A 576,716-nucleotide genomic window follows, 5' to 3' on the forward strand; every position below is an offset into this window, starting at 1 on the left:
TTAATGAGAAACAGAGCCAGGACACTCAGGCACATGGTGCAATCACATAGAAATAGAAAGGTCATCTCACTCTGCCTGTGTGCTCTTTCCACAAGGTCTCCCATCCTCCAAAAGGGCAGTCAAAAGATGGAGAACAACTCATGAATTCGACAACTGTGGAGATTTACAGGTCTGGAACACAAAACAGCAGCTACAGGACAAAAATCATGTGTGATTGGACAAGAAGAAATATCTGGAAGAAGAACTGCAACCGAAACGGCTTTGAAGGGTCTGTCAAAATCGACAGCAAGTTTAAGTCCAAAAAGTCAATAGTGATGGCTACGAGGGATACAAGCTAAACAACTAAAATATCCTTGAAAAGTCCGCTTGGGAGCGCTAGGTAACACGCGCACGCATGCGCACATTGCTGGCAGATTCGGTCCAGCACAGAGCTGGGGGGCGGGGGGTGCTATTAGCACACCGGGTATTCTTCCTCGCTGGCTGTGGCAGGACACTTGATATCTGTCAGGTCTGTTGTTGCTGGTAATGTGGTCTGTGGTACTGTGTCTTCCCACTGGTTCAAAACAGATGGTTTATAATGGCACACTGAGATGGCCACTGCACGCTGTCCGGTATCAAGATGACACAGGGCATAAGCCTGGGGAGCGCACATTGTTGAGCTCCTATTGTTGTGAGTACTTGATGTCTGATAACCACTAGATCACCCATTCCACATAAGAAATCCCTGAGGCAGGAAATAGTCACTGGAGCTCAGAGAAACCGTTTGCACAGGAGGACAGTCCTCACACGTATGTGGCAGAGCAAGGATTTGAACTCAGCCCAAGTTCAGATCTCCAGCTTTTCACATTCCTTCACACGGCCTCCAGGATAGGTTCTGGTCTCCATAGGCATTAGCTATGAGGCCTTAAACAAATCATTTTAGGGCTGGTGGAGTGGCTCAGGTGGTAAGAGCACCTGCCTAGCAAGTGCAAGGCCCTGAGTTCAAACCCCAGAACTACTAAAAAAACACCAAACACATTTTAATCCTACAGTCCTCAGGATCCTGAGGCCTGCCTATCTCATGGGATTATTGTAAAGAGGAAAGCAGATAAGTATCTGGAGTGCTTTGTTATCTGAAAAGACTTATAGAAAGAGATTAATATCAATATTTATTCAACACTTCCTATGTGCTGGGTACTGGGCTTACTGCTTCACAGAGATTGCGTCATTTAATTCCCACAGCAATCTACGAAATGGGAACTATTATTTCTGTTTAATAGATGAAGAACTGAGGTTCAGAGACATGAAATCACTTCCTTGCTCCAAGGGACAATCTCCCAAGTGGCAGGGCTGGCATGGGAACCAGATTTAACTTCCCCAGAACCCTTGCTCTGAACTAGATGCCAACACCTAGTGCTTCCCACTGCCTTCTGGAGTTTTATTGTCTTCCTCTCCTGTGGCCATAGGACATTGGGGTGTGCTTCCCTCGCCTAACAGGAGTTTGAGATTATCCCAGTGGGAAGGCTGGCATTCACTGCAGTTGAATGGACACAGCTTTCCGTTTGTATCTGTGGCTTGCCTTTGTCAGCTGACTAGGAAAATGCCATCAGGAACACTGACAGCTTGCTGGCAATGTGCCACTCCTGAGTTAAGAGACAACATGCCCCTCTCCTCAAGGCTTCCTGTGTAATGGGGGAACAAAATACTTGCAGACATGTAATCACTCAAGTATTTTCTAAGCCCCTTCTCTGGGCGAAGGGACACAAAGACGAGCCAGACACAATACTCTGCGACACATGGAATGGGCACAGGATGAACAGGTGCTTACCAGAAAGGCCCCTGACCCTGGGTGGCTCGGAGGGAGGTGAGGGTCACAGCTTCAACTCACTACCGCCCACACTACTGCAGGGTTCACGTGCTGGGTTGGTCCTATTCAGTACAGCAAGCCCGCCTCATTTGCAGATGTATTACACGCAGTTTTGACCAAATGCAGTCAATAAATAAAATTTCAAAAACGAAAATTTTCAATTCCCACACAGCTTACACAGCTCAGTGGGAGCGGAGAAGCTCTCCATCAGTCCTGAGTTACTGTCAGTTGTGTTTAACTCGTGTGGTCTTGCTTTTTCTTGCCCTTCATTTTATGAGAATCTGCCTTCTGAAAAGCAAATGGTGCCCTCAAACAAGATAAAACTTAATTGAAGTGATAAAGTGAAGACTCAAGATTGGCTGCAAGGCAGCGGCTCTTTATGGGGAAATGGCTCACGCATGCGCAGTGCAGCACTGAGCGCGCATCCTGCGCATGCGCGGTTTTCCTCACTGGCAGATGAGGAAACCATGTACCCTTGGACCCATAGACCGGCAAACACAAGAGTTCCCTGTAGCTATTATTTTATGGATAAGGCATTAGCTTTAGTAAATGGCAGAGGGAGACCCTGATCCCAAGCTCACCCGATTCCGGGCTTTGTGCTCATGCTCATGTGAAGTTGCCTCCAAGCTCACCATGCACCAGCGCTGCTAGAGAGACATCACCATTGCTTGAGTCAGCTTTGACAAAATGCATGAGAAAATAAACTTAAAAGGAGAAAAGGTTTCAGAGGTTCCAGTCCAAGAAGTCCTGTGGCAAAGCAGAGGAGCAAAGTAGCTCAACTCACGGTGGCCAGAAAGCAAGGAGAGAGAAGGGCCAGGGTCCCCATATCCCCTCGAGGACATGCCCCTAGCGATCTACTTCCTCCACTAGACCCCACCTCCTAAAGGTTCCACCACCTCCAAGCAGGACCATCAGTTGGGACCAAGCCTTCAACACATAACTTTTGGGGGCCATTAAAGATACAGACCCTAGCTGGGCACCTGAGCTCATGCCTGTAATCCTAGCTACTTGGGAGGCAGAGATCAGGAGGATTCCGGTTCAAAGCCAGCCTGGGCAAAATAGTTTGTAAGACCCTATATGGAACAAACCCATCACAAAAAGGGCTTGTGGAGTGGCTCAAGGTGTAGGCCCTGAGTTCAAGCCCCAGTATGAAAAAAAAAAAAAAAAAAGATCCAGACCCTAACCACCATGAACAAAGAGCAAGAACAGGAAAGAATAACTGACCTGGAAGGTATCTGGAAGGTGTCATGGAGGAGGCATGACTGACAGACCTAGGCGGGATGATTTGCAGGCCTGGCACAGAATCTTTCATTATTCCAGTTAATCCTCTGGGTTATTCCAAGGGGGAGAATTCCCAGGGGTCAAGGCTATTATCCCAACAGCCCAGAGGATGGGGTAATTTTTTTGGGTGGGAAGCTAAGGTGAAGATGAGGAGTCTTTAGGTTACAAGAAACAGAAACCCAGTCATACAAACTTGAGCAAAAAAAAAAAAAAACCAAAGGCGACAAACCCAAACCAGGGTTCATCTATTTTAAGAATTCAGGCACTTGTGGAATCCAAGAGGCAGAGTGTACTGTGACCCCAAGAGAGATGGTTGGAGACAGGCTAGGACCAGCCACTCTCACCCCTGCTTCTGAGTGTCTTGCAGTAGAAGCAAAGATGCTTCTAAACTCTTCCATGGACCTAACTTCTCTGATCTGTCATTCTAAGTCCCCAGGAAAGGGAATCTTATTTGTGGACCTAACTTCTCTGATCTGTCATTCTAAGTCCCCAGGAAAGGGAATCTTATTTGTATACAGCTATGGGAGGAGGCATGGCTCTTGTCAGAGAATATTTGAGGGGGTAGACCCCCAGAAGTCATGCCAGGTATACTGGAGAGTGTCAGCCTAGGTATCATCAGAACCCAAATTCTAGAGAGAAGGGGCTGGGAGTTTCCCTTTTTACTTGCTCTCTCTGCCTTGTGAGAGCAGAAGTTTAGGAGCAGGTGGAGGAGAGCTTACCAACCTTGGTGGCCAGGGCAACAGAAGGGCAGAGGGGCCAGAGGCTCCAGCTGTGGGCCAGCTGCAAAAATAGGCAGGCTTTTCTGGATAACGCTGCAAAGTCAGTCACAGATAGGCCCTAGAGACCTATCCTGAAGGCTGGGAGAAAAACCAGGACAGTCCCAGCAGCTCTCAAAATGAGCACTGACCTCAGCCAGGTAGAGAAATGGGGAGCAGTGGAAGGGGACACTTCCAGGAGTCTTGGAGAATGGGTTCCTGCACAAGGACAGGAACTGGGAAGGGATCTAATCTGAGCCTAGAGGAAGAAAATGGCTCTGATTCCTCCTTAACCCAGAGCTCCCTCCCAGAGAAGGCAGCAACAGCTGAATCAACATCACTCTTCACATCTCTGACCCCTCCCTCCTCACCATCCGGGGCTCTCACAACACTAGTTCAGGGGCCTTGGCTAAAATGAACAGACAGATGAGCACTATGGTTGGTTTCTCTGGCAGGCAGATGCCAAGACTAGCACCAGGGAGGCAAGGACATTGAGAACAAAGAGGAGAGCATAGAATAGGGGACAGGAAACTTGGGAGTCTAGTGCAGGTTTGAGGGGGCCCTCTCCACTGTCCCTTGTGCTGGAAAAGACTCAGCTAGACAGAAGACCTGGAGGACAGTGTGTCACTGCCACAGTCTCTCCTGCTTCTTGATGCCAGGCCCCCTGCCCATCCCCGGCTGGTGATGTCCTCAGCACAGATTGCAGACAGATGTGGAACTGCTCTGTGGACTTTTAACCCTGCTGTCTACCGGGGTCTTTGCCTTCCACTGTCTTTTGTTCAAACACTCCAGGGGTTGTCACCTGTTTCAGCCAAGTGAAGGGCTGGGGAGGTTGGGAAAGGAGTGTCAGGATGGCTTTTGATAAGATTTAACTATAGAGGCTGTGTTCTTGAGCAGGAGATAATTTAGTTAGTGAATTTGGACAGTTCATTGAATCTGCCCACACAGTTCCACTCACCTTCCAAAACACTTCTAAAATAGCACTAGCCATTGTTCAGGAGCCAAAAAGAAAAGAAAAAGGAAAAAGTAATAAGTGACAAGGCTCCAGAGATTTCTGCCCTTTCAGAAAAAGTCTTTTCCTTAGAAAAGAACTTTTCCAATTTTAAGCTTAAAAACAAAACAGCTGCTTTCTCTTTTTCTCATTGAAGAATCTGGCAAAGAAAGATGCCACAAAGCCAAACACAGGCTTGTGTGAGGCACAAGGGCCAGGTCTTCATGGGATGGATTGGGCAAAGCACTGAAAAGGTGATTCAGATATACTTGTTCCTTACTGTCATTTACATACAGACTCTTGTCAGGGTCATCAAAAAGCCACTGCCTATATCAACAAAACTCCATAGCCAGGGTCCCACCTTCTAGTGGCTTTCCACCAGACATAGCTACATATAATCACCCTGGGAAGGAGAAAAGCACACGTCATGGGCTCACACACAGAGCAGTAATGTACATGTAGTCTCATACACACGTGTGTAAGTACACCACAGCCCCAGAACCTCACCACCTGGACATTGCTCTCTAGGCTTCCCTCCTCCTATACACCCCCTTTCTTGTGCACCCTGTGCTGGAAGGAGCCAGATGTTCCGTGGGCAGCCCCCTCTGTGGGCTGACAGGCGGTGATTACTGTTGCCAGCCACACATTAGGAGAGGATTGAATGGGCTCCCTACAATAGCGTCTTTGTGAGGTGCTGCACTGCCTTTCTTCCCCCTTCCTCACCAGCCTACGTCAGGAGCAGCTCTGCCTGGGGAGAGAAGAAAGGAAGACAAAAGGAGGATCACAGGACCCTGACTGATCCAGCCCATCCTGGGGCGGAAGGAGGGCTGTGCTTTGGAGAGAACACTGTATCCTACCCACACCCCATCAGGGTAAAAACCCAGAGACTCCCAAGCTGCCAGACACAAAGTCCCTCCAGAGCAAGACTTGCCCATCAGCCAGCCTTGCTTCTGTGTGCTGAACCTGGGATGAGGCCAGGGTGGGAGCCTAGGCAGATTCTAGGCAGTGGAGTACAAATTGTGGAGTTCAAACCATGGAGTTTTTTTCCTCTTTGCCTTGCTGCCTTCCCCAAACTGCCTTCTTCAGGCCAGTGACCAAGGCCAGGTTCCCAGGCCACAAAGGGTTAAGTTGCCAGGACTCTAGGGTGGACTTTAGCCTGCATCCAGGACTGGGGTGGGTAGGTGGGAGGATGAGGGTGGAGAGAGGAAAGTTGAGGATATGTTGGGGAACTGGTGAGACCAGCATCTGGGATGGTCACTGCCCCTCCTCCCTGCCCAAACCGCAGACACTGTGGCAGCAGGAAAATCAGAGCGGTTCAGACTAAGGATTGCACAACCCGACCATGGAGAAGAACGGGTGCTGGAGGTGGGAGTGAGGGTTTGGGCTGGGGGTAGAGCCCACTTTGGAGGTGACACAAGTTCCCACTGTGAACATTTGTAGGCTGCACTCCAGTTTCCACACTTGGCTTCAAAGCTTGTAAGACCCATTTTTTGGTTCAGTGTCTGCTGAGAATTGGAATTGGGAGCCCTGTCCCTGGGCCCCAGAGGCTCTGCGCCATTGGTGGTGGCTGCTGTGTTGGACAGGACAGTGGTGGGATTCCGCTGCGCCCCCAGGTGTCTCACAGTGAAAGCTGCAACTAGAGTAGTTCTGGCTCCCTCAGTAGAGCCCAGCTAAATCCCTCCTGTGGCTAAGGGGCAGGATAAAAAAGCAGGGCCACCCCCAAACAAACACAGGAGAGGAGCAGTGGATTTTTCTTTTAATGCAAAACGCTGCCATACAAAATGATGTAGAGAAAGCCCCTTTTTTCAGAGAGTGGAGGGGAGAAGTAGGGAGAGGGCAGTTGTTTCCTGTTCCTCTCTCCTGGAGCATACTGGGGGCAAGAATTCTGTCACCTGTGCTTGGGGTTTGCACCCATTTGAGGGTCAGAGCTCTGGATCTGGGTGTTCTGGGCCTCAAACTTGAGGACGTGAGGCAGGAAAGGAGTGAACACTTAAGGTTTTTACTGTTTTAGCTCTAAAGAGATTACACAAGATCTGAAGATCCATGTGAAACAAAGGGTATGAGAATTTGGTTACCACTGGCTAAAAAAAAAAAAAAATAAGGGATTTGAGCCAACATTTGCCTACATTTGAAGAATGAGGAACAGGAAGTCTAGTAGGGAGATAAATGTATAGGATAAAAGAGAGTCAAAAAAAAAAAAAAAAACAAGGCTAACTTTTCAAACTTCCTCCTCTTTTTTCCTCATCTCCAGCTTATAGACGATCTGGTAGCCGTCATCCCACGCATACAGCTGGCGCTCTCGAGGGTTATAGCGGAGGCTGGCATGGGCACCATATCGGCGGGGAAAATAAGAGAGTGCTGCCTGCTCAGGGGCCAGGGTACCACTGGCATCAAAGGAGCACTGGATGCGGGCACGACTAGCAGGACGGGTGTTATAGACGACATACAGAGTCCCACAGATGACAAAGGCAGCCTCGGCATTCTCTCTGGGACACGGTGTGTCCCACTGCTGCTCTGTGTCCAGTGTCTGTGGATCTAACTTGGCCAGACACAAGTGCCTGTCATCCTCGAGGGTGGCATAGACAGCCCAAAGTCCTTCCTCATCAGCTGCCAGGTCGATGTACGTGTCGGTTGTCAGCCCATAGGGGGGAATCAACCTCTCTGCAGGGAACACTGAGCTGTCCACCACCGTTCGGTTTGCCAGGTGGAATTTGATGAGCTGCAAAGTATTCTCCAACTCACCACCCCCTCCAGGTCCTCCGGGAGGCCTCCGGGCATAATAAAGGAAGCCACCATACACCAACTGTCCTGTGCCCACCCAGGGGAAGGGCACCCGGACTCGGGAAGCTTTCCGGGCAGCCATGGCAAGAGTGAAGTCACGCAGCCTTGGGAAGACAAAGGCTGTGTCATTCTGTGTCCCATCTAACACATAGATCTTCTCTGCTGACCCCAGTGGATCCTTGGTCCATAGACCAGCTGGGCCACCAAATCGCTTCAGGATCTTCATTGATCTCACCTGAGAGATTGTGTAGCCGCAGTCTGGTGGAGCAGGAGAGGAGCAAGGGAAAAGAAAACAGAGGTAAGAGTTAGATGCCAGCAGCAGGAACTCCCCAGAGTGGACTATGGTGACAACTGGTGACAACTGTGGGAATCTGCCCTATGGGTGATGCTTCCACTCTTATGGAAGGTGGAGAGAGAAAAGGCACCAGTGAGGCCTGGTCCCCTAGAAACTCTTTTTTTCTTTCAATACTAGGAATCGAACCCAGGGTCTTCCACATCCAGGAAGCTCTTTACCACTGAGTCACATTTCGAGCCCCAGAACCCCTTCTTAATGGACTTGTCGTTACAGATTTATCGAAAATAGATGCTAAAAGATAGAGCCACCGAGGCCTGTGACATAGAGGAAAAATAAATAAAGGCAGGCTACAGGTCCCAAGAGTATGAGAGGCCTGCTTTGAGGTCACTTACCTGTCACCATATCATACTTCTCATTTCTCCGGCCCTTGCCTTTGGTCCCAGGGCCTCCTGTCACCTTCTCATCAAGCTGTACACAGGATAGAGCTGGGTTCTGGGTCTCCAGATAATCCACCTCTCGCTCAAGACGGTCCACTCTGCCTGAGATGGTGTCAGCCTCAGTTCTGAGCGCCTCCCGCTCCTTCTCTGCCACCTCCAGCAGTGGCAGCATCTTGTTCTTGAAGTCCCGTAGCTCAGCAGCATGGCGACTACTCCAGTCCTGGCACTGGGCCAGCCGTTCCTGAAGGGATGGGGGATCAGGAAGGAGAGCAGGCTGCAGGGTTGCAACTCCCAAGCAGGGAGAGGCCCGGCCAGGGAGTGAGGAATGGGAGCAAACTCTGCTAGGCTTCAACTTCCCTTCCGCTCCCACAGCAAAGAAAATCAGGGTTCAGAGGTGCTAAGTGTGCAAGGAGCCCAGCTCAGATTCACCTAGGCTGGAGTCCTTCAGCCTGTATCGTCTCTGACCTGGATCAATGAGTCAGTCAGTCATCTGGGCCTCCAGGGAGGTCTAAGTGGAGGATGGGAAGGAGATCTCTGCTTCATTATACAATTCTCCCCTTAGGAATTAAGATGCTAAGGACTTCAAAGTGTGAAGAAAAAAAAAATGGGGGTGGGGGGAGGAGGAAGTTGCACATTCCCTGGGAAACTCCAGCTTCCACAGAATAATCAGTTCCTGGGATAGAACCCCACAATCTTGGCCCTTACTTCGACCTTGTCCACTTATTCCACCTAACCCCAGGGCTAACGCGCAAAGATCTATTTGCTTAGGAATTGCTGTACATGGAGAAAGAGGAAGACTTGGAATTTTGAGGATCCTCACTGTTAAAAGGCAGAATTTTCTGTAGGCTCTTACAGCCCCAGAATCCGGATAAACCAGTTGAACCAATAGATGTGGAATCCTCCCAGGCTGGACTAGAAGAGAGAGAAGTCCCTCACCTCCAGGGCAGCTAGTCGGCGTTCCATGTACTCCACAAGGTGGTGCTGCTGTCCTCGAAGGGGTCCGGACCACAACAAAAGGAACAAAAGGAGAGGCGCGCTGGGCCCCATGGCAGCCTGGAAGTGGGGCCAGAGTAGGAGTGTGCACCCGGCCTCTTCCCCTCAGCCTGCGGGAGCCTGGGAGGCGGGGTGGGGGCGGGGCCTTCTCTTTCTGATCTCTGGGTCTCTCTCACTACTCTGGAATGCTTTCACAGTCTCTTTACAACCCCCACCCCTCCTTCCCGCCAGGACTGATCAAACACAGATGGCTGCCCATGCACAGCAGCCAGAAGCCTTAACCACCTCCAGCCTAGGCAGTGGGCTCCTCCGAAGGGGAAAACGATGGTAATCCCCAAGCAATGGCCTACTGGGCAGTCACACAAGAGAAGGGGCAAGCTGCAGAGACAGAGACCACAAAGAAAACTCTACAGTAAACTCCATTCTTGTGTTTCAGGAAAGTTCTCAGTGCTGACTTTGTACACAGATGACATCTTCGTTAATTCTTCCCTTCTCCAGCAAAAGCAGAATGGATTTTCTGCCTTGTTCAGTGATGCTGGAAGCAAGGGAGATGAGTTTTGAGGGGAGGAGGTGGGAAAAAAAAAGCCAAAGGAAAGTTAAACTTCTATAGCTCACTGGTGCCATCTTGTGCTGAGCACTGGGTGCCATCGCTCATGAGTAAACCAAGGCTTAAACTTCACCCCTCTGGAAAATGTCCACAAACAAACCAAGTGGGTTGAATTAATAGGTATATTCTCTTACCAAAACCATGAGTGGTTCAGTGGATCCACGCTAATTTGCATTCATTGATTTAGGGGAGGGGAGAGTCTGAAAAATATGTTGCAGTCTAAAGGAAAATAAATATATCCTGACCCTTCCTATTAGGAGAGAGCACACTACTGAGCATTTCTCTTGGTTAGAGTTCAAAAGGATATTAAGTGTTACTCATTTCTATATCCCAACCAAGGCTATAGGAACCCAAATGAATTGGTCATTGCAAGGTAGGTTTGGCGGGATACAGGCAGTGTCAAAAGAAATCAAGCAAATATAGCATTTATTTAGAAACCTGCAATGGCTGATAGAGACAAATCTCTATTTATTTATCAGGAGAAATTTTACTCACTTTAGAATTAAGAGAAATTGATCGAGGGACTTTTGCTCTAAAAAAGGACCACACTTGTAATAGTGTAGCCACAAAGAAGGGAAAGAGTAACATCTTCCTGTGGTGACTCTCATTTTCCTTCCAACTTCAGATGTTGAGATATGGTAGGAAACAAAGTTTAATCAGCTTATCTCAGAAGCAGCTTACCTACTTCTTTCAAAGGAGCAAAAATGATCTACAGTTAAAGCCTTGGACACCCCATTCATGGGAAGTATTCTCTACCAAACTCTATTCCTATTATGGAGATTTGTATCAGGAATGAAATTATTGGTAATGCTCTACTGATGTCCAAATGCAGTGTCATTTGTTGATCCCTCTGTACCCCTAAGGCAGAAGTAAAAACAGCCACATGAAACAGAAAATTTACCCATTTTATTGATGCATTGCAATTGCTCTACATTTTACCATATTATGTAGAAAATACTGAAAATACAAGCTACTTTGTAAAACCAAAGACAGACATTGAATCCAAAGATAAACTATGTTTTACACAATGGACCCTTTTCCCATAGTTAGTATTAAATTTTTAAATATCTATTTCTTTTGTTAAAATGATTATTTTACATACTCCCTAAGTACATCTGCATTACAAACATAGCTCAGTGATTCTCAGAAACTATCTGTTTCTAGAGGCTTGTTGTAAAGGAAGCACACACCAGAAAAGGGAGAAAGCAAAAGAAATTTAAATCACACACAATAACTAGCATATCAAATACATTTAATAAAGTAGGAATTCCATTGCAATATCAAGGATTCAAAGCAGAAATACTAACATTACATATAATGTACATATAATGTACTGCTACATGGAGTGAGATTATTTTTCAAGCTGAATTGAAACCACACATTATATAAAGTTTAGCAACAAACAACCATGTAGACATGCTGCACCATCCATCAGTTTAAAAAAAAAAAAAAAAAAAAAAGAAGCAAGCCCGGGCCATTCCTGTCACTGAGAAGCAATCTCATTTCCTAGTCTAAAAACAACCATCTCAACTAGTGGACTTCTGCCTGTCGTGGTGAGTGAAGCCCACCCCTGTGCTTGCCTGGCTGAGGGCAGTCAAGCTCAGTCCCTCTAGTGGAAGAAAATGGATGCACACCACAAAGGCAGGCTCAGAACGGCCAGAGTGGTTTGAGATGCAGTTCTTACTCCTGGGGTTCGCATTTCAGCTGGACCCGGATGGTGGTGCCATCTCCTGGGAGCTTTAAAAACCCTGGAGTGCTCAAGTGTCCCAATGAGACTGGATGGTTAGACTTAACTCTTCCTCACTTCTTCTCTCACCTAGACAGGGAGAAGCTGGAAGTGCAAGTTCTCAGAGAGGACGGAAGGCCTTCAGCTAGTCTGAGGTCAGGCCATGCTGACCCAGGCCAGCTGCACACTACATTCACCGGCCTTCCCCACACCATGACAGCCAGCAGCGCTAAGCTCCAGGGATAGAACCAAAGCCACATCAAGCAGATCCACATTCAGCAGACCAGGTGGATTTTCATCCTGATAAATCTGAAATGCCAATGTGCAGACTAAGACTGAAAATCTCTAAAGTTTTGAAGCCACACACAATAGACAAGCTCCTGGGCATTATCTTCCACGTGGACTCCAGACTCCGATCTTAAATGACATCACGAATTGGATGAGGGGATGGGGTGGGGTTGTTTGTTTGTTTGTTTCCCTGCATCTCATTTCTTACAAAAACAACAAAACCTGTCCCTTGTAGAGGAAAGAAAGATAAGGAACAAAAGATGTTTTGTCAGAAACTAGAAACTAGACCTGCATTTAAACAAGACAAACAACGTGCTTAGCAAAAAGGCGACACAAAGCTCACACACTTACAGAAAGCTGTGTAACACCAGCCACACGCTATACAAATTGCTTGGCTGTCCTAACCACAGAGTGCTGAACACATAACTTAATATAATGACAGAAAAGAAACTCCGAAGACACATGTTCCTGGTGGGCCCCGTTCTGGAAGCCCTTACTCCCCGCGCTGAGGAAACTCCAAAAACTTCGACAGCTCCTCGGTGTTCAACCCGGCACAGAGCTTGCTGCCCGGGCTCCATGAAATCTCCCGTCTCCATCCTGCACCTCCTAGACACCATCTCTACACAGAACCGGTCCTAGAATTACCCCTCAAATGCAAGTTTCAATTCGGATGGACCACATCTGTATCTTAGGGTTATCCTTCTTCCCCCAAATCCTTTATAGGCAGGAATGTCCCATTCCTCAGTACCTGCTACTTGACCCAGATCCGTGGAGGAGCTGAGAGTTCTAGGACAATTTCACAGCTTGAAGGGCCCCAAGAATATACAAGTTTTTACAAAGAAACCTCAAAAGCCTCAATGACTCCACAGGCTGTGGTTCCTTCTTAATATTCTTCACTGATTAAGAAACCTTTCTGTGAGTTTCTTGTCACCAGCAGCACTACAAAGCTCCTCCTTATTGTATGGGGACACGGTAAGCAATACAACAGGCTCTTTGGTATAAATTACACATCTGTTACATGTTTTTTATTTCTTTTTTTCAACAAGCAAATATTTTACTAGCAATGTCAACTACCTGCAGGAAGGACTACCACATGGGAAAAGGGAAAAAAAGATCTCTTTCTAGATTGCACATATTTTTTAGAAATGCATATTTAATATTGGCTTGACTCATCTCACCTGCTTCCTGAATTCTCACAGAAGCAAGGTAGCAGTGAGAGAGCCACATGGGGAAAATGCTTCTGTGAGAACTCAGCTGAGAATCCAAAATGGAAAGGGGTAGAAGTGGCGGTAAAGAAGAAAAGCTGCTGTTTTTATTTTCCTATGTCAGCAGGGAAACTGAGAACAATGCACTTACACAACACGGTAACTAATCCTGTTCTGATAAATCCTGGTGACAGCTAGTGTACACCGGGGCTTGCTGGTCCATCCTAAGGCAAGCTCACTGTAAACTCTAGAATTAACCACTACATCATCATATAAGGCACTACAATAAGGGAAGGGAGGAGGAAGGGAAGGAAAGACACACTGAACAATCCTCACCAGACACACCTGTGCAAAACAATTCCAAGGGTCTCCTCTCCTTGCAGGCAATGCCCCTGCTCACTCACCACTATAGTAATATGCTCTAATAGAAATGCAATTAGTTCACACACATCCCAACAAGTATCAGCTCATTTTGGTTTAAATACAATGGAGACATTAATTCCATCTCCGGGGTAACACTGGAGGATCAGATACACACTAAATACACAATTCAAGTGTAATCACTACACATTTGATTACAAATAACATTTTGGGTTAGCAGGAAAAATTGCTTGTTATATTTTCTAATCAATATGTACACATTTAATTATGCAAAATATTAAAACACCACCATTACAAAACTTCTAAAATATTTTTAAATTCAGTAATAAACTTTTAAAATATTCTTTGCAATTCCTACATGCACTTATTATATAAGTCTTAATAAGAGAGCATTCAATTTGCTGCTGGCATACAAAGGAAGCTACTTTAAAGTATAAAAGCTATACACAACAACGTTCTTATCTGATATCAGATTCTTTAGCTTTCTCCCCAAATAAATCACATAAAACAGATGAGGAAGATGAAGAAAATATAGAGATGAGTTATTGAAAATTCATAGCAATCTTTAGGCAGAGCTCATCAGTACCAGTATCCCACAGTAGAAAGAGATTTTGCATATAGAACACCTACAACACAGTCATGACTACCTTAGTGGCTTTTCTAACAATAAAATTTAATTTGGATCAGAGAAAGAAGGTCTTTTTAAAAATAATTTTTAAAAGAATTCATGGTGCTTAATTTAAAAAAGAACACCTGGTGGTTTCTTGGCTAGGCCCAGATTCTCACACACCTTTGAGTTACCAGGAAATGGTGAGCTGCCTTGGTAACACCACTTTGTAATGAACATAGGAGCAAGTGAGAAATATCTCAATACTTAACCAGTTTTGCGAAAAATAAACACAACTGCCCATTAAGTATAATGCAACATGGAAATAAAACAAAAGCACTTTAAGGTGAAATGTCCCATAAACAAAGATAAACATTTGAGGAGAAATGCCTGATAGTAGAATACAGATTTGCATAAGCTGCTTTGAAAATAAAATAGGCAAATAAGTCTGGATTTTTAAGCAAACAAAAATAATGATTTTTCTTCTCTCACTTGTTACCAGATTTCAGATCCTTCTATCGGCATTTTCCCTCTGACCAGCTATCACAACAACACAAAGTTAAATAAAGAGGGGCTTCACTCATTTTTAAAAGCATTTATAGAAACCAAGTCAGAGAGACAAAATATTTTTCAAAGGGTAACTTGAGAATGATCTCTCTTCCTTGATAACTGCAGAAGATGGGCTTCTGAGCTCTTCTGAATACCAAAAATGCTGTCCCAAAAATAAAGAATTAAAAAATCGGGCAGACTTTGGGAGACCACAAGAATGCAGTCAACACTGAGACAGGTTCCCCGTCCCAGAGAAAAGCCCTCTGCTTCAATGGGCCCCTGCAGAACGAGTTGCTGGCTAAGGAGTTCAAGAGAAGGGAAGAGGCACTCGCCATTGCCCACTACTAAGAACTCAGGGCCAGGAGCAGGCTGCCACGAACCCTCCTTCTTCGTGCTCACCAACTACAAATAAGAATACTGGCTGATCTTGGTAGGACTCAGCGGGTATCCAGTGAAAATTGTTGAGCCTCGGGAAGACCCAATATAGGACTGAGTGGCAAACTGGTGTTGGTACTGAGCAGGGGCCACACTGGCAGAAGTGAGAAGGCTAGGCCCAACACTGACAGGGACCTGGTGCACCAGAGTGCTAGGGTGGGTGGTATAGGCTGCAGCATGCCTCGAGGAGCCCTGCGGGGAGAAAAGATGAGCAATGGAGCTGGTGGAGCCCAATGCAGCAGCAGAAGTGGGGGCAGCATATGTATACAGATGAGGCTGGCTTGGCAGGTGAGCAGGGGCTGGGGCCAGGTGTGGGTGCCCTGTCGAGTGCAGTGGGCTGCTGTGCTGGAAGGCGTAGGGGGCTTGGGAGAGAGGGGCCACAAAGGCCTGCTGCCTGCGGGGAGCAGGGTTGTTGCTTCTTTCCTGCGAAGTTGGAGCTGATGATGACTGCTGGTTCTGGAAGGAAGAAGAAGGAAATGAGGAATCTTGAGATCACTCAGTTTAAGGCACCGATGGCCAAGTAAAGAGACAAGGTTCTGACATGTATTGTTTCTGGACTTTCTCAGAACGAGTATCTCCCAGACTGGCAATAAATGCTGTCCGAAGTCAGTCACCCATCTTCTGCCTCTTGGCAGAATAGCGCAGATAGTAGCAGTTTGCTCTTAAGTATGACAGAGGAAGGGGGAGAATCAAGAGTTCATAGGGTTACTTACTTCTGCAAGTTAGTATCTGTTAACTCACCCTATCCTGGAATCAGTGATTATTACTTTTCCATAACCTTTTTTTCCTGCCATTGTTTTCCTTTGCTCTCCTCTAAGTTCTTCATATCCCTCTGGAAATGTGAGCCCAAAACTCATGAGCTAACTCAAACTTACATTTGCACTTGCATGCATCTCTTCTCTCTCTGACACACAGTTACACCCTCATATTGACACTTTCTCACTTCTGATAGACATCCTATAAGCACCAGAGTTTTTGCTGAGAAAAACAGTGAACACAAATGGAATAAAGTGACCCTTGCTACCCTATCAGAGGATCCCATGGCAGGGGCAGGAGGACAAATCTCAGACTCTCAGAGCAGGTTAGGATTAGAACCAGCTCATTTAAGTGGCCAAAAAGCAAGCCCTGTCTCTTGACACAGGTAAACAGTGTGAGGTTCGGGTGATTTAGAGCCTGGAGATAAAGGAAGACAGTCTGGTCTTGAAGCATATGGTGGTACAGAACCAGGCATGACTAAAGCATCCTAGGCTCTTTCTAAATTCCAGACATCTCTATCCAGGCTACACTAGGATGGTCTAGTGGAAAACCTGGAATGTACATCACAAACACTCACAGATCAAATGAAGAGACACAGCACATGCAGACATGATGCAGCATAGAATACCAAATTGTTAGACACAAAAGGTGCTTCATTTGGCTTTATTCATCAGTCCAGCCAGAAGCAGGGTTCTCCAGAGACAACAGGGGAAAACTCAAACAGAAGGCAGCAGACCCTAGCGCTTACCTGGCTAAGGTTGAGTGGCTGTGCTGTGCTGGTTCCCCCGCGCTGAGCTCGGTACCCTGTGGGGGTGATACAGCATCCAGAGGACTGCCCACTCACTGAGGCCACTGGCTTGGTCTTACTGCTTAGCAGACCTGAAAAGGGGTCAGAGCTTAGAATCACTGAGCTAACCTCAGATGGCATCACACTGGTAGGCAGTCTGCAAGCGTTAAGGTTGCAAGTATATCTTACTTCCTTGATTACACTTATTCCAGAAGAACAGAAACTTCAATATCCATTTCTGCTTGCCACAAAGCTCCACAAAGGATCCTCAAATGGTTACTTTGGTAAATAATATCTACACTTCTGTTACATACAAGGAATCACTGGAAATACAAACCCAAGTAAAACATAGTCCCTATCCTCAAGGAGCCTACGGTTTTTGTATGGAGAGGTTAAACAGAAATGACAATGTGGAATCAAGAAGCTGCTGGTAACTCTTAGGATACTTAAATGTCAAAACGGTTTAAAGAAAGGCAAGATACTATCTTGTTTGGTACTTACTATATTTAAATTCTAAGCAGTTATAAGACTGTTGAATACAAAATTTTGCTTTCTTTTGTGTTCCCAGTAGGAAATTAACAACATATATTGAGTGACTTGTGAAATTACCTGTAGCTCTCTGGACCCAAGAGTGGACAGGAGACCTACTAATTATATTCAGAAGGCCAGCATCCTGATGCTCTACCTTGTCTGCAATGGGACAGTTGGCTACTTCTAAGGAGGAAAACCACACTGAGGCTTAACAAATACCCTCAAATTAGAATCCTGTTTATGCCTATGGCAGTAACATCACCCATCTACAACATTACAAGTACAACACAGGCTGCTATACTGACTGACACCAAAAACTCACCAGTCCCTTCCTTGTGTAAAGCCACCATTGGAATGCAGCTGCCTAGATGGGACTACATTTCCTGGAACCCTTTACATCTAGGTGGGACCACGTGAGCTATGCTATTTCCAGGGTAAAGAGGTTAAGAAAGGATGTTTACCTTCCCCCAACTTTCTTTCTTTCTCCTTGACTAGATGCTGAGGATTTCATGGCTCTGGTCCTTAACTCGCTACAGACCTACTAACCAGGAGCACTTGTACTGGGAGGACCTAAGAGTAAAAAGTGAAGTTCTACTATTTTAAGTCAAGGATATTTGGGATTTGTTACTACAACTAGTATTACCCAACAAACAGAATAAATAACCTAATCAGGGAGCCCAAGCCCAGCGTCCAACAGGGCAAGAAGATGGAGGTGATTAGTGATACCAACAAAGGTATCACTGCTACATTAAACGAGAAAAAGAAATTTAAAGGGCATTTTGTTTTCCCCAACACTTCTGTAGTCATTTTAATATTATCAAGTCCTGTCCTCTTCTAGACCGTCAGCTTCAGATCCCCTGTGGTAAAGTTAACTGCTGCTAATTCCTCCTACTGTCCAGCACGACTTGTCCACTTTCTTCCACCAGCAGTGACCATATCTGAGACCCTATGCTGACACCGGATATGATTTTGCTTTTATATTAATCTAAGCGAAATTATCTAAAAAGATAAACTGATGACAAAAAAAAAAAAAACCAAACCTGATTTCACATCACAAGAAACTGACTTCTGAATTTCGTACCCTTATCCATGCTACTGGTCCCAACAACTGGCCTAAGCATAAGACAGCAAAACATGAAGCATGTACAAGTGAAAGGGAAACTCGACTCTGACCGTGAAGACCCCCCTTACCTGAGGCCTGGGTTGCTACAGTGCAGTCACCAAGTTGAGTTTTCAGTGGAGGCACAATGATGGTGCGGGTGCCGGTGCCATCCGCCACTCTGCCCGGCCCCTCCACAAGTGGTCCGCTATTGCCCCGGAGAGCACTCATCGTATCAGTGGAATATGGGCTGCTCAAGGAAGAGTCAGAGTCTGGAGAATCATTGACAGTAACATAACTGATGACATTAGACCTCGGCTTCAGGCCAGAGCTGAGGAGAGAGCACATGAAAATCCAACTGACCTTTTAAGCAGTGTGCTTTATGGTTTCTGATTCATCCTAACAGTGATGGTATGATAATGACAATAATGCTGCTAACAGAAGGAGCAGCGAGTGTGTGTTTATTGTGTCAGGACTATCCTTACACTCTATGCACACATCACCGAATCTGTACAACAGTCCTAGAAAGTAGGTATCATCATCCCTATTTTGCAGATGAGGCATACAGAATAAAGGAACTTAGCCAAGGTCACCCAAAGAATAGATGGTAAACACAGGACTCAGACCTGGGGCAGAATGACTCCAGAGTTCATACCTACTCCATGTTACCTCTTAGCCATTCTCATTCACAGTTACTTCAATATTCTTAGAACAGCATTTTTTTTCCTATTACCTCTCTAGATGATAAATGGCTCCTTTTTTTTGCCTTACGGTACTAGAGTTTGAACTAGGGGCTTTGCACTTGCTAGGCAGGTGCTCTACCGCTTGAGTCATGCCCAGCCCTTTTTTCCTTCAGTAATTTTTCAAATATGGCCTTCTGTTTATACCTAGGCCTACCTGGACCACAATCCTATTTATGCTTCTCACCCAGCTGGGACCAACAAGCCCATACCATCCCAACCAACTATTAGTTAAGAAGCAACCTTACTTTCTTTGTCCAGGCTGGCCTCAAACTGTAATCCTCCTGATCTCTGCCTCCCAAATAGCTAGGACTACTATTTTTAATCAAACTTCTCACCATATGCTTTGGTTTTGAGACAGGGTCTCATTACATAGCATAAGATGGCCTTGAACTTACAAGCCTCCTGTCTCTGCCTCCTGAATGCTGGGATTATAAGTGTGTGCCACCATGCTTGACTTAGCATATATTTTAAAAAGGTTCCTTCACTGACGCCCACCTTATTAATTTCAGCTTTTCCTTATATTTTAATAGAATTGGCTCCAGTAAAAGCAGTCATGCTGGTTATACTTCATACATAATTTCTACCACCACTGTGCCACTTTCCTTTACTAGAAGGCTTACTTTTTTCTTCCAAAATCAATTCAATTCAATGAACACTTTGAAAACTTGGTTTCAAACCTGCCATGTTACAAACAGCCCTTCTGAACTAACAGGCTCTATAAATCCCTTCTAAATTTCCATTTTTAAGTTCATTTAAGTTTACTTATATATGACTCTGCAAAGCCCTCAAATTTACTTTTATGCGTGAATCATACCTTCCGAGGTGAACAGTTGTGTTACTTTATGCCTAACTCTTGTCCAAAAGCCCAATGAAGAATACAACATAGAACACTCAAGTCAACTGACTCTGCTCACACAGAGAGGTGTGTATCAAGGTTCTTAAATTTACCCACTCTTGCTTAGTAAATCTCTTAGTTAAGGACTTGAACTAAGGTGTAAATAAGAGCAAATAATCTGATATTTAAATTCTTCAGCTTTCAGAGTATATAGCAGGGGGAAAAAAGAAAGCAGTCCTACTTAAAGTTCTACCTCTTCTAAGGCAGCCTGTTCAGATTAAGAAATTGTATGAGTTCCAAATAATCCTTTATTTACCTACTCATTCCAATTAACTGCTGTTCATAAATTTTTGTTATGGTATCTTGTTTTCAGATTATAAGCCTCCTTGAAGGCAAGGATCATGTCTGTAGTATAGCATGTTCCAAATCAGAGCAGCCTATCAACTTCATATAATGCTCTCTAATGTATCTACAAGACTAATTCAATCGATGAGTATGTATCACATTACAGAAAACATAATAAGACTCAGTTATGGGAACTTGGTTGTTTTGGCTCCCTTATCCAAGGCCATGCTTCCAAAGTATCTTTTTTGTCCTGTCCTTTTTGTTTCCAGTGTCAAAACTGCACTCTTCTGAAGTCAACAAAGACCAGCAGAACCAGATACCCATTCACCTGTCTTACCTATTGGGCTTGTATTTGTTGTCCTCTTCCTCATCAGTGTCACTTCGAATAGTGATGACACTCACAGGAGGGCTGGGAGTATCTGGAATGATGATTGGCTGATGCTGATCTTGGACAGGGACGAGGGAATTATAAGACGATGTGGCGCGAACAGGACTGCTCCCAACCAAAGAATAGACTTGGGAAGGCAGAACATCCAGAGAGGATCTGTAGGAAAAGGTCATAAGGAAAGACTGTTTAGTCCTTAGCCCCAGAATTGCATAGTTTTTCCCTAGCCTGCTTCCTGGTTTGCTTGTTGATTCCTTTTTACCTAACTATTAAGTTAGCTAACTATAAAAGTTCTAATGAAAAGTAAACTACTATGGCTAGAGTTTCCAGGGACAGAACAGCAAAATATAAAAGAAAGTTTATGTTTGTGTGCCCTTTACATGTAACATTCTGTAAAGTGGACAGGAAAATAAAAACATCAAAGTTCCAAGTGGGAGCAGAGAAAAGGGATGCTCTTAACCAGGACATGCCTGGTGTACAAGCCCAGATGAGAAGAGAAGCTAGCACTTGCTCAATCCAGCAGGTACTTGCTGACTCAAACCAAAAGCATCTATACCAGAACACTCCAAATACTGAGCAACATATCGCTCAAACTGGCACAGTTTTGTTGATTGCTTGTTTTCTTGTGGTGCTAGGGATCAAACTCAGGGCCTTGTACGTGCTAGCAAGTGCTCTACCACTGAGCTACAGCCCCAGCCCTAAAAACTGGCATAGTTTTAACCATCAGCTGTGACAAAGACTTACTTGGAAGAGACTGGAGCTGACTGCTTATTCTTCTTTGAAGGGAGGGAACTGGATTGCTGTTGTCTGACAACATGGGCAACACCAACATTCAGGGGCTGAGCAGTGGCCAAGGTCACATGGTTAGTGAGCAAGGAAGGCTGCTGCATGATCGTACTGTACTGGTTGCCATGAGAGTGGGCGTTCCTGTGCCAACAGAAGAAACAAAGAGTGAATACCAAACCACTGGAAAATCAGGACCAAACAGGTATTAAAAGCAATTAAGACAACTAAATACATCTGTGTTTTGTTTTCAAAGTCAAGCACCTGGATTATAAGGCTTCAGGATCTCACTATATCCTTTCTAGTCACTTCAGACTTTTAAAAAATGATTTCTCACCCTAGAGCCTATTGGTTTTCCTCCATTCAAAGTTTTCCTATAACCTCTTCTCCTAGCCTGATACAAGTTATTTTCTTAAAGGATTTCAAATAGAGATAAATTTTCCTTTATTTTCTTCCTAGTCTTTCCATATTATCAAATGCTGCCACTCTAAAGATCTGCCCTTGTACATTTCCCAGAGAGAATCAGAGGGCACTTGCCTCCAGTCTGCTAGCTGCTGGCCACTCCCCATGGCCTCTGGAATCACTGCTGTGGGCTGGACAGAGTTGTGCAGTGCTACCCCAGGCAACTGTTGCCAAGTGGAAGGCAGGAGAATTTGCTGAGTTCCTCCAGGCCAAGCTTGCTGTAATGAAACACACACAGAAAAGATCCAGACTTGATTCATTCTTGGCTTTTTATTCTGTTTTTCAGATGAAAGAAAAATTCTTATTTTAAAAAAAGTTGCTTGCAGATTGTTAACTTGCAGAGATTAAGAAAGAAAGGTCAGGGGGCTCATGGCTGTAAGTCTTAGCAAAGAAGAAATAGAACAGCTAGCTCAATAACCTGACCACCAGGGAATGAAGAAACAAAGGTCCCTGCAGGTAAGTTTCCCTTATACTGTAGTGAAAAGGAGCCTGAAAGTTCAGAGGTAAACTCTGGGTAGACAGTGGAGTCCCTTTTTTTTTTTTTTTTTTTTTTTGCAAAAACTGTAAAATACTCCCCTAGAAAGAGTTAAAAGGACTCCCTTCCGATTAAAAAATATATAAATTCTAAAATCTGAGTACCAATCAGATAAGACAGCAGATCAACTGAACCCATAAAACATAGGGTGGAACTGCTCCCTTTATTAAAAGGACAGTACTTGGAAAAGGAAGCTAGACCTACATAACCAAAGGCAAAAGAGCTGATGCCACCAAAGGAAAGCCAAGGCCATCATTTGCAGTCATAGAATTGAAAACTAAGGCAGTAAGTAAAGTATTTGAAAAACAGATGCAAAAGGCATCATATTGTTTTTAATAGTTACGTGAAATATATGTTTTATGTATCATTTGTAGAAACATACTTCTATATAAAAACTAATCACTATAAGAAAATACAAGACTTCCAGTTTTTAACAAGCTATGTCACTTTCAATAGACTGAGCAGCAAATAATGCTTTCTGTACTTCTTACAGAAATTCTGGCATTTTCTGAAAAAAAAAATGGGAACAGATTTGGAAGTTTCCTTTTTAAACTTAAATTCAGCAGTACAATTACCTACAATACTTGGGTACATATGGTTCTGTTTCATGAATTTCAAACTGCAGGGCCACCAGCACACTGTTTTTAAAATATTTCTGCAAGTAACAGATCCACTTGTTACAAATACTGGTTCCCAACAAGAAGCCTTCAAAGCAGAGAAACCGCAAACACGTCTGTTACCATACGCAGAATTTAAAACAAAACAAAACAAAACAGAAAATAAGAGAAGTATGTTAAGTCACACCATGCGTCTTTCCATAAGCCAACACCTGCACAAGACAAAGCATGTAGTTTAATAACAAGGCAAGAAATAACATTCCAACGTGAGGCAGAAATCTGGCGTTCCAAGCGACGAACTGTTTTGACAGAAGAAGAACAAAAATATGCAAAGCTTAGCAAGTGGCTAGTGCAAACTTAAGAAAAGCAGCCAGGGATCAGTATCAACTAGCATTTCCAACCTCAGAACCATAGGTGAGCAAGTTAGGATCAGTGGCTTAGATCAACCAAGCGGGAAACACACCTGACTCCCTAGCACTCGGTTTATGTTTAGGGGAAATTAATCTGGAGGTGACAAAAATTCCTAAATTGAAAATCAAACAAGTTCAACCATGTATGCTTCTGAAAGTGTTTTCCACTCACAAATAGAGAAATGACAAAGGAATTTAAACCTACTTTGAAAGATGAAAAATAGCAGAATTTGGTATTATCGATTAGGTTTTCAAATGCTTACCTAATTTTAAATTTCAAATAATGAAATGCTAGATATGCAATAAGCAATTCTAACTCCCCCAAATAAGCTAAAACACATCAAAAAAATCACTCTGAAGCTTACAAATTCTGAAATACACCTGCAAGTCCTATTTGTTTGATTTCCAATCTCTAAATCTGATACTACTATAATCGTGTTATCCTCCATGACTTTTAATCACAAAGATATTTTACAAGTCTACTGTTGGCCATATTCATGTATTAAGACCTATTTATAAAATAATTTCTCTCAAAACCCCTAGAACGGAGTTTACCTTTCATTTTAATTAGCAGTATGATTTGCAAGCACATTCTAAAGGGAACAATTTTCAGTGGCAGACAGAAGCTGCCACTGATCAAGAGTGCCCAAAAGAGCTCTCTGCTTGTGTTCACAGAAGGAAGGTTCATGTCAACAGATAAAGCAATAAATGAGGAGCATCTTAAGCATTTGTACATGCACAAAAGTTTTAGAAGCTTAAAAGCTTAAAACAGGAAAAAAAAAAAAAAGGTGCTAACTTGACAAGAAGTTCAAATTTTGGACTTCCGGGTACCTGTAGCAGAGCCAAGCTATAGGCCATTTCCTTCATTCTCAAGGATTGGAGGGTAGGAGAGGGTAGAAAACAGTGGCAGTGCTGAAGCTCTTCTGAGGCTATATCAAGAGCTTTTACCTCACTAGGCTGGCAAGGAAGAATCAAGGGATAGGGCTCCTCACAGAGCCAAACTGAGAATCAGTACAACAGTGCTTCAGCAAGTGTTGGGAGGAAAACAACGAGACATTAAGATGCAGCAAGAACACAGCCACAAGATGGCACATGCTTCCATGCCCTCTGCAAGACTAAGCTAAAATTTGTTTTTTAAGAAATGAGAAAACCAGAACAGAACGAAAACAAACAGGAAAAATTAAAAAAGAAAGAAACCAAAGAAACTCCGTTAGTAACACAATCAAGTGAGGGAATTACCAGTACAGCAGCTGTCTGTTCAACCAGTGCCGGCCGGCCGGCTGCGCAGCTCAGAGTAAAGGGCACCGCATACTGCGGTGTGATGGTGGCTACTTGAGGGTGGAGAGTTGCTACCATTAGTGGTGTACAGCTTCCCTGAAATGTAGATTAGGAAGGTGAGTGAAACGAGCACTGAACACCGAGGCAGCTTATCTGCATTCAGAAGGGTTCTCATTCCCCCAAGTTATTACTGGTCAATTTCGTATCACCTAAAATCCACAAGCCAGCACAACCTTTCCCCTTCAACACTTCACACCTTTGGCCCACTAGGTCAAATGTCAATGGCCTAAAGCAAAAGACTACAGGAATCTTTCTTGGGCCAGAGTCAGAGGATCAGCTCTGTGAAAAGCATTTATTAAGAATTCTTCCTCCTGCTCAAAAAATAGGGCTTTTGGAGTTCATAAGTTTTTGTGTCATGGGCTACAAATATTTACATAAAGAATTTCAAAAGCAATGTTTGTTACTATATAAATAATTCATGATCTCTATCCTCTTAGCTTCTAAATCAATCATCTGACAAGTACGTTTTATAGCTTTCTACCAGTCAGTTGAACAAAAGGAATAAGGGAGCATTACATTTGAAGAGGCATCTTGATGGTATTAAGCCTCTCAACTGTGAGAAAATTCTAAGAGTAAGTAAAAGAGACACTAGGAGAACAAAGGAAGAACCTTATATTTTAGAATAAAAAGTGTTGCGTGGGTACTGTAGCTTTACAATATCTAGGGTCAGAGGATCCAGTCCACCAAGCCAGAGTAAACTTAGATGGACTGGTTCTCAGTGTCTAGGTATTTATCCTGCAAGTCTAGGGAAGACACTGGAAGATGACAGGGACGAGTACATTGTTCCACTGTAGACGCTTCATTTTAAGACCACTGATACAGGACCAAGAAAGACCTTACAGTCAAAACAAATACAGTTTTCTAGGACAAAATATCTGTTTATCAATAGTGCCTCAGCAATATTGAGCATCCACGTTGTTCTGGCTTTTACCTGCGTGAGAACTCCTGACTGTATCTGCAGTGGCTGAGCCGCTGGAGCCTGGGGTACAATTGGCACAGCATTATCCATCCTCACAGGGAATCCAGAATGCTTGGTTGTTGCTTGTAGCCCAGCTGGTGAAAACAGCATCAAAATTACATTGCTTTGCTGCACCTGTCTGTTTGGGGTTTTGTTGTTGTTTATTTTCAACTTTTTCCACTACTTAGGTTTTAGTTCTAGACACTTAAGACAAAAGCGTTTCATTCATAGAAGTCTCAGGAGTTAAGAAAAGGGAGTCTTGGTTCATGTCAGGTTAGATTAACATGAAGACGTGATACAGGGAAGACTGGTTTGAGGGAATTCTGATTTTTTTAATGCTATAAGATTTAAAACACAATATTCAACCCATCTTCATTAAGAGTACAAGCAAAAAACAAAAAACCTTCACTTAATAAAATTACATTTACCTTTTAATTCACTATGGGGGAGAAGCTTAAGTGCTTTTAAAACTACTTTGTTTTTAAAAAGAAACAAATATAATTATAGCTCTTGGAAAATTAAATAATCTAATTTATAATCTAAGTTACCCTTTGGTTTATAATGTTTTAAAGTACGTTTTTCCTCACTCTTCAATAAATATAACCAAGTTCACAAATTGGTCATTTATTTTAATGTTATAACCAGTAGAAAATGATAAAATTAGGCCCAAGATAAAAATATTTAAATGCAGACATTCTGGCTTATAAAACTTTTATTTATTTTGGAAGTCTGCCCTTGTCATTGGCAGTTTTCTAATGTGCCTCTTTCATGGCTAAAGGACAGAGAGGAAAATAAAGAAATCTTCACTATCTTTAGAACAGTGGCCAGTGTCTTATTTATCTTTTTATTACTGTGCTCTTGGCGTAAATGCTGAGTAAATGCCTCCCATAAATAGGAATAGCTCATTCTGGGGAAAAGGGACTCAGCATAGCTTTTTGTTTTTGTCAAGACTAAGGAAGACAGTCTTCAAAGTCCTCTCCTAATACCCAATCAATCAATCAAAACCTTCAATATGGAGAATTTAAGTTTCTGTTATAATCCATTACTGCCTGCAATTTGGGTAAGTGTGGATACAAACACCTTAATCAGAAGGCGCCATCAATGACATCTACTAAGCTATCACTAACTATTTTTTTCTCTCTCATCCCCTCTCCTTTCTCTTCTTTCTCTTTCTCTGTGTCTCTGTCTCTGTCTCTCTGAGATCAGGTCTTGCTATGCAGCACAGGCTGGCCTTAAACTCAAGATCTTCTTGTCTCAGCCTCCAGAGTGTTAGGATTACAACATGCACCAGCACAACCAGCTTACTTACTTTTTGTTAATATAATGAGCGAGGTATCAAAGGAGCACAACTCATAAACCATAATACTGCTATTTGCAATGATCAGTCTTCCAATTTTTCACTTCAGTAATCTGAGTAATTATACTAACAAATTGTCATTAAGAAAAATACCTTCTAGCCAGGCATCAGTGGCTCAAATCTGTAATCCTAGCTTCTCATGAGGCAGCGATCATGGGGACTGCGGTTCAAAGGCAGCCTGGGCAAATAGTTCACAAGACCCTATCTTGAAAAAAACCTTTCACATAAAAGGACTGATGGAGTGGCTCAAGGTGTAGGCCCTGAGTTCAAGCTCCAGTACCACAAAAAAAAAAAAAAAAGAAAAAGAAAATACATTCTAGAAATGTACAAAGAGAGACTAGTAAAATCAGAATCAAAACATCCTAAGATATCTTATTTAAAAAGTGCTACTTAAATAAAAAATAAACCCAGATTTTAAAGATTTTTTAATGTTGGCAGCCTTAAGCAATAAGAAAGCTAAGCAACACAAAATTCTTGTCTGTAGTCCCAGGACACATGGCTAACTTCAAGATTGTCATTGTAATAGCCTCCTACAATTTGGCAGGAACTGAGGAGACAAAATTTAGGAGGAAAAGTTTGCTACAGAAGCTCATCTCTGATCCCAGGGTGATAAAGAAAAAGGGGACAATATTATAAGAATAGTTACCACTGAGCAAAATGTATGTCTATTTTGGTCAAGAGGAATAGTATGAAAAGTCATTTACAGTTCTGACCTACAAATGTGACTCTACAGTTACTAGGCTAAGCCACAGCAGTAGAGCTGTGTTAAAACTAGCTGCTTCTTTCCAATCAAGCAGAAACACAGAGTAACAAAAGGCAGAACTTTGGGACAGGTCTCCCTACATCCTGACCTGTAAGCACCAGAGTTCTGTTTTCTGCTATTGCTGTTTTTACTGAACATAGTCTTTTAAAACTATAAACAGCCAAGGAAAGACAGAGAGAACAGTTAAGACTGCCTAACTGATGAAGGTCCATCCTCTTTTAGGTACAGGCATCTTGTAAAGAGGACAGCCTGGAATAGACAGCTGGTGGGTAGAAACCAGTGCATGGTGGTGGCTGGCCAGTCAACTGACAGCTCTTTACAGCTATTTGAGTTTAGATACTGAAAAGCAGTATAGAGTAATACTTCAAAATCCATATGTGATGAAACCCACTGCCTGGGTTCAAATCATCATTCTGCATAAAGAGTTGTAATACTTTGGGCACATGAGGGTTCTGCCATTTATGAATTGAGCTGATGATGTCATCTAACCTCCTAGGGTTGGTTGTAAGGATAAATACTAAGGAAAAGCACTTGGAACTCTGCCTGGTGTGTAGTAATGCATATCAGGTATCAGCATCACCACCTTAATTTCAAAATTCCCTTTCATTTGAAAATTTCAAATTTTTCTCTACTATCTAGACTTCCTAGCTAGGTAAAAACCTTTCCAAAGTTTGCACTTACCTATTTATACCACAAGGGGTTATCCCCCTCTTTCCCTCTACCTCTTCAGTTTACATTTTGTTTTATTAAACATACTTGAAAGTTCATCTACTTCATCTAAGTATCACCTGAGAAGAAGCAGAAAACTTCAGGGTCCCCATCTGAAAACTCCAATGAAACTCACTTTGGAAGAGGTGGGGAAAGGGAAGGCTAATTTGCGAAATTTGCTGGAATCATCGTTCAGTATCTGACAACCCAAAGTACAGAATTTACTATTTATTATGAGCATATGTAGAAAGCAATTTGGTAAATTAGGCTAATTTGCTTTTACGGATTTTGAATCTGCTCTTCCACTCTCCCAGGCTTACATCGCTACTGTTCTCCTGTCCTCCTGGTAAACTCTCAGTCTCCCCCAGCCCCTCACTTCCTACTGCTTGCTCCGACTCTGTCATAAACCAAACAAACAAGAGAGTCACAGTCAATAAGTAACTGAAGTACAAAGACAGAATGCTTCTGTGTAAAGTGCTCTGGGCACCCTGAATCCTAGTTTATTCCCACATTGACACTTTTTTCTTTCTCAAGACAGGTCTTGCTATGTAGTCTCAAGATCCTCCTGCCACAGCCTCCAAAGGGCTGAGATTATAGGTGGGAGCCACCATATTTGGCCTGATATTGACTTTTTTTTTTTTTTGAGAAAGTCAAGAGTGTCAGCAGAAAATATCCAAAAACTAACTTAACTTATCTACATGGATTACCAAATCCATCAACACACGTTTCTCACATATGAGGGAAAAAAAGAAACTAAACAGACCAGGATCACAGAACAATAATAAGAAAATAAAGACATATGGGAATGTGAAAACTAAAATTAAAATCTTATTGCAACATATGGAGTCAGCATTATTCTTCTGCTATCTCATTCCTCTGTTGACAGAGTGTACAGGAACTACATGATTCAAAAGCTAGAGCAGATATTCTTAATGCCTTCCCCACTACAGCCCCTCAGCGTACAAAATTTTTCAATTTGATAAATGATCATCTTTACTACTGTACGTTATTTAAGAGAGATTTACATTTTGGGGGGGGCGGGTGAGTCTGGGGTTTGAACTCAGGACTTTGTGCTTGCAAAGCAGGCACTTCACCACTTGAGCCATACCTCCATTCCACTGTGCTCTGGCTATTTAAGAAATGGAGGTCTTGAGAACTATGCCACGGCTGGCCTCGAAATGCAATTCTCCTGATCTCAACCTCCCAAGTAGTTAGGATTACATGTGTGAACCATTGCTGCCCAGCAGTTTCTACATTCATAAAAAAGGTTTTTATATTTTATAATAAACTAACCTTTCATTTGGGACATAATTTTACTTTTAAAATGGAATGAAATAAGAAATTAAATTCAGAGAAGATTCCAAGATGGCGATTAGAAGGAGGAAGCAGAAAGCGTGCTTCCTAAAGTAAACTTTTGGAGAGACGCTGGAGATATACCTGGCAGAAAAAACCACTAAGAAGAGGCAAAACTCTGACACCTCCACACCCCAAGCCTGCACACACAACTACTACTCAGACACCAACACCAGAACTGGATGCTGAAGGACTAACACCAAATCTATTAAGACTGAAACTTTATTGCATTTGAACTTGGGAATTTTTTTTATTTATTTTTAAATTTTTATTTATTTATTTATTTTTTATCCTCTCTCTTTCTAATGCCTGTTTAGCTCACTGTTGATTAGTACACTATCTCTCCCTATTTATTTCTTCGGCTCTGTCTTTTGTTTTGTTTTGTTTTCCCTTTTTCTTTACCTTCTTTGTTTTCCCTCTCCTCTCACCATTCCATTCTAGATATCATCATCATTGTAATTATTATAAACTAGACAAAAATACTGAATTACACACAGCCCAGGCAGAGTAACAGTAGCAAGGGCAATGATGAGAAGATGGAAAAAAGAGGGAAACCAATTATCCCCAACAATAAATTAGTACAGGAACCAGAGGGAAATTAAGAAAATAGATGCCCAGATCCAGACTCCAACAAAACGAAGATAAACTATGCCAAAGAACCCAACGAAGTCCACAAGAACATTCTGAAAGAAGAAATCCTGCAAGTAATCAATGAGAATTTTAGAGATGATACTGGATATGGCCAACCAAAATGTACAGGAGACACTCAAGAAATTCCAAGACAACAAAAATAGAGAATTTGAGAAAGCACAAGAACAAATAAAAGAAACTATACAAGCACTGTACAAATACCAAAGTGAAACAAAGAACATGATAAATAAAGAGATAAATGAACTCAGGACGAAAATAGACAATATTAAAGAGGAAGCAGCAACTCAGGATATGGAAAAACCTCAGAAAAAAGAACGAAACATAAATGCAAAACAAAATGGAAGGCCAATCCAGCAGACTAGAACAAGCAGAAGACAGAATCTCAGAACTCGAAGATGAAATGGTAATTACAGGAAAACCAAAGAACTATTAGTTAAATAACTCAAGACTTGTGAAAAGAAAATGCAAGAAATTACTGACTCCATCAAAAGACCAAACCTGAGAATCATGGGCATTGAAGAAGGAGAAGAGGTGCAAGCAAAGGGAATGCGTAATATATTCAACAAAATAATAACACAAAATTTCCCAAATCTAGAGAAAACTATGCCCATACAGGTACAGAAAGCCTCCAGCACACCAAACAGACCTCACCAAAACAGAACTATCCCACAACATATTATCATAAAAACAACAAGTACAGCAACTAGAGAAAGAATATTGGAGGCTGTAAGAGAGAAAACACAAATAACATACAAAGGTAAACCCATCAAAATCACAGCAGACTTCTCAACAGAAACAACAAAAGCAAGAAGAGCTTCGGGTGAGATCTTCCGGGCACTGAATGAAAATAACTTCAACCTTAGGATACTCTACCCAGCAAAACTATCATTCAAAATAGATGGAGCAATAAATCTTCCATGATTAGCAGAAACTAAAACAATATAAGACCACAAAGCCACCACCGCAAAAGATTCTTCAAGGGATTCTGCACACAGAAAGTGAAACCCAACATAACCATGAAAGGGCAGGCAGCACCAAACTATAGGAAAAGAAAAAGCAAGAAAGTAGAGAGTAACATCTATTTAGGTACACACAATCAAACCCTCAAACAACTAAGACAACTAAATGACAGGAATCACCACATACCTATCAGTACTAACACTTAATGTGAATGGACTTAATTCCCCCATCAAAAGGAACCATTTGATGAACTAGATTAAAAAGGAAGATCCAACAATTTGTTGCTTACAGGAGAACCATCTCACCGACAGAAATGAGCATAGGCTTAGAATGAAAGGCTGAAAGAAGATTTACCAAGCCAATGGTCCCCAAAAACAGGCAGGAGTAGCAACACGTATCTCGGACAAAGTAGACTTCAAACCCACATTGATCAAACGAGATAAAGAAGGACATTCCATACTAATAAAACGGGAAATAGACCAAAAGGAAATAACAATTATCAACCTATATGCACCCAATGTCAACACACCCAATTTCATCAAACATAACCTGAAGGACCTACAAGCTGTGTTATTAACTCCAACACAGTGGTCGTGGGAGACTTTAATGCCCCACTATCGTCAATAGATAGGTCATCCAAACAAAAAATCAATCAAGAAATCCTAGATCTAAAACATAGCATAGATCAAATGGACCTAGCTGATGTCTACAGAACATTTCATCCAACTTCTACACAATATATATTTTTCTCACCAGCCCACGGAACCTTCTCCAAAACAGATCATATCCTAGGGCACAAAGCGAGCCACAACAAATGTAAGAAAATAGAAATTATACTATGCACTCTATCTGATCACAATGCAATAAAACTAGAACTCAATAACAAAAATAAAGACAAAAAACATGCAAACAGATGGAAACTAAACAACTCACTGCTTAATGAACAATGGTTCATTGATGAAATAAAAGAGGAAATTAAAAGGTTCCTGGAAGTCAATGAAAATGAAAACACAACCTCCTGGAACCTATGGGACACAGCAAAGGCAGTCCTGAGAGGAAAGTTTATAGCCATGAGTACATATATTAAAAAGACTGAAAGATCTCAAATCAATGACCTAATGATACATCTCAAACTCCTAGAAAACAGGAACAAGCAAATCCCAAAACAAATAGAAGGAGAGAAATAATAAAAATGAGAGCTGAAATCAATGAAATAGAAACCAAAAAAACCACACAAAGAATTAATAAAACAAAAAGTTGGTTTATTTTGAAAAAATAAACAACATCGATAGACCCCTGGCAAACCTGACTAAAATGAGGAGAGAAAAAACCCAATCAATAAAATCAGGAATGCAAAAGGGGAGATAACAACAACAAACACCATGGAAGTCCAAGAGATCATCAGAGACTACTTTGAGAATCTATATTCAAATAAATTTGAAAATCTTGAAGAAATGGGCAGATTTCTAGATACTAATGATCATCTAAAACTGAACCAAGAGGTCATTAATCACCTGAATAGATCTGTAACACAAAATGAAATTGAAGCAGCAATCAAGAGTCTCCCAAAAAGAAAAGTCCAGGACCTGATGAATTCTCTGCTGAATTCTACCAGACCTTTAAAGAAGAACTAATACCAACCCTCCTTAAACTGTTCCATGAAATAGAAAGGGAAGGAAAACTGCCTAATGCGTTTTATGAAGCCAGTATTACACTTATCCCAAAACCAGGCAAAGACACCTCCAAAAAGGAGAACTATAGGCCAATCTCCTTAATGAACACTGACACAAAAATCCTCCATAAAATAATGGCAAACCGAATTCAACAACACATCAAAAAGATCATTCACCATGACCAAGTAGGCTTCATCCCAGGAATGCAGGGGTGGTTCAACATATGAAAATCAATAAATGTAATAAACCACATTAACAGAAGCAAAGACAAAAACGACTTGATCATCTCAATAGATGCAGAAAAAGCCTTTGATAAGATCCAACACCATTTCATGATAAAAGCTCTAAGAAAACTAGGAATAGAAGGAAAGTACCTCAACATTATAAAAGCTATATATGACAAACCTACAGCCAGCATTATACCTAACGGTGAAAAACTTAAGTAAGTAAACTTAAGTTTACTTAAGGAGTAAACTTAACAAAGGATGTGAGTGACCTCTACAAGGAAAACTATAAACTCCTGAAGAAAGAGATTGAGGAAGACTATAGAAAGTGGAGAGATCTCCAATGCTCATGGATTGGTAGACTCAACATAGTAAAAATGGCTGTACTCCCAAAAGCAATCTACATGTTTAATGCAATTCCCATCAAAATCCCAATGACATTCATCAAAGAGAATGAAAACTCTACCGTTAAATTTATTTGAAAACACAAGAGGCCACGAATAGTCAAGGCAAAAAGAACAATGTTGTAGGTATCACAATACCTGACTTCAAATTATATCACAAAGCAATAACAATAAAAACAGCATGGTACTGGCACAAAAACAGACATGAAGACCAGTGGAACAGAATAGAGGATCCGGATATGAAGCCACACAACTATAAACAACTTATGTTTGACAAAGGCACTAAAAATATACCATGGAGAAAAGACAGCCTCTTCAACAAAAACTGCTGGGAAAACTGGTTAGCAGTCTGCAAAAAACTGAAACTAGATCCATGTTTATCACCCTATGCCAGTATTAACTCAAAATCGATCAAGGACCTTAATATCAGACCCCAAACTCTAAAGTTGGTACAGAAAAGAGGAGGAAACACTTTGGAACTAATAGGTATAGGCAAGGACTTTCTCAACAGAACCCCAGCGGCTCAGCAACTAAGAGATAGCATAGACAAATGGGACTTCATAAAACTAAAAAGCTTCTGCTCAACAAAAGAAATGGTCTCTAAACTGAAGAGAACACCCACAGAGTGGGAGAAAATATTTGCCAGCTACACATCAGACAAGGGACTGATAACCAAAATATATAGGGAACTCAAAAAACTAAACTGTCCCAAAATTAATGAACCAATAAAGAAATGGGCATGTGAACTAAACAGAACTTTCTCAAAAGAAGAAATTCAAATGGCCAGAAAACACAAGAAAAAATGCTCACCATCTCTAGCAATAAAGGAAATGCAAATTAAAACCACGCTAAGATTCCACCTCACCCCTGTTAGAATAGCCATCATCAGCAACACCACCAACAACAGGTGTTGGTGAGGATGAGGGGAAAAAGGAACCCTCTTACACTGTTGGTGGGAATGTAAACTAGTACAACCACTCTGGAAAAAAATTTGGAAGCTTCTTAATCTAAACATAGATCTGCCATATGATCCAGCAATACCACTCTTGGGGATATACCCAAAAGACTGTGACACAGGTTACTCCAGAGGCACCTGCACACCCATGTTTATTGCGGCACTATTCACAATAGCCAAGTTATGGAAACAGCCAAGATGCCCCACCACTGATGAATGAAAATGTGGTATTTATACACAGTGGAATTTTATGCAGCCATGAAGAAGAACGAAATGTTATCATTTGCTGGTAAATGGATGGAATTGGAGAACATCATTCTGAGTGAGGTTAGCCTGGCCCAGAAGAGCAAAAATCGTATGTTCTCCCTCATATGTGGACTTTAGATCAAGGGCAAACACAACAAAGGAATTGGACTTTGATCACATGATGAGGAGAGCACACAAGGGAGGTATGAGGATAGGTAAGACACCCAAAAAAAAAAAACAAAAAAAACACAAGATAGCATTTGATGTCTTCAATGCAAAGGAGAATGTAACACATATGTACAGGAAAGCAATACAAGGAATCTCCCCATATAGCTATCCTTATCTCAACTAGCAAAAACCCTTGTTCCTTCCTATTACTGCTTATACTCTCTCTTCAACAAAATTAGAGATAAGGGCAAAACAGTTTCTCCCTGGTAGCGATGGGGTGGCGGGGAGAGGGAGAGGGCAGAGAAAGGGAGGGGGCGGGGGGGAGGGGGGAGAAATGACCCAAACATTGTATGCACATTTGAATCAAAGAAATAAAAAAGAAAAAACAGAAATTAAATTCAATATATAATAATTTTTATTACAACAAATTTTTAAGATGTACATATTCCGTATATTGATGTATACATGCCTACACAAGATATATGATATTGACATAAGGCCTCAATGAGCAAAAATCTTTTATCAGGCAATTCAGTTAATGGAACATAAGTTAAGCTCCTGTAATGAGTCAGCAGCACCGTAACTAGAGAAATAATCACTACAGAAAGGAAAATTCACTGTGCTATCATCACCCAATTCACTGGAGACATAGTTTAAACGTGTCAAAGGTCAGAACTGAACAAGCAGACCTGCCCAGTAGAGGCAGGTCCAATGTAATGCTGTGCGTGAGGAGTGTCCACTTACTCTGAAAAGCAGGTGGACACACTATAAATGTCTGCTGGAACGGATCTGTCTGCGTGCAGATCTGGGTGGCTCCGGGCTGCAAGGAGACGCCCTGCTGGGTGACTCCAGGCACAGGCGCGGCAGATGATGGGTACAAAGCCGACTGGTAATTCAGCAGCGAGACGTCTGAACTAGCCAGAGAAAGAGTAGCTGCTGCTGCTGTAGAACTGGAAGCTAGGACACTGGCCTAGAACAGAAGGTCATATTGTACATGGGTATAAGGCAGAGATAGACAATATTTTTGTGTATGCAGAATCTACCCAGAAAAACTTAGAACAAAGTTTTCAAATGTAAGGTTGATGGTCTTTCAAATAACTCTCTGCTTAAGAAATTTTCCCAATCTCTGAATTTAAGACATATTATAAAGTCAAATAAGCAAACAAAGAGTAATAAATGGGTTTTTTTTTTTTTTTTGGTCCTGGCCTCAGTGTAGGTATATAATTACTACAAAAAATTACTTCTACACAAAAATTCCTGGGTGGTAGTGCCCATTTAAAAGTAGACCAAGCCAGGCAATGGTGGCTCATGCCTGTAATCCTAGCTATTCAGGAGGATAAAAGTTCAAAGCCAGCCCAGGCAAAGAGTTCATGAAACCATCTGGAAAAACCCTTCACAAAAACAGGGCTGGTGGAGTGGCTCAAGGTGAAGACCCTGAGTTCAAGCCCCAGTACCACAAAAATAAACAAATAAATAAATAGTAGACCAAATTAAGAAATTGAGAAGCTTACAGCTTCAGAAAACAAACTTAACTATAAATACTGCTCCAGAGCAAACAAATGCAAAACTATCCTTAAAGATAATTAAAGTACCTTTTAGTAAAGTATTGAGACAGAATAATCCTTCTCCTAACAGGGAGAAAGAGTCATTTGGCTAAAGTCAGTACAACAGCAGCAGTATATAACTCAGATCCATTTGACTATGCTGAGACTTATGAAGCCATGCAGTAGGCCTCTGTCCCTCATTTTTTTCAGCATATGACCTATTAGGTGTATCAACCTACCCCACCTTCCATCACTTTTGCCAAGTAGAAAATTCTTAAGAAGCAACAAGACCATCGAGACAGACTGGTTGCTTTATGCCACCCTGTCCTCTCAATCATTTCTATTGCACAAAGGCCTGAGCTGTAAAGTCATCCACTGGGTACCTGATTGTGCACGGTGCTGAGCTGGTTGCTGAAGCTCATGGTTAGGTTTGTGCTTGTATTGGGAGCAACATGTGTAGTGAAGGGGCTCTTGATCTGACTCACTGTATCGTACATGTGAGCCCTCCGCTTGCAGATCTCCATGTTCTGGAAACAGGACTTAACACTGAAAAAGATTCAGAGTCACTAAATCAATGCAGGAGTTAAAACAGCAAGTAACTCAAGCTGAACATAAATTAAACTTTCTTTTTTTTGAAGTACTTTCAGTTAAAAAAAAATGAATCAAGAGTTTTTTTGTAATCATGAGAGGAAAATATACATTTAAATTTTCAATCTTATGAGTTTTCAACAGAAAGATAAGCATGAGTAAGCCAGCCACACAGCAGCAAAGTTGCTGCTAACTTGAGAGCTCCATTTGCACGACGGCAACCCCACCAAGAACCACATCACACTACACCATACTCACTGATTGCTATGTGGAAAATCCAGGAGGTGAGTCATCGTCACAAACTGATGGTTAAGGGTTTTCAGAGGAGTAATTCTCTTATCTGCATCAATTGTTAGCATTTTTTTTAACAGATCAATGTATTCTCTTCGGTCCGCCTTCTCTGCCAACATGTCTGTTCCCTCTAAATCTGTAGACATATTCACCTTCCAAGGAAAATTCAGAAATATACTTCTTTACTTAAGTTTAAAAGTAGATTATGGATTTATTGTATCTGCTTTTCTCTCCAAAGGGGAGGGAGAAGATATTTAATGTTAGCATTTGAGCAAAGAGAAACCTGAAGGAACTCATTTTTATTACACTGTAATAATTTTCATGGGAGGAAATTCTTCTTACACTGCCTAAGTGGTAGAATAAAACTGAATAAATTCTTGTCATTAAAAATTTGGAACAAGTTAAACAAAGTAATTTTTACTGCTTAAATATAAAAGTTTCTAGGTAGGCGCTGGTGGCTCATGCCTGTAATCCTATCTACTCAGGGGGCAGGATCGCAGTTTGAAGCCAGCCTTGGCAAATAGTTCTGTGAGATCCTATCTTAAAAAACCCCTCACAAAACTAGAGCTGGTGGAGTGGCTCAAGGTGAAGGCCCTGAGTTCAAGCCCCAATACCACAAAAAAGGGAAAAAAAAAAAATAATATATATATATATGTGTGTGTATTTCTATTGTTTAAAAGATTAAATGACAGAGTCAGTGCAAAGTGTTTAAACAGAATTTGGAACATAATAAGCACTCTCAATAAATGTTAACTTTATGCAATTATTTATTTAGTAGAGAAAATGGAATAAGACACCTTCATAAACAATGTTTTAAAATATTGATATGTAACAAGACCAGTTAAGCAAAAGCAAGAGTGAAATAAATATACACAGGTTGAATATACTTTATTCCAAATGCTTGGGACCAAAAGTGCTTCAGATTTCAGAGGTTTGGGATTTTGGAATATTTGCACAATTACCAGAGGAGCACCCTAACATCAAAATCCACAATGCTCCAAAATCTGAAAATTTTTAAGGATCAAGTCAGCATTCAAAGATTTCTGAGCATTTTGGATTTCAGATATCTGGATTAGGGATATTCAACCTGTAATATTATAAGTATCCATTGTTAGGATTCAGGTGTACCCTCAATACATGGCAGAATATTAATGTGCTTTTTCTGTAAAAAATGAAAGAACTAATAAGGCAAAAAGTTAAATCTGTCTTTAGTATAGCAACAGAAATGTGTCTCTGATTCAAGAACCATATAAATGTCTGACTTTCTAAAACGTGCCATACTTACCTGAGCCATGTCATCTAAACAGTTAAAAATATATTTCCGAGCTTCTTTTGATTTTATTCCAGTCTCCAATTCATGTTCTTCGGGTGTCTATAAAATATGAATTTTAAAACATTCCATCTGTATGTTATTTTCGTATATTATTCTAAATTAGAGCCAGAACAAGTGTTGTCACCTAGCCAACCATTGATGGCGCAGATTACAACCAGAAAATCATCCGGTGGACAGATGAAGCCTTGATTTCAGGCCACCCTTTCAACAGTGATAAGATAAAAACACCCTGAAGAAGGTCAGGTCAACAGGGATGGACCATCGCTCTCTTAAAGCACTTGTAGCTGACCTCTCCATGGTAACTGTTCAAGGGGCTCACAGGCAGATGCTACAGGGACAGTCAAATTCAAGAAATGGGCTCAGAAGTAAAATGCAGACATTTGTTTCAAGAAGATACATTAAGGACTGAACGTGAGCAGTTTAAAAATTTGATCTTCTATCATGTTTACTGAGAAGTCTCTAAAATAGTCATTACTAAATTTCTCTAGTTCGTACCGCTTAATGGTGAACACTACTGTGCACATATTCAACTTCTCGTTCTAAATACATGAAGTAACTTCAGCCTACTGAGCCAGCACTTCATTAGTTTGTTTTAACCAAGAATAAGCTTAATGGGTACAGTGAAGTGATTCTTCATCCTTCTGCAAACACACCTTTCCCCTTCTCCTTCCTCTCCTTCAAGCCAAGAATTTAATAACTAAAGTTCACGTTCAAAGTAGGAGGCAGGGAATAGAGGAGTGAGTAGTACTGGGGAAGACAGACCTTAAGCCTCCACAGTGGGTACCCCAAATTAGGATCTCTGTTGAAAAACCTGGTTGTTTTTGTTCCAGCACTGAGAAGATATTCAGCTGGCAGGCCTTGCGTTTGTGAAATGTAACGAATCTGAAACATCAAAACCATCAAATATCAATGTGGGAGTGAAATTAGAAATTATCAAAGATTTTTACATTAAAATATTAATTCTAGCCAAAAAAGGAAGATACTACAAAGAAATTAACTCTTTGACCAATACAACTGAATTTTGTCTATAAATAATCTGCAAATACATAATACAGACTTGTGCACGGTAACACACAAATACTCATTTAGTGACCACCACATTACCACATCTGATATTTAAAAGGGAAGACAGTTTTTAGGTTTTTTGCTTTTCTGTTTGTTTTTTGGCAATCCAGGGGTTTGAACTTAGGGATCTATACTTGTTAAATAAAGCATTCTACCACTTGGGCCACACCTCCAACCCCAGTTTTGAGATTTTTGAGTGCCATCTTTTCTTTTTGTTAGGCTTTTGTAAAAAGCTCCAAAAATTTTAGATTTCTAGGTTAGACCAGAATAGTTTCCAACAAACTTTTTCATGAGTTACCTTTTTTCCTCCTTTTTTAAAGATACATTACCAAATTCAAAAGATTAGGAAAAAATTCCCTCAAATATCTTTCTTCCTTTCAATTGCCCTACTTTAAATAGCCACAGACTTCTCTCTCACACCGAGATTCGGTACTTAACCTAGCCTTTCTATCCCCATTTTAGTAGGGGGCAGGTATTGTATTTACCTCAGTCAACATTTATTAATCACCTACTGTGAACTAGGCCAGCAGTTCTCAAACTATGATGTGCTAGGATCCCTGGAGGCTCCCACCTTTGCAGGCATCTATGAAGTAAATGTTGTTTCCATGATAACACTAACAAAGCTGTTTGCCTTTTCAATGTCCTCTCACAGACACAGGGACTTTCAAGTGATATGTGATGATACCACTGCTCTGATGGCTATGAAATGTGTTTGCATACTTTTGTTTAAAAAAAATCTGTCTGATTTCTCACAGCTGTTTGCTTCTAAAATTCTCCCCAACCAGAAAAGCAACAGAAGGGGTAATCTGCTTCTCACCCTACCCTTGAGAGCAATACCAAGAAATGACTTTTTTCTTACAAATTCCTGCCATAAATGAATGGCTATAGTTACTATGAAATGAGAAAAAAAAAATTGTAAACAAGAAAAAAAAAACCTTACTTCCTACCTTTCCCCAGCCCCAAAATTCCCAGTTTTAATTTCTAAGACATCAGCTATGTCGAAAGAGCTCCAGAGGATCCTTGATAATTGCTCTGTGTGAGGAGCTGGGGATTGAACTCAGGGCCTCATGCATGCCAGGCAAGCACTCCACCACAGCCACAACCCCAGGCCTCAATAACTTTTTAGTATAAAGCAGGAGTTTGCAAGCTATGGCCCATAGGCCTGGTCTGTCTGCTGCCACAACACAATTTTAGATACAGCAATATTAGTCTCAATCTAGGGAGCTGCCTCACTGGAAACCAAACTATAACATTAGCAAATAGGAAAAGAAAAGTTAAATGTGAATAAGAACATTTTAAATATGAACTTCTTTTTCAAGTAAAAAGGTGAAATATTTTTGAAATCCATGATAAAAATCTGTACAATGAAATCTTATGCAGACATTTTATGTGACAGGATAAAGGGTATTTGTTGACATATAAAAGAAATTCTTAATATAGTAAGTAGAAAAGCAGACTGTAAATTAAATAACTCTCACTTAGTTTTTAAAAAACTACTACACTTTACTGATTCTAAAAGGCACATTTCAAAGCCAGGCATTGTAGTATATGCCTGTAATCCCAGCACGTGGGAGGCAGGACAACCTGGTGTCAGACCAGCAACTAAGACGAAAGCTTCAAATGGGGCGGTCTCCGCGTATCATGGGGAGACAGACGCTACTGCCTTCCACTGCCCTTGGTCCTCACAGCTCCAAAAAGAAACAGGATCTTGATAAGCTCTATGAGCTTAAGTCCAAAGCTCGACAGATTATGAACCAGTTTGGCCCCTCAGCCCTAATCAACCCCTCCAATGTCTCATCCATAAAACCAGAACGAGCTAGCACCCTGTACAAGGCTCCATGGCCAATAGCACTACAGTGGTAAAGATACCCGGCACTCCTGGACAGGGGGTCGTCTTAGCCCTAAAAACAATCAGGTATTGACCAAGAAGAAATTCCAGGACTTAGTAAGAGAAGTGAACCTTAATGAGCAGGTGGATGAAGATGTGGAGGAGATGCTGCTGCAGATGGCTGACAATTTTATTGAGAGGGTAGCAATAGCCGCCTGCCAGCTGTCCAGCTGCACCTAGAGCACCAGTGAACATGTGGATTCCAGGATTTGGCTCTGAAGAAATCTGACCCTACAAAAAAGCTTGCACCACAGAAGCTCATAAACACAGAATGCCACTGATGCGGAAAACAACCAAGAAATAACACGCAGAAAGGGCAGAGAATGGACAACAATGTATTTGGAGATACTTGAGCTGAGACCTCAGCCGTCTCATTCTTGGAATTTTTTTTAAATGCTTTACAGAGAAGCATATTTTTTTTATTAACAATGCAGCAATATCAATAATGACTGAGATGATTTGTCAAAAGAATAAAGCCTCCTACCCTAAAAAAACAAAACTAAACAAAACAAAACAAAAAAAACCAACCTGGGCTCCATAGCAAGATCCTGGCTCAAAAAAATCTAAAAAAATAAAAGGTACTGTTTTCATATTAACATTTTGAAACTGGGAAATACATCACAAGTTATAGTTATTGTGATTTAATTGGCAGCATTTTTTCTTTCTTAAAGGAAAAATGGGGCATCCTTCAACCAGTGGTATCTTCAATCTGATGAAATATGTTTGTTCCTTTATATCCACAACTTTATATGTACAACAAAACTATATGTACTGCACATACACTCATTCTTTCTTTCAATAAGCATTATTGAGACAAGCAGCAGTGACTTACAGAAACAGACTTAGCTCTTACTATTGTAAAGCCTGCAGTCTAATAAGGGACAGACACTGACTGTATAATTCAACCTTAAAAAAAAATAAAAACAAAAAATATGTAATTAAGGAACCTGAGCTAGAATGGGACTGGTGAGGAAAGGCTCCTTAGGGAAATGACCCTTCCACTGATAAATAACTAAGCACTTGCTGAATGAAAGAATGGGCGGTGGTGAAGAGTGCTGGACTGTGGGAACAGAATGTGCAAGGACCTGTGCCGGAAGGAAGGAAACTCTTTTTTTTTTTTTTTTTGTGGCACTGGGGTTAGAACTCAGGACTTCATGCTTGCAAAGCAGGCACCCTACTGCTTGAGTCACACCTCCAGTTCAACATATTCTTAAGCAATGCTGAAATGATGACAATGGGGCTGGAAGGAGAGTAAGGGCAGGGGCAATCCATGCAGGAGCTCTGAGGACATATTTAGGCCTTTTATTCTAAAAGCAATGGAAATCACTGGAGCCTGAGGGCATGGTATGTTCGCCATCTGTGTTTTGAAAATCTCACTCTGAAAAAAAAATTGGACAGATAAGAGAGCAGCAAAAGGGATAAGGTCTAGCAGTGTAGGTAATTAATTGATGAAGACAGCCTGGACTAGTATAGTAACAATGGAAAAACATTAATATCCTCAAGAAGGATTTAAGACATAAATAGGGAATATGTCCATATGCACCACACCCACACACATACTGCAAGCTACATTTCCTTCACAGAATTTACAATTGTATTATCAATTACATGCATGATTTCTTTAATGTCTTTCTCAATCTACAGCCTATGTGAGGGCAAAGACAATGCTTTACTAAGCACTGAATCCCCCATTGCCTATAGTACCCGACACAAAGAAGGCACTCAATAAACAAATAATAGGTAAGAAATAAACACAAAGTATACCAAAACATAACAGGTTGCCTCTGAGTAGTGGAATTTACAGGAAGTTGAAGTCTTTATCTCTTGACTTACTGCCATCTTTTCTAATTTAGCTATATTGATGTACTTCCAGAATTAAAACATTAAAATGTTTAATATTATAAAATGAAAGTTTCACTGTGAAAGTAGAAGGGGAAGCCATCACCCCAATGCTTCCATAAAGCTTAAAACAAAGATGTTTATCAACAAAAAGCCAAAAAATATCACTGTCACTAGTCAAACAAAATGTCCTTCACAAATGTGAAGCAATTAACTAGTATCTAGAGAGGGGATACACAATTGACTTCAAGACTGAAAAATGTGCCGTAAAATCTCAAGCTACAGCATCTACAAAAGATCCATAGCTAATATCATACATTCGGCAAAAAGCTGAATGCAGGATGTCCACTCTAGATATTCGCATTGAGCACTGAAAAAGGAGTTCAATGCGAGGCATTCAGGCAAGGGGAAAAGGTATCTAAGTTAGAAAAGAACGTAGAACTGAATTTGTGCTTAGCAAACATGAAGTCCTGAGTTCAAACTCCAGTACTACCAAAAACAAAAACAACTGAATTTGTAGGTGACATGATCTTGCACACAGAAAATCATAAGAGAGCTGAAGGTATGGCTCAAGTAGTAAAGCACCTGCCTGAGTTTAGCCCCCGTGCTGCAAAACAAAAACAAAAACAAAAACATAAGAACTCACAAAAAAAACTATTAGAACTAGAATTCTATTAGAAAACTACCAAAATCAAGGATTGAGGATGTAGTTCAGTGGTTGAGTGTTTGCCTAGCATGCATAAGGCCCTGAGTTTGATCCCCAGTACCGCAAATTAAAAAAAAAAATCTAAGATCAAAATATGAACTCGATTTCAAAAATCAATTATGTGAATACACTAATAAAGAATTTGAAAATGAAATTTTAAAAATTCCATTAGCTACACCGTCAAAATATACTTAAAGATAAATTGAACATATGTGTTAGACATGTATTCTGAAAATTACAAAGCATTACTAAAGAAAACCTAAATAAATGGAAAGTCATGCCAGGCCTGTGGATCAGAAAAATTAATAGTGTTAAGGTAGCAATAGTTCTCATAGAGATCTTTAGAGTCAATGAAATCCCAATCAAAATTCCAGCTGGCTTTCTGAGGACATTGATGAGTCAATCCTTGCAGTTCACATGGAAATGGAAGGGTCCCAAACAGCCAACACAAGCTTGAAATAGAACTAAGTTGGAGGATTTATACTTCCTGATCGCAAAACTTATTATAAAGCTACAGTAATCAAAACAGCCTGGCCGTTGTATAAGGGTAGATGTAGGGCAGCTAGGTAATATGACAAAGAAAGGACAGTGTTTGAGCAAATGGCACCGGGAGACCTGAATAATCACAGCAAAAGAATTAGGTTAGAACCTTACCTGACACCATGTACAAAATCTGTCTCAGAATCAAAGACCTAAATGCAAGAACTTAAAATTTAAAAACTCATAGGAAAAAACAGAAAGGAAAAGTTACATGATGTAAGATTTTGCAATGATTTCCTGGGTATAATACCAAATGTACAAGCAAAACAAAAGAAAAAGTAAAGCAAATTGGGCTTTGCCAAAGTAAAATACATGTGTGCACCAAGCACCATCAACAGGTGAAAAGGCAACACGTGACACAGAAGAAAGCATTTACACATTGTGTTTGATACCTAGACTATAAAGAACTACAACTCAACAACAGAAAACAACCATATTCAAAAATAGGCAAAAAGCCTAACAGACCTTCCTCCAAAGAAGCTATTCAAATGGTCAGTGAGCACATGAAGACAGACAGATGCTTAAGGTCAGGTGTGACATACTCACACTGGTAAGCCAGCATATAGGGGGAACAGTCTGAGATCAACCCTGGGCAGAAAATACAAGCAAAAAGGCCTGGGGCATGGCTCGAGTGGTAGAGTGGCCATGAGTTCAAACTCTAGTACTATTTAAAAATAAATAAATAAATAAAAAAGCAAGGTGCTCAACATCACTAATTGACAGGAAATACAAATGAAAAATCATAATGAACTACTACTTCACACTCACCAGGATGACTATCTTTAGAAAAACTAAAAGTAATAATAACATTGGCTAAGACATGGAAATACTGAAACCTTTATGTACTGCTGGTAAAATGGTGCAACCTCTGTGGGAAACAGTTTGGGGGCTCTTCAGAAAGTTAACCATGGAATTAATATGACCCAGCAATTCCACTCTAAGCCATGTACCCAAAAGAAGTGAAAACAGGGACTTAGATATCTGTGCACCAATGTTCATAGCAGAATTACTCACAGTAGCCAAGAGGTAGTAACAACCCATGTGCCCATCAGCAGACGAATGGATAAACAAAATGTGGCATATACACAAAATAAAATATTATTCAACCACATAAAGGAATGAAGTTCTGACACAAGCTACAATAGGGAGGAACCTTGAAAACATTACGCTGAGTGAAAGAAGCCAGTCACAGAAGACCTCATGCTATCTGTAAGGAATATGATATGCCAGAATAGGCATTTTCTATATAGAGAACGTACACTGGCAGTTGCCTTGAGGCAGAGGAACGGAGAAGGTTGGGGGGTAGAATGAGAATTAACTGCTAATGGGTACTGGATTTCTTTATGGAGTAATGGAAATATTTTGAAACTGGCTATGGTGATGGTTGCCCAGCCCTGTGAACATACTAAAAACCACTGAACTGTACACTTTAAATGGTTGGATTTCATAGCATGTGAACTCTATCTCTATAAAGTTATTTTTAAAAACCCAGCTGGACCCTGACATATGGATCCTTTTTTATTACCAATGATGTCTCAAGATAAACTGCCCCCAATCTTGGTCCCCACGGCAGCATCTTATTTATTCGGCATGGGAGAAACTATTTCTTCCTATCACCAAAGTTCCCTATCAGCACACCACACAAAAATTCTCACCAGGACCAGATCGTGTCTTTATAAGTAAAGCTCTAGTTGTTATCTCAGCAAATTGTTATACAACTGTATTTGCTTCCACCTCCTAGGAACTTTACAACAGCAATCTGCTACTAAGGCTGAAGTGATGCCTCAATAGTCGGTCTAGCAATAGCACTCTTGGAGGCTATAACCACTCAGAGCAAGCTGTTCTCAGGAGTCCATGAATCTCAGAAAGTTGTGTTCAAACATTGTGTGTATGTTTTCTGAAAAAGTCCACAGCTTTCATCAGTTTTTCAAAAGGGCCTTAGACAGGCAGAGTAAGAACCAAGTCTATGCTTTCCCATCATTTACTCCCCCTATATCTTTTTTTTTTATTTTTTAAATAAGGAAATCAGCTCATTTCTTACAAGGTAAAGGAGCAAAATATTAGAAACTTACAAAGCACAATGCAACCCATTTTTTTTGCAACCCATTTTTTATATTTCACTCAAAAGCATTTCCAAAAAGTCAAACTTTGCTAACTAATATATGCTACAACCACTCAAACAGACTGAGACAAAGTTCTAAAATGAATAAGAAAACACTGTTTTGCCCTTTTCCTCCTTCTAATCATTATAGATAATCGTTTATTTCTCTAAACAAACAAACAAACAACAACAACAAAAAACCTGGTCTATCTGCTAGGTACCAGGCACTGTTGACACCCTGGTGAAATGAAACAGTCTCTATCCTCCAGGAGTTTCCGGTACAGAGGATAGAATCTGGTTTGTTTTTTTTTTCCCCAAAAAGAATAAGAAAAGAGAATTTGCAATTTACTTCCATGGCAAAACTTTTATCTTCAGTGGACCAATTCCTTAGAAAATGTAGTCTGTTTTCTCCTAAACCTCATCTATTGTGACACACAGATCATTTATTATACTACTTTACAATTCAGATGATTCTCTCAGAAATCCTATTTTTGCAGAGACTCAATCTCTACCATAGTATGTGGGATCTAATGTGTTTCAGTCTTAAGACAGTACTTACTTCAGTGTGTGTCCCATATAAAAGGAAAGAACAGCTTGTAAGTGAGTCAAAGTTCACTGTGAAAACTCCAGCTCTCTTGCTGGCAGAGTGGCTCAAGTGGTAGAGTACCTGAGACCTTGAGTTCAAACCCCAGTATCACCATTAAAAAAATTTTAAAAACTCTCCATCCTTACTTTGCTCTTATGTCTTTACTCACAAGACACAGTTAACTAAACTTTAATAAATCACTACAGGTCTTAAGTAATTCTTAAGTAATATAAAATACTTAAGTAACATAAAATATTACTTATACATTACTTATAAGTAATATAAAGTAAAATTCTTTTGTTTCTTTGAGAGTGACAAACACATAGGTTCCATGGTGTGACGGTGAGCACTCTAGCCTCTGAATCTAGAATGGCAAACACAACCTTAGACCAAACAGAACGTAAAGAAAGTTTTATGCTTTTTTTTTAAAAAGTCTCTAGTAATAATTAGACCCTCTTTCCCTAGTGTCTAAATACTTCACTAGCACTTTTCTTCCTTTAGAATCTATTTCACAAGGTTGTGGGTGGGGCTCAAGTAGAGCTCCTGCCTAGCAAGTGCAAGGCATGAGTTCAAACCCCACTACTGCTCCAAAAAAAGAATCTATTTCACTAGTAACTAGTTGAATGACCCTCGAACAACATGAGGGTTAGCGGCACTACCCCTCCCAAAATGGAAAATTCACGTATAACATTTTTGGGGGTACAGGGCAAGTGCTCTGCCCCTCAGCCCCATGTATAACTACTGACTTCCCCTAAACTTAATTACAAATACCCTGCCACTGACCAGAAGCCTTACCAGTAAGTAACATGGCTGAATACTACATATTTTGAACATGTATATTATATACATGAAAAACATGCAAGAATCACGAGAGATCACTTTTTCTTGTGATACGCAGTTTACTAGAGAGACAAGTGCCTGAGTGAAAATGATAAGCATGAGGCAGCATTTTAAGTGAACCCTTGCTACACATGAGCAACAGGAGGCGGCTTTGAAATGACTACAGAAGAACAGTATATGCTGCAGCTAGGATTTCATGCTGAATCCTGATGTGTGTTAACATTTCTCTTGACTGTGGAAGACATCACGGATGGTCAGTGTTTCTTAAGTTTTGATAAATTTTACCTTTCTAGAATAGATTTGTATACATTTTATGGTAGCAAATGTAAAACAGACTACTCTCTGTTATATTTTATGCATTTATGATATACCTAATTTTTCTTAAGTTTTTACTGTATTTCTAGACTATGCGGTTCATCTTTTTTTTTTTTCCAAGTTGCTTTAAACCTCAAAAAAAAACCAAAACCACAAACGTGAAGTCCTGCAATTTAAACTCCTGTTGTTTCATGGCCACTGTACTTGCTTTCTCTGTCTATTCAAAGAAGCACTCTTACCTGATCATATTCTGAAGCACCAGGATAAAGTGGCCATCCCAGAAACAGCTCAGCTATTACACAGCCCAGGGACCACATATCAATAGCTTCACAAAATGGTAATCCAAGAATAATTTCAGGAGCTCTATAAAAATAAAACCATCAGATTAAAAAAAATGGACATTATTTGGGGAAATTAATTAAATGACTAAACCCTGTTGTAGTATCAGCTAAATGTACATTCATGTAATGAAACCGAGAACGATCTTTGGTACCTAATTAGGCATCCAAACCTCTTGGGGCCAGATGTGTTTTGGAACTCAGAACTTACTGAATTACAGAAAGGTAATATAGAATATAAACCACATACTGCATAATCCCAATGGAGCTCAGGGTAGTGCCCCATAATCATACACCTTAGTATTTCCGTAATGAAACCTCGAGCAGGCATTATTAGGTTAGCTAAATAAAGACCTTAAATAGCCTTACAGTGAATTCAAATCAGGACTTGCCAACAAATGAGTTTAAACCTAACTTATGAAAAATCTTTCACTTTTGAGAGCTTTCTGAATATTGGAATCACATATAAAGGAACATAGATTATTTCTTTTTTATTCTTAGCACCTTCTTAATTAACCCAGGGCCTCATGCTTGGCAAGCATTCTAACACCTGAGCTATGCCCCCAGCCCTTTTGTTTTTATCTTGTTTTTGAAACAGGGTCTTCTAACTTTGCCTAGGCTAGCTCTGAACTCACAATCCTCCTGCCTCCTCTGAGCAGTTAGGACTGCAGACGTGTACGACCATACCTGACCATTTTAATTATTAAAATCAATGAAATGGCCTGGTCAGTAAATACCTTTTGTGACAAAAGTGCCTCCTGAAGAGACATGCTTGTTGATAGCAGGCTCTAGAGCCAGCTTGTCAGGATTTGAATGCTAGCTCCATCATTAATAGCTGCAGTCATGTAAACTGGTTTATCTGTGCCTCTGGTTCCTCATTTATAAAAGGAAGACAGCAAGGGCACCTATCACACAGGGTTACTATGAAGTGTAGATAAAGTAATATTTGGATCATTGCCTGGTACATGGTAAACACTATGTAAATGTTAGATATAGTAACTATTATTATTATTATATTATCATTATTTCAAATCTTAGAACTCTGTTTGTGCTTTTAGAAATATTCATTACCATTAATGCTTCAAGTAAGAAACATAACTCTAGGAACCTTAAATCTACAAACTGGTAATGCAAAAACTAAGATACACACACATATATGGACATATTAAAATAAAATTATTGTCCTCATTTATAGATGAGGAAACTGAGGCAAAGAGAGATTAGGTAATTTGCCCAAAATCACATAGTAAGTAATAAGCAAAAATCTGAATCTCTGCAGTCTGGCTCCAGAATTCAGTATATTTTACTATCTTTTAGTAAGTAAAAGTTATGTATGCACTTATCCACATAAATCTAATTGGTATGATGCTATGCATACACAGGCATTTCTCAAACAATGAGTAAAAAAGCTAAGAGAAAAACAGGTTCAAACAGGAATGGTAGGAGTAGCAAATCAACCTTGGTTTGATTTCCAAGCAAGGAATGGTAACAGGCACTAACATCAATAATAACAACAATAATAATAATAATAAATGACTCATAGTGTTCACTATGTGTTATGCATTGTTCCAAATTCTTTATAAATGCTGAGTCAGCTAATCCTTACAATAATCCTAAAGAAAATAGGTATTATTGTATGCCACCAATTATAAGCTGCACATTTTTTCATGTTTTAACATCTCTAAAATTAAGATTCTTTTTTTTTTTTTTTTTGGCAGTACTGGGGTTTGAACTCAGGGCCTCACGTTTGCCAGGCAGGTGGCTCTAACACTTAAGCCACTTCCCCAGTCCTTAAAATTAAGATTCTTGTAAACAACAGTATATCTTAGGTTAATGGCAATGTTTTTATTTTCTTACATGGTATATAAATAATGCTGCATCGTGTAGTCACTGGCATCTTAGATTCTGCGGGATAAAGCGGTATCTCATCTCTCCATTGGACAGATGAGGAACCGGAAAGGTTAAGTAGCTTGTCTGAGGCCACAAGCAACTACACGCTGCCTGCAACCAGGCAGTCTCCATCAAAGGTCTGTACTCTGAAGCACTTTATCACTTTCTCTAAAACTTCCTTTTCCTTCTTACAAGTCACAGAATTTGGATCTGTAAGAACACTCTAGGCCCAAACTTCTCATATTAACAGGAGGAAAACTAGAAAGGCAGATGTGTCTATGAGGAACCATCTAACTGGCCATACACTCACGGAGGGCCTAGGTTTTCCAACCTTCAGTTTCAAGTAATATATACCCATTGTCACCTTGTATGTATGTATATTGGGGATGGGAGTTGTTTGAGCAGGGAGGGTATAAAGTAAAGGTATTTCCCTAAATATCCTCCCAAGTAATTACCTATCAATAGGAAACAGGGTAGACTGGGCTGGAGGCATGGCTCAAGTGGTAGAGTGCCCACTTTACAAGTGTAAGGCCCTGAGTTCAAACCCCAGTATCACAAAAAACAAACAAAAAACCAAAGTAGATTAGGGAACTCCTCAGTCAGCTGTCCTGATCCTTATACTAAAATAGCAGAAGACCTAGGCCTGTTCAGAGTTACTCTACTTGACACTAAGAGTAGAACCACCAATATCACCAGTTTTTATACCTGATATGAACCGTGGCTTTGTTCACCAAAGAAGCATCCCTCAAAAGTGACATTCCTGCTGCAGGTGGCTAGAGTCACAAATGAACTGATGGAATTTCAGACTTCATTAAATTCCAACCATTATGGCATGTTTTTAAAAGTCCACAAGTTTGCTAGGGGCATTAATAAAGCAGAGAGCAAGAGTACTGTGAAGCAATATAAAAGCTTTTCTAAAACTGAAAAGTAACAAAATTTATTCCACTCTCAGTGAGTAGAATCATTAATTTTCAAGTTCATGACAGTGCCAGAAATAGCTCGCAGGGAAAGTGCAAATGGCTTTATGCCAAAGTAAAAACTGGGCTTAGAACATTCCAGAGCATCAACTGAAGAGCAAAAGATTGATTTTTTACCATTCCCACTGTACCGGGGACATTATAAAGTTCAAAAGGTAGGTCACAAGGGAAAGGCCAGGTCATTCAATAACTTACTTCTTTAAAAAGGTAGCAATAATAAACACGTGGTAACTTTTAGTCTCCTGAAATTTAAAAGTTGTAAAGAAACCAGAGAAAACCGATTCAGGCCCAAGCCCCATTTAAAAAAAACAAAAGAAGAAAGAAACAACCAAAGATTGGCTGGAGTCAGTTTTTTTATTGGTTGCAGACTGCTTCTGGAGTGACAAAAGCAGCTGAGGATTTCCAGCAAAAGTTCACTCAAAACAGCAACTCTTCCCTTACAAAAAGCCAAGCCTAGCACAAGAAAATATAAATAAGCCAAGCCTAGCACAAGAAAATATAAAAAAGCAATAAAATGTAAACAAGGCTGCTCCCTGGCCCACTGAGGGCTTCTGGGCTTTTCATCATTACGGCCTAGAAATGTTAGGCTTACCCACCTCTAGGAAGCAGGAAGATGGAGCCTTTTTCTCCTTACTAAACATTAATTAAGACAGCCTTGCAGCAGGTTTACCTCTCTGGACTGAATGTTTTAACTCTAAATTTGGAAATACTTTCGTTGCATCTTTCCCCTTGGCCTCCATTGTTTCTCAGTTCCTCAGTATAAACCCAGGGAGGGTCTGGGAGATAGCTTAATGGGAGAGCACATGCACAGCATGCATGAGGTTCTACTTCATCTGTATAATCCTAAGAAGACCTGCTTTTCCAGGTCCATTTCCAGCTCTAACATTCTAACAGTAGCAGGGCAAGGGCAGTAGGAAAATGGCAATGATTGTGCTTTGAACCTTGTGACTCTCCTCTTTGACGATACACCCCCATCCTTACAGAATACACACTAAACAGGTTCTTATTACTAGAGCCAAGTGGTAGAAATAGCAATTCCTGTATTTTGAATTCCCAACTTTAAACTTTTCCATCTCAAAAAGTTCCTCCAAGGTCACGAAGTTTTCATTCACTAGCACCCAGAACAAGCTAAGGTTAGGATCACTTACCAGCACAAATCATTCTCTCTGGTCATTTTCATGAACATTCTGTTTCTTTCTTCCCATCTCAGAGGCTATCAAAACCTACTTACTTACCAGATTAGAGATGTTACATAAAGCCCAACTTCCTGCATCTGTGCTTAGGTGAAATCATAGTTTCACTCTTAGAGGAAATTAGATTGTTTGTCTAGGATAAGCTTCAGCTCCTTCTCTAGACTTTGTCCTTCCATAAACAAGTGATCTTAGCTTGAAATAAAGGCTGGCTAGTTAGTTCAGAATAGAAAAGCACTGAGTTTTAAAAAATGGCAAGCCTTTGTCCCTAAAACTCAAGCCCAAAAGACAGCAACTTTCCTTGGAGCCAGTCTACATTTACAGTGGGCCAGAGAAATAAAGTATCTTATTTCTATTGGCTGAATCATTTAGCCAAGCCCACAGCCAATGAGACAGTAGTGTGGCAACTTTCTGCCACTGGTAATATTTCGGCATGCTATCAGTAAGGCAAGCAATGTTAAAAAGGACGGTAAGAAGGCTATTGCCGGAGCCAGAATGCTTTCCCAGCCACAAGGATTTCACAGAGGTTTCTGAAAGACAAGAACATGAGGGCTGAAAGGATTACAATATGGCAACAAGGCAACATGAAAGAAGCTTAAGAGCGCCACTGTGGATAAAACCAATGACAGAGAAGGAATATCTGAGCTGCTGTGCCATCTGCCTTAGGCTTATTATCAAGTATTACTGTGAAACAACCCAACACTCATGTGAAATCCCAAACACTGTCAAGCCATGGATGATGAACTCCAGTATACGCCAATTACTCAGTAATACAGTAATGAACTTCTGTTTCTAAGAGGTAAACTTAGTTCCACTTGAAATCATTCTTACAGTCAAACAACTAAAATGCAATGGATTTTTAGGAAGCCCTGTTGAAGAATAATTTTAAAAATCTGAAAGCCTTATTTTCTACTAAAAAAGTATTCAAATGACTGTTTAAATTAAAAGGATAAGGAAAAAGGACAAAGATCAACAACCTAATACTTAAAATTATTCAAGTGAATTACACATTAGAGAATGCCAAACAACCAGAACTCCGTGAGCCTCAGTGAAAGGTCCATCAAAAATTATTTCATACAGGTAAAATACCAAGGCAAAAATTCTACTGAAAAAGAACAGACACCTAAACAATGAAGGACAAGAATGTAAAATAGGTCACACTAAGGGGAGAGTACTCATGGGAGAAGGAGGGTAAATGAAGAAAGTAAAGAAGGTGAATATGGTTTGATACACTTTCTATACAAATATGAATATAGAACATTCAAACCTGTTGAAATCACCATAAGAAAGGGACTAAGGTAGAAAGAAAAATGGAGGGATAAATCAATTTGGTGTATAATACCCCAAATACATATAGAAATATCACAATGAATCTCTCTGTATAGAGCCATCATAAATTAACAAAAATGTCTTTTCTAAAAAATGAAGGACAGTACCAGGTGCTGGTGGCTCACGCCTGTAACCCTAGCTACTCAGGAGGCAGAGATCAGGAGGACTGCAATTCAAAGCCAGACTAGCAAATAGTTCGCAAGACCCTATCTTGAAAAAACCTATCACAGAAAAGGGCTGGAGGAATGGCTCAAGATGCCCTGAGTTCAAACCCCTATACCACAAGGAAAAAAAAAATGAAGGCCAGGAAGGTGAAAAATGAGTCCTGTCTAGAGGTTGTTACTAGTTGGGGGAGGCATACGGAAAGGGTGAAGGAGGGCAAATATGGTAGAAGTGCTACGCATTCATGTATAAAAATGGAGCAATGAAACCTGTTCAAACTGTTCTAAGAAAGTGGGGGGGTAGGGGAATAAAGAAGAAAGATGGAGGGGGTGGAATCTAACTAAGAAGTACGTGCTTTGGTAAATGTCACAATGTATCCCCAGTACAACTACAATATGCTAGTACATTTTTTTAAATTATTAATAAAATAATCTGTTATCTTTTTGTTCTTCCTTTTTTCAATTTTAAAACTACTCTGCTACCTATCTTTGACAGGGCATACAAATAGTTAAAGAACACCTGCAGGACTGAAAGATTCAGATGGGGCTGATAAGCCTTCAGGCTTCAGTTATGACCTGCTCTTACCTCCTCAACACTCAGAAAAGGATGCTCAGCTCAACTCTACAGTGCACCTGGAGAGTGTGTTATCTGTTCGTACTATGTGTGGATGGGATTGGACTGCTCAAAGGAGAGTGTGAAAAGCAAATGTAGTTGGAATCTAAATCTCCCAAGGCATAAATAAATAAATGGAAGTGAAAAAAATCTCAAAATTAGCTCAAGTTGCCTAGTGTAGCATGAAAGCAGAAACCACAGGCCCCCCATTTCTTTACCACACCTCAAGTAAAAAGTATCGGTTTTATAAAAAGATAAAGATGAATGGAGATAGATTAAAAGACTTAAGATCATTACCATATCAACACTGTACTATCCAAAGCAATCTACAAACTCAATGCTATTCCTATCAAAATTCCATGATTTTTGCAAAAAACAGAAAAACCCATCCTAAAATTCATGACTCTCAAAAACCATGACCAGCCAAAACAATCTTGATAAAGAACAAAGTTCTTTCCAAAACTTATGCAAAGCTACAGTAATCAGAACAGCATGATGATGGTGGAAAGACAGACATATAGAGATTAATGGAATAGAACAGAGAGCCCAGAAACAAACCCTTAAATACATGGTCAAAGGATTTTGACAAGGATGCCAATACCACTCAATGGGGAAAGGACAATCTTTTCAGCAAATAGTACTGGAAAAACTGAATAGTCACACCAAAAGAGTTAAGCTGGACCCTTACCTTCAACAATAAGCAAAAATTAACTCAAAATTAAAAAGCTAAATGTAAGAGCTAAAACTATAAAACTCTTAGAAGAAAACAGAAGAAAAGCAACATGACAATAGATTTACCAACAGTGTCTTGTACTGACACCAAAAACATAAGCAACAAAATAGACAAACTGGACTTCATCAGCGTTAAAAGCTCTGGTGCCTCAAACAACACTGTCAACAGGTGAAAAGCGGCCTATGAAAGTGGAGAAAGTATTTGCAAATCATGTATCTATTAAAATCTGGAATATATGAAAAACTCCTACAACTCCACAATAACAAAAACCAATTGGAAAAAACTGAACAAAAGACTTGAACAGTTATCTCTCCAAAGGAGATATTGAGATATTCAACAAGCACCTGATAAAAGGTCAACATCACTAATCATTAGGGAAATGCAAATGAAAACCACAATGAGAAAGCACTTTGCACACATAAAGATGGCAATATTTAAAAACAAATACAGAAAATAACGAGTGTTGGAGAGAATGTGGGGAAATCAGAACTCTCTCATGCACTACCAGTGAGAATGAAAACTGGTACAGCCTCTGTGGAAAACCATTTGGTGGCACTGTTCAACACAGACAGAATTACCGTATGACCCAGTACTCCCACGCCAAGGTATAAACCTAAAATAGGGGCTTAGATACTCATACACCATTGTTCACAGTAACATTATTCACAAGAGCCAAAAGGTGGTAAACAACCCAAGTGTCTATCAATGGATGAAGGGATAAACAAAATGTGATATATAGATACAATGGAGTATTATTCAGCTATAAAAAGGGATGAAGATCTGTTATGTGCTACCTCAAAAACATAAACCAATGGACTGAGGATGAAGCTCAGTGTAGAGTGCTTGCCTAGCACGTACAAGGGGCAGGGTTCTAACTCTAGCACCACAAAACAACAAACATAAACCAGACACAAAAGGACAAATTTTGTATGATTACATTTATATGCAGTATCTAGAATGGCAAATTCATAGAGACAGAAAATCAGTAGGCCCCGGGGAAGGGTGGGGTGAGGTGGTACAAACAATGTATATACATGTAAGTAAATGTAAAAATGATAAAAGGAGGAAAAAAAAAAAAAAGAAAGTCAGACAGAGGTTGCCCAAATAGAAGATGGGAGAAGAAGTCATTGCTTAATGAGTTAGTTTCTATTGGGGGTGATGCAAAAATGTTGGAAACAGTGGTATTGCTCAGATAACACTGTGAATGTTCTTAAGAGAGAGGGGTGGTGATTACACAGCACTGTCGATATACTTAATACCACTAACTGGTAAAAAAGTTAAAATGGCAAACATTACACTGATTTTATCAGTTTTAAAAATTATGTAGAAGGGTTTTTTTCAGAACCTTTGGGTTAAAATACCCTTGAGTTATTTTCATGTATAGCAAAGAATTCTCAGTTCAGAATGTTTATTTCCTCAAAATTTATTATAAGTACTTGACATGTTGAACCTATCTACTTAGAAACCTATTTTGAGGCTATTTTTTGTTAATTTTTTTTTTTCTTGCAGTGCTGTGGATCAAACCTTGGGCCTCAGGCATGCTAGGCAACTGATCTACTACTGAGCTATACTTCCAGTCTGTCTCATTGCTTTTTTTTTGCTTTTTCTTAAGGAGTTGTTTTCATTTTGTTGTTGTTTCATTTCTTGACTGGATGCTTACATGTAGTTTATTCATGGCTATTATACTAAATATCAGATTTTTTTAAATTAAGAACTAGACAAATAAATGAGCCTTGGTTATAGTATAGACATAATTATATATGCTGACATTTAAGTTTTGCACCAGGAACAATTATATATTTAAAAGTTAGCTACTTTAGAAGTATCAATCTTGAAATACAAATCACTAAAGTATAGGGTACTTGAGTCAAGGCTATCCTAGGATAACCAATTAAGTTCAAAACACTGTAGAGAATGTCAAAACAGGAAGAGACAATAGCAATCCAATTCTAACTATTATGAAGGAAAATCTAGAATAAAATGCCGTTAGAGCTAAACTTGGAGATACTCCCAAGCCATTTTACCTGCCAAGATATGAGCTTAAAAAAAAAAAGAAAAAAAAAAAAAGCAGCATATGCCCAAATTCATTACAAATAAGTAAACATCTTTATATATTTAAAGACTCCTTAAAATAGGAAAATTAGCTATAATAGTAGTAAAGAAAGAACCAGATGCTAGCATAATTCACTAGTAACAACCTTCAGAAATCAGACTGACTTAATTTTTCTAGTGCTAAATAAAATTTCAGAAAGAAGATAATGTTCCGCCTTAGGAATGCCACATACACATGTGATGAACTAAAACACATCCTATTTCTATCTTGGAATCTATAAATGAATAAAGTCCCATCTAATATAGTCCTATGTTATATATGTCAAATACAAAGCTAAACATCCAGCCTAATACATGCTTTTCAGTATTTTCCACTTGCCTGTAGTAGCGTGACTGTAGGTAGGTTGAGCACACAGCTTTGGAAACGTGACTAGCAGAACCAAAGTCAATGACCTTCACTCGGTAGGGTTGGCGAACTGGATCAACCAGCATTATGTTTTCAGGCTTAAGATCAGCATGAATCAGACCAAGACTCTTGAGTTTCATCAAGGCTGTGGTCACCTGCTGCAAGATCGGTCTGATGTACTTGAGTGGCAGTGGGCTAAACTTGTTCTGCTTTAGAAAATCATATAAGTTCTGTTCCAACATCTCAAACACAAGGCAGGTGTGATTCTTATGCTGGAAGCATTCATAAGAACGGACAAAATTATACTCATCGGCATTTTCACTGCTTAGGCGGGAAAGGATGCTCACTTCAATCTGGCCTTGTCTGGCATAGGAGGGATGGTTCTTCAAGATTTTAATAGCCACAATTTCCTTGGTGCTCCGCTTCCAACACTTTGCCACCTGTCCAAACGTCCCCCGGCCTAGGAACTCCAAGACTTCATAGCTGTTGGTCATGGAGCAAAGGATCTCATGCTGGACCAGCTGGTAATCACCTTCTCCGCTAGAACTGCTACTCTTTGTGGTCACAGTGGTGGTTGTGGCAGCAGCACCCACCACAGTTCTGTTTTGCAGCATGAGAGGGGGATGTTCTTCTATGATCTGCACACTACCGTTGCTGTCAACTTCTTCACTTTTTCTTTTCAATCCACATTTTTGATATGGCTCAAGCAAAGAAACGTTGCTTCTGTGAGTCAGGGTCTGGCTGCTTTGAAAGGTTGATGTGGCAGCACTGCCTGAACTATCAGCAGCTGTTACAACGATATGCTCCACTGCAGGAGCCGGGAGGAGGAGGCTCTGGTCGTAAGCAGGAATACTGAAATTTGCTACCTGGTGAGAGGAGCTGGCTTGCCCTTGTGTGGCTGGGAGGGTTTTGCTGTGGCTATAATATTTGTCGTTGCTGCTCTGTCCTGAAACATCCCAGCCAGAGGGCTCTATTTTCAGTTTCTTTGCACTGCAGAAGGCACTCGACGACACTGATGGGGGGGAAAACACCTGCAGCTGTGATGCCATACCTGCAGGGCGAGAAAGAAGAATGAGACCACAAGGATAGGAGATGCGAGGCATAGCAACAGCACACATGAAAACGCTTTTAGGTAATCCAAGAAACATGATGTAATAACTCCCCTCCTCTCGAACACTAATTCAGTCTTAACCCAACATTCAAGACATAGTGTCCACAATGTGTAGGGCAAAGTGAAGGCTATCCATTCTGTGCACGTCAAACAAAAAAGTGTTCAGCTATTATACTTGAAAAGGACCACCGACAAACTGGCCAAAAGAAACTAACCAAGCTGATGACAAGGCTAGAGAGCATCTTCTGAAGAACTGAGGAAAGTTATTCTTAGAAAAATATGAGGAGGGGCTGGGTGTGATGGTACACACCTCTCATCCCAACACTTGGGAGGCTGAGCCTGGAGGAGCAAGAGTTTGAGGCTAAACTCATAAAAAAGTACAAGAAAAGGTTGGACACTGGATACCTGCAATCCTAGCTGCTCAGGAAGCAGAGATTAGGAGGATCACAGTTTGAAACCAGCCTGGGCAAACAGTTCAACATACCCTATCTTGAAAATACCCAACACAAGCTGGGCACCAGTGGCTCACACCTGTAATCCTAGCTACTCAGGTGGCAGAGATCAGGAGGATGGCGGTTTAAAGCCAGCCTGGGCAAATAGTTTGCGAGATCCTATCTCTAAAATACCCAGCACAAAAAAACGGGCTGATGGAGTGACTCAAAGTGTAGGTCCTGAGTTCAAACCCCAGCAAAAAAAGAAAATACTCAACACAAAAAAGGACTGGTGGAGTGGCTTAAGTGATAGAGCACCTGCCTAGCAAGTATGAGGCCCTGAGTTCAAACCCTAGTACCACAAAAAAAAAAAAAAAAAAAAAGCTGGGCGCCTATAATCCTAGCTACACAGTAGGCAGAGATGAGGAGGATTACAGTTCGAATCCGGCCTGGGCAAATAGTTCACAAGCTCCTATCTCGAAAAAATCATCACAAAAAAGGGCTGGTGGAGTTGCTCAAGGTGTAGGCCCTGAGTTCAAGTCCCAGTACCACAAAAAAAGGGAAAATATGAAAAGAGGAAGTGAGAACAGTTCAACTGCCCTAAATATCCCAGATACCTCAAACTCAATAAGCCCAAAGACTAAACCCAAATCTATTTTTTCATGATAAAGCCCAAGTATTTGACAAAGAATACACACCATTTCACATTTATCTGCTCTCCCCAACAGTCTGAACTTCACAGGCCTCAGAGCCTCTTCTCTAGCTCCACATTTTCCCTCTTTTCAATAATCACCCTCTCCCTCTCCCCCTTATATTCAAGTGCCTGTATCCAAATGCCCGAATGATACTGCAACCTGGACATCTTACAAACACTTCAAATTCAACATGTCAGACTTATGGCCTCCACTCCACCCCCAGCTGTCTATCTCAATTACATGTTCCATGCCTCAAGCCATTGGTCAGGGAGGTCTTGAGCCTCAGTTTCCTCTTCTATAAAATGGTAACAGCTTTCTCATTGGGCTTTTCTGAGAATTAAACAACTTAAAACAGGTAAAGTGGTATTTCCTGGGACTTTCCTCTCCCTATTCATCTACATCTAATGTATATCTTATCAATTCTATCTCCTAGATAGAACTTTCTCTAGAAGAAAATTTTTCTCTACCCCTAATTGCACCATTCTAATTCAAACTACCAATAGCCCACAAATTATCACACTGGAGATCTCTGCTTTTCAAGAAGGCAAATCAGATAACTGCTATCTCTTCCTAACCACCTCTCCCCACCACCCTTTGCCCCTGGGGATTTTCCATGGCTTTGGGGATAAAGTTTAAAGCCCATGATCTGCCTGAACAAGCGCTCCAAAACCTGCCTGCTGTCTTCCAGCATCTTCCCACTCCAGCCATACTGTCCTGTTCTTCCTAGTTTGAGATGTTTTTTTTTTTTGTTTTAGGGGATTTTTTTGAGACAGGTCTACCTATGTAACCCAGGATGGCCTGGTATGCCTCCGCCTCTTGAGTGCTGGAAGTGCTAGGATTACAGGTGTGTGCCACCTCACCTGACTTGCTTTAGTTCTCTGCAAGGTCACTCCATATTCACTCAACTCCAAGCCTTTTAACGTGGTGAAGACTTTCTGCTGGCAAATGTTCCCTGTTATCAATATCTACACCTCTCTCCCCCCTCTCACCCCCCTTAATCATTCCTCCCACCATGGCTTCTCATGACACACTGTTCTTCCCTTATAACATGAAATTATTTATTTAATGCTATGTCCCCAGCCACAGTTTAAGTTCCATGAGGACAGGTATCATCTGTTTTGTCCTTCACTTGTATCACCTACAGTCTTCCACAGATGCTGTTAATATAATATACACACTCAGTATCTGTTGGATGAAAGACTTGACCCTTGCCTACTGACCTTATTATCCACTACAATTCACTACCACTCATCAACTGAAGTATTTTCAAATGCCTGGTTTGGTTTTTGTTTTAACTATCCTTCTCTTTTTTCCGTGTGGTCCTTAAGATACGAGAGAACTCTCCCCTCCAATCCACACAGTATGATTTCACCAGTCATAAGAAAACAACACTCACAATTAGAAAGGAAGGAAACATGACAGGATGTTACAGAACATCAAAAAGCAATGTGTAAGAGCTGGGGATATAGCTCAGTGGTGGAGTACTTGCCTAGCATGTGCAAGGGCCTAGGTTTACTACCCAGTGCCACACACACAAAAATAATGTATACATTTCTTTATGCCTGCTTACAACTAAAAACCATCTGTGCTGCAGTCAGCTGGGAAGAACATATCCCCAACCTTCAATTTCTAAAATGCAGATTGGATTTACTTTTAGGAAACGTTTCCATAATTTATATGAACCTTGAAGAAGAAAAAACATAAATTAGAATCTTAGGCCAGAGCTGGGGGCTTGGCTCAAAAGGCAGAGCCTACCTAGCAGTGGAAGGCCCAGAGTTCAAACCCAGTACCAATAATAATAATAATAACAACAAGAACACTAAGGCCAATACAAATTAACTTGTTCTACCTACTTCACCAACATGATATCAACTGTAAAAAGAAAAATCTGAAAACAAATAGTTCCTTTACAATTTTTTTGTATTAAAATACATGCAAAATATTTCTTTTCAATCTTAAAATTGAACCAATCTGAACAGGGAAAAGAAATAAATCTTCTAAATTTGTTTTCCATCATATCTGTTGAGCTGCTAATTTTGTTACTCTATCCAAAAACATGAACACAATTTATATGTAGCTAAAAGTATTTCGTGAAAGAATCTGAATGCAAATTTTGCAGTTTGTAGGGAGTCATACAGTAATAATACTGAAAAGAATTCATGAAGTGTAATACCAAATTTTTTAAATCTGTCCATAGCTTGATATTCTTTAAAAATACTGCATTTACCAGAGTAGTGTTATTGCCAATTTAATACCCTATAAGTAAAATAGCAGATACTGATGACTATAAATCTTCACCTTGGATACTGCAAAAAACACAAGTTCTATGACATTTTTCTATACAAATGAATATCACTCTTATTTAGAAAGACAAACTTAATCCGCCCAAAGACAAAAAAACAATCTAGAACTTCACTGCCTTCCCCACAGAAAAGGCATACGACATGAAAGTTGGTACATATTTCACCACCAGGACACTTCAGCGTGGCTGACACTCATCTTGACCTCAGCTAGCACAAGGTGAGAGAAAACAAACTCAAAATGGCCTAGAAAAGTCAACAGGCTCTTATTTATACTCCACTCTGAAATTAAGCTAAAAACAGCAATTTCTAAACACAGGATGAAGGTACTATGTTCTAAAAATTTGCCTTTGCAAATAAGGAGGCAATTTTCTTCCTAAATAAGACCCCTCCCAACTGAAAATATGGAACAGAATTAACATGTATGGAAATTTTACTATGTAAAAGACCCTGTTAAGCAAATTACAAATAATTTCAACTCACAAGAGAAGAGCTTTCAATACATTAATAAAAGTTACTTCTGACTCCCTGAAAATGCTGTACCTCTAGACTCTAGCAACAAACGAAAGTCTGTCATTTCAAACTTCACTTTTCAAGGACTTAACCACCTCAATATAATGATAAACATGCCCCCTGCATTAATCCCAAACTAGAATTGCAAAAGGCTATTGGTACCTGTACTTAATGCTCAAAGGAGAATTGAGACTTGCTAGAATCAAAGGCTTTCAGACAGTTAAGATAACAGCTTCCCCACTCTCCCACAAGGCTGCATCATCAAACCTCACTTACTGGGAGCTCCGACTATAAGTACTACAGGTACACAGATAACCTGACCACAAAGAATTCCAATATTATAACCCCAAATGGAATGGTCACGTGTGACAGCCAAGGTAGTAATTTTTCAATGTTTCCTCCTTAGTCTTCAATAAATTCCATCTTTTCCCCAACATACCTATAATGAACCCTACTTTTGTTCAGCATCAACTCTCTGATACAATTTAGCAACTGATGACCTAAATAACCTAAAATCATTTTTGTGTATTGATTTCTTCCTCTATCACTTGTCCTTGGCTGACATGCACACAGATGTCCCTATGCTCAAGTACACACTGCAATATGTAATCTTACAATAAGAGAGGTAAGAGGATTATGTTGTATAAAAATAAAACAAGTTGGGAAGAAAATTCTTATATCAGAACACCTAAACATCTCTTTGCTCAGTACTCAGTACTGCACAATTCTGGGCTAAACAGCCTAATTGGTCTCCCCAAATTGTACTCTCAAGCCTCCTGTCTAAGCGTCCCTCTCCAACTAATTCTTCACCTTCAACTTAAGTTTCTAAAAAGTGCACATCTGGAGAATAAAAAATGCTTAACTATCTTCCATTTAAAACCTTAGTGATACAAGGAATGGTGACATATGCCTAATAATCCCTGCTGCGCTGGAGGCAGAGGCAGGAAGACTGAGCGTTCAAGGCCAGTCTGGGCAACGCTAGCAAGACCATCTCTCAAAAACAAATTTGTTGAAAAAAGGGGGTTAGGGTGGGGGCATAGCTCAAGTGATACAGTACTTACCTAGCAAGCACAAGAACCTAGGTTCAATCACCAGTAGCACCAGAAAAAAAAGAAAAAAATGCCCTCAGGGGTAAAGTCCAAAGGCTCTCATTTGTATTTCCAGGCTTTGCAAATCTGGTTTGTGATCACTTCTGCAGTCTTATTCCATCCACCCTTTCCCACAGAACCTCTGGTTCCTTCTGTAGTCTTATTCCATCCACCCTTTCCCACAGAACCTCTGGTTCCTAGAGCAGGCCTTGCCTTCTGCTCTAGCTCCTTCACATACAATCTTCCCTTTCTGAACTTCAATTCCCTCCTTAGCCTTTGCTTTTCCTAACATCTACTTATCCTTCTAGGCTCAGCGAGTACATCAGGCTGTTGATTTGCATCAAATCTATCTCCCCTTCACCACAGGCACATGGCTAGACTGTTTACCAGTGGAAAGTGATAGCTGGATGAGCCTTTTGTATTTCCCTATCTACCAGCAGGAGATCCAGCTTTCACCATGAGATAACATCCAAGGAACAGCAGAGCAAAAAAATGGAAAAAACACAGGTCCCAAATAGTCATGTCAACCTGGAACAATCGCTTTGACTGGGAACTCTTACTCCAGACTGTTACATGGAGGAAAAATGATTTTCCTTCAGCTAGATTACGCCTTCTCTGACTTCTTTTCTAAACTCAGAAATGCTTCCCCAAGCCTCATCACATCAGATCTCTGGAAAAGGCTCCCACAGCACTCTCTACCCTTTCTTTATACTTAACCACATTTATACTTACCTGTTTTGTTTATTCCCTTCACAAAATATCAGGACCGACTATTTGTCAGGACTGTTTTAGACACAAGAGATAACAGTGATATTCAAGTAGACAAGATCTCTTATCTCCCAGGGATAGAGAGACACACACAGTTAAGAGTCAGTCTCTTTGTCTCTATCTCTCGTGCACACTTTCTCTCTCCAAGAAATAGCAGCTACTAATGAGCGCTATGAAGAAAACAAAACACAATGTGCCAGAGATGGTGGTCAGGGAAGACTTGTGTGGTGGAGGTGGCATTTAAGCTGAGACCTTTGGGTGAAAAAGAAGATTTAGGGCAAAGGCAGGAACATTCTTGAGTGTGGATGGAATGGAGCAATGAAGAAGGCAGAAGTTAAGACTCAAAGAGGAAGACAGGAACCAGATCACATACTAACTGGTACGCCACTGATTTTATTTTAAGTATCACCATTTATAATTATTTACTTAAAACTTGACTTCTTTTCTAAACTGCAAGTTCTGCACAATCATCAACGGCAGAGTAGTGTAATGTCAAAGTTGGTTTTCCTTTTCTTTCTTTCTATCTTCTTTTCTTTTAGTTTCTTTCTCTTTCTCATCATCAGCTCTATCAAAATGCCAGCATACAGTATATGCCTCATATTTGCTAGAATGGGAAGATCTACTTCTCCACATACGAATGTACAGGGATCTCAAAAGTCAATCTAAGTTAAAGAAATACTTACGTGATGATATGCCCTCGTCTACCAGTGCTGTAAATACAGCACTACAGAAGAAAAAGGTACACTTGAAACCCCAAGGACATCATTTGAATCCAAGTTCCCCACCCTCTTTCCTGTCGCACTTACTTCCTCTCATGGGGAACTGCATGACAGGCCAGTTTCCCAACAGATATTGCAAAACCAGGGTGTGGAAAAGGTGGTGCTGGCTGCTAGTATAGTAACTATAATTCTATGTAAGTTCAGCTGTTTAAAAACTGTCCTGATACTTCAGTAAACTGGCAGGAGGATGCGTTCCTTCTAGGCAGGATATGCTTCCTAAATTTCAATAGCTCTCTGAGATTGATTTGGAATAATGAATCTATAGCAATGGAACAAAAAAAAGTAGGTGCTTTGTGTTAGGAAAAAGGAAATATTTTACTATGTGCCTAAGGGGGGTCTGCAATATTTGTTAAGTTTTAAATAAAGAAAACTGTACCTTGAGGAATTTCCAACAAAAGAACGAGGTCAATATGAGGGCTGGGGACGTGGTTCAAGCGGTAGAGCACCTGTCTTGCGAGTACAAGGCCCCGAGTTCAAATGCCAGTACTCCAAAAGAGAGAGAGAGAGCAGGATGAAACACAAAATAATACTAAGAAAGGGACCAGCTCAGTTACGCCAGCAAAGGCTGAAGGAAAACAGGACTTATGTAAGGTAACAATGGTTTGGCAGATGGGAGTTGGAAGAGACCACTGACTGTTGCCAGTATGCATGGGGATGTGGAAAAATGAATAACTGTGGAGAGTAAGGAGACGTATTTGATCTGAGCAGAAGACACTGGAAAAAAAGTACAGGACTAAAAATGAAAATAAAAAAAAAAGTACAGGGCTTTTATAGCTATTAGGGACCTTCAAAGATTCTAAAAGCCCCTAATTCCAAGCTGAAAAAAGGGACACTCAAAAAATGCCAAACAAGTTTTATACAGAGCTAATGAGTCACAATGCTGGGGAAGAATTCAGGGCTTCCTTTAACCATGCCGGGAAATCACTGTGCCAGGTGCCCTTAATTAATCCAAAAGAGACCAGCTTGGCTCACACCTATAATCCCAACTATTCAGGAGGTGGAGATTGGGAGGATCATGGTTTGAGGCTACCAAGGAGGGGAGAGAGGGAGGCAGTTAGGAGATCCCATCTTAACAAATAAACTGAGCATGGTGGAGTGCGCTTGTGATCCCAGCTATGCTGGAAGGCCATAGGTAAAAGGATGGAGGCCCAGGCAAAAGTGCAAGACTCTTCCTGAAAAACAACCTAAAAGCACAAATAGCTGAAGGCATTGCTCAAATGGCACAAGAGGTCCTGAGTTCAAACTCCAGTACCTCAAAAAAATAAAGCCAGGCATGGTAGCTTGTAATCCTAGCTACTCAGGAGGCAGAGATCAGGGGGATCGAAGTTGAAAGTCAGCCCAAGCAAATAATTCACAAGACCCTACCTCAGAAAAACCCATCACAAAAAAAGAGCTGGTGTAGTGGCTCAAGTTCAAACCCCAGTATAGCAATAAATAAATAAAGGAATCCAAAAGAAATGCAAACAAGTTTCCTTCCCTTCCATGACCTTAGAATGTTGCTGAGGTGCTATGATACCCAAAAACCAGGAAAAATATAAAGGATTAAAATTTTCAAGTAATAAATTATGTGCTAGAGAAATATATTAGGCATCTAGGCTCTGGATTTAAACAACTAAAAGGCTCTCTGTAGCCCCAGGATCCCTTCAGCTCAACAGTTCAAGATCAGCCTGGTCAACATACCAATATCCTATCTCCTTAAAAAAATAAAATAAAATAAATCTGGGTGCAGTGGCTCAAGCCTGTAATCCTAGTTCTTTGGGAGAGGAGATTGGGAGGATTACAGCTCCAGGCCAACCCAAGCAAAAAGTTCCCTTCTCAGCCAGTTGCTGGGTGTGTCTATCCTGAGAGGGGAAGAAAGGGAAGCACAGATAGGAGGCTCATAGTCCAGGCTAGCCTGGGCACGAGCAAGACCCTATCTCAAGAATAACCAATCAAGCTGGATGCCAGATGTTCACGCCTGTTATCCTAGTCACTCAGGAGGCAGAGATCAGGAGGATGGCAGTTCTAAGCTAGCTCAGGCAAATAGTTCACTAGACGCCATCTCGAAAAAAACCCATCACAAAAAAAGGACTGGTAGAGTGGCTTAAGGTGTAGCCCTGAGTTCAAACCTCAGTATTAGAAAAAAAAAAAAAACAGAGAGAGAGAGAATAACCATCAAAAAAAAAAAAAAAAAAGATTAACCAATCAAAAACGGCTGGAGGGGTAGTTCAAGTGGTACAGCACTAGAAAGGGCCTGAGAATTTTAACCGCCCCCTATTCCCCCCACCCACTGCCAAAAAAAAAAAAAAAAAAGGAACTGAAAAGGCAAATCAAGAGGCAGTTTTAGGAAAATGATCTTGATAGCTTGTGTTCAGAATGGCATGAATCATAAGGGAAGAAACGGGAAAAATTAATCACAATAATAAAATAAAAGCCTGACAAAAACATTGTTGTAATATGGTCATGAAAATGAAAATAAAAGGTGTTGGGAGATCATACAGCTCGTGTTTACAAAATTACTTCAAATTACAAAAGCACCAATTACAATATGGAACTAACAAGCCACACAAGTTCCAAGTGTAAGAAGTTCACAAGGCAGGGTCAGCTGGCTGATTTATGCCAACAAACCACCAATAGAGCTGTGCTTAAAAAAACAAAAACGCAGAATGAAAGAATTCTATTTTCCAGCGAGCTGTGAACTTTGACATTGTCTTTTTTTTTTTTTTTAAGGAGGAAGTTCTGTATGGTTTTAAATCTCATTGTCAATCAACTTGCTCTAAAATCTGCAAAACTGAATGTCCCGAGACGGAGAAACTATTCACAAAGATAGCAGCAGTACAAGTCCTCCGTGCCAGCCACAGCCTTCACCATTTTCCTCAGATGTTTTCCTGGCTTGGAAGCCTCCAGTTTCAACCACAAATACTTCACCAAAACATCCTTCAAGCCAAGTACAGTATCTTCAAGTCAATGACCTCCTCCAACATATCAGGATTATAATACAGAACCCAGAGATGATTGTATGCAAAAGATCCCAAATCACCAGGTGAATAACAATGATTAGGTAAAGTGAGTGGGGAGTAGATTTTTCAATGTTTTACAGAAAAGCTTTAAAGACTTCCATATGAAAGAAGCTAGTCCTGGTTTGCTTCCTCTGTAATCTTAACAAGAAAAAAAAAAAGCGTACAGACCAGGAATCAAAAATAGCCCTACACAAACAAGAGCAAAATTGTAGGTTTTACTGAGGGTATCTGCCACTCAACTTAACCCCAATAGGAAGCCACGAAGCTGTTTTCGTGAGTTACTAAGAAACAAGATCAAGGGCAGAAGAGTCTGTAGCAGAAACTAATATTTTGATGTGATTCCTGCGATTTCTCAGTGTCACTAGCAGACCAAGAAGGAAGGGTACAGGAGTACCTTCAAGTGAGTCTACTACCACTGAATCGGTGGAGAAAAGATTTGCAGGAGCTTGGGATATTCCCCCCCTCCCCATCCCCGTCCCCTTCCCAAACAGGAAAGAAAGAGCACACGGCATAAACACAGGTCACCGCTCACTGCTGTCACAACGAACTGGAGGTGAGGCCAGCGCTCCTGGAGACGGAGCTTCAGGTCTCCGTTGCTAGGCACAGAAAGGGACTCTTCCCAGCAGACCTGTGACTAGTGTGAGTTTGGGTTGTTTCCCCTACCTTTGCCTTAAAAAAAAAAAAAAAAAGCTTTGGAAGTGGCGACAGGCAGCCAAAGTTTCCCTCTGAGCCAGACCTCTGGCTGCGCCTTTGCCCAGATGGACATTTAGGTGGCGGGGTCCCACGCAGTCTCCATCATTACCAATTACAAACAGAGCATCCGTTTCCACACCCACCCCGCCACCAGCGTCTCCTCTGGCCACCGCTCCCCCTCCCCTCCGGTCCCCCGGTCCCAAACAGCGCCAAGGAGCCCGGAGCGCAGCGACAACAGGGCTGTGACACGCACACAAGTCACACACCGGGGACCGGGTGCGGAGCTGACCCTGTCATCTGAGGACAACAACACGCCCAAGAAAACAAGCGGCAGGAGGCGGGGGAGCCGCCCCGCAGCGCGCCCCGCTTTCCCGGGACTGGGACCGCGACCCCGTCCCGCGGCCGAGCGCAGGCCGCCCGCCCGCCCGAGCGCCGCCCCGCCGCGAGCCGAGGCCCCCGCGCGCCCGCCCTCCCCGCCGCCCGCGGGACTCACCGCCGGTGTGTCTGGGTCTCAGCCGCGTCTTGGGGCTGCCAGGAGGACGCGGTGGAGGAGACGACGTGCGGGGCCCCGCCGCCGGGTCATCATACCCCCCGCGCGAGCCGGCCCGGGCCCCGGCCCCCGCCCCCCGGAGCCGTCCCCGCGCCCGTCCCGCGGCGGGAGCTCCTCCAGCCTCCCGCCCACCCCGCCGCCCGGCCCCTTCCCGCCGCCGCCGCCGCCGCCTCGGCCCCGCGCGCTCCCGCCTCGGCCTCCCGCTGCCGTCCGGGGCCACAGCCGGGGCCCTCACTCCGCAGCCGCTGTTGTCGCCAGACCCGACGAGCGGAGCCCCGAGCGCCCGCCCCCATCCAGCCGGCCCCGCCTCGCCGGAACCATAATTCGCCCGCCCGGCGCCATGACACCTACTGAGGCGGAAGTGCGGAGACGAGAGCGGGTTTGGGTCGCCGCCTCGCCCGAGGGCCGTAGGGCTGAGCGGGCCTCCGTGGGGAGCCAGCGGGGCCGGCTCCCCACCCCCGTCGCGCGGCAGGCTCCGCGGGGATTTGCGGGCAGCTAGTGGCGGTGGGAGGTCCAGCTGGAAAATGTCATCCAGGCCAGTGTGACGTCACCCCAAGCTAGTGTGACTCCCCCGACCTCACCCCAACCCACACACACACGCCCCGAGATTGGGCGGCGCGCCGGGAGACCGTGCAGACCCGGGAAGCACCCCCGCCCCCACCGTCCTCCCTGTACACTTTCATCTTTGGTTGCCGTGTGAGAGGCATCCGTGTTCTAGCAGTGCGACATCAGTGTGTGAGATCTGGAAGCAGATCTTCTGTATGGACTGAAGGTGCCCTTTGGGGTGCGCTCCTGGTGACACCTCGGGAATCTGGATTTGCATTAGTGGTGGGAGAGGAGAGCTGAGCACTGGACTCAGCCTCTCAAAACAAGCAGTGAGCAATGCCAAGGTGATCATTTTCTTGCCTCTGCCAACAGGGCAGTGAAGCTAGGTGTTCAGGAAACAGAACGGGTTGGGCACCACGGTCTTAGAAATGGACCCTGCGTGAAAACTAGGTTATCCTAACAAGAAAGACAGTTGTCATCTCTCAGCGTCAGAGTCAGTAGGGCTTGAGATATACCTCCTGCTGTGTGAAAGGGTCTCATTCCTAAAGAGGAGAGCATTTTAAGTGAGAATGTACCACCTGTTCATGTGGTCCATCCACAAGTGCTAGAGGCAGCAAGAGTGTGACTGTCCAGCACCGTGGATATTTGCATAGACTGAGAAGGGGAACAGATGTGGCTAAGACAGGATTCTGCTATCCAGTTCTGTTTCTCACATCTCACTCATACATCCCCTTCTCACATAAAAAAAAAATGACAAAATTTTTGTAAAATATGCTACAATACCTTTTAAGGGAAGTCATTTGGGTTTCTCCCTAGCTTAACAACACTGGGAGCAGTTCCATTTTATTGGGAACAGGGAAGTTTATTTCCCTAGAGGATCAGGGTTAGCAAAAGTGTTCAATCCCACAGGGAAGTTTTGTTTGCTTATTTTAACAGAAACTTCCTTCTTACTGTTTAGAGAACATAAAGCCCCCACATTGGGCTGTCCCTGGAAACATCAAGACATGAAGAGTGACTGAGCATGTCTGCTTGGTGAGCCAGGAAAAAGGCAGAAATCTGAGGCCCGGAGTTGAACAGATCCTGCTCAAAAAAGCTAGCTCCAAACCCACTAATTGCTTACCATGCCTTGGTTTAACCCAACTCTATGACATGCTTCTAATCTACTCTGCCAGATTATATCCCTTTCTTCCTCACAAACATATCTCAAAATTTACCTATAGGGTACTTTTCTTGATTCACTTCCACCTTAGTCTAATTCCATAGCATCATCTGGTACTTTCTGATCTGTATGTTATTTGTACTTGTTAGTCTCTATTTTCATTGTTTGTGGGTCAGTTTCCCAATCTGCCTCATTTTTATGGAACTTAAAGTCTAGTATTTTCTCCTTTCTAATGTTATTCATTCATCCAGCAAACTGTGTGTATGCCTGATCTATGCCAGACACTCTTCTAGACAGTTGGTTCCAGTGGAATAGGAATAATGACACAGTCTTTTCCCTCTGGGAACTTATAGTCTAGTGAGAAAAAGTCATACAGACATATGACTTGACTAAGGGAGTCAGAGAAGATCAGCAGAGAAGGTAATATTTGAGCATTGTATGGCCAAAGAAGTTTCCAAGTATAGCACAACTGGAGGTTGTCCATCAACAAATATCTATAGATTATCTTCTGTATGACAGACATTATTTTAGAAATTAAAGATGCAAAGACGAAAAGGCATGGTCCATGCTGTGGAAGAGCTTACAGTTCATCATAGCAGGGGCAGGATATGGAATTAGGTAAATTGAGTCAAATTTTGAAAGTCAGACATGATATGAGAGAACTGGTGACAGTGAGGAGGATGGCTGGATGGCTGGATGGCTGGCATGGAGAGACTGGAGAAAAAGGCAGGTAAATGAACTGTTTCCTCCCAGCCAAGGACAAAGCAGCTGGAGAAGGAGATGTGGCCTATAGCAGTTGGAAGCATTGAAGTCTCATGTAGCCTATGAACTCCGTTTGGGGCCTAGACCTGTGTTGTAGGCAGGAAGTCACTTGCTCACATAAAGCTGCAGCATTTAAGGCCAAATAGGAGAGACGGTTCAGAAGGCCGTGTCTGGGAGAAACTAAGCCAAAAAGTAAGGCTAACTATCCAGACAAGGTGAAGCCAAGGGGCTGGGAAGAAAAGGAATTCAAACAGTACCCAACCTGGAAGAATCCCTTGAACCAACAGGAAGGAAGCTTCAATGACTGTTAAAATCCAGACCCCAAACAGGTTTTATTTGGAAATAATTTCAAACATACAGAGAAGTTACAAGAAGAATATGGAGTCCCTATTTACCCTTACCCTTTACTCAGAGTCACCAATTAACATTTTACCCTTTTTGCTTTATAATTTGTATTCTTAGATTAAATTAAATAGATAGATAAATAGATAGAATAAATAAAGGTATATTACACATTTTTCTGACCATTTGAAAGCAAATTGTGTACTTTTATCTCGATATTGAATATCCTAAGAAGTATGTCTCTTACATAAACATAATATGTATGATTATGAACTCCAGAAAACAACATAGATAGATGATAATACTTTACCATCCATATTCTAATATTTATCAATTGATCCAATAACATCCTTCGTCATATATTTTTTTTTCCTTCTCTTCCAGTATGAGATCTAGTTTAGGATCATATGTTGCACTTAACTGTCATTTCTCTTTAGTCTCTTTTTTTTCTTAAAGTCCCACTATGTTACCCAGGCTGGACTTGAACTCCTAGACCCAAGCAATTCTTCTGTCTCAGCCTCCCCAGTACCTAAGATTACAGACACACCCCACTGGGCCCAGCTCTTTAGTCTACTTTAATCAAGGACAACCTCTTAGCCTTTGTCTTTTATATTTTTGAACAGGCCTTCCCCCAGCACTCAGAATGTTTTAGGATTGTTGTTTATATTTGTCTCATGTTTACGCATGATTAGATTTGGGTTATCCACTGATATCCAAGATTCTAAATAAGTGATATTATGTCCTCAGGCTATCATACTCAAAAGCACACGATGACTTAATATCCCTCACTGGCGATATTAAGTTTGATCACCTGGTCAGTGTGTCTGATTCCCCCACAGTATATATTTACTATTTCCCCCCTGTAATTAATAAACAATCTAGGAGGAGACACCTTAGACCATGCAAATATCCAGCTTGTGATTAAACATGTTCCCCTAGATTTACCATCCACCACCGACTAATTCTCCCTTACTCTTTACTAATCCTCCTTTATCTCTTGGTTGGTTGGTTGTCTTTTTATAATGATATAAACCTATGGATTACTGTTTTCTCAAAGGTTTATATTTCATCTCTCTCAATTATTTCAGCGCTAGAATTTTCCAGAGTTAGTCAGTGGGTGCCCTTTCAAGTTGGCTTTTTAGTGTTTTTTAGCATGTACCCATAATAAGATATTCCAGGTTCGTCTTAGACTTTCTGTCCCAGGTCCAGAGTCAGCCATTTCTCTAAGGAGTCATGGTAGGTTTTGGGGGGGATTATACTAGCAAAGAAGAACTGGGTGCTAGTCCCAGAATGATTTTTTATAGATGTCTGTGGTTGTGGGTAGGAATGCTGACCCCAAATGGACAGTTTCTGTAGTCATCCCTTCCCCCTATTGTTGTAAGACTGAGGTGTCCTCAAGATTTTTCTTTTTAAGCAAGAGCACACAAGGGAGGTATGAGGATAGGTAAGACACCTAAAAAATTAGCTAGCATTTGTTGCCCTCAACGCAGAGAAACTAAAGCAGATACCTTAAAAGCAACTGAGGCCAATAGGAAAAGGGAACCAGGAACTAGAGAAAAGGTGAGATCAAAAAGAATTAACCTAGAAGGTAACACACATGCACAGGAAATTAATGTGTGTCAACTCCCTGTATAGCTATCCTTATCTCAACTTGCAAAAACCCTTGTTCCTTCCTATTATTGCTTATACTCTGTCTTCAACAAAATTAGAGATAAGGGCAAAATAGTTTCTGCCCGGTATTGAGGGGGTGGGGGGGAGAGGGAGGGGGCGGAGTGGGTGGTAAGGGAGGGGGTGGGGGCAGGGGGGAGAAATGACCCAAGCATAGTATGCACATATGAATAATAAAACAATAAAAAAAAGATTTTTCTTTTTAAAGTTTCCTTAGCAGGAAAAGTTTGCATAGGGGAATATGGCAGACATTGTTCTTGCCCCTCCAATGAGTAGTTAGGCTAGTTAACGGTTTAGCAAACAACCCCCATATCTCAGTGGCTTACCACAATTCAGTTGTGTTGTTTACTCACATCACCAGTGCATTGTGGGTAGCTAAGGGCAAGGGGGTGGTCCTGCTTCATTAAATCATTCAGGGATTCAGGTACCTTCTGTTCAGATTCTCTGGCCTCATTTTTCCTCGGAACCTTTGATTTCACCACTGGATCCTTTGTATCTGGCCAGAAAAAAAAAAATTTAACGGAAAATACTTTGATGATTGTGTGGGGAGGTTTTATAGACCAGGCCTGAAGGTAGCAAATACATAAATATTCTGCACACATTCATCGGTGGGAACTTTGATGTCTACCTTTTTTGTTTTTCTTGGCAGTGCTGGGGATCAAACCCAGGGCCTCATCCATGTTAGGCAAGGGCTCTACCACTGAACCACATCCCCAGCCCCCATCAGTGGGAACTTTGGAACATGGATTCTGCTAACTGAAAAGAGAACACCCAAAGATAAATGTAATCTAGCTATATGCCCAGGAGGAAAAGAGATATGCTTGTGTTAAAAAAAAAAAAAAAAGCCAGTCTCTGTCTTCCTTTCCTAAAAGCCATTCCCTATAACACTTCTATCCTATTAATAGAATCCCAGTATCATTCAAGTGGAAGGAAGATTATCTGATTTTAAGGAAGGAAAGTTTTTTTTTCCAACTCGGAGAATAAATCACAATTGTTCTAAACCAGTCCTGGTAATTCTGTTTTTCTTTGTCATTGATGGGTCTAGGGATGGTTGTACAGATCTCAATTCTGACCAGTGAAATATGAAAAGCAAGTCTGCTGGGGGTTTCTGGAGAAATTTCTTTTTGTATAAAAAAGCACTCTGAGCTAGTGGCTCACACCTATAATCCTAGCTACTCAGGAGGCAGAGATCAGAAGGATGGTGGTTCTGGGTAAATAGTTCTCCAGACCCTTTCTTGAAAAACCCATCACAAAAAAGGACTGGTGGAGTGGCTCAAGGTCTAAGCCCTGAGTTCAGACCCCAGTATTGAAGAAGAAGAAGGAAAAAAAAGCACTTTGAGAAAGGAAAAAAAAAAAAGGTCTTTTATTCCTACCTTTGAGTTCTTCCTGAGATTAAGGTATGAACACATGAGACACAGAGCTGCCACAGCCATCTTGTGACCACAAGTGCAACAAGGAAGAGCAGTGATGAACAGTCAGCATGCTGAGAACCACGAGGAGCACAATGGAAAGAGTGGGTCCATGAGCTTCTGAAGGAACCTACAACTGCCCACTTCTGGACTTCCTGTTAAGTAAATAAATGTTATAGTCTGAGTCACTGTTAGATAAGTTTTCTATGATTTGCTGCCAAAATTATCCTGAACTGATAGAACTAGGCAAGGCCTAGGAGAGATTTTTCTAAAAGAAGGAGCTAATTGGTGGTGTCCAAAGATTCTGAAAAGTAAAGGAGGAAACTGACTGAAGTGTCCAGTAGGTCTGACAGTTTAAATGGTCACTGCTAGTCTTGGTGAGAACAGTTTTATTGACATAATAGGAGAAAAGTGATGCGATTCCTACATAAGATTATTCATAGTCTGAGTAATGACTGTCAAACTGGAAAGGATGGCTGGGTGCAATTGGGTAACAGAATTTATTCTGGGCAATACCTTTATTTAGCTCTCAATGTCCAAGAAAGCTCCTTGTGTCTGTGCTTTCCACAATGGCTACATCTGGGAAATCACAAACAGAATCATTTCGACACTTTCTCCATCACTTCTCACAGGAATAAGCAGGGAAAAAAACCTGGCCCTTAATTGGTTTCATGAAGGGCAAATCTAGCATGACACATGGGGTTAGAATAGAACATTTTGGAGACTGGGACCCAAATGAAATGATGGTTTGATGGAATCAGAGTCTGTACGAAGGACATGCCTACAGGATTAAAATGGAAGATTAAAATACGTACAATGAAAAGAAAGGGGAAGTGAAACTAGGGAGAGATGGTGTTTGCACAGCATGGTGAATGCACTAACTACCTCTGAATTGTGCACTTTACAATGGTCAATTGTATGTATATGAGTTTCACCTCAATAAGAAAAGCGAAGAATAGGGAAGTTTTCAGAATTTAGAATGTGCATGAGACTTTATCTCTAATTCTATTTTTGAGACGGTAGTCTACCGGAGGGAAAACGCCTCCCTTTTCTACACATAAACATCTTTCTTTTGCTTTTGTCATACACTAACCATTTATTCAGCAAAAGCAAGAGATAGTGCTTTTTTGGTCCTTTGTTATGGGTCATCATAATTTTTTGTTGTCATGTTATAGCAGCTCCTCTTTTCTTTGACCAATTGTTACACAAATCTTTGGTACCTACATTTCTATGTCTTTCCCTATTATCAATTCCAAGCTACATCCAAAACCAGAATAAATGTTCCAGGAAGGCACACAGAGACCCACAAAGAAGAGGGCAATGTATCAGAACAGGAACTTGAAATTTAGTAATTCAATATTATTTGTGTTATTTTGTGCTTCCTATAGGCTCAGAAATCAAGAAGGCCCTCATGAAACTATCCTGTGCATAGCACCATTTCTGACATGTGGTTGGTACTAATATTTGTTTTGCTGAGTGAATTACTGGGTGCTTATTCACAGTGCCCAAACCATCAAAATTCATTTGGCTAGAGAATACAGTTCAAGAAATGGCAAAATAACAGTCTTCATTGTTGGCTATGAATTTAACTTAATTTTTTTACTGTTACTTTTTGAAATCCACTTTGGAAACAAGTGGTTATCAAGTGGTTCTTTCTACTGGGGTGGGCTGCAGGAAGGTGCTCTATCAAACCCTAGAGGGTAGATTTCTCTGAAGTGGAAGAAACTTTTGCCTGACAAACTTCACTGTTAGAACACTCAGTATAGAATAAAAATATGGGCTGTGGAGCCTGATGTTGGCAAGAGCCCCAACTCTGCTAGTTACTAGGGTGTGAGGATGGGCATGTTACCGAGCCTCACTTTCTTCATCCTTAAAATGGACATAAAAATACCTTTTCCTTACCTCTCTTGTTCATTCCATCCATCAGAAAATCCTTGAATTTAGGAAATGGAGGCAAGAGGACTATGAGTTCAAGGTAAGCTTCTGCTACATAGTGTCTCCAAAGAAAAGAAAATTTCTTCAGTGTTACTTCCAAAATATATTTTGAATTCACCACTATCACTACTCCTCACCTCCACTGATTTCTGATGGAACCAGAAATCTGTGAGAAGTGAAATATAATGTAAATATTTGAAAACTGGTGAGAAAATAGATCTTCAATATCCTCAACACATATACACAAAGATAACTATGTGAGGTAATAGATATGTTAATTAGCTTTACTGTGGTAATGATTTCACACACACACACACACACACACACACACACACATAAAATAATATACACTGAGCCAGGCATGGTATCACGTGCCTGTAATCCCAGAACTTGGGAGGTTGAGGCAGGAGAATAATAAGTTTGAGGCCTGCCAAGGATATATAACAAGGGTCTTAACCCTGTATCCAAAAAAAAAAGAAATCACATCTGTAAATATAAATAATTTTTGTTTGTCAATTATACTTTAACAAGTAAGGATTTTTACTGCTGCTTCTTGGTTTAAATGAAACACAGGTTTTAATTATGCACAGACTAGGAGACTCACAAAGGGAGGAATGCAACCTAAAATTGGATTTTTTCATTTAGGTGCTCTTTTGTACAGATGTAAAATATTACAACTTGGTGAAGTAAACAGACCCATTTCTGACTGAATTTGACTAGGATGTATTCTCTGTTGTATCTTTTTTTAAAGAGGTGGGATTTCCTCATGTGTCCAGGCTGACCTCAAACTCCTGGGCGCAAGCAATCCTCCTACCTCGACCTCCAGAATACCTGAGACTACAGTCGCCACCATGGCATCTGGCCTCCATGTTACCTTATAACTCTCTCTCAGAGAAGCAGATATTTGAAGATCGGGGCTCATGTTATTTCTGTTATTCTCTATAAATATCATAGTTAACGTTTCATAATCATCTGATTTTTAAAATTACATACTCTCTGATAAATGAAATATTTTACTGAAGAATCCTAGTCTTTCAGGAAATGTAACTTTTACCCCCAAGGCTTGTATTGACTCCAAAGTCAATAAAACATGCTTTTTTCTTTTAAAAACAGTTATAAAGCATATCTATAATAGAAAGTAGTGTTAATTTATGAAATATTCCAGTTATTTATAAATTAATTCATTCTGGCTAGCATAATGGGGCATGCCTGCCATCCCAACACTTGGGAAGCTGAGGCAAGGAGGATCATGAGTTCAAGGGCAGCTGGGCTGCATAATGAGACCATGTCTCATAAATAAAATAAATAAACCTACTAATTGTTTTCCTTCATTACCCCCATATATGTGTATTTATAGACTAATTACAGGTATATATACGTACATATTTATTTATTTACATGTATATATCTTCCCTTTGTGAATGCTTTGGTGAAGGAAAAGTTATATCCCTGTAGCTACTTTTATTAGAGGTGACTTTAAAATGTTCATCTCAGACACAATGTCAAGCCCCTTTCTTCCCAAACCCCACTGTAGCTTACCACATTGCTGCAAGAGCTTCCTGACTGGTATCCTGCTTTCATTCTTTCCCCCTTCTCCATCTGTTGCTTTTAAAAATATACATCAGATCATATCACTCCCCATCTTGAAAGCACTCCTATTGATAGCTTCTCATGACACTTAGAATAAAATCCACACTTCTTTCTTTAACCTTGTAAGTCACTTCTGATCCAACTCCTGCCTCCCTCTCTGAGCTCATCTCCTCCTCCTTCCCCCTCTGACACAAAGTCATCTTGATGTTCCTTTGGCAAACAGCTCACTCCTATCCCTTAGTCTTTGTACAATGCCACCTCAGTTCCTTTCTCACCTCACTGTCTCTCAATTGTCAGTTCCACAAGACGCCTTCCTTGACTACCATTTCTAAATCACTCCCACCACGTTCAGCCAGTTGCATTTTCTTCTTAGCCCTTGTAAACAGCCCACCTCTTTCCTTTAGGTAAGTTTCATGTGGACAGGACATGTTCTGTCCTGCTCACTATTTTATATCCCCGATGTCTGGAACAGAACTTGACACATAAATACTCAATAAATATTTGTTGAATGAACAACGAGTGAATGAATTTATGGACATGAGTTTTCTCACAGGATAGTTGCAAGATATAGAGGTGATAATTATAATGTGTCTGCTAAACTTAGCAGCCTGTAGTTGTTAGCATCTTGAGGCCTAAGAACTCTGCTTTCATTTCCTGTTTAAAAAGAGTAGTTGCTGGGTGAGATGGTTCATATCTGTAATCCTAGCAACTCAGGAGGCAGAAATCAAGAGGATCATGATTCTAGGCCAGCTCTGGGCAAACAAAAAGTTCGTGAGACCCCTTTTCAGCCTAAAAACTGGGCATTGTAGTGTGTCCCTATCATCCCAGCTACACAGGAAGCAAATAGGAAGATGATGGTCCAGGTTGGCCCAGACATAAAAGCAAAACCCTATTTAGAAAAATCACTAAATCAAAAAGGACTAGGAGTGTGTCTCAAATGGTAGAGCACCTGCCCAGCAACCACAAGCCCCAGAGTTCAAGTCCCAGTACCATCAAAAATGAAAAAAAAGAAAAAGAAATAGTGTTACTGAGGGAAGACTGCCTAAAAAGGTGTTCAATCATCTATTCATCTAGAGTCATTCATTTATTCATTCGACAAATGTTTAGTAAGAACGTATGTTCAAGACACTAGGAATGCAGCAATGAACAAAACAGACCAAACCAACCAAACAAAAAGTCCTGGAATTTACATTCTAGTAGAATGAGGCACGCAATAAACTGAATGAGCAAGCCAGGCATGGTAGTACATGCCTGTAATCCCAGCACACAGGAAGCTGAGGCAGAAAGATCATGAGTCCAAGGCCATCATGGGCTACATAGTGAGACCCTGTCAACCACTATCCCCCAAACTAAATAAGTGAATGATACAGAGTATCAAAAACTGAGAAGTGTTCTATGGAGGAAAAGAAAGGGAGAGGGAATGGAGTGGCAGGCAGGGTGGTTTCAATTTTAAATAAGGTAACTATTAGCGTTTTGTCACTGGAACAAAATACCTGACATAAGGGCCAGAGGTGTGGCTCAAGCAGTAGAATGCCTGCGTAGTAAGCACAAAGCCTTGAGTTCAAATCCCAGTACCACATAAAGAAAAAAATCCTGATATAAATAACTTAAAATTTCTGGAGGAAAGATTTATTTTGGCTCATAGTTTCAGAGACTTCAGTCCATGGTCACTTGGCTCTATTCATGGTTGAAGCAGAATGTTATGGTGGAGAGGGTGTGACAGCTGCTCACCTCACGGCAGCCAGGAAGCAGAGGAGAGATAGGAAGGGGCCAGGGATAAGATACGCCCTTCAAAGGTGCTCCCAAGTGACCTACTTCCTCCAACTAGCCCCTGCCTCCTAATGGCCCATTCAGTTATGAACTCTTCAATGGATCCACTGGTGAAGTCAGCACCCTCATGATCCAATCACCCTTCAATAGCACCACTTGCTGGGGACCAAGCCTTCAACACATGAGTCTCTGAGGGATATTTTGTATCCAAACTATAACATTCTATCGGTGGCCCCCAAGGACCACAGGTATCTCTGTGCAGCTCGTAATGCAAAGTGCATTTAGTCCATCTCTAAGAGTCTCCAAAGTCTCAACAGCACCAACATCTCCCAAAAGTGTTAAGTCCAGAGCCAGAGGTGGTGGCTCCCCACTGTAATTCCACCTACTTGGGAGGCAGAGATCAGGAGGATTGTAGTTCAAAGCCAGCCCAGGCAAAAAGTTAGCAAGTCCCCATCTTAACAAAAAAGGGCTGTGGTGGTATATGCTTGTCACCCCAGCTACACAGGAGCTGTAAGTCGGAGGATTGTGGTCTAGGCCCACTCAGACAAAAAAATATATAAGAACCTGCCTGAAAAATAAGTAAAAGAAAAAAGGGTCTGGTGACATGGCTTAAGCATGAGGCCCCTGAGTTCAAACCCCAGGACTGCTTAAAAAAAGTCTGTCTAACATCTCCTCTGAGACTCAAGGCAAACACCAAGATGTGACCTCCTATAAAAATCAAGTAACAAGGAGGGCGCCAGTGGTTCACACCTGTAATCCCAGCTACTTGGGACAGTGAGATAAGGAGGATCACAGTTTGAGGCCACCTTGGGTAAACAGTTCAAGAGACCTCATCTCCAAAATACAGAGCAAAATGGACTGGAGGCATAGCTCACATGATAAAGCACCTGTTTGCAAGCATGAAGCCCTGAGTTCAAACCTCAGCCCCACCAAGAAAAAGAATCAAATAACAATTTACGTATTTCCAAAAGACAATGGTGTAGAGTAAACATTTCCATTTCAAAAGGGAGGAACACAAAAATACCAAGGAAGCATTAGACCAAAGCAAGACAGAAAATCAGCAGGGTAATATTAAATCCTGTAGCTCCATGTTCAGCATTCAGGGCACACAATGGTGTGATATGATCTCCAAAGAACTTGGGCAGCCTTGTCAGCTGCAGCCCACACGGTCTCTTTCAGGCTGGCTCTGTTCACTGCCTGTGGCTTTCCTCAGCAGACATTCCACATTACTTCCTGGAGTATGCACTGCAGCTTCAGATTAATTCTCATAGCATCACACATCATCTACCCCCAGGAGCTGCCTACTGGGATTCCAACCCTGCCATACATGGCCTAGCCTGCCAGGTCTTCCTTTGAAATCTGGGTGGAAGCCTTTGGGACCCCGCAACTTTTGTATTCTGCATGACTGCAGTAATGTGAGCTTCATGCACACAACACCAAGGTCTGCTGCCAGTGGTAGCATAGCCCAGTGCCAGGTCCCCTTGCACCAAGACTGCAGCATCCTCCTCTGCGTGCCGAGATAGCCAGACATGGGATACTTCCCTAGGTGCCAGTGCTCTCCTCTCAAAGCAAAATCTTTTAAATGAGTTTACATCTTTTCACCCTTGGGCCTATGATAGGCTCAAGTCTGACCAGTTGCTGAGATGCCCTAATCTTTACCTTGGCCCCCAACCTTAAACATGCTCCTTTTTTTGGCCAAACTGCCAGTTCTTCAAATCCTGCTGCTTTTTCTTTTACTCTCAATTCTCACTGTAAATCTGGCTAAAGGCATCCAGCAATATCCATTCTACGGCCTGAATGCTGGGCTGCCTTGAAATTTCATCTAGCAGAATTATCAGTTTATCATTTTTAAATGGAGCATCACAGAAAGTCTTGGGGCACAGACAAAATGTAGAGAAGTTCTTTGCCAGAATGTAACACAAATGACCTCTAGTCCAATTCCCAACAGAGTCTCCATTTTCATCTGAAAACTCAGGAGTCCAGTCTTTCCTGTCCATGATCCTATTGACATTCAGGTCTTCTGAGTTCCCATCAGAACTTTAAGGTCCATTTACAACATTGTAAGCTACTTGTGGCCTTCTCCTCCAAGCTTTTCCAAGTTCCTCCTGCAAATCAGTTCCAAAGTTCTCTGAACTGCATGGTCAAGAAAAATGACAGCAAGAATTCCACTTCTCTGCACCAGCTTTCTATGTTAGTCACTTACTGTTGCTGTAACAAAATACTTGGAAAAAAAAAAACTTAAGGGAGGAAGGGATTATTTTGGTTTACCATTTCAGAGGGTTCCAGCTGGCACCATTGCTTGTAGGCCATGGTAAGACAAAGCATTGTGGCAGGGAGCTGATAGATGAGCAAAGTTGCTTACTTCATGGAAGACAGAAAGCAAAGACAGAGGAAGGGTCTAGAATCAAGATATACCTACCCTTCAATGACACACCTAGACCTTAACAGTAACCAAGAAAAGCCTTACTAGGCAAAGATTGAAGGAGATAGGGAGCCATGTGGGTATCAGGGTGGAAAACACCATAGGGAGAAAGAAAGAACAAGTGAGGTGAGTGCTTCCCTGGCACACTGAAGTTAAAGCAACTTCATCGTGACTGGAGCAGCAGAAGTGAAGGATGAGGGGCAGGAGCTAGGGACCCAGAGTGGCAATCACACGGGCCGTGCAGAGTACTATAGGAACTTTAGTTTCTACTCTGAGTGAGCTGGAAAAATCACTGGTGGACTTGAGCAGAGAAGATCTGATTTATATCATGCCTGCTGTGGCATCTGGACTGTGGTATTTTTGTTTTGTTTTGTTTTTTTGGGAGTGGAGAGGGGCCAGGTCAGAAGGAGGGAGAACACTTAGGAGGCTATTGTAATAGCTCAGAGAAGAGACAAATGTTGCTTGGACAAAGGTGCTAGAGGCTAAACTGGTGAAAAGTAATAAAATTTGGGATATGTCTCAAGGTAGAGGTGGTAAGATTTGCTGGCAGAGTAATAGTGTGGGTGGAATAGGAAATAAAATCCACTAGAGAAACAAAATAGAACTGATTAGCAGCATATAAGGCCATTTTGATGTATAAGATCATGACTTTAAAAGGAAGTCAAGCTGTGTGTGATGGTACATGCCTATAATCCCATCTCTTAGGAGGCTGAGGCAGGAGGATCACAAGTTCAAAGCCAGCCTGAGCTACATAATGAATTGCAGGGCTACCTGGGCCATATAGTGAGACCCAGTCTCAAAAAAAAAAAAAAAAAAAAACACAAGAGGCCACAAATAGTCAAGGCAATACTCAGTCAAAAGAACAACGCTGGAGGTATTACAATACCTGACTTCAAACTATATTACAAAGCAATAACAAACAAAAAAATTTAAAAAATAAAATCAAGCTGTGTGGGATGGTACATGTCTCCTCTAATACCAGCAATCAGGAGGCTGAAGCAGGAGGAGTGCAAGTTCAAGGCCAGCCTGGGCTACATAGTGAGACCCTGTTTCAAAGCAAAATGCAAATAAAAATATAGCAAAATAAAATAAAATCAGTCAGCCTGGTAGAGTGCTTTCTCTAGCAATATCTAGTGGCTCCAGGCAAAGAACAGACCATGTGATTTATTCAGAATTGGAGTTTTTGAAGGCAGGTCTGTTGAGTGAGTGTGAGCAAGTGAGTGATACTGTATCAACAGGTCGTTGGATACAGTCAATAATTCAAGGTGAGAAGTGAAGCTTGGAGAGGACTTACAAATAGTAAAACATTTGTCATACAGGTACTTGAACAAATAAGCTGGGAAAAGGAGATCTTGAAATTGAAATTTCAGATGTAGTACAATTTCCAGTGGTGAAGTAGAGGGAGAAAATAAGGTCTTTACAGATGAGGAAGTCAAGGAAACTGAGCAGCCAGAGTGTTAAAGTCATCGAGAAAGATGACAGAGTGGTGAAAGAGGAGAAGACTGAGTTTGACTCAAGTCTTGAGAAATGAGGAGAAGAGAAGATAGTATACCCAGATGGCAGGCACTTCAAAGGAGGAGAGATGTTCACAGGCAGGAGTGGGAATAATGCTCAGGAGGCAGTCAGGAGCAGGGACAACCTTGACTTCATCTCCTTACCCTGGCCTCTACTTGAGAGAGCTGAACTGGCCAGAATGCAATGTGCTAAGAGGAGAGAGTCTTCAATTTAGGCAAGGATGGTGAAAAGACTTTCAGAAAAAATATTGAGGACATGAAGAATTTGCTGCTCACAGAGCTGGAGGCCTGTGAAACGAGCAAAACAACTATAGTGAAGGGTGGGGATTAGATTTTCAAGACTCAGACTCCTGAGAATCACTGGGGTTTAAACAGGGCTGCTAGCTATAGAAGGATTCATTCTGCCATGTCTATGATAAGGGTGGGCACCCAGAACTATTCCTGTTCAGGGAGGTTGCCTCAGGATTATCACAGCTTGGTGCCCTTGATGCTGAAAGGTGTCTTCCCAAGGCTCCATACGTTTTTAAGATTTTGAGTCATAAAGACCCGGAATAACCACTGAGGTACCTAGGAGAGGGGGTGGATCAAGAACATAGGGAAATGAGAAGCACCTTTGAAAACACCAGGGGCTGAAATTTGTGGTGTTACCCACTGTGTCTTCTTTTCTCCTGTTGTTCTGCCTTTGTAGGAGTAGATAAGGAGATTTCTAGAACTGATTCAAGGCTAATGGTTTGCATAGGTGGTGTAGCAGAAGAACCTAGAACCAAATCAAGCACAGTACCTGGCCCTTTGCTTATCTATAATGCTCTGAAATGCTCAGCCCAGCCTATGGTGCTCTGTGTAATTCTTTATACGCTCCGTGCCTCTGATCTACTTCTGTTGTATTCTGGCCTTTCCTTAGGCTTTTACAGTTACACCTGCTCAACATAACATTTGAAACCTTTGATTTTACCTGACTCTCCTTTTCCATCTGGACAAGCGCATCTTTGGATGCTTCAGGTAAATGTCCTTTCTACTTGGACTTCACTCCAGGGACTTCCCTATGGTGTCTTCATCAGCCAGTCCTTCTGCAGATTTTTCAGGGCCTGAAAGGTAGGATTGGCCAATAATAGCATTAGGTAAGGCATATACTGAGAATGTCAGCCGCCCACTGCAGCCAGAGTTTGTGGTTTGGCCGGGAGCATAAAGGCAACATTAAAAAAAAAAATGTATAGGATGCTTTTGTAACATGTCCCATGTCACGCTCTTCCAAATCTTATGAGGTAGATGTTACTTCCTACAAATGAAAACATATATGTGCCAATAAGATAAGTGACTTGGGTAATATTATTGGCATGCCTAATAAATCATAGGATCACTATTCTCAACCCAACTTTGTCACTTGAAAATCCGGGGCTGGCAGAGTAGCTCAAGCAGTAAGAGAGCTTGCCTAGCAAGTGTGAGGCCTTGAGTTCAAGCCCCAGTGCTGCCAAAACCAAAACAAAAACCCAAACAAACAAACAAAATTCCTGAACCTGTAACTTGAAAATCCATGCCTTTCCCTCTTGCAGACAGGAGGATCCTGGGAGGCTGGGCAGTGTATCACATGAACTTAAGATGCTTTGCTGAAGTTCGGGTTCTTGAAAGTTTGTGAGTTAAGGAAAATGTCTTCTTACAAAGAGCTAACTTAAGGATTTTTATTCCACTATTGAAAAGGAAAATAAAAAGCAGACTGTATGAACCTGGAAAACTGGTGGAAATTTGAAGAAATTGATCTGATTGAGGTTTTTTTGAGGGGTGGGAGGAGGAGGTGGCCCAAACAATGTATACACCTGTGAGTAAATGTAAAAACAGTAAAATAAAATTAAATTAAAAGGCATGGAAAAAATAAAAAACAGATTTTTTTCCACCATCTGCAGGCAGGTGTTCTTCAAATTTTATACCCCTGACTCCCTAAACACCAGAAGTCTGGGTCCAGACTTTAGGGTGAGTGGACTTAACCCATATTCTTTTCTTTTTCCCCTTGATTTTATTTTTTATTACATTTTTATTAGCTTATATTAGTTGTACAGAGGGGTTTCATTGTGACATTTACGTATGTGCTTATAATATATGTTAATTAGATTCACCCCCTCCATCATTCTCCCTCTTCTCCTCCCTTCTTAAAACAATTCCAACAGATTTTATTGTTCTATTTTTATACACATATACACAGTACATTCATCATATTTGTCCTACTTTGCCCTTTCCATTCACCTTTCCCCTTCCACTGGTAGCCACCCTGGACAAGAGCTGTTTTGCATTCCTGTCTTTCATTTTTTAAAGTGTATATTGACTGCTAAGATGGTATTTCACACATGTATATGTTGTACTCTAGTCAGATCAACCCCCTCTATTATTTAGTCTTTCTCTATCACCCTGCTCCCTTATTATTCAACAGCCTTCAGTGCATTTCATTATACTGTCTTCATAGACAGATGCAATGTATTTCGGTATTAGTCAATACTATTCTCTTTTGACCCATATTCTTAGTTCCTCAAAAGCATATCTTTCAGTGAGCACACTGAGGAGGGGCCTGTATCACTGGAAACAACTTCCATCCTACACTTGCTAAAGTTGTTATAAATTGACATTAATTGATGTGAGGCAGAAGAACTAGTAAGATAGCCATAATACAATTGTTTCAATATGTAAATATGGTAAGGGATAGACTAATCCGAAGCAAGCCAGAAGTTTTGTGTGACTGAAAAAGTGACTCAATAAGCTATCTGTCCAGAAAAAGAAACAATCTAAAGAACTGGGGAGGTTTTTTGTGATCTAGTGGGTCAACAATATGTCCAAAAAAAACCAAAAGTTATCCAGGAATGAGACAGTCACAAAAGCACTGTGGTCAAAGACAAGCTTAACCATGCAGAAGTCCCTAACAGGTAGTATAGACTCAGATGACAAGGGAGAAATATCTCTCAGCGAAGAGAAAGGAAAAGCACTAAGAACCCTAGACAAAAGTATGTGGTGGCATGTTTGGGAAAGATGGAGTGGGAGGCAGGTAGCAGACTGACAGCTACTCATTAGTGGTAACATCAAAAATATGTATATCAACATGGACTCCCCTCCCCACTCCCCCCACCAAGAGTATCTCCTGCTTAAGACCTTCTCCAAGAATGTAGAAAGAACGGTCTCCTCAGGAGTTGACTTGGGAGAACCAGGTCCAAATCCCTTTTCTTGACAAAAAAAAAAATGAAGCACTCATGCATCTCCTATTTCCTACCACAAAGGATATCCTGGGTCATGAATGAGAGATGGTCCCCCAATGTCTGCTAGGCAGATTGTTTTCAGAAAAGGGACATAAGCCACCACCAGTCTATGTGGAAAAGTATAAGTTCTTCCACTGATCATGAGATGAGTAACTAATGGATCTCTAGGGAACTTTCTTTTTTCCAAGCACCTTCAAGTCTAATTGCAAAATCTTCATTCATCTATGGGGTCATCCTTAAGATTCTAAAAATAAACTAAATTGACTAGAGATACATGGACAGAAAATTTTTATATATGAGAGCTTTTAGAAATCAAATAAATAAGGCAATTACCAATCTCTATTAAGTCAGACATTTTTATTTAAGAAGTATGAAATTTTCTCATTATTAAAACACAAAAGTGCCATCACCAACTCAGTTCCTTAAAGTCTTGTTTCTGCTCCTGTCTGATTGACACAGAACCCATTTCAAGGAACATGTATGACACAGCACCTACCAAAAGTGCTAAAAGATAACACCAATATGGGAGCCCTTGTTCTGAGAAACTACCTTATCTCTCCCAGCCATCTGTGGGTCACATAGCCCTGACAGCCAGAGACTCTTAAGAAAAAGACAATAAATATTATTTTATTATTTATTATAAATATGAGTAAATATTGACCTAACATGAGATGACTTTCCATGTGTTAATATGTACCATCCTAGTGATATTTGAACTTATTGAGTCTTCAAGGTATTTTTAATGCTATACTCTTCTGCAGAAATGATGGTAAGGAAACTTTTCTGGAAGGCAATTTGGCACAATTTGCATCAAGAACTGAAAACAGTAATCCTATTTTCAGTAATTTACTTTAAATGAATAAATAAAAATACTAAGACTATGCATAAAGATTTTCATTGTAGAGCTGAGGATGTAGCTCAGTAGATGTTTAAGGCCCTGGGTTTGATTCCTAGCAACACACATACACACACACACACACTCATTTTAACATGTATAATAAAAAAAAATTGTTCACAAAACACTGGATAACATGGGCATGATTTTCCTGATAGGGTATTATACAGCTATTTGAACTTACAATTTTAAATAATTAATAATGCTTAAGGCATTAAGAATGTAAAATGCAGGATTTAAAATTTTATACAGTATTACAATTTTGAAAAAAAATTATATACTTAACACATGTACATAAAGGCTAGGAAAAAGCATATCAACTAATTTACATGAATTAAAATTCATTTTTCTTTATATTTTTATATGATTTCCAGTTTCTTTTTTATATGCAGAATAATTTTTTTTGAAGAACCAGAGGCTAGGCTAAGACAGTCAACTTCCTGTTGTTTTTTGTGGTGTTCAGGATGAAACCCAGGGCCTCCAACATGCTAAACATGCATCGTACCAGTGAGGGCAATACCTCTAGCCACAAGAAGAAACCTTTGAAATATTGTCATGTGGCTGACACTGAGTTAGGAAAATTTTACAAATTATTTAATCTCCATAGCATTGATATCCTGAGAGGTAGATATCTCAGTCCCTATTTTACAGCTGAGTAAATAAGGCTCCACTATTTGAGCGATTTGCGCAGGGTGCCCTGGACTCCAGCCCAGGCCATGCCCAGGTTTCCTGCCACACCACATGCCTTGCCTGCTGCAGCTCCTAGCAGGCCTTTGGGATGTTTACAGGGAAGGCCACTGACAAAACAGAGCTGTGTATAGTTTGCCCAAGAGCAAAGCCTTATTTGCTTTCTAGTCTTCATTTCTTCCTCCCAAAGTAGCAAACACATTTTCCCCCTCAGGTACAAAATAGCCTTCTTCCTTGCTGAGGCTCGAGGTTCCATGCTGAAGCAATTTCAATCCACATGCCCAGCTCCACGTCTGCCCTCTCAGAGCACATTTCCTCATGGCCAAGCTATCAGCTGTCCTGCTTACTGGTTTGGCATTTTGTCAGGTTATAGCAGAAGGACAGGGCAGAACTGCAACCCCCACCTCTTCCAGCCAGCTGGCTCCTTGGTCTCTTCCCTGGATACTAACACAAACAGGCTGTGTGCTCTGGCTCCCTAACTCAAACAAGGGGGTTGGGGTGGGGAGCAAAAACATCCCAACTATGTGAACAATCAGAGGAATATCTGGCAGCACATTTGATCTTTTGTAACTTTATTTCAGACAACTAGTCAGTGCCTCCAGGCAGCCAGGAGCCTTAACGTTCAGTTGGGTTCCAGGTACTACCTTGGTAGAGTGCCCAACCTCCAGCTAGCTCTGTTCCACATGGGTTCCAGTGACAATAACTGCATGAAGGAGGTAAAGGTGGTATTTTTTTCACCAGTGTTTCAAGGCCTCTTCATCATTTCCTGTTCCCTCCCAGAGGCAGAGACGGGAAGTTACTTGGATGGGGTCACAGCAAGTCAGTAACATTCAGGACTGGAAAATGCTGCTTGGAACACCACTTTATCTTCCAGTACCACAGTTTATAATTTAAAAAAACAGACCTAGGGATTTTTATGTGGGAAGAAGGAGACATGGGGAAAGGCACAAGACATACAAAATGAAGGTGGAAATAATTTGGTCCTTTTTGGTTGACTGTACTGTTTCTGCACCACATAAAAGGATTGCACATTCACAAAAGTTGGAGGAAAAACTGGGTTAAACAGATCAGTTGCTATAGGACTTCTAAAAATCTTTCATGTGCTCATGCACACTCTGAAGTAATGAAAAGTGCTTCTTAGACATAATCAGCTATAAAACTAAGGATTTCATGGCCACCAGGACTACAATGAACAAACTTTGGGAAGTACTGTTCCAGGGTGAGCCCATAGGATCCTGTAAAGGTAAGTAAGGCCAAAACCAAACTCAGTCACTATCTTCAAGACTAAAGTGATACCCAGGTACCAGTGGCTCATGCCTGTAATCCTAGATACAGAGATCAGGAGGATCATGGTTCGAAGCCAGCCTGGGCAAAAAGTTCTCAAGACGCTATCTTGAAAAACAACTCAAAAAAGGGCTGGCAGAGTGGCTCACGTGGTAGAGTGCCTGCCTAACAAGCGTGAGGCTGAGTTTAAACCCTAGTACCACAAAAAGAAAAAAAAAAAAACAAACCCAAACAAAAAAAAACCCAACTGCAGTGTTGGCTCGAACAGGGCTATCAGTCTGGATTCTCCTGTCTATACTTCAAGAGTTTATGATATTTTTCCACTTGTTGGTCAAAACTCCTAGAACAGAACTCTGCTTGGAAAAAGTTCACTGGAGTCAGAAGGTATTTTAGTGACAAGCCCCTGGACTCAGTACCTAGAAGAGGGGCAGCCTTGCTGCTGTGAGAAAGGGGAGAACCATGGCCTATCCAGGCACTTTGGTTCCCTGCAGCTGCTGGACCATCACTGTCTTCCCTAGGTATCAAGGGAGATCCTAAGCCAATTTCCTCCCTGGTTTCGGGAGAGAGAAACTCCTCATCTGCAAATTTTAACTGTACTGAAAATCCTAAGGGAGCAGTCAACACAGTTACCATCTTCTGGGACTCACAGGAAGGGACTGCCTCAGCCCATTCTTTGCTGCAGAGGTCTGGGAACAACTGCTTCTTGACCTTCAGAGGATGGGGGGAGGACTTCTCAAGGTTCCCAGCCCGAGGTGAAAGCTTTTCTTTCTTGGTCTTCTTCGAGTCCCTGTCAGCTTGAGATTGACCAGCCTTTACCTCAGGAGATTCAAACATAACACCTTGGACTCTTGGCCTCTTTAGCCTCCTTTCTAAGAGCCAGAGAGTACTTGGTTTCCTAGGGAAGGAGCCCATGTACTGCTGCACAGAGTCTGGAATCATGGGCATGGAGGGCCTGGGGCTCAGGCTATCCTGAAAATAGTCTTCACAGGGCTGTCGACTGACAATGGGCACTACCCGGCAAGGCTTCAGTGCTGCAACAAAGTCACGAAGCTCAGAGAAAGAGGAATGGTCGGAATAAGGAATGATGTGGATGTCAGGGTGTGGTCTACGGATTTTCCGGCTTGTGGGAAGGATAGCAATGGTAGGGTGAGTCTTGTTCCAGTGTAGCATGGCAGAATGGCAGATCTCCACATGGTCCACAGCATGGATGCGGCCGGCGTTTTCCTCCACTGTGAACACATCAGCCAGGCCCAGCAGCCTTACCAACTCCAGGCGCCGAGGACTCAATACCACCCAGGTCTGAAACTCCAGGGCCAGCTGCTCCAGCAATGATTCCTTTCCCAGGCTGTACAGTCCTGAATAGTGTTAAGGTGTTGGGGAAAAAGTAAGTGAAAGAAGAGATTGAAGCTACTGGAGAATCCTCATAACCAGATGTTTAACAAAAATACAATTCATAAGGAAGTCCAGGGTGTACATCAGGAAGGAAGTGGCATTTACACTGAAATATGTGGCAAATGCTGGCAGGGACACCCAGAATCCACTTACTCATGCTGTTCAAATGAAAACACCCACCAAGTGTTAGGCACTGTGAAAAATGACAACAAAAAGGTCTCAGCCCTACCAGAAATGGCATCCACATGCAGCCCCAGACATAGTGTGGTGAAGGTCAACATTTGAGATATGCACGCAGCGTGAGGAGGGGACAGAAAAACAGTAACTACCACTTGATGGAGTTAGGGCAAGTTTCATGAAAATGACAGCTGAGCTACACCCTGGAGGATGGTCAGGTTTAAGGGAAGCCACTTAAAGGAAGGAAGGAACTGGTGAGAAATGACACTAGAAAGATAAGCCAATGTATTTGGGGCCTTACACGTACTGCTAAGAAGCTGGGATTTAATTCTGTGAGTGAAGGGAGCCACTGAACAGTCTGAAGCAAGAAAATGGCTAATTCTAATCAGAGGAATAATGTGACCAAAACATGGCTTTAGAAACAAATACATAGCAGTAATCTGAAAAATTTAACTGTGGTTCAAGGCTAGGCAAAAGTTAGTGAGACCCTATCTCAAAAACAAGCTGGACATGGTTGTGCACACCTTGAATTCCAGATACTTGGGAGGCAAAGATAGGAGGATTGAGTTCCAAGGTGGACCCAGCAAAAATGTAAGCTCCTATCTGAAAAACAAACTAAGAGCCAAAGGACTGGGGTGTGGCTCAAGTGGTAGAGTGCTTGCCGAGCAAGCATGAAGGCCTAAATTCAATCCTCAGTACTTCCCCTCAAAACACACAAAAAAGAACCTGTTAAATTTTTTTAAACTAAAGCTGGTTTTCATGTTTTGTTCATGTTTTGTACCACTGTGGCCATTGTGGAATCACTAGAACAAGCAAACTGTTGTTTTCTCAATGCACCTAATTTAAAGCACAACCCTCACCTAAATTTCTGTTCTGAAAATATCACTCAGTCATACAACAAATACTTACTGAATGCCTCTGTGTCAGGCATTAATGTAAGCATGTGGAATACGCCGTAAGCAAGCAGAGTCCTGTCAAGGTGGAACTGAACATTCTAGCGGGGGAGACAGACCATAAAAACTAAATACAATGAAGATGTAAATTATGGAATAAATATTATGAGTATAGTATTATTCTTTTCTACTTAAAACCTTTCAATGGCCCTTTGTTGGCATTAGGATCGAGTTCTAAATGGTTTACCAGCACTCCAACCCCTCCTGTCTTTCCAGCCTCCTTGCCTATTATACACCTGTCACCCTGGCTGACGCTTCTCTGTTCCACAAACACACAAAGCTTCTTCCCACTTCCCCCATGTTCTCAAGGAGTTTAGTGTGTGTGTGTGTGTGTGTGTGTGTGCTCGCGCACGTGCACGCACCAAGGAAAGTGGAGGATAGACAATAAGCAATACCATATTGAAAATGTGTATATTGGGAGGTGATGAGGACTACAAAAAATAAAAAAGTTGAATTGGTACAGGGAGTTGGCAATATGGAAGTGAGGATAGTTGACAGGTTATGATTTTAAATAAAGTGGTCAGGGGAGGTTTCACAGAGAAGGTGAGAGTTCCACAAAGACTTGAAAGATGTGAGAACCTTCAAAGAACAGGTGAAAGAAAAAGGGAACAACTCACCAATCTTTATGTTATGTTGTGGGTGCTTTCGAATGAGCTGGACAATTTGATGAGCAGCTTCTTGCCGGGAAGGAAGGACCAGGGCTGGGTTGCAATTGGTGTTGTCCAGGTATAAAGTATGGATCTGTTTCCCCAGTGTCAGGGCTGGCTCCTTCAGCATGGATGGTGTGTACCGAAAATCACCTAGGAGGATAATATATGGGGGATGGGCAGAGGGTCAGAAGAAAAAAAAAATAGAAGACAGCCTCCAACAGATGGGTGTTTACTTAGTAGATCTGTGGAAAAAACTATGTGTCTTGGCATTGAACTGTGCAGTATATAGTTCTTTTGTGGAAATGTCTCCATCCTACCTCTATTTTTTTTGCTTTGTTTTGTTTTTTGGCGGCACTGGGGTTTGAACACAGGGCCTCACACTTGTTCAAGGCAACAGGCTTATTCAAGGCAGGCACTCTTAACCACTTGAGCCACACTGCCAGCCCTTTTTTGTGATGGTTCTTTCGAGACAGGGTCTTGTGAAATATTTGTTCAGGGCTGGCTTCAAACCTCAAGCCTCCTGATCTCTGCCTAGGATTACAGGTGAGAGCCGTGGGCAACCAGCTCCCTCTTAATTACATATTTTTCACAAGGTTCAGTGGGAAATCAATTGAAAAGGGGTCACTGTGCCTATATGAAATAAAACTAAAAGGCTTCTGCACTTCTATTATGAGTTAAGGCTGCTCAAAAAAAGCAGTAGGCTGGTGGAGTGGGTCAAGTGGTAAAGTACCTGCCTAGTAAGCATTAGGCCCTGAGTTCAAACACTAGTGCCACCAGAAAAAAAACTTCCTCGGTTCTAAGAAAAGTAGTATGTCAGCTGGGAGGACTCCTTGGGAAGCCCACCTGTGTAGAGAATTGTTCCAAAGTATCCTTCAAAGAAAAACATGACTGAGCCAGGGCAGTGATTGGCATCCATGAGGGTTACGGTCATGGTCTCTCGTCCAATTTCATCAAGAGGTAATACGTGGCTCTCACCAACCTCCAGGGCTCGGATCCACTGCTTAGACACCTGAGGAAATAGTTGGTCATTCCAAGTAACCACAGACTCCTCTCCTGGACCAGGGAGTATTCCTTACATGTATCAAAGAAAGATTACCAAGTCCTGAACCACCCTGCAGTAGTACAAGTTGTAATGGGGATTCCTAAGCAATCTGTACTTCCTATTCTGGTTCCCATCCCATCCTTTGTACAACTTTAAACTCAGAATCTGAAGTCTAGCCTGTGATTTTCAAACTTTCTCCTGATCATAATAATCCCTTGGGGGACAACTGGTAGAAAAAATTCCAGCCAAAATTTTCAGGACCTACATCAATCATGTGTACTGGACCAGATGGGTTAAGTTGAGGCTATAAAATCTGTATATTTACTAGCACAGTAGATGGATTTTTGCAGGGGAAGGAAGGGTATTGTGGATCCAACCCAGTGCCTTGCCCTTGCTATGCAAGGGTTCTGCCACCAAGCCACATCTTCAATCCAGGTGGATTCTTTTTTTTTTTTTTTTTCAGTACTGGGGCTTGAATTCATGGTCTTCACCTTGAGCCACTCCACCAGCACTTACTTTGTGATGGGTTTTTTTGGAGATAGGGTCTCAGGAACTATTTGCCAGGGGCTGGCTTCGAATTGCGATCCTCCTGATCTTTGCTTCCTGAGTAGCTAGATTACAGGTGTGAGCCACCGGCGCCCTGCTCAGATGGATTCTTACGTTTGGGAAACACTGGTCACGTTTTGTAAATAGGAGTAATTCCTTTGGCGAACTAAAAGATGTCTCCAACTTACAGCTGAAGCATCCAGTCGGTCAGTTGGAAGCCTCACTCCTATTCGCGGTTAAAGTGTGTTTCTGGGCTCAAACAACTCCCACTTTGGAAAAACCAGTCCTCCTGGGCCCCCTTTCCGTGACTCCTAGGCTGTGACAGATCGGAAGTCCCCACCCAGGTGCCTGGCCCAGCGCTCAGAGGCCGACTCCAGCCCCCCGCCCCCCATACCTGTAGGTGACGATGCAAGAGGTGGGCAGTGATTGGGGAGCAGTAGAGGGGCCGGGACCAAGTGCTAGACAGGCCCACGGTGTGGTCCGAGTGCAGGTGGGACAGGAAGAAGAGCCGCGCGCCGCCCGCCCGGCGCAGACTCCAGAAGTCCACGGCAATGGGCGTGTGTGGGATCAGGACCCCGTTCATGGTAGCGGGGCTGGAGAGTCACCACGAATGGGGTCTTCACCCGGACAGGGCTCCAGCGTGATGATGCCACCACGGCGCCCCGAGGGAAGACATGCTGGGGCAAAGTCAAGTCTGGAGGCCCTAGGGGAAAACCAACCCAGGAAAGGAATCAATTACTACTAGAGTGGGCAGAAAGAAGGAAGAGGCCAAGCTGGGGAGAGCCGAGGTCCACATCGCGGAAGGGGCCCCTTGGAGCGCCACTCCCCCAGCGCGCGCGCGCGCGGGAGCCGAGGCCGAGCCGGCACTCAAAGCCCGCGCTGCCGGGCGGAGGCAGGCCCAAGTAGTCGATTTCCGATTGCCGGTCGCAGCTCCACCAGAGGGAGCCGCACGGCTGTGCATGGAGGTGAGAGGTTGGGGGAAGGGCGCCCTAAGGTCGGGATCGGGGCTGCGCTCGGCGTTCGTCCGAAGAGTGGCAGCTTCTGAGGGAGGGCGCTCCGCGGGGAGGGGCGGGACTTCCTTAGGGTTGGGCCTATCCATAACGGCAACGGCAGCCAGAACCGGAAAGGGTGGAGTCTGCAGCTTGGCGGCGACAGCGTAGGGAACGCGGCGCGGGGCCTGAAAGTAGTGGGAGGGGTTTGTAGGCGGGGCGAGCAGCAGGCGGTCTGTCGGGCCTAGATATAGGATTTTGCCCGGGAGCCGAGGGTCTTGAGAGGCAAGACGCGATTCGCAGAGGGGGTAGGGTCCGGCCCGCGGAAAGCCGCGGCTGCGACATTTCGCCTTTAGTCTTCATTGATCCACTTCGGCCCACGAGTTGCCTAGGGGTCGGTGGGGGAAGATGCCGTACCTTGGCTCCGAGGACGTGGTGAAGGAGCTGAAGAAGGCGCTGTGTAACCCTCACATTCAGGCTGATAGGCTGCGCTACCGGAATGTCATCCAGCGAGTGATTAGGTATTGCCAGCGTCCCACTCTCCCCGCGCCCTCCCGCCCACCTGGGCTCCCCGCTGCTCCGAAAGAACTTTCGTGCGAGGCAGTGGTATCCTTGCTTTTCCTCCTGCATGTCACGGGCTTTGGCTTGAACAGTTATGGTGCAGTACATTTTTTAGCTCTCAGACCCACATGTCCCACTGCTTGGTTGGCATTTCCACCTGGGTAGCTCATCGAAATATGGCCAGAATAGCACCGGCATTCTCCTCCTCGAACCTGCTCTTCCGCTTCTACTGGTGTTGGTGAATGTTCACCAACTAGCTACTAAGCATGCGAATCAACCTTGATGACAACTGATCATCACAGTCAGATCGTGTGCATAATTGTAAATATATCCATCTTCTTTTTGTTGTTTTGGTTTTAGGCCTTCATTACCAAAGCCAGTTGCAGTGGCTTACTTGAAGATCATTTTGCCTTCCTATTTCAGCTAGAAATTTGCCATTGTTCAAATCTGAACACATAACCCTTCGCCTACCGATGTGATTCACAAATATTAGTAAAAGTCCTTTCCGTTTTCTTTTTTTTAAGATACAGCTCAGCAATTTCAGTATGGTGGGCAGGAACCCAAGAATATGTATTTTTAACGAACATGTTAACTGAATCAAGTATTCTGGTTCCACAGTTTGAGAAACAGTAATGTACAGAATAAAGTCCAAACTTATCATCCAAGGACCAGCCTGCTAATTCCGCTATCTGTAGACTCTCAAAAGAATGCTCCCTTAATCTTCTCAGTGCGTGCCTCATAGCGGGCATTAACAATCATATCTGCCTCCTGAGCTTCCTGATCTTCCAGCTGAAGTGGCTAACATATTACTTCTACAATGGAACATTTTCTGACTTCTCATCAGTGTCAGACCTCTGGGTCCCTCAGTCTGTAGTTTGTATATTACTTCTGTTAAACTATTTATTGTGTTGTAGTTAGTAGTGTTCTTGTCTGGCTCCTTAATTTATCTTGAGTTCACAGATGTCTGAGAGCACGTTTTTAAAGATTATGCCCCCGGAGTATATTCCTGGAATGTAAATGCTGAGTTTCACTGGAATGTACTGGGGATTCAACAGTGTTGAACAACTAGAACAACAGTGCTTAATGCAGGCTCACGTGTGAAGTACTGTGTGACATAATAGACAAGGTATATACAGTTGCATCCTTCTAAGAGTTGGATAAGAGTTGGATAACTAGAACATGGATTAAAAAAATTTGTGGTAGGTTAGGGATTTTGTGTTTTACTTATTCCTGCTACGTGTGTTGGTTTTAGGCACATGACTCAAGGCTTAGACATGTCTGGTGTTTTCATGGAAATGGTGAAGGCCAGTGCCACTGCAGATATTGTTCAGAAGAAGTTGGTTTATCTGTACATGTGCTCATATGCACCCCTGAAGCCAGATCTGGCTCTGCTGGCCATTAACACACTGTGCAAGGACTGCTGGGACCCCAACCCTATGGTGCGTGGGCTGGCACTGAGGAGCATGTGTAGCCTCAGGTGAGCACCCTCTTCCCTGCCTGGTCCTTGGTGCCTGATGAAGTCACAAGGTCAGCAACAGATTTTATTTAACTTTTAATCTTATTTTCTTTTTAAATTTATTGTACAAAATAATAGGTTTCATTATGACATTTTCATACATGTACATAATGTACTTTGATCATATTCTTTCCCCCATCTCCTTCTCCCTCCCACTGGTCTCCTTCCTCTTCATGGGATATATTTTTAATGAAGGCATTTTATTAGCTCTCTTTAATACTAAGAAAAACACTATCGAACCCGAACTCAAATTTTTAGCTATTACTTTGGCTTACTAAACTGTATAATGTGGTTTTATTAAAGGGAGTTTTGTATCCTCACCCTTGGCGAATAGTCCTCAGTTTTGGTAAAAATGTTTATAAACATTTGTGACTATAACATTTTGTGCTATCTGTGCAGCATTATTCCAAATGAAAAGCCATTATGGCTTTTTAAGTTTGGTAGAGGCTTTCTTCAAGTCTTTGTGATCTAATACATGTTCCTTCAGACATGTAAATTACATCTAAACTAAACCCTCTATTAAATGAAGAGGGCCTTAATTATGTCAAAACTAGTATTTCAGGATCTGGCTGACTCTAGGATGTGTTGCTTAGGATGCCTGGTGTGCAGGAATATATCCAACAGCCTATTCTCAATGGTCTGCGGGATAAGGCTTCATATGTCAGGAGGGTAGCAGTACTTGGCTGTGCCAAGATGCATAATCTTCATGGAGACGCTGAAGTGGGTAAGTTGAGTTTCATCTGCCATGATCAGTATTTGTGTTTCCATTACACGTATGACTTTGGAACAAAGTTTGTAGTTTTAGCAGGAAATAATACCACTCTATGTTGCATGTCTCTTTAAGTTGGTATTTTCTGAGGTTAGAGAAATCCTTTCTTTGAGGCCAAAGTGATATCTGTTGTATTAGCTACTTGGACCAGTCTGGAGGGGGAAATTTTTCTGCCTTGCACTTTTTTTTTCTTTCTAACTCCTTTTTTCAGTCTTCTTTTTAAAAATTTAACTTCTTCTTTTTGTCCCTCTCCCCCTTCTTGAAGATAGGATGTCTCATACTTTATCAGTGCCTTTGTTATTTCTGTAGCAGAGAATTTAGCTTTGTCTGCCTGAAGCCATTATTCTGGCTCTGTCACTTTGACTCTGAAGTTTCTCTTTATCTGAGATCTTTTTCTTTTTTATAGATGGTGCCTTGGTAAATGAGTTGTACAGTTTGCTGCGGGACCAGGATCCAATTGTGGTTGTGAACTGCCTGAGGTCTCTAGAGGAAATTCTAAAACAGGAAGGAGGTGTTGTCATTAATAAGCCCATCGCCCACCATCTCTTAAATAGGTTTGGGTGCTTCAGTGCTCTTTTTATTGTGATATCTATCCTGGTGGGATCTGTTATGTACTGATTTAAGGAGATGTCTTGAACAACCTCTTTAGAGTAGGAAAAAGGTTAACTATAACGATTAACTTCCTCACATTTCACCAAGAAGATTTCTTTTATTTGCCTTAGTTTCTTTTGTTGATATACATAGATGACAGAAATGTACTGTGGGGATAGGTTCCTCTCTCTGTACAGTTATTATGTCCCCCAAAGCAAACCATTTGTGTTGTCTTAAAATGTAGAGAATCAGGCTGCGGATATAGCTTAGAGATAAAGTATTTGCCTAGTATGCATGAAGCCCAGGGTTCACCCCAGTACCAGGAAAAACAAAAACCAAAGCCTTTGGATCTGGTATACACTTAGCATGCTTTAGTCTTAGATCAGTATACATTTGTGCTATCATCTCATGTTGAACTTTTTTCTTTTGGCAGAACTGAGGTTTGAACTCAGGGCTTCATGCTTGCTTGGCAGACACTCTTACTGCTTAATCCACTTCACCAGCTCCTGTCTTGAACTTTAAAGCCTATTTTGTGTTCACTTTACATAGTATGTAAACAGAAGGATTTGATTATGGCATGGCCTATCTTAAGAATTCTCCACTTGTTATGAAGAACAGCTGCCTGCTACATGACAGTAGTGTGGAGATGGTCCTGATTTTATTATTAAAATAATGCTTTTGGTTTCTATTTTGGACAGAATGTCAAAACTGGACCAATGGGGTCAGGCTGAAGTTTTGAATTTTCTGCTTCGCTACCAACCCCGCAGTGAAGAGGAACTATTTGACATTCTCAATCTGTTGGACAGCTTTCTCAAGAGCAGCAGCCCAGGCGTGGTGATGGGAGCCACCAAGCTTTTTCTGATCTTGGCAAAAAAGTTTCCCCATGTACAAACTGATGTGCTTGTGCGCGTCAAGGGACCTCTGCTAGCTGCCTGTTCTTCAGAGAGTCGGGAGCTCTGTTTTGCTGCTCTCTGTCATGTGCGCCAAATCTTGCATAGTTTGCCATGTCACTTTAGCAGCCACTACAAAAAGTTTTTTTGCTCCTACTCGGAGCCTCACTATATCAAGCTTCAGAAGGTGGAGGTGCTTTGTGAACTGGTAAACGATGAGAACGTGCAGCAAGTGTTAGAGGAGCTTCGGGGGTACTGCACTGATGTGTCTGCTGACTTTGCACAGGCAGCCATCTTTGCCATAGGTAGGTGTCTGCTGCTTTCCTTTCTTAAGATCCTAGATCAGCCAGCTAAAGAGCTGTAGTCAGAGGAACCATAACGGACAAAAGACTGAATCTTGCTTCAGTGAAAAAGTGCCATGCAGTATAGAATTGGGTCAGTTATTACAAGCAAGATAGGAGATTTTTTTTTTAATCAAGACTGGCATCTCTCTCATGATAGAGAGTATAGATAACTCAAACTACAATTCTTAAAATTTATATTATCTTTTGTTGTCTTTTATCCAAAATATTTTCCTCTATATCATCTTTATCAGTCTTGTGAGGCGGTTATGTAAAGTGGACATTTTAATGATGAAGAAACCCAGGCACAGAAAAGGTTATTAAATTGCCAAAAGGTCATATAGCTCTTGAACTGAGATGGCACTCATTACTCCTGACTGAAAGTCCTGGGTCAATTCACACTGTATATTGAGCTTCTACTGTTGGCTATGTATAGTGCTAAGTATAGACTGACACAAATAATTCCTAACTGTTACAGACTTTTCATACTACTCTGTAATTTGAAAGGCTAGAGAGACTCAGAAAATGAAAGCAGCTGGAGAGCTAAGGTTTAGAGGGCTTCAAGTAGAGCAGGAAGAGGAACCCTTATACTTGGAATAAAGTATGGTTATTAGAGGCAAAGAAGGTACAAAGTGGCAAGTAAAAATCCTTACTGTTGAGACACTGCTATCAAGTATCTCCAGCAGGAATATTCCTGTACAGGTGCATTGCAACATAAAGAGTGCCTCAGCTGGGTATGGTGGTGCATACCTCTAATCCCAGCACTCAGGAAGCTGAGGCAGGAAGATCATGAGTTTGAGGCCAGCCTGGTGTACACAGTGAGACCCTGTCTCAAAAAAAAAAAAAAAGATGCCTCATATTTGGCTCATAAATACCTTATACCTTGTTACTATGGGAAATTCTTTTAACCTTGTTCTATGGAAAATTCTTTTCCTATGAACTTTCAATTTTCTAGCTGTCAGTTGAAAAAGCAGTGGATTCATTTTGACAAAGTTCCCTTTAACTTAGATCCTTCTTTCATCAAATGAAGATTTTTTTCTTTTTAAAGGTATCTTTTTTTTTTTTTTTTTAGAGACAGGGTCTCTCCCTGCAGCTCAAGAGCCTTAGAATTTTCTGTATAACCCAGAGTGGCATCAAACTTGTGAACTTCCTGACTGAACCTCCTGAATGCTGGCATTTACGAGGGTGTGCCACCATGTCTGGCTCATTTTGTGTTTGACTAATGGAAAATGATTTCAGAATAATGTGGTAGTATTTGACTTCACAGTTCTCTCTACCTTTCCTTTCTCTGTAGGTGGCATTGCCAGGACTTACACAGATCAGTGTGTACAGATTCTAACAGAGTTGCTGGGGCTTCGACAAGAGCACATTACCACAGGTAATGGCTACCTTCCTAGGATTTTTTTTTTTTTTTTTTGTAAAGTGCCTGGCTGATAATAGTTGCTCAAAAAATATTTTGGGAGCTAGGCAAATATGGTGCACACATATAATACCATCTACTTGGAGGCAGAAACAGGAGGATTGCTGTTTGAGGCCAGCCCAGGCAAAGTTAGCACAAGACTATCTGAAAAACAAACTAAAAGCAAAAGGACTGGGTCATGACTAAAGTGGTAGAGCACTTGCCTAGCATGTGTGAGGCTCTGAGTTCAAATCCTCAGTACTGCAAAAAAAACTTTTTTGTTGAATCAATAATATATAGATTTAAACTTTTCCTTGTGTCACCATCTGTTGTTACCAGAGAAGCATAGGATCAGGGAAGAGAGTATTTAGGCTGTTATGTGTGGACAAGCCTGTACTGTAGATAGCAAAGGTTCCAGGAAGAGCTCGCCTGTCATCTTTATCCCTCTTTTTGCTTTATGGCAGTGTGCTCTAGGCACTTGCTTCTAAGACTGTGATTAAGGTGAGGCAAGCAAGGTGCCTGGGATGCAAAATTTAGGAAGGCACTCACTCTCAGGGTCATGCAAATGCCAACCCTGTGTGTCTTCGTAAATTTTGGACTGGTAGAGTACCTGCTTTGCAAGTGTGAAACCCTGCGTTCAAGCCCCAGTACCAAAAAAAAAAAAAAAATTGTCACCTTTGCCACCTTGCTTGCTGTCCCACAGTCGCAGCACCACTACCCAACATTTGCATGCAGCATTATATTTTTCAAAGTGCTTTTCCATGTATTAGTTCATTTATCTTTAATCTGTTAAGAATAACATTCATGCAAAAAATAATAGGCCTGAGTTCAAACCCCAGTCCCACCAAAAAAAAAAAGAGAAGTTATTGCCCATTTCATTCATTTCTCAATTAATGACCAGCCCTCTAAAACTTATTTCACATTCAGCCAGAATTTCAGTCTGAATGCATGACTGTCTCTAAGATTTTCTGTGAGGAGGCTCTAATTTTGCACTCTTGTATCTTGGACTGTGTTGTAGTGGTGGTGCAGACTTTCCGAGACCTGGTTTGGTTGTGTCCTCAGTGTACTGAAGCTGTGTGTCAGGCCCTGCCCGGCTGTGAGGAGTACATTCAAGATAGCGAGGTACAATGTAATTCTCCTTTACTTCTAAGCATAGAGGAATGCTTAGGACCCTGCCTTCTGAAATGGAATCTGTTCGTTTTGTTTTGTGGTGGTAGGAATCAAACCCCCAGGGCCTTTTAGATGCTGGGCAGTTGCTCTACCACTGAGCTACACAAATGGAATCTAATTCTTTCTACCCTGAGTTTGAAGTAGAAACTCTTCTGAAGATTGCACTTCAGATTCTCTTTTCGATGTAAATGGCATTTAAATTACAAAAGCAGGGCTTTTCTGTGGTTTTTACTACAAATTCTTTGTTATTATTGTTCTCTTGGACAGTTTTGAGTCAGAAACTTAGACCATGGACTTTTTAGCTGGAATAAGAATCAGGTTTGTAGAATTTTTAAGTTTTGAGTTTTCTCTTAGAATTTTACTTATGTTTATTATACAGAGTATAGTAGGGGTGGGCAAAACAATGCAAGTTGAAATAAATAAAAAAATATATCTTGTCTGTTGGCTCTTGGGCAGAAGCAAAACCAGTGATTCTCTACTATCTCCTGTGATTTGGGTGGCCAAATGTTGAGCATATATTCTTACTTTTACATCCCTAGGGCAAGCAGGCACTTATTTGGTTACTTGGTGTCCATGGGGAAAGAATTCCCAATGCTCCTTATGTGTTAGAGGACTTTGTAGAAAATGTGAAGTCAGAGACATTTCCTGCCGTTAAAATGGAGCTGATCACTGCACTGCTGCGGCTTTTCCTCTCACGCCCTGCTGAGTGCCAAGACATGCTGGGACGTCTGTTATACTACTGCATAGGTAGGTTTTTTCAGAAGGAGATAGTACTTGCTATGACCAATAGGAAAAAAATCTCATAGCTTTCATTGTTTGGTGAGTCATGTCTGGGACCTGAGAAGAAAATGGTTTTTTGTTTTATGCTTCTATTTCTTTCTTTTATTATTAGCATATTATAGTTGTACAGGGGGTACATTGTGACATTTACATAAGTGCATACAATATATCTTAGTTAGATTCAGCCCTTCCATCTTTCTCCTTTATTCTCCCTCCCCTGAAAAGAAAACATTAATGCTTCCTAGGGTTTCTCCCTTCCTTCATTTTTTTTCTCCTGTTATGGTTGTCACAAAGGTAGGAGGACAGTGTGGTTTTTCTTTTGTCATTGTTGATCTATTTATTTATTTATTTTTTAAGTAACTCACTCTATTGTTTTATCTCAGAGGAGGAAAAGGATATGGCTATACGGGACCGAGGACTCTTCTGTTATCGCCTCCTTTTAGCTGGCATTGATGAAGTTAAGCGGGTCCTGTGTAGTCCTAAATCTGACCCTTCTCTTGGACTTTTGGAGGATCAGGCAGAAAAACCAGTGAATAGCTGGGCTTCAGACTTCAATACACTGGTGCCAGTATATGGCAAAGCCCGCTGGGCAACTATTTCTAAATGCCAGAAGGTAGAGCATAGTGCTCCAGAGTTTCCTCCCAGTGCATCCTCTGCCACTTCAGGTAAAAATAAATAGTTCTTACTTACTTTACAGGTTTTTTTTGGTGTAGAGGGGAAGGGAGTACTGGGGCTCGAACTTAGGACTTTGCACTTGTTAGATAACATCTCTTCTATGAGCTTTAGATAACATCTCTTTCTGACTTTTCTAGGGCACCTGATTCCTGAAGAAAACAAGGAGGGAGTACAAGAAATTCCTGATTCTGAAGCTCTCATGCTAGTCCCCAATCGCCAGCTTACTGCTGAATATTTTGAGAAAACTTGGCTTAGCCTTGAAGTTGCTCATCAGCAGGTGTTACCTTGGCAGGGAGAAGTGCCTCCTGACACCCTTCAGATGGCTCTACAAGTAGTGAACATTCAGACCATTGCAATGAGCAGACCTGGTGCTCAGCCATGGAAAGCTTACCTCAGTGCTCAGGATGATACTGGTTGTCTGTTCCTAACAGAACTGCTGTTGGAGCCTAAGAACTCTGAAATGCAGATCTCTATAAAACAAAGTGAGGCAAGAACTGAGACAATGAATAGTTTTATTGCTGTATTAGAAACTGTGATTAGAACAGTTGGAAACATAAAATCATAGCAGATTCTTGCTGCTTGCCCTGAGTGAGATGAATAGCTATGAGAATTACTTAGTTTTTCTCATTAGATATACTTGTAAGTTCAAATGAGACCAGATGCAAAGGAGAATGGAAAATTTAGGAATTTAGAGTCATTTTCTTGCCCAAAGACTACTGACTTACTTCCTTCTTGATTCATAGTGGTGACATTGTAAAGATGGTGTTGGTAAGAAGTTGGGGACAAGGTACAGATAGGATTGGGATTTTTTTCTAATCAATTTGAGATTGAGGTTACTATTTGTGTGTGTAAGAGAGCCTTTGTGTGTGTGTGTGTGTGTGTGTGTTCATGGAAGGCAAATGCTCTACCATTGAGCCACCTCCTCTGCTCCTGTGTTACTTATTAAAGATGAGTACTATCTGTGGAAACTGATGGGGGTCATTATTTCTGAGGGTCACTTTTTCTTCAGTAAACCTACTCTTCTCATTATTCCAATTGTGCTCTTTTAGGTGAGGGCCCACATTGCTTTGTACATCTACCGCCCTTTGGCGTATAGTGCTAAAGTACCTCTTCATGTCCTTTCTCACCAATCCTAAAGCACCCTCTTCTGACAAAAGCATACCACAGCATTTTCCTGAGTGCTTTTTCTCACACTTGTACCTTAACACCTGCTTTTAGTTTTTGCCTAGAACATTTCTTTACCCTCCTATCCTCTTTAATTAACACATAGTGAATCTTTCAGTATTCAGCTGAGTTGTAAGCTCTTTCAGGAAGTTTTTTATGCTCCTCACTGCCTTCATTAGAGATCTTGTTCAAGCTGTCAAAGCTTCCAGTGCATACCTGTAGCAGTACTATGGCAGTTGTTTTCTTGTCACTTGTCATTTTTTATTTTATTCGTACCTAAACACACTTTATTCATTAATCAAGACCACTAATAAGAACAGATATAATAAAATGATGACAAATATCAATAAGACTATATTGTTCAAAAATAAGAAAATGAAAATACCAATTAAGACAAGTTGGGTTGGGGATGGGAAAATACACAAATGTTCAGACCGTAAGGGCCCAGATAATGAGCCGCAGATTTGGCTCAGTAGGTGACTTGGCAGTCTGAGTGAAGGAAAACAGTTATATAATTGTCATCAGAGAGGAAAAAACATTCCAATTTTAATTTGTAAGAGAAATTTACATGTAGTTTCATATAGATGGCACAAAGTGATATATGCAGGATTCTGAAGGTTTCATAAAACTGTTACAGTGTTCTTTAGTGAAAGCAGAGTGCATAACTTAAACATGGAGCTTAATTAAGGCATATCAAAGATGGAAGATAATATTCTTCATTATCTAGCTTAATTCAAGGACTTCTACTGCCTATAGGAGTAAACTGCATGTCCTATCACTTCTCCCAACTAGGCTCTTCATAGGAGTATACAACAGATAATAGTGAATTTTCTAGCAAGAGCCTGGGTTTTATGATTTGTATATTAAAGGGTCTTCCCCTGAATAACTTTCTAAGGACAGCAAATATCTTACTTTCTTCTGTCTCCACAGTACCTGCCATATGCATTAGTAAATACTGAATGAATAGCTATAAGTAATTAGATTCTGATGGCATTCTGAGATTGGTGTTTGCAGTGTTTTATTATCTTGTGTCAACTATAGAAAATACTGGAATTTCATTTATACCAGAATTTCTTAAAAGTGCCAGTATTGACACTTGGGGAAGAATAATTCTTTGTGCACAGTAGGATGATTATTAGCAGCATCACGACCTCTACCTAGTGGATGTCAATATACATCCCAGTTGTGACAACTAAAAATGTCTTCAGGCATTTCCAAAGATCTTTGTAGGGCAACATCGCCCCTATTTAAGAACCACTAATTAGACTACTAGAAAGGGAGAAAACAGAACAGCTTCAGAATTTCTTTTCCTATATTTTTTATTTGTTCAGTGAATCTATGAATGTCTAGTTAGGTACTAAAAGAAATAAAAGTGTAAAAGTGCTGCCTATTTAGGACAAGGGAATAGGATGCAGGTATGGAAAATGAGTAAATAGATTTACTTTTAATAATTACAGACTAGCTGGATTGTCAACCTAAAGAAAATTAGGTATGGCTCACCAATGGAATAAATAATGTTACTAAAGTAATTCCAACTGATGGAGCTTTATAAAGATTAAGTTCTGCTTGGTCACTTTTTAAGTGTGAGAGGCATACATAGTAGAGTATGAAGTTGTTTTTTCTAAACAACTTTTAAAATGTTTTTGTACTTTTAAAATGATCTCAACAAAGAACTGATCTCTCCTGTTTGGCTTTACTAATTTATAAGCAAAATGACAAAAGCTCAAATGTACCATGAAGTTAATTCTTTAATGAACTTGCTAGCTTCCACAGACATGTAGTTTGATGTTACGACATAAATGGATGCCTATCTTTCAAAATCCATGAGGGGAGTTGATACTGTGTTCTTAGAACAATGGACTTGGTTGGCAGGTAAGCAGTATATAATTCACATAATGAGTGCCCTGGAAGACAGTAGTGTTTCAGAATATTGCAGAAGCAATCATTTGTATGGTTACTAATAGTTCTATTGTCATGGACTTGTGACAGTTACATCACTCCACTTCCCCCTCTTTTTTAGTGGAAGTTCTATGACAATTATTCTTTTTCTCAGATATTGGGAATTTGGGGGAGAGGAAACACATGACTTGGGTTTCCATGTTGAGGGGAGGTGCACCCAAGAATTTGTCCACATTCATAGCTGGTGCAGATGATAAGATCCTGGACTTTGAACCAGGATGGTATAATGAGAAAGCCTTTTGAGTGAGTGAGAAAAAGTGTTTATCAGAGGGTAGCAAAAGAACTAAATGACAATGAAAAAATTTTGGCCTCATCATTTTTCAATAATGATCAGGAACACAATATTAGGACTATAAGTGTGAAGGCATGTGCATTAGTGGGGAAGGGATGGTTAGAGAGGGAGCTACATTGAAGGCTCAGAAAGAAAGAAAAGATAAAACTTATTCCACATTGCCTTACAACATTACTTATTACTCAAGATAATGCAAAGAAGTCAAAAATAGATTCTAAAGATGGCATTTAGATACCACATTTTCTTAATCCATTCATCAGTAGTGGGGCATCTTGGCTATTTCCTTGTGGTATCTATACACAATGGGATTTTATGCAGCCATGAAGAAGAACGAAATGTTATCATTCGCTGGTAAATGGATGGAAGTGGAGAACATCATTCTGAGTGAGGTTAGCCTGGCCCAAAAGACCAAAAATCCTATGTTCTCCCTCATATGTGGACATTAGATCAAGGGCAAACACAACAATGGGATTGGACTTTGAGCACATGATAAAAGTGAGAGCACACAAGGGAGAGGTGAGGATAGGTAAGACACCTAAAAAGTTAGCTAGCATTTGTTGCCCTTAACGCAGAGAAACTAAAGCAGATACCTTAAAAGAAACAGAGGCCAATAGGAAAAGGGGACCAGGAACTAGAGAAAAGGGTAGATCAAAAAGAATTAACCTAGAAGGTAACATACGCACAGGAAATTAATGTGAGTCAACTCCCTGTATAGCTATCCTTATCTCAACCAGCAAAAACCCTTGTTCCTTCCTATTATAGCTTATACTCTCTCTTCAACAAAATTAGAAATAAGGGCAAAATAGTTTCTGCTGGGTATTGAGGGGATGAGGGGGAGAGGGAGGGGGCAGAGTGGGTGGTAAGGGAGGGGGTGGGGGCAGGGGGGAGAAATGACCCAAGCCTTGTATGCACATATGAATAATAAAATAAAAAAAAAAGATGGCATTTACTCATAAGCATATCAATTGTGAAATGAGAAAGAATGTTTATTGTGGGAAAAGCTGGAGTTTGAGGTAAGACCTGGTTTTAAATTTCTATTCTGCCACTTCTGATGTGTGAACTTAGGCAAGCTATTTAACATCAAGTTGGATGGTCAGTTACATTTTTTTGTTGATGTATATCATTTGGGGATTATGTCATAAATGTATTTGTCAGAATCCTTAAGTTGTTGATGGCTCGTGTTAGTGTGAAGGGAAGTTGTCTTACAATTTTTTTCAAGGGCTTTTTTTCTTTCAATGAATCAGAACAAAGTTCCTTTATTACAGTAAACTTTGTAATCTTTAAAAAAAACTATAATTAATTTATTAATAAACTTGATATAAGAAAAAATTTCAAACAGATACCAAAAGGTAAAAAACCCCACTTTTCTCAGTTGTAAACACACCAACCCACAAAGTATTTGCAGCTTTCATACCACATCCGTATTCATGTGTCAAAACCAGCTCAAAAGCACAACTCACTGATCCAGATCTTAAAAGCTCTAGGGGCTCTTCTGATGTAGGTCGGAAAACTACTTAGTAATAAGTAAAATTTCAGCCCTTTTGTCTTTAGAGAGGAGTGACAGATGATGACATGAAAATGGCCTTTAAAAGGAACTTAATTTTTGTTCCTAGTCCAAGAGCAATTTATGAGCATTTTTTTAAAATTAAGACTTTTTTAAGACCAATTTTAGGTTCACAGCAAAGTTGAGAGGAATCTGCTCCCATTGTGCACATTATCAACACTCCAGCCAGAGTGGTGCATTTATAACTGATAACTTACCTCATTAGCTTTGTGTGCAAGTCCAGTCATCATCCAGATTCCTCTTTTCATGGCTTGGTACTGCATTTCTTTTTAGAATTGAAGAATATTCCATTGGATGAATCACAATTTATCTACTCCTCTACTGAAGGACATCTTGGTTGCCTCCAAATTTGGGTAATTATGAATAAAGCTTCCATAAATATCTAAGTGCAAGTTTTTGTGTGAACATAAATTTTCATTCCTTTAGGTACGTACCAGGAAGTGCAACTGTTGGATTATATGGTAATGCAGGTATGTTTAGTTTTGTAAGAAATCACCAAAATGTCTTCCAAATGGCTGTAGCATTTTGCATTCCCACCAATAATGAAGGAGAGAGTTCCTCTTGCTCCATATCCTCACCAGCAATTGATGTTGTCCATTCTAATAGATGGGTAGTAGTCATTTGTTCTTTTGTAATGAACAGAAACAATATTGGCTCTATTTTGTAAGATAAAAATGCCATTTTATAAACAAAAAAAATTTCATGCTTGAATCTCTTATTAGTTGGAGTTGTTAATAACTTCGCCATGTCGGACAGGTTTGAGGGTTAGGTTTGCTATAGGTTTGAGTGCTGCTTCTGAGACCCAGCTCCAAAATCCGGGTTTAGCTGTTTTGAGAAGGCTGCTGCTGCAGGTAAGTGTCTAGTCCTGAAATTTTAATGGTGTCTAATCTTTTAGAAAAATCCTTTTGTTAGTGAATCTCTATTCCCTTTTTATCATAGTCATTAAGCCTTGGACTAAATGGAAAATATTTAACAGTTACTGCATGCCACACAATATTAGGTCATTCCATGTAACATCATTTTATTTAATTCTCATAATTTCCCAGATAATACTTTTTATTAACACTATTTTTTTTTTTTTTTTTTTTTGGACACAGGATCTTGCTGTGTAGCCCAGGCTGGCCCTTCAACTTCCCAAGTTCTGGGACAATAGGCAGCAAAACTACACCTGGCTTCTTCCTAGCCTTTGTATGTGTCATCCCTTCCACCTCAAAGTTATCTCAGATGTTACTACTGTAAGGAAGCCTTCCCAGTCCCCTACATTTGTTTCCCGATTACACTGTCAGTGTACTGCATCTCAACAGCACAAAAAATGATGTGATTAGCTATTGTATCTGCTGAATTGAAAGCTGTATAACATAGGAACTGTGCCCATGTCATTTTTCTGTGTTATTTGCCGTACCAAGTATAATTCTGTTAACGGGCTGAGTAGTCTAAGAAGACACTAGTCCAGAATACTTCGAGTCCTGTGTCACCTGAATAGAGAGTTGGACAGAAACACAAACTGCAAAATAGTAGCAAAACTTTATTGGAAGCAAAGAAAAGAAATAATGAGGAAAAAGAAAAGAACTGCTGGAAAAGCAGTGGGCCCCTGCCTGATGGCAAGGAGGCATTGATCAGCAAAACTTTATTGAAAGAAAAGAAAGAAGCACCACAAAGGAAGTGCTGGGCCCTTGGCAGTTGGCACAGAAGCATTGATTTCTTTGTTTAAGTCCAATTCATAAGTTGTAAGGTGGGAAAAACTAGGCAGTCCTTAGGAGGAGGGGCTAGAGTGGCTGCTGGTATATGTAACACAGCCTTACCACATACTGTTGGGGTACTTTAACTTGCAGCCCACCTAGCCTAAAAATCAGCTATAACTGGCATGACCCTTGGGTAACCTCGTGAAGAGGAAGATAGCCTTGAAACGGGGTTGTAAAACATGGTAAACTGTCAATTAAAAGCTGTAACTTCCGGCAGAGCTGTGAGGAATTTCCCATTAGAGCCATGCAAAAGTTTGGACCGAGATGAGAGGCACCATGCAGAGATAAGCACCCATTCCTGCCTTTCTTTGTCTCCACTTGTAAATAAACTTTCCAAAACAGTACTCCCCTGCTGTTCTTATCTAAACCTTAGGTTTCTATTCCACTACTAGCCCCTAATTTATGGGAGAACGCATTCCTTATAACCTGATAAGTAAACCTCTGGTGTTTCCCCAGTTCCCAATAAATAATATTACCCCACCACCAGGATGTGGGCAAGATCAGGAAAATGTGACCCCAGGGGCATGAGGAATTCCTATGTGATGATGATTGATGCTTTCAAGAATATAAGACCTGCTTAAACTTTGCTCTCAGGGTCCTTGTTGAAACCTGCTGCGTCAGGCGGATGCTCAGACCCTAGCTAGCTAGAAAATAAACCTCGTCTTGTGACTTCCTTTGTCTCGAGTGTCCTTTGTCCTCTCAGAAGGTGGCCGGCCTCATACCCTAACAGCACCAAGGGGTATTCTGTGCCTGTGCTTATGCTACTTTTTAGCCTTTAATTGTATGAGATGTGGCCAATATTCATGAGGTCCTAAGTAAGAGGACTTGCCCTGGAGGGTCAAATTGGGAGCAGTCCCCCCCACCTTTTTTTTTTTAACAAGCAAGGAAGACCCAAAGGTCCCTCTTCTGGACACTATCTTGCAATGATAGTTATGACCACGAGAATCTTTACAACTTAAGAGGATTTCTTGCTCTAGAGATTGTTTAGGGCCAAGCTTGGGTGCCTGTTAGCTTCACTTGCTTTTGAGAAGAGAGCCCCTGGTAAGTTCTTTTCCCTGCCTGCTAACCTGCCTCAGTTCCTTGCACACAGGTGCTGAGTAGTCATTGCATGTCATAATCAGAAGTTGAATGCTGGTCTATTACAACTTCAAAACTTTAAGTTACATCCTACACATAGCCCAGTAGGAAGTATTTCTAAATGATGTTACCCAAGGCTCTTCTTCCTTAGCTCTATTTTAGTTCTAGACTGGCTATCTGGCTATAAAAGCTATTCATTAATCTTCTGCACTGGCTAGGGTGTGGTTCTAAGATATGGAACTGAAAGTCTTCAACAAGTGTCCCCAGTTCATGTGGGTAAGCTCTTGAGAGAAGTGATCCCTTTCTGAGCAGCTATTCTTGAAGAAAGCCAGTGGGAAAAATTCCAGGACTACATGTTTAATTAGGAAACACAAGAGGTTTACCAGTGTTTCTAAACTTCCTGCTGAGCTGAAAACTTCTTGCTTTGTGGAAAAGCTAAACTCAGTAGCAGACATCTAAAATGAAGAGCCCCGGAACTTTTGAGGAGCAAACGGAATGCATCATCAACACTCTGCTCACAGACTTCTTGAACCCAGCATTACAGGTTGCTAACCGGGACCTGTGCTGTCTAGATGAACCAGACTCAGGTAGGCTCTAGCCTGAGGTAGTGACTACAGGTCAATAAGAAAATAAGATTATACTTTCTTTATTTCCTCATAAGTTTCAAAAGAAAACTCTACATTTTTAGCAACACCAAAAGAAAAAGAGATTCTCAATGAAGAGAGATTGTCTGACTATTGCTGTTAAGAGAACATTAAAGTTCTTGGGAGAGAACAAGGCCAAAATTGTTTAAAAGACTACAGAGAACTTTTTCCTATTACCCAGATTTCTGAGACTTGCCATCCCTTCAAGCATTGTGACAAATGTGTTTCCTCTGTCTTAGGAGAGGATTGCTCTTTTGACGTGCCTATCATTGTTGGTCGCCTTCGGATGTTGGGTGATAAGTTCAATGGCGAATTGGAAGCTTCTGCCAAAAACGTCATTAAAGAAACCAATCAGGGAAAGGTTAAGTTTTTGCTTCTTGCTATTGTTGCTGCTCTTTTCTATTTCAAACTTCCGTTTTTTGTTTTATAAACCACTCCTATATACTGTGACTAGGAATGTCCTGTGAAAAGTTTAAGAGCTTATATTTGTCCAAGAAATACAGCAGGAAATGCCAATTGTCAATTCTTTAGACGTTAATTAAAACCGAAGTGGTATAAAGCTGAAAACTCTTGGTGAAGATTGATCAATCTTCATCTTGTCTCCACTTCATTTTTGTCAGAGCTGTGCTTAGTGTGTGTAGAGCATATCTATAGCACTTTAGTCTTGCAAAGTATCTTGTTTTTGTTTGTTGTTGCAGTACTGGGGCTTGAACTCAGGGCCTTCACCTTGAGCCACTCCACCAGCCCTTTTTATGATGGGTATTTTCGAGATAGGTCTCATGAACTATTTGCCCGGGGAAGGCTTCAAACCCTGATCCTCCTGACCTCTGCCCCCTGAATAGCTAGGATTACAGGCATGAGCCACCAGTGCCCAGACAAAGTATCTCTTATGCATGTTTTAATACTTGTTTTGTTGGGGGTGGGCATCTCCCCTGCCCCCCCCTCCAATTACTAGGATCCAGCAGCAAAGTGTATGGAGTCTACAATACATCAAGCCTGATGTAATCAGGGATAAGCCCTTATGGAGGCCCACTGACTTCTCATCAGCATACTGATTGCTGGCAGCAGCACTTAGACTCTGTATTAAATACAGAGACCAAAGATGGTGTTTAGGAGATGTTGCTTATTAATATCAACAGTGACAGCTGATATTAACTCATCACTTACCATGTGCTATCATTATCTCAATTTAATCATTATACCCCTGTATGAATTATCATAGAATCAATTATCCCCCCAGCAACCTCTCCCTATCTGCATATAGCACCATACAATCAACCATCTTACCTACTTTGTTTTTTGCTGTATTCATACAAACTTGAATGGTGCCTGATATGCAGTAGGCCCTCAGTATTTCCTGACTTGTACCGTTTAAGCAGATAAGGAAATAGGCATAGGGAAACAAGTAATAAAGTCACTCTGAAGTGTCAAAGCTAAGATTTGAATTCAGACTGATTCCAGAAGCATATTCTTAATCATTGTGTTTGATTTTTCCTACTGAACAGCGTGAGTAGTGTGCCCATTCTACATTCAGGCAGAACTGGATCAGTTACTCTCAATTGCTTGCCCTGAGACTGTCCTAGGTAGTTGATAGCCGGGTCTACATTTTTCTTCCTTACTTAAAAATAAAAAACAAAGCAACAACAAAAAACCCTTTGAAAGAGTCTCAAGTTCATAGGAAAGTTTTAAGTATAGTACAAAGCATTTCTCTAATCAGGATGTGATATTTCATCATCTCTAATACTTTTCTACTTCTTTCAGAAAGGACAATCTCATATAACCACAATCTAACCATCAAAACCAGGAAATTAACATTATTCTCTCATCCTTGGGTACCATTCAAGTTTTACCAGTTGTCTCAAGTATATTATTTATAGCAAAAAGATGTAAGCCAAGGACTGGAGTGTATGGCTTAAGTGGTAGAGTGTTTGCTTGAACTCAGTAGAGGCCCTGAGTTCAAACTACAGTACTGCCAATAAATAAATACTTTAAAAACTTAGGAGAGAATTGCATATTACATTTAGTTATCATGAATTTTTAGTCTCCTTTAGTCTTTTTCTTGATTTTCATGACCTTGACACTTAAATATTATGGGCTATTTTGTTGAATCTCTTGAATAGATCCAGGATAGCACCTTTAGTGGGGAATATCACAGAAGCTTTGCTGTGTTCTTGTATCCTATCAACTGATACTGATTCCATTGTGTCCCTACTGGTATTGATAACTTTAATCACTTTAGATGGTGTCTGTAAGGCTTCTCCACTGTAAGATTACTCTTTTCCCCTTCTAATAAGTGTTTTATAGAGAAATACTTTGATAATATGTAAATATACTGTAACTCATCAAAATTTCAATCTATTTATCTATTGATTAGCATAAACCTATGAATTCCTATTTTATTCAATGAGTTATCATTAGTTACTATCATTATTTATTTAGATGCTCAAATGATCTCGTATTTAGCTTGTGGGAGTCTTTTTTTAAATCAGGACTGTGTCTGTATGATGTGTCTCTGTCATGCTTCAAGGACTTGCTTAATTTTCAACAGAACATCTTATAATTTCCATGCCAAGTCTGGAGTCATCCATTCTCCAGGGAGCTCTGGTTTCTTTTAATGAAGAATGATGATATTTAGAAACCAAGATGTAGGTACCCTCAAATGTGTATTCATTCCCTTCTCAGCTTGTGTGGGCTCTGACACTCTGACTACTGTTGGCTCCCTTACATCCCAAAAGATCTTCCTTGGCCCCACTTAATTGATTTTTTACCAAATTATTTAGGAAGGGAAAGAGGAAAAATGAAGAACCTTCTTTTTTCTTTTCTTACTTTCTTTTTTTTTGTTTTTACTTTCTTTTTTTTTGTTTTTACTTTAGCATTTCCTAGACATTTACTAGTCATGCAAACAATACCTTTATAATTTGACTCACTGTATTATAATATACTTAATATTTTTCTTTCAAATCATTTTGTTTTTCCTTCATTTTGTTCATCCTAAGCAATAAAACCTGAAATCATGGGTTTGGTAAGCTACTTACATGTTTTTCTAATATTCATTTAATAGCAAAATAGTAGCCAGGCATGGTGGCACATGCCTGAAATCCCAGCACTCAGGAGGGAAAGGCAGGAAGATCAAGAGTTCAAGACCAGCCTGGGCTACCTGCTGAGACCTATGTTATATAAAAAAAAAAAAACAAGCAAACAAACCCCCCCAAAAAACCTAAGCATGGCCTGAGGGGCATGACTCAAGTGATAGAGAGCTGCCTAGCAAGCACAAGGTACTGAATTCAAACTCCACTACTGCCCAAAACAAAGTAAATCAAAAAATTGAAATGAGAAAAGTTTATCTGCATCCTGCTACCTCAGGTACCACCCTTTGAAGTTCTTTACTGGATTCTTGTATCTGCAGCTTCTTGCATTTTTGAGTCAACTGATGAAGCCTATCTCTCTTCAGGGAGGGGCTATTCTCCAGGACACAGTGCAGTCTCTCAGCAAGACCTGGTGTGCTCAGGATTCCAGTCTAGCTTATGAGAGAGCCTTTCTGGCAGTGTCAGTGAAACTTCTTGAATATGTGGCCCACAAGGCTCCTGAAATGGCAAGACAGGTGGCTATCCCTATGATAGGTATGATCAACGGGAACAGAGCCATCCGAGAGTTCATCCAAGGCCAGGGAGGATGGGTAAGTATGTTGGGGACCCTGGCTTTGCTGGGCATTTGCACTGTTTTGGTATTAATATATGAGACTCTAATTATGACCCCTTTTGTCAGCTGGAAACCAAGCAGGAACACAGGTCTCCTACTTTGAAAGATTTTTGTTGCCATGGAAAAGGGGGGTAAGACAGAAGCTCAGTCTGTAAGGGTTGAACGCCAGAGTTGTGCATGCTAAATTGTTCACTACTGACTCTAAAACTAATCTCCACTTGCTACACACAAACATCTATAAAGTATATTGGTGGTGGAGTTCTAATCCAGCCTGTTTTCACTCTGCTCCTTGGTAAATTTTTGGGTCTTCTTTCCCTAACTTCTTTAGATATGTGTTGAAGTTCAGAATCATCTTAGTACTATCTAACAAAAACAAAAACAAGAAATAACTTGTTAACTTGTAGGAGGCATTCTAAGCCCATGTTCAGTAAGCAGAACTTCTGCTGTTATGAAGTACTCCTCTCCATTTCCAGGACTGGCAGAAGCCATAGTAAGAGCTGTATTCCCTGGAGGTATCTGTTGCTTATTCCCTGGTTTCTTGGTAAGTTCCCAACGATCATCCCTTTGATTGTAGGATTTTCACTGTTTTTCCTAGGAAAATCTGCAGAGCTGAAGAAGTGGAGTTACTCCCCAGATCAACCATCACTTCCTCTTTGACTGATCAGGAGACTGATTTGTGACAATTAAAACAGACAAATAAATCAAAGCTCAGTTTCTTCATCTGGGCAGAACTGAACTTGGCTGAATAAGTTATTTGCTACTGATGGTAAAGTTGCAAACAGCTTCCAGAATCCTACAGAAATTTTATACTTTCTGTTTTTACATGAGTTTTAATGAAGGTTTGTTGAAGCAATGATCTTTAGACACAAAGTAGTGACTTGTTATTAGCAAAATTGCAGACAACAGGACAGGCCTTTGCTAGAGATATTTTGGAAGAAACAGAACACTGGAAACTAATCCTTTAGATTTATCCCTGTCTTTTGGTAATTATCTTGTCTAATAGTAACTTTGCAGTCTAAAGGATGTTGGCAGGGGGTTTTGAGCTGAAAAATATTATTTTAAGTTAAGGATTTTCTTTCAGATCATCCCTAAATTTCATGCAAATGTATGAATTTATTTCATACATTTTAGAGGTTCAAAGCCAAAAGTAGCAGTTTATTCATCTACCCTTCTAGAAAAGTCAAAGAGAAATGACAGCTATTGCATTTGTATTGCCACAGGACGCAGAAAGTGCTGGTCTACATCTGGGACTGCAGGAACACCCCAGTTTAGATGAAGCAGTTGTATACCAAAGAGCTTTACTCAACATGGTTCACATACCACTTGTGAACCTTATCAAACTGCTAATTCTAGCTGGGCCTGGAGGCCACATCTATATCTCAGCACTTGGGAGACAGAGACAAGAGGATCATGATTTCAAAGCCAGCCCAGACAAAATTAATGAGGCCTTATGTCAAAAACAAAATAGAAACAAGGTTGACTTTAGCTCAGATGGTTTCTTGCTCATGCCAGACTTTCAGCCACCAAAATAAAAACCAAAGTGTTGGGGGGATAGTTTAAGTTGTAGATTGCTAGACCCTGGGTTCAATCTCTATTACTGCAAAAATTTTGATTTCTAGGCCTCAAAATTCTTCAATCTATGTATTTGAACTGGGTAGCAAGTGTGATTTAAATTGAATGATAAATGGCAAAGACCAGCAGCCTCCTCTCCCTCTTTGCTTTGCCCTCTTACCATACCAGCTCCTTGTTTTATCTTACATTGCTCATAAAACATCAGACTGTGAATTTACTTCGTTATACTGCAGTATCTTGAAATTTGAAGATGTGGGGCCCCTTGTTTTTTTTACTCATTTTTTGAGGGGGATGCTGTACTAGAGTTTGAACTCAGGACCTCATGGTTGCTAGGCAGGTGCTCTACCACTTGAGCCACTCCACCAGCCCTGTGGTGTCCCTTGAGATTACACCAGGCAAATGGGTAAAGCAGATCTGGCCCGGGTGTTGTGTGTTGCTAGGCTACCCTGTTTTAGGGAAGTTTAGTGATGGAACTGCAAGAAGACATTGTAGCCCAGAGATTAAGAATACATTCAAATTGCCTAATTTTAACAATTAGTTTCACCATTGGCTAACTATCTGACATTGGGCTAGTGACCTAATCCTTCTGTGCCTTAGTTTCCACATCTATAAAACAGAAATTACTAACCACAGTATTTTTCTAAGGGATAAATAAAACAATATACTTTGTAAAGGATTTGACTCAGTGCCTGGAATATTTTAAGTACTGTGCCATTATCAATTTGAAACTCCTGAAATTTGGAGTTCCTAAGGTTCTAGCTTGATTTTTTTCTCCATTAATTCTACCTCTCACAGATGCAAATCAATCTTATAGTGTTATCTTTTACCTTAATGTGGGTGATTGCTAAATATGACTTATGTCCTTTCTTCCCAAATCTATACTCACAAACTCTAATTGGTATTTCTGTATGTCTTTCATATTCCATATTCTCCCAAATTGCCATCCAGCTAGCTCAGAATCTCAGTCCTTTTTTCTCTCCAGTATGGATCATTCAATTAGTCTTTCTCATTTATTCCTTCCTTATTGTCTTGATTCTTCCTACCAGATTTGATCACCACCTACCTGGGTTACTGGGAAGCCTCCCAGCTAGGCTCTCAGTTGATTGTCCTGTTTCTGCCCCATTCTAGTCTGTCCTATCTACAGCTACCAGATCAACCAAAGCTGTGGTTTCTCTGTCCATTGTTCTGATTTATTTTTACATGTGGTATAATTCTTTTTGTTTTTCCTCTTTGAGACAGGGCCTCACAACGTAGCCCAGGCTGGCCTCAAACTTGTTATGGAGTCCAGGCTGGCCTCAGACTTGCAGTATTCCTGCTTCAGCCTCCCAAGTGCTGAGATTAGAAGTGCGTACCACTCACCCATGTTTATTGCAGCACTATTCACAATAGCCAAGTTATGGAAACAACCAAGATGCCCCACTACTGACGAATGGATCAAGAAAATGTGGTATCTATACACAATGGAATTTTATGCAGCCATGAAGAAGAACAAAATGTTATCATTCGCTGGTAAATGGATGGAAGTGGAGAACATCATTCTGAGTGAGGTTAGCCTGGCCCAAAAGACCAAAAATCCTATGTTCTCCCTCATATGTGGACATTAGATCAAGGGCAAACACAACAATGGGATTGGACTTTGAGCACATGATAAAAGCGAGAGCACACAAGGGAGGTGTGAGGATAGGTAAGACACCTAAAAAATTAGCTAGCATTTGTTGCCCTCAACGCAGAGAAACTAAAGCAGATACCTTAAAAGCAACTGAGGCCAACAGGAAGAGGGGACCAGGAACTAGAGAAAAGTTTAGATCAAGAAGAATTAACCTAGAAGGTAACACACACGCACAGGAAATTAATGTGAGTCAACTCCCTGTATAGCTATCCTTATCTCAACTAGCAAAAACCTTTGTTCCTTCCTATTATTGCTTATACTCTGTCTTCAACAATATTAGAGATAAGGGCAGAATAGTTTCTGCTGGTTATCGAGGGGGTGGGGGAAAGAGGGAGGGGGTGGAGTGGGTGGTAAGGGAGGGGGTGGGGGCGGGGGGAGAAATGACCCAAGCATTGTATGCACATATGAATAATAAAACAATAAAAATTTTTAAAAAAGTGTGTGCCACTATAGCAGTATAATTCATTTTTAAATTTAACATACTACCGAAGAAGATGAGACTTAAAAAAATGATCAGAAGGGGGCATTTACTTTTATAAACAATCAAGAAGCACTTTCAAAAAGCATTGCTTTAATTGCCAAGTCCTTCAGTGGAACTTTGAGGGTGATTGAATGTGTTCATTATCTTGATGGTGGCGATGGTTTCAGGGCTACATATACCAAACTGTATTCTTTGATATGCACAGCTTATTGTATGTCAATACTACGTCAATAAAGTTGTTTTTAGAAAAGAACTTTTCATGGCTTCCTACTCATCATCAAAAAAAAGCCTAATTCTTCAGTCTGGGATTCAGATTCCCCCAGGGTCTAGCTCCAAATGCCCTTTCCAGCCTTATAAATCATAATTTTCCTCTACATACCCCGTGCTCTATTTAAATGGAACCATTAACTGACACTAGCCTTCTTCTGTTTTCTAAATTTCATATTGCTTTCTTTTAGCTCCACCCATAGATGTCTTTAAGACCCAACTGAACCGTCACCTTCCCCATGAAGGCTATCTAAATAGCCCAAATAAAATGTGACCTTTGCCTGCTCAAACTTTTTTTGCATCACTTTTATGGTTCTTATCACAAATAGCTTTAAATTGTAGTTACTTGTGTACTTGCTATCCCTACTAGAAGGAAGGATCCTTGACTGATAGTTTGTTGCATACTTCCATAGCCTCCCTCTGCTCGTTTCTCTTGCATGTATATGGATATTATAAATATTCATTAAATGAATGAATAAGTGGTTCTTTGAAATGAGACTTTAAGTTTGATTATCTTTGAACAAGATGCCAACCTGTTCAAAGAATGCTGACTTTCTCTTTAAAAAAAAAAAAGTTAATTGCTTCAATCACAAGTTATCAGTTGACCTTTGCCTCTTGGTATTCACTGTGTGGTGTGTAGGCAGGAGACGACAGTCTGCAGCAGGTGAACTGAAAAGCTTGGTGAGATTCAAGAGTGCTGTAGAAACAAGCACTCTTAGGGAACTTTTCCTTCTTCAGACAATGTGAAAACATGACAAATCAAACCAGCTTCATTAGAAGTACTTTATAAGCCTCTTCTGCACCCATTTATAAAAGGAGGGACAAGTCTATTTTGGAGGTGAGGAGGTCATAATTTTGTGGCTTTTTTGAGCTGGACTCCTAACCTCAGAGACCACATTCCTTCCACAATGCTTGGACAACCACTTCCCAGCCTCCCTGAGGGCAAGGCCCATCTGCTTCTGACACAATGGAAGTACTTTGCCAGGGACTAGAAGCATGGACTGTGCCAGGCAAGTGACCTGGCATAATTGGTATAGTGAATAATCAAGTCGAGTGGATTTCTCACCAAAGCCTAACCACATAAAATATCACACTTTGTTACAGCAACTTATTTTAGGTATGCTCAAGACTGTGTAAATTAAGCACTGTGGGTTATACAAAAGAAGAAGACAGTTCCATTGCCTTTAACAAACCTAAAACTGCAGGGAACATTTTCCATGTCCTCTTTGGAACGAGCTCTTCTTTTAAGTAAGCTTATGAGGAACAAGGAACATGGAAGAAACTAAGAAAACAGCTGAATGTAAAGATTTATATTGCAGGGATACCGGCTAAGAAAATCATGGTGAGATGGAGTTAGGGGAAACAATTTTGAAGAAAAAGACTGGGTTTTATTTTCATCTTGGTGAAAATTAGGAGTAAAGGTGAGAAATACCAAAAAAAAAAAAAAAATAGTGTTGGTAAAATGAACAAAATCTGTGGGTGATGTGGTTGACTAGGTTGGGGAAGGACAGTTGATAGCAAGGGGTTTAGTGACAAGCTGAAGAATCTGAACCTGTTCCCATAGCCTACCTGTAAATAATTTGATTCTTTAACATTAAAGTGAAGTTTCAAGACTTTTCATTGAACTTTAGTTGCCAAGAAGATACTAGAACGAAAGATAAATAGATAGGAGGATGCTCTAAGAACGTATTTGCTACCGGGTAACACCTGAAAACGGGAATGGTGGGTAGCATGGGAATGGAAAAGACAAACTGAATTTAAATATGTCAAGGAGAAAGGGCCAATGGACCTCAGTGACCGCGAGAGCAAGCTTACAAAGGAATGAGTGGTTCACAGATAACACAAAGCCCATATTAAATCAATGGCCTTGGGATGGAGGGAAAGGCAAAAGTGAAACCAAAGCTAAGATGGGGTAAGTGGGTTCTCCAGGGTAAAACATGCCCCCTCACAGAGAGCAGGATGTGCTGAGAAACTGGAGTGTTTTTCCTATTGACTAGTTTATCTTCCCTTAATCATCGCCCCTGAAACTCTCCTTGAAGTTTTTCGTCATCTACTGCCTAATCTCCATGACACTGATGTTTCCCCTGACACTGGTACCCTCCCCTCTTGGAGCAGGTGACTGTGCCAGCACTCCTCGGTTGTGTTTTTCCTTTTGAACACATGACGCAGCAGTGAGATGTGACTCCTTCTTTACTCCTCCAGGTTCTCCTGTGCAATTCACTTCCTACAGCTCATTCTTGACGGTCTTTTATTGCATGGAATTACTGTGTACACTTATGGTTTATGACAGACTGTTTTAAGTGTTTCATTGTAAATTTTTCTTTTAGATATTTGCCAACCTTTTCTGCATGGCTTATTTTCCCTCCTTAGCTTTTGATCGTCCCACACAATACAAATGAGTCAAACACCTGTCTCCATTGAACAGCATTATGCTGCTACTGTCCTATTGCTGTCCAGAATCTGTAGAAGGAATTATGAAATTTCTATAGTAGTTTAGACTTGTTAAAGATAAAACAGAAAGTTTTTTTGTTTTCTCCTTCAGTTTGTTTTCTGCTCGTTTGAGTGGTCTGCTCAGGAAATGGCCTTGTAGCAAAGTAGGTTTTTGAGGTTTAGTTATTTTGCAATTTTTTTTATACTTTGGATTTTACAGTAGAGTAAACTCTTAAGAATTGCTGCTTGCTTTTAAAAAAAAATTCTCCAATTCTAATAAGACACTACTAACAGTTTTTTAGACCTATGGTGAACAGAGTACGGCAGCATTTAAGAACATTTCTCTTGTATTTACTTAGACCTCTTCCTTTCCTAAGAAGAAGCAAAAAAGTAAGAAATTGCTCTGAAATACAGACTTGAGGAAAATAGGCCCAAGTTTTATTTCATTAGTCACATTTTGCCTATCTAAAGATTTATATGGCAGGGATTCAATGGAGTTAGGGTAAGATGGCATTCATTATTAATAAAATTCTGGTTTTGATGGAAGTGAGGCCATTCTAAGGGGACAGAGAAATTATAAAACCATTTCTCTTATTTTCCCAAACACAGAAAATCACTTTCTAGGATTTTGCTTTACTATTCTGCAAATAAGCAACTTAGTGTGGAATGGTTTATTTTTATAAACATTCAAGTCTATCTCTTCAGTTCTGAGGTGCTTTATTAACTGGGGAAGATTTTTTCCCCACCATATGCTGACTTGCTCAGATGGCATACTGAGCCCTTAACCTATTGCTTTGCATTTAGTGGGTAGTCAAAAAATTTGTTGAAAAAATTAGTGGATTTTAGTGCTTTTCCCAACAAATATTGTTGAAGAATTACGGTTCATTTTAATTTATGTGGACTGGTACTGAAATTTTTTATTTGGAATATTGACTTCAAGTTACCTATCACCAAGATATCTCAATGACCTTTCTTTGGGCTCAAAAAAGAGGATTCAGTCCTTTAGCGTTCAGAATCAGAATCTCCTGAAGGAAGTCTGAATAAAGTTGCAAAATCAGAATGGATTGCTAATATCTTAAATAGAGGAAGCCCAGCATATTGCCCAGTTTTCTTCAGGATTGCTTCAGACTAATTTTATTAACACATTACTTATGGAACTTCTGCCCTCAAAGAAAGATATATTCACTTGGGGGTGTCCTCACTGAATTATATCTTGGGTGGATTTGTACCCATTGAGAATTTATGCAAATTGAAATGCAGAAGCTTTTTCTAGAACAGCCTGCTTGTCACAGCTAAAAGAACACAAACACAGGATGGCTTCCTCAAACAGTATCTTTCCCAAGACATTGGTTGCAGGATAGAAATGTCTTCTACAGAAATAGTTCTTGAAGCTTTCTTTTTCCTTTTTTGAGAGCACATGGAGAGGTCTCACTTTATTTCCAGGCTGCCTTGAATGCCTGGGCTCAAGAGACCCTCTTGCCTCAGCCTCCTGAGTAGCTGGGACTGCAAATGCATGCAACTGTGCCTGGTTCTCTTCAGACTTTCTGACCTAGAATCTATACTGCTGTCAGGAAGGTGGTTGACTTGTTTACTTTTTGTTCCTTCACTGTTTACCAGCAGTACATTCTGGGAACACTGTGCTAACTGCCTTCTTGGGTGCTCTTGATGGGGGGCCATTTGCTCCTGGTCATATATATATATACCAGCATTCTCAGTCTTTATATTCAGGACCCAAGTGAAGCTCAAAGAGCTGTTGTGGGTTTCAAGAGGTGCAGAAATCAATACTTCCCTTAATGGAGGTCAGCACTTCCCCAGCCCTGAGAAAGACACAGACTATAAGCAGCAGCTAACTTCATTTCATTTAAAAGAGAAATTGACTCTATATGGCAAACTTAAGAGTTCTGAATAAAAATGCCTTCTCTGATGAACAGAAGTTTGACATTGATTGCACTGACAAGAAACTTTTGGGATAACAGTCTAGGTAGGAGATGTATAATTCTAAACAGTGTCTGTCTTTTTTGGTGTAGGGTTCATTTGGGACATAAGAAAACAGAAATGTAAGGAAACACATTGTGCACAATGGGGCAGTAAGAGAGGCAGAACTTAATCATTAGACCTGTAGTTCTGCCTTTTCTCTGGGAAGCATACAGAAAGATGAATTTTGCCTAAAGATGATAGAGGGGAACATTTTCAGAGCTCAGCAGACCATGTTATGTTCTGGTTAGCCTCGTGTTTGTTAAAACTTGAATTGTAACCAGGTTCCTTTGTTGAGAAGGAAGGCACTAGGGCCCTGGAGTGAGATGCTGGCTTTGTTGTGTGACCACAGAGGCTGGTTTCGTACTAATTTCCTCTAGGGCTTGTGATGAAGTCAGTAAACCACAGCCTTCAGCATGCTATGCTCAAGCAGCAGCAGAGGCTTCTTCGTGGTGTCTCAGCCATGACACACATTTGACATGCCCTCCCTCAACCCTCTCACAGACTGTTTCTCTTGCACTCCAGAATGGACCAAAGAGAAATTCTGCAGAAGTTCCTGGATGAGGCCCAAAACAAGAAAATTCACAATGAGGAGTTTACCAGTGAATTTCTGGTGAGTCCTGTGTGTGACACTCCTGGAGTAGTTACATACATGATTTAACTGACTACTGTAGTCCTACTCTCTGAGACCAAATCGCTTTTCAGATAGAGAATATCAGATTGGAGGGGAAGAAAGGAAGAAGACAATCTAGAAGTTTGATTTCCCTGGGTGGTTTGTGTGTAATTTAGGTATTGTGTCAAAAATACTATTTTTAACATTTGGTTTGTTGGTTCTTCCTATAGAAAGTGTATTCAACTCCAGATGGATAAATGCTAATATTAGTTGAAAATCTGGAGTTCCCTAGGTATTTGAATTATGATTTATGTTTCAGATTATTAATTTTAATTAAATTTGAGAGGAAAGAGACTAAGATGAACTTTTCATGGAATATTATGATTTTTTATGTATGTGATGGGACTCAGGTTTGAATTCAGGAACATTATGATTTTAGTTTCCCCACTGGATTCCATTTGAAGAACTCCAAAAACTACCCAGTGCCACTTTTTCTCCTTTTTTTTCTTTCTTCTGCAAAAAAGTATTAGAACATGTGTCTTTGTAATAACAGGGTTTCCTTAGGAGAAGAGCTGGACTAGCTAGGGTGGAGAGTAGAGACAAGTGAGGGACACAGAGAGAAACTGAGTGCAAGGTAGTGTCAGGACTGGTGGATTTGGTCACCCAGAGGAATCATGCACTTCCTCTGAGGGAGCTATGGTTGTTGATGCAATGGAAGCTGGGGAGGCCTCATTCACTCTGTAACTGGGCACATCAGTTAACACAGGGTGTCAGATAGTACCTACCATGTGTTTTGGAATGCTTCCAGCTGGTGATTCAGAGTTTTAAACACACTAAGCCTCAATTTTTTAGTGGTAAAGAGCAGGAAAAAAACCAAGAGAACTAATTTTGTCATCAACTAAATTATCTACTATTTGACATGTTCCTTAATCTCTTCCAATCTTTGTTTTCTAACTTATAAAATGGGGATACGAATTTATGTCATACCTATTCTCTCAGGATTGTTGTGATGATTAAACGTCAATAATTAGAACTAAATGGGAGCCAGGTGCAGTGGTGCATGACTGTAGTCCCAGGTACGTGGGAGGTTGAGATAGGAGGATCATGACTTTGAGGCCAGCATAGGCAATTTAGGGAGACTTCATCTCAAAAAAGGTTATTCAGAAATATTTAGTGAACACCTACTAACCTACTTTATACCAAATTTGATTCCTGACACTAAGAGTACAGTAACAGACAGTCATCTTTGCTTTCCAGAGCTAACATTCTGGCACTAAATAGTGGATATGAAAACACTCCATGTAGTCTCCAGGGGTCAGATATTACTATTGACTGATTAGCTATGTGATGGGCTATCATATATCAGCTCCACTTGGATAATATTATGGTCAGTCAGGTAGTCAGAGTGCTCTGGGTAGAATTACCACAGAGGAGGTAAGGAGGAAGTCCTAGCACATGTGTCTGTTTAGATGTGTGCTTGCCTTTGGATTATAATTCCAGAGCCAAATTCACCAGAGGCGAAAAGGGAACGAGAGGCAGTGCCATCCTCTGCTTTATTTTAGTTATTTGTTTTTTTTTTTCATATATTACAGGCTACAACCCTAATATTTTACTCTTTAAGTTCAGGTTCTTATAATCTTCCACCAAATTATTTTTTACTTCCTGTCTGATTTCTCTGCTTCTAGTCTGCCCCACTTTTTTTTGTTTTGGGTGGTACTAGGGTTTGAACTCAAGGCCTCAAACCTCAAGTTTGCTAGACAGGCGCTCTACCAGTTGAACCACTCCTCCAGCCCAGTTTTGAGTTCATTTTTTTTCACTTTGAGATGGGGTCTTGCGAACTATGTGCCCGGGCTGACTTTGAACCATGATCTTCCTGATCTCTGCCTCCCAAGTAGGATTTCAGACATGAGCCACTGGTGCCTGGCTTTTGCCCCACCTTTAACTTTCCATTCAACACCCAAGTGATCTGTTAATAATGCAAATATGGTCTTGTTTTCCATGATAAAGAATTTTAAATAGTTTGTATTTTTTAGTTGTTTACAATTGTGAACTATAATACATAGTTAGAAAAGAGCATAAAATATATAAGTACAAATATAAAGCAACCACTACCAATGCAACCACAACCCAAGGCAAGAAATAGAGCACTATCAGACCCTAAAAGAGCCCTATATGTCCCTTCCCCACCAGGCTTCCATGCTCCACCCACCCCACCCCGCCCAAGGGATAATCATGATCCTGACTTTTTATTAATCACTTCCTTGCTTCTCTAGCTCCTAAATTTAAGAACCTTGTTTTTTGGGTAGTGATTAAGTGGAACCTCACTGTTCACTGACTCATGTCCTCCAGTGGAAAAACAGTCTTGCCCTCAGTGCCACCTAAACATTCAGCTGAGACACCACAGTAGCTTTGGGGAGTGGGGGTTGGGGGTGAATGGAGCCAGATTGCTGGCTTGGACAATGAAAACACTGACAGTAAACTGGAGGGCTTTCCTTCTGCTCATGTCCCGTGTTCCACCTCAAGCCTAGTGTATTCTCCCAGGACTTGATGTTTCCATGGTTTGAGGACTAATTCTGTGACACAAGGCCACTGCCAGACTAGCCTAAATGGTGGTGCGTTCATGAGAATTACAAAAGGCATTGCTACTTTTGGGTAAATGCCCACCCATAGGTTCATGGTTCAAATTTCAGTCCCCACTTCTGCCTTGGCCAGGTCTCTCGTGCAGAACTCAACATTCATCACTGGACGTGGCACCCAATGCCATGCTGCTTAGGTCTTTCCCCATGCAGGGACTAAATGCAATACTCTTTCAGTGGCATGCTGTTCCCCTCCCTCAAACGTTCCTCACATTCCTCTTTACCTGTTTAACAGATAATAATTTTTTAGATTTCAATCGGTGGGTACATCCTCAGAGAATCCACCCTCCCTCCTTCCCGTTCTTCCTCTTCTGGTAGGGCGGCAAGCGTTCTACCAGTGAACTACATTCTTAGCCTGGGGAAACCTTTTGTCACCTCCTTGAATAGATCAAATCTATTATGTTCTTATCAGCACCACCTTGTTGTAGTTCATAGAACTGATCACAATTCCATTTTTACCTCTATTTGTCTATTTGGTTAACGCCTGCTTCCCTATCAGACTGAAGCTTCACAAAGGCAGCATGCATATTTAGTTCTGGTTCATTTGTATCCTCCATGCCTTGTACAATGTTTGGCATGCAGTTGACTGTGAGGCACAGACAGGTAAAGCGATTGACTTAAAGACACACAGCTCATAAGTTGTGGAACTAGGATTTGACATAAAGCTATCTAATTTTTGAGACTGTGCTCTTAGTACTCTCCACCTCTGCTATACTGCCTCCAATTTATCCATTGACCTTAATTTTTTAAACTTTGAAAATTGCAAAATAGAACATGCATTAAAGCACAGGTATACAATTTAACCATTTGTAATAAAGCAGGTCCCCATATAAGCACCATTCAGATCAAGAAATAAAACATCATCCACACCACAGAAATCCCCTGAATGTCCCTCTAAATAACTCCCCACCCTTTACAAGATTAGAAGTAAATATTGTACTGATACATTTTTCTTTGCTTTTCTACATTACTTTAATATCTATCTATCTATCTATCATCTACCTATCTCACTTAGCAATAGACATTGATTTTCATCTGCTTTTGAATTATATGTAAGTAAAATCATGTTAAATGTGTCATGTCATACTGCTTTGTAAAATTCATCAATTTTGTTGCATATAGGTGGGCCTTAGTTTTTTTCTAATCTTTCTTATGAATTCTGCCAAGCCTTAGTCCATGCAATTGCTGTTGTGATCACAGAGAGCGTCAAAGAGGTCAAGTGGTCACTCAGGTTGGCATTGTCCAGTTTGAATCACCACAGTCCAGTTTTTAGCTTTGCTGTTCTCAAATTTCAATTTTATTACTATGCCCACTGTTTATCAGAATCGGGCAACTGGCTTGCAATAACCAAACACACAAGAAATTCACCAGAAAGTCTATCTATCTGTTTTTCAAGGGAGAAAAGTAACTGTCAGAGTTGAGGTTTGCACTTGACTAGCCAGTTTATTGTCTACTTACGAAGGAAAATATGAAAAGCCATCTAGAATCAGACAGTGCTTGATGAGCATGGTGACTTTAGTGGCCTAACTATGATGGTTTGATGTCTCTATCTCCTCATTGGAACCTTCAGGGTGGTGGCAGCACTCTTTTCTGGACAGTAGTAGGGACATAGTGACAAGTGCTTGCTGCCTTAGTTTCCTTCTTCCAAACTTCCATCTACATGTTCTTTATCAGATAGTTTGCAATTTACAAGGACTGCTACCCTCTCTGACCAGTTTCTGCAGCTGATTTTGGTCTTATGACATGTACATTCCAGCCACTGTAGTATATATGGGTTAAGGGTTCGTTGAGTATTATGTGTGGCTCAATTTTGCTGCATGTGTTTATATATAAACAAATATCTGTTTATTGGATATCTATATTTGATCAAAGATTGGTGGGAATACAGAAATATGAATATGGATAGGGCACTTTGATTATAGTATATCTTTTTCCTTAAAAATATTTTGGAGAGAAGTCCAAATAACAAAAATACCACCAATATTACCTTACCTATTAAATGGACCCATATTTAAAACATTATAATTCTAATGTTGGCCAGAATTTAAGCAATCTCATAGATTACTTGTATAACCTTTGTAGGTTATACAAGGCAAAATTTATTGTTTCAGATATATATATTTGGTAATATGTAACACGATCTATTATAATGAGCAAATTCTTTGACATTTCCTAAGAAACTATCTGAAGAAAATAATGAAAGATATTTATAGTTTGGCCACACAGTGTAGTGTTCTCATAATTATGAAATACCAAAAGTAACTTAAATATCCAACAGTATAAAGAAACAAGTTATGTAACTTAGATTGTACTACATTCTACAATGGAATACTCTGCCACCATTAAAAACAATGCAGAAGCCAGGCACCAGTGGCTCTCGCCTGTAATCCTAGTTTTTCAGGAGGCAGAGATCAGGAGGATTGTGGTTTGAAGCCAGCCTGGGCAAATAGTTATGAAACCCTATCTCAAAAAATGCCCAACACAAAACAGGGCTGACAGAGTGGCTCAAGTGGTAAAGCCTAACAAGTGTGAGACCCTGAGTTCAAACCCTAGTATCACCCAAAAACAACAACAAAAAACAATGTAGAAAACACAAGGTGATAAGTGAGAAGGGCAAGTTACAAAACCCTATATACAGCATGATCCCACCTCTATTACAGGTAATATCACAAAATATTAAGAATGGCTTACTCTGCATAGTGGGATTATAGGTAGTTTTTAACATTTTTTCCCCCATGTGGTGCTAGGGATGGAACCCAAGGCCTTGTATATGTTAGGCAAGTGCTTTAACACTGAGCTATATTCCCAGCCTGATCATCTTATTTCTGTTTCTCTGTATATTCCAAATTGTCTTCAGTGAATATGTATTACCTTAAAAAAATCTATATTCAGATTTTCTGTTAGTGATTTTGGATTCTATTTAAACAATAAAAAACAAAAAGAAAAATTAAAGTATATGTTTCCTAAAGATGAGGTGTTTCTGTATAAAAGGTAAATGTTGTATTGATTAAATGACATATTATTGAACAATGAAGGAGTCATTGAGCCCTGATAGAAGATACCTAGTTCTAAAAGCCAGGTCTAAATGTTAATGCTGTTTTAAAATATACTAGAAGTCACACTGGTATTGTAGCAACTTCTGGAGAGTTATTGATCATAGCCAGACGAGGGAAGACCTGGGAACATCTTGGTTCTATACATATTTATAGTACTTATACTAATTGAGCAGATGTGAACATAGAACCTCTTGCATAGCAAGTGCACAAACATCTGTTGATTGAAATGATTCATTGTTAGAGTCAGCGTATCACTTCAACATACTAGCATTTCTTGACTTTTGTGCACATAAAGATGAATTTTTTTTTTGCTGCCACCACCAGAATAAATACATTTACCTTTATAGCTGATTTCTCTCAAGTCTGTTTCCAGCCTCTCACTAGGACCATCTAGTCCCATATTTTCAGTTATTCACAGGAATTTTTTTAACACATTCTTTGTCATTTCCTCACAGTTTATGTATCTAAAGTTGAATTCTTGGTTTATCCCAGTTTGGCTATTAGCTACCCAGCTATCCACTTACCCTATTAGTGCCCTGGAACCCAACCTCCATAAGTTTGCCTATCTGTTAGAGATGGTTGTGGTGTACACTCAGGACCAGTTTGGTCTCATTGTCCATCCTAATGGCAGTACTACTGTTTACTGGATGTAGAGGCCTGAGCTCCCAATTCTGTTCCTTAGCACTCATGCTTTCTCTGACCTTTGGAGATATGGTATAATACTGACCCACATTTGTAAGGCATTGAGGAGCAACCTTAAAGAGCTCTGGAGACAGCCCAATTTTGATTCCCCTCCCCCCTTAGCACAGAAAGGCCAAGTTTATTTTTCCTTCTCCAAAATGAAACTTCTGCTATATTTTCTATTCAATAACAGAACTTCAAGCCAAGTTATTCTGATCTTGTTCTTTCTTCTTCTTTCTTTCTGTTCTCTCTTGGGAATGACCTTCATTCAATTACTAGACTGAGAAAAATATGCAAAATACTCCATCTTAAGAGACTTAAGCCAAGACCCCAGTTCTGTTTTCATTTCTTAAAAGTAAAGGGGTAATACAAGCTTACAGACTAAGTGAATGCACCGTTACCTTATGAAGAACACACAGAATCTAGAGTCTCATGTATTCTGCTCTCTTTCAAGATCCATGGGTGATGCTGACCTCTTCATTTTATTCTCTCAGCAACTCTTCCCAACTTCTCTTGAAGATGCCTTCCTCCAGGGGACTTACTTCCCCTACCTTATAGGTAGTAAAGAAATACTTTCACCCTTTGACCTCCCTTTTCTTCCCAAACCTCAACCCATCCCACATGGGATGGGTTCTTTTCTTTGGCTTCCCACTTTCAGAATTCCCTCATTTCTGGTGCAATTTTTCAGTTCTGCCTTAATTCTGCCTGCTGTGTTCTCTGTTGGAGTATTAGAGCCTGGGTGTCTTGTAGAAAAAAACAGAGGAATTAAAAAGGAGGACTTCACAGTGGTCTGACCTTAGGCAGACATGAGAGGGAACATTTTTAAATCTTTCATCATTTCTAAATTAATAATTCTGTAGACATTTCCTGTGTGATGTTTTGCTGAGTGTCTTTCTTTGTCATACATCCAGAAAGAGGAAAGGAACAGGAAAAGCAAAAGACATTCTGCCCTTATTGAAAGTCACAGTGAAGGCTAGAGAAGTATAGGTTACACACATATATAACCTTTACCTGTCATACTTTGCCAAAATAATTGGCATCTTACCAAAAAGGGTTTTTCTTACAGCATTCTCCTTAGAAAGCAATCTATGAGCAAAGCAAAACAAAACAAAAACAGCATAACAAGGAAAACACATGAGTCAGTTCTGGAGATTTCTAGAAAGAATTGATCTGGGACTCAAGAGCTTTTCAAGTAGGCCTAGGACCAATGGCAATGTAAAAACAGTCATTCTGGAGGTACATATGGCAGAGAGAGTAGAAAAACTGGTGTCACTTCAGCACAATCACCTATAGTTCTATGTGCCTGTGCCATTTTCTTAGTTAAAATCCCAAACTCATCCACTAGTATTTCCATCTTGGTGTACAAGTGTGCTGTGCAGGTACAACTTCAGTATCTTCCCTCCAAATCAGTTGTGAAAATATGTAAGAATAAATCAGGGTACAAAACTAGGATTTAAGAGCTGACTGTGTACCTGATTTTAAATAGGTTGCCTGTGTCTATTAAACTCTAGAAATAGAAAAAAACATAGTTCTTGGAACAATACATGATGTTATTTGTGGTCCCACAAAAAAGCAAGCACTGGCTGGCTGTTTTACTTGGCATCCTTAATTGGATAAAGTTTACATTCCTATACTCTGGGTTGTTATAATAATTTAATGAAATACTTGTTATTACATTTAGAAAATACCAATTTAACTAGATTCTAGATATTTGATAACTGTGTTCTGACTTTTCATCTCACAACATGTTAGGAGCTCAACTTTTCCCTCTCCTTGCAGTTTTGAAAACCTACTGATGAGTTTGGATTTGCTGGATCAAACTTTCATTCTCTACTGCCTCTTTGTCTCTCTTTTCTCACTGTCATCCATTTTTAAAGCCACTTAATCTCCTGAAGTAAACTCCTACAGATAGATGCAAATCATCATTAATCAAGCAAAAATACTATATGAAATGTAAGCAACTAAATAACAGTAATAACAATCCCCATAATTTTTTTCTTGTTCCTAGTCACTTGAGAAAAACCTTATTAGGTCACCTAATAGAAAGCAATCATGACTGAGAAATACAAAAGCAATACCAAAGGACACATAAAATTTATGAGAAGAAAAGGCATGCCCTAGTTTTAAAGAAGTCATGCTACATGTAACTGTCAATGACATCAATTTATACAATCTTGAAAGAAAGCAGAAGTCATCTTTAGAAACTTAATAATTTGAAGACAGTGTGAGAAATGGGAAAGTTAGCTTGGGGTCCATCTGGGGAGAGCCTTAAGTATCTGGCTAAGGAGTTTATATTTTTTCCCAAGTGGTAAAAGGGAACAACCAAAGTTGTTTTGAGCATAGGAAAGATGAGCAAGACATAAATTAAATAATTTGACATAAGTGAGTCCAATGAATTTGAGTGGGGAGAGAAATGTGTGAAAGCAAATTAAGAAGCAACTACGGCAGTTCAAGTTTTAAGGAAAAGAGCCTAAACTAAGATATCTTAGTGGGCATAGAAAGTGTGTCCACCAGTTTTATGTTACTATGACAAAATACTTAGAGGAGGAAAGATTCATTTTGGCTCATGGTTACTTGGCTTCATCACTGTGGACCTATGGCAGAAAGTGTGTAGTGTGGCAGAGCTGCTTACCTCATGGTCCCTGGGAAGCAGAAAGACATAGACAGAAAGGGGCTGAGATAAGGTATATCTTTCCAGAGCCTAACCCTAGTGACCTATTTTTTTCTGACTAGGCTGTATTTCCCAATAATGCCATCATATTATGAATCCATCAAGGGATTAATTCATCGATTATATCAGAGCCCCCAGAGTCTAATCGCTTCCCAAAAACCCATCAGCTGGCACTCAAGCCTTTAATACATGATCCTTTTGGTGGGAACTTCATCTCTAAACCATAATATTCCATCTCTGGCCCCTAAAGGCTCATGGGCATCTTATAATGCAAAATGCATTTAGTTCATCGGTAAGAGTCCCCAAAGTTTCAACAGTTCCAGCATTCTCAAAAGTTTAAGCCCAAAGTTGCCTGTGAAATTCAAGGCAAACTTTTAGCTGTGAGTTTCTGTATAAAAAACAAAACAAGTTATATACTAACAAGATGAAATGGCATGGAATAAACAGTCCCATTCCGAAAAGGAAGAATGAGGGCATAGGAAGGAAGAATGGGACAAAAGCAAGACTGAAACTAAGCAGGGAAAACATTAAATCTTGTAGCTCTGTGTCTAACACCTGGGACACATTTTCACATGATATGAGCTCCAAAGGACTTGGACAGCTCTGCTCCTACAGCTTTGAAACCTGCAGCCAACATTTCTCTTGGACTGGCTCTGTTTGTTACCTTTAGCTCTCCACAGCAGGTATTCCCTGTTCCTGTCATCTCTAACTTCCTGGGGTCTTCATTGCATCTTCAAATTCACCTTTATAGTTTCATGTATCACTCTCAGGGGTGCCTGTAGGGACACCAATCCTATCATACATTGCCTGGCCTCTAAGCTTTCCTTTGAAATCTGGGTCGAAGCCTCCTTGTAACTCTTGAATTCTGCATTGCTACAAAACTAGCATCACTGAATGACAACAAAATCTGCTGCCAGTGGGAGAAGTAGCAGTCCCTCTTGGACTATGGCTACAATGAGCTCTGAGTGCCTGCCTGGTGGCTGAGCATGGTGAAATGAATCCTGGGGAAATAACTTCTTAGGAAACCCTATGCCAGCAGGGTGCTCTAGCAGTGCTGTCTTCTTAAGGAAGATTGGGTGGGGTCTGGCCAATTTCTGAAATGCCCTCAAGGCATCTTTCTTACCATCCTGGCACAAAGTACTAGGTTCTTTTTAATGGTACTAGTCTCTTCAGAAACTGTGCTTTTCTTAATCCCCTTTATGTGGGCTTTTTTCAAATCCTCTCTGCTTTGCTTTTTGCTCTCAATTTTTGCCACAAACCTGTGAAAAGCAGCCAGCCATGCAATGACCTGAATGCCATGCCTTGAAATTTCCACCACCAAATTAATCAGTCCATCGACCTTTAAACTCAGCCTCAGTCTCAGGGCATGGACAAAATACAGGCAAATTCTTTGCCAGCATGTAATACATCTGGCTTCTAGTCCAATTCCCAATAGTGTCCTTGTTCCCATCTGAAACCTTATGAGCACAACCTTTACTGTCCACATTCTTGTTTCTGAGCTCCCACCAGAATTACTGCTAAGTTCTGCTTTTAGCATTTTAGGTCTTCTCTAGCCTGCACCTCCAAACTTTTCCAAAGTCCTCCTGGTTCCAAATGCTTTTTAATCATATGGTTAGAAATAGTTATAGCAAAATTTATTTTGGCTCATGGTTTCAGAGATTTCAGTCCATGGTCACTTGGTCCCATCACTGTGGGCCTGTTGGGAGGCAGACCATCATGGTAGAGAGGGTGTGGTGAGGCAGATGCTCATCTCATGTCCCCCATGAGGCAGAGACACAGAGCCAGGAAGGGGTATGTACCCAGGGGTATGTGACCTTCTTCCTCCACCTCCCATTAATGCCATCAAAAATATTATGAATCCTCAAAGGAGTAATCTGTTGAATAGGATTAGCGCCCTCAGGATTGAATTACTTTCCAAAATCCCATCAGGTGGCAACTAAGCCTTTAACACAAGTCATTTGGGGGCACTTCATATCCAGGAAAGATCTAATGTGAGACACTGTACAGAAAGAATCAATTGAACATGATAACTGAAATTGAGGTGGGAATTGTGGAAAAGGGGGAATCCAAAATGACTCTCAGTTCTAGGGTATGGTGGTTTGGATTAAAGAACATAACCTTGGCATTTACAATGAGGACAGTGATAATTTTAGTTTTAAATGTACTAATTCTGAGTTATAAATGTTCTGATTCCACTGAAGTGGAAATGTGTAAGACGTGGTTGATAATTTGGGCCTGGAATTTAGTAAGAAAATCCCAATATAGAAATTTGAGATTTACCTAATTGGGATTGAAAAATATAATTAAAATTGAATCAGTTAAATAAATTAACAAGCACTTATATGCCGCCTATGTATATGCTATCTCCGAGCAAATGTATATGTAGTGAGAGAAAACCAGAGAGTTGAGGATTTAATGTTACAACTTTGGGTAATTTTCAATTAGAAGACAGAAAAGAACAGAGAACCAAAAAGAAATAGTGGGAAGTGGGAAAGATGAGTCAGAGAAAGAGGAGAACCAAGATAATGCAGACTAATAAGGACCAAGGAAGGAGGAAATTTCAAAACAGAAGTTAAAGAGAAGGAAGACCAAGTAGATGCTGAGGAATCTCACCCATAGGAGGTAATTAATGTGTCTAATGTGACCAATTCTCCATTAAATAGTGGGAAAATAAAGAAAATTTCTTTAGTTTAATTCAGCAAATTTTCCACTGGTTATCATAGATGCTTCTCCACCTCTTCTTTTGCAAATTGACCAGGTCTCACAAAATTCAGACTTTGTAGATATGGTTACTTTGAATGATAAAGGAGATAAAATTTGGGACAAGGTGATTCCTAATAAGCAACCAAAGAGGAATTATCACTTCCTCTGACTTGAAGTTTTGGTCTACAGTGTAGTACTGGAAAATGGGAATAATAATTTTAAGGAATTACTTCACTATCACGAGGACTCATTCAATCACAGTAAGCTAGGCTTTACCATCTCAGATCATATTCTACAAACAGAATATGATGCTATTTGGAGCACTGGTTGGTAGACGTGTACACTTGAAGTTTGAGTCACAAAAAAACTCTTCGGAACTGAAATCTTTGAAATTTTGATAAGAGTTTATTTAGCTTGAGCTTCATTTCCATTTAGAAAAAAAAGTAATCTGAAGACTAATGGAACTTCACTTTTCTGTTGACCATTGCACTAAATAGCAATGGAAAGTACCAGTAAGGAAAGTAAATCAACTTTTAGATCTGCCTGTGGAGTGGGGCATATAGCTAGCTTTTTGCAATATATTTTGTTTCTTAAATATTCATCAGTTTCACAATAAAGTTTTAGCTACCTGTGGCTCAGCTGTAGTAAGTGTGATCTTTTCACTTCTCCAAATGTCACTGAACTTGACTGTTCTTATGCCCTGTCCTGAAAGAAGTCAGCTCCAGAGGATGCTAAATGGTTGACGTAGAATATTTGGAAAGTGAAGAAAGCAAGCTCTCTATAGAGGGTCTCACCTCCTTATTTAATAAAATTAATTTTCCTTGCAATTTTATTACAGAAACTGAAAAGGCAATCCACCAAGTACAAGGCAGACAAAACCTATCCTACAACTGTGGCTGAAAGGCCCAAGAATATCAAGAAAAACAGATATAAGGATATTTTGCCCTGTAAGTTCCATTTCTCCCTATAAACCCATACCTCCTCCAATTTCAATCATTTCTCTTTTTTTACCTGCTTGTTGTTCTTAATCTTGGAACATGGCATTGACAAATTAGATTATATTATTTATGACTGCAAAAGAGCATTCATTCATTCACTCATTCACTCACTCACTCATCAGGCACTTACAGTATCCACTATTGTCAGAATAAGTCCCTGATTTCTAAGCCTTATTGATTTCACTACGTCTTTCTTTTGTGTTATAGATGATCATAGCCGGGTAGAGCTGTCCCTGATAACCTTCGATGAGGATTCCAGCTACATCAATGCCAACTACATTAAGGTACACTGAAAGGAAATAAAAGCATTCCAGATTTCTTTGGGATGTGAAAAGGCGGGATGGGGAGAGGGCTAGATGAGAGGAAGAGGGCATTATCTATAGCTGCCACACGTAATTTCTCTTTCCCGTCAGGGAGTTTATGGACCGAAGGCTTATATTGCCACGCAAGGTCCTCTACCCTCAACTCTTCTGGACTTCTGGAGGATGATTTGGGAATGCAATGTCCTGGTAAGTGCAGAGTTGTTTCTGAAACCTTATTCCCTAGTTCTTAGGGACAAAGAGGGTAAGCTGTCAGGATGTGAATGAGTCTTTCCATCTATTAAAACTACTGCTTTTCTTATTGGTCAATGGAATTTTAGGCATTTTTCATTAAAAATTTCAATGTCATTCTTGTTCAAGGAAATGAAAGTTCACACCTTGACAGGCTCTTTTGGTAACAAGAATTTACTGATTTGAATAGAGAAAAAGGAAGTGGAGACAAAAAGAAGGAAGAGTAAGAGTAACATTTTATGTTACCAGGATTTCTTTTTTGGTTGCAAAGCAAAACAAAACAAACAAAAAAAATGATTATTCCTTTCTGACTCTGGGGTCCCCGGATTAACCATCCTTTCTGACTATAGATATTTACACTGCTTTTATTTCATCCCCTCAGATCGTTGTTATGGCATGTATGGAATTTGAAATGGGAAAGGTGAGTTACTCTCTAGTACTTACTGATAAGGCACCTATTTATAAAGAAGAAAGAGGGAAAAATTGGTAGAACTTTCCTTAAGTGTGCCTAGATAAAGATCATGGCATTTCCCTAGTTTTCAGTTTGGGAATTGCCACATGACTCTTAGGATTTTCACCCTTAGAAGAATCCCTGTTGGACTGGAGGTGTGGCTCAAATGGTAGAGCACTTGTCTAGCAAGCACAAAGGCCTGAGATCAAACCCAAATACCACCAAAAAAATAAAAAGAAAGAAAGAAAAAAGAAAAATCCATAGGCTTGGTTTTTAAAAGTAAAATCAAAGTACAACTTTTAAAGCAGCAATTCACTTTCTCATTTCTATTAATCAGATATCTTCGACTGCCAGAGCTCCAAATCTTGTGTTATCCAAATAACATCCACTAACCACACCTGAAATATGGTTAGTGTGATCAAGGAACTCGATTATTTTTATTTTAATTGATTTAAATTTAAAAACTGATCCTCAGTTCAGTTACTGAAAACTTTATGTTTGGCGGGGGAAGGGGGGATGGCCCAAACAATGCATACACATGTGAATAAATGTAAAAACGATAAAAAAAAATTTATGTTTGGAACAATTTGGTTAACTGAACCTTTTTCAAATGCAAATTTTATTTCATCTAATTGGAAAGAAAACATTTCCAATGAAAATTTAGCACCCTAATTAAAATGAGCTTTAAGTATAAAATACACATGGGGCTAGGCACAGTGACTCGAGCCTGTAATCCTAGCTACTTGTAATCTGACAGATTGCAGTTTGGGGCCATCCTAGGCAAAAAGTTCACAAGACCCATCTCAACCAAAGGCTGGGCATGGTGTTATACCAGATATATAGGGGAATACAAATAGTAGGATCAAAGTCCAGGCCAGCTAGGCATAAAGTGAGACCATATTTCAAAAAATAACCAATATAAAAAAGACTGGCAGACTGGCTTAAATAGTACAGCCTGGAGTTCAAACCCTAGTACTGCAAAAAAAAAAAAAAAGAAAGAAACATAAGACTTTAAAGATTTGGTTTTAAAAAAGTCAGCTATCTGCTAACTATTGTAATGGTTTACACATTGAAATAGACTTTTTTGGTATATTGATAATTAATTTCACCTGTTTTTGTTTTTTTAAGTGGCTATTAGTACATTTTAGATTACACATATGGCTCATGTTACATTTTACTGGGCATCCCTGATGTAATCTACTGTTGCCATTCTGAGTTGGCAATTCTAATCAAAACCAAGGCAATGTGGCATTTCACTTAGCTTGTGCAGCTGTTTTAATAAACAGTTTTTTTTAAAAATCAAAAATAAGTCAAAGATCCCTAGTTTTACTTTTCTGGACTCTAGGAAGTGTATAACTCATATATCCTTTAATGTTTGCTTTCCTATCCTTGGGAGATTCTGAATGATGGTGTAGGGGTTTAAGCCCTAGGAGGTTAGAAGTGCCCAGTCTAAGATGAAGACATAGAGCTGCTTCTGAATGAGAGAGTGGATTTATTTCCCAGAAGAGACTAATATGTAGGGAGGGAAATCACTATATTCTGCTTTGTGCAACAGAAAAAGTGTGAGCGCTACTGGGCTGAGCTGGGAGAGACGCAGCTGGAATTTGGCCCTTTCTTGGTATCCTGTGTAAGTATGATGATGTCTGTTCCCATTAGGGCTGAGCAAAGCCTCCAGGATCGACTTTTTAGAGTAGAGTGCTTGTCTTTGAAATGGCTAATATTTCAATCTTCTTCTTCTTAGGAAGCCGAAAAAAGGAAATCTGATTATATAATCAGGACTCTAAAAGCCAAGTTCAATAGTGTAAGTATAAAACAGGAATGGTAAACTCTAAAGACTATAGAGATTAGGCAGGTAAATATGCACGTGTGTGACCCAGGCTGGGCATAAGACTATGGAGAGTGGTGTAACCTTCAATGTCCTGAACAAGTCTTCATATTCAAAACGATGGTATAATCTGGGCTCTGCAATCTATTCTGCCCAATGGCAAACATAAAAATGATAAATTTTAGGGTGAACAGAGGCTGGAGGGTGAATAGAAACTGGGACCAACTTGTGAGCTCAGGCTGACCTAGGTACTATCTGGCCTCTCTAAAGGCAAAGGTTTGTGACCCATTTGAAACATGCTATTGGGAAAGATTTGGTTTGGACTATTTTCATATCTACTTCCTCTTGTGAATGGGGCACTGAGGATCAGATAACAGCAACTTCACACTACTTTCACAGGTTCTCATAAGGCACCTAGCTTACCTGAGATCTATAGGGAAGAAAACAGAATAAATTGCAAAAAAGATAAAGATGCAATGTCAGACTACTCGCCTCTTATTCTGGCTACTTTTTTTTTTAATAGGAAACTCGAACTATCTACCAGTTTCATTATAAGAACTGGCCCGATCATGATGTGCCTTTATCTATAGACCCTATCCTTGAGCTTATCTGGGATGTGCGTTGTTACCAAGAGGATGACAGTGTTCCCATATGCATTCACTGCAGGTGAGATGCCATGTATGAACCTTCTTCCTAGGACAAACCAAATGTCAGTCCAGCCAGAACTGTAATTCAAAGGGAAAGGTCAACAGCAGAAACAATCTGTAATAAATGTAACTGGAACAGTAAATTCATGTTTGTCTAATAAGTTATACTTCTGAGCAGTAAAACAATGACTCCTGTGAGAAGTTGCCTAAAACTTGTCCTGAGGTTCACTGTTGTGTAACTAACATGTACTGAGAAATGGTAGAATTTGAAAAGTTTCATTGTTCCAGGTTTCTTCCTTAAATCTGCTGGTGAATTTTTCCAGCTACTGTCAATTATCCAGTCTCTACAAGTACACATGCTACTGTCATCTTCCATTTCAGTGCTGGCTGTGGAAGGACTGGTGTCATTTGTGCTATTGATTATACATGGATGTTGCTAAAAGATGGGGTGAGTTTCTCTCTGCAGGCACTTCCTATTTGCTTACTGCATTGCTTTCAGACTTAGAGACAGTTTGGTTTTTCAAAACATCTTCAAAGTTCATCGTGTGTAGAAAATTAACTTCCAGAACCACTCTGTCAGGTGATTTAATTGGTTCTGAAGTTGGTGATTCTTTAAAGTGTGGTCCCAAGGATAGAGGGTGGAGCTCAGTGGTAGAGCACTTGCCTTACTTGTCTGTTAGTCAATGGGAAGTTTAAAATACAAGCTTTATTTAGATTTATCTGCAGACTTCATTTCCTTCATAAACTTCTACTTATCTACTAGCTTTATTTCTCATTATATCTTTAGTTTCAGACATTTGATCACCCCAAGTGAAATAATTCTGAAGAGTTTCTTCAGTCTTTTCTAGGGAAAACATCAGTCTTTAAATCATGGTGCGAGTAATGAAAAACCATGTTGTTTAAAAATACATTTTTTTTCTGATATTATTCTATATTAGGAGAGTAGATATCACAGAAGTACAAGGCCATGAGAAAGTGGCAATGATTTATTAACAAATGGTAAAAAAGAATAAAATATTTTCTCCTTTTATTTGATAGATAGTCCCTGAGAACTTCAGCATTTTTAGTTTGATCCAGGAAATGCGAACACAGAGGCCTTCATTAGTTCAAACTCAGGTATGGACTGTGGTGAACAGATCACAACATATGTCTGAGTCTTGCTCCATTCCTATGTTTAACGGTGAGGCATTCAAAAACAGCTGAGTGCTCGGATGTTACACCAGTTTACTACTAAGTGCTCTAAAGTCCAACCTATTTTCTCTAACTGAATACCCCAATGTTTTTCCTCTGTTCTTTGTCCTGGGTCAAGTTCTTTTCATTCCTATTTTACTGTCTATTTGGAAAATGTTAAGAAATCAATATAATATTTCTTACTTACAAAGGAAGTTGAAAAAACTCAACAAGGTATTTCACTTATTAGAAAGCAATAGCTAATGTTAAAGGTCATGTTAACTTGAAATTTTGTAGTAATAAATCAATTTCTGAAGCATAGAAAATCAGGAATTTGTAATTTCTACCTCAGGAGGTGATAACAATATGGTAAATGTAGTCTACATGGTCATTTTAGGAAGCAATGAAAAATAAAATTAAAATCAACCATAGTCCTCCTTCCTTCCTTCCTTAATCCTTTCTCCCTTGTTCTCTTCCTTCTTCCTTTCCTCCCTCCCTCCCTCCTTCCCTCCCTTCCTCTCTCCCTTCCTCTTTCTTTCTTATGGAACTCAAGGCCTTACCACTTGGGCCACATTCCTCGTTCTTTGCTTTTAGGGTGTTTTTTTCTTTTTCTTTTTTTTTTTCAGATAGAGTCTTGCTGTTAACTTTGCCCTAGCTCCAACTGTGATCCTCCTACCTCCATCTCCCAAGTAGCTGGGATTACATGCGTACAACACTATGTCTGGCTTATTTTTGAGATAGGGTCTCACTAACTTTTCCCCAGGATGGCCTTGAACCTTGATCCTCTTATCTCTGCCTCCTGACCATTTCTCTATAGTTTCTCTTGTCCTTATATGCATACTTTAAAAAGATAGTTACAACTGTGTTATATTATGTAACCCACCCCAGACTTATTCACTCCATTAGGAAGGCTCTTCCCTTTCACCCTTACCCCAAATCTCCTATTGTCTAAAAATAATTTTCACCCATATTTCCACACCAGGAATTTTACCCACATTTCTATGTGGATTCCATTTTTAAGACGGAATTTAGCATTCACTCATTCATTCATCAAATGTTTGTGGATGTTTATTATGTGTAAGGCATTTTTGCAAAATTTGTTAGAACTACTTTTAAATAACAAGACCCTACGGTGTTTTTAGTACTTTTTTTTTCTTTGTACTGTGATGGCAATGGAGCCCACTAGGTCCTTGCACATGTGAGGCAAGTGCTCTACCACTGAGCTACATCTCCTGGCCTCGAGCACTTTTAAATGAACTTGTACCTAGGGTTAGAGATAAAGCAATTAACAGTGGTAGTTTCAATATTTTCATCTAGAAGTTGTAAGTTGAAGGGAAAAATGAAGAGGTATTAATAATATAAAACTGTTTGGCCCACACAGGTTTTCCACTAATAGCGTGTGGAAAAAGATGCTTTTTCATGTGTTGTCTGTAGGTGTTTTCTATATTCAACCCTGAGGGGGAACGTTTATGTGAAATGAAAGCATTAGCTGGTTTAGTGCTGTCAGACTTGAAAGAAGGATGGTCCATGTAAATACATAGAGACTCCAGGAAGTATGTAACTTAGGTATATAAATTGTAATATTTAATTCATAAAATCATAGCCCATTTCAGAAAAATAGGAATTTTCTGAAATTCCATTTCTGGCCTGCTTTTAGGAGCTAGACGACAGCTGAAAAGACCTCATCTCTTGGCATTATCAATGACTAGCTAAACAAATAGCTTAACAGTTTTAACTGCTTTTTCTGACACTAACCACGAAACGGCAGTCTAACCAGATGAGTGCTTCCTGTCTGATTTTTCTCTCCAAAAAGAGGCTGGGGTATGACTCAACTGGTAGAGTGTCTGCCTAGCAAGTGCAAGGCCCTAAGTTCAAACCCCAGTACCACCAAAAAAAAAAAAAAAAAAAGAGTATTAGATGATACATTGTTCTCCTGCTAAAAATACTTTCAGAAAAAGTTGTTCTTCATTTGCATGGGATTGTGTAAAGTAAGAGAGAAAGTGCTTGAGCAGATAGAAAGGCAAAAACGCAGTAGTAAAACCCCGTAAGTCTTGCAGTAGTAGACGTCTCAGTTCTCTGTGTTGAGTCCTTTTATAGCCACAGATTTCCATACCTTATTCAGCAGTTTACTTTTCTTTGGTGTTTTTACTAGGACAAACTTTCGACAACTTGATGTAAGTGCACTAAACAAAGTATACCAAGATTCAGTTTTTAAGCCAAGTCCTGCAAATTGCTTCTGAAGGACCTTGGGAAACTGTAAATAGGTACAATAGCCTGCCTACTTAACTGAACAATTGTGAGGGTTAAGTTAGATAATTTATATTGAAGCTATCTATCCAAATACTAATTATCTTTTTTTTTCCAGAAAAAAAATAAGGTGGCTAAAAAATACATTTAGGATAAAATAAACTTTTAAAAATGCAAACAAAGAAAACAGATGAGGAGGGATTATAGTGGAAGGAAAGACAAGAAAGTGTAGTTAGAACATTCAGGAAATATGCCATAAGATCCTTGTACATTAACTAGAGTTGTATACAATATTAAGCTTTTTTTTTACCGGCCTATACGTACACTGAAAACTGAAATAGTCTACATAAACATAGGACATCAAGTTTAATAACTTTTGTTGATGGTCCTTTCAGGTCTGCTACATTAATATCTGGTGGGTGTTCATATTCCTGAAATCTGGTTCTGTAATTCACCAAGTATTTTGATTTTCTTCATTTTTGTGGTTTGTTATGCTCTTTAGGAACAGTATGAACTGGTCTACAATGCAGTATTAGAATTATTTAAGAGACACATGGATATTATTGGAGATGAACACTCTGGAAGAGAGGTAAAGTTTAACCTGAGTATTATGTCATTTTTTCATGCTTGCTTTTTGTCAAAGGATCTCAGATTAACTGTAGGACTTATCTATTGTCACAACTGAATTAGAGTGTCAGGTGTACACATGGTTGTGCTAAAAATCTCCTGTGGAGAAGGACAAATTAATTTGAGGTATTTTAACTTAGAAAATTAATCTCTTGGTTAGCTTATTATGTGTAATTTTCAGCTAAATTTAGAAACAATTTATGTAGGGCAAGAGTATGTTCTGATCCCATGTTTTAGACAGCTGTTGGCAAGTTAGAAATAAGAGTAACAAACATAAAGTCAGAGTCGAACGATTTTTCAGGTTATACTAGCTTTATTGTGACTGTGAATGTCTCATCAAGAATTTAAATTTATAATAATAATGGGACTTGCTGCAAAAGGGACACTATAGGGAGTTGGTCCAGAGAGGGGGAAATGGAAAGGGGAGGGTGTGTGTGTGTGAAAAGGATCATGGTATGTTATTTATATACATATGGAGATAGCACGAAGAAACTCACCAAATACCGCTTTTAAAAGGGTGGGAGGAGAAGGGAGCAAAAGAATATAATGGAGGGAGTGAAATACATTGTCTATTATATGGAATTTTCACATAAAACCCTCTTGTACTATACAATAATAATAATAATAGTAATAAAGTTTATAAAAAAATCATACAGAAAAATTGTATATATTTATGGTGTACAATATGATGTTTTTGATTTATGTATATTTTGTGGAATGGCTAAATCAAGCTAATTAACATATATATTGCCTCACATAAAAATTAAAAACCTACTGTCTTAGCAACTTTCAAGTATACAATTCATTATTGTTAACTTTTGTCACCATATTGTACAATAGGTCTCTTAAATTTATTCCTCTTGTCTAACTGAAACTTTGTATCCTTTGACCAACATCCCCTCTAAACCTCCTTCTCCCAGTCCCAGGTAAACACTATTCTACAATCTGCTTCTATTGATTTTAGATTTTTTTATTTTTTACATATGAGATTATGCAGTACTTGTCTTTCTGTATTTGACTTATTTAACATGTCTTTCAGGTTCATCCATGTTGTCATAAATGACAGAACTTCCTTCTTTTAAAGGCTGAATAGTATTTCATTATGTATGTATACATTTTCTCTATTCAGCCATGGATGGACACTTAGATTAACTCCATATCTTGGCTATTTCAAATAATACTGCCACAAACACAAGAGTACATATATCTCTTCAAAACAATGACTTCATTTCCTCTACATATACATCCAGAAGTTGAATTGGTTGATAATATGGTAGTTCTCTTTTTAATTTTTGAGGGCTGTCTACATTATTTTTCATAATACCTGTACTAATTCACATTCCCACCAACAGTATGTAAGTGTTCCCTTTCTTCTTGCCAACACTACTCTTGTTTTGTTTGTTTGTTTTTGGAAGTACTGGGGTTTGAACTCAGGGCCTTGCCCTTACTAGGCAGGTGCTGTATTGCTCAAGGCATACCTCCAGTCCCCAATACTTATCTCTTGCCTTGGGTGCTAAGGATTGAACCCAGAGCCTTGACCATGGTTAGTGCACACTCTGTCATTGAGCTATACCCCCAGCACTTGTTTTTTTGATACTAGTGTCCTAATGAGTATGAGATGATAGCTCATTGTGGTTTTTAATTTGTATTTCCTTGATTAATGATTTTGAACACTTTTTATAAGCCTTTTGGACATTTTTATGTCTTCTTTTGAGAAATGTCTTTTCAGGTCCTTTGTCACTTTTAAAATTGGGTTATTCTGTTTTTTTAAGGCAGGGTCTTGCTATGGAGTCCAGGCTGGCCTTAAACTTGCTATGTAGTGTAGACTGGCCTAGAACTGGTGATCCTCCTACTTCAGCCTCTCAAGTGGTGGTGCCAGCCCTCTATTTTCTTACTAATGAGTTGTATGAATATTCAGGTATTTCCCCTTTATGGTTTTCAAATATTTTCTTCTGTTCCATAGGCTGTCTCTTCACTTTGTTGACTGATTCCTTGCATCATTGAATTTTGAGAACATTTTAGAATAGCCAAAGGATTTTTTAGCTGAAGATCTAAGATATAAAAGCTAATATGATTTGACCAAATGCCAATTGACAATTGAAGCAAAAATATAATACTGATGCAGTTCTAATTTATTAGAGGAAATATTTAAGATTATTAATTATATTATAACAAGAAGAGGAGAAAGGGGGTAAGATTTCTACACTCAAACTGGCAAAATGAAATATCACTAGATTGTGAATTATATACATAATATTATATATTACATGTAATAACAATATATGAAGCACCTAGAGTCACCACTAAAAAGGCTATACAAAGAGATACACTCAAAACACACAGGAAAGAGAAAAAGTCAAGAAAAATGAGAAAGAGGACAAAAAGAAAACCAAAACTAAAATAGCAGAATTAAACCCTAACATATCAATACTTTTGTTTTTTCATTATTTCTTATTCAATATTACATTAAATATAAATAACCTAACTACACCAATTTATGTTAGTGACAGAGTAAAGAAAACACAATTTGACTACATGCTGTCTATGAGAAACTCACTTCAGATATATATATATTGGCTGGAAGAAAAGTATTGGAAAAAAGATGTATCATATAATCATAAACAAGGAAAAGCAGAAGTGACTGTATTAATATCTGACAAAGTAGATCAAGTCAAGAAAATTAAGAGAAAGACAAAGGCATTATGTAACAGTAAAAAGGTCAATTCACCAATAAAGCATGGTATTCCTGGGCCAGGCACGGTGGCTCACACCTGTAATCATAGCTACTTGGGAGATGGAGACAGCAGGATTGCAGTTCAAGGTCAACCTGGGCCAAAAGTTAGCAAGAATTTATCTGAAAAACACCAACCTGGGTTAGCCAGGTTCCAGTGGTTCAGGCCTGTGATCAATCTAGCTGCTTGGAAGCTGAGATCAAGAGGATCGAGGTTCCAGGACAGCTCAGGCAAAAAAAAATTTGTGAGATCCCATTTCAATGGAAAAAAACTGGGTATGGTGGCATGTGCTTGTCATCCCAATGATGGCAGGTTGTGTAAAATAGTAGGTTTGTGGTCCAGACTGGCCTGGGCAAAAAACTGAGACACTATCTTCCAAATAAATAGAGCAAAAAGGGCTGGAGACAGGCTTAAGTAGTGCAAAGCTCTGAATTCAAATCTCAGTACAAAAAAAATCAAGCTGGGTGTGGTTCATGCTTATAATCCCAGCTATTCAGGAGGCAGAGGATTGCAGTCCAAGGTCAGGCTGCATAAAAGCAAAAAACTCTACCTGAGAAGCAAACTAAAACAAAAAAGGGCTTGGGAACATGGCTCAAGTGGTAAAGCACCTGCCTAGTAAGCACAAATCTGAGTTCAAGTCTCAGGACCACCAAAAAAGAAATGACACAGCAGTCCTAACTGTGTATGGATCAAACAACAGAGCTGCAAAATATGTGAAGAAAAACCAATAGAAAAAGGAGGAATAGACAATCCACAGTGATAACTGGAGCCATCAATACCCCCTTCATCAATTGATGAGAAAATCAGCAAGAATATACAATTTACCAACACCCTCAACTGGAAGGATTAAATTGATAATTATAGAACACTCCCATCCAACAACATAAAAATACACGTTTTTTTAAAGTTCCCATGGAACAAACACTTAAAATAAATTATATCCTGCTTGGTAAAACAAATCTCAAAAACTGAAGAGAAGTGAAATCAGATACAATATATTCTCTGGCCACAAGGGGATCAAATTAGAATTCAGTAACTAGAAGATAACATGAAAATGTCCAAACGCTTGGTAACAAAACCACACTCTTTTAAATAATCCTTTGGGTCAGAGGAAGTAAGTCTTAAGGAAATAAAAACACATTGAATTGAATAAAATTGAAAGTACAGCATATCAAAATTTATGGGACCTACAACTGTATTAAGGGAAATTGTAGCACTAACTACGTAAATTAGAAAACAGTAAAAGTCTCATCAATAAACTAAGTTTCTACTTTAAGAATATAGAAAAGAAGACAGGTGCCCATGGCTCAAGCCTGTAATCCTAGAGGATTTATGGTTGAGGCCAGCCTGGTCAAAAAGTTTGTGAAACCCCCATCTCAACCAATAGCTAGGTACAGTCGTGCATGCCTATTATCCTAGCTCCTAGTAGGAGGATGAGATCTGGAGGATCAAGGTTCCCAGCCACTCCAAGCAAAAAAGTTCTCAAGAATCCATCTTAGCAGAAAAAAGCTGAGTGTGAAGGCACATGCTTACCATCCCAGCTAAGGTGGGAAGCCTAAAATAGGAGGATCATGATCCAGGGAGGCCTGGGCAAAAAGAGAGACTCTTATCTCCAAAATAATCAGAGCAAAAAGGGCTGGAGGCATGGCTCATGTGGTAGAGCACCCGCCTAGCAAGTGCAAAGCCCTGAGTTCAAACCCCACTATCTCCACAAAAAAAAAAAAGAATGTATAAGTGAATAGAAAACAATGAAAGCAGAAAATTAGTGAACCAGCTGAATTTGTTAAAAGATTAATAAACATGACAAACCTCTAAAGAGACCAACAAAGATAAAAAGGGAGAAGATAAAAATTAACAATGTCAGGAATGAAACAGGAGCTATCACTACAGCTCCTACAGATATCTAAAGGTAACAAAGGAACGCATGAACATTTCTACACACATACCAAAAGTGGAATTGCTGGAGGATATGACAGTTCTATGTTTAGATTTTTGAGGAACCACCACATTGTTTTTCATAGTAGTCATGACATTTTTATATTCTCATCAGTAGTACACAAGGGTCTCAATTTCTCTACATCCTTGCTAACTCTTTGTTATTTTCTGTTTTGTTTTGTTTTTGATGGTAGCCTTCCTAATAGGTATATATCTCATTGTGGTTTTGATTTGTACTTTCCTAATAATTAGTGATGTTAAGCATCTTTTTTTATATGCATATTGGGCATTTGTATATCTTCTTTGGGAACTATTTCCTGAAGTCCTTCATCCATTTTTTAATTGGTTTATTTTTTTGTTATTGACTTTTAGTATAGTTTATGTATTTTGGTTATGAATTTTTAATCAGATATTTGATTTGAATATATTGTTTCCTATTCTGTGAGTTGCCTTTTACTTTATTGTGTCCTATGAAAAATTTAAATTTTGATGAAATCCAATTTGTTTACTTGTTGTTTTTGTGCCTTTGGTGTCATTTCCAAGAAATAATTACTAAATCTGATACAATGAAGATTTCTCCCTATGTTTTCTTTTGAGTTTTATAGGTTTAGCTCTTAAATTTAGGTCTTTGAACCATTTTGAGTGAATTTTTATATATTTTGAAGGCAAGAATCCATTCATTCTTTTGATTTGGAGATCCAGTTGTCTTAGCACAATTTGTTGAAAAGACTATCTTTCCTTCATTGACTGATGTTGATACCCTTGTTGAAAATCAATTGCACACATATGTAGGATTTATTTCTAGGCTCTCTATTCTATCCCATTGGCTTGTAGTCTATCTTATGCCAATATCATATCTTATGCCAGTATCACACTTTTTTTTTTAAGAGATGGGGTCTTGCTATTTTGCCCATGCTGGCCAGCCATCCTCCTCAGTCCCCTGACTACAGACAGACACCACCACACTTGGTCCTACATTGTTTTAATCACTGTAACTTTGTAGTAAATTTCAAAACCAGAAAGTGTGAGCCCTCCAACTTTGCTCTTCTTTTTCAAGATTGTTTTGGATATTTGGTATTTCTTGAGATTTCACATGAATTTTAGGATGGTTTCTCTATTTCTATAAAAATGCCATTAGGGTTTTCTTTTCCTTTAAGACAAGGTCTCACTGTATAGCCCAGGCTGGCCTCAAACTCACAATTCTCCAGCCTCAACCTCCTGAGTGCTGGAATTACAGGCTACAGGTATGTGCCACCACACCCAGCTGCTACTGGGCTTTTGATAGGATTGCATTGAATCTGTAGATCCTTTTGGATAGTATTGCTAGCTTGTCTCCAACTCCATAAACACAGAATATCTATTTATGTCTTGGATGATTTCTTTCATCAATGCACTGCACAAGTCTACTGCTTGTTTGGTTAAATTTATTCCTAAATACTTTTTTCATGCCATTATAAATAAAATTGTTTTCTTAATTTTCTTTTTCAGATTGTTCACTATTACTAGTTTATAGAAATAAAACTGGGTTTTGCATATTGATTTTTGTATCCTGACAACTTTACTTATTAGCTATAGCAAGTTTTTTTGTGGAATCTTTCTTTATATAAGATTGTAACATCTGAAAGAAAAGAATTTTTACTTCTTTTCCAATTTGCATGTCTTTTCTAATTGCTTGGGTTAGAACTTTAGAACTATAGAACTTTAGTTAGCATCCTTGTTTTGCCCCTGATCTTAGGGGAAAAACTTTCAACCTTTCACCACTGAGTATGAAATTAGCTGTGGGTTTTCTTATGTGGCCTTTATCAGGTTGAGAACGTTTCTTTATATTCCCAGTTTGTTAAGAATTTTAATCATGAATTTTGCCAAATGTGTTTTCTGCCTCATTTGAGATGACCATGTGGGTGTTTTTCCCTTAATGTGGCAAATTGAGTTGCTTTTGTATTAAATTATTCTTGCATTCTGGGAATAAATCCCACTTTATCATGGTGTACAGTTCTGGTAATATGCAGATGAATTTGGTTTGTTAGTGTTTTGTTCAGAACTTTTACATCAATATTCATAATGAATTATTAGTCTGTAGTGTCTATTTCTTGTGGTGTCTTTGGCTTTGGTAACAGGGTAATGCTAGCTTCATGAGTGAGTTAGAAAATGTTCCCCTCATTCAACATTATTTGAAAGTTTGTGGAGGATTAGGTTCAATTTTTAAATGTTTGGTGAATTCAATGGGGAGCCTTTTGATCCTGAACTTTTCTTTGTTGGGAAATTTTTTATTACTGATTTAATTTCCTTACTAGTTGTAAGTCTATTCTGATTTTCTATTTCTTCCTTATTAGTTTTGGTATTATTGTATTATTATTACTATTATTGTATTATTATTATTTGGTATTATTATGATTAGTTTTGGTATTATTGGCTATCTCTAGGAATTTGTCCATTTCATCTACATTATGAAATTTGTTGGCATACAATTGTTCATAGTATTCTAATTCTTCTGTTCATAGCAATTCTAATTTCTGTAATATTGGTAGTAATGGCCACATTTTCATCTTGGACTTTAATAATTTGGGTGTTTTTCTTAGTCAATCTAGCTAAAGGTTTATCTATTTTTTCAAAGAACAAACTTTTAGATCTGTTGAGTTTCTCCATCCTTTCCTAGCTCCATTTCATTTATCACCATTTATTTCCTTCTTTCTGCTAGGTTTGCACTTGTTTTTGTGGGACTAGGGTTTGAATTCAGGGCTTCACATTTGCAAAATAGGTGCTCTACAACTTGCTCTAGTTGTTTTGGAGATGAGGTCTTGTGAACTCTTTGCTCAGGCTGGCTTGAACCATGATCCTCCCCATCCCAGCCTCCCAAGCAGTTAAGATTACAGTGTGAAACACCAGTATCTAGCATAGGTTTGCTTTTGATTTGGTCTTCTTTTTCTAGTTCCTTAAAGTGTAAAGTTAGGCTGGCCATTTGGGATCTTTATTTTTTAATATATGGATTTATAGATATAAAATTTCCCCTTAACATTGCCTCTACTTTTCCCATAAGTTTTGTTTTGTTGTGTTTTTTTTTAAATTTGTCTTAGGTATTTTCTATTTTTCTTGTACTTTTTTTTTTTGATCTGTTGGTTGTTTAAAAGTGTGTTATTTAATTTCCATATCTTTGTGAATTTTCAAGTTTTCTTATATTATTTTTATTTCATTCCATTGTGATCAGGAAAGGTACTTTGTATGAGTTTGATCTTTTTAAATGTATTAAGACTTGTTTTGTGGCATAATATATGCTTTGTCCGGAGCATGTTCCATATGTACTTGAGAAGAATGTGTATTTTGCTGTTGTGGGGTGGAATAATCTACATATGTCTACTAGGTCTGTTTGGTTTAGAGTATATTTCAAGTCTGCTGTTTCCTTATTGATCTTCAGTTTCATTTTTCTATCTATTAGTAAAAGTGGGTAAGGACTTTTGCCTTTTGCAATATTTCTGAGGCTATTTTTGTAGAATATCTCTCTTACAATATCTCTCTTTATATTGGCTGGTTATATGTTACAAAAATATCCTTTATGTATGTATGGATGTATTGAATTTATGAACTAATTGTAAGGAGAGTTGGCAGATGCACAGTAGTTTACTTATCCATGACTGGATATATTTTCCATATCACCCTTTATTAATATAATATATATCTGTATATTATGTATACATATGTAATATACAACATATGTCATCATATTTATAAAAAAGTGGGTATAAAAATCTCTGTATTAGTTTGCTAAGATTGTTAAAATAAGTACTATACACCGAGGGCACTTAAAACAACAAAAATTTATTTTCTCACACTTTGGAGGCTAGAAGTCTGAAGTCTAGGTGTTGGCAGAGCCATGCTCTCTTTAGTAGCTCTAGAAGAAAAATCTTTCTTGTCTCTTCCTTGTTTCCATGTTTACTGGCACTCTTTGGCATTCATTGGCATCACTCTAATTTCTCCTCCATCATTACATGATGGTCTGTGTGTCTTTATTTTCTTTTCTCATATGGATGCAAGTCATTGTATTAGGGCCACTCTAATCCAGTATGACCTCATTTTAACTTACTATACCTGAAAAGAACCTATTTCCAAATAAGATCATATTCATAAATATCAGTGATGGAGCTCAACATTTGTGTTTGTGTTTTGGGGTATCTTAAAATTATGATTTTTCTTTTACATTTTAACATCTCTGAAATTAGGATATGTTTTATAATCAATGGTATCATAAGTTTCCATGAACCACAGTAACACATTTCATAACATGATAATTACTATAAAAAAAAAGCAAAGACTGAGGATGGCTGGATAGGTGTGGGAGTACAGTTTTAGGGTATGTGTTCAGAGAGGGTGTTTAACTAGAGATCAAATTACAAAGAGCTGGCTATGCAAAATCTGGAGCAAGAATATATCAATCAGGGTGAATAGTACATGGAAAAGCACTGACTTGGAAACAAGTTTAGTATGCTAAAAGAATGGCAAGAAAGCCAGTATACCTGGAGCAACTGAAGAGGAAGAAATAGAACAAGATGATATAGGCACGGGTCCTAATAAGCCCTTATTAATTTTAAGAGCTGAGAGGATGAAATTTCTGAAAGCAGAATGTTCTTAAGACAGAAGTCAGCCCCAAAGAACATCTTAAAACTCCCACATTTGAAAAGATGATGTTCGAGCTGGGCACTGGGGCATATGTCTATAAATCCTAGGTACTCAGGAAGTAGGAATCGAGAGGATTGCTGTTCCAAGCCACCCAGGTGAAAAGTTAGTGAGATCCCATCCAAAACAACACTCTGGGTATGGTGGTTTAACTCTGTAGAATTCCAGCTACGTAGGTAGGAGGATCATAGTCTGAGTCTGGCCCCAGACAAAAATGTGAGACCTAACCTGAACAATAACTAAAGCAGAAAAGGCCCGGGGGTGTGGCTCAAGTGGTAGAGTGCTTGTCGAACAAACACAAGGCCCTGAGTTCAAATCCAAACCATCAAAAACAAACAAACCATGGTGGTATAAGCAAATTCATTTCACTTTCTATAACACTTTAATCTTTTATCCTGATCCTTTCTCAATATATGAACAAGTTCTTGCTGGTTCAGTATTTCAAAAGCTCAAAAGCTCATCTAAATCTTTCATTAATTATTTTAAATTTTTATATTTCCTGAAAAATTACTTTTTGGTCTTCATTTTAGTAAATGAATGTTAAAATATTTCACTGACATTGCTTCACTAAAAAACAATCTCTGGCTTATTTCTCCTGAAGACTCAAGCAAAGTATTCAAATCCTGAGCAAAATTCCACTCTACAATTTGATTCTTATTCTCCTAATTCACCAAAAAGGTGAGTCCAATTTCACATATCTCACTGCTGGCTATTTGGAGGTGAAACTCATGCTGGTTCTTCACTGTGATGCTGGGAAGAGGCCTCTTTGAGGTCGGAGTCATCATTACTCTTTCTTTTTTGTTTCAGCACTATAAAAGAAGCAAAAACAATGAACCAACAGAGCAAACAAAGGGTAAAGCTGGAAAATGCAGACGCTTCTTCCTTTGGCAATGTTAGAACTTCTGAAATAAATGCAAAGGCAGAGTTAGTTTTGTGTGCTGCTCAATCAAGCCCTTCATTTGACTTTTTGGAGCTAAATTACGGTTGCAAGAAAAATGCTGACACAACCTTGAAATGGCAGGCAATAGCATTCCCAATGGTTGGGGAGCCTCTTCAGAAGCATAAAAGTTTGGACTTCAGCTCCATTTCTTATGAGGCATGTCACAATTTTGAGCCTGCAAATGCAACAGGAAAATATTTTAACTCAAAGGGGCCAGTAATGCGGACCAAATCAACCCCCTTTGAACTGCTACAGCAGGAAAAAACAAGGGAGTTAAACAGCAAGGACAGTTTTTCATATTTGGAATCTCAACCACATGACTCTCCTCTTGTGGAGTTACAGGCTCAAAAAGTGATGCATGTTTCTTCGGAAGAACTGAATTATTCACTGCCATGTGACTCTAAGCACCAAAGGTGTAATGCTTCTTGTGTGAAGCAGCACGACCCTAGTGCTTTTACTGTGCATTCTTGCATGTCTTTAGTAGAAGATCCTTATTTTTCATCATCGCCTCCAAGTAGTGCTGATTCTAAGATGTCTCTTGATTTCCCTGAGAGGCAAGATGGAACTGTTTTCCCTGGTTCTTTGTTGCCAGCGTCCTCCACCACCCTCTTTTCTTACTGCAATTCACATGATTCTTTAACACTGAATCCTTTGACCAGTGTTTCCCTGCCACTGAACCAAGAGACAGACATAGTAGGTAAGTTGTTTTTTAGTTTGTATGGCATTTTAGATTTCACTTTGTTTCTATAGAATATTTGGTTTCTTTTTACTTTACCCCTCCTCCTTCTTTGCTTTCCTCTCTTTTTCTTCTCTTCCTCAAAGAAATAAATTTCAGGGTGTTTTAATGTGTGGTGAGTTGAAAATAGCAACACTAAACATGTAACATTCCATGAAACAGGTAGCAGTGGAGGCAGTCAGATGTGGTACAGAATCTGTGTTAACAGGAAGGATTCTAAAGAGGCCAATCCTCTTCCAAAAAATGTTTATCAAAGGCCCACAATTTACCCTCAAAATACAGAAGCAGCTTCCAGAGAAGAGCAGAAAAGAAAAATCTGAACAGTGCTGTATGGTCACCTAAAATTTTTGTTGCTCAATCATGTGGTTATAATGAGTTGAACATATGCTAAATTCTCTTCCAGCAGGAATTCTCTTGAATTCACTGAATTCTCTTCCAGCAGGAGTTGGAAGGGTAGGACCTGACTTCCTGCCTTCTTGTAGTAACTTACTAGATGAGAATTTCTGTTCGGTATTTTGTGTGGACTTTTTACCTCTTCTAATTCTGGAATATTGCATATTGTGCATATATTATTGCCTACTGAGTAGTCTAAAAAGTATAAGTGAATATATATACATACACATAAGTATATGTATATATATATTTGTCATTTTGAACCCAGCACCTCATACATTCTACCTTGACCTATACCCCCCCAGCCCAGATGGAAGAAAATGAGGGAAAGAGCAAGTTTTTCTTAGGCATATAATCAGATAATTTATACAGAGCATTTTACTTAGACAGGAAGTAGAGAAAAGTTTTGCTGTATAACATTGGTTATTATAGTTTCTTTTAAGCCCTTTTTTGTGGTGCTGGGGATGGAACCCAGGGCCTTGCACATGCTAGGCAAGTGTTCTACCACTGACTTATATCCTCAACCCATGTCAGAGTTTCCTAATAGATGTGTAGATCATTTGTAGCTTTGTTGCAAAAATAATTTATTGGGATCTCTTAAGTTTCTTCTTTGATTACAATATTTTATAAACTTTGATCTTAATTTACAACTTAAAGGTATTTTCTTTTTCTAGTCAACCGTAATACCTTAGACTTCTTACTTAGAGCATCAACATCACTTTTTAAAACCCTTACTTTCATGGATTGTAACAATATTGACATGTGTGCCATCTGGTGGCAGTTTCTTGCAATAGCATTTGCATTTTTATACAAATTCTGTTTTTATTGAAAGATAGAATACCATGTTATTCTACTGTTTTGTAAAAAAGGAAAAAATTCTATTACTGGATTCTGTGTGGAATGAAGAAAAACCCATATTATTGGATTCTGTCTGTAATGAAGAATGGAGAGTAGGGGCTGGAGGTGTGGCTCAAGTGGTAGAGTGCCTGCTTTGCAAGTATAAAGTCCTGAGTTCAAACCCCAGTCCCACCACAAAGAAAAAAAAAAGGGGGGGAAAATAAAACCTTTGATTTTTACCTACTGTGTAACTGTAGGTCAAAGTGCCTTATATATATTCTATGTAAAACAAAAGGAAAGAGTTATGTAGAAAATAATCCAAAGCAAAAAATAGTAAGTCAATTGAAATGCTTTCGGGCATTTAAAATAAATGATACATTTTGAAGATTAAATAAAAACCTGCTAGGTTTGTATGTACAGTCAAATTTTGTTCTTTTTTCCTGAGTAAACAAGTTCCAGGCACACTATTGTTAATGGTGCTTAAATGGAATTTAAGTATATGTTATTTAAATTTATATTTAGGATTAGATTAGAATATAGGAATCTCCATTGGATTGTTCTAACTAAAAATTGTATTTCTGACACTGTGCTAGCAACTTCTCCAAGGATAGATGATGAAATCCCCCCTCCACTTCCTGAACGGACTCCTGAGTCTTTTATTGTGGTTGAGGAAGCTGGTGAGTATAGTTCAGTAAGTATAAAGTGTGTGTGTTACTCTTCAACGTTCTGTGTCTTATTAATGACCAACATATTTATTAACTTCACTCCTATGAATTGGGTCATATCACTTTCTTCCAGGAGAATTCCCACCAAATATTCCCAAATCCTTACCTTCAGCTGTGAAGGCAAAAATTGGAACATCACTGGAATGGAATGGAATATCTGAATCAACGAAATTTGATGACTCTGTGACACTTAGGCCAAGCAAGGTCAGTAACTTTTTTCTGACTCTACTCATTTGAATTCAACAGACTATAGTTTTATTCAGTGCGCTTAGATACCCTTCAATTCAATAACTATTAAATAAGTACTAAATATAAAACAACATGATAGAGGATGCAGGGGATAATAAAGGTGAATAAGATACAATTCTTGCCCTGAAGAAACTTACAGTTGAGGGCTGGGACATAGCTCAGTGTAGTGCTTGCCTAGCATTTATGTGGCCCTAGATTCTATCCCCAGCATCAAAAAAGAAAAACCATTAACAACAAAACAAAGAAAACAAAACAAAACAAAAACCCTAATAGTTAAGACGTAGGATATATATACAAATCTTTATTTTATTTGTATTTATTGAAACAAGGCAAATGTGATCCATGTTATATAGATTCAAAGTGTGGGAGATCCCTTCAGGTTGGAAGTGATCAAGGAGATTTAGTGATTTAGATTTAGTGATTTAGTTTCTTGAAGGATAGTTAAGGCACAAATAAATGTTTCATAGGGCTAGTGGTGTGATTTAAGTGGTAGACTGTCTGCCTAGCAAGCAGGTCCTGAGTTCAAACCCAAAATAAATAAGTAGGTAGTTTGTTCGCTGCAGTCATTTCATAGGCTATATCATGTTAGTTGTGATTAAGTATTGGAGAGAGCAATTTTTAATGACACGTGCATATCATTTAAGATAAATCTTTTGGAATACTATTTCCTGATTCTGGAAGAAAAATTACATTATTAAAATCAGTTTTGCGTTTCTACATATTCTTTGAACCAATAATTTTTAAATTTCAGAGATCAGAAAAGTAATTAACTAAACAAACATTTAAAAGTTCCTATACACAAAAGACCATGATACAAGAATGAATACAGAATTTTTAACCTGTTGAAATCACCATAAGAAGGGGACTAAGGCAGAAAAGAGAAAGATAAAGGGCATGAACCAATTCAAGTTATAATACATATATACATGGAACTGTCATAAGGAAAATCCCTGTAGAGATATCTTAAACAAACAAAGATGCCTTTTTTCACAATGGAGAACAGGAAGGCAAAACAGGTCCTGTCTGGGGGTTGGCACCAGTGGGAGGGGGAGGATGTAAGGAAAGGGTGTGGGAAGTGAATGTGGTGGAAATATTGTGTACTCATGTATGAAAATGGAAAAATGAGACCTGTTGAAACTGTTCCAGGAATGGGAAGGGGGATAAAAGAGGATGATGGAGGGGTAAATTCAACTATGATGTATTGTAAGAACTTGTATAAATGTCACAATATACTCCTGGTTCACCAATAATATAATAAAAATGCAAAACAAAACATTTCCTACAATTTAAATACCCATAGGAAATATTCTCCATCTTTTAAATTATAACTTTAATGTACTAGTAATTGTTATTATTATTGTTAATAATATGCACACTTGTAAGTCTTCATCCTAACTCTCAAAGTAAAGAACAATGACCCCTTTTCTAATGTCATGAAGTGATTACAACTTCTTTTTCTTTGTTTTTTTATATTTTTGGTGGTACTGATGTTTGAACTCAGGGCCTTGGGCTTGTTGGTCAGGCACTCTACCACCACCACTCGAGCCATGTCCCCAGACCTAAGTAACTACAACTTCAATAACTTACCGCCAAGTAAATTTTCAGGGAAATGTTCTAATTGGGAAAGTCAGAAGAAGATCAATTTAGGACTGACTGCATGTGATATTAAAATCTATCAAAATCACTGTAAGAATTAAGGATGCCTTTTCATAATTCGGCATAATTATTAAGAAATAACTATAGTGATATGAAATATTTTTTTAAATGCTATTTGTTGCTTTGAGTTTGTATAACGTATATGCACATACTTTCATTTTTTCTTTCTTTTTATCTTTTAGAGTGTAAAACTCCGGACTACCAAATCAGGTAAAAATTTCTCTTGGCTTTAAGTATTTTTTTTTTTTTTAACTTCTTGAGCCACTCCAAGCAGTAAGAGCTCTTTTAGCTTTAGATAAATGACATTTAGCTCTAAGAATCTGTACTGTTAAGAACAGTTTATTAAGTTTAGAGTATTTCACCTCAAAAGGTCTCACGGTTCTCATAATAGTTCTGCTATGTATTGATTTATTTATGGTTTTCCCAGATTACGAATTTTGTTTTGTTATGAGCAAAGTAAAGGCAGGATTTTAGAATTCTGTTCCTTGGAATACAGTCCTTTAAAAGTTATTTCAGACAGGATCTTTTAATATTGAATAGTCAAAGCAATCTCTCTTTTTTTTTTCCTGGCTGGACTGGAGTTTGAACTCAAGGCTTCATACTTGCAGTCACTCTGCCACTTGACCTATACCTCCAGTCCACTTTGCTGTGTTATTTTGGAGCTGGGAGTTTCATGAACTATTTGCCTAGGCTAGTCTCAAACTTGATCCTCCTGGTGTCAGTCTCCCAAGGCATGAGCTACTGGTGCCTGGCATGAGTCAAAACAATCTTGAGTAAAAAGAACAAAGCAGAAGGTATCATACTGCCTGACTTCAAAATATACCACAAAGCTGTAGTAATCAAAATGGCATGGTATTGGCATAAAGACAAGACATGTAGATGAAAGGAACAGAACAGAGATCTGAGAAGTAAACCCATGCATCCACAGCCAACTAATTTTCATCAAAAGTGCTATACATGCATGGGGAAAAGGATGGTATTTCTAATAAATTGTGCTAGGAAAACTGGGTATCCATATGCAATTGTAAAAATCAATTCAAAATGAATTAAAGGCTTTAATGTAAGACTAGAAACTATGAAACTACTAGCAGAAACATAGGGGAAATGCCACAGGTCACAGGAACAGGCAATGATTTTTCCAACAAGACTCTAAAAACACAGGGAAATAGATAAATGGGATTCCATCAAATGAAACAGTCCTGACCAGCAGAGGAAACAATCACCAGAGTGAAGAGGCAACCTATAGAATTGGGAGGAAATATTCAAATTGTACATCTGACAAAGCTACTCAATTTTAAAAGATCCTTTCTGAACAGGATATTGTAGATATTAACCAGAACTCAAAAAATTCAATTGCAAAAACCAATAACCTGGTTTTAAAATGGCAACAGACCTTAATATACATTTCTCAGGAGAAAGAAGACTATATATGGTAGAAATGAGCATGATGTGGGCAGAGAAATCGTGAGTAGGGTATTTATTTTGCAGTGCTGGGGATGGAACCCAGGGCTTTCATGCTAGTCAAGTGTTCTACCCATGAGTATGTTATTTTTTATTACAGTAGAGATTCTGGTTTGTGAAATACAGAGAGTAAATTTGAGTGGATGATGTGGCAAGATTCTGAAACAACTTAAAGCTAGTCAGATGAAATATCCAGAATATACAAATCCCTAATGACAGAAAGCAGTGGTTTCCAGGAGCTGGGAGAAAGAGCAAATAGGGAAGAATTACTTAAGGGGTGCAGAGTTTCCTTTCAGGGTGATGAAAAATGTTCCAGAATTAGTGACAATATTGTTGCACAATGCTGTGAAACAACTGTCACCAATGGTGAATCTTACATGTATTTTACCATAAACAAAAAGCTAGTCAGAGGAATTTAGATTTAATACAGCGAATAATAGACATCGTAGATTCATCAGGGGAGTATTAAGATGATACAGTGTTTTAGGAAAATATCTGCTGGGATATTGTTAATTGTCAGCTTTGCTTTTCAAAATACTTTGCTAACAGCAAATTGGAAGATGATAAACTACTTCAAAGGATTTATCAAATATTTGCTAAATACTTGTTATGTGCCAATTAGTATATTAGGCATTGAAAATAAGCATTGTACTTCTATATGTTACCCAGCATTTAAGAAGTAAACAAGAAAACCTGCTTCATAGACAAATTCTAAGACCTACAATAACCCAGTGACCTGTAACAGGTGAAACTTAACTGCATTTTTATTTTCAAAAGGTGTTAATATATAATTCTGATGTTTTTAGAACACCATTTCTTTAGGGGTTCACACCATAGGAACCCCTATTTTATTTAAAATTCTTTCTTTCTTTTTTTTTGGTGGTGCCAGGGTTTGAACTCAGAGCCTGACACTTGTGAGGCAAGTACTCTACCACTTGAGCCATGGCCCCAGGCCTAAAAATCTTTATTATAGAAAATTTCAAACACATATTTCAAACCTACCATAATAGTACTAAACCTTAATATTATCTACTATCTGGACTGTGTTAAAATTTCTCCAGTTGTCTCAAAAATATCTTTTTATAGTTGGTTTGAATTTGGATTCAAACAAAATCTATACTTTGTATTTGGTTTATAAGTTTCCTCAGTCTTTTTAAAATCTGTAACAGTTCTTCCTTTTTATATTTCCTCATGCTATATATTTATTGAAGAGAGTCCATCATTTGTCCTGAAGACTGCTTAACATTCTAGATTTGATCAATTATATTCTCATGGTTTTATTTAATGTTCCTCTATCCCCAAGATTTTTTTGTCAAATAGTATGGCTGATAAGATTCTGTTCCAATTTCTGGCAAATAACATGTATTTTTGTACGTGATCTGTAAGTTTTCATGAATCATAGGCTCACTGACTAAAAAGGCAGAAGTTCAAAGTTCTTGTCATTGTTCAGATAATTTTTTACTTGTGGTTGCAGGTTAAGATGGACTAACTGTAAAAATTATACAAATCCAAAACATGTCTTGACTTTTATTTGATGGATTTCTTTGGTTTCTTTTCTTATTACAGATCTACATCAAGATTGTTCTTGCCCCCCACCTCCACTCCCAGAGAGAACTCCAGAGTCCTTCCTTCTTGCTGATGAAGAGTGTAAGTGACAATACTTTCTCTCCAAAAGAGTTATAAAAATAAGAATGTTAAAAGATCAACAATAATATAAGACCTACATGGGAAAGGTACAATGAATGATAAAAAAAGTACATTTTGAAAGCACACAATATGTAATAAAAACATGGCCTAACAAATCCAGGCTAAGAGTTACTGAATATATAATGTATATTTAATTCTAAGGTTTAAAAAATTATGCAACAAAACACTTTTTTTCTAGACATACAGGCACAATCTACAGGAACTTATTCTACTAGCTGTCCTGAAAACGTGGAAAACTCAACATCTCCAAAACAAACATTGAAGACTCCTGGAAAAAGTTTCACAAGGAGTAAGGTAAAAAAGATCAGAGACTTAGAAAGCATGTCAGTTTTTCTTGCTGAGGGTTTTCCCTCCACAACAAGGAATTTTCAAGCTTGAAAATTAGATTAAATATCTTCACTAAAACAATAATCAAAATTATTAAAAAGAACCAAAAAGAAGAAAGACTACTACATTAAGAATTAATTAATTTCCCCTCAAGGCTGATTTATAAATTTAAAAAGATGCCCAATAAAACTACCAACTTATTTACTCCTAGAACTAGATGAATTTATTCTAAAGTTTATATGGGGGAGTGGGGAGTAGCCCAAAGACTGCAAATCAACAATCAGAGAAATAAGTAAATAAATAAATGCAATGAATAAGGGTAGCCTTAACAGGTATTAAAACATTGTAAAGACTCAATAATTCAAATGGTATAGTATTTGTATATGAAAAGAAATACATACCAACAGAGCAGAAGGGAAAGTCCAGAAATAGGTCCAAATGTATATAGAAATTTAGTATATGATGAAGGTATGCCTCAAATCACAGGATAAAGATGGGTGGTTTAGTAATTGTTGGAGTAAATAGAGAACTATTCACCTAGGAAAAAGAGCAGGATCTATAACTCACATCTACACTAGGATTAATTCAAGATGGCTAAAAGTTTTAAATGTTAAAACCCCTAAGAACCTGAACTTAGAAATACAACCCCCCCCAAAAAAACACCTTAGATTCCTTTATATCCCTGGAGTATGAATGACCCTTATAACTATGAAAACAGTCCAGGAACTGTAAGAAAAAAAAAGATATATGCATTCAACTAAATAAAATAGAAAATTTCTGCATGGTAAAAAAAAAATAATGCCTTAGAAAATGAAAGACAAAGGACAAATTGGAGAAAAAAAATACCTGCAACTGGTATCATAGTCATAAGGATATTGCCTAACATGTAAAGAGCTGCTAGAAATTTATAGAAAGTAAACCCAATATAAAAATGGGCAAAATACATGACCAGACAGTACAAAGAAGATGAGCATTGTCCATCCTTTAAACATTTGATACAAGCTGGGTGCTGGTGGCTCATGCCTATAATCCTAGCTACTTGGGAGGCTGAGATAGGGAGGATCACAGTTTAAGTCCAGCCTGGGTAAATAGTTCTTGACATCCCTATCTCCAAAACAGCCAGAGCAAAATGGACTGGAGGTGTGTCTCAAGTGGTAGAGCACCAGCTTTGCAAATGCAAAGCCCTGAGTTCAAACCCCAGTCCCACACTCAAAAAAATTTTTTTATATGCTCAAACCCATTCATAATAAGAGAAACACAAAACCACAGTGACATTATTTTTCATCTGTCAGAATGAGAATTTCCAAAAGTTTTATTCCACTCTCTGTTAGGGATGTTACTGGGAAATGAGCATAAGCAGGTTTTGTAGGTGGTACAACTTCTGTGGAGGGCAATTTAGCAATATTGAAATTACAAATGCATATATAAAGGATATATTCTTTGTCCTAACAATTTCACTTCTAGGAATTTATTCTACACATATGCTGGCACAAACATAAAGTTAGAATTATACCAGGTACTCATTACAACATTGCTTATAAGAGCAGATAACTGGAAACAACAGGAATGTTAATCATTAATGGAGCTGACTTAAATAAATCGTAAATTATAGTATATCCATATAGAATTCTATGCAAACTCTAAAAAAGAATGAAGACTCTCTCAATGTATTTATATATAACTTATTAACTTTTGCTTAAAAGAGAAAATGTGATCCTATATGTGTATTTACTTATATATTCTTAAGTAACTCTGAAGGATACATAAGAAATTCACAGTGGTTATCTACAGAGGAGGGTTAGAAACAGGGAAGGTGGAGAACAAGGACGGGAACATTTTTACTAGGATTGTTTGTAAATAAATTTTCTAAAAATCTAAACATTTTACAAAAAAGAATTTCATAAATATCTATTATATGAAAGATTTTATTTGTTAGGTGTTAGGAAAATAAATAGGACATAAAAGACATCTATTTGCTTTTGAAACAAGAGAATGGTTAATCTTTTGGAGCAGAACACCTCTATGACATATATTTGAAAATTATTAAAAATAATAAAATAACACTGGAGCAGATTAAAAACATGCTGAGGAAATGTGGAGGAAAGAAGAAATCTGGGTAGGTTCCTGCCTGGAAGAGATAAGGTAGAGATGCCACCATAAAGGAGGCCCAGGACATGGGCTTGTTGAAAGGCAGGAGAAGGAAGTGGCATGGCTAATATGGAAATGGGTCTTGGTATAAGTACAGAATATGATTGGCAAATTCATAGCTAGAATGGGAATGGCTGTGTATCACAGTCATATGCAGAAGCCAACGTGGTTCTGGAGTGGCTTTAGTAAAGGAGAGAAGTGGGAATTTCATTTTTGTGCCTGACATTCTGATAGTTCTGATTATTTCTAAGTATGTACTATGATACTTATATTGGCGTAAAAATAGTAAGAGAGAATCATGTGGAGATTTTGCACTGAATTAAAAATGGCAAGATAGAAAAAGAACTGCATTTCCATGGCTGATTTTAAGGAAACTAATCCTCTTAAAGTTTATATTGCTAATAGGATAAAGCATTTTTAATTTTACAGGATATATCCTAACTTTTTCCCCTTCTGCACTTTCATAGAGTTTGAAAATCTTGCGAAACATGAAAAAGAGTAAGTTTCTTTGTACTTATTAAGATTATACATATATCACTTTTACAGTTATGTTATTTTTCTTTATATAGCCACCCCATGAAAAAATTAACAATATCATTCCCAACAAAGTGTCCATTAGGTCCTATGGATCAGTACAATCACCCCTAGCCCTTGTACTTTACTGGGCTTCACAATGCTAACACTGGGCAGGGAGTAGGGTATGGAAAGTTTTGTTTATAGACAGAATAATAATTCGTATAATGTTTGGTACTTTCTACCCATACAAGGGTGCCATCATACAAGTATATTTTTTAAAATTCCCAGCAATCTAACCTTATGGATTTCCTTTGAAAATGATCACAACAATGCAAATTATAAAACAAATGTGTTGATTTAATGAAATAAGTGAAACATTGACAAATTTCCATTTTTTCCAAGCATTATTAGCAGAAGTCTGTTGCTATTTTGTTATATTGTAATGAAAATAAAAACCCAAACTGTTTTTTTTCTAAAACCCACAGACCCTTGAAACTTTTGGAAATTATTTTAGACATCCTTATTTACAAATACAAAGTGTATAAAACAAGGTGATAGGGCTTTTATAAATTTGATCTATTTGGTTAATCATGAAGGACTAAGCAGTTGTTATTATACTGGCTCTATAGGGAGGGACTAAAGAGCACTGATAAAACTTTAAAGTATAGTTTAAGCATGGATTATAGTAGAGTATTACTTTATTCTTCTGTATTTGCCCATCAATAAACTCCAGATTCTTGATAGTTTGCTATCATTACCATTATACCTGACTGCTGAAATGAACTGATTTCTTACCCATGATGGCTAAAGTATGGTTGGAAAATATACCTTTTTCCTTAAAGTTATTCAAAAGAGAATTTAAATATTTCAAAAGAGAACTGTGGTAGGAAATAGGTAATATTACATAGACAAACCCAAAGAAATGAATGACTTGAATGAAATATAGTCAACCAAAAATTGATTTGATCAGTTTGGTTTATGAAATGCCCAATTTTCTTTCTCTTGATCCAATGATGTCTGAGGATATCAAAGAAAGAAATGTATACTTCAGGTAGATTAATATTGACACAGCTTTGTGATATGGAGGGACTCTCAGAGACTGAGTCTTATTTCTTAGAAAGACCTCCAAGGTCATTCTCTGGATCTAGGCTAGGTTGTATTTCCATTTTCAGCTATTTTGATCCTATGATCTTTTGCCCTTAAGTGAAGAACACTATCTAGCCTTCCAAACTGATTCTCAAACTTTCAACTTATCCATCTATATTTGTATGTATCCTCTGTCCCTTCTAGATGGCTCATGACTTCCAAATTCCATATGCTTTCTCTCCATCTGATCTCTTACTGACTGTAGTTAAACTTTTAATGAAGTTAGCATTTTTATGTAATTTTAAACTAGTATCTTGTTGAGATGGATACTGTGTGCCAGACACTATACAAGGCACTTGGTATATCATGGTAAACAGAACAGATATCAGCTCTTAGGCTTTTGTGGAACTTAAAGTCTAGTGAGGGACTATGGAACTTAACGAGGGATTAAAGAAGTAAATCCATAAATACAAAACATAATAAAACATTACAATGAATGCTATTAAGGAAAACAAAAGAGTAATTACAAGGGAGAGCAAAAGGGGATCCAATTTCAGATAGGTAGTCCAGGAAAGTCCTTTCTAAGGAAGTGATCTCTGAGCCTAAGACATGAAAGAGCAGCCAGCCATCCAGGCAAAAAATGGGGAGATGACACAAGATAGAAGGGGCAACATATAAAAAATCTCGTAAGGTGTGAGTTTTGTTTGTTGTAGGAACTCAAAGAAAGAAATCATTACTGCAGAATAGTAAGTAAAAAGAAGAGAGAAGTAAAGTTAGGCTGGAATGAGGGAAAGATAGGGGAGGAGTAGCTACATTCTTATGGATCATATTAAGTAGAGTTTATTCTAAGTGCAATGAGAAGTCATAAAAGGGTTTTAGGCAGAGAGGTTACACTAGCTGCAGTATGGACACTGAATTATGGGTGACAAGGGTAGAAACTGTCAACCATGATGCCTGATGCCAACTTTTGATGGGAAATTCTAATTGCTCAGAAATACTTCAGTTGCTGGTTGGGTGCAGTGACTCATGTTTGTAATCCTAGTTATCCAGGAGGTGGAGACTGGGAGGATCATGGTTCCAGGACAGCCCAGGCAAAATGTTTACAAGACTCCATCTCAACCAATGGCACAAACTTGTCATCCAGCTATGCAGGGAAGCACAAATAGCCTTCAGGCTGGCATGGGCATAAAGTGAGACTCTTTCTCAAAAATAACCAATGCAAAAAGTGGCAAGAGTGGCTCAAGTAGTACAGTGCCTGCCTGGCAAGCATGAAGCCCCGAGTTCAATACCCCAGTACTGCCAAAAAATAAATAAATAAAATAAAAAGGGACTTCAGCTGCAAGTGACAGAAAACCCAACATAGGCTAATTTAAGCTCAACAGAAGAGGAATTTATTGGCTTATAATCAGGGGTTTGAATTACATAATCAGGATATATTAATTCCCTATCTTTCAGCTTTGTTTCATTGCATTAGCTTACTGATAGGCAAATTTTTTTTTACCATGTGGTTTCAAGCTTATGATGAAAAAAAATAGCTCTTTCTTAGTTGCTTAAGCACTAGTCTGATGACTAGTGCTAATTGGGTCTGATTGTGTTAGTTTGGTTCATTTGCCCATCCCTGAGCCAATTCCTAATAGTATATTCAATGTTCTGATTAGGTAGGATAGTGTCATGGCTAATATTTAACTAGTTACATGTGGACATTGAGTAATCAGGAATGAGGTCAGACCTACACATCTGGTATGACCATGCCAATGTACCATGAATAAATGATGAAAATCAGCCTCAGTTATTGGTCATTTCATTGCTAATGGTAGAATCGGTTCCACTAGAAGTGTGGAGAATGAAAATTGTGAAAGGAAAATTCAAGTTCATTATCAGGAGAAGAGGGAATCCACATTGGGCAGGCAGCCTAAAAACAGCTAAGACCAGCCAATATGCAAAATAGCAGTTCCCACTAATGTACATGTGCAGAATCTTTGCCTCCTTTGTAAAAAAAAAAATAGAATATGCTCCTTTGGGACAACTATTTTCTTTCTGAGGAATGTATACAACTCTCAACTTACATGTAGTATAGAGATAATTGATATCTCCTGAACTTCTTCATCTTCATCTATGTTGTATTCATGTCTATCCTCAGTGCCTAGCTTAGAACACAGTAGGTATTCAATAAATATGTTTAGTTGCATATGATTGGAATCTACTATGTATTCTAATGACTCATACTCAAGTACTTCCCAGAAGGAAAAGATGTTTCTAGAATCCTAATATTAGGTGTGAATGTACAAACACACACAAACACTGTATTCTTAGACTGTGTACAAAAAAAAGAGAATATTTAATTATTGTTCCTCACTTATATGCTGTTTGTCAGAAAGTTTATACAAACGTACCTTTTTTTTTCATTGCACAACAGTACACATGCAAAATGTGGACCAAGTTTCATTGATTCTTTTCAAAACTGGGCAGAAGCTGATACATGCATATATTAAGGGTGTGGAAGGCAAATATATTTTAAAGACAACATGCAAATAAGTAAACTAGCAAATGAATAAGCATAACAATACTTTGGGGAGACTATGGACCTAAATTAGAATAATCTATAATGGGGAAAAAAGTGGCTGGAAAGTGAAGTGAAGGAGATTCCAGGAGTAGAGGATAATGTAAGAAAAATCAGATTTGCCATAGATGAGTTAATGTGGAGATTTAGAAGTGTATTAAGACTGGCCAGAACAAAAGTAAGATGAAGTGCAAAGCCAAAATGTGAATCCAGCCAAAGTTGATTCATGACATAGCATTTATTCCTTTGGCAATTTTCTTTAGTGTTGGATTTTACCATGTAATCTGTTTACAAGTAAATGGACTAGAGGTGTGGCTCAAGTGGTAAAGTGCCTGCTTTGCAAGTGCGAAGCCCTAAATTCAGACCCCAGGCCCACCAAACAAAAAGTTTGTGAAGAAGCCATTGAATAAACACACATACACATGAATTCAGTGTCAACCTGTTTGCAAACACTTATATTTTAACATTTGATACTGATGTATTTACTTGGGAGTACCAATTACTCTGGAGGAAATGTTTAATCTCAATAATTATGCAATTTGATAAACAGTAATCCGATTCTGTATTCATTCTTTCCCTTTCATCTTTTTTTTTTTTTTTTGATTATAGGTATCTGTAATTCTTCACCACCAAACAAACCTGAAGAATCTGTTCAGTCAAAAAACTCTAGCTCCTTTCTGAATTTTGGTATGTGATTTACTTTACAGCAGAGTTAAAAAATTATGCAAATTATTCACATATAGTGTAAGAAATATAACTTTAAGTATGATTTAAGGTTTCATATATAGGTTATTATTTTTATATTTTTTCCATGCAAGTTATCTTTTTTAATCTCAGCTACCTCTTAGCATCTCAAATAGGACTGAATTATCTGAAAGATGTGGAAAATATAGCTAGGAAACCACAATATTATGCTGGAATGTAGTTAATGAATATGACTAGCCAAATGAAGAAATTGAGATGCTGTGATATTTCTGTTCATATCTAAAGCAAATATATAAAAATATAAAAGTGTGATAAAAACAACAGTTACTGCTGTTTAATCTTAATCTTATATAACTCATACAACAGTAGATGAAGCAGTTTTTTTTTGGTAGGACTGGGGTTTGAACTCAGAGGTGTCATGCTTGCAAAGTAGGTGCTCTATACCACTTGAGCCATGCCTCTAGTCTGAAGCAGTTATTTACAGTTTAAAGGAACTGCTTATCCAAGTATAACCTATAAACTTAAAATAACTTCATGTTACTTTAAGCACTGTATTATTCCATATGACATATTTATGATAGACTTAAAGTAATGTCATGTATAATTTTTATAAGAGGTATAGCAATTCAAATGTAGGATATTATTACTACAAATTTGCTATTACCAAAAAGTAGACACCTGAAAGGATATGGGAGACCCCAGGAATTCCGGGACCACATTTTGAGGTATTGTCCTTATCTGTATGGTCAAAATTAGGTTGCTCCAACATCCAGAAAAGGGAAGATAGGGAGGAGGTGTGGCTTCCTTTTCCCGTCTTCTGGCTTTAAGGCATTTGGCTGGATGTGGCAATATCATCAGCTCACATTCCCTGGAAGAAAACTTAGATATAACTAAATTGTAATATTGCTGGGCAGACATATGCAGTTGCTCAAATATAATTTTATTTCTGAGGAAGAAGCAAAGATGCTGCAAGAGGCAGCAATTTCTGCCATACCTATGTTACACTCCTTATCTCCCTTTGGAAAAATGTGTAACCAGAATCTCTGGGTCTGTTTCTTTAGCCATGAAACTTTGTTTGGATTTCATCAACACTAAAGTTTTATGCATTATAATTAAAAAATTAGGGTTTACATGGAATTATTTAGTTAAAAACACTCATATAGAATATTGAACAAACTATGAAAAAAGCTCCAAAGTTTGCTGGGGACACATGTTTCCTGTGTTCTTCATTTCTCTAAACTGATACCACTTGAATAACTCATGGTCCACGTAATTACAACAGCCTGTGGCCTGAGGATAAAATATTAGAGGCTGCCTCTATGTTGCTACTTCTCAAATATTCCTAGATTTGAGCAGTTTACCTACTTGAAAATATTTTTTCACTGTTCCCTTTTATAAGGGAATATATATTGTAAGGATGCTACTCAAAACACTTAAATTTGAAAGACAAAAATCGTGATTCAGATTTATTTTCTCTGAGTTGACTCATAAAAAAAAAAAAAAGTAGTTCTCTACTATTCTAAACTACCGACAACTGACCAGTGAAAGAGACAGAATGTATTCCTCAAATTTTAGATACTTCACGTAGTCATGTAACATGTTCTTACTTCTGTGCCCAGTTCACATGGATTGCAATCAAGATATCTGTACTGATGAGATGATTTGACTGTGGTGGGCAACTACCTAACTCAAAATGTTTTTCTTTCCAACTTCTTTATTATTGCTCAGAGGAATAAAATGTACATGAACTAGCCTTAGGTAACACTTGAGTAGGTTAAGATAATAAAACTAAAATTTTAGGAATATCACTGAGATTTCCACACTCTGTTCTCCCTCTGTATTTCAAACCTTTTGTTTCTCAATTTAAGGTCCTGAAGTGTAAGATCCCTGAAAATATACCCCAATCAAAGGAAAGCATATATTGTTGAAGTGATAAAAGAATTAATGTCATCAATCTGCAAATCTTTTGAAAGCATCCAGAAATAGCTTGCATTATTTGTGAAAAATTTTCTCATCCTCTCCTTTATGAGAGATGGGGAAGTAGAGTTTGAGGAAGGATAAAAATGGTTATTAAACTATTTAAATTTTTAAGAATTGGTTAAAAAATTTTTTTACTAACATAATCTCTTAGTAACTCCAAGGTATAGATAGATTTAATACAATAATACTAAAGCAATAATACTTAGTTTGTGAAATTAAAATGTGTCAGTTTTGTAAAGAGTGAATGAAGGTAGATAAGTGATATTCTGTACTGAGTTATCAAAGGCTATTATATCTAGGGGTTTTCATCCAATTATTGTCATTATTAAATCTATAAATTCTCTACAAATCTAAAATACTATTACGTGGTTTGGGGGTGTGGCTCAGTGGTAGAGCACTTGCCTAGCGTGCAGGAGGCCTTGGGTTCAATCCTCAGCATTGCAAAAAAAAAAAAAGTATTGTATTGTTTTCATTTAAGTTTTAATTACTATAATGCCTTTTTATCTTATTACTAAACTGATTAAAGATGCTGCCTAACCTTTTAAAAATAATCCATGTATTTGCATATATTATACTCTAAAAGCCAAGAATCCATTTCTATATTAAGAAATCTCTCTTTTCATTTTTGTTCCCAGGTTTTGGAAATCGTTTTTCAAAACCAAAAGGACCAAGGAACCCACCACCAACTTGGAATATTTAATACAACTCTGGATTTAACAAGAATATAGACTGCAAGTGCATTTGTAAATAAAAGTGTCAGAATGTTGCTAGTTAAAATAAGTGCTTTATACTCATAATACCAGTAATGAAGATATGCTGATGTGTTAATATCTTTTAGAAGAAAAGCAAAAGGTGAAAAAAGTGCCAGTAATTTTGTATTTTCATATTATTTGCATTGGGTTAGAAATTGTCAATAAAAACTTGTCTCTTGAGTTTATATAAATAATGCTACAAAGAAAACACTTTTATTTTTGAAAGTTATTTTACTTTACTTTCTACTTTTTAAATTTATTTTTGAGATGGGGCCTTGCTTTGTTGCCCAGACTGGTCTCAAACCCCTGGGCTCAAGTGCTCCTTTTGCCTCACCTCCAGAGGGCTGAGATTACAGGTATATACCATCATGCCAAGCATAATTGTAAATTTTAAAATGTTTGTACGAATTGGACCTCAATTAAATTTCTACATTGCTATAATAAGAGTATAAAACTTAAAAAAAATCTTACTTTGTGGCTGCTGTACAAAATTACTGCTTGTGACAATAACTATTCTCTGGGAGTTATTTTTTCCTGAATGAAGTACAACTCACAGATCTTCCTGAATGTTGCAGGAAACCGGGGCAATGAGAAAGTAAGTGATAGTTAAGAAAATAAAATGTGCAAATAATGATAGCAATCATTTTCTAAGTAGGTACCTCAACTAATAAGATGTTCTACTACATTTCAGATAGTCTTAACCAATTACCAATTCCAGGAAAAATAATGAAATAGCTATAAGGTAATATTTTATTATTTATTTAAAAGGTCCCACATAAACATGTGCAATTTCTATCCAAATAATCAGAGGACTGCTAGTTTAAAATAAATTTCTGCATGAATACGGATATGCCTTAAGGAAATCTGATATTTCAAACCTAATTTTATGTAGAAAATAAGTTAGTGGACTAGTATTTTTTTTTTTTTTTTTTGGCAGGACTGGGGTTTGAACTCAGGGCCTCGAGCACTCCAGGCTTGAGACACGCCCCCTGCCATGTGGATCACTTATTATTATGAAGCATTCATTTTACTTTTCCTAAGGATTTAAATACCTTTTTATTTACAAATTGCTGACTTAGAAACAGTATTAACATCTTTGATGTTTACTCTTCCATTAGGACGCCTGATGCTAGGGTAAACTGAAGGATACATTGTCCCCCATCTATTGTAGTACAATGTGTAACCAACAGGCGTACAGCAAACTTTTCTTTCCAAACTAACTTCACTACAGTAGAGTTCATTTAGCCGAAGTAGTTCTCCAGGAACTCGTGGTATCAAGCCACAGCCAACTCATGCTAAGTACATCACTGTAACCAGTTATTTCCAAAAATCTTTACCAAGGACCAAGCGCAGGAAAAGAATCCTCGTTAAAAGACAAAGTGACCAAATTCTAAATGAGTTTCTGTGCAGCTACGGTCAATGGTAACGATTTGGGGACCCTTTTCTGGTAGAGACAGGCTTTTCAAATTTATGCCTTGTATTTATAATTTGAAAAAAAACATTAAAATTTTTACGCATGGTTTTCTAGCTAGGACTTTTTAACCGTTGGATATGTTCTAATTAAATGCCGGACTCTACCTTTCCCGGCAAGAGCGGGGATGCGGCTCGAGGGCGAGCCCGCTCCCAGGCGGTTCCTGCACCTGCCTTGGGGGTGACTGTAACCATAGTAACGCCCCGGAAAACGCTGCCAAAAAAAAAAAAAAAACTACTACTCATTTGCACCTCCCTTATATTGTGCAGCAAAACCGCCGTCGCTTTCCATATTACTAATTTCTCTTTTTCCCCAGCGTTTGTCAAGGCTGGAGATTCTTTTACCTCACAAATGTTTATGCGAGAAATAGGAAATTTCAAAGTCACTATGGAGACCACCTACTCCGCCTCGAATGACGAGGGGGCACAGGAAGCGGATAACGTAAACGCGCCGCCAGGCTCGGAAAGCCATTAACATTGTTCGGGCCGTTAAGGCGGTTGGCGGCAACTCGTCGACTGGCGGCGGTTGCGTCGCGGCCCGAAGCGTGACTCGACGCACGCTCCCTCTAGGCTCCTCCACTCACAGAGTCGCAGTCGCGGCGGGGGCGGGGCGGAACTACCGCTCCCACAAGGCTTTGCGCGGCCAAGACGCTTTACAATAGAAGCTCGGTTGGAGAGGCCTGCGGAGAGGCGCCGGAACTGCCGCTTCCGGCATGTTCAGCTCAGCGCGGCGAGCGGCGGACAAATGGAGGACGGGAGAGAGACTCCAATGCCCAGCGGGCCGTGCGCGGTCGGCGCTTGCGCCATGCGCGGACGGGGGGGCGGTCGGGCCATTTAAATGTGTGTTTGTGGGTGAAATGGCTGCGCAGGTCGGAGCGGTGCGCGTAGTACGGGCGGTGGCGGCGCAGGAGGAGCCGGACAAAGAGGGGAAAGAGAAACCCCATGTTGGGGTCTCGCCGCGGGGAGTGAAGCGGCAGCGCCGAGCAAGCAGTGGGGGGTCTCAGGAGAAGCGGGGGCGGCCGAGCCAGGACCCCCCTCTTGCTCCCCCTCACCGGCGGCGTCGCAGCCGCCAACATCCCGGGCCGCTGCCGCCAACGAATGCTGCCCCTTCGGTCCCGGGCGCTGTTGAGCCCTTGCTCCTGCCGCCTCCGCCGCCACCGTCGCTGGCACCCGCGGGGCCCGCTGTCGCCGCCCCGCTGCCGGCCCCAGGCACCTCGGCCCTCTTCACCTTCTCGCCCCTGACGGTGAGCGCGTCCGGGCCCAAGCATAAGGGCCACAAGGAGCGACACAAGCACCACCACCACCGCGGCTCGGATGCTGACCCCAGCGCCTGCGTTGCGGGCGATCTGAAGCACAAGGACAAGCAGGAAAACGGCGAGAGGACTGGAGGAGTGCCTCTGATCAAGGCCCCCAAGAGAGGTGAGAGCAAGGCGAACTGGTCAGGCTCGGGCTCCAGGGCGGACTCGGTCCCATGTCCCACCCCTTTAGGACTTGAACGATACCAAGCCCCTGCTAATCTTCCTGCTGCCCTGCTCCCCCCTGCGCCCACTGGGCTGGACTCTAGATTTCACACCGGTGACACAGTGTGACCTACTTGAGGCTTCTCTCTCCGAGGCCCGAGCTGTCAGTTACCAGCCAGCCCCTCGCCAGTTCCCCCCCCCACCCCCGGAGCCTCGCAACGTTTGTTTTCAAATTCCGCAGGGCTTCCGCGCCGCGCGGTCCTTGGCGTTGGGTTTAGGAGGTGGGGTACCGAAGCCTGCGCTGGTGAAGAAAAGGCTGGGCACGAAAATCCCTTCTCCCTTTTAGTACTTTTTCCTACCTCCCTGCTCCAAAATATCCTTGGGGCTGGAGAGTTTGAATTCTTGCACACCTAACTGGTCGCCTTAGCTTATGCAAGCTAAAAAAAAAAAAATCCAACACAGTTTTTCTTTTTTATCTAGAGCAAAAAAATCGCTTTAAAGTTTTTATATTGGCCCTTTTGATCCTCAGACTAGGAATTAGGAAGGTTTTCTCTCTTTTTGGATCCTAGGCCACAGTGCCTCTGAAAAGAGCGAAGTGTGCAGTAGGTAGCAGGGAGGCACTGGTACCAGTTGCATTTTATTCTGCCAGCACAGTTTGAGGGGCTATGTAATTCCAGTAACCCTCAAGAGATATTTAATCCAGAAAATGTAGGACCATCTAATTAATTGTGGGTTCTAGAGAAATTAGGTTGGCCGAAATGGATGCTTTCCTATTGGCAAATACCTGTAACATTTATTTATATTCTTTGTGGAAGAAATGAGGGGATACTTTTGACTATATCGTTGGCTTGTACTTTGTATATGATTTTATGTAATTTGTTTTGTCTTCTCAGGAAGAGTTCAGGATACTTCTATGTATCTTACTACTGAGTCAGCTTGGTTATTCGTGTTAATGAACCAGTCTTTCAATCTAAAGTTTGGAGAGTTTTGCACTCTCCACATATTTGGTCTTAAGGCCAACCTGTGTGTGTGTGTGTGTGTGTGTTTGAGGTACAGATAGGAATTACATCTTTCTTTGGTGGTATCCAGATCTCATCCCAGGAATAGAACTTGTGGCAAGCTGACAGGACTGCCGTTTTCCACCACCAATATGATGATTATATTGCTCTCTCTTATTTTCACTCTTATTCCCCCACCCTCTTATCTATGTGTGTGTGTATCTCCAAAAGAACTAAAGGAAATCTTAGCAGTCATTTATTTTAAATTTATGTTGTAGAGGAGGAAATCAAGGCCCCAAATAGTGAAGAGATACAACTAAATCAACTCACAGTACCATTTTTTTTTGTTTTTTAGTGAATCATCAGCATAATTCGAAGTACAATGCAGACTTCTGAATCCCAGCTCAGGCTCTATCTCCAAGCTGCATGAGTTTGCTGTCTTGTTACTCATTCTCCCGCTTCGTCACTTACCTTTCTCCTGTGCTTGACTTTAGAGTGGTAGCAGTTGACTAAAAATCAAGGCTCTCTGACTTCCCTCCTTCAATGGGGCATAGTGGCAGTGACATGTACTTTTCTGAAGGTAATATAGGCCCTATGCTCTTTAAAAACAATCAAAAAAAAAATGAACAAAAGCAAGATTTTAATCCAGTCTGATGGATAGATTTCCTGATAATGGAAATGTTCTATATCTATGCTGTCCAATATGGTAGCCATATGTAGCTGTTGAACAGACTTGAAATGTGGCTAGTATGTCTGAGAACTTGATTTTTAAAATTTTATTCTCATTTATAATTGGCCACATATGGCAAGTGGCTACTGCATTAGACAGCACAGCTCTAAACATTTGAAGTTTGCCAATATGTGAAGAGAGAAATGGGTTAAGATCAGGCCCATTTTAACTTTTGGCTGAGGGATTATTTATTGGATGATATTTTCTGGGGGGGGGGGGGCTGGGCAGACTCCCTGGTTAGAAACATTTGGGAAAAATGGTATACTGTAGTATTCCAGATATCTGACATGCACTGGCATTGATGATCTGAAACCCATACAAAAAACATACTGGTTTAACATTGTTTAGTCCAAGCTTCTGCACAGTTTAATACACACCTCCCCCCCCCCAGTATATTTACTTTTGTTACCCTCCTGTGCAGGAGGCATGGCTCTAGAGAGTTCATTTGAATTTAAATTGTGGCTCTACCACTATTGTGTGACCATGAGCAAATTACTTTAACCTCTCTTCAATTTCAGTTTCCTGTCTGAAAAATGGGGTGGTAATATTTCATTTATATTGTGGTTATATGGATTGAATGAGGCAATGTATGGAAACCTTTTAAAATAGTGTGTGACTCATGTAGGCATTTACTTAAAACTAAGATTAATAAGGATAGTGGGTCGATTCTTGTTATTTACAGAGCATTGTCCTCCCTGTGTGCCTGTCCTCAGATTTTTAGAAACTTTTAACTTTTTGTTTGAGATAATTATAGATTCATAGAAAATTGCAAAACTAGTAGCTAGGCCCTTACCTTTCACCAGCTTTCTCCAGTGGCTACATCTTATGTGATATATAATACTAACATCTGGAAATTGACATTGGTACAGTATGTATGTGTAGTTCTGTGTCATTTTACCACATGTGTATTAGTGCAGCTACCACTGCAATCAAGGCACAGAACTATTGCACCTCTATAGAGATCTGTCTTAGGTTATCCCTGTATAGCTGTAGACATGCCCTCTGTCTCTCCACCCTTCCTACCATCCCTTCCCCCATGCAGCCACTAATCTCTTCTCCATCTCTATCATTTTGTCACTTTGAGAATATTGTATAATGGAATCATGCAGTATGTATTCTTTTGAGCTTGGCTTCTCTCACTCACCATGATGTCTGAGATCTGTCCACGTTGTATATATTCATTAGCTTTCTCCTTTTCATTGCTGAATAGAATTTCATAGTATGGATGAAATGGTTCCCTTATTGAACTAGCCACCTACTGAAAGACATTTTGATTAGCTCTTAGTTTTTGGTAGTACGACTAAAATTTCTCTGAACATTCCTGTTCAGGTTTTTGTTTAGCATAAAGTTTTCATTTCTTTGGGGAATGTGATTGAGGTCATATCATAAGTATATGTTTAAAGTTTATTTTTACCATGTTGCCATACTGTTTTCTAGAGTGTACCATTTTAAATTCCCAGCAGCAATGTATGAAAAATGAAGTCCCTCCACATTCTTGACACTGTCTGTTGTTGCTGTTTTTATTTTAGCTGTTTCAGTACATGTACAGTAATACCACATCATGGTCTCATGGCTAATGACATTAACCTATGCTTCATGTCACAATTTGCCATTTATATATCCTTGCCAGTAAAATGTCTCAATGTCTTTTGCCCATTTTTTAATTAAAGGTTTTTCTTTTTATTGATGTGGGGTTTTGAACTCAAGGCCTTGCACTTACTGAGCAGGTGCTCTACCACTTGAGCCATGCCCTCATCTGCTTTTGCTTTAGTTAGTTCTTGAATAGGGAAATAACTAATTTATGCCTGGACTGCTGTGTACACTTCTCAGGTAGCTGGAATGAAAGGTGCAAGCTGCTCTGAGCCTTTTTTTTTTAAATTGGTTGAGATGTGGTTTTGTGAACTTTTTGCCTAGGCCGACCTCAAACTGTGATCCTCTTGATCTCTGCCTCCTGAGTAGCTAGCATTACATGTGTGAGTCACTGGGTCTGGCCAAATTGCTTATTTTTTTATTGTGTTTTGAGAATTTTTCATTGAGAATTCTTTATATATTGCAAATATTTTCACCGTGTATTCCTTGTTTTTTCATCATCTCAGTGTGATTTTTCACACAGCATAAACAAAGGAAAAGCTTTAAATTTTGCTGAAGTTTAATTTATTGACTTTTTTCTTTAATTAATCATTCTTTTGGTGCTATTTTATTTTCCTAAAAGGTTTATCATTTTATATTTACTTTTAGATCTAATCCACTTGAGCCAGTTTTACAGGTGTGTGGCTCAGGTTTACAGTTCTTTTTTTTTTTTGGTCTGTGGATATTTAATTCATGTAGCACCTTATTTTTCTTCCATTGAATTGCTTTTGCATCTTTATCAAAAATCAGTTACACTGATGGGCATCATGAAACACATGTGTAATCCCAGCACATTGGAAACAGGAAGATTGCATGTTCAAGGCCAGCCTGTGTGACATAGTGAGTTCCAGGCTAGCCTTGGCTACGTAGTAAGAGCCTGTCTCAACAGCAGAAACCCAAACAACAACAATAGTGAGTTTACTACCTGTTTTTGTACAACTGGTAATATTTTTTTTACATTTTAAAGTTGGGAAAAAACCTCACAACACATGAAAATCATATGATACCGAATTCAATGTCTACAAATAAAGCTTTATTGGAACACAGCTCTATTTATTCATACATATTGCCTTCGGTACTTTTGGCAACATAGTACAGAGTAGGAGTAGTTAGACAGAGACCACGTGGCCTGCAAAGCCTGCTCTCTGGTTCTTTGCAGAGAGAGTTTGGCAACCTGAGTTCAGTTAGGAAGCGTGTTCTTGCACCTCAGCCCAGTAGTACTCAATCCAAATTTATGTGTGTACTAATCACAAACTACTACCAACGCACACATTTGGAGTTGCTCATAAATAGTTGAGACAAAAATTGAATTTGTAAATGCTAGGGTTAATTTGCTTCATCTGTAAAATAGGAAGTAAAGCAGTTTTCAAAGAGGTTGAAATAACATGCTTTACATTTTCTAGTTCATGGTAGAACTGAGTATTGAACTCAGTTTTTTTTGTTTTTGACTCATTGCGTAGTTGGCTTTTCTCTTTCTGTTGTGCATATTGGGATTTAGGTTAATAAAGAGATATTAAAGGTTTGGTGTGGTGGTGCACTCCTGTGATCCCAGCACTTGGGAGGCTGAGGCAGGAGTATTGTGAGTTTGAGGCTGGCTTGGGCAAAAGGCCCTGTCTCAAAAAAAAAAAACAAAAAAACAAGAATGATCTGGAAACACTTGATTGTTTTTGGTGATAAAAATGGAGAATTATTGGGATTATAATGATGAGACTTGAAAGAGGCAGATGATGTTATTTATCAGAACAATAACTTCAGTACTGATTTTTTTCCCCTAGTCCCGCAAAAAGAGGCAAAGATACCTTTAAGTAAGGCACAAAAACTTTTCTGTAGTGTACGTGAATGCCTTTGTGAGTGTGCAGAACTATGCAGTGAACGTTAAGCAAAATATTTTTGAGTAAAGAAATACTCCCTTTATTGGAGATTCTTTCAGACCTCAAGTGCATTAATTGTAACTGAATAATCTTAGTTGATTAGTTGATTATGATAACACTTAGTTGATTAGTGTCACAGGTAGGGCGACAGAGGAAGCAGAAAGGGAGTGGAGCAGAATGAGGTGAGCTTTGGAGTAGCCGGTGAGCGTTTGACTCTTGCCTGTCACGTGACTTGCTTGTGGCCAGGATAAGTTCCGTGTTCGTCAGGAAGCTTCCCTTCTCCATTTCCCGGCTTGCTGGGGGTTCAAATGAGGGTTCCTAGCAGGCGTTTGGTGCATAATAGTTGCTCCCTTGTTTCAGAGCTGTCCCCTCTTTTTACGTGTTTACCTAGTTCTAATGAGATATTCCAGAATTACTGTATTTCAAGCATTGTTACAAATACTTTCATTGTGATTAAGATAATCAAGATGATAACTTGTATGTCAGTATGTGATGAGGGCCTCATACTCATTGTCTCATTTAATTCTCATAACAACTTCATGAGATAGACACTAGTGTTATTCATATTTTAAGATGAGATAATTGAGGTTTAAGGAAATTTTGAGCTTTCCCAGAAACCTTAATAAGCAGTAGAGCTGAGACGTTAATCTCAGCATAGCTGTAAAACACCTGCTTGTATCTTTAAAAGCACACTCATAGTAGTTAACATTTATCGAGTATTTGTTATGTTCCAGGACTATGCCAAGTACTCAATGTGCATTTTTCATATACTCTACATACTGATCTCATGAGAAGTACGTACTGTTTCCCCCCATTTTACCAATGAGAAATAATGAGGCATAAAGATAATACCATGCAGACTGGAGGCGTGGCTCAAGCCACAGAGCACCTGCTTTGCAAAGCTTGAAGCCCTGAGTTCAAACTCCAATCCCACCAAAAAAAAACAACAAAAAACAAGCAAAAAACTTATTTTATATTAAATTGGAAAAGATATGCTGTCTTGTTCGTTGTTGGTAGGAATGAAAAATGTTACAGATATTTTGGGAGACAGTTTGGCAGTATCTTATAAAACTAAACATACTCGTAGTACATGATCCAGCAGTCACACTCCTTGGTTTTACCCAAAGGAATTTAAAACTTATGTCTATACAGAAACCTGAAAGGGGGGTGGGTGGGAGGTGACTGGTGGATGGTTCAAGTGGTAGAGTGCTTGCCAAGCAAGTTTGAGGCCCTAAGTTCAAACCCCAGTACCACCCAAAAACAAACAAAAAACCTTGGATGTGAAAATGTATAACTTTATTCATAATTTCCAAAACTTGGAAGCAACTAAGATGTTTTTTAGTAATTGAATGGATAAATAAACATCCAGTCAATGGAACATTATTCAGCTCTAAAAACAAATGAGCTATCAAATCATGAAAAATCAGCAAGTAACAATAAGTATATATTATTACTAAGTAAAAGAAAGCCAGTCTGAAAAGACTACATATTGTGCAGTTCCAATTATATGACACCTTGGAAAAAGCGAAACTATGAAAGAAAAGATGAGCGATTGCTAGTGATGGTGGCAGAGGGAGTTATGAGTAGGCAGATGACTGAGGATTTTTAGGGCAGTGAAACTACTCTATGTGATAATAAAATAGTGAGTTCATGTATAGAATACAGCACCAAGTGAATCCTAATGTGACAGTGAACCCTAGTTGACAAGGTCTGTCAGTATATGTTCATCAGTTGTAACAAGTATTCAACCCTGGTGGGCATGTTGATAATACAGGAACTGCTCATGTATAGGAATGGGGATGTATGGGAAATCTTTATAATTTCCTCTCAGTTTTGCTGTAAACCTAAAACTGCTCTCAAAAAAAAAAAAAAAAAAAAAAAAAGTCTTAACTGGTGTGTTGCATGCCTGGAATCCCAGGAGACTAGGGCAGGAGGATCACAAGTCTGAGGTTGGTTTGGGGTTGCATAGCAAGACATTGTCTCAAAACCCTTTTTATTTCCAGAAATAATTTCAGTCCTTTATTATAGTTAATAAGATGCAAACAATTATAATTGTTTTGCTTTTGCTTATCCACCATGATATTTAGGAATTGAAGGTAGAATTCCAAGTACAAGAATGGTATTACAAATTTAAGTTTTGTAATATGGGATGCTAATTTTCTTTTTGCTTAATGAAAAACTTAGAGTAGTATGATATGAAATAAATTATGGTATTTAACATTAGCAAATGTGAGAATTTGATAGTGTCATGTATTAATGTAGGTATAGTTTAATGACCTAAAGACAGCCAACAAGTAGTTTTTCAAATCAATGTTTGTATTTTCCTTTACATTAAATCTCACAGTTTGATATGTGAATGCTTCCTTAATACAGAGTAGTATAACTTGGCTTCTTTTCCGTAAAGAACTGACGTCAGGGCTCTGATATAGCTCAGTAGTAAAGTATTTGCCTAGGATGTGCAAAACCCTGGGTTCAGCACCTGGTATTGCAAAAATAAAACCAGAAAACAAACAAAACAAAAAACCCCCAGCAAAACTGATGTAAATAAATTGTCCCTTTTGCATTGTGGGAAAATACTCAAAATGTGACTTCCCAAATTCCTTATTGAAAAAGTAAAACACTCTACTACAGAAATGGAAAGATTGTGAAGCCTTTAGACATTAGCTTTTAAATAATGTTTTAAAACTCAAGGCAAGGCAATTGGTATTTTTCTAATAAGGCAGTAATGGGGAACTTTCTGCAATAACCTTCAGTAACCTGTGGGTACTTATGCCATTCTCAATTAGTTGCTACCATAGTGATTTAAGAATAAATTTTGTTTATTCATGGAAGTTCATTAGCAGGTATTAGATGAGTGGTCTCAAATTTTTCCTTAAGGCAAGTTTTCTGTATTTCTGCCTTAGAAAAGAGTCAACTTTAAAAAGAATCAGTGTTAGTGAGGAGATAGATTAAAATTTATTTCATATTATCTTGTTGGTATAAGAGATTTCAGTCAATCCCCCCGTACCCTGTGCTACTGGGGTTTGAACTCAGGGTTTTGAGCCACTCCACCAGCTCTATTTTTTGTGATGGGTTTTTTCCAAGATGGGGGCTTGCACCTGTTTGCCTGGGCTGGCTTTGAATGGTGATCTTCCTGATCTCTGCCTTCTGAGTAGCTAGTATTACAGGAGTGAGCCATTGATACCCAGCAGGTTGCAATCAATTATGGCTCTTTCATTTCACTGTACAGTCTTTTTTTTCTGAGATGGGCTATGTTGTACTAATTGAATGATTTTCATGTAAATGAGTTTGGGAACAAAACACACAGAAACTTGGCTATGTTAGAAATACCACTGGTAAGCTGATAGTAATATAAAAAAAAGTGTGGGACAGTTGAGGTACTTTCTTCTTTGTGTTAATTTCAGTGGCAGACCCAGGTCACAGTTCCATCATCTGCATATCAAATATCTCCACTAAAGCTTAAAACAAGATCTATTTAGGGATATTTTTTCTTTTTCTCTGTGAAACTGCTAAAAGATTTAGTAGAGAGTAATTAGATGACTTTTAAAATTGTTCTAACCTTTATTTTATTTAATGACATTTAGTTGTTTGAAAGAATTGCCTCAATTACTGACTTGATATTGTGGAAAGCATTTAGATTAATTTTATTTGGTATAAAATGTAAATGACTTACTATTGTAGCCAAATCTCAACGATTTACTTGTATATCGAATAAAATATTGACTGCATTTGTTTCTTACCAGTTTAAGCAATCTGGCTACATATTTTGATGTCTAATCTCAGTGTAATTACAAAAATGTTTGTAAATGAAGAGTTTTCTTTTTGTTTAAATTTGGAATGCTTCACAAAGTCATGTGTCAGCTTGTGTGGGGGCATGCTAATACTCTGTCATGTCAATTTTAGTATATGTGCTGCCTAAACAAGCACTTTTTATTGTTCTTAAGAGCAAGTTTTAAACACAGTAAAAGTTATTTGGTATCTATCCTTTAAAGTCTTTGACTTGAATTGTAAAATATTTTCTTCAGAAGGTTTTTATAACTGCTGTAAAGTTTGGTGATCTGGAGTGATTTTATATAGAGCACTGAAACTATCATATTTATTTACATGTTATACTAAGTAAATTCTTTCCTATAAAATTTATTGAACTTGTTCTTCCCAGAGCTAATAATAGGATCAACTGGAGTATCTGTATTAACTCTGAATTACTTGAATTACATCAGAAATACTGTTGTTTGATGGATAAATTCTGTACAGTAAATGCTAGACTATGCTTGAAGATTGGTTAGGACTATACTTGCCATTTAATCCTGAAGATTTCTTGCTAGATATATTTTCCAACTAGTAGTAGGTGAGAGATGCCATTCTATCTTGGGCTTGTCAATCCATGATAATTGTTTAAAAATTAAAAATTAGTTTTTAAATTATAAAAGTAATATGTTTATTATAGAAAATGAGAAAGCACAGGTAAGCAAAAAGAAGCTAGACACTTATAATCCTATCACCCATAGATAACTACCACTAATGCCTTGGTGTATAGTTCCAGAAAATTTTGTGTGTTCTTCTCTCTTTAGGTCTTTGCTTTTCTCTGGAATATTTTCCCCTAGGCCTTCCTATGCCTGTCACTTACTATTTAGGACTCATTCTAAATGTCACCTCTCAAAAAAGAGCTTCCCCAACATCTAGAGCAGCCTACTTAGCACTTATCACCTGGTAGTCAGCACCATATCCCTAGTGTCCAGAAGTGCACTTGGCACATGGTGGGTACTTAAATGAATGAACGTTTAATATAAAAATGGAATGAGAATATATATCTGTTAAGTGCTCTGGAAAAAAAGGTAAGATATACACTCCTGACCTTAGATTGCTTACTTTCTAGGGCAGATAAAAAATTAAATATGAAATAGCGTGGAGTGGGACAAGTACTGTTACAGGAGGAGTACATGCTACATGCTTACTTAGATGTGGAAATTGTTATAGTAAGCTTCCTAAAAGAGTGACAGTGTAAAAATTTTGTAAGTTTGTAATTTGTGTGTTGGTTCTTTTCATCTATAATTTATAATTCATAAGAGTTGGGTAATGGAATATATAACTATCAGAATTTAGTCAGTTCCCTACTAGACATTTAGAGGATTCTGTTTTTGTTGTTTTAAATAATACTGTCACTGTATATCTTTGTAGATCCTCAGTTATTTTCTTAGGTAACTGACTTGGAAGTGGAATTTCTGGGTCTGAAGATTTATATATACTTTTCAGGGCTTTTGCTCCATATCACCAGATTGTCTGCCACAAATGTTCTATCAGTTAATACATCCAGCAACAATATCTGAGAATGAGCCCTCCAACTGCTCCTTCCCCATGATTCACTCCCCTACCCCCCAAAGCATGCCAAGTTGTTAGGTAAAAATGGTGTCTTAATTTAATGGCTTCATCTACCTTTGATTCACCTATGTGTACTATACTGACAGCAAATTATGAGATATGACAAGCTTCAATTTAGATGATTTTGTTAGGGTTACTGAACAAATATACAGTAATGATACATATGAAATTATTTGGTATTTCTTTTAGTTTTGACAGTTATATTATTGGCTTTTTTTTTCTTTTGTGGTGCTTGAGGATTGAGCCCAGGGCCTTGCATATGCTAAATAAGTGGTCTCTACCACTGAATTATATCCCCAAGCCCCTCATTATCTAGCTTTTAACATAATTTTCACCCCAGAATGTTATTGTAATTTAAGATCTTTTGTCTCATTTATTTCTAAAGATGTTTGTTGTAGTGGCAGATTCTTAGAAATTGAGAAGAGGCTATTTAATTTGAGATCAAGTACCTTAAGAAGCTTGTATGTTGACACCAGTCCTAGCAACTAACTTCTTTTTAATTATTGTGGCCAGAAACACCAGATGAAAATGGTAAAACCCAGAGAGCTGATGATTTTGTCTTGAAGAAAATAAAGAAGAAAAAGAAAAAGAAACACCGAGAAGATGTGCGAGGAAGACGTCTTAAAATGTACAATAAGGAAGTACAAACCGTCTGTGCTGGCCTGACCCGCATCAGTAAAGAAATTCTCACCCAAGGACAAATAAATAGCACTTCAGGAGTTAATAAAGAGTCCTTCAGGTATCTGAAAGATGAACAGCTGTGCCGGTTAAACTTGGGCATGCAAGAATATCGGGTACCCCAGGGAGTACAAACACCTTTTACAACTCACCAGGAACATTCTATCCGTAGGAATTTCTTAAAAACAGGTACTAAATTTAGCAACTTTATTCATGAGGAACACCAGTCCAATGGTGGTGCTCTTGTCCTTCATGCTTACATGGATGAACTCTCATTTTTGTCTCCAATGGAGATGGAGAGATTTTCCGAGGAGTTTCTTGCTTTGACATTCAGTGAAAATGAGAAAAATGCCGCTTACTATGCTTTAGCAATAGTGCATGGAGCGGCCGCGTATCTCCCAGACTTCTTGGATTACTTTGCTTTTAATTTTCCCAACACTCCGGTAAAAATGGAAATTTTGGGCAAGAAAGATATTGAAACAACAACCATTTCAAATTTTCACACTCAGGTAAGGTAAAATTATTGTTAACTTGTTTAGAAAATATAGTGTCTCACCAGTGTTTAACCTCAATCTATTGCAAAGCACACGCCTACACTCTGATAAAAATTCGTGGTGATAAAGGTACTTCACATTGTCTATTCCTGCAATTGTAAATCTTAATTGCTGAGATTTTTGGAGTGGGGCTTGATGAAGTATTTTATACATGTTATGCATCATTGCAAGTCCTTCTGGAAAACCAATCTGAAAACTAATGCAGTCTTTCACAGATCAGGTAATGGTGTGGAGGACATGATTTAGATCTGGTAGCCTTGAGGTAACTTAATAGTTAAGACATACTTTTATGTCATAATAACAAATGAGAGTGTTGGCCTGTTTATTTGCCAGGTTTTTGCTGGTTTTGTTTCTCCTCTTTCAGTAACTTGTTGGCAGTCTATCCCAGAATTATAGCCCATTCATTTATGTGACTTGGGAGTGTCACTAGGGAGACCGCCATAGCCTCTGCTCCTTTTTCGTATGCACCGTTGTAGGTGAAGACATTTTCTGAAGCCTTGCTTGGGCAGCTAGGCTTAAGTCAGCAGGGAAACCTTGCCTTCCCAACCAGTTTTTAACCAAACATTTTTTTTCCAGTGAAGTTATTTTAGGGTATTAAAAAGAAGTTAATAATGTGTCCTAGTTTTTTCTTGCTTGCTTTTCTCATAAGGATTGTGGAGATTATGGTCAGCTGCAAGTTTTCACTATATATATATTACAAATTCAAGTTTAGTGGGGACTTTCACTTTGTAGAGATTTGTGGTTATATACCCTGTTTTTTCAGGTCATCTGAATAATTTGCTGCCATTATTTTTCCCTTAAGATTTTTTTTTTAGGTACATGAACAGTTACATGATAAGACTCTCAGCTGCTTACATTATAGTGGTTTCAAGCCACTTAGATTTATCTGAACCCTCCTTTAACGTGAATCTTTTTATTGAGTCTTACCATCCATGCCTCCAGTGAGGGGAGTATCCAGTTTAGATTTATGAACTTCAGAATTTCTCTAATTGAAGTTCTCTCTGCAGTAGAGAGAGCAGGAGCAGCCAATGTGGAGAGGTCGCAAGATGGGGCTGCCCACGATGTTGGAACACGATGTGCAATAAAGGGCTTCGCCTTGGATTTTGGCCTTGTTACCACCATCAGGTACCGAAGTGCTGACTTTTGTAGTAGGTTTTCTTTTTCTTTTCTTTTTTTTTTAAAAGCAGTTTTGCCCTTTGAAGGTTAAGGGATCCTATTTTTATAAATATTGCAGAAGAGACTAAAAACAGTTCTGACCTAGTCCTTGGTCCCCGTAAGTCCCTAGTTAATAAGGAAAGATGTTGCTGAGAGCAGAGTTAACATGTCTACCACTTTTTTAGCGTAGAGAAATGCAGCAATTTTTCTCTTATCATTGATAGATCAGCAAGCAAGTCTGGGAAAAGTAAGCCAGAAGTTTGGGGAAGAAACATCCTGATTTTGTAAAGGTGACTTTTTAACTTTCGTATTGGTCTACAGTGGATCAAGTTTGTATTTTAACTGACAAGTTCCCAGACTAATTAGTCAATAAAAGAAGACATCTTGAAATATTATTCCCTGCTGATTTTTGTCCTCCAATTAATTTTTTTAAATGGAGCTGAAATTTAAATGACTGTACCAACAACTTACCTTGAGACTTACTCTGAGACTCACCTTGAGACTTACTTTGAGCTTTAGAAAATAATTACTTTTAAAGGAAATATCACATTATTGTTAGATATTAATTAGCCACATAAGAATTTTGAGGACTGTTGAATGGGTCTTGTGCTCTGGTGGTCCTGGAACTTAAATTTATTTATGAATTTTCAGCCATTGGAAGGAAATATTGGGTAGTTGAATTAGCTTATGACACCTTTAAATTTGCACCTGTAAAATCCTTGGTGGATGCTGGGATGGAAGCTCCTAGGGTAGTTCAGATTTGTTTGGTACTTCATTGTAGAAATGCCTTCACATTTGTATGAGTCTTTGAAACAACCAGGGCATGGGTAAGCACTTTTATCTGTTATCCGCTGAAGAAACTGAATCTTACGTTCATTGTTATATAGCTAGTAAGTAAAGAGTCTAGATGGAGATTGTGGTTGTCTGAACAATTTTCATACCATTTTACCATATTTCCTTCTTACCTTGGCTGTTGGAGAAGAGATTAGTGTTTTTATTTGTCTAACATTGTGGTGTTGGTAAAATTGAAGTATCTTGTTTAAAACAAAATATGAAAAGCTTTGTTATTAATATTTTTAACAAATAATTTTAGATGTTGGGAATTAAGTGAATGCCTAGTATATTTTGGAGTTTTATGTTTTATAAATCCTTATGAAATTCTGTTAACCTATAAAGTCAAGGCCTGGGTGTGGTGGCATATGCCTGAAATCCCAGCTACTTAGGAGGCAGAAGTAGGAGGATTAAATCTGAACCTTCCGCACCCCCCCCAACTGCCCTGGGCAAAAGTGCTTGAGACCCTGTCTGAAAAAAAAAAATTAAAGCAAAAAGGGATGGGGGTGTGACTCAAGTGGTAGAGCACTTATCTAGTGAGCATGAGGTCCTGAGTTCAATTCCCAATTCTGTTTCTACCCAAATAATAAATGCATTTTTTTTCTTTTTTTTTTTGTGGTGCTGAGGATCAAACTCAGGGCCTCAAGTAAGCTAGGCAAGCACTTTACCACTGAGCTATATCCCCCAGCTCATTTTTTTTTTAACCTTAGAGACAGTTAATACAAGTTACTGTTTTAAATATATGGTCATACTAATTATCTGTGACTGTATTTCAAGATAATTTATTCAGCATCTTAATTGAGAATCTAACATGTCCTGGGTACTCAGTTCCTAGAAGGACTAATTGATGAGTTCAGCCCACTGAGAGAGATGATTAAACCAGCAATTATAAGACAGTTTAAGTAACAAAGGTGTGCATAGGAAAAGCCTATTATGGAGGGAGCACAGTTTGTGGTCTTACTAACTCAGACTTGTGATTAGAAAAGGTATTTTAAGGCATGTGATACTTGAGTAGAATCACGAAAGCAGATTAATGCTTAGCTTGGTGAGAGCATTTTTAATCAAAGGGAATTAGTCTATGCAAATGTACAGAGACATTTGAGAATGTGCCATTTTCAGGGAACTGCAAATAGCTTGACAGGGCAAGAAGACATCATGTCTGTAAAAGGGACAGCTGGGGTTGAGATTGGAGGGAAGGAAGGAGGGGTTGGGGGGAGAGAGACAATATATGACCATGAGAATCAGGAGTAAGAGGGATAATCAAGAGTGTGAAGAGCTTTATATGATATGGTACACTTCTTCTTAAAGGTAACGGGGAGGAGCTATTGGTAAATTTTAGAAGGGGAGTGCTGTCAACTTATGTTTGCAAAGATCACACAGTAATGTAGAGGATGAGATTGAGTGGGAAAATGCATTTGTAAGCAAGAAAACTAGTTAGGTTACTATAGTGACCACATAGAAACAGTCCATGTCCAAAGGTATTTTCTAAGGTATTGACCCTTAGAAAAAAAAAAGAGATTTGAGAAAAGTGACAAGATAGAGATTAACTGGACTTGGTGTTGAAAAAGCTGATGTTTGTGGGGAGCAGTAGTTTGAGTTCAGTTTGAGGTATTTTGATCCTTTTTTTTGGTGGTACTGGGGTTTGAATTCAGGGCCTCAAGCTTGGTAGGCAAGTGCTTTTAGGAGATACTTTGATTCGTGTGTGTGTGTGTGTGTGTGTTGCTGGGAATCAAACCAGGGCCTTGAGTGTGCTCAAGCCCTCTACTACTAAGCTCTCTCCTAGCTATTTGAATGTGAGTTGAAGATACTCATTTAGGCTTATATTTAGAAATGTCTTAGGTTGTTGAATATATGGATCTCAGATTGCTGGAGATAATAGATGTAGGCAGTCCAGGGATAACAGTAGAATGGGAAAGAGATGAAGCGAAGGGTGGAATTTTGTGATGTACCTGCAATGTAAGTATGAGGAGCATGGGAGAGACCAATCAAAGTACAGGTAGAAGGAACATAGAATAAAAGTTTCTTAGATTTTAAGAATAATGGAGCAATAAAAATATTGCTTACCATCTGAGGGATCAAATAAGATAGGGATGGAATAGTGTTAGGTCAATCAGTTAGGAATTTTAATTGTAAAAGTTAAGACCAGGGCTACTTGCAAATCATAGGGACTTTAAATTGTGCCTTTTCTTTGGGACCTTTCTACTCAAAGTGTGCTTGAGGTATGATTTTGGCACTGCCAGGATGCTTGCTAGAAATACACTCTTTTATCAGGTCTTCTGAATTAGAATCTGCATTTTAAAAGATCGTTAAGCTTCAAGAAGCACCACTTTAGAATTGTATTCTCTACCAGAAGGAAATAGACTGTAGGTTTGTTTTGTGCAAGAAAAATGATAGCTGCTGTTGCATTTATAAATTACTGTAAACTGGGATCCATGTATAGGTGTTTTTTTCCTTTTAACATTTCATAATACTCACCCAAGGAAATAAGCTCATGATATCTATTAAAAACACCAAGCTGATCCTTATTTTATAGTTAAATTAAGTTTAACTACTGTTTAATTACTTAGCAGTTGATATAGGCTAACTTTGTGAATTTGAATTTCTAATCTAGAAGAAGATGTGTTCACAACATAATTCTGTAAGATTATCTAGGTCTAAGTTTTTAATAGTTAATGGTTAAAAACCATTTTTGAACAAAAAGTTTTAAGTGTTTGTGGAATCTGTAAGTTAATGGAGAAAAATTGGTGCTCACGTGGAAATCTGTTTTTTCCTCAGAAATAAATCTCTCTCTGAGTTCAATTACATTAGGCTTATGTTGCAGTTATAGTATTGGCTACTTTTCTAGTGGTTTTTAAAGTTTTAATTGTTACAAACTGGCAATAAGTATGCATTCCTTGGCTCCCTCTACCTTATAAAAATCCTGTGGCTAGAGGCTTGGCTCAGGTGGTAGGGTACCTGTCTAGGAAGAGCAAAGCCCTGAGTACAAACCCTAATACAGCCAAAAAAATCCTGTGACGGTAGATAAACTTACTAAAAATTACAATCTTTTACTTATCTTAAGGACTTAGAGGGTTTTAGAAAAAGGATGTGGGTATTTTCAAGTCCTTATTGTATAGATTTTGGTTGTGACTTTCCCCAAGGTAAATAATGGTAAATTTTAAAGAGGATTTTTTTTCCCCCCTCTGTCTCTCTGAATAGTATAAAATTCTATAGGTTAGGACTTAGCGAATTATAATGTGCATATAATTCAACTGAGAATCTTATTAAAATGCAGATTTTAACTTTGGAGTTCCAGGAAGGGGATTTACAGCCTGCTTTTCTAAAATGGTCTCAGTAACCAGCAAGGCCATGGGTCTGAAAAAATCTATGCATGTAAACAACTCCAAACACTAACAGTATAGAGAGGTTAAAGGGAATTGTTTCAAATGTCACTGAGACTCTTCTCGTAGTACTAATTGGAGCATGGGGGTATGTGGATGTGTGCTGGGGAAGATGGACTGGCAAAAGTGCATATTTTAAGTTGTTTTTAAAAATATTTTCTGCCAGGCTGTAGTGGCTCACTCCTGTAATCCTGGCTACTCAGGAGGCAGAGATCAGGAGGATCGTGGTTTGAAGCCAGCCTGGGCAAATAGTTTGTGAGATCCTATCTTGAAAAAACCCTTCACAAAAATAGGGCTGGTGGAGTGGCTTATGGTGGAGGCCCTGAGTTCAAGCCCCAGTACCACGAGAAAAAAAAATTCTGTGTATTTCTGATACTGAAGTTTCAATGAGGAGCATAGCCTTTTAACTTTAGGTAATAATACTTATAAGTATTATTTTTATTACTCTATAAAATGATAATGTTCTGTAGGATTGGAGTATTCAACTTTAATGTCTGTTTCAGAGAAAACAAAATATGTTATTTCCCCATTGTGTATTGAGGCAGGGCTTTGAATGGAGCTAATTTTAAGCTGTCTGATGTCTGATTGATATAATTGATTTTTTTTTTTCTACCTCGTAAGTTTCTTTTCTTTTTTGGCGGTACTGGAGCTTGAACTCAGGGCCTACACCTTGAGCCACTCCACTAGTCCTTTTTTGTAATATGTTTTTTCAAGATAGGGTCTCTCAAACTATTTGCCCAGGCTGGCTTCGAACCATGATCCGTCTGATCTCTGCTTCCTGAGTAGCTAGGATTATGTACCTGAGCCACCAGTGCCCCACTTACAATTGATATTATGTAGTGAATTGATAGTGCTAATAAATAGTGTGACTAGTAGAATGATACATAGTTTAGAGGATAACTGAATCCTTAAGGAACTCTGCACATAAATCAGTGCATTGTATAAAAAAGCAAAATAAATATTTGAAGTATAGCTGGCTTCATAAAATAAAACAGCATAAGTAAAAGTGGTAGGTTTGATTCTTTTTTTCTCTTGTTCTAAGTTCAGCTTATAATAAACTCACTTTAACCCACTCAAACTACTTTTTCACTGTGTGTTTTAAAGTGAGAATGTGTTTTCACTCACAGGTCACAAGGTTAAGAAAGTTGCTGGCTAGCTTTTTCCTTTCTGTTTTTTAAATAGTCAGCTTAAGTGGGGTTCTTCTCAAAATGTGAATTATTCAGAATAATCCACCCACCCACCCCAAACACAGGGTTTTCTTTTTTCTTTTTTTGGTGGTACTAGGGTTTAAACTTAGGGGGCTCTGTGCTTGCTAGTCAGGCACGCTACCACTTCAGCCACTTCCCCCAGCCCTTTTTGCTTTAGTTATTTTTTGGGTAGCCCACACAAGCCTCAGATCAGGATTCTCCTACCTACTGCCTCCCTTGCTGCTGGGATGAAAAGCATAGCATGTCACCACACCTAGCTATTGGTTTATGAGGAGTCCGGCTAATTTTTTTGCCTGGGTTGGCCTAGAAACTTGATCCCCTCAATTTCTACCTCCTGAGAAGCTGAAATTGCAGGTATGAGTCACCAGTGCCCTGAAACCTAGTACTTTCCATATAGTGCATTTCTAACTTGATGTTCTTATGACTGTAAAAGGTGTCTATGTTGAGGGCACGGTGGAGCTTATTTAACTCTTAAGTGTTACTGGGTAACTTTTTAAAGTTGTTTCTAATCTAAAGGACTGTGTTGACATAGAGCAATGTATATATTTAAAGGTAATTATTTACTATCTTGTAGCTGTTATATTAAATATTTTGAATGCATGCAAAGCCCAGTAGGGTTTTCGGGTAGGCGTTTTGCCTTTGGTTCTGCATTACTCAGGCTGAGTTTTCTGCAATGGTGGTGTATGTCTCCTGCTTTCACAGCAGCTTTACCGTTTTCTGTTCTTCAGTTTACTCCCTCCCTCCATGCCCTAATCCCTACACCTTGGAAAGTGCTAGGACTTGACTTGCTTTTCACTTTTAGGTGCTATTTCCAGGCCACAGTATCTCAAACTTGCCAGATTCAAAGCATAACCTGGGGTTGCTAGTTGAAAATGCATATCACAATCTCAGATTCTTCTGGAAATTCTCATTCATTAGATGTATAACAAGGTGTGAGATAAGGACCCCACGTGATTTGATTCCTATGACGTGGAAAGTTTAAGGAGTATTGCTTTGCGCCATATGCCATCTACCATTACTCTTAATTTCTTTCATTTAATTTCTAGGCACCATCTTAGAATTTCATTGTATCATAAAACTGAGATAATCTTGTCTAACCCACTACATGGATTGGTATTCATTGGGAACTTGTCTCTTAAGTTTTATAAGGTTTTCAATATTGCTTAGGAAGCATGGGCTTTTTTTTTTTTTTGACAGTACAGGAGTTTAAACTCAACTTTGTCCTTGATAGGCAAGTACTTTACCATTTGAAGCCATATCTCCCCTTTTGTTCTTGTTATTTTGGAGATAGGGTCTTGCTTTTTGTGATCTCTGTTTTCACTTCCTCCAATAGCTGGGATGACAGGCAAGTGTCTCACACTCAGCTTTTTTCTCTTGAGATGGGGTCTTAGAAACTTTTTGCCTGTGGTAGTCCTCCCAGTCTCAGCTTCCTGAGTACCTTGGGATAACAGTCATAGGCCACTGCCAGACCTCAGCTATTGGTTGAGTTGAACTCTCTCAGACTTTTTGCCATGGCCTTGAACAGTGATCCTCATGATCCCAGCCACCCAGGTTGCTAAGATAACAGGCATGAACCACTTGTTCTCCATAACACTCATTAAAACTTCATCTATAAATTTTTCCCTCATTCTCTCTTATAATACAGAAGATAGCGTAACTCCTTAAAGGTTAATCTGTCTATGTGTTTAAGATACCCTCCCTCAGCCTGCTTTGGGTTTTTAAAAAAATTGTTATTAAAATATATGCAACAAAAAACTTACCATTTTAACCATTTAAATTCAATTCAGAGTGCTGTGTAACTGTCATCACTGTCTATTTCCAGAATTTTCTCAGAATTTCCCCCAAAATTCCCAAAAGAAACTATTCATTTGCTTAGGCTGTGGTGTTTTTTGGTTTCTTTTGGTGGTAGTGGGCTTTGAATACAGGGCCTTAATAGGTGCTCTGCTACTTGAAGCATATCCCCATCTGTTTTTGCTGTAGTTAATTTTTGAATAGGATCTCCCATTTTTGCCTGGACTGGTCTGAGTATCCTCCTACCTATGACCTCCTGTGTAGCTGGGATTATGGGCTCTTGCTACCATGCCTGGCTTGTTTATTGAAATGGGATCTTACTAACATTTCTCGGCTGAGCTGGAAACTCCATCCTCCTCCTCATCTCCACCTTCTGAGTAGCTGGGATTACAGGTGTGAATCACAACACTCAACCCTTGCTTATGATCTTTAGTGGCAGTTGCACATCGCTACCTCTTAAACCTTTCCCTCTATTTCACACAAAGAAAGGTATAAATTATATTAAATGAATTGTTGGTTTCTATGTGCCTTTCATTTTTTAAAAAAGAGTAAATCTTCCTTTTTCCCCAGAAGTAAATCTTTATCCTGAATTTGTAGTTTATAATTTTCATGAATTTTTAAGTATTTTGCTATCCTGTATGTGTTTTGAGAGTCTCCAGGTAAATTGGGGTTATAGTAAGAGTAGCTAGCAACCCTGCCCCCATGGGAAATGAAGGGGCGCTGGATATGAGTGTTTACAGTGTGCCTGTTAAGGGATATTTCTATCTGGTAGATGGTCTCACTTGTCCAGTCTGTTGCCCCAGGAGACTTGTTTATCCTGGTGAACACCTATGTGGTTCTTGAGTGACCTGTGTCTAGTTTATGTCTGCCTGACCACTCCGGTACTGGGAGCCTGATCTTATATCTCTCCCCAGGGAAAATCACCCTGTGGTAGTCCCTATTTTTTTTCCCCCCTACGGTACTGGGGCTTGAACTCAGGGCCTACATCTTGAGCCACTCTACCAGTTCTTTTTTTTGTGATGGGTGTTTTCAAGATAGGGTCTCTCGAACTATTTGCCCAGTTCAAACTGTGATCCTCCTGATCTCTGCTTCCTGAGTAGTTAGGATTACAGGTGTGAGCCACTGGCGCCTGACAGTCCCTGGTTATTTTAGATGGATGGTCCAAATTCAATATAACATCCTTAATAGGAAATGCAGTAGACCCTAAATATCAGCAAGTCTCTGGTTCCAAGGAGATGCCATTGAGGAGAACCTGCACAAGTGCAGGATGCGTAGAATTCAGTGCTTGAATCATTTTTGCATAACACTGGCCACCTTCCACTAAACACATGCCATCCTTCAACACATCTAAAACTCTCACTTTATCACTTAAATTAAGTACATTGTCTTTTACCTTGCTTTTAGGCATCATTTGCTTTGTGGGAGGTAGATTTCCCCAAAATTAAGGGCAAGGAAACACTCAGCAGATCACACAAGAATTTAAACATGGGACTGACTGAGAGCTTCTCCATATCAGCTGAGCTCCTAAGGCATGTGTGGGGTTTTAACATTTTTGTGTTTGAGATTTCTTTAGATTATTTATTCGTTTAGTTTTGATGGTGCATAGTCAAAGCCATGTGTAATAAAGCCAGGAGTAAGGCAGTTTTACTGTAAAGTCAAAGATTTATTACTTACAGATCCTGGGCAGGGAGGGCATAATGAATTGGGAGATCTTCAGAGACAGCAATAAGGAGTCAGGTGTGGGGTGGAATGGGGGGAGAATGAACTCACTACAGTATGAACATAAAAAGAACATATATAACTTTTTTTTTTGTTTGTACTGGGGTTCTGAACTCAGGGCTTTGGGCTTGCTAGCTAGGCATTCTACCACTTGAGCCACACCTCTAGCCCCAACATATATAACTTTTTAAAACTTTATAAATGGATCCAGGCATGGCAGTGTACATTTGTAACTCTAGCTACTCGAGGCAGAGTTAGTGAGGCCCCATCCCAAAAACAAAAGGAAAAGGTCTGGATGTGTGGCTCAAGTGGTAGAGCTCTTGCCTAGCAAATGGGAGGACTTGAGTTGAATCTCAGTACCATCCCCCCAAAAAACCCTACTTCGTAAATAGTATATTGCATATATCATTCTGCAGATTGTTTTGGTTCAACTTTGCAACATTGTTTTCTGAGAAATACGTTGATACATTCAACGTAGGTCATTGATTTTAACTACTGTATTTAGTGTATTATATTAATCACTATTATGTTTTGGACAAGGTTGTTTACAGTTTTGGTTTTTTTTCCCCAGTAGTGGCAATTGAACTCAGGGCCTCACACTTGCTAGGCAGTTGATCTATTACTTGAGCCACACTCCCAGCCCTTTTTGTTTTAGTTGTTTTTTTTTTTTTCAGATGAGGTCTCAGGCTGACTTTTGCCTAGGAGGACCCCCGAGTATTTGGGATTACAGGCATGGACCACCATGCCAGGCTTGTTTATAGTTTTGCAGTATGATGTTACAATAAGCATTTATATAAATGTCTGTTTATCCACATGTATATCCTGGAATTTCTATTTGCTTTCAGGATTCCATAACTATTGCTTGGATTCAATGACTCAGAAAGACCTCACATGCAGCCTTTGTTTTGTTACAACATTTGGTTAGTAGTTTAGATAGGTATGGAATTCTAGGTTGGAGGTCATTTTCTTCAGATTTACAAAGACATTGCTCTAATGTCTTTAAACTTCTAGTGTTTCTGTTAAGAAATCTAGTGTTATGATTCCTGATTGGGTATCATTTTTTTTTTCAACTTCTCTGGAAGCTTTCAGAATTTCAGAATATCAAGGATAATGTGCCTTGATATAGGTCTTTTTCATTTTATAATCTTATGAAATGGTTCAGAAATACAAAGAAATATAAATAATGATAAACAGCTGGATTCCTATCATCTAGCCCAAGAAATAAAACATTGCCAATGCATTCGAAGCCTCCACCTTTTCAATATGAAAGTATACATCCTTCCATTTGGGTACATTTTTCTACAGTATGAACATTAAAACTATAACTTTTAAAACGTTGCAGTATATTGCATATATCATTTTTTTTCTCTTCCTCCATCCCTCTCTCCCTCCCTCCCTTATTTCTGTTCTTTTCCGTTCTTTATTTTGGTGGGGATTGAATCCAGAGCCTCTCAAAGCTGGCTAGGCAAGCGCTTCACTATTGAGGTATGTCCCCCAGCCCTTCTTAATGTTATTTCTTTGTTAATTTCCTTCCTTGGGCTTTTACATTACTCTCTTTTTTTTTTTTGTGGGACTGGGATTTGAACACAGGGCTTCATATTTGCAAAGTAGGTACTCTATCACTTGAGTCACACTTTCAGCCCTCATTGCCTCTTTTTTCCTGAAATTTTTATTAGTTGTACCTTAGGCCTCCTGAGTGATGTGTAACTTACTTTGGTCTGACTGTCTGTCTGTCTGTCTGTCTCTCTCTCTTAGACTAGCCCAGGCTCGTCTCAACTCCTGTTGATGAATTCCAGTTATGTTTTGAATTTGAGAAGTTCTTTTTTCATAACTTCCTGTTATTATTTCATGGATGCAATATCCTCTTTTATGTCTCTGATGATATTAATTGTACTGGTTTTGAAATTTTCTTTGATGTTTAAGTTGTGTTCTTTTCACATTCTCTTTGTTTTAGTTCTCTGTTTATGTTGGATGTTTATTCAAAAATGATCTGGTGATTTGTTCATTATCAGTTGATGACTCAGTAGGGAATCAAACTGTATTGTTGTGAGAAAAGCTCCAAGTATCAGTATTTACAGTTCTTTATCTTTTAATTTGTACAGCTAAGAACCATCACATTTTTGCCAGGGAGTTAGAATAGGTTATATCACGTCTGCTAGAATTCTTGGAGCTGAGTTAAGGAAGGAGGTAAGTGATTAAGGGAATTTTACTTAGTCCCCTACTTTCAGTTTAGCAGCTTGCTTTCTCTTGTGCTTATACCTGATATTCTTGTGTCTGTAGTCAAAATGACTTACTTTTTCCACAAATTGATAGGGTAAGGAAAGAAATAGTGGGTAAGGAGGTAGAAGATAAATGGAGGGATCTAACTGACCATTACAGGTTTTAAACCATCTCCTGTTTTTAGTTCCCCGTTTTGTACCATACCTTTGATGATACTTAGCTTTTCCATGGGTCAGTGGTGTGGACTGGCTTTTTAAATGTCCTCTATACAAGTACCCAAAGTTCAAGTGTTCAAAGTTCACAGTCTGCTAATTCCTCTATATACCTTGCAGTTTTCAAGAATTTTTGATAGCCTGTATCTGTAGTTTTTACTTCTGTTCTCTTTGACATTCTGGGATTTGTAGCCTTTCTGTTTTACTTTCACTTGAGTGGGATTTTGATAAGGAATGGAAATAAATCATGCTTAGTCAATCATGTTTAAATAGCAGTCCTTTTTACCTTTTCTGGATTCTTCCTGTTGCTAGTAAACATAATCATATAAAAATCTTAAAGGAAAAATACTGTTCTTGGATAAGAAAAACCAGTATCACAATCATAGTTTCCTGAAGTTGTAAATTGAGCACAATCCCAATAAAGTATAAATATACTTTTCTGGGACAACCAAGTTGATTTTGAAATTTATATGAAAAAATAAATAGGCAAGGATAGCCAGAAAAGCAAAGCAAAGCTGGAGGAGTACCCTACCAGATATCTTACATTCTGATGACTGAAGTTTGTGTATACTAGTTTATGAACATACTCAGTGAGACAGAAATCTAAGTCAGATTCCAATATAGGTATTTGATATGTATTTCTCTCTCTCTCTCTCTCTCTCTCTCTCTCTCTCAGTTTTCTTCCCCTTTCAGGTTTTCAAAGTGAAACTTTCCAAGACCCACTCTCTTTGAACTCTATGTATTTTCTCTAGTCAGTTCGTTACTTCCAATGACTAGGATTTATAGCCTCACTCTAGATTCTTCCAGTTCTAGACCCAGCTACTTTTTTGATCTATCTATTTATGTGGTCTTTGAAAGGTACTTAGAGAATTCCTAGTTCTTATTGCTGTTGTAGCAAATTACCAAAAGCATCCTGGTTTAAAGCAACACAAATTGAGCTCTGAGAGAGAATCCCTTCTTCTGGCTCTTCAATCTTTGCTTTCTTCTCCTTTCTAGTAAAATCTTCTACTTTTTTTTTTTTTTGTCTGTATGTGATATTAGGATTTGAACTCATGGCCTCATGTTTGCTGGGCAGGCACACTACCCATTGAGCCACTCTGCCAGCCCTACCTCACTCATATGACACAAGTGATTACCTTTAGGGCCTACCTGGAAAGTGCAGGAAAATCTCCTGATCTCAAGATCCTTATTTAGTCACATTTATGAAGTTGCTTTTTGCCATAAGGTAATGTTCACATCTTTCAGGGATTAGAACCTAGATATCTTTGGGAGCCAGTTCCACCCTATTCTGTGCTTTGAAATCCTAGTGTCCAAAATAGAAGATACCATCTCCCTACCCAAACCCAGTCCTCTTCCCAAAGAGAGCAGTTTCTGTATCTGGTTGCAAAGGGCACAACCTGGTAATTGATACTCTTTTCTCTTTTCTGTCATGTCTTGTCTTTCTTTAAGTCCTGATAATTTATCTCCTGGATACTTCCTAAATGTCTCCTTTCCCTCTCCCTTTTTTAAAATCAGCCCACTGACATTAGATTAGCTTGTTACTTCTTATTTGGAATATTATAGAACCCTCCTAACTGGTCTCTTTTCTTTCCCCTCAAGTAAAAGCCAAAATAATGGCTCAGCATCGTGGTGTGTGCCTATAGCCCAGCTACTTGGGAGGCTGAGGGAGGAACATCACTTGGGCCCTGGATGGGCTACCCTGGGCAACATAGTAAGACTGTTATCTCTAAAACACAAACAACTTTTCTTATCCTCCTTCAGACCTTTTAGTGTCTTTCTAGAGGTGTTTTTATTTGTTTGGGCCTATGCTACCACTTGAATCATACCCTCAGCCCTTTTTACTTCAGTTTTTTTTTTTTTGTGGTGATACTGGGGTTTGAATTCAGGGCTTTGTGTTTGCTAGGAAGCTGCTCTACCACTTGAGCCATACGTTGAGCCCTTTTTACTTTTTGCCCAAGCTGGCCTGGAAATGATCTTCCTATTTTAGTCTTCCTGACTTTGCTGGGGTAACAGGCATGTGCTACCATGCCCAGCTTTTTTTCGGTTGAGATGGAATCTGGCAAACTTTATTGCCCAGACTGATCTTGAACCACCATCTTCCCAGTCTTAGCCTCCTAAGCAGCATGATTACAGATGTGAGTCACTGTCCCACCTGAAGGTCTGGTGTTTTTGCCCAGGTTAAGCCTCTTCTTATCTCTCCTGAGTAGCTGGGATGGCAGGTGCATGCCACCATGCCTAGCTTGGTTGTTGAGATGGGGTCACACCAACTTCTTACAATCGAATGGCGATCTTCCCCATAGGATTATAGGTATGAGCTATGGTGTGCAGTTAGAATTCTTAATGTAGTCTTCAAGGCTCTTCATAATCCATCCACAGCTCATTCTCAGTGACTTTTTCTGTTTTGTTTTCTTTGTTTACTACCATCACTTCCTTTAGACATTGGAAAGAGCCATGCTTAATAAATTTCATTTCTCTCTACACTCGTTCTTCAGAGTTTAGCTTAATGTTACTTTGAGGAGGATTTTATACCTTGGATCAGATTATTTTAGTGTCATATGCCATCCATTCTGAAGACATCACAGTTTATGATTAAATTTAGATTAGTGTCTGCCTATCCTAACTAGACTGTGAGCTTCAAAGGGCCAGGAACAAGTCTGGTTTGCTGTTCTCTGTGTTGAGGACAGCCCCTGCTATAGAATGTATAGTAAATTTGTATCAAGTAAATGATTCTAGTTTTTCTGTAACTCTTGTTCATTGCTTAATTTTATGTACATCTGTTCTTCTTTGGTAAGACTCATAGTCTGTTTTCTGTTGTTGTGACAAAATAGCTGAAACTAGGTACTTTATAAGGAAAACAGGAGGCACTTGCTTAGTGCGTGCCAGGCTCTGGATTAGATCCCCAGCACTGGGGTGGGGTGGGGTGGGAGTGAGGTCAGGTTTATTTAGCTCACGGTTGTGGAGGTTCAAGAGCATGACATTGGTGTCTGTGCAAATCCAGTGCAGGCTCCGTGGCAGATGGTATCACAATGGTGGAAGTGGCAAGTGACCCTGCAGAAGAGGGATTCAGAGGAGGTGCCAGGTTTCCTTGTAACACCCGTCCTTTCAGGAACTTTCCCAGTCCTGTGAGAACTGTGGTGATCTCTTCTGACCTAATTACCTTCCACTGGACTCCACCATGTCTCAGTATCATACTAGGACCAGGCTTTCATTGAACACAGGAACCTTTAGGGTTAGCTCATGCAGGTTTCAAGTGTTTGAAGACTGTTGTGTCTCCCATCTCCCTTTAATCTTTTTCAAGTCAAATATCTTTGTAATACTTTTCTTGCACTCTTCCTCTGGTTTGTATGGTTTGCAAATTCCTTATCACCTCATTTATTCTCTTTTGGGTGTACTGATAGATTCTTTTTAGCCCAGATCAGTAGATTAATAGTCCTCTGTCACCTGTGCAATTCAGAGGGTTTTCTCCCTTGGAACAAAGTATGTAAGATGTAGTCAACACTGTCATAACAAAGATACCCTAATGGGCTGGCGGCATATGGGAAGCTCTGAGTTCAAACACCAGTACCTACCAAAAATCCCCCAAACAATACAAAAATCAAAGAGACCACATATACAGTGGCTAGGGGGAAAAAAGGGAAGTTTCTTTCTTGTGTAACAGCCCAGAGTTAAGCAGCTATGTTCCATGATGTCATCCAGGATCCTAGTTTCCTTCTGTATTTAAGTTTGGCCATTCCTTCTGATGTTGTGTATATGGTTGAGCCTCTCATTCTCCATCACTCTGAATTCCTCCAGCAAGAGAAAGAGGAGGTGGAAGATAACCATGTCCTTGTAAAGGCATGTTCTGGAAATTCCATATTTAACTTAGGGTACCATCCTGTTGGTCAGAACTTAGTCACAGGCTGCTTAGCTGACAGGGAGCCTAGCACATTGGCCATATGCCCAGGAAGTTCTGCCGCTAAAATGAGGAAGGATAGGCTACTGAGGAATAATTAGTAGTTTTCTTGTTTGGCATCAGATTCACACAGTTAGTACATGTTGAGTTTATGGTCACAATGCTATTCATAGTCTAACTTGTTAATTATTTAAATGCACCACAAACATTTGCATTTAAAATGTTTAATGTAAGTAACAGACTCTCTTGATCATTAGCTCTTCTTTTTTGTTGCTAGAGTTTAATAGTTGCTTTCTTTATTTCTAGCCTCAGTATATATAAATTCAATAAATATTTCAGTAAATATTCATAGAGAGGCGCTTTGTATTATGGATATACTGTAGTGAATAATACAGATTATTCTCTCACAAAGTTACATTTAAACATACTGCTTGATTTCTTTTATGAGTGGTTTACGTTTGGCTGACAAACTTTATACAAAGGACCACTTAGTAAGTATTTTAGGCTTGGAGGACTATACGGCCTCTATCACAGATATTTAATACTTAGTTCCGCCATTGTAGCATGATGAATGGGCATGACTGTGTTCCAGGAAAACGTTGGCAGTCCTGGTTTTGGTTTGTGGGTTGTAGTTTGCCAATCCCTGGTTTCAACAGTCTATGTTTCCTTACATTCATTTGTTAACTTCTTTAACATAGTTCTTTTGTGAAAATAAGTTCTGGGTTAATTAGTGCCTTCCTACTCAGGTTTTTTTTTTCCTTTTAGTCATTTTTTTGCTATGCTGCCCAGACCTTAAGTGTTCCTCTCTCCTAGCTGGGGTGACAGGTACACCCTAATGTGTCCAGCTCTTTCATTTTCTTTACCTAAGTCATCTTGTCTCAAATTTCCATTTTCCATTCTGTACAGTTCTTGGTGCTTTGTTTCTCTTATATTTCCAGCTTATTCACTGTAAAAATTATACATTGTAGATAATCCCAGTGTCTATGTCTCTATCTCTAATCCTTACTTTTTTTTTTTTTGGTGGTACTGGGAATCTAATCCAGGGCCTTATGTATGCTATGACTCAGCAGTCTACCAGTGAGCTCCATTCCCTGTCTCTTCCTTTTTTTGATCTAGTGATAACTCCAAATTCAACTTGTCTATAAACATAAATTTTATGGACTTGATATGTTTGTATTTGAAACTGTGTTTTTGTTTCTTTTCTTTTGGTTTTTTTTTATCACCGTCAAGTACTGATAGAAGTTGTAATGGTAGACGGTAGCATATGAAAATTGAAGGCAGCACAGATTATTTAGAACATGTATTTAGAATATGACAAATGTGGTATTCCTTTGGAATAATAGATCAGAAGAGACTGTGTCAGTCATAAACAGAATTTTGAGCTTAATGGTAAAGGTAATATGGAGCTATTTAAAAGAATTTAGAATAGGAAGGCTAAATGGTAAATGTCTTTCTCTAAAGAGACAGTTTCTAGGCAGTATGTAGGATAGCTCTTGGGTGTTGGATTCCTGAAGCAAGGCTGTACTGGTTGTGGGGTTTTTGCAGTTAGGCGAGAAATGATTATTTCCTGATTAAGGCAGTAGTTTTGCAGGTTTAGAAGGATAGATTTTGTTATTTAAGGAATGAGAAAAAAGGGCTCATAAATTCCTGACTTGGGAACTGAGAAAATGATTATCATTTCCTAGTAAAGTAAATGCAGAAGGGGAAAAACAGGTTGGGAGTAGAAGGAAACCTTGTAGGAAAATGAGCTCAGTTTTGTAGGTATTGCATGTAAGGGTGTCTGTGCTGTCGAGGAGGCAGTAGTTGCATGAAAAGGTCTGACTCTGAGGAACAGTTTTAATTTAGAGAAATAGCTACAGAATGTAGCAGGGCACAAGTGGTAGTTAAATCCGTATTATAATTGAAACCACCCACAGATAATATGTTGAATAAGAAATAGACCAGCTCTGTAACAACTACATTTTGGAGAGTAGGAAGCCTAGAAGGGAGGCTGAAAAATCCAATGACAGAAAAACATTTCTCGAATATGGCTTTGAGGAGGTCAATAGTGATTTGTTTCAGGGGACTGGTGATGGTAGAAGCTTGACTGCAATGACATATATGTGAATAAAAGGTGAGAAGTGAGCAGGTAAAGACAGGAAATAGAGACAGTTATTACAGAACTAGAATTCTGGTGTGGAAAATGTGTGTCAGAGTACTTTTGATGGCAAGTCTCGGGATATTCAATTTAAAATTAAGCTTAAATGATAAAGGGAAGTTTATTGGCTTATTAAGTGGAAGAGTCCAGAGGTAGTGCTGGTGGTTAGAAGGTTTTTGGCTTGGGGTTTGCAGGCAGGGGTGGTGCAAGGACTAGGGCAGAATATAAGAGTGGGGTAGACCTTTCTAACTAGGCTAAATTAGCTATAGCTTTCCGAATAGGCCTTATATATTATAGCTCTCAAAATCTAGTCCTGGTGTTTCATGGCACATTTATTTGGTTGATGGCTGTTCTACTACAAAATACGAATTTAGCATTATTAATTCTTTGTTATTCACATGAATACAGCATTGGCACAAAGGTGTGAACCTGAAGATCCTTACAAGATGAGAAGCTTTTGTGTGCAGGTGAAAATGAACTTAGTCTTGACAAAATTATGAGGTCATAAAAGTGACCTGTTGTGATCATGCTTACCTGCCTCTATTTCTTCTATTGTTCCATCCCTCTTCCTTTTAGGTTACTTTCTCTTTTCAAATAAGAAAAGATGTATTTGTATAATATATTAATTATTCTAGGTGTCTGCATTTTAACGTTGTCTTCAAGTTGGGGACTGTTAGATTTAGTGGAGTTTGAATTAGGTAAACTTAGAGAAATGTGATGTCACAATCTTAATTCTGTCCTACTTTGCATATAAAACATAAAGTAATTTGAATTCCTTCACATTAATAATGCATTAAGAGTTGCATAATTTAAAAGCTTAGAGAGCCAAGTAAGTTGAAAACTGTGACATTGCAGTGTACTTTAGGATTGGTCTTGAATTTCAGAGCTTTAAAGTACTGTAGGTCTTTAGAGCATTCTCCCTATAAAATGCCACTAACCTGCACGGATTGAAAATCTTTTATGGTAAAAAAATATATATAAATGATCTCTTATAATTGGGAACAGTTGGGAGACTATTAGGGAAGACCTATGTTTATTAATACCCTTGAAAGCAGGGTGCTTGCTTTAGGAAGGTTAGAATAATGATTAGAAAGGGGTTTTTCCTTCCCCTTCCTTATCCTTGTGCCTGGTGATGATTCCCTTTTCCATACTGCGTCCTCTGGCTTTTTGTAGCATGGTGAGCATGCTGACCTACTGAAGGTAGTACATACAGATACGTGCGATGTAGCTCAGTGTAGAATGCTTGCCTAGCATATGTGAGGCCCTGGGTTTGACACCCAGCCCTCTGTGTGCGCGTGTTTGTGTGTGTGTGAGAGAGAGAGAGAGAGAGAGAGAGAGAGAAGACATTCCAATGAGAGAGAGAGAGAGAGAAAGAGAGAGAGAGAGAGAGAGAGAGAGAGAGAGAGAGAGAGAGAGAAGACATTCCAGTCAGTGGATACAAATAAACTTGGTGTAAACTGAATGAAGAAAAAACCAGCTTGCCTGAAGTGAAGGGTCTTCTGTGGAAGTAATAGGAGCTTGAATTTGATAATAGTCAGCCTTGTGTATGGTCTGAGGTGAAGACTTTGAAGTTACAGAATGCACAAGGAATATGGAAAATTAATCTGGCTGCAGCCTTTTTTTTTTTTCCTTTTCCCCTGCCTTGCCAATTTCACTGTTTATTTATTCTGTCCCTCCCCACCCCCCCAAAAATAAAGATCATTCTATATAGTGTTTTTCAAAGTTCAACATTGGTCATTCTTAAGAGAAATTTATCTTAATGTCGTCAGTGTTTCTTTGAGAGTTGGAACTGTTGACTAACTTACACACTGAAATCTCTCTTTGTGCCTCATATCACACAGCTATATTTGTCAGTGTGCTTGGGTGACTCCTTGTAACTATTCACTTTGTCCAAGGTACTGACCTCTGAGTTCTTAGTGTGTAGAAGAAGTAGCACTGTTGGAAACAATGCCTATTCTCACTCTTTGATTATAGTCCAGTTCAGTCCTTTTTCCCTCCCTCTTTCATTTTATCTCAGGTCAACAGGACGTACTGCTGTGGCACCTACCGAGCAGGTCCTATGCGGCAGATAAGTCTTGTTGGAGCAGTAGATGAAGAGGTTGGTGATTATTTCCCAGAGTTCCTCGATATGTTAGAAGAATCACCATTTCTGAAAGTGAGTTAATTCAGATTATTTAAGTTCTGATCGTTATTTAAGTGGATACTTGATATTAAAGAGTATTAAGCTAACCTTGCCTATTAAAACTTAATTTTATACAATGTTTTGATTAGAAATGTTCAGAAAAGTATTGGAACAAAGTACTTTATTCTTTAACAGAAATTACTGTGATTATAGCATTTCTTTATATCTTCTTGCAAAAAAAGCTTTTTAGAACTTTTATTCAGATAGGGAAAATTAATCTGTAGATAGCCTAAAATTATTTTAATGTGACTCATTTGTTTGATTTCTAGATGACTTTGCCCTGGGGTACACTTTCCAGCCTCCGACTACAGTGTAGGTCCCAGAGTGATGATGGGCCTATAATGTGGGTAAGGCCAGGAGAACAGATGATCCCTACAGCAGATATGCCAAAGTCACCCTTCAAAAGACGACGGTAAACATTTATTTTTCCCAGATAAGCAAAATCGTTCTTGTATTAGTTGGTTGCTGATAAAAATAGTTGAGACCTGAGTATAGTTTGAAAACCATTTGTCTAGATTATTTGAAGAGCTTCCTGGAGTAAATGTTCTGGTTGTCAGTTCCTTAGTCCTAATAAATACATTTAATTTTTACTTGTTTTTCTGAAAATCTGGGTCCTAACTGCCTGCAGGATAAAAGATCAAGCTCCTTAATATGGTCTATAAGAGTCTTTCATAATCTAGCCCCAACGGTACTTTTCTACTATCTGTTTCTGGTCTCATCCTACTGTAGTAAATTCTGTTTCCAAACCATCATTTTTCATTACTCTTTGCTTTTGCATTGTTCTTTTTTTTCCCCCCCTTGATGGTACTGGGGTTTGAACTCAGCTCGCTAGGTAGGTGCTGTACCACTTGGGCCACTCTGCCAGCCAGTTCATTGTTCTTTTTACTTTAACTTGTACCCCTCCCTCACCTTCCTCTCTGCCTAGCAAACTCTTTAATAAATTTTCAAGATTTACCTTGGATGTCACCTCTTTTGTGAAGCTTTCCATTAGATAATACAGTGGTCTCTTCTCTGTGCTCCTATAACATTCTGTTCATTAATGATCTCTTTGCATATTTTTGTTTCTTACTGTATTTTGAGTCCCTTGAAGATAAGAACTGTTTATTCATCCTTGTCCTCATGACACATAGTAGGTATTCAGTATTTCCTGAATGAAATATGTAGTACAGAGCTGTACTACATAACTGTTGGAACTAATCAAGAGTTAGCATGGTACTAACATTTTTTTGTCTTTCATAATCATAAATATCAATTGCTTACTTTGATACTTTGACAGATCTCATTTAATGAGACTGAAAATGATTTCTATCTGCTTAGTTTGTGGAAGTAGCAGCTCTTAAGTGCTCAAAAGTGAGTTTTAAAGGACTAGTCTAAACATTTAACCTAAACCTTATAGGAGAGTGATACTTGAGCTAAGCATAGAATAAACCTTAGTTCTTAAAACGATATATGAAAACACTTTGTAACAGGTGGTAGTGTGGTAAAACATAACAATCAATGGAACTTTTTGCAGATGGCTAGAACACAGCAGTTTTTGTTATATGTATGATGGATCTAGAAATTCTACCAATTCTTGAGTACTATATGTATTTCTTGTTCTGTATTTCCAAAAAAAAAAAAAAATCATTGTTTGTTTCTGATTATTATAAATGTTACAAGAAAATAGAAAAGAGTAAAAAGAAAGCAAAAATTTCCAGCCATGATCCCACCCAGTTAGGTATATTAACTGTTCAATTTTTAGTCTGTATATACTAACTATAAATTTTCTTTATACAAAAAATGGACTTATGGGCTGGAGGCATGGCCATAAATAGGCATCTGCCTCCTACGTATGAAGCCCTGAGTTCAAATCCCAGTACTGCAAAAAAAAAAAAAGACACATTCTTTACATGATGTGCACCCTAAAACTTGGGTGTTCTTTTACATAGGTTTATGAAGATTATTTCTAAATGACTGTGCAATTGCACTGTTTGGTTGTATCCAAATGTATTTAATTGTTTTTAGTGTAATATAAACAGTATTTTGACAAACATGACAGTGGTGTGCTGGAGCCAATTTGAACCTGCTCATGAGGGCCATAATTGGCACTATCTTCCAATTGAATGATGTCACATTATTCTTAAGAGTATTTACCACAGAAATCAGCAAATTCGGTGCAAATCAGCCACCTTTGTCTCCCCACAGCCAGGTGTAAACATGTATAACATTCCACTGATTGTAGATGGGTGAGAGAATGGATGATGGTTGGTAAATATATATCTTTGTGCATATGTATGCTTGTTTTCTTAGTAGAAATTCCTAAAGGCTCAAAGTAAACACATTTCTAATGGATCTCCAGAAATACACCAATTTATATTCCCACTCATATACTAAAACATCTTCTACTAACATTCTTTTTACCTTTATTGATCTGATTGGACAAAAATGTATCATTTTAATTTGCTTTTCTTTGTTATTTCTTTTTTGGTGATTCCCTTTTAATTTCCTTAAGCTACGTTTCTATCGGGTGTTTTTTTTTTTTTTTTAAAATTCTATGCATATCATGGCTATTTAGCCTTTGCTTTTTATACTGTAAGTTTTTCTTTTAGCGTTAGTTTTTATTGTAGTCAGAAGTTTTGGTTTGCATATGTTACCTAGGTATATTTCCCTCTGAGACTGCTCCCTTAGTAACAGACTTAGAAAGGCCTTCTTACAGTATTAAAAAATACTTCCATTTTCTCTTATTAATCCTTTGATTGCAAGTAGTCACATATTTGATGTACCTGGGACTGGTTTCTATATAGAGGAAGAGATTTAACATTTTTTACAAGTAGTTAGGCAGCTGGACCAACATCATTTAATGATTTATTTTTTCTCCAGTTATCTGAGATGCCATTAACTTTTACTTCTCTTGGGAGTAAGTATTCTTCGGTGTGGTATTACAAAGCACTTTTGAGTCAGAGTGAGTGAATCTTCTGTTAATGTACCAATTTATACTAAAAACACATTAGGTACTGAAGATACTGAAACTGGCAGACTCAGTGTGAGTCTGCTGATGAAGATAATCTGTGGATTCAAGAATACTGGAGTTAAAGGAACACATGCAGCAGTATCTTTTTAAAACTTAAATCGTACATAGGGCTTAGAATGAAAAATCCTAAGATCACTGATAATCTTTTTTTTCTTTTTTGGCAGTACTGGGGCTTGAATTCAGGGTCTTGGGCTTGCTAGGCAGGTGCTCTACCACTTAAGCCATATCCCCAGTTGTTTTGCTTTAGTTATCTTTCATATAAGGCTCAAATTTTTGTCAGGGATCAGCCTTGGATCACAGTTCTTCTATTATGATTACCAGTGTAGCTGGGATTATAGTCTTGCACCACCACTGTTGGCTTGTTTGTTGAGATGGGGGGGCTCACTTTTTGCTTTGAGTGACTCATCACTGCAGTCCTGCCAGTCTGCTTCCTGAGTAGTTGGGATTATAGACAGGAGCCATTGCATCTGGCCTTTTAAAAATTTGTTTTTGATTTGTTTGTTTTTGGCGGGACTGGGGTTTGAAGTCAGTGCTTGCTAGGCAGGTGCTCTACCACTTAAGCCACTCCTCCAGCCTTGTTTTTTATTTTTTATTGACACATGATAATTACATTTATGGGGTACAGTGTGATTATTTGATATGTGAATACAATATGTAATGATCAAGTCAGAGTAATTAGCCATTTCCATTTCCTCAAACATGTCTTATTTCTTTGTGTTGAAAACCTTTGAACTCTTCTAGTTATTTTGAAATGTATGATAAAATTTTATAAACTATAGTCCCACCCTCCTGTGCTATAGAACACTGGAACTTATTCAGATCTTACTCTTCTTATCTAACTGTTATCCCCTTTCCCTCTTAATCTTCCTAGCCTCTCTCTTAGTGACCCTATTCTACTCTCTACTGTACGGTAAACTTTTTTGACTTTGACATAAATACCTCAGTTTTTTATATGAAAATTGTTTGGAGCTCTATGTCCCTCTGCTTCAGGCTCATTTCACAGTTATTAATCTAGGATTTCCCAGTTAATGCTTCATTGCTTTAGCTGTGGTTACTGTCTCCCTAGGTTTACTTTCTTTTCTTGCTTGAGGATATTCTCAAGTAGTAAGAAAAGAAAGACATTCTGAGTTAGTATATGTTTGAAAACTTCTTTTTCAGTCATTGCATGTGATTCACAGGTTAGCTTGAGTCCAGAGGATGTGTTTTCTTTTAGGATTTTTAGCACTGATGTGCTGTCTTCTAACGTCGAATATTATTTATGAGAAGTTGAAATGCCAGGGTAATTTTTGTTTTTTTGTAGTTTTACTCTCTGATAGCTTATAGCATCTTCTAGCACTGATAATCTGAAGTTTCATAGTATGTCTTGGTTTGGGTTTTCCATTCTTATTTTTAAACCTTTTTTTGTTGTTTGGTAGGCCCTCTAAATTGAAAGAGTAACACCTCTTTTCTGGGATTTGTGTGTGTGTGGGGGGGCGGGTACTGGGGCTCTGCACTTGCAAAGCCAGTGCTTTACTGATTGAGCCATACTTCTAGTCCATTTTGCTTTGGTTATTTTGGAGATGGGCTAGCCTAGAACTATGAGTCTCCTGATGTCCGCCTCCTAAATAGCTAGGATTATAGGTATGAGCCACTGGTGCACAGTTCTGGGATTTTTTTTTTTTTTTATGCTTAATTGCTTTGATAATTCTCTGTTTTCACTGTTTTTTTGAAACTACTATTTGTTGAATATAGCTGTCCTGATTTAATGTTTTTTCTGTTACTGATCTTTGTGGCTTTTGATGTGGGAACATTTATTTGACTTTTGTCTTCCAACTTTTTTTTTTTTTTTTTTCAAGGGGGGCTTATTTATTTTGACTGCACTACGGTTTGAACTCAGGGCTTCCCGCTTGCTAGGCAGGCACGCTACCACTTGAGCCACACCTCCAGTCCTTACCTTCGCTTTTGAACTTTTAAAAATTTCAACATTTTCATTTTGGCTTTTGTCATCTGGTAATTCTTGGGTGACCCCCCATTATATTTTGGGTTAAAGCGCTGCACTTATTGGGAGTTCTGTGTATACTTCACTGAGACTTGTTAACAGCTGGTGACAAGCATGGAGCAGGCAAGGGAGCAGATATGGCAGTGGACAGTAAATGGCACATCTACATGTCAGAGGGTTATGTTAATTATAATCATATGGCAAATTGAATGTGTTTAGAGTAGAACAGTCAGGGTATTTGACTGAAATCTTATGAGGATGGTTTGAACTATAAACAAAAAAATGTTGACTCATTGTGGTTAATTAGTAAAATAAAGTGCTACCCTGTGTGTCAAGAAGTCTGGAGAGCTAGGTGCCAGTGGCTCACACCTGTAATCCTAGCTACTTGGAATGAAAAGATCAGGAAGATCTTTGAAGCCAGCCCCAGGCAAATAGTTCGTGAAACCCTATCTCGGGGAAAAAAAACCCAACACAAAATAGGGCTGGTGGAGTGGCTCCTGTGATATAGTGTCTGCCTAGCAATCATGAGGCCCTGAGTTCAAACCCCAATGCTGCCAAAAAAAAAAAAAAAAGGGTCTGGAGAGATTGGCTGTAGGCATCATATGTTCAGCTTGATAAAGATCCAGGCTATTTCTGTTTCTTAGTCTCTTTGTCTTGGCTTCTACTCACACTGGCTCTGGCTCCCTTTTTGTTTGCTGGATGGTTATTGCAGTTTAGGCATCACATCTGTATCTGGTGTTAAACTTCTTTCTTATGGAGCTAGGAAGATTCCCAGAAAATCCTCAGCAGCCCCCTTCCTTTCAGAGTATCAGATAGAATCAGAATCAACTCATATCTCTTCCTAAAATAGCCGCCGGCAAGGGACATGCACTCAGCATGATTTCACAGGACTCCTCCAAAGGTACTTGTGGAGCTTGTGAGTGAGCTCTCACAGAGGGTGGGGTCGAATGTCTAATGAAAGTCAGGGACAGTGAGGAAGAATGAGTGCTGGGACATACTGCTTTCTGACTGTCTTCATTTCAACTGCAAAGGGTGGTGAGAGATTGCTTTACTTGCAGGATTTCATTGTAATTCCCCTTTTCTCAGCCTTACTTCATTTCTGTCTCTTAACATTATTGTGTCTTTTTTTTTTTTTTGGTCTGTTGGGCGGGTCTGCTGGCTTTTTGGCTGCTAGTTCCTTGTTGTATATTCTAGACCTGTGGCATTTTCTACTCAGTTTCATTACTCTAGATAAATCGTTCTTACCATGCAAAACTTTGTTGATAATGCTCATTTACTAATTCATTTGCTTTGTTGCTTCTTCATACCTTTACTATTCAAAATAGACTGTTACATTAAGAAGTATTTGAGCACATAGAAAATCAGACTATAATGTAATAAACTTTCATGTCCTGAATCAACATTTATTAGCTCTTGCCCAGTTCTATTCATTTGTTTCCCATCCATCCCCCATCTGCTCTGTTCTTCTCCCAGTATTTCATTTGAACATGGAAGGGAAGCACACGATACTCAGTTTGCCACCTTGAATCCAAAGACTGTAGACTATTTTGAGAGATGAGTGAATGAAATGAGGTTGATTGAAGTGAGGGTAGAGAAGAAGAGGACAGCTTAAACTCTGAATTATGTGTTCTGTTACTGGACAACCAAACACTACATTTGATCCTAATCAAAGATTTAGCTTATACTTTATTATGGGCTACATAATAATTACTACATAATAATTAGAACATAATAAGTATTACAATATAGAGTGCTAAAATGCTAATGGTCAAAATCATTGTACCCTCGACACCTTCTTCATACTTTAAATCTGATATTACAGCAGACTTTTCCACTTTATTTTCCTTTTTTTTTTTTGTCTCTGTTCTTTTGTTTTACAACAACATCAACTCTAGATCAATGAATGAAATTAAAAATCTCCAGTACCTACCTCGGACCAGTGAACCCCGTGAAGTCCTCTTTGAAGACAGGACCAGAGCTCATGCAGATCATGTAGGACAGGGGTTTGACTGGCAGAGCACGGCCGCTGTTGGGGTTTTGAAAGCTGTGCAGTTTGGTGAATGGTGAGTTAATGGAATTCAAATGCAAGGTTGGCTAATGTTGTCTGAGAAAATTAGACTCTTGTTTAAAAGGTGAGGGGCCAATTTTTAAATTGTAAAATACACATCACACAGTTTACCATCTAAACACTTAAAAATGCGTATTCATTAGTGTTAAGTATAATCACATTGTTGTGAAAAACATCCCCAGAACTTTTTTTATTTTGTAAAACTGAAACTTTGTCTGAAAACTCCCTTACTCCCTCTTTTCTCCCCAAACCCTTGGCTCTGATGCCCATCGTTCTCCTTTCTGTTCTGTGAACTTAACTACTTTAGATATCTCGTATATGAGTTTTGTCTTTTTGTGACTGGCTTGCTTCTCTAGTAATGACCTTGACGTTCATCCATGATTGTAATAAGTGTCCTAATTTCATTCATTTTTAAGGCTGAATATAATCCGTTTTACACAGTTTATTGTGTTGGGTATACCATTTTATATTCAGTTGGAAACTAATTTTAACAAAGCTCAGGACATAGAGATGCATGCTGATTCAAGAACTGCAGCTGCATCTTGTTGAGAATAAAACTTTTTTTTTTTTAAGGCAGGATCTCATTACGTAATCCAGGCTGGCCTTGAACTCTCCTGCCTCTGCACAAGTATGTGCCACATGCCCAACTTAGAATAAAACTATCCTCTTTTTATGCCCTGTTGTTTTAATTTGCAACAACTATGTTGATTTTAATTTTTTTTTAAATTTACTGGTTTGCATTTTTTTTTTTTTTAAATTGTAAAGAAGCAAGTGCATATTTAGTTCTTTGACGATACGGTTCTATTTTTTTGCTAGCAGCAACATTTCTAGGAACTAGAAAACTGAAAGTTGTCATTATCTTTCATTGTGGATACCTGTCCCTAAAACTTATTTGTTAACATTAGGAGTGATCAGCCTCGCATAACCAAAGATGTGATTTGTTTTCATGCTGAGGATTTTGCCGACGTTGTACAGAGACTTCAGTTAGACCTTCACGAACCTCCAGTTTCTCAGGTAATAATCGCTTTTAATACTCTTTGAGTGAAATATTAGAGAAAAATTCAATACCCATTTCATTTTGCATTTTGTCTTATACTTGGATTACCAGGATAGTGGATTTAATGTGATTTTTATTAACTTTTGTGTGCATGGTAGAGGGAGGTGCCAGGAATGATTTAAATTAAGAGCTTCCCAAGAAGAATGCTTGAGATCCTTGTAGCCTTTGGGATGGCAGGTAGGCCAGGGATGGTCAGAGGGTCCAGGCTGCTCACTTCTGGCAAGGAGCAGTCTCATTTGTTTAAACTCATTGTACTGCGGGACCTCAGTTGAAAAGGTTGGAAGACCTGAAATGTTTTCCTCCCTGTGACAAAGAACATTGATACTTAGCTGCACTTTCAGGTGCTTTTACTAGGTGATTCCATAGGCCATCTGATCTGCCCTTTTGTCACTGGAGAGATGGTAAAATATGAGGAAAAATGGGTCCAAATAGGACATTCTAGAAAGTTTGTGTATGAAAATATCATAGCAAAACCCCTTTGTACAATTACTACATGCTAATAAAAATTTGAAAAGTGTTTTACCTGATTTAGTGTTATTCTAACACATTTTATCCCTACTGTTTTCCTGTGCTAATTATTTTGACTAAATTATTACCTAATTAAAAGTCTTACATACCTTTTTGCCTTTGTAGTGTGTGCAGTGGGTGGATGAAGCTAAACTAAACCAAATGAGGCGGGAAGGCATTCGATATGCTAGAATTCAGCTATGTGACAATGACATCTACTTCATCCCTAGAAATGTTATTCATCAGTTCAAAACAGTGTCAGCAGTGTGCAGCTTAGCCTGGCACATAAGGCTTAAACAGTACCACCCTGTGGTGGAAGCCACCCAAAACACAGAAAGCAATTCCAACCTGGACTGTGGCTTCACTGGAAAGAGAGAATTAGAAGTTGACTCACAGTGTGTAAGGATAAAAACGGAGCCTGAGGACAAGCGCCCAGAGGTGCAGCTTTTGACGGCTGCTTCGGCATCCTTCCCACCTTCATCAGAACTCCATCCGCAGCAAGATCAGAAGGCTCAGCCTGTTCCAGTGTTCAAGGTGGAAAGCAGACTGGACTCTGACCAGCAACACACCCTCCAGGAACATGCAAGCACTCCTGTGTGACATGTACATATTCAAACACATTTTTTAACTTTTTTAAATTTTGATGTGAAGTTATAGTTTTATAACTGGCTTATGTTAAGTTTTATTGGAGAAATCTTGCCTATAATTCTATAAAGAGAAATGACATTCCACAAATGTCAAGCATATCTTTTTTACACAGATTATGCAAAGTTAAGAGTTGTATCTTATCCCGTTAGTACAGTATGTAATAGTGGGTCTGCTGCTACGTTCTGTTTTAAGGTGTGAGGTAACAATTCAATCTCTTCTTCAAATCAAAACAAGAATTCTCTCAAATAACAGATTCTTATGTGGTAAATTATTCACTTCCCTTAATTTTATCTTGCCTTGTCTTTTGCTATATTTTCTGTTTTTGTGATAGACAGATTTTTGGTTTTGTACTTGTGTCTTTATGGCACACAGTCAATTTCCACAGTAAAAATGGCATGGATTGCAGGAAAGAGATCCTGCACACAGGCAAGTAAGTTATTTAGTTCCAACCACAAAGAACAAGTAGCTTCTAAGGAAAATTCAGTGGCTCTCTGGTTTCTTAACAAAACACAAAGCACAGCACTTTCTGATCCAGACTGTCTTTTTTGTATCTGTTATTTAAAGCCCAGTGGATATTTCAATTAAAAAATGTAAAGATGAATAGTCCTTGGTCATTCATTATCCATGGTTCAATAATTTTTTTCTAAGTATATGGTAACTGTGGAAGACACTTTGGGCAAAGGAAATAATGTTGATATGACACTCTTGTTCTGCCTCCTAGCATCCTCACCTTTCATATGGAGACTTTTGCTTCTTAAACTGATCTCAAGGCCCAAATTTAGAGAATAACATCAGGTTTCTGATGAGGCTGATCAAACTTTGAGCATCAAACTTAGGAGAAACTACTCTTGTGGCTTGACATCAACTTCTTCATGATCTGGTTTTGAGGTATCTGGTTTTGGGACACTTCACAGTTCTATCTGGTAAATAACTGGGTTCATTTACTGTTCCTCTGGTTTGCTCTTTTCCAATGAAGAATAGGGCACTAGACTTTAACCTAGAGTTTCTGGTAGCCTAAAATTTAGTACCTGGCTATTTCATTTCTTTTTTTTAACCCTCTCTTCTTTTTTCAAATAGGCACAGTCATACAGCTATAGTGTGGTCTTAACTTTCTATTATTTTAGAATGTTAATGTGATACATAATACATTTTCCCTTAGTTAATAATATAGTAGGCCTTTTAAAAATTATTATTAAAGGAAGAGTACTTTCCACACCTAAGACCAGATTCTTGTATCTACCTGGTTACAGTGCAATTTGATTTTTTTTTTTCTGGTTGGTAAGATTTGAAATATTTGCATTAGCATAAGCAAAAAAAAAAAAAAGATGCTGCTTTATTATGTCTATCACCATGAAAAGTTAGCTGCATCTTTTAAAATATCAAATACGACTTTTCTCTAAAATATTCTGAAATAGGTTAAATCTTATATAAATATTACTTTGTGCAATATTGTTGTGTAGTTAAATGCATATTAGCAAAGTATAGAGGTCACTGTGTAACCGATAGAAAAGTAACCATCAGCAAATACTACAGTGATTAGGTAGAATCTGTATTATTCCTTATATATATGTATATGTATGTATTCTCTGTTACAAAGGACGAAGACAAATAGGGAAACATTTCAGTGTAAATCATTTATGAATTGGAAGTGATGTTGGTTTTAGTTATCTTTGTAAATAAGGTAATTAGAATGGTATGAAAGGTAATGTGATTATTACAGGAGTGTTTTTAAATCCTGTGTATAAATTCTAGGGTCAATTCTAGCTTATCAAGACTAGTTTTTAAAGGAACTCTGAGGGTATATTTTGTTGTTATTTTGTGGGGAAAGGGGTTTATCACAAGTGTATGGGTTTGGGTTATTTCTTATTTTTACTTTTCTGTCCAGAAGAATTTCATAGAGCTTTACCAGGCTGTGCAAAGTAAAATTCTTCTCAGGCAACATTTGCTTTTAAAAATAATCATGAAGAGTAAGGTGGTTAAAGCAGAAAGGTTTTATTTTTGTTTTTCTTGTCTTCCAAGAACTGATTTCCCCATCTCCTACTTGCCATCCAGCAGATGCCATCTGTCATCTAAGCTGGCATTATTAATAAACAAGGAGACTGTCTCCTCACAGCCAGCACTGTGTATAATCACTCAGGAACCAGCGGATCTGCAAAGACCTACAATCAAAAAAAGCAAATCCCCATTTTCCTTTTATAAGACATTCTACCCTCACCTCCAATGGAAACACATTAAAAGAGTATAAAAGTGCTTAAAATCATGGACTAATAAATTTATTATATGTTAGAATTGCAATAGAATGAAGAGAAACATTTAGCTAGTAATGTATCTGAAAACTCTGAATGTCCTATGTGAGTATTAGATTTTGATAGCATGCTTTAAAGACTGATGAGTATAGAAGCAGAAGTTGTGAGATTCTTGCTGCTTTCAAAACTGTATCCTAGTTTAGAGATACAAATGATGGCAACTTTCTAAATCATTAAATTACTTGGTTTGGTGGAATGAGGCAGCCATCTGGTGTTTTCTGATTTGTAACGTGGTGATGGCAGTGAAGTTGTAACTGAAATTTAAGCTGATCTTCCTTTCTGGTGTATTATCCATTGTGCCAACTTTTGAGATTACTTGCAGAATGTGGCTGTAAGTTTTAGTACTTTGTGGAGCAGAGGGATAATTTTAAAATGTGCTTATGGAAAGGACATAATAAATATTCCTAAAATTAAATAGAATGATTTTATGGTAGCCATTAAAAAGGATAAGTCTTCCCCTATCCCAGAAGTCATTCTATAATTACCAAGATATGCTAGGAGAAGGGTTATGATTCTAAGAGGTATCCCAAATTCATAAAGCAATAACAATAAAAACCTACATATTGGCTCCCTCCTCCAAAGTTTTAACTCTTTAAAAATGAATTCTTAGGCTTAACTGTACTTTAAATTTGCTTATTCAGTTCTTAAAATTTGCTTAACTGGTACATTATTTTTAGTTAAAGACTTACAAAGTGCCCTGTCTCCTCAGAGACAGTGCACTGTCAGTTGACTAATATTATAAGCTCTTCTATGGGGAAAAGGAGCTTACTAAATTCTTTACTAAACCTTAGAAAAAGATGTATCATCAGTTTTAATAGGCATAAAGATCACACTTAATGACTGAAGAAACTTTCTTTTTGCCTTCCCCCTATATAAATATTATTGTCTAGAAGGAAAACTTAATATAGGAACAAGATTCCAAAATCCATGAAAAATATATTCTTAGTGAATATATTTTTGATCATTAATACTAGTCCATTATATTTTCATCTGTATTTGCCATTAAAATTTTATTTTCATTTAAACCTTTAGGATAATGTGAGTTTATGTATTTCTGATAAATCTGTTTCATCACCACTATAGGTTTTTTAAAAAGAACCTTTCAGTAGCACATGCCAGAGTTTCACACATCTGTGCTAAGTTTCATGTTTTTAATACAGGTTGTAGCTGTATTTATTGGTTATGCAAGTAGAGGAAATGCACAATACAATTTTTTTTCCCTTAAGTGCATACAGGATTTCTCATCTTGAAAGTTTGTTGCTTTAAAAGTGAGTATCTCTCCATAAATATTATGGCCTTCCATTTTCTTCATAAATGTTTTAGGATCCACTTGTGCATGTAGTTGAGACCACATGTCTCTTAAAATAGCACTTTTCAATTCTCTCTAAAGAAATACTATGTACTACTTCTATCACATGTTGTAAATTTTTCATGTAATGGTGTTTTTTGTGACTAAACTTCATTTTGATTGGCAGCTAAGACTTCCCCCCCCCCTGTGGCTTTAATTTATCTAAGAGATCTTTGCATATAGATGAAATGTATAATTTGCCTGGCGGACTATTTGCGTTGTGTGGCCTTAGTTTGTTTATTGACATTAACAAGTGTTTTAAAAAGGTTTTTAATGAATAGTTTAAATCTAAATTTGTGTGAATAATAATCCTTTTAACACAGTGCTTTTTTGTAGCTGTCTTAAGTGTGTTAAATTGTTAAGCTATTTCTTTGTAAAATAGGACAATGGAATGCATAGAGGTTTTTTTTCCCCTGTAAAGTATTTTTTTAATAAACAAAGTCTGATTTGTCCTTTACTGATGGTTTCATCACAAAATGAGTAGCACATGTGAATTCTAGCTATACCTGGAACTTGTTTTTAGAGTACCAATCTTCCTCCCTGCCTTCTCTGTGCACTATTTAAGTATTCTTAAGGAAATCTTGGACTTTTCTTTAAGTCATGAATGTGTGGGAAATATCCCACCTGGATTGAGATGAAGTTACTTTGTAGAGAAGAAAAATTACACCTGCGTTTGTGGCGGTTACTTCTCTTGCACTTAAATTGGTTTATGGTAAGAGAATCAAATTTGTATCCTGGTGAGGTCTGTGTTCTTGAAAATGCATGGAGTAATGAGATGGTATGCAGACTTCTAACATGTCTAGGTACTGTGTGACACAGCAAAATAGACTTTTGGGTTGGTTGGTGTGTGTATATGTTGTGTACTTTTTAATTGAGGTCCTTGTCCTAAGCACAGGTGGCTTTTAGTTCTGACTAGGAATGGGAAAGGGACATTTGTTGAGTAACTGCCATGGGTAGCCTTAAGTGATGAGGGTATCTCATATCCCTCACAGTCTGTAGTGAGAAGGTAATTAGTTCCACAATACAGGTGAGAAAACAGGCTTGTTATACTGAATAAATCTACACTCACTGCTCATTACTGGGAACCAGGGTTTGAATGCAGGCAGTTCTGGGTTCAGAGCTCATGCTGCATACATGTTTCTAATAGGGCTCCAGAAACATCAGACTCAGTGTCTCCTCTCACTTTCCAAAACACCTCGTGTGTGCTAAACAGTGAAGTAAAATGCTCTTGCTATTAGTGTAGTTTAGGTCTTAAATATCTTGAAACATTTTGACATTTATCTTTTTTAGATTGGCTATTTGCCTTGAAATCCAACAGAAATTTTAATGCTCAGCTCTAAGGAAGGGAAAAGCTGCTAAGGGGTAGAAGCAGTAGGAAACCACTGCCAATGTGTGGGTGAAGCAATTTTTAGATGTCAATTCTGTGGGAGTTCCTCGTAGTCGATTTTCCTCATCAGTGAAATAGGAATGGCTGCCATTTGACACCGTGTTAATGGATTATAAAAATATCTATAAAAGGTTTTGTGCTAGGCCTCTTAGGCGGTCTGAAGTGGTAGCTATTATCCGTTACTAGCCTTGCTTGACCTAAATGCTACAAGGTAAGCAAGAACACAGCTTCAGATAAGGTGCGAATGGCTCTTAGGGACAAACCCTTAGCCGCAGGTGTGAAAAACAAGAGGAGGAAAGGGGGGAGCCCGGTTTGAGATACCCTAAATTCTCAAGAGTGCAACTGCCTAGAACAGTTTCTGCAGTCACCTTCCGTTACACTGCCCGGGAACAGTCTCCAGTGACTGCTCCAGGCCTTGTGCACCCTTCACTGGTCACCAGAGGCTTTAGTCCCAGAGCTGCTGAGGGACAGGGTGTATGTGTGTCACCAAGCCTGCCGGGCCCTGCGTCCCAAATACTGAGACCCTGTGTGCGGGGCTCATGCCCGACCCTGGCGGGAAACCTAGATAAACTACAGAAACGCAAAGACGATCGACTGCTACAAAGACTCGGGCTGGGGCGGCGGGGCACTAGACAGAAGCCAGCGCCGACCTTCGAGGGGGACGCCCGGGAAGCCGTCCAGCCAGGGCCGGGGCGGAGGGTGCAGGGGGCCCCGGCGGCGGCTGCGCGGAAAGGTGCGGGCGAAGGGCGGAGCCTCGGCGGCGGCCCGGGCGGAAAGCGGAAGCCGCGGCAAGGCGACGCGCTCCGCCAGCTGAGCTCGCCCGCCGCGGCCGGGCCGTGCTGGGTCGCGCTGCCCTCCACTTCGGGCCGAGGCCTAGCACAGGCCCCCTTCCCTCCGACCCCCGCCGTCCGCAGCTCACCGTCCGTCTGTCTTATGGCCCGCGCAGTGACTCGTAGGTCCGACTAGGGACGGCGGCGCGGTGCGCAGCGCGGCCTCCGAGGCTGGCGGCCGCCGCGGTCTCCATGGTAACGGCGCGGCCGGCGTCTCGGCCTCCGGGGGAAGATGCGGCCTGCGGGGCCCGCCGCCTGGCCCCCGGCCTCCCGGCGCGGCCCGGGTCACTGAGGAGGCCGGTCCTGCCGGGCAGCGGGCAGCGGGTGAGCGAGCGCGGGGCGCGGGCGGCTGTCCCCGGGCCACCGTCGCGGGGCCTCCCTCTGGGGTCGCCCCCTGTGGGTTTTGCTGGGCGAACAGCGGGGGTGGGGGAGAGGGATGGGGGGACAGAGGCGACAGGTCACCGAGAAGCCCAGGAAAGCGGGGTTTGAGGTCGACCCCCCCCTTGAGCAACCGGCTTCGCCGACTGCTTTCCTTCCTTTGCAGTGAATTCCCACTCTGGCTGGAGACCCAGATGGCCTCAAATGAGAGAGATGCTATATCGTGGTATCAAAAGAAGGTAATGGCCGTTTTTTATTTGCAAATAGACTTCGTGCAGAAAAGCTCCACTATAGAACAGGTGACTTTTTCTGAGTTTGGTAATGCCAGGTATTGTTACATGTCATCTCAACATAAATAGAAAAATCGATGTACAAGGTCATTGTAAACCCAGGTCCAAGTCCCAGGGTGAGATTTCCAAGTCACCTCCCTTCTGCAGGCTGCATACACAAGCCACTGACTGACAGGCTTTAGAAATTGGCTTCTGATCATTGTGCGTGTGCGTGTTTTAAAGACATAACGGAAACCCTTATCTGCTTAGTCAGATTGGTATACTGCATCTTACCGTGCCTTGTCACTTACTCTTCTCCAGTATTTCTGTTCATGTTTTCCTGAAGGAGTGGAAATGTCTTTTAAGGTGATACTTTGAAATAGTTTGCGTGTTGCCTTTTGACTTTTTAAGGTTCAGCTAGTTGAGATTTTTGAAGGAAACAGTCCTTGGAAGTATTAGTTTTTTCTAGTGCGGGAAGCACGAACATTTCATATATCCTATTGAGGCCTGATTTAAATACAAGAATAACCTTTGCCTTACTTAAATAGCCTTCTTCTTATTTCAGATTGGAGCATATGATCAACAGATATGGGAAAAGTCAATCGAACAGACTCAGATTAAGGTAAATTGATTTCTTTGATTCTAGCTTTGTTTTACTGCATTAATGTGAAAAGTAGAATGTACTTTTTTAAAAATCTGCACTTACCCACCTAGTATGTTATTCCTTATTATCTGAAGTTTGTAAAATAACAGTGCCTGCATAACAATAAGTGACAGTTGGCCCCAGTAGCAGATGTCCCATGTAAATGGAGCTGTGGTTACATAGTGCTGGTCAGTTTTTGCCATATGGCACTTGAAGTCCAGTATTGCCAGAGATTGAGACTATTCGGAAAAATCTGGAAATATGCATTTTATGAGAAACATTCATATTTGAAGAGGGTGATTGTTCTCTCCCTTCTGTTCCTCTTTTTCTTCTCCATCTTCCTGCTGCTCCTCCTCATTATCATCACTGTGCAAGCCAAATAAAATTCACTTTTGGCCAGGGTCTAGCCTGGGAGCCCCCATTTTTTCAATCAAGTATTTAACCTTTTGTGTACACTGCTTTTAGAACTGAGCAGATCCTTAGGTTCTATCAACCAAGCACTGATGTATAATTCAGAATGCCAGTTTATTAATTTATAATAGGAGAGGGAAGAGTTCAATTATCTTCTCATATTTGAAAGTCAGGCTTGTGGGGTCAAGAAATGCTAGCGCAGATTTAATGATTGCTCAGTAATCAAACACGATTGGATAGTCTTTGAGAGAGGTGGAGAAGCCTCAAGAACTAATTGTGGACCTCAAAACAATGTCTCCATCTATTGACTTTATAACAAATTCTGTAGATTCAGGGTCTCACTTTCTTGGGGAGTGCTCATAATTGTCAGCAGATTCTTGGTTCTGTACCATCTTTTAAAAAGATTTGTTGCAGATCCTGTATTAATACTTTAAAAAATATTGATGATTACAACTTAGTAGTGTTCTACTTATCACACTGGTTATGCTGAACACTTAAATCTCTTTTGGTGAGGTCCATTTAACCAACATTTGGGATGCATTCCTTTATATGTCAGCCAACCTAAAGGCAGTTTGAGTTGCATGGTTCCTGATGAATGAGTCCCAAAGTTTTATTATATAATTCTCTAATTCTTGTCCTGTTATTCTTCTGTGAGCTTCTGGCAAGAGCTTAGAACTGGGATTTCTGTCTTGTTTTGTGATGTCTGGCCTTGTGATCTTAAACAAGTTACCGTAGTTGGTGTGGGTTTTCGTTCCCTTATCCTTAAAAGGATTTTACTTTCTCCTATGGAGTAGGAATTTCCTTTTTGGAGGAAGGAATCTCTTTCCTTGAGCCAGTTTAGATTTTCTCAACTCTTATTTCCATGCCATTTAAAACATGCCTTGTGTTCAGTGTACCTTGTCAAAAGTATTTGTTGATCTGTGTGTGTTCCCAGGCCTCCAAAGGCAGGAATTGTGTTTGTGTCTTGCTCTAAGAATGAACACAGCCATTTCGTGTTTCATACTGGCAATTGGTCTTTTGTATTTAATTGACCTCCATCCACTATATATAATTTTTACCCATTATCTTGTATAGCAGCCTACCTAACAGCTCCTTAATGTACATTTTTTAATGTAGCAGCAGCGGAAAGAATGAAATTAAAGACTGATAAACTTGTACTGAGTGAATGTGCCACACTTGTATCAAGGTGCTAAAAATACAATGAGAAAGATAGACATGGTTCTTGCTTTCATGGGTGTCACAGTCTTATTGTGCTGTGAGAAAAGCCAAGAGATCTTTAAATATGTTTAGTGAGGACTTAGCCAGATAAAAAATAGACAACAAATAAAAAATGAGGAAATAAAAATCGAAAAGAGAAAGAAAATATTTAAAACAAAATTAAAAATATTAACATCACTTCATAGAATTATTATGTAATTTTAAAATACATTTATAAAAGCATGATTTAAAATTTAAGAAGACACAAATTTTAAAAATCTTTACATGGATCAAGAAAAGTGATGTGAACTCTTCCACAAACACTTATTGAGCTTCTGTGTTTAAGGCATTTTGGTAGGTGCTGAGCACAAGAGGAAAATATTAACAAACAGAAGTATAAGACTTATTTAAGGAAGAAGCCAGCAGCCCAATGTGATTGGAGCATAAGGTATGTAGATGGAGTGGTAGCCCATAAATTAGTTTGAAGAATACTTGACAGCTTTACCAGAACTTTACTTAGATACTCTTCTGTAGAAAATGGAAAGATTTTGATTTTTTTAAAGTGCAGATATATACCATATCTGTTTTGAAGTATAGAAATAAAAATGTAGATATTGTAACACAATCTATAGAATGTTTCTAGAATGATACTGATGAAATTATATCACTTTAGATGTCTATGTTAACCAATATAGACTAGATGAACAAATATTTATAGTCTTTGTATAGTCTAGATTAATAAATACAGTTTAGATTAATAAATATAGTCTAGATTGGCTAGAAAGAGTTATAATGAATTAAATTAATATTGAAGAATATAGAGAAATAAAATAGGAATAAGCCAAAGTAAAGTAGGAAAAGAATTATCAAAAATAAAATGAGCACAGCCATTTCGTTTTCTTCATTTAACAAGTATTTGTTGAATATCTACCTGCCACATGTCAGGCAGTAACTGTGTCTACCTAATGGTGAGCAGAAACACTCAACATTTTTCATTTCATGGTGTTTGTGGTAAAGTGGGAGAGAAACTGTAAAATTAATCCTACTAATGAACAAAAATTACTTTGTGATAAGTGCGAAGGAGTATTATTTATGCTTTATAATAACAAAATGGGCCTAGTCAAGGAGGTCAAATAAGCTCCCCCTAGGAATTGGTGTTTAACATGAGATCAGAAGAAAGAGAAGAAGCTAATTAGGTCAAGAATGAATACACTAATCCTATGCAGACTCCTTCAGAAAATGGAGGAGGAAATACACTCTCCATCTAATTCTATGGGACCCATATTATCTTGATACCAAAGCTGGGCAAAGACCTCGTTAGAAAATTAATTGAGAACACAGGTATGAAGATCTTAAAAAAATATTAGCGAACCAAATTTGGCAGCATACAAAATAGATTACCTGTTGTGATCGATTGGGATTTATCTCAAGAATGCAACATTGGCTTAATATTTGAAAATAAATTAATGTGATATACCGTATTAATAGGATAAAGAACAAAATCACATGATTTTGTTCATGTAGATATAGGAAAAGTAGATATAGGAAAAGCACTTGACAAAATTCAGTGCTCATTAATGACAAAGTAGGATAGAAAAGTTCCTGACCTTGTTCAAGACTGAGAAAAACGTGCCCCAAGCATCCTACTTAATGGTTAAGGAATGAATGCTCTCCCCGCTAAAATCAGGAGTAAAGAAAGGGTAACTCTCACCACTTTTATTTAACTTTGTACTGTATCCTAGCCAGTGCCGGAGGCAAGTAAAAAACAGAAAAAGCATCAAGATGGGAAAGAAATGAACTAATCCTATATTTAGAAAGTTTGAAGGAACTACAAAAAATTTCCAACAGATGAGTTTGGCAAAGTCTCTAGATACAAGATCAGTATACAAAAATGAGTTCTATTTGTATATACTAGCTATGAGTAGTAATTCACAAATGAAATTAAGAAAGAAATTCCATTCACAATAGCATCAAAGAGAATAAAAACACTTAAGTATAAGCTTGACGTAGAAAGTATAAGATATATATACTAAAAACTGTGAAACATTGCTCAGAGAAATTAAAGATATAAATAAAACATGATCTAGAAAATTCAATATTGAGATGTGCGTATAATAAGATCTGTCTAGACTGACTAGTTCATGTGATTATACATTGCAGCTAAGCAATGTAACTGTACCATATAATCTCTTCAAAATTCCAGCCAGCTTTTCTGTTTTGGGTAGAAATCAATAAGTTAATTCTGAAATTTACATGGAACGTAAAGGATGTAGAATATTGAAAACAAATTTAAAAAGTAGAGTTGGAAGACTTCATTAGCAGATCTCAAAATTTGTTATAAAGCTACAGTAGTCAATATAGAAGATGCTGGCATGAGTAATAGATTCATGGAACAGAACAGGAAATCTAGAAATAAATTCTTACTTTTTGCTAAGTTGACTTTTTACAAAGATGCCAAGAAATTTAATGAATGATGGTCTTTTGAATAAATGGTGCTGGAATAGTTGGATAGCTTCGTGTGTGAAAATGAACTTCAGTGTTTACACCATAAACACAAAAGTCACTCAAAATGATGATTTAAGTGTAAAAACAAAAACTATGGATTTTCTAGAAAAAAATATAGGAGATCTTGGTCACCTTGGGATAGGCAGAGATTTCTTAGATGTGTATCTATGTAAAAAATTATGGTGGTGCATACCCTGGAGGAGGAGACATTTGTTTGAGGTCAGCCTAGGCTACGCAGTAAGACCCGACTCAAAAAGGAGTGGGGATGTATTTCAGTGGTAGAATGCTTGCCTAGCATGCACAAAGGCATGGGTTCAATCCACAGTAGTGCAAGAAAAAATTAATTGGACTTAATCAAAATTAAAGGTAATTAAAAAAAAATCTGTCATTAAAAATATAAAAGACCAGCTGGATACAATGGCACATACCTGTAGTCCCAGCTACTCAGGAGGCTGAGATAAGAACATTGCTTGAACCCAGGAGTTTGAGGCAAGCCTGGAAAGGAAGAAGGGAAGGAGGGAAAGAAGAAAAGGAAGGGTACATGCTGGGAGAAAATATTTTAAAATCATATATATAATGGAGTTTTTTTTTTTTTTTTTGGCAGCACTGAGTTTGAACACAGGGCCTCACACTTGCTAGTTAGGCGCTCTATCACTTGAGCTACTCCACCAGCACTACATTATATTATAAACATATATATATACGTATACACATATACATATACATGTGTATATATATATGTATATACGTATCTATATGTATATATGTATATATATATGATGGAATAAAGTCATTACAGAAGTACAATTTAAAACCATGATGAGGAGCTGGAGATGTGACTCAGTTGGTAGAGCATGAGCCTGTGAGTTCAAACCCCAGTACTGCTAAAAAGTAAAGTCATGATGAGCTATCACTATTCTCCTAGTAGAATGGCTACAATAAAAAAGACTTACCATACCAAGTATATGGAGAAACTAGAACTTCCACATTACTGCTGGTTGACATGGAAAGTGGAAAATAGTGTGATGTTTTCTTAAAGAGTTGAATATAGCTGGGTGTGATGGCACACACCTATAGTCCCAGCTACTCCCCAGGCAGGAGACCCTGTCTTAAAAAGAAAAAACATTCCCCCCTCCACCAAAAAAAAAAAAAAGGGCTGGGATGTAGCTCAAGTGATAGAGTGCTTACCTAGCATACACAAAACCCTTCATTCAGTCCCCAGCACTGAGGGGGGAAAAAAGGTTAAGAATATCCTTCTCATTCAACCCAGATTTCCATTCCTACCCAAGAGAAGTAAAATGCAAACATCAATCAGCTGGACAATGCATAAATAAATGTGTTATAGTCATACAATGGAATATGTTTCAGCAATAAAAACTGTTAGTACATGTTGCTAGAGTATGAGTGAACCTCAAAAATATTATGCCTAGTGAAAGGACCTGGATACACAAGATGGCATATGGTGTGATTCTGTTCACATGGATCTTACAGCTGTATAAAGACAGAAAACAGATCAGCAGTTGCCTGCCGGTGACAAATGGCAACATTTACTGTAAACAGGCTGCATGGTCTGAGTACCCCCCAGGTGGCAGGTGTTGAAACTTAACTCCCTTTGTAAGGTATTTAGAGAGTAGAAATGGAACCTAACTGTGATGTTCAGAGGTCAGGCCTTCGGGAGGTGATTAGGACTAGATTGAGTGCTGTAAGGGTGCAACTGCTACAGTTGAATCCCGGTGACTTTATAAGAATGGGGAGAGACCATGGGGTACATGTCTCTTTCTGTGTCATGCCCTATGCTGCCTTGAGACTGCTATCAAGCAGGCCATCCCACCTTTGGAATTGTGGGCCAAAATAAACATGTTTTCTTTATAAAGACTTGGGCATTTAACTATACTGAGGAAAAAATGGACTAATAGGCACAAAGGAACATTTTGGAGGTGCTCAGCTGCATTTATGATGCTTTATTTCATAAGCTGGGTGGTGTACATAGCAGATGAGCCTCATTAAAGGTGACCGTGTGAGTATGGGCATGAGTGGGCTGGCTGTGGTGGCATGTGACAGTAATCTTAGCTACTTGAGAGATGGAGATTGGGAGGATTTCAGTTTGAGGCCAGCCCAGGCACAAAGTTAGTGAGACCCTGTGATAACCAACAAGCCAGGCATGGTGGCACATGCCTGCCATTCCAGCTACATGAGAGGTGCATTAGGAGAATCACAATCTGAGACTAGCTCCAGGAAAGAAAATGGGATACCCTATCTGAAAAATAACTAAAGCAACAACAAAAATCAGAACAAAAGACACTACCAACAACATATGCCTAGCACCATGCCCTGCTTGTTCTTTGAGATAGGGTCTCACTAACTTTGTCCCAGCTGGTTTTGAACCACATTTCCCCTATTCCCATTTTTTTCTCCTCCCAAGAAGCTGGGATTTCAGGTGTGATGCAAATTCTCATATATCATTCAGGTCTCAGATGCAGTATTTTTCTTTGGAAATCTTTCTTTCTCATCTAAAGTACGAGTTGGATTCCCTTTACACATGTTCTCACAGGACTGTACTTGTCTTGTAACCATTCATCAGATGCCCTGTGCTATTTACTTTTATCATCACTGTGACAAAATGCCTGAGAAAACAACTTAAAAAGGAATGGTTTATTCCTTTTTTCAGTCCAAGGTCACCTGGCTCTGTGTTTCTGGGCTACAGTGAGGCAGAGTGTCATGGCAGCAGGCTTATGTAGAGGAAGAGGTTGTTGGCTTCACAGAGAGACGAGGAAGGGACTGGGGACCAGGTATATCCTTCTCAGGCCCCCATGGCCTACTTCCTGCAGCTAGGCCCCACCTCCTAAGCTTTCCAGAGCCTCCTAAAACGGCACCACCAGCTGAGGAACAAGTGTTCAACACATGAGCCCACGGAGGACATTTGATACTCAAATAGTAGTGTGCCCTAAGTTGGAGGTGACTTTCTTTTGTGCCAAATTCTGTAGAAGTTCAGTTCTTTTAGTAGCAATGAAATGAAAAATTCAGTATTGTAGGAAATAGGTGTTACAGGGTTTCAGTTGTTTTGTTCATTCCCTGTTAAATTCAAGTCCAGCGGTACCGTGTCGATGTCTGCAGTGGTTTTGTCCCTCCTGTAAGAGGTCAGAACTTCGTTTGGTGCTCCTGATGGTATGGCGGTTATGGAGTGATAGGTGGTGGGCAGGCTGAGACAGCACACATCTTGCCTCTGCAGAGGCTGCTGGGCAGCCAGTGCGGCAGCTAATGAAGACTGGCCTGCTTCCTGCAGCCTTTGCCTGCTAGGGTTTAGTCCCTCTAAACCTTTCAAGCAGTGTCAAACAAAACCTCTTCTGCACTGGTGAGGACGCAGTTGTTTCCATGTATTGAGAGGCAGGTAGTGCGGTGGTGAGGAGCATATGCTTTGGGGTGGGAGTGACTGGGTTGGAATCTCTTAGGTATGAATCTTGGGACACTGTGAGCACTGAAGGGGTCAAACAAGTTAATGCAAGTGCTTGAATAGTGCCCCCGTCAGTGCCTGTCATCTAATGTCTGCTGCACAACGTGTAGGATGTGACAGAAAGGTGCAAACAAAAAGATGGCATGTGTTTCTTCTTTCCCCTCAGTGCAGCATCTATAAATGTGTCTGGTAACCTTTCTTGTCTCCATTAGAGCAGTGCTCATGCATTTATTAATGACTTCTGTCCTTTCAGCAAAGAACAGTGACAGGGGAGGACCAAGGGACCTTTTTCCGAGAAACCCTTGTGCATTTGGCTTTATTGTTTGTCTTCCCTTCAATATGGTACATTCTTTGAGAGAGCTATATTTTGACTTCTGTATTACTTCACCTGTAGCTCCAGTAGAGTATCTGGCACATGGAAGATGCATGTTGGGTATTGTTGACTGAGTGAACAAATTAACACATCTCTGGTAGTGAAGGAGGTTTGCATAATTAATTCTTGCTAAGGCTAATCCTAATTTTGTAGCATAGGTGAGAAACATAGAAAGCAAGGAAAATAGAAAAGTCATTTTGATTCTAAAGCAAAGGCACTTCAGGCTCCTTGAGTGGGATCATGCTAAAGCAAATGTCTGCAAAGCCTAGCCTGTGTCTGTCCAAACACACAGAGTAACATTCTTACTCTTTACTATTTAAAACCTTTTATCAGCATGAGTTAGAGGGGTCACTGTGACAGTTTACATAAAGCATATTGGTGTAGCTTATCACATTTGCCCTGTCTCTTATCCCTACTTCTTCCCCCTCTTTTTAATAGTTTATAGTGAATATCATTATGCTATTTTCATAAACATATAATGTGCTTACTTTTTAAACTTTAGTTTCTTATTTTAAATGTAGTATAATTGTTATTTTCATGAAAAGTATGCATATATCAAAAATTAGTGTACATTTCTTCAAAGTGTCATTTTTTTTCCTTAAACTACCTTATTTTTAAAATTTGACTTGTTAAGACTTAATTTTTATTGTAATGGTTATAATTTATCATTTAGTGTCTTAGGGTATTGTAAAATCTGCAGCTTATAGTTGAGTTGACTAGAAACATAGGAATCACTTGAAATTGTTTGACTATATCTATTTAAATAGAGCTAAAGATCAACATATTTCCTCAGTGTTTTACTATTATTAATAAATTAAACATTTAAAGATGAATCTTAATTTCACATTCAACCAGTACTTGTACGTGGTAATTTTTAATCAAGTTTCTAAAATTAGAAATTTAACCATCAAAATTAATATAAAAACTAAAGGTTACAGTAAGTTACTACTCTAGACATTGAGGAAATATGTTGATCAGTATCTTCATTCCTGAGGGAAAATGATTTACAACCGAGATTTCTACACCTACTGTTAACTCCCAGTCAGGTATGAGGGTAAAACTCAATTCGGACATGCCAGGACTCAAAAACTTACCTTCTGTGACTTCTCTGCAAGCCGCTTAAGGGTGTGCTCCAAGAGGACACGGGGTGGACAGGAGAAAGGGCTTCACCCCAGAGAGGGGTGGGTAGAGAGAAGACCAGGAGTGCACCCTGCAGCTGCCACAGAGCCACCAGCCCACAGCCTCCAGGGAGACAGGGCGCTCCCAGATGGACTCCAGGAGTTTGGGAAAGGAGATTCTAGTACTTATTCAAATTTGGGTAATTTTCTAGCAATTTTTCAAATTTGGGAAAATGGTATTTTGACTGATTTCTGAGTAAATGGAAGAATTTAAAATACAGCTCTTAAGACATACTACAGTGATCATAGCTTACTTAACGATTGCTGATTCGCCAAAATTTGTATTTTGGCAGTTTGGGGGGTTTGAACTCAGGGCCTCATGCTTGCTAGGCAGGTGCTCTACCACTTGAGTCACTCTTCCAACCCTTTTGTGTTGGGTGTTTTGGAGATAGAGTCTTGTGAACTATTTGCCCTGGGCTGGTTTCAGGGCTGCCTTCAAACTGTACTTCTGATCTCTGCCTCCTGAGTACCTTGAATTACAGACATGAGCCACTGGCACCTGACTGATCTACCAAAAATTTTTCAGACTTTCTTTTGGCATTCCTGGGGTTTGAACTCAGGGCTTTGCGCTTGATTTACCAAAATTTTTTTATATTTTGAGGATTAATGGTGGAAGAACTATATTCTCAGATACTATAGGAGTCAGTAGATAATTTCTAAAATCAGTAAAGTAGCAAATTTTTAGAAGTATGGAAGAAAAAAAGAAAATAGTTAAAAAGAGGAAAGTTATTTACTTCTGAGGAGTGAAATTGGGAGGAGGAGGTCACTCATGGGGCTGTTTCACTTACTGTTTTGGCTTTGAGTTATTTCAAAAGTGATAAAGTGTTTGTATTTACTGGGAAGACTAAAATCAAACAAAGCAAAATAATGACAAGTTCTTTTAAGGAGTATTAGCATAAAAATGCCCCTAGTAAAAGGGAGTCACATACTGAGAAAAGAACATAAATTTAGGCCAGGTGTGGTGGTACATACCTATAATCCCAGCACTTGGGAGGCTAAAGCAGGAGGATATTGAGTTTCAGGCTAGCTTGGGCTACATTATGGGATCCTGTCTCAAAGGGGAAAAAAAAAATACAAGTTTATGTTTTGTATTTAAAAGAACTTCTTTTTCTTTGTTTCTGTTCTTGTTTTGTTTTATTCTAGGGCTTCAAAAACAAACCAAAAAAGATGGGTCACATAAAGCCAGATTTGATTGATGTTGACTTAATCAGAGGTGAGTGTTAAAATCAGTTTGTTTCTTAGGCACACAGTGATTTCGCAGTAGTGCTATAGTAGATTATTTTTAGGTCTTTCCCCAGGTGCAGGTGTACTTTAATTTCCAAATGTGACATCCTCCTCTCATCATTCAGACTTCAGTATATTTCCCCTTGGCCTTAGTGCTGTGTGCTTGTACTGCTTACATGATACAGTGTAGAACTTGGAAACTTTTTGTTGTGTCACTAAGAAAAACGTATTGTTGAGCGTACAGAGGGGCCTGGCCCGCCCTATGACTGAGGCCAGGCCAGCTAAGCGGCCCTGCCGAGTAAGGTCTTGCTGATTATTGTTCCCTGCCTGTTTTCCACGCAGTGCTACACTGCCTGTCAGTATAACGTGAGTAAGTGCTTCTTGTTTTGCTTTGTTGGTGCTGAAAGGCTCAACGTTCGCCAAAGCCAAGCCTGAGATTCCATGGACGTCTCTGACCCGGAAGGGGCTTGTTCGAGTTGTCTTCTTTCCACTGTTCAGTAATTGGTGGATCCAGGTTACCTCTCTACGAATCTTTGTTTGGCTGCTACTGCTTTACCTCATGCAAGGTAATTGGAAGTTGGAATAAACTGTGATGTTTCTTTTTGCTTTTAAATAATGAAGACTTACTATTCTTATCTTTACTTTTTCAATTAGTGGCTTAAAGTACAAAGAAATGAAGGGACATGTACCATTTGGGGATGATCTTAAAATTACTTACTCTGAGAGCTTGTTTGGAGGTTCTAGCAGGGGAGCGAAGCTATTCGTATACCCTTGACCAAAGAAGGGTCCTCCTCTATTGGGAATGGTCGTCCTCTTCAACCGAGCACGCAGCTTTGGGAGGGACGCACATGGAGCACAGTGAGGGAAGAAGGGGACACCCACCTAGCCAGCCAGATCAGCTGAATCAACACTGGTGATCAATGGGGTGACAGATGTCTCAGCCAGATCTCCCTTACATCCAAAATTACTTATTCTGAGAGAGCAAATGTGACCATCCATCTTGCTCCTCTCTGGATTTCTGTCCATCTGTCTCACTGGCCAGGTTCTCAGTCTTTCCTTCTGCCTGACCTTTGGGTAGTGGATTCCTTGCTCAAGAATGGATTCTATGTTCTCTTCTGTTCTCTAGGTACTTTTAGCAAGTGCCAATCCTTTAAGTATGATTGATGTGCTGCTAGCTTCTGTATTTGTGTCTTCAGGCCAGGTTCCTCTGCTGAACTTCAGGCTTGTAAATCTGCCTGCTTGACATTTCCATTGGGAGATTAATAGGTATCTTGATCTTAATTATATCAAAAATTATATCTTGATGTTTTTGGGTGCACACTTGTTCCTCGTTAAGTCTCCTCCATTTCATTAAATTATACCATCCACTTCCCTATTTTCAGGCAAAAAATGATGTGTTCCTACTCTGTGCTGCATCTGCTCTCACATCCACTCTGCCCCCAAGCCTGGAAGCTCTGCCTCCACAGCCTGCCTCGACTGCTGAGCTTGGTCTCTGCCACCTTTACCACAGTCCACAGCACTGGCCTCTCTGCCATGGCCGCTGCAGTAACATCTGCTCTGAGCCTTGTCTCTACCCCCATTCTTCTGATAGCAATTAGAGAAATCTTTTAAAGTGGGAACCCTAACATTTCCTTCTTGAAACCCTGTACTGACTTCCTATTGGCCTTAGAATAAAAGTACTGAGTTCTTACCATGGCCCTGGATGTTCACATGCTTTGTTCCTCTCCCCTGCCAGCCGTCATTCTTTAGCCTCTTCCTCCACCTCCCACTTGCTCATCTAGGGCAACGCTTGCTTTCTGTTCCTCACACAGAACTTTTGTTTCCGTTTGAATCATTTTAAGGCTTTCCGGGTAGCTGGCCTTTTTCTTTTTTTTTTTTTTTAATCATCTTTAGATCCCAGCTCAAATGTAACTTTCATAGAGAGGCCATCCCTGTCTGTGCATTCCTGCCACTCTCCAGTCACTGTCACATGAGTAGGTCTTTATTTTGGCATCCATTGGTGTTTTTCTCTTCTCACCGCATGTGGGAACCCAGCATTTTCTCTTTCCTGTCACCTGCCAGGGAAACTTGTAGAAAGTGGGTTGTATACACTGTGGTTACCCCTGCTCAAAGTCATGAGCTAGAACAAAGAGAAGGCTGGGTTAAAGTGAAGGAATTATGGGAAATTTTGTTTTTTATTTGTCAGTTAAAATTTTTTTAAGTTATTGAATAAAAAATAAATGCTTGAGTTGCAAATCTATAGGTTTAATTTTTTAAAAGATGTGAGACCTTGCAGTAGGATTTCTATGATGATGGGAGTGACCCTGCTGCTCAAAACAGCAGCTGCCTAGCCACAGGTATACTTACAGTAGTGTTGGTAAGGAACTGGATTTATTGCATTTGGTTTTAATTGTCTTCATAGCTGTCATTTTAATGACTATGTAGTAATCTATCAAATGAATATACCCTCATTTACTGCCACGTGGATTTACCACAAACACCTTTTTGTAGCTGCTTAATATTTTATTATACAAGAATACCATGATTTACATAATTGTCCCAGTAACAAAATACCACAGACTGGGAAGCTTATAAACCACATAGGTTTATTGCTGATTATGTTGAAGGTGGGAAGCCCAAGGACAAAGCACTGGGAAATTCTGCCTTCCACAAAATACTAGAGAGAGCATGATTACAGCTGAATAAAGTTACTACTCCAGTGAGGGCCACCTTCCCCCAATTTCCAATAGCATGTTATTTCTCATTTCAGTCTGAGCCCTCACCAGGGTGACTTTGACCTGTGTTTCTACCAACATTCCTGGTTACTCAGGAATTCTTCCAGAAGATCGAGGCTTTCCCTACAGCGCTCTCTCTTCCCTCTGACCCTACCACAGCTCCTTTACAAATCTGCCTGTGAAATCCAGGCTTTATAGCTTGCTCCTCAAATCTCTTCCAGCCCCTACCCATTCATTACCAGTTCTAAGACTACTTACACATTTTTAGGTGTTTGTTACAGCACCCTCATCTTTAGTACCCTCTTTCTTACTCCATTAACAAAAGTGCCATGGACTGCGAGACTTAGAAATAACAGAAATTTATTCCTCGCAATTCTGGGGACTGGGGGGTTCAAGGTAATGCACCAGACCTGCATTTAAAGATGGCAGCCTTCTTGACACGTCTTCCTGCGGCCAAAGAGGCAAGGGAGACCTCCGCAGTCTCTTCTCTAAGGGTTCTAGCCTCACTCAGAAGGGCAGAGCCTAATCACCTGCTGTGGTTTGGGTAGATTTCCTGCTCGTAAACTATCCTTGCATTTCTACTATAAGCTTTCATAGTGTTGGTGAATTCTTTTGCATATTGTCTAGTTCACTTTGATAATACTGTGCTCCAGTCATTCATCAAGCACTGTGTGCCTCCCATGTGCCAGAAACTGATCTGGGTGCATCAGTGAACAAAATAGACAAACTTCCTGTCTCCATGCTTGCTTTTCAGTGGTGAATTTATGTGTATGTACATGTCAGCAAGGTCTGCAGCTCAAGTGATATTGTCATTGTTACATCATGGTGTCCATTTTCCATGGAATTCAGCCTTGAGCAAAAGTTGCTGAAAATTCACTATCAAGGAGGATCTTGATATGTTGAGTTAACACTAGCTCTTTTTCTCTCCCCACACGGAAACAGTTTATATAGAACAAGAATTATCATTACCTTAAAGTCTGAAAGAACTCATCTTTAAATTGTAAAGTGGAAAGTTTTAGAGATGATTTTTCATAGTTTTGGAGATGATTTTTCATATTATGCTGTCTGTTTTCATCATTTATTTCTTTGGACATTTCACACACGTATGCAAAAAGACAGTCTGACATGGTACTTAAGAGGGGGGGACTCTGGAGGCTGAATGTCTGTGTTCAGATTCCAGAGTTGCTGCTAGATGCTTTCTGTGTAACCTTGGGCCTTGGAAATTGCTCTTCCTTTAGCAGAACAATACTTCCAAAATGCAGATCTAGTTACTTTGTGGGGAAGCCTTCTTGGAATACTTAAATTATTACACTACCAGAAAGGTAAGTACTTTTAATCTGCTAGTTCTTATTTACTTGGCAATCTGTGGCTTCAGTTTTCACTCAGTTAGTGTGCAAGTGGATGCTATTCTAGGAAATTACTTTGATTTTAGAGCTTATACAAACTATTCATGTAGTGACTAGAATGAATTTTAAAGGAGAACTGCAATGCTTTACATCTTAAATCGTTTTCTTCGCAGTCATAGCACTTGTGTTGTATCTTATGATGCCCATTGTGAACATAAGTGAAGTTCTTGGACCCTTGTGCCTTATGCTACTCATGGGAACTGTCCACTGTCAGATCGTGTCCACTCAGATAACAAGGCCATTGGGAAACAACGGGAACCGGAGGAGAAGGTAGGAGAAGTTTGACTAAGTGTGGGTTTTCTCGGAGATGTAGTAGAGAGATTTATAAAATCTTTGATGAAAGTGTTTAAAAATATTCCTCTTTTATGTATATTTTACTTGAATTAAAAGTAAATACTTTTTACTTTTCTCTTAATGCTAAGGAACCTGATTAACTTGCAGTCTTGGGTGGTATTTGTCATTCAGTGCAGTTATTTAAATGGTAAATTTTTGTACTATATTTTTGTTAAAATTTATTTTAAATAATGGTTTTGAAAAAGCATTCTCAGCCTGGGGGTATAGGTCAGTGGTAGAGTGTTTGCCTCGCATGCATGAAGCCCTAGGTTCAGTGTATGTATGTATATGTGTGTGTGTGTGTGTATATATATATATATATATATTTGTGATTTGAACTCGGCCTCATGCTTGCCAGGCAGGTACTCTACCACTTGAGACACTCTGCCAGCACATTTTTGTGATTTTTTTTTTTTTTTTGAGATGGGGTCTTCAGAACTATTTACCTGAAATTGGCTTTGAACCCCCATCCTCCTGATCTTTGCCTCCTGAGTACCTAGGATTACAGGTGTGAGCTACCCGCGCCTGGTCTCAACATTCTTATTTTTGAATGTTATTTTCAGAACTTATGTTTTTCAGGAAGAATATGCCTTGTAAATTCAGTTAAATTGTTTTGATATTTTCTAAGGAAATCAAGTAGTGCTGTGTGTCTTTGGGATTCATAGGCTGTATCATTGGCAGATACAGAATACAATAAGAACGAGCAGGTATAATTACTCTGAGTTGCCGAGGAGTAGATGTCTAATGTCCATATTCAAAGAAATGTAGCTCTTCCTGCTAGTGGTGTTGAGTGTGCCTGAAAAGACTCATGGTCATAGAAGTGAAGCTCTTTTTCCAGTACTGTTTCTGGGTAACAGTGCTATTCCTTTGTTCTTGACTGAACAAAATGATAGTATAGCAGTTTGCTGTACTTGTGTTGTCTTAAATCAGCTGTGCTCATATATAATTTATCCTCAGTATATGAAGTTAGCCACTCTTGATTTCAGGGAATAATCTGTTAGTATAATTTCCTATAGGGATATTACAGGCAGATATAGAAAAGGTCTTGAATAATCTGAAATTATTGATTTATTTTATTTTTTTTTTGGTAGAAAATTACGAAAAACTGTGAATGGTGATGGGAGCCGAGAAAATGGAAATAATTCCTCTGATAAAGTCAGAGGAGTAGAAACTTTGGAACCTGCCCCCAATATTGGTAGTTTTTGGGGCACTCTCTTTGGCAACAGGTGGGTGTCTTACATTGGAACTTTACTTGGTGGTGTATTCGCATTAGTGTTCACAAGGTGTATAATATAATCAGGCCCTAGGAGTAAGTCGCTGAAGCATGTTATCATTACTCTGTTGTTTTTAAGGGTTCTGGAAGGATGTGCTTACTCAAAATGCTATCTCTGCTGTGTTTCACATTACACAGAAGCCCAGTCATCTACCATGAAGGTTCATTCTGTGTGATTTTAATGGTTTTTGCACCATAAGAGTACAAAAGCATAAATACCCCGAAAGGATATTTTCAGCTGTATCAGCCAACATTTGAGAGAAAGAATTTTTAAAAGATCACAGGTGTATTCTGGTGGGAAAGCTGGTGCCTTTTTAGAAACGGGTGTGACACAGAGCCTGGTGTTGATGGGCTGGAGGACAGAAAGGCACATGGATCATGACAGTAACAGTCAAAGGATTCAAAGGAGTGGTTACTTTCCCCATGTTAATGATGGTGACTTAAAAATAAAGTTCTTTTGCAGTTACTTTTTCAGAGATGGAGTGTGTTCACACACTGCTTTAAAGATGTATTTATCCTCCTTATTTGGAGTGTTAGAGCTTTGAGTCAGGGCTGTGCTGGCACCTGCATCCTTGTTCTCTAGTCAGAGGGAGAGTAGCAGATACCGTACAGCCACAGCAAAGCAGAAGTATTATTGATGGTTGTGAGCTGACATGTGGCTTAGCACATGACTCCCTCCCACATGGCTCAGCAGGAGAGTGAGTGATCTCTCTGGGGTCCATAGTCAGCAGGAACTGTGAAGCAAGGGTAGTATTTATGAAGAGGGACAGAGGAGAGGCAGGTATTCTGTAAAGTGGCACTGTGATAGAGAGGACACTGAACTGACTTCTTTGTAAAACTAAAATATCCATGCCTCTCAATTAATTGACAGGAATAGATTCATATTCTTGAGTTTCTGAGTAAATAGTCTGTCCTAGACTCTCAGCAAACTAGAGGCTTGGAAAATAGAATTTCTGAATTTCCAGCATAATGTATCGTACTCCTCAGCAAAAAGTGATCTCATGGAAGATGTTACTCTGAGAAAAGTAGTTAGTAAACTTTTTTTCCCTTTTTTAAAAATAGGATTAAAAAGGTAAAGTTAGTGTCTAACAAAGGGACTGAAACTGACAAGGACACCAATAGTCTCCATCCGATTATTAAGAAGAGACAAGGTCGGCCAGAGGTCAGGATGTGCCAAACAAGAGAGAAAGCAAAAGTTTCGGATGGAGAAAAGTGCCACAGGGTAAGATTCAGATGGTCTAATAATCTTTTTTTTTTTTTTTTTTAACAAAATCTTTTTTTTTGTTGTTGCCTGTAAAATTTTCCTATTCTTAGACTCTGCTAGAGATACAAAATAGATAGTAAATCATGGGTCATGGAGAAGAAAATATCACAAGGAGCCTGGGACCTATTTTTACATTTCTAGGACAAGAACGTACATTAATTTTGCTACTGAACCAGCCCTCACAGTGGGTGATAGATTGAATGAGCTGATTGCTGCAAGGGGCACTGTCGTATTCCAGAGAGCCAGTGATCATATGGAAGGCTGGGGAAATTATTTTCTAGGTTTAATTGGAGGTGATCTGCGCTGTGTCTAAAACTAACCATATATTTTTTGCTTATAGTCTTGAAATGTTTTCTTATTTGTTAGACTGTGACATTTAGTCTAATATTTATTGAGTCACTACTATGGTAATGTTCTGTGTACTTCACTTCTACAAATTTACTTCCTTGTTCTCAACAATCCTATGAGACAGGTGATTTTAGTATCATTTGCTTTCAGATAAGGAAACTGAGTCCCAGAGGGATTTAGTAACTTGTCCAAGTTGCATAGCTAGCAAGTAGAACTGTGATCAGGCCTAGAGTTTGAGTTGAGCCTGTGTTTTAACTATGGCTTAAACTGTGTCATCACTTAGGTTTGTATTTTTCTTAATTTTGAAATCTTTCTTCATATCGAGATCAAGTAATATGTAGATTTGTTCAGTTTTGGTTGGGTCATTTTTTTTGCTTCGTAGTTTTCATGACTGCTTTTACCTGTGTGACTAACTTACTTGCGTGCTTTGGGCTGACCCCTTGGGATGGCATTGCTGGTCTTACAGGAGCCATACAGACGGTCGGGTAATGGGGTTTCCGATGATCTCTCCAGTGAGGAGGATGGTGAAGCTCGGACACAGATGATACTGTTACGTAGGAGTGTGGAAGGGGCTTCAAGTGACAATGGTTGTGAAGTTAAGAATAGAAAATCTATTCTTTCAAGGCACCTAAACTCTCAGGTAACTTTTATTTTAGCCTTTAAAAATACAGGAGTTAATTCCTAAACTAAGGAATAGTAACAAGGTAGTTACCATATTTTCTTGTTATTTGTTGATTTGATTTTTGGCAGGTAAAGAAACCTGCTACGCGGTGGTCTCATATAGTACGGGATTCAGATAGTCTGGCTGAATCAGAATTTGAATCTGCAGCCTTCAGCCAGGTAAAGCATTCTTTTGTGAGACCATTGTTCCATGTGTATTCTTGAGTACTTTACGCATTCCTTTTTTCTTGGTTGCCCTAAGGTAGTGTGTGTATTTGCCTACCTTTCCTTTCTATTTATTTATCTAGCAGCTTTTAGATGACTACTCACCCCACTAAAAAGAGAATGAACTCTTTTTCATTCGAAAGTGTCATAGATGACGTTTACAAAGAGGTTAGTCAATCCCTAAATGTAGGTTACTTAATACTCACTTGGAAACAGAGTTTTATCATAAGTGGGGTTGGCACTGCTGAAGAGACTTCTGAGGAGGGATCTCTGAAAGACAGGAGCAGTAGAAACTCCCATTGTGAGTTTCTATATATATATGCCAAATATGGGCATATATGACTGTGCCCATTCAGAGGCGAGCCAGCGGATGGGGTGCGACTTGTGTTTTGTTCCATTGATAAGGCAGTTGGGGTCGTGGAGAAGCTTTGATCCTTAGGTTTGTACTGCAGCCACACTGCCCTGACTGTGCTCTTCCGTCCCTGGTTATTCTATAGCATAATGGGCCTGGTCCTGGACACAAGCAGCTCTCCAGTCAAGCTCCCAGCATGGAGAGGAGAGGACACTCCAGGTGTCCAATGCTGGGCAGGTCCTCTATGTGAACTTCTAGGAGTCACTCCCATCCCAGACACCTGAGCTGAACAATCCCATGACTTGGGAATGACTTCTTAGAGAGAGTGCTTTTAAAGTCCTGCTTGCTAGCGGCGTCAGGGTTTAACATTTGAATATTGAAATGTGTTATTATTTGAAGTCTTGAGAACAAATGAGAACATAATGATCAATGTATAAAAGCTGACTAGCCTGGCCATCAATAACTTGTTTCAATTTTATTTCACATAAAGCTGTTTTTAGAGATATGAAAAAAATGTATGTATTTTTTCCTGTAAAGGGTTCTAGATCTGGTGTGAGTGGTGGCTCTCGAAGCCTTAACTTGTCAAGAAGAGATTCAGAAAGCACCCGCCATGACTCCGAGACAGAGGATATGTTATGGGATGACTTGCTACATGGCCCCGAGTGCCGGTCATCTGTCACCAGTGATAGTGAGGGGGCCCATGTGAATACCGTTCACTCAGGGACCAAACGCGATCCCAAAGAAGATGTTTTTCAGCAGGTGTGTAAAAGTGATGATCATAATAGCTGATACTGATGTTTGCCATGTGTCAGGTACTGTCACTTCTCATTTAACTTCCAGTGATGTTAGCCAACATGTATTGTTGTCCTCAATTTGGAGATGAAGAAATTGAGCACAGCTTGTAATTGATGATGGGATGAGAACTTAAAGAGAATAGTCTAGAGCTGCCTTGACCTAAATTTTTCTTCCTAATACTTTTTCTCATTATTTTCCTTAGAGTGATCTTTAATGTTCATTTTATATGAGCGGGGTTCTTTGGTAGATCTGCCTTATATTTTCATAAGCATAAAATGCCATTGCTTGCTCCTCTAATGCATTAGTCAAGTGATATTGTTAGTTTCATGTTTCAGTATCATAACCAGATAGCCTAGAATTGGAGATTCCTTAGGAGGTATTTTAACCTTTTAACCAATGTATGCATTCATTCTACATTTGTAGATTTTTTTTTTTTAACCATCTGTCATGTGGTAAAAGTAGTTCCTACTTGCTAGGAGTATTGTGAACTAGCTGTTGAAATAATACAAAGTGTTGACACAGTACCTGGCAAGAGTAAGCACCCAGTAATTGTTAACGCTGCTATTAGTGGCTCATCAGTCAGTCAGTGAGCTTCTACTTAACATGTCTGGAGCTGGAAGACAGTGGTGTCCTGAGACGGCTTGTGCCACTGCTGGATGGACTGACCATTTAGGAAAGGGTTCTCATATCAATGGTTCCAGGCTGGGGATGTGACTCAGTGGCAGAGCGCTTACCTAATGTGAGCAAGGCCTGGATTCAATCCTTACCAGTACAATAAAAAAGAACCTAATGTTAGCCTTTTGGATGATAGGTTTTTATTCTTTAGCCTAAATAGTTCCATATTGCTTTATAAATAGTAGTGGGTAATGGACATATATTTAATTATTGAATTTTCTTGATTCTGAGATATCATTGATTTAGGTTACACATATTCATGAAAATAAAAAAAAGTCACTTCATGACAGGTGCCTATGGCTCATGCCAGTAATCCTAGCTACTCAGAAGGCAGATACTAGGAGGATTGCAGTTAAAGGCCAGCCCCAGTAAATAGTTTGTGAGACCCTATCTCGAAAAAAAACCCTCACAAAAAAGGGCTGGTGGAGTGGCTCAGGTGGTGGACTACCTGCCTAGCAAGGGTGTAAGGCTCTGAGCTCAAACCCCAGTGTGTACACACACACACACACACACACACACACACACACAATCACTTCATTAAATATACAAAAAATAAAAAAACTAGCGAGAAACAATATACATTTTCTTATTAAAGTTTTGTGCCACTTTCTCCAATTTTGCTATCAAAGTTTATCTTGGGTAGTTGTACATAGCGACATGATACGCTGACTTCCTTGGCACTTCCGGATTTACAGTGTAGTTTTAAGGCACATCTAAAGTAGTTGTGCAAGGTAAACTGATCATGTCAAATGGACTCATTATCTCCAACCCCTGTCTCAGCCTGTTTCTCTTGTGATTCTCCATGTTTCTGGGTGCCATCACTCATCACCCAAAGCAGAAATCTTAGAGTCATTCTTGCCCCCACTGTTTCCACTCTTCATATCTGAGTATCTGCATCTGTGTCTTCACTGTCCACTCGCTCGGTGCACACCTTCATCATCTCTCATCACTGTCATCTGGTTCATTATAGCTGCTGCCCCCCTTTCATTTTCCTCACATAGCCACAGTGACACTTCTAAAATTCAAATCTGACAATACCACTTTCCTTAAAACCCTTTTCTCTTCCTTCTAGGTTATTTGTTCTGTTCCTTTACTTGTTGTAACAATTTCACCTCTGACCATTCCCCCCCTGCTTTTTACATGGGGTGCTTTAGCCCGCCTCTTTCTGTTGTGATGTGTATTGGCCCCCTGTGTCTGCTGGGGAAGAACCTTTTCTCTAATCCCCATGCTTTGGCTCACTCCTTTTTGGTTTTCATGCGGGTCTTGGCTGGAATAATACTCTTCCTTTGGGAAACCTTTCCCTTGCAAAGCAGTCTTTCCTTGCCATGCTGTCTAGTAACTTTATTTAATTCTACTCCTTCAGAAGTCTGTAAGCTCCGTCATAGCAAGGAAACATGTACTTTGCTTTTTGACAAAAGGGTCTGACTGTCTAGATCAGGCTGGCCTTGAAATCATGATCCTCCTGCCTCAGCCTCCTGAATGCTGACATTACAGGCGTGCTCCACCACACCTGGCAAACATCCATCTTGTTCTCCGTTGTCCCACAGTGCATGTTACACAGTAGGTACTTAGCACGTATTTGTTGGATGAGATGATCAGTGAATAAAATGGACAGATGTCCCCCGTGAGCATTCTGCTGAGCACTGGGTATGCCCTTTTTAAAAACTGACACTAATGATTAAGCTGCAGAAGTGGCTGAGGGTGTGGCTCAAGTGGTAGAACACTTTCTTAGCAAGCTTGAGACCCTGGGTTCAATCCCCAGTACCACACACACCAAAAAACCCTCCCAAAGGACTATATAATTAAATGTTAATTTCAGTCTGATACAGACTGAAAGGGTTTTTAATTTCAGAGAAAGACAAAATACTGAGACTCATGGCTTTTACGAGAACCGTGATGCTGAAATGGAACCTGGAGAATGAGAAATTCTCTGGCAGAGGAGGATGTGGGCTGTTTGCATTGTGACAGTCATCTTGTGCTCTTGAACCCCTGTGATCTTCTGTGCCTTGGTTGGGTCAGGGAGGACCTAACTGCTCAGCTGTTTGTAGGGTCCATGAGGCCTTCAGCACCTCTCCCGCTTTACCTCTGCCACTCGTGTGTAGCGTCCTGGCCCTCGAGATGCCTTCTTGCTTAGCGCCCTGCGGTTCACTGCACTCAGCTGCACTGCCGAGGGGAGGGCGTCCTTGGAGGCCATGCAGTCCCGCCTCCTCTCTCCAGATGGTTCTTTTAGAAAGAAAAGAACCAGAATTCAGCATCGAGGCAGTGGATGCTACAGTGATTGTGAGGCTGAACACTGGGGGATGCAGTCTGGGAGCTTGACAAAGGGAAAGAAAAAGCTATGGAGGAAAGGAGGAATGGGTGGAAACAGGTTTAAATTTCTCTTCCCAGAACCATTTATTCTGGCTTCAGAACTCAAGTCCGGCCTCTGACCGAGTAAGTGCAATCATCTGGGAAGGAAATGAGTGCAAAAAGATGGACATGTCTGTGCTGGAGATCAGTGGTGTCATCATGAGCAGGGTAAGAGGGATAAGTCCCAGACTTTTCAGAGATCAGAATCTGCTTCGTAAGAATCTGCCTAGTGATTAGAGCAACATGGCTCTGCTTTTAAAATACAAATGCAGATTTTAAACTTTGTACTCAGACTTCACTTGGTAGTATTTTTTAAAAAATTGTTATATATGGTCTCTGTTAGCACCATCAGTCGGTCAGTATGTGCTACAGATATTCCTCTTCTCATTGAGGGCAATTCATGGTTAAGTCTTGAGTCTGGGTACATCCCCTCCCGCCCTTTGGTGCTGAAATAAAGGCCTCTGGCATGCTTAGCCTCAACCCCAGTCCAGATTTGTATATCATTTATTTGTACTTCCTTTAAAATGTGATTCTCGGTAGTATGATAGATTCTTTTTGTCACTCACTTCACTGTGCAGTACTGATGGAGACTCTGCGTCACTTCCCAGGTTAATGCCTGTCAGCAGGGAGTGGGTTACCAGATGCTCGGCAATGCCGTCACCGTCGGCTTAGCGCTTTTCCCTTTCCTGTATCGACTCTTCCGTGAGAAGACCCTTGACCAACTGAAGTCCATTTCAGCCGAGGAGATCCTGACTCTCTTTTGTGGGGCACCGCCTGTTACACCTGTTATTATTTTGTCTATAATTAACTTTTTTGAAAGATTGTGTCTTACATGGATGTTTTTTTTCATGATGTGTGTGGCAGAGAGAACATATAAACAGGTATGTGGACAAATAAGCAAACTTTCTTACCTTTGTTTTTGCATATTATATTCCATCGAGTTGTTTATGTTCTCTTGATTTTGGTACTTGTGGGTTAGTGTTTGTGTTATTGACTATTTACAAATTACATGTTATAATCCGCAGACTGAGTGGCTCAGCTGGCAGTGCGGCATTTGCACCTCAGTGCACATGTAGATTCCCAAAGCAGTACTTCTTGTGGTCATACAAGTACTAAATTTGTTGAAATTTGATGAGTTATGGATTGAGGACTTAATGTAGTGATGGTATGCACAAGAAATGTGATTGTAAATACAAATACAGTTTGGGCTGGGCACCGTGGCTCATACTTGTAATCCTAGCTATCTGGGAGGCAGAGATCAGGAGGGTCACAGTTGGAGGGCAGCCCAAGAAAAAGTTCATGAGTTCATGGCTGGGTGTTGTGCCATACACCTGTCATCCCAGCTATGGAGGAAGTGTAAATAGGAGGACTAAGGTCCAGGCTGGCTCAAGCTTAAAAAAAGCGAGACCCTATTCAAAAAATACCTGAAGCAGAAAGGGCTTGGGGTGTGGCTCAAGTGGTAGAGTACCTGCGTGGCAAGCACAAGGTCCTGAGTTCAAACCTCAGTACTGCTAAAAAAAAAGAAATACAATTTGGGAATAAGCCAAAATCTTGTACAAGTATTGGAGTTGTTCAGGGTTCACAAAAAGTTTCCAAAGAATATTCCTTGCAAATGTCAAAAATATACTGTGTTTTGGAGAAGTACATTATTGTATAGCGTGCCCTGGAAGCAGCGGGGTAACGAGTTACTGAGGAGGGCTTCACTGCCTGTTCTTAGTGATCACTGGCAACAATTCATTCTTTTTTATTTTTTAAACACTTTATATATTCTGGGAATATTGTTGACAATTATATAAATATACACCCAAAGACATGTATGAACATTTTGTTTTGTGATTTTTTTTTTTAACCTCCTTTAGAGATTTTTATTTGCAAAACTCTTCAGCCATATTACTTCTGCCAGGAAAGCTAGGAAATATGAAATACCTCATTTCAGACTTAAAAAGGTGGAGAACATTAAAATATGGCTGTCACTGCGTTCCTATCTGAAGGTGAGTTTTATTTGGTTAACAGCAGGAACTGTGCAAGAATCTGCACTTGCCTGCCTTGCAAGCAAGAGGCCTTGAGTTCAAACCCCAGTACCACTGTAAAAACCCCAGACAAACAAACTCAAGACCATACAGAGAGCAGTCCACTGACGTCTGGGCAGCTGTTACTTAGCGGCCAGCTGTTGGGCAGGTTGTATCAGTGGCCGACAGATTTGCTGGACATCAAGGTAGATGTGATCTATCCATAGAGCGGGTAGGGGTAAGTAAATAAAGGCTTAGAAAGGGAAAAGAAAATTAAAATTTCCTGGGGCAGAGTGATAAATTAAATATTGCATCTCTCTCTCTGACTTCGGGAAATATCCTTGCTGGAAATATCAGTCACACTCTTAATTTTGAGAGACACAGATTTCAGTGCTTCAAGTGGATGATACCCCAAATAAGTTAAAATCGTATGTTGGAAACTTCTTGTAAACATTTATTTTCACATGAATGTAATAAAATTCTGCATGTTACTGATGCTGTTGCTGCCTCTGACAGTAATCTAAAACATTAATGTATGTCTCCCGCCACAGAGACGAGGTCCGCAGCGTTCAGTTGATGTGGTTGTATCTTCAGTCTTCTTATTGACGCTTTCGATTGCTTTCATCTGTTGTGCCCAGGTAAAAGCTTCGTATCTGTTTTAATGAAAAGCAGAAATGCCATTATAGGGTTCACTTTCCATTTTAGATCAGGTCACTGTACGTTGAAGTATATAAGAAATGTGTCTGTATTTCTTTTGAATACTTGTTAGTTTTTCTAACATTTTGAAATGGAAATAGAGGTAATTTTGAAGTTAAAATTCTTAAGATCTTTCTAATTTAATTTTAGTTGGTAATTTTTAACTGAAAATAAAGCTATCATACTCTGATAGTTGAGAACAGTGATTTTCTAACTACATTATCCCTTCTACATTTATTATAATGTAAGGTAGGCCTTTGTCATTCCTTTTGTTCATTTTTATTACTCTGTGACATGATGTATTATTTTATCTATTGGGTTATAATCTGTTACTATATGTGTTTTGATGTGTAAATTGTCCCATATTTGGCCAGTGGAGTCCGTTGAAGGCCCTTGCTGTGTCCTTTGGCAGGTGCTTTTGTTGTCTTTTTAAGCACTTTTTTTCTTTCTGCATTACAGGAAGTTACAGGCTTCCTTTGTACTTTTCCTTCAGTGAGTTTTAACTTAATTCTCTTGTGGTCAAGAGAACATACGACTGTTTTCTGTACTTTGAAATAGGTGGAAACTTCTTTTATAATCCAGCATATGTTTAGTTTTATTACGCCTTCCACCAGTACTTTGGAAGGAATTTGAGTTCTGTCATTGTTGAGAGCAATGTTCTATATATTAAAAAAAAAAAACCCAGGTTTTTCAGTTGCATTGATCAAGCTGTCTTATTCATTCTTTGGTTTGCTTTTTGCGTTTGGTAGAAGTATGTTTATGTCAACAATGATTATGGATTCGTCTTTTATTTCTGTCAATTCGCTTTATGTATTTTTTTAAAATTCCTTGTTTTGTGACAGGGTCTTGTCCAGACTAGTCTTGAATGTGTAATCCTCCTGCCTGTGCTTCCTGAGGGCTGGGATTGCAGATTTCAGGTGTGCGCCACCATGCCTGCCTTGCTTTATTTGTTTTGAGGCTGCTTATCTGGGTACATTCAGACTAAGGATTGTTATTGGTCTCTTGGTGGATGGCCTTTTATATCCTTTATAGTTCTTTTTCCCTAAGTCCAGTATCCAGTTCAGAATCAGATTGCATTTGGATATTATGTTTTGTTAGTGTCTTTTAATCTGGAAAAGTGTTAGGCTTTTTCTTTTTTCTTTTGTGACCTTATAAAATGTGTCTATTTCTAATGCTTCTGCATGTTTTGATATTAGTTTAACTGCATTATCTGTCTTTAGAGTATTTTTGCATTTGTATCTTTGTTTGCATAGGTAGGTTTGTCTCTTACAGTCAGAATGTTCTGTTTGGTTATTATCTTTTAATCCAGTGCTACAGTCTTAAGTGTTTTGGTCTGGCTCATTTAAACTTAACATAATTACTACAGCTACAAACATTATTTGCTTTGTTTGGTCTACCTGTTGATTTTCCCTGTTCTCTCTTCTTGTCATGTTTTTATTAATAAATACTGTAATTCTTTCCATTGACCTCTACATTCTTTTACTATTGCGTTAGTAGTAACCTCAGAGGTTAATTTATTAAGGTGTAATAAAATGATTGATAAGTATAGCCTAACCAGATGATTAATTTACAGTTTTCTTGATAATGCTAGGATCTTAGAACACTTTCTCTCATTTACTCTTTCATTTTCTGTTATTTTTATCCATTATGTAAATTATATATATATATATTTAAAATCTAAAAGATGTGATTGTTTTATATAGTCAACTATTCTTTTCTATTTGTCCCTATATATTTATCCTGTCCATTGCTTTTCATTATTTCATTTCTGTTTCTCTGGATTATTTTCCTCCTCTCTGGATAACTTCTTTAGTATTTATTTTAGTGCCAATCTGCTGGTGATGAATTCTCTTTAGGATTCTGTTGTATTTTGATTTCCATATTTTGTGTTGAGAAGTCAGTTGTTAGTCTTATTGTTGGTCTTTTAAAAATAACCTTTTTTCATCCATGTTTTGATGAATTTCATTGTGGCATTTTTGTAAATGTATATAATGTACTTTTGATCATCCTTCACACCGCCCTACCTCCCAGTGTCTGGTTTTTCTTAAGATTCTCTTTGGTTTTATTGCAGCTTGGCCATGATTTTGCATATTTGGTATCTGTTACGCAACAAATTGTATCAGTTCTCTGAACAGTTACACCTTTCTTCCTCCTAGTTAGAGCTAATTGACAGCAGTGAACCTGATCCAGACTGAGATAATTGTTCACTGTTTTGGAAATTAGAGCTAAGAACCTGAGATGTCAGTGATGGATTTGGGAGAAGAAAGGTCAGGAGAGGGTCAGGGGGCCAGAGGGTGCTGTGACAAGCCCAACCTGACTTAAGCCAAAGTTAAAGTGGAAGCAGGAAATAGGAGTCTTGTAAGGCAGTGGAATTGTTCAAGAGGAATGGAGCTGGGAGAGAGATGTGAGGCAGCTGCATGGTGGCTGCCCTCCTGCTTCTCAGAAGGCCTGAACTTGGTTTCTGTGAGAGTTCTCTCTATGTTTTTCAGTGAATTACCTTGCTTGAGTAAATCTCTTTACTCTTAAGTCAAATTTTAAAAGCAACAAAAACTTTTCTCAGAAAACTTGACATGTAGTGGGCACTCAATGAATGATAGCTGCTCCTGCTGTTATTACTTGGATCCTATCATGGACTAAAGAACCGATCTCAAGCTTTTCTGGTTATAGCAGGGGTGGGCTGCATTACTTTACGAGCTCATTGGACACCATGCACAGTTAATGCTTTAAACACCGCTCATCATACACTGGAGAGTGGACAGTGGTGATGCAGGTGGCTGGGAATGCAGTTTTCCTGTTACATATTACATCGTGTCTGTTACTTCTAGACCTTTGCTTCTAGGACATTTAGATACATAAGGGCTAATAAATAGATACGCTTTAGGAGCATTAAAACTCTTCTGCTTTGAGTATTAAAACATGAGATTCTTGAAAATGTTTTAAAATCGTTGAAGTAATTATATGATTTTAAGACATTAAAATCTGAATTTTTCTTGGGTCCTTTGATAGGTTCTACAAGGACATAAAACTTTCTTGAATGATGCGTACAACTGGGAGTTTTTGATCTGGGAGACAGCTTTGCTACTTTTCTTACTGCGCCTGGCCTCCCTGGGGTCTGAGACCAATAAGAAATACAGCAATGTTTCAATCTTACTTACAGAACAGGTATTGATGGGTCTGTCAGTGGTTAGAGGTGGTAATATTTATGCTAAGGATTCAGAGTTCAGTCACTATCTAGCTGTCACTTTCTAGGTATGTGACTTCACATGTCACTTTGCTGCTCTGTATTTGCTTACTCCTTAGAAAGTGGGTATAACATCTTCCTCACCTGCTCCAGAATTATAAGAATTAAGATCTAATGAATGGAAAATACTTTGTATACTGAAGGGTATTTTTATTGTATTAATTGTGGCTGAGTGTTCAAGCCTGTAATCCTAGCTACTTGAGAGGTGGAGATTGGGAGGATATCAGTTCCAGGCCAGCCCAGGCATAAAGTGAGACCCTCCCCTCCCACCCAGTCTCAACCAATGGCTGGGCTTGGTGGTATGCACTGTCATCCTTAGCCATGTGGGGAAGAAGAAATAGGAGGATTGTGGTTCAGGCCAGCCTGGGTGCAAAGTCAAACCTTATCTCAAAAAAATAAGTATAGGCAAAGACTTCCTTAATAGAACTCCAGCAGCCCAGCAACTAAGAGAAAGGATGACTACATGGGACTTCATAAAATTAAAAAGCTTCTGCACAACAAAAGAAATGGTCTGTAAGTGGGAGAAAATATTTGCCAGCTACACATCAGACAAAGGACTGATAACCAGAATATACAGGGAACTTAAAAAACTAAACTCTCCCAAAATCAATGAACCAATAAAGAAATGGGCAAGTGAACTAAACAGAGCTTTCTCAAAAGAAGAAATTCAAATGGCCAAAAAACACATGAAAAAAATGCTCACCATCTCTAGCAATAAAGGAAATGCAAATTAAAACCACACTAAGATTCCACCTCACCCCTGTTAGAATAGCCATCATCAGCAACACCACCAACAACAGGTGTTGGCGAGGATGCGGGGAAAAAGGAACCCTCTTACGCTGTTGGTGGGAATGTAAACTAGTACAACCACTCTGGAAAAAAATTTGGAGGCTACTTAAAAAGCTAGACATTGATCTACCATTTGATCCAGCAATACCACTCTTGGGGATATACCCAAAAGACTGTGACACAGGTTACTCCAGAGGCACCTGCACACCCATGTTTATTGCGGCACTATTCACAATAGCCAAGTTACGGAAACAGCCAAGATGCCCCACCACTGACGAATGGATCAAGAAAATGTGGTATTTATACACGATGGAATTTTATGCAACCATGAAGAAGAATGAAATGTTATCATTCGCTGGTAAATGGATGGAACTGGAGAACATCATTCTGAGTGAGGTCAGCCAGGCTCAGAAGACCAAAAATCATATGTTCTCCCTCATATGCGGACTTTAGATCTAGGGCAAATGCAGCAATGTGGTTGGACTTGGATCACAAGACAAGGGGAAAGCACATACGGGAGATGCAGGAATAGGTAGAAAATCCAAAACATGAAAGCGTTTGATGTCCCCACTCCAGAGGAACTAATACAGAAACCTTAAAACAACAGAGGTTATTATGATCAGGGTATCGGGAACCAATGTAAAGATCAGTTAGAGTTGAATCAACATGGGTCGTAACACATGGGTACATGAAAGCAATAGTAGGAATTTCTCTGTATAGCTACTCTTAACTAGCAAAAATGCTTTGTCTTCCTTATTACGCGTATGTCTTTTCTTCAACAAAATTAGTGATAAGGGCAGAATGGGACCTGCCTGGAGCTGAGTGGGGGGGAACTGTGTGGGGGGCAGGGTAGAGAAATTACCCACACAATGTATGCACATGTAAATAAATGAGCAACAACAAAAAAATAACCACTGCAAAAGGGCTGGTGGAGTGGCTCAAGTGGTAGAGTGCCTGCTATCAACCACAGACCCTGAGTTCAACCCCCAGTACCACAAAAAAGGGCAGGGGAAGTTTCACTGTGCTGTTTCCATACATGCATATGTGTTTTGATCAAATTCACTCCCTCTGTTGCTAAATGATTTCTTTTTTAATTTTGATTTTTTTGAAGGGGCAGGAGATTGAACTCAGGACCTCATGCTTGGCTAGGCAGGCACTCTACCACTTGAGCTACTCTGCTAGCCCTTTTTTTTTGTTGGTTATTTTTGAGATAGGGTCTCACTTTATACCCAGGTTGGCCTGGAGTGAAGTCTTCCAATTTGTGCTTCCCGGCGTAGTTGTGATGACAGGCATGTGCCACTTTGTCCAGCCATTGGATGAGATGGGGTCTCTTGAATTTTTTTTTTTCAGTGGGCCGAGCCTGGGGCTGGCCTTGAACCTGATCTCAGTAGAATTGAAGGCTTGAGCTACTACGCTCAGCCTATTTTTCTTTCTCTCGTTCTTTTCTTTTTTTGTCCATGGAATCATAATGGAGAATTCACCCTGTGAGGTGGAAAGGAATTAGTAAATTAAAAGCAACTATTTTCTTAACTTTCCACAAATCTTAACAGGGATGCTAGATTTTTTGGGGAATTTACATGGCGATCATGTTATATTGCATTATTGAAATTTTAAATTGTTGTGATATTTAAATTGCTTCATCATTTTCATTGTGTTTTTCTTTGCCATAGGGAGACTGATTAGGGATCTGGCTAGGTTATATTGCATATATTCTAGCTGCTAGAAATTCAAAATTGAAAACATGACCCTCAAAATCTGCCAGATTTTATGTAGTATGTGTTTGTACATACATGTATATTTATATATGCATACATGTTTTTTGTACCTTAATCTCTATTCTTTCCCTTAGATTAATTTGTATCTTAAGATGGAAAAAAAGCCAAATAAGAAAGAACAGCTCACTCTAGTAAACAATGTATTAAAGCTGTCCACCAAGTTGTTAAAAGTAAGTAATATCTTATGATACATTTTTACTGTAGTTCAAAATAAGTCATCTTCTCTGAGAAAATACCAAGATAGATGATTCCTTAGCCAGGCAGGAAGCCCCAGAGAAGGCCCTGGAGCCCAGGCTTCAGGGGTCAGGGCACTGGTCAGCTGGAACCAAGGGCTCAGAGCTCCTGGAGGCAAGGCTGAGGACAGTGTGGCTCCATCTCTTAGTTGGGCCGCCTGGTCAAAAGCAGGAGGAGCATGTTCCTGGAGGAGATCTGCCTCCTCTCCCTGCCTATCAACAAATCAGAGATCATTGGCTTCTCCCTGGTGACATCCCTTAAGACAAGATTTTGCCCACATAAAAGCAGAATTGGCTGGCCAGCAGATGAGGTTTGCTGCCATCAGGTACTTTAGCCATGTTGGTCTGAGCGTTACTGTTCCAGGGAAGTAGCCAACACCACCGAGGGGCTGCCAACATGGTTAAGCTAACTGTCACCCCATGTGGCGTGGCCGCTGGAGGAACAGATAGGCCTCATGCTGTCTGCAAGGTGGCTATTGGTATCTTCATCCCTGCTCTGTGCCACTAGCTTGGTCCAGGAAGCTGCTCCAGGGCTGGTGTTGACAGCTATACCCTGGCTGTGGACTGGACTGCTTCTCTTTGCAGCTTCACCAAGGCCACCTGTGATGCTGTCTCTCAGACTACAGTTATCCTACCCTGACTTCTGGAAAGAGATATGGTCAGCTCCCAGAAATTCACTGACCAAAGCCAGAAGACCCACCCATCTCTGTGCAAAGAGTCTGCACTACAGTTGTTAGTACCACATCGTACTTTTATATAAAAAAGATAAGGTGAAATAAGCTTGCTTCTCATTAATTAAATCAATGTTTTACTTTTTAGAAAAGCCCTTCCTAACAGGTAAGTACCAGGCTATGCAGATCCAAAATACCAACCCAGTGGTTTTGGGTTAATAACTATGTAAGAAAAACACGAGCAGTCTTACTACAGTTCTGATGATTGCTGACACCTGTCACATTTTTGAGATTACTTTTGAAAAAATTATAAATAACATACTGCTTCAACTTATCTTAAAAAGCTTAGGCCATGGAAAAGTAGGTATATACCTTACAGATTTTTTCAAGGTAGCTCTTGAGTATTAAGCAGTCATTCTCCCCCGAGACTTAAAAAGCAGCGTGAAGTACTGATAGCTACTGGAAAAGCACACGTCTCATCTCAGTTCTTTGTGTTTTTGTAGGAGCTGGACACACCGTTCAGACTCTATGGACTGACAATGAATCCCTTAATCTACAATATCACAAGAGTAGTTATCCTTTCTGCTGTCTCAGGAGTTATAAGTGATCTTCTAGGATTTAATATAAGAGTAAGTATGAGTGACTACCACTCCATACTATCGTGTGTTAAAAATCATTGTGTATAATAATCTGTGTTCTTTGTACTGTGTGTAGCATGGAAATAACTTGAGGTAAAGAAATAGACATTTTGCTTGGTGGGCCACAGGCTTCTCAGTTTAGCTCTCCTCATTTTACACATGTAAACTTGAACTCTTGAATGAACAAAAAGTGAAGTTTAAATTTCATGTCAGTTTAATAGCGTGGACTGGGTAAAGGTCTTACTCTGATCTTGGGAAGTATTCAGAGGTAGAGTGAGAATCAATAATACATGAACTGCACTGTATCATTTTTGATGTTTTTTTCTGTGATCGACGGTTGTGATTACCAGAGGTGATGTATTTTCCTCTTAGGTAAAGGGTTCTTGGTTCTTAGTCATGTGAGTGTACCTCTAAATCCTGTTTGTCTTAGGACTAACTTTTCTTGGTGCTTTTTTTTTTTCCTTAGCTGTGGAAAATTAAGTCATAAGCTAAGTCATGTGCCTGGATTCTCCCCTGGCCGGCATCAGTATTCACCCGCTAAGGAAAGAGATGACTGCAGAACCCAGGGGACCCCAGCTCGTTCCTGTGCACAGGTGCTCTCCGCCCTGCCAAACCTAGCGAAGGGTTTTCTCAGAGGAGCAAGTCCTTTCTTACCTGGGTGTGCATGCTAAAAACCTGTACTTTCATGGTTTTCAAACAGTATGAACAGTCAGCAGACTAAAGACTGTGTGCGTTACAGTAACACAAGTGCGGTGTTTTAAGTTAGGAAATTTCTTCTGGGCACTTCTGTGACAGTTACATTTACTGGAATAATCTCTAGGGTAACTGGAAGATGCCCGAAGCATGAAGCAAATATCTTTTATTGGAAAAATGCACACTTAGTACTTTTCTATTATAGTCTATGGAATTGGAGGTTTCTCTATCAAAGAGGGACCAGCCTATTTTAGGTTGAATCCAAATAAAAGAACTTTACTGGAGATTTGTTTCTAAGCTTTTTTTTGTGGTTAAAGAAAAAAACCTTTTCAGGCGTGAATTTCCATTCAGTTGTGGAGAAATTTTTAATTAGCTTATGATTTTGAGTTAATCCTAATAGTTATAATTGCTGGTGAGTTATGCATACAGTATGCCAAGTAATTCAGCATAAGAAACTTCAGTATATGTCACTCATCCTCGTCTACCATGTAGCCCACCATACAGCGCGAAGAGTTTATTCATTGTGTAGTTTCATGTATCTAACTCTCTGTAGTTTCAGGTTCTCAGTGTCTGAAATTGGCCAAGCCATGCCTTTGATGTAGGTTTTTTTATCATTCCCTGTTACACATGTGCACATACGTATGTTAAAACTACAGAATTGTTGTTCATTATGCTACCTGCTTTGAAGAATCTCTTGAGGCAGATTGAAAATCTGAACATTTTTAATGTGAAGATTTTGTGGAACTTGGTTATTATGTATGAAATGTGCTCATTTAAGATCACTATGCTTAATATTTAAAAATCATTCCTGCCAGACATAAACTTCTCATGAGTTCAGGGACCGAGGTCAGATCCTTTTGGGTTTGAATTCTTGGCATTCCTACTTAGCTTGAGAACCTGGGACAAGTTCACCTCTTTCCATCTCAATTTCCTCCCCTGGTAAATAGGGACAGTGACTATGTAATAGGGTTGTTAGTGTTAAGTGAGAGTGTCCTGTGAGGTACGGAGCACAGACTGAGCTTCTGTTTTAGATGTGGCTGTTCTCTCCCCCACACCCAATCTACTCTCCTCAAAAAGGTGATGTCTTTTCTGATAAGTCCCATCATGTAGAATCCATGAATGGTTTCCTCTCTTTTTGAAGATAAATCCAAATTATTTTAGTGGACAATGTAGGCCTGCTCTATTGAGAAATACTTTGAATCTTTATTACATGTAAAAGATACTTTTGCTGGGTATAAATATTCTGTTTAAAAATAGAGTTGCTCCACTGCATTGTTTCTGACCAGAAGTCTGCTTCATTTTCATTTTTATCTTTGTTCTTCTGTATCTGATATATTTTTTTTCCTCCTAAACTTTGGATGCTCTTAAGATTTTATCTTTCCCATTGAATTTGTGCAATTTAATTATATATTGGTATAGTTTTCTTTTTTGTGCTTGGGTTTCTTGGACCTACTGAATCTATGGCTTATAGTTTTCATATCATTTTTATACCATCTTGTATTTTCACATGACTTAATTGGAAAAATTTTGGCATTTCTTAAAATGATTTTTCTATACCCCCCTCCTTCTGGGACTCAGGTTTATGTATACATGAGGCTGCTTGCAGCTGCCCCTCAGCTCATGTTTTTCCAATCTTTTTCATTTGTATGGCTTCTTTTGCCCCACCTGCAAGTTCTCTAACCCATTCTTCTGCACTAATTTGGTAATCTCATCCCATTGTTTGTTTTTGTCTCACTATGTAGCCCAAGTGGGCCTCAAACTCTTTTATCCTCCTGCCTCAGCCTCCTGAGTGATGGGATTAAGGTAAATACCACCATGCCTCACTCTATCTAAAATAATTTTTTAATCTGTGAAAGCTGGATTTGGTCTTTTAAAAATTTATCTTCCACATCTCTCCTTAACACACTTAATTTTTGTCTACCTTTTTTCATGTAACCTATTTATAATCAAAATATAAACAAGGATATTAAAACAGCTTTCTGGGTCATTTTGGGATTTGTTTTTATTGAGTGAGTTTTCATTTGGGGTCATGTTTCCTTTTTTTACATTCTCAGTAATTTGTTATTGGCTGAGAACTTTACATGGTTGGTTAGTGGGTTTTGAGTGTATGGATGCATTCTTTTTGTAATCTTTTAAATGTTGAGCTTTAGTTTGGAATAGAGTTCCTTAGAATGTTTGATTATTTCAAAGCTTGCTTTTAAACTTGGTAGGTGAGCCAGAGGAGTTTGTTTTTGGGTTATTTTTCTTTCTTTCTTTTTTTCTGTGGCTCCGTAAGACTGGGCTACCTGCTTGCTAGACAAGTGTTCTACCACTTGAGCCATGCTCCTAGCCGTCGGGTTACTTTTCTCTGCTGAGCAGCACCTGTGTGCTGTGTGTGATCTTCTGGTCATTACTAAGGTTTCTACTTTGGGAACATGAGCCATTCCCAGACCTTGTGAACTTCAGCAGTTTTTCTACCTGCTGCTTTGTGGTGGCTCTTTGCCTGTTCTGGGGTGCTTGCTCATTTGCTCTGTGCAGCTGCAGACTCTGTGGTACTCTTTCCTGAAAACCTGAGCCAGCTTCACTGGCTCAGCTGCCTTCTCAACTTGGCAAGACTAGTTGGTTGGGTTCTCAGTTTCGACTCTGCAGTCTAGAAGCTGCCAGTGGGCAGTTATGGGGCTCAACTTATTTAATTCCATTATCCTGTGATGCCTTTGTTCAGAACCAAACATCCAGTTCCCATTCTTAGCTTTGTTAAATTGGGTGAGCAAATGTTTTCCCAGACCACCCAGTTGCTGAAACCAAAGGCTCTGTATCCAGTCCACCACCAAGTCCGTCAGCTCCACATTCTCATTGCTCCAGGTAAAGCTGGCTTCTTTTGCCTGGGCTGTGACGCTCCCTTGTCAGTTTTCTTTGCTGCCGATGACAGCCAGTTCTCCAGAGCCATGTGAATGGGCTGAAAATTTGGAAAGGACACTTCCATTGTCCTAGATGTCCAGGGCCGCCTCCTTCCTTTGTGGCTACTTCAGCTTCTGGCTTTACCTCCCACCTCCATTCCTCTCCTTCGCCGTGTCCGCCCATCACATGAAGCTTTTGTGTGTGTGTTGGAAACGTTTATTTCTTTATTATAATTTTTTATGAGGAGATATTCGTCATACAGGGGGAGGATTCATAGTGACAATTCTGATTAGGCTTACACTGTACATTGGTTACGTCGCCCCCACTGTCTCTCCCCACCCTCACACACAGCTCTCAGAGCAGTTCTGTGCAAGCTGCCTTCTTCTGCCTGGAATACATTTCCTTAACTTCACCCCAGTCTGGCTGCTGCTTCCCTCAGCTCTCAGCAACTTCTCTGATGAACCTAGTTATTCATCAGTTTTATCCTGTCAGTTTCTTCTTCAAATTTTTTACCTACTTGTGTGCTTCCTTCCCACAAGAATGTAAAAGGACTGTTGTTCTTCCCTGGGCTCAGGATGGTCAGCACCAAAGCAGATGCTCAGTAAACAGACATAGCAGAAGAATCATGAACAGACCTCATGCCCAGTACCATCCACGCAATTTTTTTCTGTAAGGACAGAAGAGTTGTTATTTCCTGGTTCATCTTCCCTCAGTAGTTCATGTACCCCATACAATAAATCCTTAGTAACTCAAGCTTTTGTTTGACTCCCCAAAAAGGGATGATTTTGGTAATATTTACATTATTCAGAAATTAAGTGAAGGGTGAAATTGCTCTGGAGAGGTGATCTACAAACCTAAGTACGTAAGATTACGGCCGCGTGTACTGTAGCCACTTTGAAAAGTTGGATAGCCAAATCCTAGCCTAACTGGAGTATGGTTTTCTTGACTTTCAGAGGCAGAAAAATTCTAAATACCAGGATGTCTCACAAAGTGTAAGTTTGTGGATTTTTGTTTTTACTTCTGGTTCATTGTATGTAAGAGTTAAGTGGACCTATATGCTGTAAAAATAGCCTTATTTCCAGTGAATAGAATTCATTGTTGAAAACTTCTAGATGTTAGGTCTACATGCTCACAATGGGCCAGGTAGGTTTCACTTCCAAATACAGTAATATAGGAAGTAAGTTCACGGGTTGGGGGTGCATCTCAGTGGGAGAGCACTTGCATGATATGCATGCGAGGCTCTGTGTTCAATTCTGGCACTGCCAAAAAAAGGTAAATTCATTAAACTTTATCTAATTTATACCTGTACTGACAGTCGAGTAATTTGAAGTAATCTTTTGCTTCTTGCAGTTACTGATGTCCATGTTGAGTGATGAAACTTGAGTGTCACAAATGTGCATTAATTCTGTGCCTTTCCTGCAGAATATCCTGAGCCAGTAAGCTGTGTGAAGGTATTGCCCAAGTTAACAAATGATTGTCCTTTACTGAGGATGACTGAGCCTGTTTGTGAATTTGCTAACTGTCTGTTTAATGCAAATATTATAAAATAGACAAGTGGCCACAGGATTCTTTGTCAAAATAGAATTTAAGGCTAATTCAAAGCATTTGGCTGTTTCATAATTTATTGTCTAAGTGAAAAAGATTCAGGTTTTTCTACTTGATACCTTTTTTTTTTTTTTTTTTAAAGTTTTTCCTTTTGTGTGTGTTGCTGGGGTTTGAAATCGGCCTCACACTTGCAAGATAGGCACTGTACCACTTGAGCCATTCTGGCAGCCCTGAATACAATTCTTTACAAGCTTTCAGATTTCCTTCTTATGTTTAATGCTATTTGCATAACAACATTGAAGACACACCTGAGTTACTGGGCATCTTTTACTCTGCTAATTAATGATTATAGACGTGATGTAATAATTGTGGCATACATTAAACAACTCATCATTTTGCTGATAAAATCCTAGTAGGAACAGAAAAGAACTCCCCAAATAAACATGCATTTTACTGCTTAAAAAGCACTTTAGGCATTGGAGCATGCCTTGATGCAAAAAAATTATTCTCATGTCACATTTTGAAACTTTATACAAAGGTTCCTTAGTTCTAGGAGCACAAGATGGGCTAGGCTCCAACTTAAACACATCCTCCTGGAAGTCACTGGGTAGACTGTTAGATAATCTAATGTGAATACTTAGCTTTCTTAAAACTCAGCTCTTTACGAATAATGGACATATTAAACATAGAATTCCATTTGTCCAGGTGTTCAAAAAAGCATTTGGCTTTTTATTTCAATATGTGAATATCTTGGTTATTTCCTTTGTTAAATAGCAGGATATGCTTGTATAAAAATAAAAAAGTAAATGCTTTTCTGAGTCCAAGACTGTGAGCTAGGAACTAACCCTGTTCAGAGTTGCTTGGTCAGCAAAGATGATGGGACCGTGGTAGAAGAGCTCCATAGAAGTGCTGCAACCATCTTGTCTCCCAGTGAAATCATGTCAGACAGTATGTCTACAACAAAAGTATTTTGCTGCCACTCCACAGCCTCGGCCTGGAAACAAGAGGGCTGGGTTTGTTTTTTGTTTGTTTTTTTTTTGGTGTGAGTTCATGTAATAGTAGGTAGGAATTTTTGTCCTCCAGAGTAGATTGTAGGCATTGCTCATACTGAGAGTTAAATGAACCTGTCTAAACACTTCATTCTAAAGCAAATTTAAAAGTAAATAAAACATTTAATAATAATAGGAACTGCCAGTCTGAAGAAATAAAGAGTTTTATGACCTGGACTTCCACTCTAGATCCATACAAATGCTAGTAACCAAAGTCCAGGAAGACAGTTTTCTTGCCCTCACAGTGTAAGAAAGGTATTTTTAGTAGCAAGTTATTAATGCAAAACTATTTACAATGAAAGGTGAAAAGTAGGTATAATGTTATTTAATTCAAATTCCACATATGGATGAAAGTTTCACTGTACAGGTAAGGTCATGTTACAAGAATCTTTCTGATTGTAGGGTTATGTGGAGACACAAAAATCTATCCAAGGACTCAGGTCATGATGGGAACTAGCTCCACAAACAGAAAGCAACATTAAACAAAGCAGAGTCAAAGAAATACAGGCCAGGAACTGTTTTTGTTTTTTTTTAATATCTATATAAAAAATAACGAGCGATTTACAGATCTCTCTAATCAGAACCTCAAGTGTATATATAAAGGTACTGTACATATATAAACATTTACAACCAGCACATCCATATCGTGCTCAGCATTCCAAGGCCACACTGCTAAGTCAGTATAGAATCGGTACAGTGACAGGTTATTTAGAAAGGAAGAGCCACATGAGACTAACATATGACATCCAAGTTATGTCACAGTTAACAATTAAAATAGGATTTGCATCACTAATTGTGGACTATTGGGAAAAGAAATCATTTCTGTGACACTAAGTTCTCAGTATTTTCTCAAGCCTCCTAATTTTGCTTTACTCAACGCAGTTATGGTAGGTGGATAGATACAGCTCTGGAGGAGAGGGGATCTCAAAAGCCTCACTCTGGGAAGCACGTGGCATCTACAGAGCTGACACAGTTGTTACATAGGCAGACTCGCAGAGGGAAGGAGCTGGATGTGTGTTTCACAGGATGAACCAAGGGTAACAGACCAAGTGTGTTCGAATGCTCCATGATTGAGAGTTTCATTCTGAGAATGGGCCGTATTTATAGATGCTACTGAATGCTGCTGGAGTCTGAAAACCTGCATCTTCTTTGAGGTTAAAAACTACCTCCAACTTCCAGCAAACATTTTAGACTCTTAGAAAAGGACTCTGAAAAGTTGTGTAAGCTTAGCAGATATTTGGTCTCCCTTTGTTTTTAAATAAGAAAGTTGATGTAGCTAAAAGTTAAAGCTAAGATCCAGCATGTATAGTCTGCCTACTTTGTCCTGCCTCATGGGCAGACCCGACACGGGTTCTGCTTCTGAACATCTGTGGTTGTCCACATCTGCCAGATGTGAGGAGCGGGAGCCTGAGCCTGGCATGGAGCTGGGAGACTGTTGTCATGATTATGTCCCTCACACTATCTGGATAATAATCTAACTCTTGGAATATGTATTGAAGACTAATGACTTTAGTAGCAGATACAAGTAAAATATCCAGAAATAGTAGTTATTCTTCAAAAAGCAATAAGCAGTACTTCTGCATGCTTCCTGGTGGCCTTGATGAGAAAGGGAAACCTGAGAAGTTCTACACGTCAGGTTGGGTAACACAGCAGGAGGTGAACTTTATTACTTAGAGTATTTTCTTATTTTGAACATTCAGTTGGAAGGAATATCTTCAATAGTTATTGAAACACCTATTCAGCCAAATTAAAAAAAGCCTTAAGAAAGCATCAACATATGCAGTTTTTTGCTTTAAAGTGGTGACGTTCTGGAGTTTTCCACTAGGTACCATCAGTGGTGTTAGAAGAGGCAACCGCTGTCTCTAGTGAGGAGCTAAAGATCACTCCTGCAGGACTCAGATGCTGCTCTTTGTAAACATGCAACATGCTATCTAGAACATCAGCTTCCAAGCTAATCCTGACTTTATCCCCGTGGAAAGACCTGAATGAGCAGGGTGAAACACACGAGACAGTAGATGACTCGGCACACAACAAAGTGAGTTGTGACATGTCATATTTGGATGTTCATGGAGACAAGTCAGCTGGGCAGCCTGAGCAGGGCATGTCAGATGGCGCACGGATGTAGCTCCTTTCTGAGGTGAGGGAGGGCGGCCAGGGACAGCGGCTCTGAGCAGTCCTACAGGCCTTAGGCCCTTGTGCAGTGTAGGTAACTTGGTGCTCAAATTAAAATGTACTAGGTGTTCCAGAATTTCTGAAAAAAAGACATTTTATTTTGAAAATGCTGCTTTTAGTAAGAAAAGAATGCAACTTGTTTTTCTTTGTTTTATACTAAAGGTCACAGCTGTTTCTCAGCCATGCCAGTAGTGCCTGGGACTTTATTTGCACTCGGCACCTTCCAGGGCCCTGGAGTTATTGTTTTCTTAACTGGAGGGCTACTTTCAGGTTTGAGCTCCTTCCCTTTGTGATCCTCTGTTTTATTTGAGGCCATCCTCTCTTCAGGTTCCTGCCTCAGCTTCTTTTCTGTCAGCTGGCCATTTTCTTCTGTTTTATCTTTACTAGAACTTGTTTCTCTGCTGTTTGTCTTCTTTCCCTTTTCACTTTCAGATATTGCCCTACTAGCAATGCTGGTGGTCTTTTTGGGTGGAAGAGACTTTTCTTCCATCTTCTTGCTCTTTTTCTCTGGAGACCTTGTTTTGTTTTTTCCCAGCTGACTCTGCTTCAGATCTTTCCTGATGGCACCGGGTTTTTCTTTCCCATCTGAGAGCTCTTCAGCATTGTCGCTGGTGCAGCCTGTTGCCCTTCGACTCTCACCCTCAAAGAATCTGGCTTCAGCACTGGACGGGTCTTTGCCTCCTTCAATTTTTTGCTGTTTCTTTGGACTAGAAGACCGACCTCTGCTTTTTCTGCAGTGATCTTGTCCGGAACTTGCCCTGGTGTTAATCTGACTTTTATTCCCCCCTTTCCTTGGGCTGAGTGATCGATCTCTGGGTCTTCCCTTGGGGTCATCTTTTAGAGGACTGGGCATCTTTTCCAAATGTTCTTCTGAATATCGGTTAGCTGACTTTTTGGGACTAGCAGATCTATCTCTTCGTGAGACACCATTTTCTTCTTTCAGTAGATTTCTCTTGTCACTGTGCCCAGGGCCACTGGGTGGACCCTTCTTGTTCACATTTTTCTGGAGAAGAGACTGATTTTCATTTAAAGTGCTTTTCCTTTGAGGTACAGGGTCCTTTAGGTCCACTCTCTCACATGGCTGAGCTCTCACTGGAGCTTCTTCAGTCATTGGCCCACAAGAGTCCTCAAACGCAGAAGCAGAATGTGAAGGTGGGGGGTATGGCGGCTGTTCATCATAAATCACACTGGAAGATGGGGGGTTACTAGTGTCCCAGTTACCTGGAAAGCGAGTCAAGTGGGATGTCATTACATCTTAGCACTATAGGGCCGCACATATCAAGTTTTGAATATTGACAGCCAACTGAGATGGACTGACTGCTTATATAGCCCAGGGACAAGTGCGTTACCCACTTTACATATGCTTATGTATCTCTCTGTGAAGGCAGATGGGTACAGACATCTGCTCACACATGAAGGGTAGATTGTTTACATACATAACACTTCATTTTCCCAATTATGTATAATTAGTGAGATAATACATGATCTGTAGATTATTTGTAAAGCCAAATCAGAGAAATTGGACCAAACTCACTGGTCCAAGAAGCTTATTAATTAAGATGTTAATAACTTAAAGATATGCCAGAATCACTAGTAAGAGATCAAATGAGGTTTAAGGGCATTTGTAAATAATTTTCTTGCATTAAGCTACCAAATTTAACGTCAAAAGGAGACTGAAAAGTGCAGAAGATAGGAACAGATGTATTTAATAGCATCATATTTAATTAAAAAGAAAACAAAAGAAGGAAGTGATTTATAAGACATGCAAATTTACCAAGTCTTTTTAAGGAAAGACCAAGAAAAGCCCTGAAAGCCTTAATGTTGCTCAGGTTTCACGTAGGAGCACAGACCGGAAGGAGCCAAACCTAAAGAAGGAAGAGAAAAAGCCTAGGACTATGTGAAAAAAAATCAGCTCAGTTAGCAAAGATGTCACTGGGAATGGATGGTTTACAAGCAGACGGTGGAAGACAACAGAGAATCAAGGTTGGAAGGGGGCTGTAGGAGGATGTCTACATTCATCCTATGAAAGCTTTGACGGGCCACGGGGACAAGCTCTATGTGGGATGGCACTGCCTTGGCTTCTGTCATCATGCACTCAAACAATAATTAGTTCAAAAACAAATCAAGGAAGTTTAAGATTAGTACAGGAGTACAGACACGGTCTCAGGCCCAACTCTGTGTCTCCAGGTAGGGCTAGGGCAATTTGTTTTTGACAAGTGACCAGAATTAGTTCTTATGGTGTTTACTCATTATTAGACAAACATATCTTGCTTTAAGGAAATAAATAACCTCTGTTGGAAATGTGTAATTAGTCAAGGAAAGGAGAAAATGAAGATGTTTATCATGACATTAAAATGTCTGCCTCTAATGTCCTTGTCTCTGACAGGCACATTTCTCAACAGATCACCATACGCTTCCAGATGAAATAAATTTAAAACAGATTTTACCCCAGCTAATGCCCTGCCTGAAGTCACTTGTTCTGTAATGCTCTGCTTTTGATGGTTGTGTTCACCTCTGAATTAGCAGTGAATATCTGCCCCCTCCAGACAGACACCTCTGCTCCCCTCCCTAACACATCAGTGTTTTAGCTATTTCACTTACCGTGGTCAGGTATCAAGCCAGTTCCTGGTCTCAAAAGAAGAAGAACTTTATTTCCGCCGGCCTGAATGAGCTCAATAGCGCGAGTGTGTGTGATGCCTTGGGTAGGTTCCCCATTGATTTCAACGATTTGGTCACCAACCTAGATGGGAACATTCAGATTCACATGAAAGCACACATCCTCCTTCAGTTCTGCCCTTCATCCTTGCTTAGTGACACACTTTCATTTGTAAAATGTTTCACCTGTGTACAGTGCTTCATGTGGTAATGTGTGGACAGAGGGCAGCAATAGGAAGAGACAATGCCTGGTTTTATTTACTCTATGAAAGTTTATATGGGAAAGTTTTAGATAGCTAACAGCCAGTATCTGGGCATCAAGAATCAAATTTCTAAGTTTTCCATAGCATGCAGAAGGCCCTTCGTTTGATCCTCAAGCACCTCAGAAAAGAAAAAAATTCTAAGTTTTCTACAAAGTGTTAAAGCAGTATAGAAGAGGTGAAGTTTCTGTAGCAATCCAGATTTATACCATATCTGAATGACTTGAGTTGGATCTTGACTTAACGTCCTAAAGCCTGGACAGGTGGCTTCTCATCCCAGAAGACTTTCCTGCAAGAGCTGCCTGTCCTCATGCCTTCACTGTCCTCCACATATACGAGGCCTTAGCCAAATGGTGTATTTAGAGATCAAAATTAAAGAAATGAAGCTTGGAGAATAGATAATTGAACAGTTATTTAACGTATTTAAAACCAGTTACTGGAGAGGGTGAAGGAGTGTGAGTATGGTCAAAGTATTTTAAACACATACAGGAAAATAGTAGAGTGAAATCTGCTAACATTATTTAAAAAGGGGTAGGGAGGAAAAGAAAGTAATAGAGAGGTGAATTTGGTCACAGCACATGCATGTAGTAGAAATAGCACAATGAAATCCTTTTGTACAATTTATGTATCTATCTAAAAATTGTAAAAAAACAATTATTGGCTTATACTTAATGATTTTAATGTAAAATCATCTCACTGGGAAAAAATAGAACGAAGTCTAAGAATAAGAGGACTGTCATTGCTATTTATTAGAAATGTCTAAAAGAGAAAAGGAAAGTAAGGAAAAGTCAAGTCTGATTTTTGTGAATGACTGGATTTGAGAATGTGGTAAATTTAACATTTATTTCAAGGTGACATGTCACTGAAGGACATTGGCTTCCAAGAAGAACTAAACAATGGGAAGTTACTGCAATTCCAAGAAGCAAATCTTCCAAATATTTATAATGTTACAATCCAGAAGTGACCTAACAGAGGGACTCAGTGGTTTTTGGCAAAGGCCAGTGCGACACCTCTACCTATAGGAGAGGTCTCACTGGTTAATGAGGAGACTAGTATCTATCTCCCGAGTTTGTTGGGGATTCCATGCGATAAAACACGACTGCACACCACCCACAGATAATGCTATTTTTCAAGTTATACCCCATTGCATACAAAACCTTTCAAATAAATCATGAAAGGGAAGACTTTCCTGTTGCATATTTGTGAAAATTTTAAAAAGAGATGCCTCACTCTTGAAGGAACAGAGCTAGTGGGTGCTGGAAACAAGACCAATGGGTTTAACACCACTATGGTTTCAATGCCCTCCCCTGCCCCTGAATTTCAGGTATTAGAAACTTACTTTTCAAAGTCATGTGGTTTTTTTTTTTTTTTTTTTTTTTGTGGCACTGCGCTTTACCTACCATTTGAGTCACCCTCTAGCCCTTTTGCTTTAGCTGTTTTCCAGATAGGTTCTTGCATTGCCCTTGCCTGGAGCTGGTCTTAGGCTGCAGCCACCTACATGTGGCCTCACAAGTAGCTGGGATCAACCCGTGTGCTGCCACACCCAGCTTATTAAGATGGGGAGTCACTCAATAACTGTTTATATTGGCTGTCCTAAACTGCAGTCCTCCCAGGGTGATTGGGTTATTGAGGGAGTGGCTTTGTTATAAAAGTGAACTCTTCCTGGCCTGAGCGCTGCCTCAGGACTCAGCAGAGACCCCCACTGCCGACCAGCAAGAAGGCCCTCACCAGATACATCCCCTCAACTTTGGACTTCCTAGCCTCCAAACATTAAGAAATAAATTTCCCAGTCCAACTGAAGGTGTGGTTCAGAGGTAGAGCACCTGCCTAGCAAGTGGGAGATCCTGAGTTCAACTCAATAAATAAACAAGTATCCCTGTCTGAATTATTTAGTTATGGTAACAGGGAACAGACTAAAACTGGTATATAAAATGAAAAGAACAAAAAACAACCACAGACAATAAAGATGATAACAGAAAAGAATAAGTAAAGATAACACCACCCTTTCTATCCCCTCAGTATATATAAGTGAAACCAAAGCCAAAATCTAGATTTCCCTTGACAAGTGTGGAACAACCATCTTCATAAGGAAGTGAAGATGATAAATTAGCAGATCTAGAATCCTGCTGATAATTAAAGAAATGAAAATCAGGGGACAGGGCATGGTGGCTTTCACCTGTAATCCTAGCTACATGGGAGGTAAAGGTAGGAGGATCACAGTCCAAGCTGGCTGGGCAAAAACCGTGAGACCCTACTGAATAAAAGCAGAAAGGGCGGGGCTGCCTCAGGTGGTAGAGCGCCCGCCTAGCAAGCACAGGCTCTGAATTTAAATCCCAGTGATGCAAAAAAAAAAAAAAAGCAAAAGCTAGTGTTTGAAGCATGCTTTGGGTGTATCTGTGAAACACTGAGGTAGAGCTCATTTTAATCACATTCCTTGTCTTTACAAACCTGTACATTTAAAAATTTTAGTACAAGAAATAAAATGCAAATAAAACGTGTAATTGAACAGACTTGCCACCAGGTGTCATTTTTGTTTAACTTTAGAACCAAATTGGGGTAAGGGGAGAGGACTGCTTTAAGATACATGGCAGACAGGCCCTCAGGGTTTTACATGGGGTTCTGTATGGAGCTACACAAAACTGAAGATACAAAAGCTACCTCTGAGAAGGAAGTGCCAACATTCTGCTGAAATCTTGTTACTTACACCTGTTGTTATCCCAGCTCTTTGGGAGGCTGAGATAGAAAGATGGCACAGCTCAGCTGGAGGCCAGCCTGGCCAATGTATCAAGAGCTTATCCCAAAATAAAAAACAAGAAGTAGGAAGAAAGGATAGAGAAAAGGAATATTCCTTAAAAAAAAAAAGTCACTATCTTTTTAGGCAGTCTTATAGGTTTAAAAACATCCACTAAATATATATTACAATTATAACATCTCTAACACACGGCCTGCATTGTTTTACAACCTGTTAAGAAACTACATGCCTCTCAGTGAAAGCAAATCCCAGGGACACAAGCCTGGTCTGATAGGCCATGTGACCTTAGCAGAGACATGGCCTCCCCGGGCCTCAATTTTAATCTGTAGATGGGCATAGCCTCCTTCCCCACAGACACAGACACTTGGGCAATGCAATGAAAATACATGTTGCCTGGAAGGCAGCAGACTCTCAGTATGTTCTAGATCTGATCCAATTCTCAACACATCTCTAAATCTTAGGCGCATTCCCTTCACTGAGCCCTTCGCCAGCCTTGTGGACCAGCTTATGGCTCAACCTAAGGATCCCTCCTGACAAGTTCACATTTTCTTGTTTCCTCAGTTTTACGAGTACACAGCTGCTACTTACTTCATACAGCCCTAGTCCTGTCTGCTTGGTAATAAGTGCTGGAAACTAACATATTTAAAAAAATTCCCTCAGTATCTTGCATAATTCTACCCATTTTACTCCTGACAAGCATCTGTGGAGCACACACTGAATAGTAAGGCTGTCTGCTGAGACACTGGAATAATAGGCACAGGACACAAAGTTCAGCAGCCATCTGTGAGAAAGTACAGTGGAGAGGGCGTTGGAGAAGGCAGTAGGGACCTCCTGGGGACCAGCGCTCTTCCCATGTGTGCAGTGAGCGTTACCTGCAGAGCTTTCATTGTCCTCACCAGGTCAGGACTGATAGGTTAGCAGTCAGAAAACTGAAAGCTCATAGATGTGCTTCCAATCCAGAGCAGACCTGGGCCCAACCGTTAACAGCCTATTACTTTTTGTTCTCAAGTAGTTTGTTTTTGAAATAAAAGGTGATTTAGTCACAGGATTGTAGAGTTTCTGCTGATCTGTAGAGAATGACATGTTTTAGAACCAGACATCATCTGCTTTAAGGCCTGTTTACCTTTTATTTGTATGGTGAAATTAGTGGATCTGAGGGTTATATTTGGAACCACTGTTTAAAAATTACTTATATCTGAATTTCTCATTTAATTGAATTTTTGTGACACTATATACAATGGGAGATTAAAAGAAAAACAGATCTAAAGTGCCCTGGTAGGGTGGGGGCAAACAGGAGCAAGTGCCATCCTCCACACATTAGTCAGAGAGGCTGCTGCAGGCTGCACAAGCTTCAGGATGGTGGAATGGGGGTTCACTCTGTCCTTTCTGACTTCTGAACCCACATTCTCTGCAATGTAGTGAACTGTGTGAGGAAGAGAACTGAGACCAGATCGGCGGCTCTTGGCTTGCTGCTCCAATGGCATCTGGCCATCAGTCCTGCTCCCGGTCACAAATGCTCTGGCCCTGGTCCTGGGCTCTGCACGCTCCCGCTTCGTGTTTTCATGAAGTTTTCTGGCTCGCTAAATACAGGCCTTCGTTCTGCCCCTGCCTGCTGCCCTCTAAATCTACATGAGAGACCTCATCTTCCACAAGAGCTTCACTCATCACCTCTGTCTTGGTTGTGTCACTGCTAGGTCTGCCAAACACTGCAAACACTGACACCTGCTTAGCGGTTCCTGCACCTCAACAAGTCCAAAACTCATCGTACCACCTGTCTGCCGCAATCCTCCCGCCTCGGCCTCCCTGTGGCTCTCCCTAGTAAGGCAAGGCAGGGTCCAAACCACCCTCTGCTCCTCCTTCCCCTTCAGCTGTCCCCACTGAGCAAACACCAGTCATCTATGTTGGTCCTTCACTGACTGGTGATCTCATCCACAGCTCTCATCTTCCATCCAAAGGGCTCACTCAGGTCATGCTGCCACCACTGTCACCACAGGCGTGCACACTAGCCTCTTGAACCCCTTCCACTGCTCCTAGTGCTGCTCTGAAGGAATCTCTAGTGACATCCATTGCTAGCACCTCCATGCTGGGGCCACCCTCCTTTCATGTTGTCATTTCCTTCTCCTTCCCAGACACTTTCTAAGTAAACTCTAGGCAAACTTGGCCACATGAAGGGCCCATACTTGCCCCACTGCTCATTTCTGCAGCCTGAGTTCTTTCTCTGCTCAGTCTCTATGGAAATCCTACTCAGCTTCCAATGTCACCCATTTTGTGACATCTTTTCTGATCACCTTTCTGGACATGTGCACCTAGCTTATCGTTTGAGGAAGGGTGGTATCTTATTTGTGCTGGGTTGCCTCTTTCCCCAACTCAGAGCACCCGGTATAAAGCCTGGTCAGTGTGAACGCTCAAACCTGTTTATAACATGAGTGATGGCGGTGAAGCAGTGATGTGGAAATGACAGAACTGGGATCTCCAAGAAGCTTCTTCTAATCTTTAGGAGACCCAACATTCATTTGCCTTCCTACTTGGTTTATTTACTTAAAAGTCTGAGTAAAAGAAAAGAAAGAAGTTCCATTTCCCTGATATCTCCTGGTGGTAGAGGGAGGAAATCTGAAGTGCTCCCGGGTCGTGAGGGGAAGGTGATCTAGAACTTAATAGTCTTTAGTGCATAACTTGCCTGATCACCAATGAGTCAGCTATTTTATAGATATTGAGGGTGGCAGTTGGCTTCTGTACAAGAACCACTTTAACATTCAGACAAGGAGGAAAATGCAGCTCTACAAGCAGTTTAGACTGAGGTATGGCTCTGCTGTTTCAGAGATGACAGATATGATGGAATGTCACTGATGTGAGCTCTAGTCCCTCCAACGACAAATTCTGGGCAAGTCAGGATTTTCCACCTCCATAACCTCTGTAGGCATATATGGCAGGAAAAAACCCCCCTGGGCTTAGAGTTTCTTGAAAGAAATTGAAGATTCTGTTTTATTCTGACTTTCTCAAGACTTTTAATAAGATAGAAGTATATTTGATTAATCCATTTGCCCTAAAAGCTGACTATACAAGTAAAAAATGAGTTTTCTTACATGCAAAGTCAAGAAGGTCAAAGCAGCTTAACTGTGCTGTGGTGGTACTGCAACTGAAGAGAACCAGAAAACCACAGCAACAGGCTTGTGGCCTTTAGGCTTTAGTGACAGAAAATCCTGCTTCTAGATTCAAGAGGCTTCTGCATCCCCTTTAAATCAATTAGGTTTAGAAGTTTCCAGTCTAGAGCCAGAAGCAAAGGCTGCAGACAGAGGCCAACTCACATGAATTCTGCCGTCTTTGATGGCAGGGCCGTCCTCAGCAAGACGAAGGATGAACAGCCCCATGTTGTACTCCTTGCCCCCTCGGAGGCTGAACCCAAAGCCCCGGGGGCCTCTCTCCAGCTCTACTGGGTAACAGCCGAGGCTCTGGAGAGAAAGAAGTATAAGAATCAAGTTCCTGTGCACTGCTTTATTTATGTCTTGAAGAAAGACTGCCTTTACAGCTGGGAGAAATGGTTTACACTCTGATATGCATCGCCACATCATCAAGAAGGAAGGCACGTTGTGGGTGGAGCACTACTTAATTTTATAAGCACAGCCTAAATTCATCTGGAGACTGTATGTCTTCTCTTCTAGTTGGTTAATGTGCAAGAGAACAATCAGAGAAGAGAATTTAGAAAGTGCTTCCTTTGAGTAGACTTACTAATTTTCCTGAAAAACAAGCAAGCAAACAAAAGATCTACCATAGCTATGATACTATGTACTTCTGGGTATTTAATCTCTCCCATTACAAGGTAAACTTATCTTTAATTCTTTTTATCTTCTTATGGAGGCTAACAAAATGCCAGGTCTACAGAGTTATTAATTTTGGAAGCAAATTTATGTAAACATTTGCAACAAAAATTCACCAATGTTAGTGGTAGAGCATCTGTGTGGAGGCTTACCTGACTGTGCCGACCACCCACCACGGAAATCACCGCGGTGTCAGGCTGCGCCAGGTGCTTGTGGTCGGACCAGGAATGTCTGTAAGAAGTGGGGATGTCTTTTCCAGTTTCACTTTCTAGGCCAATTCTGTAAGAGACAAATCAAGTTGCTCCATGAACTGAGCAAATGAAAAATAGTCTGAAAGAAGAAGCAAATTCGTTTCTTTTCTCTTAAGGCTGACCCTTGCCATTCTCCTGCTGACAAACTGCTATAAACACAGACTGCCCCTAGAACTCGTGACCTGCCAGGAAGAATCTGGTCACTACCTCTAGCACAGCAAATGTCTGTCGACATTTTCAGTAAACCCCTCCCCTCGCAGCCCAATGCCTTTTGTGATACTGGGGGTTGACCTCATAACCTTGTGAACCATGCCACCAGTCCTCTCTCAGTCTCCCTTAGGGAAAACTGCACTCAGATACAAGACCAGAGGGCAAATGAGCTGACCTCAGCACAGTGAGAAATGATTCTTCTGCAGCCCCACAGGCTGGAAGATGTGCAGTTTCTGGAAATCTAGTTTTTGTTTTATAACTAATATTTTCAATGAAAGAGGAAAGCATGGGCTGGCAGAGTGACTCAAGTGGCAGGGCGCCTGCCTAGCAAGTATGAGGCCCTGAGTATCAAACCCCAGTATTGCCAATCCCTACCCACACTAGGAGGACCCAGAGCAGCTGAGCCAGGTGCTATGGTCACTTAGCTCCAACCTCGCTTGTCAGGTGCCACTGGGTGGTTAGCTGTGCCTGGGATGGAGAAAGTCCTCGGCAGGGAGGGCCCAGGGCAGGACTAGGAGGGTGGAAAGTTTGAGTTCTCATTCTGACTTCCACACAACTGTATGGAAGGGCTGGAGACTACAGAGAGATGAGGAGAGAAGGAAAGCAGAACAGCCCACCTGTCCCCAGGGATGTGGTTGGCCTGTGACTGTCCCATGGGTCTGTGCTGCAGTGCTGGGCTTTGCCTGGCTGAGTTTGTTCCTGATGGCGGACCATGCTGCTCTGTTCAAATGAGAAAAAAAGAGATAATAATTTGAACATACAGGGGGAGACTGCGAGGATCTGTAAGGATCTGTGGCAAACGCTCACTGCCCTGCCAGCTGTCTGGAACTGGTATATTAGCATCTTTACCCCGGCTTTTGAGTACTTTTATGTTTCAAGAAAGCAGGAGTCACATTCTTACTTCCCCACTTTAACTCTGTTTTGGTGAAAATCAGAAAAACACATATTCAAACATAGTTATCCTGAAAACAGAGCCCCTAGCACCATCTTGCATCTGCTTGATGGGTTTGCAGAACCTGCATCTTAGTGGTGAGCTCTGAATGATGGTGACAGTGTCAGGAGCGCTGAGGTCAGCCTGCACCGTCCCCCAGTCCAGTCTTCAACCTGCATTCCAATGCAGCAGCACTTATTTTGTCTGACACTAGTGCCAGGGTCAAAGGTTATGACACCATCCTCGGTGCTGGAAAATGGCTCCAAAATTCTTCTGCTTCTCTGTTCTAAGAGTGACATAGGTGCCAAAGAAGCACCCACATGCACATCTTTCCAACAGCTCTGGAGCCCTGCTGCCCCTCGAAGGCGGACTGTAGAGCCAAGCACAGTGACTGTTGCATCCAGGGCACAGCAGTCAGGGGAGACAGCAGTCAAAAGAGATTCTTATGGCTGTCAGACTTTTTGGAAGTCTGAGCCTCGCCCCAGGCCTTTTTGCTGTAGTTATTTTTCAGATAAGGTTTTACAGTTTTGCTCAGGATGGCCTTGGAATGTGATCCTCCTACCTATGCCCCCCAGTGTGGCTGATCACAGGTGCGCACTGCCATGCCTAGCTTATTTGTTGAGATGGGGCCTCATTAACTTTTTGCCCAGATTGGCCTCAAACCACAATCCTCCCAATCTTTACCTTTCAACAGACTCATATTTTTAAAGTTGAAAGTTTCGAACATTTTACTCTACCCAAATACCAAAGCATTAGATATTTAAAATATCAAAAACTGGGAGCACAGCATAGTAAGACCATCCACTCTGGAGCGAGATGGACAGGGGTTAAGCCTGACCTCACCCTTCACTAGCTGTGTGTTCTTGAGCAAGGTGGTTACATTCTCTGGGCTTTTACTTATCCTCCCAGTAAGCATGGGATTCTAATCACCTCACACAGTGAGTCTGTGAACGTGCATGCTTGGCCCACTGCCTGGCAGCATTCTCTGTACGTGGGTCTCTCAGAACCATCAACATGACTGCTGTCATTGTCACCATCACCATCACATTACCATCCTAGTGATGAATCATCTGGGCCACATTGTCTTCAAGTATGTATCTGGAAACATTCGCCTTACTTTGCAAAAAATGTTCCGTGCGAGGCCATGTTAGGTCAGAACATACGGGAACTGGAGCGTGAACTGAGTGGTGGAATATGGCGGGCTACAGAAGCTCTGTGCTGCAGACAGAGATGCCTGTGAGGAAGTGATTCCCACCGAGGAGGCCGAACATCAGCTTCACATTGCTGTCCCGTGGTGAGGAGTAAGGTGTTTCTCTTCAAAGTTTGGTAGGATTAGAAACATAGCAAACAGTGTGTTTCTTTTTGTTCAAGAATTTCTTGCACCTAGAAGCTAAAGAATGTTCTAAAACACAGGCGAGAGGTGGAAAGTGGCGGGAGGCCTGAGAGATGTGAATGGACCCCATGGGGCTCGGAGGATTGCTAACACTGGCTGCTGGGCTCGGCCAGCATAGAGTTCAATGCTGCGCACCCCATCTGCAGGTGCAGGACCAGCTCTCGGAGCAGGACGTAGCTGGAGGCTGGGGTTTCCTTCTCAAGGTCAAGTATTCCAGGAAGGCAGGGTGGATACAGCGGGCTACCAACCTTTTTGGGGTGGTATGGGAACATGTTGCACGTTGCCGTGCTAAGTGCTCCTGCTTAGCCTCAGGTGCTGCCAGCTGGCCTCCCACACACAGTTTGAACTTCACTGTGCTTCCAGAACTCCAGTTCTAACACAGACTGCTTCAAAGCCGATGGTAACATTTTGGTGTGCATACCGTACTATCAAAATTTGTCACCTGGGCACTCATGCTTTCCCACTTCACCTCCTGTTCAAAATGTCACTTCCTTCGTGAGCTCGAGCACATGTGACCACAATGTACTCATGCTTTGCCCACACTGCCGAGGACTACATGAACACCCGCTAGACCGTGACCCACCTGATCACAGGAGTCCTGCCTCTTATCTCTACACTTCTGTACCCACCTGAAGTTCCCACCAGTCCTCCGCCTTTGTTTGCTAGGGATGTCAATTTCCAGTTCCTATCTCTAAAGGAGAACCATTCAAGTGCCACAATCTTGTCTTGCCATTTTAAGTTCATGGCTGCTACTGCGGGTGGGGCCAGCTAATGGGGAGATGACATCAATCCACAAGATGACTGGGAGGTACCTGTGCCTTTGCCTGAGTCCAACACAGACAGTCCTGGGGCTTGCCTAGCATGGCGAGAGGAATGGGTGAGTAATATCAGAGCAGGACAGTGTAAGTGAGGGGGTCATTTTCAAGCTTTCTTCTGCCTTCCCTTAAGGATGACATAATTTCTTCCAGGCAAAATGTACAGTTACACTTGGTGCTCACTTCTTAGGTTACACTCTTTGTGTTGTCCTCATCCAGGTTAAATAAAACATTCCATCATTGATCTTTGTTGCATTTTTAAACCTTCAATCTAGACGATGTGGCTTCTCCAATTTTTTTTTCCGTGTTAAAAGCCATTCTACTTCTTGAAATTAAACATTTATCCCATGATGTCAAATAGGCCCATGTTCTCTATGAATTTTACTTGGAAGTTCTCCAAATAGCAAGGCAATGGCTTAAGTATAATTTCTCCCTCAAGAAGTATGAGACTTTGCTGGAGTTTCTGCGTGAAGTACCTAGGAGAAAGTAGATTAGCTGCAGCCAGACTACAGCAACGAGTATCATACAGATTGAGGACCCTCGTTACGAAGAGTAAATAAGAACCCTGTAAGAGAATGTTCTAAAACTGTAAAACTCTAAGTCATAAAAGATGATCTTAAAAGAGACCCCATGCTCCTAGATGGAATGACTTACTATTTAAAGATATTAAGGAGGAATTCCAAGATGGTGGCTAGAGGTAGGAAGCAGAAAGCGAGCCTCCTATAGTGAAATCTTGGAGAGACGCTGGAGACACACATTGCAGGCATAATCACGGAGAAAAGGCATAACTTTGACCTCTCCACACCTCCGGCCGGTGCAGAGAATCTGCACTTCACGTTAAACGGAGAACCGAGGAGGCCCCCGGGGCCGCCAGTGGCCGGCGCCCATACGGCTTGGGAAGACGCGGACCAGGTGAGCTTCGCGGTACCGCGGTTCCCCCACAGACAAGCCTGGGCCAGAGCAGCATAGCCCCCTGGACAGACTGACCTCCACCCGGGAAAAAAAGAGAAACTGAGTAATAAGCAATAAGAACAGTTAAGACACGCTGGAAAGAGGGTGGGGCGCCCTGAGCGCTGAAGATTGGGGGAAGGGAATCCTTCCCGGGACTGTAAATAAACGAGCCAGGCGGCCGGAGAGGCTCTGGAGGGAGCGGGGCGCGCCCAGCAACCAGGAGCGGGGAAGCTTGTGAGAGGAGGGAGGAAAACTCCACAGGAGAGGAGGGAAGACCCACTTCCCACGTGAACTGTAAATAAACACGCAGGCCTGACAACGCGGGGCAGTGTCACCTTTCCCAGTGCTTGGAAAGGGGAAAGCTGTAGCAGAGGCTCCCGCACAGGAGAACTCTGAGCAAACAAAGCCTGTGGGACCAGGTGAGTGCTAGCTCACCCCAGAGATCTGCACAAATAACGCCGTCAGCTACAGGCTGAGAGCAGCAGGCAGGCAAGCCACAATTGCAGATACCACTCTCAGAACTGCCTCCAGACGCTTTTTTTTCTTTTTCTCCCTACCTTTGATGAGAGAACAACCGAATTACACCTGCAAGCCGAAAAACTTACTGAAACTGTATTGCATTTGAACTGGGGACACTTGGTGGGGCTTTTTTTTTTTTTTTTTCTTTCTTCTGTGTGTATGTGAGTGTAGTTTTGTTCTACTTTATGCATCCCCTTTGATGAGACAACTACAGAACATCTGAGGCACCAACTCCAGGACTGGAGATTGAGACGGACATCCAAATTATTAAGACTGAAACTGCATTGCATATAAACTTGGAAGTTTTTGGGTTTTTTTTTTTTTTTTAATTTTCTATTTTCCATTTTATTTTAATTCATTTTTATATATAGATATTACTTTCATTTACTTATTATTTATTTTTTTATCTTTGATTTTCAATCCTCTCTCTGTCTCTCTAATGTCTGTTCAGCTTACTGTCGATTAGTACACTAACACTCCCTGTTTATACCTTTGAAACTCTCTTGTCTGATACCTTGTTCTGCTTTCTCCCTCTTGTCTGTGTATTTGTTTTCCCCTTTTCTTTAACTTCTTGCTTTCCATCTCAGCTCACTCTTCCATTCAAAATATTACCATTGTTATTATTACAACTTAGAAAATACTTAATTACACACAGTACAGGGACAGTAACAACACCAAGGACAATGACGGGAAGACAGAAAAAACAGGGAAACCAGTTTCCCCACAGCAAAAAATTAGTACAGGAACCAGAGGGGAATGAAGAGAACAGAAACTCAGATCCAGACTCCAACAAAATGAAGATAAACTATGCCAAAGGACCCAATGAAGCCCACAAGAATAATTTAAAAGAAGACATACTACAAGTACCCAATGAGAATTTTATAGAGATGATACTGGATAGGGTCAACCAAAATGTACAGGAGACACTCAAGAAATTCCAAGACAATAAAAATACAGAATTTGAAAAAGCAAAAGAAGAAATAAAGGAAACCATAGAAACACTGTATAAACACCAAAGTGAAAGAGAGAACACAATGAATAAATGGATAAATGAACTCAGGACGAAAATAGACAACAATAAAGAAGAAAACTGCCAGGATATGGAAAACCTCAGAAAAAAGAACGAAACAGAACTGCAAAACAAAATGGAAGGCCAATCCAGCAGAATAGAACAAACAGAAGACAGAATCTCAGAACTTGAAGATGAAATGGTAATTAAAGGAAAAACCGAAGAACTATTAATTAAACAACTCAAGACCTGTGAAAAGAAAATGCAAGAACTCACCGACTCCATCAAAAGACCAAACTTGAGAATCATGGGCATCGAAGAAGGAGAGGAGGTGCAAGCGAAGGGAATGCGTAATATATTCAACAAAATAATAACGGAAAATTTCCCAAATCTAGAGAAAGATATTACCATACAAATGCAAGAGGCCTCCAGGACACCAAACAGACCAGATCAAAATAGAACTACTCCATGACATATCATCATTAAAACAACAAGTTCAGAAACTAAGGAAAGAATATTGAAGGCTGTAAGAGAGAAAAAACAAGTAACATACAAAGGTAAACCCATCAAAATCACAGCAGACTTCTCAACAGAAACATTAAAAGCAAGAAGAGCGTGGGGTGAGATCTTCCGGGCACTGAATGAAAATAACTTCAACCCTAGGATACTCTACCCAGCAAAGCTATCATCAAAATAGATGGAGCAATAAAAGTCTTCCATGATAAGCAAAAACTAAAACAATATGTGACCACAAAGCCACCATTACAAAAGATTCTGCAAGGGATCCTGCACACAGAAAGTGACACCCAACTTAACCATGAAAAGGCAGGCAGCACCAAACCACAGGATAAGAAAAAGCAAGACAGTAGAGAGTAACATCAAGTTAGGTACACACAATCAAACCTTCAAACAACTAAGACAACTAAATGGCAGGAATCACCACATACCTATCAGTACTAACGCTTAGTGTTAATGGACTTAATTCACCCATCAAAAGACACCGTTTGACAAAATGGATTAAAAAAGAAGATCCAACAATTTGTTGCTTACAGGAGACTCATCTCACCGACAGAAATAAGCATATGCTTAGGATGAAAGGCTGGAAGAAGATTTACCAAGCCAGTGGCCCCCGAAAACAAGCAGGAGTAGCAATACTTATCTCTGACAAAGTAGACTTCAAACCTACATTGATCAAATGAGATAAAGAAGGACATTCCATACTAATAAAAGGGGAAATAAACCAAAAGGAAATAATAATCATCAATCTGTACGCACCCAATGTCAACGCACCCAATTTCATCAAACATACCCTGAAAGACCTAAAAGCATATATAAATGCCAACACAGTGGTTATGGGAGACTTTAACACCCCATTATCATCAATAGATAGGTCATCCAAACAAAAACTCAATAAAGAAATCCAAGATCTAAAATATGCAATAGATCAAGTGGACCTAGTAGATGTCTACAGAACATTTCATCCAACCTCTACACAATATACATTCTTCTCAGCAGCCCATGGAACCTTCTCCAAAATAGATCATATCCTAGGGCACAAAGCAAGCCTCAGCAAATATAAGAAAATAGAAATAATACCGTGCATACTATCTGACCACAATGCAGTAAAAGTAGAACTCAACAACAAAAGTAAAGACAAAAAACATGCAAACAGCTGGAAACTAAATAACTCATTACTTAATGAAGAGTGGATCATCGATGCAATAAAAGAGGAAATTAAAAAGTTCCTGGAAGTCAATGAAAATGAAAACACAACCTACCGGAACCTGTGGGACACAGCTAAGGCAGTCTTGAGAGGAAAGTTTATAGCCATGAGTGCATATATTAAAAAGATTGAAAGATCCCAAATCAATGACCTAATGATACATCTCAAACTCCTAGAAAAACAAGAACAAGCAAATCCCAAAACAAATAGAAGGAGAGAAATAATAAAAATAAGAGCTGAAATCAACGAAATAGAAACCCAAAAAACCATACAAAGAATTAATGAAACAAAAAGTTGGTTCTTTGAAAAAATAAACAAGATCGATAGACCCCTGGCAAACCTGACTAAAATGAGGAGAGGAAAAAACCCAAATTAGTAGAATTAGGAATGCAAAAGGGGAGATAACAACAAACACCATGGAAGTCCAGGAAATCATCAGAGACTACTTTGAGAACTTATATTCAAATAAATTTGAAAATCTTAAAGAAATGGACAGATTTCTAGATACATATGATCATCCAAAACTGAACCAAGAGGAAATTAACCACCTGAATAGACCTATAACACAAAATGAAATTGAAGCAGCAATCAAGAGTCTCCCCAAAAAGAAAAGTCCAGGACCTGATGGATTCTCTGCTGAATTCTATCAGACCTTTAAAGAAGAACTGATACCAACCCTCCTTAAACTGTTCCACGAAATAGAAAGGGAAGGAAAACTGCCAAACACATTTTATGAAGCCAGTATTACACTTATCCCAAAACCAGGCTAAGACACCTCCAAAAAGGAGAACTATAGGCCAATCTCCTTAATGAACATTGATGCAAAAATCCTCAACAAAATAATGGCAAACCGAATTCAGCAACACATCAAAAAGATTATTCACCACGACCAAGTAGGCTTCATCCCAGGGATGCAGGGGTGGTTCAACATACAAAAATCAATAAACGTAATAAACCACATTAACAGAAGCAAAGACAAAAACCACATGATCATCTCAATAGATGCAGAAAAAGCCTTTGATAAGATCCAACATCATTTCATGATAAAAGCTCTAAGAAAACTAGGAATAGAAGGAAAGTTCCTCAACATTATAAAAGCTATATATGACAAACCTACAGCCAGCATTATACTTAACAGAGAAAAATTAAAACCATTCCCTCTAAAATCAGGAGCCAGACAAGGATGCCCACTATCTCCACTCCTATTCAACATAGTACTGGAATTCCTAGCCAGAGCAATTAGGCAAGAAGAAGGAATAAAAGGAATACAAATAGGTAAAGAAACTATCAAAATATCCCTATTTGCAGACGACATGATCCTATACCTTAAAGACCCAAAAAACTCTACTCAGAAGCTTCTAGACATCATCAATAGCTATAGCAAGGTAGCAGGATATAAAATCAACATAGAAAAATCACTAGCATTTCTATACACTAACAATGAGCAAATGGAAAAAGAATGTATGAAAACAATTCCATTTACAATAGCCTCAAACAAAATCAAATACCTAGGTGTAAACCTAACAAAAGATGTGAAAGACCTCTACAAGGAAAACTATACACTTCTGAAGAAAGAGATTGAGGAAGACTATAGAAAGTGGAGAAATCTCCCATGCTCATGGATTGGTAGAATCAACATAGTAAAAATGTCTATACTCCCCAAAGTAATCTACATGTTTAATGCAATTCCTATCAAAATTCCAATGACATTCATTAAAGAGATTGAAAAATCTACTATGAAATTTATATGGAAACACAAGAGGCCACGAATAGCCAAGGCAATACTCAGTCAAAAGAACAATGCAGGAGGTATCACAATACCTGACTTCAAACTATATTACAAAGCAATAACAATAAAAACAGCATGGTACTGGCACAAAAACAGACATGAAGACCAGTGGAACAGAATAGAGGATCCAGATATGAAGCCACACAACTATAACCAACTTGTCTTTGACAAAGGAGCTAAAAATATACGATGGAGAAATAGCAGCCTCTTCAACAAAAACTGCTGGGAAAACTGGTTAGCAGTCTGCAAAAAACTGAAACTAGATCCATGTATATCACCCTATACCAAGATTAACTCAAAATGGATCAAGGATCTTAATATCAGACCCCAAACTCTTAAGTTGATACAAGAAAGAGTAGGAAATACTCTGGAGTTAGTAGGTATAGGTAAGAACTTTCTCAATGAAACCCCAGCAGCACAGCAACTAAGAGATAGCATAGATAAATGGGACTTCATAAAACTAAAAAGCTTCTGCTCATCAAAAGAAATGGTCTCTAAACTGAAGAGAACACCCACAGAGTGGGAGAAAATATTTGCCAACTATACATCAGACAAAGGACTGATAACCAGAACATACAGGGAACTTAAAAAACTAAATTCTCCCAAAACTAATGAACCAATAAAGAAATGGGCACGTGAACTAAACAGAACTTTCTCAAAAGAAGAAATTCAAATGGCCAGAAAACACATGAAAAAATGCTCACCATCTCTAGCAATAAAGGAAATGCAAATTAAAACCACGCTAAGATTCCACCTCACCCCTGTTAGAATAGCCATCATCAGCAACACCACCACCAACAGGTGTTGGCGAGGATGCGGGGAAAAAGGAACCCTCTTACACTGTTGGTGGGAATGTAGACTAGTACAACCACTCTGGAAAAAAATTTGGAGGCTACTTAAAAAGCTGGACATCGATCTACCATTTGATCCGGCAATACCACTCTTGGGGATATACCCAAAAGACTGTTACTCCAGAGGCACCTGCACACCCATGTTTATTGCGGCACTATTCACAATAGCCAAGTTATGGAAACAGCCAAGATGCCCCAGCACTGACGAATGGATTAAGAAAATGTGGTATCTATACACAATGGAATTTTATGCAGCCATGAAGAAGAACGAAATGTTATCATTTGCTGGTAAATGGATGGAATTGGAGAACATCATTCTGAGTGAGGTTAGCCTGGCCCAAAAGACCAAAAATCGTATGTTCTCCCTCCTATGTGGACATTAGATCAAGGGCAAACACAACAAGGGGATTGGACTATGAGCACATGATAAAAGCGAGAGCACACAAGGGAGGGGTGAGGATAGGTAAGACACCTAAAAACTAGCTAGCATTTGTTGCCCTTAACGCAGAGAAACTAAAGCAGATACCTTAAAGCAACTGAGGCCAATAGGAAAAGGGGAACAGGTACTAGAGAAAAGGTTAGATCAAAAAGAATTAACCTAGAAGGTAACACCCACGCACAGGAAATCAATGCGAGTCAATGCCCTGTATAGCTATCCTTATCTCAACCAGCAAAACCCCTTGTTCCTTCCTAGTATTGCTTTTACTCTCTCTACAACAAAATTAGAGATAAGGGCAAAATAGTTTCTGCTGGGTATTGAGGGGGGGAGCGGGAGGGGGTGGAGTGGGTGGTAAGGGAGGGGGTGGGGGCAGGGGGGAGAAATGAACCAAGCCTTGTATGCACATATGAATAATAAAAGAAAAATGAAAAAAAATAAAGATATTAATTATATCAAAGTTAATATATGTATATTTTTCAATATATCCCAATAAAATTGGATTCTTTGGAGAAGCTTAAAAATAAGCTCTAAAGTTTTACACAGGCAAGTTCTGTGAATGTCTAGTTGATTTGGGGAAAGGGATGAGAGAGAAAGTAAGACAGCAAGAAAGAGAGATATTTATTTCAACAGACAGATATCTTAGGATACACAGCAAATTTATGGCTAAGTATATACATACACACATGCATCATTAGCCCAAGAACAAATAAACCAATACATCAGAAGAGAGGGCATGGAGACTTGTGCTTACAGCCCAGGACACCAGGACACAAGACAGGTAGCACCACAAGCCAACAGGGAGAAACAGCACCAGTAGCTAGTGTGTGTGAACTGGTTCATGACAGGGATAAAAATAGAACCGAAATCCCTCCTGAAACTCTCCACAAAGGCAGGCTCCAGATGAACTGAAGACCTCATGCAATATTTACACATCTAGTAGAAGACTGCAGAAGACATAATCTCTGTGACATGGAATGGAAGGATATTTATTTTCATTCATTCATTCATTTGAGATCGAACCCAGGGCCTCATGCATGCTAAGCAAGTGCTCTACCACTTGAGTTATGCTTTTTCTTTTTAGTTTGTTTTTGAGACAGGGTGGCTGCTACCTTTATCCTGGCTGGCCTTGAGCTTGCAATCCTCTTGCCTCTGCCTCCCATGTAGCTGGGACTACAGGCATTCATCACCATTAGCAGCTAGGATGACTTATTTTAAAACCTTGAAAGAAAGCTGGATGTGGTGGTGTATCCCTATAATCCCAGCAGTTGGGATTACTGAGGCAGGAGGATCAGGAATTTGAGGCCAGCCTGGACTACACAGTGAGACCCTGTCATAAAACAAAACAAACTGTAAAGTAAAAAATTTGACTAACTTGATTACATCTAAACTAAAAATTTCAGTATAATAAGGGTAACAAAGTCAAAGCTAACATAAATGACAAAAGATATTGGCACTTTCTCAAATAAAACTGAATGCTATATAATTCACAAGGAACCCCTGAATGTAAGTAAGAAAATGATGGAAATCCCAAAAGAAAAATGAGTAAAAGATATGAATAGGCAATTCACAAGAAAAAAAAAATCCTAAACACATGGAGATGTTCAAATTTATGGGCAATATAAATGCAAATTAAGTAACACTGAGGATCTCCCTCCCGTTAGTATTGTTACTATTTGCAGCAGTGGGAAATGAACCTTGTGCTGGCTAGAACCTTGTGCTTGGTGCTTTTTACATACCATGCTTCAGACCAGCAAATTCAAAGCTGCAGTGGCAAGTGTGGCTGGGATGTAAAGGCACTTGCTGGTAGATGTAGTATGGGTACGGTGATATAGAGAACAATCTGATGTGCAGAGCAAATGAAGCAAGAGAGCACCTGTACCTGCTGAACCAGCAATTCCACTCCCAGAAACCCTCACGCTGCTTCTCAGGGAGCACGCAGAACTGTTCATGACCCGTGGAGATGGGAGCAATGCAGCTCTCTGGGGAAATGGTAGGGTAACATGTGGCAAACATTGTGGGAAACCAGCAGTTGACAGTGATCAGCTGTGTCCCCCAGCCACTGGATCAATCTTAAAATACATGATGCTATGAGAACAAAGCCCAAATCATCAAAGAGGAGAGTAATGAACTGGACTTTATAGACGTTAAAATTTGTGCATCAATGACAGTAACAAGATCCTGAAAAGACAGCTGCAGGCTGAAATAAAAAGATCTTGCATTCAGAATGTATAAAGAAGTACTGTAATTCAACAATGAAAAAGGTAACTAACTGAGCTCTAACTGGGCAAAGGATGCGAGACACACTTCTGTGAGGAAGATACACAAATGGACGACAAGCACATGAAAAGCTTAATGTCATTAGTCATCAGGGCATGTGATCGAAGCACAGTGAGACACCACTTCACACCCACCAGAATGGCTAGAGAAAATGAGCCCTCAGCAGAAATGTGTTGGAAGGCGTGTGGAGAAACAGGAAGCCTCACACTGCTGACGAGGAAATAAAATGGTATATGCTGCACAAAAAGAGTTCAGCCCATCCTCAAAAAACTAAACCTAACTATACTACAAAGCCCTGTCATGCCACCTCTAGGTACACATCCCAGAAAAATGAAATCACACATTTGCATAAAGGCCTGTACAGCAATGATCCACAGTGATCAAAACAGCAGCAGTATTCATAACGATTGAAAAGGAGAAACAACCTGAATGTTTATCAAATGACTTCTAATCAATACAGTGGAGTATGACTCATTAGTACACACCAATAAAAGCTACAATGAGCTAAACCTTGAAAATGTTCTGCTAAGAGAAGGAAGCCAGACACAAAGGGCAGCCACAGTGTGACTACCATACAAAATGCTCAGCAAACACACAGACACAAAAAGTGCAGCGGGCCAGCGTGGGGCTAGAGGGAAGTGGGAAGTGACTTCTGGCAAGTCTGGGGCTGTGTGTGAAAACATATGAGGTTAGCGATGATATCTCCACAGCTTTGGGATATACAAAAAGCCACTGAATTGTACATGTTACAATATTGAGTTTTATTGTATAGGAACTTACCTTAATTAAAAAACAAAAAGGAAGACTTGACAACTAAATGCCATGAGAAATTCTGAAGTGGACCCTGGACAAGTCAAATGGCATTTACACAGCAACATCAACAACCCGATGACGACACGTGGTTTGGAGGGAAAAACCTGTTTTATATAACTCACACACGCCAGCACGCGCTGAAAGTGTATTTGAAAAGACACAAGTGACAATGGGGCACCTGAGGCATGCTAGAGCAGCTGCCAGTGGGAGATGCACGAGGAGAATATGGAGATGAGTGGAAAGGAGCAAAATGACGTCCACACTGTCAGAGGCATCCCGTGTGAGTCCTTGGTAGTCCCTGCTGACTTAGACTCACGCTTAAAAATAAAATGAACAAGACTTGACAGTGTGAAGAGGAGCTGTGGGCAGTGCAGGGGGAAGGCGGGCCGAGCCCTGACTCCAGCTTAGTTTTATGGCGATGTGGTGCTGGCCTTGCCACTTCCTTGACAAAGTAGACCCAGCTATTCAAGAGCACTCAGCAAAGTGAGGAGGAGGTCAAGATGGCACCTTTGGCCTATGCATAGTGACTGGCTCCTGTGAACCAGGGCTTGGAGTAGGAGCAGAGAGCTAAGGGTGAGACTCCTAAAGACTGCTTTCCAGAGCAAATTTCATCCAACTGTCGGCAGGCGATACGTTTTATACTGACTTCAATGAGCAGCCTGGAAGACTTACAAACTCCAGGAATGAGGTTTTTAGGGACTTTCTGTTTTCCTCTGAGAAAAGCATGGGATCTGGAATGTTTCCACGCCTTCATAAAGGCCTAGAGTATAATACGATAGTGTGCAATCACTGAAATGTGATTTTTGCATATCAAATGTGATTGCATTTTAAGAGGCTAGGCTTGGTGGGCAAGGCCTGTACTCCCAGTCAAGGGCATGAGGCAAGGAGGATCATGAGGTCATTCCAGGCAAAGTTAGAATGTCTCAAAAAAGAAGAGAAAATACAAACAGAAAGGCTGGAGGTGTGGCTCAAGGGACAGAGTGCTTACCTAGCATGCACAAGCCCCTGAGTTAAAAAGAAGAAAGACGCTGTGCTTCTATAAATGAAAGGAGTTTCCTCCCCCTTCTATTTCTCCTGAACAGTGACTGGTATCATACAGAAATACCGAGTGTCTGTTTAGAAGTATTCATGCCAGAATGTCAAAGGTAGTTTTTACTCTAAGAAAAATGAGAAATTCTGAAGAACCTCTCAGAAAAAAAACACTATCAACAATCAATGGTAATTTTGAAAAAAAAATATACTAAGAGAACTATTTTTTCTCCTATTAAACTAACCTATCCCATGCTACTCAAAGTGTGGCTCATGGGACAGTCAGCAATAAGACATGTAAGGACACTGAGAGAAAACAATCAGAAAATCTCAGGTTCGCACCTGCAATCCCAGCTACTTGGAAGGCAGAGACTGGAAGGATCATGGTTTGAGGCTAGCCTGGGCAAAACGTTTGTGAGACCCCTTCTCAGCCAAGAAGCCAAGCATGGTGGTACTTGCTTGTGATCTCAGCCATATGGGAGGCATCACCATCTGAGGCCAGCCTGAGATCCTACTTAAAAATATCTAAAGCAAAAAAAGGCTTGGGATGTGGCTTAAGTGGTAGAATACCTGCCTAGGAAGCATGAAGTCCTGAGTTCAAACCCCAGTACCATGAAAGATCTTTTCCATTCACAAAGTTTTACTAAGGCTGGGCATGGTAGTGCATGCCTGTAATCCCAGTTATACAGGAGGTGGAGATTGGGAGAATCAGGGTTCAAAGCCAGCCCAGGCAAAAAATTAGCAAGAACCCATTTCAACAAACAAGCTGGGCATGGTGATGCATGCCTGCTGCCTCAGCTATGTGGGAGACACAAGTAGGAGGGCCACAGCCCAAGCTTGGCCCTGGGTAAAAAGCACAAAATCTTATCTGAAAATAACTAAACAAGCTAAAAAAAGGGTTGGGGTCACGGTTCAAGTGGTGGAGCACATGCCTAAGAAGAGTAAGAACTGAGTTCAAATCCCAGTACCACTCCCAAAAAGTTTTACTGAGCACTTGCCATGTACCTAATATTTAAGACCATGAGATTTAGCAGTGGACACAAATACACCATACTTTGTCAACCTCATGACCTTCCACCTCAGTGGGAGCGACGGGCAATCCACATCAATCATGGCAGCAACAGCGCTGCGAAGGGAAGTAAAGCAGGGCAGGCGGCAGAGCAGCATAAGGCAGGCAAGAAAGAGCCTGGCCAGCCGCTACTGCTGGGGAAGCGCAGCAGAAAAAGCGCAGGTTCTGGCCCGAGCTCAGTGGTGGAGTGCATGCCTGGTGTGCCTGAGGCCCAGGCTTTGACCTCAGCAAAACCACGGAACACAGGTTGGAGTCAGACTGCCTAATGCAAGGGCTGGCTCTGCTACTCACACTGTCTGTGTGCACACTGTGCTGCACACTGTCCTCCCTATCAGAACGGAACATAACAACGCTACCTAGTGTTACTGCATCAACCGAGCTCATACATGTAAACAAGTGACAACAGTGCCTGTCACATCGCCAGGGCTTACTACACACTATCATTTCCGTATGCGGTGACTTAAGCAGAGACCTGAATGAGTGAGTGAGTCACACGAGCAACATGATGCTAACCATCATTAGCTCAGTAGACATTTTCCCCTTTAATCCTTGCAGGGATCCTGAAATAGACATTGTTAATCCTGCTCAACAGATAAAATGAAGGATTAGAAACGTTAAAGAGCTTGTTTAAGGCCACAACTAGCGAGTGTCAGTGAGCTCTGTCAAGTCTTCTTCCTCTTTTGGGCTTATGTTGGCTGTTTCAGGTGATGACAGAGGGCTTAGAACTAAAACCTCCCAACTTTCGCTTTGTTCATTCAGTTACACATTTTTTTCATTTATTTATTTACTCATCCCTTCATCCAAAAAATATTTCCTGTGTACTTGCTAAGTATAATAGTAACTGGTAATACTTTCTTTGTCTTCAAAGAGCAGAGCGTAAGAGTAGGGAGATGGCGATCTATAAGACTATGTCCCATGACCGCAGGGGCAGGAGGTGGGAAGGGGAGGAAGCCCATGTGCATGAGGGCCTGTGAGACCCAGCTAGCTGAGAGAGGGCTTGGCTGGAACAAAATCCTAAAACCTGCTCTGTGCAGAGTGGGAAGCACGGGAATATGAATGGAGGAGGATTTGAGAAGAAAGAATCAGCAGTCTAGGAAGAGGGTGAGAACAGAATGGAGAAGGGGAAGAGTTTGGGGCAGGGATGTCCCAGCAGTTTAGGGTCTGACCTAGAACTAGAAAGAGCACCAGGCATAGCCAAGTGAACTCAGGCACATGCAGAAACATCCAGTATGTTATATTGAACAGAACAAAGATTTAAATAATACCTAATATATATATAAAAGCATGAGAGTATAGGAGGAGCATAAAAGAAAGGTAAAATGAAGAAATACAAGCTGGCAGTGGTCCTGGCACTCCTTAAAAAGCTGAAGTAGGAGGATCACTGGAGCCCAAGAGTTCAAGACTAGCCTCAGTGACATAGTGACTGGAGGGTTGCAAGGGAAATATGGCAGATGAATAAACATTTCTGTATGAGGAATTTTTACATGAAAGATGGACTCTTCATAACTCTGTTTTTGTCTTCTCCTCATTAGTTTTGCCAAGTGAGGAAAAATGAGATGAGCATTGCATAGTGGTTACCTGGTAATTCATAAACACAGAGCATGGACTGGTTCAAAACAGCTCTAATTAGGAATTCTTAATGACTGAAAGGCAATTTTAAAGCAAGGCAAGGTTCTTCCAGGGCCACTGGTGTATGTTTCATGTCCTATTTAAGAACTGTTCTTCCAAGTCACCCAGCCCCTGTTCAGCTGCCCAGAACAAAGCTCTGGAGCAAAGAAGGGGACCAAACAAGCCCTGGGCCTGACATATAAGGCTGAGATCCACAGAGCCCTCCTGTGACCCATGTAAAGGGTCTTCATCACGCAGAGCAAGAAACACATTAACAAAAGATCTGAACAGTATTACCAATCTTTTACTTCTAGGTGTTGCTTCTCCAGCACATAAATAAATGGCCACCACTCACTGGCTAGATTATTTTTCTTGAGCTGCTGACAGCCTTATAATAAACTGTCTTTTAAGTTCATTAAATGGAACAGACAAAAAATGAGACTGTAGGGCACAAAAATGGTGCTATCACAGCAGCAATTCTGACCAAGCTGCAGCTTCGGTGTCTCTCAGAGCAGCCTGGGGAAGGCAGGGGTTCAGCTTCTTTACCTTCTTCAGCGACGACTGTCAGTGTGACGGTGACCCCGGCATCTTTGATCAGCTGAACAATGCTGTCATGGCTCAGTTCAACAATGGACTGCCCATTCACTGCAGAGATGTGATCTCCGACTTTCAGCTTTCCACAGCGGTCAGCTGGACTTCCTTCTATGACACGGCCAATTTTATGAGGAATAACTATGAGAAAAAAACCCAAGTTTTTCAATTAAGATATCTGAGTGTGCTAGGAATTATCATTATCTTTATTATTTAAAAGTTCAACATAATAACACCAAGGAATACTCCCTAAAGTCTAGCAAAAAGGGATCATACATCACCCCCTATTCAGTGCAGCTATTTCCACATAGCCTCCCACGCTGGTCACAGCATGGACAGAAATCTCACTGCTATTTCCCACTTACCAGAAACTGTGTTCCTATCTCTTTTTGAAGTCTATGACTTAACTGATCTAAAAAATTTACAAGGACAGTGATCTATTCTGCCCAAAACAAGGAGTCCAATGGCATCAAACAGACCAGAGGTGAAGGTGGAAGTGAGGAAAGGGACCAGGAATTCCACTCAGGAAAGCTAGGAACTGTGGCCAGGTGTGTACATCTACAAAGACATGCAAGAGTGAGAATTCAAAACAGGCTGAAACAGGGAGGGTCAGAACTCCCAAAGGCCTCAGAGAAAGTGGAAGGGGACTAGACAACAGAAACCTTTCCCTCAGTAGATGACAGGGAGACTCTAGAGACTCCATGTGGCACTGGGGCTTGAGGGCTCCCCAGAGAGCACCCCAGGTGCCACACTGTATCCTGGCAGTCCTATGACTGCTTGGCAGTGCCATAGGTGTTCAGCCACTCCCAGAAAAGGTCTTTCATTTTTCTTTAGCACCAGAAAGAGAACCACCACCATAGGGGCCTTGTCAAAGCCTTCTTCCTCCCACTTCCTGCCCAGGACTTCACCAACCCTGGCCAGGCTCCCTACTCTCCTCCCATTCCCCACACTGCTTTTGGGAGATTGTCATCAGGCTTAACTGGTAGCTCTGGCCTTGGCTGCTCCCACAGACACCTCAAGCCACTGTCTTTTCCAATTTTTGTATCATCATCCTAATTTTCCTAGTTAAAAGCTGCTGAGGTCATAGACACTGATAACATCTCACAGATCTGACATTTTATTTATAGTTGGCCATTATGGCTCTATCAAGTTGTTAGCTATGTTAGAAACTGATACAAGACTCTCTCTGGCTCTATTGAAAGGGAACTTACTCCTCAAAGCAACCTTTTAAATGAATGCAGTTCAAAGTCAAGCTTAGGACTCAGTAATTACTGGTCAGACATCCATCCATCCAGGTATAATGAAATGACTGCCCATTAAAATGAACCAGACTTAGTCTATACAAAGATGAGTTTCTTTTAATTGTACCTTTAGATCTTTCTTGATTTCAAAGCTGAGTGGATTTAGAACATTAAATATTTAATTTTAAGACTATTTGCTTCCTGGGTAAAATTCTCTGAATACACAAAGCTGAGTTGAACACATCTGCAGACTCCAAACATCTCTTCTATGTCTGTAGGTCATAATACCTGAGGCTTCCTAAACTACCCAGTGAGACACTGTGCTGTCATCACAGCTTAAAATGGGCCCTTAGATGTTCAGGAAATCTTGTCAAAGTGTCTCCCACTGTGCGATACAAAGGGGGAATTTGTATTGGGAAACAAATGTTCTTTCTACGTTCTCTGAGAGTTTCCTAGTTTGGGTCAGTAGATTTGCCAGGCACTTGGCTCTTGATGACCACTGATTGATATGAATAGGGGTAATTAAAATTTTTAGCACTGTGAATTATGCTTAATTTCCTTAGTAAGACATTCCTTACTAGTACTTCTGAATCTGTGTTGGAGTATGTTTGGGACATTTTAAGAGCCTTTATTTGCACTGGAAAATTTATTCTTGGTCATGATTTATGTCCCTACAGATAGTACCTTGGCTCTTCTAGGTTAGACAGTGGGAGATTTTACCCTAAAACAGAGGAAATCCATGTTGGAAGCAAGGGCCTCTCAGCTCTGAATGTTCTCAAGCACTGATAAGTTCATTTTCCTTGCAAATCAAGTAATTAGAAACATGTCCATGCAGTATGCCACACCCTGGGTCAGACCTTGTGAGGCGGTTCACAAGTAGCAGAATAGGTAGCACATGAGAACACATATGGTGAATCACACGGTGGCCCTGTGGTGACCTTCTTAATCAATACCTTAGTTATTCTCCTTAGCGTTCATTCTAGATCCCCTGAGAAGAACACCATTCAGCTCCTTGGCACACTGACAGGGGTCTGTTCAGACTTGGGAAAACATCAAAGAGAATGAACTGCTGAAGTCCAAGTGGTCCATTTTCTTACCATGTGGGCCATGTGGCAAAGGGAACTGGCACACTGTGGCATACAACTTCCTAAAGGGTTAGTTGTCTGGGTGAGGGAAGATGTCGGAGTAAGATTGTTACTATCTTGGCATTTAAAGCAGTGCCACCAAACAGCTGGAATGCACCATCAGACCAGCAGAAAGGTCACTTCTGCACATTCTCTGAGTGCACTGGGGCGTTTTTCAAGGTGTTCCCTGAGCATACACAGAGCCCTGCCTCATTTCTATTCCTATGCACAGGCCATGAGCATCTGCCATAACCATCTTATCCATCTGCATTCGTCACTGGCCTCAATCTGTCTCACAGATGCTAAGATCACCTTATTGCTCTTAAACATTTCTTTCCAGGAAAAAAAAAGGACAGTAACTGGGAATGTCCCCTTCCCAAAAAATCCTTTGCAATCAGAACTGAACAGCATATGATAAGAGTAGCACTAAATGCTGTGAAGAACCGGCAAAGTGAAGATGAGTCGTATCCTTTCCATCTGAAACAAGGGCCTTAGCTCTGTGCTCATTCTGCACTGAGTTGCACTGGGAGGACGCTGACCTGGACCCCTAATCTTGGATTGCCCATGGTGGGGAATCTCACAACAGCAAAACTGATATCAGAGATGGACTGGAGCTCTGAGATACATGTCATCAGAAAACACACTTACTTACAAGAAAAAGTAGTATAATTTAGTAGGGTTCTGAGACCTGGTCCATATGGGAGGATCTGTGTGACACACAGCTCATCTACCTTTCGGCCTGTGCTAACCCCTTCTAAACCACACCTCTTGGTTCAGAGCCTGCAGGAACTGCTCAGCCTCTGTGAGTAGAGGCTCTTCACCCATGCTCACTCCAGGACTCTTCTCCCATCTGTATGAGACAATGGTATTCTAAGAGGAAAGCTTGAGTGAGGCTGAGAATTTGTGAGACTATTAACTAGCAGTTCAGGGAAATTACCAATTTTGGTTTTGCACTATGACAGAGAACCTCAAGTGCTTTGTATAAAATTTACCAACAACCTGAGCCTAATTTACTATTCAGGCTGATAATTAATCATTTCCTGTCATATGTTAGCCATTGCCTCAATTTTTGCCTGTTAATGAGGCTTTCTTTCCATCCTTATTACTAAGTATTGATAATTTTTTTAAAGTTTCATTTAAAAAGAAGGTCACCAGGTATTAGTTTCACCTGTAGTCCCAGCTACTGGGGAAGCAGAGGCAGGAGGCTTGCTTAAGCTCACAAATTCAGGGCTGGCCCGAGCAACATGGTGAGGTGCTATCTCAGAAAAACAAAACAAAACAAACAGGTCCAGAGCCCATGACAATTTCCTAAATAACAATGGTGACAAATGGTTCCAACAGCTACAAAAAGCAGTGGCAGCTGCAGTGTGCTGAAGGTCCAGGCTTTGGCTCCCAGGCATTATATTATATCCCGTAATCCTCACATTCAATGGCACCAGGGGGGCTATCACCTCCTCTCTTTACAGAAGAAATGCCAGTTCTTGCAAGGGAAGGGCCTCACCCAACATTAGTCAGTCTGCTACTCAGGACACATGCAGGGATTGAATCCAAGTTTGTCAGCTACAAAACCCAATACTTAATACACTATCTTATTGAGAGGCAAGTGGCAATCTACATGCACAAAACCACCAGAAAAGTAAAAAAGTCACTAAATGAATATAAAATATTTTAGCAATATGAAAATATGTTGTTACTGAGTTCCTCTATATTGTTTAGTTTGATGGTTAAACACTAGTCTCCCCCTATTTTCTGCAGTACTAGACAAGGAATACCTTCAATGTAAGAAGTGGCTATCCTGTTTACAGAGTAAAAGTCTTTCACTACTTTTGTTAATCTGACTGCCTGGGATTATTGTATGGTATTAGGGTGAGAATGTGATTATCATAAATGGTTATTTGTTTTTGAAAATACTGATTTTTAATGATACAACATGAAAACCACCCAAAAGCTGCTTTCATTTTTTCTGACACAGGCCACATAATCATCCTCACAGCATCAGTGACAGTTTCACTTCCAACTGTTACCATAGCAACTGCTTTTGGAAAATGGAAACTAGTATCAGTGAGCAGTGACCTGATAGTATAGCAATAACTCATCCATGTCACAGAATCTTCTTCCTTAACACACTTGTCTTAATTTTAGCAAGATTTTTGCAAATTGATTTGGCTTACAACACTTTCCTGAAGGTGTTTTCTTTTTCCACTGAGGTTTTAATGGCCATCTAGTCTGAAAAGGTCTTGCTACCCAAGATATAATCAGATCCACTGGCTAAGGCAAGAGCATATTTTTATGTGATCATAGATCTTTATCATTTAACTTAGAAAAATAAAGTTATCAGAAAAACAAAATACATAAGTATCAACATGATTGTTAATCTTTTATCAATTAGCTTTTGCCATTATATTTAATGATTATTTATTAGAAACATCAAGACATTTAATTTGCTGAATCATAATAGCCCTGCACTTACTAAATGTGCTTCCTCCTTTGCATATATGATGCATACGCATGCACACATACACATTCATCCTTCTTAGACGCAAATATTCTGATAAAATTGGTTAAGGATATTTCATTTTCAAAGCTTCTAACAAAATTTTTACTTTTCAATGAAACATATATGAAAGGTAGGAATGTCTCTTACCATTCAACAAAGGGACTTTATAGTTGGGAATATAGCAATTATTAAATAACATAAATAAACTAAGACATATTTGGGTCATGATTTTTCTATTAATCTGTTTTTCTTCTCAATAGCTTTAGTATTTAGTTCATTTTCTAACGTTAGTGATTTCTTTGACTTTAAAAAAAATCTATGTCCCAAAATTTTGAAAACATTTTAAAAATTCAATTTATCTAAATCATGAAGTCAGGTCCCTATAAACCACCTCAAACTGAACTACTGAGACTTATTTGTGGAGCCTGAAATGATGGATAAACCCGAAGTCTGAAGGTTTGGTTTAGGTTACCTAACTTTGAAAATAAGGCAGATATTCACTGTTCTTAAAGAGGTTAGTCTGTACAACAACTGATATGCGGTCCTAACAAGTAGTGTAAGGTCTGAGGGACCTCAGAGAGGTGGCAGGTGCAGAGCCTCACCTCCTGGAGGTGGCTTGCTCTTTGAGGTGAGGATGACAAAGCCAAAGCCTTCATTTTCTTTTCGCTGCAAGACAACATCGTAGGCCTCGTGGGGAGCAGACCTGGCTGGGACCTCAGCTCGGTTTAGGCGGGGGGACCCATTCTGTGTTGACAAGAAGGCTGGAGAGCTGTCGTCCTCAGGTTGCTTCTCTGTAATAAACACAACCAGTGTTCATATTTCTGGAAAACCATGATTTTTACTAAATAATGTTTTTGTGCTAAGCCTCTCAAAGAAAATTAAGTTCCTGGGCATGCCTCAAGTGGTAGAGAATCTGCCTAGTAAGTATGAAGCCCTGAGTTCAAATCCAAGTAGAGCCAAAAAAAAGAAAAAGGAAATTTAGTTCTTAATAATGTAAAGAATACAAAAGCAGTCCCCGCCATGTGAGCTTTGCATATAAGACAAGTGCAGATGTAGACAGCAGTGATCCATTTGACTTCCAAAATACTCAAAAGTATACAACTGGAAAACTACATATTACCTAACGTTAGCTCACTTTGAAGACAGTTCCTCAAAGCTTTTGTGAGATTCGACAGTACAAACATTCTTCTAGAAATTGCTCAGTTGTGGCAAGGTTTACCACCTGGACCAGTAACTTTAACAAAAGCATTTAATAAGGAATGATACAATAAACTTCCTTTTGAAATGAACTGTAAGCATAACTTAGTGCAGTGACTGAGGCTCACTGATACTTGGAGGTGAAAGCTCCTGAGCGTTGTCTATTCTAAGTGTTTGCTACCTGCATGGGATTTGTCTTATCTGATGTGCTCTGCCATTGCACTTTCCTGAGGGATAAGACCAGATGAGCTGATCACCAGGAGTTCTTGGCCTTTCTCTCTCCCTTGCCAGGGTACAGAACACACAGACTCTGCTGGGCAGAGGTAAGGTCACAGGAATCGCTGGCAAATGGGCAGAAAGGTACACCTTGTTTTGCTACTTAAGAATGACACCAGAATTTGAAATGATATGAATGAACTAATTGATTTTCTTTAAAAAGGCTTGTTTTGTGTGATAATTTGATCACATATCATGGAAGACACATTATATGGTCGCTTTTAGCTCAACATTTACATGGTTTTAAGAATGTTTTACAGACTCAATAAAACAACACCAATATATACCATTATTAAAAAATAAAGGTTTGTTTTGCATAATGCATGGTTAGAATGAATTAGCTAAATGACCAAAAATACAAAACTGCTATGAAACATCTTTATGATGTTTTTAATTGACTGCAGTTATATACTGACTCCAGCACAAACAAAGTGAGGGACATCACATTAAAATCCACACCCATCTCTAAAGGTCTGGCATTTACTAGGAAGGACAGGACTTTACTTTGCACACTATGGTGTAAGCCTGTAATCCCAGAACTTGGGAGGCTGAGGCAGAAGAATTGTGAGTTCCAGGCCAGCCTGGGCTACAAAGCAAGACCCTGTCTCAAACACCAACCAGCCAACTCAACAAACAAACAAACAAAAGAGTGATGTCAAGGGTCTGGGGGTCTAGTTTAGAGACATGTGCTTAGCACATGTAAGGTCCTGGATTCAATCCTTAGCACCAAATAATAATAAAAACCAGACATTTTTTAAAGAAGAAAGAGTGATGTCAATATTCACCAAGGGTAGGTATAGGTGCCAGGGTTACAGAGCAGCTAGGTAAACAGATAAAAATCCAAGCCCTTATGAAATTTACCTTCTTGTACTATAGAAAATTCATTTTAAAATGGCAAGAATTCAGTATAAAAATCTTAGTTAATGTTCACAAAGGTATTCATAAGAAAACTGGAAGAGCTGTTCATATCCTAGTGTCATGGCTTAATCCCAGGTGCTGCTATAAAACTCTAAATTTTAATCCTGGCCTACTGCTTGCCAGTTCTATCTCTGAACCTTTCTGTAAGTCCCTGCAGAAGCAGAGCATGACAATTATTTACATGACAGTGTGGTGAGGACCAAATAAAATAAGTCAGGCATCTGAGACACAGCAAGCACTCAATAAATGTTAAATTGTATCATACTGAAACTTATCAAGCAGAAACATTTCACTCACTTTCCTTGAATGTTTGAGATTTCATCACAATCCAAAGACTTTTGATATTCAGCTAGTGGGGCATCTTGGTATGACTACAATAAATGTTTTTGAAAAACAGGAATTTAAACTGACACTCCCATTTGTAATTCTATGTTGGTAAAAATTACCAATATGTTAATTACTATAATCTTAATGTAGAAGCTCAAAACTTCCTTGACAGTATTATTTCTAGATTTTGTTTGTTTGTTTGTTTGTTTGGTGATACTGGGACTTGAACTTGCTAGGAAAGTTACTCTACCACTTGCACCACATCTCTGGCCCTTCTGGATCCTTTTGACTTTACATGGTCTTCTATAATGGGATCTGATAATAAAAAATAGATTATCTCATGCACTTTTTCTTTTTTTTAAGACAGGGTCTCATTATGTTCCAGACCAGGCAGGTCTGGAACTCACCATCCTCCTGCCTCAGTCTCGAGTGCTGGGATGACAGGCAAGTACCACCATACCTGGCTCCTACACTACTGAACCCACTAAAGGATCCTGCCAAACCACACAGGAAGTAGACTCTACTTTTTTTTTTTTTTTTAACTTTTCAGAGCAGGAAGAGGCCATACCTCCACAGAAGATCTTTCTCCTGACTGTTAGTAACACGTGGCCATTTCGAGCAGCAGTGGTCATTAGGTCCAAGACTTGCTTGTGCGATTTCCCTTTAACAGGAATTCCATCAATGCACATGAGTTCATCAGCAGCACGGAGCCGACCATCTTTCTCAGCTGCTCCCAGGGGGATAATGGCCCCAATATATATCTGGTAAGACAGCAAAGTGCAGGTTGGTCTGTACAGTCCACTAAGATCAGCTGAAGAGTTAAGAACTTCCTGAATCAACACTGTGTAAACCAACAGATTTCTGCAGTTCATCTGTGAAAAGCCACTTTTCAGAAAGGTAGTATTTTAGAAAGTGCCCATTCTCCAAAATGATACCTCAAATAGCCATACTGGATTATGTAATCCTTTTAGATCCTTGGGGTTGAAAACAAAGAAGAAAATATAAAGTTTAATAACTTCAAAGCACTACTATAGACTCCCTTACTACAGTGTAACAAAACAAACTCAGAAAATGCAATTCTGCAGAGGGGTTACTAAAAGTAAAACAAAGTCTGCTCAATGCCATCAGGAGAGTTTGCCTATACAACGGTCACAGCAATTGGTACCATTCTTATGATTCTCCCATGACATGTGGCTCATGGTACAAATTTAGTATGTGTAACTGAGGAGCAGTACTTGTTCCTAAACCTCAAAGGGAATAGGGTAGCCTGAAGTTCACTGCAGCACTAGAACAGACGTTCTCCATTCTGCTCACCAGCAGTTAGAATTCTGTTAAGTAGGCCATCCTAAGTGTTGAGGCTAGTTGCAGAGCTACTAAACCCTGACATTTAAGAGAAGACAAAGAAGGTCGTGTCCAAGTTGTTTAAGATAAATTCTTTAAAGGTCTAAGTGAATACACTATGAATATCAACAAAATAGGAAGCAAAAAAATTACATAAACCATCAAAAACAAAGTATCTTCTATTGGCCCTATATAGAACAATGTGTCTTGAACTATGATAGCTGTAATTGTAACCAATATGACTGATTAGAACACATTTATACATTAAATCAAATATTCTATTCAGAAGTAGAAAAAAGCCTATCACTTTTAAAAATTACTATTCACCTAACTTCTAAGCACAATTTGTCTTTTTTCATATTATTCAAAAGAAAATATAAATATATTCTTACATTCTACAGAGCACATTACTTCTTTGTCATTCAAAACTAAGGGCAAGGGCTGAGCCTGGGTGGTGCATTCTGTGGTCAAAGCTACTTAGGAGGCTGAGATAGGAGGATCGTGGTTCAAGGCCAGTCCTAGCACAAGTTAGTGCAAGTCCCTATCTGAAAAACAAAACTAAAAGCAAAAGGACTGGAGGCATGGCTCAAGTGGTAGAGGGGGAGGAAACTCTAAGATGGTGACTAGAGGGAGGAAGCAGAAAGCGTGCTTCCTAAAGTAAAATCTTGGAGAGACGCTGGAGATACACCTTACAGGAAAAACCAATGAGAAGAGGCAAAACTTTGATTCCTCCACACCCCCAGCCCACGCATAGCATCCCCACTCCACATTAAACAGAGAAACCAGGAGGGCTCCCGCGCTGCCAGACGCCAGCTCCTAGACCACTTGGGAAGATGCAGACCACCAGGTGAGCTAAGCGGCATGCGGTACTCCCACAGACAACCCTGGGCCAGATCAGCATAGCCCCCTAGACAGACCGAGCCTGACTCAGGGAAAAAGAAGAAAAAAAAACTGAATAATAAGCAACAACAACAAAAACAGACACGTAGCGAAGAAGGTAGGGCACCCTGAGCGCCAAAGTGGGGAAGGGGCAATCCCCCACAGAACTGTAAAAAAACAAGCTGGCCGGAGAAGGCAGGAGCGGTAGCACACGTCCAGCAACCAGGAGCGGGAAAGCCTGTAAAAGTGGCAGTGGTAGGAAAACTCCACGGGAGAAGGGGGAAGGGCCACTTCCCACGTGAACACGCTGGCTGGAGAATTTGGGTGTAGCGCCACCTCCCCCAGTGTGCTTGGAAAGGGGAAAGCTTGTAGCAGCGGCTTGCGCACAGGAGAACTCTAAGTAAACACAGTCTGAGGGGCCAGGTGAGTGTTAAGCTCACTCCTTAGATCTGCATAAATAAAGCCTCCAGCAACAGCAGGCTGACAGCAGTGGGCAGGTGAGCCGCAGCCTCAGATAGACATTCACAAACCTGTCTCCAGACTCTTTTTTTCTCTCTTCCTTTGATGAGACAACAACCGAACTACACCTGCATGCTGAAATACTTACTGAAACTGTATTGCATTTGAACTTGGGACACTTTGTGGTGTTTTGGTTTTTTTAGTTTCTTTTTTTTGTTTTTTTTCCCCTTTGATGAGACAACAGAACTACTTCTGAGACACCATCTCCAGGATTAGAGGCTGAGGGACGAACACCAAAATTATTAAGACTGAAACTTTACTGCATTTGAACTTGGAGATTTTTTTTTTCAAACCTCTCTTTGTCTCTCTAATGCCTGTTTAGCTTACTGTTGATTAGTACACTATCTCTCCCTGTTTATATCTTTGAAACTTCTCTGTTTTTTTTTTACTTGTTTGTTTTTTCCTTTTTTCTTTACCTTCTTTGCTTTCCCTCTCCTCTCACCCCTCCATTCTAAATATTACCATTGTTATTATTACAAGCTAGAAAATACTTAATTGCACACAGTACAGGGACAATAACAACACCAAGGGTAATGACGGGAAGACAGAAAAAAAAGGGAAAACAGTTTCCCCACAGCAAAAAATTAGTACAGGAACCAGAGGGAAATGAAGAAAACAGATACTCAGATCCAGACTCCAACAAAATGAAGATAAACTATGCCAAAGAACCCAATGAAGCCCACAAGAATAATCTAAAAGAAGAAATCCTACAGGTAATCAATGAGAAATTTATAGAGATGATATTGGATATGGTCAACCAAAATGTACAGGAGACACTCAAGAAATTCCAAGACAACAAAGATAGAGAATTTGAGAAAGCACAATAAGAAATAAAAGAAACCATAGAAGCACTGTATAAACACCAAAGTGAAACAAAGAACACGATTAATAAAGAGATAAATGAACTCAGGATGAAAATAGACAACATTAAAGAGGAAGGGACTCAGGATATGAAAAACCTCAGAAAAAAGAACAAAACAGAATTGCAAAACAAAATGGAAGGCCAATCCAGCAGAAGAAAACAAACAGAAGACAGAATCTCTGAACTTGAAGATGTAATTAATGTTAAACAACTCAAGACTTGTGAAAAGAAAATGCAAGAACTCACTGACTCCATCAAAAGACCAAACCTGAGAATTATGGATATTGAAGAAGGAGAAGAGGTGCAAGCAAAGGGAATGCATAATATATTCAACAAAATAATAACAGAAAATTTCCCAAATCTAGAGAAACCTATTCCCATACAGATGCAAGAGGCCACCAGAACACCAACAGACCAGACAAAAATAGAACTACCCTATGGCATATTATCATTAAAACAACAAGTACAGAGACCTGAGAAAGAATATTGCAGGCTGTAAGAGAGAAAAAACAAGTAACATACAAAGGTAAACCCATCAAAATCACAGCAGACTTCTCAACAGAAACATCAAAAGCAAGAAGAGCTTGGGGTGAGATCTTCCGGAGACTGAATGAAAATAACTTCAACCCTAGGATACTCTACCCAGCAAAATTATCATTCAAAATAGATGGAGCAATAAAAGTCTTCCATGATTAGCAGAAACTAAAACAGTATGTGACCACAAAGCCACCACTACAAAAGATTCTTCAAGGAATTATGCACACAGAAAGTGAAACCCAACATAACCATGAAAGGGCAGGCAGCACCAAACTATAGGAAAAGAAAAACCAAGAAACTAGAGAGTAACCTCAAATTAGGTACACACAATCAAACCTTCAAACAACTAAGACAACTAAATGACAGGAAACACCACATACCTATCAGCACTAACACTTAATGTTAATGGACTTAATTTCCCCATCAAAATGCACCGTTTGATGAACTGGATTGAAAAGGAAGATCCAACAATTTGTTGCTTACAGGAGACCCATCTCACTGACAGATATAAGCATACGCTTACGATGAAAGGCTAGAAGAAGATTTACCAAGCCAATGGCCCCCGAAAACAGGCAGGAGTAGCAATACTTATCTCTGACAAAGTAGATTTCAAACCTACATTGATCAAATGAGATAAAGAAGGACATTCCATACTAATAAAAGGGGAAATAGACCAAAAGGAAATAATTATCAACCTATATGCACCCAATGTCATCAAACATACCCTGAAAGACCTAAAAGCATATATTAACTCCAACACAGTGGTCGTGGGAGACTTTAACACTCCATTATCATCAATAGATAGATCATCCTATCTATTGATATCCTATTTCAATAAAGAAATCCTAGATCTAAAATATACCATAGATCAAATGGACCTAGTTGATGTCTACAGAACATTTCATCCAACTTCTACACAATAGACATTCTTCTCAGCAGCCCAAGGAACCTTCTCCAAAATAGATCATATCCTAGGGCACAAAGCAAGCCTCAGCAAATATAAGAAAACAGAAATTATACCATGCATTCTATCTGATCACAATGCAATAAAACTAGAACTCAAAAACAAAAATAAAGACAAAAAACATGCAAACAGCTGGAAACTCATTGCTTAATGAACAATGGGTCATTGATGAAATAAAAGAGGAAATTAAAAAGTTCCTGGAAGTCAATGAAAATGAAAACACAACCTACCGGAACCTATGGGACACAGCAAAGGCAGTCCTGAGAGGAAAGTTTATAGCCATGAGTGCATATATTAAAAAGATTGAAAGATCCCAAATCAATGACCTAATGATAACCTCAAACTCCAAAAACACAAGAACAAGCAAATCCCAAAACAAATAGAAGGAGAGAAATAATAAAAATAAGAGCTGAAATCAATGAAATAGAAACCAAAAAAACCATACAAAGAATTAATGAAACAAAAAGTTGGTTCTTTGAAAAAATAAACAAGATCGACAGACCCCTAGCAAACCTAACTAAAATGAGGAGAGAAAAAACCCAAATTAGTAGAATCAGGAATGCAAAAGGGGAGATAACAATAAACACCATGGAAGTCCAGGAAATCATCAGAGACTTCTTTGAGAATCTATATTCAAATAAATTAGAAAATCTTAAAGAAATGGACAGATTTCTATATACATATGATCATTCAACTGAACCAAGAGGATATTAATCACCTGAATAGATCTATAACACAAAATGAAATTGAAGCAGCAATCAAGAGTCTCCCCAAAAAGAAAAGTCCAAGACCTGATTGATTCTCTGCTGAAATCTATCAGACCTTAAAAGAAAAACTGATACCAATCCTCCTTAAACTGTTCCATGAAATTGAAAGGGAAGGAAAACTGCCAAACACATTTTATGAAGCCAGTATTACACTTATCCCAAAACCAGGCTAAGACACCTCCAAAAAGGAGAACTATAGGCCAATCTCCTTCATGAACATTGATGCAAAAATCCTCAATAAAATAGTGGCAAACCGAATTCAACAACACATCAAAAAGATCATTCACCACGACCAAGTAGGCTTCATCCCAGGAATGCAGGGGTGGTTCAATATATGAAAATCAATAAATATAATAAACCACATTAACAGAAGCAAAGACAAAAACCACTTGATCATCTCAATACATGCAGAACAAGCCTTTGGTAAGATCCAACACCATTTCATGATAAAAGCTCTAAGAAAACTAGGAACAGAAGGAAAGTACTTCAACATTATAAAAGCTATATATGACAAACCTACAGCCAGCATTATACTTAATGGAGAAAAACTGAAACCATTCCCTCTAAAATCAGGAACTAGAAAAGGATGCCCACTATCTCCACTTCTATTCAACATAGTACTGGAATTCCTAGCCAGAGCAATTAGGCAAGAAGAAGGAATAAAAGGAATACAAATAGGTAAAGAAACTGTCAAAATATCCCTATTTGCAGACGATATGATCCTATACCTTAAAGACCCAAAAAAACTCTACTCAAAAGCTCCTAGACACCATCAATAGCTATAGCAACGTAGCAGGATATAAACTATATGTAAGAATCATGCATAAACAAAATCCTAGAGTTATATTTACAAATATAACCCTTTTGCCTTCTGGATAGAAATATTATTTTATATGCCTTTAGCTTTATAGGTAACAGGTAAAACAGGAAATGCCAACCCCTTCAGATGACCAGGTGAAAAGTTACACAGAGGCTCACGTCAGCTGTTTGTGGAGTGTTCAGGAGAGTGATTATGGTAAGAAGACACTAGATTCTTAGAGTGGGAAGATGTCTTGGAATCTATTTAACAAAGACAAGGTAGATGAAAAGTCAAAATAAACTTGTTTTCCAGTGCTGGGTTGAAACCCAGGGCTTTGTGCATGCTAGTCCTACCATCGAGCTCCAGCTCCAAGTAAGCTTAATCCATTTACACAGAAAAGTAAATAAATTAATCAGTGTCCAATTTACAGCTGACATTCAGCTTTTACTAAGGTTTTTAGCTTAAACTACACCCTATTTACTAGGGACTATGATACGCATAGAAATGCAGCTCTTCCTCATATTAAGAAAACTGTTAAGATGGTTGGGGTGTGGCTCAAGTAGTAAAGCACCTGCCTAGCAAATGCAAGTCCCTGAGTTCAATCCCCAGTACTCTAAAAAAAAAAAGCAAGATTAAACTGTTAGAGAAAAGCCAAACTTAAGAAGAAAAAGAAAAGAAACAAAAAGTGCCATATTCAACTAATTCACCACTCAGAATTTTCCAGGAACAGACACATTCCATGGTATTTACACTTACAGATTGGTCAGGTCCATCTCCTCCCAGCACCCTGAAGCCAAACCCTGACTCTTGTTTCCGAAGAAAAACATCCAAATCTTTGGTGTTTGGTGCTAAGGAAAATCAGAAAATGTAAAGTAAATACTTTTAATCTATTTTAAAAGGATTACAACAAAGCAAACTTAAGTATTTAGTAGGAGAGCAACTGAATATCAAAACTTTTTGATGCAGGAAATTTTACATAAGAATATATACACACCTGAGAAAATTCAGTATAAATCCATGTTTTGAGTGTGAAACAAAACTGTAACAAGACTGATTAGGAATACTTACCCAGCTTCCATTCTCAGTGTTACACTGTCACTATCTTTTGACACTGTCCAATTTTACAGTGGTACATTCAGAATTATCCAATTTGAGTTTGATATCTGATCTTAGATATAATCTAAGTTAACATTTGATCAAGGTATTTTAAATTCCAGGAGAAGAGAGCCCATAAAATGCCTTATTTCTACATGAACTCCTTGCTTAGCATTTTTTACAAAAGGGTAGTATACACATATATTTTGGTAGTGGTATTGGGGTTTGAACTCAGGGCCTGTGTGTACCAGGTGGTGCTCTACCACTTCAGCCACTCTGCCAGCCAGCTCACACTTCTTATTGACCCCATTTTCCAAGTGGGAAAATGAAGGGCCCTGAGTCACACAGTGAGTGGCAGAGCTGAGGTGCAAACCCAGGTTCTTACCCTACATCACCCTGTCCCCGAGGGCAGGCACATTCATCAGAATATTAAGTCAGTAAAGACCATGTAGTGAGAGATCTGTTTCTGGGAAAATATCAGCATTGTTCCTAAGTAAGAAGCGCTTACTAGATAGAGAAAAGAGGAAAACTGTTTGGAAAGGATACAAGTAGGGTAAAGTCCTTATGCTCTTCTTCAGAAGCCATCTCTTGATAAACACTTCTATTAGAGTCACAGTACCTTAGCACTGGAGTCCAGCTCAGCGGGAATGTGTGCTTAGCGTGCACATGGCCCTGGGTTCAATCCCCAGCAAGGGAAAACAAAACAAAACAAAACACTGAACTTCAGAAATTAGAGGGGTCATGAGTGAAACTCACTCATTTTCTGGGTGAAGCCTAACAGCTTGTGAGGATATTAAGAATGTTATGGAGGCAAGAATGGGAAGTCTGAGGAAAGGGTTTCCACATAGTTATGCTAATTTAAATTACTGCTTTGCTACTCCTGGTCTTCTTTCTAAATATGTCCTAAAGAGTTCAAGATAAAGACTTGCAATTATCAGCATGAAGTCAGTTACACATAATATTTCTACTTGTATATCTTTTTACAACACAAATATAAATCCATTTTGTTTGAGACAGGGTATGTGTGTACAGATGTATTTTTTTCTTTTTTTCTTTTTTGAGTGGTTACTGGCGTTTAAAACTCGGGGCACTGCACTTGCTAGACAAGTACTCTTACCACCTAAGCCACACACCTAGCCCCTTTTGCTTTAGTTTTCATATAGGGTCTTGCATTTTTTGCTGGCGCCAGCCTCTGAAAACAATGCCTCCCATGTAGTTGGGATTATAGATGTATACCACCATGACCAGAGCTTGTTTTTGAGATAGGGTCTCATTAACTTTTTTGCCCAATCTGGCCTCGAATTATAATTCTCTTATCTCTGTCTCCCAAGTAGCTGAGATTACAAACAAAATTTAAAAAATTAAACCTACCGATTTTTAATTCAATTTATTTATTTTTTGGTGGTAAAGGGGTTTGAACTCAGGGCTTTGCTCTTGTGAAGGAGGCGTTCTACTGCTTGAGCCATACCTCCAGTCCAAAAGTTAAACCTATTTAAATCTGCAAGTTTACTTTGGAAAAAAATTGTCATTAGTAAGTAAATTCATATAAAAATAAATTTATGGCTTTGTGCTTTTCCCTTCTCAGCTGGACTCCTCAAAGAGGTCAACTCTTTAGTTTCATCTTTTTTTTTTTTTTTTTTTAGCAGAGGTTGGAAAGATTTTATTTGTAGAGAATTTAGTTGGAGAAAAGAGAAGAGAAAGTTTTAGTTTCATCTTTAATTGCATATCCCTCTCAACCATATTCCATATTCCTGCCACAAAATCTTCCTAAAACACAAACCTAACAATAGTTTCTCTACAGTTAAAACCATTTTGTGGAGACAGGATCTCACTATGTAACCAGGATGGCCTGAACTCACGCTCCTCCTTCCTCTGCCAGGTGGTAGAACTACAGGTGTGCACCACCATGCCTGGCTCTCTATCTTTCATATGACCAACTCCAGCTTCCTCAGAAGGGGATATCGGCCCTCTGCAATCTGCTCCTGCTTCCCTCTTTGTTGTCCCTTGCCAATCACACCCAGCCACACTGAGCTAACTGTAGAACCAAGGCTATGGAAGGCCAATGTGAAAATGCTCTTCCTTCTCTTTCCCTTCATCCTCCTCATGAATTCCTCCCTATCCCTGAAGATGTGGCTTACGCTTGCTTCCCATGTGGCACTCTGCCTCACTCTTCCTACTGCTCACATTGATAAAATGGATACTTCCTACTCTGGGTCCCGATTTATCTAATTCACTCTTCCATCTTCACCTGGTAGGCTCTGTGTCCTTATCTGTACACATATTGATTACACATTTGTCTTTTTCATTTAGATTTAATATTATTTATGACTAACAGGGATGGTGTAACCTATTTATTTCAGTATTCTCATAAAAAAATGTGACATCTGGTAGAGAGCTGCCACTTAATACTCAGTTATGAAAAAATGAGTGAACACTGATGTCACATGGAAGATACTCAGAGTCACATCAAAATGGTAATGAAGGAATAACTTCTCAATATGCTTTTGAAGATGTGAAGGCTCCAGTTTAAAAAGAAATTCATTTCATTACATGCTGTCCTGCAATACTGCCCAACTACTTACGTTTATCTTCATATAAAGTCTTAGACTTCATATAGACCTCGGAGGGATCCAATTTTGGGGATCCTGACCTGATGATGCTGGGTGGAAAAGGCATAGGCTGGGGAATGGGCTCATTAATGGCCTCCAGACTTCCAGAACTTTCCTTTTTATCTGTTTTCTGAAATAGAAAAGGACCTTATTGAGTATTTTGAAAAACAAGATAGTTGATTACTTCATAAAATTGTCATGTGAACTGGGTACACAAACTGAGGACAGCAGGGTGGCAGGGTCAAAGCCATAGCCAACTGGGAGTCATACATATGGGAATTCACTTTCATGGCAATGTATATCTGGTTTATAATGATGTCAACTGAAGGGCCTTCGTTAGTTTTATGTTAACGTAATCTTGTCCTTTCTTCCACCACCAAAACACAAGCTGACTTTGAGATGAAGATAAATAGGAATGTGACACAAGGCACTTCTATGTAAAGCAAGAGGGACTACGCTGTTTCAGGTCTGACAGTCTATCACTTTGATACATGTCAACTTAGCTCAGAAGGCCACAATTGCTTTAGAAGGTTTTACTTAGTTCTGGATGTAAGCAGGTCATCTAAATGTGGGTGTTTACGGTCCCCATGGAATAAAGCACAGCTGCCATGTCTTCTCTTTGGGCATTGGCAAGCATATGAATGGTTTAGCATCTGCCTTAACGGTTAGCTACGTCCTACCTTGCTCCTCAGAATCAGAATCATATTGTGGGTTCCTCAAGGTGCCCACATTTTACTAGGATTATTGGTGGTTTGGGCCTCTGGTGGGCCTTCAGTAGCCAGAAGTAGCTGGAGAGCACAGCCTTCACCCAAGGCTTTCTGCTGCTCCCTGGCATGCCAGATCCACGCCTGGGCAGCACTGCCTCTGGACTTCTCCCAGCCATCACCACCATGGAGCTGTTCTCTTAGAGGAATGCAGAGTCTCTCTCAGTGTGTGGGGAAAGAGCAGTTGAGGACCACTGTGATACTCACTGTTTTGGCAGTTTTAGTTGGTGAAGGAGGACCTTAAAAAAAATGAGCCAAATTTTAAAAACAGAGGAAGCATTCCTGGATCATAAATACTGACACAAGTTTTAGTAGACTAGCACACTCTGATGTGCTAGGCCTTATACATGCATTATCTCACTCCATTTTTATTACAAGCCTTATGTCATAAATGTTATTATCATTTAATAGACAAAATAAACCAAGATTCTTTCCTACATCATAGGACCGATGCGTGGTGAGGCAGGAAACCGATATTGACCGGTCTGACATCAAACCCTGGTCTTTGTTATATCTGTTGAAGCCCTGGAAAACTCCCCAGAACTTACAAGATTTTTACCTAATTTTGAGCATATTTTACCATTTCATCCAAAGAAACCAAAATGGTTCAAAGAAATGAATAAGGAAAAACACATTAATGAAGTTAAAGTGTTCATTTGCCTGAAAAATGAAAATTAAAATCTAGAGTGTTAAAAGAAGAGTGAAAAGCTAAATTCCATTCACTAAGGGCTGGCAGAGTGGCTCAAGTGGTGGAGCACCTGTCTAGCAAGTGTAAATAAGGCCCTGAGTTCAAATCCCAGTACCTCCAAAAATAAACAAACAAACAAATAAATAAATAATTCCATTCTTTAAAATACTAGCTATTCATAAGTTTGGATTTGTGAAAGCCTATTAAAATGCAATTGTGTGGTTAGTCCTTGGAATAGGATTTATAATGTCTGGGAGCAGCTCATATCAACTGATGACCTTGAAAAAGAAAATTTTCATTTCTCTCACACAAGCATTGTGAGGTTTAATTAACATTTACAGGCAGATTGTGGTGCTATTATGACTGCCTCTGTGGGACAGGTTAACACACCATCCATGGTTTTACTTCCACACAGGTGCTGGCTCTTTCTTGAGACTTCTAGTGCATTACAGAGGTGCACAGAAAGGACCATTGGTTGAAAGTTAACTTCTACTACTGTCATCAAGAGAGAAATGAAGAGGATATATTTCATGTGAAGTAGCACAACATAATACTGTGACTTTCTAATAATTAAAGCCATAAATCAGATTTTAAGAAGAGTACAGTAAGAAAGAAATCCATAATAGACCCAAAAGAAACCACTAATAACTAAAACACTGCTGAAAAAGACACTGCTACGGAAACAAGCAGCCAGAACCGTAAGGAAAACATGCACTAATCACCAGTGAAATATGCTGGGGAAAGGACTGTGCCCTAGGAGGACAGTAATTAATGATACCAATGCTGAGTAAGCATTTGCTCACCTCTTAAGACCAGCAAGGGCACGTCTGCACCCACAGGGAACTGCTTTAACACTTCCACCACTTGGAGATGTGTTAAGTTCTGCACATTCTGATGATAAATTTCCTTGATTACATCCCCTTTCTGAAGGCCTTGACACCACTGGCTATCCAATATCATTTTCACCTTCTGTCCAGTAGGGCTGTCAGCAATCGCAAACCCAAAGCCTTTGGGGCCTTTAATCAAAGGGATGGTCACTAGTTCAGGCTGGGAGCCACCTGATGATGCCAGGGATGCTCTCTGCTCACTGGGATCTGACAGGCCATTGAGACGATCGTTGGTCAACATGGGACCCAACTTTCCAATCTGATCCTGAGCCACTGCTCCTGGCTTCAACTCCTGAGTACTCATGCAAGTCTCTCCCTTTGTTAATGACTGTCCATTGATGACAGGTGTAGCAGCAATGATGTCCACAACAGGATCTTCACTGTCATCAGGAAGTGGGTAACCACGGCACAACGTGAGGTTTACATACTGACTGACAGGTACCAGCTGAAACATGTGGACCACATCTGCATGGGTGTGACCAAGGACACAGCTGCCATTGATGTCCACAATAACATCACCTGATAAGATATAATCATGGCAAAACATTAAAACCACAAAACAAGTTCATTTTTTTGTTGGGGGGGAAATGCAAAAATAACTTAGATTAACTACTAATTTGAATTCTGGAAATCTACTATTCATGAACTGCCAAAAAGAAATTTCCAACATAGATGTTCTCTTCTTAACCACTTCTTTCTAAAAAGAATATATATAAATGTGTAAAATCTCGACTATCTTGGCAGCAAAAAGTTTTGACCTCAAGTTCCAGTAAATCATTAAAAAAAAAAAACCTGCAAATTTTATTGCCATTGTTTGTATCTGTGAGTCATTCCTGGGTGGCCAAAACTCAGCAGTGTGGCAGGAATTCAGTACACAAAAGAGAAGAGCCAACTCCACCTGCTACTTGTACATGCAGGTGGTCCTTAAATTCCACATAGTTCTTGGCTGTAAGAAGCAACTGATTACAAACTGTATTTAAAAATCCACCTTGGTGGAAAAAACGTAGAGCTGAAGGTTAGAACGATATTAACTTACAAATGTATTTTCTTTTAGCATCCTTTTGTAGGGATTTTGAATTTATTGTAAATCTGGTTTTAAAAAGTGAAAGCAACAACAAAAAATTGAAGCAATGGCTATATTACTTAAGATACTGAAAAGTGAGCTAAATTAATTCTTATAAAATTTGGTTTTGCTTTCTTGATTTTGCAATATTATGACCACTTTGGCTGCAGAATGATTACCATGGAAACTCATCAGTTGGGTATACTCTATTAAAGTTTATACTCTATTGTCATCCATTTGCTTTTATTTAATGTGATTATTTAGAAGATTATTGACAAATAAAGGTGATTTGATTTGTTCTGAATGCATGCAGGCTTCAAAAAATTAACATTAATGGTGTTAAAAATTTAGTTTATAGAAATCTGTTTCATAATCTAAGAAGACACAGAAATTGGACTAATTAAAATGAAGTTTTGACTTTTTTCCCTGGTGAAACTTCCAGAATTTTCATGGAAGTATTTTACTGCTATGCAAATTAGATGACAGTTTTAGGAAAATCTGAAACTATACTGTGAACTCCTGACAGCATATGCATAAGATCTATGTGTTGTGTGTCATGGACAAAATGTTGAAAGTTTTAAAACTGAAGACTAAAAAGAAAAACCCTTACTATTTACTGTTTGTTAATTTTATAAAGTAATAGAGTTTAAAAATATAATTTTCCTCATACTGTAAATGTAGCTTTTGATTATCTTAAGGTTTTTTTTAAAGTTTCTATCACCCCATTGGAAAGCTATATGACAGATCCCATAACCTAAATGAATACCCTAAATGACTTTTTGTCATCAAAAAGTGCTATGACAATTGAACTAACCAAATGTGAGTCCATATAACATGGTATGTGAACTAACAGAGGAAAAGTCTAGCAAACAGTGCAGGAAGCAACCTCAGAGGGTTACTAAATTCCTTCTGGAAAAAGTGCTTAACCTCCCTGGTACTCCAAGAAACTCAGTCACAAACACAGTCAGCCATATTAAAATACCCAATTATACCAAAGAAAGGCTTTGGGGAAACTATGTAAAAGACAACTTCAGTTTTACAGTTCTATAAAAACAATAATGTTTGTGTCTATAATTCTTAACATAGGACTTCAATTTTACTAATAACCAGTAAGACTAGAGAAGTAAAAAAAAAAAAAAAAACTTTGAAAAAAAAAATCTGGGGATACAATAATTTGTTTGATACCATGCTGAAAATTACAATAGACTATTTTTCAAAAAAAATTTTAAGGAAATGTTAGGGGTATCCAAGAGTACCCTACATAATCAAATGATAGCAAATGGTCTTCTGATATGGTAAATAAAGCTTTAGCTTTGTATAGACAAAGGATTATCTAAAGATTATCCAAAGTATTCAAAAAAGTTAATAAATTTACTATGTTTACCCTAATTGTTTCTACTTATTTATAAAAACGGCCCTCCCTCAAGCTAGCATGCATTTAATTTTGAGGTTAAACTATTTTAATACAGGAATCTCCCGCTTCTGTTACATAATTCATTCTCTCCCTTTCTTTATATATAAAAAAATCTCTCAACCATAATTTTGTGACAGTATTCGTGCTCCTCCAGGAATTCAGAAAATCTTGTTACCTGGTGCAATTTTCCCATCCTGGGCCGCGGGTCCGTCTTTCAGCACATTCTTCACCTGCAGGAATTCATCGGGCCGATCTCCACCGATGATGGTAAAACCGAATCCCATTGTGCTTTTCTTCAGTGATGATCGAACAAGGACACCTTTCAGTTGGGATGGGTCCCGAGTAAAGTGTGATTTTTCCACATCTGGGCCAAAATGAGAAGTGGATTGAGAACAAAATAATTACAATGAATACAGCCTTCAAAACCAATCTTTAAGATAGTCTGTACAACTTAAGGACAAGAAAATACAAAGGGAAGAAAATCAAAGAGAATCTGATTTGCAGAGCAGTTAGAACTGAAGCTCATAAACTAAGTCATAGGGAAAAACTTAGCTAATGAATCACTACTTTTTTTTTTTTTTGGCGGTACTGGAGGTTGAATTCAGCATCTTGCACTTGGTAGGCAAATGGCTCTACTAACTTAAGTCATGCCTCTAATCCTTTTTGCTTTTAAGTTATTTTTCAGACAGGGTCTAGTGCTTTTTGCCTGGGGCTGACCCCTGACTATGATCTGCCTACCTATGGTCTCCTTCATAGCTGGGATTACAGACTTGTACCATCACTTCCAACTTGTTCCTTGAGATGGGGTCTCACTAGCTTTTTGCCTGGGGTAGCCTGGAATTGCAATCCTCTCAAGTAGGTGGGAATATAGGGGTGGGCCACCATACCTAGCCAAAGAATTATTTCTCTTTAATAGGTTTCTTTCATGTCATGTGAAAGCACCTGCATTTTCTCCTCCTCATTGCCTTGTCTGTACTTACTTTCTCTCTCACCTCACACTTCATTATAGTAGCCCCAGCTCTATTTAGTTTTGCTTTTGGATGTTTCAGTTACCTGAAGTCCAAAAGTAGTAAATGGAAAATTCCTGAAATAATTCGTAATTTCTTAATTGTGCACTGTTCTGTTGTGTGATGAAATCTTGTGCCATCTGCTCCATTCCCCGTGGGACGTGAATCATTCTCTTGTCCAGCATATCTACACTGTATATACTAACCCGCTTGTTAGTCACTTAGCTGCTGTCAGTTATCAGACTGACTCTCATTCTACCATGATGCTTGCATTCAAGAAGACTAACTTCATTTAATAAAAGCCCCAAAGCACAGGTAGTGATGCTAGTGACTTGGATATGCTAAAGAGAAGCCATAAAGAGCTTCTGTTAAGTGAAAGGTGGAAGTTGATTAAAGGTACACAGAAACACAGCATAGATAAGGCTTGGTACTATTCTTGATTTCAGGCATCTACTGGGGGTCCTGGAACATGTCCCAAGCAAATGAAGGTGACTATTGTGCAACTCCATTAATAACCATGATGGGTATCACTTATTGATCCAATACCACTACAAGCACTTTATATGCATTAATTTACATACCTTTAACCATCTCAAGAGGAAGGTACCTATTATTATTCCTTTTTTGTTTTTTTGGTGAGGAATCAGAGGCACCAAGATTTTAGGGATGTTACTGAGGATACATAGATGAGATTCAAAAGCTGTTGCACATTTAACTACTCTTCTAGAATAGTGCTTCTTACTGCATACTGCAATGATTACTTTCTCTACTGGACTGTGAACTCTTGAAAGTAAGAGCTGTCTTAATCATTTTTGAAGATCCAGTGACTAGCAAAGCACTGGGAATATAGAAAGTGCTCTGTGGCTCTAATGGTAGAACACCTGCCTAGCAAGCTCAAGGCCCCACGTTCAAACCCTAGTACCACACACCCATACCTACACCCCCACCCACAAGTTAAACTCAAAATGTTTGGCAAACTATTTACAAGAATGGGGGGTCTATGGTCTTAAAGAATAGCTCTATGAAAAAACTACTTTTCTCAAGGGCCACAAAAGTTAGGTGTCTATTGGATTCTACAATACGACCTCACACACACAGACCTCTGGCTGCTAATGACAGCAGGGAGAAGGGAAGGAAATAGGGAGTGATGAGTATAGTAAAAGACTTCCCTAGCCAGCCTTTTCAAACAACATCTGACCAGACTCATCGAAACTCATGTATTTTGAAAATGTTCCCTAGGTGATTCTGATATTACTAACACCTACAATTTTACATGACAGTCAAAGGTGTAGAAAAATAACTTGGCATGGAGAATCCTGAATGGTTACAGACATTAGACTCAAGCAGTAACCCAGGAATAGCTCATAATGAACTAAAGATCTAATAGTGGGCCTGGCCTTACACATGAGAAAATAGCCCAGTGTTCAAAATGAAACCTCAAACTCACACAATTTCATACTTTTTACATAATCATGAGGAAAATCTCAGTATCCTCACAATATCCAGATGTCTTATTAAGATTATTCATACCTTTACAGTGGCAAAAGTCAGACATTCTCTGTTGAATTTCAAGGCCCCAGCAATAAAAAGTTCACTTTTATTAACTCAGCATATAAATTTCACAGGTTATTCTTAGAAGAAAAGTTCAATCAAAAACAGTTCTACCTGGTTTTGAAGACCCAATTTCAGCCTGTCCTAACTGCTTTTTCCTTTTGGCTTCCTCCACTGGATTTTCAAACTGGGTTTTCTGGTTAAGATGGCTGTAAAATACAAAGAAATGTGACTTTCAGGTTTAGATGAAAAGGTTCCGTATTAAGTAAGTAGACTACCATACACTCCATCACCACAGGCTAAGGGTCACATGTATCTTTAGGGCACAGAACACAGAAGAGCTGACAGAGATCATGGCAGGACCACAGAAGACACCTAGAAGTCAAAGCTGCTGATGCTTATGAGAATACAAATGCACCAACAGATGACAACAACTATCAACCTGCTAGTAGAATCCTTCTTACTTCATACTCTCAGGGTGCTGGTAACTAACTGATCAGTTAAGTTTTTTTTAAAGGCAATTAATACTAGAAGTGTTTTAATTCAAGTTTCTCTAAAATGAAGCAAGCTATGAGGATACTTTGGAAGAAATCTGAGTATGGAATTCTTTCACAATATGACTACAGCATGTTACTTTTTGACTGACTTGCCCAGGCCAATCAGTAGTAACTAAGAAAATGACTTTTAAAAGTCACATTGTATTATAAAACAACGCTTTCACACCTTAACTTCTTCATAATTATATAATAATTAAACTAGTCAAATAAGCACAACATAAGTTTAACTGGCATTTGTGACTGGAAACACTCATGACTGGACTTGGAGCACTTCGAACTCTGAGGAAAAGAAGAAACGTGAGGTGGGGAGCAGGGACAGATGATTACCAGTGTAGTGGACACTACAGGTGACAGTATGTTTTACACAGGGAATGCAGACTAAGATTCTAACAAGTTGGTCAAGTGATAGCTGGTTAAGAACACAACTTCTGTAAAACAAAAAGATGATTAAAACCATGGCTAGGTCTAATGCAGAAGCCACAGGAATCTTATTCTAGCACTTTCATAGAGCAAAGATACTTTAGCCAAATGATATGTTTTCTAGTAAGATTCATTAAAGTGGACTGTCACAAGAGGTGACAGTAGTGAACCAACAATTAAACTTCAACTCAAGCAAATTTCAGGATAGGAGTGCCCTTGGATTGAATATTACAAAATCTACATATAAATAGTCATACAAATCCCATATTTACTTTGTCACTTGTGAACATTAATGGTGATGGTGGGGGGAGGGCAGTGGGGACTAAAACAAACAACCCTTACAGTAAGGAATGCTAGCTCTCTCTGTCATTTTAGCACCTAGTGCTCATTAACTCCAGGACAAATATGCTACTCTGCTTCAGAACTCTAAATATGGTAAGTTCCACTTGACATTCTTTGGGTTCTGATTTCATGAACACTCAGGGATGCTTCTGCCTCATACTACAGGAGTGCCTTCTCCATGGAGTTAACTGTTGAAATCACTGTGAAAATGAAAATCTTAGGCACCACTTAAAAAAAATTAGGTATAGATACCGTACACATTCTTAAGAAAAAGAAAACTAAAAATTAACATTAAGAAAAGAAATAAACCTGTTTAGAAAGAACGTTGGTTCCTTTTACATCATCAGCTAGAATGACTCACTTTGCCACACAGGCATTAGAACATAAAAAGTAGTCATTTGTATTTATATCCTTCTGAATGTGTGAGAGAGGAGTGAAAGCGCACAGAAGAATAATGCTCTTTCTGAAAATTCTTTGACAAAAAAGTAAGATGGAGTGAAGGGAGTGACTGCATCTGTGACCTCAGACTATCTGATTAAAATGTCACTCCCCAAAATCAAACAAAACAAAAAAGTGAAGATACTCTTCTGGCCATTTAGTTACTTACATACACATATTATCAGAACAGCCACGAGGTGAGAAAGTATCTCCATAAGTGAGGAGAATATTGCAATTGTCAAAAAAATTAAACCAGGGAAACAAATAAGCATAATTAAACATCTACTATATAATTAGGAATATCATCTGCATGACAATTTTGTGTCTAACACCTAGCTTTAAAAATTCATCTCAACAAATTCATGAAGAATTTGAGATATGAAACCAGATGTAAGTTTTGACTGTCACCTAAGTGTAGCAAGACCTTTAATGTACTACAATCAAGACAACATGTCTAAACATGTATGTATTTTTAGAGAAAAACCTGCCATTCAATTTTGGAACAATTTTTTTTTCAAAAATAGATAATCTGTTTTGGAAGCTTCATCCTCTAAAATAAATATTCAAAAGAAGAACTGCTGTGCAGTTGGTGTTACTACTACACTGGTCCTGCCAAAAGCAATCCATGGGCCATCTGGTCTGACAATGGGAGAGGACAGCGTTGAGAGCAGCATTCAAGCAGCAGCTTTTAACCCCATCTGCAGGATTCCTGCAGATTTCTACTGGGCGGGGAGACTCAAAGCCCAGCTAATCCGGGAATCAAGCCACACTCAGGACTCAGCCGACTCCATACTAATGTGCATCTTGAGTACAGTCTGTTCTTTCTTAATCTAATAAATTATCCTCCTGTAAACGAGCTTGTTCTGGGAACAATCATACAAAATCATGGCGCTGCCACCACTGGTGCTGCTAATTCAGGCTGTTTCATGCACCTCCATGACAACTCAGAGCAAGTCACTTCAGGATTTGCCCTGACATTGCTTCAATATCATATCCTTGCTCAATGGAAAGCAGATCATTGAGCTCAAGAATTCATAACAGGCAAATGACTTTCACCTCTTGACCATGTATTCAAATTCACTTGCAATGGGTGATAATGAGAATCATTATCTCAGAAATGGTTGGCAGCCTCAATGGCAAATAATAGTTGATTGAAACTGAATTTAAATAGGCTGAAGTACAAGGGGAGGGAAAAATTCCACAAAACCTTGCCAGTTGGCCTCCAAATACTCTTTTGACTTAGAAAACTGTTGTTTCTTCCCTTATTTTAACTAAATCTGCCTTAGGAAAAAAATGACAAGAGTGCTGTACACTTTTCACATTACATTTCATCAGAATCAGCAACATATTAAATATCACAGTGGAAATAAATTAGCACAACCTTTCAAGGGAAGCAAAACATTGAAATTGGGAAGTTGTATACCTAAGGGTCAATCTAATTGACTTGTTTCCATTGGATACATGGTTGATTTTAAGATACCCAAAAAACTACATAGCATTTGTTGCCCTCAATGCAGAGAAATTAAGCAGATACTTTAAATCGACAGAGGTCAATAGGAGAAGCATACCAGGAACTAGAGAAAAGGTTAGTTCGAGAAGAATTAACTTAGAAGGTAACGCACATGCACAGGAAAGCAATGCAAGTCAACTCCCTGTATAGCTATCCTTATCTCAACTAGCAAAACCCTTGTTCTTTCCTATTATTGCTTATACTCTCTCTACAACAAAATTAGAGATAAGGGCAACATAGTTTCTGCCTGGTAGCGAGGCGGGTAGGAGGGGAGAGGGAAAAGGTGGAAGGGAGGGGCCGGGGGGAGGGGGGAGAAATGACCCAAACATTGTATGCACATATGAATAAAAGAAAAAAAAAAGAAGTCATTCCAAGTATCTGCAACTCAGTAACAATCTACCAATTAAAGACCACAAGAGGAGCCAGAGACTCTTACTTTAGGGATAATTACCAGGAAATGGCATGGGCTTATGCCAACAAGTATTGAAAAAATAACAAGCAATCATAAACAAGTATTGAAAAATTAATAAGCAATCATAACACTAAAGATTCTTGTGCTTGCTATTTTTCCAGGTAATAACATCTTGCTTTCCCTATGGAGGCAATGGGTTCAGACTGAACCTCCAGGAAATCAGTAACGTTTCAGATATAATTATTTGTCTGGTAGGAGACACCTGAGGTCACAATCCTATCTGAAGCATCTGGAAAGAAGGAGTTCCATAACAGTGACTGTAATGGTGTAGCAATTAGAGAAAGAAAACTCAGATGTTAATAGTGGTCTTATTTCTCTGGCTAGCAGCAGGTGTTTGGTGCTCTTCTCTGTCATGTATTTATATTTAAATGTAACTATAACAGCTGCATGGAAGCAACATGCACCCCCAAAAGAATCCTAAATTTTCTTTGACTAGCTCCTTAAAAGAGCATATACCTTTAATCACATAATTTGAAACCTTGGATAGTTATGCATAAGGCCCTTGAATTACTACAGAAGCATAGCTGGTGGTGTCGGAAGCAACCTTAAATTCATTTACTCAGTGACCTCATTTCACAGTGCGTCATCTCCTAAAAGTTGTTCTCTTATCATTAGTCTTCCACACAACTTCTCTTTCTTACTCCCCTTTCTTTCTTCCCTTTTCTTTTCCCTCTTTCATCGTATTCTTCTTTCTCTTTTTTTTAATGAGACAGGGTTTTGTTATGTTACCCAGGTCTTAGACTTCTGGACTCAAGACTATAGGCGTGTACTACCACACTATGCTTGAACTCTATTTAGAAATTCAATGCCAGTTTCTAGGAAGCTCAGAGTCAGTGCAGGTAAGTGCCCTAGTGGAAAAACTAGGGGTCACAGAAGCTGGATCACAGAAGCACACACGGCCACACTGCCATTTGTAAAGCTGTTGGCTAAAAAGGAAAACATTTGGGAGATTATTAACTGAGGAAGCAAACTTACTCAACATAGTATGTCCCATACTGAGGGTCTTCTATTTTCTCCCAGCCATAAGGAAGCTCTGTAAATAAAGAAAATTAAATGAAGTGCCAGATTCAAAACCGACAGAAAGGAGTTCACCAGTGAGCAAACAATCTGGGTATTTTGTGTACTAATACTTGGGAATCAGATAGCTGAGGGCTCACTTTCAAAGACAAATACAGTTTAAGTAGGAGTGTAGCTTCCTTCCTTTGCCAGGGTGTAGCTCAGCAGGTGATCGGAATCCTGGAACAAAAGCTCGTATTAAACTAAAACATGTTTATATGAATCACAATATGCAAAACACACTAATTATTATTTTAAAAACACTATATAATATTTCTTTTATTGAAGAGGTTTGATAAAGTTGACATGATACACACTTACATAAGAAGCAGCTTCCTGTTAAATTTTCACTATTACATACAATCATTTCTGTTCTTACACTTCTGGAAGGAAAGCAAGCCACTTCAAGAGGGCAATCTGGGTCTGTTCAAAACCTCACAAAGTACCTGTTCGCCCTTGCATGAACTTGAGTTGAGTGCCTCAAAGAACACTGATTTAATTACCAGGATACCTTGTGTAACCTGTAACAAACATCTCACATAGCATTATTATGCACTGTTTAGTCTAAGTAGTTGACTAATAAAATATAATGAGAAAAACTGAAGGGAGTTGAATTTCTGACAGTTATAAAAAATTCTGGCCTTTCCAACATAAACTGACTCTATCAAGAAACAATCTTTTCCCTCCCACCTTGCATTCCTTGAAAGTTAAGGTTTCAGAAAAACCAAATTAATAGTCAGACATGGGTCAAACTGGGAGGAATGTTTCCAGCAGGTGGTTGTAGTGCTATCTGTTATATATGAGTTGAACAAGAAGGAATTTACAAAAAAACCCACGGTTGTGCACTGTAATGCTTTACACTTTTATTTTCAATTCTTTTAGAATGTTTCTGCTACACACATGAATGAAATATGCCAGGTAACACACAGGCTTAGAATATATGAAAAGTTATTAATTCTATATCATTGAGCATCAGTTATGACATGCCAACTTTACAAACAAAAATTTTACTATAATGAAATTGACAAGCTATATACAATCTGTTTTGCTAAAATACAAATGATTATTTTGTATTCAGAATGAAATGAAAGAAAAGAACAGATGTTTAACCTGTTGAAATTATTCCAGGAATGATAAGAGGAGAGATAAAGAGATAAAGAACGACAGAGGGGGTGAAATCAGCTATGATATAGTGTAGGAACTTTTGTAAACATCACAGTATATCCCAGTACAAAAACAATTTTGAAAAGGCCAAAAAAAAAAAAAAACCAGAACAGATGACTAGCATCTTGAAAAACTGTGAGTTATCCATATTCCTTTCTTCCAGCACATATTTTTTTTTTTTTTACATAAACTGGATGGTGGTTTAAAGATTTGGTGATTTTTTTGTTGTTGCTGTGGTGGTAGTTTTTCTTTGAAGGGGATGGTTGAAATGTTTGAAATGGAAAAGACAAGACTAGAGGAAGTATTCAAATAATTGAAGTATGTGAACATGGAAGAAAAATTAAGAAGTACTGAGATACATTTGGGTTAACTGATCCTCTGAAGCTCTGAAGTAAATGGTCATTAATTAAAAAGGTGTAATATTTTATGACCAACTAACTATTACATAGATAAGGACGGTTTTTGGATTACATCTATAAAAATGCACAGTAACAATATTATCAAAGCATTATCATTATCGATCTTCCATAAAAGAGATTTTTTCTTTACTAGAAATTATTTTTGAACTAGCATGGGAACTGAATGGTGCTGAGGAAGGATGAGTACAGTTGAATTTATCTTTGTCTTTAATGAAAGCTGGAAAAGTGAGGGACTCTAGAGACAGCTGAAACAGTCCACTGAATATTTGAAAAATTGCAGCATTCACTAAAAAAGATGCATTAATAGTTAATAAGAATAAAAAGATCAACATGAATATGTTTCAGCATTAACTTGGAAGGTGATCTAGTGCTTTAGTTAGCACTTACAGCAATTAGCAACTAACACATTAAGTATATCCTTTCTTTAGGAGAGCAAACAAATTTATCTTCAGAGTCACTTTTAGCAATCTTAAATCTTACCATTGGTATCATCAGAAGTTTTTTTGCATGGTAGATTAATACAGAGAAAGAGGTGGTTTATTATTTGCCCTTTTAAAATGAAGGTAATAAAGGAAAGACTAAAATACCTAGCAATTTTTTATACTATCTATTCATCCATTCATTTCCTTCCTTTTTCCTTTTTCCTCTTCTTTCCTTCATTGGCTTCCTTTTCTCTCCTTCCTTATACAGAAATAAAATTAGGAATATAACACAGTTCTTGACCTCAAGGCGTTTATGGTCTATACAAGAAGACAGAAGAGATAAATGGCAAGGTGAAGGTAAAGAAGCTTTAGAGGGAGTAAGGAGGAATGGCACCAACATCTAGTAAGGGCAACTGTCAGGAAAGACTTCAAAAGATGGTGATGTCTGAAGGATCCTAAAGGACATTGGTATTAGCGTGACTGAGGTCATTCCAGAGAGAGCAAAAGGCACTGAGGTGTTAAGAATGCCCAGCAATTTCAGTAATTACAAATAATTTGCTAGACTACAGTGCAAATTGTATGCAAAGAGAGATGAGTCTTATATAGGCAAGCACCAAAATCTCAAATAATCCTAGAGTGCCATGTTAAGGAATATGATCATTTGATCCTTATTTTAATGATGATGGAACTAAGCAGGACTGTGACATTATAAAATTTATATTTGAAAAAGACTATGGGCAACAGTAATAAAGGAAAAAACAGAATAAGTAGAGTGAGAATAAAAGCAAATAAAAACATTAATAGACTAGATGGAAATTAGAAATTATGAAGGCTAGAACTAAGAAAGTGGTAGTGGGAATGGTGAAAGGAATGGACAGCAGAAATAAAAGTAAAAGGACTTAAGGATGACTGTGGGGACTGAGTAAGGAAAGGGGATTGACTGGGGAGAAGACCAAGATGATCCTAGGTTTCTAGCTCTTCTAATCATAAAAATGATCCATTATCAAATATCTATCAAAATGTGAAAATGGCTATGGGACTTGAAAATATGAATTGATTAGGACTTAGAGGAATTTAAGAGACAGAGGAGACACAGAAAGTGGCTAGTGCCAATGGGCACTCAAGAAATGGCAGGTATTTTTAAAGCTAGAGTTGGTAGAACTTGGTAGTTTAACTGCCACAAAAAGGAGATGGTAAGGAGGAAGCTGAGGATGGTAATTAGTTTCGAGTCCAGCAACTGGAAGGAGTCCATTTGTTGATGGCAGAAGGGAAAGGTGCTCCATCTGCAAGTTCCTAGGATATCTTAGTAGAGATATCTAACAAGCTCATGGCAACAAGAGAAATACAGGAAGATAAAGATTTGGGAGACATTGTGGCTAAAGCCCTTGGCAGTGGAGGAGATTACCTGCATTGTGAATAGAGCAAGAAGAAGAGCAGATAAGAAAGTAAGAATAGTCAGGAGAAGTTGTCTAAGACAGACATGATCAACACTAACAAATGCTCTGTAATAAACCTAGTGGGAAGGGCTACAAAGGTTAGACTATCTGATCATTGTAACTTTAAAAGCAGCTTCACTGAAAAGGTAGGGAACAAAACTCAGAATGCTGCAGTCACTGAAGAGTAAAAGAACAGGTAGTGTCTTTATTACCAGAGAAGACTTTTTAAAAACTTGGTGTGGAAGGCTGGAAGAATGGCTCAAGTGGTAAGAGTGTCTGATTAGCAAGTGTGAGGCCCTTAGTTGGAGCTCCAGTGCTGCAAAACAAAAACAAAAACAAACAAACAAAAAAAACCCCAAAACACTTGATTGTGGAAAAAGTTAGTGTAAGAACTATAGGGAAACTTAACTTAACGGTAAGAGAAATGTACTTGTTCATTTTTGAGAGACAAAAGACCTACTCGAATATCTTTTCCTGTGTCAGGAGCAGAAGCATTCCCCCTAAAAGTTGTTTCAAAAGGCAAAATTATTTTTGGCACATCAAGCAGCTGGCTGGTTCTAATGCCCATGAATTTATCCCTTTTCTTTTCTCTTCCCAAAATAGGATTTTTCTTATTTAAATGTATGAATTACAATTGTTACCTTAAACTGGAGCTCAATTCAGTTGGTAATTTTCATTTATCAATTTCTAAGCTCCAAAATGAATTCAACATTCAATACGATTATAAGCTGCCTTTAGTAAAAATGTAATCTTTCTTTCATAAGAGAGAAGGGGTGGGTTGAGAGTAGAATGGATTCTTGATGCTGTATTTTTACAATAACTACTTAAACCAAAACACTAATTATTTTGTTTGAATGGAAAATAAATATGTACATCAATTAAATCATCAAATATGGTGTAAAGACACGGCTGGGCTCTGAATGTCAGAAGACAGGGAAGGAAAGGGCAAGTTTTAGAAACTTGTAAGGGCTTCCTAGAAGATCTTAAATGCTCAGGAAGCCAACAATATTTTAGAACTCCAACATTAAAATTATTATTATTATCTTTTTTCAGCATCCTCTCTATGCAAAGCCCTACGGTGAGTATCAAGGGGAGTCAAACACTGTCTATCCTAAAAGTAGTCTATTGTGGATTATTTTTTTCCTGTCAAGGGAGACAAAGTGCACAGAGAAAGTGGTAAAGTCTGGCTAAGCATGAAACAGAGAGGCTCATGGTTCCAGTTGTGGGCCTCCCATCAGATGAAGTACAGGTAATGTTAGAAGGTATACCCAGTGGGGATGGGAAAGCAGTCTTTATATTAAAGGAGTTTGAATATTCCTAAAATACTGAATGTAATTTTTCTTGTCCTACCTTAAGAAAAATGTAAGAGAACCATATCATGCATTGTCCACTTTTGAGGTTACAAGGGGACACTATTACTAATTATGCTGGGACAAAAGGAATAAACTGGGTTAGTCCTGGGCCAACCAAGACATCTGGTCCCTTTAAATGTAAAGAGCACTAGGGAACTTGCTCATCCTAATTCCTCAAACTCCATAGAGGAGAAATACTGGGAGAAACACTTCTAGTCTCTCTGTGACTCCTCACTTTCTTTCCAAAGGCAAAAAAAAAAGTGCCTTATCTGGTAGTGAAGCTTAGCTCATATTTTTTCAATAACAAAGACAAAGAAAAATCCAAGTGTGTGGTTAGTAGAAGAATGGAGAAGAAGATATAAAAGAAAAAGCATTGATTGAGAGAGGACAGGTGGACAGACAGCTCTGTGAAAAAGCACATACAGCTCCATGGTGGAGCACTTGTTTAGCATGGGTGAGGCCTTGGGTTTGATCCCCAGTACCATAAAACAAAAGCAAAGCGTAAGTTGTAATATCTCAGTTTATCTTTATTGCAAAACTCTTTGTTTTTCAATATGTTAGAAATTTTTTACAATATATTGGCCAAAATAGGAAAGGAAAACCCAACAGGGCTTGAGAACTATATAGGGAACAGAGCAAGAAGAGAGGAAGAAGCAAACATGCTTACAAGAATTTGGGCCCAGTTATTAGGATGCTATCTACAGCAGAAAGAGGGCCAAAGGTGGTGTCAGGAGAAAGATGTCAAATTTAGTTTTAAATATGTCTATTTGAAGTATAACAAGACAATAAAAAACAAAGGCTCAAAAGCCATAGGAAATATAGAGGTATAATTCAGAACTTAGGACAACACTAGAGATTTTGATAAGTGGGCCAGCCTCAGCCAATTGGTGAGTTAAAGCTCTGAGAATAAATATCTTCTACAAAAGAAATCAGGAAAAGGCAGAGAATTGAACTGAAATAATTAGGGAGCAGAAAAAGGAATGGAGAGCAGCAGAACACCTATGTCCCACAAGACTAACACCAGATGCACAATCTAGAAGTCAAACTTCATAGTACTGCATATTCTAGTTTGCCTTAATAGCTGAATTTCCTGTCAGAAGGAACTTGCTCTTAAAAAAGCCCTATAGACAAAAGAGGCAGGGCACAAACAATAATGTTAAAATAGTTTCTTGAGGCATATTTACATAGAATAAAATGTACAGCTCTTAAGTGCTCTTCCAATGATGAAGAATCAGCTTAACTGCTTGCTCAATTATATAAAATGGGTTCTGACAATTGCATTGCCTGTGTAACTGCCACCACAAACAAGAGGTAGGAAATATCCGTCATTCCAGAGAACTATTTCAATTCACCCCTCTTGCCTTCTGTCCTCTTATTTTCTGAATAAGAAAACCCTGAATCTCGGGTTTGACTAATGTTTAAGTGAGTTGTTATTCTTTGGTATCTGGGATTCTTGCCTGTTCCTGAGCATCATCCACGGTTCTTTGTTTTTACTGAGCAGCAGTATTCCACTGCACACACTGTTTACCCATTCTCTTGTGGATGAATACTTGGCATGTTCCAGGTTTGAGCTGTTAAGACTAAGGTGGCCACAATCATTCTTTCCTTATAAAGTGTTTTGGGGATATATGTTTTCATTTCTCTTGAGACAGTACCTCAGAAGAAACTGCCAAAGGCCTCTAAAATGTTCACATAAGTTTACACCCTCCCAACAATAAAGCTCTAGTTGCCATAAAATAGCACCCCCTTTGGTACTGCCAGTGCATTTGACTTCAGTCCTCTCAGGGGGTGTGGAGGGCATCTCACTGCAGTGACGATGAATGATAAATAAGCACCTTTTCATGTTTTTATTGACTATTCTTTTATCTTCTTTTGTGATGTACCCAAGTCCTTTGTTTTTGTTAGTGCTAGTGCTGGAACCAGGGCCTCCATAACCTAGGCGAGCATTCTACCACTGAGCTATACTGCTAGTTGTTTAAAAACAACTTTTTTTTTCTTTTCATTTTTCTTTTATTATTCATATGTGCATACAAGGCTTGGTTCATTTCTCCCCCCTGCCCCCACCCCCTCCCTTACCACCCACTCCACCCCCTCCCGCTCCCCCCCCTCAATACCCAGCAGAAACTATTTTGCCCTTATCTCTAATTTTGTTGTAGAGAGAGTATAAGCAATAATAGGAAGGAACAAGGGGTTTTGCTGGTTGAGATAAGGATAGCTATACAGGGCATTGACTCACATTGATTTCCTGTGCGTGGGTGTTACCTTCTAGGTTAATTCTTTTTGATCTAACCTTTTCTCTAGTTCCTGGTCCCCTTTTCCTATTGGCCTCAGTTGCTTTAAGGTATCTGCTTTAGTTTCTCTGCATTAAGGGCAACAAATGCTAGCTAGTTTTTTAAAAACAACTTTATTGACTGAAAGTTTACAGATTATAAAATCCATCTGCGATAGTATACAATTCAATGATTTTTAATAATTTATTGTGTTTGCAATCATCACCATAATCCAGCTTTGGAATATTATTATCTCATACTATTTACAGTTAACTTCCATTCCCATCGTCAGCCCTAGGTAAACACTAACCTGTTTTCTGCTTCCACAGATTTGTCTGTTCTTCGTATTTCATATAAATGGAGTCATACAAGCTGGTCTTTTGTGTCTAGCTACTTTCACTTGGTATAACGTACTTGAGATTCACATATAGCATTCAGTCATTTTTATTGCTGAGTAATAGTTCTTTGTAGAGTCACATCACATTTATCTATTCAGTAGCTACTTCGAGGGTATTATGAATAGTGCTGCTATGAATATCTGTATACAAGTCTTCATGTGGATGTATGTTTCCATTTCTTTTGGGTAGATCCCCAGGGACTTAGTAGATTATGTGATAAATTTGTATTAACTTTTTAAGAAACTGCCAAAATGAGCCAGGTACAGTGGCCCACACCTGTGATCTAGCATTCAGGAGGCAGATGGGAGGATTGTGAATTTAAGACCAGTCTGGGCTATGTAGAGAGTTCAAGGGCAGCTTGAGCTATACAGTGAGACCCTGTCTCAAAAACTAAGTGCAGTCAGGCACCTGTAATCCTAGCTACTTGAAAGGTGGAGATTGGGAGGATCATGGTTCCAGGCTAACTCTGGCAAAAAGTTTGTAGCATACGATCTCAATCAATGGCTGGGCACAGTGATACACGCCTGTCGCTCCAGCTATGTGGGAAAGCATAGACAGGAATATCATGGTATAGGTTGGCCTGGGCATAAGGAGGACACCCTATCACAAAAATAACCAGTATATTAAAAAAAAGTGTTGGGGGCATGGCTCAAATGATAGTACACTTCCCTGGCAAGTGTAAAGCTTTGAGTTCAATCCCTGGTACAGCCAAAGTGGGGGAGAAAAAGGGCTGGGGAAGTAGCTCAGAAGGAGAGTGCTTGCCTAGCCTGGGTAAGGTGCTGGGTTCAATCCCCAGCACCACAAACAGACAACTGAAGTCTTACCAAACTGTATTCCAAAGCAGTTGCACCATTTTGTATTCTGGGAAGCAATGTGTGAGGATTTCTGTTCCCTCCATCCTCATCAGTATTAGTTACCATCTGTTTTAAATTGTGCCCATTCTAGTGGCTGTAAAGTGGCATTTCAGGGTTTTAATTTGTAAGTTGCCCTACTACTGATTTTGCGTATCTTTTCATATGTTATTGGCCATTTGTATATTTTCTTTCATAAAGCGTCTATATAAATATTTGGCCCAGTTTTAATTTGGTTGTTTGTCTTTTTGTTGAGTTGTAAAACAGTTCTTTATAGATTCTGAACTATTTCCTTTGTTAGAGATACACTGCAAAATCTGTGACTTGGTCTATTCATTTCAATGGTGTCTTTTGATGAACATAAATTTAAATTTTTTATGAAGTACAAAATATGAATTTTTTTCTTCTATGATTCATACTTTTTGTATCTGTATAAGAAACTTTTACCAATCCCAAAGTCACGAAGACACTCTCCTGGGTTTTCTTCTAAAAGTTTTATTGTATCATAAAACTTGAACTAGTTTTTATGCTTAGGCTTTAATCCATCTGAAATTAACTTTTGTATATGGTTAATTTTCCACATACAAAAGAAAAAAGTACTGGGGAGCTTGTGCATGCTAGGTAAGCTTTATACCACTGAGCTAGGCCTCCAGCCCTCCCCCAATCCCTGACCAGGTTTATTTTTCCATCTGAGTATCAACTTGTTCCAGCACCATTTGTTAAAGACACTTTCCTTTCCTTACTCAATTGATTTGGCATGTTGGTTGTAAATCAAGTTGACCAGATATGTGTGCATCTATCTCTGAACTTTCTATTCTGTTACAATGATCATTTGGCTGTCTTTATACCAGTACCACACCATCTTGATTTCTGAAGCTTTATAACAAGTCTTCAAAATCCTATCTTCCAAATTTGTCTTTTTTTTTTAATGTTGTCTGGCTAACTACAGCATTTGTATCTCTAGATATTTATTTTAGAATAAGCTTGTTAATAAGCTCATTAATTTCTTGATTGTACTGAATCTAGATACCAATTTACAGAGAATGGATAAATCATATCTTTATAGCATACATTGTGACAATCAATCCATGTACATAGTACATTTCATCAATTATTTTAGGTTGCCATTAATTTCTTTCAATGATGTTTTGTAGTTTTCAGTGTTGAGGACTTGCATCTTTCAATAGATTTATTCCAAGGAGTCTAATTTTTTAACATCATTATAAACAGAATTTTAAACAATTCCATTTTTTATTCCTAGAAAAACTTAATATTATAACCACCCTGAACAAAATATACAAAATATGTGGAAATTCTTTTTAACTGTACCTTATTTTCAAGACTAGGACACAGCAAATAATTTTGGATAGGATAAATTCTGTATTTATTTACAAACTATACTATTATATAAAACCTACAATGTTCTAGACAGATAAACACTATAATAATGCTCAAAGTAAAAGTTGTGCATGTGGAGTACACTACTGACTTTCATTGAGTTTCTATTGGTGCTCTAACTTTAGTCAAGGAATAGCCATATATACACATACATATTCACATACTGGCATATCTATCCTAATACATACCAAATTAAATATATTTTTGAAGACTCGACAGACATGACAGAGCCACCTTCTGGTCGGGAATGTACCTAATTTATTCAGTATCTATTTAGAATTTTAAAAGTTTGTCTTTTTTTTTTTTTTTTTGTGATACTAGGGTTTCAACTCAGAGCTTTGTGCTTACTAGGCAGGTGCTCTACCACTTGAGCTATGCTTCTAGCCCTAAAAGTTTGTCTTTAGGACATATGTTTAAAAATGGGAAGTTTATTTTTATTAAGTTTCTTAAAGAAAAAGAATTGTAATCCTCATAGAGGAGATAAATAAAATTTCTTGAAGTTATCTGTAATGACATAATTACCACAGTCAGCTGATTAGATCTCCATCTACCACTTCTGTGCTATGCACATGATGACTTATTTAGGGTTTTGGAAAACTCATTATTTAAGCAAGAAGAGCAAGAGAGGATTAAGAGAATACCACGGTATAAGAGGTTTCTGAATATCTACCTCCATCTTCACAGTCTTCAGGAGCTTTGGCTTTCTTACAGAGCCGAGGATCCAGCCAGGTAGTTGTTTTGGTATTATGGCTGTAGAATAAAGCCCTCAATTAGAAACAGAACAGAAAGAGGGATAAAAGTATTTCAAAAGCAAAAATTAAAAGTGACTTAAAAAGTATATGATGTTGGAGCATTTATTTCCCACAGGCTCCATTTGTATGCCTTAAATTCAACAATTCCATTATTCTCAGTCTATTACTTTAAAACTGCCATAAAGGAAAGGTAATGCTAGAGGCACAAATTTGAGAACGAAGACTTTAAAGGCAGGATCAAATGACAAGTGTGGAATAACTTATTTTAGCAGTCAAAAATGTTTCGAAGGGTGGGCACATGGCCACACACTGCACATTATCTAGCTAGCAAAGCCACACTGCTGCCTAAGTTCTTTCCTCCTTCCCTTCCAAAAAATACTCTATTTCTTGAGATCTATGATATGTATGTACTGTACTGGGGCTGAGAACACAGAGACAAATGATCAGACAGAGCTCCTGTCTTTCCAGGGATTCTTTAAGATAAAATAAAAACAAAAGTTGTAAGTGACTGTTTCGGCAACATGCAAGTAAAACCTATGGGCATGATTAAATTCCGTTCTACAAAACTATGTTTTCATCAGCATGGAACACATGGGAAAAAAAAGGTAGAATAGTAAGCTTCTGCCACTGCCCTTTGTATGAAGCAGGCCAACTGCTTTCAGAGAGCAGGGTGTTTCATTTCATTATAGGCCGCAATGAGTCAGCTTCAGGGCAGGTCACCATGCTGTGTGAAATGAGTCTATCACAGTTCAAACTAGACAGACAATGCTAGTTTAAGTCTCTGAAATACAAGGATATTATCGAAGAAAAAAGTTACAGAAGAAAATATATTGGAAGGCAGCAAAATGTAAATTAAGGTTATTATTGAAGTACGATGAGAAAAACAATTAATGTGAACAAGTTATCTTTCCTAGATATCTTTAACATGACATAAACTCACACGGGAGAGACCCTGTCCAATCTTAGGAAATAAAAGCCAATGGCTTCAGCGAATAAATCATCTTCCATACTTTCTCTACTCCCTGAGTGACTTACAGAGCTAGGCAGCCATTGCTAGTAGGATACCAGTTAGCAGACCGTGGTGGAAACACTTTTTACTGCAGGCTGTAAAGTGCGCAATCTATATAGGAAAAATCGAATGCTTCTACAACAAAGTCTATGCTATCCATTCTCTCCCAGAAGATAAACCAGTTAAATCAGTTTTAGCAAAATGAAAGCAATCAGAACTCAAGGATGCCTTGGGGAACACAGACCATCAGAAAAAACAAAACAATAACAAAAAACCCCATGGAAGTATCTTGCTAAACCAAACTCAAAAATTTTATTGGTAAATTAGCAGGCATAGGCAATCTGCTAGGATTTTACCCACTATTAGCCAAGGTAAAGGAATGCCCATTGGGGCTATTTTGAAAATGTAATGACTAAAGATTATTGACTTACATTAATATTCTTTTCTTATAGTTACATATTTTAACAGCAGCAACGAACACCTGTTAGTGAATTAGCATAGCAAACAAAAAAGCTTTATCTAGCAGTAATATTCAACTGCATTTTAGATGTTAACACACCTTGCCCAAGATATGGTTTGCAAAAATTTTCTCCTACTCTGTAGGTTGCCTTTTCACACTGTTGATGACTTCCTTTGCTGTGCAGAAGTTTTTAAGTTTCATGTGGTTTCATTTGTCTATTTTTGCTTTTGTAGCCTGTGCTTTTAGTGTCATATCCAGATGTCCTTGCTAAATTCAGTGTCATGAAAGCCTTTCCCATATGTTTTCTTCTAGGAGTTTTATGTTTCAAGTCTTATGTCTTTAATACATCTAAATAATTAATTTATCTATAAAGACATTTCTTTTATAAACTGCCCTCGTAATTTACTAACTTATCTGTGTATGTGCAGGGTGAAGTATTATCAGAGTTAATGTTTCATAATCTGTTGTTTAAAGATATGTAAGCCACTTCAAGTGACTATGTATTTTACTTCAGGGTTTAGTTCTAATTTATCTCTAAATTATACTTGAAAATCCTTCAAGTTGTTCATAGAGAAGAGCGTACCTGGTTGTGTTGTTTTGTGTAATTCTGGTCATTAATGCTCATGTAAGTATACACATGAGAATATACTGTATATAGTAAAAAGAGTACCATGTATTCAAAATTGATATCTTTTAAATACTAGAATCCTAGTTGGTATAGCTAGATATTCAATCTATGGGAAGGACGTGAACTGTGACCATTTGAGGAAACAGATTCAAATCCCCCACCCTTAATTAACTTCTGAGCATATGTCCTTTGAGTTTAATGCCCAGCCCTCAACATTTTTACTGCTACTTGTTATATTCTATATTTTCACTACATCAATATGTACCTCTGAACAAACTGCTTTAAAGATGAGAATTACAGCTGTATGAAAATATAAAAATTCTTAATAATGAAACTTTGAACAAATTATTTGCATATTATTATTCTCTGGTACAAAAATATTCAATTTCAGGTTAATGTAATCATGTGGTATTCAGTGTCTCTGGGAATATTTTATTTGTGGTGTTTTTCCATAAAAATAGTTTATTTTTTATGTCTTCTGTTGTACCAATTACGCAGAGGATCAGTGATATTTTCTTTCCGTGTTATTTAACTATATTGTTGGAATACATCAAACCCAAACTTGGACTAAAAATACTTAGCTCAGATAATAATATGCACCTCCCCCATGATAATTCTTGAAATGCTCATTAAGCTGGACAATCTACCTAAAAGTTGAAAAATTTTAAAAAAGCATTTATTCCTTTCATTTTTTGACATGATGAATCTATTTTAAATCTTCTTGCTTTATAAAACTAGAGTCCAAATATACTATTCCTTTATCCAAGTCACATAAAAATGAAATGCCATTCAGAGAAAGAATCAGATTAAGAGTCAACTGTTCTTTATGAAAAGTATTTTTAAAGAAAGAAAAAGAAATGAAGGTCTTGTGAAATAGGCACACATCCAGAATGAGGTTAAAACTGTTTGAGGCAATCCCACACTGACGTGCCCGTCAGAGGGATGCGGATGTCTGCTTACTCAATGAAATAGATCATTCCTGTGTCAGTGTAGGCCATTTCCCAGTTCTTTGGCAGTGGCTCCAGATTCTCGTCTCTCATCATGTAATTTCTGAAGTCCATGGAGCTACTTGTTTGGTTGTAACTTGGAACCGTCTTCATCCAGTCAGACGACTCAGAATGCCTCTCTCTGTTTTCTGCCATTGTTCAAAACAGAATAGCATGAAGACCAGGTAAAGGTGTGCTTGCATTTAAACAATGCCTTCATCTCTAACAAAAGGCCAAATGCACATGTATGCATATAATCTCTACTTTCAGTATGCATATAATGCATACTGAAAATGTACTTGTAATTCTGTCTACATTCTTCTATTAATTTTGAAATAAAATGTAAACATCATCAATGCTTTTCATTTTCTGTTTGCTATTAATCCTGTGCAGCACCTCTGATGCCAGTGTGGAAGCAGCAAACAGCACGACTGGAACCTTTCAGTACCAATCCTATGCACAGAGGCACAGCAGCCCTCATACAGTCCTTGCATGTCAGACTCTATTCTATCTTAAGTGCTTAACATATATTAACTCATAATCCTCACAGCAACCCTACTATTACCGTCCTCCTTTTACAGATTGAGAAAACTAAGCCACAGAGAGGTTAAGTTAACTTAGTCAAGGTTACATAGCCATTCAATAGTAAAGCCAGGATAAAACCTAAGTGGTCCATGCTCTTCACTGCTAGACTAAGCTGCTTCATACACTTGTAATACAGGCCTTTAGATAATATTTATTTAAAAAATAAATATACTCAGTAGACTTCCTATTGTTAAACATAATTCTCTGGTAATATTAAAATCTTTTCAGAGTCCCAAAATCTGTAATTTAGACAATCCTCCCATAGTAAAATTTGGTTACTCTCTAGGGAGCCCACAGTTCATGCACTTAAACTTGTTTCTAGAATTTAAAAGATGATACATAACATCAATGTCACAACTTCAGGCCATACCTCTGAATGAGTGTTTAAGAAAAGGCCTTTGAAATCATCAGCTATCATTCCCTACAGTACTTCGACTCCAACCATCTTTTATTCAACCCAGTCACACAATTCACTCATCTTCCTACTCACTGTCTTTCACTGTTCTTCAACCTTTACCCATGTCTCCATGTCCCTCTTGCCCAATTTAAATTCCATGATCAACCACTATAATCACTTACTGTAAATACTCCTGATACCTATGTCCCTAACTAACATCATCAGAGTTGCTACTCCATGGTCTCTAGGCCAACACAGAGCTGACCACAGGCAAAGCCAACTAACTCACTCTAAATTCAAGATCTCCAACCTCAGTGGGCATTTAATGATACACGACAATCACAGCACACTTTAGTCCATTCACTCTGATACTCCTCTGTAACTATCTCATACCTTCCTTTTCCTTAAATCATCTACAGTAGTCCCCCTTCTCCATGGAACCATCTTCTAAGACCCCTCCCCCCCCACACCCCATGGATGTCTGAAAGCATGGATAGTACTGAACCCTACATACACAGTTCTGTTTTTTCCTATAGATACATACCTATGATAAGTTTAATTTATAAACTAGGCACAGTGAGAGATTAACAGCAAAAACTAAAATATATTCTGTAACAGAAGTTCCACAGATGTTGTCTCTCCCTTGCTGTCTCAAAATATCTTAGCACACAGTTATATTTTCACAATTGGCTGGGGGTAACTAAAACCATAGAAAGTGACACTGCAGATAAGGGAGGACTATTCACTTCGTTCCCCTTATCCTTAATCTGTGCTGACCTCATTTCCCATTTCAGTGAGAATACAGAAGCAAGCAGAAGAGAACTTCCACAACCCCCCACCTTCCCATCTACACAGCAATTGGGCCCATTTACTCCACCACTCCCTGTAAACGCTGAAGAATGTCTGACCTCCAATTATAATTAATACCCCATCTTGCCTACAGCAGTTCTCCTATTCTTCCTGTACCACCTATGTATGAGATCATATCCATCCACATAAAAACATGGCATTTCTCCATTCTTTAAAAAGAAAATAAACAGTTCTCTGGCAACCGTTCCATTTTTCTCCTCTATACACCAAACCACTTTGTGACTGCTACCTCTACTTCTACTCCTCCATTTCTCTCTGGATCTCACCTATTTAGGCTTTTGAACTTCTATTAGTAAAACTGCTCTCACCAAAGTCATCAATAATTTCCATATTGCTAAATTCAATGATCCATTCTCAGTTCACATTTTTTTTTCTTGGTGATACTAGGGATTGAAATCAGGACTTGGTGCTTGGTAGGCAAAGTGATCTACCACTTGAGCCACACCCCAGCTTTTTTGCTTTAGTTATTTAGATAGGGTCTTGTGCTTTTGTCTAGGACTGGCCTGGAGCTTAGATCCTCCTACCTCTGCCTCCTGAGTACCTGGTATCACAGCTGTGTACCACCATGCCTGATTTGTTTTTTTTGAGACAGGGTTGTACTAACTTTTTTCGCCTAGGCTAGCCTTAAGCCATGATTCTCCTATCTCCACCTCCCAAGGAGCTGGGATTACAGTTATGAACCACATGCCTGGTCCTTTCTTACTTGAACTATCAGTAGTGACTCACATGGTAGGTTATTTCCTTCCTTTTACACTCAATAACTTCCTGCCGATACCTCTTGTTCATGCCTATGTCCTCCTACTGCCTGTTGCATGTTACTCTTCTTCTCAAAGTGCTATCATGGTGCCTCATCTCAAAATAAAAATCAAAATACTTATAAGGACCTGCAAGCTCCTAGCTAATATACATTCTGTCCCTCCCCATCACTGTCTGACTGATCTCATTGGCTACTACTGTATCCTATTGGCTTCCGTCCCAACCACACCGGTTTCTTTGTTGCTGTCTGAACATTCCAGGCATTCTCCCATTTCAGGGCATTGGTACTTACAGGACCCTCTGTTGGGAATACTCTTCTCCATACATGCTGAGCTTACTCATTTGTTTCAAGTCACTCTATCTAAAATTACACACTTTGATCATCTCTACTTCTTAACTACCTCCTCCTCTGCTTCATTTTTCTCTTTACACCATCACTCTACATATGTTATTCACTTCCATTGGCTCGTTATGACTCCAGTCAGAAGGTGAAGTCCATAAGGACAGGGGCTTTGTCTGTTTTGTTCACTGCTTTATTCCAGCATTTAGAATAAATGGCTAGCACTTAGTAGCCTAGCAGATGAATGAAATACATGGTTTATTTTCTATGCAGAAGAAAAACCAGAACTTAGAAGGCATCCAATGCAGAAATCAATCTGGAAGGGAGCTATAGTCTTGGGAAATAAGTACACTGGCTGAAAGCAACAGCAGCTATATGATCAGTAATGCCTTTCTCAATACAGTTCCAAGTGATCAAGTAAAGGGCTTTGCCTAACAGCCAATGACTTGGGAAGATGTTTATATTATAAATCCTCTTGGAAAAAAATTAGTATTACTGCATAGCATATGTCATTCTATGTCAGTAGTCTTTTGGGTTAATTCTTCAGCAAGATATAAAATAATATACATATTGATATATACAAATAAGTCACTACCTACCCTCTCCCTACTTTCTCTCCCCAACAATTTTCTGATTTTTCAAGGCAGGATTTTACTCCCTAAAAGCAACACATAAGCACTTTCCCCCCAATTTTAAATAAGTTAATTATAATCAGTATTTAATCAGAAAAGATGAAGTATCTTTAGTTAGGCATTTTGTTACTATTTTATTTAAATATAAATATTTTCTCTTATAAAGGAATAGAAAGCCAAATATAAGTATCCTATGGTGTCTGTACACAAGAGGTAGTATATAAGCTAGGCATGGAGGAACACACATGCAATTTCAGCACTTGAGAGGCTGAGGCAGGAAGATCATAAGTTGGAGGCCAGCTTGGGCTACATAGTGAGATTCTGTTTTGAAAAAAACCAAAATCAAACAAACAACAACAAAAAAGTAGTATATAAACTGCCTCCCACACTGTTGAATATGTTCCTTTTAAATGTTAATATCATAGAACATGATACATTTGCTTAGCAACTGGCTTACATGACGAGCATAAACTATGGAGGTAACAGACAGGTTTACCTCTAAGGCAAAACAGCAATCACTGACTGGCTCTGCATTGGGAAGTGAACAAAAAACATTTTCTATGAATAATAAAAGAAAAATGAAAAAAAAACAGAAACAAAAAAAACCAAAAAACATTTTCTTTCCCCTCAAATCAAGAACCTAGAAATTCCCACATTGGAACAGATTAAGGTCTTTAATCTTGTGATCAGCATTTTATAATATAATGGATTTAATTTTGTGGGATAGTAAAGCTGACATCAATATTAAAAGACTCCATGGTATGATGATTTCCCTTAATAACCTCTAAAGAATTAGATATAAATTTACCTAAACCTTTTAAAATACACTTTCAGTCTTTATGCCCAAATACATTCAGTAATTTGTTTAATATTAAACACATATGTGGCATAACTCTGAAGTAAGTTAGAGTAATAAAACAGAACTCATAATCTGAAGGGGAAATAATCAATCTATTAAAACAAGAAATAAAATATACATAGGAAATTTTAATAACCAACGAAGTAATCATTTGGGAAAATGATATGGCGATGTGCTGCCAATTTGGGGCCAGAATCAGTATTTTTTTATTTTATGTACTATGTAGCAGGCACTGTTTTAGGTGCAAGGGAAACAATAATGAACAAACCAATCAAAAATTCCAGTCCTATGAAGTTTACATACTAGTGTTTCAAATGGAATTATTACAATAAACAGCCCTGGAAAAAGCTTGGCTGTGAGTCTATGGTTTCCTGGTTACACTGTCGGTTCCAAGGGTAAGAGTCTCCTAGGCAATCACTAAATCACACAGGGAAACTTAAGGAGAACATTCTTCACCCCTGACTCTCTGTTGGCTTTGCATTTAATGAAAAAATATGAGAGTCAAACAAGACAAAAAAACACGTGAGTCATATTTGGAAGCTTTCTTTGAGTAGATCCAGAATTTAAGTGAAAAATATTGCTAACAAACTACATAATTTTTAGTGGCATATTTCCAAACTCTATGTACTTTGGGCTGAAGACTATATTATACAACATATTTTGCTTTTTTCCTATAAGTAGGACTTAGGCCAATAAGATTTCCATATCCCAGCATCAGAGATGAATCTCAAATATTTTAGGCAACAGGATAATGGCACATTATTCTATTTTATTACTGGCAGTTTTCTTATTGATTTATTGAAATTTGGACAACTCACTTTAGCTTACAAGAGTTGATCTACAGAAATATACATTAAAAAAAAAAACAAAACAAAAACCTTCAGTCCTATCACTTGCTCTCCATATGAAAATTTTTACAATTCCTGAGTCAATATGTTACATTAAAGTCAATCTAGAGAATCAGAAGTTGTTTATTTGTTTACAAACCTGCATTCCCACTGCCATTAACAGCTTCCTTGTCCTCATCTTCTTCTTCTTCAGGAAGAGAGCTGTCCATTCTTTCCATCTTGCTAACAGATGTAGTTCGTTTTCTTTGGGATTCTGTGTCAAACTCATTATCAAAGAGGACCTGATCAACAGGATCTGGCTGGAAAGGGCTGGGTTCTGCTGGAGGCTTAGGAGTTCCATAGAAGTTTCCTAAAATAGACAGGTAACAGCAGCTGAAAGCACTAATAGTTTTTTTTTTTTATTACTCATATGTGCATACAATGTTTGAGTCATTTCTCCCCCCTTCCCCTTGCTCCCTCCCTTACCGCCCCCCTTGCCCCCTCTCTTACCTCCCCAACCCCTCGCTACCAGGCAGCAACTATTTTGCCCTTATCTCTAATTTTGTTGAAGAGAGAGTATAAGCAGTAATAGGAAGGACCAAGGGTTTTTGCTAGTTGAGATAAGGATAGCTATACAAGGGAGTTGACTCGTATTGCTCTCCTGTACATGTGAAAGTACTAATGTTGTAATGAATCAGAATAGTAGGGTCTAGTGTGCATCTCTGTTCCGTTTCTGACACTGAAGTTTTTGAACATCTACCATTGAGCAAAAGAAGACCAAGCCACACTCTGGAAGAGGAGGTGGAAGAAACAGAAAAAACTAATTTCTCTTATATTTTATCAGATACTTCCTAACCATTTAATACTATTGTACTAAGACCAGGAAGTCGATTATATATATATAGATTATTCTGATAGGGCTTGCTTTATATGGATTCTGAATTAGGGTCTAATTTTTAAATTAAAAGTCTCAATGCTCTCATGCAAGACTAATTTAAATAAAAGGTAGAAGTAAACTGAATCATATAATTTTGTTCTAATGTACATAATGAACTATTTTGGTAAAGCAAGGAAGTATGTGGGCAAAGGATAAAGCTAAGAATTAACTAGTTTATATACAAGTGTAAGCTGTTTATATAATTTTAAAAAGTTTCTCTGTGTATTCTAATTATATTAGTCTATCTGACAACATATTGAGCCAATAGAAACATTATTAGCCTAATTCAATACTGGCTTACTCTCAAAAAAGCAACACTTAAATGTTCTCTTGAGGATCAGCAGTACAAATAAATGTTCCCGAACAGAATGAAAACAACTGAGTATCTTCTCAATTTGTCATGTAGTCCTGATTAGGCATTCCACAGGTCTACATGAACAGTTTGCTGTTCCTGCTAGTTTTGACCTTTTATCAATCATTATGGTGATGTTATAGAAAGATAAATATAGTTAGGAACTAAAATACTCATGATCTTTTTTCTGTTGCTGCTTGTAAAAAAAAAATCACACCTTCTATTCAAATTCTTTGGCTACAAAGGAGGCAATTTAAGATGCTCATTCACATAAAGGAAATTAAGGAGGTAGGTGGATTTTTTTCTTGATAGAATAAAATCATAGGCTGGTTCCTGTAACACTGAGACAAATCTAGAAATTACATGGTTTACCTTAAAACAGTCATGTTGGTGGAGAAAGCATTAAGATGAATTCTTTGGAAGGTGTGATGGAGTGATGACTATTAAATTAGAATATTATTAAAACAGTCAAGAGAAAACAAAGAAATCAAACTAAAAGGCTTTCAACTATGTCCTGTTTCTCCCCTCAATGACTTCCTTACTTCCTAATCCATGGCTAAAATAGGTTACTCAGGGCACACAGATGGATGCAAGGATTTGTATCAAAACAGACTAGACTACTGGCAAATGTTCTGGCCTGTAAGTAAAGGAAAGACACAAGGGAAAGCCAGTTCACAGCTCACAAAGGGCACAGAAATGATCTAAGTGGGTATTTGGATAGGGAATCTAACGTTCTATGATCTCGTCTTTTCCTGTACTCGGCCCAGTAATCACACTATCAAAGAGTCTGATGTACCATGATGGTTTAGTCTACTTTTTCTAAGAATGGTAGTAATATTACTAGAAACACATTTTACTGTGAATTCTTAGTAATTACTATTTAACTCTCAGAGATTTAACTGAAAGTTAGAAAAATGAAGGATATTGTATCTGCTATCCATGGTCACTAAAAGATTTGAGGTCTTCATAACACATTTTGGCTTTCTCCTTATTCAAAAAAAAAAGATAATTATGGGCTTAGATTAAAAAAGAAAATACACTTGCCTACATTGGAGGCCTGGGTTTAATCCCAGCACTGGGGAAAAAAAAAGCTAGCATTGTTTATAAATTAAATTTCGTCTTTTTTCTTGAATTATTGGTAAATATCTAAATTGCAGATATTTAGAGTAAGGAACTCTCTTTGTTCCTTATGTAGTAAGGAACAAATTTCTAAGATTTGTGAACCCTGATTATAATTATTATCAAAAAATGTTTTAATAATTTTAGAGCTATTTTGGAGATTTTCTCTTCTACAGGTCTTTTCATTTGTAAGTAAAACTATCACCATTCACTATTTCAAACATATGTAAAATTACAGATAATACTATCAGAATCATATTAAAGTATCTATTTTACTTATGTACGTTTGCTTATATGAGCACATATATATTCACTTATTTACACACACATCCTTCACATATTAACTATTGCGAGATTTCCTAGGAATCTTTAAGGGCACACGTATATGGTCACACATACAACTAAAGCCCCAATTTCCTGTCCCATCCTTCCCACTTCCTTCCTGAGCAGCCCTCACATTGGTGTGTGTGTGATTCTCCCAAATACTGCATATCTCTAGGACATGGGTATTTGCACTCATAACATGCAATACTATTATTTTTACTGTTTTTAAAAAAGCTTCACAGTGTTTCATGTTCTATTTTTTTTCACAAATAGTATACTTCTGCAACAGTCTTTTATACAACTATACTTCTAAAAGGTATTCATATTGATACATATTTCATTCATTGTCAGTGGTGGGGATATAACTCATGACTTTGCACATGCTAGTGGCAAGGGCTCTGCCACTGAGCTACATCCCCAGCCTTTGGTTTTTGAGGTAGGCTCTTACTATGTAGCTCAAGCTTGCCTTGAACTTGATATGTAGCCTCACACTCATGATCCTTCTGCTCCCACCTTCAGAATGCCAGGATTATAGGCATGACCCACCATGCCTGGCTCATTAACAGCGCACTTTTATGAACAAAAATTAAGATGTGTTTTATTCATTTCCCTACTAAAGAAGAATTGTTTCCATTCTTTCACTGTCTCAGACAGTGCTCTAGTGGGCATTCTGGTGCCTATTTACATATGCACATGGGCAATGATTTCTCTAGAGTAGACATCTACATAAGGACTTCAAGGTCAGAGTTATATACATCACTAAATTTACTAGCTATTGCCAAGGTACTCTCCAAAGAGGTTGTGACATTTTATACTTTTGCCAGCAATGTACAGATTTCATGTCTTGCAATTACCAGACTTCAAAATTTTTGCCAATCTGATGAGTGTGGAATGAGTATAACTGTTGTTTTATATTGCATTTCCTTTGAACTAAACACACAGTAGCATATATATGTTACTTTGTCATATACCAAGTTCTTGTGCTTCATGGGGGAAAATGTGGGAGAGTATCTTTGTGATTTAAGGGCAGAATACTTTCTAAACAAAACTTTCAAAACACAAATCATAAGGAAAACAGTGCTAGAACAGATAGAAAATTAAAGATTTCTGTCTAATGAAGAAATACATGGTAAGGTTAATAGGTAACAGAAGGGAAAAATATCTATGCCCAGTAAAAGATTAATATCTAAGTATGTAAGGGAACTACTTAGGCTAGAAAGTGACTGGAATTCTACTTTTAAAAAAAAAGGGCAAAGCAAATGGATGCACAACTTGCAGAAATTCCAAGAAGAAGCTCAAATTCTCAGACTATCAGAAAAAATAAAACTAAAATGAGAGACCACTTTCATAACCTTTAGGTTGGCAAAATGATGAACTTGAATAATGCCAAGTATTGAGAATGTGGAACCATTACTACAACTGCAACAGGAACCCTCTTGCACTGGCTGGGGGGATCGGGGATAGGAAAGCGATCCAATGACTTCATCTGACTGAGCATATATACCCTCTATTCAAGTCAACAGTCCTACTCTTGAGTATATATTCCACAGTTACTCTCACACTTCTGTAAGAAGACACAAGCATGAGTGTTCAATGCAGCTTCCTATGTGGTAATGATAAGACTATCAATAGGAGAAGGGTTAAGGAAAATGCAACAGATTCAAACTATAGATACTATGCAGAAACTAAGTGCATAGATTATATATAAATACAGTATAGTAACATGGAGGAATCTGACAAACATTGAATAAATGAAAAAAAACTGAATGAGACAGAGAACACAGTTCAGATGTAAATAACAAATATACACACAAGACACGATACACATTTTGTGAAGGCACATAAAACAAACCATACATATTAAATGCATCAGAATGGCTAACTATAACAGGGAAGCTATTTGCACAGAAGTAAAAACAAGTAAGGAGCTGTCCATTCCTCTGGGAAGTCTTCACTGCTCATCTTATCTAAAAAAGATATTCCTATCCTTTTCCTTAAATTCCTTATCTTGTTCTGTCCTAACATCTCAATTTATTCTTATTTTGTTTTTTTACTGCCTTTTCCACTAAGATCTAGGATTCATTAAGGCAGTAGCACCTCACTCTTGTTCATCACAGAATCCCTAGATCCTCTTACAGTGCTTGACATATATGGGTACTAACAAAGGTTGCTGAATGAATGAAACAGGATCAAATAAATGAATGAGTGAGTCATGGAAGCTAAGCCTAGAAAGAGTAGTTAGGTCAAATTTAGCAGGCAAAAGGAAATGACTAGAGTTCTGACTAGGAGAGGGATGGATCAGAGGTGTGCTTGAGGAAGATGAGCATGGTAGCAAAGGGCAGGTGGATTAGACAGAGGTAAGAAACTGAGCAAAAGGGATCAACTGCAATAGTCCAGACATGAACTTATCCAGTAGGCCTACAATGAGGTAGTAAAAGAGAAAGGAAGGGCATTGTGAAGACTGCTACAAAGGAAGAAATGACTAGATGTGGTACTGACTGAAGTGAAATGCAAGAAAAAGGAGGAAGTAAATGATGATTGCACTGTTTGGAGCATGTTGGTGCTGCTGAGAGAAATTGTGAAGAATGTGGATATGCTGAGCTCAAGGTTAGATACTTATTGAACACTGTCTGTACGAACTAAAGGTAACACCAGGTAAGAAAGATAGGATCCCTGCTATCACAGCGTTTATAAAACAGGCAATTGTAACAGTATGGTAAAGCAAGGATGGAGAAGTATAGGGCACCATGGGAATCGAGGAACTTGCTAGGAAAAAGCATGTTGGATAAGAAAAAAATAGATGTCTAACATGGAATCATCTCAAAATTGAAACTGACCTCAAATCTCTTCTTTCTTTTGTTGTATGTGCCTCCCCCACCTATATTTTCTTTCTTCCAAGTTAAAGTTCATGTAGGTTTTTTAATGTGAACAGATTTTGGATTCTCAACACAAACATGAAGCCATCAACAAATATTTGCTGAGTTCAGATGATGAATGTGAATTTCTGTGAAAAATGTAGACTACCCAGTTTGGCTGACTTAGTATATTGTTCACAATTAAAGTTTTAATATGGTGGAATGGGATTGGTTATTGTTCAATCCCATTTTCATTAATAAATTACAAATCTCCTAATCCAAAAAAAATTTTTCCAAAAAACTTTTTAAAAATGGTATTTGATCAAATTCCTTCTGAAAGAATTCCAGTCATTTGGGTAGCTTCCTGGGTGCTGTTAATATTTGGGGACATACCATCATACGTTCCACTTTCTAATAATGCTCCACTCTCTTCCAGTGCTTTGAACTGCTCAACAGAAATGAAATTATAGTCCACCCCTGGAACTTCCCCATCCCTGGGGGCCCTTGTAGTGCCTAAAGAAAAAAAGAAAAAAGGAAAAAATATGTAGGTTGTAAAGTGCTTTTTAAATTACAAAATATTCAGAGTAATAGAAAATTCATTTTATGCAGAACACATGGGAGACACAGCCTATTGAATATATGCATGGTACCTGCTAGAATGAGAATTGGAATATTTTAGGCAACTTAATATTATTCAGTGAAAGTAGCACAATAAATGTAGAATGAGTAAATATATTTCAATACAATAGTCATAAAATTTAAAACTATAAAAACCCTAAGATAATTTTAGTTCCCCAAAGGCTTAATTTCCCAATACATAACAGTTCATTCTTTTTAAACCTCATTTCTTAACAGCAAAAACTAATAACAGACTTCATTTCCTCCCTCTAACCTTAAGGTATACTGACAAATAAAAATTGTATGTGGTAACAATGTGGTGTTCTGATGTATGTACACACTGTGAAAGACAGACTTCATTTTTAAGTAGCTAATGTGTACATTTTTCTTCCCTTACAACAATATAAGCCACATTCTGCTTACTAGAGTCATGAAAGAGAAACATTTTATAAGTTCTTTTAATGAATTTTATTTTAAAATTTGGACAAATATTGATTATGAAGTTATTTTAGACTAACGAATAAAATTAAGAAAGGTGTTCAAATATTGCTTCTTAGTCATTTTCTTAAGTAATTTCTAAAAACTAAGCATTAAGCAAACTATTATAAAACTGGCTATAGAAACAGGTAACTAAATTACTATACAACTGGGCTGGTGGAGTGGCTCAAGTGGTAGAGCACCTGCCTAGCAAGTTCAAGCCTCACTACCACAAAAAACTACATAATAAAGAATTCATGAAAGAGTAAACTCTTTCTTTTAGAAAGAGTACAAATTCAGGTTACAGCAACATTGCTGTATTTTACTGAATTTTACTAAATAAGACTCAGTTACTTCTATGAACTGATATTTGAAATGTCATTTCAAATACTACATGATACAAAAAAAAAAAGATCCAGGTTTTAGCTGGGAAAAGATACATAGAAGTCCTGTGCAAGGAGGCCTTAACAAACCTGTCCTCCAACTGGGTCCTAACCTGAGACTCAGTCATCTTAGTGCTTCCATCTGCTCGCATCTACTCACCAAAGCCACTGATTCACCTCCTAAATACCTGAGACACCTCTCTTAATTCCCACAGTCACCTAATTCACATAATCTATGTCTTGTACTGTTGGACACCTCCCCCATACAAGTCAACCTTTTCCTTTCCCTGCCCAAACTTTCCCCCCACCAAACTGCAGTCAGTGACTTTTCTAAAACAATAATCTGAGCAAAAAAAAAAAAACCCAACAAAACCCCTCTGTAAAACTACTCAATGGCTTCCCATGATCCTTGGCACAAAATTCAGACTCTATAACAAGACATTGCTATTGGGCCCTTTGCAATCTGGCTCCTGACTACCTACAGCTTCTTTCTTGCCTCACCCTTTCACATTCCAGGATTCTACCATAACAGATTTTCTCCCCAGTTCTTTAATGTTCCTTGCACTCACTTATCTCCAATAAGTGAGTCTTTTGTCCTTTCCCCAGAGGACTTTATATTCCCCTTCCCACTCTTAGCTCTGGCTCCTACTTGTCTTTCAGGTCTCGGCTTAGAAATTTGCTTTAGAGAATCTTCCCTGACTCACATCTAGGGTGATGATGTGCAGAAACCATATCTATCTGATTCTGCCCCAAAGGCTTGGCATGATGCAAGGATCTTAATGAGTACTCAATACTTAACTGTCAAATTAAGTGAAAATTCAAGTAAATGTATTAGCACAGTGTCTAGTGTTATGCTATTATTATTATAAATTAATTCATGGGAAACTCATAATTGTTCTACTTTTTATATTCTGTAGTGTATGAAAAAATCCACATAGATAATGTAATACATTTATGATGATGATCTGAGAAAATAATGGTTAGGCCAACATTCTATGCGAAAACTATATTGAATTTATTCCTTCCCTTTTAACCTAAATTGTTCTAAAATTAATCATTTCTTTATCTCTTTTGTATGACAGAGAATTAAAAAACTGGAAATATAGCTTCCTTTTTTAGCATAATGCATTCTTTCATTTTAAAATTTTTGTGTTTCTCATATGTTAAACAAACTATATTTTTAGGTTTCTTAAACCAATAGCTTTTGCCTTCATATTAAATAAAAATTAACTTTAGGAAGCAAATGGTTAAAATTATTTATAATTATCTGAGGGAAAAAACATACCTACAATATTTTAGACCTCATCCCATTAAAGAGATGAGGCCTTTAAATCTAAACTGGATTTATGATTCATTTTAATTTAATGGAGAACATGATGTTGTACAAGTTTAGGAATCTCTATTTCCATCTTCACCCTCCTGGAATGTTCCCACTGTCATGCATGGAAGTTCGGGTTAGACTACTGCAGCCACATGAGCGTCCCAGCTGAGCCCAGCCAACATATGGAGTCATGAGAAATAAGCACCAAACTCTAAGGTGGTCTACTATACAGCAAAGGTTAATTGAGATATTATTCAAATAAACTCCACTGTAAGTGTAATGACTATGTAAAACCCAATTTCAGGGCAAGCCACATAATGGATAATACTATAACAAGAGCACTGACCTAAGGGGCAGGAGAACCTCTGTTTTGGTCTTGGATTATTATTAATGGTACAATTTGGAGCAAGCACTTAACCTCTCTGGGATTCATTCCCTTTTGCAAAGTGGTTTTGAGCAAGATGGTATTCGCGATTCCTTCCATTAGTAGATATGCTGTTAAGTGTGATTCCAATATATAAATTTCCAAGACTTCGTCAGTAACTTTAGTGTTAATTCTCTTACAAAGTATTATAAATTTTCATTTCCTCCATATAAACTGTACATATAAAAGTTCTCTTGCTTTCCCTACACTATTGCCTCAGAATTCCAGAAAACTTATCTTTACATTTTCCTGATACTCCATATATTTTATGTAAAGCTTTCTACACACCCTTCATCACTTACACTACATTTCTCCTTTTCACACAAAATTCCTACAAAGAGTTCTATTCACTTACAGTCTCTACTTCTCTCATTCTCTCTTGAACACATTCCAATCAGATCTTTGCCCTGACTGTTCACTAAGATAATTTGCCATGTTTACTAGTAGTTTCCACTTACCTTAACTCAACGGTCAGGTCCCATCTTAGTCATCATACTACCTTGTCCTAAGATCACATGATATAACTAACCATTCTCCCTTTGCCTGTTTTGTAAATTCATGTGAATGGCATTATATGATACCCATTCTCTTCTGTCCACAAAGGACACTTGTTATCGGGTTTTAAAGCTTTGGCCAAAATGTTGATTGTGTAAAGGCACCTCACTGTGTATGTAATGTGCAATTGCCTTAGGAGATTAAACATTGTTTTTCATGTATTTACTGGTTGCTATGGCTTGAATATGGTTTATCCCCATCTCAACTCATGTTTAGGCTTGGTCCCCAATTTAATGATGTTGAGAGGTAGTGGGGTGTTCTGAGATGTTGGGACCTTTAAGATTTAGTAATTATGTCATACGGCTCTCATGAAGTATTAATGTGGTTCCTGCAAGAGTGGTTAGTTGTCATGTCTTATATTGATGGATTCCTATAAGTTGAACCATCTTTACAATGGAGATGTAAATCCCACCTGGTCATAATATATGATTCTTTTAACTGAATTAGGTTTGCTAGTGTTTTAAGATTTCTGGGTCAATATTTATAATGGATATTGATCTATAGTTTTCTTGTCTTTGTTTGAGTTTGGTGTCAGGGTAGAAAGCTGGAATGAGTGTGGGAGTGACCCCTCTCTTTCATTCTCTGAAAGAATTTGAAAAAGATTGGTATTAATGAGTGCTAAACATTAGACAGAATTTTCCAGGGAAGCCATGTGGTCCTGGGCTTCTCTTTGTTGGAAGGCTTTTGACTACTGCTTCAATCTCCTCAGTAGTAACAATCTGTTCAGATTTTTTTCATGATTCAGTCATGGTAGGTTTACTTTTCTAGGAATTTTATTTTTTCTAGGTCATCTAATTTGCTAGTATATAATTATTTACAGTATTGCCATAATTCTTATTCCTGTGATGTAAGTTGTAATGGCTCTTCTTTCACTTCAAATTTTAGATATTTGAGTTTTCTTAGTCTAGATAAAGGTCTGCCAACTTTATTGGTCTTTTCAAAAACCACCTATTGGTTTTGCTGATTCTCATATTGTTTATCTATTTTTCCATTTAATTTATTTCTGTTGTAGTCTTTTATTATTTCCTTCCTTCTACTGACTTTGGGTTTAGCTTATTCCTTTTCTGATACTTTGAGGTATAGGTTTAGATCATGGATTTGAGATTTTTCTTCTTTTTTAATGTACATGTTTTCTGCTATAACTTCCCTCTTCATCTTGCTTTCACTGCACTCCATGTCTTATATGTTGTATCTTCATTTTTATGTCTGTAGATATGTTCTAAATTCCCTGTGATTTCTCTTCTGACCTACTGATTGCTTCAAGGTATATAATTTAATTTCCATACAATAGAAAAATTTTCCTGCTTTCTTTCTGTTATTAATTTTAGTTTCATTTCATTATCATCAGAAAAGATACCTTTTATAATTTAAATCGTAAATTTGTTAAGATTTCTTTTGTGGCCTAACACATGGTCTCTTGTAGAGAATGTTCCATGTATGTTTGGTAAGAACGTACACTCTGCTTTTGTTGGTAGAATGTTCTGTAGATGTCAGTTTGGTCCATTTGGTCTATGTGTTACTCAAGTCCTCTCTTTTCTCACAGATTTTTTTGTCTTGTTCTATTTAATTTCCTTTTATTGCTGAGTAATATCCCATTGTATGGGTATTCGAATGTTTGATTATCTATTCACCACTGAATGTCCATTATAAGTAAAGCTGCTACAAACTTACAATTCTTTGGTAGCCATATATTTAAATTTATGTTGGGTTAATACATAGGCATGGAATTGATGGGCCATATGGTATATTAGTTCCTTTTGTGTTGCTGTGACAGAAACAATCTCAAGAGAGAAGGGTTTATTTTGGCTCACAGTTTCAGATATTTCAGACCACAATTATTTGGCCCTATGTGCTTGGGCATAACATCATGGTGGCAGGAGCATGGGACAGAGAAATTTCTTCATGGTAGATAGGAAGCAGAAGGAAGGGCAAGAGATTCCTGGGGAAATTTACCTTTTCTAAATCCTTTTAAAAAATCAGCTATTGGGAAAAATGAGAAAAAAAAATCACAATTTTCCTGTGAGAATTAAATCTTAATTTGACATAAAGACATTACTGGTTTAAAAGAATCAACAGATATCAACTGGAAACAAAAGCAGGCAATGCTGGAAAAGTAGACTCAACTGTTAAGGCTGACATTTCCAGGAACTAAGACAGAAGCTTGTGGGGGAGCAGTAGTCACAATATACTCAGTCAGTCTTGCTAGCAGCTGTTCATCTAAGTGTGTGTGCATGGCCCTATCTGCTAACAATGGGTCTTTCTTACAAAAACAACATCAAGAAGATTATGTGCATATTATACTTTATGTAAGTCCTATGAGTTGTGTTTTAAGAAATAACAAGTTTTGGAGGCTAAGTAAGTCCTTAAATTGGCAGTTTCAATACATGGCTGTGTAAGACATTAACTTTGCTGGAAGATTAGATATTATCTGAACAGTATCCAATAATATTCTCTGGCATCTTCCATCTGCTACAAGCTTCAGTGCTTTGTAAATGCTATAGAAGAAATACAAAGAGAAGAAATAAATGTTATGGAACATTCTAACAATGAAATCAGAAACTTATCTAAAATTTGAAGTAGTACAGATTTTAAGGCAAAACCAAAATGAGAAGAAGCAGGCAAAAAATGTTTTCATCATTATGAAAACAAGGTAATATGAAACAACCTATATGCTCAAGTCCAATGCAAAGATGCTTTTGAAGACACTTGAACAACTTAATGAATATCAGTACAAAATCAAAGACATTTTTCTATGTCTGGAATATTTGTCACCAAAGCTCAAAGACCAGCAGATAATTGATGCTTTGTGTGCTTTAAAATTTCATCTTAAGAGTAAAAAATTCAAATACTAGATAGTTATGTCATTATCTTTCAAATTTTTTAATGATTTTTGTGCTAATTTTCTTTTAAGACTTTGTGCTACAAAATGTGTGTATTAGGCAGAGATAATTTTGGAGACTATTAAGATCTTATTAGTTCATACTAATCATAACAGATCATGTCTCTTGGGACCACTATCAGTACCAATTCTGTGTCAGTCAGGATCCAGACAAGACAAAAAAATCATGTGGTAATTTGAACAGGGGAGGTTTAATTTGAAGTATTAACTATTTACCAAAAATTAAGTGAGATTAAAAGAGAATCCTAAAAGTGAGAATAAAAGACAGCCCTAGAAAACACCATTGTAGAGCTACAAGAAAAGTTACAACTTGGGAGGGAAGGTACCTCTCAAAGTCTGGATTTCAGACCTCAGTGAAGAGGGTGTGAAAACCACCACCTACTGAACGAGGAAGAATCTTGCTGGGTTGCCTGGAGACAGTGCTGGTTTAGTCAATGGGTCAAGGCTGATAAGCAGGGTACCTAACTGCCTGGGGTACTGATGGTAGGCAGGGTACTAAGCTGTCTGTGGTGATGGTGCTGAGTAAGGGAGTATTTCTCAAACTTAATGGAAAACCATCTGGAACACTGGCTGGACTTGCTAGAAACTCACTGGAACACTGCTTGCAGGTAATGCTGTTGAAATCTGGGGAGGCAGCTGGGCCAACAGAATCCATCAGGAAACTGCTAGGAATCAGCAGGTGCACTGGCAGAACACAGGAAGCCATCTATGGGGTGCAGCTGAACTCACAGCTGAGAAGTCTTGTACCTTCCCACTAGGAAGCTGACTGCTAAGGGACTACTGAAACTTGTTCCTTGCAAGGAAGGAGCAAAAAGAAAAAGTCTGCAACCAGGAAAAGCAGCCTCTTCTTTCTCCAATATCCTTTCTGCTCCCTCTACTGACAAAGCTTAACACAGCGCCAGGGGGCAGAAGAACACTGTTCAGCATCACAAAGCAGGCAAAAAAGAAAAAAAATGGAGCCAAGAGGCAATGAGTAACAAACAACAGAACAGTTTTTTGAGAGATTCTATCAAGAATAGGAGTTGAATTTTGTTGTATTAACTTTTGCATATATTAAGATCATGGCTTTTCTTTTCTGTCTGTAACAGCATTAATTTTCAAATGATATACCAACCTTGCATTCCTGACACAAATTCCATTTGGTCATAATGGATTGATTATCCTTTTATATACTGCTATATGTTGATTTGCCAAAATATTGTTTAGCATTTTTTGAGTCTGTGTTCATGAGAATTTTTGGTCTAGTGCTACTTTCTTTTATATCCAGCAAGTTTTGGTAGTACTCTAGAAATCCCCCTAAATTTCTGATACAGTGTTTGATATGTTTTGATATGCTGCTATGTGTGATATTTTCTAATTTCTCTAGTGATTTATTTTTTGATACATGAGTTATTTAGAAGTGTGCTATTTAGTTTTCAAATATTTGGAGACTTCCCAGGTATTGCCCTGTTAATGCTTTTGTAATTTAATTCTATTCTAGTCAGACAACATATTTTACATGATGTCAATATTCTTACATTTACTGAACCTTCTTTTATGGTTTTGGAACACTGTATTTGAAAATGCTCCATGTGCACTAGACAGGAATGTGTAGTCTGTTGTGGTTGGGTGGCAGGTTCTAATCAACAGCAGCTAGATCCTGCTGGCTGAAAGTACTGCTGATGTTTTCTATTTATCTACTGATTTTTTGTTTAATTTTAAGTTAATTACTAAAAGGGAATATTGAAAAACTGAACTATGATTACAAAGTTTTTTTCTTTCTGTTCTATTGCATTGCTATCACTTTCCTCCTACTTGAGGAATTTCCTTTAATGCTTCTTACAGTAATAATTCTACTGTTGAACAATTTCCCCATCCTTCCTTTGTCTGAAAAAAGACTTTCTCTTTCCTTGTTGAAGGACATTCTGTTTTATATAGAAATCCAGGTTGGCACTTCTTTTTCTTTTAGCATGTTAAGGATATCATTTAATGGACGCTGGCTTGCACTATTTCAGTTGACAAGTCTCCAATAATCACTTGTTCCCTTGTCATGTAATGTATCTTTTCTGTGTGCCATTCATGTTCTCTTGATCACTGGCTTTCAGCAAGTAGATTGTGATGTGCCTTGGTGTAATTTTATTTATGTTTCTTCTGCTTGGGGTCTGCTGAGCTTCTTAGATTTGGAAGGTGACAGTTTCAATGAAGTTTAGAAAAACTTCAGATACTATCTTCAAGTATTTTTTCTGCTTCCCGCACTTCTGCTTGATACTGTGCCATAACTCAATATGAACCAAGCATAGTTCTGTTCTGTTGAAATTTCAATGTCTGAAAACAGATGCTACTTACAGCTTTCCAATTTCTAGTTGTTTATTACGAGGTAACAGAGTCTCTCTCTCTCTCTCTCTCTCTGTACACACACACACACACACACACACACACACACACACGTATATTTGGTTGCTTCACAGCAACCAAGTAGCTTTTGGACCTCCTCCCTCTCTGTGCTTCAGTCTGATTAGTTTATATTGCCATGCGTTCACATTCACTGATCTTTTCTTCTAAAGTGTCTAATCTACTTTTAAATCTATCCACTGAATTTTTTATGTCTCATTTAGTTCTTCGTATTTCCTTCTTTGTGTTCATACTGTGCTTTAAATCCTGGAGCATATTTCTAATAGCTCTAAAATTCCTCGGATGGTAATGCCACATCATGTGTCATTTCCATTTATTTTTTTCTGTCAGCTGTTCTTTTGCTTGAAAAGTCACATGAACCACATTTTCTTACTTTTTTGCACACCTAGTAATTTTTATTAGATGCTGGACATTGTGGATATTGCTGCTTGGTGTCTATTTTACTGTCTTCTTTTAAAGAGCAATCTCTCTCTCTCTCTCTCTCACACACACATACACACACACACACACACACACACACACACACGGCAGCAGTCAGGTCTCATGCACATCCACTTGATCATTTTGGGGTTTGTTCACTAAGCTTTGTTGAAGTGGACCTAGAAGAGCTCAATCTATGGCTATTTTAGTCCCACTTGTAAGGTGGGATCCTTATGGAGTCTCCCCGTTCTGGCAGGTTAGAAGTTAAATGTCTCCTGGCCCCATGTAAACACTAGGAATTGTTGACCTTATAGCACCCACAGAGTTCTCTGTCTGGCCTTGTGTAGCCTGGTCCTACACGTTCTCAGCTTACTGTCTGCAATGGACCCAAAAGGGCACCCTTACAAATTGCTTGAGTTTTTTTCTTCAGAGCTGTCCTCTCCCTGACACTGTCCTACAAATTCCAGACACTTCAGATTTCTTAAATCCAGATTTCTGTCATCACAAGTCAAGGTCTGCTGTACTCTCCCTGGGCTTTCCCTCCCTGAGCTAAATAGAGAATGCCTTCAGCATAAAGATGAGGAAAACACAGGACTCCTTCCTGTGTAGTCTCCTTTCCTCTTAACCTCAGGAACCATAGTCCTGTTCTATCTATAGTCCAATGTCTGAAACAGTAAAAGGATCTGCTTCTCTCTCTTTTTCTCTCTCTCTCATTGCTCAAATTATCTCAGATTTTGGTCAGTAAACTCCCCTTCTAGGCTTCTGTGTAATTCTGATGAGTCTGTATAGTTTTTTAATCAATTATGTTCCTTCTGGTACAATTAGATATTCTAAGCCATTTATACTTTCCTTGTCCTGGGATCATAGCTTTCTCCAAGTAGAATTGGAATCTTTTAGCAAAGAATGATATTTAGAGAGCAGATGTGACCATTCAGTGTGCTAACTGCTACTGATGTATCATTGCTTTTAGGTTCAGAGAGGGCTTTGGGACACTTCAATTTGTGAGTAAGCTAAAAGGTCCTTCCCATTAAGGCCTGAAAGGGCTGCAGCTACTTGGACCCTATGAACAAAATTATGTAAATCTTAACTTCTTTTTAGGATCAAACATCACACCAAGAAAAAAGTGCAAAACTGGGACAATGAAGGAAATCAACAAGATTCCAAATGAAGCAGCAGAGGGCAGTAAAGAAGATGGCACATCTTTTTATTACCTTGTTTCAACAAGGACAGAGGACCTCTATAGCTGTGAAACTGAAAAATGCCATTCTGAGATACTCCATGCAGCCCAAACACCAAGCTTCTTAAAAGGGAATGGAAATCAGATTGCTATTAGGCATTTTAAGAGCAATGCTTTAAGCCAGAAAACAATTAGGTAACTGACTAATAAACTTAAGATCGTCAAGGAAAGAAAAAGAGCCCCAAACATATCTATTCAAATAAGCATCAAAGTAGAAAGGCTACAAACTGCTAAGATGATCCTGTGAACTTTTCTTGGGAAATCTAGTGGACAACAAGCTTTAGACAACCATAATTGTTGAAGAAACAACATAAGGATTAGTGCTGAAATAAAATGTGTGTTTATTCACAGAATAATAAGTAAATGATGATTATGAAAGGCAAGTACAGGAATGTCATGGCTATCTTCCTTATAAATTTCATATAATGCAACTAGAAAAAATCAAAATAATGAGGCTAGAGGCATGACTCAAGCAGTAAAGTGACTTCCTGGCCAGCATGGAGTCCTGAGTTCAAATCTCAGTACTGCCAAAAAAAGAATGAAAAAAATATGTGCAAAATAGACTAAGCTTTCTGATTACCTTGTCAGATGATGGAAGAGAGGGCAGAAGAAAGAAGAAATGACTAGGCAATTTATTATAACTTACAGTAAGGGACAAAAACAAAATAAAGGAGAGAGGAAGAACAAAGAGTATATATTAAATAAAAGTGAAAAGCTAACCATTAGGATAAAGAAAAGAGAGAGGTCAAATAAGATAGCCTATATAGCAATAATAGGCTTATTATATAAGAGAATTATATATGGTTAAAAAGTAAAATAAGATAGAAGTGAGGCTAAAGGTAGTGAATACATCGGTGAATATAAAGAAAGTTTCACATAGTCCAGAACAATTTGTGCATCAGAGAGATTCAGAAACTTCAAGAATAAAAGAGACTGACCAAGATACAACAGGTAAACACAAATTTAAAAAGAAGGCAGAATGGGTAATTCTGAAATCTGACAAGGTAGATTTATGGAAGGAAATTATAGATAAGGAGTCATTTTAAAACAAAAAATATTTATGTCATGCAAAGAAGTCTGAACTGGATCAAGTGGAAGTCTTTGAAGGATAAACTCAAAGGAACAAAAATCAGAAATGCACCTTATTGAATTGAGTTTTGAAAAGATGGGCTAGACTGAGGTGATATGAGAGGCAGGATATCCAGTTAGAATGGGGAAGAGGACAAGTACTACTCGAGTGTCTACTCTGGGTGAAGTGATTTACATACATGTTGTCACTGTAATTTTAATAACAACTCTGTGAGGTGAGTCTTATTATTCTCATTTTAAACCTCATTTTGAGGTTGAGGAACATTAAATAACTTATACATATGAGGCAACTAGTAAGATGCTAGAGTCTAGTTTGAACTCAGTTTTACCTAAGTCCTTGCCACTATGTAATGCTGTTTGTCACTGGAAGAAAAGGAAGAAGGAAAGAAAGAAGGGAGGGAGGGAAAAAGAGGACAAAAAAGAAAAAAGAAAAACAGCCTAAAGAAGAAAGGGTAAGGGTCTACGGATGTACACAGGGACTGGTATTTTAAAAACAGTTTAGAAGACCTTTGTAATAGACTGGACATTGTATAAAATTAAACAACAAGGAAAAGAAATCAAGGATTCCAGAACCATTATGAAGGCTAGTACCCTCAAGGTGTTCTAACTCTATTGAGAAGGAAAACAGAATGCCCTTACATACCTTCTATTGTTTAACATTTTTTATTCTTCCCCACATCTGCACTAACCAAAGCCAAAACTTAAGCACATGGGATTTCTTGTTGTGTTTGAAAAAAAAAATGCCAGCACAATAATAATCAGATCCTCTGAAAAATATTAACAGCAATAGCTAGATGAAAATTCAAAATAAATTACCACAAAGAAGGTAATGTGTGCTTCTTCCTTTTGATCCTTTTTCCCCCATTAGGGAAGAGGTAGATTTTAAAGTTAGTAATGATCTAATAAAATACTTATCCTCAGTGTACAGGGTACTGAGAGCTAAAAAGTCTGCTGAATAGACTTTGGAAATAAAATTTAGGAATAAAAGTTAACAGGTAAATATGGTTTTTTCACTTTTTAAAATAGGCATATATTAAACTATACATAGTGAGGATTTCATCATGACATTTCCACACAGTAAATATGAATTTTTAAATTCTAGTCATCACTTTGTTAAAAGTTACAATATAGAATCTTCTTATTTTTCTACTTTTAAAAGTCAAACCCCTGAAATCCTCTGAAAATTTTCTTTCCCAAATTTTGTTTCATGTTTTCCCAAACTTACACTTCACAATTTCCTGAGATACTCTATTGAATTACTGCCAGATGTTTGATTGGTTAAGTGAGGGTATTTCTCCCTCATTTCTCTTCCCCCATCACATACTCACATGGAATGGTTCTCAAGTAGAGATTATCTCTGATCACTTGCTGCAGTTTATGGTCAACTGATCCTTTCTGAAACTGAAGACTCAGGTAATGCCGCAAATCTTTATTAATGACTTTGCCTACAAAAAAAAAAAACAGGAAAGAAAATATATGGTTGTTAGATGTTCACTTAAATGGAGACGCTAGTAACTGAATACCTTTAAAACATGTAACTATAAATAGGAAAGGGAAATCAGTATGTTAATAACAAGAAAACAGCAAATTATTAAAGGTACTGTAATTAAAATATACATGTACAATATAATGTTAATATAATTTTACATGGTAGTAGGTATAGGTCAGAGACTGTGACAGATATCTACGGCAATTTCACTTAGTCTTATGGCTTTAAATACCCTATCTACATAAGGAAAGCTTCCAAATTCATATCATGCCTCCATCCCTAACCTATCTCCACTAAGCTCCAAACTCATCAAACTCATCCATATACATTGCGATATATTTCAAATAAGCACCTCAAATTTCAGATAGTCCAATCTGAACTCTTCTTACTCCAACACTTTCCCTCAGTTTTTTCTGTCTTAGAAAATAGCAGCATCATCAATAGGTAAAACAATTTCCACATCTAGAAGTCATTCTTGATTTCTCCTTTTCACTCCTATCCCCTAGATCCAATGCACTAGCAACTTTTAGCTGTACCTCAAAACACATTCCACTGCTCTTTCTATCAATACCATCCTCATCGAAGCCACCATCATTTCTCATCTGAAATTCTAATAACAGTCTTCTGAAGAGTATCTTTGCATCCATCTTTGGCCCCTTCCTGTCCCCCTCCTCTCCTTCACAATAACCAGAGTGAGATTTAAAACATAGATCAGCTCAGTATTGCTCTGTTTAGGCTTTCCCACCCTCATGACTTTTCGATGCACTTGGAATAAGATTCAAACTCCCATTCAGGACATAGAAGACCCCACATGTGGTGGCAATCTCTAGCACTAACTCGTTCACTCATCCCCTCTCGAACTAAAGCCGCACTCACAGTGGCCATCCTCTTATTCTTTGAAAAGGCCAAAATTGGTTCCTAGCTCAGGGCCTTCTGCCTGTCCCTAAATTGAACAGTTCACAAAGGTTTCCATTATTTATAGGAAAAATGAGAAATAGAAGAAAGTTAAACAGAATTCCAAAAATCTCTTACCAGTGATTTTGTGGTAAGGAATGAATTTAAAGTGAAAATCAAACCAATCCAAACACTGTTCATTAGACAGGACTTCAGATAATTAGAAAAGATAATGCTAAGACAGAATGGCTATCTATTGAGTAACAAATGACTAGATGATTAAAAAGTATACTATGTTTTATTTGGAACAACATATGTATAAACAAGCTTAGATAAACTAAAAGATTACTATAATAGATCAGCTCATTCTTTAAACTATTATTACATAATAGTATATTTCTAATGCTCTCTTTGTTTTTTCTACCATGTATGAATAAACATAGCCTTTGTGGAAGGGTGTTAATATAAACATAAAATCAGTGTTTGTAAAGTTCAGAGATAACATTCTAACCCTAAACAAATAAACTCAACCAAAACAACTCCATCTTTCACCTTGCCAGATACTGAGGAGGACAGAGCCTTTGGGTTGAAGGAAATAAACCTGACAGATAGTTATAGGAATAAACACAGAACAATTCCTATTCCCAGAGGTTGCTTCTGTCAGGCTTTTAGGGGTCCCTTTAGCCCAAGACTAATTCAGACAGAATCTTATTATTCCATTCTTTATTTACATTATAGTACTTGTTCACTGACTGATAGGTAGAAGAAAAATTTAATTAATTAATCAATACTATATATTCTCGTTGCTTATTGAACAAAAATCTACCCAATGAGCTCATTAAATACTTTAAAAACTTGTTTATTGGTATCTCAAATGCACTGAGAAAGATTTGGTGGATTGCTGTTTAGTGCTTAAAAGTGTTTGTGGTATTTGGGGACCGAGAATGTATCCCTGCTTTTTTGCAATTTAAACAGTAACACAAGTAGATGTGGCAGTACATGCCGATGACCCCAGCTATGTAGGAGGCTGCAGATGCAGGAGGATCGCGGTTACAGGCCAGCCAGGCAAAAAACATGAGACCATATCTGAGAAGTAACTACATCAAAAACAAAAACCAAAAAAAAAAAAAAGGGGGGGAGGCCGTAGGGGTGTGATTCAAGTTGTAGAGCACCTGCCTAGCAAACTCAAGGCCCTGAGTTTAAATCTCAGTACTGCCAATAAATAAATAAACAAACAAATAAATAACATAGGTTCCAATATCCACAATTTAGCTATCTAATATATTTTCAGGAAAGGATTTAATTTGGATAAGAATAATACCTGCCTAACTAAAGAATACAATCTGAATCAACCATTCTCTAGCTCATTATTTCATTTATGAAAAAAAATTTAAAGCTGTAAGATATGGCATAACTCACAGATACCTATAAATTGCTAAAAATCCAGATTGGATTTTAATTAATAAAAATCAGTCATTACCTTAGATACAATTAAAAGATAAAACCACAATAAAATCCTAAATAACAAATTCTATAACATAATTGCTCTCTTAAGGAGAAATGGAGTTAAAATAACCTAATTCTTGCTTTAAGGGCCTATGAGATCTTAAGGCCAAAGTAGAACAGCTAAATTTTAAAGAATAAAGCCTACAATTATCAAGGCTAGAACTGTACTCTGTTTTTACCCTCAACTTCTACTGGGATTCTGGATGTGACACTGAGATGACCACTGCAAAGAAATGGGACATTTTTAAAAAATATGGTATTTTATTTAAAATGTGCTGGAGGTTTAGCTCAGCGAAAGAACTCTTGTCTGACATGAACACGTGGCCCTGAGTCTAACGCTCAGCACCACAGGATAAAAAACAAAATCTGGGCTGACTTTTCTTTTTTGCAATACTGGGGTTTGAACTACAGACTTCGAGCTTACAAGGCACGTACTCTACCACTTGAGCCACTCCACTAGCCCTTTTTGCTCTGGATACTCTGGAGATAGGGTCTCCCCTTTTACCCAGGCCAGCCTGAACCACGATCCTCCTATTTTAAGCTTCCCACCATCACTGGGATAATAGGCATCCAGCTCCTTACCACCCCACCACCCATTAAGATGAGCCAGACACTAGTGGCTCGTGCCTGTAATCCTAGCTACTCAGGAAGCAGAGATCAGGAGGATCACGGTTTGAAGCCAGCCTAGGCAAAATAGTTCATGAGACCCTATTTCGCAAAAAACCATCACAAAAAAGGGCTGGTGCAGTGGCTCAACATGTAGGCCCTGAGTTGAAACCCAATACTAAAAAAAAAAAAAAATTAGGGTCTCGTGAACCTTTTTGCAGGCCTGGAACCATGATCTCAACTTCCCAAGTAGCTAGGATTACGGGCATGAGCCACCCGCACCTCACTTGTGCTGACATTCTTTAAGATTAACAACTACTTATAAAACACATTGGGACTGGACGCATGGTTCAAGTAGTAGAGGGCTTGCTTTGCAAGCATGAAGCTCTGAGTTCAAATCTCAGACTCCTCAAAAATAGTAATAATAATAATAATAAATGTTGATTATAGCAGTCATTGTACATTTCTAAGGAGACAGAATATTATGGTTTGTGCTTTCATAGACTTTCAAGAAATCTACTTTCTAAAAAGTACAAATATTCAGAATAGGGAGCTGACTGGGATTATCAGAAGGTCAAGGGGAACATTACCACAAAAAGACACTGCTAAACACAGCTGTTTATCAAAAGCCCGCCTTTGTTTAGGGTCAGCTCACACAAACTTGACATTTCACCAGTATGGGATTTATGTAGCTGTTATTTTAAATGAGAAAAGGGATTCTTCCTAGTGTTACCATTCTTACCTAGTCAGCCTTTGCTTGAAGTGTTAAGGTTATTCTTTGATGTCTATTCTTTCTAGTCTTTAACTTGATTTGTAAGTCAAGATGATTTATGAAACTTAAAAATAGATCTACATAGCTGGCAAATACAGGTTGGCTGGGAAAATGATGGTAACTGAAATCTCAATCAGATAAATAAATCCAGGTACTCAAGTTTCAACAAACAAACCCTCAGTTAAAAGAACTCACAACTACAAATCTGCATATGTGCAAATTAATATTCACCACCAGTTCTCTAAGGAATCAGTTTATGGAACAGCTGGGTATTATTTGGATAAACCCTGTGGCATGGGGCAAGGGCGTGGCCACACAAACAGCTGTAAATCAATCTACCATATGTCATCATCTTTTTACAAGGACAGCAAAGACACTTTGTCAGCCACTTGCTTAGGTCAAGACGCAGCATGTCTTTACTATTCTCCACTCCAGTAGCAATTATAAAACTGAAAAAAGGAAAAAATGAGGTCAGTTTAGCAAGTCTTGTTCTTAAAAATTCACATTGATTCATCCTGATGATTCCAAGTCTCTTCTACAAACTTAGATTAAAAATAAAATCTCAAATTTTGCCATAGTTTAGTTTATGTTGGGGAATTCCAATCTACTCCATTTTGGAAACTGGGACATTTGTCTTGAGATCTTCCGCCTCCTGGTACTTCTCACATTCTCCATGATGTTGTAAAAAATATTGATGATAACTTGAGATCCTGTCTGAGCCCCTTTAGCTTCTGGGGAGGCAATTCAACGTTTGAGAACTTAAATCTTTTAAAGTAAATGATATTCCTATCATCTTCTCATTCTTTTTTTTTTTTTTTTTGGTTTAGTTTCTCTTGTTTTGTTTTTCAAAGTTTTTTTTGTTGTTGTTTGTTTGTTTTGGTGGCACTGGGTTTGACCTCAGGGCCATTCACTTGCTAGGCAGAAGCTGTACCACTTGAGCCACACTCTCAGCCCTTTTTCAGATAGGGTCTTGTGTTTTTGGCTTGAGTGGACCTCAGATCAAAGATCCTCTTAATCTATGCCTCCCTCATAACTGGAATTACTGGAGTATGCCACCATGCCTGGCATGGGGTCTTGCTAAGTTTTGCCTTGTCTGGCCTCAAACCATGATCCTTCCAATCTCTGCTGGGATTATAGGCACATACCACCATGCTCAGCCTTTGTATTTAAGACAGTGTTTCCCGATGAAGCCCAGACTGACCTGGAACTCACGATCCTCCTGTTTTGGTCTCCCAAGTGCTGGGATAATAGGTGTATACCTCACATCCAGCTATCCTATTTCTGATTATTTATTTTACCTTACACTGTTGGAAAAATAATTTAAGGAGGCAACATAAGAATGGAATAAGTCTAATTTCTACCTATAAACAGCTAGCATTAAGAATATTTTCTTCAGAGGTTGGGGATTTAGCTCAGTGGTAGAGCATTTGCCTAGCAGGCTTGAGGCCCTGGGTTTAGTCCACAACACCACTCCCTCCCTCCACATAAAAAAAATCAAAAAAAAATATCCACTTCTTTATACAATGAGTCTACATTTTCCTTTTTAAAAAGAAAACAAAAACAAACCAGGTCTAGCTGGGAACCAGTGGCTCATGCTTATAATCCTAGCTAATCAGGAGGCAGAGATCAGGAAGACTGAGGTTTGAAACCAGCTGGGACAAATAGTTTGTGAGACCCTATCTCAAAAAAACCCTTCCCAAAAAGGGCAGGTGGAGTCGCTCAAGGTGTAGACCCTAAGTTCAAACCCTAGTACTGCAAAAAAGAGAAAAAGGGTCTTACTATGTAGCCTATGCTGGTCTGGAACTCACGATCCTTCTGCCTCAGTATCCTGAGTGTTAAGATTACAGACAGCACCACCACACCCTGCCCACGTGTTTGTTTCTTAAAGTCTTCTTAGCACTATGTGATGATTATTCATACCATACATCCATCAATCACATCACACAAATCCTTTAAGAAACCTGCACAGCTCCAGCATTCCGTACATCCCTAACAATTTCCTCACGTCATTTTTCATTTAGAAATCTCTAGGCTGGGGACCACATGTGTAGATGCTATATACTTATAAAACCCTGTTTTATAAGTATATAGCAAAGACAAAGGAGGGGCATAATCAGGACCTGGTTCTTTTTTCTACCATGATGTCCAAACAATAACTTGGTGGCCTCCTCCAATAAGTGATGTCACTAACTAGTGGTTTCCCAAGACTAGACTTGGAATAGCTGTGTATCTTATTGCTTCCTCTACGTCATCAACTCTGTCTGTAGTCAGCAAGGCAAGGCTCCATGAATGTGATGAGAGACACAGAAGCCCAGTGCCAGACTGGCTCCTTGGCTCAAGGAGGGGTCCCTAAAGCAAACTGTAGTTTACCAGTTTGTCACTCCATGACACCTAGTGACACATATGCTGAAGAAATGCTTGTCTTAAACACACAGAAAGAATATCCTAAAGACTGTGATTGCCATACTGACCAGGTTTTTAACTGAATTCATCTGTTCTGCTGTAGTCCTCAAAGACACAGAAATCCTTTCTCAGGAGCATCATTAGAAATAATGTTTCCATATCTAACCATGGGCTCAAATGCTCATGATATATTTAAAATGAAAATAAGGTTACACAATAGAATATTCAGTGTGAACTCAGACTTAAAACACATGCGAAGACACACAAATACAAAAAACTTCAGGGGCATATATAAAACAAACTCATACTTCAACATTTAACAATACTGAAAGTATTATTACAAGGCATAATTTTTAAAAACCTTTTCTTTAAAACTCTTTTTCTTCACAGTTTTTGTATTTTCAAAAGTGAAGATGCATAATTAGAAAAAACTTTTGCAAAATAGAAAACATCTTTTTAAAAACTGTGCCCTTCAAATGTCCTTAGCAGAAAGGAAGCCTAATGTAGAAGACATTATCATAAAATTTGCAAATATTTTATATGAAGCTAGAGACTATTTGTATAGGTTTTCTTATGGTCATTTGGCTTCGAAATAAAGTATTATTTTCACCAGGTCTTGGTTAAACTGAAATTAGATTTCCTTTAACCCAAACTTCAGGCAATGGATGATTTTAGTTCTATAGAACTAAAATGTGCATTTGAAAAATAAAATGAAAATCATTATTTTATACAAGGCACAACAAAATCATCACAAATTTCTCTTTAAAAAGTCATGCATCAGGAAAACCAAAGCACAATGGAATCTTCCTGGCAGAACAGAGTAGACAAAATAAGGAATAAAGAACTGAAGTCAGATCCTTTTCTCATCTAAACTTCCATGGGATTATGTAGGTATAATACTTTAAAACAAACAAACAAACAAACAGTATTTTAAAAGTGCTACCCTAAGGCTATTTACAACTTTTGCTTTGTGACACCCACAAATCAGGTGTAATCAGGAACTAGTAACAAACCTGTCATAATGCCAGATAACCAGTGCCTGGCTGGCACACCAATAACTGAGTCAGAGCATTAATGCTTCATCCTTTTGACAGGAGGGTACAAAGCCATCTATTGTGTCCTGTCATTTTCCCTGAAAACAGAATAACCAGGTTTGGTAGTCTTTACAAATCAAAGTTATATGCTGTAACAGAATGTCTGAGACTTGAGGTAGAAGATCTGTTGCTGATAGTTCATTACATTAGATAAGGAGGTAGCTGAAAGGGATACAGATGTATTTGATTAGAGGTCTTACCCCAAAAAGATGCCCATTACAGAAGTAATACTATATTTTAAGAGGCTTCCTTACATAAACAATCTTAATCTCTGGGTTCCAGCAGAAGGCTGATATAATTAACCACTATTATTGGGACAACTTTTTTCCTCTGGTAGCTTTTTAAAGTAGGAATTTATGCTAATCCTTAGAAATTTTCTGAAGTAGATGGTAAAAGGTTGTAAAAATTATCTTACACATCAAAAGTAATCTGACTCCAGGGAGAATCAACACTCATTTGACAAATGAAATAATTTAAGTATTTCTCATTTTCATTTCTAATTGCTATGTTTAATCAACACTTTTTAAATTTATGCTTATGAAATATGGTTACATAAAATACCACCCCAACAACTGGAAGAGAATCTTCTAGGCAACATGACAATAAAAGCCACTTTGACACAGAACAAAATGAAGGAAAAAAATAAAAATGGAAGGGAAAAAGTTAATCTTTGCCCACCCAAACATCAACTCCAAAAGATAAAAAACAATTGAGACCACATTGAGAGAATGGCAGAGGTGACAGACAACCCTCTAGTCCACAGCGCAGCACACTTTGCAGAGTGTGAGTGGGAAACATGCAGAAGGCCCCATGGACATCACAACTGGTACAGGTTGTAGGAGGACAGGCAGGACTGAAGGAGGAATGCATTGACTGAGTAGTGGTATTCTTCTCCTGCCCAAGGCTTGTAACTGAAGTGTGATGTCAGTAGGCAAAGTTACTTAACAGCTGCAGATCAGAGTACCAGAGTGGAACAGTACACAGTGCTCTACAAATTAAGAGGTATATGAGCTGCTACAAGGTGACTTGTTCATTTACCAGCAGCTCACACTGAAACAAATGAAACTACCCCTACCCCCATTCCGTCTCTCCTAAGAGGAGACAGAAAAATGCAGAGAGAAACGAACCTCCCATCTTAAAATGTAGCTGCCCTTGGATATAGTTCCCTTTACCTCCTCAGACATCTGAACAATTAAGTGGAAATTATATGCCATCTGCATGGGCTAATGGTAAGAGCTAAGCAGGATTGAGATAATGAAAAAGGTCATCAAAAAAGCACTGATGGGCTCTAAGCAAAGTAGTAGTGAGATTAGACCCACATGCTCAGAAGGTAACTTGGTGTAGAAAAAGTACAGGGAGGGGCCAAGAACAGACATGGGGCAGGTGGGTGGCAATGTCCAGGTGACAGATGATTCAGATTCACCATGGTGGTAGAGGAAAGAGATGGACTTTCCACTCATTATACATACCCATATATGTGGAGGACTTTTCAATACCAGGAACTATCCTTAGAAGAGGAAGCCATTTTATATTTATTTGAACCTTACTAAGTCTCAGATTATAGAATGATTTACAAATTATTTCAAAAAAAACCCCACAAAGTATTATCTAGCATAGACATGATAGCCTGTGCCCACAATTGTTTGAACAGATATCTGACACAGTTGGTAAGAGGGATAGTGGGGAAGAAACAAAGTGAGAAGATTTAGTCATTATTCCTTGTGGTATTACTTCAAATTGACTGTGTTTGATGTCACTGTCCAGCAACCTTTCAATGATTAAACAGTGATTAAGTCCATGACTAGGTTATGGGATAATGAATACATGCCAATAGAAAAACTGGGGTAAAAATTCCACCCTAATTATACTTGTAGCTTGGACAGCATTAAACACAGATTTGTTTTTTTAAATGACAATACCTCAAACACTCAGGCTGGAAAGAGCAGGAAGTGATCTGGAAACTATTAGATGACTCACTACACTGTGGACAAAGCACCGAAGTATGTGGACAGTTTGAACACAATTTTTTCAGGAAATACTGGAAAAAGAGGGGTTTCTAAATTATTTTAAACACATATATAATGAAATTAAGTATCAGATACAGAAATTTAATATCTTTAAACATTTAGATTTACACTTCTAGTCAAAAGAACATTTTTAAAAAAACATGTCTTTTAGAAATTGTGATATGGCTTAAGAATAAGGTCTCTTTGTAGTTGGATAAAAATGGTATTATAAATAGAATCCACAAGCTTTGGTGATAAATTTGACAGGAAGATTTGGGGAAAGAGGTTGAAAAAAAATACTCCAGGTTTCTAACTTCAGTAACTATGGAAAATTTAAGTTTCACCAAAAGAAAAGAATCAGAATGGAGATGGAAGAAGCTTGGAAAGCGACTCGGGAAATCAGGTTATAGTTTGGGGCAGGTTATCTTGAGACGTTAGTGAGACAAATACTACAGGAAAATACATATCAAATAAAATATTGGATGTAAGTATGGGGATTCAGAGAAGAGATTTGAAATTAGAATTGTAAATTGCGAAGACATTGAAGAATTTTTATTCATCTTCACAATTTCCTACAGAGTTGTTTTTTTTTAAGTATGCCATTTTTTAGGAATCAATAAAACTGCCCCCTCCCCACAAACACACTTTTCCTTAAGTGTTTAAGAATCAGGATGCAGTATAGTCATAGAGAGAAACGAGAGGAAGACCACTTTGGCTGAATACAGCTAGCTTTCCAATTTCAGGCCTGTTTAATTGTTAAAGTCAGCACTGTTCCAGACTTGAGGCCAATTAGGCTAAAGAAGTCAGGCCTGGTGGATGTAAGTCTGTAATTTGATTACTGAAATGAGTAGTGACCAGGCCTTTAACAGGTCACTTATAGAAATGGTGAAACCAGGACAGGGGATTAAGAACTGTTGGAGATAAAGTCAGTGGTGGTCTATTTTCAAGGCAGAACAGTTAACTCTGAAAGAAAAAATTATTGATAATTTGCTTATATAGCTGCTTGGGGACAGATGTAACAAAGGTCATGCATGTGGAAAGTCACAAAGTGTTGAGGAGGGGCTGTGATAAACTGTGGAAATGGGTAAAAACTATGTACATGTCAGAAAGCACTATCACAGGGAGGCCTTTCCACTACAGAGAGACAAAGGGAGGTGGAGACATAACCACTTCTAAAATTTGACCAATCCCAAGAGAAGCATATTTTAAAATAACCCAGTAGGAAATTTAGGCAATGAATGGGAAAGAATGTACATCCCATAATACAGAGCCAATGAGGAACTGCGGGAGAGACTTGCACACTAGAGAATATAATGCTTGTTGTAAGCACTTTGGTTATGCCTGGCTCACCAGACACCTGATCTTGCAAGACCAGCATTAAAGTCTGGCTTTTGCTATACTTTATGTGTCTCTGAGTCCATTCTTTGCGTTTGGACAGGTGAGCATATCTCTCACAGAACTATGTAGCAACTTAGGGTAAGTTTCTGTAAGGCCACCTCTTGAGGATTAGAAAACCATGTATAAGAAAACACGGACAGAAGAAAAAACAACAGCCTGACTCTAATAAAAATACTTCCTTTAAAAAAAAGAAAAAAGAAGAATGATAATATGACAGAGGTCAGTCTCTCCCATAAAGTAAATAAAGCCAAAAGGACATGAGGGTAATAAAGCAAAATACCAGGCAGTATCACTGGGGATATTAAGTCATAAAGTAGTCCCTGCCCTTGGTGTCACAGTACCTGCCCCTGTTACAGTATCACAGACAAGCATGTGCAAATAACTACAAAATCTAGTTAAACAGCAATGTACAAGGTCTAAGAAGAATGTACCCAAAGGAAATTGTGTCTGGTAGGGGAAGGCAGTCTGGGGTGTGGATGGGGGGGATTAGAGAGGAAGCACCATGAGCAGAGGGAATAGCTGGGTGGCATGGGTAAAACAGCAGAGTGGCAAGGGTTTATAAAACTATAGTGACAGGCAGGAAGCTTAGATCACAGAAAGCTTTACTCATGATCTTAAAGGATTAGAATATCACTCCCTAGTGAAGTCACTAAAATTTTAGCAAGGGAATAATACATGGTCAGACCTGCATTTTTAAGATGGATCATTCTGGCACCAATGTGGAACTACGAAGACAAGAAGAACAGGGAAGGGCACTATGACCAGCATGGGATAAATTCAGTCACAACCCAATTAATACTGGCAATAGAAGCAGTATTAGAAGAATCAACACAGCAGAAAATTGGGTTGGTAAAACAGGAAGCAAACTCAAGAAACACACTGAATGTGAGAAATTAAGCAAGATCTGAAGTCAATAAATGCTTGCAGATTTGCAAGGAAATGCTGTGATCCAATCTTGAAATTATAGGTGTCTCTGAGAAAGAGAATGAACACTTTGTTAATAAACAAGTATACAGTTGGAGAAAACTGAAAAATTAAAAAGAAATGCAATTGGAAATTGAAGGTTTCACCTAGTCCAAAGAAAAGAAAACCAACAACATCTGCATCACAGACCCAAATTTAAATTCCTGAGTTTAAATAATTCCTTAGTGTGGGGAAGAGGGGAAGAGAATGGGGGGAAGAGAATGGGGGTGGTGGGTAGAATCCCTGAGCTTCTCTCCAAAAAAAGAACAGATACTGTTTTAACAGTCAAAATCAAGAGTGATTGAGATCACAGCATTATTGTTCAAAACATAATGTGATCTCTTTATTCCATCTGCTTGGCAACAAAAAGTCTCTTAGTTGTCTTGATGGTTGTGGTGGCTGTAGATGGATGGATGGGTGGAGAAATGGATGGATTTCATCTATCTTTTCTTCAAAGTACAAGGAAAGTAGTAATCCAAAGTTCTCTGACTGAAGTCAAAATTAAAACTTATGACTTGGAATTGCTGTACACAAAATACTATGTTATATTGCTGCTACTACAATGGAAAATAAATGGAAAAGAAGAGACACAGGTAACAAGCAAAAGACACAGTGGCAGGCACAGTCCACATACTACTTTATTTTCCATGGTAGGAGGTCAAACACTACTGCCTCATAGACAGACATAAATTGACCATGATTAGATTGGGAAAAGTCTATTCTATGTTCAAGTAAAGACAACCATCAACTTTTCTTTCTAGCTCCTCAAAACCATACATGCTATGACTGAATTACCTGTGACTGACATTAGGAAGCACATTTACAATTCACACCGTTGAGCTGGGTATTTCTAAACTCTCCAATAAATACAGATGGTCCCCAATTTACAATGGTTAACTTAGAATTTTTTGACTTTTCAATGATGGGAAAGTGAACTATCCATTGAGTTTTTTATCTTTTCCCAGGCTAGTGATATGTAGTCTGATACTTGTGATGCTGGACAGGAGCAGTGTGCTAGAGCTCCTGGACAGCAGCGTGATCACAGGGCAAACTACTGACCCTCTGCAGTCCACTGTACTGCTAAGTTATGATGATGTTCAGGAGGTTGAGTACACTAGAGGCATTATCCAATAATTGTATTTCCAACTTACAATGGGTTTATGTAAGTCAAGAAGCATCTGTAATGACTCATTTGTGCCTTATTATCAGTAAACATGAGCTATTACATTTTAAATTCAAAATTCAAACCAACTCTACTTTTGCTGCTCTTGAAAAATATTATAGTATTTAAAAGACAGAGTAGTAGCCAAAAGCCACTTTTGAAGAGAAAATTATTTTTAGTGATCAGGGTTTTTAAAGAGGCAGATGTAGGCCATTCATGGGGCTTGTGCCTGCAATCCCAACTACTCAGGATGGGGGAGATTGGGAAGATCCTGCTTTGAGGCCAGCCCAGGCAAAAAAGTTAGCAAGACCCCATCTCATCATGGTAACATGTGCCTGCCATCCTGGCTAAACTGGAAGGATTGTGGTCCAGGCAAACCTGGACATAAAGAGAGGCCCCCAAAACAGCCAGAGCAAAAACAGGGCTGGGGGTGTGACTCAAGTGATATAGCTCCTGCCTAGCAAGCTCCAGGTCCTGAGTTCAAACCTTACTACAGTTATTAAAAAAAAGAAAGAAAGAAAAAAGCCAGATGTGATGATTTTAGAAGAGACGAAAAATAGCAAAGAAATATTTTTATTAACATGACTGATTTGTCTTTAAATTTGTCTTAAATGTTATTACTACATTTATAATTAAGGGAAAAAAACAGAAAAGGCCCAAATACAAACACGAAGGTATACTTTGTTTATAACTCTAAAGACAAAAATATATATTAACATATAAATTGAAAGAGAATTTGCAGGCATGAAAATGAAGTTTAATGTTCAATTTTGTTTCTGGGAAGCTATTTATGTACAATATAAAAATTTAATAAGTAACTGTGACACAAAAGATTCATAGCTGATTTATAAAAACGAAATATACCATTTTTCTTACCAAAGTATGAATAACTTTTAAGCAGTAAGGCTACATTTATGTGATACTATTTTAACTAAGTTATGCAGTCAACTCAGTGATGAAATGAATTTAACTGATTTTATTGGTTAAATTGCTCATTTCTAATTGTTTGGGTCATAATTACAAATCTGTCCTTGTATGACGGCATATTATAAAACTTAAACAGATCATTGCAGATGTTTCCTTTTACTCTATAGTGGTTTTTTTTTAATTAAGAAGAGTATTATCTTTGAAGAGACTTTTTGAGAAATTCCAATGCATAAAAATGGATAGGACGGCAAAGTCCAACTTGAAAAGCTCTGCTTTGTCAGTCATGGGTTTACCATGCTACACTCCTGAGGATGTCTCTGTCCCTCAGTCCAGCTGTAACAGGCATATGCCACCTTAAAGGGGAGAATCTATTTCTCTTAATACCATGCTGCATGTTAAGGCTTTGCAGACTCATGGTCAAGTTAGTCAAAAATGGTGCTCTGCTCTTTTTTCCCTCAGCAATACAACCTCTATTCAAATTTAAAACACTTCCTTTATGAATTGTGTGTGTGGGGGGGGAAGTCATAAGAAAAAAAATGGCAAAACAAATGATTAGGCAGTTTACAGAGAAAGAAATATAACGACCTTTGGATTTATAAAAAGGTATTATTCACCTTAACTTACAAGATAAATGCTAATCAAAATGATACTGAGATGCTACTTCTCGCCCATCGCACTAGGGAAACATTCAACAACACTCTGTTCATGTGATTTAGGGAGAAACAGGCTTTTTTACTATTATCATTTTCCTTTAGACAGGGTTTCAGCTATATAGTTCAGGCTGGCCTCAAACTTGCGGTCATTCTGCCTCAGCTTTCAAGTGCTGGAATTACAGGCACGCATCACCATCCTAAATGAAACAGGCATTTTTATACATTGCTGGTGGGTACTGTGGCATACCAAGGGTGGAGTGGCAGAAGCAGACCACCCCACATGCCCACAATACAGGATGCTTTGTCTACAGAGAACTTGTCCACAGAGAAGTTGGCCTATTTTTATCATCATAAAAATAAACCATGTTTTATCATCATAATTATAAATCATGTTTGTGATGAAGTATGCCCTGAAAAAAGTCTTTTGTTAAAAATAATAATAATAAATTTAAAAATTTTTTAAACTTAAAAATAGGCCTTTTAGGAACACTACTAAATTGCAAAGAGTGGCCCAGAGCAGACAGAATGGTGTGAATGACCCTGACTTGGAGGTGATTCACCAGTTCTGAGCTGTCCATTTGGTACTAACTGTAGACTGACTGGAAAACAGGAGGGTCTTGAATGATATTTTTAAAAAATAGTAACACTCATCCACTCCACAGGATTTTAAGTTTTTCCTGTCAAGTCTCTGTTTTTTCCTTTCTTCCTCACTAATTAAGATACAAGTCTCAGTCTTCCATAAAGCCGTTTCCCAGTGAATTATGTGGAATTTACTTTTTTTTGGAAGTGCTGGGGTTTAAATTCAGGGCTTTGTGCTTGATAAGCATCACTCTACCATTGAGCCATGTTTGTAGCCTTGGCCAGCCTGGACCATGATCCTACTACTTAAGCTCCCTGCATAGCTAGAATGACAGGCATGCACCACCATGCCCAGCTTATTGGTTGAAATTGTGTCTCACTAACTTTTTGCCCAGGCTGGCCTTGAACCACTATTCTGATCTTCACCTCTGGAGTAGGTGGGATTACAGGTGTGCTACTGTGCCAAACTCTGTTGAATTCACTTTTAGAGAGTATTACAAAGACAGACACACTCTCCTCCCTGCTCTGCACTAATTACATAAATCTTTTATGATCTGCAATGCACATAACACATGAGTTTGATGATAACTACTAAAATTAAAGATCAGAGACAATTCTCTCCTGTGGCACCTTATATAATACAATAAACAACTGAATCCTTAAAAGAAAAGCCTTTAAGTCTAAATAATCTAAATAATTGTTGCAGTGATGGCAGAGCTTTAATATCATGTGTGTAGGCTTGATATTAGCATATTTTTATTAAACACTGAATTATATAAGGAACTTAATTTGGAGAACTCCCAGTTTGCCTTCTGACACACATGGACTTAGTAAAGCACTCAATTCAGAAGTTAATTTTATAATGTTTTGAAATCATTCAAGCTCCCTTTAATCACACCTTACATCTTTACCCCTTTAATACCACAAATGATGACAATTAAACAATAGATTCCAAATAAACAATAATGTTTGTGTGCTATTTCTCTTTTCTAAGTTATCTTTCTTTTTTTCCTGGTAGGAAGTCACAGATGAATTTTCATCTGCAGAGAGCCAGAATCAGGCTTCAACAATGAACAGTAAAACAAAAAACTTTAAAACTGTAATTTAAAGAACAGTGCGTGGAAACAGTGGGGAAGGTCATTAATGACACAACAGTAAAATGTAAGGAAACAGACATTTACATAGAAAAGGGAATAAAAATTTAAAAGAATGCTCAGAGAGACAACAAAACATGCTGCTCTTACATTATTGGAAGAAACTGAGAGGGCAATGTCTACCTGAGTGCTTAGTTACAGACTCTGGGGCCAAAGAGCATCTGCGTTCACTATCAGTCAGTCATTTTCTGAATCTTGCAGAAAAAGAAAACCTTAAGTTTTTTCTTTTTAAAACTATAATAAAAATTTAGATTTAATTTTCTGGAGTAGATATTTCAGTAAATATTTTCTGCAATGTGACATTTACTTCATTTTTTCACTTTATTTTTATCAGCATGATTATATACTCAACATTCAATAAAAGAAACTATTTAATGTTTATATTCTATTTATAGCCATTATTAAATTTCATTTCATTTCATAATTATTATTGAAAATAATTTTGTCATCTAGAAGAGGAACATAGTAAACAAACTGCTGCAGTCATCAAATATACATGGTATGTTCTGAAGTGCAAAATGATACAACTAGTATAGAAGACAAAGTAAGGACAGTTATAAGTAGTGTTAGTAATTAAATGTTTGCATCTGCCCCCTCCTGCCCCAAATTCAGATGCTGAAATCTAATTACCAGTGTAACAGTATTAGGAGGTGGGGCCTTTGGGAGGTGCCTTTGTCCTCAGGAATGGGATTAGTACCCTTATAAGAAACCCATTTTCTGTGGTGTGCAGACACAGCAAAAAGATGGCATCAATAAACAAGGAAGTGGCCCTCACCAGGCACCAAGGCTGCCTGGACTTCTTAGCTCCTAGAAATGTGAGAGATAAAAGTCACTTGATCCACCTCATCTATGGTATTTCTGTTACAGCATTCCTAATGACTTAAGAAAGTTGTAAGACAACACACAGAAACACTAGGAGTTTTAACCAAAATTAATAAAAATGATTACCCTATGGTGAAAGAAGTGAAGTAGGAGGTAGATACAGAAAAGGGAAAGGGAAGGGGAGGAGGGGGAGTATAGAGGGGGAGGGGAGGAGAGATGAGAAGGGAGGGGAGGGGAAGGAAAGGGAGAGAAGGGGAGGGAGGGAGGAAGGGAGGGAGGAAGGAAGGGAGGAAGGAAAGCGGGAGGGAAGAAGGGGGAAGAGAGGAAGGAAGGAAGGAAAGAGGGAGGAAGGAAGGAAAGAAAATTTGAGAAAACTGGGGAAATTTGAATATGGACTGGATAGATGACAATAAGTTGAAAATATATAGAAGAAATACAATTTTGTAACTAATCTTAGCAATATGTACTTAAATAGGATGCATTATGTACAAAAAGATCTAAGAACCTATTCTATATTCTCTGCTATTTTGCCTATTAGAAATCAATTTCGTATCTTTTTCTTTCCTCACTCAGAAGCAAAATGGGGAAGCAGCCAGTAACATCTTACCTATGTTAGCAAAGTGACTTTCTATAGATTTGGGTTTTCTCAACAGGCAAAGAAGCCCACACTAATGTAAATGAAGTTGTACTGAATGCTTTACGTCTTCTAAACTCTCTACTTGGCACCACCTTTTATACTCTGGCCTTTTATTTCATTTTTTTTATTGATATGCATTAATTGCTCATATTTATGGGGTTCAATGTGATTGATATGTGAATACACTATATAATAATCAAATCAGGACAATTAGCACATTCTTCACCCTAAACATTTATCACTTCTCTGAGCACATTCAAAATCTTCTCTTCTTGTTATTTTGAAATATACAATGGATTATTGTTATGTCACCTACTGTGCAAAAAAACATCAACACTATCCCCTATCTAACTGTAACACTGTACCAACCAGCCCCTGGAAACCATGGCTCACTCTCAACTTCTATGAGACCAACTTTTTTAGATCTTATGTGTTTGTCTTCCTGTTTACCTGAGCATTTGGCCTACATAATACATGTTAAAGATAACAGAGGTTTCATACTCTTTGCTCTCTACTGATCATGCTCTTCATTTGCGTGATCTTAGCTACCTCCACAACTTCCTTAATTACCACTTATATTCTAGTGATTCCCCCAATAATATGCCCAGCTCTTTCTCCCTACTTCCAAACTCTTCGGCTCACTGAATGTTTACACCAAATGTGAATTCATTGTACCTCTGTCCTCCCCACAAAAAGTTCACCAAATTTGCTTCAGCTGCTAAACTACAAGTCTGAGTCAGTATGGATACCCTCTCCCCCTCGCTGGCATATTAAATTAATAATAGTAATAACAGAAAAATTACAACAGTAATTGTTATAGTAACTAATGCCTACACTGTACTTACAGAGAACGTGGCACTGTTCTAAGCTCTGTTCATATACCACTCACCTAATCCTCATCATAATCCTATGAGGTAAGTATTGTTTCTCTTCTTTTCCAGGTGAGGAGAATGAGGCATAGAAAGTGTGTCAGGCAGCTTTCCGTCCAGTAACAAATACTTGAGATAATTAACTTAGACAGGGTTTGTTCTGGCTCAGTTTGAAAAGCCCTCAGGCCATGTTCAGGTCCCAGGGCTTTGGTCTTGTGGCAGCACATCATGATGGATGCATGTGGTAGAGTAACTTCGTTACTGGCAAGTGAAAGAGAGGAAGAGATCCAGGGTCCTGCAATCTTCTTTGAGGAGACTCCCTCCCTCCCCTCTGCCAGTGACCTGAAGACCTCTCATTAGACCTAACCTCTCTCTTTCTTTTTTCTTTCTTTTTTTTGGAAAGGATGTTCCTATGCAGCCCAGGCCACCTGAAACTTGGCTCATCCTGCCACCAACTCCAAAGTGTAGAATTACAGGTAAGCGCCACCGTAACCAGGGGCCTCACCTCTTAAGGTTCCATCACCTCTTAATCATCCAAGCAGAAGCAAAGTCACTGGGGGAACACCTGCGCCTTTGGTGGAACATTCCAGATCCAAACTATGGCAGAGAGGTTTAGTAATTTGCCACAATTTACAAAGCTATTAAGCGTCAGAGTAAGGACTTGGATTCAGGTGTTGGCATTCTAGAATCTATTTTCTTCATCTAACATATTACTCTCCCCCCACCCCTGAAATGGGATCTTACTATGTTGCCCAGGCTGGCCTTGAATTCCTGGGCTCAATAGGCCCTCTTGCCTCAGTTTCCCAAGAAGTTGGGACAACAGGCATGCTCCATTGTGTTTGACTTAACTAATAGATTAAACATCTTTCTCAATCACCAAATACTGTTGATATTCTCTTGTAAATATTTCCCAAGCTCATATGGTTCTCCTCTTTTCAACAATCACTACCCCAATACACATCATTACCCTTTTACCGAATTAAGCCACGAGCTTCCTAACTGGAGTCTCTGCCACCAGCCTTACTCTCTAATGTAGTCAGGGTGATTTTCCCAAAGTACAAATCTGACTATACTACACCTCTGTTTTTGTACATATCTCCAATGGCTTCCAGATGAATTTAGAACAAATTCAAATCTCTTAATGTGCTTTCTAGGGCTCCAGCTTTCCTCTTCAACCTCATCTCAAGCCTGTACTATCCCCACTCTATACTCCACACCCACTAGGATTCTCGCATTCTTCACGGCAGCTTCTCTCTGGTTCCCAGGGCTTTGAATGTGATGCTTCTTTCCTCTGGAACACTGTTCCCCCCACCCCTGGTCTGGTGGTCTCATACACTGTTCACATCCACATTCCTATGTGTACATGGATCTTATTTCTTTGAAGAAGCTTCCCTGATGGCCCAGTTTTAAGTTATCTGCCCCTATGCTTGCTCCCCTAGAACCCCATAATCTCCTTATCACATCTACCCATATGCCTTATCACACCGTCATACACCTGCCTCATTACTTGTCTGTCTTAGTCCCTGGACTGCAAATGTCAGGAGAATAGGAATAACTTATCAGGCACTCAATAAATACTGAATCACTAATAAAATGCAACAGAAAAACTTAAGGCCTTTGTCAAATAAAACCTTTTCGTTCTAATCATATTTTCTTCTTTATAAACCTAATCTTATCTTGGGGAATATTCTGCTTAAAACATTTATTTTTAATTATTTTCTACATCACCCAAATTATCTCCATTATTCATTTATCTTCTCAAAAGTTTGAATTGTAATAGTTAAATGGAAACTATAGAGGGAATACAGTTTAACAAAGTCTGCTACCTTTTAATCTCTACATGTAGCTTTTAAAAGAACATTTTACAAAGCAATTGCCCTAACTGCTTCAAAAATGTCCATGTCATGAAAAGACCAGAAAAAAAGAAAAGAAGGAAAGTAGGAGAAGGAAAAAGAAAGGGCAGGAAGACTAGTTTAAATTAACAGACTGAAGAGTCAGGACAACTAAAGTAAAGTGATTCAGCAATGAATCCTAGATTTTTAAATAGAGAGAGAAAGAAAACTCTAAAGGACATTTTTGGAGCAAGTGAGAACATCTGAACCTAGCCTGTACAATAAGTACTTCTATTGTCTCATTCTGACATTTCTTAAGTATGAAAATGACATTGTGGTTATGTAATAAAAGGTCTTATTCTCAGGCGATATATGCTCAAGTATCACAATGTATATAGTTTACTTTCAAGTAGTTTAACTTAAAATACACACACGCACACAAGAGATAAAGGAAATTTTCCGTAAGTTAAAAATTAATCTAAGCTAAAACAGTGTGGATAATTCATTTGCCACTTTTTAAAAACTATTTAAAAGGGGGAAGAGACTTTTAAAGTCAAACGTATAACATATTCCCAACGATAGCTAACATTGAGTGGTTACTGCTTTCTGGACACTGTTCCAAGATATTCATGTACATTAACAAATCCTTATTCCTGACAAGACCCCTATGAGGTAAGTATGATTATTATTATTTGTGAGTAGCAGAGGCATTGAAAGTTTACCTAATTTACCCAAGGTCACACAGCTAGCTGTATAACTGAGGTGAATAAGTAAAGCCTCTAAAAAGACAAGAATTATGGAACAAGCCCAGAGGATTCACATGTGGCAATGAAGGAACTGGAATTAAGGAAAAGAGAGTAGGGATAGTCCCAGCACACAGCCCATGACCTATGGCTCTACTATGAAGCCATGGACAAGATGGAAGAATTTGGGATCAGGATGGAGAGAGACTGGAACAAACCACCATCTCAGCACACCAGAGAACAGAAGACAAATTCTAAGCTTAGTAAGTTTAGTCACAGTAAAAAAGAGAAATAAAGACATAGGAGGTGAAACTGATTAATAACTAGTAATTTCAGGGACAGAAGTGGAAATAAAAAGGTTGTTCCAAGGCTGAGACAGGAAACAATAATAAGTGATTTCTTTTCATATTAAATTTTATATAAAATTCAAAATACGATTACTACTAAAACTAGGCATTCAGACTAGTACCAAAAGCAAAGGTCTTTTTGTTTGGTTCTTTGAAGACAAGATTTCACCCATGTAGCCCAGGCTGGCCTTGAACAGTGCTGGGATTGCTGGTGTGCACCACCACAACCAGAGGCAAAGTTTTTCTAAAGCCAATTACTAATAATTTCTGGTGGTTGTAAGTAAAGACAGCATAGATAGGTTCCCACACAGCATTCATCACACGTTAGAACAACATAATTAGGTATACCTTCTCTTTCTCTAGCAGAGAAACACAAAATCTCAGGAAAACAGGACACTGTTTAAAGCCCTAAGATTACAAAGTCATGTTCAAAGAATGTACATAGATGCACAAACAGTAGAATAAGGAAATATATTTTAAAACTTCTGGTGAAATATAATTTGATAAACAAAATGTTTCCTATATTAATTTATAAGCACTTACTTACATTTCTATAACCTTTGCTAGAATATGAGCTTCTTCACAGCAGGAACCATGCCTTGTTCATTTCCATCCCCTTAATATCTAAAACAAATACAGACACTCACGGACACTCATACGCCTGCTGAACTTATACATGTATACGGAACTTTCATGTGAAGAATGGAGGAAAATGAATGTAAATATGCACATTTATATTTTGCAGCATGTACTTTTTTATTTCTATTAAAAATTCTATCAGTTCCCAAAGTTAATGTGTCAATAGTGCTTATTGATACTTCTTTTATATCAGTCATCATAAAATAGGCATGACTTTTATTACCATCTTCTAAAGGTATGGTAATTACGATAGACAGACTTTACCCATAAGCATTCGAGTTGTACTGCCCAGGCACAGAAAAGAGTTAACACAGCAGCCCTATAGCTACTATCCTTGGAAAAGCAAGGTTGGCTGCTAGCTAGCCTCTGGGAACTTGGATTTCAGGGGCATATTTGCTAGTCCCTGCAAAGAATGTCTCACTTTGCAAACCATGTGGCTTGCTATCCCTCTGGGAATGTGTGGAGTCCTGGTACATGCTAGGTTCAGGACACCTCCGTGACCAGCCCCATACACAGCCTGGTCACTGAGTCTCTAATTAGCTTCACTGGTATACATTTCTCATGTGTGACCACAATTCCATGCTGGTGAAGCCCATGGGAAGTGTGAGCCTGGTGTCCCAGACTTTGTGCCATGCTCCTTTTCCTTCGCTATAATAAATCAGAGCTATGAGTGAGACTATCTACTAAGTGCTGGGAGCAAACCCCAAATCACGACACCTGGATCTTAGAGATCTCTGAAGCAGCATACTATGTCAGACAATGGTCCCATTATTCTAGGATAATGAAAATTACCAAAACTTTAACATAAAATTATCACAAATTTTCCATAAAAAGTTATACCAAACAGAAATTTAAATAGGAGTCATTAAGATTTTGACTTTGGACTATATTTTGCAATAATTACTTTCTTTCCAATGGTTAATGTAGACTTCCCTCCTGGGAAAAGGAAGTAAAAAGATAATTAATTATGAGAAATTCAGTAATACCTTACAGTATAATCTAGGTCTCAGCCTCAAAATTAATGGAATTATTCTTATGAAATCTCATTTACATACATACACACACACACACACACACACACACACACACACAGACATGTTCATATAAACTCCAGCAGAAACAACTATAGAACAGGTTTCTGCAGCTCAAAGATTACATTTTAAAATCCAAAATTCCTGAGGCTTTTGTTTCTGCTTACACAGACAGGATTAGGATGATGTCAGAAAGCACCAGAGCCTGTTTCCCACCCCACCCCCTCAGAAAATGATGTGGCGCTCACATTCATGGGTGAAACAACTGTTATTCATTCCTCTGAAGCCATAAAACTTGCAGACAAATTATATCCAAAAATTGTTTAGCTGCTTCTTGCATTACATATTTCTGTTTATAAATAAGCATGATAAGAACTCTCATTCATTGTTTTATAATAAGTGTGTTTTGCACAAAATATTAAATAACATTCTAAGTAAATATAATCACTTTTTAAATTAAGCTGGTTAGAGTTAAGAGCTCTTTAGACAAAACACAATACCTATTTTATCTGTCTCAGGAAAATGTATTTGACCTAGCAGGCTTCACAGCAATTTTGCTTTGGAACAAATCAGGAGCCCAGGAAGAACAGATGCCTTTGCTGAACTTTTCATCACAGTATGAATGGAGACAGGTATTAAGTGGAAATGGAGGCAGGAGATCTGTTTTCCTTACTATGGTTGAAATAATTCTCTCTAATCAAACTGCCATGTTTAGGATTTAAATAATAATGCTTTTATTATATTATATGTGGACATATAAGCAAAAACACAGTAAAGTTTCTTTCTGATATAATTTTTACTCTCTACCTTTTCAACTACTGAACTGGAATTAGGTATGAGGCCATCACAATATGCAAAAGAAAGCCACTGTTTACATAAATTAAAAAATCTGGAAACTACTACTGAATTTGTAAAGCATATTCTAAAAAATATCAGAACAAAGGAAACCAGTCTAGTTGAACTCAGTGAATAAAAACTGTAGCCATAAATCTGAAATTTCATTTAGTCACTTATTCAGTCAACATGAATGAATCATAGCTGAGACACAAAGATACGGCCTTTGCACTCTAGGTGCTCACAGTAGAGCCTCAGGCAAGACAGGTCAACAATATAAGTGACATGTTTTTTGTATTATTACAGAAGCTAGTCAGATAAATTCAGGGACACAGGGGAGGATACGGTCAATTTTAGAGTTAGTGACAGTAGGAAAACTTCCCCTGCAGGCAATGAGGAACGGTTAAAGGGTTAAGAGAAAAGGCATTAGGATGGGATTTCTGGTTTAGATCCATCACTGGCAGCCAAATGGAAGATACACTGGGAGGAAGATGGGTAAAATAATCAATCTTTATGATGGAGAGACTCTAGGATGACTCCCACATATTTAGCTAGGAGGAACAAGACAGAGATTGTTCAGATTTTGCAAGTGAGTTATTTAACACTTACTGAATTTGACATGCTATGGGTCACACAAGCATAAATGTCTACTCTGTTACCAGACGTGTATGTAAGCCTCATGCTAAGATCATCCTAAAGATTTTGAATTGGTAGCGTCAACCTTGAGATGGTAAGAGAAGCTACAGGCATGTATGAGGTAATTCAAGACAGCTACCAGAATGAGAAGAAAAGCAAAAGTATACAATTCTAAAGGACATCAAAATTTTCAGGAAGAAAGGAAGAGAAACTGGAACAGGTAAGCAAATATTTACTTTGAACCTGTTAGGTGTCTTAGGCATTTCCACTAATGTTATTTCTTCACTAGGGACATACTTGGCAGACCCAAAAATGAAATATACTTTTTTTTCCTCTACAGTATTATTTATTTATTTATTTATTTATTTTTCTTAAGTAACATCTACAGTATTATTTATAACTGTAAGTCTCCCAATTGGAGGTAATTTTGCTCAACAGGAAACATTTGGCAATGTTTGGAAGCTTTTTAAAATTATTTTAGAACAATTTTAGGTTTATAGGAAAATTGCAAAGATAGCATAGAGAATTTTCACATACCACACCAATTCCCCCTATTATTATCACACTAAATTACAATGGTGCATTTGTCACAATTAATGAAGCAATAGTAGCATACCATTATTAAATAAATTCCATATTTTACTCAGACAACCTAAGTTTCTACCTAAAGTGCCTTTTATTTGTTCCAGAATCCTATTTAGGATATGACATTACATTTAGCTGTCATGTCTTCTTAAGCTTCTTAGACTTAGGTTTTTAGACAATTTCTTAGGCCTTTGTTTTTTGATGACCTTGAAAATTTGGAGGAGTAGTAATGAGGTACTCTGTAGAATGCTCCCCAATCAGGATTTATCTGATGCTTTTCTCACGAGACTGGGGTTATGTGCTTTGGAGAGGAAGCACATCACTTCATATGATGTCATCACTTCGTATGATGGACATATACTGTCAGTATGATTCATCACTGTTGAGGTTAACATGCATCACCTGGGTGTGGCAGCATCTGTCAGATTTATCCACTGGAAAGTTACTCCCCATACACTGTACTCTGCAGAAGGAAGTCACCACAGGCAGTTCATACTTAAGCAGTGGAGTGTTACGCTCCATACCTTGGCAACATATAGCTACATAAATTATTTGGAATTCTTCTATACAGAAGATTTGTCTATTTCATTCTCATTTATATGATCACTTGCTACATTGGTGCGAATGCATGGATATTCACTTTAAACTTGGGTTATAATCCAATACTAAAATTGTTCTAGTGTTGGCCACTGGGAACTCTGCAGTTAGCTTCTGTGTCCCTTTGGCACACTCCTATATATAATTATGGGATTTTTTTTTTTTGGTCTGTCTTTATTTGAGGACTTCCTTACTTTCTGGCATTACAAAATACTACAGGCTAATTCTGCAGTTTTTTATCTAGTCCTAGAATCTGCCATTTCTCTAAGGAGCCCTGATTCCTTTTGTTGGTGAACAGTATTAGAAACCAAGATCTAAATGCAAGGTGTGCCCATTGCCAGTAGGGTGACTTCTACACCCTGTCATCTGACAGAGTAAGGAGATAATGTGTTTGTATTAATGTGTATATACACATATTGATAAATATGTATAGGTGTAACCATCTGTGTCTACATTAAGATAAACATCAGTTCACACTGATGTTAAAGACAATTGTCACAACTACAGTGTGTTACAGGCACCTAGTGGGTATAGCCAGGGATGCTGCTAAACAGGCCAGTCCTACACAAGAAATAATTATCCAATCCAAAATGTCGAGTGCCTAGGTTGAAAATCTCTTATCTGTAGTAAGGCAACTTCACAGTCCATACACATCCACCTCTGAGGAACGATTTATATAATCAGTGCCACGTAGATATAACTTTAACCTTAAATAATTCCCTCACTCAACAACTAAGTTTGTTTTTGTGGTAATGGCTAAGAGTACAGGCTTTGAAATCAGGAAAAAAACAGATTTTGAGACCTGTCTCTGTCACTTATTTACCAGCTAAGTGGGCTTGAGCAATTTACTTATCTGTCTGTATTTACATTCTTCTCCTATAAATGAAGTTAATATCTATTTTATTTGGCTTTCTAATTAAATTAGACAGTTGTGTAGAAGATTGGCACACTGACGGTTAACATTTGTATTGTTGGAATATCAGATCATGTTTAGAGGCCATATGAAAGACAAGTTAAAGGAAGTTATAATGGGACTTTTGGGGTTGGGAATCAGTGGGAGACAGAGGGTAAAAAGACAGGATGAAGTGGGGTCGGTGTTGAGTGTGATCCAAGTACTCTATATGCATGTGTGAAAATAGAATAAAACCTGTTAAAAACTGTTTTTAAAAAGGGGAGGAGAGAAAGAGTAACAGAGGAGGTTGATTTAATCAAAGTACATTATATACATATATGGAAGTATCCCAGTGAAGCCCCTTTGTATCATTAATAGACACTAATTAAAAGGAATATAAAATCTTCCATAGAACATAAAAAAAGTTAAGTTGTAAGATTTAACTAGTTTTTAATGTCATGAAGTTCTTGACTAATTTTAGACAAATAATTGAGAAGAGAGAGTACAAACTTCCTAGTCCTCATTCTCTTCAATCAAAACCCTACATCAAGCCATGCTACTAACCACTATTTATAGGCCAGATTTTAATACAACACATGTCAAATCACAAAAACTGAACAGTCTCAAACATTACTCCTACAGTTAAATAACACAAATATCACAAGGTGACAAACACTGATGGCCTTTGGGACTTTGTTGCGGGGGTGGGGGGGTTTGGGGAGTGTTGAGTTTTTGCTATTTTTACTCAAAAAAAAAAAAAAAAAACAACTTTCTCTTTCCCAGACCTTCATTTTGCTGCTGTGAGGGTCAACAGAGGGGAAACTTTTATTGAGAAGCCAAAATTAACATCTATTCAAAAAGCTATATGGAATCCACATCAGATTTACCTATAAAGCCGCACCATATATGCTTAACAGTATCAGGTATGGGTTGACAATTAGGGCACTGCCTCAGAGATCCTAGATGTCAGAAATTATTAAAGTATGAAAATTACTCTTGCTCATTCTTCAGATTTTACATTTCAGTATTATTCTCTGCCCTCTTTCATATCCTGGAGGTATGTTCTATGTTTGGAATTTGGATTTGTAGTTAAAGTCCAACAGTATACATGCTTTGCACTATTGTTAAGCAGACACTGAAGAGAAGATCAGGCTTTACAAATCTTAGACATCATGTTCCAAAGCATACTTTATTTCTCTTCCTTACAAATGCAACAAACTACTTTCTGAGGCAAAAGAATGAAAAGCACACCAACAGCTGTGGGCTTTGCAGAGTAGTCCTCCCCCTAATTTTCAAATAGAATATTCCAAAACCCTGGGCTCTCAAGAGCTGGCTGCAGTGGAGAGTTAATCATGCTCTCTTCAAGGTCTGCAATTTACAATTAAAGCAAAATAAAGAGAGGGCCCAACTGCTGTTGAAAAGCCTTTTAGTTAGCTTTGAGAACACAAGATTAATATGCCCAGACATCAGACATCAACAAAGTATGATTTGATTTCTAAAATCAAACACTACGCATATAGGAAAAGGGTTATCTTCATAATAACTCCCTTATCCCACAAATATATATGCATCATTTTCACCCATTCTGTCTTGCCCGAAGAATAATTATTTGATTTGTTTAAATACAGGATTAGGGGGCACTTAAATGTTTCCAAATTAAAGTTGCCCAATTTTTCCCCTTAAAAGAACTAAATGACTTCCACATTTAATGAAAAAACTACAGAAGACTAAATGGGAAACTTCTCTTGTTTTAAGAAAAATGTATCACCCACATAAATCAAGGCCAGGAGATCAGCAACTTTTAAGCCAAGAAGGCCAGCTTCTCACACACTTATTTGGGGGAAGGGAAGGATAAAGAAGATAATAATTACAGTGATGTTATCATAACTTTAAAAGTTGCCCTTTCCCCAGGCACCTTGACTTCTCTAGAGCATCTGTAACTGATTAATTCTAGTTAATGTGTAAGAAAGTAGTTTATACTTCACTATATCCTGCTGCTATCTCAGCTCCAATTTGCTGCTCCTCTGAGAACAATGCTCTGAAATGTGACTTTTTCCTCAATTAATTCAAATTCCATTGAGTCAAAACCATTTACATTATTATCCAATATCAGCTTCGGTTAATTAAGTATCCTTTCTTAAAAACCTAATTTTATAAAACTACTATCTAGCCACTTATATCTGGACCCGATAAGAAGTCTTCCAGATTACGTGATCTCATCTTTTAACTGTACAAAGAAACTGAGGAACACATGAAAGACCTGTCTAAAGTTGCCTAGAAAGTTCACATATTACTTTGGTGGGTGTGCTGGGGGTTGAACCCAGGGCTTTGCATGTGCTAACTAAGCTATACTCTCAACCTACATAACCCTTTTATAACATTATTTTTACTTCATCTCTTGTTAATACCTAATATAACCATAAATACTAATTCCTAGTTTATACCCTAAATAAAATTTATGGAGAAAAACAGTAACAAAACAAACAAAACCACCCTAACATGACATAAGACATGAGAACATTCCTATAATGTAGCAAAAACTAGGCAGATGGTCAGTGGGAAGGGAGGACCACAGTTGCTACTAAAATAACCTAAGCTCTCAGCCATCCATTCATTCAAACACATACTGAGGGCCCAGTCTGTGCAGGCATCAGATAGGTGTTAGACACAAATAGTCCTCATGTCATGGAAAAATGTAAAAACCCACCTTCAGAGCTCAACAACATATGCCCTTCAGGCTGCATGCGGTGGTGCGGCTTCATTTTTTCTTCAGTGCTATTTATTACATTCAATTTGATTTGATTTTACCTAACTGAAGGTGTTTTGGTCTTTGGGGTGGGGTGTTAGTAGAAACATCTGCCCACGTGAATGCAATTATTCACTGCAGTGATACATCAAATGTTCATGCTGTGATAGGCAAATTTTTATGCAGATAGAATAGAAAAATTTAATCAACCTGTAATTACCTTATGAAGGCAGAGAAGACATCTGCCAATTCATGTATCAAAATCTTCTATCACCTAGAGACATAAAAATGAAAAAGTATACACCTATGACATTTGCATAGCTTATACTGGAATTCAGTTACACTTATGTTGAAATTTGAGACTAATGTCTGTACTTTGTCACAGAGCAAAAGAGGGAAACAACAAACCAGGTACTATAAGGTAAAAGCTGTTATTTTTTATTTGCTTTAAACATGGACACACTCAATCCAACTGCTTCAAATGACAAGCTTCAAACTAAGCCACAGTTATTACTCTGAAATGACCACTATTTTCTATTCAAGCAGAAACAAAACATACAAATTATTCAGACAAGCACAAATTTAGACATACTTTCAATTCAAAAATAACTACCTGGCTACAGTGTGGAAGAGAGTATGGCTAGACTTTAGGGAGAAATCTCAAATGAAAGTTTACTTTCAGACATGTGAAATTAGAAGTCACTAGTAGAAGGGACAGATTCAAGAATACTGAAGGATCAAAACAGCATTTGGTGATTTAAATAATGTGCACCACATTACACAAGTCTACTTGGCATGTCATGAGAGTAGACAGTTATCATCCCAAAAGTAAAAGAAAATAAATTAGCTCTTCCTAGGATTAAATTTATTTTGCATACATCTCTTAGAAAGTAACTGTTCTTAGGTATAATAGAAGGTAATATACAAGTAAGAGAGGCACCTTATTAAATACTTATAAATTGTGTTATATAAGTCACACAATACTAACAGTTTACAAGAGATTATAGATGTTTGATTTTTTTAAAAAAATTGCATTTTTTTTGAATGAGAAAAAATAGAGATCACACCTCTGATAAGCAATGATACAGAAAACACTATGCAGATAACCTTTAAGAATTAATTTTATGGTGGCACAATCTTTCTCATGCCACAGAAATAGTGTGTATATAATAATGCAATTTATATGAAAAGGTAATTGAATAGTGTTCATTAGTGATGGCAAGTTTATACTTCATCTTAATTCCAGCCAAGAGAATTTATAAGAAGGTATAAATAACTATTGGGTCACTCATTTTAGGATTAAAAGTGAATATTTAAAATTTTTTTAAATGCATACATGATTTTGTTGTTGTTTTGAGCTAGGAAAAAATTTCTAGATCTCACAATGGTAATTTGAGAATAAAAAAAACCCTTATGTCAAATAGTTTTAGTAAATATACAAACAATATAACAGCAAATTCCTCACAGAGACTCTCTTGCTTAATGTTAGGGTTGCCTAAGTGAATTGTTTCTAAATAATACCATCATTTTCTCACTTTGTGTAATTTCTTCCCACTCATTTCAGGAGGAAAAAAATCAAGAAAAATATTTTCTCCATATAATTTAGGCATAATTGTTTTCCCCTTTTGAAATAGCAATGACAACATCCAACGAAGGATCCTGAAGGCTTTTTTAAAAACATCAATCATTTTCTCAGCCGGCAGGAACCACGTAGGATAAGCATGGATCAACAGAGCTTGGATATTTCCTTTGTTCTGGCTTCGTTCTTCCACTGGAGGATGTCTTCTGCATACAGCAAAATGTGTGATGAATCCATTTAAAGGAAGTGATGAAGGGAGGGGAGAGTACATCAGCACTCAAACCTCTCCCATTTTTGAAATGGTTCTTCAGCCAATTCAAGCTTGGCTGACTAGGAACTGTGATAACTTCCCTAAGCAAGTTTGGTTAAACAAGGGGAGTGTGATAGCTTCAAAGTACTCACCACTTCCAGGGATCTTTGAGCCTGTGAGGGAAACATGGAAAAACCAGCTAGGCCTGCACAACAACATGAACTACAGCCCCTTGGCCAGAGGAAGAAAGACTATGATAGGGAAATTTGAAAAGAAAGAAATGCCCGTAAGATTTCTTTCAATTATTCCACAGCATCTATCAGGAAGTCTTTATCTCCTTGACAAAAATGTTACAGTGTACACTGACCCTATTTATATACTGTGGTTTTTTGGTTTTTTTTCAAATTTGCACTTTTTCGTTAAAGTATAGAATTGTTTGGAAATTTAAATTCTAATTAACTTTGGAGATTGACAAATTATAGCTGCTAATTTGTTCTTTTCAACCTCCTAGTACCTTCCTTTTGGTAATGGAGTCTGCCTCCATAGCAATTAAAAGGAAAACTTGATGTAGGCTTGGCCAGTTATAATAGCTCATTTTGAGCAGTAAAGATTGGTCCGAGGTGTAGGCACATAACCCAAGACCAGAGTTCTTCAATAAAACTGCCATATGAACACTGGGAGATAGAACCTGTCTTTCCACTGTGGTGACTTCCCTGGGTCAGTTAGTAGTCATAACTTCCTGTCTTATTCGGTAAACCTGTATAGGAGATATTGAGATTTATTATAAAATAAGGTGTTACGAAGAGAAATCAGGCTCTCCATTCAGTCACTTACTATACAACTCTGCAAGTCAAGCACTGTGCTCAGCACTGGGGACAGAAAGACAAACACCACAGCTGCTACTAGACAAAGGAAGAGGATAATAATAAGGGGGTGGGGGATTGATAAGGATTCCTTGACTCAGCATCCCAAGTTACCTACAAGTCACAGGATATTGAAATACATGACGAAAAGCATTTCCAGGGTTTCACCAAAAAAATTAAAATAAAAAAAATAATAAATAAAAGCTGGGCACTGGTGGCTCACACCTGTAATCCTAGCTACTCAGAAGGCAGAAATCAGGAGGATGTTCGAAGCCAGCCCAGCCAAACAGTTCACAAGACCCTATCTCAAAATACCCATCACAAAAGAAAAGAGCTGGTGGAGTGGCTCAAGGTATAGGCCCTAAGTTCAAAACCTAGTACCAAGAAAGGGAAAGGGAAAGGGAAATGGAAGAAAGAAATTCACAAGGTGGAAATTTACCATAGATTTTTTTAGTAAAGCAGGGAGAAATAAGGAGAAGGAAGCAACATATACACACGCGCAGGAGGTGGAAGTGAGAGACTCAAACTGGTATTTCTTGTCCCAGGTATATTTGTATCTTCTGTGCTAGGGATTCCAGCTTGAACCCATACCTAGACAGCATAACTTGTCACCTAGCAACTCATCATCATTCTGCTAAATTCTCAAACATGGAGACAATGATTTTAAGGTGGGCCTATTATTACTCAAAAGATAAAGACAAGGTGCTTAGTTAGCATGGACCTGTTATCACCTATAACTACAGACAGTGGGTATAACATTTAGGGCATTCCTTTCTGGTCCAAGAATCAGTTCACCAGACATACCTTCTATTCTCAGATCTCCTTATTAAGTCAAGGAGATTGCAACTTATTTAACCTCTAAAAGAAGGGAGGGTGATGAAAGGAATGCTTACTGCTCTTAGCAGTTTTCCAGCTTTACATCCTGGTTGTCTTAATTTCTTAAATTTGGCTTTGTAAAATATGTATTTTATATATATATATATAATTTCTAATTTCTCTGTCACATTATAGTCCTATTTATCCTGCCTCACAGTGACCACATTTTGCCAACATAAATCAAGACATTGTTCAAAACTTCTTGAGTCACTTCTAAATATAAGACATCTTTTGACAGAGACTATTTAGAGTCAAAAATTTAATTTTCAAGTGTTTTGGGTGGTCTGAGGACAAAAAGCAACAGGACAATCAAAGTTGGAAGTAGAATAGAAAAAGGCCAAATGTACAAGTGTCATAATTATTTTATTCCCTCAAATCTTCCATTTGCGGTTTTTCAACCTAATGCAAAGGACGTGAATAAAAAAGAAATAAGAAAAAGAATGTTATTCCCTCATAAGCTTGTAAGAGGATACCATAAGACACAGCATTCCATTCTGTGGCAAAGGCTTAGGTGCTTAGTTTTTCTGGTGTCACATAAAGTCGTATTGCTAGCAGTTTCCTCACATGTAAAATAGGAATAATAACAGTAGCTACCTAATAGTATTGTTTGAGAATGCAAGGGTTTCATGTATTAAAACACTCAAGCCAGCAACTTACAAATGGAAAACAATAAATGGTTTGTTATTGTAACTCTCACTATCATTCCAATAGAATAGCACTAAGGGCCAAAGCAATTCTGAGAGAAAATGCAAAGCTGAACACTGGCGTAAGCAACACCTTTAGATTTTATTCCGCTTGTGATGGGAAGCTATTGAGGGATTCTGAATTCTGGAAGGTTTCGAGCATTAGAAACTGAACTAATTTGGATTTAGGAAAGTTCATTCTGGTTTCTGTGTGGAAAATTGACTTTACGGGACAAGGAGAAGCAACAAAGACTATTACCCTAGTGTAGACAAGAGATGATGGTAGTTCTGTTAGCCAGTTTCCAATCGAGTCACTTTACAGGCCTAACAAGATCCTTGAAGATGGGGCCCTACCCACCGTTTCAAACTCAACTACTAATTCATACTCCCCTTCTCACTCCTTATGCTTTAGTCATGATGATATTCTTCCAGTTTCTAAAATAAGGAAGTCGCTTCTCCCAGATATACAGTTGAGTTGATTTTCCATTTCTTTCAGTCTTAAGTCAAATTCCCCTCCTATAAGGAAAATTGTTCCTGACAACCCTTTCTAAAACAGTCACATCTTTTTCCTTCCCTTTCCCTGTCCCTTTTTTATCATCTTAAAATGCTTTCTTTTCCTTATAGCATCTACATGATCTGACATGCTATTAAATATATTTTTATTACAACAGGGACCTTGTATGTCGTACTTATCATTGTGAGGCCAATAATAATACCTCCTACAAAGAGAGGTGACCAATAAAAATTTGTTGAATAAATAAAAGCCCTTACATGCACCAATTAATGTTTTTAACAGAGCTGGCTAAAGCAAAAAATATAAAAACCTACTGCTAAGCTCTTGTTGACCAAGGTGAGTAGAAATTTGATATGTGGCAAAAATACAGAAAATGCTGAAGGGTTACCCGTTTTTTGTTGGCACATTGTATTACCTCTATAGTTGACTCTGTCTTCAGTCTTGATTTCCTTCTCACATCTAATTGCCTGGTACTCCACCTTTCTCCTTCTTATTCCAGTTGCATTATCATCATCCCCAAAAACATGTTATCTACCTACTATGCATAATTCTATGTCATTACATGATACTAATATCCTATGAACATACAAATATGCAGGGACACATAGTCAAACTTAAATCTAATAGGACATTTGATCATTGTTCTATAAAAGAACAGGATACACTGAAACACAGTTCTGCACTTTTTTCCTTATTATTTTTTCAACAATAGCTCTCAGAAAGTTCCTCTAAATTAGCTCATAGTGTTCTTTTTTGTGTCAACATGATAATCTATGCTGTGATAGCCTATAATTTATTTACCCACTCTACTATAAATAGGCACTATTTAGCTTGTAATTTTTGATATTAAATGCATTGCTGAAATAAATATCCTTGTACATACCAGTTCTTTTCTTTCTTAGATACAGAATCCCTAAAGACTCCCCAGGGTATAGAGTAAATATATTTTCAATTCTAATACTTATTGCAAGACTGTCTTCCAAACCAGGCAATAACAACTCATATTTGCATCAGCAATGGATTCAAATAACTTCCCCCAAATAACAGTTGTTTTTGATAACTTTAATGTTTGTCAATCTTATGGATGTAAAGTAAGAGTTTGATGTTGATTTTCAATGCCCTAACTGCTAATAAGTCTGAGTATCTTTTGAAAAATTATTAACACCTGAACCTACTCTTTTGAAACTGCCTATTCATATACTTTGATTATTTTCTTATTGAGTTGCCTTCTTATCAAATTGTAAGAGCTGTTTGCATATTATAGAACGAACCCTTTTCCTGGCATCTCTGTCACAAATATCTTATTTTTCAAATTTGTTGTGAACTTTTAATTTTGTTTTTACAATATAAGTTTTAACTTTTATACAGGCAAAATTCTTTTTTTTCCTTTTTATCCTTGTTCAGCTTCCAGATTTATTGTTTAACTAAGATTCCCTACAGAGTATTTTTAATATCAAAGTTTCTTCCTTTAAAAATAAAGGAAGAAATAAAAATCTGGGAAATCCTTTTTAAACTGCATTTTGTTAAGCATCTCCCTCCTTTTTAAACATCTGGTTCTTTTTATTCTCTCATTTTTGACTCTATACACTGCAAAATCTTGACATTCTAATTATTAAAGTAAACAGACTTTTCATAGAAATATGAAAATAAACAAAATACTATATGTCATCCATTACAGGGACACTGGTCTTCAATATCACTATCAAATAATAACCTAACCTGCACTTACTCATTGACAGTGATGAGATACTTACTACCTCTCCAGACCTCACCATTTCATTTTCAGTCACATTTTTCACATTCCTGTTTCCTAGTTGAAATAATCAAATTAAGCAAATATATAAGACTGGAAATTAGATTTAATAATAACTTGAGTGTGACACGCTTAGTACCTTAAGATTGTTCATTTCCTTCTTCCCTTACCTCTAGTGAATATTGATGGTACCAGAGATACAAAGGTAAGGAAAACATAACTTTTGACTTCAATGTCATAGAAAAATAGCATTTATATAATGTATGTGCACACACATGAATATATAACATAATAGATGTAAAGAGAAAATTACTGTATGGATAAAATGCTACTCCAAATCTAGTTTAAAGAATTCTAGTTTATATATTAGGTAATAATTGGAATAATTTTCAAATTATCTAAGTTAATGAACCTGAAGATTGAAAAAGACACAGTATTGAGAAAATTAAAATTTAGCACTTTTTTTTGAATCTGCTTCAACCAATTAAGCTCTAGTTAAATTGTTTTATTTAGATAATATAATATTCAGGCCAGACAATATAACGCATTTTACAAGAGATTTAAGAAGCCCTAATCAATAGATCATGTATCTTGAAGGATAATGTGGCCTAGATAAAAATTACTTTTAAAAAATGTGCCCAGCCAACAAATTTACTTGTTTATTAAGGATTGGATTTTCTTTGGTAATTAATGCTATCCCCAAACCAAGCAATAATTTGGAAAACCATAAATGCAAATATTTAAACATGTTGATAATTTAACCACTTGAAAACTGGCTCAATGTGAGGAGGGAAACCAGATTTAAAAATTCACAGTAAAAATGCAAGCATGATTACACTGAGAAATTTTTAGATCAATTAGCAGATAAATAAAGGGCTACAAAAATAAGAAAAGAATTAATTAGCAGTGTTATTTCATCAGAACACAGGTTTGCTCCGTTGCTGACATTTTAAAGACTTTGCAGATCCTTTCTTGGGTTTGGAGAACAATTTGCTCACTGGTTTACTCAGTGCTGACAGTCACATTTAACAAACGTGTAGGGAACTTTACAGACTGTGTGCTATCGTAAGCCTCTATCAATCTATCTATCACATGGCTTACTTAATTCCTAATGCAAACCCCAAAATGCAACCAACAAGATGTAGGATAATTCTATTTATATTGATCAAAACCTTACCCTTGGCAAAGACAAACTGCAGCAAATTTTGAGTACTTACCAATTACAGTATAACATTTACCTAAAAATGTTTATTATTTTTCAATATTGAAGTTGAAATATTTGGAAATCATAAAAAGTATTAACAAGAAGCCAAAAAGAAGCAAATTAAACCTGGCAGAGTGGTTCAAGTGGTAGAGAACCTGACTAGCAATCTCAAAGCCCTGAGTTCAAACCCCAGTACTGCCAAAAAAATAAACAACAAACTGCCAAGAAACAAATTAAAGCACAATTCCTTTAGCAGACTATTAAGCTAAAAGGTAAACAAAAAGTTCCCCAAAAGATGCCAATCACTAAAAGCTTCAAAATCATCAGTCATGTTTATCTGCCAGGTTAAAGAAAATCTAGGAACTGCTATGTACGGCATAGCCGACTGCCAAAGACAAAAACCTCTGAGAAGCACAGCAGGCCTAATGTTGTCAGTTGTTTTGCTTTATGAAGTCATATAATAAAGCTTCATTTTAATATAATAGTTAGCTGAGCTCTCTGTGCTTCTATGATATTTTTCATAATGCTTTGTCAGAGTTTGCTAATAAATATTTATACTTCTTTTTCTATTTTATTACTCTACTTATAAGTCTATTTATTAGTCTGTAAATGCCTTTATATCCCTGATAACAAACACAAACTTTGGGGATAAATGCATTATTCAGTTTATTTGGTAATGATGTTGTATAAACAAAATGATCTTAATCGGATTTGGTTCCTTCTATGTATAACTTATCTTCATAGACTTAATGAAGTTTGACTATGCATTATAAACTGACATTAAAAGTGACGGTACAGGCTGGGCATGGTGGCTCAAGCCTGTAATCCTAGCTACTCTGGTTGGCAGAGATTGGGAGGATCACTGTTTGAGGCTGGGGGTAGGGGAGAGTTCACAAGACTCCAGTTCAACCAATGGCTGTGGTGGTGCCTGCCTGTCATCCCCTGCTACTTAGGGAAGCACAAATAGAAGGATCATGGTCCAGGTTGGCCGGGGCATAAAACGACACTCTATCCCAAAAATAATACACAAAAAAAAGCTAGAGGTGTGGATCAAGTAGTAGAATACCTGCCTTGCAAGTGCAAAGCCCTGAGCTCAAACCCCAATGACACCAAAAAAAAAAAAAGTAATAAATACATTAAAAAAAGGTACAGCATCTTTAAAAAAGTAAAAACACTATATTCTCTGAAAATCTACAAAGTAAATATCTTCTTGAATTCTATAAAGCATATGGGCTTATCTATTAAGTGTTACATGTACATGAGAGTCTGACATGTGAGTTTCTTAAAAATTTAGATCTTCTATGGTTTTCTTAGTTCATGTATTTTCTACTGTTTCTCATCACTTAGCCGTTACAACTGTCTCCAGTTGTTTCACATCTCTTAAAGGAAATGCAGACAATGTAGCTGAAGAGGTACTTTACAACAATTAATCCCTATGAAAACTTTGGAAAATTAGAGTAATAACAAAACACTGTGATGATTCTTTCCAAGGTAAATGTTTGTTTTGTTTTTCTTTAAATGCATGGTCCTTTTATGAGGATATGTTTAAGCTAGCATAGCAGATCTGAAATGGGTGACTTTTAAAAATAACCAAAACAAGTAAATAAACAAAATCTAGCCAGCTTAAACCATTATCAACAAAACTCATTTATTTGACTCTCATTAAGAATGAATAAAATGCAGAAAGCATCTGGGTACAAGAAAAAAAAAAAAAAGAATGGATGACTAGGGGGAGCTGGTGGAGTGGCCTGCCGAGCAAGCATTGAAGCCCTGAGTTCAAACCCCAGTGCTACCCAAAAAAGAGTATGACTAAGTAATCAAAATTAAAGGGAAAAGGCTCCTAACTAAAATAGAGTTATTGGGGGACATGTTAACTGAGAAGCCAGTTATCAATTTATAAAATATGAATAGTACTTATAAAACCTCTTTGAAACAATCTATAATTGGAAAATGATTCCAGTACTAGTTACATATTTTAAAGAAAAACATACTTGGACACATCATTTAACATGTAGGGACTATTACTAATTCAGAGATTATGATTTTTAATAATCATTTTCACCTCAATGAAATGATCAAACTTAATAACACCAATAATAAAGCTAGCTCATTTGACAATATCCTGATGTATTCTTGCCAAAAATATTTAATCCAAATCTAATCATGAGGAAACAATTAAATGAGTCCAAATTGAGGAACATTTGCAGAACAACTGGGTACCCAAAAATAACAATGGTAGCATGGAAGACTCTCTTAGCCTCCAAATAAAAAAAAAGGAAACTATTCTAATTTAAAGGAGACCAAAATGACACGCCAACTAAACATAAGGGGGATCCTTGATCATGAGTAGATAAGCTATAAATGATTTTATCAAGATAGGTGGGAAAAGTTAAATGAGGAGTCTTTATTGCATAAAATGTTATGTCTATATTAATTTATTAGAGTGATAATTATGCTAATTTAATGTAAGTCCTTGTTTGATCCCCAGCACCACAGAAGCAAAACAGTTATAGAAATAAAATCAACATTCAAAAATCAGTTGTGTTTTTGTTTTCTAAGAATGGACTATCTGAAAAAGAAATGAAGAAAGTAATACTACTTACATGGAACTTATTAAATAATAATACCTAAGAATAAAATTAATAAAGGACAGAAAAGATCAGTACACTGAAAACTGGAACACACTAATGAAAGAAACTGAAAATTGAACAAATACATAAATAGATATCCCATGTTCATGGATTAAAGAATTCATATCATTAAAATGTCAGTGCCACCCAAAGCAATTTACAGACTTAAAGTGATTCCTATAAAAATTCCAATGATATTTTTCACAGAAATAGAAAATACAATCCAGGCAGGCAGAGTGGTGCATGTCTATAATCCCAGCACTTAGGGGGCTGAGGCAGGAGAACTGCAAGTTCATGATCAGCCTGGGCTACATAACAAGACCCTTTCTCAGAAAAAGGTGTGAGGGAAGACTGGAGCTATAGCTCAGTAGTACATTGCTTATCTAGGATGCATAGAGCTCGGGGTTTGATACCCAGAATCACCAAAAAAAGAAAAGAGGAAGTAAAAGGAAAAAAATCCATATGGAACCACAAAAACAAAACAAAATAAAATAAAAAACCCTTAACAGCCACAGAAATCCTTAGCAAGAACAATACAGGCAGCATCACTACTTGACTTCAAAACATACTATAAATATACAGGAATCAAAATGGTTTGGGACTGGCATAAAAACAGATGCATAGACCAATAAAACAGAACAGAGCGCCTAGAAATCAATTCTAACATTTCTAGTCATTTGATTTTTCACAAAGAGGCCAACATACACAATGAGAAAAGGATAGTCTCTTCATTAAATTGTGTTAAGCTGGATATACCCACATAGAAGGATGAATTCAGACCCTTACCTCACACCATATGTGCAAATCAATTCAAACAGATTAATGTTGCAAGACTACTAAAAGAAAACATATGGAAACACATTCATCTAGGCAATGGTTTTTGGATATGATCTGCAAAGCACAGGGGGAAAATATACAAATGAGATTGCACTGAAACAAACATACAAAACTAATAGGTAATAGAATCTTATTCAGCCTTAAAACACAGGGAATTCCTGTCATTGGCAACAACATGGATGAACCTAATAACCTGTTTTACTATCTGTGTATAATGTGAAGTGATTACCACCATCAAGCTAATTAGCATATCCATCACCTTGCTTTATCTTCTGTGGCTGGCTTATTTCACAAGCACAGAACATTCCATATACTTTACATATGTATAATTTTCATTTGTCAATTATAACTCAACAAAGGAGGAAACGAAAAGTTACACCATACAACAGAAAGTGGGCCATTCTGTGTGCAAGAGTCAGAAAGAGAGACATGGAAAAGCTGATGAGAGGAATATAAATTCATTCATAAAAGCAATCTTTTCTACTTCCTTATCATCTCCCAGGTCTCTGAAAAGAATGGAATACCTCAGGGCACAGTCTTTGAACCTATCTACTCTCCCTGATTTAAACCATTGTTTTAAATACCACCTATACACTGAGGGCTGTGGAACTAAATGCTAAGCCATAAACTCATGGTTCATATATACAACTGCCTACATTCCACATCTTCACTGGGATATAGACAGGTACCTTAAATTTAGAAGACATTCCTGATCATCCCACTCGAAACTATTCAACTTTCTGGTCTCTGTTAGCAACTTATTCCAGGCTGCTTGGACCCCAAATCTTGATCTATTCTAGTTAATCTAATTAATCTCTCAAGCACGCATAAAAGAAATAATGTGGTCTTTGGGAATCTAATCCCACTCTGCTACTTTCCTTGTGGATAGCCTAATTTGAGAGTCTCATTTCTGTGTCTCAGACATGAGAACTGAGTAAGAGAAAATGGATAAAGCTCTTAGCACAACGTCTAACATACAACAGGTGCTGAATAAATAGGAATTATTCACATGGTAGAGATGGAGTGGTCCAGTAATCATTCTTCTTTCTTTTAAAAATGTAACACCTTCACTCTGGGACTCACTTGCAGACTGGTAACCTCTAGGTCACATACTTTTGAAAAAGCTGCTTAATTCCACTTATTTTTTTTTCCCCTTTTCTCACAAACTAGAACGTGAATGTGGTCTGGTGGCGGTAATTTAGGTTCATCTCTACGGACAAGATTCACTCCACACAGGATGATAAAGCAACAAGAAGTAACAAGGCAGAAGGAACAAGGTCTCTGGATGGCAGTACAGAATAGAGCTGCCCAATGTCCAGAACTGCCTGCCAGTTCAGACTTATGCAAGCAAAAGAAAAAAACCTGCTTTCTGCATGCAAAATGCTAATGCCTGCAAGTTAGCTCACTTCCTACCATCTGAATCTTTTGATGGCACCTTTTTCAAGCTAAACTTTCCTGAATGCCCTTACAAATGTATGAATTCTCAGAAGGTATGTCACTACTGAAAAGAATCATGTGAATAGAAAAAAAATTAATAAACTCTGCATATATGGGAATTTGTGTCAGCATGTTAAAGATGAAAAAGAATGTATTTCCCTTGGATATTGTACACCAGTGCTTCATGACTATTCATTTGATAAGATTTATTCTGAATAATAATATTCTAGATTTACAATTAGAGTAAAATTTTCCATGGGAAATATTAATAGAAAGCTGAGGGGAAATAAACTTATATTCTTGCCTTTTTGCTTCATCCCCAGAAGGAAAGTATTTTAAGTCTGTTCCAGAGCAGAAATCTCCTGTATTAACACATGAGGGAAGCTTGGCTCCTCATACCACTGTATAAGCAATCATTTAATTTTTCCAGAAGTCAAATGATAATCTCCACTTGTACCCTACCAGTGGCAATCTTTTTTGAAAGCTGTGAAAAATGATTAAACATACAAGTTTATATGAATAGACAAAAATGAAGAATTTGATTGCTTACCACTAATAAATCTTACATTAAAATTAGACTTTAAGTCTTAAATGAACTTTCTTCATTCCAGGAAAGCAAAGGAAACATCCTCGGCCCCCAAGTCCAGTGCTGCCCAGGGTTCTTTCACACAAGTCCTTCCATAACTTGAGGGCAATTAAATAACTTAAGTTAAAATTAAATGCTTTACATCTCCCTAGCATACTCGTGACCTGAATTCAAAGTACAGTTCCACCACTTAGTATTTCTGTTTCTTGGCCAAGTTACTTAATCTCTCCTTCAGCTTCTTGTAAATGGGGATTATTAAAAGAATTTGGCTTACAGATGCTTTTATGAGGACTTAATGATTCAGCTATTAATAAAATTTGGCTCAGAAAAAGTGTTACTACCATTATCTTCTTAGGTCTCTCTTCCTCTTCATGTGGATATGTTTATGAATATACCAATCAGATATGAAAACATACTATGAAACCTGAGGTCTTGCAAAATCACCTGCTTTAATTTAATATAAACTTCAATTCTTCAAAAGGCTTGTGGTTATAATTTCTGGACTACTTATTTCATAAATTCAACAAGTGCTCATTAAGTACCTATTATATTTAAGACACAATAATTGGATTTAAAGCAAAAGATAAGGTCTTCACCCAAAAGAAACTCCAAGTCACAGCATCACTGTCCTATAGAAATAGGGGGCTACATATGCGAGTCATATGAATACTTTTAAACCTCCTAGTACCTACATTTTTTAAAAAAGTAAAATAATACAGGTAAAATTATTTTTAATAATATATTCTATTTAACCAAATATATTCTGACTGTATCATGATAGTAATATTTTAAAATATACAATGTTTTCTTTTGGGGGATAGTATATCTTCAAAATGCATGTTCTTCACACTTGCACACATCTCAATGCAGATGCTAAGTTTTCATTGGAAACACTGTGATCTTTACCAATTCTTTACCAACTGGCACACTACCAAAGTTATGAGCTTGCTGCCCAGCAAAGTAGCTTCTAGTCACATGTGGCTTAATTGATGTCATCACAGCTCCATTACTCAGTTGTCGTAGTCACATGTGAAGGTGCTCTGTAGCCACTGTAAGTCTAAGGAGAAGAAAATTGTTTAACAATGACATTGAGGAGGAGATTTTTTAGCCGAAGTAGAAATGATAAACAGCAATCTGCCAGACCAACAGGCTGGGAGATAGTGGCTATGGGAAAAAGGAACAAAGCCATGACAAAAGGTCTAGGAGTTTCAGAGCGTAGTAAGAAAACTATGAGTAATTCAGGATTGCTGAAGACATGGAATGGGCCAAAACCCAGGCAGAGACTAAATTCTGAACTGTGTTAGAGCCCATGATGCAACACTGCTAGAGAGTCACTAAAGAAGAAGCCTTGTCTCACTAAACTTGTGGCAAAACTTAAGGAAGGACAAAGTCAGCGTTGACAGAGGAGAAAGGAGAGAATCAAAGAAGCTATATGTTCAGTTAAAGAGGCTAAATGTTAAAATACAAAATTTAGGAGCATAAACATGTAAAATAATATCAACTCAAATAAGCTTAACTGACCGTTTTACCATCATCAACACTCAAGACCTTGTATTTTCACTAATTTTGAGATATTGCTTTTTTGGAGAGTTCTAAAAACTACATTCGGACATTCATCTGAGGGATTTTTGACAATTATACTAAATTTCTGCATCCAATGATCTCATTTCACTAGAAACCAACCATGACAATTTCAAGAGCCAAAAGACATCTGTGTTGTTTAACTGCCACTGAGTTCCAGGAATAGTACTTAGAACTGTTCTAGAAAGTCTTATTATCTAAGCAGGCTTACACGATTGAGTTATCACATATAACACAGAAGGATTAAGAGTTTAACACAGAATAAGCAAGCCAAAAAATAAAGATGAAAAGTTGTAAAGAAGACATTTTGATTCCCTTGAATCATAAAATAATGAGGCAGACACAACTATACATCCCAAACAATGAAATTTTTTCAAAAAAACATTCTAAACGTACAGTAATAAATAGGAAAACGTGGAGAAGTAATCAGTCAACCTCACTAGATATAACTTTTACACTCTCTACAGAAGAACAATATTTTTTTAAGGAAGCAGAGAAAAGTACTGAAGATCATGTTTCAAGTACAAGTTCTCACTATTCTAAGTTAGACCTTTTAATAAATTTTTGGTAAATCAGTTTCTACAGTAAAGATTTTCAAGACTTTCCTCCATTTTAATTATTTGTTACTCAGAATTTATAAAATATCTTTCAGAACCTTTGTTTTTTATAATTCTAAGCAACATTCATATAAGAAAATAATATGCTAGATTCTAATTTTAGACTATTCTAAATTAAGTGTTATTTTGATTCATCTTATTTAGATAGAAATTTTGACAGTTCAATGAGCCCCAAAAGATAAGGAAATGTACCTAGCAAGTACATTTCACTTAAAGACTACTGGGATTTACTTAACAAAGATTTCAATTTTTCCCTACTGATTTTCATCATAAAATCATACAGATAGGCCAGTACTCACTGTTTCATGTTTCCGACAGGCAAAGGGCAAATAAAAACACTAACAGGATTTTTTTAACACCAAAAAAGAGTGGGCAAAAAAGGGATTCAGCAAAGGCTACTCCTTTACACCCTAGAGAGTATTAATACGAGGGTATTACAATAGAACCGTACTGTGTTAAAGCGCCAATATCTCATGTCCCCAATTCCAGGTTCTCCAAATTCTTTCAGTCTCCTAAAGTGGATTAAAAGAAACTCCTAGGGTGAGGATAGGTAAGACAACTAAAAAACTAGCTAGCATTTGTTGCCCTTAAAGCATAGAAACTAAAGCAGATACCTTAAAAGCAACTGAGGCCAATAGGAAAAGGGGAACAGGTACTAGAGAAAAGGTTAGATCAAAAAGAATTAACCTAGACGGTAACACCCACGCACAGGAAATCAATGTGAGTCAATGCCCTGTATAGCTATCCTTATCTCAACCAGCAAAATCCCTTGTTCCTTCCTATTATTGCTTATACTCTCTCTACAACAAAATTAGAGATAAGGGCAAAATAGTTTCTGCTGGGTATTGGGGGGGGGAGTGGTAAGGGAGGGGGTGGGGGCAGGGGGGAGAAATGACCCAAGCCTTGTATGCACATATGAATAAAAAAAAAAAACTGAAAGACAAACAGCGAACTATAATCAAACAGACAGGGGTGGGGGTGGGGGCGGAATACTGAACTTGCACAGGAGAAAGGGGCGGGGCAAGGAGCTAAACTCAGTAACTCCTACCTATCAACTACAATTTCTTTACTCCTTTTTCACATCAAAATTTCATGGAAAAGGTACCTCTACTGCTTATCTCTACTTCCTCATTTCAACCAATATAAACAAGCTTTTGGCCTCAGGCACATCAATAAAAGGTTGTCAAAGATCCTTATATTAAAAAAAAAAAAAAAAAACAAAAAACGGCAATGGTCAAACTTCCCTGACCTCACTTCTTTAGACAAAAAAATTATCTCCCAGCATCTTTGACCCAGTTGAGTTCTTCTAGTGAATTACAGGTTCCTACCCCACTGGTTACACAGTGTCTTTTTTCATATACCTCATGTCTAAAGCCCAGTGTGCCACAGAGCTTTATTCACAGTCCTCTTCTCTTTTCAGTTTACACTCTCTTCCCAGGTGATCCCATCTAGACTAGAGGCTTTAAATACCATGTGTGCTAGAGTCTTTCAGACTATGATCTAAGCTCCAGGCTCCTACAGACAACCACTTCCATCTTTACTAGGAGAGCCAACAAACATTTCAAATTTAACCCCTCTAGTACCATCTGGGTCCAATATTTCATTCTTAAATTTCGTTTCTGAGCAGTCCTATTTGAAAGGAATATCTTATGATTTTACTCCTTCTTAGAGGTCTTCAAAAGAGCAAAGGGAAATTTTACTTCTTTTCTAAAACAGAAATACTCATTTTATCTTAGAATAAAAGTACCATGTGAGTCTACTGGACTCTTTTTATTAATCTAAGCTATAGTATGGGGCCTCAGTGATCTTATTTTTCCTATATCTGAACATCATGTCATCCTGACATTATTTCATCACTATTTATCAATTATTCCCAGCCATACTTTTATAAAATCTTAAATAATAAGAGAACGGAAGAATAAAATCACTCAAAAGGATGCTGTACTGCTAAGCCATCCTTCAGTTTTGTATTGAATTACCCAAGCCTTGCCTCATCTTTTAAAAAGAAGTCTGAAGGAAACTAAAACAGATACCTTAAAAGCAACTGAGGCCAATAGAAGAAGGGGACCAGGAACTGGAGAAAAAGTTAGATCAAGAAGCATTAACCTAGAAGGTAACACACATGGGAAATCAATGTGAGTCAACTCCCTGTATAGCTATCCTTGTCTCAACTAGCAAAAACCCTTGGTCCTTCCTATTATTGCTTATACTCTCTCTTCAACAAAATTAGAGATAAGGGCAAAATAGTTTCTGCTGCGTATCGAGGGGGTGGGGGGGAGATGGAGGGGACAGGGTGGGTGGTAAGGGAGGGGGTGAGGGGAGGGGGGAGAAATGACCCAAACATTGTATGCACATATGAATAAAAAAAATAAATAAAATTGCAAAAAAAAGAAGTCTGAAGATAATCATCCCTGAATTTTTTGAGTTTCAGTGAACACAGTTGAGAAAATATTTCATTTTCCACCCATAAAGGCAAAGAGAAGAAAGCTGACAAGAGATGATGAATCTAAAAAAGCAGGAGCAGTAAAATCTCAGATTACCCATTTTTATTTGATGACATCTTACATGAATTTTCTCAAACTTAAGAAGCAATGAATGTTATATAGATATACACATATATATAAAGACTAAAATATATAGTATTCAATCAATTAGTCAATCAATAAGAAATTTTACCAGGCAATATGTTATGAGACCCTGGGCCCTCCCATTTAGCTAAAAGAATATGTGGTAGTATTCTTTCATCTTTTTATGATGTCTGTTCAGCAAAATTCACTTGATAAAGCTCATAGGTAGATTCAGATTGTTATATAAAAGGGAACAGATGATTTTGAAAAGTTCATTGGCTTGATCATTCAAATTGAAGTTTAAAAAACCCCAATAAATAAAAATGTTTTTTAAACTGGTCATCCTTTCTTCAACAAAATCATTAGTATTAAAAAATACTGGCTTTTGGCCGGGCATGGTAGACACTTGTAATCCTAGCACTCAGGAAGCCACGGTAGGAAGATTAGGAGTTCAAGGCCAGCCTGGGCTACAAAGCAGGATCCTACCTCAAACAAAGAAACAAACAGTAATGCCTTTTAATGATGAAAATACAAGAGCCAGAAGTAATGATAAGTGAGAGCCTATTTGAGACAGGTTTTAATTCTGGCAATCAGTATTTCCCCAATGCATATGTTCCAGGTTTGTGGATGGCAGTTAACAGGCAGTGAATTATAGTCAATGAACTTTCTCTTACTTTTAAATATGTACTTGCCTTAAAAACCAGGAAAATACAGAATTAAAAGTTGGGTTTGCTACTTAAATTATTAAAATTTCTAATATAGATTTTTTTTTATTATTCGCATGTACTTAGTTCTATAAATTATTTGTAAAATAATTTAAAAATAAAAATGCAAAGTAAAAGTGGTACAGTGGATTCAGATGGGAAATGATGCTATTTTGCTTGGTGTAGTGAAGGTTAATCTAGCCAAAACAAAGAGAGTGTTCTCAAGTCATGCCTGCACCTCCAACCTCAAGACTTTCCCACTTCAGCAACCACTATGTACTTCATTACAGACCAAATGATGATTCATCCTTGACTCTTCAATACCACTCCAATCTATCAGTCAAGTTTGCGGACTTTACCACCTAAATATACCCCGAGTCTCTTCTACCACCACCTGGACTCAAGCCACTACCACAAGCAACAGGGTCCTACCTGGTCTTTCTACTTCCATTTTTGCCTTCTTCTTGTCTGTCTTTTGAAAAGCAATCAAACAAACAAAAACTGTCCGAAGGTTTTCCATCACACATTTTTTTAATGTTTTTGGTTTTAGGTTTTTTTTTTGAGACAAAGTCTCATTATGTAGTCCAGGCTGGTCCAGCCTTGAGACACTCCTGTCTCAGCCTCCTGAGTGCTGGGATTAGAGGCACGCACCACCACACCTGGCTCCACCACATATGTGAAACCCCAAACTCCTTCCTACAGCCCACAAGTTTCTCAGGCACCTGACCCTTGCTGCTTTCTGAGGTTACCATTTATCACTCTCTTCCTTGTTCCTATTTCTTAAGTTACACTTACCTCCTTTCTGTCCTTAAACATAACAAGCTCACTGCCACCTTGTAGTTCCTTCTGCTGGGAATGCTCTAAGAGCAGGTCCTCTTATGACTGCCTTCTCTCCTCATCCCTCAGAACTCAATGCAAACATCACCTACTCAGTGACTGCTTTTCTGACTCAAGCTAAACAGCTCTTGCCATACTCTGTCCACTGGTAATCAACCTATTTGACCTTCTCCATGTTCACCTTACTGATAATTAAAATATTTTATTTATGTATGGTTTGGTACCTTTTTGCTCCCTCTGTAATGTAATCTTCTTAAGCATAGAAATATTCCTACCACTGAGAACAAGACTAGCCATTAATTAAGTACTCAACAAATATTGGACAAAAATACTCAACAAATATGGACAAAAGGGAATCCATAAAATGACTACACATTCCTCATTGAGGACAAGATGACAAGTACTGGGTAACACATGGCCTTCACTCCCACACTTAAGTTGATAATCCTAACTGAATAAGGAAGACAATCAATTATTACCTCAGATTCAAATATCATTATCAGTATGCTTAATCTGTAAGAATCAAATGGGAAACTGAAGGAGTACTTTAAAAGAGAGAGAGGAGAGGGGAGGGAAGGAGGAAGGGAGAAGGGAGGGAGGGAGGAAGGGAGAGAAGGAGGGAGAAGGGAGGGAAAGAAGAAGGGAAAGAGGGAGGAAGAAGGAAAGAAAGGAGGGAGAGAGGGAGAAGAGAGGGAAGGAGGAAGGGAAAGAGGGAGAAGGGAGGGAAGGAGGAAGGGAGAGAGAGAGAGAGAGAAGGGAGGGGGAGAGAGAAAATATATCTTTTCCTCCCTCCAAGTTCCTTTCCCAAAAGAAAAGCCTATTTACAAATACCAAGCAAATGAAAAGCTGTGAAATTTTGATCTCTTTCAACATTCATATTGATTTAATTCCACTGAGAAAAAGAATATGGCTCAGGACAAGGTAGAGGGCTGATCAGGCTCTTTCTCTTCCCCTGATCCATGACTGCACACCACCCAACCAACTTTGCAAACCCAACCAATACATGCAAGGGAGCTTGGAAAGCCTTAGGATGAATTTACTTAACAAAATCTGTGCTTCCACAAAAAACAACCTATGGTTGTGCTCTACAGGTTGTGAATGAGTTACTGACATTATTGTTTTTAAACAATTATCTAGGTATTCTATCTAAACAATACTGTTGTACTAAAAATATCTAAGATATTTCTTCTTTTGAATCCTTGATAGAAAACCAAAATAAAACAATAATCCTATGAGGCATATATAATGACCCCAGCATTACATGCTTTCCAAAATTAGTGAAACAACTGACAGAAGGATAAGCATATGGAACTAGTTACACCCTTAAAAACACGAACAGGTGAAGCTTAATAACATCTCAAGTCCAACAACCAATTCTACCTTGAAACTTAAAACCATAAGGACTCCATTTTAGAAGATGAAAGTATACTTTTTCCTCCTCACTTTTTAGTAATAACACCCTTTAGTAAGACAGAACATAAAGGTTTTCTATGAGAGCTGTCATCTGCATCACTAAAGTCATTAAAAGTGTTTAAATTCATCTATATGTGGAATAGAGACGTTGCTAACCACAAAATGTATATCACATTTACTTTCTTCTGACTTACATTTATAATTTGAAACCCATTTCTGTGGCAGAGCCTCCATCGAATTCCTTCACTAGTGGACAAAAGAAGTGTGTCCACATTCCCCTCTGGTTACATCCTGGCCATTCTTAAGTCATTTGAAACTGACTTTATTTATTTTTCCCCTTCCCAACCCAGCTGCTGGGATAAACTCTGTTTCCCTAACTGATACTACCCTTTTCCTAGTGTTAACGTCTTCCTTGCCAAACTAGGTTCCAGAGCTATAGGAATTTTTAAAAAGGAATAATGACAAGCAAACAATGGTACCAACCTCTCCATTTAAGAGAGAAACAAAAGGAAAGTTTCTCGGCATCTCAAAATCACAAAGGATTCATGTTACAGGGTGCCTCAGACTTTAGAACAAAAAAATCATTCTGTCCAGCTACCTAATTTTACAACATAAAGTGCTGCATAACAAATTAATTCCCCATTTCTATAAATTCTTTAAAATTCTGTATTTTAAACTTAGAGCATCCATTGAACAATACAAAAAATAGCAATTTTACAAATAACTAGTTTCAAAAGTTTACCCTTCCTATTCAGTAAGTTTGATTTTGAGCTTGATTTGCACACAGTACAAGTTAAAGCATTTCACTCATTCTGCAAATACATGTTGAACATCCACTGTGTACCAGACACAATGAAAAGACTTGGGATGGGAGTAAGTACAAAATGCCCTGCCATCACTGAGTTTATACACTAGAGAGAGAGAAAAGAACAGCAAACAAAAGAAATAAGCGACAAGCCATGTTAGCTGGGGGTAAGTGCTATGGGAATGGGTAGGAAAGGGAGAGGTGGAGTATGGGGGGGTCTGCAGTGATATTCAAAAGTGGAGTCAAAGAAGGTAGTATGCAAATAGAGATGAAGGAGGTCATGGAATAAGCCTTGAGGATATATGCAGGGAAAATATTACAGGGAAGGCAACAGCAAGGTCAAAGTCCCTGAAGTAGGGGTCTACCTGGCGTGTTCAAGGAAAGGCAAGGAAGGTAATACACTTGTAGTGCATGAGGTGGAGAGCAGCAGAAAATGAGGTCAGAGGAGCTACTTGTGAGCCAGATCTTGTAAGGACCATAGGCCCATAGTCCCCTGCAAGAATTGCTAAACAGTTTTCGAAGGCAACTGTGACATTTTTACACACATCCATCTGCAATGTTTGAGGCTTCTGCACTCTTGTTAACATGTGGTATTATCATGCTTTTAAACTTTACACATTCCCAAAAGTGTGTTTTTATGTTATTTGCCTGATTTGTTATTTGTGTACCTTTTGTTTTATGAAGTTAATTGCTTGATTTTTAAGTTTAATCTGTTATTAGTCACAACTTTGTTGCTTTACAAAACATGGTATTTGGTATCCCCCTACCACCCCCAGTGCTAGGATCACAGGGGTGTACCACCACCCCTGGCTCTTTGTCTTAGTTTTGTTTTGTTTTTTTCTTTGTCTTAGTTTTCATCATACATTTACTCTTCTAAATGAATGGAAATCTGGTCAAATTTCAAAAGAAATAATTTTTGGTATTTTGGCACAGTGAATCTGTAATACAACTTAGAAAGCATTTGCATTTTTATTCTTTCATCTCATTCAGGATCATGGTATGACTTGTCATTTAAATTCTCTTTTATACCTTTTTATAGAATTGTATAATTGTTTTCATTTACTTACCATATTTTTTTCATTATGGTGTTTCCTGATGCTATCACAAATAGAGCATTTTTCATTATATTTGCTAATTTGTTACACTATAGAAAAATCACCAAGTTTATCTTTTATCCAACCTCTTTCATATTAGTTCCTATTCTTACTAATTTTAATATTTGTTTCATTTTGTCTTTGGTTTCTAGAGACAACCGTTCTGCTTACAAATAATGGGAACTATTATCTCCTTTCTTCCAAAAGTTCTGCTTCTAATTTCTGTTATGTTTTATTGCATTATCCAGAACTTGACAATAAGTGGTAACTAATGGTGGTCTGTTATTGAGCTTCGTTTTATTCTGTTTTCACAGAAATTTTCTTACTGTTCACCAAATAACATGATATTGACTACTGGCTTGACTAGAGTAGTCTTCAAGAATTAAGGAAGAATGACTATTAAGTTTTTATCAGCCTTTTCTGACATAGGTTAAGATGACTATGATTTTGCCTCTTTCACCTAATATCTACCCAAATTGTTTCATTCACGGGATAAATTCTATTTGATTATGGCATATTATTTTTTAATATCCTGTTGAATGTCACTTGCTAAAATTTTATAGTGGTTTTTTCCATTTGTATTCAAGACTGAACTGGGTCTATAATAGTTGCCTTCTCATGCTTTGTCATCAAGATTGGGGAAAAATGGACTTTCCATATTTATGTAACTTTCCATCCTTATATAAATAAGTATGTTATAAAACAGTTTAACTCAGAAAATTACTTTCCAAAATGCTTGGAATTTTGTTCCATAAAACCATTTTTTTTTCTTTTTGAGGAACAAGTTTGTAATTCTCATAATTAAAAAAGAAATGGAAAAAGTTATTTGACGATAGAGATATTTAATCATTAAGCAAGGATTTATTGAAACCTATGTCCTAGGCACCAGAATTCCAAGGGGGAACAAAGAACTACCCTCAGAGAGTACTGTCCAGTCAGGGAGAAAGAGACATAAATAACCAGAAATAATTATTAATGGTGTCAGAAGAAAAAGCAAAAGGAGCTATAAGAGCACGTGGCACAGAGCCCAAACCTAGGTCAGTTTCCCCATGGTCAAGAAATCTGAGTTGACATTTAAGGATAAATATAAATTAACTACTTAAAAACAAGGATACAACATAAAACAGATAGGATATGCAAGGGTTCTGGTGTAAAATAGCAGGGAATTTAGCATGTGGGCGGGGCTAATTGGAAAGAACCCAAAGCCCTGTGCAGGAAGAGGTCAGATTGCAGGATTTAAAGGCAAGGCCAAAGCTTGCATCTTCATCTTAACAATGATGGGAAGTTATTTAAGGGACTTTCAAAGCAGAGTGGCAAAATCAGATTGTTCTACTTTTATAGTGATTTTCACATGTGCTAAGAAATTTTATATTTTATCAAAATTTCTAAATATATTGTTATAACACTTTGTATAGCAGTCTCTTTGTAGAACAATAAAGTGTTCCTATTCAGTTTTTAAACCATTTCCCCCTTTTTCTTCTCAGTTAGATTGCTACAAGTTCCTATTTTGTTTGGATTTTTAATAAAGTCCTTTCTCATGCCTAACCCACTGCATTTCTGTTCTAACTTATCCATTTTTGTCATTTTAGTAATTTTCTTTCTTTGACTTAGTTTTATTTCCACCTCGACCCAGTATTTATCTTTTTATGATTAAGAGGTAGAGCCCAGAACTATGACAATGACTCTGGACCACACATTACTTTTTCACATCTGCCATCCCTAGTTCTCCCACTTCTTGTTTATTTTTCCACATACTTTCTGGCAGTGCAACCTTAGATCCATCTTTCAGGGCAGGTTTCAACATCAGCCTCACTATTCTCCTTTTTCAAGGTGGATAAGGATAGTGATGGCTATCATTTATTGGGTACGTACTATGTAACAGGCATTGCTGTAAGAACTTTGCATGACTTTACTTAATTCTCATAGAAATTTTGTACACATAATGAAGTAACTGAGACAAGAGAAGTTAGGTAACTTGCCTAAAGTCACACAGCTACTAAGTGAAATTTAAAAAATATATGGGCTGGACAAACTTGTTAGTCTGATTCCAGAGCTTACACTATGTGGCCCTTTGGGGAACTGAGTGAGGCTAAAGACTAGGCTGAGCTATCCCAACAAGAAAGAAGACCCTGAAACCTAATTTAAAACAAAGCATTTATCTTTAAAGTTCTGTTATTAATTTACAATTCTATATAGATTTCATCTGGATAAATGGTTTCCATACTTTCTGTTCTTACTTGTTCACTGACATACTGCTATCCTAACAAAAGATCAGTTTTGGTAATTCTTCTAGAGATATTTGAAAATAATGTAGTACATACTCTGTTTTTAGAGTACAACAGTTAATATAGAAAATAAGTCAACAGCCTGTCTTTGTGATGCAATATGTTACTACTTGGCTGCTGACGGAAAGGCCAGTGGTTGGAGAACAAGTCAACATTATTTTGTATGCACCATTTCAACTCTTACGTACTTTGAGTGCCAATATTTCCCACAAGGGAGACAATCAGTGGAGTGCATAATGGTTAAGTGCACAACTCTAAAATCAGACCTCCTGTTGCTCTCCTCTTATAGGGATGTATGTATTTAACTTCTTACCAACTGGCCCCACCAAATACTGTTGTTAAAGGTTATAAGCATAAAGGCCTATCATAGCTAATTGTCCCTAAAGAAGAAGACAGGCCATCAGCTAAATCAAACAGCAGAAACTCCCCAAATGGGCTCAATCTCCACTGTATTTATGGGCTACATTTCCTTTCAAACACATGGTAGCCTACAACAATGCTCAAGTTGAATAGACTACTCCTTTGGCAATATGGTTCACATTCTATTTTTCCAAGTTAAAATAAAAACTTGTGTTCTTTCTCATCACTTTTATGCCAGTTTGCTTACATAATTTAGCATTTAATTAAATACTGTGAAATGTGAATGCAAATGTAAATGTGAAAACTGAGATCGATGTTTTCAGAAAACTGAAAACTTTGGAAAGGTAAATGCCTAAAAATTGGAAAATAAAACTGTAAAAAAAAATCTAAAACTCAGGTAGGATTCCATGCTCAGTTTGCTTTGCAAATGTTGAAATCCTTTAGGGAAAATGGAATTGGGAACAGGAAATTAGCATTTGAGGTTGTTTATTCATAAAAGATGATAGCAATCTGCAATCAATATATATGACTTAAATTTAAAAAAAATTAAATGTTTATAGGATATATATATCAATTTTTGTAATTCTCTATCTTACCTACCATTTTCAATTGATCAGTAAATTGTTGGCTCTCTTCATATCTTATAGGTGTAAGAGAGCACTTGGTGGTGCTCACCTAGATGGGCTGGGCTGTTTTCCCGCAAACACCTATAATTTATACTTAGACATGCGTATATGTCCTGCTTTCCTCATTTCTCCCTTATCCTATTTAAACCTTACTTTTCCAACTATGTCACTTTGCTGAATAGGCAGATGACCTGAGAAGTTATTTTATCCTCCCAAATTAACAGAGAAAAAATACATAAAACACCTACTATGTCTGTATCTCCTCTTTTCTCACTAGAATATATTTAAAGCAGTTGGTACTGAGAGACTGTCCTGAACCACAAAAGGCATTTTGTGATATGCTCTTAAAAATTAAGGGAGGAGGGAGTAAAAAAAAAAAGAACACCTTAAACATTCCCTAATTGTATATGACAAGAAGTCAAGTAATGAAAAACATTAAAATTTCAGGGAATAATGAGGTTTCTGGGTGTGTGTATGTGTGTGTGTGTGTGTGTGTGTGTGTGTGTATGGAGAAGTCGATTTAACAGAATTAACACATCCACACTTGGCTAAGTCTAATGTCCTAATGGAACAGTTATGGGAAGATCTTATAGAGAAGTCATCAATCTTCAGAACAGATTTCAGATTAAAAATTTGCAAAGAGACAGTTATTTGTCTTAAAGCTCCAAGAAATGAATTAATGTCAAAAGACTTTATTATACTTAATTCCCAAATAGAACACCCTATGGATATATACCTTGATTTCCTAAAAATGACACCAGGTCTCCAAGATAGGAACACCATCCTTAGTGCTAACTCTGCTCCATTCTCCTTCCTGTCTTTTTCATCCATCTCTTCCAGGAAGGGGAAGAAGAGAGAAGTAAGCAAGATCCTTTCTGTGCAGGAAAAAAGAAGAGGAATCAACATTTTACACTTCAACTGCTCAGGAAGGAAAGACACTATGATCTCTCTCTTCAATAAGCAGAGACTATCCTTCTATAAAGCAAAAAGTGGTCATATCAGTATGTCTGATATGGAATACTTCAGAAATCCTACTGAGAGCAAGGGACATGACCATGAGGAAATATTTATTATCTGTTCATTCTTATTTGCCTAACAACTTGGGGATTGCCAATGGAAGGCAGGTGAGCAAAGAGAACAAACTAATGTGTACAGACACCTGCCATGGCAATTAATACTGGTTTGATTTCAACTATATGCTTACTTTGTTTTTTTTTTAAGTACAAAAATAGAGAAAAATGTTGGACAATAAAAACCACCCATAATCCCCCACATTGAAGAGGAAACTATTAGTGGCTGGGACCATTTTCTTCTCTTCATGTATACATCTATTTCTAAGAGGAATATTCTTGCCTGGCCACACTGCCATTTCCACCTCCTTCCCTGATGTCTGTTTCTTCATGAGGAACAAAATCCTCAAGAGCAACATTGTTGCATCAGTGATCCTCATTATGACATTTTTTCAGGAGTACTCAATATCTAAAAGCTGAGTCTTATGGAGCACATGTGATAAAGATGATATAATTGCATATAACAAATTTTAAAATGTATAATACAGCATATAATTTTAATCTAAAGACAATAGATGTTTGACTATTTCCAGAAAAACATAAACTACTAGATTAAATGAGGGAATTCACAACTCATGCATTATCTGCTGTTCTACCATGATCATTCTCATTACCAATCAGGACCTTCTCATTCATTTTCTTGTTCTAGACACCAATGTCACCACTAATTCTTTAGCATCCAATATATCATGTTACTACTACTTGACATTCAAGGTGTTCTTTTTCGTTTGAGCAACTAATGCAATGTTTTTAATGCATTTAGCCCATCATATTTTAAATAGGAAATCTGGGTTACCTATATGAAGAAACATCACTATTATTCTGACCAGTTATGTATGTCACAGAACCAAAAAGCCTTGATGTCAGAACAGCTTCCCTACTAACAGACAAGGAGAGAGCATACACGTATTGCCATGCACAGATTACTTATCAATTAAAACAACCTTTCCTACCCAAAATCTCAACGAACACCTGATGACCTTCTCTTAGAGGCTCACAACACTGTGACATTAATGTCAAAGGAGAAAAGTAGATGGAGAACTCCCAGTTACTTCAACTCCCAAACAGCAACTTGAGTAAAGAAAGAATCTTTACTAGAGTAATCCTATTACACTATTCAAAATGGAAGGCTTATGCAAAACTAAAACTTACTCTAATATACATCCTCAGGAAATATTTGAGAAAATTAAGTCAGATTAGTTGTATGAGCTCACGTAGACAATCATCAAAAAAACAGGAATGACTTCCAGCCTAGAGAAGCATTCACAAAACTCTATAGCCTTCTCCATGTACTACTGAATTATAAGAATCTTCTTGGCTCTAGGCACAATCGAAGGAAATGATTAAAAGTATTACTTGCCTCTTCTTTACAAGTATCCGTCTACTTACAATACAGTGACTTACCAAAATTAGAACAAAACATAATCCTATTATAGCTTTAGTTTTATTTTTAGTTTCTTAAATTTGCACTATTCATTTGAGTGATCATACTAAAATGCAACAAATGCACATTTTTAAAAGACTTAGAATGCTATTTAAATTATGCTTCTAATCCTATTAGAGTCAATCTTAAAATACTGACTACAGAATTATTTTAAGATCAACATGAACAATGACAGCAAAGGCAATGTTCTGTGAGCTATGTCTAAAATACATGAAAACAGTATTTCTCCAGTTAACTTAAGCAACGAGTAGCAGAAACATGTATGAAACATTTACAGGTGTCTTTTTTTTGGTTTTGGCAGTACTTGGGGATCGAACTAAGGATCTCATGCTTGCTAGGCAGGTGTTCAACCACTCCTTGAACCACTCTGCCAGCCCTACATGTGTAATTTTTTTTAAAGAACTAAATAATATCTGGAGCTAGTGTAAGTAATAGTAGGTTTCAATTATTTAATAATAGTTACAGAAGAAAAATTAAACTTTACTTTTTTATAAACTGGAAAATAATTATCTTTGTTTAACTTAATATTAAGTTACAAAGAAACCCACTTATTGAGAGACCACTTCTCACTCACTTAAATGGCTTCAATAAGCCATTTAAGCCATTTAGTGAGGATACAAAGAAATCCGGATCCCCTCATCTTCCCTAGTGGGAAGGTAAGATTTTGAAGCCACGTAGGAAAATAGCCTGGAAATTCCTCAAATGGTTAAATATAGAGTTACCATATTACTCAGCGCCCAAGAGAACTAAAAACATGCTCACACAATGAATCCCCCTGTATAACTGAAGTAAACTAATAAAAATGCTCACTTAAAGGTGTATCTGAATGTTCACAGCAGCACTGTACATACATTACAGCCAAAAAGTGGAAACAATCCAAATGTGCATCCATTGAAGAATGAATACAATGTGGCATATCCATACTAATGAATATCACTCTGCCATAAAAAACGAGTGAAACAGTGACACACACAATAACATGGATGAACCTTGGAAACAATATACTAAATGAAAGACAACAATCACAAATGGCTCCTTCATTAGTCCATTTTTCATTGCTCATGTCTGAGCCTGGGTAATTTATAAAGAAAAGAGGTTTATTAAGTTCTGGTTTTGGAAGATGATATCCAAATGGCATGGTGCTGGCTCTGGTGAGGACTCCCTTAGCTGCATCGGATGGCAGGTAGCTTTATGGCAGGATACATACAAAAGGGAACGATCACATGTAGAAATAGGAAACCAGAAAGCAACTCAGGGGTCAGGCTCTGTCCTTTTAATAATTTGGGGTCTCACTAGAACAACTTCAATTCCTTCCAATAGCAGTGACCCCAATGACCTAACTAGCTCTTACTAGGCTCCACCTCTTAAAGTTCCCAGTACCTTTCAACATCACCACATTGGGAACCAAATTTCCAACACATGAACCTTTGTGGGACACATTCAAACCATACCCGAGCTGTACCAGTCACACTTATATATATAAAATTCCATTTGTACTAACTGAGGCATATCCACAGAGGCAAAAAGTACATTAGTGGCTGCCAGCATTGAACAGAGAGGAGGAGAGGAAGTGACTGCTGATCAGCATGACTTTCTCTTGGGGGTGATAAAATGGTTCTGGGATTACATACTCGCTGTAGTTTGGATCTTGAATGGCCCCAAAAGTTCCATATATTGGAGGCGTAGGCCCCAGCCCATGATGCTATCGGGCAGTGGTTGGGCCTTTAGGAGGTAAGTTCTAGTGGGATATCCTTAGGTCACTGGGACATGCCCTGGAAGGGGACTGTGAGGTCCTGGTCTCTCTTGCTTTCTCTTTTGCTCCTCAGCCATGTGGTAAGTGGATCTGCTTGACCATGAACTCCCCACCATGATGCACTGCCTTGCCAGAGGCCCTAAAGCAAAGAAGCCAACCAGCCACGCACTGAAACCTCTAAAACCGTGAGCCAAAATAACCCTTTTCTCTTTATAAATGGTTCTCAGGTGTTTATTATAGTAACAAAAAACTGATGAACACAATTTTAAGTGCTTCAAGTTTCTTTGTTGTGACATGTTTAATCAGCATACAGTTTCCCATCCAAGTCTTTGTAAATGTCCAGTCCAGTAGTGCTGAGCACACTCATGCTGCTGTGTGGTCTCCAGCACCTCTATCTACAGAGCACTGGAAATACCAAGTGACATGCTTTACCCGCTGAACCCTAGCTCCTGTTCTCTCCTCCCCGGCCTCTGTCTCTCTGTATTTTCTACCCTAAAGCACCTCATCTAAGTGGGATTATACAGATTTTGCTTTTTTTCTGGCCGACTTATTCACTTACAAAAACGACTTCAAGGTTCAGTCATGTTAGAACACACATCAGGAATTGAATTATCACTGATATAGCAAACCTCTTATGAGTATATTATATCCTTCTCAGTGTCTTGGAAACTTTTTTGATTTAAAGGCTCTTCTGTCTGATATTAGCATCACACCCTTGCTGTCTTTTGGTTCCTATCTCCATGGGATATATTCTTTCATCCTTTCACTATGGACCTATTTGTGTCTTTGGGTCTACAGGAGTCTCTTGTAGAAAGAACAAGGTTGGATCATGGTTCTTTTTTAATCCATTCTGACAGTCTCCCTTTTGACTGCAGAGTTTAGACACTTATATTCACAATAAATAGTGATAAGAAGTAAATGACTTCTGTCATCTCACTATTCGTAAGAAAAGCTTTATAGCTTTTCTGTACCTCATTTTATCATTACCATGTTTTGTGTTTAGTTGGGTTTTTTGTAGTAAAATATTTAAATTCCTTTCTTCTCTTTTTTAGGGGCAGGAGCAGTACTGAGGTTTAAGCTCAGGTCTTGAACACTCTACCACTTGACATACCTCCAGCCTCCCCTTTTTCAGATAGGGTCTCACTTTTTGCTCAATGCTAGCCTCAGGACCAGAGTCCTCCTATCTACATTTCCCATACAGCTGGGATTACAGTTGCACACCACCACACCCAGCTTATTGATTGAGATGGAGATCTTGATAACTTTTTGCCTGGACTTGTCTGGAACCACAGTCCTCCCAATCTTCCTTCCCAAGTAGCTGGGATCACAGATGTGAGCCACTATGCCCAGTTTCTTACTTCCTTTTATGTATATTCTTCAGCTGTTTTCTTTTGGTTACCATGGGGATTACATCTGACACACTAAAGTAAAAATATTAACTTCATTCAGTAACATACAAAAACTCTGCTCCCTTAACAGTTCCATCCCAGCCCCTTTCAGTGGTTGATGTCACAAAATTAATTTTTATATACTATGAGCCCCAAAACATAAACTAGTATTTTTAATTATGTAGAGAAAATGTGAAATTATAAATGAAGTCAAAGTGACAATAACACTAGCTTTTAGACTAATAATTGTTCTTAATGTGTTAGACTCTTAAATCATGCAGAAAATAAAAAATAGAGTTACAAACTGTTGTTACTGTACCAGCTTTTCTAAGGGTCCATGTATCTACCTCTGAGCTCTTCATTCTGCAGATGGCTGTGAGTTACTACCCAGGGTTCTTTCCTTTCACCCTGCAGGACTCCTCAGAGTACTACTTACAGGGCAGGTCTAGTCTAGTGGAAATGAATTCCCACTCTCTGTTCATCTGAGAACATCTTAATTTCTTTACTTTGGAAGGACAGTTCTGTTGGGAATAGGATTCTCCACTCACAGGTTGTTTTTTCCTTAGTATTTTGAATATGTCGGCCTACAACCTTGTAATGAGATCTGCTGATAGCAGGACTGATCATCCCTTGAATGCAACAAGTTGCTTCTCTCTTGCTGCTTTCAAGACTTTCAAAGTCTGTGTGTTGGTTTGAGACTCTGTAAACTCTTTCAGTATAGAAGCTAACTTTTTTTTATTCCACACCATATTGTGGACATGGTAATTTCTCAGTGAAAAGTTGCTGACTTAATCAGATAGACCTAGGCAGGTGGCAAGTTCTTGAATTAGCAATTTTGTATGCTTTCCTGATATTAAAATGAATATTTTGTGCTGCAGTAATAAAATTATCTGAAAATGTTAATAATTCACACTACTTTAACAAAGTAATAATTCATATAACCATCTAGTTCTATTAATTTGAATTAAGAAGATTTTAAGATATTGCATGCAATTGTAATGCAGGAGGAGTAGAGATTAGCTAACTACTTTTGCCTGAGGCCTATAGACAAAGTCTATAAGGCTGAAGAATGATAAATATTACAACAGGATTTGTAACAGTAAATCAACTAAGAATAACTCTAATGATGTTAGTTGTCAAAGGCCTTAAATATCATGTTACAGGATTGGGACTGAAGAAATTAACAACCTTCTAAGAAACAGAGTTGACAGCCCACCTATTATATCATGCTTTTTTCTTCTCTCTCTGCTTTCTGCTCATGAGATGTGAATGGTGTGCTCCATCACACATTCTCACTATGATATGTTGCCCTCACCACAGCCCAAAGCAATCGAGCCACCCAATCTTGGACAGAAACCTCCTGCACTATGAGCCAAACTAAACCTTTTTCTATTTGTAAGTTAATTACCTCAGGTATTTCATTATAGTAATGGAATGCTGACCAATACATACCCCATCCTTAAAATAAAGGCAAATTTGGACCGGAGGTGTGGCTCAAGCAGTAGGGCTCCTGCTTTGCAAGCACGAAGCCCTGAGTTCAAACCCCAGTCACACACACACACACACACACACACACACACACAAAGGCAAATTTGAAATTGCTGGGATAAAAATCAAAAGGCATTAATACAAAGTCCTGCCTCTACTGACAAAGACTATGACATAAGGTTCAATAATATTCTAGTGAAAACAGTACAATAAAGGATTCCAACAAATTTTATGTCATGCATGTGGAGTCATAGCACGACTTCCACATGTTATGACTGCCTCTTCAATGATTGGTTATATGACAAATTTTAAACATGGAAATTTTTAATAATTTTTAAATTATGTTTTTTAATCAAGTAAATATATTTCCTGAAATATTTTCTTATAAAAACTCAATTAATATTTGCTTTCATCATTTTGAAAACAAATGTAGTTATATAACTATTATAAGAAGCCCCCTCTCTATGAGCTCCTGTGAGACCCTAGTTCACAAAGACATTGTATGAATTAGCAGACTATCCAGAAGGCTCCATAGTAATTCTGCAAATGCCAATAATGACTCCCACCTTGTTTCTCGCTGTTTCCTTTTTCTTTTTATAATTCACTCCTTCCTGTCCACCTCTTACCTAAGCTGCATAAGGTGTTGCCAGATTGGTGTTTAACCAAAACAAAGCTTTCTCCCAGTCCTCAACCAGGCTAGCACTACTAAATCCTGTGTATAAAATATCTTCAACTCTAATCAGAAGCAAAGCTATATAGGCAAAACCAAAACCAGCAATAAGCCAAAAGTTTTGTAGATACCATAACCAGAAAAATAACATAAATTATATGGAATGCTGAGGCCCTCAAAATCCTAGATTTTAAGTTAAATATAAACAAATTTAAATACTCTAAGGAAAGAGTCTCTTTCCTGATCCACAGTATCTTCACAGAAGTTGTTGAGTCAACATAACAATATTTTCATTTTGTTGCAGATTAATAACAAAGGACTAATGACTACCAAAGCCTATTATGTTTTGTAGCCTAATTTAATCATAATTATAAATTTATAAATACTTAATTATAGTTTTCATTTTCAGACAAATTATATTGGCCCTGATTTCTGCAAAGCATTGAGGTGTTTCATTAGATCTCTACGAAAATTCCATGTTGTACTCTGCAACATTTCTAAATAACTGAAGAAGAACATTGTTGAACCAAAGAAACCAATTACAAAGAGCTAATGTAGCATATAGAAACAATCTGCGGGTTTAATCTTTTTTGTTTTTGGTCATACAAGGGAAAGTAGAATGGAAGCTCATTTTAAGTACTAAAAAGTGAGACTGGAGGTGTGGCTCAAGTGGGCACCTGCTTTTTGAGCATGAAACCCTGAGTTCAAATCCCGGTCTCACCAGAAAAAAAAAAAAAAAAAAGAAAGAAAGATTTATTTAGGGCTGATGGAGTGGCTGAAGTGTTAGCTCAAACCCCAGTACTGCCAAAAAAACAAAAAAGTTACAAGTACTGAAAAGTGAAATTTTAGTCTACATAGACCACACCTAAAGGCTTCACCACATATTCAAAGACGGGAGACTTTTAAGAAAGCCCTGCTCCTTCTGAGAGAAGACCATGAAAATAAAGGTGGGGGTGGGGGTGGGTGTTAATGCTTTGTAGTTAAATGGTCATTCATCTAAATCTGGCAAAAGAGTCACTTCAATAGAAATTTTCAAATAATAGATTTGACTTGAAAGAATTCAAAGGCTTAAGCAAACCAAAGACAAAAAATCTATTTTATGTAACACAAAAATGCTAATATAAAATTTTTAAAGTTTATATTATACCAAGTGGAATTTATTTTACTGAAATAATATTCTTCATGAAATCAAAGTGCCAAGACTATGTTTAGTGCTAATATTTGAGAATGAACACTATGATGGGTTAACTAATCTCTTTTTTTGAAGTGACCTTGGTTTGACTTACCACAATAAAATCAACTTTTCAGTTACACAGATGGTAGACTAGACATTGCCAATGTTTTAGGCTTAGAAAACACTTGTAATTTTTTAAAATTTCCCCATGCCATGTTTATTGCTTTACATATGTCTCTGACTGCCAAAAAATTGTTAACTAATCGGCATGAGATTCATTTTGTTAGTACACAGCTGGGTACTTCAGTCACACAACATCTGCTTCTCGACATATCTTCTGCCTTGGTCTAGCTCAGAACAACTTCTAAAAGTTGTCATGGTAAAGTATATATTCTTCCTTTCAGTATTTGGAAGCCGAACTTGATATTCATCACCATGTTTATTATTACTCTATAAATTATAAGTGGCTTCTGAATGACTAAAAACCACCCCACTAATCCAGGGATCTGGATAACATCAGTTTGTACAGCAGGTTAGTTAAGCCAAAGAATAACATTCACTAAGAGTCATGCAATAATCAGATATTATTCTCTACATATATCTTTCAGCCATCTGAATAAAGACATAATGGGAAAATAACTGAATCTTCAAAATGTTAATGTTAAAAAAAAAAAAAAAAGCATGGAGTACCCACAGAAAAGAACATGGTTCCTTCTGCATCCAAGATTCAGAGTGTTAGGTGTTCATAACTTTTTATTATAGGACTGATAAGTCAGACAATGAATTACCTATATCCTGGCTTCTCCTGCTTTTTCCCTTTACATGAGTTTGGGTTAGTCCAGGATCCTAGCAAATAGAGGTGAAACCCAAACAGAGGTCATTCATCTCACAATGTATTCTATTCAAATGCTTATTTTCAAATTGGCTGGAAGTCATAAAGTAAGAGTAGTTAGATTTCAAGCCAGTTCTCAAAGCTAAAATGTAATTAAACTCGTCTAGTTGATAATAATAACAACAGCTCAAACATTTTTTATGCCACTATTTCGATGACAAAATTCATTCCTGTATCCAAATAAGATTTCCTCCCCATCCCACCTCCGTGTACTGGGTTAGACCCAGGACCTCACCAATGGTAGGCAAGCCCTCTGTCACTCCGCCAGCCCCAAATAAACATTTGAGTAACAAATCCTCCTAATTATTAGCAAAGGAGCAAGAGCCCCTTTTCTGTCCAGTCAATCAAAAATCGACAGTGTGGGAAGGCAGAAGGCAGCCTAGTTTACTATGGAAGATTCTGGGTGGTAGGAGGCAGAATTACAGAAGATCCTATTGTTTTTATTGAGTCTGATAGAGATAGCAGGGAAGTCCCAAACAATGGAATAAAGGCAGTTGGTGCTGAATCTGTAGATCTTTAAAAAACAAAACAAAAAAACAAAGGCAGCAGTCAACAAACTATCAGAGGGATTCCACCAGTGATGAGGTTTTGCTACTGACTGGTAGTGGTTTCTGTCTACCTGTTTTCTGTTGTTTGGTGGGAGAAGGGAGGGCAGTCAGAAGTAATTTTTTTAAGCCCGCTTAAGCCAATGAGATAGAAAATGCCTAAAAAGTCAATTTTGAAGAATGTAAGCACCTAAACATTATCTAAGAACACAGTTGATCTGCTCTTAGCTTTCACTTGAAACAGACTGAAGTAACACATGATACCTGCTTAACCACTTCCAATTATGAGAACATGAGCACACTGTGTGGCATGGCACCACCATCACCACTACCCCACTGTGGAAAACACCTGTACCTTTACATGAGGAAGCAGTGTGCTCTTGCATAGGAGAACGATTGCCGGTCTAATCTCAGCCTCCCTGGTCTCTACTTTCTCAGTCTTTCACAAAAGCTTGGATAATCGGGAGACTGGTAAGGAAAGCAGTGAAGCCATTTATAGTCACATGGGTAACCAATTCAGCAGTGACACATGAGGGGGATGTCTCAAAAAGAATTTTCTCTTTTTAATGAAAGATAAAGGCATAGCCCGATGTCATTCCTTACTTCACACTTTCTCCAGATCTGGACTTGGCACCTGTAACTTCATAGATATCTTAATGACTATGAGAAAAGAAACCTAAGTCACTAAAGACCACCTCCAAACTTTCTATTTAAGGAAGCCAGAAGATCTTATTTTGCTTAAGCTACTGTTAGCCAATTATTCTGTTGCTTGTAGCTATGTGTGTTCTCACCTGATACAACTCCAGCTATGGAGCATGTGTTATGTGCCCAGTACTGCACAAAACCCTCCACATACATCATTTCATTCAATTCTCATAGCAATTCTCTGAAGTAATGATATCAACCACATTTTTTAAAGGGAAAACAGGGAATCTGCAAGCGCCTTTGGAATTACGGCTGGGGTGGGTATCTGAGATAATCTGCTGGGAATCTCTTGGGTTGACAGCTCTTGGATCCCCGTTTTGAACAGTGGCAGTGTCCTGGATTACTTTTCAGAAAGAAGTAATCCTTTTAGTGACAGGACATGTAATAATGAAGTGGTCAAAATGCAGAGGCTAACATGAGAACACCTGAATCAGATGGCTAGAGTTAAATATAGCTTACATGCTCAAGAGCCCATTTTTTTCATTATTCAAAAGCAACGGTGGCAGTCCCCTGCTCGAGTTACCCCACTAGCTGATTACTACTACATCATTGCTGGAGTGATCTATTAGGCACCACACTTGGGATCAGTTTATAAACTCCAGCATGCTTACTGCAGTCATGGCATTCAGTCAGCGTTTGATGAAGCTATTTCATGCTGTTCATATCATGCTTCCAAAGGGTACTGGTGGCCCTTCAAAGATCATGAAGAGCAAGATGAAGTCAAACTGAAACGCAAAAGGAAAGAACCTCTGAACGGGCATGAAACAGCTGCCACCTGCCTACTTTTCAGAGATATGATGTGGATGCTTTACTTGTAGGCCTTCAACAAAAATTTCCAGTCAAATTTGTACGGCAAAAGTCTGGAGAAAAGCCTTTATCAGTGGAGAAGACAAAGAGAGAGACAGAACCTACACCAGAAACTATAAAACCCAAGGAGAAGAGACCACGAATATTCAACAGTAAGCACTAAAGACGTTCCTGAAAAACAGATGAGACTTCAGTGAGTACTGGAAAACAGAGAAGCTTGCAAGATTCCTCATCAGTTATTACACCTCAGTACTCTGATAGGCTCCTGAATTTTAAAATACTTTTGTCACAACCCTCTTATTTGCATTGTATGGAATGCACTTGTTCTTTAAGAAAGGGTGTTATCCCCCTCGTGCTTTCTGAATCTTTGTGTGTGTGTGTTACTAGGGATTAAACACAGGGCCCTGTGCATGTTAGGCAAGTGCTCTACCACTTGAGATGTGTCCCCAGACTCCCACTGTATTTTCTGTGTGAATATTTCATATGTATCTTTTGTAACCTTTCCTCTGCCAGACTTGAGCAAACCCCCTAGTCACATGTGTACCACTGCATATCTTCAAATGCAATATAAAGATATTTGTATATATTGCTTTAAAAAGGGGGCAAACGGATTTATTAAGATATTTGACAATTGTTAGTTAAGAGGAAAACTAGAATTTAACCCCACATCTGTATGATGTCTGAGTACCTATTCTTTACTTTACATTATATTATATCTCATCATCAATTAATACATTTGTATAGTTAAGGAAGAAGTGTGGTAAAAATGACATAACCAGAGACTGGAGTCCAAATGGCCTAGGTTCAAGTCCCAGCTTTAGCACTTAATAACAGAGAATTACTTAGCTTTGATTTCTTGACTATGAGATAATAGTATGTAATAATATATAATAGCATATGTTTTCTGAAAAATTATTGGGGCAATTTAACATATTCGATTCTGTCTAAAACAACTAAGCACATTCCATGGCACCTGAAAGGCACTTAAACTTCAGTTTCCTTTCCCTTTTCCATTCTAACATTTGAGTGTTCTGTCCAAACTAGAGAGAGATGAAAGGTTCTATGTGCATTCTCACAGAGCTCATAGTCAAGTGAGGTGACAAACAGCCCAGTGTAGTTATCCTAGAGGTATCCACAGAATGCTACCGGAGCACAGAAAATAAGGAGGTGTAATGAATGACCCCAGGAAATGACCTCTGAATAGGTATGAAACAGCTGCCACCTAATGGGGGGACTTGTGGGGGGCAGAACACCACTCCAAATAGAGGGAATGGTAAGTACAAAGGCACAGAGCAAGGTGAAAACAGGATAAGTACAGTTGCAGGTAACACTGGGGTGTAACAAGAGAAGGGGCTGGAGATTTAGACAAGGAAGAGCTTATAAATCCTTCTTAAAAAAAAAAGAATGATTGCCAGTAAGGGGTGAAGGGTACATGGAAAAGAATTATAAATAGTCAATAGTATAAACAGAAGAAATGAGACAAGTCTCTTAGCTTCTGCACTATACCTATGGGGCCGTAACACACAGGTAGGGAAAAGACTAATTCTATATGCTTATGGCTTGAAAGAGTAACTAAATGCATAGTGTAAAATTTTAATGTATGGTTCAATACATACAAAGAGAGTTAGGGAAATATTTCTGCCAGTTGCAGTTTAATAAGTGAAGGAAAAATCAGTAAGTAATCCTTATTTATGTTCTACTTTCCTTCCCCTTCTATTATCTAGAAGGAAAAAGATCAAAATCTACAAATTAATCACAAGCTAATGAAAAAGGCGAGAAATAAAAACAAGAAGGGAAGCAAGGGTCTAGAAAAATCTAGATATTTAATTAGTTATGAATGACTGAAGCAGTAATCAGTTTAAAAGGTAGCATACACTTGCTCTAATTCTAACTTTATTTTTATTAAGTATTAATAGATAATGTGTCCATTCCACACCTGTTTTGAGAGGAGGAAAAGACTGCAAAGGAATATTAAGTTTTAAACAATACTAATATTAAGTAATAGTATGTAAAAAGTAGACTAAGCATGGGAATAGAGACAGAAATAAAGGGTAAGTCTTTTCTAAGCTGTTACTTTTCATTATTTCATTTTAATGCAGCCTTAAAATACATGGTATAATATTGATTTTATCCTTATATGACATGTTCTTTATCAATGTCATGTTCAAAGAGCACTATGGCTATGCCTCTTGGAATGTTTTAGAGAAAAAAAGAGGACCCGTGGACTCTTCTTCACATATATAATAGATATAGACACATAAACATACACTGGGAATGGAGAATGAATAAAACATGGAATCTAATTTGTCTAGTCCAAATAAATAAACAGCAATACACAATCATTGTCTTTCCAAGGGATAGTTTTGAGTCTAGGAACTCCTGCAGTGTAAAATGGAAATGGACCTTTTAAATGACTTTCTTTAGACTGTTTTTTAAATGATACTGAAAAATCAGAATTTTAAGAATGACTTCAATGCAACATAAGTTGTGCAGCTACAATTCCATTTCCCAAAGTGCTGCAACAATATGAAAAATATTTGTTTATTAAAGTAAAGAAACAACAAATGAGGAAAAAAGTAACATTTAGCACCCACCATTAACTATTAACATTACCCAACTTCATGGTTAAATAATGACCTTTTCATTTTAAGTAAATAAAAAATTAACCCCCCCCAAATGGTCTAGTTTTTTTTTTTGATCTGCAGATCAATTTATTAGTCACTTAGGCTTGTACCTAAGTAAGCTGCTTCATCATTTTTATAAACCAACAGACCACTAGAGGTATCTCCTATTTTTACCTCACTGATGTTTTTATAACTTAATTTGGTCCTCTCCACATAAAAAATATAATATAGAAGACAATTATATGATTTCACTCATATTTCATTTATATAACAAACTGGAACTGTAAAGAGGTTAATGAGAGAATGATTGTTATTCAGCCTTTTCTGTTATCACACTATAACTTTCCTAAAGCTGAAATCAAAATTTGTGTTATTCTATAAGAAATCTAACAATTATCCATCACTTTGAACTATGTAGATATTATTAAATAGCTCATCTGACATAATTTTCATAAGATGGGCATTATGTTGGCACGTACATATTTTTCAATAGTCATTATTCCCAAGTATCTAATTCAATCCTTACAAACTCACAGCAATGAATATAAGACTCTTAAAGATTCAGAGTAAAAATCTTTCATTTATGAAACATCTACTCATACTTTCAATCCAAAATATCAGAACATGCCTTGTAGGATTGCCAAGTGGGATGTTGGGTGCAGTTGTTCTTTGCCCTCCATTTTTCCACTTGACAAATGTTTATACTCTAGCCTTCTGAGTTTTTCAAATCTTAAATAGAGTAAGTATGAAAAATAAAAGCATTCCTACACACATCAACTATGTTCAATTTCTCTCTGTAATCCCAGGACCTTTTACATATAGTAAACAACACAGTAAGCTCTTAAAAATATTTGTTAAATGAATGGCTGAAACAAGAACGAATGAATAAGTAAATAAACGATGTACCTATCTAATAATAAGTTAAGAAGACTCATGCTACTAATTCTTTAAAGGTAATAAGTCACTTCTCTCCATTGCTCTCCGCTTCATTTCTGTAAGCACCAACTTATAAGATTCATAAGCGTATTTTTGAAAAGCTTCAAGTAGGTTAGCATTTGCGAAATAGATACTCTCAAATCTACACATTAATATTTTTAAGAGTAAAATGGAGAGGGAAGAGACAAAGCACGTATTATTGTTTTCATAATGAAAATAGTTATTATAGTTATTATGCTGAGGGTCAAGAATTAATTTAGCCATTAAAAAGTCAGTCAAGAATAATCATCTTGGGTGAAATTCAATGGAACAAAGAGCCAAATGGGCTGTTCCTGTAAGCAAATGCTTATTAAGTGCTCACTATGTATTTGGCATTATACTAAAAACTAAAATTTAATTTCCCTTGAGGAAAAAGAATTTAGAACTTCAACTCAGAATTCTATAATACTTAAGACTTTCTGTCCTTGGAGGCAGAGTACCAAGGGGAAAGAGAAACAATCAAGAAAAGTGTGTGTCCATGAAAAAATGCCCACCATCTCTAGCAATAAAGGAAATGCAAATTAAAACCACGCTAAGATTCCACCTCACCCCTGTTAGAATAGCCATCATCAGCAACATCACCAACAACAGGTGTTGGCGAGGATGTGGGGAAAAAGGAACCCTCTTACACTGTTGGTGGGAATGTAGACTAGTACAACCACTCTGGAAAAAGTTTGGAGGCTACTTAAAAAGCTAAACATTGATCTACCATTTGATCCAGCAATACCACTCTTGGGGATATACCCAAAAGACTGTGACACAGGTTACTCCAGAGGCACCTGCACACCCATGTTTATTGCAGCACTATTCACAATAGCCAAGTTATGGAAACAGCCAAGATGCCCCACTACTGACGAATGGATTAAGAAAATGTGGTATCTATACACAATGGAATTTTATGTAGCCACGAAGAAGAACAAAATGTTATCATTCGCTGGTAAATGGATGGAATTGGAGAACATCATTCTGAGTGAGGTTAGCCTGGCCCAAAAGACCAAAAATCGTATGTTCTCCCTCATATGTGGACATTAGCTCAAGGGCAAACACAACAAGGGGATTGGACTTTGATCACATGATAAAAGCGAGAGCACACAAGGGAGATATGAGGATAGGTAAGACACCTAAAAAAATAGATAGCATTTGTTGCCCTCGATGCAGAGAAATTAAAGCAGATACTTTAAAGCAACTGAGGCCAACAGGAGAAGGGGACCAGGAACTAGAGAAAAGGTTAGATCAAGAAGAATTAACCTAGAAGGTAACACACATGCACAGGAATCAATGCGAGTCAACTCCCTGTATAGCTATCCTTATCTCAACTAGCAAAAACCTTGCTCCTTCCTATTACTGCTTATACTCTCTGTTCAACAATATTAGAGATAAGGGCAAAATAGTTTCTGCCGGGTATCGAGGGGGTGGGGGGAGAGGGAGGGGCTGGGGGGGTAATGGAGGGGGTGGGGGCAGGGGGAAGAAATGACCCAAACATTGTATGCACATATGAATTTAAAAAAAAAGTGTGAACTACTACGCAGATGGTATGTGGACTTCATCATAGACTTAGGATGCTTAGTTTATAAAACACATATACTGCATAACGAAGATGCAACTATAAAAATCCAAAGTGATGCAATAAAGATAAAAATTTTGCAAGAATAGAACATAAAAAGACTCATGGATAAAAAGTACTTTGGGGCCAAAATGAATAAAAAATCCTAATATACTAATCTTGCCAAAAAGAAGTAGTAAAAATATTGTTTATGTGCTTCTATGAGTGCAAAAACCTTCCTTGTCTGTTTTGTTTACTTCTAGCACTCATCATAGAGCCTGACACATAACAGGCATACAATAAATGTTTGTTGAATAAAACAGATAAGTAAGACACTGATCCTTGTCTTCAACACCAAAGAGCAAAGGACACAGAGGAGACTATCAGGAAATGCCTCTACGAGGTGAGGCGAGACTTCAAGGGGAGGAGACTTAACCATGCAAATGAGGAGAAAATTCCAAGTGTTTAGTACTTATAAAACAGGACAAAGTACAGGGAAGTGAGGATTAGAGGAATACCCAGCAATAAAACATGAGGGTTTACTGCTGTCACCAGAATGTACACTGTATAATGGCAGATATTTTTTGTCTGTTTTTCACAGCAGACTGCAAAAATGACCACAGCTTACCTGCCTCATATCCGCATCTCTTCAAATGTGATTTTGCCAATCCTCCCACTAAAATATGGTGCCCATTCAATCCATTGAATTTTAGTTGGCCTGTGACTTATTTTTGCCAGTAGAATGCAGCAGCAGCAGCAATGCTGTGCCAGCTCCAAGTCTAAGCCTCAATGGTCTTGCATTCCTCTGTCTCCTAACTCTGCTGCTGCCATGTAAAAAGCCCATGCTTGGCTACTAGATGAGAGACACACAGCCCAGCCAATTCCCACTGCCTCAGACAAGTGGTCAACAAACTTCTGTAAGGGCTAGAAAGCAAAAAGTCCAACTTCTGATATATAATGTTTTTTTTTTCTTTTGGTGATATTAGGGTTAGAACTCAGGTCTTCATACTTGCTAAGCCAGCAAGCTACCTCCTGAGTCACACCTGCAGCCTTTGATGTATGATTTTTGTTACAGATTCTTTTTTAGTTTTTAATTATAGCTCTTCAAAATGTAAGTAACATTCATAAAGCAATGAGCACAGACTGCTGGGCCTGCCCTAGGAGATGGCCAACCAATCCCTAGAAGCAAACTATTACTGGCCACAAATGCATAAGTGAGCCCAGCCAAGACCAATATGAACCAATACAAATTGTCAACCTACTGAATCTTTTTTGTCACTATATTTTAGGGTGATGAATTAATCACCAAAACCTTATTGATACAACATTACTGATCAGCATTTACTGATACATTACTCTATCTTTAGCGCTTAGAACAGCACCTGTCACTTGGAAGGCACTCACTAAATGTTGAATAAAATAATGAATAGGAGGAATAACAAGAGCCAGAAGATGACATTTTATGCGGGGGTTTGCAAGCTCAAAGTTTCCACGGGAATCAGACAAGTAAATTAAGTGAAGTAGTCAGTGTAGAGAATAGATTAGGAACTAGTAAAAGGGAATCCACACCAGGAAGCCAGAACACACCTGGGAAACCACTGACACCCTCAGCAAGGACAGCCACAGTGGGAGCATGAACAGAAAACAACAACGAAGTCAAAGTTATCTAAGGCAGAATGAAACGAGTTTAGGCAGAGATTATGAGATCAATAAAAATTCAGGAACAAAGTATATGTTGTGTCAAATGATGTACTTTAGATTCAAAGAAATACTCCTTTCAAAAGAGAATGATAGAGTGTCAACAATATCAAAGTGCATTACATCTGTGCAGGTAGAGGATATAAGGATAGGTATTGAAAACTGTTGAATAGTAGGGTGGGGGGGAGGTAAGGGAGAGCAATGGAAAGGGTTGAACTGACCAAAGTAAAGTATACTCACAGAGGGAATACATCAAGAAACTCCTTTGAACATCAACTTTGTAATTAATAACAAAAGACAGGACTATAAAATAGATACAGTGTGGGGGAAGGTACTTGTGTTGGGGGGAGATGAACGGAGGAGATGAAGGAGAGAGAATATGGTTGATGGGCTCATATACTTATATGAAATAGAACAAAGAAGCTACTTAGGATTGCTTTAAGTGGCGTAGGGAGGGGGTCAAGGAGGAGAGATGGGGGCAATCTAATCAATGTACATGTAAACCTATTTGGAATTGTCACAATGAATCCCCCACTCCATACAAATATATCCTAATTTAAAAAAAAAAAAGAAATACTCCTTGTAATAAATAGGGCTAGAGCAGTTTTATATCCACACAAAAGGACAATTTGGATCCCTACCCCACACCACACACAAAAATTAACTCAAAATGGACTACACACCTAAAAGTAAAAACTAAATCATAAAATACTTAGAAAAAATAGAAGAGTATATTTCTGTGATCTTGAGTTAGGCAATGATTTCTCAGCTCCAATGACCTCAAAAGCACAAGATTAAAGAAAAAACTAATATACTAAAATAAGCCAAAATTTGAATTTTTTATGCTTCAAGACACCCTTTAAGAAAGTTAAAAAAAAGCAGACCAGGCAAATCCACAGATAGAGAGCAGGTGAATGGTTGTTCCAGGATGAAGGAAGTGAGGAGGAAAGGGACTGCTTATGGGTATGAATGTTCCTAACATCATTGCTCATAATAGGCAAAAACTGGAAAACATCCCTAATGCCCACCAACTGCTGAATGGATTAGAAAAATGTAATATATCCGTACAACGGAAATAATATTTAGTGACAAAAAGGAACAAAGTACTTACACATGCCACGGCACATATCAAAATAATATGCTCAGTGAAGAAGCCAGATGGAATATGTATTATATGATTCCATTTGTGTGAAATACTCAAAGAAGGAAACCATAGAGACAAAACTAGATTAGTGGTTACCTAAGACTAGGGGTGATAATGGGGAATGACTGTAAATGGTATGAGGTTTCTTTTCAGGATGATGGAAATACTACAAATTAGATTGTGGTCATGATTGTACACTAAATACACTAACATTCATTGAATTTTATACTGTAATTCACTAAAATTCATTGAATTGTACAATTCACTACAATTCATTGAATTGTACAATTAAAATGAGTAAAGTTAATGTTATATAAATCATACCTCAATAAAGCTGTTGAAGAAAAAAGAATCAGCAGGATTAGATAAATTAACCATGGAGAAAAAAATAAGTGGGAAAATTCAAGAAAACACCTAGATTTTGGGCTTAAACATCCAGGTTACCCTTTACTAAAAGGGCAAAAGTCTAACGAAAAAATAGGTCTGGTTGTGTGGGGGTGAATAATGAACTTTGGGGCATACTAAACATTGCATATTAATACAAGAGCATCCAGCTAAAGATGTCCAAAAAGAGTATGAAAAACAGATTCAAGATCCATTCATTCAACAAATATGTACTGACTGACTTCATTGTATCTGGAACCATATTTGGAAATATGGCTATAAAGACCTACTGTTTGCTTTGACTTCATATTCAGTAAGGATAAAAACCTAATAGGAGAAGACTTCTTGGATGAGTATACATTATGCAATTGAGAATGTACAGGTAATAGTCTAGCCACTAGTGCAAATGAATTCAAGATGGATGACAGTGTAAAAAGAAGAAAGATGGTCAAGACTGTGATAGACTTATATGACTACACAGAGAAAGTGGAAGCAAGAGGAACTATAGCTGGAAAAGAAGAAAGTTCAAGAAAGAGGAAGAGGCAACAATAGGATAAAGTATCAGCAAGATGAAGAAGGGGAAAATGCACTGAGTGGGTTTGACTTAGCACTTCATTAATTCAACAACTATTTTTTGAGCATATGCCAGGTATCTTGGTTTTTATTCTGAGTGAAATGCTGGAGTCACTGCAAAGCTCTGAAGAGAAGAATGACAGGATTTAATCTAATATTTTAAAAGGGTCACTCAGGGTGCTATTATGAACAGATTAAGGTCACACAGGCAAAACCTGGGAGCCTAGTTAGGAGGCTCCTATAGTAAACTAATCAGGACATGCTGGTGCCTCTATAGCAGTGAAGAGAGGTCAGGTACTAAGTCAGTTGTAAAGGAAGAGCTAACGGGACTTCCTGATGGACTGCACGTGAGCCTTGAGATAAGTAAGTAAATCAGGGAGGACTGTGAAGCTGTGGCCTGGACAATAAGAACTGCAATCAACTAAAATGAGAACAGCTTCCAACAAGAACATGTGGGAAGGCAGAGAGCAGAAGTTCCTTTATGAACAACATATTAAGGTTGAGATGTCTATTGGAAATCTGAGTGAAGATGGCTAGTGATCATCTGCGTAGACTAGTGTGGCATTCAGGAGAGAGAAGTATGGACCTTAAGTGGCTGGGGAGAGAAAGACCAGAAAAGCAGAGTGAACAGGAGCAGAAAGTATTAAGGAAGGAAACCACGATAGTGCTATCTCTAAAACTAAGAGAAGACATGATCAAAAATGAAAGAGTGCTCAACCAGGGTTATTCTGTCCCCTCTCAATGCCTGGAGACAGTTTTGATCATCACAACTACAGGGAGATAGGGTGTGCTACAAGCACAAATTACTACAAGACACCTGCAGGAGAATGCTAAACCTTACTGGGGGTGAGCTGCACTACCTCTCCTGCCCCTCCTTAGGCAGGGACCAAAGGCAAGAGAGGGAAAGTATGCCAGAGGTATTGAAGAGAAGCCCCTCCCTCCTCCAGTGGCCCTCCAGCACCCTCTACTGACAAAATTCAACACTCTGCCAGCAGGCAAAGGGAGAATGCTTCATGTCACAGCTCCAGCATCAAGCCAACACAATGAGGAATGGGTTTAGAGCTGAGAGACAATAAACTGTTAACTGACACATACTCCCATTCTTATTTCTCCAAGGAATTGAAAGTGGTCACAACTTTCAAAAAATCATGCCCAGGAGAACTACAGACAGAACAAGAAGATATATAGTTACTGAAATTGGACTACCTGGGGGAGAGTAATGGAGGGGACAACTTCACTATGGTATACTGTAAGAACTTCTGTAAATGTCACAATGTACCCCCAGCACAACAATAATAAAGAATGGACTATAAACTTTGACTCAACCTCTAGTGATAAATCTAAATAATTATATTACTTGCATGTGTGGGAGGGTATAATAATAAGTTAAAGCTTTTCAAGTGAGACTTATTTTAAATCACATACACAAAGGTAAAATAATGATGGTAAGGCCGAGGGTAGTAGTTCATATCTGTAAACCCAGAGACTTGGGCGGGGTGTAGATTTGGAGGATGGCGGTTTGAGGTCAACCCCAGGCAAAAAGTTAGTGAGACCCCCATCTCAACCAATGAGCCAGGCATGGTGGTTCATTCCTGTCATTCCAGCTCTACGGGAGGCATAGGTAAGACGATTGTGGTTCTAGGCTAGCCAGGGCAAAAATACAAGCCACTGTCTAAAAAATAATTCAAGCAAAATAGGGCTGGGGAAGTAGCTCAAGTGGTAGAGTACCTGTCTAGCAAATGCAAGGCCCTGAGTTCAAACTCCAATACTGTGAAAATAATATTATTAATAGCAAAAACTACAAGTATTAATTTGCAGTTTATTATCATCTACACGTTTACATTTTCCAAATTTTCTTACATAAGTATGTTTTATTTTTTAAATTAGGAATATTTAAATTTTTTGAAATCTGGTCATTAAATATCAATGCATGAGATTACACTGTACAGCCTCTTATATAACAGGATTCTGAATTCCTTTCAAACAGTATTCATTAGAAGGAAATCATTTCTGCAAAGTAAATCCTGAAGTTTTAGGTTATTTCATAATAGCTGTGGATTTAGAGAGAATAAACCAAATGTTAATCCTTTCAAATGTCATGAAATGCACTAGAAAATTCATAGCATTCTATGTAATGACTCAGGATACAGCTCTAAATGAAGGTAAACAAATTTTTTAAAAATCTCCTAGAAAGAAAAGATCAGCCCAGAGCAGCTGATGATCATAGTTGTTTCCCTGGTCCAATTTATAGACCCAGGAGTACCTGGAGATAGAAACACGTCACTTTCTCAAAAGTTCCCTATAGTGCCCACTGGTCAGCTCTAGGACCTACCTCCTACAGGCTATTACTACAAGCAGTGCTTATCTTCATTTAAAAAATCATAAAATGTACCATTTTGGCCACTAGGACCAGAAGAATTTTAAGAGTCTAACAATATCAATTATGGAAGAGCATGTGAAACAGAAAACTCATTTTACTGATATGGTGAGAAATCTTTGTATCATGGTTACAATCCTGTCTTGTATTACAAAATATCTTTCCCAACTTCCGACTTGCCTTTTTTGAATGATGTGTCCTGTTAAAACAAAGTTCTTAATTTAATTCCTAAGTTGTTAGTTCAATTTATTGATTTTTCCCCTTATAATAAATAGAAAGTTCTTCTCAATATATATATATATATATATATATAAACACTACAATGACAGATTTGTCAATTTTTTTCTTGTAGTTTAGTCAGTTTTCCTTACAGTTTAAATTATTAGGTTCATACAAACTTAGAATTATCATAGCTTCTTAGTGAAATCAGTATTTTCTCATTAACTACCACACCTCTCAGAAGCTATTATTCTGCCATAAACTATTTGATCTGATCTGTGTAGTCCTGTCACTATGTAGAAGCATTTTGATTAGTATTTGCTTACTCTTTCCATTGTTTATTTTGTACATTTTTCTGTTCCCATCCTTTAGGTATTCTAAGATTTTGTTTGCCTTTTCTTTTTTGTTTTAATTCTTTTTTTTTATTGTTGTGCTGGAGATACATTGTGGCATTTACAAAGGTTCTTACAATATATCAAATATATCATAGTTGAATTCACCCCCTCCACCATTCTCCTTTATCCTTCCCTCCCCCCATTCTGTAATAGTTTAACAGGTCTCATTTTTCCGTTACATATATGTGTACACAGCATTTGCACTACATTCGCCCTCCTCCACCCTTTCCCCACCTCCTCCCCCACCGCTGGTACCAATCACCCTCCCAGGACAGGACCTGTTCTGCCCTCCTATTCTCCCATTTTATAAAAGAAAAAAAAAATGACATTTTTATTTATTTAAGGTAGCTATGTTTGCCTTTTCATTCAACGTGTATCTTTTCACTTAGGAACAGAGTCTGTTAATATTTATCATGATTACTGGTATTTGTGTCTACCATTTTATCTGGTGCTCCTTTCCTGCAGTTTCTTTTTTGTTGTTGTTACATTGACTTGTTTTTCTTCTCATTTCATATTTTCCTCTCCTCATTTAGAAAGTTTCCGTTATTTTCATTCTTTTAAGGTTAAGCTTTAATTTTTAACATTCATATTCACTAAGTCCTATTTTTGGGCTTCTTCTCAAACAATACCAAGGCCCGAAGTGGTTTTAAATCTAGTTATCTCCCTCACGTGTTCACTGAAGGGCAGTATTCAGTATTTCAGCACCACCCTGATACTGGTTTTTGTAAAACTCCACAAATTAGACATTGTCTTTGTTTTTACTTCCATGCTTCACCATTTCATTTATCAGTAACCATTTCATTTATTTATCAGTAACCTTCCCTGCAAGATCAGAAGAAAATCCTTAACAGTTATTTGGAGGGAGGGGGGTCTCACGATGGAAGTATCCTGACTTGCCGTCATGTTCTAGAGACTGCTTCACTAGAGACACAGTTCCAAGTTAGCCATTATTTTTCCTTACCATCTTGTTATTCCACTGTCCTCAGGTTTCTGTTTTAAGATCTGCCCTTTGACACTGCTGGGCTGCATTTCACTGCAGTAAGTTCATGTGCCTGGGAGTAGGTTTCTTTGCATTTGAGGATTCCAAAATATGAAGATTCCAATCTTTGTAACAGAAATCTTCCAGCCACTAATCCGTTCAAATATCATCTCCTCTGCTTTCTCCTGCATCACCTTCTGAAATGTATCCCTGGCATCTTTTATCCTTTTTATCACAATTTCCAAGCCTCTGCCTCTGTGCTGTCTGTGAAACAGCTTCAAATTCACATCCAGTAAGTTTTCTTCTCTGCTGCATTTAATCTGCTATTTGACATTGCTGTTGATTTTTAAAATCTGTTTTTCACTCTTCTTTCTACAACTCCAAAGTCATGTGGTCAATTTGATAGTCAGTTGCTGCTCACTTGAGTCTCACTTCTCCTTTACCCATTAAGCACTGCTGAGACGCCTGTCTCATAATTTGCGCGCACATTAATAGGCGAGGTCTCGGGCCTGCTGTCTGGTATGCAGTTCCTATAGACCCTCACCCTGGCTTTGTCATGCAGTGGTTTCCGTCTGTGTTGGCCTATTTTCCTGGCAGCTGGGGTGAAGGTGTTTTTCTCCAGGTAGAGTCTGGGTTGGGTTCTGCCAGGTCCCTGGAGAATTAACAACCCAGATTCACATTAAAATACAATTCTTGCCTTAGGCTTTTTCAGATTGTGCAAACGCTGTTAATTTAAACCCCAAATATACACCAGTAGACCCAAAGTCTCAGTTTTTTTCTCTTTTAACCTCTACTTAGAGCCAAAGCCAGAAACAAAGTTTTCTTTGCCTACTTCTAAAGGGCAAGTGCTTTTTTTCCCTTTCACACTTGCTCAGCCTTTCCCTAAAATGGTCTGCAATCTGGCTCCCCAACCTTAGAACCTGAAGAAACTCGGATCTTGATGTGCTTGAGTTCCAGGTAACCTAGGTCTATATGTGGCCAGGGTATTTAGTGGTTTCAAAACCATTTCTTTCACTGGCCTTATACTCATTCATTTATTTGAAATGACTTTTTGTTCTCATGCTTTCTTAAAAATCAAACATGTTTTGAATATTTTATAATTGAAAGATTCAGTCAGACATATTGTAAGAAAACAAATGCAATGAATGTTTTCTTGATTTATCAACTTAATACCATGAGCCATGCCAAGTTTTTAGATATTTTCTAGCTCAAAGGAATCACTATAGAAGTTCCTTTAGGATACTCTATTCCAATAGGAAAATTCCTTTTGAACAAAAATGTAGTAAGTCAGTTCACATGGATGGTGATGAAATCAAAGACACTTAAACGTAAAATGTTTGTATTAGAACAATTAGCCAGATAACTGGTCTAGTGTGGACACAATTTGGGAACTATTTAAAAAACATGAGATGATTTGCTTTAATAGTGTTCTATTTAAATCAGGGCAATTTGCTTTTGTGTCATATATCATGCACCATGAGTTAAACCAAATTACACAGCAGTACTATTGTAATTATGTCTCTAAACACCTCTTTCTTATTCTAAAGAAATGTCACAAAGCAAAAATGCCACCTGTTACATCATATGATATTGCACAGTCATTTCTACCAACAGGTCTCAGGTTATAGTAAAGAAGGCCTTGCTTGTAAATTGCAAGATACAATAGCTAATCAAGAGTTCTGCTAAGTATTATGCCTCCATTTATTGACTCAAATATTCGAGTAACTACCATGTGCAGGCCCTTTGCTAAGTGCGAAAAACGTTATACGGAAATATGTAATTTCCAAAACCAGAAGATACTCTACCTGCTTCTCTGGTCCCAATACCTTCTTAGGCTACATTCTCTGAGAAGTAGAAAATATACTTACTTTTTTTTTCTTACTACCATTTTTAAAGTCCTGTCCTGTGGCTTGAATAATTTATATTCAGAATAATCTGGGAAAGTCTATGCCATTTTATATTATTTCTTATAATTCTATACAGATACAAACAAATGAAACACAAGAAGGGTGAGGTTGGTGTTTTAGAACCAGTTGTTTAACTATAAGCCAACTAGCTAGCCAACATCCACAGCTCAGCATCTCTTTGTTCTCCTTGTTGTCAAACATGTAGCTAACATGTAGTAAACTGTGAGGAAAAAATGGTAGTGGACTTTGGCAAGGTGATCCTAAAATTTACATGAAAACTTAAAGGATTAGTAATAGCTAAAGCAATAGCCAAAAATAAAGTTGAAGAATTTAAGCTACTAGAAATATCAAGATTTGCTGTAAAGCTACAGTAGTTAAGGAAGTATGCTACTAAGGTAAGAATAATAAAACAAAATGAGATCGAAGAGAGCTTCATAGTCCAATATGGCAGCCAGCAGACACATGTGACTGTGAGCATCTGAAATGAGGCTAGTGCAATTTAGGAACTTAATTTCTAAATTTTAAATTTTTACTTAATTTAAGTTCAAGAATTGACCACTGATTTAGTTACTGGAAAACTTTTAACTATGGTTTGAACTAACTTAAGTATGTGAATCTACTTTTACAACTGAATCTTTTCAAATCTAAATACGGGTCAAGAATTGAGATGTGCTGCAAATGTATATTCCTGATACTAAGGACAAAGTACTACAAGGCCGGGTGCCAGTTACTCATGCCTATAATTCTAGCGACTCAAGAGGCAGAGATCAGGAGGATTGTAGTTTGAAGCCAGCCCGGGCAAACAGTTCATGAGACTCTATCTCGAAAAAACCCATCACAAAAAAAGGACTGGTAGAGTGGCTCAAGGTGTAGACCCTGAGTTCAAGCCGCAGTACTGCAAAAAAAAAAAAAAAAAAAAAAAAACAGATATAGTACTACAAAGAAAAAAAAGAAGGTAAACTGTCTCATTAATAAGTTTATATTGCAGCATTTGGGAAGCTCAGGTGGGAGGATCCCAAGTTCTAGGCCAGCCTGGGCTACATAGTAAGACTGCATCAAAATTTTTTTTTATATGTGTTAGGTGAACTGAAATGTATTATTAAAATAAACTTCATCAATTTCTTTTTAATTTTTTAAGTATGCCTATTAGAAAATTTAAAGGTACACATATGGCTCACATTATATTTCTATTGGACTGTCCTGGTATAGTGAGTCCAGAAAGAGTCCCACACATATTACCTGATGTATAAGAAAGGTGATACTGCAAGTATAATGGGGAAAGGATGGTCTTTGTCTTTTCAATAAATTTAACTGAGTAACCAGATTGGTTTCTCCATTTTTCCTTTCCTGGTGCAGCTATAAACCCTAGAAATAATGCAAAAGACCCCGAAAGAGAACTCTGAAAGGTGGTAAGATGACAGCAGACTGGTTTGAGATCCCAAAACTGTAGGAACAACCCAGTGCAGGGCAGTCTTATGGGTCAGAAGGGCTCATTAATCCCTGGACTGAACAGGAATTCCTCTAACAACAGCAGGTGAATGGGACACCAAAGGCAAGGGGGTATAATTGAGGACTCTACTAAGAAGCAGCCAGGGGAAGCAAACTCCTTCTCTCAAAGATCTAAGATTCCCCTGCCCCACAGAGGGACATGGGGGAATGGAAGAGGGCAGGGTAGCACCAGCAATATGGATGCTGCACAAGTGTCCAACCTGGAAAGAATCTTTGGCCCCTAAGGCCTGAAACTGTCCTCTTTCACTCAGACACGAGGTTGTTCTAACATAATAATTAACTTAAGCGTAAATGCTCTAAATACACCAATCAAAAGATAGACTGGAAGTTTCATATAAAAAACATGACCCAACCATACACTGTCTATAAGAAATTGGTATAAATTCAACATTAAGTAGTCTGAAAATAAAAAGATGAAAAGTTATACTATGCAAATGTTTAGTGACTGTATCAATATCTGATAAGGTAGACTTCAGAGCAAAGAAAATTATAAAAGACAAAAAAAAATTACATAATAATAAAATGATCAATTACTAGGAAAATATACTGCTCTTAAACATAAATGTATCAAATAACAGAATCTCAAAATGCATGAAGCAAAACCTAACAGACTTGAAAGGAGAAATAGACAAGTCTACAATTATAGTTGGGGACTTCAACATCTTCTCAGTAACTGACAGAGCTGTTAGAGAGAAAATCAGCAAATATACAGTATTTGAACAACAAAATTAATAAACAGATCTAATTGACATAAATGGAACACTCCATTCAAAAACAGTGGAACAGGCCCTTTTTTTAAGCACCAAGGGGAAATTTGTATTCCTGATGGGCAATACAAACTTTAACAAATGCTTAAAACCTGAAACAATATAGTGTGATCTTTGACCATAATAGACTCAAACTAGATATCAATAACAGAAAAACAATAGGTAATCTCTAAATGTATGAAAATTAAGCAACATACCCATAAATAGTCCATGTATCAAAGACAAAGTCTCAGAGGAACTTTTAAAAATACATAGAACTGAATAAAAATAAAAAAACAGTATATCAAAATATATGTCATGCAGCTAAAGCAGAGATGACAGAAAATTTTACATTACTAAATATTTATAGAAGAAATCTCAAAGCAATAACCTAAGGTATTACATCAAGAAACTAGAAAGTGGGCTGGAGATGTAGCTCAGTGGTAAAGCTCTTGACAAGTATATGCAAGGGCCTGGGTTCAATCCCCAGTACTGGGAGGGAGGGAGGAGAAAGAAAAAGAAAAGTAACCAGAAAAATAAGAGCAAAATAAGCAAAAGGAAAGAAATAAAGAGCAAAATTAATGCCATTGAAAATAAAAAACCAATAGAGAAAAATCATTTTTGAAAAAAATTTAATATTCATGAACCTCTATTTAGGAAAACTGACAAAAATTAAAATGGAGAAGACACAAACCATCAGTATCAGGAGTGAAATAAGAAATATCATTACTACTTCAGATCCTGCAGCCACTAAAAAGGTGAAAATAATTGTGAACCTTATAGTCATAAGTTCAGTAATTTAGAAGAAATGGACAATTTCTCAGAAAACACTCAGCCAAAACAAAACAGATAATCTGAATAGTCCTGTAAACATTAAAAAAACTGAATTTGTAATTTAGCAATTGTGAAAAAAGAAACCTCTAGGCCTACATGGTTTCACTGGAGAACTTTACCACGTATCTAAAGAAAAATTAACACCAATAATATACAATCCATTAATATCTTCTAGGAAACAGAAGAGAGAGAACGTTTCCTGAGGCCAACACTGCCTTTTCATTGATGTTCAAATTAAAACCTGTACGTGAATGTTCATACAAGCTTTATTCATAATAGCCAAAAACTGCAGTCACTCCACATGTCTCTCTACAGAAGAATGGCTAAACAAAAATACTACTTCTCAATGAAAAGAATAACTGATACATGCAACAACCTGGATGAATCCTAAAAAAAGAGAGCCAATTCCAAAAGATTATACATTATACATTGCATAATTCCATTTATATAACATTTTGAAATGACAAAATTATAGAAACAGAAAACAGATCAGCAGTTGCTGGTGACAAGAAGAATGAGAGATGGAAAGAGGTTGTGTGGCTCTAAAACAACAGCAGGACGAATTTTTTTGGTGATGGAACTGTTTTGTATCTCGTCTATGGTGGTAGAAACAAACCTACACAAATGACAAAATTGAAGAGAACTAAATACACACACACACACACACACATGCAAATGAGTACAAGAAAAACTGGGAACACTGGATAAGACTGCTGGATTGTATCAAGGTCACTATCCTGTAACACTGTAGTATGGTTTTACAAAATGTTACCATTGGTGAAAATCACGAAAAAATGTACATGGGATCTCTATTACTTCTTCTGTCTACATAAGAATTTACAGTTATCTCAGTAAAAACTTCAATTAAACAAATAAACAAAAAAATAATTGCTATCCGTGCTGACTCCCTTACAAACAGGACAAACAGCAAGAGAGCAAAGAAAGACTGGAGCTGGGCACGATTTATCCACAGTCTTGGTCAGTTCGCGGTAATGGTAGGAGGGAAAATTCCAGAACCAATGTGAATTCTAAGGAAGCAGTCAGTCCAGCATTCAGTTACCAAATCATTTATCAATCAGTAAGAAAGTCAACTGCAAACACATAGTTATTTTTTTTTAAGCTAAGGAAGTTATACACATTTCAGTAAAAAGAGACCAAGACAAAAGTAGAGCAGAAACACACCTCAAATACAGAATTAGAGGGCCATAAGTCCCTAAAAACCTGGTTTAGCATGCAGATGCTGCCCACTTCTGAGACTCTTCTTCTAAAGGAGAAGGCTCTGTGAGGTCTACCTAACTACAATAATGATTTATGGCACCCATCTTTCAATAGTCAAATAGATCCCTGTCTATATTAAGATTGCTTATTTCCTGTAGACTGTAGATAAAACAAAGAGCCAACTATATTAAAAATTATATATTAAGAGTAAGGCCCAAGTGCCTGCTACAAACTTGACACATAATACTTACTAAAGATAAGAGGGAAGTAACAATTCATGAATGAAATAATAAAAATTGACACAGTCTCAGCATATAAAAAGACACATTCACAAAAAATTCTGCAGGCAGCTTGATAGGGTTCTTAAAACCCATGAAGCCCAGATTTCATGAAAACTTGTTTTAGATTCTTCATTTTGAGGAGCCCTACTCTAGCGAATTAGGGGGTGAAGCAGAGGGTTAGATAAAATAACTTCCCAATGCCCTTTCCACTGCTGTTACTTAATGATTTACAGCTGGTCAGAGTGATGGACCTACCTCTTTTCACTGTCAAACATAAAGGTATAGCTTTGTTTTGTTTTTGTTTGTTTTGTTTTGTCTTTTGAGACAAGGTCTCACTATGTAGACCAGGTTGGCCTCAAACTCATAATCTTCCTGCCTCTGTCTCCCAAGTGCTGGGATTACACATACACACCACCACACCCAGCCCCAGTGGTATAGAATTTTTAACCTGAACATCTGGTATACATAACAGGACCGGTAAGCATATGTACCACTTGGCAATGCTTTGAAATATAAGGAGGAAGCTAGAGAAACCAGGGAAGTTTTTTGTATATCATTAGTAAAGTTATACATAAGTAAAAAACATGAGGCTAACAATAGCCACCATGCTGTACTATGCCAGACTGGCCAGGAAGAATGCTCAGTATAGCTCAGTTTCAGCAAAAATACATCTCAAAGCAAATACAGTCAGCTCTCTCAAAAAGTTTTCATCTAGAGAATCACTAAAAAGCCATGGAAGAAACAAACCTGTTACATCATACGTTATGAAATGTCTAAAACGAACAGAAACTTTTTTGGGATTCCCCATACCGTCTCCATGGACTACCAGCAGCTGCTACTCCCGTGCACAGACCTTTGGCTTGGATTTCCTGAGATGCAGTAATCCTTTTGTAGCATTACCTGAAAGGGAACTATTAAGAACTACATTTCCCAATTGAAACCACTGAAATTGGCTGAAGTTGGATCCTTACAAATGAAACCATAAAATATTCAACATTGACTAATCAATACTACATTCCTTACCTACACAGTTTTTACAACAGCCTACTGAGTTTCAAAAAAATTTCCTATCTGGAAAACTGCAGCATTAAATTTTAAAACACCTTTCCATCTAACTTTTTAGGGACGCTATCCATTCTATTAAGAAAGGGGGAGAAAGTCTGAATTTTTTTCTATGAATGAAAGAATTTGAGTCATTAACAACACACTAAATTCAGCCTCTCCGCACTGAGGAGGCAGAGGCAGGAGGATCATGAGTTTGAGGCCAACCTAGTCTACATAGTGATACCATGTCTCCAAAAAACAAAACAGTGAAAACAGATCTAACCCACAAGAACTTCACCAAGCAGAAGTCAGTCACATCTTAGCAATAAGTTCCTAAATATCCAGCTTTTGTCTGGTTCTCTCTCTTAACTAAGCTTGTTGCAGAAGACAATAAAATGACAGGGCCACTAACTGAGTCAAAGTTGAATTCCTTAAGGCAGGGGGTACAGTTTCATCTCAACAGCAATGGGCTGTGTATAGAGTCACTGTCTCAGGATTGGCAAGGGTCTAAGGCTCAGCTAGGCCCAGCCAAAGCTTCGATGCCACTTACAATTCCAGTAAGCGGTCTTGCCTCCTCTCTTCAACACTGCCAGTGTCTGGGACATGCTCCTGCTGAGACTGCCCACTCCGTCCTCACAGCTCTGACTGTTCAAAGTTCTCTCTTAAAGTGAGTACAAATCTGTTTCTCTGTAATTTCCACCCACTGGTTCTAATTCTATCCCTTGGGACCACACAGAAAAAGTGTAATCCTTTTTCCATCTTCCATACGTCGCCCTTCCTTCAAATATTTGAAGACAGTTATCAAGTCTCTCGTGATTATCGTGGCAGGTTGAAAAAACAGCCCCCAAAGAAGCCCTTGCCGTAATCTGCAGAACCTGTGAGAATTGTATCTCATGCAGCAAAAGGGACTCTGCAGGTGTGATTAAATTAAGGATGCTAAGGTGGGGAGATTACCCCATAAGGGGGAGGTAGGAAGGTCAGAGAGAAGGAGATGTGACAACAGAAGCAGAGGCTGGTATGGCTGCTTTAACTTGGAGGAAAGACCATGAGCTGAGGGATGCAGGTGGTCCTGGAAGCTTAAAAAAGCAAGAAAATTAATTCTTCCCTAGAGCTCCAGAAGGAATGTAGCCCTGCATACCCACTTAGACTTCTTACCGCCAGAACTGTAAGATAACAAATCTGATCTTTTATGTCTTCAGATTTGTGGTAAGTTGTCACAGTAGCAATAGGAAACTAACATAACAGTTCTCTTTCCAAAATAAAAGAGTTCTTCAACCACTGTCAATGAGTTTCAAGACTTGCTCTTTGGGTATCTCCAATCTTTCTTTTGTCTAAAACCTGGTGCTTTTTCCCTTTCTCCTAGGACTGCACCCCCATGTCCAAATTAATTTCTTAGACTTTCTCTCCAGCAATAACATGAAAAGCCCTGTCCATTTGGTCCACTTGCACTTATGGAGCACATTCCCAGAGTAGCTGCTCAATAAATGAAGATTAAGTTGCAATGAAACATTGTTCCAAACGATGAATAGTTCTAATTTGCTAAAAGATGCAAAGGCCTGATCCATCCACTACTCCAAGCTAGGAAATAATATTATAATTTAGCCTTTTGGGTACTCAAGTTCCTCCCATCTATAAAGATTTAAGAAAAGAGAATGGAGATTATATAAATGACTTCTCAATTGAGACTTGCAATCATGCGGCTCTCTGAATAATAAAACTGCTGTGGAAATTGAAGACCAAAGTTACCTACATTACGTATAGGACTGAAGCTTCCTAAACTCTATATTTACTTTGAAATATCATGTGAATTGTAGAATTTATTACAAAAATCAATTAAACAAAGTACAGCATTAAATAAGCCAAATGTTTTCACAAAATAATTCAATGGTTATATAATAGCTTTATCCGCCAACATGAGTTTCTCCCAGCAAAATAAAGATGCAGTAAAAAAAAGTTTGCCAAAAACACAACAAGGGGATTGGACTATGAGCACATGATAAAAGCGAGAGCACACAAGGAAAGGGTAAGGATAGGTAAGACACCTAAAAAACTAGCTAGCATTTGTTGCCCTTAACGCAGAGAAACTAAAGCAGATACCTTAAAGCAACTGAGGCCAATAGGAAAAGGGGAACAGGTACTAGAGAAAAGGTTAGATCAAAAAGAATTAACCTAGAAGGTAACACCCACGCACAGGAAATCAATGTGAGTCAATGCCCCGTATAGCTATCCTTATCTCAACCAGCAAAAACCCTTGTTCCTTCCTATTATTGCTTATACTCTCTCTACAACAAAATTAGAAATAAGGGCAAAATAGTTTCTGCTGGGTATTGGGGGGGGAGGGAGGGGGCGGAGTGGGTGGTAAGGGAGGGGGTGGGGGCAGGGGGGAGAAATGAACCAAGCCTTGTATGCACATATGAATAATAAAAGAAAAATGAAAAAAAAAATTTGCCAAATGCACTGTAATATACATTGTTTCTGTGGTGTAATTCATAGTAAAATCTTGAAAGCTTTTCTTTAAGATTAAGAAAAACTAATTCCATCATGGATGCTGAAGGTCAGTGCACTCACTGGTCATTATACTTCAGAATTTTATTGACTAGCATGGTTCACTATAATAGTCCTTCATTAACCTTCTTTGCATAAATGCAAGCAGATCTCTTCATATTCTGATCAAGTAGAGGCCCACTGAGGATCACAGAGCACAAGCGCTACATTGAGACAGGAGGCAATGCAAGTGTGTATGGAAAATGATCCCCAACCTTAACTGCTTTAAAGCTCACAGAAGAGAGGTCATATGTATAAATAAGAGGAAAAGATGAGTAATATACAAGGCAATATAGCACGTGAACAGCAAAGGTAGTTAAGCCTCCTAAACAAGGTCAAAAGAGAGAGTGCGCCAAGTAGTATTCTCAAAGAGGATGAAGGTGGAACTTGACTTAGGTAAGACATAGAAAGAAATGAAAAACAGTGCCAGGTGGGGTGGGGTACGTCTGTAATCCCAGCACTCAGGAAGCTGAAGCAGGAGGATCTCAAGTTCTCAGCCAGACTGGGCTAAGAACCTGTCTCAAAAAAAAAAGGAAAACAAAACCAGACCAAATTAGCAAAATAGCACAAGTTAAAGCAGGCAAGCAAAAGGCACATTCAAAGAAAAGCAGCCAAATCAGACATTGAGGAGAATTTTAAGTATCAAAGTAAAAAAAAAAAAATAAGAGGAAAAGTGGGTTGAGGGAACAAGTTACAGAGCCTAACACACCATCTATCACAGTACATTACATGGATCAGACACCCAAGTTTTGAAAATAGAGTCTAAAAGCCTTGAATGATAGACAAATAAGTCTACCTCTTCAGTAATAAGCAGCAGGGAACCACAGAACTTTCTGGAAAAGAGAACAACTCATGTTAAGACTGAATTGGCAGCATTATAGAAGTGGGAAGGGAAAAACAAAAAATTGAGAGGAATTTAGGTCTGAGTGGAAAAAGCCAACAAAGTCGTGGACAGGAAATAGAAGTGAGCATTGATGGACTGGGACATAAAATGTGTGACAAAGAACGAACTTGCAAAACTTGGTAAATGGTTTTTCTTACTTCAGGTAGTAGAATTAATGAGCCTGGTATTATCCTGGAGTATTTGAGACTGATGACAAGGAAAACATTCAGAAAATACTTAAGGACACAGTAAGCCAGTCACTGAGTTGGATGGTATGGATACAATACTGATCAGACAATGAACAACCTCAGTGAGGCTCCAGATGAAAGGGCACAGGCACTACTCTCAGTCACAGGAGTATGAAAAATGGCATGAATGGGGAAAGTAAACTACAGGCGAAGAGTACATAGCAACTCTGATTATGAAAAGAAACTGACTTTGAGAAGGAAATCAAATGAAGATGGGCTGGGGAGCAGGAAATAGAAAAGTAGAAGCAAACACATACATAAAGTTCTTTTCTTAAATTACTCAGTTAAATACAAGGGACTCAAACGTAACTATCAGAAATCAATAAATGTGATCCCCAATTTAAGACTTGGCTGTACTCTAAGATTCTACTTTGAGTAATAATTTGATTATTTGAAACTGAAAAAAACATTTGATGAAATACACTGCAAGGCGAAATTGCATTCTTGAAACTTTACCCATCTATAAAAAAGGCACCAGGGCACTTTATGGGTGATGGAAATGGTCTGTTCCCATTGTAAGAGTAATTACATGGTTCTGCACACTCACCAAAACCAATAGAGGTGTACAGCTAAAATGGGTGGATTTTACTGTATGTAATCACACGTCAAAAAAATCTGACATTTAGGAAGAAAGGTCGCTATGACTTACTAATTGCCAAATTCAAAAGCAATTAGTCAAAAATGACTCAATAGTTCATGTTATATTAAAAACAAATTATATGGCAATTCCACATTTATTATCCATTTATAACCGCTCCCCCAGAAACTATACTTTCTTAATAAGTATGTAGTTTTATGATTTTTATTTGAATGGAACTCTAAGTATTTCACCCTGAATTCAAGAAATGAGTCTCAATGCTGAGGCTCAGTATCTTAACCTAAAGTCCAAATTCATAGCCTATCATTGTTTAACTGAATCAGCGCATTTAAAATCTAAGTCATTTGTCTTCTTACACAAGCTGTCCTTCAGAACCTCTCTTCTTCTGTCATCACCTGTATGTCAAGATTTGTTAGCTCTGATTGCTGCTACTTCTACCTCTTCCTCCCCACAGGCACCTGTTCACCTATCCTGGGAAATCTCACTCTTCCCTTAAAGGTTTCCATGCTAATCTCCGCCACTCTCATCTGTCCTACACATCAGTGTCAGACCAATCATGTCTTTGTTTAGTCATTAAGCTATACCCCTGCTCAAAAACATTTGCCTATTCTCACTAGCTTTAGGATAAAATGCAAATGTCTATGACTAGCTTTCAAATTCTTCATACTCAGGCCTAATACCTGTATATACATAACCTTATCTAGCTAACTGAAATGAACTGACTTTAAAACTAAAAAAGCAGAAGATACTGGGAGAGAGGGTAAGGATATAACAGGTCAAAAGTTTTAAAACTTAAAAAGAAGGCCAAGGCCTATTCTGGAGTAAGGAATGGACCGATTTCACTGGTATATGGGGTGCTAACTGGAGGTAAGGCAGGAAGAATAGGCTAGGTCCACACGTGTAAGACTTACATGATAAGCTGAGGATTTTAGAGGGCAACAGGAGAAATCATCAGGATTTCTTAATCAGAGATTACATGATTACAAAGTGATGCTCAGGGAGAATAACTCAGGGCCTGGATGGAGTACAGGATGTGGTGGTGCAAGGGCCAAACAGAAGAGAAAGTCAAGTAATCTAGGCACAAAGAGATAGTCAGGAAACAAGGGGAAACTATTGATCCTCAGCTACTGATGATGTATGCCAGCCTCCCCAAACAACCCATCAGACAGTGGTAGGTATCCCACCCAGTGTGGGTACTTAGGGGGTAGAATAAGAGATGGTTATGAAATTCACCCACAAATTTCTGTTAATGATATTCAACCTGGAGAACATGGCATGGATAATTCAAAAATGTTCACAATACTTTTAAATCTTAATGAACATTTGTCAGAAAGACTGAATTACACTTGCTTACTTTGGTTATTAGCATTAATTATGTTACTAAAAAGACTACTGGCAAAACATTCAGAACTATACTAAAAACACTGCAGGCAGCTGGGGATGTAGCTCAGTAACAGAGCTTGCCTAGCATGCACTGGGTTCCATTTCCACAATGCCAAAAAAAAAAAGGTACAAGGAAGAGGATCTTAGATTAGACATTGCTCTGTTTTCTAAAAATGCAAAGATTTTGATTCTCAGTATTTGGTTTAGTACTATACAAATATTGTGTAAATTTTAGTAATAAATTACCAAATTACATGTAACAATTGAAATTAGATTGGAATTAGTGTTAGAAGTATGAAGGAAACACTAAGGTCTTAATTATAGCCTCTAGCAGTGACTTTCATGTAAGCATCATCTATTTCAATCTGCTTTTAGTAGCTTGGGTTGAAATGAATCAGTTCATACCACTGTATGAATTACTTCCCATACCTGATGGGACACCTACCACCGTCTAATGAGTTATTCTGGAAGGCTGAGAATGAATAGCTTCCCCTTTTTTCCTATCACTTCCTGATTGATTATTTACAATGGTTGGTCTTCCTTTGCCTCACCATTTAAATGGTAAATACAGCTATTTTTTTACACAGTAGTGAATAAAATAAATTCAACATTCCTTAAAAATCAATTTTTGCTCAAGACTGAAAGAGGAAATCAATTCCTTTCAAAGAGGTGAGCTTTGTTTAATTTCTGACAAAATTCATCATTCATTTAGTTCAGCAGAGTTCCAGGAATCAGGGTGACTTAAAATGTATCACTGCACTAGCTTGATGGTTGAAACGGATTATCTGGGAAGTAACTGGTAGCAGTAATTCCCAATATACCAGATACCTATGAAAACCTGCTGCTATTAGTCTTCTGACAAACGACTTAATAGAGATGCCTAGTTATACTAGCAGAATAGAGAAAAGATATGACTTTAAAACAGTAATTTAAAAATAAGGCATTTTTTAGATACTGATGTGGAGGATTATGTAAGCACCAATTTAAAAACCTAATGCTTTCCATTACATTAAAGTCTGTATGGCCAAATAGCTCAGCTTGAAGTCTTTTTTGAGGGGAGGGAGGCAGCACTGGGGATTGATCTCAGGACCTCCTGCTTGCTAGGCAGGTGCTCTACCATCTGAGCCATGCCTCCAGCCCAGTAGCTCAGCTTTAATATTGAAATACCATCACTTAACAAAAAGATTAAGTTGCTGAGAATAAGTAATATATCAGTGTTTTCCATTTATCAAGTTGGTACTTTTAAATACTTTGTTAATTTACTGGTAGTTTACCCCAGGTTTGGTATTTGGTTTTGGTTTACTTACTGACTCAAAGGCTGATTCAACTTTTTGAATGGAAATACCAGCAGTTCCAATTGGATAGCCAAGGTCATTTCTGCTTTTACACCAGGCCCATCTGGCTGTCTACAGGATGGCAAAAACTGGAAGGTGATGAGTTAAGTTCCAGACATCCAAATTGGAGATATTTACACTCAGAATAAAAGGACCTTATCCTAAGTCGATCAAAGCAGTTAGTCACAGCAAAATATTTTAGGGGTAGAAGACAAAGTGCAGTCAATCACCAGTAGGTGCTAGGCATCCTCACTGAGCCATTTAACCACTTAGACTGGGCTAAAACCTGATATATCATGAACGTTTATCAACATGACAATTTTTGCTATGAGGTGATGGCTGGCATTTTCCAGTACAGCTAGCAATTTTGCAGTAATCCAAAATAATGGATGGATTTTGGAACTAAAAGAGGAAAGAATCTCTTTTTGGCTAAAAGATCTAATTATTATCTATAAAAGAAAATAAAGCCCCAAAGATCCTGAGGTAATATAAAATGGTGAAAGTGTATGGGTTGCATAGTCAAAAAGATACAATAGGATCTCCCAAAAAGTTCATGTTTTTGACCATGTGTTCACATGTCTAGGAATGTCATAGACAAAATAATTTAAAACAGTAAAATAAAAAGGAAAGTAATTATTATGATTGCTTCTCAATAGTAAACAATTAGTATTCATTTCTGTCCTGATTTCTTATACTTTATGGAATACTGAAATACAGAGTTTGAAAGGGCAGGGATTTAAACTTAGGATCTATAACCAAAACCCAGACTCTAGGTATCCTTATAATATGAGAAGTTTTCCAAAACTCTCAAAAGAATTGTTACTCAGAAAAAATGAAGCTTAGATCTCACTCCTAACAAAGAATCTCAAAATATAGGACACTCAATTTATTTTGAACAACAAAACACAATACTGTTACAAAAAGAATCTGGTAAGACAAAAGCAAGTTAGAGATGAAGAAAGGTTAACACACCCCCCCTCTCCAAACAAGAAAGAGGAACTGCCTGAGGAATCGTGGTGATAGAAGAGGGACCAGGAACCAATGACTTTCCTTGCTTTTTTCCAGAATAAGTTTATACCAGGCAGCATAAACTTAATGGTAGAATCTGAACAAAAAGTCCTATCACATCACTCAAGATTCTGGTATTTTGGGTCATACAGGAGGTTAAGAGGAAAATGTCCTAAAGACATTTAACAGTGGTAATTCCTCACATAAGTTTAGGTACAGATTAGGTTAATCAGATAACTCTCCTGACACCTACCTATTATATAATGGGAAAAGGCCAAGTAATAAGGAATGCCAGTCAGGAAGAAGGTGTGAGCCTAAACAGCCAGGAGACAGAGGACAGAGAAAAATAGTACCAAGAAGTATATATGAGGATGGGATAAAATGAAAAAATCAAAAACAAAAACTGAGAGGCACCAAATGTTAATTTTACTTTACAATATCAAATGTTAATTTCATTTTACAATATCATGAAGTCTAACCCTAAGCCCTACCTCTCTCTAGTGCCAGTGATATTGTAGCTTAAGTCTTATCCCAGGTATCCTATCCCAGGTATCCTACTTAATTCTGACCAAACTAGCCAGCTTCCTAGAATTAAGGAAAGGAATGGAAAAAATTTCCAGGACTATTTCACAGTGGGAAATCAGAGAAGTCAAAAAATTCACGTGACAATTTCAGGCTTTATAAAACTACCTACATATTCAATTTCCAGAAAACTTTGTAAGAATGTCACATCTCCCTTACTAGACTTTGTTTCCAAATACTAATTTAAAAAAAAAAAGTACAAGTAATTTTGTTTTAATCCATCTCAGTAAAGTCATTTGTATTTGTGTTATGTTTCTAAAAACATGTTTTAAAAAGTCAACTCCTAGTTCAAACATATATCCCAAATAAATTCAAATGGACATCTATTTTATAGTCTCCTCCCCCTCTAATTTGTACTAAGAAGGAACTAAATCCAATCATTTTTCTTTTCCCCATCAAATTTGGGAGGATCATCTGAAAACAAAAGAAAGAAAAAGAAAGGAAAGAAACCCAAAAAACAGATCCCCCTGCCCCAATATTTTTCGTTCACATATATTCCTCTTGAGCCTTCCTTCCAACCAAGATTTTTCTCTTCAGTCAAAGGCATGGAATTGCCTTCCAGTATAGACAGTACTTATTGATATAATGTGAAAAGTTTTATTTGGGATTGATAATAAGCCAATTTTAATCATCACAGCCTTCTACATAATTAATAATGTTTAATGGCCATGTATAGAACTACTTAAGTATCCTGGGGTTGTAAACTGTTTATAGAAATAAAAATTTTAATAGGTTAATCTCAGAAAAAGCTCTGAAGAAAGTAAATTTAGGACTGGATTTTGAAAATGTCAAACAAAATATTGGCTATAACAAAGTGATATGGTGAATGCTTCTAATGAGAAGTGCAACAGCTGATCTGGTGGTATCAAATGTTAGGGACTAAGCACAGCAAGGCAAAAGCACTATTGGATTCACTTCCTTAAAATCCAAATTCTCAGAAGGTAATACAAATGTTTTCCCAGAAAGCATAAAATAATATCAACAAAGACAATTAGTTTGATTTTTAAAGACAAACATGTCTCATTTTTGAACCAACTGTAATCAGCATTAACTTCCAGGCTTGATACTGACAACTGATAACCTAGATAGTTAATTCTATCAGAGAGAAAGAAAAAAAAAGCATGTTTTCACTCCTTAGAAAATAAGGTGCTCACACAACACAAATGAAAAATCTGTTTGCCCTTCATACTACTGGATTGACTGAATTCTGCAGCCTATGTTATATGTGTATGATTTTACCGCCAAGGCTGGAGTTTTGCCTAGATTAAATAAGCTTTTCTGCCTTTTTGAACTTCAGTTTTTATTACATTTTTAAACAAACATATGGCAAAAGATGATGAGAATTTTTTAAAAATTGGAACAGAAGTTGAAAGCTGAATTCCTTGAAAATATGGAACTTAAACAATTCCCTTTATTATCTATCTCTGAGCTTACCTGAGGCTTAGTGCATAGTAGGCATACAAGGAACATTTGCAACTCAACTCCAAAGGCCTTGCCAAGGGGATTAGTACTTGGAAGAATCCCAAGCTACTTTTCTGAACCAAATAACTGAAATGTTCTCAACTCTACAACATTGTAAAGTACTTTCCAGCAAGTTCTAAGTGTTGATGCTAACTTTGTAATCCAATCATATACAACATGAGTATTACATCTTTTGCCTTTTTGTCTTTGAAATTTGGATCCATGAGATTTTAGTCATAACAAAAAAAAAAAAAAGCAGGACCAGATATTTGAACAGTGCTGCTCCTAACTTTTACTGTCTGGCTCATACTTGATGGCAAGCATTTGATGAATTAGGGCTTGTATTTCCAGGGCTTAGCACAACCCTCACATACAGTAATATGGTAAAAATGGGAGACTGACATAAAATGAAACTATTTCTTACAGTTTTTTATAAGGTTCTACATGAGGAATTTTTAATATTTTCAGTGGAGAAAATATTTAGGTGAATAAAGATTTATTCATTTTATTTTTTTTCTATGAAAAGGCATTTTTTATTATTTTACTATATAACATATTAGTAAATACACCAGACCACATTTTCTCAATGCCAAATGTGGCACAGGATTATATTTCTCTTTGATCCTCCAGAGACCTCAGTGTCATCTGTCTTTTGGAGGGTTCAGTTTCTTACGACGTCTGTGATACTGTCCACGAGGATACCAGCAATGCTTAGTGGTAAAGAACATTTTGCTAAGTTGTTCTATTATGGGTCCTTGTTCAAGGTGTTCACCTGTTTCTTCTAATTTGGTTTTCAGCACTTGATCATGTGTTTCTTTATTATTATGCACAGGACCTGGTCGAGGGGTAGGTTTTGTGTGTTCATATGGGATGTCCACAGAAGGGTGATAGCATACTATTGTCCTGCCATCAGATGTCAAAGCCAGCTCTACTTTGCAATTATAGTCATCTGGAAGAGAAGAATACATAGACTTATGACAAATGCAAGATAAAGCTCCGTTTTGGTATGGAAAGAAATGCTTCAAGATAGTTCTCTTTGATATCACCCATTTTACTGCTGCTGCCATGTTGTATCAAGATGCTTTATTAGGTGGAATGAAAAAGATATTGTGAAGAGAAACTGCCTTTAAAATCTGCTTCTAAGCACACTGATTTTCATACCGCGAGCCCGCCATCTTACCCCAATCCCCATTTTATTTTTTTAAAAAGCAGTTGATAGCAAAATGTGTTTCCAAAATTTACTTTTATTTTTAATTTTACGTTAAATATAATCAAATTAGAGTTCTATACTAGTGATAACCTGCATGCTTTCCCAGGTAACTACTGGCTCATGATCTTGAGCAGTTTTCTCCAAGCCTTAGTTTTTTCATCCGTAAAATGAGAAAAAACAAAACAAAAAAAAGGCACTTAAAAGCTTTCCATGGGAAAATGTATTGACAACTGCAATTTATTCTGTGATGCATAAAAGACTAATGGATGAGTAGAGGACTGTATTAAGCAAGTAAAGTAAAAAGCTATAAAAATAATCTTTAGTGAATGTACCTCCACCATCACAAAAAATAAAAATCTGCTCACTCTACCTGGCCTCCAGTCTCTCCTACTCCCAGAAAGGTACCACCACCCACCCAGTTGTTCAAAGCAAAAATCTACACATTATCCTCAAGTCCTCTCCTTCCTTTCCTACAACAATCAGCGAGGCCTGTCAGCTCCTCTTGCAAAACTTAATTTCAAATCTAGCAATCACTTTATTTCACTGCTACTATTCTCACTAGTAATGTCAGCCATCATTAATTTTCACCTGATCTAAAAGGTCTCCCTTCTTCCATTCTTGCTCCACTTCCAAATCACAATAACTTTTTGAAACGTGTACCAATTATTCTCCAACTTTACACTTTTAGGGACATTAAGAGTAAATAAAATCAGGAAGTAGGTGAGGCTCAATGGTAGAGTGCTTGCTTAACATGTGTAGAGGCCCTGAGTTGGATCCCCAGCACTACAAAAAAAAAAACTACTTACTGTGGTTCACAGACACCTACCGATCCCTGCCTACTGGTTCCATCTCTTCCAGACATTTACCTCCTTATTACCAGCTGTCAGTCACACTGCTGGTTCTGCTCGTATAACATACTAGGTTCTGAAACTGAGACTTTTCTGTTTTACAATCCCCTCTGCCTGGCAAAGATCACAAGGCAGACTCCTTTCTTCTAGTTATCCAATTCACAGTTTACTTGTCCCCTTCCTCGTGGGGGGGGGGGGGCGGGAAGCCCTCCCTGACTGTTCAATTTAAACAATTTAAACATGGTAAGTGCTAATGAAACTCACACACAGTAACATTTTAACAATGGGTTCATGTGCCACAATGAGGCACTTTTTCACTTTCACTTAGAAATTATCCTCAGAGGTTATCTATTGGTTTTTCAAAGGTCCCCTTCCAATCATCCAATCACCACTTTTTTTTATTTTTTTGAGACAGAGTCTTACATAGCCCAGGGTGACCTTGAACAGATCCTGCAACCTCAGCCTCCTGAATGCTGGGATTACATATGTATACCACCAAGCCCCACACTCTGAAAAAGAGGGATTTGATTTAATAAATACAGTCTTGTTTGAACCTCTATAACAAGGATACCAAATAAAAAAGACCAGGCTTCTGAAATATTCCTAAATCCAGAAATAAATAAAAATATATATGCACATGCTGTGGGAGGTAAAGACCTCCAGGACAAATATACAGGAAAGAGAACACCACTCTAGATTTACACCATAGGCCAGAGATTGACAGTCCACAAGGGAGAAGCTAAGGAACACTGTGATTGGTTGGCAAAAATCAATACCAAGTCAGGTTTTTTTCTGTGGAAAGCAGAGAAGCGTGGGAGAAACAATCAGAGTAAAGAGAAAACAAAACCCGAGAGATGAGCAGAGAGAGTGAGAGAGCAGCTGATCACAGGCTACAGACAGGTTCAGGCTGTGAGCTCCAGACACAGACAGTCAGATCTACAGTCTACACCTCAGGAGTTCCCACAGTTGAAGAGATGTATCCCCACACACTCTGACACTCTTCTAGCCTTTGAGGCTTATGGCATCTGCACAATAAAAAGCTGCTCTGTACAAGCAGCTACAATCATCTATGTGATACTTATGGATGAAAATAACAAAGAATAAAAATATATATTTATAAGAGGCTTCTCCTAGAGACTTCTATGCTACTCTAGCTTAAAATGTGTTTGGACTACATACTCAGAAACTACAAAGTCCTCCCCCAGGAGTCTCATGAACAGGATCACACTTCTTCCTCACGCTGTAGCTCCATCACCTACATCCCTATCCCACAAAATGTGAACCCAAACATACTCCCTCTTCTTCATGAGAGGAAGGCACAAAAGCATAGACAAATCAACTAAAGAAAGTTGCAGAACGTTCTATTAAAATTGGTAACAGAAAGCCACAATTTTGTGTAATTCTAAAAACAGAATAAAATAGGGCTGAATCTCTTGGAAATTAGAACTGTAGGATGACTGTGAATGATTCTGAATTTTGGGAAAGAGTCAGTGGCGCGTCCTCTCCAATGCTCTGCTATTAATACTGCTGGACTCTACACCAGGCATCAGCTTTTTCTGCTTACATGTCACCTCTTCTGTAATTTTAGTTTGCACACAGTCTTTCTACCTGACTCTCCCTCCCTACCCCCACAATCAGTGGTGCGTTTGGTGAAAGCTAATGGCTGCCAGAGCCACCTGTGCCAAGAGTGAAACCAGCAGGAAGGGAAGTATAGCTATACCATCATATAGTCTTTCTACTACAGAAGTAACAGACCCAAAGACAGGCAAGAGCACACACAGTATGATGCATAAGATGCAGTAAAGTAATGAAAAAACAAATTTCAGTATTTGTTACCTTTGGTTTTATCTCATTATAATTGTATACAACCTAATTCTTAATACTTGTTTCACAACTGACTTCTAAGATTCCTAATTTTTTTTTTCAAAAAAAGAAAAACCTGGCTGAGAATGTAGCTCAGTGTTAGAACACATGCTTAGCACATAAGAGGTCCTAGGTTCAATTCCCAGCACCACAAGAAAAAAAATAAAAGAAAAACCACTTAATCAGTTCAGTTTTGTCCAGAATAGCTGATCTATTGCGTTGGGAGTTTACTTACTATTACTATTATATTAATATGATTGCAAATCATAACTGTATATATTTATGGGGTACAATGGGTTTTATTGGTAGTATCAGGGTTTGAACTTAGGACCTCCTGCTTGCTGGGTAAGAACTACCACTTGAGTCACACCCCCAGTCATTTTGCTTTTAGGTTGTTCTTTAAATAGGGTCTCTAGCTTTCGCCCCAGATGGCCTTGGCTTGGGCTATAATCCTACCTCTGCTTCCCACGTAGCTGGGATTACAGATGTGTACTACCAGGCCATTTGTTTTTTTGAGGTAGGGTCTCACATGTTTGTTGGGCTGACATAGAACTTTGATCTTCCCATCTCCACTTCAGTGATAATGTGATGTTTTGATATATGTAAAAAATGTGGAATGATTAAATCAATTTCATTAACATATCATTACCTTGCTTTCCTATCATTTTTATGGGGAGACATTTGAAATTTATCCTGTTATTTTGACCCAGCTATGCAATAGATGTCAAAATCTGTTCCCCTGGTCTTTCTGAAACTTTGTACCCTTTGATCAATTCCTGAACAATGAAAATGTATGGAATGTATAGTCAACACCCATGCATCACTGTAAAACTTCTCAGCTCAAGCTCCTACTCCAATTGGAAAATCCTTCTTTTCTATCTTAATTCAGACCTCCCCACCCCCCCAAAGAATCCTATGGTCCATACTCATCCTTTTAAGACACAGGAAATCCCAGGTGGCTGAGCAGCCTGTAAACTGCTTCCTTTGGCCGGGGTGGCCCTGCCAGCCCCAGATGCCTGTGGTTTGCAGGGTAGGTTGGGATCAAATGATATAAAACATAGATGGCTTGGCAGCAGATATGGTAGGTAGGTCAAATACAAGCTGACCTAGTACAAAGGTCACTGTAGATGTTAAAAATCCACTGCCCCCATCATTGTTACAACTGCAGGCCATTTCAAAGAGGAAAGCTCCTAGCAGAAGTGACAAGACGTTGTTAAAAAAGGGTGAAGCTGTGACAACAAAATTATGTATAAGACGAGTGTGTGGGGAAGGGTCAGCTGGCACTCAGCAAACACCTCCTTACGGGATGCCTTCCTGAGAAGCACAAGTTAGAAAACTAAAAGCTGTCTTTCAGACTCCTTCATGGTAGTAGCCTGGTGCAAATTCAATTCCACTATTATGATGCTGGACACAAGACAAGGAAGACAGACATGAAGCAGAGTTCACCAGCTCATGGCTTTTAGCTGTTTTCAGCTTGTAAACAAGGTCATGGACATGTCAGCGTCTACTCTTCCAGCTCTGAACTAAGACAAAAAGGAGAGAATTTCCAATTAGGGGTAGAAGCCTCAGCTGAGAGGCTCTGCAATAATGAACTGGAGTTTACTACACCCTTTTGCAAGAACAATTACTAAATTTTTAGGAATTTTTGAGTCAGTTGTCAAACACAGCCATTATTAACAATTAAATTGTATAAAATTATAATTAAATAAATTATGCTAAAGACAAAGGTCACCAATACCCAAAATTAATCATGTCCTAATTATTTTACAGACTGGCAGATGTAGCAGGGGCCAGATTCAGCATCTAGAGTCTAGTCGCTAGTTCACAGGCATCAAGGAAAAGTGTCACAGCACTGGCCAGACAGTGTATACTGTCAAGATGGCAACAGCAGCAGCCATGTGGTCCTCTTGATCACAGTCACGTGGTATATTCTTGCCACCATTTCACAGACAACCACAAATTGCCACTTTCCTGACTGGTTGAAGTAGTGGCTCCCATGATGGGTTGTTCCAAGGTTCCTGGAAGTCATTCTTAGACGCTCAACCTAGACCTGAGCAATCTACCTTTTCAAAGATTCCCAGCACGACTAATTCCCTCTTCATATCCCATTCTGTTTCCCGCCCTGAATGCAGACGGATACTGCAAAGGGCCACTTGGCTGATGATGGTGGGAATCTTCACTCATGTCTTCGCTCATGTCTTTCACATACCGAGAGCCAAGCATATCCCCAGCATTCCTTTAGTCTGACCAAATGAGTACATTCTTCACAGAACTATCACCTGAACCCTCCCCCCTTCAGCTTTGTCTCACATAGGGAAGGACTGTGACCATGGCTGTGGCCAGCTCTCCATGAGCTGAAACATCTGCCTGCCCTGCACCCAGCAGGAGCACAGCCCCACCTTTTAGTTATGTCAATCCCCATTAGAGCCAAGCAACCTTAAGGACCCTGAGCCAAAAGCGCCCCTAACGGTTCACCTGCCACCTTCCCCCATTGCATCCTCCAGTCAGGGGCAAAAAAAAAGTGCAGCAACTCTAACTAAGGCTTGAAGCATCACATGCTCTGAAAGGGGCAAAAACAGCATCAGAAGACTACCCACAGCAAAGCAGAAACTGTTCAGAGGCTTTTACTGAAGAATCTCTTGGATAGGAAAAATAGTTGTCAAAGCACAACAGCTAACAAAAACAAACCTTTAAATATTCAACTGTCAGACCAGCTAGAGATTCCATGACTGCTTAAGCCTCAGCCATAAGTTACAGCATTATGTAAAGCTAAAAAAGCTGTGAAAATCTGTCGCATAGAATGATTAAGATTCTTTTGTATGTTCCAACTTCTGGATTACCACTGCTTCTCACCACACTGATGCACGCTGATGGTCTAACATTAGACTTAATTCTAAAAGAACGCAGATTTTATAAAGAGGGGTTTTTCCCCACCAATTTCATCAATTCTTATGCCACACACCAAAACAATGAAAAGAACCAGGTGATCTGGGTTCTAGTCCATGGCTCCCAGGTTCAGACTATGACTTCTGCCATCAAGCCACGTATCTTTATCTGCAGACTTTGTGTATTGATTGGATTGCTACGGTTCCTTCTAGTTGAGTGACTGACTTTAAGCACAAATACAAAACCTAACAGCACAAACACTTAAAGAATGAGAGGTAGCGACATTCTACAACCTGCTTTGAACTTGAAAGGATCCATCTTGGTGGATAGTACTTGAAGCCTGTAGAAGAGAGGTCTGCTTGAATACAATGGGTTATTCTTCTACCCTTCTTGGCTAAATTTTATTTTAGCAAAATATATTTTGAAAAGAGTCTGCATGCTTATAAAAAAAAAAAACAAACTAAACACCAATTTCAAAACATCTTCATTCTTACATTCACCAGAGCATTTTCTAGGCTACCTAGCTCAGGATAAGTGTACTAACACACACTTTCCTGGTAAGTGAATTACCCAGCAAGAGGACAAGAAAGCTGAGGACAAGGTATTATTTCCAGTATCAAGTACACAATCTTCCAAAAAAAAAATTAATTCCCAAAAGTAGCCAGGCTCTTACATATAAATGCTGAAATGATTCTCTTACAAATGTAGCAACAATTAAGACTAACTTTGCATTTGATTAATAATTTCTGTGAATAACTAACTGCTTTATCATCCAGTTAGCTGAACAGATTAAACTGCACCACCACAAACTTTGTTTAGAAACAGATCCAAACAATGAAGCTTTTATTTTAAGTAGTTGCCCAATGTTTTTCTGCATTAACACCCACTCAAACAATTCAGAATTGTAGGGTTTTTCCTTTTACTAGAGAAAGGAAGACAGATTTTTTCAGACATAATGAACTAATATATTATCCAAAAAGTGAAAAAGGCTGAATGTTGTGTGAACTCTTATGTGTTCCTCTCTCTAAATCTCAGTTTCCCCATTTGTAAAGGGAGATAACAATAGCTGGCTAATTTCTTTACAAGAAGTTATAAATAATCCTTATAAATCAAATGAGATGATGTACTCTTAATACATTGACATGTGGTTGTTATTCAGTAAAGGACAGCGAGTGTATCATGACAAGTACCCAAGTCAGAATATTCCTATTAGAGCAAGGTGGTCTGAAGTTGGGGTTGTAACCAAAGTGAGGTTGAAAGTGTCATTTCCCCCATTTCCTTACATTGTAAGCTAGCTCTAGTTAGCAATTCAACTCTATTCAAAGGAATTTAAAATTTTCATTAGCAGGTATATTCCATACTAAGTGTGAATACTGAAATTAGTGGATAGAATCCTTAGCTAAAATTATTAGCTAAAATCCTTAGCTAATATTTTGACAAAGTGTTCTGCCAAAGCTACTGAGATGGGTTAAGATACAGTGCTGTGAGCAGAGGTAAGGAAGACTGTATTATTTTAAAAGATTTCATAGCTTAATTAATCAATACATAGAATTAATCTTAGAGAACTCTAGTCCTTACTGCTTGTAGTAGAAGCAGTAATTTTCCAAATATGATCACTGGTTTTTTGAGAGAGGGTCTCACTGTATTGCCCAGACTGGCATGGTACTATGTAGTCCAGGCTAGTCTCAAACTCTGGGTCCTCCTGACTCAGCCTTCCAACTGCTAGGATTACAGGTATGAACCACCATATCCGGCTCTCTGCTATGATCTTATTAGGAAATCACAGCCAATTCCACAGATGCTCATTTTTATGTACAATAATCTTGTAAGTGTATTTGCCAATAACCTATGAGCATTTAATAGCCACTAAAGATCCAACTACTAGATGATACTGGGAAAAACTACTGTACATGTTACATATAAAATAAAGGTAGATATTAAAGTTATTATTTTTAGCCAGGCATACTGGCACATGTCTGTAATCCCAGCTCACAGGAGAATGAGACAAGGGGCTCACAAGTTCCAAACCAACCTGGGCTACATAAGGAAACCCTGTCTCAAAAAACTAAAAAATAATAAATAAAATAAAATAATTACATTTATGCTAACAAAGCTGCATACACTGGTATAGTAATTAGAATATAAATACAGTGTGAAATGTTATTCAGAACACTTACCTCTCTCTCAAACTCTCCCCTCTTCTCAGGGTACATCTGCTTCCCCAGTGGAGGCAGGAATAAAATTTAACAAGGGGAGTCAGGTTTTATCCTATACTGTCTGCCAAGTAATTTTTTTGGTGATTAAAGAGGCACCACATATACCCCACTTAAGTAGGATTTCAAAGTTGGAAGCCAGCAAGGTGGCTCCTTTGTGTAAAACTTCTATGAGACTGCAGTTAAAATGTATTATTGGGGTGCCGTTAGGTATAATACAGTAAAGGATGCTGCCTCAATTTATGTTTTAAAGGACCACTGCTTTAAAAGCAGAACACCTTGGGAAGCAAATAGCTTAGAGTTTCGTTTTTGAAATGGTTTACTATTAAGCTTAAAAACTTCATTATTTAACTAAACCAATAATCATTTTCTTACTACTGAAGTAATTAAGTGATTCTCCAAAGTATTTTACTGACCCAAGAACAAGCAGCACTGACTTACAGAATCTCAACTGATGTTTTTTTAAAAAAAGAAAGAAAAATTATAAACAGTGCTTTTATATTGTACATATCAAGGTGTCAACATCTTAATTTCTTTTTTTCGGGGGGGCACTTGAACTCAGGGCCTCATGTTTGCTTAGCAGGCACTCTACCATTGAGCCACTCCACCAGCCCTCAATTTTTAAACATATAAATTTGGATATACAAAAAACATTGCTCCAATTTTGTCTACAACCTGTATCTGTCTTTTTAACGATAGTTTTATAACTACGTACTGTGGCCTCAAAGTAGGAGAGGTCATTTCCTATACAGTCGCCTTAGCATCCCATCCTTTGCGGCGCTGCCTCTTCCTGATCTCCTAGAGATCTGCTTTAGTCATTAATCACACCATGCTATCTATTCTAGCTTGTTGCAGGAATGGAGATGGCACCCGAGCCAGGCCAATATGGTACCCAGTGCCCCTCCCCACAGTAATTGAGGTGGACATGGGGCCTATCAAAGTTCCTGCATGAGATTTCTTACTGGACAACAGGAAAAAAAGATAAGAAACTTTGAGAACCTCCTAAAATCTGAGAGTTCAGAGCTACCTCTGCTATACTGAGAGTCTAGCTGAGAAAGAAACCAACTTAGAAGGCAAGAGAGCCAGCCACAGCCCTGATGAACTCACTGGCGAGCATGAGCTTAGCTGTTACTGATCTCTGCCCAGATTTTCATGGGTGCAAGTCAATAAATTGCTCATTGGCCTGAATTAACCTCAGGAAAGTTTGTCTTGCTACAAAATTTTCACAATTGGCATGTAAGTTAGGATTTTTTCAACTTTCCTGCTGAGACCTAAACTATATATCACAAGATACCAGTTGTAAACTACATAACTATATCCAAAGAGTAATCTCTCTCTAGGACTCCACTTCTAAAAGTTATTTTATTGAAAGAAAATATATAGCCAATTTAAACTAAAATCTATTTAGGTTCAAAAAATAAAGTATGTCCTCATACTTTTCCTCCCTCCCTTGTCTGGTATTTTCATCTCATAAAACTACTTCTGTTAAATGTCATTGTGTATAATAATTCCCAATCAGAACAACTATGAGATACAGTGTAGCCCTTTGCATACTTTCCTGAAGCAATAAAATAATTGTGTTTAAAATTCTCTGCAAAAAATACATAGCAATAGTGATAGCAAAACCAGAAAATTTTAAGTACATCAATTACTATTCATAGCGCACATTCAAGACAACCAGAAGGGTGACTAACTAGAACAGATTCTGACAATTGACTAATTGAAAGCAAAATTTCTTCCCAATTTCCTTCCATTCCATAATATTAAAAACAAACAAACAAACTGAAACTCCAAACAAATTATGGCAGGAAAGTTTAACCATTTATATTTCACTTAACAGTATCTCTAGTATGTTAATAAAGTACCTAACAATCTAGAGCACAGACTTTCCTTTCTGAGGTATTCCGATGTGTCAGAAGTCAAGTTATGGTCCTCAAAATGTAGCCCATGCTCTCCTGGCCACGGAACAGCTGGAATGGTGGAGGGGCTTATTCCTTGGAACCACTATGATGTAGCTACTGGCTGTAACAGAATAAAATTGCTGGGGTGAAAGGGAAATAGAGATATACCGATGCCACCCTTGTCACTGGAAGCCAGTCAGTCAGTTGTGACGTGGCCAATGTTAAGATGGAAATATGTTTTCAGTTCCCTTTTCAGTATGTTAGCAAACTGCATTTCTCCATAAAATTGGCTAAACTTCCAAAACAATCAAAATAAGTGTATGAACCATAAAGAATAGTACTAATGATAATATTCCAGCTATCTTATAGATTAAATAAAAATACTCATACTACTACACTATGAGTTGAATGAGGCTAACAGCAGAAATAACATTAAGCATTTTACCAGCATTATTACTAGGAGAAAACATATTTCATGTACAAATTTTTAAAAAATTATAGGAGACAATTCATAATAGAACTACCTACACATTTAAATAACTAATATGATTTCCCTCTACTTTCCAATTATTTGATAATGTGGACTTTGTGCTTCTGTACAAAATGAAAGGATTTTTTTATACACACACATAGAAACTATTAAGATAGAACACCCTGTAGACCTTATGGTATTGAACATTCTTATCCTGGGTTTTTCTCTTCAGCTTCTTATCTACCTACTGAAAAGATCCCAGTTCTACTCAACCAACACCTGTCCACCTTTCAAAGCCAGTAGGGGTTCAAAATTCCTCAATTCCCTCAGCAACCAATCAAGTCAGAAAATAAGACAGGAAGCAAGGACCCTACCAGGAAATAAGAAAGAATGAGACCTTTCCTTACCTCATGTATACATTTAACTTCCACAAATTCTCTGTTCACAATCACATTAGGCTAATTTCTTAGAATTAAAAGATAAATGGTTTTGGTAAACAGTATCTCTTTAATTACTTCATCTTGTGTGATTCCAATATGGGTGACACGGACTCATCCTAAAAATGGTACAATTCAAAAGACTGTGACACAGGTTACTCCAGAGGCACCTGCACACCCATGTTTATTGCAGCACTATTTACAATAGCCAAGTTATGGAAACAGCCAAGATGCCCCATTTCTGATGAATGGATCAAGAAAATGTGGTATCTATATACAACGGAATTTTATGCAGCCATGAAGAACGAAATGTTATCATTCGCTGGTAAATGGATGGAATTGGAGAACATCATTCTGAGTGAGGTTAGCCTGGCCCAAAATACCAAAAATCATATGTTCTCCCTCATATGCGCACATTAGATCAAGGGTAAACACAACAAGGGGATTGGACTTTGAGCACAAGATTAAAGCAAGAGCACACAAGGGAGATATGAGGATAGGTAAGACACCTAAAAAAATAGATAGCATTTGTTGCCCTCAACGCAGAGAAACTAAAGCAGATACCTTAAAAAGCAACTGAGGCCAATAGAAGAAGGGGACCAGGAACCAGAGAAAAGGTTAGATCCAGAAGAATTAACCTAGAAGGTAACACGCATGTGCAGGAAATTAAGGTGAGTCAACTCCCTGTATAGCTATCCTTATCTCAACTAGCAAAAACCCTTGTTCCCTCCTATTATTGCTTATACTCTCTCTTCAACAAAATTAGAGATAAGGGCAAAATAATTTCTGCCCGGTATTGAGGGGGTAGGGGGAAGAGGGAGGGGGCGGAGTGGGTGGTAAGGGAGGGGGTGGTGGGAGGGTGGAGAAATGACCCAAGCATTGTATGCACATATGTATAAAAAAATGTACAATCCAGTGTTTTGTGGGCAACCAAAGGGTTTTCTAAAAAATAATGTTTATATTTGACTTCCCTCTTTTGTAATGACTAAGGAACCAAAATTCTTGCTAAGATATAATTCCACAACCATTTTTCTTTCTTTCCTCCCTTCCTTCCCCTTCCCTTCCTCCTTTTTCTCCCTCTTTCTCTTCCTAAATTGGTCCTCACATCTCAGCCTCATGCACTACCACATCCACCTCACAGCCACCTTTTTGAACATCATGCTACACAGTCAATTACTTAGGCCACTTTTCATTAGAATTCATATTAAAACTTATCTAAAGAGAGGTAAATACTGGGAGAAAAGTGGAAAAAGGTAAAGTCCTTCTTCCTACTAGCATTCTTAAGTCATTAAGTTCCCACTAAGGTGTGAACTTGTAGAAGTCAGCCGATTTCAGACTACTTGGACCTGGCCAGTGCTAACTTAGCACTGGCCTGCTGTGGGGATACCACTCACTAAGTGTGCTCTGAGGGAGTGACATGTGCCCATAGGACATTGCCTCCTCAGAAGTAAAATAAGCACTTTTTCTTGGAAAAAAAATCTGAGTAATGTTCTTTGAGGACCAGGAGCACAGTGAGTGGATTTGCCTCTTTTCCCCCACAAAGTAGCCTCCAAGCTACTGAAAATCTTACCGTCCTGGGCAAGTTTCAAATTTCAGCACTCATTCTCAGTACCAAAATGTAGAATTTCAAGAGACTGATTTCTCAAAATTTCAGTACAGTCAAAAATAAAGGTAACAGTTCTGGTCTTCTATACCAAAACTTTTATCCTTTGTTAAATCACAAAAGACTAAAAACTGACTCTGAAATTGGCAGTTTGAAATTGGTAGGGAATATTAAAGTGGTGTGAAAGTGAAATTCGCCTGTAACATACTCCCGAAATACTGAGTGCCCATGAAACTCAAAAAGGTCTTGGGAGTTACAAAAGAAAGATTCATTATTCACCTAAAAAAGGCCAGGCACTGATTTCATAAGTCAGCTGCTTAAGTAAAGTTAAAGGATTTGTTTTACCATCAATTTACATAAATTACAGACCAGATTTTTAAGAGTCACTGGAATCCATCTCTCCTAACAAGAGGTTTTATAAAGTATACCCCAGGACTTCAGAAGAAAAATAATATATATTCAACAGAAGCATGGTATTATGTTCCAGGAAAATCAGCTTTAGCAATAAACTGAATAAAATAAAAAATGATCTGAAAATTGAAAAGGCCAAATGTTAAGCGGTTTGGTTTGGTTTGGTTTTTTGTTTTTGATACTACCAAGACCTCAAGATCTTTAAAGAATTCTTAAAATACCTCAACCTAGGAAAGTAAAATTTACAGACTAAATGACACAAAATCTAAGGGTGAAGGGAAGATCAATAAAGCAGCCAAAATGACATACTAGAAAAATTAACAAAATTAAATGTATCTGAGATGTTTGGATATTACAATCCTACAAAATGATGGCTAGAAAAAGACTAGAAGTTCAAAGATGTTATGATGTAGTAAGAGACATTAAGTGGAAACCAACCAGTTCTGCTGTCATTGTATAAGCCTATCACTTATATGAACTGAAGGTGTCAATGAATAGTACCCTGAACCCGAACCACTAAGTTATTAAGACTTTAGAACAAAACCAACTTTCCTGCTACCAAAATTTGGAAAAGCAGGAAAGTTCCCATGTAAGGCTTATCAAAATTTAATGCTATTTTCCCTAACCAAGGGGCTGTCTTATCCAACCTCTAGATTGTACTGCTTAAAAGAAGGCATCCAGTAATTTCTGGTATTGCAAATCCAGGAATTAGCTAGCAAATAGGTCTCATTTCTCTTACTCTTCTCTTCTTCAGATATTACAATCACCTAAACAAAACCCACTGAAGCCCTAAATTACCAACTAAACCAAAAAAAGAACAAACCCTCAACAGTAGAAACATAGTATTTTCATTATTTGCATATCATAAACATTCCTTAATTAAAAGCCCCCAGTAATGTTTTTTCACCAAAGGAGAATATATTTCTAGGAATTAGTTCATTTGAACAAAATTCCCCAAGACACTGGATGTCCCAGAGTCAGTGGTGAACACTTTTACCTGTACCTGTACCTAACATTATACAAGCTCTGTTTCGAATTAGTTGTTATTTAAACAAACTGTACCATGGTTTCCTATGATTTTCACCCCTAGATGATGTGAACATAATAAGGCAGTAGGCAATAATTTCCTGTACTTAGACTATAACAATACTTAATCTTCAACTTGAATAAAATTCACATAATTTACAATTGCTGAAATATGTTTAAAGGTGTATTAAGAAGGAAATTTTTATATACTCTAAAATTCTACATAAACTGGGGAATTTTAGAACAAAATTAGCTATTTGTCTCATTAACCAAAATAGGAGGTGCTTAAGAATATTACGCTGAAGTAAAATCAAAAAACTCATGCTGGCGACTTCGCCAGAGGCAAAGTCCAGCTTCCTTTACCACTGGGAAATACCAAGTTCAAACTCAAGAGAGCAGTTGCTGCCTTTGCAAGAAAAAAAAAAAAAAAAAAAAAGCATAAGACCACAATTAAGAAACAGGTGACGAGTTGGGCCAAGCCATAGGTAGAACTTAAAGATTATTCTAGAAGCAGGAAAAGTACTTACTGCTAAATAATAGGCTAATGTAAACCAATAAAAATTTCCCTGATTCTCTTGAGGAAAAGCCTCAAGTAGGAACGAAAGTTCAAAGTGCTATTTCAATTATCCATTAAAGATTATAACAAAAGAAAGAAAAATCGATAAAATTCTAAATCAAAGCTAAAAACAGTCATTTCCAGAAAGACCCTTCACTAAGTTATGAGGCTGATGGTACTGGACTCACTGGGCCCTCTTAGCATCCACGGATGCTCAGACAGAGCTAGAAGAAGCCATGCAATGGCAGCAGCCAGCTCCTAAGCCCAGTTCATCCTTCTTCCAGGGACAGTGTCAGAAGACAACATGAGATCACTCCCCATTAATACTACATCTTATAGAAATGGTGACATTTCATTCTTATACTGGGCTACTTTCTAAATAACATGCTCTGAATACGGTTTAACAACGAGTGTCTAGTCAAGACAAGAGGCAGTGAGTTAAGTATACTTTATAATACCTTTTTAAATTGAAAAATCCATCTCACAAAGTTTAGATAAAAAGAAAAAATGGGCATGGCAAGTTTCTTTCTAAATCTCTTTACTCTGTATTGTCATCCTTTTCTAAATCAATCACAAGAGTACAGAATCTTTGTCTCCTCTGGAGATAATATTATGCTGTTTTTAATCAAACCCGAAGTTCTGCAAATAACATCTTCAAGTTCTTAATTTCTAATATTTAAAGCCTTGTGTTTAACCTGCAAAAATTTTGCTATTTTAGTACAAATGCTGCTTTTAAGCAGAGCTATTTAAGAAAGTCATTTTAATATAATACCTAACATGAGAGATTAAAAATGGGTAAATTACAACTTGCTTAGAACCAAGAGACACAATTTAATCTATTAGAAATTATGACTGCAGAGTTCATCTTTAAAAAAAAAGTGATTGGCAAAACCATGAGACCCTATCTAAAAATAACTACAAACAAAACAGGTTTGGGGGCTCAAGGGGTAGAGTGCTTGCCTAGTAGGCAGGAAGCCCTGAATTCAAACCCCAGTCCTGCCAAAAACAGTAAGTGTTCAGAACTGTTATCTATGATTACAAAATGTATTTCAGCCTTTAATATGCATTATCCCCTTTATTTTGGCTATACATTTAAAGTAGCACGGTTTCTCTGGTTGGCAAGAAGGCACAATTTTGTTAGTATAAAAAGTGAGTTACAGTCTCAGCCACAGGATGCTTATTCAACATAGTCAATACTACTGCATATACTCTAAACCATGAAGTATTTAAATTTGATGCAAACACTGAAAAAGAAAGGTATGACTTGTAAACCAGACTAATACTAACTAAGGAGCCATCTCTCTGGTCTTCTAAAAGAATCACAACAATTTGGAATACACCAGCTTCCTCATCAATCCATCAACTTTACGAGTTTTTTGTTTTTTGATATCCATGCCCCAACTTTTCAAAACAAAACACAGAGCAAGGATGCAGATGTTCTCATTATTCCCAGACTAGTGGGATCTGGACTAATGGCACCTGACTCCAAATGCTGTCCATGTCCTATTTTGCATATTACAGACAGTAACTGTATTAGCTGGATTGCAGCCTCCCAAAGTCTTTCCTCTACCCCTTCACATATGGCTTTAAAAGTCAGTTAAGAAAGAATCTTACAATTTTCAAAACTATATAGAAAAAGCTGTTTAAAGTCTGCCAAAGTTCTGAAAATTAACGATATAAAAGAAACCTCACATAAACCCATAAACTTAAAAGGAATATGACAGAATGGACTATCTGAAGAAAACCTTAATTTAAGACTGTAGGACTTGGTGAGTGTGTGCTACAAACTCACAACACAGATTCGTGTGTATATTGCATCAATTCACCAATTCTAATTACGCTCAAGGATAGTAAAGAAATATATCCAAAGTAAGCTGCTGAGAAAGAAAAAAAATGCGAGGGATAGAGCATGTTGAGTTTTTCTCCAGGATCTTCTAGCATTTGGCGATGAAGAGACAGACCGGATACAGCCCAGGTCACAATTATCCCATTATATTCTGATGCACCGTATGTTCAGTAGAGCACATTCAGCGGAAACAATCTGATTTCTAATAACGCTGTAATCATAATTCTCGCGCCTACCAACAGCTCAGAAGTCAGAACCGCATTTTACCAGTGCTGAAACGACCAACAATGTTCTCACAAATTCGTAAGACACTACACACTCCCCCATCACACTGTACGCAACGTGATCAATGCTATGAAACTGGCAAATGTGCCATAAACGTAACGTGCTTTGCAGCAGATTTTACTAGCACGAAAGACACCGAGGCGACAACAGGGGCTCTTCTGACCCAACACTTGGACCAAATTCTGTCAAATCGGAAGCTTTCCCAAAGCAATCACTCGGCTAGGAACCTGTGTCTTCCTGCAAAACCCGACTCCATTCAGCAGCTCCCTGGCATTATCACACACACCGCGGCCACAGATCGTCATCGGTACCGAGACACCTGAACCACCTGGCCGGACAGAGTTCAGCTGTCAGCCCCGAAACGTAGACGTCTGCAGCCCTGGAGCGGCTAAGCCCTCCCAAGTGCGCTAGGTGGTAACCTTGGCACCAAGTGGCTCCATAGTAAAGACCCTTCCCCTGTCACAAGATGCACAAGACCGTTCCAAAGCAAACACTACAATCCTAAAACATCTTCTTCCACAAAGCAGAGCAGGAGAGGGAAGGTGTCTCCAGAAACTCCCGTCTACGGTGGGGGACCCAGCTAGCTACAAATTTAGGCAACCCAGCTTCTGGCCCCAATTCGAGGATAGCCTGGCAAAGCAGCTCAGTGTTCCCATCGGCAAAATGGGAAAGCACCAGCGCCACCCCTCCCTGTGGCCGGGAGTCAGGCACACCCTAAAGGTCCGATTACCCGGCACAGACAAGCAAACAAACGGCAGGGACGTGTCGCCAATCCAGGACGCCCACCCCGCGAGACAGACAGACAAATAGGCAGGCAGGGCCGCGTACCTGGCTTCACGGTCTTGAGACGGATGGGCTCGCGGAAGTGGCGGATGACAGCTAGGGTGTCCCGGTTGGTAAGCCCGCTGACAGGCGTCCCGTTCACCTCCAGCAGCACGTCCCCGGGGCTGGGCGCCTTGCCCGAGACGACGCAGCAGGTGCCCCCGCCGCCGCCAGCCGGCTCCTCGCGGAGCCGCCCCAGGTAAGGGAACTCGCCACGCTCCGCGCCGCCCCGGATCTCGGCGCCCAAGTCGCCCGGGGGCCCGGCCCAGGACACCGCGCACTCCTGCACCTTGCTGAGCCAGTGCTTCTTCTTCTTCAGCGTCTTCGACATCCCGACCCCCGCTGCACCATGGGGGAGACCCCGCGCGGGCGGCCGGGGCGCCGCTCCCGGCCCCGCTCACTCAGCCTGGGGGGGGTAGAGGGACCCCGGCGGCCCTCGCCGAGCTCGGCCAGGGGGGCCTCGCCGCTCCGGCCCCCCGACCACAGCCCGCTCGGGGCCCGAGCCCCGAGACGCCCCCTCGGACGCCTCTCCCGGCCGCGCTCTCCCCGGGGCCGGCTGGGCTCCGCGAGGGCCACCGCGGGCGGGGCTGAAGAAAGGAACCGGGAATTGTCCCCGAGCGGGCGGTTCCAGCAGGGGCTTCGGGCGGGGTCACTGCCGACGGCTGGTCCCCCACCCCGGGCTCGGCGCCCGAGCGGCGGGAAAGGCTGAGGAAAGGGGGGCGGGGAGCTGAAGGGAGGGAAGAGCCGGAACGGGAAAAATCCGTCGGGGGCGCGCAGTAGCGCGCGTAGACCGGTCGCCGGATCGATCGTGGCCGCTGCGGAGCTGGAGCGCCGAGACCAACGCCTGCCGGAGCTGCCAGGAAACTGCCGCTTTCAAACCCGCCGCAACCTCCTCCTCCCTCTTCCCTTCTCCCCCTCCCCCTCGCCCATCCCTCATCCCGAGCCCCGCCCCCTCCCGCCGCGCGGCGCCCGGCGCGCTGCCGTCACCGACCGGGCACTTGGGAGCGAGCCCAGCACTCGACACTCGCGCCGGGGATTGGTTTGCGGCGGGCGGGGGGCGGATCCTCGGCGAGAATGCTGACCGATGATTGGTTAGTGGGAGTGGAGGAGGCGGGCGCTAGAATGACTGAAGTTTAGACAGGGTGGAAAAGAAGTTTGGAGAGTGAGGGAGGGCGAAGGGGAGGGCCGGGCAGGGGAGCGGACTGGACTGCAGGTCGCCGGCCCTGAGAGGCCCTCCGCCCTGCCGCTGGAGCCAGGGAAACTCGCTCACGCAGAAACAGAGAGCGAGAGAGAGAGAGAGAGAGAAAGAAAGAGACCCAAGTCCTCCAGCTGGGGGCGTGGCTACGAGAGGGGGCGGAGCCTCAGAGCTGAGCTGGGTGTGCTTACACTGACCACTACGGGCCGCGTCCCCAGCGGCCTGTTACAGCCCATCGCTTCCATGGAGTCAGTGTTTTTTCTTCATTCATTCCTTCAGCAAAGACTCCTTCATATAACTGCTATGTAACCTCGGGCAAGTTACACACCCTTTCTCGACCACGCATCCTCAGCTGAAAAAGAATCTTAAACCTAGCTGTGCAACCTGTTGTGAGACGTGCATAAGATACATATGAAATGCTTCTTAACATTTAGTAGCTGATGATCACAATTTTGTGTCAGGTGCAACTTTTGCTAGCTACTGGGGTCCAAGGATAAAGACAACGGAGGCCTTGCTCTGGACGTCGCAGCTTAGTGGGACAGACTGACAGGAAGCAGATGGGGGTGGAAGATGGATTAGGAACTAGCCTGCGAGCCAGCAGTCCTTAGCTGGAGTTCTGACATTCTGTTTACTTGTCAAATGCTTGCTTCGGGTTTTCTAGTCTATAAAGGAGGTGAAGGAAGACCTCCACCTAGAGACCTAGATCCCTAATTTTTTCAGAAAACCTCCTTGAGCTTTCTCTCCTCTCTAGCTTTACTTGCACTCTGCCCTGTGGACTGCCCTTCATCTCTTGTAAAAATCCTACCCATCTTCATCCCATGCCATCTCTTCCAGGTAGCCTTCTGGGATTTCTTGCTTTCAGGTGGCAAGTGTTTTCTCTGAGCTACGGATCCCTTGTTTTAGTCTTGTAACCTGACACTCCTGTTGTCCTTTGGCTCCCTTTTATGGCAGCTGAAAGCCCTTATCTAGACTATGAATAACTCCACGAAATCTCACCAGACTTCAACAGCAACAGTGATTTCGTTCACACCTTAGTATCCTCAAAGTCTTGGTGGGACACACGGCACTTAACATAGATGTGGACAGGGCGTGGGAAAGCACAAGATGTCTGGGATTACAGGTTCCCTGTCTGTAGAAGCTGGGGAAGAAACAGCAAAACTCAAGCACAGACAGGCTGCCTGAGATTTAGATCTTTTAGATTTTTCTTTTTTTTTGGCAGTACTGGGGTTTGAACTCAGGACCTCACGCTTGCTAGGCAGACACTTGAGTACTTGAGCCACCCCACCAGTCTTTGTTCTTTTTCAGATAGGGTCTCATGCTGTTTGCCCAGGCTGGTCTCCAAGCACGGTCCTCCTACCTCCACCCTTTGCATAGCTGGGATTACAGGAGTGCTCCAACATGCCTGGCTTGAGTTTGAGTCTTGCTAACTTTTTGCCCAAACTGGCCTCAAACCCATAACCTCCTATCTCTACCTCCCAAATTGCTGGAATTATAGGCATGAGTCACTGTGCCCACCCAGGATTTGTATTTTACCTCCTTCCTCCATTCTGCTGATGCTCCCAATGGCCAGATCCGACACAAAGCCAGAGGGCCAGGGAAACTTCTGTTGCCCTCTGGATTAGTCAGTCTCCTGGAGAAGAGGAAACCATGCATCTAGAAGGAGGAAATGTTTAGCACAGACATCCTGTGTATTGCACAGATTTCTACCTATGCTAATAAATTCCTGGATGACATCTTGATAATTTTCCAATTATCTGTTTTTCCTGAAACTCCAAAAACATCCTCCTCTGCCCAGACTATATCTGTTAGGATGTCCTTGGCCATAAGGAATAAAATATCTGACAAACAGTAGCTTAAAGCACAGTCATTCATTATATCTGTAACATAAAGTTCAAGTTTAGGTTGTTTCAGGATCAGCCCAGTAGCATAATCACGTTATCAAAGACCCAAGCTCTTTTTCTGTTTGATCTCTGCCCTCATATGCATACTGACTTTTGTCTCCAAGTTTGTCACCTCTTAATTATAATTTGGCTGCCACAGCTCCAGACATCACATCTTCAGAGGCTGAAGCAGGAAGGGAGGGTAAGGAAATGCAGCCCCATTTTTATGATGGAGAAAGATCCGTCCTAGACTGCTTCTCATAAAATGTCCCATATTGGCTAGAAAAATGGTCACATATCCACTTCAGACCAGTCACTGACAAAGGAAGTAGGATTGCCACAGTTCATTAAATTGATCACAAAAAAAAACAGAGGTTCTGTGTGAGAGGAGAAAGGTAGAGTCGTTATGAAGCACCCTACAGCATCTGCGACCTGATGACCACAAGCTGATTATCGGGTAGTAAGTAAATGCAGTGATTAGGAGTTTGAGCTTTGTGTCAGACTGCACATCGAAGCTTTTCTACTTACCAGCACTGTGATCTTCTGCAAGCTATTTAGCCTCCCCTAACCTCAACATCCTCATCCACAAAATGGGCACAACACAGTGCTTAGCTGAGTTGCTGTGAGAACTAGGAAGCTGTTTGAGTTGAACCCTACAGAACAGACACTCAACAAATTGTTACTTTAGTTTAAGCTAAATCTTAATACTCAAGACAAGGTTAAACAAATTGCTAATGACCTTTTGAATTTGTAAATATTAAATTCACCCATTTCAGTGAGCTCAGGTTCAGGTTTTTAGTATTCTAGGAATAATCTGCCCACCCCAGTGAGTTACTTCTGTATCTAAAGGGGTCACATTATAAACTTTGTCTCTGAGTGGCATCTAATTAATCCAATTATATTCATATTCATCACTGTTTCCCAAACTTCATGGTTGGATTATAGTTGTGATTTTCTTCAGGGAATATTAGTGAGTCAAACAGCATGAAATCCAGCTTAACAAAAAATAATGAAACCATTGAATTTGATGATCTCTGTAGTTCACTTGGGCTAACTCTAGTTTACAGAGATAGAGATATGTTTCAGTATGAAGGTCACAGGTCCCAGGATGGCTGCAGTGGCTCCAAGCATCACATCCTCACACAATAATGACTCAAGACTGAATGTAGGGAAGAAGATGCTTCATTTCCTCATCTCCTTTTTGTTGGTCAAGGAAGACTTACCTAAAGGTTCCAAGCCGTTGCCCGGATATCTTTTACTATACCAATTTTCACCAAGGGTAATGAAATACCATGATTGTGTATCTATCTTCTTCACCTCTGGTCCTTAGAGAGGCCCCAATTCTCATAAACCACACAGGTGCATAATAGCTGAACAAACTGGGGTCTCTTAGTATATATAAGGAGAGATTAGCATTTGAGTAAGCAATCCATGGTGTCTAAAAGAAGCAAGCCACATCAATTGGCTTTTTTTTTTTTAACCAAGTGAAAGCTTTGTTTTATTTCATGATATTGTGCTGAGTGTTACTAGTGAGAATTAAATAAACCACCCCTTTTAATTGAAAAACTTCAGAATAACAGGGCATGGTAGTTACACACCTGTAATCTCAGCACTTGGGGGGCTGAGGCAGAAGGATGGAGAGTTTGAGGCCAGTTGAGGTCATACAGACAGACTCTGTCTCAAAAAAAGGAAGGGAGGGAAGGACAGAGGGAGAGAGGGAAAGAGAGACAGAGGAAGGAAGGAAAGAAAGAAGGAAGGAAGAAAGGAAAGAAGTAAACTTCAAAACAGAAACCATAAATTTTCAATTTCTTTTGCTGTGACCCATAGTTTATTACTCTTTTGTCCAAGCAAATCCCCGGTGCTTCCTATACAGTGCTGCAATCCACAGTCCTGTGACTCGTGTCCAAGCTGGATGTGGCTCTGTGCCAGAGCAGGACAAGTGTAGGGGAAATGTTAGGTCTCACCTATACTTCTGTTCCCACTCGTTTTTTTTTTCATGAAAATCAACTCTGTAGTAACAGTAAATCAAACTCTTGGTGGTTAGATGAAATCGTTCTCAAGCACTGAATGGGAGAGGCAGACCAGCACAAAATATGTGAAAATGTAGCCTGGCTTTCTCCCACAGATTGTTACCATAAAATCCTTTTGAATTGTTAAAATTCCAACGTACAAAAGCTTTGCAACCTTAGAAAATGTTCACATTTACCTGTATTATAGAAGTGACATATGTAAACTTCACCAGCCTAACCGAATTCAGCATGAATGTTTTATTGTGTCTTTTCATTTTATTAGTGTTTTATTTGCATAGGCCTATGAGCTAATTTGTATGGTAATGCTAAAATATGTTCAATGACAAAAAAGCAATAATATAGAACTTTTAGTTCAGTTAAACTAATTTATTTTCTAAAATCCATATCACTATGTTTTATGCATAAATATGTATTTTTTGCCCATAGGAACATTCACCTGCAAATGACCAAATCTCAACTTGTCAGATCTGACCCTAAGACTGTCAGAATCAAATTAAAGTAGGGGACACCAAGCTGGGGTCTGCTGCAGAATTGTTTGCTTGTTTGGCATGAGGAGAAAACCCATGCCCATATCTAGTGTCAATAGAGATCTGTGTTGTGAGGGTTGAGGAGGAGAAACTGTCTGAATTGCAGTTGGTTTTTCCTTCAGTATCTTCCGAGAAACCTAGAATAGAAGCCCATTGAGAGATGACGGTGGCTTGGACCAGAGTAGAAAAGATGGAGATGAAAAATGTATTGAACGCACTGTGGAAATCAGAAATTGTAGCTTTAATTCCCAACACTGATCACAGTTAAAGAAATATAAGTACAATTGCATTTAACAAGAAGCTTTGTGGAAATATAATTGCTTCCTTGAAAGATCTCTTCCCAGGAAGATAAGGAGGGGGAGAAAATAAAAAGTGAGAGAATGTTCTTAAGTAAGTTTAAATTTATACAAGTTCTTTCCTTTATTACATTTAGTGAGGACAGCTTCCAAAGATATAAGGTTAATTTTAAGGGTTTTTGCTTACTTTCTTAACAAAGTAACATACTCCAAGCATATAATGAGCTTAGAGTTTGGGAAACATTTATTTTTCTTTTACTTGACAAAATACGTTGCTGTAAGTAGAATATTGCTTCTTAAATTATAAGAGAACTCATGAGCTTGTGTTGAAAGAACTGTACCACGACACAAGATCTTTTAGGGTCTTTGATTAATTAGAATAGACTGAAAGCAATGGCAATGCAAAGTACAGCATTTCCTTCCATAGAAGGAAAGTTCTCACTGACTCTGAGGCTTAGGTGAAGGGTTTCCAAAGGCACTCTCCCAAATCCCACAGTAAAATTCATTGGAAATACAACACACGAGCTTAAAACAAACACCTTTTGCAAAAACTTCCTCATACTTACAAAGATATCAAAGTAAAGTTTGTATTTGCCTGCATTCAAAAGTGAAGAGTGTCCAAAAGGAAACATACCCATGGCAACAGATGCATGAAAACATTCATCATCACTAATAACCAGGAAAATGCTAATTAAAACCATAACGAGCTAGCACCTCACACCTGTCAAAATGACTAGTGTCAAAAAGATGAAGGATATTAAGTGTTGGCAAGGTTGTGGAGAAGGGGGACACTTATACACTGTTGGTGGGGATGTAAATTAGTACGGCAATTGTGGAAGGCAATAGGGAGGTTCCTCAAGAAACTAAAAATAGAACTACCTTATTATCCAACAGTCCTATTATTGGATAGATACCCAAAGCATGTGAAACTGGTGTGTCAGAGACATCTGCACTCCCGTGTTTATTGGCGAACTATTCCCAGGAGCTAGAATATGGAATTAACTCAAGTATCTATCAATGAATCCGATGGACAAAGGAAATGTGGTTCATATACACAATGGAAAGCTATTCAGCTTAAAAAGAGTGAAATCCTGTCAATTGTGACAGAGGAAGGAAAAAGCAACTCAAACCTTGACCTTGAACTTTCAGCTTCCAAAACTATAAGCTGCCCAGTCTGTGATATTTTGTTGTAGTAGCTTAAGACACAAGTAGTTGTGTGGCAGCAAGGCAGGGAGGGGGAAGAGAGATTAATAACAGCTACAGTGAAACAAAGAAAAACTGGACTTAGGGAATGTTACCTGGACACCAGAGAAGTGTCACCTCACCCCAGAGGTGAAAACAGCCAATGAAATAACATGTAATTATGTGTGGGACAAGCTATATCTGCCCCACCCCCATTTCTGTAACCTGTTCTAAATGGTATGTAAGGAAAGCCCCCTTTGTTCTCGGGGCTCTGCCTTTGGACACGAGTCTGCTGTATTGCTGCTGGCTTGCTTAATAAACTTGCTTCCCGAAAGCCCTGTCAGTCTCTGTCTGAGCCCTCCTGCAACAGGTGGAGTGAACCTTTGGAAAGTAAGAACATGTCTCCTTACCTCACACTGCATTGCAAACCCATTTCAGAGTAAAAGCCATTGTTCCTACAATAACCCATTCTTACCCCCCCCACCATCGCCCACCTACTACCTCTGACCTCATTTCTTTTTTTATCTCCTTCACCCTTCCACTTTTTGTGTGTGTGTGTGATACTGGGGAGTCAAATTGTTTTATAATATTATAAGGAGAAAATCTTTCAGATTAAGACACAAAATAATCTTAAAACATTATTAAATTTGACTACAAAAATACTTTAAATATATACATGAGTAAACAATTACATAAAGTTTAAAAATAAATGATAATCTTGGAACAAATATTTGTTGACAAAGGCAAATTTCCTTCTTATACAATACCTCTTAAAAGTCAATAAATAAGCAAAACTAAATAAAATAATCCAGTGGAAAGACAAGCTAAGTGAGATTTTTAAAAAAATACATTGATTTTAAACATATAAAAACATTGAAACTACAATAACAGATTGGCAAGGATCAAAAAATTGATAATATATTGCTGATACAATATATAAATTAGTATACTTCTTTGATAGGTAATATATTAGGGATCAGAATTTTTTTTTTTGGCACTAATGGGGCTCAAACTTAGGGCCTTGTGCTTGCTAGACACATGCTCTACTGCTTGAGCCACACCTTCGTCCCCTAGCCACCAAAATTTTTAAATTTTCAATGCAGTTCCACTACTAGGAATTTTCAAGGGCTTCTCTACTGGCATTTGCACTGTAGCGTTGTCTGTAGTAGGAAATGTCCAGAACAGAGGCTGGTTAAATGAATTATGCCATATGCATTCATAGACTTGTACAGCATGAGGCAAAGCTAATATGCTCATATGGAAAGATGGCTCAGATAAATTTTAAAGATACAGAACTCTTTACTAGTATTTGGAGTAAACATGCAAGACTGTGGATGTGCACATACACAGGAGTCAGCCTCAGGAGGACATACAGGACTGATTAATGGCTGTGGTTGTCGCTGGCAGTGTGACCAGAAAACTGGAAGGGGGAAATGCTTTTCACAGAATGCCTTTGCACTGTGAATTGTTACTATGTTTACAAAGTACATGTAATCCATGCAAATAAAAACAACACATTCAAAATAGAGGAGGAAGCAGAATGAAAGGGAGGAAGAAGAGGTGGTAGAGGAGAGAGAAATAATCAAGACCTCCGCTTCTGTGTGTGCCTCATATTACGAAGCCCAAGGTCACCCGCGCAGTCTGCTGAATAAATAAAAACTCCAAATCTATCCTAGAAATCCTGCATCTCACCGAAGTACCAGTTCAATATTTCCAACTCAGATTTACCTTTAAAATCAGAGTACTTAGGCTGACAGAGTAGCTCAGGTAGTAGAGTGCCAGCCTAGCAAGCCTGAGGCCCTGAATTCAAACCCCAGTATCACCAAAAGAGGGAAGGAGAGAGAGAGAGAGAGAGAGAAACTCTACTAAAAAGGAAGGAATCAGACTATTTGGCACTTGGCACATGGTTGCTCAGACTGGGGAGTTTTCTGGATCGTGGAAGTACTCTGCACTGGTAGAGAATTAAAATGTCCTTAATGCTTAGAAGAAATGCTTAGAGGAATGTGTGTCCACTTTGAAGTGAAGAAACTATCACACTGAAGCAACACGCCATGTTTAAATTACCTGTAAAAAGATTGTCTAGCAGAAATATCATCACTGTGGGCTTTTGGAGAGATTGGGGTTCAGTGAATTTCTACATGTAGAGTGGTTTGCAGAGGGGGTTCCAGTCGAGGTTTATCTCCATCCAGGGAGGTAATCTGTACCAAAAGGAAGCTGTTTTAAAGTGAATCCACACAAAATTTTATGGGCACAGGCAGTGAGACTTGGGAATTTACTAGGAATTCAGTTTTGAAGGCATTAGTATCCAATTGGCTCATTTTTTAAAGATTTGGTAAAAATACATACCAAAGGATAATACCCATCTATTGTAAGATTCTTTCCCATTGTAAAAACATCTAATTAGCAAAATAATTAACATATAGAATTGCTGAAGTTTGGAAAAAAAAACAATGGAGTTACACTTTTTATAACCAAAATTACAACCTTTCATACTTGCAGAAACAGCACGCGGTGAGTATGCAGCTCAGCTTATTCAGGGACTGAAACTCCCAGTCTGCAAGAGTGTGATGGCCAAAACTTTGGGGGCTCTCTGGCTCCCAGAACAGAGCTGAACAAGAAGCCTATGGATTACTGCTTCTGCTTCTAACACAGCAAAAACAAACACAGCACCTGTGACCTGGAAGGCGATTCTCTCACCATTTTCTTTCTTCCTCCCCTCTGTCCTCCCCCCTGCCCTTCCCCCAAGTGCTGGAGTTTCCAAATTCATCCCTTACAGGCAGAAATGCATTCTCTTAATTTCTTTTTACTGACCTTGGCAAAATGCTTATGTAATAGCTTGGCCTTTTCACAAAAATTAGGCTGTGTGCTGGGACAAGTTGGTAGTTGCATCAAGAATTCTAAAATTTGAAATCCCCAAATATATTATTTTAAAGATCTTGGTTATCCATTCAGATTATAAATAATGACTTTTTTTTTTTTTTTTTTTACAGAAACCAATTTGAATTGAATCTTAGAATATCCAGTGTGGCTGGAGTAGAGGGGTCCATGGGGACAGAAAGTAGCAGAAAGAATTAGGAAAAGAATGTTGGGAGGAGCCCCGACTTTATTTGGAAATTATGGAAAATGCAAGTGGATTACAGAACAGTGTAACAATATAACCAAAGTGGTACTTCTATACCATGAAAAACAAAAGAAATTGAAAAAGAAATTTTTCCTAATTTGTGTGTAGTAGAGAATGTCAGGAAGACATTCTAAGTTGTTAATGGTAGTTTAGTAATTATCTCTGAATGACAGAATTATCAGTGCTTTGAACTTACCTACTATTGTCTCATTTTATTAAAAAAAATCTATGGATTTGTGTTGCTTTGCATTAAAGATAGCCTAAATTATATAAATGTGTTTCTATTGTAATGAACAGTTAAACAAATACAAGAGAAAATAGTAAAATGAACCCCACTTGCCTGTCACTGGGATTAAACAATTATCAAGATTTTGCCATATTTTCTTCATCTTTCCCTCTTTTTTTTCCTTTCTTGCTTTCCATTTCATCACCAATGTCTTGCCCTTGGTCTCTGCATCCTTCTGACCTGACTTAATTCATCCTTGATGTTTTCCCTGCTCTTCAGCACAGCAAGATGTACCCGACTTTTAATTTCCTGCTACAGGCCTGGAATCAGCCTATCCTGCAAGGTGCTCTGTTTCCTTTCAGTGTGTTGAAAATTTTTTTAAGGCACAAAACTGTAAACTAACAGCAATTTTATACGGAGGTGATCCATGGACAATTATGGATGTTACCATCCTGACAGATGTAGAAAAACAACAAAAATAGCATCAAATAAATAAGACTAGATTTGTCAGCATAGAAATTTGCCTCTGTAGGTAATCCTCCTGAATTGCTTTCTTCCATCTAGGAAATGTTCATCCTCTTTGGGATCTTTTAAATGAAGTTTTCATGTCAACTCTTACTGTATAGAATTTGTCATCTTTCATACTAGCAGCCTCATTTCACTTTCATTAACCTTAACAAAATGTTACGTGACATCCTGCACCTTCTTCTCAACTTTAGCCTCAACAGGTAAAGTAATATTGCTACATTCCACACTGTTAGAATAAAGATTTGGTGTAGGGAACAGTGGCTTACACCTGTAATCCTAACTTCTCAGGAGGTGGAGATAGGGAAAATCACAGTTCGAGGCCAGCCAGCAACCTGTCATCCTAGCTACAAAGGAAGTATAAATAGGATTGTGCTCCAGGTCTCAAAAATAACTAAAGCAAAGAGGCTGGGGGTGTTGCTCACAAGGTAGGATGCCTGCCTAGCAAGTGCAAAGCCCTCAGTTCAAACCCCAGTACTGCCAAAAAATGAATAAGGATTTGATCAATGATGTTTAGCTTTTTTCTCCTCATCATAGGTGCAGGGTAGAAAGGTCCATCAGTCACAGCCATTTTCAATGACAGTGATCATCAGTGTGTAGAGGAGGGAGGAACCCTCTAGGATTTGAATCAGCGGGGAGGGAGGGTTGGGGCAAGAAAGGGTGGTCCTTTCATTTGAGAAACATGGGTTTAGGGGGCTTGAAGTAAAGAATTAGAGGCACAGTATATTATGGAATGAATGTGTGACCCCTTTCCCAAATTCATATGCTGCAATTTAATGATATTTGGAAGTGGTGCCTTTGGGAGGTAATTAGTGCATAAGGGTGGAACCCTCATGAATAGGATTTGTGCCCTTATAAAGGAAATCCTCAAGAGCTTTCTCACTTTCCCCCATGTGAGGACACAGCAGGTGCATACCAGGAAAAGTGCCACATCAAGAACAGGACCCTGTTGGAATCCTGATCTTGAACTTCTAATCTCCAGGACTGGGAGAGATAAATGCCTATTGTTTAAGCCACACTGTTTATTGTCTTTTGTTATAGCAGCTGAAGTTGACTAAGACAAAGTGCAAATACGTCTGCTTAAGTAATAACAATAACATAAGGTGTGAGGAGTGTTTACCTTGGGCTGCTCTTACTCCTGACAAAAATCTTACCAAACAAACCCTGATTACCTTCATTTTTATAGGTAAAATGAATAAATAAGGAGCCCAAGACCACTCATCTATGACATGAGAAGCCCTCAAACTCACTTAGGTTTTGTTTCTCCCTAAACAAATGGAAAAAACTCAAAACTTAAATCTGAAAACCATAGCTGGAAAGAAATCACTCTGTTTAAGAACTATCAGAGCCTTTCATTTTAAAAAGCAAGAACTCAAAGTGCCCACTGTCATCATTATGCTGACTATCTCAATAATAGCACGCTCAGTTGACAGTTATATAGTGATTACTTGAGAAAGAATGAAAGCACTCCTTATTGTTTACAGAGATGCTTTCTCATAGTAGTATGTAAGCCCCATGTGAGCAGGGATGTCATCATCTTTCTGTCCTAATCTTTCCTGGCAAGAAGGAGGTCAATAAGCAGCATATTAAATAAATGATATTTGTATGAATTAAAGTTGATAAAAACTCTGGATCTTTAAAAAGTCATACTGTGTCACATACACTCATTCACACACGTATATGTTGGCTAAATAAAGACATACTTTGAAAATGAAAGGGGCTACTTAGTACTAATTGTTGCTAGGCCAATAGATCCTTGTATTTGAGCAGTTTTGCTTCAAGAACCACCAGCCTTTAGCCAAAACAACTGAGTCCCAGGGAAAGGCAATTTACAAAAATGTCACTTGGCCATATTTTAGAAAAATAAATGCTATATTGAAGTATAAACTTGTAGACTTGCAGTTCCTTCCCTTTTACCTATTTTTATGATCCCTTAGTGAAAACTTTTCCCACTCTTTCAAGTTCTTTAAGCTTTTTCTGTTCTAAATAACATCTCTGTAGCTGTCTGCCTAAATATTTAGTCTTTGTTCTTAGTTGACATTTTAAAGTAAACCATAAATACTAAGCAATATTTTCATAGTCAAACTTTAAGAGCACTTTTACATATAATTCCAAAATTTAAGGCTTTCTAAATTTTTGGATCATCTACCTATTTTAGGAATGGCAAAGCTTTATAGGCAAGCTAGAGAAATATTTATTGTTTCCAATTAAAAAAAAAGTGCTTAGTCTTTGAACAACCTTTGTCTCCATGACCAAAAGATCAGTATTTATAATATCTGTGAACTCTTTATTTGTACCTTAGCATTTGAGGAATAGTAGTGGTGGTTAAAAAAAAAATCTGAGTGTTTACATCCTTATAAATGATTTAGCTTTCCTGTTTTGTCAACTCAGCCTTTTATGTCTCCTGTGAGCCAGAGCAAGGATACAATCCCACTCACAATGTTGTTTGCAAACATAAAAGGAAATGACTGTGTGTGGCTCAGATACCACTTACGTTCCATTGTAGACCAGAAAGCAGGGAACACAAGCGTAGTAGTTATAGATTTAAATGGTTTGCCTGTTGTTTCATAAAACACTTGTTTCATTTACTTCTCCAAGTCTGTGCAATTCAGCTCAGCTACTGTGAAGCAGAAAATATTATCAATTAGAGGCGCAGTATGTTGGTCCTGAATCACAGGCTTCGGTACCCTGGTGTGTTATGGTACCCAAAACTCTATCCTGCTCCCCGCCCCAGCACACACATCACAGCAGGACAGGATGTGCTCAGCAGCTAGATGTGTACTGAAAATTAATAGACAAACTAAAAAGGCAAAAGGTTAAGAAACAAGTTTCTTCTAGGTAAGAATCTAGAAAAGCATCATAAGGCCCTAAGGTCAAACTCAATGGATCTGAAATTGAACTTATTTTCTCCTTTCTCTCTCTCTCCCATCCAATTCCAACTTCTTGGTCAAAGGTATGATCAGCAAACATTAGAAACTGAAGTCATTTTAACCCCAGTCCACAGCAGTCAGTCTGCAAGTGCTGTAGGTGATTTTTGCGTGGAAGGATTTTTTTGTTTGATGTTAGTTTCTATGTTCACTGCCTCATGCTGGTCCAACCTTCACTATACTTCTTTGCATGATGGTCTACTTTCAATCCTTCCTACATTCTTTTTGAGTGACAAATTAATCTTTTCACAGCACCACTTTCATTTTCTTCTCCAGGGAGGCTCAGCAGCTACATTGACTTGAAGGCCCACCATAATCTGAGTCCTTTCCATCCTCCTCAGTTTTATCCCACTGGTTCTGAATATTTATTTCTGATTTTGTCAAGGCCTTCTCTAGACAAGCCCATGAACTATAAACCCTTGTAGCTTTTCTTTGGCTAGCTTACCTGGCTTGGCCCCTTTTCTCCTTCTGTCCATTAAAATTCGACAAGTTCAAGCCCTAACTCTAACCCTTGCTTTTCCTGAATTACAGAGATCCTCTATAATTTGTGGGTTCAGCATCTGCAGATTCAACCAACCCAGATCAAAAATAGTCATCCTCCTGGGAATGGTGACACACACCTCTAATCCCAGCATTTGGGAGGAGGAGGCTGGACAATTGCAAGCTCAATACCAGCCTGGGCTGTCTTGAAAAGAAATTTTTTTTAAATATAATAAATTGCCTCTGTACTGAACATGTACAGACATTTTTCTTGTCATTATTTCCAAAGCAACACGGATAACAACTATTTAAATAGCATTTATATTGTATTGATATTATAAGTAATCTAGAGATTAAAGTATACAGGGGCTATATGCAAATACTATGACATTCTATACAAGGGACTTGAACATCAGTACCAATCCCCCAAGGATACTGAGGAATGACTGCCTATTGAATGGCCAACATTTGATACCTTTATACACTAAGGAAATCACTGTACAATCACTATGAGTGGCTTAGTCAACTTTGAACAGAGAAGGCAGAGGGTCATAATGATTGAGTGTGGGCTGTCACATCTCTTTTAAGAATGAGATGGTGGGCTACTTAACCCCTTCAAGCCTCAGTTTATTCATCTGTAAAATGGGGGTAGTATAGCACCTACTTCATGGAGGTTTCAAGAGATGGAGGCAACCAACATGAAGTGCTTAACACTGTGCCTGATAAGGCAAGTGCCCAATAAATGTTGTTATAAGACACTGGCTGAATCCAGTCTCCCATACCCTACCTTCAGGTGTTCACAGTCCAGCGGGAAAGATTCAATGCATGTGTGCGTGCACGCACATGCAGGGCAAGGGAAATGGAGTTGAGACTCACACTGAAGGATAGTGGCACCACTGACCAAGGTAACTAAGGTTGCCAAAGGAAAGACGTGGTTGGGTTTAGCAGTGTTGCGGTTGAGGTATCTGCAGGATATTGGTGAAGCCCTCTGTGTCATACATACTTGGTTTACCCTGCAGATCTGTTTTCCAGCCTTCTCCACCCTGCCCTGGCTCCAGGGGTGCTGACCTGAAGGACTCCATCCATAGCCTTCCCTGCCCTCTGGCTTCTGTTTGAGTTTGTTCAATGTGGAGCCCAGTAGGAGATAAGCAGAAGGTGGAAGTGAGGTCCAGGGATTTATTCATCTGGTCTCTTGCCAATGAGGCCACCTCAGGCTGCCTGCATACCCTGATAGAAGACCACGGTTCTCCCAAGGCAACCTACACTCTCCACGACCCTGTACCTTAGGTTCTGGCAAGCTCTCCCTCTCCCCATACCTTGGATTTGGGGTTTGTGAAAGTTTGGCTCCCACTTGCCCTTCTGGTTGTTCATCACCAAATCCTTGTAAGTCATCTCTTTATAAATACACCCTTGAATGATCCCAATTTGACTATGCCATCTGTTTCCTGCTAAGACCATGACTGACACACTATGACATCAGGATTTCAGGTCTAGAATTTGCAAAAAAAATAAAATAAAATTAGGATTGGGAATACAGATTAGAGAAATCAGTTTAAGCAAAGGGAGTGAATGAGGTTGCTGACAGAGAGGGAGGAGCGAGGAAGACACATGAGAGGCAGACCCTTGGGGGACTTCCATCCACTTTCATGCGAGAAAGAACACACAGCGTAAGATGAAAGGAATAATAACTCTTTGCCTATGAGCCAGATGTTCCTAACAACTTCCTTTCAGAAAGATCTAGAAATGTAATAATCTTATTGACAGGGCAGTCAGTTAAAAATATCGTCACAACTTGGTTTGAAAATGGGTTCTGAGTTCATTTAAATTACTTGTGTAGGAATTTCACCTATTAATATATTTTTTTTTGCAATGCTGGGGATTGAACTCAGGACCTCACATATGCTAGGCAAGTACAACACTGATCTGCATTAAAGATTTCATTTTTAATAGACAATACATTCACATGATTCAAGAATCAAAAACTAAAACTGAAAAGGTACACACTGATGGTCTCTTTCCCATCTCTGTCCCATTCGCCTTGTGTCTTGTCCTCAGCTTTCTATGGTACCAATTTTAATCATTTTATAGTTGCTTATATATTGTTCCCGTGTTTCTTTATATAAACCCAAGCTAATATAACTGTATATTCCTACTTTACCTTTTTCTTACACAACAGATATTATGCTAGATGTAGACAGCTTGATGTTTTTCCACCTAGTGGCGAATCCTAGGGAGCCTTCCATCTTCCTATGAAAGCTTTCTGTGTTGTTCCTAACTGCATAGAATTCCACAATGGAGGTGGATCTATTTACCCACTTGGTAGAGAGGCTTTGCCTACCAACCACAGGTTCTTACCCACAGCTCTGATGCCTCCTCCTGACCCTGAACATATCAATCTCCCATTACCACCTGTGTCTCTTTAGGGCTTTCTCTTTCACGAAACAAACATGGAGGGCTTCTTAAGAAATGTCCTACTTTCCATTACCAAATATAAAAACCCACCTGCATCAACCCCTGCCCTCTTCTTCCCTCAGGTTACAGTCAGGTAACTTTGCACCTCCTGCTCAATGCCCATCAGTTCATCTCTGGTTGGAGTTCTATCTCCTTTTCATCTGCTCAGGACCTGATTCAACCATGACCCTGGTTTCTCTCCTATATACTAGCCATTCTTTCCTAGGACAGGATTACATAAAAGTACAACCACCTCTCCTGGCTTTTTTCTCTGTCTGGTACTCCCCCAGACTCCCCTCCTCTTACTCAGAGACAGACTTCTTGGGAGAGGTTCCCACAGTCAAAGATTTGATTTTCCTGCTTGTTCCTCACTCCCAGTCCATTTCAGTCCAATTTCATCCCTATTGCAATAAGCTGCCAGTGACCATCAGGTCACTCACCTTCATTTCACCTGAAATGAAGTATACATTTCAGCCTGAGTTTCAGTTCCACGCAACATGTGACACTTCAACTCTCTCCACATTAGAAATAGTCTCTTTGATGACTCTACAGTCTTCTGGACTTCCTCTTACATCTCTGACTACTTCTTCAGACAGTGGAAATGATTCTTAGCCCATAGTGAGATGTTTAAAAAATAAAACCAGAACCAGGGTTGAGTTGAGTGAAGCCACTATTTCTTGTAGGTGGTGCAAAAAATCTCAGTAAACAAAATAATTAATCTTTAATGCAATATTTTAAAAAATCCAACTGATACAAACATTTTGAACAAAATATCAAAAATTTAAATGAAAAACAATGTGGTGCTGATTCAAATTGGAACCTAAGGCAAAAACAGAAAAAGCATGCCTTTGTCTCTATGTGTTGATGCAAGTTTTAATGGTTAATTTGTTTCCTGAACGTTATTTAATTGGAAAACTGTTGAAAATGGAAACATAGGTGCATTGGCATATTAAGTTTAAATATGTCTTATTTATACTAGAAAGAAATTTATTATGATTTTACTTTGTTAACTAAAAATTATTTGGATCATCACTTGGTCAAGAGAAATTTAAAGCAAGGCAATTCTGTTATCTCAACTGAATATGAGATAATCCAAGTAGATTTGAAAATGTTATTGATGAGTATAATTCTGTAAAGCCAGAGCACATTCTTTTTGCTTCAGACACCAATAAGGCACATTGTGGAACTGTTAAGAACACTCTATATTATTCTCTTTTTAAAAACCAAAGTTGATGTTTTGCTACTGTCCCATCAGCCTAGTAAGAAATGTATCTGTTACTTTTGGGTGTCCCATCTAGAGCTGGGCCAAGATCTAGAGGTCATACGTATTGGTAGGATATTGGGAGAGGCCTCTGAACCTTGGCCATGGATCTCCCTTATTTCCAGAACATGCTCATAGGTCTGCTCTCAGCCTTTGGGCCCAGAGGTTCTGCTGTGTCCAGTGCCTCTGAAAAGTCCTGGGTGCTAAGGCTGGGAGCTTGAGCTATGTGTGTGGATGGGTGGGTAGGGGTGTCTCTCCATTGACTGCAGAGTTTCTCTTTGTCTTCCGGACATTTACCCAAGCTGCAAAACTCTTAACTTCAGAGTCCTTTTATGTTAGACCCTGCTAAGATCCCTGAAGCTGGGAATAATAAAAACAGGCTACCAGCTTAAAATAAGAGAAAAAACAAAAATTGATATTTCCACAGACTGTCCAACTACATCAGTCTCTTTTTCTGCCCTCTGGCCATCCAGTGTAGGGGCTCCCCTAGACCTCACTCAGTATTCTCTCCAGGCAATCTCATTGCTTCCCTGTGTGTAGTTGACACTCACAAGCCTGTGGCCTCCCTGATTTGTTTCTCTGGCCCGGGACCCTGCATTGCACCTTATCTGTTCAACCATTTGAAACTCCCATTTGGACCATTCTTAATATGCCCAGTGCCCTGCTCCATGAGGACAGGGACTTCATGTCCCCAAGGCCTCACCCGGGACCTGTGGTATCATAGACAAGTATTTTTGGAAAAATTAATAAAAACATCACATGTATTTCTTTAAGAGTTAAGTCTTCTGAAGTTTAGAAGTATATTTGTGAAGGTTTTTTCTTTCAATAATGTTTATTAAGAATTAGTGTTCTAGTACCAAACCACAGGAGAAGAAAAGGCAAGAAATTAGAGAATAACATTGATTTAGCTGCACACAATCAAACCCTTAAACAACAAATGACAGGAATCACCACATACCTATCAATACTAACACTGAATGTTGACAGACTTAACTCCCCCATCAAAAGACACCATTTGGCAAACTGGATTAAAAAGGAAGATCCATCAATCTTTTGCCTACAGGAGACTCACCTCATCAATAGAAACAAGCACTGGCTGAGGGTGAAAGGCTGGAAGAAGATTTATCAAGCCAGTGGCCCCTGAAAACAGGCAGGGGTAGCAATACTTATCTCGGACAAAATAGACTTCAAACTTACATTAATCAAATGAGATAAAGAAGGACACTCCATACTAATAAAAGGGGAAATACACCAAAAGGAAATAACAATTATCAACCTATATGCACCCAACGTCAATGTACCCAATTTCATCAAATATACTCTGAAGGACCTAAAAACATATATAGACTCCAACACAGTGGTAGTGGGAGACTTTAATATACACCTATGACCAATAGATTGGTCATCCAAACAAAAAATCAATAAAGAAATGCCAGAACTAAATCACACCATAGATCACATAGACCTAGCTGACATCCACAAAATATTTCATCCAACTTCTGCACAATATACATTCTTCTCAGCAGCTCATGGAACATTCTCCAAAATTGACTATATCTTAGGGCACAAAGCAAGCCTCAGCAAATATAAGAAATAGAAATGATACCATGCATTCTATCTAATCACAATGCATTAAAACTAGAAATCAACAACAAAAACAATAGTAAAAAGCATGCAAACAATTGGAAACTGAACAACACATTGCTCAATCATCAGTGGGTCATTGATGAAATAAAAGAGGAAATGAAAAGTTTCCTGGAAGTTAATGAAAATGAAAACACAACCTACCAGAACCTATGGGACACAGCAAAGGCAGTCCTAAGAGGAAAGTTTATAGCCATGAGCGCATATATTAAAAGACCAGAAAGATCTCAAGTCAATGACCTAATGCTACATCTCAAACTCCTAGAAAAACAAGAACAAGCAAATCCCCAAACAACCAGAATGAGAGAAATAATAAAAATAAGGGCTGAAATCAATGAACTAGAAACAAACAAACAAACAAAAATACAAAGAATCAATGAAACAAAAAGCTGATTCTTTGAAAAAATAAATAAGATTGACAGACCCCTGGCAAACCTGACTAAAATGAGGAGAGAAAAAACCCAAATCAGTAAAATCAGAAATGCAAAAGGGGAGATTACAACAAACACCACAGAAATCCAGGACATCATCAGAGACTACTTTGAGAACCTATATGCTAATAAATTTGAAAATCTTGAAGAAATGGACAGATTTCTAGATACTTATGACCATCCAAAACTGAAACAAGAGGATATTAATCACCTAAATAGATCTATAACACAAAATGAAATTGAAGCAGCAATTAAGAGTCTCCCAAAAAAGAAAAGTCCAGGAACTGATGGATTCTCTGCTGAATTCTGTCAGACATTTAAAGAAGAACTGATACCAACTCTCCTTAAACTGTTCCACAAAATAGAAAGGGAAGGAACACTGCCTAACTCATTTTATGAAGCCAGTATTATACTTATTCCAAAACCAGACAAAGACACCTCCAAAAAGGAGAACTATAGGCCAATTTCCTTAATGAATATCAATGCAAAAATCCTCAATAAAATAATGGCAAACCGAATTCAACAACACATCAGAAAGGTCATCTACCATGACCAAGTCGTCTTCATCCCAGGGATGCAAGGGTGGTACAACATACACAAATCTATAAATGTAATACAGCACATCAATAGAAGCAAAGACAAAAACAACTTAATCATCTCAACAGATGCAGGAAAAGCCTTCGACAAGATCCAACACCACTTCATGATAAAAGCCCTAAGAAAACTAGGAATAGAAGGAATGTACCTCAAAATTGTAAAGGCTATAAATGACAAACCTACAGCCAGCATTATACTTAATGGTGAAAAACTGAAACCATTTCCCCTAAAATCAGGAACAAGACAAGGATGCCCACTATCTCCACTCCTATTCAACATAGTACTGGAATTCCTAGCCAGAGCAATTAGGCAAGAAGAAGAAATAAAAGGAATATGAATAGGTAAAGAAACTGTCAAAATATCCCTATTTGCAGATGATATGATCCTATACCTTAAAGACCCAAAAAAACTCTACCCAAAAACTCCTAGACACCATAAACAGCTATAGCAAGGTAGCAGGATACAAAATCAACTTACAAAAACCATTAGCTTTTCTATACACCAACAATGAACAAACTGAGAAGGAATATATGGAAACAATTCCATTTACAATAGCCTCAAAAAAAATCAAATACCTAGGTGTAAACCTAACAAAGGATGTGAATGACCTCTACAGGGAGAACTACAAACCCCTGAAGAAAGAGATTGAGGAAGACTACAGAAGATGGAAAGATCTCCCATGCTCATGGATTGGTAGAATCAACATAGTAAAAATGTCTATACTACTGAAAGCAATCTACATGTTTAATGCAATTCCCATTAAAATCCCAATGACTTTCATCACAGAGATTGAAAAATCTACCCTAAAATCCATTTGGAAACACAAGAGAACACGAATAGCCAAGGCAATACTCAGCAAAAAGAGCAATGCTGTCAGTATCACAATACCCGACTTCAAACTATATTACAAAGCAATAAAACAGCATGGTACTGGCAGAAAAACAGACATGAAGACCAGTGGGACAGAATAGAGGACCCGGATATGAATCCACACAACTATACTCACCTTATTTTTGACAAAGTTGCCAAAAATATACTATGGAGAAAAGACAGCCTCTTCAACAAATGTTGCTGGGAAAAGTGGTTATCTGTCTGCAAGAAACTAAAACTAGATCCATGTTTATCACCCTGTACTAGTATCAACTCAAAATGGATCAAAGACCTTAATATCAGACCCAAAACTCTGAAGTTAGTACAGGAAGGAGCAGGAAACTCTCTGGAAGTAATAGGTATAGGCAAGGACTTCCTCAGTAGAACCCCAGCAGCCCAGCAACTAAGAGAAAGAATGGACAAATGGGACAAATTAAAAAGCTTCTGCTCAACAAAAGAAATGGTCTCTAAACTGAAGAGACCACCCACAGAGTGGGAGAAAATATTTGCCAGCTATACATCTGACAAAGGACTGATAACCAGAATATATAGGGAAATTAAGAAACTAAACTCTCCCCAAATCAATGAACCAATAAAGAAATGGGCAAGTGAACTAAACAGAACTTTTTCAAAAGAAGAAATTCAAATGGCCAAAAAACCCATGAAAAAATGCTCACCATCTCTAGCAATAAAGGAAATGCAAATCAAAACCACACTAAGATTCCACCTCACCCCTGTTAGAATAGCCATCATCAAAAACACCACCACCAACAGGTGTTGGCGAGGATGTGAGGAAAAAGGAACCCAGGTCCACTGCTGGTGGGATGCAAGCTGGTGCAACCACTTTGGAAAAAAAAAATTGGAGGCTTCTTAAAAATCTAAACATAGATCTGCCATATGATCCAGCAATCCCACTCCTAGGGATATATCCAAAGGAATGTGACTCAGGTTACTCCAGAGGCACCTGCACACCCACGTATATTGCAGCACTATTCACAATAGTCAAATTATGGAAACAACCAAGATGCCCCACTACTGACGAATGGATTAAGAAAATGTGGCATTTATACACAATGGAATTTTACTCAGCCATGAAGAAAAATGAAATCTTATCATTTGCAGGTAAATGGATGGAACTGGAGAACATCATTCTGAGCGAGGTTAGCCAGGCTCAGAAGACCAAAAATTGTATGTTCTCCCTCATATGTGGACTTTAGATCTAGGGCAAATACAGCAATGTTGTTGGCCTTGGGTCACATGACAAGGGGAGAATATATACAGGAGCTATGGGGATAGGTAGAAAACCCAAAACATGAAAGCGTTTGATGTCCCCACTCCAGAGGAACTAATACAGAAACCTTAAAGTGACAGCGGTCACCATGAGAAGGGGATCAGGAACCAGGGTAAAGATCAGTTAGAGATGAATCAGCTTGGGTTGTAACACATTTGTACATGGAAGCAATGCGAGGAATCTCTCTGTATAGCTATCCTTATCTCAACTAGCAAAAACGCTTTGTCTTTTTTTATTATGCTTATGTCTTCTCTACAACAAAATTAGAGGTAAGGGCCTGGAAGCAAGGAGGGTGGAGGGAAGAGGGTGGGGTAGGGACAGAGGAGGAGAAATGACCCAATGTATGCACATGTGAATAAATGAATAAAAAAAAGAATTAGTGTTCTAGGCATTTTTTTTCATTTTTCTTTTATTATTCATATGTGCATACAAGGCTTGGTTCATTTCTCCCCCCCTGCCCCCACCCCCTCCCTTACCACCCACTCCACCCCCTCCCTCTCCCCGCCCAATACCCAGCAGAAACTATTTTGCCCTTATTTCTAATTTTGTTGTAGAGAGAGTATAAGCAATAATAGGAAGGAACAAGGGTTTTTGCTGGTTGAGATAAGGATAGCTATACAGGGAGTTGACTCACATTGATTTCCTGCGCGTGGGTGTTACCTTCTAGGTTAATTCTTTTTGATCTAACCTTTTCTCTAGTTCCTGGTCCCCTTCTCCTATTGGCCTCAGTTGCTTTAAGGTATCTGCTTTAGTTTCTCTGCGTTAAGGGCAACAAATGCTAGCTAGTTTTTTAGGTGTCTTACCTATCCTCACCCCTCCCTTGTGTGCTCTCGCTTTTATCATGTGCTCATAGTCCAATCCCCTTGTTGTGTTTGCCCTTGATCTAATGTCCACATATGAGGGAGAACATACGATTTTTGGTCTTTTGAGCCAGGCTAACCTCACTCAGAATGATGTTCTCCAATTCCATGCATTTACCAGCGAATGATAACATTTCGTTCTTCTTCATGGCTGCATAAAATTCCATTGTGTATAGATACCACATTTTCTTAATCCATTCGTCAGTGGTGGGGCATCTTGGCTGTTTCCATAACTTAGCTATTGTGAATAGTGCCGCAATAAACATGGATGTGCAGGTGCCTCTGGAGTAACAGTCTTTTGGGTATATCCCCAAGAGTGGTATTGCTGGATCAAATGGTAGATCGATGTCCAGCTTTTTAAGTAGTGTAGGCATTTTTAAAGTGTTTTAAAGTTAATCCTCACTGGAGTCTAGCAAGTAAATATTATTATACCCATTTTAAAGATGCCAAAACTGAGGCACAGAGAAGTCAAGTAATTCAAGTGCTCAGGGTTCCAGGTAATAAGATGAGAAAGGAGGAGGACCCTAATTTAAAGACTTACACTGGACCCTATATTTATTTGGCAGAAACTTATTGTGCAAAGTGCCAAGCATTGTGACAGGAGTGGACCAGGACATCTTCTAAAGAGAAAATCAGAAGAAAGAAGGTCAATGTCTGTCAAAGAGGAACAGACACAATGCCGAGTACATCTCCCATCTTACTGAATCTTCTGGGATGGCATTATGAAATGGCTAGGTGTTATTTTATAGATGAGGAAGCTGAGGCTGAGAGTTGATGTAGTGGTTGAACATCACATGGGCTGTCTAAGGCGCGGCTGGAACTGAAACCCAGGTCAACAAGACTCCGGGTTCTTTGTGCCCTCTGTGCAAAGATGCCTTCAGGGCATACCGAGACTGCTTCCTTCCATCACGAACTGATCAGTGGGTCTATCAAGTGGCTTAGTGTACACAAGAATCGCCTGGGAAGTTTGTTAAATTCCCAGAGATTCTTGGGTTTTGTGTGGGGTAGGCCAGGCTTGCTTGCGTGCCTGCCTTCCTTCCTTCCTTCCGTGTCACTGGGATTGAATTTAGAACCTCTAACTTGCTAGGCAGGTGCTCTACCACTTGGGCCACACTCCCATCCCTTTTGTTTTTATCTTTTTGTTCAGATAGGGTCTAACTAATTTTGCCCAGATTGGCCTCAAATGTGGATCCTCTTATCTCTGCCTCTGAGTAGCTGGGATTATTGGACCCCTGTGGGTAGGGCCTTTAACCAGTGATTTTAAACAAGCCTCCCCACCCCAGATGGTTCTCCTAGTTCCAGTGGCCCCAAAACTTCAGCACTGTCAGCACCACCTGCAGGGGTTGAACACCCACAGTGTTCTAGGAGCACGTGTGGCCGTGCCCCTAGAGTTTCTGATTCAGAAGATTTGGACTGTTAGAATTCTCATTTCTAACAAATTCTTGAGTGACTCATGGACAGCCTTTGAGATCCCCTGACTGTCCTAGGACAAGTCAAGGCTCTGAGAATGAAGGATTAATTTTCCTTCATTCCACCACTTTTGAAGCCATTTTCAAAATATACCTGCCTCCATTCTCTCTCTCCATCTCTACCTCTTTGATAATTGTGGGACAATGGCAAAGTTGGGAACCTGGAGAGCACCATCCTGGAAGGAAAGCCCTCAGCAGTTTGACAGAGTCTCCCACTCAAGATGGCACAATGATGGTGCAGAGTTCCAGAACGCTGCAAGGCTGTGCGTAGACCTGGTCTTAGACATGGAAGAGTGAAAACAGTGACTCAAGAGTTTCCTTTTTTTTTAATGATTCAACTCAGGGAAATTCATTTCTGTCACAAATTTATATATTAATGAGCAAATATATAATACATCTTAGAGTATATATATCCCTTCGTGCAAGTATTTATGAATGTATTTAATAAAATATAATTTGTGTTTAAAGTGATTTAGCTTTGGGAACCTTGGAAGATGAAGTGTCAGACATATCCAATTTAATATTTTATTTTACTTTTTTTTTTTTTCTGGTGGCACTAAGGTTTGAACTCAGGGCCTCACCCTTGCTAGGCAGGCACTCTATCACTTGAGCCACTCTGCCAGCCCTGGGAGGGTGTTTTCAATGGAAATAAAAAATAGGACTTACAAATTTTAAATTTATTCTATTCCTCTGGGAGAGACATTTTGTCTTAAGTTCCCTAATGCTGGCCGAGATGCAGAAAGATGAAAGTGTGTGTGTGTGTGTGTGCGCGTATGTCTGTCTGTCTTGTTTGATGTCGCGTGGCCCAAACTCCGTTAAGTGTCCAAAGTAAGCAAACAGCCAAAAGGATGAAGATTCCGTGATTCGGGGCTTATTCACTTGATGAATTTTTGTGATATCTTAGGTAATCTTTTCAGCATTTGTGATCTATGAAGATATTTTCCATAGAGGCATTTGGCAAATGAGTTTTTGACGAAATGTACTTCCAGACTTTGGTATCTTCAGAAATAATTCAGTCCTTTCAGATTTTTAAATTAAATAAAGGATTTATGTTTCTTATAGGCATCCATGAGGAAAGCTATCAACTTTTCATCCTGACAAACTATGAACACAGATCAATGACTCCACAGTGCTTCCTCTCTGGCCCCCCCAGTCCCTCATTCAAGCCATGGACTCATACTATTCTTAAGCTGTACAGGAGTGCTGTAATGGGCAGACATCTGGTCTACCTTTCTAATTCTTGTGGATGCTGTTTTGACTGAAAATCAACCCAGTATCATTTATTTCCTCTCTCTCTTTGTATTCCTTTCAGCTTAAATACAAATAAACAACTCTTCTTTCCTACAGCTATCCACAGGAAGTGAGTATTTTTAAATTACCAAATCAAATGTCTTGGTGGGTAGGGAATTATGTTTTTGCAGACTCCTCATGATTCAGGCTTCTGAGAATGCCAACACGCTCCACAATTTTTTTTTTTTTCCTCTATGGAAGTAGCTCCAACTTCAGGCAAATTTGTGCTCTGTAGCAGAGAGCTCCCCTACCAAACACAAGGCTTTCTAACATGGACTTAATTCCCCCATCAAAAGGCACCGTTTGACGAAATGGATAAAAAAGGAAGATCCAACAATTTGTTGCTTATAGGAGACCCATCTCACTGACAGAAATAAGCATAGGCTTAGTGTGAAAGGCTGGAAGAAGATTTACCAAGACAATGGCCCCCGAAAACAGGCAAGAGTAGCAATACTTATCTCTGACAAAGTAGACTTCAAACCTACATTGATCAAACGAGATAAAGAAGGACATTCCATACTAATAGTCTATATATGTTTTTAGGTCCTTCAGAGTATATTTGATGAAATTGGTTGCGTTGACGTTGGGTGCATATAGGTTGATAACTGTTGTTTCCTTTTGGTGTATTTCCCAATATATTCCCAATATATTTCCCATATATTAACTCCAACACAGTGGTCGTGGGAGACTTTAACACCCCATTATCATCAATAGATAGGTCATCCAAACAAGGCTTTCTAACTTGACTGCCTTTCATGTAGGGAAAGTGGCCAGGGGACACTGGTGCCAACCACATGAGTTCTACATGAGTTGCTTTCTGGTTCTCACAGTTACTAATTGTGTGACTTTGTGTAGCTTAGCCAACTTCTTTGTCTCATCTGTCACATGGATTCTCACAGCACTTACACCAAATGTTATTCTGAGGTTCACATGTAAAAGACACTTAGAACAACACCTTAAACATAATAAATGCTCAATAAGTATTAGCTGCAGTTGTGTTATTGTAATTACTGAAAAGTTCAACATAATGTTAGCAGGAATTTGAGAAGAAATTTGCTTCTAAAGGAATAAGCATTAGCAATGGTTTGGTTGCAGAAAATTTCATTAATATTTATTTAAGGGAAAAACAGAATAGCTATTAGTTTACCTGATTCCAAATTAAAATAAGAAGGTTCCTTTCTATAGAAAGCTACTCTTTATTGCTAAGAAATATTACAAATGTTATAAAATGTGTAGGGAACACAATACTGCTTGAAAATATCCCTCTAAAAAAACCAAAACCTAGATTTTAGTTATAAAGAGAAGCCATTACACATTTGCTGACAGGGAAGCACAATTATATAATCAAGCATAATGAGTGCATATTCATTTATTTATACTGCAACTTATTCCAGAAAGAAATAGAGGCTGCTATAATGAGTGACTCACAGGGAAACATAAAGAAGCCCTAACGTAATAGGCTAGCTCTCAATGCCTATAAAATACATAATAAAAACCGATGCAAAGAAAGATAAGTAAGAGTAGAATGTGCTCCTTCTACATTTTTACTACTGGAACATTACCTTTCTTGAAATATCAATGTTTTATTTGAGTCTTTCTTATTCCCTATACCCCATATTCAATCCGTAATTGTGATTTACTGATTCCAGCTTTGAAGTATTTCTTGGATCCAAATCTTTTCTTTTTCTACTGCCAATACTCCAGTTCATATCACTTCTTCAATATTAATGATTTTCTATTTCCTCCTCATCTCTCCTCTTTCCATCCTCTTCCCTTCTCATCAAAACTATTATCCATTCAATATAGGGCTAATGAATTAATTTTTCTAAAGTACATATCTGGACTTGTCATTTGCATGCTGAAAAAGAAACCTTTTATGGTTCCTTATTGCTTTCATTTTATTTTATTTTACCTTTTTTTTGGTACTAGGGATTGAACTCAGGGCTTCTAGCTCGATATGCAAGTGCTCTACCACTCGAGCCATGCCCCCAGACCCTTTGCTTTTAGCTTGTTTTATGTCTTGTGTTTTGCCTGGCCAGTCTCAGACCATGATCCTCCTACCTCTACCTCCTGAGTAGCTGGCATTAAAAACATGAATTACCATTCCCAGTCCTATTGTACATATTTTATATCATTGTTTTATATCTTATAATAAATTTTGTATTCATTTGCGCTTCTTTATTAGAAAATTCCCGGCACTGTTTCTCCACAGCACCTAGCATATTATTGTAAGGTATCAATGAATGTTGAAAAAACCAGAAATCAGTACATAAAACCTTAGAAGAACATAATATTAGATTGGTGTACATTTATAACTACATAACTATGTCTTTATAATGAATAATTTGATCAGAACAAAGAGAGATACAAATTACCAAAGTAGAAAATGTAACTAATTCAAGACCTTAATTATAGATCTTCAAGACAGTCACACTATTCTTTTAAACTGAGAAGAACATATTTTCATCTTGTCACTTACTATATAAGTTGTGACAATTAAAATATAGTCAAAGGTTAAGGAAAGCTAGTAGAATAAGGAAAAAAAAACAGTAACTGAAAATAACATTTAAAAAGGTACCATGACAGTAGAGGCTCTAATGGAAATGATAAACTAGAATGCCCTTGTGTGTAAAGTAGTAAGGCAGTGAGTATTTCAGGTGTAAGGTAGTAGGTTGGATGCCTTTGAGGGAATTTATAAACCCATGGCCACTGAAAGAGAGTAATTCATTCTTCAGACAACAGTATTCTTGGTAATGTACGTTTAAATGTTGTATGACCCCTGAGTACAATTATATGAAGATGAATTTTTAGCTTGTATATGATTTGCATTGCAACATGTTGGGTCTCAAAAGAAAATTTATTCAGAGATTTTATTAGATGTTACAAAGAGTTTGGAAAATAAGCAACCATCTCAGTAATAACTCAGTAGGTAAAAACAACCATCTTATTATCTTTCAGCCTATGATGGTAATACTCACAGGTTCTTCTAGGGATTGCAATTGTTGCTGTATAAATCTCCAAAACACTTCTCTTCATGGTATTCTTAAAGTGTATTGAATTGAATTTGAATGAAAGATGGAATCTTAATTATACATTCAAATTTCTGCATATGAGGTATTTTAAAGGCAAGCTACACTTTGAGTGTGGGTTACATTTAATGATGTGCTTCCAAAGAATAGAGTATGGAAAGGCAAAAATAGTAACTGTACGGGGAAGAAACATGGCACATGCCACCTTAGCCAAGTGACAAAGGTTAACGTCACCAGTCACGGTGGTGCTCATCACATGCCCTTTGGTATATAGGGAAAAGGACATTTCACCTCGAAAAACCCACAATCCCAGTCTAAGCATGAGAAAAACATCAGACAAACCCAAACTGAGGGACATTGCAAAATACATGGTCACTAATCCTCAGAACCATCAATGTCATGAAACAAGGAAAGACTGAGCATTAGTCACAACCAGAGTCGTCACAAGGAGATGTGATGACTACTTGCAGTGTAGTAGCTTAGACTGGGTCCTGAGTCAGAAAGAGGACAGGGAGAAACCAGTGAAAATCAAATAACGTCTAGAGTTCAGTTCATAGCAATGTGCCGACATTGGTTTATGAACTATGGTAAGGTGAGATGTTAATGGGTAATGAGGTGAGGGTAGGAGAACACTGTGTTGTATGCTTGCAACTTTTCTATTAATCTAAAGTTATTACAAAGGTGTATTTCTCTTGGCAGTGCTGGGGGTTTGAACTCAGGGTCTCGCACTTGCTAAACAAGCACTCTACCACTTGAATCATGGCCCCCAACCTTTTTTTTTTTTTGCTCTAGTTTATTTTTCAGATAGATCTCATACATTTGCCTGGTCTGGCTTCAGACTGCCCTCAGACTCCCAAATAGTTGGGATTATAGGCATGTACCACCTCACCCAGCTCAAAAATGTACTTTAAAAAATAGCTGATTTTTCTGCCTCTGACACAGAACAGACACGTATGCACTGCATACCATTATCATCTAAAGCTATTATCATCCTAGTAGCACTTGGTTGACAGCATCATTGAGTGAAATGGACAAGAAAATGTATAGGAGAAAGCAATTTAAGAAAAGAACACAGGAAAGCTTAAATAAAATACAAAAGCTTTGAAGGCAATGTATAATATTAAATTTTTTGAAATATATTTTACTTTCTAAGGACAACCACAAAAGAGCCAAAGTAATAAAAATTCACTTGCACTGTATTGTGATTCCATTAGAATCCAAATAATCTCTGTGTTATACTTTTCTCAGGAAGGGCTCTGTCCTTCTGCTATTGCAGCATGGAGTTCTAAGCTGCTATTACCCTCTGGGGAGATCTATGTTTTGTTGGATTGTGTGTAATGAGGTTGCAACCTATATGCACCCTCCAAGAGAGTATCTGAGCATTCCAAGTTCTTAAAAAAATAATAAAGTAGAATTTGGTTGCCGATGCCTTTTAAATGTGAACAAAGGGAGATACCATTTTAAAACTGATATACCATAATCCCAAACTAAAGACAAGTGGACCATACTGTGACATTCCTCACACCCTACTTTTGTTCTTTTGGTGGTCGATTTTCCCTGATGAATATTCTTGATGACCACACCTAGCTGTTCTTAAATATTCACAGTAGTTTAATTTTATTACTGGCTTTCATAAAATCACTAAAATTTCTTCTTGATTCATCTTAATAATACTATAAGCAATTTTGGCTCATTATCGCCAGCTTAATCACTACCCTTAATATATTTTAATCTTTGTCATATTTTTGCAAACACTGATGGTATCAGTTTACTTGTTTGCTCCTTTGAAAGGGAAAATTTTAAATTTTAAAAATGACTGCATTTTCTGCAGATGCATCAAGGTGAATACCTTTGCATCAAATCTATTATTGAAGAATCCATTCATCACTGAGCTGGGAAGATTATAGGTATCTCCTATAATCTGGAAACTCTTTTCTGGTAGTGCTTGCTATTAGCTGAAATACTCCGTATCAAACCATTGTTTCCTGTACATTCCAGAAACAAATGTTATATGATTTCTGGTATAAAGGTAGGATGAGGGAGCAAAGTCTTCCTTTGGGATAGGAAGGGCAGTGTCAGTGAGAAAGAAGAACAACAGTAGGATTTGCAGAACCTGAGTCCAGAAATTGAATTGCAGAAAGACTGTGACTGCATTTGGTGGCTCCAGGCTATTTTCTTAGGGGTTCAATGAGAAAGGGACCTTGGTGGGAGGAAGAGGACATTTCTGAAGAGCAGGATGAGGGCAAAGAGGCTCCTTATCCTTCCCTCATTTTCTTCCCTCTTCCCCTATCTTGTGGCCATCCAGACAAAACTGCATCAGAAGACTGACCTCGAACACTTGAACTCACTGGTCCTCTTCTTGGGATGGGCTGTAGGACATCTATGCTTAACCCAGGGGACTGCAATATTTGTGTTGTTATAGCACACAAGGAAAGAACTTTAGATATTCTCATGCCCAAACTACAAACACCAAATTACTGTCTCCAACGAGGCACACATGATTTTTCTTACATTAGAAATGATTTGTGTCACCTTAAAAAAAAAAAAAGCAGCTTTCCACATAATTTTTCTTAGAGCAAAAAACATTTCTGCTTCTAAGAGAGCAGTTTTGCTTCACTGTGAAGCTGGTTTCCCTTGATCTGTATTTGATGCAGACATGGATCATCACAGGTTCCATATTTATCAGGTATCTTCTTTCTGGTGATTTTGTAAGGAATTTTGGGCATATTTATGCTGCTTTTTTTTTTTTTCCTGCTTGGCTAAGCAATTGCCAAGGAAGCCTCCCAGAATGAAACTGCCAAGAGTGAAGCTACTCTTACTTACTGATGTATCTTCCAAGCCTAGCACAGTGTTGAGCCATAAAATGGATTTCATTCCTATTATTTAAAATGCCCAGAAGATCATTTCCTTATCTCTTTGTTTCTTTCCACCGATGGGTGACACCCCAGTGTGCACCAGCCTGCAATGCTCACCTTTTGCTCCAACTGAGTAGTGTCAAGGGTACTGCATCATTTAATAGGTCCTGGGGAGCTATAAGCAATTTACTGACTTTCCTTTTGGTTGGCTTGACATAGGTTCTCACAAATGACCTGATTCCACACCAAATATATATTACCTCTTGGTGTCTGTTAACCAGTGACCTGTTTTTCCAGGGGCCAGCTCTATTCTAACGTCTCACGTTGTCGAGGTGTTTGGTTGCTTCCATTTCTGACTTCATTTGTGGAAGGAGTAGATCAACTTAGTAAACCTATAGTAGTTTTTAGATAGTTTGGCCATTAGGTCACATATACCGTGACAGAATCATGAAGATGCAAATTAGCCAGTTGGAACCATAACACTGGTTAATCGCAAACTTCTCTATTAACCGAATTCCACTATGTTAACAATGCCTCTGCCCAATGCCAACACACTTTCCCCAGGAACCTCAGCTTTCGTGTTTGTGCTGCACGGTGTAGACACAATCCTCCCCTTCCTCTAAATCATCCATCTCTAGGTCTACACTGAGCATGTCCAGGCTCCCCACACTTGTTCCCTCTTCCCTAAGCCTCCATACCTTTCACTGTCATTTATTTTGTTTTGTCTGCAGCCAACATTATTTTGTGGAAAAATCTCTTGGTCCTATATTTCCTTTCTTCTATTCCTGTAGACTTGCTTGGCTGAGAGGATAGCTCAGCATACACTGCTCCCCACCTCCTTTTCTAGCTCTTTCTTTTTCCAACTTGTGCTTCTCATTTCCATTCATGGCCCTGCTAAGCTCAGTACTCCCCAGGCTCAAAGCAGCACTTTTTCTGTGTCAGTCTGTGGGTTATACCTCTATATAGCATGTGCTTTCCTGCTGTTGCTATGAACATGCAAAAACTGGGCCCAATTTTTGTGATATTCCAACTAGTCACCTTGATGCCAGTCTCTCCTTCTCTTACTTTTAAGCTCTACAGGCTGCTTATTTAATATAAAAAGTCGATGATGGCTGGGCACCAGTGATTCATGCCTGTAATCCTAGCTACTTGGGAGGCTGGGATCAGGAGGATTGTGGTTCAAGGCCAGCCCAGGCAAATAGTGAGACCCCATCTTTAAAATAACCAGAGCAAAGTAGACTGGAAGTGTGGCTCAAGTGGTAGAGTGCCTGCTTTGTAAGTGTGAGGCCCTGAGTTCAAACCCCAGTCCCACTAAAAAAAGTCAATTGTGATAGTTTTTTTTTTAAAGAAACCAAAAATTTCTTTGCTTATTGAATAAAGCAATCTAAGGGCCAAAGCCCTTAGATTGGCATCCTAGGCTCCCTGAAATGTAGCTCCAACACAACTCCAGCTTACCTTTTGGGGCCTCTTCTACCAGCCTGCTATGTTTTTCCTGCACAGTGGGATTTTCTTTCATTGTGTTACTGTTGGTGGTTGTTTTGCAGAACTAGGGATTGAACTCAGGGCTGCATGCTTGGCAAGCTCTCTACCACTTGAGCCAACTCTCTGCTTTTGATGATTGTGATAATAGTTACAATTTATTGAGCACTATGTCCCATGCATCACATTAAACACTTCATACAGAATCAACTCAAAAACAACAGGAAAAATTTCCCCATTTTAACAGATGAAAAAGTCTTTACAGGAGTTTCCTAAGCCACATAGCTAAAAAAAAAAAAAAAAAAAAAAAAGTAGGAGGCTTAGACTTGAACACCACTCATCTGTCTCCAAAACCCATGTTCCTTTCTTTGTTTGAAATGTGGTTTTTTTTACTCATCAAAACCATTTGCATCCCCCAAACCACTTCAGATGCACATTCCTTCACACAATCGGTTTTCATCCCTCTGACCAAATGGGACCTGCTTTGCTCTTTATCCTCACAGTACCTTTGATACTTTGCTTAGACTTTACAAAAGCCAAATTGAGAATAAGATGTGGCTGCAGTCCTACTGAGCTGAAGTACTGTGTGTTCCTTGTTGCCTGATATATTCCCTTTAAATATAGTAGGCACTTAGAATGTGGATTTTGCATGAGCCACTGTTCATCTGTCTATCCATCTATCTATCTATCTATCTATCTATCTATCTATCTATCTATTTATCAGCCTGTGGAGACCAGTTTATGAGAGACCTATGAGAACTGGACATTAATACAGCTGTACCCAACGTTCTGTAGGCTGAGTTTGGCACAGCCCTGGCCACAGAATAAGGTGAGAAAAAGATGCAGAGCAGCTGCTTTTCCTAAGATGTTTCTGCAGGCTGAGATTGGCACAGCTGTGACTGCAGAAGAGGAAAATGCAGAACAGCTGCTTGTCCTAAGTTGTTTACATTCAGAGAGGTAGAACGCAGGTTCCTCTTGTTACACTGTCACACCCCTCCCTAGAACTGTTGCTCACCTCCTTGTTTACCACTGGGTATAAAAGACTTGCTGAAGGAGGACATGAGGTTTTTTTGGCTTTTGCTTTTGGCTTTTGGGTTGTTGGGTTTTGGCTTTTTGGATATGGGAGGCTTTTGGAAGGGAGGATTGCTGGAGGGAGATTGCTAAAGGGGCAAAATAAATTGCTAAAGGGAAATTGCTGAAGGAAGGATTTCTGAAGGACAAAGAATTGCTGAAGGAGAATTGCTAAAGGGGAATTGTTACAGCTAAAGAGAGAGCATGGGAGAGTGCAAGTCTGAAGGCAAAGACTTTAAGAGAGATTATGCTAAAGAACAGCTAAGAGAAAACATGAGTGTGCCTAAGGAAAGAGGTTTTAAAGAATAGTGAAGCAAGGTTTTAAAGAAGACTTTAGAAACAAGGTTTTAAAGAACTGTAAAGGAATAAGGCCTTAAAGAATAGAGAAAAAAAGCAAAGTAAATGAAGAGGATAATACAGAAAAGAAGCAATGAGGCTGCTTTGTGTCTTCATCCAAGCACCCAGCACACCTGGCCCCACTTCTGTCTGTCTGTCTATCCTGTGTCCTTTCTGCATCTCTCGTTGCTGCCCAGTTAGGCCCAATTAGGTTCAGTAGTAACAAGGGAGCTAGAAAAAGCTCACTTCATCAGCCTATCTGTCAGTCTATCGGTCTGTCTATCAGTCTGTCCATCAGTCTATTTATCTATCTATCCATCTGTCTATACCTCAGGGTATTTGTGTGGAGGACTAATGTAGCCACCATGGCATCTGAACTTCATTTTTAAATGTAAAAATCTACATTTTGTGCATGCTCTATACTCAAGAAATGTTTTGTTCAACTAAAATAATGAACTGTTTATCTCTCTTGTTATAATCAAAGGATCCGTGTCATCAGTTGCTTTAATTTTAAGTCCCACTTCTTGAGGAATCTGATGTGAAGACAGTTTGTTTCTCGCTCAACAGCACAGGGGTATGTGCAAAGTATGAGGAATGAGAGACAAAAGTGACAGTAAGTGGCAGAATCAGGATTTAAATCTGGGTATATTTGAAGCAAATGCCACAGTGCTTTACAAATAAGTTACATAGTACCACGAATCAATTGCCGGGCCATTTTGTTGCCTAAAATATAGTTGTACTGTTTTTACAATACATCTTATTCACTGGGATTACAATTTATGCTTTCTGTAAACAATTTATCTGCTTATTGGTAATTTAAGATAGGGATTCTTTGTTCTTTTTGTGGGGAGATTCTTTGTTTTTTGTTTTGTTTTTCCTTTTGGCAAAACTGGGGTTTGGACTCAGGGTTTCATGCTTGCTGGTCAGGTACTCTATTGCTTGAGCCACGTCCCAAGCTCTTGTTTTGTTTTTGACATAGAAAAATGTCCTACCTCCCGTTTGTCCCAGGGGCATCTCTTTTGACTGTGTTTTAGGCTCTACTCCTGTTAAGGATTAATGCAAACAATTGATGCTATTATTTGTCTTTTTTTCCCATTACATTTCAAAAGGCAACTTCAAGTTTGAGTTACTAAGCTTGAAGGGTTGCTCTTCTATCCTCCTGTATCTAGTCATATCAAGCTCATGTGCAACTTAAAGGATGAAAAATAATAGTTAACTGGTTAACTGTCTTCCTTTTTTTTTTAGACAGGGTCTTGCTATGTGGTCCAGGTTATCCTCAAACTTGCAATCCTCCTACCTCTGCCTCCCAAGTGCTGGGATTACAGCTGTATACCACCACACCAGACTTCATAGCATTTTCTGAGCCAGACACAATCCAGTTTGCAATCCACTATAATGCATATGGAAAAAAAGGTAAATTCAGTATTTTTTGATGAGAGATCATTAAAGCAGACCTTAAACAGATCTTCATTTCTTCTACGATAGCATGTGAATTTCTTCAGAAGGTGCACACTATTCTTTATAAAATGGTCTTTCTTTTTCACATCAGCCTCTTTTCTCACCATTTTCTCCTCTTAATTGTATTCCAGACATGCTGAAATTCCTGTGAGTCTTTCCAAAGACAAGTTTTTTCTCGCATCTGGAGCTCTGAACGTGGTGGTCTTTGCTTCTGTACTTTCCCTACCTCACCCTATTGGTCCTTCAGGACTAACCTCTTGCTGTACCTCCTTCCTGCCTCCCTAACACCTCCAAAGTCTATCCTATGTATTTCCTGTTGGTAGCACATGCCATACTGCTTTGCAATTGCCTGTCAGCTTGCTTATGTATGTCCCCAGTCAATGTGGAAACACCCTGCAGACAGGGACCTGTATCTTAGCCACTGTGAGATTCCCAGGACTTTAGTTGGTTTTGGAACATTGTAGGTACTTGTTACCTTCTTTACTGGGTGGATGAATAAATAGGTGGAAGAATTAACTCTTTCCTAAGAAGGGGCAGTCATTTTAGACAGTCAACTTGTATCTTTTAGAACTAAATATTATTCCTCATGACCTTATTATTCCCCCAAATATTTGAAAGACTGAATTCTAGAAGTTCATTGACATTCAAATTATTAAAAACATTTGGGCAACTGCCATATTTCTTTTTATCAAATGCATACTTTGCATTTGGATATTTGGCTTGCATTGGAGTATTCGCCTGAGAAATAATATAGGCATTTCTAGTGAGCACGCCAGCAAGAGAGATGGATCAACCTAGATTAATCTGAGAAACTAAATATAACTGAGTGGAAAAGAAATAATGCTTGCTGTTATTAAGAGGGAAAGCACACACTATATATTTTTTTTCTGTAATCAATTGCAAATTTACATTTGATACCTCTGGCTGTTGTTTAATCAAAAATGATTATCTTCCTTGATTAGGAGTATTTTTTAAAGGAAAAGGAATTGCTAATTAGTTTGCCATCACTCTGTTGAAGGTGTCTGCAATTTAATTGAGGAGGTAAAGCAAGCTGCAAATGATCCAAATGGTGATATGTGCTTACTAAATATTGAAAGAGCTCCTCTTTCAAACTGTGTGAAGTTCTAAACTTCATTAAAAAAAAAACTTTCTTATGGAAAAAATAATCTGTGAGATCTTGGCTGAGACCAAAGAGGCCGATTATTCAACATTTTTATTATGGCTGTATGTAAAAAAGGAAAGCAAATTGCCATTGTGTATCAATACAATAGATAAAGTCATGCTATTAGACCATTTTAAAGCTGTTTATAATAAGGCACTAACGATGCATAATAGCTACTTCTGATTAGATCACTTCTGATCTGGTCCATTAGTCTTTTCAGGCTTTGAGAATGCTTCTTTCTTTTATTCATTTCACCTGGAGACAACACCAAGGGCACACTCTGCAGTGATGCATCACTTCCTTCCGTAATAACATTTGAAGATGTTTGCTTCTCAGAAAATCAGATTGCCTAAGATTCACTTCTCCATCTTAGCCATTTTTCAGTACAGTTTGGTAGTGTTGACTACACGCACAATACTATGCAACAGCTCTCTAGAAAGTTCTCATCTTGCAAAACTAAAACTATCCGTTTGGACAACTGGCCACTACCTCCCATCAGGCCCCAACGCTCGGCAACCACCACTCTGGTTTTGATTTCTGAGTCTGATTTCTTTACACACCTCACATCAGTGGAATCGTGCAGTGTTTAGCTCTTTGTGACTGGGTTCACTTAGTGTAATGTCCTCAAGCTTCATCCGTGTGGTTCACTTAGTGTAATGTCCTCAAGCTTCATCCGTGTAGAATGTGACAGAATCTTTGTGTGTGTGTGTTGGGGGGAGCAGGATGCTTGCTTTCTTCTCTAAGGCTGAATACGAGTCCATTATTATGTACAGACCACATTTTCATTATGCATTCATTTGTGGTTGGACAGTTTGGTTGCTTCCACTTCTTGGTTATGGTGAAAAACATTGCAACAGACATGAGTATTTGAACATCTCTTTCACATCCTGCTTTCAGTCTCATCCTGGGTCAGGTTGCCGGATCACATGGTTATTCTACTGTTAAATTTTCTAAGGAAACCTTATACTGTTTTACATAATGGCTACACCATTTGACATTCTCATCTACAGTGCACAGTGTCGAAATTTCTCCATATCCTCACCAACACTTGTTATTTTCTGTTGTCGCTGTTCTTACTGTTGTTGTTATTTTGGTTTTTACAGTGGCTATCCCAATGAGAGTGGCACTTCATTGTGACTTTGATTTGCATTCCCTTGATGGTTAATGAAGTTGAGATCCTTTTGTATGCTTGTGGCCATATGTGTATCTTCTTTGGAGAAATATCTATTCATAGAGTCCTTTGCCCTTTTTTTTTTTCTTTTGCAGTATTGGGGATTGAACTCAGAGCCTCAAACTTGCTAAGCAGGCACTCTACTACTTAGGCCATGCTAGCCCTTTTGCTTTTATTATATTTCAGATAGCATCTCACATTTTTGCCCAGGCCTCAACCACAATCTAGTATTTTGCCTTCTGGATAGCTGGGATGATAGGCATGCACCACCACACCAGTTATTGGTTGAGACGGGGGTCTCACTAGCTTTTCGCCCAGGTCAACCCCAACGTTCAATCTTCCTGATCTCAGCCTCCTGAGTAGGTGGGATGATAGGTGTGAGCCACTGCACCTGGCTCTCTCTCTCCTTTGCCTGTTTTTAATTGGGTTATTTGTTATGTTTCATTTTGTTTTTTGGTGGAACTGGGGTTTGAACTAAGGACTCCACACTTGGCAAAGCAGACATTCTACTGCTTAGACCACACCTCCAGTCCATTTTGCTCTGGTTAAGGTTTTTTGTTGTTGAGTTGTACTGGTTCTTTATACCTCCTGGATATTAATCTCTTTTAAGATATATGGTTTGCAATATTTCTGCCCATTCTATAAGCTGCCCTTTCACTCTGTTATTCCCTTCATGCACAGAAGCCTCATAGTTCGCTACAGTCCCATCTTCTCTTTTTATTTTGTTGCCTGTGCTTTTGAGGTCATATCCAAAAAAATCATTGCCAAACCCAGTGTCATGAACCTTTTTCCCTCTGTGTTCCTCTGGGAGTTTTATACCTTTATTTCTTATAGCTTAGGCCATTAGTCCATTTTGAGTTGAGTTTTGAATATGGTATAAGGTAAGAATCTAACTTTATTTTTTGCATGTAGATATTTGAGTTTCCCCGTGTCATCTGTTGAAAAGGTTGTCCTCTCCCCATTGTGTAGCCATGGAGTGCTTGTCAAAAGTCATTTTGCCACCTAGGTGAGGTTTATTCCTGGGCCCTCTGTTCTGGTCCATTGGCCCATATGTCTGTCTCTATGCTGGTATAAGACTGCTTTCGTTACTGTGGTATGTTACTGTGGAACTGTGTATGTTCTGTCAATTTTTTTATTTCTTAAGATGGTTCTGGTTGCAATGGTGCTTTTTTAAATTTGCAGTGTTAGGTTATTTTGAGGAGACTGTGGTGTTCAAGTATTGGCAAACAAGAATTACTCTCTTCTGTATTTTAGATCACATATATCAGAGTCCACTGTACTAAATTCTATCTCCACATTTTATTGGAAACGTGTGTCCGTGTGTCACAGAGGGAAACCAGATGAGGAAGGCCTAAAATATTAGAGAACTTATAAACTATTTATGCTATAAAACAGAGAAATAAAGGATGTTATTACAGCAACCTTTGATTGTTCATCCATTTATTCAAAAATATTCTTTGAACTTCTATTGTGTCTTCCTTCCTACTTACACAAGTATTTTACTATTTCCTGCAACTCCACTCCCCAATCTGATTAGAGCATCAACCTTCTGAGATGGGAAGGAAACTAACTTATTGTTAAGTCCAAACAAAAGGCTTATGAATGAATCTTATTATCAGGAAAAAGCCCCACAGTATAATTGGTCTACAGATGGAACACAGTCCATGTAAAAATCTGAGGTGACTTCAAAAGACACCATCATGATAATGAAAAAAATAAGCAACAGATTGAGAACAAATATTTGCAAATCTCTTATCTGATGAAGGACTTATATCCAAGACATACAAAAACTTTTACAACTCAATAAGGGGATGACAAACAACCTACCCCAGAATGCCCCCCAAAACTTAAATAGATATTTTACCGCAGAAAATATATGAATATCTAATAAGCACATCAAAAATGTCCAATCAGCCAGGGGCCAGTGGCTTGTGCCTGTAATTCTAGCTACTTGGAAGGCTAAGATCAAGAGGATCATGGTTCCAGGTCAACCCAGGCAAAAAGTTCTTGAGATCCCACCTCACCCTTCAACCAATAGCTGGGTGCAGTGGTTCATGCCTGTCAACCCAGCTACGAGGGAAGCTGAGATGGGGAGGGTTACAGTTCTAGGCCAGTCCAAGCAAAAAAGTTTGTGTAACCCCATCTCAATGAAAAAAAGCTGGGCCTGGTGGTGCATATCTGTCATCCCAGTGACAGTTGGATGCATAAAGTAAGAGGATTATGGTCCAGGCTGGCCTGGGCAAAGAGCAAGACCCTATTTCCAAAATAACCAGAGCAAAAAAGGCTGGAGGCATGGCTCAAGTGGTAGAGTGCCTGCCTAGAAAGCATAAGGACCTGAGTTCAAACCCTGGTACCACTAAAATAAATAAATAAATAAATAAAAATCACAAGGAGATACTATCTCACATCCACCAGAATGGTTATAATTTAAAAGACAGGTGATTAATATTGGAAAGGACAGAAATCTACATACATTATTGATGGGAACATAAAATGGTAAGCTACTTTGAGAAGGAGCTTAGCAAATTCCAAAAATGTTTATTATAAATGTACTACATTGCTCAGCAATTCCCCTCTTAGGGATCTTACCCAAGAGAAACGAAAACATATGCAGACTCATACTTGAACACTGATGGCTCATAATAGCATTATTCACGACAGCCAAAAACTGGAAACAATGTATGTGTCTATCAACTGATGAATGGGTACGCACAATGTAGTATGCCCATACAATGGAATACGACCCAGAAATAAAAAAGTACAAGCCACATGCTTCCATACGGATGAACCGCACAGGCTTTATTAAGCATAAGAAAGCAGACATAAGGGACAGAGATCATACACTATATGATTCCATTTATGTGAACTACCCAGAAAAGGCAAAATCTGAGAAAGAAAGTGGTTGAGAATGAGGAGAAATGGATTAACAATAAATTTGTTTGAGGAATATTGTTGAGGTGGTAAAAAGTGTTCTAACACTGATTCATGGCAATAATTGCATAACTTGATAAATTCATTGAATTGAATACCTGAAAAGAGTGACTTATATATATAAAATATGCCTCAAAATGTTATTAAAATATATTTTGACAAAAAAAAAACTCTGCTGCTTTTTTTTTTCTACCCCCAAATCAATCATTTGACCTCAAAATTCATATGGAAATACTAAAGCTCAGAATAGTCAAAATAACCTTGAAAAGGGAAAACAAGGTTGGAGAACTCATACTTCCCAATTTCAAAACTTACTCCTCAAAACCCTTCCAGTATGTACTGGAAGGAATATAAGTCAGGTACAATAGAGACACCTACACACCCATGTTTACAGTGGCACTAGTCACAATAGCCAAGCTATGTAATCAGCCTAGGTGCCCATCAACAGATGAATGGAAAAAGAAAATGTGGTATATACACACAGTGGAGTATCATTCAGTCATAAGGAAGAATGAAATTAGTTATTTGCGGACAAATGGATGGAAATAGAGATCCTTGAGCTAGCAAAATGAGCCAGACTCAGACAAACATACATGTGTATTAGTCAGTTTTATCACTGCTGTGACCAAAATACCAGAGAGGACAACTCAAAGGAGGAAAGATTCATTTTGCCTCACAGTTTCAGAGGGTTCAGTCCATCACAGCAGGGAAGGCACAGCAAAGCAACTCCTGTCATGGCAGACCAGAAGCAGAGGAGACTGGAAAGGGCCAGGAACAGATACCTCAAAGAATGTGCCCCCTGTGACCTACTTCCTCCAGCTAGGACCCACCTCCTCAAGTCTCCAGAACCTCCGAAAATAGCACCACCAACTGGGGACCAAGCATTAAAAACATGAGCCTAGCCAGACACTAGTTGCTCACTACTGTAATCCTAGCTACTCGAGGCAGAGATCACCAGAACTGAGATTCAAAGCCAGCCTGGGCAAATAGTTTGTGAGACCCTATCTTGAAAATACCTAACACAAAAAGGGCTGGTGGAGTGGCTCAAGGTGTAGGACCTGAGTTCAAACTCAGTACTGCAAAACGAACAAACAAAAATGTGAGCCTATGGGGGGGAGGTTTTCATATTCAAACCACAGCAGCATGTTATCTCTTATATGCAAGATCTAGATTAAAAAAGACATGAAAGTAGAAAGGAGACTATTTGGAAAGAGGAAGGGGACCAGCAGGAGAGAGAAGGAGAGACAAGAGAAGGTGCTGGGGTGAGGTGAATATGATCAAAGTACATTATATACATGTATGAAAATGTCATAATAAAACCCATGATTTTGTACAATATATACTAATAAAAAATTGTAAAACTAACTACACAGATACAGTAATCAAGATAGTGTGATATTGCCATGAAAACAAACAGAAAGAGAAATGGGGCTTCTTGGTGCTGACCACAGGCTGTGTTCTTACACTGACTGTGAAGAAAGAGAAGGCAAGGCAGACCTACAAACATATATCTCAGACCAGGCCCTGTGCCTGCTCTGTGTTGTTGAATGGAGACAACATGGGGTGGGGGAAAAAAATAAAAAAGATAAGTGGATGGAATTACCTAAGCCCTAATATTTATGGTCACTTGATTTTTGAGAATGATAACAAAAAAAAATCAATCAGAATGATCTTTTCAACAAAAGGTGCCAGGACAATTGGATATGCACATGTAAGAAATAAATTTGGATCCCTACCTCACACCATACACACACAAAACAATACAAAATGTATTAAAAATTTAAGTGTAGGAGATAAAATTGTGACATCTTAGAAGAACATATAGGAGTAAATCTTTGTGAGCTTATACTAAACAAGCGATGAAAGAAAAAATGATAAATTGGATTTAATTAAATTTAAAAGTTCAAGCGACACTATTGAGAAAGTGAGGCACTGTGGGTGAGGCTCAGTGGTAGAACACTTGCCTAGCTCATGTGAGTACCTGGGTTTGATCCCAGCAATGCAAAAAGAAAAAAAAAGGGGGGGGGGAGAAAGAAGAAAAAAAGGCAGGAAGGGGGGAAGGAAGGAGGGGAGGAGAAAGGAAGGAAGGCAGAGAGGAAAGAAGGAAGGAAGGAAAAGACAAAAGAAAGTGAAAAGACAACTCAGAGTTGGATAAAATATTTGCAAGTTATATATCCAATAAAGGAATTATATACAGAATATATAAAGAAGTCTTACACTCACTAAAAACACAAATTTAAAAATGGCCAAAATTCTTAAATAGACATTTATCTAAATAAAATCCATAAACTGAGTGCTGGTGGCTCATGTTGTAATCCTAGCTACTCAGGAGGAAGAGATTACGAGGATCATGATTTGAAGCCAGCCCAGGGAAATAGTTCGCAAGATTCTATCTAGAAAAAACCCATCACAAAAAAGGACTGGTGAAGTGACTCAAGTGGTAGAGCACCTGCCTAGCAAGTGTGTGAGGCTCTGAGTTCAAATCCTAGTACCACCAAAAAAACCAAAACAAAACATATATATACACATACATATGATAAGCACATGAAGAGATGGTCAATATTATTAGTCATTATAGAAATGCAAATCAAAACCACAATGATACACTATTTTCCCCCCAGGACCACTGTAATTAGTAACATGAGGATATGGAGATATCAGGCCCTTTCCTACATCACTGTTGGGAATGTAGAATGGTCCAACCACTTTGGAAAACAGTTTGGCAATTGCTTAAAATGTTAACATAGAAGATTCCTATGTGACTTAGCAATTCCATTCTAAGATATGTACCAAGAAAAAGTAAAAACAAATGTCCTCCCAAAGAGTCGTGTGCAAATATTCACAGCAGCATTATTCACGATAGCAAACAGAAGTGTAAACAGTTCATATGCCCATCCATGGATTAAAGAAATGGAACAATGGAACACAATTCATCAATGAAAAGGAATTAAAGAACTCACACGTGTTTTGACAATGATGATCCTTACAACATGAATAAATCTCCAACAGATCACCTTCACAAAAAATACACCTTGTAGAATACATACATTTCATATTAATGTCCAAGAAAGCACATTGTAGAGACAGGAAGCAGGCTAGTGGTTGCCTGGGACTGGAGATGCAAAGGGGAAGGGACTGTAGTTAGGCACAAGATTTCTTTGGGGGATGGTGGAAATGGTCTAAAATCATCTTGTAGTGATGATTACACAATTTTGTAAATATACTAAGAATCTTAATTATACACTTACGATAGGTGAATTTTATGGTGTGTAAATTATACATCAATAAATTTGCTAGTAGGAATAATGATTTTAAAAACCTATATTAAAAATGGAAATTACCTAGAGTTTACCTAGTCTAATGCTTTCATTTTGTAGGTGAAGTGAGGTCAAGATGGGTTTAGTTTTGTGCCTAAGGTCATAAAGGCAGCTGAGTAGAATCTAGATCCCAGGTGTTTTTTGGGGGGAGCATATTCACCAAGTTTCTTTGTTGCATATTCATTCATTGGTCACTCATACTAGAAGGCACCACCTTTTAAGTTAGTCTCCTAACACTGAGTACATCTTTAATGACTCAATGACAGGTTGTTTTTCCATGCCTGGACAACTGGCCCCACGAGAGAGTGACCCTTTGCCAGTTTTACTCACTACTGCATTCCCAGTGCCTACCTCAGTGTGCGGGGCGACATGGGTCTCACTACTTACTGAATGGACAGAAGGGACTAGAACCCAAATGTTCTGGGTAGTCACAGTGTAGAAATGCCCTCACATGGACCCTGCCCTTGGTAAAGACAGGTGACATCCTGAACAGAGGTCTTCAGAGATACACAGTACCTGCTTGTATCAAGGTGACACTACTTCATTGAGTTTCATAATAAGAACAAACAGCCTCTATGGTTAGAAACAGTGGCCATCTCAGAAGAAAAGGCCTACTTGGCTTTGACTAACTGGGAAAAAGAAGAAAACATCTGACAAGGCTCCCCTCTAAGACAACAAAAGCTTATAAAGAGCTATAGACCCAGAACAGCTACTGTTTCCAAACTTAAATGGAGGATTTTGCATTCATTACTATAAAAATTCACCTTAGAGGCTTCAACTCATTATTCCAAGTCTACCATAACTTAACATCTTCATGTCACTGACTAGTGCCACTCACTTTGCATTGGTTGGGACGTTGTTTAATATGTCCCACATCTCTCTATCCAGATCACTGAAAACAGGACTGAGACAACATGAAGGGCCACAAAAGCTCTCCCTTCAATCACTGCGTTTTTACTTCTGTGTTTTTTGTTTTACTTTGTTTTTGTAGTACTGGAGTTTGAACTCAGAGCCTTGCGCTTGCTAGACAAGTGATCTACCACTTGAGCCACACCTTCAGCCCTGTACTCCTGTTTTTAATACACATGTTCTATCAACCCAAACTTTGATTTATCCACCTTTTATTGTTATCTAGCATGTGCCAGACACTATGCTTGGTGCAACTGTTAGAAATGTGAACACGCACATTGGCACAGACTCATTGAAACCCTACTGTCTCCTTCAAGTAGCCCATATTTTTGTACTCTGCCAACAAATGCATCATAAGAGATCATAAAATGCCTCACTGAAAGCCAGAAACCCTGATCCACAGAGTCAAAAACTTATGGTAACAATTGAATAGCAAAGATGGAGTCCAGTTTCAGCAGCAAGCCCAGGCTGATCAACTGCTATTCAACTGTATGAATTCCGGAGAACATGTTTACTTTATATTTCCACAGCCTGGCTAGCCCCAAACAAGTTTCTAAACTCCAACCAATTGTTGAACAATTTTTATACTGGCCTTAAATGTTCAGTAAAGATTCTATATTTGGTTTGAATTTGTATGATTCATTAAACCCATGGATTTCATTACAGTAATATTTAGAGGACTAATTATCTCTGAGTAATCACAGAGCACGAAGCAATTTAAATATCATTCCCAGCACAGGTTAGAAGCAAATTTACTTATTAAATTATGAATGTTTTACTTTCTACTGGCCACTAGATAATTAAAAAATGAGCATGACATGAAATTAATCAAAGACCTACAAAAGGACATAATAGCTCTGCATCAACTCAGAATAGTCTTTACTAAGTTCATTTTCTTTTCTTTCTCTTTTTTTCTGTTTTTTTTTTTGAGATAGGGTCTCACTATGTAGCTGACTGTGAATTCTCAATCTTCTCGCCTCCCCTTCCCATGTGCTGGGATTACAGATGTGTACCGCTACACCCAGTTAAGTTCATTTTCTTAAAAATCGAGATCCTCTCTTGGATCTTGATTATTTCAGAGTCAATGTGGTTTTCAAGTAATTGATTTCTGGTGGTTTTGAAAAAGTTAGATTCCATTTTGAAGCTTAAGAACATTTTACAACAGGAGTTAGCAACTCTTATTCCAAAAATGGATTAATTTTGTAGGTTGGACAATAATACAGTACTAGGTTGAACTGTATGTTGCAATTTTGGTAGGCAAAAAAAAGATGAAAAATGAGCAATTTCATAAGTTCAAACTAATGGCTATACTCCAGCATATTTCTTTAAAAATCAGAATTAATTTTTCAAGATTATAAATAGATTTTAAAACATTATAGGAGATTTGGGAAAAAAGGAAGTTCCTAACCTCATCACACAAAGACGAATTCCATAATCTTTTCTGTACATTCTCTCCCATTACTTTCATTTGTGCATCTTTTTACCTGATTGTAGTCATAGCAAAAATAAATATTTATATATAAAACTTAATTTGTATCACTTATATTTTTAATTTGTGATATATTTGTATTTCAAAGTCTAAATAATTGCTAAATTCACCAACTGAATGTACTATAATTTCTTTACTCATTCCATTTGTTGAGAATTTAGGTTGCTTGTAGGTTTTTTTTTTCTCCTCCCAGCTATAACTCCAGACAGGATCCAGAGAGGAGTTTTACAAGTTCTTCTCTAGGTTTTATGGAGACTTCCTTTGCCCTTCTATGTTAGCCTCCAGGAACTGAGCCAACCTTTAGAGAGCTCAGGAAAGGGTGCTTCTAGTTTTTATTTTTTGAGATTACAAATGGTGATATAAACATGTTCTGAATTTCTAAGAAAAACCTTGCTTATATTTATATGCTATTTAAAAAATCTCTACCTCTGTATTTTTTTAATCAGGGAAATTATGATGAATATTTTTTCCTACATCAGGAGATAGCAGTATGTAATCTATCAGGAGATAGATTACATAGTTTTCTATGTAATTTACTGCTGCCACTCAAAACTGATTTTTTAATAGTCATTAATTCGTAATGACAACATCATAATTTTCAGAGCTCACCTTCTACTACCAAACTTCCCAGTAAATTGGTTAATTAAAATATCAGAATTCATTCCTGTCCTTTTTTTTTTTTTTTTTTTAATTTTATCAAATGTGCTTTAATTTCAGACAACACTATGAAACATATAAGAAGCAAACAACAGTTTTGCAATATAGTTTCAAAATGTATACAAATTAGAATACAGAGGTTAAACACTGGTATGCTGACCACATTTTGAACTTCTAAATAAACTGCTTATAAAACTTAGCCAATTCAACTCAGCCAATCAATTAAAATATCAGAATTCATTCCTGTCCTTAAAAACAATTTTTTGCTTCTGATTGATTCTAAATGGTTTTATAGATCTTAATTCTTGCATCCACTCCGGCAACAAAATGAATCCTTACGATAAGAAGTAAAGTAAAAGTCTAAAACTTAAAATCTGATTTCATTAGCTTGATATAGATAACAAGGTCAAATGTTGCTTTTCATTTTTTAATACACTTAAAAATATAAATCGTTATGCAAGAGTTTAAAATTTTTTATTGAACCACTGATAAGTGAATTTTAAAGAGTTTTATTTTGAAATATATTTTCTTTTCCTTTCTTTTTATGCAGTAGAGGGGATTGAACTCAGGACCACAGGCAGTCAATGAGTTAACTGGAGTCATGATTCATTTGAAGGACTATTCACCAGTAGTCCACCTTCAAGAGCAGTAACAACAAATAGTAGGAAGTGGGTAATATACAGGGCTGTTTGTTTTGATTATTTAATCCACAACAGGTAGACATAGAAATCCATGACATCATCTCTCACTCATTCCCTTTAATCATCCTTGATGCTGATACTCAATGGTTGGCATATCTACACTATCCAGAATTAAAATGAACTATTTTTTATTGAGAATATACGAGCCTACATTCTGCCTACCATCACACATTACATGAGGAGAGGACATTCAATCTGACATATACTTGAGTGTCTCCTCTATGTAGGGGAAGATGTGTATCAAGGAAAGCTATGCCCTTGGCTTTTACATTTTCCCTAGTTCAGTGAAGGCCACATTTTTTTTTTCCAAAGAAACACATCCTGGGGCTGAAAATGTTTTTGTTAGCAGTTATGCAACCTTATGAAAAAGCACAGTTTTCTTCAAATTGGATATACTATAAATTGAAGACATTAGTCATAGCTGGTACTCCCCTCCCCCACTTAAAACACAAACTTTAATAATTTTTTCAGGTCAGATTTTAAGTGGTATATTGAAATATTGGAGAACAAATACTATACCTATAAAAACAAAGCAGGTTTGGACAGATAATATTTTAAAAAGCAATCTGCATCAGAAGGAGGAGAAATAGCAGTATTATTTTCTCACATCTCAGTCCCCCCAGGCATACAAGTATAATTTAGCAAAATGTAATATAATGCAGTATTCATTCATATACACAGCATGTAATTATTGAACACTTGTCACTGGTGTCATACTGCAGTCATCTCTGTGGGGGATACAAGGGAAAAGAAGGCCTCATCTTAGCCCCCTAAGAAGCTTACAGCACCTTTGGGGAGATAAGACAAGCATGAAAGGTTTAATAACAGCATGGGGTACTAAATTCATGACACAAGACAGTAGTATTTCAGAAGTGTGAGAGAGAAGGGTCTTAGGAGGGCTGTAGAGAAGCAATGAGGCTTGAGTGGAGTATTTAAGGATGAGCAGGACTTAGCCTAGATGGGGAGTGACAGAGAGGACACTCTAGCCTGAAGAGAGCTCTTAAGAAAGGCGGGAGTGTGTAACTGTGTTCAGGGGATGGTCAAAAGACAGCCTAGCTGTTGTGGGGAAGGATAGGGAAGGCAATGGACTCCTTGCTCCTCACTCTATGTTAGGCCCTTAATTTACCTGGTCAAATACTTTCAATAACTCTATTCCCCAGTTTACAGATGAGACAACTGAGGTTTAGACAGATCATGTGATTTGACTAAGGTGATAAGATGTGGATAGCATCAGGATTCAAACTCAAGACACTCAGCACATCCTGACTCTTTTTTTCCTTTTCTTTTGTCAGTTATAGGGATTTGAACTCAGAGCCTCATACTTGCTAGGCAGGCACTCTACCACTTGAGCCAGTCTACCAGCCTGACTCTTGCCACTGTATCTGTTCCTTTAAGTGCCTTTCAAAGGAACTTGGACTTGGTTCTCTACAAAATAGAGAATAACTAAAACTATTTTGAGCCAAAAAGACTTAAATAATTTTTATGGCATGTTAGCAAGCAGTGTGAATTAGAAGGATCTGAGGCTGGAGAGCATTTTAGAAATTATTTTTGAAAGAACTTTTACAACCCTTGCATTCCCTTGGAGTCTAGCACAATGTAATTGAAGCTCAATAAGTATTTGTTGAGACAGAAAAGACCACAAAACTAGAATCCAGAAGATGTGAGTTCTAGTCCTGGTTTGGCACCAACTAGTTTTGTGAGAATGGTCAATTGGGCAATAGCTGTGTGACCTTGAGCAGGTTACTTTACCTCTCCAAAGCTCAGTTTCCTTATCTGTAAGCATGAAGATCACAGACTTTTTGTGGAATCTACATGATGATAGACACCATGTGAATAAATAGTGCCTGGCAAAATAAGCCTTCATTAATATTACTACGGAGGAAATCCAAGCATTATTTTAATTAATTCACAAAGCCTAATGGAATGAACAGTTAGTTCTCCACATTAAGACTTCACTTCAGTAACTGGGTTTGGGAAGATAACCATTTCTAAGGCATGAGGGTTGGAAGAGGGGAGGGAATTAGATGACTCTTGGGGGATGGGATTGCTGAACACTGGCTGAACTGTTGCCAATGACCTCCAACATAAACACTGTGTGAACATTCAACTGAAGGGGTACTTGGCCAGACCTGGTGTCTGGTTCCATTAGTACCTTAATCTCTAGTGGCCTGAGATTATAACCAAAGATAAAATAAGTACCAAACTAAAAGGGCCTAACTTCTTCAGAATCCCACTCTTTGTGATGATAGAAAAGTCATGTTGGAGTTCAAGTTGCTTATTCCTTACATTATGCAATTTGAGTTTAGTTTTATAGAACATAGACCTAGTTTAATCTTGTTCTGAAAAATTTTCAGGTCTCTTATTGGAATTATACTGCCTGAACTATGCCAATAAATATTGCAGAGGAGGATGAATCATGGATTTTTCTGGTCAGATAATCATATTTACAGGTACCGTCTAGTCTTATTTGCTGAAGATTAGTATTTTGAAGCCGTGAAACAACATAGCTTCATTCTTTTCCTAATTAAAAAAGTAGCTGATTCTTTATAGTAAAGAAACAGCAAGCATCTCCTTTTATCTACAGTGTTTTTCCTCTCTTCCTTTGCTGTACATTATAACAGCTGCAATACACCGCCCATAAAGAAGGAATCTGTGGTTAAATATTCATGGCCATTCGCTGTGCACTTTTATTATTTTTAGCAAATAACAGACTACCTAATGATTCATTTAACCCACTTCATGAACCTCCAGTATCCAGTATCACTGTCAGATTTCTGTTCTTTCTTAAAAAGAACACAAGTCTTGCCTTTCGCTACTCTCCCAGCCTCAGCCTTCTAGAAAAGTCCATTGAGTTTCCACATGCGTGACTTTTAGGACCTCTAGTCCCACAGTTGGTGCTGTGGGTGAAGACCAAAGAGAGAGGGAGGCAGAACCTCTCCTTCCTTCTTATAAAAAGGATGACATTTTTAAGAGATTATTTCCTTAGCAAAGTAAAGAGAAAAAAGAAGTCAAGAAAAGGGAGAAATGTTTCCTAAAATGTGCTTGCCTCATAGCCTAGCAGGGCTGGCTTTGCAGTATGTCACCTGGGTGGGCCTCAGAGGCAACCAAGAAGGGCCTCATGCTCTGTTCTGTCTAGAAATCTCTGATGACTTTTGAACCAGAGGTCTCGCATTTTCACTTTGTACAAATAATGGAGCTGGTCTTGCAGCTTAGTGAAATATGTGGCAACATGAATGCTCATTTTTCTCAAAGCAAAAGGCTCATTGCATGGAGCTGGGCAGACAAAATGTAGCCACACCAGCACCCAAAGAGTGCTGAACAAAGAGGGGGGAACAGGAAACATTTCAACACAAGGTTAGCCTTTTCATGGCTAACAGTGATCAATATGCACTGTTCTCAAGGAAAACAGACATGTAGTTGCAAAGAGAAATTGTATATTTGATACCACTGCCCACTGGCCATCTTTTTTTTTTTTTTCTTTTTTGGTAGGACTGAGGTTTGAACTCAGAGCTTCACACTTGCAAAGCAGGCACTCTACCACTTAAGCCACACCTCCAGTTCATTTTGCTCTGGTTATTTTTGGAGATGGGGTTTCGAGAACTATTTGCCTGGACTGGCCTTGAACCACGATCCTCCCAATCTAAGCCTCCCAAGTGCTAGGACTATAGGCATGAACCACCAGCATCCAGATCTATTGGTTATCTTTTTAAGTGATATCTAATAATTGTATATTTTGATGGGGTATAGCATGATTTTAATACATGCCACATGGCTGCTTTTTATTCAAATTCTCCATTTCTTTTTTACCCCCTCCCTGTGCTGATAGTCATTTGGACACACACTCTACAAATTTATAAAATCCACAATTGCTACTGATATCCAAGTTAAAATATCTTACACCGATACTTTAAATACCAAGAGTCTTACCATTATTTCTATAATAATAGAAACTTCTATCTCAAATGTGGAAATAAATGTAGACCAAATTAAAAAGAAGCAACAGATGTTTATTCTGAGCTTGCTATAGCAAGGGAGCTGGCCACCATCACTTGTGTTTTGGCAGAGTCTCACAGGCAGGCAGAGTGGGACTCTTTCTCAAAGGAAAAGGGAGACTTTGGTGCCCTGACTGGAGGCTGTTGGCCTGGGGAAGCTGTAGGCTGACTAACTAGAGGCAGTGCACCAGGGGGCTGGGATGTAGGTCCATGGTACAGCACCTGCCTAGCATGTGCAAGGCCCTGGGCTCCATCCCCAGCAAAGAAGAGGAAGATGAAGAAGGGCATCCTTTGTGATCATTTGAGGATGTGCGCATTTGGCCTCTTTCTGGATTCGTCCTACGTCAGAAGTGGGAACCAAAATTAGAGAAGTTGTCAGTTATTATTCAGGTCCTGGAATGTTGGGCTGATTGTTACAGAAGTTATTGTTTTCCTTCCAGGATCGTCCCCAGAGAGCACAGGCTGACTTCCTACAACTCTGAATTCCAGCAAGCTGGTTTCCTAGGCTGCTTACTCTACATGAGGTAAGTCTCCTGGGTAGTGGCTCAGATTGTAGGTCAGAATTCTGTTTCCATCTATGGTCTGGGCATTGTCCATTTATGTATTCAGTCCTCACAAGGTACTCCAAACAACAGGGCTTTGTTGATCTTATTACCACATTTCCTGTGATTGCTACCCAACAAATTTTTTTCCCACTCAGTCTAGTTGACAATTTTTCATACTAAATATACCAGCGAATTCACTTCTTACATAGTGTTACTCAAGGGCCCTTATTAGCCAAGGCTTTAACATGTTTCTGTTCTGCTTCCAGGAAAACAATATGTACCCTTCACTTTTCCTTCCCAACTTGTCTAAGCTCCCATGGTATGATTCCTGACCTTCCAGAAGGTATAGAGACATGACTATGTTTGGAATAGACTGCTTTTGGCCATCAATTCTTAAATATCCAGCCAACATTTTCCCCCTGCTTGGCCCTTGTAGACTAAAAATGTTGTATTCAACAGAGTTTTTGTCACACTGTGGATTCCACTTGATAGACAAGGATTTCTGGTTGATGGTTGTTATAACAGTATTTGACAAGTCTTAAAGTCCTTACTGAATTAGTAGTGATTCCCTTTCTCCAGTCAGGTTAGAAAATAGCCGTCATTTATATTAATTTCATCTGTAACATGGATTAAACGTTCAAAGTCTGCACCATGAAAAAAAAAGGTGGTAGAAATCATTGTCATTATTGAGGCTCATTGAATAACGCTTAAAGATACAATATTAAAATACTCAATGAAAAATGTAACTGTCACTTGTGAGCGTACTGCTTTCTCTCTTTCGCTGTTTTCCTGTCAACCTTCTACCTTCTTACCCTTGCCATATCTAGGTTGTTGCAACAGCTCCTTCCTGCCTTTATCCCAGGCCTTCTACACAGCAGCCACAGCTATTCTACAAACATCCTTTTCATTCCATCCCTCATGGGCTCAGCAACACCATGACGCAATAAGCAGGTTTTGTGCTATGTCACATGCCCAATCAGAGCTAGTTTCTACCATTTTGGAGATACAGAAACCAGCACCAAGCAGCTGAGGCAACTTGCTCAGGACATCGTCACCCCCAGAAAGTGCTGACCAATGACCTATGACCTCAGAGCCCTGCCTCACCTCTTAACCAAGAGGCCCTGTGCACAGTAGAAAGGGCATGGACTTCAGCATCACACTGGCTTTGGCTTAAAGTACCTCTGTTACTCACTAGGTATGTGGCTTTGAGCAAACTAAGGTTTTTGAAAGGTAAAAATGTGGATGTTTTGAGGACTGGATGAGGTAATAATAACGAAAATATCTAACACAGATTGAGTTTATGCTTCGGGCACGGTTCTAGGCCGTCGGAGTACTAACCACAGTTATAACAGCGAAGAGTCTTCATTAGCTTCCTTTTACAGAGGAGACACTGCAGCGTGGAGCTGTTGCCTACAGGCCCACCTGAGTCAGAGCTGGGATTCAAACGAGGCAGAGCTGGCTCTTAACTGCCATGCGAGGTGATTTACTTTAAGCGTCCAGCATTGACTCTGAAACAGCCGGGGCCCAGTAACTGGTTACAGTGCATAAAGTAATTCAGACTAGTTCTCAAGACTTCCTCAGCCTCTCCAGGTTCATCTAGCTAATTCAATGTTTCAGGAAATGAGGTTGGAAGAGAAACCCACTAGAAGTCAGAACACCTGGGTACAGTTAAGTGACTGTGACCAAGTAAACTGTCTCTGAATCTTACCTTTTTTGCCCTACAATGGGGGGTATGCCTCTCTTGCCTGTTTGGCGCGGTTATTATATGGGTTAGATGTGTTATTATGTATGCAAGTACCTTGAAAACATAACAAGTGGTATTGATTTATTTTGGCTCGTGGTTTCAGAGATGTCAGGACATGGGCAGCTTGCTCCATTGCTGTGGGCTGGTGGTGAGGCAGAGCATCATGGTGGCAGGAGCAAATTTTCTCACCTTATGGTGACCAGGAAGCAGAGAGAGACAGGAAGAGACAGAGACAAAGTATATCTTTCCAGGACACGTCCCCAGTGATGTACTTCCTCAAACTAGGCCCCACTTCTCTTTTTATTTATTTTCAATACTAAGGCTTGCTAGTGTTCTACCACTTGAGTCATACCCCTGACCCCTACCTTCGAATAATACCATCAATTATAAATACATCAAGGGATTGATTAATCCACGGATGAAGTCAGAGCCTTCAGGATCCAGTCACTTTCCAAAATGCCCAGCTCTGAACCCTGCTTCATTGGGAACCAAGCCCTCAACACGTGAGCCTTTTCAGGAATCACCTAATACCCCAATCATCACTAGAGAAGTCTCCCTAGAAGAGCTGATGTTGGACCTGAGGCTTGAAGAAGGCAGAGTTACTGGTAAAGAAGGTTCCAGACTGAGGCTGTGGTATTAACAAGGTCAAGGAGGTGTTAAATGTCAGGAAAGCTCAAGCACTTGTGTGTTCTGAGGGCTGAAAATGGTGGGGGCTCAGGTGAAGAGGGCCTCACCAAGAAGCCTGAAGTGTTATAGCTCTGGAGTCAGCCGAGCAATAGAGGGATTTAGGCAAATGAATATTACAGAAGATGGGGATTGTACAAGCACTGCCCTCATGGCAGAGTGGAGGATGAGATGGAGAGAAGCTGAGACCATGACGAGGATCAGGGCCTTCATGAGAGAAAAAAGTGGGGTGTAGAGAAGGGTGATGTCAACCAATATTTAAAAGACAAGATTAGCAGCACTTGACGATGAGTAATTAATGTCTTTAGATAATAAAAATTGACAAGTTTAATGACTGATCCTTGGCAAGTGCTATAGGCGATGTTTAGAAATGGTAAGTGAGCATTTAATTTAAAAATTGAAGTGGTAGATTAATTTAGCATTGCAGTAAGTTGACTATGAACAAATCATACCAAATGTGTCTCATTTCCTTCTTTATAGAATAGTTTTTTTCCATCACAAAATAATAAATGCTTGTTCTAGAAAACTTGAAGACATAGAAAGCTAGGGTGGGTAGGAAAAAGTCTGACTGCCCACTAAGAGTTTTACTGCCAGTATTTTTTCTAAGAATATCTTTTAACACGACTGTAATTATTCTGTCCTCTGTCCCCAACAGTGTGTGCTACTTTCTTCACTTAATATACTTTAAACATATTTACTTTGTAGCAAAATCTTTGTGAATATTCCTTTAAATAATTAGGCAATATTAGGGTAGGGGTATGGCTCGATTGGTAGAGCACCTGCCTAGCAAGCATGAGGCCCTGAGTTCAAACCCCAGTACCACAAAAAATTAAAAAAAAAAAAATCAGGCAATATTAGATTTCTATAAATGTGCTTTTTGTTCGTTTGTTTTGTTTTATTGGTTTTGTTTCTTTGAGATAAGTTCTCTCTAATGTAGTCCAGACTGGCCTTAAACTCCTGATCCTCCTGTCTCCACCTCCTAAATGCTAGGATTACAGGCATGGGCCAACACAACCAGCTTAGATGTTCTTTAATATTATTGGATATTGCTTTCCAATGTTGGAAACAAATTTATTTATTCATTTATTTATTTTTGGTGGTACTGGGGATTGAACTCAGGGCCTCATGCTTGCTAGGCAGGCTCTCTACCACTTAGCCACCCCCCATCCCCCTACCTGTTGTAACATTTAAAAAAGTAATTTCACTGATGCTGGTGGAATGACTCAAGTGGTAGAGCACCCACCTAGAATGTGTGAGGCCCTGAGTTCAAACCCCAGTACTGTAAAAAAAGAAAAATTGATACCTTTATACATAAGCCCTTTCCAAATATGGGACAGACTCCCTTTGGAAAGATTGGCAAAAAAAAAATTTATGGTACCAGAAGAAATGAGTATTTAGATACTTTTGCTACATATTGTCAAATGTCTGCCTAAAAGCATTGTAACAATTTATAATGGTAACATCCAGCCATCTATTTCACAAGATCTTTTCCTGCAGATCATTTTTATAAAAAACAATTAAACAAACTAATCTTTACTAACTTGATAAGTAAAAATGCTTTACCATTTAATTTTCTTTGTTTTTTAAAAAAATATACACATGTATGGGGAAAAAGTCAAATAGTATAGAAAGGCATAAAAAAGCAAAAATCTCCCTTCTTCCACCAACCCCAATTGTATCCTTTCCCCATAGCAACTGTTGGAGAAACTTTTTGTTTTTTAAACTTTCTTGCCTATATCCTTTTGCAAAAAAATTTTTTATTAAGTCTTTGCAAACTGGCACTGGTGCTATTTATATCAAACTGTTCTTAGTCTTGGACACTTTCCATGTCAACACATACAGCTCTACTCCATGAATAAATAAAAATGTATTTAACAAGTTCTCTATGGATTGACATTTAATTTCTTTTCAATATTTTGCTATCATAAGCAATGCTGCAATGAACATCTTTGGATTAAGATATTAGCATTCCTATGCAGAATAAATTCCTAGATCTGAAAATATACTAAATTTGGGATTTAAAAATGTTTGTGGCAATTTACAGCTCATCAACATAAGTGTTTACTTCCCCACATCTTCACTGATAGAAACCTTAAGTTTTTGTCAATCTGATTTCAATAAAAAATACCATCTCTGGACTGGTGGAGTGGCCCAAGTGGAAAGAACACTTGGCTAGCAAGCATGAAGCCCTGAGTTCAAATCCCAGTACTACCAAAAAAAAATTAATGCCACCTCTGAAACAGAATCTCATGGCTGCCCTTGTCGTGGTGTCCCCAGAATGGATTGGGGCAGTGGCCATTTCTAACCTCACTGGTTTCTGCAGCCAATTTTAGGGCTAGGGCAGCTGACGAGGGAAGCCTTAATCTTGTGACTTAGTCTCGCTATAAAGGTGGCCAGGAAAGTGAGTATAGGGAACCGTGTTGAATAGAAGGCGCTTTGTCTCATAGTGGCTGGGGGAGATTCCTTAAATACAAGAAGGGCGTCAGATGCCAAACAGGTAAAAGGAAGAACAAATGTCCCCACATTGAGGTGGTTTTGTTTCTTTCATGAGTGCCTAAGCCAACCTCAGGGAATAAAGGTCCCTAGAACAAAACTGGACCTGGGAAATGGGTCCTCCGAGCAGCCAGGGGCAGATCTAATCTGATGGGAAAGTCAAGGCAAGGTCAGAACTCAAGGAGTATGATTGGCCTTTGAGCCAACAGAAATAATGCAAAATGCCACAGGTGTAAGTGCTGTGTGACCCCTGGATACTAGGACACTTAACCAGGATGTTGAGCTTGCCTGCACATCTAGGACTGTCATATGGAAGAAAGTATATGCATTTTTGGAAGCAGAGGACAAAGTCACATTCATCATGCATTCAACGAATATTGTGTATCTGATACACATGAGTCACTGCTCCAGGCATCAGAAATATAATTGTGAACAAGGCACATAAATTCCTGCTGATATAAAACTGGTGTGTGTTTGGGGAGCAAATGATAAAAAGAACTACACTCACATTTTTATAATACAATGCTAGTGTTACATGGTATGAAATAAAGTAAATCAGTAAAAAATACAATCAAGCAAGAAGCATGACAGATTAAAGTGGTTGGGAAAGGCCTCTCTGAGATGGTGACATTTGGGAAGACACCTCATGAAGGGAGGGAGCAAGCCCTGAAGATGTCTGGGAGAAGAAATTCTACCTAGAAATGAAAACCAGTGCCAAGGTCCTGAGGTGGAAATGTGCAGCGCATGTTTGGAAAATGCTGAGAGGTGAATGTGGTCAGAGAGCAATGAGTAATAGGAAATGAGATTAAAGAAAGAGTCGTGAACCAGGTCTTAGTGCCTTAGAGGCCACGTTAAAGTTTATTCTGAATGTTATGCTATACCAGAGGACCACGAGATGAATTTGATTCATTATAGATACATCATTCAAGCGACTATTTTATGTGGAAGATTGTGGGAAGAGCAAGGTAGAAACCAGTTAAGAGGCTACTGTCGTTGATCCAGTTGGAGATGGTGGTGGTAAGAGTGTAAGACTTTCATAGAGACAGAGCATAGCTTTGTATAAGAAAAGCCTCTAGTTTTTATAGCTGCCCAAATAGTTTGGTTGCTACTGAAGACTGTTCTGCATTGGGAGGAGTTTGGTCTAGAACATGGACCAGCCATCAAGTCTGGCCCACTGCTAACTTTTGTAACTAAAGTTTTATTGAAACAAAGTCAGACTTGTTTTTGTCTAAGACTGCTTGTGCACTGCTGAGTTGAATAGTGGCAACAATTCCATATGGTCTTCAAAATCTAAAATATGTACTGCCTGACCCTTTATAAGAAAGTTGTGCTGTCCTCTGGTTTAGAGGATCCCTCAGGTCCTCCCTTCCCTCCAGAGTTTTTATGATTACATATGTAATTACTCACTTGACACTTTTATGTTGTCTTTGTTCTGTTTACTTGATAAATGCTTATGGGTGTGAAGCTTGTTTTCAACTTCTCAAATATGTCTTTCTGTTACCCAATTATAAACATTAAATGGATTCTTTTAAATGCACTCTTTTGGGAGTCAAGTATAGTGGTTGTTAGCACTATGTGAAGAAAAAAATTTGTTCTAAGATTCTGATTGTATTACTATCTAATATTTGCCTATAAAAAAAAGTCTACACTGCTGATGATACTCATGCAGTAGCTCAATAGTTTAATAAAGTCATCCTGATCATTTCAAGAAATGATGTGAAGGCCTAAGTATAGTTGCTCAAGTCTATAATTCTAGCTACCCAGAAAGCAGAGATAGGAGGACCATTGTCTGAGCCTGGCGGGTCAAAAGTGCAAGGCCCTGTCTGAAAACAAACTAAAAAGCAAAGGAATGGGAGGTGATGCTGAAGTGGCAGAGCACTTACCTAGCAAAAGCAAAGCCTTGAGTTTAATCTCCAGTACCACCAGAAAAAAAAGAAGGAAGGGAGGGAAGAAGGAAGGAAGGGAGGGAGGGAGGAAGGAAGGGAGGGAGGGAGGAAGGAAGGGAGGGAGGGAGGAAGGGAGGGAGGGAGGGAGGAAGGAAGGAAAGGGGGGAGGAAGGAAGGAAAGGGGGAGGAAAGAAAGCAGGAAGGGAGGGAGCAAGGAAAGAACAAAGGAAGGAAGGAAGGGAGAGAGAGAGGGAGGGAAAGGAAGAAAGGGAGTTAGAGAGATAGGAAGGTAGGGAGGGATGGAGAGAGAATGAGAGAGAAAGGGAAAAAAGGTAGCACATATCTGCAATCTACAGAGGAAGACCTTGCTCCTAGCAATACACCTAGGTCAAGGGTACTGGAAAAAAGTAACTGAGCAGTCCCAAGAGACAGCTACCTCTCTGGCTTCTTCTGAAGAGGCCAAGGGGACCTTACATTTGAAGAACGGAAGGAATTCCATGCCTGAACAACCAATTCCATTTCTCTTAGTGAATGAGAAGAATGTTTGTACAAGATACAAACCACTGCCGGAGCCTCCTCTCTACCAAGCAAACCGCTGGAATTTGAAATGCAAATAATCCTGATTTTCTCACAACAGGACTGAGCAGAAGCACAAATTCTTCCCAGGGACAAGGGGTGCAGTCTTAACAAAGTAGTTCAAGATCCTACAAAGGACCGAATTATAAAAGGAAAGGGATCAGGAACGGGGAATGTGTGTCTTTCTTACTCAAGATGAACCAACTTTCAACACTGCTGACTTCCAGAAAGTGGGTCTCTCTTTCCCTTTTGCCTTTACTAATGAAAACATCAGGGGAACTCCTATTTTGAAAAAATGCTTTCATTAGGACCAATGATGAGGAATGGACTTCTTAACATAGAAGTTCTTTAGATCATTTGCATCTATCTTATACAGACCTAAGTATATATATTACGTGTGTGTGTGTGTGTGTGTGTGTGTGTGTGTGTGTTCAAAAAATAGCTTAGAGACAATTATTCAAAAATTTAAACAAATCCCTAAGCCTGTTCCTCATGAAGGTCTTTATCTCCTGTGACTTTCCATACTGATCATGTCTGTGGGCAGTCTTTCTCTACTTTGTGTTTTTTGTATAGATGCATTAATGCTTATAAGGAAATCTTAAAACAAGGTTCACTGTTTGCTGTAGGAGTTCTCTGGGCCCAACTCTGGGTAGTACCAGTAGCTGCAAAATTCTGAGTTTCCTCTGGATTTTTAGTGATCTCCTCAATTTTAAATAGTTTGGACTACCACATAAAGACCTTAACTCCTGGAGCTTAACTTTTAAAATTCTTCCTAGCACACCCTTCTTCAAATACATTTAGGCTAAAAGCTATTTGGTATCTGACTGTTCAGTTCTATGTACACACCCATGTTTACTCAGTGTTTCTGAGTCACTTAAAACTGATTAATCCATCTAACCACTGTGGCTGCATAGCCAGTGGTAATACAAATACCACCTTGTACTCTTTACCTAGGAGAGGCACAGCACTGATGACTGAATTGTAAAAACTTACCAAACAACCTGGGACAGGCCACGGGACACCTCTGGACTTCTGTTTCTTCCATCTATAAAATGCAAATGTGCATATGCATACACAGATATATGAACATATATATATATATATATATATATATATATATATATATATATATATGTCTTCCTAGACGAAATCATTTTAAGATAATGATTGTGAATTGACTGATTATGAATGGATAACACAGTGAGGGTTATTATAATTATGCAATGTCTTGCTTTGTTTTGGACCCCAGATTTCCTTAGAACAATTCTATGTCCAGGGAAGAATGTGGTCATTACCCATAATAGTCTTAGGAGTCAATGACTACCCAGATTCCACTATTAACTCAGGAGACCCTACAGCAAGTCCTATTAATTTTCTCAAAGCAGTTTGCATTCTGCACCCTCCCCCCAAATCTGCAATTCCGGTGACCACATTTTTTCAGCACCAAATGAGGATACACAGCTAGGCCTGAGACTTTGACCTCTGACCAAGTATATAACATTTTGTAAGATGTATTGAGGATACCAAATTACTGAAATATTTGGGGAATCTATTGCATGGGAAAGTCCCAGATAAGCAAGGATTTATGGACAGGATACATATGACAGTCCCCAGACACCCAATTTTAAGAACAGAGTCCAACTTCAAATGCAGAAAAATGATCTGTGGCTTGGGTATTAGTGAGAAAATACAAATTTTAATGAGGCAAATGTGCCTTTTATCCAGTAAATTAAAAAGAGAACGAGGAGGGAGAAGAACTATCTCTTTATCATCAAGTAGGTCTCAGAATTTCCTTCAAAGGACCCCTTCTGGCTCCTGTGAGCCAGAGAAGGCATCCTGTCCTCTTCTGATCTCTTGTAGTTTACAAAAAGAGTGCTGGAGTGGGAGGTGAGAAGGGGACAGGGCAGGAATTACAAAAAAGGTAAGAGGTCTGTACTGAAAAATACACAGATTGTTATCAAACAGTTCATGGGAATACTTTCAGCTTGAAGGAACCTCCTCCGGATCACTTCAGATTTTGGTTTGAATACAATTGAAGTCTACCAGATTTAGCAGTGGTGGGGTTTGAACTCATGGCCTTGCACTTGCTAGGCAGGCACTCTGCCACTTTAACCTTGCCTCTAGCCCCTTAAGTCTGTCAGATTTAGTAGCACTAAAAGCAAAAAAAGGGGAAAGAGAGGTGAAAATTACATTCTAACAAAAACAAGAAAGCTATAGCATTTCCATTCAAAATTTAGCTTCCTAGTAACTAAGGCAAAGAGGAAAATAAGATGAGTTATATAGCTTTGTTTTTTTGTTTTGTTTTGTTTTTCCAGTAGAAGAAAACAGGCCAATAATTTAAGAAAGACAAACCTTTCCTGACACTGAGCTCTGAAAATAATTTGCCACACAGCTTTTGGAACCAAGGAACTTGAGCAATTTAACAGATGATATTTTCCAGTTAGGAGACTTTACATATGTCTGAGAACTGAGTATTTAGAGACTGGATCTTTCATGCAGGATAGGAAAGACAGAATCTTTCTCTCACACACACACACACACACACACACACACACACACACACACACCTATGCCACCAACTACATCCCTGTCCACTCATACCTGCAAAGGGTATGTGAGCCAGAGCACGGCCCCAGAGAGGTCACAACCATGCTGCCATTACTCATGTCTTTTTCAGCAAGGAAGAGGTGCTTCCCACCCTGGCATTCCGCATATCAAAGTGGGATTTGTGGTAGCTCTTTCGTTTTACTACCTGTTCTGCTGTTCTTTCTTGAACATCCTGAGATTTCAAAGTTCCTTTGAAGTTAGCATCTTAGGAAAGACGTACCAAGTCCTAGCTGTGGAAGCTTTAGATGTTTTGTAGTCACTCTGTGATGAAAGGTGACTAATTCTTCAGGATTTAACAAGGTGGAAGAAAAGTGTTTTTCATGACAACACAAACATAGTAAAATCCCATGACCAATGAGAAAGGAACATGGAAGTCTGGTGGCATTTTTCGATGGTGATCTTTTCTTCTGAAGATTCAGTTCCTTTCAGAAGTTCCTAACAGTTCTACTTCTTAATGTGGCCTTATATCTTAATAATCTCAACATAAAGGTAATTTCTTTAAAATACTAAAGTTTGACTTGTTATTAAAGTAGCCATTATCATTCTGGCTTTTGCTAATATTGCTTTGGTGGCCTTTTAGTCTAAAGAGCCTGGAGTTGTCTGTAGCAGGAAGTCGTCCCCTTTGGGTGACTGGGATTGAAGGACACAAAAGTGAGGAGACAGTGTTCTGTCTTTAGCATTCCCAGGCTTCAGATCCTACTGTCTACTATCATCTGGAAGTCACTGGCTTTCCGGGCATTGGAGAGACCACAATGTCCCCAGTGCCATCATATTGTCATAGCTTCCTAGAGAAGCTTACACATTACACAAAAATAAGGAAATAAAAACACATCACCCTCATTAGCGAGGACGTAATAAAAACTCACAGCTATTTTAGGTAGCTGCAGCATTTGTATGTGAATCCAAGGACTTTCCTGGGATCACATCTGTGTGTATTTATAAACGGAGCCCAGAAACGTGCGTCACCACCGATCCTTGAAAGTAGTTTAGGTTAGGGTGTGGGGGACGAACGTGAAATGCAACATGACACAGACGAGCTTCTTAAAAGGGCAGTGGGCTGGGGGAGAGTCATTGTTTCAGCTGAGCAATGCTCCACAATGAGTTTTTGATGTGATGACTAATTATTGTGATTATTTTCATCAGCAAAGGCTCCTGGAGAGCCATATTTATTTTCTCTTTTCCTCCCTAAAAAGTATTTCAAGCTTTAGAGGAATTCCATATGTCTCCTCCCTCTACTTAGGAAGTATGCTCTCTGTGTCTCCACAAATGGTGAGTTACCTCGTTTCCCACTCTACTACTTTCTGTGGTATCATTTCCCTCTTCTATGGATCAGCTCAGTGAAGCCCAGCACATCTCCATAAAACACAGTATTTTCTCCTGGGCTTCCAAGTTATTGGTTTCTGTCAAATAACTGAATACACCTGGTAGCTAAAAAGCTGGAACTTAGTGAACTGACACCACATTTCCATAGAAAAGGAATAAGTGTAGAAACTATCAGTTTAAGATGTGTATTTTAAGCCAGGTGTGGTAGCTCATGCCTGTAATCCTAGCTACTCAGAAGGCAGCTAGAGAGGATCATGGTTCAAGGCCAGCCTGGGCAAAAAAGTATACAAGACCCCCCCTTCTCAACCAATAGCTGGGTGTGGTGCACATGTTATCCCAGCTACTTGGGAAGAATAATAGAAGGATCTCAGTTCGGGTGGGTAGGGCAAAAAGAAAGACCCTATCCCCAAAATAACTAAAGCTTATGTGGTTGAGAACCTGCCTAGCAAGCACAAGACTCTGAGCTCAAACCTTAGTACCAAACACACACAAAAAATTAGTCCCTAAAAAATTATTGTCCACAGTTTCATAGTTTTATATCATGTGTGGCTCCCCACAAGGGACCATTTATCCAAAGAAGATGCAGACAAGGGTTGGAGCTTCCAAACCCAATATGATAGAAGAATAAAAGATGAGTGTGTAATAAATGTGTGATATAAAAATAATTCCTTAAATGTCTCTAATTCCATATACTTTGCAAGGAGCTTTCACACACACACACACACACACACACACACACACATTCTTGTTTGCTTTTTGTGTGCCCAGGGGTGGTACGCCAGTTAGATTTGAAACATGGGAAGTATGTTGCTCAAAACGTGACCTCTGAAGATTAGTCCAGTTTTCTGAATTTTGAATCATCTCTACTACCTTAAAAGGAAATTCTAACATGGGGTATTCAAGAAGCAAAGTGCAGCAGAATTTTTGGGGGACAGATATTAACCGGACTGTGGTACTCTGTCTTCCCAAAATTGTTTCCTGTGTTAAATTTCGTGTTATTGTTGAATGGACCTGAGTTGTTTGAATTCATGATATAATAGTCAGTTACGTGCTCAGACAACTATGTGGTTAATTTGATTTTTCAGTCTTTGAACAAAATCTTTGGTAATTTAAAATGCCTAATGAGTGAAAGACCTTGGCACCACCTTTCTTCCAACTGAATGGATCATTCCGGGCAATGCTCATGCATGAAACACCAGACTGTATTTCAGTTTTCTAGAGTCAATATAGGTAAGTTTAACCACTTAGTTATTTCACCACCCACATTAAAATTCAGAATCCCCAAACTGGATAACATTGGGCCAGGGAAGAAAAATCAGTAACAGAGGGATATTAAGATAGCTGTCTCTTAAATAAAAATTCATAAAATTAGATGGAGAATTTATGGACACAAATTTCAGAAAGTTTGGTTTAAAATGGTACTGGCACCTGCTCATATCTCAGACAAAACCATAAATGTCAGCGCATTTCATACTGTCTTCACTCATAATGGCTTCCCTTATACTCAAATTATGGGCTATTTATTACTTAACAAATTGTAGTTTTAAAATGTCTTCAGTCTTATCTAGAGCTGTAACGAGGATCTACCATTATGAGTTTTTGTTTCAGGCATTTTGGAAACAATCCAAAAAGTCTCTTCATCTCTGACTGCCTGGCATGTCTTAATAGAACAGTTAAAATGGAAATTATTCAGATTTATTGTATTTTTCTTAAAGATGTCCTTAAAATACATATTTTACATTTCATTACTGTGTCATAATAATACCATAAACTTAAACACCAAACTGCTTCTTGCTACAGCACCAGTACTAAATATCTCTAGAAATGAGAAATCTCCTTTCAATTGCACCTTCTGAAGAACTATTTTTCTACACTTCTCTAGGTACTGCATTTCATAACTCCATTCTTCTCAATTTTAACAGTAACTGGCTTTTCATAAAATCTTAAAATTGGGGGATACATTAATTAAGATTGCATTCAGCTACCAGCAGCAGGAAACTCAGCAGCAGTCTAAACAAGTAAGGGGTTCATGAGTAAGGGCAACCTGTCTTCATTCACCTTACCCAACAGCCTTTGCTTTCAGGATCACACAGTGGCTGCCATACTTCCTACCTTTCATCTGCATTCCAGGAAAGAGGAAAAGGTCATAGTGAGGGACACTGGGCACTTTTTTTTAAACAGATATAATTCACATACCATAAAATCCACTTAAAGTACACAATCCAATGGCTTTTAGTGATTCACGAGTACAATCATCACCACTATCTAATTCTAGAACATTCCATTATCCCAAAAGAAACCCACACCTATTAGCTGCCAGTTCCTGTAAGGAAATATAGGCCCCAAAGTGACCACGTGGAGAGGAGTGATCTGGCCAAGAGATTCTTTATTGCTGGGTGGAGAGGGAGAGAGCAGAGAGCCAAGAGAGGGAGGGAGAGAGGGGCAGGGGCTTAAATACCCCTCAGTGGGACTCGGCATGATCTGATTGGTTAGGATCTTATGGTTCATGCTGATTGGAGGTTGGGGCAGAAGGAGGATTCAGGCTAGACTTGAGGCAGGACCGTGACCCTGGAAAACAGAAGCTTAAGGGTGCAGTAAGAACCGAAACCCATAGGTGCCATTATTGCCAACAGTTCCCACATCCCCTTACCCTCCTCCCCAAACCCTGGCAACAACTATTTCCTTTCTGTTTCTATGGAACCACCTATTTTGGATATTTCATATAAGTAGAATTATACAATATGCTTGTGATCTTTTACGTCTGGCATCTTTCACTTAGCATATATTTTCAAGGTTCACCACTGAGTGGAAATTTCAGTAATTTGTTCCTTTTTATGACTGAATAATATTTTGTTGTATGAATATAATCCATTGGTGCATGGCCACTTGGTTTGTTTCTACTTCTAGGCTATTAAGAATAATGCTACTGTAAGTTTTTATGTGAGCATATGTTTTCAGTTCTCTTGGGAGTATAGCTATGAGTGGAAGTGCTCGGTTGCATGGTAACTCTCCCTTTTGACTTTTTGAGGAATGGTCAAAGAGCATTCAAAGCAGGTGCCCCATTTCACAATCCTACCAGCCATGTGTATGGGGTCTAATGAGCCTGTCTCTTCTAGAACCTTCTCTCAAAGTCCTTCCCCACCTCTCCTCCCAGCATCTCATTGGCCAGAACTGGGTCACATGGTTACTCGTGAGGGCGGTTGGCCTCTAGGGTAGCAGAAGGTAGAGGTTTGCAGCTGCTGAGGATGTGACCCTGGAAAACCAGCCCCTCTCCCTCCCTGCTGCATGCAGACGTGCTGCATAAAGAGGCTGGGGGGCGGGGAGGGGTATCACATGAGCCCTGGGGTTCTAGGCCAGCCTGGGCAACATGGAGAGGCCCTGTCTCACACACACAGAGAAAGGAAGAAAACCCCACCAGGGAGCATCCTGCTTGAACACTGCCAGCAGTAGGGCTCTTATCTTTTAAAAGAGCCTGCTCCTTTAAGAGTTCCTTTGTTAGTGCTTCCTGGCTAGCATTTTCCCTCCTGACATAATAAAACAAAGGGAATGGGGGACTGGCAAGGAAGTGGAGTCATTAATGATGCAAATGTGACTCTCAGTTGTTATTGCCTGGCTCACAGGCCAGCTCAGTGCTGATGGTCCCCCTCCCTCCTGCCCCCACTCCCTCTTCCTCTGTCCTCTAGCCTGGGATGGCAGGGAGGATTCATTTTTAGGACACCAGGGATGCTGCTCTGACCAACTTTGGTCCATGCCTGCCGTAACTTAAAGTGAGAAGTAGTGAATTGTTTGGCTTTAGAAAAAGAGACAGACAAAAGTTGAGAGAGAAAACCAATCTCAGGCCTGGCCACTGAGCTTTCAGCATGCTGTGTGCTTAATGAGTTGCTGAATAATATAACACTTCCTTAGTTCTTGGGCTGCTCCATGATTAAATGCTATAAATATTTATGATTTATTACTGATGCTTGGGATAGGATAGGCTTTGGAAGTCTCATGGAGCACAATGATTCTAAGGGAAAATAAAACTACACAGAGCTGCTTATTCATTGTGCTGCTCGAATGGGTGATGCCATTTGTCAGATGCTGATGGAGGGCAAGCTATCTGGAGGCAATGCCACTTAAACACTTTTAGCATTGATTACACGTCTGACAAGCATCTATTTTTAGGAAACAGGAGTTCAAATTACCACCTTCTACTAACAACCCACTCACCCAGGACCAATACAAGGTGCCCTTCCCCCAAAGTCAGAACACTTGTCCTGGGAGCCAGAGCTGAGGGTGTGTACCATATCAACCAAAGCAAATGTTTTCTCCCCGTTTCTTTGGGGCTGTGGGTTTAGAGCGTAAGTACCCACATGGGGGACACTTGTGTAAGGGGCAGGGAAGTGTTGGGGAGGCAGTTGTAGTGTGGATCACTAACTCAGAACACCTGTAATCCCAGCTACTGGGAAGGCAGAGGCAGGAGGATTGAGAGTTTGAGGCTAGCCCAGGGAAAGTTAATTAGTCCCTATCTCAAAACGTTTTTTTTTTCTTTTATGTGGTACGGGGGATTGAACTCAGGGCCTCATGCATGCAAGGCAAACACTAAACCACTAAGCTATATCCCCAGCCCACTTTTTTTTTTTTTTAAGTAAAAGACAAGTGGTAGAGCAAGAGTGAGGGCCCTCAATTCAACCTCCAGTACTTAAAAAACAACAACAAAAACAAAAAAGTGGGTTTGATTGATAACTGCATCAAAGTGTGACCCTTAGCAAGTTATTTACCCTCTCTGATCTTCAATTGCAAGCATTAATACATGTGAAGCACTTGATATTGGCAAGTGCTCAATCAAATATTAACTATTATATAAGTTAGACATTAAATTATGTATCTTCATGAAAAGAAATTGTAAACAAATCTTTTAGCTTACAATGCATCTTACAACAGAATATACATCTCTGAACAGTGTACCAGACATGAGAAAAATTTAGCACATACAGAAAAACAGAAGCATTCATTTTTTTTTCCCCTAAAACTAATTTGGTATGTATATATGAACCAGATCATTGAGTTTGACCATTTCACACTTCTTATCTCAGGATATTTTCTGTCCCCACCCTTTGAGGTTATTATCATTTCTTCATTTTATTGGTGAGGAAATCAAGACCATGAGAGATGCAATGATTTGTCCAAGAGCACAAAACTACTAAACAACAGAGCTAAGATTTGGACCTGGATCTTCCAACCAATCAATATATACACAAAGCAATGTCAGAAATGTGTCTGGCTTTGTTTTCTCGCTTAAGAAATGGGAAGGCACATTTGGGAAGGAGGGAGCTATAACTCCCTGTGAAGGAAAAGAACACGTTCTCCTTGAAGAAGAGTCATCTCAGCCCTCCTGTCATGCAGACGTCCATCCCGTGAGTGCAAAACAGATCTGAGTTTCCAAACCGGACCAGTCTTAAATATAAAACTCCCCTGGTTTTGTGAGTTGCAGAGGAAGGACACCCAAATAAAAATGATTCTCTTTTTAACTTGTAGGTGTAGCTTGATCAGAGTCTAAGAACCCTTTGCTTTGCAGGCTACATAGGTTGTATCATCACCCACCCCATTCAAGGGGAAGATAAAAATTCCCCAGTTCCACAGGTGTTAATGGCAATGAAGAAAGCAAAAGGCTGCTACAATTTTGTGAGTGACAGCTCAGTGTCCTCAGCTAGATAATGAGGTCTGTCCTGCATGCGGAGACACTCTACGAATACCGAGGTCATATATTCATGTCAGTGAGGGAATTTCATCTGTATCCTTATTTGAAAAACGACTCTTAATAACTCAGCACTCCAATATTTCCCTAGTTTTGCTTCAGACAGAAAGAATTAGATAATCCTGTCAGATACCAAGAAGAGAACACTTGTGACACCCGTGAGAGCAAAACCTTCAGGACTGAATGCAAGGTCACTCAGTTCCCCTGAACCAGAAAGTCCTGATTGGAGGGAAACAAAACAGCTTGCAAATCCAGCCTGGCTTCCTATTTCATGCCAAAAGGTCCCTAAGTAAGGGCTGTAATTATTCCAGGAGGTTAAGTCTATGTAATCTCGTAGCAGTAAATGGCATTTATTAAATATTTCATAGGATAGACATCCTATGAAATATTATATCTGATTTACTCCTGCACACACACCATGAAGTAGGAAACTTTATCTTCATATGAGCACTATAGAAACTGAGATTTAGACAAGACGTGGCATGACGCCCAAGTCACACAGGATGCTAACTGGTACGCCAGGGCCCACTGTTAGCTAAGCTGATGCTTTTTTCAGTTTTTTGGCAGTACTGGGGTTTGAACTCAGGGCCTTGTGTTTGTGAGGCTGTCACTCTACTGCTTGAGCCATGCCTCCAGCACTTTGTGCTCTGGTTGTTTTAGAGATAATATCTCGCTTTTTGCCCACAATCCTATTTCCTGCAGTAGCTGGGATGACAGGCATGCACCACTACATTCAGAAGGGGTCTCTCGGGATGAGGTCTTCTGGGCTGGCAGGCCTGGAACTGCAAGCCTCTTGATTTCAGCCTCCCGCATGGGAGGCACACGCCACTGTGCCCAGCTATTGGTTGAGATGGGGTGTCTTGAACTCTCTGCCAGGGCTGGCCTGGAACCTCAATCTTCCTGATCTCAGCCTCCCAAGTAGCTAGGATTACAAGTGTGAGCCACTGGTGCCTAAATTCTCTTTTCAATTTTTTACAACTTTCTTTTTCTTTAGGGATGTGATCCCACTTTTATTATTGAGGAGTATAGTAGTTAACTCTTAGTCCATAACAAAGTGTCCCAAACTCAGTGGCTTAAAGCAAACACACCTGTATTATCCATGGGCCAGAGAGCTGGGCACAGCTTAGCTGTGTGCCCTGCCTCCCACTCCCTCCCCAGGATGCTGCCAGGACTGGGATCTCATTTGAGGCTCGAATGGGGAAGGATCTGCTTCCAAACTCATGTGGCTGTTGGCAACATTCAGTTTCTTACAGTTTGTTGGACACAGCACTTTAGCTCCTTGCTCTCTGTCATCCACAAGTTGCCCTCAGCTCTTTGCTGCGTGGGTTTCTCCCCATGGCAGCTTATTTCATTAAAGACATCAAGGGAGAGATTCAACTAGGAGTCTGATAGCAAGATGGAAGTCACAAAATCATGATAATGACACTCTTACCACCTTCAGTGTATTCTATTACATGCACGTCACAGGTTCTGCCCACTCTTTTAGGGAAGGGATCATCCCAGAATGGGGGTATGAGGAGAGGGGGCTTCCAGAGTTTATCTTCCACAGGGAGTTAAGGCAAATGTCCCAGATTTTCCTTTGTATTTCTACTAATTTCACAAAATTTCCATAAATTTCCTTGTCCAGGACAAGAGAAAGGTTATAATTATTTTTTAAAAAAATATTGAAAAATCCAACTGGAAAATTTATCTCATACTAATTTTTTAAAATAATATTATTTATTATATCTTAAGACTTGGGCCTTAATTCTTATTAGTTGCACTATTGCCGTTTCTGGGAAGGAAGTTCATTGTATGTAGAATCCCAGGGAAGTGTGTCTTTGATGGACCGGCAGGTCCTGAGATTCATATGCAACATCATTTCCAAATCTTGTGCACGTGCCTAGTGGCCATCTAGCCAGAACTTGTGGGCCAAACAGGGGTTACCTCTGGGGAAGATACAAGCTGAGAAAAACTAAGAAACTCCAGCACAGGCTTTCTGGGGGTGCAGGCCTATAGGAAACAGAATATTCACAATGAGAACTGGTTAAAAAGATGATTTTGGTGGCTTTTTAGTGGCTCAAATCCCACTCTACGAGTAGAATGTAGCTGCCTGAATTATAGCAACTTAAAAAATCTTTTCCTCACTACTACCACATGCATATGTCTGTGTGTGTATATATGTATGCATGACACCCAAAATTTAGCACCATGAATTCTCACTGCTGCTGCAAAACTACGTTCCTTCTCAACCTTCTTGACGTATACTGCATCCAAAAGAAGCTTTGGAAATCTTCCAGAGCCTGGCTATGAGGGGTGAGCGTGGGGGTGCAAATGCACCCATCTTCCATCTTCTGTAATTCCTTCAATAACTTCAGCGTAGAGTGACATTGGTTTACCAAGGGAAAGCTAACAGATTTTTTTCTATATATAACTGGTTGGCAGTACTGTGCTGACGATTTATATAATAGAACTCATGCTTAAATAATAAGGTAACAGCTTTGGACTGTGAATTTTTTAATGTTTTATTGAAATGTAGACTGATTAACAGGCAAGATTCTTCTTCTAATTATTTTAATTATAGGCTCTTAATGACAAGAAGCTGTAGAAATAAAAACACATTAAAATTACATTTTTAATGAAGCGGCACCTGGAAGTCTTGACTTCTCCAAGAAAGTCAGGGAGATCCATTGTTACCTAGGAACAATGCACGTGTACATGGGGTTAGGAGGATGCTTTTTGGGGGATAGAATTATTTATGACCTATTTCTCTGGGAACGCAAGTAGCTTAAAGAAGACATGTAGAATTGTAAAATGAATGCTAGACTCAAGAGTCAAGAGAGTGAGTTCCAGTCCTGGCTCTGACAGGCTGGACTGTTTGGCTGTGAGTCCACTTTGCCTTTCTTGGCCTGTCTTTCTCATGTAAAATGTGGGGGATGAAATTAATACACTCTAAACTCATCTTTTAACTTTATAACTCCATGATTTCATTATTTTGTTCTAAAGAATGCTAAGCCTTTAGGGAAAAATAGGTTGAGCACATCTCTTGTTAGGCATTAATGCATATGTACACATAATGATGGTCGTTTTTAGGACACAGAACTTTCCATGGAATTTAGTAAAACTAAATTGGACATATGCCCAATGCCAAACTAGGTACCAAGTACGATGGTAAGGTTGAAGTGGAGAAAGGGGAGTATACATACAGTCACTTGTTCAGTCACTCATTTCCTAAGCAAATATTTATTTACTCCTAACAAGAAGGTAAAATATGAAGAGAAATCTAAAGAGAGCAAGAGGTGAGTCATACAGATTACCTTGGAGAAAGGCATTTCCACAGAGGACAGGCAAGTCAAAGGTTCTGAGGTAGGAGGAGGCCTGTTTTGTTCAAGGAGGCAAGGAGAGCTAAAGCAAAGTGAGCCAGGAGGAAGGCATGGGTGATGTCATAGAGGTCATGAGAGCTAAGTCATAGAAGGCACAACACATTTACCCATTGTCAGCACAAGCTGTGCCCTTCTGTCTTCAAGTCCAGAAAAGTCCCAGCATCATCCCTACACATCTGTCTGCCACTCTCTATCCTCTTTTTTTGTTGTTGTTAAGAATTCCTAGTAGAGCCATGCTGGAGTTGTTCAATCTATTTTCTCTGTTTCCTAACTGACGTTTCACAGTTTAATCTCTTTGTCATTCTATCCCACATTCTGAGTGAGTTTCTCAATACTATTTTCCAATTCCTTAATTAATCTGTTCAAATCTGTCCAGTGTAAGATTTTCCCTATCCATTGTGATTTTTAGTTCAATGATTGCAGTTTCTCTTTCCTAGCATTTCCAGTCAGTTCTTCTTCTATCCACATGTTCTTGCTTCATGAGATTATTTTGTTTCAGTATTTCTTGTTCTTTTTATGAGCGCTGGTCCTTCCTGAATCTGAACACCTTATCTGAAACTTACTGATCTGTTATTTTCATTTCACCTGGACTAAGTATGTCTCCTAGTTATTTCTTTTTTGGGGGTGGGACTAGGGTTTGAACTCAGGGCTTTGCACTTGCAAAGCAGGTGCTCTACTGCTTGAGTCACACCTCCAATCTATTTTGTTCTGGTCATTTTGGAGATAGGGTCTCTCAAACTATTTATCTGGGCTGATCTCAAACTGGGATCCTCACAATCTCAGCCTCCCAAGTAGCTAGGATTAGAGGTATGAGCCACCAGCACTGAGCTAGTTATTTCTCTTTTGTCTCATTTTCTCCATGTATTTTGGAACTTTAAGTTGAAGGCTTATTATAAGCAGGAGGTCTTACGGTTTTCTCTCTCTTTATTCCCCCAGATTCTGACAATTTTGTGGCTGCTTTATCCTGGCACCTCAGGTCCCAGTGTGTAGAGATCATCCATAGCAGTTCAGAAACTTCCTGTCCCACTGAAATTGAAAAAGATCCAGTCATCACACCAGTGGGCCACTTGACCCCTATCCCTGCTTCAGTGTGAGATCCATTATTTATCACCTTTCAAGATACTCAGCTGGGTATTTTCTGGGCTCCAGGCAGGGATCTGTTGCAACCTCTTCTCATCCTTTCAAGGTTGGGAATCCATAAAAGTCCTGGTTCTCTCTGCTCTGTCCTATACATTAGGACTCATTGGTACCTGTGACCACACCTGCACATGCTACATCACACCTACCAGTCCTTGGCTTCAGCCTTGCTTATAGTATTGGGATTTTGTCTTATTTCTGATCCATAAAAAGTTTAACTTCATTTTTGAGCATGGCCATTTGTGTTTGGGTTTCTTTTTAAATATTTTTATCTGCCATTATTATGTGTTTGGAGCCCAGGGATAGAGTGTGGACATGAAAGTGTAAACTTACATCCACCTTCAATGGAAGTCTCTTTAGGAGGAATCTGTGACCCTAGGTAGGCCTTAAAGAACTAGTGAGCCCTGAGTAAGCTGGGGAAGTATAACAGTCCCAGAGCCAAAGTCAGGAATGCATAGATCACATACAGGGAAACGGGAAACAATGGATTTGGCCAGAGAAAACAGCAGGCAGGAGCTAGGGGATCCCAAAGCCAGGGCTAGATATCCCTTGCTCCTATTTCTATGACAGGCTGTGCTTCCCCTCTCATCACACACTTGGTCTTCTGTCATTGCTTGGAGGCAGAACCAGGTGTCTCTTGCTCATGCTTGTGTCTCCTCTGCCTAGGGCCTGGTGTTGAGCAGGTACCTAACACATATGTGTGGAATAAAGGAATAAATATTGGGCAGAGTGTAGAAAAAAATACACTGATCCCACACACCTTCACCAAACGCTGAGTGTCAGTCTCTTTCTCTTCAACTGATCAAATATCTAGCTCCTTCTATCTTCTTTCTGTCTATACCACAGAGGCAATCATCCATTCTGGTCTCCAATGACACCAGAAACACTCACTCCCCTTAGAAGTCTCCAGTAGCTTCTCAGGCACAAAGTATAGCCATCTACTTTCAATTCTCACGTCCCAAGCCTCTCTGCAGAGGATTCTCATCCTTGGGTTCACCAGCATGTTGCTGTCCTGTCCTGGGGGATTTGTGACAATTACCAGGTTGGACAGCCAAAGACACATATGCTGGTTATGTTCAAGTCATTTTGCCAAGAGCCTAAACAGGGAGTGACCTGAAAAATCTGTGTTTTAGAACACCAGATCTGTGTAGAGGCAGGGCAGACAGGAACGGGCAAGATTGGAAGCAGGGAAAATCTTGAAGACAACTGCACCCAGCTGATCCTCACAGGTCCTGCCCCACCCCCAGACATTTCCTGATCCACATCTTCTCAGGGACAAAGTTATGCTGGCTAGGACACGACTCCTCTTCCTAGGACAAAACCCCTTATACTGACACCTCACATATCTTGCTGACCCAAGCTTTGGGACGAGTTTTTGCCCCTGAGGTTCCCAGCTTGCTGTCTAGGGTACACGTGAGTCAATCTCTCAAGAATGGCCACCTCCCTTACATTGCTCTCTACCTCCATTCTCTGAGACTTCTGACATGAGGCCTGTGTCACTAATTGGGTCACCCAGCCTCCTCCTATACACTCATCCCTGGCTCTCTGTTCTGGCCCCTTCTTGTCCTGGTTGGTAAGAGTCCTGTGGCTGTTGCCCAGTTCTTCCTTCCTGTAGGTTCTGTCCCTTGTTGCTAAGGTCTGTAATGCTTTGCACCCCATGTGTGTTTATAGTTAGGACAGAATGGGTGATGGGAGCTTGTTGGGGATCAGTACAAACACTGTAGTGGACAAGTTATCTAAACTAGGTCTCAGGCAAAAAGTCACCAAAGTAGAAACCCATTAGTAATCCTGAAATACAAGTAGCTCAAAGCGCTGTAAATGATACAGAGAGCTAGTTATCCAAATAGGACCCAGGCCAAGGCTGGACTCATAGTCAGGTTACCTGACCATTGCTCCATAGGACTGGATTACAGCTTCAGAAATCCCTACTGTCTGAAACCCATCAAAATGAAAGCAAGGGCTTAGTTTATAGATATGATCCAAATGGCCTAGCTATTTGGATAGGGAATGACAGCAGAGTTAGGACCCAGGCTCAGACTCTAGAGTGCATTGTATACACCAGTATATATGTGTGTCCTATATAGCAACATAACTCATATGAGTTATTTTTATATATCAAACTGTGTGAAAGGTACAAAGATTGTGACTCAGAATATAAAGATTCCTTCTTCTCTTGCTACAGATACTTTCATATTATAAAATTGTACTCCAGTCTTTTTTCCAGCCATCCGAATTGCTTAAGAGATTTTTTTCCTAGGGGCTGGCTGGTGATACTGTGGCCCACCTTTGAAGGCAGCAGTCAACAAATGACTCACACAAAATGACAACTTTTCTTTCAGCAGCCCATCTAGGTGACGGCTCAATTTACTACACTCAGTTTTTTTTCCTTATTACTTCCATTTCTTCCTTCCTTGGTTGCCTTACTTAAGCCCTGGTCGCTCGAGTGACCCTTTGTCCTCTCTGTGGTTCTCCCCCACCATGTCTTTTCTTATTTTTATTATTTTTCCAGCAAGCACTGCACTGCTCGAGTTAAGGATGGGGAAAATGCTTGTAATCCTTGACTTGGCCTGGGAGACCTTAGTCAGGAAATTCACTCCACCTGCTCTGCAGAAGCAGACACCAATGAATTATAGAGCACAGGCATTTTATCTCATTGAGGCGATCGCTTCATCACCTGGCTCAAATCCCCTCATTTTCCGAGTCAATGATACAAGTCATTACAAAAGCAGGAAGCTGGCTCTGCCTCAGGAAACTGAGTGACTTTTTGTTCTTTTAGATTTATCTCACCTTGAACACTGAGTTCAAAATCACTTCCATACTTCCTGGCTTTGGGTTTTGCCTGCCATCTTTATTTCCCTCTGAATTTGATTGAGTTGGTTGTGTCATTCATTCATAGAGGAAATTTGCTCCTTGAACTTGGCCTGAAAGTGAAATGGACAATTTCTCTCATTTCTCTCTGCTCCCTCTACCCCCACTTTCTGCCCCTCATTGTAGGTTAGTTCAGTCTTCTAGAGACCAGCAGACTATTTCAGGAACTGCTATTCTTACAAACCAAAATGGATCAGCTGCTTTAGAAAGGACAAAAGAACTAAGAAGAAGGAAAAAAAAAAAAAAAAAAAACTATTGACTCCTTTTCAGCAGTTCCCTCCTATGGGAGTGCCAGGTCCTGTGCTAGATACAGGAAATGTTTATACACACTCAAGAGTAAATCCATTCTCCTTTTAGGACTTGTAGAAGTGAGAGTGAAATTTTCAAAGTCTTCTGGACTAACTTCTCCCATGTGGGACTCCACTCAGCAGCCATTCATTGAACCTGTAATTAATTAAGGACGGCCACAAAAGAAGCTTTAGTGGGAAACTGGTAACTGGGATGCATGGTATCTGGGAAAATTCCACAATGGTACCTGTGAGTGCAGCATGGAAATTCACTAAAAAACACCTATGGGTGTTTTCCACAGAGTGTGCTCGGTGGGGCTAAATTACTCCGTGGGCTTCTCTGAAGCTGTCGTTGATTCCCTGCTCACTTCTGTTCCTAGGTCTAATCTGTGAAAAATGCAGTGCTTCTGACTTCTTTGCATCTCTATCTTCTCTCTCCTCCCCAGCCCTGAAGGGTGCTTTCTCTTATCTCTGATTACTTTGTGTGTCCCCTTATTCATCTCCAGTGTCACTCACACACAAAACCCTCTAGAACAGGCTGCGGGAGTGGCTTCCTGCCGCTTCCCCTTATGTGGATTTGACTTTTGTTTTTCAAGTGCTCCAATCATGGCTGTTTAGGATGCTAAGGAGCCTGGGTGGGCTTTGCTGCTGTTACCTTTTGCCTCTGAAGGCCCCAGCACGGGAGCTTGTTCTCTCCTGGTTCTTTGTGTCACTGTCTTTCCACTGACATGGCCTTGCAGTTCATCCCCACAGGCCACCTGTACTCCCCAAAGTATATAGGGGATAATTTTGATTCAAATGCCAGATCCTATCCATGCCAGACTCTGCTTAAGGTGCTGGTGACATGAAGATAAACAAGATACTGCATGGGTTGCGCAAATCAGGACCAGCCACCAGCCCCTGTACACCAAATAAAGAGGTGGCAGTGGTGAAGGGCAGAGAAAGGAGGGCTATTGTTATACAGCAAGGCACCATGGGAAGAGGCCCATCTTCAGCCATTTTTGGTGTACAAACATGAGCTTTAGGTTCAAATGGACAAAGATTTTGGGGCAGTAGGGGAGAGGTATGTGGAGTTAAATAGTCCTAATCATGAGTGTGTTCAAGCAGACCATTATCTTAGTCCTCGTTTTGGGAGGAATTCAAGAGAAATTACTACTTCTGTCATTACTAGTCAGGATAAACAAGACACTGTTGCCTGGGGGTATGTGTAGGGAGAATGTCCTGCAGGATTTTCTGTTCCTTAAGGGTAGTTTCAGTCCTTTGTCATAAAGATGTTATTGACCAACTGTGCTTCCTTGACTCCAAGGTAGTTACAGGACAGAATGGCTCAAATGACAGATACAAGATAGACTGGGATGCCAAGCTTTTCTCCTGCTTTTAGTTAATTTGTGGGCCCGAGAAAGGTGTCAGTGCTCCTCAGCAAAATCAGCTTTTAAGCACCTGTCACAGATTCAATCCCTTCTTTAAAAAAAATTACTTTTATTAGTGTATATTAATTCTACAAAGTGAGGGGTTTCATTGTCATATTTCCATATGTATTGATGTATTTTGGTCATAACACCCCATCACTCTTTCTTATCCTTCCCCTCCCAACTCCCCCTTTTTTAGCTTTCTTGCACATTTTTTAAATGGGTTTCATTTTGACCTTTTCATATGTGCATACAATGTACTTCAATCATACTCTTCCCTCTCCTTTCCCTCTTTCCCCCACCCACCCCCTGCTGGTTTCGCTTGTTCTCCAAATAGTTCCCCTTCATCCCTTTTATGTTCATATCTTTTTTGTTTTGTAGAGCTAGATTCCACATATGAAAGGAAACATGTAGCATTTGTTTTTTTGAGTCTGGCTTATTTCACTTAATATGATAATCTCTGGTTATATCAATTTTCCTGTGAATAACATAATTTCATTCTTTTTTTATGGCTGACTAATACTCTATTGTGAGTAAATACCACATTTTCTTTACCCATTCATCAGTTGATGGGCACCTAGGCTGCTTCCATAACTTGGTTATTGTGAATAAAGCTGCAACAAATATCACAGCTATTGTGTGTTGACTTACATCCCTATGGATATATACCCAAGAAGACTCAGTCCTTAAATTCTAGAAGCTCCCAATCTTGGGTGAAAAATATCCACACAGAGTCAACTGCTATCATTCTGTCATTGCCAAGGGTCTGCACAGGACCATGGGAGCACACAGGAACACAGATGATTTTTCGGGAGGGTTGCGGTTCAAGGCCAGCCCTAGTAAAAACTTAGTCAGACCCCCCCCCATCTCAGCCAACAAGTTGTGGCATCTCTGTAATGCCAGCTATGCAGGAGGTGTTAATTGGGAAGATTTTGGCTTGAGGCCAGCCCCAGGGGAGCATGACTGTAATGACAGAGTAAGCAGGGTGCCCAGAGTTCAAACCCCAGTATCTCCCAAACAAAAACAAACAACAGAAGATAGAAGTTAAGCCATTTAGAAGTAACACTCATAAGGTTTGATGACATGTAGACTTTGGGGTATAGGCGGGAAGGGAAGTGGGGCAAAGGGAAGGGAGGGAGAGGCTTCCTAGAGGAACTATTTGAACTAAGTCTTAAAGACAGAATAATGGTGGATGCACTAAAAGCAGCCCCAATAAGTAGGAATTTTCCTTTGATGGAGGAAAAAGCAAATTACAAAGGCATGGAGGCACAAGGGAGTGATGTTTGTTGAAGTTTCTGCTTCAGGGTGAGCTGCTGTGGGGGTAGGGGGAGTGGTAGAGGTGGATGAGGGCAGGTGACAATGGGTAGGCCTTGGGGTACAGCTATCTAGAAGGGCCCAGTCAGGGGTAGATGTGAAGACCAGGAAGATTTCAAAATATTCACTCAAAATAACCAGAAAAACATATGTTCGGAAGCAATGTGTTTTCAAACTTTTTGACTACAGCTCACAAAGATATTTTACAAAGCAAACCAATCCATGCACACACATTGAAAATTTACTCTTCTAGCATGATTCACTCTGAGAGTTTCTGCTTTACCTTCTCATATTTTTTTTTTCTATTTCATCCTTGAAAAATGCTAGTCATGACTCTCAAAACTTGCCTCGAGACTCAGTGGGCCAAGACTCAAACTTTGGAACTGATCTAAAGGCAGGTGTAAGTTAAGGAGCAGGGAAAACAGGAACTGATGAGAAGAAAAAAAAGAACAGGGCACAGAGTATAGGATACGGTCGATTAACCGGGTAAGGGTGCTGGGAACATGTTTTAGGATGATGGCTATGGAACAGGAGTTTTGGACCCAAAGCCCAAACTTCTGGGCTTCCACATATCAGGTCCAGCCATTTGTCTCTATATGCCAGATAAAGAGACATGGTGAAGGGCAGAGAAAGAAGGTTTATTCCCCAGCAAAAGACAAGCTGTAGAAAGAGGCAAAGCCAGCACTCAGCCATCTTCAGCTATCTTCAGGGTACACACATGAGCTTTAGTTTTAAATAGACAAAGAATTAGAGCAAGGGACAAAAGGTACGCATAGTTAAACAGTCATAATCACAGGTGCGTTCCAGTGACCGAGTGAGCCTGGTTGACCATTATCTCAGTTCTTATTCTTCAAGGGTTCCAGAGAAGTTGTTATCACTGGCATCACTTGAGGTGAGCGATCTGGTTCCCAAGACATGACTACTCCTGCTCCAGGGAGCAGCCTTGTCATTATAGGTAATTGTCCTATTACAGGGGTGGTCTGTCCTGCAAGGCTCTGCTGTTCCTTATGGGTAGTTTCAGCCCCTTGTCATAAAGATCTTATCCAGCAATCCTGTCCTTCCTTGAGTCCAAGGTGGCTGCAGGAGAGAATGGCTCAGAGCAAAGGACAACAGGTACAAAATGGAAACAGAGGTGCCAAGGGTTTCTCCTGTTTTTAGTTAATTTGTGGGCCCAAGTAAGGAGTCAGTGCCTTTCAGCAAAAGCAGTTTAAGCACCTCTACAGGTACACATCACTGAAGTGAGTTGGGTAGCTCAGGAAGATGATGAAAAGCCTTCTATATTGTTAAGGAATTTCATTCTTTTATAGAGGCAACTGGAGACATTGAAGAGTTTTAAGTAGGTATATCAGTTAGCTATTGCTGAATAACAAACCATTCTAAAACTTAAGAGACTCAGCAACCTTTGATCGCCATTCACAAGTCTACAGGTTAGTTAGGTGGGACTGCTGCTCTGGGTTAGGATCACGACACATCTGCAGGCAGTTTTATTAGTGTCGCCTTTGTACAATATGCTTTGCATGTGGTACTAGTGTTTCCCAAACCATGTAAGGTAGTTTTTATGACTCCCAATTTAATGAGAGGAAACAGAATTCACTTTCCCAAGGCCACACAGCAAATATGGGCAGATTTTTATAAATCTAATGTCCTCCCTCAGTACACTGGTTATTTTGGTCAGATGAACCTTCTGTGGTCTCCAACTCTCACCGACGTAGGCAAATAGCTTTCTAATTAGTAAGTGCTTCACAGACTGTTTTTTTTTTTTTTTGAGGCGGGGTCTCATTAGGTAACCTAGAAAGGCCTCAAACTTATTATCCTCCTGCCTCAGCCTCCCAAGTGCTAGGATTACAGGCATAAACCATACCTGCCTTTCACAGGACTTGTGTCCTAATCCAAAGTGACCAGACAATGGCAGAGTCTTCAAAACACCAGATGTCCACAAAACAGAAAGAGACATGATTCTTAGGTACTTCTGGCCCTCAAGTGTCCCTCCCTTTCCAGATGTTAACCTTTTTTTCTTTAGATAGTGGGCAAACATTTCCGAGGTGATGAGGTTGCATCTTTCTCCTTTTGTGCCTCCACACATTTTTTTAAAATATTGAGGTGAAATTCACATTACATGAAATGAAGCCATTTCAAAGTGTACAATTCAGTAGCATTCATCATCTGTAGAGCCATCATCTCTACCAAGTGCCAAACCTACAGCACATTTTGCCTCATGTTGGATAGGTGTTTATGGACCACACTAGAGAATTCCTTTCTTAAGGCCAACACCTGTGTCTATTTCATCTTCATAGTCTTACAAACATTCCTAAGATGCTCCAGCAATACTACTTGAGTGGACTTTCAGATACGTCCTTCCCTATATCTTCCTCTGAGCAGCACTTGAAAGTCTGGATTTGGAGTCAGAATCTAGACTTTCTTCTATGGGGTACCTCATCAAGGCAAAAGAACAACTGCCCGGTGAATCGGAGACGCTGTCCTGTCTGCCTTGAAGACATTCTTTTCATCTGTCTACACACTGCTGAGGTGGATATTAATTTGCATTAAACTCTGGTTAAATTTTAAATGTGCTTCCAAATTTATATTCTGTTTCTAAGCGAATAACCACAAATCTGAATATTGGAACTCATTAAATAATTAATTTTTCTAGGATTTCTTCCACTTTGAGAACAGCAAATATCATAAGTATATAAATATTAACCGAGAGCTTAGAAATTGAAGCAAACGATAGGTATACAACTTCAGTGCGAATCAGGAAAAACAGTGCATTATGCGTTCTTGAAATATAATTCATTAGTCAAGAGATTTACTTTAAAAAAAAAAAGACAACCTTAACCTATTTTTCGCTTTCTACAAATTGTCAGATGGAATGTAAATCTTCCAGTTATTATTTCAGCATGTTTTAGACTAGCTATAAATTAGACCCACTCACCATTGGAAAGCTCTGAGTTTTCTGCATTACGATTCTATGTAATTCACAAGCTATGCAAATCATGTTCCACTGAAGACCATCTAATGCATTTATTCTTCTTCAAAATTAGCAACACTGCCTTCTCTTCTGCAAAGACAGGTGTAAGGAGAGTTATCTGACATGTGCTTTTGCTTATTAGATCTTCTTTGCCAAAAAGTGTATGACTGGACAATGGTTAAAAAAAATCTGTAGGGTTTCATTTCACAAAAACCTAATTTAAAATCTGGATGATGTTCAAGGTGTGTGGAAGGAAAGAATAAAGAATTGAGGCCAAGTTTTCTGGAGGGAAAGGTAGGGGGTTTGGAACAAAGCATAGAAGTACAGAGACTCATTTACTTATGTTGCCATGACTTTTTAAAATGTTTATGAGAAATTGATTTAATTCCAGAATAGCATTTAGCATTTCTTATCTCCCATTACACTCTAAGTGTCACCTGCACCTATTGGTATTACTGCGCGAACTCAATGATGGGATGTGTTGGAGGGCAGTCAGTGTACATCTCTGGTGTTCAATTACACTGTGGTGTGCAGGAGTTGGCATAGACAGAGGATCATTTCCATCCTTATGCTCAAACAGGCTGAGCTCATCTGCTACTTCACCGAGAAACAAAGGCCGTGACCCTCGAGCTGGACAAAGGCAGGAAGAGGTTTGACTTCTCTCACGCAATCGTTGCAGGAGTGTTTTGTGAAAGTGTTCTGCAGCGGTCATTTTACTGGGACAGGGTTCCAGAGCCCAATTAGGAAGTGATCAACCTGATCATCATCAAGTCATGTGACAACTATGGACGCCATCTCTCTGGAATCCCCTGTATGACTTTGAAATCCAGGAGTCTACCAGAAGGAAGCTGTTTCCAAAGAAGATGCAGCATGCAACAGGACTGCACATTTGGAACGTTGGGCCAGAGAGACATCACTGCATGGACTCTACTCCTTTGTCCTGGATGATGGAATAAGTAAACATGGCTTAGTGAACAAAAACTGAGGTTTTGTAGACAGAGCACTGCCCACCTCATGGAGTTGTTCAAGACTTAAACCACATACAGAGGCTGGGAACAAGTGCTCAGGAAATGCTAGTTACTATTAACTAGCAGAGTAGCATTATTTTCTCTCTGCTTACCAGGACTGTAATGACCAGCCTGACTTACCTAACCAACGGCTCCCTTTCTCCTTACAAGTCCTTGGCAAGGGACCTAAATGCAGTTGCATTAAATATCTGCCCAGGGTCCATGTACATGCCTAGACTTCCATTTTTAATATAAATTTATTTTCAACTGATAGACAAAACATAAAAGTCGTACACACTTGTGGGGTACCATGGAAGATTTTGAGATGTATAGAATTGTGTAAGGTTTAAATCAAGGTAAACATTCCTATCTCCTCAAGCACTGATCATTTGTTTACAGTGAAAACATTCAATATCCTTTCCTCTAGCTTTTTTTGTTTGTTTGTTTTTTTGGAGATAGGGTCTTATTATGTGGCCCAGGCTGGCCTCCAGCCCATGGTCCTCCTGCCTCAGCTTCCAAGTGCTAGGATTACAGGTGAGAACCACCATGCCCAGCTTCTTAAGCTTTTTGAAGTTGTCATCTATAATCACCCTATGGTGCAACCACATGGCAGAGCTTTCTGTTTCTGTCTAACTACAGACTCCCATTTTTGAAGTGAGTTTGATTTCAAAATTGGGGTAACGCCTCAATGCATACACTATGTTCCTTAGATACTAATAAATCTATAAAATGGTTATGTTTGCTGCATATCTGGAAATCTCTGACAGATACTCTTCCTGGTAATGGGATTGCCCTAATACCCTCGCAGGTAAATCTCATTTTTCAGAAAAGAAATGATTCAGATGTTTAAGGCATCAACAGACTTTTTTTTAACCCCAGTTTTACAGACGATCAATAGGTTTTTATAGCGATGGTTATCAATGGGTCCTTCCTCCCAACACAGCATTTGAATAGTGCCTTCCCACACTGACTTTGGCTTGGCCACCTGACTTGCTTTGGCTGACAGATATTTGCAAATTTGACAGAAGCAAGAGCTTGAAGCCTACCTGCCAATTGGGCTTGACTCGCTTGTTGCTAAGAACTTTTCTGGCATCATGTGAAGAATGGCGCCAACTTGCTGGAGACAATGACCTAGTCAAGAGACAGCATCCCCCCGGCGCTCTCATATGAGTGAGGCCATCATAAACTTTAGTCATATAATCTGCACTGATGAAACTAGCCCCAGAAGGGACCACTGAGGCCAGCCCTCACTTCGGACCTACCAAATAACAAATAATGAGCTTATAAAGTGAAGGTTGTTCTTAAGCTACCGTGTGCTGGGGTGGTTGTTAAGGCAGTAGATGCTGGTACAACTTAAATTAAAATTTACAAAGACACTGGAGGTTATTCTTGTCCTCTTTTCTGTGTTTCTAGCAAAGGAATTTTATTGTATGATAAAAGATAAAGATTCCCTGGTGGCAAATCCAGAGAACCTGTTTATTCATGTTAGTTGATTTTGGATAAATAAAAATAGAAGTGGGCTCTGTGCAACTTTCAAGAAGAGCAGTATCAGAATCTTCACCTACACAAAGTGAGAATTTCTGAATGGCAGGAGAGAGAATTGCTGGCAGCAAGGGCAGCCATGCTCCTGGGAATAACTCCCTGGCATCAGACTGTGTGTCATAGCACCAGTTCTTCCTCCTGACACTTACCATGCATGATTACACAGGCGTTTTCAGCAGTTTCTGAAGAACATAGATTTTCATTTGGCAAATGCAGGCAGCCAAGTGGTGGAGTAAAATCTAGGGACACCATTGAGGAAGATGGGTGCATAACTTACATTTATGACAAGGAAGTGAATGGGAATTAACTTTGAAAGAGTCAAGGACTTGAAATAATGAGAAGCAGAAGAAATGGCTGCATTCAGAGCAGAGTGTACTAGCTACTTCAGCTTCTGTGTGGATATGGCCAACATATAGGTAGAAAATGAGTAATTGACAATACTCAACTTTCCCAAACAAATATCAAATGAACAAACAAAAACACAGGCAGACTTGAGAGTGAGTTGAGTTCTTAATTTAAGGTGACACCAAAATTGTCAGAATTGTGTGTGAGGGATGTAGAGATGTAAGTCACAATTTCAGGATGAAGTAAAGCAGCCCAGACTCCATTAAACATTCCTCCCAGGAATCTAAAAGAAATATTTGTTAAATGCTTTGCTCTGGAGGAGAAGACACTGCAGGGATTTAAACCGTGTTCGTGGTACAAAGACAAAAATGGAAAGTGGATGAAGAGACATAAATGGGGAAACTCTCTGACTTCCTTCAGTTTTCCTCAATCACAAATTAATATCTTCACCCCCACTACTGGGGATTCCTCCTTGAGAGGGGGGGGAAGGCTATTTAAAATTTTTAATTTAAATATTACTTAAGGTAGCAAGGCCACTATTATTTTCCCATCAACACTGGCTGACCTTCTTCAAGCCACCAGCCTGTCTAAAGAGGGTCACGTGGCCCCAGTAGAGCCAACGAAATACCCAAAGGCTTCTTGAACTGAAGGTGTTTCTGCTCTTCCAGAAACAGAAGGCTTGGGCCACCATTTTTCCACATGACAATGGTGGAAGACAGCCATAAAGATGGAACGTCATTTCAGCTCTGAATCCAGCCACATCTGAAACCATGCTTGCCCTCCTGGATACTTCATTTACATTTTCATAGCAAAAATAAATTCCATTTTTGCTTAAGTCAATTTGTATTAGTTTGTTTTTTCACTTGCTACCAAGAAAGTACTAACTATGCATCCCTTATCAGATTTTTTTTACCTATAAGAATGGGAACATTCTGCTAGAAGGTAACATCTGTTTGCAGCCTGTAATTCTGATTGTAAGAGAGAAGTGAGGGAAGGAGGACTCTTATAATATTCAAAAGCAAAACAGGTACTTCTAGAAAACTGCCTCTTATCCTTGGAATCAATAAAATAAAGTTTACTGACTGCCCTCTATACTTGAAGCACACGTTATTTTTGTCCTTTGTGCATCATTATGGAAGGTAAATGTATATAATGACATTGAATGCCATTTATCTCATACGTAGAAATATACTCTTAAGCGTGCTATTGCTATCATGATTGGAGTCCTGTAGCAAAAAAAGCAATTAAAGTGAGAAGAGTGCACTATCTTCTTTCAAATAGCACTTGTTAGATCTGTGTAAACATAGTCTACACCTTTTATAAATATTGCCCAATACTGTGTTTTTAAATAGAGTTATGCAGGCATAAAATATCCTGGGCTTGCAAATTTTCTATTAACTTGAACATAGTGGGAATTCTTAACAGCAATGAAGTGCTGAAAAATGCCAAAGAAATTAATGGCTTTTGCTGTTCCACTGAAACTTGTCCACTAATATTTAAAGTTCCATGTCCTAAGACATCACTCATGTCTGCTGAGTTAAGCTGAAAGGCCAGGAATCTGCTGGGTGAACCAAGCCATTTTTGAAGTCTCTCTTGTTGGGTGTTTGTTATACTCTCTCTTCCTCTTCTATTTTTTTCCCTCTCTCCCTTCTTTCTCTCTACCCCTACCCTCCAGTTTCCTGGGATTAATTGAGGATATTTATAAGAGGTCAAAAAAGGATTATACATTCTAGGTTATGATTTATCAAGATGAATTTCATATTTCTTAGGTTAAGAAAACCCAAATGAACCAAACATCCTTGTCTCGTAAAATATTCACATTAACCTAACATTTATTGACCTTGAAATCCATTGTTTTCAATGTCTTTGAGAGAAACTTCTTAGGCCATGTGCAAGACTTTGTGCAGTCATACATCAATGTCACATCAGAGAGCTGCACTCTGAGGCTCCCTGTTCATACTGTCCTTCAGATGATGTCTGTCAGAGTGTCTATGCTAGCCAGGCACAGCATTGACCTACCTGAGGACCCTCAGTGTGCCTTTCTTACAATATCATGTCACTAAAAGCTCTAGTACATATTGTATTCATCATCATGGTTTTGCTTGGGAATGTAATTATTCCCATGTTGCTGGTGTGTCTACCCTGTAAGGTCATTTATTCCTCCACAAACATTGTTAAGTACCCACTATGTACCAGGCTCTGAGATAGGCACTAGAAATATTTAGTTTTGCAATACCTCCTTATCAATGCCCTCCAAGTGTTTTTCATTTATCAGCTCTGCCACTACCCCATCTCATTCCCTACCTCACCCGAACAATAGGAGCGACAGTAACTGCTCTACCTGGGTGAACAGGGTCCCTCTCATACTAGTCTCTCAAGGTAAGGGAAACTGATCCTGCTTCTCCTTCTCTCTCTCACTTGCAATATCCAATGGTCTACTGAGTTCAATTATTTATTCTCTTCCTTAATATATCTCAAACCGACGGTTCTCTGTTCCCATCATCCTAGCTTTTGTACAGATCCTCACATTTTCTTAGCATCTTTCCCTCTAGTGTCTCCAATCACAATTTATTTACACGTTGCCGCCAGAGTTAATTTTCTCCAATGCAAATCTGGCCATGACGCTTGTTTGCTTACAAATCCCCCGTGGCTTCCTACCTACCTTATAGGATCAATTTCTATCTTCTTCTTATTATTTTTTTACTTGATCAGGTCCCTATAATCTGGATTCTGCCTATATTTCCGACCTCCTCTCTAGGTTCTTCTGTACATATCATATGTGCCTCTGGGCCTTTCGATGTGGTGCTCTCTACATGGCAAAAGCCTTTCTCTACCTTCTCTGTCTAGAGAGACTCTATTTTTTACATATCCTTCAAGAGTGAGCTCAACTGTGGAAACAGCTGAGATGCCCCACAACTGATGAATGGATTAAGAAAATGTGATATTTATATTCAGTGGAATTTTATTCAGTCATAAGAATAAAATTTGTTGTTTGCAGGTAAATGGATGGAACTGGAGAACATCATCATAAGTGAAATTAGCCAGGTTCAGAAAGCCAAAGGCCGCATGTTTTCTCTCATGTGTGGAAAATAGACCCAATACAAATACAAGCAATATTATAAAAAATTGATCATGCTAAGGTGAGGTCATTAGCGGGAGTGGGAGGATAAAAGAAGGAAGTGAAGAAGGTAAATATGGTTGATGTACTTTCTAGACAAGAATGAAAATAGAATTTTTAAACCTGTTGAAATCACCATAAGAAGGGGACTAAGGTAGAAAGGAGAAAAATGGAGGGGATGAACCAATTCAAGTTATAATACATACATACATGGAAATATCACAATGAAACACCTTGTAGACCTATCTTAAACAAACAAAAACATCATTTTTTTCTTTTTTACAAAAATAGAGAGCAAGAAGGGAAAGAGGTCCTGTCTGGGGGCTGGGAAGATCTAAGGAAAGGGTGTAGGAGGGTGAATGTGGTAGAAATGTTGTGTACTCATGTATGAAAATGGAAAAATGAGACCTGTTGAAACTATTAGAGGAATGGAGGGAGGAGAATAAAGGAGCATGATGGAGGGGATGAAATCAGCTATGACATATTATAAGAACTTTTGTAAATGTCACAATGTACCCCAATACAGCAACATGATAATAAAAAGTAAAACAAACAAACAGCAAACAAAAGCAAAAAGTGTGAGCTCAAGGTGCCCTTGATGGGGTCTTACCTTGCTCCAGTTTGTTGTTAGTGCTCTTCTCCATACTCCCAGAATCCTCAGGGAATGGCTTTTACTAGCTTGATTGCTATCTGATCTCAGCATTTACTTGCATATTGATCTATACTACTAACCTGTGAGTTCCTTAATGTATCTTGTTCACCGCAGTGTTCCCAGTATGTGGCATAGGGCTTGGTTGCTCAATGTTGTGTAGAATGGAAAGAAAACAAGGTACATTCCCTACCGACCCCTCCCATCTCAAAGGTAAGATAAAATGACACATTGTTTGTGAGTAGTTAACTAGCAATATGTTGTAGTGAACAGAGGCCAGTCAGAGATAGAGTCCTACTGATTTGGAAGAACATATTTTGAGGAAATAAGGAAGTCAAAGCAAGAATTGATTTGGATCTTGGGGAGTTACTATTTATTAAGTAGAGAGGGGGGAAGAGAAATGACACAAAGGAAAAGAAAAACTTCACGAGCTAAAGTACAAAGGCGGAAGCACAGGACATGCTTGGGGCTGGAAAGAGATAGGGCTGGAAGGTAGGGTAGAGCCAGGCTGTCAGGGTCAAGAACATGAACTTTCTCCCATAGGCAGCTGGAGGATTGTGACCACGGAAGTAACTGCTGAAAATGGTATTTTCGGAGAGCACAAGCCAGGGAGAACAAAATGGCAAGTTTGGCAAATGGGAAAGTTATAGAAAAACTATAGGTTGAGAGTTTTATTTGAGTCTGGTTGTATTCAGGGGAACTATAGGTTTAGCTGAAAGGAGCTGGCCAGCAGACAATTGGGGGCTAGGACAATATTGTGTGGTTGTTATCAATATTTGATGGGTGAATTAAGACCTCGGTTTCCTTATCTAAAGAGGGGCATAATTATCCTCGTTGACTCATAGGGATATTGGGGGAATAAATAAAATAATGATACATAGCACCTGTCACTTCTGTCATATGTGGAAAATAGATCCAAAAGACAAATGTATACACAAGCGTAATCATATATATACACATGTACACACACACATATGTATATATATATGTACACTGCATGTTTGCAGGAGTGTCATTATGTGAGGAGACTAAAGGGAGGAGGAAGAGGAGGGAGGAAAAGGGAAGGATAGAGAATACTATTGAAACACATTGCATCTGTGTGAGAAGAAGGCACAGTGAAACACACTGAAAGATGATGAATAATGGAGGGTAGTGGGAAAAGGATAAGGGAGAGTGATAGAGGGGGTTAATCTGAATAAATTGCAATATACTCATGGATGAAATACAATGGAATATACTTTATTTTTTGGTGATACTGGAGTTTGAACTCAGGGCTTCATGTTTGTTAGGCAGGTGCTCTTGAGCCACTCCACCAGCCCTTTTTTGTGTGTGTGTGTCTGTTGGGTATTTTTCAGATAGGGTCTCTCAACTATTTCCCTGGGCTGGTCTTGAACTGAGATCCTTCTGATCACTGCCTCTGGAGTAACGAGGATTACAGGCATGAGCCACCAGCGCCTGACAAATACACACTTTAAAAAATGAAGGTCAGGAATGTAAAATGGGACCTGTTTTGGGTGAACAGAGAGGTTGAAGGAGAGTAAATCTGGTCAACGTACTTTACAAACTCGTATGAAAACAGATCAATGAAACCTGTTGAAATCATTTTAAGTGGAGGGGCGAGGGAGAATGACGATGGAGGTGAAACTAATCAAGACAGATTGTAAGCACATGTGGAAATATCACTATGAAACTTTCATATACAACTAGTATATGCTGATAAAAATGCTATTTATAAAAGCACCTTTTTGGGGGAGAAAAGGATAAAGGAAAATAATGCAGGGGTGAATTTAACTATGATATATTGTAAGAACTTTTGTAAATGTCACAATGTACCCCCAGTACAACAACAATATGGTAAAAAATTTTTAAAGAGAAATAAAAATAAAAAAGCACCTTTTACATACAGTGTAAGGGCTCAATAACAATTGGCCATTATCACTAATAATCAAAATTGATTAAATTCTCTGGCATGCAGAAAATACTTTCATTTAATTTTCCCAATAATTAAGAAACGCAAGTGTTATTACTATCACTACATTTCAGAGTGAGGAAACCATAGCTCACCAAAGTTAATGACCATATATAACTAGCATGTAACCAAAACTCAAATCCAGGTTTCTATGCCAACTCTCCTATGCTATTACTCTGAGCCTTTCCGGTCTGATTTGTATCAGGGGACAAAGGTGTCAGTCACACAACCTCTAAGCACCACCAAATTTCAGGACTGGGTCTTGATGTCAGGTCTTTATTGTCACAACAATAATTTTGCTAGAATATACCAGAGCTATTGAGTTCAGCAAAGAATAATAAGTTGTTAGAGAAGGAGGTCTTTAAAGATGATTCAGTCTTTGCCAAGGGTTTGTTAAGCTTGGGTACTGCCAACCTCCAAGGCTCTGGGATAAGTCAGAGCTAGGCCTTCTCCTTTAATTTAGAACACAGGATGCTAATAACAGTCTCATACCTATCAGCAAGAATCTCACCCGGCTGGAACAGCTGCCCATAAATTTCACATCTCAAGCAATTCCTCCAACATTAAAAAGATTGGGAAGTTGTGCTGAAGATGAAATTGACAATGAGTTTCTGCCTGGTAGCTGTGAAAACGGTTATTGCTGACCCCTTTCTGTCTTTGAATTACTGCTTAGCTTTCTGTCTGGACATATGGAAAGGAGAAATCTTTGGGGATGTTGCCAGATAAAGCTGGCTTACCTTGGATTCCCGAATGGACTCTGAGAGGAGGTATAAGACAGCTGAATGGAACCAAAAGAATTGGGCATTTTGCTTACCTTTTCCAATGACTCCTTTGATTTAAGAAGTGAATAAAGTTATAGCATAAAGCCATGTAAAATTAATAGTAAACAGCACTGGAGAGGTGACAGGCACCTCTGAGAAAGCTCTATTAGTAATGGAAGGAATGAGATGGTCAAATTGTGTCCTTCCACCAAGCCATCAAGGTAGGAGACTGGTCTGTTGGTTTGTGAGAGGTGGAAACAGGAAATTTGAAATTCTAATACTACCTTGGAAGACTGATTCCATCATGGCCAAGGGCATTTCTTATTTCCATGCTTCTTTTCCCACATCTATAAAAAGGAGTTAATCAAAGGTGTTGCTGACGTTTAATTAGTTAATATTGTAGAAGGCTTTGAAGATGCAAAGAAAATTATAAATACCCACAGTTAAAAGTCCTCTTTAAAGAAATACAGGTTAAAGCTAAGATTTTATAAACCATACTGTCCCCAAAATAGCTGAGGGCAAATGAAGGTGGCTTAGCTTTGACAGGGAACTTCCCTTATATCACTGACACTGCAGTTGGTGGAGAAATGATAGGACTCTCTTCTTGCTTGTTTTAGGATTTGTTATTGTTGTTGAGAGGAACAGAAAGGAAATAACTTGTCTCCATCAGGGTAAGAAAACCAGGGAATCTAAAGAAAAATAAAAGCAGTGTCACACATTCACAGCACCCTTTCCCCATCCCAGGATAACCTGACCATGACTTCAAAGTGAAGTCAGAGAGAGAGAGAGAGAGAGAGAGAGAGAGCGCACTCCAGGGGCTTCCCAGCCATGTGTACAAAAATAGCTCTCCTCAGATCTCAGTTTTGTGTGTGGTGGGGTTAAACAGACAGCAGAGAGTACTGGAAAGAGTATGTGGGATTGATTACATCTGGTTCCAGGCGTCCTCCAACTCTTTATAGCTATGTGACACTGAACAAGTGATTTGTGCTCTTGGAACCTTGGTTTCTTCCTCTGAAGTGGGGACTACTTCTGCCCCCTAGGGTTGTGAGGGAAACCGAAATAATTGGTGTGAAGGGCCTGGATGATAGCTTGTCCCTCAATCTTTACACTGTTTCCAGCTCATTTTCTCTTTTTCCTTAGACTTAGGTTTTCTTTCTCATAGACTTCTAGAATCTCAACACAATGAATTATTGTTTTCAACTCAGAGCTGTTGAGTTGTACTGTAAACTTTCCATGTTTTCACTGAAAATCCTAAAGGCTGATTCCCACTGTGAAACAGCATTTCCAGGGGAGGAGGTCCTATCTTTAGCCAAGGAGGTCTCAGAGGGAAACTGAAGTTGAAAGAAAAGGAAAGAAAAGAAAAGAAAGAGAGAGGGAGGGAGGAACGAAGGAAGGAAGGAAGGGAAAGAGAAAACCTTAGATTATTTTTTTCCAACCCAGATTTCAATGCAGCCTTCATTCCATTCCACTGTTTTGCAGTTGACGTCCTGATTTTAAATTCTTAACTAGGATAGCTCTCTAAGAACTCTAAGCTTCAGACTGTTGGGTATGTGTTTTGCACACTGTGCTGTCAAAATGACCAACGACCTCTCCTTTGATGTCAAGGAGCCCAAGTAGGCATTCCTGAGTGCTTTGATGAGGTAGCTTTCTGTCCCTGAAAATCTAACCAAAAGCCCCCAGTGAGATTCAGTTGAATGGTTAGAGCTGGGGGTGGGGCGTTTAGACATTATGGAGTTGACCCTGACCCTGATCCTGACCCCTATTTCACTGATAGGGATGCTGAGTTCCAGGATTCCAAGAGATGTGATACCAAATAGAATCATCCACTCAGATCTCTACCCAGTCTCAGGCCAATCTTCAGTGTGTGACCACTGCTACAGAAATAAATCACCAAGATTTGAAATTACAGCTACCTGGATGTCTAAAAAGCATAAAAAGAACAATTTAAAAGTGAATTTTTTTCTTACAAAACCCTGCAAACTGGGGACAGTGGCAAATCCTGGAAGTTTTAAAAAGACGGTTGGGACAAGTACGCCAGGGAAGGGTTGTGGCTTCTGACGTATGGACTGTGGAGAGCAGATGGCATGGAGCTGCTGGTCTGCCCTCCCGTCTCCTCTCAGGCTTTCTTCACTAATACCATGAATACCATCAGCACTGGCATCTTTGAGTGAAGACAAAGGTAGGAAATGAGCAGAAATAGACACTGCATTCATTGCATACTTTCAATGTACTCTTGATTCTTGACCACATAGAATAACAAGCTTGGGTAGGCAGTTTTTAATTTTTTTTTTTTTGCCATTTGTGGACGTGCTGTAGGTTGATTTATAAAGGAACTAAGGAAGGAAGAGGAAACACTGACGTCCAATACCTGTGCAAGCTACAGCATACACACAGGGCAGAGAAAACAAGCAGAGGAAGGAGGCTCTGCACCGCCACCCCTCAGATGTCCTGCCTTCCTCCAGAATGCTTGACTGTGGAATGAGGCTCGCAATGGCTCAGCTCCCTAAGCTCTCCACTGTCACCAGGGAAAGTGCTTTTGTGAAGATCTCTGGGGTTTTCAGCCTGTGTTAAGGTCAGATGCATGGCCAAGAGCAGGGCTATCAGAGAACAAACCTCTCCACCTTCCCACTATCCATCTTCCAAGTCTACCCAAATCCAGGACCCAAACAAAACAAAGCAACACGAAACCACAATATATTATTCAAATTAGTAATAAAATCTTGAGCACATTAATAGAAAGGAATACAAAAAGCTAATAAAACATAAGA

The 576,716-nt window shown here is 38.9% G+C and overlaps 9 protein-coding genes, 3 non-coding genes and 4 pseudogenes across 26 annotated transcripts; 8 read left to right on the forward strand and 8 right to left on the reverse strand.

Moving 5' to 3' along the window:
* Positions 1–6,612: 6,612 nt before the first annotated feature.
* Olfml3 (olfactomedin like 3) lies at positions 6,613–9,506 on the reverse strand. Its single transcript, XM_020166336.2, has 3 exons — positions 9,323–9,506; positions 8,342–8,627; positions 6,613–7,912 (listed from the first exon to the last, which is right to left on the reverse strand). Exons 1-3 carry the CDS (start codon positions 9,431–9,433, stop codon positions 7,092–7,094), a joined length of 1,218 nt encoding a protein of 405 aa, XP_020021925.2. The 5' UTR covers positions 9,434–9,506; the 3' UTR covers positions 6,613–7,091.
* A 1,371-nt stretch (positions 9,507–10,877) lies between these two features.
* Hipk1 (homeodomain interacting protein kinase 1) lies at positions 10,878–70,958 on the reverse strand. 2 transcript variants are annotated; one of them, XM_074050711.1, is made up of 16 exons: positions 70,827–70,958; positions 58,522–59,599; positions 49,099–49,222; positions 39,742–39,861; positions 38,932–39,018; positions 37,614–37,798; positions 37,151–37,313; positions 35,968–36,193; positions 25,735–25,856; positions 24,705–24,839; positions 21,979–22,121; positions 21,403–21,585; positions 20,611–20,817; positions 18,443–18,681; positions 16,682–16,812; positions 10,878–15,633 (listed from the first exon to the last, which is right to left on the reverse strand). In XM_074050711.1, the coding sequence occupies exons 2-16, from the start codon at positions 59,595–59,597 to the stop codon at positions 15,145–15,147; spliced, it is 3,630 nt and encodes a 1,209-aa protein (XP_073906812.1). In that variant the 5' UTR covers positions 59,598–59,599; positions 70,827–70,958; the 3' UTR covers positions 10,878–15,144. The 2 variants fall into 2 exon arrangements, with proteins under 2 accessions (XP_073906812.1, XP_020021930.1); XM_020166341.2 differs by lacking the exon at positions 70,827–70,958 and adding an exon at positions 70,419–70,574.
* On the forward strand, positions 41,672–42,410 carry LOC109688089 (transcription initiation factor TFIID subunit 12 pseudogene; annotated as a pseudogene).
* Positions 70,959–89,147: 18,189 nt separating the features above from the next.
* Positions 89,148–97,324, reverse strand: Dclre1b (DNA cross-link repair 1B). 2 transcript variants are annotated; one of them, XM_020166346.2, is made up of 4 exons: positions 96,846–97,324; positions 95,707–95,872; positions 94,831–95,013; positions 89,148–93,046 (listed from the first exon to the last, which is right to left on the reverse strand). In XM_020166346.2, exons 1-4 carry the CDS (start codon positions 97,032–97,034, stop codon positions 91,965–91,967), a joined length of 1,620 nt encoding a protein of 539 aa, XP_020021935.1. In that variant the 5' UTR covers positions 97,035–97,324; the 3' UTR covers positions 89,148–91,964. The 2 variants fall into 2 exon arrangements, with proteins under 2 accessions (XP_020021935.1, XP_073906816.1); XM_074050715.1 differs by lacking the exon at positions 96,846–97,324 and adding an exon at positions 96,422–96,821.
* A 301-nt stretch (positions 97,325–97,625) lies between these two features.
* Positions 97,626–108,915, forward strand: Ap4b1 (adaptor related protein complex 4 subunit beta 1). 5 transcript variants are annotated; one of them, XM_020166342.2, is made up of 10 exons: positions 97,627–97,961; positions 99,254–99,478; positions 100,111–100,241; positions 100,693–100,840; positions 101,576–102,072; positions 103,403–103,486; positions 104,526–104,629; positions 105,217–105,424; positions 105,841–106,122; positions 106,270–108,915. In XM_020166342.2, the coding sequence occupies exons 1-10, from the start codon at positions 97,849–97,851 to the stop codon at positions 106,695–106,697; spliced, it is 2,220 nt and encodes a 739-aa protein (XP_020021931.1). In that variant the 5' UTR covers positions 97,627–97,848; the 3' UTR covers positions 106,698–108,915. The 5 variants fall into 5 exon arrangements, with proteins under 5 accessions (XP_073906815.1, XP_020021931.1, XP_020021933.1 ...); XM_020166344.2 differs by lacking the exon at positions 97,627–97,961 and adding an exon at positions 98,979–99,127; XM_020166345.2 differs by lacking the exon at positions 97,627–97,961 and having other exon boundaries at positions 99,395–99,528.
* Positions 108,916–114,158: 5,243 nt separating this feature from the next.
* On the forward strand, positions 114,159–119,009 carry Bcl2l15 (BCL2 like 15). The gene is made up of 4 exons (XM_020166338.2): positions 114,159–114,517; positions 114,814–114,935; positions 118,026–118,250; positions 118,869–119,009. Exons 1-4 carry the CDS (start codon positions 114,391–114,393, stop codon positions 118,884–118,886), a joined length of 492 nt encoding a protein of 163 aa, XP_020021927.1. The 5' UTR covers positions 114,159–114,390; the 3' UTR covers positions 118,887–119,009.
* Positions 119,010–127,080: 8,071 nt separating this feature from the next.
* On the forward strand, positions 127,081–175,863 carry Ptpn22 (protein tyrosine phosphatase non-receptor type 22). 2 transcript variants are annotated; one of them, XM_020166339.2, is made up of 21 exons: positions 127,081–127,279; positions 139,865–139,973; positions 140,232–140,308; positions 140,438–140,533; positions 140,958–140,996; positions 142,582–142,653; positions 142,768–142,827; positions 143,375–143,517; positions 143,880–143,946; positions 144,537–144,614; positions 147,418–147,504; positions 157,479–157,555; positions 157,685–158,514; positions 160,377–160,460; positions 160,582–160,712; positions 162,596–162,623; positions 165,441–165,521; positions 165,760–165,875; positions 168,524–168,554; positions 172,828–172,905; positions 175,539–175,863. In XM_020166339.2, exons 1-21 carry the CDS (start codon positions 127,193–127,195, stop codon positions 175,601–175,603), a joined length of 2,436 nt encoding a protein of 811 aa, XP_020021928.2. In that variant the 5' UTR covers positions 127,081–127,192; the 3' UTR covers positions 175,604–175,863. The 2 variants fall into 2 exon arrangements, 1 of the variants encoding a protein (XP_020021928.2); XR_002212550.2 differs by lacking the exons at positions 165,760–165,875; positions 168,524–168,554; positions 172,828–172,905; positions 175,539–175,863 and having other exon boundaries at positions 160,377–160,474.
* A 1,960-nt stretch (positions 175,864–177,823) lies between these two features.
* On the forward strand, positions 177,824–224,530 carry Rsbn1 (round spermatid basic protein 1). Its single transcript, XM_020166347.2, has 7 exons — positions 177,824–178,544; positions 189,706–190,379; positions 210,987–211,124; positions 211,421–211,563; positions 218,035–218,202; positions 219,113–219,221; positions 219,898–224,530. Exons 1-7 carry the CDS (start codon positions 177,839–177,841, stop codon positions 220,369–220,371), a joined length of 2,412 nt encoding a protein of 803 aa, XP_020021936.1. The 5' UTR covers positions 177,824–177,838; the 3' UTR covers positions 220,372–224,530.
* On the reverse strand, positions 187,640–187,740 carry LOC141415234 (U6 spliceosomal RNA; annotated as a pseudogene).
* Positions 224,531–226,233: 1,703 nt separating the features above from the next.
* Phtf1 (putative homeodomain transcription factor 1) lies at positions 226,234–265,441 on the forward strand. Of its 6 annotated transcripts, XR_002212551.2 has the most exons (21): positions 226,234–226,614; positions 226,835–226,907; positions 227,503–227,559; positions 237,839–237,908; positions 238,327–238,485; positions 242,153–242,309; positions 243,464–243,598; positions 244,708–244,867; positions 245,724–245,897; positions 246,008–246,097; positions 247,032–247,253; positions 250,353–250,481; positions 250,922–251,194; positions 252,173–252,304; positions 252,874–252,960; positions 256,025–256,180; positions 258,898–258,993; positions 260,231–260,356; positions 260,832–260,958; positions 264,889–264,927; positions 265,286–265,441. XR_002212551.2 is itself a non-coding variant. In XM_020166354.2 (19 exons), exons 2-19 carry the CDS (start codon positions 226,863–226,865, stop codon positions 260,850–260,852), a joined length of 2,289 nt encoding a protein of 762 aa, XP_020021943.2. In that variant the 5' UTR covers positions 226,234–226,614; positions 226,835–226,862; the 3' UTR covers positions 260,853–261,342. The 6 variants fall into 6 exon arrangements, 5 of the variants coding, with proteins under 5 accessions (XP_020021943.2, XP_073906822.1, XP_073906821.1 ...); XM_020166354.2 differs by lacking the exons at positions 264,889–264,927; positions 265,286–265,441 and having other exon boundaries at positions 260,832–261,342; XM_074050721.1 differs by lacking the exons at positions 256,025–256,180; positions 264,889–264,927; positions 265,286–265,441 and having other exon boundaries at positions 260,832–261,342.
* Positions 265,442–267,121: 1,680 nt separating this feature from the next.
* Positions 267,122–481,422, reverse strand: Magi3 (membrane associated guanylate kinase, WW and PDZ domain containing 3). 3 transcript variants are annotated; one of them, XM_074050718.1, is made up of 22 exons: positions 480,514–481,422; positions 364,113–364,229; positions 351,364–351,483; positions 345,544–345,753; positions 340,092–340,266; positions 336,953–337,032; positions 326,492–326,549; positions 321,892–321,986; positions 319,395–319,583; positions 316,659–317,261; positions 315,375–315,406; positions 314,377–314,533; positions 311,456–311,547; positions 304,600–304,792; positions 301,916–302,104; positions 296,407–296,592; positions 279,262–279,364; positions 278,336–278,462; positions 277,674–277,817; positions 271,303–271,441; positions 270,476–270,566; positions 269,785–269,922 (listed from the first exon to the last, which is right to left on the reverse strand). In XM_074050718.1, exons 1-21 carry the CDS (start codon positions 480,836–480,838, stop codon positions 270,517–270,519), a joined length of 3,384 nt encoding a protein of 1,127 aa, XP_073906819.1. In that variant the 5' UTR covers positions 480,839–481,422; the 3' UTR covers positions 269,785–269,922; positions 270,476–270,516. The 3 variants fall into 3 exon arrangements, with proteins under 3 accessions (XP_020021937.1, XP_073906818.1, XP_073906819.1); XM_020166348.2 differs by lacking the exon at positions 270,476–270,566 and having other exon boundaries at positions 267,122–269,922; XM_074050717.1 differs by lacking the exons at positions 270,476–270,566; positions 480,514–481,422 and adding an exon at positions 420,438–420,453 and having other exon boundaries at positions 267,124–269,922.
* On the forward strand, positions 431,106–431,834 carry LOC109688096 (mediator of RNA polymerase II transcription subunit 6-like; annotated as a pseudogene).
* Trnaa-agc (transfer RNA alanine (anticodon AGC)) lies at positions 458,806–458,878 on the reverse strand. Its single transcript has one exon. It is a non-coding gene; the product is annotated as a tRNA-Ala (tRNA).
* On the reverse strand, positions 459,949–464,352 carry LOC141414923 (large ribosomal subunit protein mL42 pseudogene; annotated as a pseudogene).
* Positions 481,423–523,981: 42,559 nt separating the features above from the next.
* Positions 523,982–524,111, forward strand: LOC141415303 (small nucleolar RNA SNORA51). The gene has a single exon (XR_012440284.1). It is a non-coding gene; the product is annotated as a small nucleolar RNA SNORA51 (small nucleolar RNA).
* A 4,347-nt stretch (positions 524,112–528,458) lies between these two features.
* Positions 528,459–528,578, reverse strand: LOC141415326 (small nucleolar RNA SNORA26). The gene has a single exon (XR_012440299.1). It is a non-coding gene; the product is annotated as a small nucleolar RNA SNORA26 (small nucleolar RNA).
* Positions 528,579–576,716: the final 48,138 nt, after the last annotated feature.

This window comes from Castor canadensis, chromosome 12 (genome assembly GCF_047511655.1).
Source record: "Castor canadensis chromosome 12, mCasCan1.hap1v2, whole genome shotgun sequence".
In the NCBI taxonomy this organism is placed as follows: Eukaryota; Metazoa; Chordata; class Mammalia; order Rodentia; family Castoridae; genus Castor; species Castor canadensis.

Coding starts and splice junctions, on each gene's coding strand:
- Dclre1b (XM_020166346.2), bottom strand. CDS start 97,034: ATGAACGGGGTCCTGATCCCACACACGCCCATTGCCGTGGACTTCTGG. Junction 95,873..96,845: donor TCTTGCATCGTCACCTACAG/GTATGGGGGGCG, acceptor CTATTTCCTCAG/GTGTCTAAGCAGTGGATCCG. Junction 93,047..94,830: donor ACAACATAACATAAAGATTG/GTGAGTTGTTCC, acceptor AACACTATTCAG/GACTGTACAGCCTGGGAAAG.
- Hipk1 (XM_074050711.1), bottom strand. CDS start 59,597: ATGGCATCACAGCTGCAGGTGTTTTCCCCCCCATCAGTGTCGTCGAGT. Junction 16,813..18,442: donor TGTAGCAACCCAGGCCTCAG/GTAAGGGGGGTC, acceptor ACCCCTTTTCAG/GTCTGCTAAGCAGTAAGACC. Junction 15,634..16,681: donor AGCCACTCAACCTTAGCCAG/GTAAGCGCTAGG, acceptor TCTTCCTTCCAG/AACCAGCAGTCATCATCAGC.
- Magi3 (XM_020166348.2), bottom strand. CDS start 480,838: ATGTCGAAGACGCTGAAGAAGAAGAAGCACTGGCTCAGCAAGGTGCAG. Junction 364,230..480,513: donor TCTCAAGACCGTGAAGCCAG/GTACGCGGCCCT, acceptor TTTTTTTTGTAG/GCAAAGTCATTAATAAAGAT. Junction 337,033..340,091: donor GGAATGATCTATTTCATTGA/GTAAGCAGACAT, acceptor TTTATTCTACAG/CCATAATACCAAAACAACTA.
- Phtf1 (XM_020166354.2), top strand. CDS start 226,863: ATGGCCTCAAATGAGAGAGATGCTATATCGTGGTATCAAAAGAAG. Junction 243,599..244,707: donor GGCACTCTCTTTGGCAACAG/GTGGGTGTCTTA, acceptor TTTTAAAAATAG/GATTAAAAAGGTAAAGTTAG. Junction 247,254..250,352: donor AAGAAGATGTTTTTCAGCAG/GTGTGTAAAAGT, acceptor TTCTCTTCCCAG/AACCATTTATTCTGGCTTCA.
- Rsbn1 (XM_020166347.2), top strand. CDS start 177,839: ATGTTCAGCTCAGCGCGGCGAGCGGCGGACAAATGGAGGACGGGAGAG. Junction 190,380..210,986: donor TTTCAAATTTTCACACTCAG/GTAAGGTAAAAT, acceptor ATTTTATCTCAG/GTCAACAGGACGTACTGCTG. Junction 219,222..219,897: donor ACGAACCTCCAGTTTCTCAG/GTAATAATCGCT, acceptor TTGCCTTTGTAG/TGTGTGCAGTGGGTGGATGA.
- Bcl2l15 (XM_020166338.2), top strand. CDS start 114,391: ATGAAGAGCCCCGGAACTTTTGAGGAGCAAACGGAATGCATCATCAAC. Junction 114,518..114,813: donor TCTAGATGAACCAGACTCAG/GTAGGCTCTAGC, acceptor CCTCTGTCTTAG/GAGAGGATTGCTCTTTTGAC. Junction 114,936..118,025: donor AAGAAACCAATCAGGGAAAG/GTTAAGTTTTTG, acceptor ATCTCTCTTCAG/GGAGGGGCTATTCTCCAGGA.
- Ap4b1 (XM_020166342.2), top strand. CDS start 97,849: ATGCCGTACCTTGGCTCCGAGGACGTGGTGAAGGAGCTGAAGAAGGCG. Junction 103,487..104,525: donor ACAAGAGCACATTACCACAG/GTAATGGCTACC, acceptor ACTGTGTTGTAG/TGGTGGTGCAGACTTTCCGA. Junction 105,425..105,840: donor TCTGTTATACTACTGCATAG/GTAGGTTTTTTC, acceptor GTTTTATCTCAG/AGGAGGAAAAGGATATGGCT.
- Ptpn22 (XM_020166339.2), top strand. CDS start 127,193: ATGGACCAAAGAGAAATTCTGCAGAAGTTCCTGGATGAGGCCCAAAAC. Junction 160,713..162,595: donor TGACACTTAGGCCAAGCAAG/GTCAGTAACTTT, acceptor TTTATCTTTTAG/AGTGTAAAACTCCGGACTAC. Junction 172,906..175,538: donor TAGCTCCTTTCTGAATTTTG/GTATGTGATTTA, acceptor TTTTGTTCCCAG/GTTTTGGAAATCGTTTTTCA.
- Olfml3 (XM_020166336.2), bottom strand. CDS start 9,433: ATGGGGCCCAGCGCGCCTCTCCTTTTGTTCCTTTTGTTGTGGTCCGGA. Junction 8,628..9,322: donor GCCGACTAGCTGCCCTGGAG/GTGAGGGACTTC, acceptor CCATCCCTTCAG/GAACGGCTGGCCCAGTGCCA. Junction 7,913..8,341: donor GAAGTATGATATGGTGACAG/GTAAGTGACCTC, acceptor CTGCTCCACCAG/ACTGCGGCTACACAATCTCT.